Below are 444,695 nucleotides of genomic sequence, written 5' to 3' on the forward strand. Positions count from 1 at the left end.
AATAAAATCTTTTTTAGGACTCATTAAACTTCAGAGTTTAAGAAGACGTTTGGGATTATGGAGCCTCAGTCCTCTCCTTTTACAGATGAGACATTGAAACCCTTAGAGTAGAAGCCAGCAAGAGAATACACGTCTTATGACTCCTTGACCAGTAAGTTTTCTGGGATTTATACCATATGCTTTATTGTACTGACATAAATTATCAAAAGTTCTTTCAGACTTACTTAAGCAACCTCACTGTTTGTTATTTGTGATGTCATGTAGGCAAAGGAGATTGGTTCTTTTGAAAATAAGTTCCATATTTCCTATCCCAAATTTTCTGATTACAAATATATTTTAAATACATATTATAAAACACTGAATAAGAAAAGTATAATAATGGTTGGATTAGAATGGTGTATTATTGATTTGTTTTTCCTTCTCATATTTCTGCAAAGAGGTTTAATCATTAATGATTTGTGAAATGTTGTTATTACCTTCAATAAGACCAAGGACTATTACTTGGTTGTCATTGGTAGTGTGTTAGAATGGAACCTGTATATACCTTACCTGTATTTTATTCATTATTCACTATATCCTGCCTGCCACCACTATTTTCAGGATGGGGGTGATATAGTGGAAAACAAGACAAAGCCCTGCCCTCCTGGGATGATATTATCCCTCCTGGGATATTATTTCCAGGATAGGTCTCACTCAGCCTGAGTATCTGCTCATCTACATGCTTTCCCAAGACCATAGCTGACCCAAGGCCCTACTAAAATGATGTAATTAAGAAAGTGTGGTTAGAAACACTGGGGGGCTGTGTGTGGGAGAAGATCAGTGGCAGGGAGTAAGTGATGATGAAGGAACAAAGAGAAAAAGGAATGAGATGAAGTAGTAGCAACATGGTAGAGGAGAATTTTTCCTAGAAGCTGTTCTAAAGTTTTCATCTCTCTGGATTTTTAATAAAGGCTAAAGTAACTCAGTTTTTAAGTCGAATTTATATTGTCATATATCTCTTTTACAATTCTCTTTCTTTTCTGAAACCATGGTGATATTGGATGGTATATGTATTTTTAAATGACCTTACTTGGGGAAAGAAAAAATTGCTAAATTGAATTGGATCTCTCCTTCCCCAACCCCGTTTTTATTTGAAAGTCTGTTGCAGGGAAAGGATAGACTCTGGAGCCCTCCTTCCTCAAATTTGACTTAGACACTCAGGGGATGGGCTGAAAGTCAAGTACGAATATAGTATCTGTGCTATATTCAGAAGCACCTCTGCCTTTTTATAACTAAGGTTGTTTCTTTGTTCTTGTTTTTGTTTTTTTAATGTGCCAGAGGTACTTGCCTGACCAGCTCTGACCAGGAAATGTCCTTAATTTTTCATGTAAATAGACTTCCAGCAAACCACAAGCCTTTGGTTGACCACTCATGTTTGAATCTCAGAAGACCCAATTAAGGTCAGAAAGGAAGTGGTCCTCCATTACCCCACCCCCCTATTCAATAAAACAACACCCACAGACTCCTGGACTCAGTGGACAAATGGATCACCCACACCCCGTCAACTTCCTAGACAGAGTGCCAGCTTCCTACAAGTCTCACTTTAGGCCCTTCAGAGGATCATCAGGTCTCTACCCAGAACTCTCTTCCTCCATTCTCTTGCCTGGCCGTTTGGTTTGCACGAAAACAAATGGAAAAGCTACAAATTGCTTAAGGCTGAGTAAAGCAGTAAAGTTACTCAGATAGTCACAAGTGGTTAATATTCTTTCTGTTTGCAAACAAATAAAAGAGCTAGCTTAATTTCCCCCCTTTTGAAAACAATTGTTTTCAATAACCTTAGATTTATGAAGAGTTTGCTGGCAACTTTCTTTCTCTGAAATGTGCCTAACCAGGGTCTAGAAAGACTTCCTGAGTCAGCTCTCCTACTTCCAGGCTCATTACCACAAGGCTCTGTGGCGAGGAACTGGATATTTAGCCTGGCAAATTTGCTGATTCCAGACCTGATATGATCCTGGATTCTCATGGTAGTTAGATTGCCACCATCAGCAGGATAGAGTTGGCTAAGAGAAACGCCATAATACTTGAGACTCCATTCAGTCTGGGGAGTTTAAGTACCTTTTGGGTTGTTTGATTCTATGTTACCCTGCCTTCCATTACCATGAAGCAGTTCTTAATTACTGGTAGAAAATGTTATCTTACCGCAGAGGAGGGGAGCAAATATTCACAAGATGGAATACAATCTGCCTTTTCCAAAATTATCTCCCTTCCTGTTTACAGTATATCTTGAAATTCCACCTTTAGAGATTTATTCCTTGGTATTTATAGCATGGTGATTTTAAATCAGAAACATATTTGAAAGGGAAAACAAATTAAGCCAACAGTCAGCAAACTTCTTCTATAAAGGGCCAGATGGTAAATATTTTAGGTTTTGTGGGCCACATACTATCTCTGTTACACAGTCTTTTTTCTCTTTCTTTTTTTACAACTCTTTAAAAATGTAAAAACTGTTCTTAGCTCAAGGGCAGCCTGGCCACTGGCCATAGTCTGCCCACACCTGCATTAAACTATAATGAGCTACTCACATATATCTGTAACTTAGTTTGTTGACTTAAAGACATCCAAAGAATAGGAATTTTGAGAGAAAGGACTCAAAAGAGAAAAATATTAATAATATTTGAAAACATTCATATAACAGTGTCTACTAGGTACTAGTCTAATCACTTCACCTATATTAATTGATTTAATTCTATGGTAGAAATAATATTATCTCCATTTTACAGAAGAGGAAACTGAGGTAGAGGCTAAGTAACTTGCCCAAGCTCACACAGCTAGTAAGTGATTGGAAACTAAGTAGTCCAGCACCAGAGTCTATGATCATAATTGCTATGCTGACACTCAGAGAGAAATATTTTAATTCACCATAGAAAATACAAAAATAGAAGTATTTTTCTATAGAAATTTAAAAGGGGGGCAAAAATTCACCCATAATTCCATCATCTAGAAATAATCACTATTCATATTTTATTTATATCCTTTTGGTTTATATTCTTCCAGAATATTCTTATAGATAAAATTATTTTTCTTATTCAGTTCTATGAGGTAGGTATTATAGTTTTGCAGATGAGGAAGTTGAGGCTTAGGTAGATTACGTGACTTTTTCAAGATCATAAAGCTAATATGTGTATGGAACCAGGATTTCAACCCGGGTGGTAGCTTCCAGAACCTGTCCTCCCAACTCCAGACCTATCCCATATTCAAGTTTATACTTAACTTGTCACACTTAAAATGTCCTTTTCCATCTCTTTTTTTTTTTTTTTTTTTTTTTTTTTCCGGTACGCGGGCCTCTCACTATTGTGGCCTCTCCCGTTACGGAGCACAGGCTCGGGATGTGCAGGGTCAGCAGCCATGGCTCATGGGCCCAGCCGCTCCACAGCATGTGGGATCTTCCCGGACCTGGGCACGAACCCATGTCCCTTGCATTGGCAGGCGGACTCTCAACCACCGCGCCACTAGGGAAGCCCCATCTCTTTTTTTATAAAAAATAGTCACCCATGTTTTCTTTCAGAAAGTTACTGTTTTTCTTGTTTTTCCTTTAAATTCTTGAATTATCTGGATCTTATTTTGGAATAGAAAACATGGTAGAGATTCAGTTGTTTCTTTTTCAAATTGCTAGCCAATTATTCCAACATCATTTAATGAATAATACTTTCTTTGCCTACTGCTTTGAAATGCCACCGTTATCATATACTAAACAACAGAGTAATCTTACCATTTTTGAATGACTGCATTCCATTCTGGGAAGACATTTCTTAAGGTTCTGTTGTGATCTAACTTAAGGGTTGATATTAAGAAAAGAAAGTAGGTTTCAGCCTGTATGGGAATTTTCCTTTATGGATGATTTTTCCTTTGAAAAATAAAGGCCAGGGATTCAGGTGAGCATGTTTTAGCTCAAACTCTTCAGTTTTTATAGAAGTGTGAAAAATGGAAGCTGAGCTTGAAGGAATATCAGTGATTATCTTGTCCAACCCCCTTACTTATAGATAAGGAAACTGAGGCCTAAAATGGTAAAAATGACTTATCTAACAAATAGTGTTGCTAGTTAGTGACTGTATTACACAGAATTCTTTCACTTGTAAGTGACAGAAATACAACTCAAACTAATTCAAGCAAAAAAAGAGGGGATTCTCTTATAACATGGGAATGAGAGGGGCAGAGATTTCCTCAGGCATGACTATATCCAGAAATTAAATTAGGTCCACAGCTCTCTCTCTGCATCTTATCTTATCTTCTCTCTGTATGTAGGTATGATTCTCTCAGGCTCTTCCATGGGGCAAGATACATGGCTGCAAGTATCTCTGAGGTTACATCCTTTTAACTGGTAACTCAAGGGAAAAGAGAGAAATCCTCTTAGTCTTGAACGTAAAATCCAAAATAAAGACTCTGACTGGCTTTCTTTGAGTCATTTGACCACCCAATTATTTCAGGGCAAGAGTAAGCATGGCAGGATGTAATGTGATTGGCAGTCCCCAAAGAACCATTTGGAGTAGGGGAGATGCAATTCCTCAAAGGAAAAGAAGGGTTACTATTGCTAGAATGAAGAAAGGGAAATTGGACAAACAAAAACATCTCTGTCCAACTGAGAATCACACCACACCTGAAAGTGATGCTCAGTCAGGTTACTTCAGGCTAAAGTCAAGTGTTTTGGTGTGCTGGGTAAAAGGGTTTGGAGAGACAGAGACAGAAGTCAAGAACTAGAAGAGACTCCCACAATGGTATCTGGAAGAGAGACCATGAGGACATCCATATCAAGTAGCAGCCTACCAGAGTTATTTTTACATGATTTTTGTGATTGTTTTTGTTCATCTTGCTAACCCTTGTTCCCCTTATTATTATTACTATAATAACCTCTTTTTAAGTAAACAAAACAAAACATCTCTGCCCACTACTATAGTTGTAAAGCCAGAACTGGAATTGAGATCTTTGATCTTCCATTCCAATCCTCTTCTCATTCATCTATTCATTCATTTAACACAGGTATGTAGAGCACTCTATCAGGATTGTATTTAGCTGCAGGTAAAGAATCACTAGTCAATGGTGTCTTACATAGCAAAAAGTCTAGAGACAGGAGTTAGTTGTTGGCACTGTTTTCTCTTTTTTTCTTTTCCATACAGTTTCTTATAGGATTTTGAATATAGTTCCCTGTGCTATATATAATAGGACCTTGTTGTTGGCATTGTTTTCTAATACCACCTAGTCTCAGTTTCCCAAACATGACATTGCATGTCCTTGCCTCTGATCCTTTGCTTGCTCCTCTGCTCTCTATCTCCACTTGTTAGTCACTGTTTTAGTCCAGTAGGGCTGCTATAGCAAATACCATAGACTGGGTGGTTTAAAACATCAAACATTTCTCACAGTCCTGGAGGCTGGAGAGTCCAAGATCAAGGTGCCAGGAGATTCAGTATCTGGTGATGACCCTTCCTGGTAGACGGCTGACTTTTCCTATGTCTTTACATGGTGGAAAGGAACAAGAGAACTCTCTGGGGTCTCTTTTATAAGGGCACTAATCCCATTTGTGAGGGCTTTACCGTTATAATCTAATCATCTCCCAAGTTCTACTTTCTTAGCAAATTTCAAGTATACAATGCAGTATTATTAACTATAGTCTCCACACTGTACATTCATTCTCATAGATATCTAAAGCTTTCTGCCTGGTATTAAGTGAATAACTCAATGAATAAATGATTGAACTAATTTACTGACTATGCAACTCAGCTTCCTCATCCGAACCTTATTTCTTTCAGTTGGTCATTTAATATTTATGCATCACCCGGTGGGCACCAGAGAAACAATGTAACTTAAGAAACACTCCCTGCCTTTAACAAGTCTAATGGAGATATTCACAGTCCAAAAGAAAAATGTTGAACCAGATGATATTGAAGATCCCTTCCTCCCCTAAACTTCTGTGATTCTACTGAGTGGGAGATTTGTACTCCGTGTACTGAGGTGGTAGATATATGATCACACAAAGATGGCTCATTCTTCCTCCCATCTTAAGCACTCAAATCAGTGCAAAAAGAATAGATTCTGATAATTTTAAATGACTGCTAACCTTGGCTAGACATTGGGAAGGGGAGATGGGTGCTGCTTGTCAAATAATCACTGAGGAGATAATTTAGGGCTGCCTCTAAGTGAAACAACAAAGAATGGGAAGCCTTACCTTTCTGCCATCCAGCCTTCTCACTGCATTCCTAATTCCTGTATCTGCTAAATAGTTAGTACCCTCGTGCTTCCCACTGAGTCCCTCAAATCTCACTTTGACACTAGGCAAGCCAGCTGTGCATAAAGTGTCCCCTACTCCAAAGCTGCCTGTAGAACTTCTCTCTTCACCCTTACCCGTGAGCTGGACACTTGACTTTTTCACCTCTGTATTCCTACTAATCTGCTGTTCTCAGTCCTAGCTGCACATTAGCATCACCTAGGGAGCTTTTTAAACATACTGAAGCCCAGCTGTCCACCCCCAGGGATTCTGATTTAATTGGTTTGACGTGACATCCAGACATTGATCTCATTTTTTGTTTGGTTTAGGTTTTTTTAATCCTCAGCAGTGATTCTAATGTATAGCCAGAATTGAGAACTGCTGTACCTTTGAAACTGGAGTTGCTTAATTTTCACCTACTGATAAAGCCCCACTCTGGATTCTGGGACCAATTCTGTCCCTAGCCAGGGAAAATTCAAAGAGCTTTAGGCTGGCAGCTCAGCAACTCAGAGCTTAATCCCACTGTGGCCTGGACTCCCAGTTCCAGTAATTACAGGCTGTTGTTTGTTCCTTGTGATTAAGCCTGTGCCCCAGAGGAACATGGGGAATAAAAGAAGGGGAGACAGTTGCTGGGCAGGCAAAACAGTAAGTGTTTAATGCCTTCCCACTGCATTCTGTCCCCCATTCCCTGCTCAAACCATTGTAACAAAGTTGACCTGAATAAACAGTGTGTCTTGGTGACAGGCGTGGATAGGAAATTGTCTGACCTAACATCACTCAGCCATGCCTATGTCAAGCTGCCAGATTTTTCTCTTTATTTCACTACATACACCTCTGTTAGTGATACTTTTTAATAATCTCTTCCCCGGAGACATCTCATCTTTAATCTCCTTTCCTTTCTTCTCCCCCTCCCTTAACTTGAAACTGATTATTTCTAGAATCTTCTCCTCTCCCTTGATCCATTTTTACCTCCCCCACAATGAGTGTAATCATGCCTAAGCATAAAACTAGTATCAGTGGTATATGTAAACCAGAAAAAAAGAGAAGCGACATATTTTAAAGTAGAATTGTGGTGTAACGGAAGAATAACCTCCAGAGTTCATAAAAGAGCTAATAAAAATGCTTCACAGTTCTCACAAGAGTCTATATTCTTTTTATTCTCCTCTAAAGAAATCTTTTCTTCAGAAACCAGCATTTAACATAAGTTATTTTTAATCAGTTTGTTGTTTTCTGCTTTAATACTTGTTTTACAACAGTTTGGGGTTTTACTATTTTTATAACACTTCATTTTATAGATTCTTCTCATAACATTAGCACCATCTATAGCATTGTCTTAATTGAAAATTCTACTCTGGTACCAAAGTTTTGGAACCCAACTTATCTGTAAATTGAGGACTGCATGAATATACCTAGCACCATGCTGGACAGTCCCTTAACTAAGTAGTCTGATTTTCCATTGTCACAGGAGACAGTCCTTAAGGTTTGACAAAGGAGAGGAATGAATATGAGGGCAGATTTTAATGACATCTGTTTCTGTTGGTAAGATTGATGACTTCCCAGCCATCGGTGACATAGAGGAAGTTAGTCTCTTCTTCAGCGCAGGAGAATTTACTATATATCATTTTCCCAGTACCAAGGAGAGTATCATAACACAGCACTCATACTCAGTTAATAACTATGACAGGGCTTCCCTGGTGGCGCAGTGGTTGGGAGTCCGCCTGCTGATGCAGGGGACATGGGTTCGTGCCCTGGTCCGGGAAGATCCCACATGCCGCGGAGCGGCTGGGCCCATGAGCCATGGCCGCTGAGCCTGCGCATCCGGAGCCTGTGTTCCGCAACGGAAGAGGCCACAGTGGTGAGAGGCCCACGTACCGCAAAAAAAAAAAAAAAAAAAAAAAAAACTATGACAATCTGAAGAAGCAATCCCTATTGTGATGTCTAGAACTATTCTCAGAAAAAATACTTTTAAAATTCAAATATTTACCTAGTTAAAGATAAGTGCTCTAAAATAGGTTCATTTTTCCTGACATTAAGTACAAACCTTAGCTTTATTCTGTTCTCTATTTTGATCAGACATTGTGATTCTCTGTGCACATTAGCAAAAGACAAAAAAAAAGAGAGAGAATTCTCAAATATTTTAAAGCACATAAAGCAATTAAATTTTTTCTATTATGTAGTGAATTATATGTTGTGTATTGCCCTTGAGAATATCACAATCATGATTTATGATCTGTATGTATTTTTAGTACATATTTAAATTAGTCATTGTGAATCAGGTATCCTAAGATCACTTAATTAATTACCTGCATTATCAAACCCCTACTTAAATTTCTTCTCTAGACATATTACTCCTACAGACTAAATTATTCATCTCACCAAACTTTCTAAGCTGACAAAGCCACTTGCTTTCTAGCTGAAGTACTATTGTGAAAGCAAGTCTCAGCTCAACAAATACTTTCTCTTTTATTAAAAGATAATGGTAAAGAACCATCATGTCTAAAAATACTTACGTGGAGCTCAGAATCTGTCAGACCATATGTTGTACGACTCCAAGATCCAGGAAACAAAGGCATCCTTCTCCAGGGGGTATGTATTACTACATTCTAGAGGCTCGAGTGGCAGTCCAGTTGTATGACTGCACAGTCATTTAAGTATTTTTTTAAATTTATTTATTTTATTTATTTATTTTGGGCTGCATTGGATCTTCATTGCTGCACGCGGGCTTTCTCTAGTTGCGGTGAGTGGGGGCTACTCTTCGTTGTGGTGCACGGGCTTCTCATAGTGGTGGCTTCTCGTTGCAGAGCATGGGCTGTAGGTGCATGGGCTTCAGCAGTTGTGGCACGTGGGCTCTAGAGTGCAGGCTCAGTAGTGGTGGCACATGGGCTTAGTTGCTCTGTGGCATGTGGAATCTTCCCGGACCAGGGCTCGAACCTGTGTCCCCTGCGTTGGCAGGTGGGTTCTTAACTACGGTGCCACCAGGGAAGTCCCTGAGATTTCTTTCAAGGAAATTACTTTTCTTGTTTCTCATTAACAGTCAATGAAATAACCACAAAATATAGGATATAGGCGTCTTTATCTCTGAGCAAGATAGCATTTTATAAAACTTTATAAGATCTTTATAGTTCTTTTTCTAATTGAAATTTTACCATTTTTTTCTGGTAGATGTTATTTAATTGTTTTAAAGTTTAAAACTTCTTTTAAAACTTGAAATAAGTTTTCAAACCTATTGCCATGAATTTCTAAGTATGTTTTACATTTATGGTGCACATTTTATTTCAGTAACATTTTACAGATTTTATATGGTACCAACTCAACCATCTTCAGAGATTTAATTACAGTCTTATGCTAGAATATCATTCTGAGACTGTATACATAGTACATTGAAGCAACTTGTCAGTTACTCAGTTTAGACCACAAACAATTCCAGCCTACAAAGGGGATTCTTTTCTACCTTTATAACTATCAAATCTCCACTTCTCTTTAGATTCCAGAGGCCCAACTACATTGGTATATTTACAAAACCAAACACTTTTAAAATGTTAAGGTTAAGAGGTCCAAGCCTTCTCTAATTACTTAGCAATGATTGTGCAGGTAGTTGTAAAGATAGAAATGTCTGTTCTTTTTTTTTTTTTTTTTTTTTTTGTGATACGCGGGCCTCTCACTGCTGTGGCCTCTCCCGTTGGGGAGCGCAGGCTCCGGATGCGCTGGCTCAGCGGCCCTGGCTCACAAGCCCAGCCACTCCCCGGCATGTGGGATCCTCCCGGACCAGGGCACGAACCCGTGTCCCCTGCATCGGCAGGCGGGCTCCCAACCACTGCGCCACCAGGGAAGCCCGAAATGTCTGTTCTTTGTTAGCAAAAGAATTTAAGTCCTCTTCAAGTGCTGGAAGAGGAAAGAAGAAATATAAGTAATATCAGGCAGTGTGTTTCTTCTAGGACATGAGGGTGTATTCCTTTTAGTTTTTAAAATTATGTATGTGTGTGTACATATATGTATGTGTATATGTAAGGAAAGTTTTACATACACATGATACAAAGATACAAAAGCATATACAGTAAAAACCTGTCTCTCTCCTTTTATTCAGTTACCCAGTTCCCCTCTCTGAAGGCGAACACTGCACCCAGTTTCATGGTGATTCTTCCAACAATAATCCATGCATTTGCCAACATACATGTATAAATTCCCTCTCACTCTCTGTTTCTCTTCCTCTCCTTTCACACAAAATGTAGTATACCATATACTCTGCTCTGTTCCTTGAGTTTTCACTGTTGAAAATTGTTCCAAATCCGTCATATAAAAGTCATCATTCCAGCTACTGTCTGCATAGAATTCCACAGTACAAGTATACCATAATTCATCTAAACAGTCTGTTAATAATGAGCATTTACTAATGTTTCCCATAATTCACTATTACAAATAGGTTGCAATAAATGTTTCATTTGTATATATTTTGTGTTGCACATATGAAAGATTATCTATAGAATAAAAACCTAGGAGTTGAAATGATTGGGTCAAAGAGTGTAAGCATTTTTAACGTTGACAAATAGAACCAAATTACCCTCCATGAAAGTTATACCAATTTTCACTCCCAACAGTAATGTATGAAAAGGAAACAATGTTTTTGACTAGGACCCACTTCATATTTGTACTCCAAAAGAAATAAAAGGACAAATATATTCTTTTTACATGTCATAAATGTTAGGAAACTCTAACATTTGAAAGATAGAAAATATAAAGTAAGATACCAAGCTGACAGTATCTAGTAACCATTTCATAGTTTGTTGACAAGAAAGAAAACTATCATCCTGTTACGAAAATTTTGAATTCTATTTTTCAAAACCATGAAAACTGTTAAATCTTTCTATTTCTATTGATAATACTAGTACTAAAAGTAATAGTCATTTCTAATAATAACAATAGAGGAAATATTATATGAGATTTCTAAAACTTTCATGATACATAAAACAAGTAAATATATTATTGGACTGTGACATTTTAAAAATATTTATTATATAATTATATATTGTTATAATAATGGGTATCATAATGTTACAAGACTCTAATTAGCCCTCAAATTTATGAATAGCTATTCTGGAAGTATACCTTAAAATTATTTTAGGGAAAAATGCCCTTGAAGAAATATTTAATAGTGCTAAAAAAATTCTTGACTGGAAGACTAGGTGCTATGTTATTCGTAAAATGAAAAAGGCTTTAAAAACTTACAAAAATAATAGAAACGGTACAGAAAAATCTAAGCACACAGTTTTGGAGGTAAGAGCCTCAAGGAATATGAATGTAAAACCAGATAGTTCTTCCCTCAGTAAGGTTTCTATGGCTACCAGGTGACTATTCCATAAAAAGGAGAATAAGGTATGCGTTGGCACCAGCTCAGATTGTCGCTTCTAGATATTTGTGATGTAAATAGATAAAAATGTATTTTTATGAAGAATTGATGAATTAAGCTCAGAGTGATCTGTTCTATACAATTTCATAACAGTGATGTGAGTTATAATTTTAAAAGTTAGAAATAGTAATCAAATCCTCTTTATTAGGAAACAAATTCTCAAGAATTCTCAACCATCCTTTTGTCATCCAAAATTCATTTTGTTGTTCAAAATTTATGCTCAACTTCAAGTGAATACCACTATGTGGATTTTTCTGATCATATTGTGGGAATTGAGCTAAATAGTCCAGAGGTAAACCTTATTACTGAAACTCTCATTAGAAGTGGCTGAACAAGTAGTTTTTTGTTTGTTTGTTTTCAATAAATTTATTTATTTTTGGCTGTGTTGGGTCTTCATTGCTGCACTCAGGCTTTCTCTAGTTGTGGCGAGTGGGGGCTAATCTTCGTTGCGGTGCGTGGGCTTCTCATTGCGGTGGCTTCTGTCGTTGCGGAGCATGGGCTCTAGGCGCGTGACCTTCAGTAGTTGTGGCACGTGGGCTCTAGAGTGCAGGCTCAGTAGTTGTGGTGCACAGGTTTAGTTGCTCCGTGGCATGTGGGATCTTCCTGGACCTGGGGTTGAACCAGTGTCCTCTGCATTGGCAGGCAAATTCTCAACCACTGTGCCACCAGGGAAGTCCCTGAACAAGTAGTTTTAAAGACAAAGTCCCACACAGCTAGTTATCACATTCAAATTGTGTCTGCAAAATACAAAAGAAAACAATTTGGTCGAACAACTACTGGTCAAATAGGTGAAACATAAAATCAGTCAAACCAGTCTTTCAGTATCATGTAAGGGATAAACTATCACTTGACTGGATTTCACCCAAATATTTATCATGCTGCAATCTTGGATCTATTCTCAGATGACAGACGAAAAGGGGGCAAAACACTGCTTTACAATAGTCCTTTAAAATTAACCTAATTGTGTAACTGTCACATATTTCATCATAATTCATGAGTCAAAAAGCAGGACTACAACATAGGATACGCGTCACATGAAAATAAAGTAGCTCTTCTCTTTAAGAAGAATGGGCAAGAAATGTACGAAAATGATTGAGTGTGCTTAACACTAACATTAAGTTTTCTGTCCTGATTCACTCACATTTGCATGTTCATCATCATCATCATCACCATCACCATTTCTAGCATCAACATCATATATGATTCAAATACATTAAGTAGGTTTAAAAATAAAGGGCCAATTTTTCATCCTACTGTCATTTTAACACATTTCATTTCTGTAGTTATTTATGTTGACCATCTTTAAGATATTCTGGAATTTTCCACAGCAGTATCTTCTCTCTCAGGAAGGTAACATTTCATATAATTCAGGAGTATAAAAAGAATTGATCTGATACCTCTTCAGATAAACAAGTCTCCTTATACAAAGGTAGAAGTCAACCTCTGGCTTTTTAGAATGGTGTATCTTAATGTGTTCCCCAGATGCTGCTACCATGGTGACAGACTAACTGGTAGCATTCCGGGCTGCTATTTTGTAACAGCTGGTTCCATTATTTCTTAAAGCAGAAAAATGATTTTTAAAAATGAATGACTGGGCTTCCCTGGTGGCGCAGTGGTTGAGAGTCCGCCTGCCAATGCAGGGGACACGGGTTCGTGCCCCGGTCTGGGAAGATCCCACATGCCACAGAGCATCTGGGCCCGTGAGCCATGGCTGCTGAGCCTGCGCGTCCGGAGCCTGTGCTCCACAACGAGAGAGGCCACAACAGTGAGAGGCCTGCGTACCACACACACACACACAAAAAAAAAGACTAAAATTCAATGTTCATGAGGTCATTGTCCCTCTTTCTATGTATATATGATGCTGTGTCAGCTAAACACAAGATTGGAGACTAGATCAATATCCTAATGACATTTCTCATGTGCAGTCTCTATTGTTTTCTTCATCCTTTTGTTAATTTTTAAATTAATGAATTCATTAATAAAAGGACATTTAGCCACCCTGACAACTAATATCTGTACAATCAACCAAAAAATCACCCAAAGAAGTTGATTGGATTCACTTATTAAAATATCCAGAAACAGACAAGTGAAATATCTCTTTTTAGATTATGTTTAATTATTTTTGATGCAAGCATTATCAAATGAATTAATCAGATATCTAATTGTCTTTCCTTCATACTTTGCAAAAAGATTCTAAGATCACAATGATTTGCTTTCTATAAAAATAGCTATAGGTAATGAGTGCTTTATATGTATTAGCTCGTTTAAATCTTATAATAACCCTGGAAATGATAAATTATTATCTTTGCTTTACAGATGAGGAAATTACAACTTAGAAGAGTTCAATAACTTGTCTACAGTTACATAGTTAGTAAGGTTGTGGCAGAGCTGGACTTGCAACCAGATGTCAACTCCAAATATATACTCATTTATGAATGAAAGCAAAAATGTTTCATAGATATTATTCTTCATATAATAGAACCAGATGAGATTAATTTGAATCATAACAGGAAGTAGTGAAGTTTGCTATAGAGAATGTTATTTTTCAATGAGGATGTAACGTGGAAAGGAACACCCAGGGATTTGCTACTATGGTATTGGTAATGTTCCAATTCTTAAATTGAGTGGTGGGTTGACTGGTGCTCATTATATTGCCATACTTTATCCTTACACATGTGTTACATTTTCCAGTATGTGTTAAAATATTACGTAATAAAACTATTTTAAAATAAATTTTAAAACAAATTAATTATTGAGAGATATTGTGAAATATCTTTAAAAATATCAGATATTTTCCCCTGGGTAACCTCAATGTATTGTAATTAATAAGTGGGTTCCATGCAACCCACCATGGCACACACAAAAGTCCTGACCAAGTATTTACCTATTGTAACTGTTACTTTGCTATTTCTGTGTCAGAATTCAAATGACTCTACTGGGTATTAGGGAAAATCTACTCCTAAAATAAGATTAGAACAAAATCCCAAGAGGATTAATTTTCTTACTGGAAGGTCATTTCGATTCAAGCGGACAGTCTTGAACTTGGATTTCAGTATTCCTATTAAATCAGCAGGTACCTTTCCCTGATATTAAGATATTGAGTTTTTTAAATAGCAAATCATTGTAACATCATCGCGCTGAAGCCCAAACATGTTCATTTCCTCAAAAGAATGGTTTCTTTCTGTAAGTTTACGTGTTCTGACAAAATGCCCTTAATGAAAGCTGGCTAATTCATGATTTTTCAGGCCTATTCCATTCTCACAGAGATCTGATTGGCCAACCTTTATTGTGGTCTGGTCTTATTCATTTATTTTTGTTTTAAAGCAATCATGCCTGTGGTCATAAAAAAGTCAGCACACAACCCCACTTTTCAGTAGTAACCATTGTCTTTTACCATTTGTGTTCAGTTCCTTTTATTACTTCTGTAAACTCATTTCTACAATACTATTCACTTTACGTGAACTTATTAAATTTTATTTTTTACTTTTATCAAAATTGAATTCACATAGCCTAAAAAGTCAAATAGTACTACAAAGCTTATAGTGAGGAATAGCAGACTCTCAGAGTCCTGTCTCTCTCAATCTCTCATGCCCAGTCTCCAGAGGAGGCTTCTTTCAACTCTTTTCTCTTTCTTTAGCTACTTATATTCATAATTCTAAATAATATGCTTATACTGCTATTTTTCTTATTCCATTTTAGGTGTTTATATATCATCTTTTTACTCTGAAAAATTTGGATTGGGCTTCTGTACTTAATGTCCCCACATTCTTTTCTACCCATCTTACAATTTTTAGTCTAATTATTTGACCATTATTTTATTATTACTATGCAAAAATTGTTCATAACTAAGCCACATAGTGTTGTTTAGTTTTCTATTTACTTGTTTCTAATTGTTTCATGAACTCTTTAACAGCACTGTAGAAGTCCTTTCCTTATGAGTAAATATATCACGTGAGCTATTAGTTCTGGTTTTTAATTCAGAGGGATGTTTCCTGGAGTCCAGGTCCTCCTGTTTCTGTATGGATCGATCACTCTCAAGACCTTCTGCATGAGTCTGTCATCTGATAGCTTCCTAAGAAAGAGTTCATGAGAATAATATTTTTGAAATCTTGCAAGTCTGAAAGCATCTTTAATTTACCCTCCTTACCAGTTTGCCTTTAAATCCAGGGAGGCTGGAAATCATTTTCGTCTACATTTTTTATGGCATTGGTCTCTTGTCTTCCAGTTTCCAATGTTGCTGCTGAGAAACACAGTGCCACTCTGATTCCTGAATCTGTTTTTTTTCCTCTATGGGAGGTTTTTTTAAACATATGTTCATTCATTCACAAATATTTGTTGGGTAGCCATTACTGTGCTATTTCTGTTTTAGAGGCTAAGGATTATGGCACTGAAAAGAGAAGGACATACATCCCTGCTTTTGTGGAACGTATATTCTAGTGGTGGGTGGGCAACAAATAATAAAATAAATGTAAAATATATAATATATTAGGTAGTGATAAGTACTCAAGCAGAGGAGAATATGCAGTGTGAGGGGTGGAAATTTGGATGAGAACGGCCTTACTTAGAAAGGAACTTTGAGTGAAGACTTGAAGGAAGTGAGGGAGCAAGCCATGCTGATATCCAAGGGATGACCATTGTGGGCAGAGAGAACACTAAGTGCACAGGCCCTGAGACAAGTGTCTGTCTTGTTTATGGAACATTAGAAAACCAGAGTGGCTGGAGCAGATATACGAGGTACAAGGTAAAAGGCAATGAGCTCTGAGCAGTAAGATGGAGCCAGATCTTATAAGAACTTGGCTTTTTATTCTAAAAGAGATGAGTTGCTATTGGAAAGTTTTAAGCAGGAATGTGACTGCTCTCACTTTTGGTAGCTGGGTAAAGAGGTAGAGGGTAGAGGTAGAGCAAGCACTTAGAATGCTATTATGATAATCCAGGTGAGAAGTAATGGTAGTTTGGACCAGAGTGGTGCTAATGGAGATGTGAGAAATGGTCAAATTCTGGGCATATTTTAAAGGTAAAGCTAACAGCATTTGCTGACTTACTTGATGTGAGGTGTGAAAGAAAGGAGTCAAGCATGACTCCAAGGTTTTTGACCTGCAAAACTGGAAGAAAGGGGCTTCCCTGGTGGCGCAGTGGTTGAGAGTCCGCCTGCCCATGCAGTGGACACGATTTCGTGCCCCGGTCCAGGAAGATCCCACGTGCCATGGAGCGGCTGGGTCCGTGAGCCATGGCCGCTGAGCCTGCGCTTCCGGAGCCTGTGCTCCGCAACGGGAGAGGCCACAACAGTGAGAGGCCCGCGTACCGCAGAAAAAAAAAAAAATGGAAGAAAGGAGTTGCCCTTAAGGAGGTGGGGAAGCCTATGGGAGGAAAAGGTTGGAGGGTATATATCAATAGGTCCGTTTTGTCCATGTTAAATCTGAGATACCAAGTAGAGATATGAAACAGAGAGACTAGGGAGAAGTCCAAGGTAAGATAGAAATTTAAGAGTCATCTGTATACTGATGGTCATATGCCAGTCAAATGCCTGGATGAGTCTTTGTGAGTATATACAACTCCAAGAACTGAGCCCTGAGGCACTTCAACAGTTAGAGGTTGAAGGGATGAAAAGGAATCAGTAGAAAAGACAGAAAAGGAGCAGCCAGAAGGTGAAGAGGAAAACTAGGTAAATATCATGCGTCCCTGCAAGTCAGGTGAAGAAGTGTCTCAAGGGAGAGAGAGACATCATCTGTATCAAATCCCACTGATAGGTCAAGGAAGATGAGGTTTGAGAGATGACCATTGGATTTGGCATCATAGAGATCATCAGGGACTTTGCGTAGAACAATTTTGATAGCATGATGGAGATGAAAATAATGACTAGAGTGGGTTTAAGAGAGAATGAGCAGAGAGAAATTGGAGATAGATGGAGTGTTGCTGACAAATGAGAAAAATAGAGCAGTAGCTGGGAAAGGAAAGAGAAGGTTGATTTTATGCACACACACACACACACACACACACACACACACACGAGTCAGAGTGAGAGAGCTAGAGAGCAAGAGGGAGAGAGAGAATATATTTGTATTCTAATGAAAAGTTATTCTGGAGACAGAAAATTTGATGACTTGGGAGAGAAAGGGGAGAATTACTGGAGCAATCTCCTTGAGTAGGCAAAAGGGAATGAAATCTAATGCACAGGTGGAGAAATTTGCCTTCGCTTGGAGAAGACAACAAAAGTAAAGGGAGAATGTAGAATGGGGGCCTCGTGATGCGGATCTTGTGGTGGTAGGAGTTTATGGAAGCTCTCTTTTATTTAATTCCAAACTCTTCCCAGCAAAAGAAAGCAAAATTATTAGCTGAAAGTTAGGATGCTGGCAGAGGGTTGGAATTTAATGAGAGAGGAGAAAGTATGAAGCAGTCACTATGAGAGAGAATGAATCATGGAAATACGGCATGAGTAATGTAGCATTAAGAGCCCAGTTGGGGGCTTCCCTGGTGGCACAGTGGTTAAGAATCTGCCTGCCAATGCAGGTGATGCGGGTTCAAGCCCTGGTTCTGGGAAGATCCCACATGCCGCAGAGCAACTAAGCCCATGAGCCACAATTACTGAGCCTGCGTTCTAGAGCCCATGAGCCACACTACTGAGCCCATGTGCCACAACTACAGAAGCCTGTGAGCCTAGAGTCCGTGCTCCACAACAAGATAAGCCACCATAATGAGAAGCCCGCACACTGCAACGAAAGGGTAGCCCCCGCTCGCCACAACTAGAGAAAGCCCTCACGCAGCAGGGAAAATCCAGTGCAGCCAAAAATAAATAAATAAATAAATAAAAGAGCCCACTTAGGGTTAGTGTCATTAATTTAAAGTGAAACCAGTCAGCATGGTTTTCCTGCAGTCTTGTTGGTGGGACTTGGGTACAAAGAGTGAGTTTAGTGTTGGATTTAACCAGAGTTGTGGTTTTCTTAAGCAAGGATAAAGAAGGAAGAGGGGCAAGACAGATGAGGATACAAGATATCTTTATGCCCAGAGTTCTATAATTTTTTCAGTGATTGCCTTGCTGGAGTACTTTCATTCGCTATAGTAGACAATTTGTGGGCTTTCAAAGTGGAATGTCCTGCTTTTTAGTTCTAGGAAATTCTGTAGTATTATTTCTTTCATATTTATCCCTGCCACTTTCTCTTTATCACTTTCTGAAACTAATACTAGTTGGATTTTAGACCTCTAATTTCTTATCTTTTCTCATGCATTTCTTTCTCTGCCTTGTTTTATTCTAGTTTGCAGGAAATTTCCTGAAGGTTAGCTTCCAACTCTTTTAACGAATTTTTCATTTTCACTGTTTATTTTCCAAGAGCTTGTTCTTGGTCACTGAATATGGCTTTTTATATAGCCTCCGGTTTTTGCCTCATGTACACAATCAACACCCTCTCTTAATCTCTGGGGATAAATATTATATGTGCTTAAAATTCTTTTTTCCTTCACTCTCCACACTGTCTCTGTTTTCTCTAAGTTCCTTGTTTATTTTGGCTTCCTTTTTTTTTTTAATGTATTTATTGATTTTTTTGGTTGCACCACACGGCTTGTGGGATCTTAGTTCCCCAGCCAGGGCCCGCAAACCCAGGCCCTCGGCAATGAAAGCACCAAGTTTTAATCACTGGACCACCAGGGAATTCCCTTGGCTTCCATTTTAAATGTTAACAGTTGCCTTCAAGTGTCTTGTAATTTTTGATTATCTGATTGTATGTGTGTATACTGGCAGGGCATGCTGATGAATGAGCTCCTTTAAGGGTGATTTGCAGGGCTGTTGAGTTAGAGAGCATCCAGTGTATTGATCCATTTCTAAGAGAGGATTCTCGCAATATTCCATCTGGCAATATATGTCTAGCCTCCCATGTTCTGGAAGCCAAGAAGGGAAATGGGGGCAGAGAAGCTTATTAAGTTCTCCTACATCAGTTTGGCATCTCACCCTTGACCTCAGCTGTTCCTGGTGTCAAAATTTCTCGGTAGGACTTCTGGTTTCCAGTTCCGCATGTAAGGAGCTTTGAAGTCTGTCCTAACAAGTGAAAAAACTGAACAGACTGAAAAATCATGCTTCTTCGATCTATAAGAGAGGGGAGGACACAGGGCCAACAGCTGGCCCCCAAGATTGGAGAGATAGGTGAATACAGGGAGTCACAGCTTACCAGAGCAGAGATTCCTGGGTGGAAACAACTGGGGAAACCAGTGCCGAGGTGGGAAAACCTGAACTGTAATTGATGAATTGCTGGAGACTCAGTATGGACAAGTATGAGAGTTAAAATCTTGGATGGTTATGTGAGCTAGACAATTGAGGCTTGACCACTAAATATATATCTATGTAAGACATATAAGAAATTAAAAATAATTCAATAGAGCAGCAATTCTTTATTCCTGTCTCTTCCCATTCCCCAACCTTGCAGAAAAGTAATAGCAAATTGTAGATGCTGTTTCTGTTTTCTGAGAAAGAAGGAACATCACATAATAGCAAAGCTTCATAATTTGACCAAGAACTGTATGGAGTTAAAATATTTTTATGGGAATTTTCTAGACACTTTTGGCAACTGGGTGGGGGAGAGGAAGGTGCTAGTCTTTATTACTATGATTTTACTAAATGTTTTCTCAAAAAGCCTCTGATTTTTTCCTTGTTTGGAAAAAAGTTTATTTAATCTTTTGAAACCACTTTGTCACAGACTAGTTTTAATTTATTGTTTTTGCAATTGTGCTTCTACTGTTTTGTTTTGTTTTTCTTGTGGTACGCGGGCCTCTCACTGTTGTGACCTCTCCCGTTGCGGAGCACAGGCTCGGGACGCGCAGGGTCAGCGGCCATGGCTTACAGGCCCAGCCGCTCCGCGGCATGTGGGATCTTCCCGGACTGGGGCACGAGCCCGCATCCCCTGCATCGGCAGGCGGACTCTCAACCACTGCACCACCAGGGAAGCCCTCTACTGTCTTTTAAAGATTACAAAGGTGAAATTGCAAAACTGAAAATATTCCAGTTACTTTAGAAAGTTTCAGTGTAGATACTGTATATCATTGTCTTCAGAATTCTTTGAGACTCTGTGAATATTTTCTTAATAGGTTATAACTTATTATTCTAATATCTTATGCAAAGTTTTACCATAATTTAAATATTAAAATGAGGACAGATTATAGAATGTGTCAAGCTACAGAATTGCAGTGTGGTCTACAAGAACTATGATGAATAGCTACAATATCTTTCTTTAATTCAAAGTAAGATCGTTTTTTTAGGGACTTCCCTGGTGGTCCAGTGGTTAAGACTCTGTGCTTCCAATGCAAGGGATGAGGGTTTGATCCCTGGTCTGAAAACTAAGATCCCAGATGCTGCGTGGCATGGCCAAAAAAAAAAAAAGCAAAGTAAGATCATTTTTTAACTTTTATAAGGAAATACAGCTTTTAAATTTACAGTTATAAAGACACCCTAATGAGGGTCAGAAATTGTAAAGGTCCTTTTCATATATTTGTTATGCAAAAAAAAAAAAAACCCTGCTTTAAACCCAATAAAATTGTGATGCATTGTCCTGTGGTAACAAGGAGAAAATAAACAGAGCCATGGTTAAGGGCACTAAACTTTACCATCTGAAAGACCCAAGATCAAGGTCTGCCTCTGCCCCATGACCTTGGGAACCTCTCTACAGCTCAGTCTCCTCATATCAACATGGAGATAATACATTCTTCATAGAGTTGTTAGAATTATGTTGATAGTGTGCATAAAGCATTTAGTACTTAACTGATAGGTACCTGGGAGTCACTCAACAAATATTAGCTGTCACAATTAGTTTTATGGTGGGTAATTTGAACTTTTTCAGCCTGTATAATTTCTACTTATTTTAGCAACTGTAGTTTTGTTCCTTTTTAGGGACCCAAATTCCAAAACAAAAGAATGTTATATAACATCTTGTTCTTTATTCTTATTTGTCCTCTTGTTTATTTTAAAAAACAATTCTTTAGTTTTATAAGTGTACATTCTAGTTTATCATTACTAATATTTAATCAATAATGAGGTAAATTTTTTTGACATTTATATTTTCCCATGTCAATACTTCTGTGATGATAAACCATTTGGGGCCATTGTAGGATCCCATTGGGTAAGATATGAAATGGAAACAAATCACTTAATATGAACTCATTACATCACTAGGCTCATTCAAAAGTCCACGTAAAAATTGTTTTTTAATAAATTTATTTACTTATTATTTATTTTTGGCTGTGTTGGGTCTTCGTTGCTGCACGCAGGCTTTATCTAGTTGCAGCGAGCGGGCGCTACTCTTCGTTGCGGCGTGTGAGCTTCTCATTGCAGTGGCTTCTCTTGTTGTGGAGCATGGGCTCTAGGTGCTCGGGCTTCAGTAGTTGTGGCATGCGGGCTCAGTATTTGTGGCACTCAGGCTCAGTAGTTGTGACTTGCGGACTCTAGAGCACAGGCTCAGTAGTTGTGGCACACAGGCTTAGTTGCTCTGCGGCATGTGGGATCTTCCCAGACCAGGGCTTGAACCCATGTCCCCTGCATTGGCAGGTGGATTCTTAACCACTGCACCACCAGGGAAGTCCTAAAATGTATACAATATTTTTTCATTTCCTCAATTAACCCAACTATGATAGGTGAAACAAATAGGAGTTTATTTTTCTGACATAAGAAGTGAGCAATTATTGTAGTGGTTCAATGGCTTAGCAACATTAGGGCAAGTATCTCTTCAATTCTCTTGGTCTTTGTGCATAGACAAAATGACTGTGGTAGGAATCATGTCCGGGAAGAAAGGGTGATAGCTAAAGGGCATATGCATCACCTCTGGTTCTTTCTTTCTTCCTTCTTTCCTTTCTTCCCTTCCTTTCTTTCTTCCTTCCTTCCTTCCTTCTTTCTTTCTTCTTTCTTCCCTCCCTCCTTCCTTCCTTCCTCCCTTCCTTCCTTCCTTCCTTTCTTTTAAATTTGTATAATTTACATGTAGGAAAATGAATATACCTAAACATACCAATCAGTGAGTGTTGATGAATGTATACACAAATGTGATCAGCACATAAATCAACACGTAATATTTCCATCACCCCTGAAAATTCTCTTGTGTTCCTTTTCAGCCAGTCACCTCACCCACCCCAGAGGCAACAGTAGTTCTGATTTCTATTAGTAAACCTTAGTTTTGCCATCTTGAATTCCATAAAGATGAAACCACTCAATATGTACACTTGTCAGGATATTTCACTCAACAGGTTTTTGTGATTCTCCCATAATATATATATCAAGGGATTGAACCTTTTTATTGCTGAGTAGTATACCATTGTCTATTCCTTCTTTGTTGGGATACCAAAAGGTTTCCCAGAAACTTTCCTAATAAATGTCTACTTGCATTTCATGGGTCATATCTAATCATATGGCCACACCTTACTATAAGGGAGGTAATGAAATTATTTGTCTTTCTAGAGACTATCATGGGAGGTTACAAAAGAGAATCAGGTTAGAAATGGCTTTTGAGTAGCCAAACAGCGACATACGCTAAAATCAATTTCACAGTTTTAAATTTTATAATGAAACTTAGGTTTCATTCTTTTTATTAAAAGTTGCTGATTATCTTATTTACATATTAGTATTTGAATGCACACATGCATTCAAATATGTAAATATAAATTTACATTGGAAAGGAACCAGTGAAAATCTTTAACTGGGAACTGTGAAGATACCTGCTTCACAATTAAGAAAATAATCTTAAATTACAATAATTTTTTAAAGAATGAAAAATAGACATATAAAATTGTAAAATGTTTAATTGGAATTGTTTAATATAATACTAAAAATTTATATTGTCCAAAACTCCACTGTCCAAAAAAATAACCACTAGCTACATGTGGCTGTTTAAGTTAAAATGTTAAAAAATTAAAAATTCAGGGCTTCCCTGGTGGCACAGTGGTTGAGAGTCCGCCTGCCGATGCAGGGGATACAGGTTCGTGCCCCGGTCCGGGAGGATCCCACATGCCACGGAGCAGCTGGGCCCGTGAGCCATGGCCGCTGAGCCTGCTTGTCCGGAGCCTGTGCTCCGCAATGGGAGACGCCACAACAGTGAGAGGCCCACGTACCGCAAAAAAAAAAAAAAAAAAATTCAGTCCCTCAGTTGCACCAGCCACACTTGAAGTGTGCAATAACCACATGAGGCTAGTGGCTACCACACTAGTACAGATATAGAATATTTCTTCAGTCATTGTTGAAAGTTCTGTAGGATGGCACTGCTCAAGAAAGGGGGGAAAAGAACAAATAAAAATCCCTTTCCATCATCAGAACAAAACTTAATTGGCAAACTTAATTGATTTGGGGAACTATCAAAGAGCAGTGGGTAGTTCTACTACAGAAATATTTAGTTAATATTTAAATGAATATTAAAGCAAGGGAGGAGGAAGGGAAGGAAGGAGAGAGAGAGGGAGGGAAGGACGGGGAGAGAGAAACAGAGGAGTGCACAATATTCATTCATTCTTTCAATAAATATTTATTGAGCAACTACCATGTGCCAGACTTTTGGGGTATAATAGTGAACAAAATAAACAAAGTCACTGTTTTGGGGACACTTGTGGCATGAGATGGGAGAGAGACATAAAATAAACAAATGATTTTAGGTAATGACAAGTACCGTGAAAAAAAATAAAGCCAGGCAAGGACAGGACATTTTTATGGGATGTTCAGAAAAGACCTTCTCTGATAACATGATAGTTGTGCAGAGATGAGAGAGAGGATTGGAAAGTGAGCTGTCTGGCTGTCTGGAGAAAGAACATTCCAGGCAGTGGGAATAGCAAGTGCAAAGATCCTGAGTCAGGTACATGATTGGCTTTTTGGAGAAAGACCAAGGAGGCCAATGTGGCGGGATCAGAGTAAGTAAGGCAGAGAGGGTTGATGAGATCAAAGACCTGATCTAGTAGCCTCATGAAGATTTTGGGTATTATTCTGAATGATATGTAATGCCATTAAAGGGTTTCGAGCAGAGGAATGAAATGATGTGACTTACATTTTATAAGGATCAGTCTGGCTACAGTGTAGAGAATATACCAAGAGGAGGCAAGGGTACAACAGAGAGACCAGCTATGACCTTAGCAAAAATCAAGGTAAGAGATGATGGTGACTTGAACTAGGGTGATACTTGTGGAAGGGGAAAAAGTGGCAGGATTATGGATATATGTGAGCACAATTTACCATTAGACTGGATATGAGTTACGAGAGAAAGAGAAAAGACCAGGATAACTCCAAGATTAGGAGTCCAAGGAACTCCTAAATTAGGATTACCATTTTTTTTAATTGTTACCTTTTATTTCTTTTTTCTTTAACATCTTTTTTTGAGTATAACTGTTTTACAATAGTGTGTTAGTTTCTCCTTTACAACAAAGTGAATCAGTTATACATATACATATGTTCCCATATCTCTTCCCTCTTGCATCACCCTCCCTCCCACCCTCCCGATCCCACCCCTCTAGGTGGTCACAAAGCACCAAGCTGATCTCCCTGTGCTATGCGGCAGCTTCCCACTAGCTATCTAATTTACATTTGGTAGCGTGTATATGTCCCTGCCACTCTCTCACATCGTCACAGCTTACCCTTCCCCCTCCCCATGTCCTCAAGTCCATGCTCTAGTAGGTCTGTGTTTTATTCCCGTCCTACCACTAATCTCTTCATGACATTTTTTTTTCTTAGATCCCACATATATGTGTTAGCATACGGTATTTGTTTTTCTCCTTCTGACTTACTTCACTCTGTATGACAGACTCCAGGTCTATCCACCTCATTACAAATAACTCAGTTTCATTTCTTTTTATGGCTGAGTAATATTCCATTGTATATATGTGCCACATCTTCTTTATCCATTCATCTGTTGATGGACACTGTCCGGGCTATCGTAAATAGAGCTGCAATAAACATTTTGGTACATGACTCTTTTTGAATTATGGTTTTCTCAGGGTATATGCCTAGTAGTGGGATTGCGGGGTCGTATGGTAGTTCTATTTGTAGTTTTTTAAGGAACCTCCATACTGTTCTCCATAGTGGCTGTATCAATTTACATTCCCACCAGCAGTGCAAGAGGGTTCCCTTTTCTCCACACCCTCTCCAGCATTTATTGTTTCTAGAGTTTTTGATGATGGCCAATCTGACCAGTGTGAGATGATATCTCATTGTAGTTTTGATTTGCATTTCTCTAATGATTAATGATGTTGAGCATTCCTTCATGTGTTTGTTGGCAATCTGTATATCTTCTTTGGAGAAATGTCTATTTAGTTCTTCTGCCCATTTTTGGATTGGGTTGTTTGTTTTTTTGTTATTGAGCTGCCTGAGTTGCTTATAAATTTTGGATATTAATCCTTTGTCAGTTGCTTCATTTGCAAATATTTTCTCCCATTCTGAGGGTTGTCTTTTGGTCTTGTTTATGGTATCCTTTGCTGTGCAAAAGCTTTTAAGTTTCATTAGATCCCATTTGTTTATTTTTGTTTTTATTTCCATTTCTCTAGGAGAGGGGTCAAAAAGGATCTTGCTGTGATTTATGTCATAAAGTGTTCTGCCTATGTTTTCCTCTAAGAGTTTGATAGTGTCTGGCCTTACATTTAGGTCTTTAACCCATTTTGAGTTTATTTTTGTGTGTGGTGTTAGGGAGTGTTCTAATTTCATACTTTTACATGTAGCTGTCCAGTTTTCCCAGCACCACTTATTGAAGAGGCTGTCTTTTCTCCACTCTATATCCTTCCTTCCTGTGGGTTTATCTCTGGGCTTTCTGTCCTGTTCCATTGATCTATATTTCTGTTTTTGTGCCAGTACCATACTGTCTTGATTACTGTAGCCTTGTAGTATAGTCTGAAGTCAGGGAGCCTGATTCCTCCAGCTCCATTTTTTGTTCTCAAGATTGCTTTGGCTATTCGGGGTCTTTTGTGTTTCCATACAAATTGTGAAAATTTTTGTTCTAGTTCTGTAAAAATTGCCAGTGGTAGGTGGAGAAATACGCCATGTTCTTGGATTGGAAGAATCAACATTGTGAAAAGGACTCTATTACCCAAAGCAATCTACAGATTCAATGCAATCCCTATCAAATTACCACTGGCATTTTTTACAGAACTAGGATTACCATTTACTGGGATAGGGAAAACTATTGAAAGAGCAGATTTTGGATATATTTTTAAAGTTTGGCTTTGAATATATTTAAGTGTGTATTGTACATTCAAGTAGAGTTGTCCAATAAGTAATTAGATATATGAAGTTGGAGTTCAAGGAAGAGTCCAAGCTGGAATTATAAGTAGGCAGCAGATAGGTGGTATTTTAAGCAATGGCACTAGGTGAGATGGCCAAAGTAGTGAGCGAAGATAGAGAAAAGATCCGAGAACTGACTTTGGGCACTGCAACATTTAGAGGTCGGGAAAGCAAGAAGGAACCAGATCTGAGCATTGGATTTGGCAATAAGCTGGCCTTAGGTGACCTTGACAAGAGCAGTTTGGGTAGAGTTGTATGGATGAAAGCCTGTTCTCTACCTCTAGCCCCCATAGCACAAAGGGTTTTGGGGAGGAACAGCTACCACTTAAGAGGACTGCAGGGACAGCAGTGTGTTAGGGGAGAACAAGTTTCAGTAGATCAAGAAGTAAAGGAAAAGATCAGAGAAGAGGTTTTAGATATTTGGGATTTTGCTGACTACACTTTCGAGTTTTGAAGAGCACACTGGCAAGGTTCAATTTTAGAGATGAAAGAGAAATAGGGGAAGGAAGCAAAAGGTAAGGGTGTATTACAGAATATCTGAAAGCTTCTCTTGAGTTTTAGTTTTTAAAAAAAACTAAGAAAGGGGACTTCCTTGGTGGCACAGTGATTAAGAATCCACCTGCCAATGCAGGGGACATGGGTTTGATTCCTGATCTGTGAAGATCCCACATGCCATGGAGCACCTAAGCCCGTGCACCACAACTACTGAGCCTGCGCTCTAGAGCCCACGAGCCACAACTACTGAAGCCCGCGAGCCCTAGAGCCTGCATGCTGCAACTACTGAAGCCCGCGTGCTCTTGGAGCCTGCCTGCCGCAACTACTGAGCCCACGTGCTGCAACTACTGAAGCCCACGCACCTAGAGCCTGTGCTCCTCAACAAGAGAAGCCACCGCAATGAGAAGCCCACGCACCACAAAGAAGAATAGCCCCCACTCGCTGCAACTAGAGAAAGCCCGCGTGCAGCAACGGAGACCCAACGCAGCCAAAAATAAATAAAACTTTTTTAAAAAGTAAGAAAGATTGTGGAGAATTGAACCCATTAATTCAATTGTTTGTTCTGCTCAAGTCTTCTAGATTATTGCATTAATTCTCCTGTTTAGGTTGTACTGTGCAGATATAACTTTCATAAACTATCAAAGATAAGCATATGAGATTAAAGAGAAGAAATCAAAACTGTTTACAGTGATTGTTTACTTTCTCTAGTTCTTAGGGACTGCTACATGACTGCTATAATAATTTTTAAAATTTATTTTATTTATTTATTTTTGGCTGCATTGGGTCTTCGTTGCTGTGTGCGGGCTTTCTCTAGTTGCCGTTAGCAGCGGGGGACAGGGGGGTGGTGGCTACTCTTCGTTGCACTGTGTGGGCTTCTCACTGCAGTGGATTCTCTTGTTGCGGAGCACGGGCTCTAGGTGTGCAGGCTTCAGTAGTTGTGGCACACGGGCTCAGTAGTTGTGGCTCACGGGCTCTAGAGTGCAGGCTCAGTAGTTGTGGCCACAGGCTTAGTTGCTCCATGGCATGTGGGATCTTCCCAGACCAGGGCTCGAACCCATGTCACCTGCATTGGCAGGCGGATTCTTAACCACTGCGCCACCAGGGAAGTCCCTGCTATAATAATTTGGATTAAAATATATGGCACAGAAATTGTCACAGGAAAATTTATTGAAAACTAACTCATGTTTTTCATTAAACAAGTAATTGGAAGAAAAATAATCATGAAAATTACAGCAATACTGATAAGAGTGTGTGATCCATTTCCATATATCTTCACATGTAATCCATTTTTTTAAAGATGGATTGGTCAGTCTATGCAGGATTGAATTTCATTGACATGTAAATCCACATTTCCTATTGTATAAGAATGCAAAGCTAATCAGATGTACATACCAAAAGTAAGGACAAATTTTGTGAAATCATTACTTATGCCAATATATAGAGCATATCATGCTACATTTATACAAATGAGTTGTATACCTTACATTACTAGTTTTTTAGGGCTGTTCAGGTAATGGGTACCCTTATAATTAAAATGAAAATCAAATATTTATTGGCAACATGCTCAACTAAAGACTTTACAGCCAATGAATAGCATGCATTAAAAATGCTGTTTTTGTATATAAGGGCTGGGTAATGAAAATGTTTGATGGTGATCTCCTCTAACAGCCAATACAAATACCTTTTGAGTTATAAAATGCATTCTATGAACCCCTTTGTTAGTTTTTCACTTATAACGACATGTGCTTTGCCAACCTGGTATGTTTGAAATGCTGTCTGAGTATAATTTTAATTTGCATTTGTCTCATTATGATCAAGGTCCAGGATTTTTTCATCCGTTAAAGTACTTTTTTAAGTTAATGCATTAACAGTTCTTTTCCTGTGACCTGTTAATATCTTTTGTCGATTTTTCAAACCTAGATTATTTAAAGATGAGCTTCCCCTATTAGAATTTTATCATATATACATTTCCCCAAATTTAAATCCTATAGCAAAAACTATAAGTGGTATAAAAGAAATGATAATTTTATATCTGTGTTGGTATGTATTTGGCAAATCATTACTTATAGAACAGGAACTGTCTTAGTCTGTTTGGCCTGCTATAACAGAATACCATAAACTGGGTGGTTTATAATAAACAGGAATTTATTTCTCACAGTACTGGAGGCTTAAAGTCTGAGATCAGTTCTGGGTTGTAGATTGCCAATTCTCATTGTATCCTTACATGCCAGAAAGAGTGAAGGAACTCTCTGGGATCTCTTTTATAAGGGCACTAATCCCTTTCATGAGGGCTCTGCCCTCAAGACGTAATCACCTACAAAAGGCCCTACCTTATAATACCATCACAACAGAGGTTCAGAGTTCCACATAGGCACAGGGAGATCAGCTCGGTGCTTTGTGACTACCTAGAGGGGTGGGATAGGGAGGGTGGGAGGGAGATGCAAGAGGGAGGAGATATGGGGATATATGTATATGTATAGCTGATTCACTTTGTTATAAAGCAGAAACTAACAGACCATTGTAAAGCAATTATACTCCAATAAAGATGTTAAAAAAAAAAAAAAGATTTCCACATATGGGGACTTCCCTGGTGGCCCTGTGGGTAAGACTCTGCTCTCCCAATGCAGGGGGCCCGGGGTTTGATCCCCGGTCAGGGAGCTAAATCCCACATGCATGCCACAACTGAAGATCCTGCATGCTGCAACTAGGACCCGGTGCAGCCAAAATAAATAAATAAATAAATATTTTTTAAAAAGAAAGATTTCCACATGTGAATTTTGGGGGTCACATACATTGAGTTTATAGCACTAGCCTCGTCCTCAGACCACCTGCATTACCATCACATGGGCTGCTTGTTAAATGTACAGATTCCTGGGTCCTTTCAGTTCTTCTCAGACCTTCTGGCCTAGGAAATTTACATTTCTAATAAACACTCCATGTAATTCATATGCACTTTAAAGTTTGAGAACCACTGTTGGAGACAGTATGAAATCAAGAAATTAACAAATGTAATCTGGACATTAACAAAATATGAAGTTTCTTTAAAGCTACTATAGAAATGTTTAAAGATAAAAGTTAAGTCACTCCTATAAACGAAAATCAGCAAACTTTACAACTCTAAATCATATCTGTAGACTTTGAGATTCTATATTTTAAATTAGTAATTTAGGATATTTTCTTTCAAAAAGTGGTACTATGTCATATCTCAGTTTATTTGTCAATATAGATGTCAGATTCGACTCCTTCTAACACATTAGCTCTTTCAAACCTTTAGATAGCCTTTATTAAATCATTGCTGCAGAGTTCCAAATGATATTCCAGTCACTAGTAGAAACAGAAGTTTGTGATGATTACTGGTTGACAGCTTATTCCAAGAGACTCTCTAGTAAAGTTTTATAGACTGCTACACACACATACCTACACACATATATACACACACACGGGTATATAAACATATTCAGAATTACCTTACATATCTTCACAATGGTAAGTTCTAGTCCTGGTTTCTTGGGTAAATAGAAATTTATGTGAAGATATATATATTAATTCTGGGTATATAGAAAGCATTCAAATATTTCATATTATTTTGCCCTTTTTAAAAAGTGGCATGCAGTTTACATAAGATCTATTTGTTAGGCTTTATAAGATGCAAAGAAAAGTTATACTCCGTTTATCTTTGGCAATGGAAGTTTTGTGCAAGGACATACTGGGATGTAGGTAGCCCAGGACGGTATCTTCTGAGTCATAGAGTTACTCCAGAACTTCCAAGACTGAGAAGTATATCAAGTATCATGGAAAATTGGAATCATGCCTAAATTCTCCTAGTTCACAAGGCATCTAACTTTCCAAGAGGGAGACAGTGTGATTAGGTCCATATATCACCATTCAAAATGAGTGCTGAAATTGGTTAGAATTTTATGCCACACTAACTCACAGGAGGTCAGCCTCCTTTGTGTGCAGTCTTTTTAGAGGTCCAACCATTTGTAGCCCGGGATAAACAAAGCTGGTTTCACTCAAATCCAGCACAAGCCATAGCAAATCAGAGCAGTTTCCCTAAGAAGGGCACTGTAAGTGTAGAGGGTATTTAACATTTCACAGACTCTTGGCTGAAACAGAAGAGACACTGAAAGATTATTTGAAATTTCCTTTCATATTTAAACCAGGTGTACCTTGACTCTAAAAACGAATGGACCCTTGATACAACTCCTTTAGAAATTCATTTAGATTATATTCTATGACTACTTGGTGGCATGAAAATCCTTGAAGAGCTAAAGTTAGTATATATTCTCTTCAGTAATCAAAGGCAATATCTTGGATTACAGGCATATAATTCCATCTTGATAGAAGTAACACCTCAGATTTCTCTAACACTTTATTAGGTTCATTAGGCCACTTTAAACAAGTTCTAATTTCATAAGTCATAAATAATCTTTTGAAACCTTAAAATTTAACCCCCAAAATCATAAGTTTTATTTAATACATTCTTTTTTTTAAAATTTATTTTTGGCTGCGTTGGGTCTCTTCATAGCTGCACACAGGCTTTCTCTAGTTGTGGTGAGCGGGGGCTACTCTTCCTTGCAGTGTGTGTGCTTCTCATTGCAGTGGTTTCTCTTGTCACTGAGCACAGGCTCTAGGCACGTGGGCTTCATAAGCTGTGGCATGTGGGCTCGGTAGTTGTGGCTCACGGGCTCTAGAGCACAGGCTCATTAGTTGTGGTGCACGGGCTTAGTTGCTCTGCAGCATGTGGGATCTTCCCGGACCAGGGATCAAACCCATGTCTCCTGCCTTGGCAAACGGATTCTTAACCACTGCGCCACCAGGGAAGTCCTATTTAATACATTCTGTAAGCATGTATTTATTCCTTTCAAACTCAAGTACTGATTTCATTTGGAGAAGCAGCTTAACACAATGGAGTAAGGCTTAAATTAAGAGGTCTGGGACTAGTTCTGGGTAAGACTTTTGCTACCTAACCATGGAAAGTTGGGCAAGTCATTTAATCTCTTAATCTTTCAGTTTCTCATTCTATAAAATGTAAAAGAGACACCACTATGCTCCCTCCTATTTTCTTTTTATATACTTTCACCTCTATTTATAAGTAAAAATAATCATTTTTGGTTTTAGGATTTAATGTCTTCTTTTTCTTCATCTTAACCCTAATTACAAAAGTTACTAGTTACATTTGAAAAACAAAAAATAAGCTCAATTGTATGTCCCATAAATATTTGTCTTGTGATGACTCTGGCATTGTATATGGATTTCTGGCATTGTGTAAATGTGATTTAGCAATTGCTTCATGGGGAGCCCAGTGAGCAGCTGACTAGAGTGGGGTGTTGGGAAGCAGGGGGACTTGGAGTTTGGACTACATAGTAAAACTAGGGCAGATTATGGAGGGCTTTGAATGACAGATTTAGGAATTTGAAGTTCATTTTATTGGGCAATAGGAGGTCATTTTATAATGGAATGACAGTGAAAGTTGTGTTTTAGAAAGCTAATGTGACAGACTTACAAGGACTAGAAGGTAGTGGAGAGGAATGAAACTGACATACCAGCTTGGAGTCTTCTGAAATTTTCAAAATATAAGTTAATGGGGGTATAATCTACCATGTTGGCACTGGAAAAAGAAAAACCGAGAAGGAATCAAGACACCCTGGGAAAGAAAGCACAACAGGACATTTACCTGATAGATATGATGGATGAGGTAGAGAGGAACTCAAGATGTTTCCAAGACATCAAGTTGAAGAGACTGGAAGAAGGTCATTAACTGAAATAGAGAATTTTGCAAGTGTTGCTACTGGATGGAAGATTTAAGCATAGTTTTAGGCAGTTTGCACGTCAAGTGATGGTAGAGAATGCTCAGTGGAAATGGTAGGTGGCAATGTCATCTAATTAGGGAAACAAAGCCATGAAGACAGACAAAGTGGTGAAACACTGAGTGGATGATTATCTGATTTACAAAAAAAGTCATAGATGAAAGTTTCTCTGAATAATTTTGAGATAACATTTTTATTACCATAGGATCATGTATCTGGATATTCAGTGTTTTGTTCTAGGCTTGGAAAAATTGAAGGGAACAATCAGTAAAATCTTTGGTATTTCTGTTTCACAATAACTGCTTTTGAAAAATGAGAAAGATGTATACCTGTTTGTAAAGAACTACTGATGAGACATTTGAGGGACACTGACTTATTTTAAATCTGACTCATTTTTAGATGGTCTGTATAACAAAATACAGAATTCAGCAGTGGGTGAGGTGCCTTAAAGAACAGGATTAAAATTCAAAAGCCTATGTACATTTTAAATATTTGTGGAGAAGGACATGATTGAATTGTATATTGATAATTTACTCAGGTAAAAACTCTAGAAAGCCACATGTTAAAGAGAAAATAAAACCAGAATTGTAAGGAGAAAATGTGTCTGCATTTAAAGGAAAATGAGGTCAATATGTCAATCATGTGGTATTGTCACTAAAATATGTGTGACACATAAATAGGAATTAAGCACATAGGAAAACCCAAGATAATTGTGGTATGGTGAGACACATAGTTCAAATATTTAATGAAAATCATTTGGTTAACTTAAATGAATTATATAGAATTTGGCAAAGATCCAGAGAATGGCAACTGAAATGACCAAATGATAGACCATATAAGAAAGGGCTAAAGAAAAATTATTTAATCCATAAGAGAAAAGGCTAATGAAAAACTGTAATGTCCCTCCTCCTGAATTTAGGAGGTATATTTTGTTCCAGACAATATAAGAGAGAAGAACCATCTTTTCTTTGTTTTTTCTTTTTAATATAGAATCTAAGGAATTGCCTCAATTGCTGCAGGTTTTGGGAAGTCAAGGTCTATTGAATGTATTGGCTACTAAATGAAATGGAGAACAGGTTGTATCTGACCAATTTGTGAAAGATCAAATAACATGAAATGGCAATTACAATATACTGGGGGGAGGGACGGAGAAAGCTTCTCAAAATAAGATTTGGGTACAGTTAGAGCAATCTCTTGTTTGCTGATCATGATAGGTATTCTTCACAGGCCTGTTCGCTATCTTGCCAATAAGGGGCTAACACTATTTAAATGGAAAATATAAGAAATACTTTTAGAAATCTTTAATTCCTCTGGGGAAATAAGTATAGTGTAGTATTCTCACTATTAAGAAGGCAAGTCAACACTAAAAGAAGTGTAGCTTAATTACGAGTTTTACAGATGTTATAAACAGAATCACTAGAATGTAACTTGAATCAGGGATGACAAATCGGTATCATTTCCCGTTTCGATTCTGGTCCATTGGAAGTGACTTCCAAGGGCTCTTTGTTGAGAATGATACTGCGGCAGTACTTGCACTCAGTAGGAAAGTTAATGATTGATTGACAATGACATCCCAGGAAGCCTCCAGTGACCTTTACCTTGCTAAATTCCTCTCCACTACCTTCTGGTCCAGTGGTCATTTCTCAGTCCTCAACTTACTTAACCTATTAGCAGCAGTTGCCACAGTTCATCACTCTCTCCTCCTTCACTTTCTTCACTTGGCTGCTGGTTCCTCCTACCAAGCTAGCCACTGTTCTCAGTCTCATTTGCTGATTCCTTTCACCTTCCCTCCCTCTTAGAGTGCTCCAAGACTCAGTCGTTCTATCACTTCTCTATCTAAACTAGCCCCCAAGAACAGCACAGTCTAACAGAAAAATAATGTGAGCCATGAATGCAAACTGCATATGTAATTTGAAATTTTCTAATAGCTACATTAAAAAAAGCAAAAATAAACTGATGAAATTCATATATATATTATTTAACCCAATACACTCCAAATATTAGCATTTCAACATATAATCAATATAAATATATTACTTTAAAAATTGATATATTAATGCGCTATTAAATTCTTTTTCTTTTTCTTTCAGGAAGCATTTTATTGTTGCTCCAAGTTTAAGAATTTTCACTGACAGAAAAGCAACATTTTAAATTTTCTAAAATTTCTAAAATTTTTAAAATTCTAAAATTTTCTAAAATAAAATTTTAGAAAATTTCCCGTATAAATCTGCTCAGCTTCTGAATATTGGTTTTGTAGCCATATTTCTCTCCAATATAGGCAATCATTCTATCCATGATTGATAGAACAGTCTTAACCTTCAGTTTCAATACTGGGCCTTGACTAAGGAAGCTCTTCAGGACCAGTTTTAGTTTAGAAAGAGTGGCTTTGTCTAAAGGAGATGCAGTAGTAACTATGTAAGGTAATTCTCTATGGTGGACACTCATCATTAACATTAATGAGATATTTTAAATTATTTTGTTTTAAATACTGTCTTCAAACTCCAATGTGTTACACTTATAGCATATTTTAGTTCAGACTAGCCATATTTCATATGCTCAATAGCCACCTGTGGCTAATGCTTGCTGTATTAGACAGCATGGTCCTGGATGATCTCATCCAAGGCCTTAACTTAAAATGCTATCTATATGCTGATTATTCTCAAATTTATATTTGGACCTCTCTTCTGAACTCAACTCAGATATCCAAGAGTATATTTGACATCACTCCTTGGATACCTAATATGTATCTCTAATTTATCATGTTCTCCTCCAGATTTACTCTTTCCCATCTCAGTTACTGGCATCTCCATCATTTCAGTTGCTCAGGCCAAAAACACTGGAGTCAACCTTGACTCCTCTTTTTACCTCAAACTTCATATTTGATCTACAACTCCTGTGGCACTATTAGTTCTATGTTCAAGATATATCCAGAATCTAATTCACTACCACTACCAATGTCCAAACTCCCTGTATCTCTTGTCTAGGTTATTGCAGTAGCATCCAAAATGTTCCCCCATAGTTCAGTCTCCTCCTAGCAGCCAGATGTCCTTTAATAACATAATCCAGATCATGTCAACCATCTGCTCAAAATTCTCCAGTGGCTCCTGATCTCACTCAGTGTAAAAGCCAGTCCTTACGACCTTCAGAACTTTACAGGATCTGGCCTCCTGTTACTTCTCTGACTGCATCTCCTACTATCGTTCTCCTTGCTCACTCTACTCTAGCCATCCTTGCCTCCTGCTTTTCCTTTAACATGACAGTCAAGTCATGATCTAGCTTCAGGACCTTTAGACTTGCAATATCCTCACTTATCCTCATGGCTCCCTCTCTCATCTCTTCCAATTCTCTGCTCTAATATCTTCTCAGGGAATGACTTGAATGCATCATGACATGACATGACATGAATAGCTGTCATAAGGAGGTGGCAGAGCACTAGTGCCACATACTTGCCCTTCTAACAGCACTCAACACACAATTAACTTTCAACATTTATTGAGTACCCATTATATATAAAACAGGCTGTTTATGTATGACTGGCTGCTCTTAGTAAAGAGAAACATTGAAATAATCTTATTGCTTTAGAAGGTTCTCGAACATTTTCAGCACATACTGGAACAAATGTTTCTTGAACATTTTCAGCACACACTGGAACTAACAGGTGAATTCCTTAGTCACTGAGAAAGCAGCATCTATTAACAAACAGGAATATCTTGTCAGATATTGTAGGGCTTCCTCCTCTTAGGCAATCAGAATCTCCAAACACAGTCCCTCAGTCCAGGCAGTATTTTTTTTTTTTTTTTTTTTTTGTGGTACGCGGGCCTCTCACTGTTGTGGCCTCTCCCGTTGCGGAGCACAGGCTCCGGACGCGCAGGCTAAGCGGCCATGGCTCACGGACCCAGCCGCTCCGCGGCATGTGGGATCTTCCTGGACCGGGGCACAAACCTGCGTCCCCTGCATCGGCAGGCGGACTCTCAACCACTGCGCCACCAGGGAAGCCCCAGGCAGTATTTAAATCACTGCAGTATTAGAACACTTGGTTCCAGTCCTAGTTTTATTCTTAGCTTAGTAGATGACAAGCTTCTTTTATTGTCTCAATTCTTTTATTCCCATGATAAAATGTTTAATCTCATCCACTTCTCAATTCAGGTTAGGAAAATAGGACTATATACTTGGGTGTTACAAGCTGCCACAATTATGTATGCATTATGAAGTTTGAGAACAAAAAAATCTTTTAAATCTAAGAATTTCTAAATCCGGACTATTTAAAACTAGTCTTCAGTTTGTGGTAGACTTAAGATCTTTAGTATTTTTCCTTTTTCTTTTTTTAACCCCAATTTTCACTTAACACCACTTCTATGATTTAACTGATAGCTTATTTCAGTTCACACCTGCTAGTTTTTCAGTCTAACTTAACCCAAAACAAAGGAGAAACATGATCAACCTGAGAAATCAAAAAGCAGTTAGTTCGTACCAGGAATGGATTTGAGAGTACGATGATGGGGAGGAAAAAGGAAGTAATGAGGGAACAGATGAAAATAAAAGAAAGTCATGTTAAATTTGTTAAAATGGCTCAGTTCAATCCAACAAGTGTTTATTGGGTGCAAAGCATTACGCTGTTCTTTTTAGTAATGCCAAGATGAGCGAGACAGTCTTTGCCATTAAGGAGGCAGGAGTATGAGGTGAATTAAAAAGGGCCATAAGTTATTAAAATATCATGCAGAGTACCTACGGGAAATACAAGGAGAAAGAAAACTGACATTAAGGATGTTTTAATATGCCAGGGGCAGTCACATGTTAACTCACATATATTAACAAGCCTTCCAAAACTTCCAGGTAAGCTACAGGAGGATAGGTAACTTGTTCAAGATCATTTAAACTAGATTGTCTATATTGGCTTTGTCTTCAACCCAGGTTCTAAAGCCTAGGCTCCTTTCAGGACACCATAGCTAAGGGGAAGCTCTAAGGAGGGGTGGGAGAGGATTAAGTTAGGCTGGAGGTAACAAAGAGATCAGAAGAGGTATCCCGGAAGGCGCGTGAGGTGGGCCTTGGAGATGAACCGGAGACTGGCAGCCCCGTGGGAGGAAAAGGGAGGGGCTTTCTGCTAAGGAAGGAGTGAGGGCTACAGGCTGCTCTCCCAATCCTCCGGGTTGAGCAGTCGTCCGGTAGTCCCCTCCCCGCCCCCCATCTATTCCTTTGGGGTTTTTCAGCGTTCACCAATTTCACCTTTAGGGACCTGTGTTTTCTTTTTTCCCTTGAAATTTTAAACATCTCCATGTTTTAAAAGCGACCAGAGTCCCTTGTACGGTGGTGGGGGTCCGACCGGCGCCCCTGGCGCACCCCCTCTCCCCCACCTCCTCGGCCAGGCCGCCACCTGGGGAGTGGCGTTAGTCCCCGGGGAAGGGGGCTGTCCCCCGCCGGATTCTCGCCTGTGGGCGCCGACGTCGGATTCCGGTATGGGGCAGCCCCGGCGGCGGCGCGCGGGGTTGGCGGGGCGGGGCGGGACCGCGGGCGCACCTGCCCCGAGCGGCGGGGCTCTCGGCGGCTGCGCGGACAACGTCCCCCTCCCTCCCGTCCCGCCGTGTGTTTACGTGGAGACGAAGATGGCGGCGGCGGTGACGACGCTACCCGTGCGGCCGAAGACGGTCAGCCAGTGAGCGCCGAGACTGGTTCCACTAGGGCGGGGGGGGAGCGCCTGGCCCAGCCCTGCTCCCCGGGCCGCGGAGCTTGCGGTCGCACCCCTGTGTGAACCGACCTTTCCTTTCTATCCCGATCCCCTGCCTGTCTTCCCTTAGCCTTCCCCGCAGAAGCTATGGAGGACGAAGAGAGACAGAAGAAGCTGGAGGCTGGCAAAGCCAAGGTAAGAGAGCTGGAGGCCGCCCGGCCTGCGCTGGGAGGCGGTGGCTGGGAAGGGTTCGGAGGGGGCCTGGGAATAGGAGATCTTAGCAGCCCCGGTGCGCCGCCTGCGGAGGGAGGTGCTGCAGGGTCTGCGTTTTCCCCTCGCCTTCTCTCCCTTTTCCAACTGAAAAAGCCTGGTGATAAACTACCAAGCGGATACTTCCGTGATGATTGAGTGCTGTGGCTCCTTTCTCGTGAATGCACAAATATTAAAAATTCCTCTTTTAGTGTATTGCCATAAACTGATATGTATTGCTTTTAAGTCTCCAACGTTTCGCTTTTATAGGGAGTTTTCTGGGTTGTGCAGGCATTGTGCTTTTCAGGGTGGGGATTTGGGGCCTTTATTCGGTAGGGGATTTGTATGCTCATCATCAGCTTGGCTTTCTTAGGTGGCACGCTGGCACTCTTGGGTGTGTGATTGGCCTGTGACAGCTGCCTCAGCCGTGGCTTGAGTGTGCCACAAGTGCCAGCTGTGAACTTCTCTTTAGGGCCGTTTTTAGAAGCATGGCTTTGTATGTTTGTGTTTGGAGGTCTTTGTCATGGCATGCGCTTTGTATTGTGTGGAATGTTAATGCAGTATGTGAATGGAACTCCTGGGGACGCAAGGTTCCATATTCTAAGCAACACCTATAGAATTCCTGCTTTAAATAATTGAGTTGTTTTATATATCTTGTAGAGTTCCAATGTGTGTGTGAAAAAACCTGTAAAGCAAACAATGCAAAAGGTATCATTCACTGGGTTTCATGAAAAATTTGACATAGACAAAATATAAATTAAATAGAATATTTCTTTTGAAAATTACATGTTTGAGCATATTTTTTGTCTGGCTTCAAAGGCTCCCTGCCTCTATAATGAAATTACCGTTTTTAGACTATATTTTGTCTTACTGGAGCTCACGGTTAGTAATCATACTTGCACCTCAATTAAATTATACTATAGTTAACTGTTTCTTCTCTCTTCCTCACCTTCCCCTTCCTCCAAATAAACAAATAAACGAGACTGGGTCTGTGATTTCAGTAATCACTGAAGGGCCATACTGCAGAGATACAGCGGTAGATGCTTATCACAAGTTTCTTAAATGAATATAAACATATGAACTAGCTTCATATTATCTAAGGTGAAAGCATAAGTGCTTGTATGTTATCGGGTAGATTATTACGTTAGGATCTATACATGGAAGGAAAAGGGAATCGAGGCATCTTTAGAAGCCCAAAGTTGCTTACATTTCTGCAGTCTGAGGGTCTGTGATCTGTGAATCCAAGAAAGTGGAGGTAAAGTGTGCACCTCTTTCCAAAAGCATCGAAGTTCTGTTCTAATTAGACATTTTGTTTGTCTGTTTGTTACCTGAGAATTTTTACTGTCTGCCTCCAGAATTATCTTTCCTAAGTATATGTGAAGCAGTCCAAAAAACAGTTTACTTTGGACAACACAGTTCATAGTAGTGGATTTATTTAAATTTCTTTAATTTGGCAAAAAAAATTTCTAGTTTCTTTGTGTGTATGTGTGTTCTTTGTCTTTCAAAATTCTGCCTATGGGATAAAAATCTTATCCTTTTACCATTCACTTTTATTGTAGAAGATTATCTTCTAGAATAGATCCCAGTTTTTCCACTCAGAAATAAATCTGTGAGACATGTAAGGCAAGATATATTTGCTGGGACATATAAGGCAAGATATATTTGCTGGATCATTGGCGACACAATATAAAAACACTGGAACAAATTTCAAAGACAATATTAGGAGAATCGTTTTCTAAACTGTGTTAGTGTGATGGAATATTATTCAGCCGTTACGGTTATGAAGACTGATAGGAACATGGAAAATAGAGTGAAAACAGCATCATCAAAAATAGTGTAGACATTACTTCATTTATATAAATGTGTGCTTTTAGATTAAGACTTAAAAACTTTGGATTGTAAGTGTAAGGTCGTTCAGCAAACCTGTATCGAACTCCTGTTTTATACCAAGAGCTGGAGATAACAGAGGTGGTGATAGTCTTTGTTTTCATGTTGCTCAAAGTTTAGTGGGACGGACAGACACTGGGTAATAAGTAGAATGAGAGATGGTATAGTAGGATATTGGGCGAATTTTTTCATTTGGTAAAATGTGTTAAGTGTTGCTACCTCATTTTTAAGACTGTTTTACAAAGAAGGCTCTTGATACTGATATTAATGCAGTCTAGCATAATATCTTTCAGATAGTAAGTACTCAGTAAATATTTGCTTAGTGGATGAATGAGCAGAATAACTATGAGTTGTTAATGGGTGCTACTTTACTAGCATGTTGTAAATTAGTAACAGTATTCCAGAATTCTCTTAATTGGAAGTCTCTTATTGCTGGCATTAGAAATCTCTTAAAAATCATCATTTCTAAAACTTATTCAGATACTTGGTTATCTAAATGTCTTGTTTATTCATTGGACTTAAATATTGTATTTGATAGTCTGCTTTTACAAACCAAACTTGTAAATTTTTTACTTGGTGTTTGGTAAGCTGTTCATTGGAAAACTTCCTTTCTATATATCTATAAATGATCATTTTTTATGATCTGTCGTGTATACAGTATAGTGTACTTTATAAAATTTGTTATACCAAGCAAAATCTGCAGCGATAGAATAAATTTTGGTATATATAGCCATTAAAATAATTCTATAGAAACTTTCTCATTGGGGAAAATGTCCACAAATAATGCCAGATTAATAAAAATGTTACTAAAAAAAATGTATGTACATATTTATATATGAAGACACCTGAAAAAAAAATGCACCAAGATATAAATGATGGTTATCTCTGGGTGGTGGGTTATAGGCAGTTTTAATTTTCTTTACACTTTTAGTATTTTCTAAATTCTCTGCAATATATTTCTTTTATGACCAGTAAAAATGTTTAAATGCCATTTTTAAAAACAATAAAAGCTTATCAAATATAGTATGTTCAATAACATGTTATATTTTATGATCATTTTACAGAAAAAGGAAAAGAGGTGCAGAATAACTAGGTTTCCCAAGGACCCTGACATTAGTGTAGTCCTGGAATTATAATGCTTATTCCGGTGATGCTTGCATTATATAGTTGGGATTCTATATTATTAGACATTTATAGATATCCTTTCTGGCTTTGTAGTTCTTATCTTTTTCTCTGTCAGTTCTCATTGCCACGAACATGCTTATCTTGCCTTGCTCCATCTCCTCTGCCTTCTCCCCTAACTTGCTGTTTTAGATTTGCTGTGACTAGAGAACCCAGTAACTGAGCTTGATACCAGTGGTTTGTAATAACCAAGCATTGATGGAGCCTGGTGAATGGGCTTTATGACAATTTAGTTCTTCTGCTACCTGTTGGTTTTTTCGTTTGCTGTTGGGTCCTCAGCTACTTCCTCAGTGTTGATGTAGTAAGAAGCCTGACCCGTGGAGATGTGAGACATTACTGCATTAAGTAAATATTTTCAGAGCTGGGCTAACCCCCCTGCAAGGTGCTGGCAGGGATGGTACTACATAGGCTGTCCTTGTGTTGATCCAAACTATTCTAACTTCACTTTAAATGACTTCATTTTTTTCCAAGTAAAATTACAGTATTATGTAAAGAAAGTATTGTAATATTAGATAACAAAATTCGAGGACAGTTATGTATTTAGTATAAAATTACTTCTGCAGGGCTTCCCTGGTGGCGCAGTGGTTGAGAGTCCGCCTGCCGATGCAGGAGACACGGGTTCGTGCCCTGGTCCGGGAAGATCCCACATGCCGCGGAGCAGCTAAGCCCGTGAGCCATGGCCGCTGAGCCTGTGCGTCCGGAGCCTGTGCTCCGCAACGGGAGAGGCCACAACAGTGAGAGGCCCGCATACCGCAAAAAAAAAAAAAAAAAAAAAAAAAAAAAAAAAAAAAAAAAAATTACTTCTGCAAATTCACGTTAGGTATACTTTTTAACATTCTACTAATGTAGTAGAATTCAGTAAAACCAAAGTTTTTAATGAATTATTTAGCATTTTATATAACTGGCATTATTTGTTGAATAATTATTAAAAAGTTTTGCCTATTGCATTCAGTAAATACTAATCATATGATTTTTATTTGTTTAATGAGCATTTTCAGTTTGGAAAGTAGTGCCAATTGTACGCTAAAAAGGACGGTGCTCTGTGCAAGCTGTATATTAGGTTATTGATAGCAGGACTTTTCAATTAACTGTTTCCACTCAAAGTTAGTTATGGTGTACAATTGTTCTTTGCATATTTCAGACACAGTGCTCCACCACTAAGAAAGTTGCTCTCCATCCATGTTTCTTTTAAACTTTCTAGATTTTAATTCTTATATGTGACATAGCTTGCTTAGCATTCAAAGTGGATACAGGAGTTTGATACCTTCAACATTTATTGCAACAGTGGTGCATTGTCTGTGACTTAAGAACTATTTCATGACCTTTAGGCTTTGTTGGAAAAAAAAGCAAAACATGATTTTTAGATTATGAGCTTTAAGAGACAATATGGAGGAAAGAATGGGCAGAACAGGTTTCTTGAAGTGTATATTGAAGAAAGGTTTTTAAGGCCATTCCGAGAAATGGCAGGAACAGGGATAGAGAAGTGGTTAGGTAAAAAAGATCCTTAAGATCCAATGAAGAGAGATTTGGCAAGGAGGTCTGTGGTGTCCTGTCAGTGAAACTGAAAGTCGAATGAGCACATGGAAAAGAGGAAGTGAAAACGATAGGACATATCCAAGTGACTGGAATATGACAAGATTGGGGCAAGAATTATTTTCAAACAAAACACCTCTTATTTTTATATATAAAAAGTTTGTCGTAAGAACTAAACTGTGACTGTAAAATATTTGTCTGTTATAGGCTACTGATTATTGAAATGTAAGTGAATTTCTTCTAATATGGAAGGTAAAAAAGGTTCTCATGGTAAATTGTTAAACATTAAATGATAAGGAACATTATTTATATTTATTTCTCAATTAATTTCTATTGAAATTGAAATTGGACATCTTATTGCATTAGTTAACATCTCTTTAAAAAGTTTAATTTGGAAAGCTTCAGAATTTTTTAAAGTTTCTTTATAAACTTATAAAGGTTGTTTTGCATCTGGGGCATGGCATCTATGTGTATTTATATACTGTTTGTACAAGAACGGGCACTAGGTCTTTGGAGACATTTACTGGCTTTTTTGTTCAGCTAACAGTTTTGAACGCCTACAACTGCAGCTATGGACTTTTACTTGGCAAGCATTTATTTAAATTATCATGAAGTCTATGCCTTATTGTCTGTGGGAATAATCCTGTCACAGTCCATGACTCTTAGCAGGTGTTTTGAAGAATACATGCGGTAATGATTGAGAGCTTTTTGAGTTCTTCTGGTGCTAGATATAAAGAATCTATGATTTTTTTTGTTTTTTTTTTTTACTTGAGGTGGAAGTCATATAAAAATTAGCCATCTTAAAACAATTAAGAGGCACAGCAGTTCAGTGTTGTACAACCACTTCTATCTAGTTCTGAAACATTTTTATCATCCCAGAGTAAAGCCCTGTATCCATTAAGAAGATAACTCCTCATTCCCTACTTCCCCCCAGCCTCTAGCAACCACCAGTCTGCTTTCTGTTTCTATCGGTTTACCTATTCTACATATTTCATATAAATGTAATAATATACTGTTTGACCCTTAATGTCTGGGGTTTTTTTTTTTGTTTTTTTTTTTCACTTAGTATAATGTTTTCAAGGTTCATCAGTGTTTTAGTATGTATCAGTTCTTCATTTCCTTTTATGGCTGAATAATATTTTGTTGTATGTATATACCACATTTTGTTTATTCATTGATGGGCATTTGAGTTGTTTCTACCTTATGGTTATTGTGAATAGTGCTGCTGTGAAGATTCGTATATAGTATTTGAGTACCAGTTTTCATTTCCCTTGGGTCTATATCTAGGAGTAGAATTTCTGGATCATGTGGTAATTTATGTTTTTTGAGGAACCACCAAACTTTTTCCATAGTGCCTGTATCCATTCCCACCAGCAGTGTATGAGGGTTCTGATTTCTCCATATCCTCACCAACACTTATTGTTTTCCATTTTTTAAAGTATATTTGTTTTATTTTTCTTTTTGGCCATGTTGTGTCTTCGTTGCGGTGCACGGGCTTCTCATTGCGGTGGCTTCTCTTGTTGCAGAGCACCGGCTCTAGTTGCGTGGTCTTCAGTAGTTGTGGCACGTGGGCTCAGTAGTTGTGGCTCGCGGGCTCTAGAGTGCAGGCTCAGTAGTGGTGGTGCACGGGCTTAGTTGCTCTGTGGCATGTGGGATCTTCCCAGACCCAGGCTCCAACCCTTGTCCTCTGCATTGGCAGGCAGATTCTTAACCACCGCACCAGCAGGGAAGCCCCTCTATTTTTTTTAAAATTATAGCTATTCTAGTGGGTGGGAAGTGGTATCTCATTTTGCTTTTGCTCTTTAATTTCCTAATGACTAAGGATGTTGCACATCTTTTCATGTGCTTATTGGCCATTTGTTTGTCTGTCTTTGGAAAAATGTCTATTCAAGTCCTTTGCCCATTTTTAAATTATATTGTTACCAACTTCTTTTACATAAATATTACTGATTATTACTTATTATATTTATATTACATTTGTTTTTATATACTGAGAGGGAGAGAAAGGGAGAAACATGCAGTCAGGCAGGTGATGGAGAGAGGTAGAGAGAGATACACATCTCCATAGGATCATCTTCCATCTTTTTTTTTTTTTTTTCTATGGTACACGGACCTCTCGCTGTTGTGGCCTCTCCCGTTGCGGAGCACAGGCTCCGGACGCACAGGCTCAGAGGCCATGGCTCATGGGCCCAGCCCCTCCGCGGCATGTGGGATCTTCCCAGACCGGGGCACGAACCCATGTCCCCTGCATTGGCAGGCAGATTCTCAACCACTGAGCCACCAGGGAAGCCCTTCCATCTTTTTTTTAGGCCTTCTGGGCTATGCCAAAATTTAAACTTGTTCCTTCCTTTGCATAAGTTCCTGGTAGTTTGATTAGAGCATAATGCTAAAGTTTGAATTCTGTGTGGGCCAGTGAGTCATTTCATTCCATAGCCAGTTGTTTTACAAGTGCATGCAGCTGGTTCCAGAGGCACCTGTTGGATTTTTTGCTTGACCATTACCAATCCATTTTCACTGTGGGGAAAAAAACCCTAATCTTCTTTAGTAACAAAAAAACCTGCCATTTTCCTATGTGAACACAATAGATCTGTAGAGATATTTTACTGGTATAAGATACTTTTCTTGTCATGTTCACTCCCCTTTTACTTCTAGAGTTTTTGTGGTCATGGTCACCAAAATATAACTTAGGATACTTAATGCTCATCTAGGTACACTGCATAAAGCTGTGGTCGATTTGCATGTGGATTTAATGCTGTTAAAAACAGAATTGTTCCAGAAGTGGTTTTGCCTAGGTTATTTATTTAAATCTATAGATTCTTTTGTACCATGAAAAATTCCTTCATCCTCTTTGTTTTATGAACAGTGTGGTGTTTGTCTTCAGCTGCCATCAGGGTTATGATTCTTATTGTGGTTTGCTATTCACTGAGATTCTTATGTGGTCTAAAAGTTTCTCTGTGAGTCTAACTTTTTTTTCCTTTTAAGAAATCATTTCTTAAAGCCCCCAAATTTACTTCTTTTCTTTTAAGAGGTCATTTCTCAAAGCCCCCCAAATTATTAATTTTCACTAGTAAGAACTATATTAAACTATTCAAAATCCTAATCTATAAAGATTTGAATTTATAAATTGTATTAATTTGAATAGGTTCTCTGGTTACAGAGCTCTGAAAAACTAACAGGGTATAAAGTCTAGAATCTCTTTCCTTCTTTTTCTTGATACTGAACATACAAAATTAGTAAACAAAATTCCTTGTTTACTAGGGATCATTCATTGTGGACTCTGATTAGACTGTATTTATTCCTCAAGGGTCTCACTTTTTCAAGTTGATATTGCCTTATTGTTTCCCCAGGGAAGATAGGGACAGGGACCTATTATAACTAAAAATATTCTTCAGATTTATGGAAGAGCAAGTTTAATGTATGAAAGTGTGTAAGAGGATGCAGGGGAAAGAGATGCAGGGATTTGCGATGGGCACGGGGGCAGTGATCTGAGTTAATTACACCATTTATGGTCTGTTGACTGTGTATGTATAAGTTGATTTCTAAAGTCAAATAAGTAGATGCTCTAAAGGTCAAAGTATTAGAAAATGTGTAAAACCTGGGAGTTTATATATGAAATAATAGGTTTTGGCTGAAAGTTACAGAAACTTTTCAAAGATAACTTAAAATTTGGGGAATATTTTAATGTAAAAGCATCTACATTTGCCAAACTGATATTTATTTTTTAATTTGTATAAATTCCTCTTCTAATGAAAATATATGTCTGAGCATTTCTACTCCCTTTAACAAGAGAACTCTCACTTTTCCATTTTAACCAATAGCAATTTTTAATAAAGTTTGAGAAAAAGAAAATATAATAATTTGAGATTTTTTGTTTAGGTGAGAAGAATACATATATTTTTAATTAAAAGGGTGAAATGCAGTATAAGTAATTTTAATAGGCATTGGTGTTTTAGTCTTATGACAGAAGAGTCTATATAGTCTCTTTTTCCTCTGTGATTTGGATTTAAAATTTTTAATGTTTGGGACTTCCCTGGTGGGGCAGTGGTTAAGAATCTGCCTGCCAATGCAGGGGACACGGGTTTGATCCCTGGTCCGGGAAGATCCCACATGCCGCGGAGCGGAACAACTAAGCCTGTGTGCCACAACTACTGAGCCTGCACTCTAGAGCCCGCGAGCCACAACTACTGAGCCTGTGTGCCACAACCACTGAAGCCTGTGTGCCCTAGAGCCCACGCATCACAACTACTGAGCCCACATGCTGCAACTACTGAAACCCACAGGCTCCAGGGCCCACGTGCCGCAACTACTGAGCCTGTGTGCTGCAGCTACTGAAGCCTGCACGCCTAGAGCCCATGCTCCGCAACAAGAGAAGCCACTGCAATGAGAAGCCTGTGCACTGCAAGGAAGAGTAGCTCCCACTCACTGCAACTAGAGAAAGCCCACGTGCAGCACAGGAGACCCAACGCAGCCAAAAATAAATAAATAAATAAAAATTTTAATGTTCTTGTTTTCTGTCTTATGTACCATCATATTTTTGAGGCTCAGTAGTTTATACCTATTGAGAAAGCATCTCAGTTGAAAACTAAAACTCTTTGAATTATTCTGCAATTATCTTCCTGTATCCTGTGTACTCATAACCCAATCCCATTAATTGTTTTTTATTCAAAATTTGTCTTCTACTTAGCCTTTTCTTCCCATTCTAACACCACAACCCAATAGGCCTACATTATCTCACCTTCTGTTTGGTTTCCCTGACTCACTCTCCTTTACCTTTCAGAGCCAACCCATCACCACATTCTGCTTTTACCTTCTAAATGTTTCTTGATTTATCCCCACTTCTGTTTCTACCTCATTGTCTTTCACTTGGACAGTGGGATGGTTGACAGTGGAAGAAAGAAGAGTATGAATTTGTGATGATAGTAGCTACCAATTTTTGAGCACTTTCTAATGCTAGGCATTATGCTAAGCGTTTTACATTCATTTTCTTATTTAATCCTTATAACTATTCTAAGGGCTGTGGATTCTGTTTCTATCCCCATTTCATAGGTGGAAAACCAGAGAGGTTAAGCAATTTGCATAAAGTCATGGTGGCAGAACAAGGATTCAAACCCACTGTGACCCAAGAGATTGTGTTCTTAACTTCAGCCCTGCACTGGCTCTTATATCCTTGGTCACTGTTTAGGAGGTAGGATTGAGAGGCCTTGGTAATTATTGTAAAGGGTAAGAGAGATGCTATGATCTGAATGTTCATTTCCCCCTAGAAATCATATGTAGCGATTGTACCCCCCAAGGTGATTGTATTAGGAGGTGGCGCCTTTGGGAAATGACTAAGTCATGAGGGCAGAGCCCTCATAAATGGGATTACTGCCCTTACAAAAGAGAGATTCCTGCCCCCTTCCACCATTTGAGGCTATAGCAAAACGATGGCCATCTGTGAACTAGAAAGTGGGCTCTTAACCAGACACCAGATCTGCCGGTTCCCTGATCTTGGACTTACAGCCTTCAGAACTGTGAGAAATAGATTTCTGATGTTTATATGCCACCCAGTCTTTGATATTTTGTTATAGCAGCCCAAACAGACTAAGATAAGAGAAGACTAGTTTTCTGACTTGAGCAACTTAAGGGATGTAGGTGCTGGTCTCTGAGATAGAGGAACATGGACAAATTTGGGGGAAAAGAGGATTTGAGTGAAATGGGTCTCTGAGATAGGAAATGTGGGCATTTTGGGAGGGTAACATATTTTAGTAAGATGAAGATGACTTTTGTTTTGGATACAGTGAGTCAGAGGACATCCTAGAAGAGTGGCCCAGTGTAAAACTGAATATGAGTCTCTTCCTTTAGGGGAGGCCATGCTAGAGATAAATATTTGGCTTAAAGATACTGGCTGACACTCTGGGAGTGGGGAGTTCACTCAAGACGACCACTAAATGAGATGCATACTGAGACTTGAATCCTGTGGAAACACCCATGTTTAAAAAACAGGTGGAGAAGTATCTGCAAAGGATACTGGATACAAACTGTTTACAAAGCTCGGAGATGATGATGTCTGTGAGACTAAGGGAAGAGTTTCAAGTAAGGAGGAGTGGCCACTTGTCAAAAATGAGAAATCAAGTATGATGGAGACTTGAAAAGTGACCTTGAGCTTTGGCAACAGTTGGTGAGAAAGGAAAACGAAGAATTCAGAGTACTGTGGGATGGAGAATGAATGTGAATCAGGAAAGGGTGGTGAATGCTACCTACTTTTTTAAAGATTTTTTTCTGAAAAGCAGTATAATAGTAGTGGTTATGAGCTTGGACTAGACAAGACAGTCTGGGATCAAATTCTGGCTCTGCAGTTTATTAGTTTTGTGACATTAGGCAAGTTGCTTAAACTTCTCAGTACTTCTGTTTCCCATCTGGAAAATGAGAAAAATGATAGTACCTACCTTGGGGTTGTTGTGAGGATTCAGCTAATACATATAAAGCTCTTAGAAGATTGTCAGATTATAAAAACTTTTCAAGAAGTATTAGCCATCATCATCATTATTCTCAAGCTGGAAAACTAGATTGGGGAAATAGGCTGGGATCAGATAATGAGGAGCCATATGTGTTAGTTGAGACAGTATGGGTCTTATCCTAAAAGTAGCCAAAAACTGTCAAAAAATGTATATTTGACATGTTTAACCTTTGAAAAGGGTTACTGTTTTCCAAAAAGCATATCCCGTATTCAGGTAGGTATGCTGCCACCAGGTGGCAGGTATATGTTATTGCTATACAGATGAAGCTGTAAAACCATGAGTTTTCTTTTTAATATAAAATATTGACTGATTCAAATAGCTACATGTAAGCACCCTACTTCTAGCAGGGCACTTTGTTCCCAAAAAACTGATTAGTTAAGTGACGAAGAGAAAAAGAGCCTTATAGTAAAGATAGATTTCAAAGGAAGCTAAGAGAAGTAATGTTGGGCCTCATGGGAAACTGAACAGCCATTTGGAACCAGTGCCATTCCTCTATCATCCCTTATTTCACTTTCACAATATCTGATGCTCCTCTCTTTGCAGATCAGCTTCTTTTGCTTGTACATCAGTTTGCACATGACCAAAAATTAAGGATGAATCCCCAAATTTGTTCTATTCAATGGAATTGTTTCCCACTATAGACACTTTAAAAAAAAAGAAAGGGGAGAGAAAAATTATTTAAATAGTGCAAGCAAATCAATTCATAGAGTAAGCATCTAGCTTAGTGGTTCCCAAACTTTGCTGCACATTAGAAGCCTCTGGAAAGCTTTAAACAATTTCAAAGCCTAAGTCACACTCCAACCCCAAATCAGAAAGTCTGAGGTGTGATCCAGGACTCACTATTTTTTAAAGATCCTCAATGTGCAGTAAAGTTTGGGACCCACTGACATAGCTAATTTGTGTGATTCTGCAAAACTAGGTGATTACACATCATGAACTCTTATATGCCAGCTACTTTACTTGGTGTGCAACTAAAGAAGTAAAGATGATTTCGTCAGAAGGAAAACTGGCTGTGCTGAATACACAAAGTATTTTAGTCTGCAACATGACTAGTAGGTTGATAACATAAATGTACTTTATGGGTGAGTTTAGGGATATTTATATGATTATTGCATCATGCATTGATTTTCAAATCCTTCAATAAGATTCATCTCCCCTCTGTTACTTTCTGGGCATCTTTTCTAACTCTTTGTTCCCTAATTCCAAGAGAAGAATCTAATCAAATGCCTCTTTTCTCATCAAACTAGACTGGGAGGAGCAGCTGGGGTGTCCTGTATGGTAGGAGCTATGAGCACTGGCCAGTTTCCTCAGCAGGAAGTTCTTTTTTTTTTTTTTTTTTTTTTTTTTTTGTGGTACGCGGGCCTCTCACTGTTGTGGCCTCTCCCATTGCAGAGCACAGGCTCCAGACGCGCAGGCTCAGCAGCCATGGCTCACGGGCCCAGCCGCTCCGCGGCATGTGGGATCTTCCCAGACCGGGGCACGAACCCGTGTCCCCTGCATCGGCAGGTGGACTCCCAACCACTGCGCCACCAGGGAAGCCCAGCAGGAAGTTCTAAATACATACTTTAAAAATACTTAAATATGTTTCACCTGCAAAAGAATACATATAAAATATATAGATAAGAAAAATGATTTTTAAAAAATGACCTCTATGCCTATCACCCAGTTTAAGAAATATACACATTCAAATACATTTGAAACCTTTCCCAATCTAATCCCACCCCCTCTCTACCTAAGGTAACTACAATTCTAAATTTTCTTTATCAGTGCCTTGATTTTCTGTACCACATATGTTTACATAATATATTAGTTTTGATGTTTTTGAACTTAATGGTATCATAAGAGGTATTTATTTTGAAGTTAATGGTATCATAGCAGTATTTAATGATTTTCTTTTTGTTCAGTATTATGTAAAGATGTTCATACCTGCATACTATTCCATTATAGGAATTTACCTCATTTAGCATTCTCATATGAATGAGCATTTGGGTTATTTCCAGTTTTTCTGTTAAAAACACTGGTGCTTTGTTAACTTTTGCCCATTTTCTGATGCATATGCCAAGGGCCTAGAGGTGTGCAGAGATCATAATCCCATGGTCCCTCAGTCCTCGGGGAGTAGTGAGTGTGTTGTGGAATGAGATAGGAAGAGGAAGTGAAACCAAAGCCAACTGATACTTACATGTTTATTATACACCCAGTTTCATCACAACTGATCTCTGACAGATCATTGGAGCTGTTGATGGGCACTGGACATCTGACAGGATAGGCCATTGAAGTGACCAGATACAGCAGTTCTTTTATTTTTTAAGTCAATATTTCCTGCAAAAAAAAAATATGCATATAAGAGAGAATAATATTCTATTATCTGTGGCTGATAAATGAACAAACCTCAGATGATAAGGTGGCATGTCTTTATGCTACTGAGGGTGATAGCATCTGTTACAGATATACCTTAGAGTTTTAGGGATTCTCCTTTACATGAACTGCTATTTATTTGTTTATTTTTGATGAGATTAAGCTTTATACTATGCAGAAACTAGATAAGGTTGGGGAAAAGTGCCATTGTTCTCACCGTTCAGTGTTAGCAGTAAATGAGGTGACAGTGAAATGAAACAGAAGTTGGTGGCATCTGAACAGTGAGGTGTAATAATCTGTCACTGTTAGCAGTTATGCTTATGGGATGTCTGGAGAGGGTGTCTGGAGAGGCTGATGAAAGAGTCCAGGCCCCAGGACAGCATAATTCCTGGGACTTCTGCCTTATTTCTGTCTTTTGGGATGAGATTTTTGGTAGATGTGTAGTTGTATCATATCCTTTTAAAAATAGTGATATTAACATATAGGCCCATAGTTTTATTAGTGAATATTCTTTACAGATCTTTGGGGGAGGGAGGGAGGCAGTGAAAATCTTTCAGAAAAGAAAACAATTACCCATAGTCTCATAACCTACAAGTAATCACTATTAACAGTTTGTTCATTCTTTGTTTTTATGTATATTTTAAAACTTAGCTTGAATCATACTCTACATGCAGTTTTGGCCTCTTTTCTCCCCCAGCTTTAGTTGAGAGCATTTTCCCACATTAAATTTTTTTGGAAAACATTATCTTTGACAGGTACATAATATTACATTGTATGGTTGTACAGTAATGTAACCATGGACCTAATTTATCATTTTAGGTTTTTTTTTTTTTTTAGAAACTATACAGGTATTCTGAAGTTCTGAGGAATAAGCCTAAAATTATTGCTTATGGTTCCTCTTTTCTGTAAAAATATATATATATATATCTTTTTTTTCACTCAACAAATTTTAATTGAGAACCTATATGCAGGCACTATTCGAGACTTAGAGTATTACATAGGCTTTGATTTTGATTAAAAATCCCTGCCCTCTTGGAGCATATCTTCTAGTTATTTGTTCTGCAATAATAATTTGACTTCATATACTTCTTATAGTAACATGAGCCTAAAACAGTATTTTGATAATTTTATATACTTAGAAGTGATTTGTTCTAAACACTATAAAGTAATCATTCCACTTTTTATTCTATATCTTTTTTCATTTGGGGATCATTTAGTAATAGATACTGTTTATTGAACTGTTTTTTCAAGCAACAGTTAAAAAGAAACTTTTTTATAATGTAGAATTCTAGTTTTTCTTCTACATAATTAAGTGAGAGTACAGGGAAGAAAAAGGGAAAGGAACAGTTGAAAAGAACTTTTCCAATTTAAGCATTAAAAGCTGGAAGAAATTTTATTGATTGATTGACATATAGTTGATCTACAATATTAGTTTCAAGTGTACAACATAGAGATTTAATATTTTTATAGGTTATACTCCATTTAAAGTTATTATAAAATATAGGCTATATTCCCTGTGCTGTACAATATATCCTTGTACCTTATAATATTTTATACATAGTAGTTTGTACCTCTTAATCCCCTACCACTGTATCTTGCCCCTTGCCCCACTGGTAACCACTAGTTTGTTCCCTCTATCTGAGTCTGTTTCTGTTTTGTTATATTCATTTGTTTGTTCTGTTTTTTAGATTCCACATATAAGTGAAAATATACAGTATTTGTCTTTCTCTGTCTGACTTATTTCAGTCAGCATAAAACCCTCTGGTCCATCCATGTTGATACAAATGGCAGAAGTTCATTCTTTTTTATGGCTGAGTAATATTCCATTGTATGTATACCACATTTTCTTTATCCATTCACCTGCTGATGGACACTTAGGTTGCTTCCATATGTTGGCTATTGTAAAGCTACTGTGAACATCAGGGTGCATGTATCTTTTTGAATTAGTGTTTTTGTTTTCTTAGGATATATCACCTAGGAGCGGACTTGCTGGATCATATGGTAAAACTGAAAGAAGTTTTAAGAGGTCCTTCTAATGCTCCTCTTCATTGTACAGTTGAAAAAACTGAGTTCTCTTGAGGTTAAGTGGCTTGTCCAGTGTCACATAGCTAGCTTATTAGAGTCTCTGTAAACACAACAGTCCAGTACTCTAATATATGTAGTCCATATTCTTTTTTTTTTTTTTTTTTTTTTTTTTTTGCGGTACGCGGGCCTCTCACCACTGCGGCCTCTCCTGTTGTGGAGCACAGGCTCCGGACGTGCAGGCTCAGCGGCCATGGCTCACAGGCCCAGCCACTCCGCGGCATGTGGAATCTTCCCGGACCGGGGCACGAACCCGTGTCCCCTGCATCGGCAGGCGAGCCCTCAACCACTGTGCCACCAGGGAAGCCCCGTCCATATTCTTTTTGAAACATTATTTTCACTCAAAAAATATTTGGGCTTACTATGTGCCAGACAATGAAATGTGTCAAAATTTGCAAAATTAAGGTAACTTTTTCAGTTCCAGAATCTGTTTTCTTCTTAGACATGAAAGTGTTCCAAAACTTTAAGAAAAATTCTGCATTGAATGAGGTTGTAGGATATAAATAAGACTGCTGGCTCCATAAGGTAAAGTCCTGTGGTCTTTTCCATATCTGATTTCCTTGGGTCTATTTGGCACTGTTATTTTCCAACAGTTTGTATTTTTTCATATCGTTGGAAAATATTCTTCAGAGCATCTTTAAACTGTTACTTTTGTCTTCTTTGTTTTCAGTTGCCCTAACATCAGCTCTACATACAAATTGTGTTTGGGTCAACTGTGTTATTCTTCTGTGTTTTCATAATTAGGTCCCTGAAGTTTTGTTGTAATAGCTTGTACAGCATTCGTGTTCAACATTCATTAGGGAATATCACAAAGGTAAAGGCTGCATGGACAGGTACAAATAGTTATATAATTAGAATTAATTAGGACTTCTTAAATTTTCTACAATAAAAACATAGCTACTTACAGCTGCTTTTGAAGACTAGAGAAAGTAGATAACATTTTAAAAATATTTTATAATTTCTTGGTGTATGTGTGTGTTGTGTGTGTGTTTTTTCCCTAGTGTTGTCAAAAAAATATTTGGTGATTTCATTTGTTCATGCCTTTAAACTTCGTGTTCTAGATTTAATGTTAGTGTTTTTAAATTTAATGACGAAGGAAAAGAGCTCAGAATGCGTGGAATGCAAATTGGTATAATGGAAAGAATACTGGATTTGGAGTCAGATGTTCTTGTTCTATTTTGCTACTTTTGGGCAAGTAACTCATATTTGTCTTCAAATCTCAGCTTCCACATTCTTTTCTCAATATTTCATGACTTCTCCCTTACATTCCCATTCAAATTAAGTCTTTCTGTTTTAGACTTTCTTTAGTACCTATACTTTTTATTCAAAGCACTTTTTGTCTCTTGAAATGATATATTTCTGTATTTGTCCATGTTTGTTTAATTTTTTTCTTCCTACCTGGATTACAATTCAGAGGAGTAGGGTTTGTATGTTTCATTACTACCTACCCTGCACAGGGCAGACACATGATAATTTATTCCTTAAACTCAATATTTATTCCATAAACACAGTAAATATTTTTTAAATAAATGAACTACTCACTACTGTCTGTCATATGCCAAGTTATTTCCTTCACAGCTGTGAAACTCTACAACCACACCTGTTACAGAAAGCCTTTTTTGAGAAAATCAGGACAAGAGAAGTTCCCATACTACCTGCTTAAAGATATATAGGACTATGAGTTTACAAAATTGTACACTAACTTTTACGTTGTTTCTCACAACTCAATGAAATATTAGGCTGGCCTAGACTAAAAGATCCTACTGTTAAGACAGTGTATTTCGACTCATGTCTAGCTTTGTGCCTGGCACATAAACACCTGATGAACTCTCAATAAACAAAACAGATTCCAGTTAGTACTTTTATTGAAGTGACATTATAAAAACTTGGCATTTTTTTACAGCATTAAAAAAATTCCTTGTTTTATTGACAATGATCATTTATAAATAAATACTGAATTTATGGAATAAATTATTAGTCATTTTTATTTAATTATTTATTCATGTTCTGATCAGGGTAAGACATTTGCTTGAGATCTGAATTAGTTTTGAAAGGCAAGTGTATATGGACATGATATCTTTCCAGTAAATCTTGCAGCTATTTCCGTGCCTGCATATGTTAACATTTTTATAATTGGCTTCCAAATGACAAACACAGATGTCTGTAGTCTGAATTTCCAACATGTTTTAGAATAAATGTTTTTCCAGTAATTTAAAGTGTACCATTGCAGTATCAAATGATTAGCTAATTGAATAGAATTTCTGATTTTTGCTTATCTGCCAGCTTGCCCTTTTTCAGATTTAAAATAAAAATAGATAGCTGCTTATGATGTGATTTATGATGTGATATTTTTCCCTTTCTCATGTTTTTACGAAACAGAACTCTTCCTAAAAAGCTATTATGGGCATTGTTTTTCTGAGAATTTAATTTTGTTGTTTGTTTAGTTTTTCTGTTTATTTGTTTTGCCTAGTGGGGTAGAGAGATTATGGTGAGAGGGAATATTTTATGTTTTAATTCATTTAATTGCCACTTTGAATTCTGAGACCATGGAACTCTTTTAGATAGTAGAATTAGATATGCCAGTTTATCATCTTAGTTCTTAGGTTCTGTGGAACAGTGCTTAAAATTATTGCTTAATGTTAACTTTTCTATAAAAGGTACGTTATCTTTTTTTCACTCATCATGTATTTATTGAGTACTGTTCTAGATTTTAAATATATAGCAGTGAACAAAAGTTCTTACATTCATGGAGTTTAATTATTAATGTAGGTTAATTGTTCTGAAAAAATAATATGACTTCATGTAATCAATAACATAGGCCTGAAACAATGTCTTGGTAATTTTATGTGCTTAGAAGTGATTAGTTCTAAACACTGTAATAGAACTATTCTCCTTTTTTTTTTTTTTTTTAATATACCTGTGTTGGGTCTTTTTGCTGCGCATGGGCTTTCTCTAGTTGCGGCGAGCAGGGGCTACTCTTCACTGTGGTGTGTGGGCTTCTCATTGCAGTGCCTTCTCTTGTTGCAGAGCACAGGCTCTAGGCCTGTGGGCTTCAGTAGTTGTGGCACACAGGCTTGGTTGTGGCTCGTGGTCTCTAGAGCGCAGGCTCAGTAGTTGTGGCGCGTGGGCTTAGTTGCTCTGCGGCATGTGGGATCTTCCTAGACCAGGGCTCGAACCCTTGTCCCCTGCATTGTCAGGTGGTTTCTTAACCACTGTGCCACCAAGGAAGTCCCTATTCTACTTTTTATTCCATATCTATTATTAACCTTTTTATTGGGTTCATTTAATAATGGATACTGTTGTCTCAGGCAGTGGGGTTTTTGTTTGTTTTTTTTAATCAGTCTTTTTATAGTACAGGATTTTAGTTTTCTCTTTTGTTATGTATTTGTACATATAAATAAATATTAAATATAAATTATAAATCTTAACAGTTGGAATTTTAAACAAAATCTGTATCATTGTCCTGATATCCTCTGCTGTCTGAATATATTTTTAAATCTTAAGAATGTCATTAGCATTTTTTTGCTTTTACATTCTTTCTGAGGGATCATTTAAAAATGATGTCCCTAGACTTTTGATTCTATTTACAGATAATATATAATAGTGTTTTAGTTGGTTTATTTTTAAGAATGAATTTGCTCTCCAAAGTAGTTTAAATGCATTCCAGCAGCTTAATAATGTACAGATAGAGGCAACTGGTCTTGCATCTGTTCCTTAAGCAGATAGTAGAATAACTGACTAGTTGCTGATCAACTGGGGAAGAAATTTAAATGTGATATATTTTTATATTGCAAGGTCCGTGATTAGATATTTCTGACTTATTAATTAGACACATTTGTTAAGTAAACAATACATATCTATAAACTTTTCTTCATTTACAGCAGACAAAAGTGTAACATATACTGTATGTTATTCTATAGATTCTAGTATTTGTCATATATTTTGATAGTTAATGATATCAACGTCATCAAGATTGCTTTAATCCTTTATATCATTAAGACATTTACTGGCCATCTTTGTAATTGGTCTAATTTATATATTAATATATTTGTATATTTCCTCTGTTTCCTCTTTTTAAGGCACAGAGGGCTTACACCTGTTCTTATGCTTTTGTTTGTCTCAGAATGGCTGAGTTCAAATTAAATTTAAGAATTGGTAGTTAATAGTTGCTTCATATAAAATTTGGAAAATTTATGCTCCAAAAAGGAAATTTCAAGTGAGCATAAGGAAAAATACCTGTAATCCCAAATCCAGAGACATACCAAAGTTGTTATGGTTATATTCTTCCAGAATTTATCCATGCCTATGTGTATAATGTTATTAAAATTTAAGATAGGTATAATTGTTGAAGGCTGTGAGCCTGAGGCCTGCCTTATCTTTGTTAAAAAAGATGCACTTAATTTTCCTTTTACTAAAAAAGGTTATATTGCAATATTATACCTAATGTTGTATATAAACATTTACTATTAATAATGGTTTACATTAATATTTTTAATATTAATAATGGTTTGCATTAGTATTATTTTAATTGAATTAATCTAGTGTTACCCAAAATATGTTATCCATACTTCTGATATATAGGTAGTGATAAGATATTTTAGGTGATATCCTGATCCAGTATTAAATAACAGTGGATAGTATTGTAAAAAAAAAGTTACTACTTTTCCAGGTTTCTTTAACCAGGTTTCTTATAAGCCAAAAGTCTGATACTCATAGATCCTTAGCACCCCTCTGACACTTACCTGTTTCTCTTCGAACCATCAGCAGTATATCTAGCTAAAATTTTAATAATACAGTTTTATTTTTCATTGTATTCATTTTTGCTTTTATTTAAAAAAAAAAATGACAAGTGGGGCTTCCCTGGTGGCACAGTGGTTGAGAGTCCACCTGACGATGCAGGGGACACGGGTTCATGCCCCGGTCTGGGAAGATCCCACATGCCGCGGAACGGCTAGACCCATGAGCCATGGCCGCTGAGCCTGTGCGTCCGGAGCCTGTGCTCCACAACGGGAGACGCCACAACAGTGATAGGCCCGCGTACTGCAAAAAAAAAAAAAAAAAAGACAAGTGATACTGTCTTCTAATTTATGTCAAGGATAGAAAGTATCCTTTTAAAATAAATTTAAATAAGAGAAGTACACTAGTTAAAACATATTAAGTAACTGGTAAGTTTAGGTGACACTAGTATATGGCAAAAATCCTGATGATGGTATGCAAATGATTAAGGGCTAGGAGGCTCTATGTTTGATACTGAAAATATTTATAATTTTTCCCATTATAAACAAGTCTGCAGTGATCATTTGTATAGCTAAAGGTTTTTGCATGAAATAATTACGTTTACTAATATAATAAGTGGAAGTCACAGAAATTCCACAAAGCAAATGCATTTAGAGCTCCTATGTTTTCATATAATCTCATATCCAGAGATTATACTCTCACTAAACAGTGAATGAGGATGCCTGTTTTTTATTCTACCCAACTCTGGGCTAATTTTTTTTCTTTAGACATGATATTTTCAGTTCTTCTCAACATTTGAACAGCATTCATTCAGAAATACCTAGTTTCTTTGCAATTCAGTAGTCATTCTTGTGTTAAACACAGTAACCATTGTCCATTATTTTGTCATCATTTTAGTGATGGGTTGATCTTTTAAAGAAAGTGACTCCAAATCTGCTTTTTTCTTAGTGCTGATAAAGAAAAATTATCTTTGACAATAACGATGATTTTTTTTTTCTGTAGCTTGCCCAGTTTCGACAAAGGAAAGCTCAGTCTGATGGGCAGAATCCTAAGAAGCAGAAAAAAAAGAGGAAAACTTCAAGTAGTAAACATGACACATCAGCATACCATGCTGTGAATATTGAGCAATCACAGACTGATGAGATGTGCACAAATAGTTCTCAGAGATCAGGATCAGCTGTGACTCCTGAATCCACAATAATGAGAACTCTACACAGTGGAGAAATAGTTAAACATGACCAGGTCTTCTCTGTTGAAGTAAGTATTCATCCAGATTTTTAAATACTAGCATTCTAAGTGTAAAGTTGTTGAAATGACAACACTCATTAGCACCCTATGCAATTTTTGTGAGCTTGATTTAACAAACGCTTATTGAGCAGCTGTATTACACCAAAGATTGAGCACCAAGCATACAAAGATAAATATGACAGTCTCTATCCTTGAAAGTCACTCTAGTGGGGAAGGTGGATGTAAGATAGGCTGTGTACCTTGATTAGAGCCATGCTAGCAACAATGCACATGGTGCCCTAACGTACCATGATATGGGGGAATGCCCAGATCAGTCTTGTGTGTGTTATTTGGGAAAGTTTCCAGGAAGAGAACCAAGTCTTGAGGTGTAAGAGTTAGCTAGAGGCAAAGAAGTAGGGCAGACAACCTCCATGCTAAAGAATCAACATTCTCAAAGACATGAAACAGTGTGATGTGACTTGGAAACCTTAAGTAGTTTAGTTTTAAATGAATCTCAAAGTGATCAGGATAGGATGGTGGTAATGGTGAAAAGAGGGAGGTTGTACCTGACCCATAGAAAGTTTTCCTCAATAAATGCTAATTTTCCTCCTCCCCTTAATGATGGAATTTTCAAGAATAAGGAGATGAGGGAGAAGTTAAGAGTGGATTGGGTGGTGGGTGGGATGGTGGAACTACCAACTAAGACCAGGAGTAGAGAATGATGGGATGCTTAGGAGGAAGAGTGTTGTAGAAGGCAAAAAATGATCATTTGGATTGTGCCCTGGCATATTTAGGTGGAAATAGAATTTAGATATATAGGGATTTGAGCTTTAGTCAAGGGTCAGATGTCATAGAGATTTGCTATTCATCATAAAAGTGGATCTGACTTTTTCCTACTTAGAGTTTTTTGAGCATTTTGGATACATAGTTTAATGTTTTTCATCAGCTTTGGGAAGTTTTCAGCCATTATATCTTTGAATATTCTTTCTGACCCTTTCCTCTCCTTCTGAGTCGCCATTATTCATATGTTAGTATGTTTGTTGCACAGGTCTTTGATGATTTGTTCATTTTTTTAAAATTCCTTTTTCTTTTTCTCAGACTGGATAATTTCAGTTGCACTGTATTGAAGTTTGCTCTGATTCTTCTTCCTCCTCCTGTTAAGATCTCCTGTTAAGCCCCTCTAGTGAATTTTACATTTCAGTTATTTTACTTTTAACTGCAGAATTTCTCTTTGGTTCTTTTATAAATTCTTTCTTTTTTTCTATTCCCTATTTGGCAAGGCATTGTTCTTATAATTTTCTTTAGTTTTTTAGACATTAGTTCCTTCATTTATTTGACTTTTTAAAAAATAGCTAATTTAAAATCTTTGTCTATTAACTCCAATATCTGTTTCCTCAGGGACAGTTTCTACTGATACTGTTTTTCTTGTGTATGGGCCATACTTTCCTTTTTCTTTGTGTATTTGTAATTTTTAAAAATTTTATTTATTTATTTTTGGCTGCATTGGTCTTCTTTGCAACAAGTGGGCTTTCTCTAGTTGTAAAGATCAGGGGCTACTCTTCATTGCAGTGTGCAGGCTTCTCATTGTCATTGCGGTGGCTTCTCTTGTTATGTAGCACAGGCTCTAGGCACGTGGGCTTCAGTAGTTGTGGCTCGTGGGCTCTAGAGTGCAGGCTCACTAGTTGTGGCGCACGGGCTTAGTTGCTCCACGGCATTTGGGATCTTCCTGGACCAGGGCTTGAACCTGTGTCCCCTGCATTGGCAGGTGGATTCTTAACCACTGCGCCACCAGGGAAGCCCTGTATTTGTAATTTTTTTTTTGAAATCTAGATCTTTTGTATAATACAATATAGTAACTGTGGTGCTTGATTGGATTTGAAGATGTTTTTATTTTCATTTTCTGCCTAACAAATCAATACTTGGGCTTTCACTGGAATTTTAGCATTTCAAGTGCAGAGTGTCTGTTCACCATTTTATCCTCAGTAGCACAGATCTTAGTACACGATATGCATTTAAACAATAGCCATTTAAAAGAATAAGTAAGTGAGCTAACCATAAGGACTTGCATCATGAAAGTGGTTTTTTTTGGTCGCACTGGGTCTTCATTGCTGCACACAGGCTTTCTCTAGTTGTGGCGAGTGGGGGCTACTCTTCATTGCAGTGCACAGGCTTCTCATTGCAGTGGCTTCTCTTGTGCTGAGCACAGGCTCTAGGCGCACGGGCTTCAGTAGTTGCAGCATGCAGACTCAGTAGTTGTGGCACACGCAGCCCAGAATCTGCAGGCTCAGTAGTTGCAGCACACAAGCTCTAGAGCATACGGGCTTCAGTAGTTGTGGTGTGCAGGCTCAGTAGTTGTGGCACATGGGCTTAGTTGCCTGTGGCATGTGATATCTTCCCAGACCAGAGATTGAACCGATGTCCCCTGCATTGGCAGGCGGATTCTTAACCACTGGACCACCTGAAAAGTACCATGAAAGTGTTTTAGATTTAAAAGAGGGCCACATAAGTTAGGAACCACTGCTACAGGATTTTAGAACAGGAGTAAGCTTATTTCTGTTCCTGGCATCATTACTACATCAGAGAGGAGGTTGACTTGGAACTTGATCTTGAGTACTGAATAAAATTTCCATAAGTGTAGATGAGAAAGGAGACAGTAATGCTTCTTGTTTGGTTTTTTTTCAGTTTTTGCTTTTTTTGTTTATTTGGTTGGGGTTTTTTTGTTTTTTGTTTCTGTTAATTTTTTTGAGCTCATTGGACAGGTACTTTATTATCTTTCTCCATTTGGGAGGAATACTTCTCAGACTTCCATGTATATACAGATCACATGTGGGATCTTTTTAAAATGTAAATTCTGATTCAGCAGGTCTGGGTGGGGCCCATGAATCAGCTTTTTAAAAAAATTTTAATGTTTTTAAATTGAAATACAATTGATTTACAATGTTGTGTTAGTTTCTGGTATACAGCAAAGTGATTCAGTTATAAGTGTATATACATATATTTATGTATATATATGCATCCATATATATGTTTATATACTTAGTCAGATTCTTTTCCATTAGGGTTTATTACAAGATATAGAATATAGTTCCATATGCTATACAGTAGGATCTTGTTGTTTATCTCTTTTATATATAGTAGATTGTATCTGCTAATCCCAAAGTTCTAATTTATCACTCCCTGCCTTTCCTCTTTTTTTTTTTTTTTGCAATACACGGGCCTCTCACTGTTGTGGCTTCTCTCGTTGCAGAGCACAGGCTCTGGGCGTGCAGGCTCAGCAGCCATGGCTCACGGGCCCAGCTGTGGGATCTTCCCGGACTGGGGCACATACCCATGTCCCTTGCATCAGCAGGCGGACTCTTAACCACTGCGCCACCAGGGAAACCCTAATTTCTATCCTTTTAAATTTGTTTAGGCTTGCCATGTGTCCTAGTATGTGGTCTATCCCAGAGAATATTCCATGTGTGCTTGAAAAGAATGTAGTCTGTTTTGGTGGGATGTAATGTCCTGAAAATATCAATTAAGTCTAACTGTTCTATTGTGTCATTTACGATCTCTGTTGCCTTATTGATTTTCTGTCTGGAAGATCTGTCCATTGATGTCAGAGGGGTGTTAAAGTCTCCTATTATTATATTTCCATCAGTTTCTCCCTTTATGTCCGTTAGTATTCGTTTTATGTGAGTGCTTCTATATTGGGTTCATATATGGTTCATATTTGTTGAGTGAAGAAATGAATTATCTGGGTCTCTTTTCTCACTTGTAAAATTAGATTCTTAGATTTGACGAGAGCATGTGAACAGTGAAAGCAGTGAAAATTTAGGTTTCCTCTTTGACTCTTCCTAGTACTTCTAAGCTGAGGGAAGCTTAGAAAAGCCACTCACTGCATACCCAAATCCCAGGGATGTAAGGGTGAAGCAAGAATGTCTTTGAAAGTTTTTTGTAATCTGCAACAGTGTTAATAACAACAGAGGTTGGTAATTTTCTTCAAGTTGTTACTACTTTTCTAGCACCAAAATTTGATGGTTCCTCATTTTAAAGAAATTGAACTTTTTGGCGTAACAATTTAAGACTTTATTTTATTTAAAAGAGATATAAGAATTAGAGGGATGATATCTTTTTTGGTGCTTTTGTCTTACAAATGATTTGTAGTGTATAAAAGACCCTGTGTGAAAGTACTTCTTGATATTTTTATATTTAGAAAACTGCCTAGTGATAAATTTTAGATGTGTTATTTAGCCATTGTGATTCATAATCATAGTGGAATTTTTAAAGAATTTAATAATTTTTTTACCTGTTTTTTAGTAATATTTTTTGAGTTTTCTATCATAAGTTACCATAGTAATGGGCTAATAAAGTACAATATTTGGAGAGGGGATGCAGTAGAAAGGCTTTACTATAATCCGTTTTTACTTTCTGTTTTAGCCGGAAAGTGAAATTTCAACCACGGCAGATGATTATAGTTCAGAGGTAAGGATAAGTAACACTGTGATTGACATTTCATATTTTTTTGAAATTATAGTTGATTATTAGTACTTTATTACTTGCAACTCACATGCTTTATGTTTTTATAAATATAATAAAAGACTATAGCACAGTATAATGTAATGTAAATGACCTAGAAAACCTGAAGTTTGTATTTTTCTGACATCTTTTTTTCAGATTATTAACTAAAGTCTTAAATTTGTTTGAATAAGTTGGTCCTTAATTAGATTGAGGCCTTGTTTTAGTTTCTAGGAAAATGTTTGAAATTGGGTTTCTAGGATACATGATATAAGGTATCCATATTTAACACAGTAAACATTTCATATTATAGGGTATTTTATTTTGCGTAATGCTTTTTACAGCTGCTTGAATTCTAGTTAATTATATAAATTCATTTATTGAAATTAATATTGCAGTAGTGATTTTTAATTTAGGTGATAAAAGCTAACATGGGCATTGGACACTTTAGGAAATACCTTCTTTATGCGTTAATAAATGTATGTCATTTTATCTTTTTCTTATTCTTTTAGATATGATTGTCATTTTTTTTGGTCCAGTATTTGAGGACATGGAAAACTTTCTTGCTTTGAATGGTTCAACAACTCAGTGTATTCTATAAGTTTTGATTTATTGTAGGTGTCTAATAGGAAAGGAAAAAAAACCTTCATGTACTTAAATGAACTTATTACTGTTTGGGATTGCTAATGGGAGTGAAAACTTTTACACTTCAAAAGTTGAATGTGTTTAAAAAGCTGGGAATATACTTATTAGTGATCTGGTCAGGGAAATAGTTAACCAATGTTAAATAAATAAATTAGTGCCCAGTTTAGGCTACATAAATTTGCCTTTACGGGAAGTATCTCAGTTTAAAATTACAGCTTGCAATTCAGAGAATCTTCCCTTGTGACTTTAAATTTGGGGCTTAGATATGAAAACATTGCTTTTCTCTTCCATAATACCTTAATTCTTAGAGCTTGTCTTTCTTGATTGAAGTTTAAGATGGTTTGGCACTTGAACTACTGGTGACTTTTGGTCAGCCCAGGATTCCACAAATGCATTTTTTTTTCTGTATACTGAAGTGAATTTTTTTTATAATCCAAGTGGCCACAGATCAGACCATCTAATACATGCCTGTGAAATTTGGTTAAAATTTATATTTTAAATTTTTATTGTGATACCTAGTAAGTATGATGTGTTTCAAAATGAGGTGCAAATAATTTTAAATATAAGTCCTACAGATAAAAGTTAAAGCATGTTGTCCAGGGCTTCTCTGGTGGTTCGGTGGTTAAGAAGCTGTCCTGACAACGCACACGGGTTCAAGCCCAGGTCTGGGAAGATCCCACGTGTCATGGAGCAACTAAGCCCATGCGCCACAATACTGAGCCTGTGCTCTAGAGCCTGCGAGTCACAACTACTGAGCCCGCATGCCACAACTACTAAAACCTGTGTGCCAAGAGCCCATACTGTGCCACAAATACAAGCCACAGCACTGAGAAGCCCATGTGCTGCAACTAGAGAAAACCTGTGCACAACAGTGAAGACCCAATGTGGCCAAAAATAAATAAATAAATAAATTTAGTTTTTTTAAAAAAGAGTAATACAAATTAAAAAAAAAACAAAACATCTTGTCCATGATTCAACAAGAAATATATTTTACATATATGTGTGTATGTAATTTTATATATTTATGTATGTATTACATATATGTGTATAGTTGTATACATGAATAATTGTGCACATGAGTAATATATACATATTCATACATATATATTTTTTTAAACCAAACTTTCAGGAAAAGATACTTTACTATGTGACCAGTCCTCTAATACTTTTTCTTTCTAACACTGGTCACAAAAACTCAATTGATTAGCTGATTTATAAGTTGAAAAAATTAGTGATTTAGAAGGTTACGCTGAAAGATAATTATGAAATAATCTTTGACAGATTTGACCAGATTTGAATCATAATCCTTCTAATATTATCCATTTTGGGCCTAGATTCATAATGGATTATACTTTGAGAAATTTACATATTTTACTATGTGTATAGAAAATAGTATAAAATTGATAGTCTGTGAAATATTTGATGATGTCTCATCGAGATTGCTAAAATGGGTACTGCTTCAATCCATGATACTCTGGACTAGTTTTGGGTCTTTAGCTACTTGATTTAATGACATTGGACTGGTTTGACAGAGCTAGAATTTCAGGGGACTTCTAAGCCATATTCACAATCTTAGGAGGCAGAAAAATCTTCAGTAGGTCAAATTTATAAACCAAAGAATACACAACATGGTAAATCAACTATATTTCAATAAAAATAAAAAATAAAACAAGGAGTAAATCTCACACTGTAATACTCTTCATATTAGAACTCTTAAGGGACCTCTAAAATGAAATTCCTTTCTAGGCAACACATATAACTTCACTACAAATAACAGATTTGTGAAGTATAACAGTCTTGGCTGCTCTGGTCTGCATTTGAATATTCATAAAATTTCAAAATTACATGGTTTTAATCATAAGATACATAATTATCTTGTATTTTGTCTAAATATCACTGTCATTTTTCTGGTACATAGGGAAATAAGGTGATGTAAAAGAGAAGGGGCTTTGGAGCCAGAAAGTCCTGTTTTCAAATTTCAGCTTATTCACCTCTGAGCAGGATGAATTTGGACACATCACTTAAACTCTGAAATGCAGTTTCCTTACCTGTAAAATGGGGGAAATAATATCTATATCACAGGGTAGTTTTGAGGGTTATTTGGTAATTTTAGTATGATGTTTGATATATAAAAAACAATCAGCAAAGCTAGTGGGTTTTTTTACTGTGCTTCACTAGATGTATGCTTTTCTTCACACTAAGTTTATATGAAACAAATGAGTGATGAGAATTCTTTTAACAATTTATTCTCAGAAGGATTTCAGATTCTGATTCTGTGTTTAATTAGCAATTAGTTTAGAAATTTTATTTTGATAGATATGGTATGTGCTTAATGTTCTTGACTTCTGTGGCTAGTATACCCCTTGGATTAAAAAATGGATTCAGGTCTAGAAAGGATTAGTCAGATAATTTTATCCTGTGATCTCCCTAAGATCTGTTCTATATAAAAATATATCCAATTATGTATACTAGAGAAATCAGACTAAATAAAAAATACCCTTCTTACGAGTTAATTTAAATTATACATAATCTTTTCAGTTCTTGGTGAAGGGGCATTTCATATCTACAATACCATATTTACATAAAATATTTTTATCGATACCCTTAGAGCAGGGTTATTTGGGGAAAGTTGGAAATGCTACAAGCAACATACAGGGATAAGACAAGTAAATAAATATGCTTTGCTTTAGAAAGATGAAATGATAGTAGGGCATACAGTCTTTTTATGGACTTAAACTGATTATTCAGAACTTCTTAACCAAGTCACTTAAGAGGACTCATGACATTTATGGAGTGACTGGCTGGAGTTGGAGACATAGCCTATAGCCAGCCGTTAAGTAACATAAACTTAGCTTTTCAACTTTGACTTGGGTTTCTTTCTTTCTTTTTTTAAACTTCACCTTATTTTCATTTTCTCCCTTCCTGTCTCAGCTTATGTATTGAAGGTGTACAACATGGTGCTTGATACTTAACTTTGACTTTGAATGAATGATCTTAACCTCATTAGTTTCTTGGTTCTAATTCCAGGAGTCAGCTAGGCACACTGAACTCCTATAATTTTTATGAACTTTATGAATTATTAGATTCTTCTTATTTTTTATTAAAACATCCATTATTAATTTTTTTTTTTTTTTTTTGGCGGTACGCGGGTCTCTCATGGTTGTGGCCTCTCCCGTTGCGGAGCACAGGCTCCAGACACGCAGGCTCAGTGACCATGGCTCACGGGCCTAGCCACCTGGCGACATATGAGATCTTCCTGGACCGGGGCACGAACCCATGTCCCCTACATTGGCAGGCGGGCTCTCAACCACTGCGCCACCAAGGAAGCCCATTATTAATATTTTTGTACATACTTCCAAATTAAGTATAATAAGGATAAGATGTTAATCATAAATAGTGAGTTGTTCTTCTGTGTTTTTAAACTGATGTCCACTGAAAGGAAAATTTTTTGTGTGAAGAACATTTTATGATTATAAAATGAGAGTCATCTTTCCTCTGATTCTTTCTGAATAGCAGTATTTTTAGGAGATGATACTTACTCTACAGAACATTTTAAAATTTAGAATGTACCTTATTTGTACTTTCCCAAATCTTCAAGTTGTCTACACAGATTGAGTAAGTTATGAATTCAAAAAGACTATATTAGTGTAGCCTAAAGGTTAAATAACTTTGAAAAATGCCACAGTAAAGAACGACATTAAGAAAAGTTAAGGTTTCTTCAGTTGGAGGAGTCTGTTCATCTAATCTAAATGTTTCAAGCTATTAATATGCCTTCATATTATGGTTTACCAGGTATTGTGTTAAAACACTAGCGTAAGAAGATGAGATAAATGCTCTACCTGTTAGGTATCAGTGAAGTAATTATCTAGATTAAAAAATATAATCATTTATTGCTAACTATTAATGATCCTAATATTCTTTTGAGTGTTTCTTTTCTAACTTTGAAATATAGTTCAGTTCTGGTGTATAATCTCTTATTACCTATTTACATGATATTAAATTTTTAAGAACTATTAATATTGACAAGATTTTAATTATTATAATTAAGTTTTGAAAACAGTCATGTATTTTAAGAAGCCAATACATATGACTTACTCAAGTGTAAAATGTGCTGAACTTAGAGAAAAGTTAAGCTGAATGTTGGCTATTTAATGTGTTAGATTCAATTATTATAAACAGATAACTAATTTATGTAAGTGATATCACCACTTAAAGGAATATCCTTTGCTTAATATGATATTTGAAAATATTCGTAAAATCCATTTCATTATACTTTTACCCTAAAGGAAAAGTTTAGTAGATGTTTATCAAAGTGCTTCATTTCAAAATCAAGAAAAGCTAATTGAAATTTAGAATTTAATTTGAAAGTTATTGCAAGTGACTTTATTAATAATCTTAATAGAGTTAGTATTGCTGTGTTCTGATAGTTTTCACAAATTCTAATAATGTGTTGCCGTAAAGGTGACATTTTTTTTTTAACTTTAAGCTTTGTTTTTTGAAATTATCCTTGGGAAAAAAAAAGGAATCAAACTCTGGAAAGAACTCTTAATTAGGATCTTCACTTTTTTAAGTGTTGTGATCCATATCAACCTAATCCTAAGATATTCTGTTCTATGTATTTCAACAGTAAAAACTTCATTATCTTGGATTCTGTTAACATAGAATTGTGAGAAATTAAACATAATCAGGAATGAAGTTCACTTGTTTGCTGTTAGGGGGAAGGAAGGTATTATTGAGTAGATTAATTGATCTGAAGTTAATCTCCCACCAGGTCAACCCCAGAGACATATTCTGCCAACCTCCTGTGTCCTACCACAAAATGTCTGTGATAGAGACATCTGTATTCTGGAAAATCTCCACATCTGTCAGGGTTGGCATGGCTATCATAGTACCCTCAGGGGAAAGTTCTTGGGGGAGTTTTCCTCAGCTCTTGACATGTCCTACTTCTTCACCTGCTTGCCAACCTTCAATAGATTTACATCAGTAAACAGTTTTACTTTAAAATGAATAGGACTTAATCAAAAAACAATTATTTAAATGATTTTAAGGCAGTGTTTTATAGAGGAGGATCTTGTAACTAGAGGTTTATACTTATTCTTCTGAAGATAAAAGAGAAACTGTACTTAGTCAGAACTTTAATTCATTTAAATGAAAATGTATAGTACAGTGTCTTTTGCATTGTAAGCACTCAAAAGTATGAGGAATTCTTTGGCATTTGAAATGGTCATAATGTCTTTTAGATGTTTAAATTTAATCACTATGTCTGTTTTTGCCAATGAGGCATTTTCCGTAGGCATAAGAAAAGCATGAATACAGTTAGCACAAATATAATTGTTAGCTTTAAATAAAATTCTAAAACCATAATATTTCAGGAAATTGTTTTTATACAGGTAAATGGTTGCAGTTTTGTGGCGAGAACAGGAAAGCCTACAAATTTATTAAGGGTACAGTATTTAAAACTACTCATTATACTAATGTTTTATTCTATTTAAAACCATTTGGTTACTAACAAAGCTTTTTCCTTTATGTACTTCTTTCAGTGTGTGATTTCTAAATGCTTTTAATGTGTAACAAAACAAAATTATCCACCTTTTGTTATAAAACTCAATTGTAGCAGAATTAGCAGATATCTTGTTTTTGTTCTTGAGGTATATATATCACATTAGCAACAAAGTAGGTTGTCATGCCAGTACACTCCCAGGTGATGAGTGATGTTTTAAATTAGACTTTGCTGTAAGATTCAGATTTTGAATCCATTTTCCTGAGGGAATGTTGCTAGTACTGAATTATTAAAAATCTGGATTGGTTTAGGAAGAAGAATTTGGTGTTGATGATTCTTATTTTGAACATGGAGCACAGTACAATCAGACCCACTTAGAGATGATGGAAAATGAATTGGCTGGGAAACAACATGAGATTGAAGAGCTAAACAGAGAACTAGAAGAAATGAGGGCCACCTGTGGGACTGAAGGACTGAAGCAGGTTTGTTTACCTTATGTGGCTTTTGATTTGTTACAAAACAAAAATAGGAAATTTGAATGATAGTATAGGTACATTCTTTAAAGATGGGTTTTTTAAATGGTAACAAAGTCACCTCATAATATTTGTCCTTATACATATCATAAACAACATCGCTTAAAACTAGTCCATTAACAAGGCTAATATAATGAGATCTTTTTTTTAATTTTATGAGATAGCTAGACTGACATCACTTCAGTAGGGATAGATGTTTTTGTAAGCAGCCTGAGAGAAAATTATGTTGCATACCACATCAGTCAGTATATTGACTTAAACTCATTAAAAATGTCAGCCAATCTTTGTAAGTAACTTCTTGTGGTTAAAATAACGTCTGTTGTTTGTGGCAGTCAGTTATGAAAACAAGGTGAAATAAGACATTGATAAGGATGAGAGAATATATTTCAGTTTCATCTTCTTTAGAAACAAGTAAGGCTTAAACATGCCTATGATGGTAATGCCTACAAACATTGGAGCATCCCTAAATATAAAGACACTTGTCCTTGTAGAAGTAGATATATGGATAAGTCAAATCTAATGTACTTTGTTCCCTAGTTCAGATGGTTTTTTAAAAGTTGATTTGGAAGTAAAACTAATTTCCACAAGATAATAGCATTCAAATATGCTTACAGATTGTGATAATTCTGCCAATGCATTTTGAATATCATATTTTTGAAGACGTTAGCTGTACTGATTATAATTTTGTTAAAAAAATTAAATATAGCACGTTTAATTTTCACTGATGTTTTTTAGTTGCAAGAATTTGAAGCTGCCATTAAACAGAGGGATGGCATCATAACCCAACTCACTGCTAATTTACAACAAGCAAGAAGAGAAAAGGATGAGACAATGAGAGAATTTTTAGAGTTGACAGAACAGAGTCAAAAATTACAGATTCAATTCCAGCATGTAAGTATTACTAATAGAACAAAATTTATTAAATTTTTAGGAATGAATTTTAAACATTTTCTTATATTTTCCAGAACAAATAAATATTTATTTAAAAGCCGTTTGCTTATTATGTATTATTTTGAAAAAACTAGGAAATACTTGTTATGTTAACCAGGAATTTAATTCATACTTCTTGAGTGGTTTTGTGCTATTATTTTCTTTGTACTTCTTCCTCATCTGTATTTTAAAATCTTATATGTCTGATAAGGTGAAGTTTTGCAGAAATTAACCTGTAGTTACATCCAACCTTTGTCAACCCAGGTATGATTTTATTTTAGTTAGGTTCTGAAACGGTAACTAGACCGAATATATTCCACTTACCTTTAATTAGAGCCATAGGAATCTGATTGTATTAATTAAGGTTTCTGTTGATGAGTAACAGAAAATAATTTTTAGCTAAGGGAGGAATTTATCAGCTTAGGTAATGTACTCATACTCATCTGATCAGCTATGGCAGCATGTTTGCTGGGGTCTCAGGCCTGTGAATCCAGTACAGTTCCCAGAGAGCAACTGTGAGCCGAGTAACACCCCCCAAAGGATGTCTGTTCCTTAGTGTACTCACTTAAGAATTTAATACTTTGGGGTTTCTTTCTATTTTTAAGTTACAGGCTAGTGAAACTCTGAGAAACAGCACTCATAGTAACACAGCTGCAGATTTACTACAAGCCAAACAACAGATCCTCACTCATCAGCAACAGCTGGAAGAACAAGACCATCTGTTAGAAGATTATCACAAAAAGAAAGAAGACTTCAAAATGCAAATTAGTTTCTTGCAAGAGAAAATTAGAGCATATGAAATGGTATGTTTAAGGAAGTCAACCAATGTGCATCAGCTTTACAATTAACTTTAAAGTTTTTTATCCTAGTGTTTATCATTTTGTTACACACATGAATCAGAAGGTTTCATAATTAAGAAAAGTTCTTTAAGCATGTAAGATAATTTATTTCAAAAGCAATTGGGAGTCTTCCAATAATAGGTTTTAAGATTATACTCATTGGGACGTCCCTGGTGGTCCAATGGGTAAGAATCCACGCTCCCAATGCCAGCAGCCCACGTTTGATCTAGGTCCCACATTCATGCCACAACTGAGAGCCCACATGCCGCAGCTAAACATGCCGCAACAAAGATCTCGAGTGCCGCAATTAAGACTTGGCGCAGCCTAAATAAATAAATAAATATTTGGGAGGGGGAGGATAATACTCATTACTGAGTTCTTTGAAAGTGATCAGCCTGTGTTAAATTGAGTTCTCCGGAGAATCTACATTTATAACCAGAACTTCTATCCTTTTTTTCTTTTACATCTAGAGATGTTTCTACTCATTTTAGCCATGGTTATGAAATTCTGAAAATATTTTCATGGCAAAATGAAGTTTCATGGATTTTAATTAGAAAAAAGTACAGATTCTCTTTATTCATGGTAGTTATGTGTTATAAAGTTGCCTGGAACACTTATTCAGTGCCCCCAGGGGATATATATACACATACATACACGCACACACACATATCATATAGATTTTTTTTTGCTCTTTCCACTATATTTTATTTTTTAATTTTATTGAAGTATATTTGATTTACAGTGTTGTACATATCATATAGATTATAATATTAAATCCTAAGAAAACATCCTGGTAGATTATATTTTGTTTAATTTTCAAAAGAGAAATGATGGTTAGAAGTGTTAACTGATTTGCCTAAGGGTGCCTTCCCCCCGAGTAATTGCCAGAATCATGATTCCAACCCTATTGGACTGACCCAGGGCCAGAATTTCTTGCAGTACGCTCTGCTACCCCCTACCATCTCCATTCTCATGGTCTCCATCCTTGTCCTCTCCATATGAGGGTTTAAACACCTTGCTTGATGCCAGTTGGAATCATGCGTGCCATGAATCTCAATTTTTAAAATTAATTTGCTTTTGGCTGCTTTGGGTCTTCGTTGCTGTGCATGGGCTTTCTCTAGTTGTGGCAAGCAGGGGCTACTCTTTGTTGTGGTGTACGGGCTTCTCATTGCGGTGGCTTCTCTTGCTGTGGGTTCTAGGTGCGTGGGCTCCAGTAGTTGTGGCTTGCAGGCTCTAGAGCGCAGGCTCAGTAGTTATGGCACACGGGCTTAGTTGTTCTGCAGCATGTGGGATCTTCCGGACCAGGGCTTGAAGCTATGTCCCCTGCATTGGCAGGCGGATTCTTAACCACTGTACCACCAGGAAAGTCCCAGCAACTCAAATGTTTTACCACTCTGTGCACTTTTGCAAATGACTGTGAGTATTGATTTCAGGGTTACATATAAATTTAAGCAAGTAAGCAAATTCACAGATATGAAATCTTTGAATAATGAGGGCAGACTGTACGTACAATACAGTATTTTTTATAAACTTAGGAGGTTCTTCTGCAAGATGTTGAGAAATTGTCAAAACAAGACTATAGTTTGGATAATAATAATAAAAGTATTAGGTAGCATTTATTTTTGTTTACTTGGTACCAGGCAGTATTCAAAGCATCATACACATACTAACTCATTGAATCATCACACCAACTTAATGAGGTAGAGATACCATTATCACCCCCATTTTACAGATGAGGACATCAGGGCAAAGCAAGATGAAGTAAATTGCCCAGATATACAGGTAATAAATTGGTAGAGCCAGATTTCAAATCTAGGTCGTATGATTCCAGAGGCTGTCTCTAGCAAAGCAAGATAAAGTAAATTGCACAGATATACAGGTAATAAATTGGTAGAGCCAGATTTCAAATCTAGGTAGTATGATTCCAGAAACTGTCTCTAAGGAAAATAGGAAATGTATAATATTAAGATACTGAAATTATGAAATGGACATGCTTTACAACCAAGGTAATTTAAAAATCATTTTGTAGATGTTTACAGAACACTTGTTTTGCATCATGCTCTTGGCAAGAGATAGTGATGTTTAAATGTGCTTTTTTCTTCACTGGAACTCATGGTTTAGTAGGCATGTATGCAGGACACCACAAAACAAGGCTAAGTATGGTTAAAAAGTGTTTTGAAAATTCTTAGTAGGTCTGGCTTCATAAGGGAAGTGATTCAGGGTAGGCTCTAGCTGGAAGGTGATATTTGAGATAAGTCTGTATATTGGAACAATCCCCTTTTAATTGTACTTTGTTTTCTCCCTAATTGGTATAATATATGGCACATAGCAGCTACTCAATACTTATTTGGTAAATAAGTGAATAAATTATGGATCTGAGCTGATGAGATGGGGAGGACATTTTAGAGACAGTGGAGTATGCATAAAGACCCGGGCTGAAACATGTTAGAAGTGTATATAGGCATCAAAAAATAGTTTAATTAGAAAATAATAGTCCTTGGAAATGAGTCTTTCCAGGAGGTAAGAGTAGAAAGTCAGTCTAGGCCTAGGTTAGAAGAGCCTGGGCAGTCGGGTTTTATCATACTTATTATATTGTATTCAGTAGGCAGTATAATTTGAGATTATTTAAAATTCAAGTAATTCATTTTCGTAGGGGGAATAACCTTTGTTTATTTGAATATTAGCAAGAATATTTTTGTTATCGGTCCCTTTTTCATTACAGACATATTTTTTCCTTTTTTTCTCTTTGAATAAATCCCTGAGTAGTAGTTTCATTAAAGCAGCTGAGGGACTAGGGCATTAGGACGATAGCTGGAACTGTCTTAATTTCTGAGGCAACCTGCATTAACTGTTCCAGGTTCATTCTTACTGTCCTAATCCTCTGAACTTTCCATGGTACAGTCGTCACAGGCAGGAACTATATTATTCCTTACTCTCTCAGGTCTGTTTCCAAAAAATAGAGGGATTGTATCCTTAACTGCAGAGCTACTTTTTTTTTGCAGCACCATGTAAGTGGTTTAAAACCATGTACTTTGGAATAAATGGTACTAAGAAAAGTGAACCATGAATTTGTACTATTTAATAATTGAATGAAGAATTGTTGTTTGCAATAATATCAGGTGTTGGACAATTTTGAATCGATACTTTTTATTTTATGAGAGATCCCCCCATGAAAAACCAGGATATATAAATAAATATTAAAGATTTTATAACAACATTAAAATTTTCAAGACTAATTGCATAACAGTTTAACTGAAGTTGACGGCCATGAACTGATTTTACTTTCTTAGAGACTCCAAATGCCTTACAGATTTTTTTCTAGTATATAAATATATTATGTGTGTATGTTGCACAGTGAGAATTAATACCTTAATATATTTATTTTATTTTAGATTCAAGCATATTCTGTGAGATAGAGAAAATAATATCATCTTTATTTTACAGGCAAAAGCACCAAGATTTAAAGAGATTAAACTGACTTAAATGTCATATTTTAGTCCAGAAATTAAACTCTGAAGGCTTAGTACTTGCTAGTAACTTATGGTGACATTGATGGGATATGTGATACCAAGATGAAAGCTGATAGGTTTTGCTCAAGTGAGCATGAGATCAAGGGATGTTAGAGGAATCAAATGTTCAGTGGCATTAGGCTGTGATAACCTCATATATCTGTCTCACAGTAGGAATGGTCATGCCTTTGGACTGAAATTCTTAATTCTGTTTACAATAGACCCCTACCTTGCTTTCTACATTTGGTATGGTTTTCCCAGAGGGATTAGAATTCTCAAAGTCTCATGGTACCTTGATTCTCTTTTCTGAACTGTACTAAATGGGAACTGCCAGTATTTCTCTCTGAGGCTTTCTTTTTTCCTAGGCCCTGTCATTCTTTTTTTTAGGTATGTTAATACGTTCATTTGAGGTGCCTTTAAGTCCTCTTGGCCTTGGACTTTTATCTCCTGAAGGTGATTTTAATTACTTTACATATATTCTTTTCCATTCTGTGGATTTTACTTTTTTTTTTGGTCCTTGGGACTACAGCCCTTAACTACTCAGGCAACTAAGTAACAGAGACAAAACTTTGTCTCCAGGGCTTCTACTCGACTCCCTTATGCTCTAACACTTCTGCAAATGATTAGGGACATAGGGACATACCTCGGCATATGTTCTGGTTTTTGACTTATTCACAGTTCCAAAATATAGTCCCAAATCAGAACTGGGGGAAAAAAAATCTGTCCTGCTTTCAAATTTCTATTCACACTAAAAATCTAGAATCAAATTGATATGTCATAAATGGTATAATTGTCTTGCATATCACTTGTGATTCAACCACTTAATCATGGCATATCCCTGAACTTTTCATTCATTTAGCCCTAGGAGTGAAGTTAAGGCTGACCTACAGGAACCTGTGTTTGTTGTTTTACTCTTTTCATAACACTTGCCCACCAAACCTTCACGTCACTAAAATACTGTATGGGAGGAACTCTGATTTATTTTTAGGACTATCTTCTGGAACTGTAAAGAGTATGTAGTGCTCTAAGTATTGCAAATACTTAATACATAGAATGTTAATCAGTTAATAAGAAAGAAGAACGTATAATGGTTTAGACACTTTTTTTTTTTTTTTTTTTTTTTGCGGTACGCGGGCCTCTCACTGTTGTGGCCTCTCCCGTTGCGGAGCACAGGCTCCGGACGCGCAGGCCTAGCGGCCATGGCTCACGGGCTTAGTTGCTCCGCGGCATGTGGGATCTTCCCGGACCAGGGCACGAACCCGTGTCTCCTGCATCGGCAGGCGGATTCTCAACCACTGCGCCACCAGGGAAGCCCTAGACATATTTTAATCCCACTGAATTTTTAAACTAAAAAATTTAGTCATAGCAATGTAAGAAAAATTTCTTCCCACCAAGAAGGCAAACACTGCTCATAGGTAGTGTTGACTACACAGGTCCTGTGTCTTATTGACGTAAGAAAAATTAAGGGGCAGGCTCAGCAGCTACTTTTTGTAGGATAATGTAAAAAGCAGTCTTCTGTCAGTCTTTTGGTAATGGGGTTTAAGGGGGTATAAGTAACCAGGAACTAAAAATGCCATTTTTATATTTTCATTTTTTCTTTATAAAGGAACAGGATAAAAAAGTAGAAAGCTCAAATAAAGAAATACAGGAAAAGGAAGCAGTCATTGAAGAACTAAATACAAAAATAATAGAAGAAGAAAAAAAAACTCTTGAGCTAAAGGATAAAGTCACAACTGCTGATAAATTACTGGAAGAATTACAAGAACAGGTTGTACAAAAGAACCAAGAGATAAAAAATATGAAATTAGAGCTGACTAATTCCAAGCAAAAGGAGAGACAGTGTTCTGAGGAAATAAAACAATTAATGGGGACAGTTGAAGAACTTCAGAAGAGAAATCATAAAGACAGTCAATTTGAAAGTGATATTCTACAAAGAATGGAACAAGAAACACAAAGAAAATTAGAACAACTCCGGGCAGAGCTGGATGAGATGTATGGGCAGCAGATAGTACAGATGAAACAAGAATTAATAAAACAACACATGTCACAGATAGATGAACTTAAAACACGACATAAGGGAGAAATGGAGAATGCTTTAAGATCATATCCAAATATTACAGTTAATGAAGATCAAATAAAGTTAATGAATATGGCAATAAATGAACTGAATATAAAATTGCAAGATACTAACTCTCAAAAGGAAAAACTCAAGGAAGAACTAGGAGTAATTTCAGGAGAAAAGTCTGTTCTACAGAGACAGCTTGAAGACCTTTTTGAAGAATTGAGCTTTTCAAGGGACCAAATTCAGAGGGCTAGACAGACTATAGCTGAACAAGAAAGTAAACTCAATGAAGCACACAAGTCCCTTAGTACAGTGAAAGATTTGAAAGCGGAGATTATCTCTGCATCTGAATCAAGGAAGGAACTAGAAGTAAAACATGAAGCAGAAGTTACACATTATAAGATAAAGCTTGAAATGTTAGAAAGAGAAAAAAATGCTGTATTAGACAGAATGGCTGAATCACAAGAAGCTGAGCTAGAGAGGCTGAGGACACAGCTCCTGTTTAGTCATGAAGAAGAACTTTCCAAACTGAAGGAAGATTTGGAAATTGAACATCGAATAAATATTGAAAAGCTTAAAGATACCTTAGGCATTCACTATAAACAGCAGATAGATGGCTTACATAATGAAATGAGTCAAAAAATAGAAACCATGCAGTTTGAAAAAGACAATTTGATAACTAAGCAGAACCAGTTAATTTTGGAAATTTCAAAGCTGAAAGATTTACAGCAGTCCCTTGTGAATTCAAAATCAGAAGAAATGACCCTTCAAATCAATGAACTTCAAAAAGAAATTGAAATACTCAGACAAGAAGAAAAGGAAAAGGGTACACTTGAACAAGAAGTTCAAGAATTACAACTTAAAACTGAATTATTGGAGAAACAAATGAAGGAAAAAGAGGATGACCTTCAAGAAAAAGTTGCACAACTTGAAGCAGAGAATAGCATTCTTAAAGATGAAAAGAAGGCCCTTGAAGACATGTTGAAAATATATACTCCTGTTAACCAAGAAGAAAGATTAATTTTCATAGACTCCATTAAGTCCAGATCCAAAGACTGTAGCTGGCAAAAAGAAATAGAAATACTTACAGAGGAAAATGAGAACCTCAAAAAACAATGTATTCAGCTAACTGAAGAGATTGAAAAGCAAAGGAACACTTTCTCATTTGCTGAAAAAAATTTTGAAGTTAATTATCAAGAGTTACAGGAGGATTATGCTTGCCTTCTCAAGGTAAAAACCGATTTAGAAGACAGTAAAAATAAACAAGAAGTTGAATATAAAAGTAAGCTTAAAGCACTTAGTGAAGAGCTTCATCATTTGCAAAGAATAAACCCAACTATGGTGAAAATAAAAAGTTCAGTCTTTGATGATGACAAAACTTTTACAGCAGAACCATTGGAAATTGGTGAGGTTGTTGAGAAAGATACAACAGAACTTATGGAAAAGCTTGAGGTAACCAAGCGAGAAAAATTAGAACTGTCAGAGAGACTGTCTGATCTTTCTGAACAATTAAAACAGAAACATAGCGAGATTAGTTTTCTAAGGGAAGAAGTTAAATCTTTAAAGCAAGAAAAAGAGCAAGTTTTATTGAGATGTAGAGAGCTAGAAATCATAATTAACCATAATAGGACAGAAGATGTAAATGTATGTGCTGTCCAGTTAAGCTCTTTAAAAGATGGAGTTTTGACAAGCAGGGATTCTGGAGGGTCTGTTCCTAAAATAAGTAAAGATTTTGGTGAAGAATCAAAAATAATGGAGTTAAATAAAATTCCTTTTGAAAATATAACTCTTGGAAAAGAAAACAAGCAAGAATGGTTTTTTGATCACTTGCCATCAGTGACAAATGAATCATCACTTGGGACAACTGAGCCAGGTGAAAATGATAAACTTCAGCAGGAGCTCAGTGTACTTAAATCATCACTTGGGACAACTGAGCCAGGTGAAAATGATAAACTTCAGCAGGAGCTCAGTGTACTTAAATCAGAACAGGTATGTTTACTTACATGTATATGCTACAGCGTACATTTCATACTAAAAGTTTTCATCTTCATAAAACATAAATTAACCTTACAAGAGAATGAAAGTAAACCCTGTGATGTAATTCTCACTTAAGCCTATCATTTATCATTTCTTTTATCTTTTTATTCTTAAACATTGTTGCCTTAAATGTTGTTGCCACTCTTTTAGTTAATCTGCTCAGGAAATAAAACATAGAACACATTTTCTTTGAAAAGGCAGGAGTTTAAATAACAAGAGTCTGAGCTTTAGAAAAGTTATTTTGTAATATTTGTTGCAATTCCAAAGATTGGTTTCAGTCTAATTTTGTATTGATGTTTTCAAGGTTCCACAACTGAAAATTAACTCTCAAAAAACTTTTTAGTACTCCATATAGTTGTTCAGTAGTTATGAAACTATATTTCCCTGAGAAAAAAATCTTGGTTTAAATCCTAGCGTTTTCTCAGTCTTGTTTTACCTGAAGGGGAGTGGGGGAAATGTATTAATTCTAAATACAGTTAAACAATGCATATAATGAGTAATACTAGGTCACTCCTGACGATTTTTATTTGCTGGGTACTGAAAATAGAAATGACATGAAAATTCCACTGGACATCTTGTATAATGGTGCTAACTAGAGCTTTATGTGTTTCTTCATTTCTATAACAAGTATTTATTGAGTCTCTTGCCAGGTAGGAATAGTGGTGAACAAGAGAAAGAAGGTTCCTGCTCTCAAAGAACATGTATTCTAGTGAGGGAGGCAGGCAGTAAATGAGGAAACAAGTAGAATAGTTAAGAAAAGTGATGTTTTATAAAGAAAATAAAACATAATGTGATAGAGAATGGTGGGTACTGGTGGTGGCAGCATTAAATAGGGTGGTCAGGAAAGGCGTCTAGGAGGAATTAACATCTGAGCTGCCATCTGAATGGCAGCGAGGAGCCTACCACACGGAAATTAAAGCAATTGTGATGACAGAGATGAGTTTGAGGAACAGAATAAAGACGTATTTCGTTGAGTTTGAGAGAAGGAGAGTGGAAGAAAAACAGTTTGAAGAAGCAAAAGACCAGATCTTATAGAGCCTTACAGACTGCGTAGGAAGTTGAGATTTTATTCTGTATACAGTAGGAAGCCACTGGAAAGTTTTTTCTTTTTACTTCTAATAAATGTACTCACATTTATGATCTTATATCAGATGTAAGGATATTTTACATTTTAGTAACCTAAGTAGAGTTAAGATGTTCTAACTGCATAACTATTAATGCTTTGTTAAATATCTGAAATAGTTTTCAGAATCATAATTGGTTTTAATGTAATCACTCCTAAAAATGCCAGAGATCATTTAACTTTTTTAAAAAAGCATTACTGGGGGAGGACCTAAATTTGAAGCTGTCAAATGGTCAAATTTTCTCAGTAAGAATTTTATTTTTTCTAACCAAAGACATTTTCAGTGACATTCAGATACCATCTCCTTGACATTAACTTCCATAAAGTAAACAGAGGAAACCCATAAGCTGTCCCTGCCCCACTCATCACTACCAGGACAAACCTCCTTAGTGATGGGGAAAGGAGTGAGGTGTGTGTCTGTGGAAGGAAGCTCACGGAAGAAATTGAGCAACAACTTACATAATAACACCTAAGAGCAATCTAAATATGCTTAGAAATAATGCTGAAGCCACAAAAATACTTCTACTCTTGGGACTAAACTAATTGGCTCATAAACATGAAAAGATAACTTTCAACATTATAAATTGATATAGCAGTAAAATAGCATTTTTTTTTTCTTTGCGGTACACGGGGCCTTCCACTGTCGTGGCCTCTCCCTTTGCGGAGCACAGACTCCGGACACGCAGGCTCAGCGGCCATGGCTCACGGGCCCAGCCGCTCGGCGGCATGTGGGATGTTCCCGGACCGGGGCACGAACCCGTGTCCCCTGCATCGGCAGGCGGACTCTCAACCACCGCGCCACCAGGGAAGCCCTAAAATAGCATTTTATACCTGTCAGATTGGCAAAATAAGTTTCACAATAAAAAGTGTGATGAGAGGGCTGAAGCCCTAAAATAGCATTTTATACCTGTCAGATTGGCAAAATAAGTTTCACAATAAAAAGTGTGATGAGAGGGCTGAAGCCCTAAAATAGCATTTTATACCTGTCAGATTGGCAAAATAAGTTTCACAATAAAAAGTGTGATGAGAGGGCTTCCCGGGTGGCGCGGTGGTTGAGAGTCCGCCTGCCGATGCAGGGGACACGGGTTCGTGCCCCGGTCCGGGAACATCCCACATGCCGCCGAGCGGCTGGGCCCGTGAGCCATGGCCGCTGAGCCTGCGTGTCCGGAGTCTGTGCTTCGCAAAGGGAGAGGCCACGACAGTGGAAGGCCCCGTGTACTGCAAAGAAAGAAAAAAAAAAGTGTGATGAGAATGTGGGGAGATGAGTATTCACCTACACTGTTAAATATCAGTGTAAATTGGTGTAATTATATTTTTAAAATGTGTTAAAATCTAATGCAATTAATATACATCATCTATGATGCAGCATTTACATTTCTAGGTGGCACTCAGTGTAGTCCCTGACCAGCAGCATCAGCATCACTTGAAAACAGGTTAAAATTCTAATTCTGGGGCCCACACCAGACCTCCTGAACTAGATGCTCTGGGAGAGGGGCCCAGCAATCTGTTTTAATAAGCACTCCAGGTGATTTTGATGTGTGCTAAAGTTTGAGAACCACTACACTAGAGAAACACTAGCATATTTGTACAAGGGCATATGTATATGAATTTATTGCAGCATTTTTTGAAATATCAAAAAAATTAGAAATAATCCAGTTGATCTCCAAAAAGGAAATGGACAAATTGTGCTATATTCATATATATAATACCACAGTTAAATTCATCTTTATCTCCATGGATAGATCTCAGAAATATATTGAATGAGAAGAGTAATTTGCAAAATAAATACCATTTTGCACCATTTATGTAAATTCTTAAAAACAAAATATAATGCATTGTTTATAGATGGATTGAGAAGTGAGAGTATAAGAAATGAACTGTGCTTGCATTAAATTTATGATCAAATTTATGATAACGATGGCCTCTGGAGAAGGAGGAATGAGAACATAGTAGATTAAATTTTATCTATGTTTTCTTTCTAAACCAAAAAAATATGTAGGGAGGAGAGAAAAAAAGATAATTGTATTTGTTAATTTGGGATGTGTGTACATAGTGTTTATTACATTATTATTTGCATTTTTTTATACTTGTTTTAAAATGTTATTTTTGAACAAAAATGAAAGATCAGGCCATCCTAGCTATACCAAATATCAAAATTTACTATGAAGTTGAAGTAATTAAAATATTGTGCTATTTTCCTTGAGAAAGATAGGTAGGTCAGTGCAACAGAATAAGTGAGAAAAAAATTGAATTAGACGTCACTTCTCTTACATGAAATTTTAAACTATAATTTCATGTATTTCCTCCCTTGTAATCAGTATATGCAAAAAAAAGTTAAATTACTTGATTTGTCATTTAAAAGTATTCTAACCTACACATTAATTTACTTTAAGAATGATTTAAGGCTACAGATGGAAGCTCAACGTATTTGCCTCTCTCTGGTTTATTCAACTCATGTGGATCAGGTTCGTGAATATATGAAAAAGGAAAAAGATAAAGCTCTTTGCAGTCTTAAGCAGGAGCTTATTTCTGCTCAAGAGGATAAGATCAAGGAACTTCAGAAAATACACCAGCTAGAGCTACAGAATATAAAAACACAAGAAACAGGTAAATGATTTCTAACAAAGTTATAAGTATTATGAAACAAATAAGTATCACTTAGAGCCCACCACTCCATGATTCTGTTCTTGACTTAGACCCCATAGAGGAACATGACTGGGTATTCCAGTCCTGTACTCATTTGTTCATATAATCATAGGATACTTGTTTAAGTGCTTGAGAAATCTAAAAATCACTGAGTTATTTTCCCCAAGAAGTCAACAATCCTGTGGGAAAGCAATATAAAATAAACTCTTAGAAAACAATAGGAAAATTTCTATACTAGAAGAATGAATAGAAAGAATGGAAGGAGAGAGGAGAAAAGTCTAGTACTTCCTGGAAGAGTGAGGCAGTAGGCAGGAGTAGGGAGGTTGGAATTTTAGGAAAAGCTCTTGAGTCTTAAATGTAGAGGTATGAGAGACTGCATCCATTTTGGAGAGTTGAGAATTCAGGGTGTGTGAAAAAGTACTGAGGGATAAAGATGGAAAAATTGGCAGGAGCTTGGTAAGAAAAGGTCATATACCCTAAGTGAAACATGTTTAGTCTTTATGCCAATGGTGATAAGACCTAATGCAGGATTTTCAATAGTGGGAGTAACATCATAAGATTTTTATTTTAAGGTGACAGCATTGGGGCAAATTGGGGGAGGTGATAAGTGATGGGAAGACCAGTTAAGCAACTTTGGCAATAATTCTGTTAACATTAAGATGCTGAACTAAAATGTCATTGGGGATTGGAGAAGGAAGGAAAGTTTAAGAGTTAAAGAGATAGGCTGTAGTCTGCAGTTAATATTAGCAGTAAAAGGGGAAGGAATTGAGAATGATCCTTAAATTTCTAGCTTGAGTATTTGGATTGAGGGTGACTCCAGTTATGAGGATAAGGACCAGATTTGTGGAAAAAATAGTAAATTAAGCTTGGAACATTGAGTTAAAAATACCTGTTGACTTTGAAAAAGAGATATCTAAGGGGCAGGACAGGAATAATGACGCAGATGTAGAGAATGGACTTGAGGACACGGGGAGGGGGAAGGGTAAGCTGGGACGAAGTGAGAGAGTGGCACTGACATATATACACTACCAAACGTAAAATAGTTAGCTAATGGGAAGCAGCCGCATAGCACAGGGAGATCAGCTCCGTGCTTAGTGACCACCTAGAGGAGTGGGATAGGGAGGGGGGAGGGAGATGCACAAGGGAGGAGATATGGGGATATATGTATACATATAGCTGATTCACTTTGTTGTACAGCAGAAACTAACACAACGTTGTAAAGCAATTATACTCCAATAAAGATGTTTTTTAAAAAACCCACAAATAAATAAATAAATAAATAAATTTTTTTAAAAAAGAGAGATACCTAGTAGGCAGTTGAAAATAGAAAGCTGAAACCTAAAAGGGAGGGTTAGGCACAAGATAAAGATTTGTAAATCAAAAGATCATTTGAGGCCAAGGACAAGAATGAGATGCCCTGGGAGACTGTAGAGTGAGCCAAAGACTAAGATGGTACTGTGTAAGCAGCAATATTTAAGGAACCATAAGTGGAAGACTAGTTGCAGTTAACTTTTACTTTTAATACTTATTTAATTACTCAATTAAATTAGACTTCCTCTGTTCAAGGTATCTTTAGGCCCCCACTCTGGACAGATCTGCCTTTGGGAATGAGGTGGCTCATAAGTTTGGAATTGTTTTGTTGAACAGAGTAGAATTTAAAGTGTGGCTTAAGTAAGAATACTGTACTTTTTCACTTCAGCAGTTCTTTGTCAATTGAATAAGATTTTAAGCATATATTGTTTGTATTGGTATCCTCTTCAGATAGAATCTGTAGTGTTTCAGACTACAAGTTAATTAATGGGTCCATTAATGGGCGATGAAGTCAGTCCAGTGATAAAGTAGAACAGAACACATTGGCGTGCATAGCTTGTAGAAAGAGTAAATGTTGATTTGTGAAATTTTTGTTTCAGTTTTATATGGATGTGTATATGTAATAGATTATGCTGTATTTCTAGTATTGGGTTGTAGTAAAAAAAATTATAAGTCACTTCTTTGTACCATTTTGTAGGATATAAATTGAAAATTCTACAAATTATCTTAGATGGTTAACATTGAGCAGCACAAATTGAAAGAAATAAAGAATTTAAAACTAATCTTATTGCTTCCAGTTGGCATAGGTTTAATATGAAACTAGTTTCTAAGTATGTAAACTGAACATTTTAATGCAATATCTATTCTATTAGGTGATGAAGTGAAGCCTTTACAAATGCTCATTGGAAAACTTCACAGGGCAGTGTCTGAAGAATGTTCTCATTTTACACAGGTAAGGTAGTTAAAAAATACTTTTACCATAATTCAAAAAGATACATGTACCACAGTGTTCATTGCAGCACTATTTACAATATCCAGGACATGGAAGCAACCTAAATGTCCATCAACAGATGAATGGATAAAGAAGATATGGCACATATATACAGTGGAATATTACCCAGCCATAAAAAGAAACAAAATTGAGTTATTTGTAATGAGGTGGATGGACTTAGAGTGTCATACAGAATGAAATAAGTCAGAAAGAGAAAAAACAAATACTGTATGCTAATGCACATATATGGAATCTAAAAAAACAGTACTGATGAACTTAGTGGCAGGGCAGGAATAAAGACGCAGACATAGAGAACGGACTTCACACGGGGAAGGGGAAGCTGGGACGCAGTGAGAGAGTAGCACTGACATATATACACTACAGATGTAAAATGGATGGGCTAGTGGGAAGCAGCCACATAGCACAGGGAGATCAGCTAGGTGCTTTGTGATGACCTAGAGGGGTGGGATAGGGAGGGTGGGAGGGAGACTCAAGAGGGAGGGGATATGGGGATGTATGTATACGTTACAGCTGATTCACTTTGTTGTACAACAGAAACTAATACAACAGTGTGAAGCAATTATACTCCAATGAAGATTTTTTTTTTTAAAGTACTTTTAGACAAGAAATGCTAAATTTTAAGTTACTACAAATTTGATAGGCAGAATCATCTGAGTTAGTTTTCCCTACTATATTACCTCGGAACTGTATTTAGAAAATATTGCTGAGTTTTTAAGTTTAAAATGAGCATTTAAATGTTCTCCAGATAATCAGTTCTAAACAAAAGAAATTTAGGTAAATTATCTCAGCAGTAGAATACACAAAATGTAGGCCTAATTTAAAACAACAGACCAATGGAGCCTTAAGCAGGTCTATCTCCTACCCCTGCCCACTTTGGTGGTTGAGTGATTTGATGACTTACCTGGGGATCTTGCACAAGACTAGTGAGATAAGATTTCACACTGTAGATTGCCAAATCTAAAAACTAATTATGCCAAGTATAATTATATTTGTGAAGATCAGGTGAAATAGGAGCACTTTTACACTGCTGATGGGAGTGTACTACCTTGAGAAGCAGATTGGCAAGGTATATTGTTGAAGATACGTACATCGCACAGCCCAGGCATTTACTTCTACTTAGGCTCACATTTGTGCACAACCAGATATGTTCATTGCAAGTCAAAAATTAGAAACAACTCAGATTTTTATCTTCGGGCAAATGAATAAACAAATTGTGTTATATCTGTACAATGGGACACCATATTGCAGTGTTTGCTAGGTGTACTAATATCAGCAAATCTCAAAAAAAGTATAAAAACATGCATGTTAGAGTAATCACCTCTGGGCAGAGAGACAGGTGAATGAAATAGGTAAGCAGTACTTAATTCAGAAATCTTGAAATCTGTATGTAATGTTCAATTTCTTTTAAAGAATATGGATATAATATGACAAAATATTAGTGTTTGTTACAGCTAGGTAATAGATGAACTGTTTTTTCTGCATATTTGAAATAGTTCAAAATTTAAAATACATGCCTAGACTTGTCACAGATCTCCATCCCAGCCTGTGTATTTGTAAATCGAAGAGGGAGGAGGATGGTGTTAGTTGGGAAGGTAAAGCTCCCTTACTGATTCTGATTACCTACAGAATAGTTCAAAAACAGTATTCAAAAAAGCAAAAGAGGGCTTCCCTGGTGGTGCAGTGGTTGAGAGTCCACCTGCCAATGCAGGTGACACACACGGGTTCGTGCCCCGGTCTGGGCAGATCCCACTTGCTGCAGAGCGGCTGAGCCCGTGAGCCATGGCCGGTGAGCCTGCGCGTCCAGAGCCTGTGCTCCACAGTCAATGGGAGAGGCCACAACAGTGAGAGGCCCGCGTAATGCAAAAAAAAAAAAAAAAGCAAAGGAAAGTCAGAAATAACCACATTCATTCAGCCTCCACCTCTGCCGAAGGGTTCAGGCATTGATTGTCCTTTCATATCCATTGTTGATAGTCTGTAAATACGGAAAGAGGGCCCAAGTCGCAGTAGTTTATTTATAAGCTGACTTTATATTTTCTTTTCTTCCATTAATGTTTTTACTTGACCCCTAATCTGAAGTTGAAATATGAATCAATTTGTTGTAATGGAGAGGTCCCCTGGAGTTCATGGTGAAACCTAGTTTTGTCACTAATCATTGATGTTACTATGGACTAGTTACTTCATCTTTCTGGATCTGTTGCCTCAAACTGTAAATTGGATGATCATTCAGGTTTCTACCAACCTGAATCAATTTATCAATTTATGATACAATTCAACCTTAGGGACTGTGTTGAAAATTTAACAAAGTCAATTTTTAATAGTATAGTTTAACTTTTAGACAAATCTCAAGAAATAGCAACAATAAACAAATTGGTTACGTCGAAGTTGTTATTTCCAGTTGCATGAGGGGCACAGGTGAAACTTATTTAGAGGGCTTATCAGATGATTATGCGGCATATGTTATTTGTAAATGATGATAGAATTGTCTGTTGCTCAGGAGAAAAACCAGAATGATGTGTCAAATATATATATTTTTTCCATGTATAAACCACAGAGTAGTACTCTCGTATGTTGAAGTCTATGAAAGTGATCTACTTCATATATTATAATTTCTATAGAATTTATAGACTACATTTTGAACTTCTGTCCTCATCTTTTGGTGTTTTTTCAAGGGTAGTTGACCTTACAGAGATAACATCAGAATAGGATCCAAGCCAGAAAGTGGTAGATTAAAATACAAGATATATTCATTATTAAGAAGAAGCAAAAAGTTATAATTTGATATATATTATAGATAATGAAGACTATCAATATTTTCCTGGTGTAAGAAGAATTTCACATTCGACATTTGGAGAGAGAAAAATTTAGACTTGGTTATTTCTTTTGCAGATGGATTTGGTATACGGAAGAATGTTTTCTTACTGATTTTTCTGTGCCATTTTGACTTTTGCATATACAAAAATAGTGTTTAATGATCTTTAGTGGCAGAAATCAAAATTTTAATTCCATAAAATACCTAATTTTGTTGTCAACAGACTTTTTGCAGTGTCCTTGGTGAACATTATACTTCTGCTTTAAAATGTGAAGTAAATGTAGAAGAGAAAGAGAAAGAGACTTCCAGTGTTCACACTTCTGAAAATCAAGGACTAGAATTGCAAGATTATAAATACGAAGTTCAAGGTAATAAAGGCTTTACCACATTACTGAACAGAGTAGTTTTCTTAAATGAACTGATAAACTTTCTCTGTTAATTCATGATTTTATCACTTAGCCAATTTGAGTTATCTTAACATCTTGTTTTTTCAGGTTCATGAAATCTTAAATCTTTAATGTACATTTTTAGTTTTACAATGCCGTAATTGTGATATAAAGAGAACCAAAGCTGTCTACAAGCTTCCTTGTCTCTTTATCCTCTGTTCCTCTACTTCCATCTTTTCCTCACTGTAATTCTTAATTTTATACCATAGATCCAAACCTTTAAAAGTTGTGGTATTTTATTGAATAAGTTTATGTTGGGGTTTTATTTTATTTTATTTTTTTTATTTAGCGGTACGCAGGCCTTTCACTGCTGTGGCCTCTCCCTTCATGGAGCACAGGCTCCGGACGCGCAGGCTCAGCGGCCATGGCTTACAGGCCCAGCCGCTCTGTGGCATATGGGATCCTCCCAGACCAGGGCACGAACCCGTGTTCCCTGTATCAGTAGGTGGATTCTCAACCACTGCGCCACCAGGGAAGCCCGGGGTATTATTTTTTTAAAAAGAATAAGAGGGCTTCCCTGGTGGCGCGGTGGTTGGGAGTCCGCCTGCCGATGCAGCAGACACGGGTTCGTGCCCCGGAGCGGCTAGGCCCGTGAGCCATGGCCACTGAGCCTGTGCGTCCGGAGCCTGTGCTCCGCAACAGGAGAGTCCACAACAGTGAGAGGCTTGCATACCGGGGGGGAAAAAAAAAAAAAAAAGAATACATTCAGTTATCTTTCTTAATAGGAATCCTATATTAGTTCATTTTTACAAATTATAACCTCAATTAATTTTTTTGATATTCTTTCACAGATAAAATGTTTCCTACCCCTGTCCATTTGTATGAAGAATGAACAAATATGTACAAATTAATGAATGCCAAAAGAAATTAATGTATTTTAATGTGAAATTATCAAGTTAATCTTTGTAGCAGGTGTTCCACATTAATGAGGTTTTAATTGTTGGTTACTAAATATATGAATTTTACTTCTAGCAGGCAACTTTCTGAAGTGATGAATAATACTTATTTAAAGAGCAGACTTTTATTGTAGAGTGAAATTATTATAATTGTTTATCATTTAGATTTTCAAGAAAATGTGCAAACTCTTCTCAACAAAGTAACAGAAGAATACAGCAAACTCTTGGTACTTCAGTCACGATTAAGTAAGGTCTGTAAAATGGAAAATGTATTTTGATGTTTGCATTTATTGTATTACCTGCTATTTTGTAAGCTGTTTTTGATCAACCAAGAATTTCTAAAATAAGTGAACATGAAAAGAAAATTAAGGAAAAGTGACACATATTTATAGTATCTAGTGAGCTGAAGGAATTTCTGCAATTTGAATACTCTTTACCCCTTTAGAGAGTTTTTGAAGTCATGATAAAGTTAAAATGTATATAAAATGTCAAATTGTAAACTTTGTGAAACGGTTGCATTTAATTTTACATATAACATTTTTTAAAGCAGTGAGTCTGTTTTAGAGAAAAATGTGATTAGTTGTTTAGAATATAGCTGGTTTCACATGGTGTATTATATAAAATTTCTTTCAAGCAGTTTTAGAAATGTGCACATAAAAAACTACGTAAGAGAGTATAGATGGCATCATATAATTTATTAACTATATCAGAAAAATAACATATTAGTTCTTCCTCTTCTCTTCCCCTCCTTCTTTTTCCCGTTCTATTTTACCCCCTTTCTCCTCTCCCTCTCTCTTCCTCTTTCTGTGTAATTAAAGCACAACCTTATCCAGCCTTTCCTAAAATCTATAAACCTATTCCAGTATCTTACAGATAACTATGTAGGAGGACAGGTGGATGGTGGATAGATTCAAAGCCCTTCTTTAATTCTACATTTCTCTACAATTCACATTTCTCTAGTTTCCTTTCTCCTTCCATTCATATCTAGATATTGAACCCTATTCAGAATCATCATACCATTTTCTTACCAGTACCCTTAGTAGTCTAGATTTCTTGTTTTTCTGCTGCCCTTATCCTGCCCCTGAGAACCCTTCTTCTTCACTCATACTTGGGTTTCTGAGGGCTGCTAAGAAAATTAGATGGTGATGTGGTTTGGTGACACTGTATAATCATGGTCTCTGACTGCAGCTGGACCCTCAGGATCACTTGACAATCCTTTTATGTTGTCATTTATTCTCTCATAGTCCCCTCAGTACATGCTACCTAATGTTATAACTTCCCTCGAGTCATACATTCCATTTCTACTCCCCCTTTTTCTTTGCAGATGGCCTTATTTCTCATTTTTCTGTGAGTATGGGAGCTATCAGTTATAAATTATCTCATCTTGCTGCCTCTAGACCATATGTATTTCTTTAAATCTGGAAATACTCTGTTTTCCTTCTGTCTCAGAAGTTATCCCTTTTCATAACCAAGGTTATTTTATTTCCTGTCCTTTTGTTAACATCACCTTCTGTCTCCTCTAAGATTGATAACCTGTTTCTTCCCTCCCTTCTGTGCTTTCAGCTTCTTTGTCTGTTTTTCTTATTTCTGTCTTTCTTGCCCCTTGCATATTCCTCTTGTCTCCACTATTAAGAACATAACCAATCTTCCTTGAATCTAATATCTCCCTTTGTGGTTTTCTTTCAACTTCATTGTCATATTCTTTGAAGGAAAGAATAGACTGCAGTCATAGTTTCCCATCTCTTCCTGTCTTGCTCTCTCTTCTACCCACTGTAAACAGGCTCCAAACTTACACTTCACTAAACTTTCTTTGGTGAAGGTTACCAGTGAATTCTTAATTATCAAATTTTCTTTCTGCTTTCGTACCTTCCATCCTTATATTCTTTCATTCTTTTAAAAATATGTTGGTTTTCCATATGGCAGTACATAGTTGAAACTATTAAATAGTGTAGGTGGGCTTACAGTAAACAAGTTACTACAGTGATGTTTGTCATTTTGCCTCTTTCCTTTCAGGACAGTGAGTGAGGAACAGTTTCCTTTGGTGAGACACAAACCTCCCTTCCCCAGTGCCAGAATGTGGGAGGCTACTCTGGAACACAAACACCCACACTTGCCTCAGTTCTCCCCAGACACTTCTTTCGGTTTATTTTGAGAAAAACTTATACCTGCCACCAGGCTTCTTCCTGACTGAATCAGCAGAAAGGGCTATACTGTGATTAGTTAAAGGTCAATATATTTGTTTTCTGATCTCTACCTATCATTGATCTCTCTCTGAGCCTGGGGCCTTTCTAGGGTTCTACTAGGTAAGCTAACTGTCTGCTATAACTGTGGCTCCCTTCACGTGTGCTTTAGGCTGCTGCTTCCTCCACCCTGCTTAATCAGTATTCTACCACCCCTTTTCTGTTGAAATCTTTTTTAGTCTCTTTTATTTTTTGGTTTATTATGGATTTATACCTTTTAAAGATTCATTATGATTTTAATTGAGTCATGGGGAGGGAGGAGAGATATATGTCAGAGATCATGAACATAAATGCCTACGTGAGCTCAACTCATAAAGTAAATGAAGAAGACCAAGTGAAAGCTGGAAAAGTGAAACCTGGACAAAACATACCTCATCTAAAGGGGGCATATAGACTGCTCAGCTTCCCATGTTGTTGTCACATAGGAACAGGGCCTAGTCTTGTTTATTCCTTCAGTTTATCAATTTTATGTGAGGTCTTTTGCTTTTTTAAGTGTTGGGAAGTATTAAAAATAAAAAGGTTTTGTTTTTTTTTTTCCTTCCCCCTAATAGGGAAACAATTAGGAAGGAAAAAAAACAAGAAAAACTGTTTGGTACCCAAAAGAATACTTCTGTAGCCTAGAATTAAAGTCAGAGTTCTTTGCAACTGTAGGTATAAACACATGCTCATTGTATCTTGAACTAGTTTTCTTTTTAATTCTGTTATTTTTTTATTTTGTAGTATTAGCTACTTTCTTAGAATATTTTCTTCCCTTAGCTTCTGTGACTTCAATTCTGTGGCTTTTTAAGCCTTCATTGTGGGTTTTGCCCACCCATTTATAGTCACCAAGAATCTGTGCTTGATCTGCTAATTATGCTGTATGCTGCCTTCATTCACTTCCATGGCTTCCAAATCTCTGTCTAGTCAGTTCTTACTCCTGAGCTAGAGTCGTATATCTAATTGGATATCTCTACTCGAGTATCCTTTATGTATGTCTCAATCAACATTGAAATTGAATTTATTAATTTCTTCCCCTTAAACCAGCTTCTCTCCCTTCTCAGTTTTGAAGAGTGGCATTCAACCACAAACTTGAGGATCATATCATCCTAGACAATTTTGTCCCCTAACTCCTGATCTCACATCATACTGAAATATACTCTGAAGGGAGTACAAAAGAAATGAAAGATGTATACCTTGTTCTCATTCATTTATTCAGCCAGTAATTTTTATTTGCTAATTATATGCTAGGTTGTACTGTGTACTGGGAATAAAGCAGTATACGGTGTAAATAGTCACTAGACGGAAGGAATTTATAAATTGATGGATTTCATAGGCTAATTCAAGAAATGTGATGTGTGTATATGTATATAAAATAGTTATCCAAGGCAACATTTAATTAGTGTTCAAAAGCGAAGTACTTTTGAGACTTCCCTGGTGGTCCAGTGCTTAAGACTCCATGCTTCCACTGCAAGGGGCATGGGTTTGATCCCTGGTTGGGGAACTCCAATCCATGTGCTGCAGGGTGCAGCCAAAAAAATAAAAAATAAAATAAAAGCCAAGTACTTTTGGAATTAAGCAAATATGTAGATGAGTATACAGGTGCAAATAATTAAGGAAGAATTCTTGGAGGAAGTGGAACTTGAATTGGACCATGAAAGATGTGTAGGTTTAGGTAAGGAAGGGGAAGGGGAATAGCATTCCAGGTGGAAGAGGTGATATGATCAAAGTCTTGGAGGTGTAAGTGCGATATATTAGGCACATACTGCTCAGAGAGTAATGGACTTTAAGATTAGAGAGGTTAGACTGTACCAAACTTTGAATGCTAGATGACACTTTTGTGGACATTAAAAAGCTGTTGGAGGGGTTCCCTGGTGGCGCAGTGGTTGAGAGTCTGCCTGCCGATGCAGGGGACGTGGGTTCGTGCCCCGGTCCGGGAAGATCCCATGTGCTGCGGAGCGGCTGGGCCCGTGACCCATGGCCGCTGAGCCTGCGCGTCCGGAGCCTGTGCTCCACAACGGAAGAGGCCACAACGGTGAGAGGCCTGCATACTGCAAAAAAAAAAAAAAAAAAAAGCTGTTGGAGATTTGTGATCATGGTCTAGACATCGTGAAGTTGAACTTTTAGGGAGATTAATCTGGTGGCGGCAGTGGGAGGTAGGAAATAAGAAGGGACAATTCATAAGATATTTTAAGGAAGGATCTAAAGAATTTGATAGTTGATGTGGAAGTAAAAGGAGAGGAATAAGACCAAGACAACTCATTATTTTTTTCATTCCCTGTATCAGTGAAACTTACACTTTATGTGTCTGTATAATAAGGCAGAGTATGGGTGTGCTGAGGGGTCCCTAAGACCACTCCTCAGTTCAGTGGTTCTCCAGAAGAACTCACAGGATTCAACATAATAGTGGTACTCAAGGCTAAGACTTACTACAGCAAAAGGATACAAAGCAAAATCAGCCCCATAAAGGTTTGAAAAGGAGCATGGGGCAAAGTCTGGAGGAAATAGGCACAAACTTCTAAAATTCTCTCCTAGTGGAGTCAGAGGAAAACACACTTCATTCCTCTAGCAGTTGTGACGATACGTGCTAAGTTTAGACTACTAAGGAAGCTCACCTAAGCCTAGGAAACCATAGTTCTTTTTTATCAGGTGTCAGCCAAATAGGCATCCTCTGCCAGAATATACCAAATTCAGATTTCCAGAAAGAAAGCATGTGTTCAGCATAAACCATATTGCTTGTACAGTCCAGGCATGAGACTCTTACAATTTAGGGAAACTTTTATATTAGTGTAGAGAACCGTTTACCAGCTAAGTTTCCAGATGCCAGCCAAGGGCCAGACTAGGAAGCAGGCCTTTTTAAAGAGATAGAAATCTCACAACTTCTGTGTTAACTCTTTTCTGCACAATAGATAAAAAAGTGAATTTCACATTTTATCCCAGCAAGTTGGCTACAACTGTAGAGGCATCTCAGAGGTTGGTTGGGATGAGTCAGTCAGCAGTACATCACTGCTTAACCTGTTAGCCTCATCTACTAATCCTCTTCCTCATTTTAGCCATATTGAAATACTTAAAATGCACCCATATCTTTCAGACCCCTGGGGCTTTTTTGCATGCTGTTTTTTCTGTCTTAACACTGTCCTTCCCCCTCCAATTTGCTTAATGTATTCCTACTTATAATTCCAGTTGGTTCAAATGTTATTTCTTTTGTGTCACCTTTTTTTTAAAAACATCTTTATTGGAGTATAAATGGTGTGTTAATTTCTACTTTATAACAAAGTGAATCAGCTATACATATACTTATATCCCCATATCTCCTCCCTCTTGCATCTCCCTCCCACCCTTCCTATCCCACCCCTCTAGCTGGTCACAAACCACCCAGCTGATCTCCCTGTGTTATGCGGCTGCTTCCCACTAGCTAGTACATTTGGTAGTGTATATATGTCCATGCCACTCTTACTTCGTCCCAGATTATCCTTTGTGTCATTTTCTTTACCTATCCTCCTAGACTAGAAATTTCTCCCTCCATTCTCTTAATATCTGTATTTGCACTTACCTTTCTCCATTATTTTAAATACTTGATTACCTTCCTTTCTTTCCTGTTCCATAGCTCCTTGTTCAGACTTTCATTTGTATTACATTACTTTTCATGTTATTGTAATTGTCTACTCTTCTGCCTCTTCCAGTAGACTAAACCCCACTAAACCCTTCAGAATCAGGAAGTCTTCTCTTTATTTTCATTTCTTCTTCTTAGCACAGTGCTTTGTTTAGCACATGGTAAAGGTTTACTATATGTTTGCTGAATGAATTCAGTGACAACATAGAAAGGTTGAGCTGTAAACTGAACTATTTACCTCATGGGCTTTATTTTCTCTAGGGAGTAGGAGGCAAGATCCTTGCTTGAAATGTACACAGCGGGTAGGAGTGAGGTAGAGGATGTGATAAGAGTAGTACCACCTGAAATAGCCTTCATGGGAAATAGCTTTTATCCTGTTGCTCACCTCCTTCTACAGTATCCTTTGTTCATCTAGTATAGCAAGTCCAAACTCATCCCTTGCTTTTACGGTGCTCTTTATACCTGTCTTATTTATCTAGCACAGTTTTCCCCGTCCCTCAAGATCATTGTCGTCACTACTTGTAGCAGGTCATTCTTTCACAGATGCTCTTATTCTTTCTTCCATGTAAACTTTCCTAATCATTGCCCAAAATGATGGAGGCCCAAATCAAATTTGACTTCTTCCATAATTACTCAGACCCACATCAGTCTTTCTTCTGTTATTGCTCTTTAGTCAAACATTATAGTTTGATGCTTCTCTAATTGTTTAATTTTACTTCCCCAATTAGTTGATGAATTCTGTGAGGTTTATGTATGTATCTGCATACACCTTTTTTTTTTTTTTTTTTACTCTCCCTTGTCACAATACTGGCCACATAGTAGACCTAATATTAAATATTTGAGGAATGACTAAATTAATGTATCTGACATATTGCTGCCTAGTTTTAATAGTTAAGGAAATAAGCTGAGGTTTATCTGTTTTTGCTGTTTTCCTTCCTTTTGTATAAAGAACAGCATACATTTGTCAGTTACCTGGTTGTATGTGAGTTATATCCAGAGATTAATAGCAGGTATGTTATTAAGTATTGATAATATAAAATTTACTGTGTATGAGTTAAAATTTCAGAGATCAAGTCATATTTAAATATTATTATGAACTTTATACCAAATTCTGTGCAGCTCCTATTTTTATAGTAAAATGAAATTCCTTCTGGTTTTGAAAGAACATTATGTTTACTAATATAATATCAGTGCTGTGAAGGGAATGGGATGTGAGTCACTGTGTCCAAAGAGAGCGTGGAATAACTTGGAAGGGAAAATATTTGTATTAGAGTGTCACAATTTTAGGTGATTTTGGAAAAAACATTTTAAAGGTAAAGTTGCTTTTATATAGTTTTCACAATCCTGGGTCATACATTTATGTCACTGCTTTTCTTCTGTTATTTTCAATAGATTCAAGGACAGCAGACAGGTGATGTGAAACTTGAATTTGCAGAAGAAAACCTTCCAAAAGAGGAAACAGACTTTTTATCAACCCATCCTCAGATGACAAATTTTCAAGACACTGGTAAATTTTGATTATATACCATAATGTGGTGTTTTTATACCAAATGTTCAGTAATTTGATTTTTTACTTTAAAATTTGAGACAACTTAGTGTGTTGGGCATTTCACTGTAACCCTCTTTGGTCCCAGTTTTCTCATCCTTAAAATGAAAGATTTAGACTACTCATGTCTTCTCACTTCTTACATTCTCTGGTTATAAATTATTTTCAATTTAAAGACAAAATTGGTAGTTTTAGGGGTACTGCAGCCATGAAGATATAAGAAATGATCTTGAATTACACTATTCATGTTTTCTTGTTATCATCAGTCTAAATGAGTTTAAATTGATACCTGAGTTATTACTACTAAAAACATTTTTCAAAGAATTAATATTCTCTGCACATTCAAAACAGTGATTGTGGTATTTCACTAAGAAATTTGTATTGAAATGTGCATTTTCTTCCATTCATGTAACTCAGATGTTTGTCATAAAAGAAAGTTATCTGCTCTGCAATATACCGAAAAAATTAAACAACTTGAAGGACAAGTTCAAGAATTAGAAAAACTCATATCCTCTTTGCAGCAGCAACTGAAAGAAACGGAAGAAAACTATGGGGCAGAGATTCATTCTTTGCAGGAAAGGCTACGAGCTGTTAATGAGTTCACAGTTCAGCCAAGGTATCCATCTACTTATAATTTCATTCAATAGTATTTGTAGCTTAGTAACAGTCATAGTATGGTTGTGTTAAGAAAAAAGTGTAACTTAAGCGAATTTGCTTGAAAGAGATGGGCTATAGCATTGCCAAGAAATAAGAACAGGAGATAATTCTTCATCTCTGAAATGTGTGAAGTAAATGTTAATGTAAACCAAATACATTTTATAATAGGAATTTTACTTATACCTTTATTTTTATAAAGATGCTTGTTGTTATGAATATGCTAAGTTAAATCAGGCGGTGTGCATGTTACTTGTTTATTGTATGCCCAGTCTTTGCTACTTTGATATGGGGAGTACACAAAGAATATAAGATACGATCATTCCAATCATACTGGACTTTCTCCACTTGGTTGTCTAATGCTCAGATTCACCATGTCCAAAACACAACTCTGGATCTTGCCTTCAAAATTTGCTCCTCTGCAGCCATCTAACTCCATCTCTGGTGACTCACTTCCAGTCTATCAAGAAATGCTGTTATCTCTACTTCCAAAATAAATCTAAACTGTACCACTTCTCATCCCCTGGTCCCTGCCATCATCATGTCTCACTTGGATTACTGCAACAATGGATCTCCTTGCTTCTACTCTAACTCTTCCCTAAAGTTTGTTCTCAACACAGTTCTAAATTTTTGCTTTTAAAATTTAAGACAAATCATGCTATTCTAGTGCTCTTCTGTTCTTACTGTGCCTTACTAGGACCTGTATAATGGGTCCCTATTATCTCTGAATTTACCTCCCGTGGACTTGCTTGTCACTTACTATTGTAAAGCCACATAATCTCCTCGAGATACTCAAACCGTCAGTATGCTCCTGCCTTATGAATTTCTCTCTCATTGCTTTTCCTCTACGTGGAATGATATTTCTCTAGATATTTCCATGCCCAACACACTCACCTCCTTTGGGTCTTTTACTCAGATGTCATGTTCTCATGAGGCCTATCCTGATCACCCTATTGAAATTAAAATCATCCCTGATAACTCTGTATATGAATTTCCTGCTTCATTTTTCTATATTAACTGTTTTTATATATATAAAACTATATATTTATATAAAATGAAAATAAGTCTATATTATATTTGGAGGGGAGGTTTATTTATTTGTTTTTGTTATCTGTCCCCTGTGAAGGAGTTCAGGCTTTGTAAGGGGATTTTTGTTTATTTATTCACTGTATCCCAAACCCTATAATAATTCCCTATACATAGTAGGTGCTCAATACATATTTGTTAAATGAATGAACAGTTTATAATTTAGTAGGGAAGTGTGCTGTAGTATTTAACTAGCTCTATAAAGTCCTCAGAGATTTAACCTAACTTTGACTGGCTCTGCTGCTCTAAAAGTGATGTCTCTATAGGCACTTGTTATTGGAACCTAAAGACAAGGGGGTTTTTTGTTTTGTTTGGGGGTTTTTTTTGAAGACAAAATACTGAATTTCCACACTTCTTTAGAAGCATTCTGTTTCTCCATCTTTTATTCAGGGTCTGTATGTAGGCTTTGGAATTGTTTATCCAGCATTAGCACAGCCTTATAAAGCTTCCATTTTATTTGAGGTCAGTGGTTCCCAAACTTTACCATGCATTAAAAACATTGGAGGTTTTTGAAATTATTCGAGTTTGAAATTATTATTTTTTCATTGTTATTATTGAAATTACAGGTTACTGGATTTTACATTTGAAGAGTTAGATTCAGTAGCTTTGAGATGGATTCTGGTCATTTATATTTGTAACAAGATAATTCTGAAGCAGGCAGTCCATAGATTGATATTTGGAAACTATTACTTTAGGTTTTTTGATACGAAAGAAAATAGGTATACAGCAAGAACTCTTTCATAACCACTTACAGTATTTCAAGTTTCCTTCCTTTCATTAGTGATGTTTTCTCTCCAAAGCATGAAGAAAAGGAAGTTTTCTGGAAGTGTAGACCTACTTTGCTGTTCTTGCACTTGGGCTTTTGCCAGCTCATCATGCTTTTTTAGAGTTTCTCTAATAAAATCACTGGAAATGTATTAACAATACCTTTCAACTAAAACCATTAGTTTTCTCCCACCCTGCAAAAATGAGGCTGATTGACTGCCATGTTCACTCCTATGAACATGTATTTAAAGTTATTTCTTGTTAAATGTCATCACATATTTGGACACAACTATAACACTTTTTGAATAAAGAATATACTGTTCTCCTAAGATAGACTTGAACTAGTTTAAGAAAAATAATTGTCATTCATTTAACAAATATTTGGTGATGTCATACTAGAAACCTCTTGGCGATATAGTATGGAATTGGAACAACCGTGAGCTTTAGAGTCATATGGACCTGTATTTGACTCCTGATTTGACCTTTGACTGGCTTTGTGGTCTTGGGGTGATATATAAACATGTCTGAGTAATATTAGGGAATAAAAACTACCTTGAGATCATGAGGATTAAAAGAAACCTTGACTGGGAACAGACTTGGCTAGATGTCATGGAGGAAACTTTAGATGTATATAAAGTGGTCCTTTACCTCAGGGGACTTCAATCCAATCATTGAAATAATAGTCACAAAACAGTAATTTTTTTTAAAGTAATGATTGGGGAATATAACATGACGATACAGCCAAAGTGCTGGAACATAAACCCATGTCTTTGTGGCATTTTTCAGTGCCCATCACTTGACATTTCTGCAATGATGTTTTTTGGAGTGGCTCCAGGGGAAATGGAAATGAAGGGTTGACTATGAGACATTGAGATAGAAGGAATCTTGGGAGCAAAGCAGAGGAAGGATGACCTGTGTTGTTTGAGCTAGAGAATATGGAGGTTTATGATGTATTAATATAAATAGAGAAATCAGACAGGTGGAGGGGTAGGACCTTAATTTGTAAGATGGGAACAGTGAATTTGGTTTTAGCCAGACTATTTTTTTTGAATTTGGGATAAACACTTTCAAATGCTATAAAATTACAGAATTGAAGTCCTTGTGGACTAAGCAGCATTTTTTTTTTTTGAAATTTGGGTCTTTATAGCTGGATAAATAATCAGGATTTTCCATGGGCTATGAAAATAAGAAGACATGAAACAAAGGATCATAATAGTGTATGCAAGAAACTGTGAGGAAGCAGACAAAATGATAAGAAAGAAGAACCAGGAAAGGGCAGAGAATAAAGACAAGAAAAATGAGTTTTTACGATCATGTAACATGAATATAGAAGATGTATAGGCAAGTCACTACAGAGGAAACTTTCATGACCAGTAGCATTTGAAAGAATGTGTAATCTCAAAAATAAAGACATACATGTTCTAAGAAAGTTTTAAAACTGTTACGACTCTGTGTTGTTGAAGTTTTGAGAAAATACTTAAATGGTACTGTTATGGACTTAAATTAATGTAAGTTTTTCAAATATGGCATTTATTAAAATTTTAAATGTTAAAAATTATAGGATTTTTTTATGTAGAAACATCTACAGATATGTGCAAAGATATATTTATGAAGAGTTACACTGTAGCTTTATTTGTAAGAGTGAACATTTGGAAATGACCAAATACAATACAATCCAGAATAAGGAAGGACATGAATACCAAAAGATACATGAACAGATTAAAAACAAAAAATTCCAGAAGTGGTTATGTATAAATTAAGAATCTTTCTCATTGTTACTGCCCACCTATTCCACTAGAGGTAATCAGTGTTACTTTTTTTAAAATGAAGGTCCTACTTATTTATTTATTTATTTATTGTCTGCATTGGGTCTTTGTTGCTGCGCGCGGGCTTTCTCTAGTTGCAGTGAGCGGGGGCTACTCTGTTGCAGTGCGTGGGCTTCTCGTTGCGGTGGCTTCTCTTGTTGCAGAGCATGGGCTCTAGGCACACGGGCTTCAGTAGTTGTGACACGTGGGCTCAGTAGTTGTGGCTCACTGGCTCTAGAGCTCAGGCTCAGTAGTTGTGGCACACGGGCATAGTTGCTCCGCAGCATGTGGGATCCTCCTGCACCAGGGATTGAACCCGTGTCCCCTGCGTTGGCAAGTGGATTCTTAACCACCGCGCCACCAGGGAAGCCCATCAGTGTCACTTTTGATATGTATTCTTCCACACTTTTCTGTGTGTGTGTGTGTGTGTGTGTGTGTGTGAGTGTGTGTGTAAATTTTTAATAAACATGAGATTTTACAGACTTTTTTACTCGATAATAGCATAGGTAACTTTTTAAAAATGTTAATACTTATAAACAGCTCCATGTCATGCTTTTGTAGTAGACTTTATACAATGGCATAAAATTCAGGGATAATCTATTAAAATATTCTGTCATTTAATTCTGCTGCTTTATTTTTAATCAGTCAAAAATATGACTTAAGTTATAATACCTGTAACTCTTTACCGGTCATTCTTGTTTCCATTGCCCCAGTACACATTTTATGCATGCTGTAAATTTGGACTAGCAGTAAAATTTACACACAACACTAATTCTTTCATCTTCTTTTATTTATCTTTAGCTATTCCATTGATTCAATGGTAATTACTGAATCTGATGTACAGAAAACAGTATACCCAGGAAGTTGTCTAAAACAGAACATCGATGGTGCGGCAGAGGTATTATATCTTTAAACTGTTATGTACACTGATTTTATTTTCGTTACTGTCATTTTTATGTCTGTGGTTTAATAATTATCCAATAAATAGTTGCTAAGAATTAAGTATAGTAAATATGAGGATAATATCTTACGTAAAAGACCCAGAACAATATATAAGTGAAGAAATTTGATGTACTTTCATAGCATAGGAAAAACACAAGAAAGTTAAAATTGAGATGTGTTTTTTTCCCCCTAAATATGTTCTAGTTTAAAAATTGTCTTGTTTTATATAACATGGGGTGTATTACAAATTAGTTTCAGTGCCCTGAACTTTATAACAAATTAGTTTCAGAAAAGAGAAACAGCTTTCCTTCCTACCATGGGGAGTTGAACTAGGCTGTCTCTAGAATAGTATTTAGGAATTCCCAAAATTCAGTATGCTAGGGCTGAGACATTGGATGAGGCTTTCTTCAGCACAGGCCATATGCTATAGAAAAGCCCCTCATCTTTTACAGTATATCTCATCTAGCTAAACCACCTTTTGCCTCTCCTCAGCACTGTATATATTCCCAATTTGTGGCCACTTTTCTCGAACATAACTGTAAAACCCTGATCTTCACTCAGTAAATTTTTAGTTCTTAAGTGCTACAGAAAAAGATCATTGGCCTCTCTCATTCTGGATATAGAAGAGAGACATTGGCCACATTCTCAATTCTTCCACATTCATCCCACATGGAATATCTGTTTGGATGACATTCAGATAATTGGTAAATAAAGAAGTACTTTCTTGCCAAGAACATGTTTACATTTAAATAACCATTCTTTTTTTTCTGTTTATAAAAGTAATTTGTATTTGTAGAAAACTGGATACTATTAATAAGTACCAAGAAGAAAAGAAATTTGTTTATAATGCCATGAGCAAAGACAGCTACTGTTAACATTACTTAAAATTAAATACATGCACATCTTATTAATTATATTTAAGAAGTATCTTTTCCCCACTCTAGAACTGTGTGTTAGTATTTGTAAATACATTTCTCACTTTGCATCTTTGTTAGGTTCACAGTAGTAAGTACAATTATTTAGTAGAATTGTACACTCGAATTATTTGCTAGAATTATTGTTTTTAATTAAGGGAGCAGAAATTCATTTATTAAAATTTTTCAGCAGCTTTCTAAAAAAATAGTAATCTTTTGAAGATATTTGAGAGTAGAAGTTTTAAAATAAGTGGTGTATAATTAGTGTAAATAAGTATGTCGTATTTTGCTTTTTAATTTAGTTTTCTGGTGAATTTGGAGTGAAACAGGAAACAAATATGGTTAAGTTGCTGGAAAAACAGTACCAAGAACGATTAGAAGAAGAAGTAGCTAAGGTAAGTTTATAGTTTATTTGGAAGGTTATTGTGGTCTGTATTCCCTTTTAGCCTTCAAAAAACATACATTTTATTGGTGGTAATGCACTTTATTTTTTGTTGTAAATTTTATACATAGCTCATTTAAGTTGTCAAATACTGGTATTAACCACAATTGCCTTTGAATGGAATGTTCTGTGAATTTTTCTTTGAGAAACGCATTCTTCTCGATGTGGAATAGCAATTAGAAACTTTTCAGAGTTATAAATTTGTTACCTTGTAAGTAGTACCATAGGAAAGAGTTTGGCCTTCCTTAAAGGTGGGGGATATGGTAGGAAATGAGAAAAGTACTTGGTCTTTTATGTATTACCTTTGCCTACCTCCTCCCAGAGAAGTTACTGTGATATTAATGACCGTAGATGCTGTTGGCTGCTATGCCCAGAGCTATTCTTGTAATCTCCTGAACACCAAGCATATCACCTAGTATACCGTTGTCTCTTTTTTTCTTTTGTGGTACTTGGGCCTCTCACTGTTGTAGCCTCTCCCATTGCGGAGCACAGGCTCCGGACGCACAGGCTCAGCGGCCATGGCTCACGGGCCCAGCCGCTCTGCGGCATGTGGGATCTTCCCAGACCAGGGCACAAACCCATGTCCCCTGCATCGGCAGGCAGACTCCCAACCACTGCACCACCAGGGAAGCCCTCTGTATTCTCTTTTAAAATACTTATACCTAATTGGGTTCTTATTTTAGAACAGTTGAATTCTGAGTTTGTCTGCTTGTTTTTTATAATATTTAAACTGTTCCAGTGTAACAATCATAGTGGAGTATATGCATTTTAAAGTGGAAGGAGTGACAGAATTTACAGGAAATGAATAAGGAATCAGCTTAAACATAAATTACATGAGGAGGTCAAGACTCAAAGAAATATGTGGGCCATAAAGACCTACTCATTTCTGTATCTGAATTGAATATTTAGTTCACAGTAAAAAGTGAGGCACCATCACTTTTATATAGCTCTCACTATCTAGTTCTTTTAGAGACTTGCATGTTTTCTTTTATACTTAACCTTTTATATAAATTTCTCAAGTGAAATGTTTATAACAGAGCATCATAGTATAGTAGTTAAGAACATGAGGTTTTAGTATAGGATATACCATGCTTTAAATTCTTGTTCTGCTTTACTAGATTTGTGATCTTAGGAAAGCTACTTAAGTTTTCAATCTCACCTCCCTCTATGTTAAAAGAGGAGAATAATAGAAATAATAGTAATTCTTGTGAAGATTCAATGAACTAATACATATAAAGCACCTAGAAGATAGTAAAGATTCATAAGTGACATTTTTAAAGTAGTCTTACTACTATGATAATGGTGATGATATAAATCTGTTTTGTGAAGCATCATTTATCCAAGCTGATAGCAGATTACCAAAGTACAGGTCAATGAAAACCTGTTCCAAAGGCGGCCAAGGTACTGTGATCCAAGAGACAACATTTGATGGTCCAGCTTGATCCTAGAATAGTATAGATGGTTTATATTAGTCACTGATACACATAGGATTATGCTCTACCCTGTAACCCTCACATACGATATTAGAAAAAGACTGAGAAAAATTGTTTTAAAAGCACAGGGCATATAGAAGAAGCCAGTAGAGGTAGTGATTCCCAACATAGATAACATTAGATTCAGCCTGTGATTTGGGTAGGTACTACTGAAAAAATAGTACTGTTATTCAGTAGTACTACTGAAAAAGCTCATTAACATTTCACTGCCAATGTATTCTGAATGCTAGGGTATAACAGAGGAAAAAGAGATGAAATCATTACTCCTGTAGACCTTACATCCTAGTTGGAGCAAATAGACAATATACAGATGGTAGTAAATACTATAAAGAAAAAAATGAACCAGGGTAATAGGATCAGGAAATTCCATGGGGAGTGAGATGATGTTATTTTATATAGGGTAATCACAGAAGACCTCACTTTTTTTTTTTTAACATCTTTTTTGGAGTATAATTGCTTTACAGTGGTGTGTCAGTTTCTGCTTTACAACAAAGTGAATCAGTTCTACATATACTTTGTTCCCATATCTCTTCCCTCTTGCATCTCCCTCCCTCCCACCTTCCCAATCCCAACCCTCTAGTTGGTCACAAACCACCGAGCTGATCTCCCTGTGCCATGTGGCTGCTTCCCACTAGCTATCCACCCTACGTTTCGTAGTGTATATATGTCCATGCCACTCTCTCACTTCGTCACAGTTTACCCTTCCCCCTCCCCATATCCTCAATTCCATGCTCTAGTAGGGCTGTGTTTGATTCCTGTCCTACCCCTAGTCTCTTCATGACTTTTTTTTTTTCTTAGATTCCATATATATGTCTTAGCATACGGTATTTGTTTTTCTCCTTCTGACTTACTTCACCCTGTATGACAGACTCCAGGTCCATCCACCTCATTATAAATAACTCAGTTTCATTTCTTTTTATGGCTGAGTAATACTCCATTGTATATATGTGCCACATCTTCTTTATCCATTCATCTGTTGGTGGACACTTAGGTTGCTTCCATGTCCTGGCTGTTGTAAATAGAGCTGCAATGAACATTTTGGTACATGATTCTTTTTCAATTATGGTTTTCTCAGGGTATATACCCAGTAGTGGGATTGCTGGGTCATATGGCAGTTCTATTTGTAGTTTTTTAAGGAACCTCCATACTGTTCTCCATAGTGGCTGTATCAATTTACATTCCCACCAGCAGTGCAAGAGGGTTCCCTTTTCTCCACACCCTCTCCACATTTATTGTTTCTAGATTTTTTGATGATGGCCATTCTGACCGGTATGAGATGATATCTCATTGTAGTTTTGATTTGTATTTCTCTAATGATTAACGATGTTGAGTATTCTTTCATGTATCTGTTGGCAATCTGTATATCTTCTTTGGAGAAATGTCTGTTTAGGTCTTCTACCCATTTTTGGATTGGGTTGTTTGTTTTTTTTCTTATTGAGCTGCATGAGTTGCTTATAAATTTTAGAGATTAATCCTTTGTAAGTTGCTTCATTTGCAACTATTTTCTCCCATTCTGAGAGTTGTCTTTTGGTCTTGTTTGTGGTATCCTTTGCTATGTAAAGCTTTGAAGTTTCATTAGGTCCCATTTGTTTATTTTTGTTTTTATTTCCATTCCTCTAGGAGATGGGTCAAAAAGGATCTTGCTGTGATTTATGTCATAGAGTATTCTACCTATGTTGTCCTCTAAGAGTTTGATAGTGTCTGGCCTTACATTTAGGTCTTTAACCCATTTTGAGTTTATTTTTGTGTATGGTGTTAGAGAGTGTTCTAATTTCATACATTTACATGTACCTATCTAGTTTTCCCAGCACCACTTATTGAAGAAGCTGTCTTTTCTCCACTGTATATTCTTGCCTCCTTTATCAAAGATAAGGTGACCATATGTGTGTGGGTTTATCTCTGGGCTTTCTATCCTGTTCCATTGATCTATATGTCTGTTTTTGTGCCAATACCATACTGTCTTGATTACGGTAGCTTTTTAATATAGTCTGAAGTCAGGGAGCCTGATTCCTCCAGCCTCATTTTTTGTTCTCAAGATTGCTTTGGTTATTCGGGGTCTTTTGTGTTTCCATACAAATTGTGAAATTTTTTGTTCTAGCTCTGTAAAAAATGCCAATGGTAGTTTGATAGGGATTGCATTGAATCTGTAGATTGTTTTGCATAGTATAGTCACTTTCACAATGTTAGTTCTTCCAATCCAAGAACATGGTATATCTCTCCATCTGTTTGTATCATCTTTAATTTCTTTCATCAGTGTCTTATAATTTTCTGCATACAGGTCTTTTGTCTCCTTAGGTAGGTTTATTCCTAGATATTTTATTTTTTTTGTTGCAGTGGTAAATGGGAGTGTTTTCTTAATTTCACTCGCAGATTTTTCATCATTAGTGTATACAAATGCAAGAGATCTTTGTGCATTAATTTTGTATCCTGCTACTTTACCAAATTCATTGATTAGCTCTAGTAGTTTTCTGGTAGCATCCTTAGGATTCTCTATGTATAGTATCATGTCATCTGCAAACAGTGAGAGCTTTACTTCTTCTTTTCCGATTTGGATTCCGTTTATTTCTTTTTCTTCTCTGACTGCTGTGGCTAGAACTTCCAAAACTAGGTTGAATAAGAGTGGTGAGAGTGGGCAACGTTGTCTTGTTCCTGCTCTTAGTGGAAATGGTTTCAGTTTTTCACCATTGAGGATGATGTTGGCTGTGGGTTTGTCATATATGGCCTTTATTATGTTGAGGAAAGTTCCCTCTATGCCTACTTTCTGCAGGGTTTTTATCATAAATGGGTGTTGAATTTTGTCAAAAGCTTTCTCTGCATCTATTGAGTAGATCATATGGTTTTTCTCCATCAGTTTGTTGATATGGTGTATCACATTGATTGATTTGTGTATATTGAATCCTTGCATTCTTTGAGTAAACCCCACTTGATCATGGTGTATGATCCTTTTAATGTGCTGTTGGATTCTGTTTCCTAGTATTTTGTTGAGGATTTTTGCATCTCTGTTCATCAGTGATATTGGCCTGTAGTTTTCTTTCTTTGTGACGTTTTTGTCTGGTTTTCGTATCAGGGTGATGTTGACCTTATAGAACGAGTTTGGAAGTGTTCCTCCCTCTGCTATCTTTTGGAAGAGTTTGAGAAGGATAGGTGTTAGCTCTTCTGTAAATGTTTGATGGGATTTGCCTGTGAAGCCATCTGGTCCTGGGCTTTTGTTTGTTGGAAGATTTTTAATCACAGTTTCAATTTCAGTGCTTGTGATTGGTCTGTTCATATTTTCTATTTCTTCCTGGTTCAGTCTCAGCAGGTTGTGCATTTCTAAGAATGTGTCTATTTCTTCCAGGTTGTCCATTTTATTGTCATACAGTTACTTGTAGTAGTTTGTAATAATCTTTTGTATTTCTACAGTGTCAGTTGTTACTTCTCCTTTTTCATTTCTAATTCTATTGATTTGAGTCTTCTCCCTTTTTTTCTTGATGAGTCTGGCTAATGGTTTATCAATTTTGTTTATCCTCTCAAAGAACCAGCTTTTAGTTTTATTGATCTTTGCTATCGTTTCCTTCATTTCTTTTTCATTTACTTCTGATCTGATCTTTATGATTTCTTTCTTTCTGCTAAATTTGGGGTTTTTTTGTTCTTCTTTCTCTAATTGCTTTAGGTGCAAGGTTAGGTAGTTTATTCGAGATGTTCCCTGTTTCTTAAGGTAGGCTTGTATAGCTATAAACATCCCTCTTAGAACTGCTTTTGCTGTATCCCATAGGTTTTGGGTCATGGTGTCTCCCTTGTCATTTGTTTCTAAGTATTTTTTGATTTCCTCTTTGATTTCTTCAGTGATCACTTCGTTATTAAGTAGTGTATTGTTTAGCCTCCATATGTTTGTATTTTTTTCAGATCTTTTCCTGTAATTGATATCTAGTCTCATAGCGCTGTGGTCGGAAAAGATACTTGATACGATTTCAATTTTCTTAAATTTACCAAGGCTAGATTTGTGACCCAAGATATCTATCCTGGAGAATGTTCCATGAGCACTTGAGAAAAATGTGTATTCTGTTGTTTTTGGATGGAATGTCCTATAAATATCAATTAAGTCCATGTTGTTTAATGTATCATTTAAAACTTCTGTTTCCTTATTTATTTTCATTTTGGATGATCTGTCCATTCGTGAAAGTGGGGTGTTAAAGTCCCCTACTATGATTGTGTTTCTGTTGATTTAACCTTTTATGGCAGTTAGTATTTGCCTTATGTATTGAGGTGCTCCTATGTTGGGTGCATAAATATTTACAATTGTTATATCTTCTTCATGGATCGATCCCTTGATCATTATGTAGTGTCCTTCTTTGTCCCTTGTAATAGTCTTTATTTTAAAATCTATTTTGGGGCTTCCCTGGTGGTGCAGTGGTTGAGAGTCCGCCGGCCGAGGCATGGGACACAGGTTTGTGCCCCAGTCCGGGAAGATCCCACATGCCGTGGAGCGGCTAGACCTGTGAGCCATGGCCGCTGAGCCTGCACGTCCGGAGCCTATGCTCTGCAATGGAAGAGGCCACAACAGTGAGAGGCCCGCGTACCGCAAAAAAAATAAAATAAAATCTATTTTGTCTGATATGAGAATTGCTACTCCAGCTTTCTTCTGATTTCCATTTGCATGGAATATCTTTTTCCATCCCCTCACTTTCAGTCTGTCTATGTCCCTAGGTCTGAAGTGGGTCTCTTGTAGACAGCACATATATGGGTCTTGTTTTTTTATCCACTCAGCCAGTCTGTGTCTTTTGGTGGGAGCATTTAATCCATTTACATTTAAGGTAATTATTGATATTTATGTTCCTATTACCATTTACTTAAGTGTTTTGAGCTTGTTCTTGTAGGTCTTTTCCTTCTCTTGTGTTTCTTGCCTAGAGAATTTCCTTTAGCGTTTGTTGTAAAGCTTGTTTGATGGTGCTGAACTCTCTCAGCTTTTGCTTGTCTGTAAAGTTTTTAATTTCTCCATCAAATCTGAATGAGATCCTTGCTGGGTAGAGTAATCTTGGTTGTAGGTTTTTCTCCTTCATCACTTTAAATATGTCCTGCCACTCCTTTCTGGCTTGCAGAGTTTCTGCTGAAAGATCAGATGTTAACCTTATGGGGATTCCCTTGTGTGTTATTTGTTGTTTCTCCCTTGCTGCTTTTAATATGTTTTCTTTGTATTTAATTTTTGATAGTTTGATTAATATGTGTCATGGACTGTTTCTCCTTGGATTTATCCTGTATGGGACTCTCTGTGCTTCCTGGACTTGATTAACTATTTCCTTTCCCATATTAGGGAAGTTTTCAACTATAATCTCTTCAAATATTTTCTCAGTCCCTTTCTTTTTCTCTTCTTCTTCTGGGACTCCTATAATTTGAATGTTGTTGTGTTTAATGTTGTCCCAGAGGTCTCTGAGACTGTCCTCAGTTCTTTTCATTCTTTTTTCTTTATTCTGCTCTGCAGTAGTTATTTCCACTATTTTATCTTCCAGGTCACTTATCCATTCTTCTGCCTCAGTTATTCTGCTGTGGATCCCATCTAGAGTATTTTTCATCTCATTTATTGTGTTGCTCATCGTTTCTTGCTTCCTCTTTATTTCTTCTAGGTCTTTGTTAAATGTTTCTTGCATTTTTGTCTATTGTATTTCCAAGATTTTGGATCATCTTTACCATCATCATTCTGAATTCTTTTTCAGGTAGACTGCCTATTTCCTCTTCATTTTTTAGGTCTGGTAGGTTTTTATCTTGCTCCTTCATCTGCTGTGTGTTTCTCTGTTTTCTCATTTTGCTTATCTTACTGTGTTTGGGGTTTCCTTTTTGCAGGCTGCAGGTTCATAGTTCCCGTTGTTTTTGGTGTCTGTCCTCAGTGGCTAAGGTTGGTTCAGTGGGTTGAGTAGGTTTCCTGGTTGAAGGGACTAGTGCCTGTGTGTTGGTTGATGGGGCTGGATCTTGTCTTTCTGGTGGGCAGGTCCACGTCTGGTGGTGTGTTTTGGGGTGTCTGTAGCCTTATGATTTTAGGCAGTCTCTGCTAATGGATGGGGCTGTAGTCCTGTCTTGCTAGTTGTTGGGCATAGGGTGTCCAGCACTGTAGCTTGCTGGTGGTTGAGTGAAGCTGGGTCTTCATGTTGAGATGGAGATCTCTGGGAGATTTTTGCCATTTGATATTACATGGGGCTGGGAGGTCTCTTGTGGATCAGTGTCCTGAAGTTGGTTCTCCCACCTCAGAGACACAGTCCTGATGCCTGGCTGGAGCACAAAGAGCCTTTAATCCACACGGCTCCAAATAAAATTTAGAAAAAATAGAAAGGAAAGAAAGGAAGGAAAGAAGGGAGGAAGAAAGGAAGAAAGAAAGAAGATAAAATAAGGTAGAATAAAATAAAGTTATTAAAATAAAAAATAATTATTAAGAAGAAAAATTTGAAAAAGTAAAAAACAAACCAAAAAAACAGGACCGTTAGAATCCTAGAACAAATGGTGAAAGCAAAGCTATACAGACAAAATCTCACACAGCAGCATACACATACACACTCACAAAAAGAGAAAAAGGGGAAAATAATAATATATCTTGCTCCCAAAGTCCACCTCCTCAACTTGGGATGATTCACTGTCCATTCAGGTATTCTACAGATGCACGGCATTTCAAGTTGATTGTGGAGATTTAATCTGCTGCTTCTGAGGCTATTGGGAGAGAACTCCCCCTCTCCTCTGTGTTGCACAGCTCTTGGGGTTCAGCTTTGGACTTGGCCCCACGTCTGCACATAGGTCGCCCGAGGGCGTCTGCTCAGACAGGACGGGGTTAAAGGAGCAGCTGATACGGGGGCTCTGGCTCAGGCCGGGGGGAGGGAGGGGTACAGATGCGGGGCGAGCCTGTGGCAGCAGAGGCTGGCATGATGTTGCACCAGCCTGAGGCGTGCTATGCGTTCTGCAGGGTTAGTTGTCCCTGGATCCCGGGACCCTGGCAGTGGCGGGCTGCACAGGCTCTCGGAAGGGGAGGTGTGGAGAGTGACCTGTGTTCGCACACAGGCTTCTTGGTGGTGGCAGCAGCAGCCCTAGCGTCTCATGCCTGTCTTTGGTTTCCGCGCTGATAGCTGCGGCTTGTGCGCTTTTCTGGAGCTCCTTTACTCAGGGCGCTTAATCCCCTTTTTTTGCACACCAGGGAACAAAGAGGCAAGAAAAAGTCTCTTGTCTCTTTGGCAGCTCCGTGCCCGTCTCTGGAGCTCCTTTAAGGGGCGCCTTAAACCCCTCTCCTCGTGCCCCAGAAGCAAAGAGGGAAGAAAAAGTCTCTAGCCTCTTCGGCAGGTCCAGACTTTTTCCCAGACTCCCTCTCGGCTAGCCGTGGTGCACTAACCCCTTCAGGCTGTGTTCACTCAGCCAACCCTGTCCTCTCCCAGCTTCTGACCGAAGCCCAAGCCTCAGCTCCCAGCCCCCACCTGTCCCGGCGGGTGAGCAGACAAGCCTCTCAGGCTGGTGAGTGCTGGTTGGCACTGATCCTCTGTGGGAATCTCTCCACTTTGTCCTCCGCACCCTGTTACTGCACTCTCATCCATGGCTCCGAAGCTCCCCCCTCTGCCACCTGCAGTCTCCACCCATGAAGGGGCTTCTAGTGTGTGGAAACCTTTCCTCCTTCACAGCTCCCTCCCACTGGTGCAGGTCCCATCCCTATTCTTTTGTCTCTGTCTTTTCTTTTTTCTTTTGCCCTTCCCAGGTACGTGGGGAGTTTCTTGCCTTTTGGAAGGTCTGAGATCTTCTGCCAGCGTTCAGTGGGTGTTCTGTAGGAGCAGTTCCACGTGTAGATGTATTTCTGATGTGTCTGTGGGGAGGAAGGTGATCTCTGTGTCTTACTCTTCTGCCATCTTCTTTCGTCCCCAAGATCTCACTTTTGAAGTGACATAGGGCAGAATTCAGATGGAAGTGAGAGAGTAAATCGTGAAGATAACAGATTGAGCACCTTTTAAGAAAGTGGGATGCAAAAGTCAACAGTTCTCCAGTGGATGTCTTCAAGAGGTGTCCAGGGAGAACTGGTAAGAGTGTGAAGGTCACCTGCTGCAACTGCCAGCTTTGCCAAGTTGGAGGATGGTTTGATTCAGTCCTTCCACCTCTGTATTCATGGGTTCCATTTGGAGAAATATTGTGAAGTCCTTGTACAGATTTATCTCCTCAGCAGATGTAACTAGATAAAAGAAGAAGAAATACAGGGAAAGAGGGACAAGGACTTGCCCTTCAAGGGAAGATAATACTGCAGGTAATTTGACCTAAGGAAATGGAAGAATGGAGTTACTCTTTACTTAGGTGTTGGATGTAGGATGAAGAAGAACGCAAAGGAGTAGTTTTTGAAGAGGAGTAGGCTACTTAAGAATTCAGCTTTCCCGTTATATGCAAAACAGTTATTAAATGTGTAAATATAAGTGTTAGGAAAGTGATTGGATATATAAATCTAGAGTTCAGGAGCTAAGATAAAACTAGACATGTAAACACAGTAGTTAGTATCTAGTGTTTTTCAAGCTGTGAGATATAACTTTTTTTTAAGTCATGAAATCAATTTATTGGTTTGGGACCAGGATTTTAATATTAATGGCAAAGTTCAATTATGTAAAACATACACACAAGTACCTACGTTTGCTTTGGGTCACAATATGAAATGTTTTTTTATTGTTGTTGTATGTGTATGTTTACCATGGTTGCTGTGAAAAATATTAATATAGTGAGCGTAAATAGAGCAGGGACCTGGGAACTGAGCCTAGAGAATGCCGATGTTTAATGCTTTTTTTAAAAAAATTAATTAATTTATTTTTGGCTGCATTGGGTTTTCCTTGCTCCACGCAGGCTTTCTCTAGTTGCAGTGAGTGGGGGCTCCTTATTGTTGTTGTGCACAGGCTTCTTGTCACAGTGGCTTCTCTTGTTGCAGAGCATGGGCTCTAGGGCGCAGGCTCAGTAGTTATGGTGCACGGGCTTAGTTGCTCCGCGGTATGTGGGATCTTCCTGGACCAGGGCTCGAACCTGTGCCCCCTGCATTGGCAGGTGAATTCTTAACCACTGTGCCACCAGGGAAGCCCAACGCTGATGTTTAGAGGTCAGAGAAATGAGGAGGAACAAAGAAGGTTAAGAAGAAGTGGTAAATTAAATATGGAAAGGACAAAAGATTGCCTCACAGAAGCCAATAATAAAAGTATATCAAGAAAAGAATGTATTAAACTGTGTCAGATGTTTCTGATAAGTCAAGAAAGATTAGAAGTGCAAATAAATCATTGGATTTTACAATGTGTAATCATTGGTGACTTTCACAAGAACACATTTGATGGGATGGTAAAGACAAACTGATTGGATTTGAGAGAGAGTGAAGCAGAAGAATGAGGAATTATTTTGAGTCTTACTTGAAAGAGGAGGAGAGAAGTACAGTGGTAGTAGCTACAGAGTGATGTAGGGAGTCAGGTAGTGGATTTTTGTTGTTGCTGGTTTGTTTTTGTTTATGATGAAGGATATCACATCATATTTCTATGCTAATTGAAGTGATTGAGGAGAAAGGGAAAAAAATAGCTGATTAAAGAGAGAGAGGAACAGTTGCAGGAGCAATATCCTTAAGTAGATGAGAAATGCAGTCCCCTGAAAAGTTGCCATTAGATAGGAGCATGATAGTTCAATCCATTAAAACAGGAAGAAAGGTTAGAATATTTGACTCATGATTCAGGTATGTTTTCAGATGCAGTATTTGGAGACTGTGGAAGTTCTTTTCTGACTGCTTCTGTTTTCTCTGTAAAATAAAAAGCAAAGTCGGCACCTGAGAATGAGAAAGGAAGAGAAGATGTTGGAGCTTTAAGGAGAAAACAAGAAAACAAAGGGCTAAGAGGAGGAGAAATAAGAAATAGAAAAGACAAGGGCTGTTGAGTAGAATCAGCCAGTATCACTAATGGCTCATTTCAAGGGTAGTGGATGTGAATTTAAAATGAGACCAGTCAGCTTGGTTTTTAATTTTTCTCCTCAGTTAAGTTCAGCTACACCGGCACAGAGTAGGCAGAGTTAATTGTAAACACAGGTGAAATTTGGTTAGATGGTATGGTGGTGAATAGAAAGGACAGAATTACAAGGTAGTTAATGTTTGTTTGTTTCAAACCACACAGTTATTTTCATTATTTGTTACCCATTTCTAATCTCAAGGAATATACAAAAGAAAGTGATCTTTATGATACCAGTTTTTCAGAATTTCAAGTTTGTTTTGTGACAACATATGGTCAGGTTTTTGTTGTTTGCTTATAGTCATCCTTATTGAGGTGTAATTTACGTGAAATTTACATTCCCTAATTATAAGTGCAAAATTTAGTGAATTTTAACAAATGTTTGCATGTATGAAACCAACACCACAATCAAGATTTAAAACATTTCCATCACCTCCAAAGAGTTTTCATGTCCCTTTGGAGCCAGTCTCCAACATTTTATATTGTTGGGTTCTACAATATTTAATAATACTTTGCCAAGACTCTTTGGGGAATTCCCAGGTTCAGTCCCTGGTGGGGAACTAGGATTGCACAAGCTACATGGTGTGGCCAAGAAAAAAAGAATATGCGTCTTTATTCTGTTTTCATGAGGAACGTTACCCCTACCTTTATTTTCTTATAATGTCTTTGGTTTTGATATTAGGATAATGCTGGTCTTATAAAATGCTGAAATATATTCCCTCTTCTCCTATTTTCAGGAAGAATTTATGTCATACTGGTATTATTTCAGACTTAAATATTTTGTAGAATTAGATAATGAATCTTACTGGACCTAGAGTTTACCTTGTTGGAGGTTTTTTTTTTTTTTTAACTGAATTCAATTTCTTTAATAGATTTTGTTATTTTCAGGTGCTGTATTTATTTTAGAGTGAGCTTTGGTAGTTTGTGTCACTCAAGGAATTGGTCCATTTCATCTAAGCTGTTGAATTTATTGTTGGTAGAGCTGTTTATAGTATCCCTTTATCATTTAGTGGCTGTGGGATCTGAATGTTATCTGTACTTTCTCACTTTTTTCCTTGTCAGTGTAGTTAGAAGTTTATTGATTATATTGATATTTCAAAGGATCCAGCTTTTGGTTTTTTTTTTTAATTGTCTTTGTTTTATTTTCATTGGTTGTTCTTTATTTTTTGCTTGTTTCTGTTTGCTTTGGGTTTAATTTGCTCTTCTTTTTCTAGTTTTGTAAAAGACCTTTCTTCTTTTCCAATATATGCATTTAATGCTATAAGTTTCCTTTTAAGTTTTTCTTTAAGCTGCATTCCAGAAATTTTCATTCAATCCAAATCTTTTCTCTTTTAACCTCCTTTTTGATTCATAGGTTACTTAGAAATATGTTGTTTGATATCCATATCTTTGGGATTTTCAGATATCTTCCTATTGATTGACTTGATTAATATAATAATTTTTAATTTCTTCATGGTTGGATGTACCTTGTATGATTTCAGTTCATTTAAATTTGTTGTCCCAAATATGTTCTGTCTGGTTGGATACTCCATGCATACTTGAAAAGAATGTGTATTCTGCTGTTTTTCACACTTTGTTTCCCTTTGGTATTATTTCCCTTCAGCCTGAAAAACGTCCTTTAGCGTTTGTTTGGTTTTTTTTTTTTTTAGAGTGGATCTCCTGGCAACAATTTCAACATATGACAAAGTATAGGTCATCTAATTCTGAATTGTATGTTAAACATTTTGAATATTTGGTTCTGTAGACTCTAGGTCTTATAATCCTGTGGAGATTGTGAATTTTTTTTTTTAAACTAAGACAACCCAGTTAGGTTCAGACCACAAGTTCTGTTTCACCCTCTCTATACAGATTTCTTCTCCAAGTTTTTTTTTTTCTTCTTCTCCAAGTTTTGACTCCCTCTGCTATTTCCCTGCTTTTGTTTACTTTTCAGAATTCTCAGGTAGTTTGTTTTTGTATTTTGTTCAGAGTTTTCAGTTGCAGTCGGTGGGAGAGAGGCCATAGCAAGCTTACTTTATGCTGACTGGAATTACAAATCTCTATGTAGTGGTTTTTTATTCCACAATTTACATGCAGTTATTATTGCTTAATACCTATCAGTGTTTAGATTTATCCACATATTTACAAAAAAATTTTTATGTTCTAATCCTTTCTTAGGCCTTAACTTCTAGGATCATTTTTCTGCTTTTTAAGGGACATCCTTTAGAAGTTCTTTTATTGATGGTCTATTCAGAGTAAACTCTGTTTTTGTCTTTATTTTATATCTTTATTTTGTTTTTATTTATGAAAGATCGTTTTGTTCACCATTTGAATCTGGGTTGACAGTGATTTTTATGTCAAAACTGTAAAGATAACATTCCATTGTTTTCTGACTTTTCTTGTTTATGCTAAGAAAGTGCTTGTCATTTTAACTGTTGTTCCCTCATAGGGAATACATTTTTTCTCTGGGAACTTTAAGGTCTTCTCTTTGGTTTTGGTGTTCTCTTTATTTGTTCTTCTATGATTCATTGGCCTTCTTGAATCTTAGGAGTGGTGTATTCTGTATTCTCAGTCATTATCTCATGAAATATTTTCTTTCCATTGTTCTCTAGTGTGTTCTCCTGGAACTCTTGATTAGATAGATGTTGGTTGAATATTCTCACTCTGTTCCTCATATCTCTTTGCTTCTCTTTCACATTTTTAATCTTTTTGTCTTTCCATGTTGCATTCTTAGTATTGTGAGACAGGCAGATGAGGTTCAAGACAAGAGATTAAAATAGAGGCCAGTTTTAAGGCCTTGACCACTAGTTAGATAAGATTGAAGGTATGTTTTGCTAAGCTGTATTGCCTAGTTCACTAATTCTTTCATCTCTGTCTTTGACATTTTGCTGTAATGAGCATATTTTCCAGATGATAGTGTCCAGAATATTACCACCAAACCCTGGTTCTGGATAAGCTGGCACAGGCATTCAGGAAGTCCAGTTTAGTAGGTGAGATGTAGTAGTGCTTTGTCTGGGCAGAAACAGTATAATATGTAGTGTTTAAGGTGCTTGAGCTCTATAATTAGACACAGTTTGATTCAGATCTCTAACATTTGTTACATATGTTACCATTGATATGGCTCCTAATCTTGCTGTGCTTCAGTTTTCCCAGCACTGACTACTGTTATTATAATTATTCTTCCTAATTCAATTGTAACAGATCTTCCAGGCAGATTTGTTCTGATGTGGAAGTAATAGTATAATGTTACATTTTAGAAGGTGGGCCTAGGTAAGACTGCAAAATTTCAACCCCCCTTTCACCATTTATTTGCTCTTTGTTTTGGGGGTCAAAGAGACAAGCAGATCACTCAATCTTTTAATCTACTTAATCTTTCTCTTTAGTTTCCTCATATGATTAAATTGGGGTAATAATTGTACCTACCTTGTAGGATTTTTATTTTCATTTTTATTAAAAAAATTTTTTTAACATTTTTATTGGAGTATAATTGCTTTACAGTGTTGTGTTAGTTTTTGCTGTATAACAAAGTGAATCAGCTATATGTATACATATATCCCCATATCCCCTCCCTCTTGTGTCTCCCTCTCACCTTCCCTATCATATCCCTCTAGGTGGTCACAAAGCGTGGAGGTGATCTCCCTGTGCTATGTAGTTGCTTATTGTAGGATTTAAATGAAATAATACAAGGGATTGATAAATGATTATTGCTGCTTTTATTCTTGTTGTACTTGTCCGTCATCATCAGCATTATTCTATTGAAGTAGGACTCCATTCAGCTGCTAGAAGACATAGCAAATGGGAGGAAGGAGGGGAGGCTAGCAGGAACCAGGTGGGAATCAAGACCCCAGGTATGCAAATCAGGTTCAAGACAGGACATTAACATATATGTGGAAGCTAGAAAAATGGTACAGATGAACCTATTTGCAAAGCAGAAATAGAGGCACAGACGTAGAGAACAAACATATGGACACTAAGGAGGGTAAGGCGGGGTCGAATGGATTGGGAGATTCGGATTGACGTATATACACTACTACGTATTAAATAGATAACTAGTGAGACCCTGCTTTATAGCACAGGGAACTCTATTCAGTGCTCTGTGGTGACCTAAATGGGAAGGAAGTCCAACAAAGAGGGGATATATGTATACATATAGCTGACTCACTTCACTGTACAGCAGAAACTAACACAACACTGTAAAGCAACTATACCCCAATTTAAAAAGATAAAAAGAAAAGACAGGACATTAAAGTGATAGTTCAGTTATATGGCCAGGACCAACAGGCAAAACAGAAAAGGTTGAAGGTCAATAGGCACAAAAATTTCAAATCCCAGGCATGCTGTATCTTATATCTTAGACTATGGCAATCAGGCTTCCCCCACTGCAAATTATATGTGGAGATGGGACTCAGAATAAAGTTATCCATACAGTTCATTCTCAGAGGCTTAGACTTGTCAGAGCCAAGGCTGCTAGTCAGAATTTCTAAGTACCTGTGGTAGATGAAACTAAAATAAGCAGGAATTCAGGATGACAGTTGAAGTGGAAAGTAAAATAGATTAGATTGAATTGTATCATCATCCTTACCAATGATGCCGAAAGCTCAGCTTCTCTGTACACTGGTGCCGAATCAAATCTCGGAGACAGAGTTTGAGATGAAGTATTGATAGAAAAGGATAGCTTTAGTGCTTTGCCAGGCAAAGGGCGACACAGCAGGCTCCTGCCCTCGAAACTGTGTCCCACCCCTGGAGGATTTGATGAGTTTTAAAGCAAGAGTTTAAGAGTGGGGTCTCTGACAAGATCAGGGTGTTCCCAGGGCTTGCCCTCCCTTAATCTCGTCTGAGGTTGTTGGTCTTCTAATCTTGATGACCTTCTCTGGTCCCTTTAATCTTGCCTCAGGTTGTTTCTTGGCTGTTCCTCCCTTGATGAGCAACTGTTGGAATCTACCCTTTGGAACTCAGGGAAGGTCATGGAGGCTGGAGTCTTGCCTACAAGAAACGGAGGACAAAAAAAGGCCTCCGTGCCTGTGAGCCGCACAGGGCCTCGCTAGGTTTCACTAATCACAGAAACCTAGTGTTACTGAGTCCAAGTTCTCTCTGCTCACTGCACAACAGGCTAGTAAATCGGGAGACGAGGTTTTGAGGCAAGAAATACAACTTTATTCGGAAAGCCAGCAGACCGAGAAGATGGCAGGCTAATGTCTCCAAAAAACCATCTTATTGGGGTTTGGATGCCAATTTCTTTTAAGAACAGAGAGTGGGAAGAGGTGGGGAAGTAATGTAAAAAGGCCGTTTAGTCTCACAGATATCTCGTGGAATGGTCAGCCTCAGGGAAGGGATGTGTTAATTTCTTCTATTCACAGGTGGGCAGGGTCAGATTATCTCCCTGTGAGCTGAACAAAGGCTCTTTAGTTTCACATTCAGGCAGAGGGGCAGGGTTCCCTGAGGCAGGCCATTATGTATGATTATAATAACAAAAGCAACAAAAAGCAAAGGTTAAAGTAAAAGAAACAGATTGAAAGGTGGAGTCAAAATTGGCTTTTCCCTGTTACACTCCTGCTGTACTTCTGGGGATTTACTGCAAGGAAATAAGAAAGAATATGGGCAATGATATGGTTTAAAAGATTTCATAACAGTGGTGTTTAGTGTTAAGAATGGATTCAGTCTGAATGTCAACAGAGAATTGATTAAATAAATGTATAGTACATCTGTATAATATGAAACTTTAAACCCATTAAAAATTATGTAGAAATGTATTTCTTGACTTAAAGATATTTAATTTCTATACCAAACATTTATTGCTGTTACGGTAAGAAAAAAAATTTTACAATTATTGATTTTTAAAAGGCAGGCAGTAAAATACTTTGACAGTAGATTCATTGTAAAATAGAGAATCTTTATCTCCTTATCACTTTATCCTAGGATTTCTTTTAGTTTAAAAGCATGAGGCCATCTTTTTACTAATTCGTGTAATTTTGAGAGGTAACTTGCTTTTTAAATTCCTGGTAGTATTTATAGATCTAATCGTTTTTTGTTGCTTCATTTCTTTAGGTCATTGTGTCAATGAGTATAGCATTTGCTCAGCAAACTGAACTATCTAGAATATCTGGGGAAAAAGAAGATGCTCCATCTTCAAAACAAGCATCTGCTCTCTGTCAGGAAGAACATTATTTAAATGAAATGAAATTATCACAAGGTCACTTTGGTTTTCAGACTTTCAAGGCAACAGACAAGAAATTTAAAGAAGAATTTAAACCACTTAGTAAAGAGTTAGGAGAAGATGGAAAGGAAGTTCTGTTATCAAACAGGGGTAATCTTGATGATATACTAGAATCAAAGGACCGTGAACTGACTATTTCAGAAGAAATGTTCTCCAAAGATAAAACATTTATGGTCAGAGAATCTGTAAGTATGCTTCCTTAAGTATAAAAACTTATTTAAAAAGTGTGACTTTCCTTACTATAAAAATATTAACAGTAATATTGCTTAATGGAGAAGATAAGTATTCAATTCAGTCTCAACTTGGGATTTTTAAAGTGTAAGAATAAATGACTTAATATTATTATTAAATAAAACTAGTCAGATTCATAGTATTCTTATTTGTCCTATACACATTGTACATGGTAAAACCTCATTGTAAGTTATACCTACATTAATTTTGTTTCAGTCAATTCAAGATCAGTTATACTACAATTTGGCAATATGTATGATTAAAAGATTTGCTTAATTTAATAGGATAATATCACAAGGAAAGAGCTACCCATTTGAGAAGACAATTTAAAGCGTTCTACTCTATTTATACTAATTCTCTTTTTCTTTACTTACTCATTAATAGAGGATCTATCCTGTGTCTATACCTCAACTGTTTGGGCCTTTAACAGAATGTAGTAAATTCTGCTTCTTTTAAAATTATCTTAATTCAAATTTTTTATTAATGTTCATGATAGGTTATATCTTTTTAGAGGCATATTCAATTAAAATTGTCAACTCTTTATGAAGTGCAAAGTTGTGAGGTAGTCATGTAAAGCTCTTTAATTTGCCAGCAACTGTTCAAGGCAGAATGATTTGTTGAAGTAGTAGCTCTTCAGGAATTGAGGTACTTGTTGAAACCCATTAAGGAGTGGACTTCTTATGAGTATGAAAAAGTGGAATATAAGGCTTTTATTTCCAAATAAAAATTATTGAAGTTTGTTTCTTATCAAGCATTTATCTGTAGTACTCAGATGACCACTGCATAATATAAAGAGATAAAATTTCTCTTTTTATAAATTTAATTTTAAAATATAAGTATTCCATTTATATTATTTCCTTATAAAATGTCAAGAGAAATAATGGAGTTATTCATTAAGAGTAGAAGGAATCTTGAATGTCTTTCTTAATTCTTCTCCCTTAGATTACGTCTGAAATAACTGATAGTTACTTTGCTTTTGGAGAACAACATGTATAATGATAATAAACTAACTTCACATTGATTTGAATTTATAATTAAGGCAAATTTTAAAAATTACGTTTAGTTTAATTATGGGAATTTTAAAATGAGGTGCTTTGTGGGGTATTAAAATTACTTTCGTTTGTATTTAAAATATCAATGCTGACAGATTGCCACAAAGTGTTTTATGGTTGAATTATTTATTTATTTATTTATTTTTACTGTTATAGCTCCATGATGAGATTTTGGTATCGAGTATGGATGCTTCTAGACAACTAATGTTAAATGAAGAACAGTTAGAAGATATGAGGCAGGAACTTGTACGACAATACCAGGAACATCAACAGGCAACGGAACTTTTAAGGCAGGCACACATGCGGCAGATGGAGAGACAGCGGGAAGACCAGGAACAGCTGCAAGAAGAGATCAAGAGACTGAATAAACAATTAGCCCAGGTATGGGACCCAGAGTCCCTTTCCTCCCCAGTTAAAATAGCAGTGTTCTTTATATAGCTTTTTTTTTTTTAAGTCAGAATTATTGTCGTGATCTGAATAAATGCAAATATTTAACATCAGGAACAGACTCCACCAGCACAACAGCCTAAGATCTTGTTAGGAACACCTAACTCAACCTTGGAGTGCACTATCTCTCTACTGTTTGACTTATCTGCCATTTTAGGCATTGAAAAAGTGGTTACAAGGCTGTTTGTTTTTAAACATTCCATTGACCATACATGGCAAAAGTACTTTGACAGTTGTGGAAATTCTTTGTGCTGAGGTGCAGTTGATATTCAGTTTTCCCATGTTTATTTATACTTTTGTGAGTCCACCAATTAGCATCTCCAAGGTTTACCTTTATCTATCTTTATTCTGTCTTTTTAATCATGAATGGAAATCTGAAGTAGTATGTTTCTGGAACTTTCTCCAGGGAAACATCTCTTCTTGATTTGAGAAATGCAAATTTACATAATGTTCTTACCACTTTCTTGACTAAATTTACATATTCCTTGGTATTTGGGAGCTGGATTCTTTTCAATTGCTGTATATAATATACTCACAAAATCATTGTAGAAAAGCAAATATTTATGTAAAAGTTCTTATAAAAACAAATTTATTCAATTTATTTTGAAAAGTTACGCTACAACGGACAACAGAGAACTTTTGAAATATAGTTTCAGATATAGAATAATAGGAAAATTGGGAGTTGAACATAAGATATATCATTCAGAAAAATTAATTTTGCTTTTCTTCATTGCATTTTGTGAATTTAAACTTCTGAATTTTCAATGCAAAACTGGCATATAAAAATAATATTAATTGAACTGCAAAAATTGCTGAATATTTAGGCCTAATTAGCTTTTTTTTTAAGTTTCAAATTTTGCATTGAACTTTATATATGCTTTTAACCCCTAATCATGGAATATGAAGCAGGGTAGAACCAGGGCCTGTTGGTTCCAGGGGGTTAAAAGAAGTCTGCTTAATATTCCTGCTTTTTCCTTCTATCGCAAACAATATTCTCTCATGACCTTTTTTCTTATTTAGAGATCCTCAATAGATAATGAAAACCTGGTTTCAGAGAGAGAGAGGGTGCTTTTAGAGGAGCTGGAAGCACTAAAGCAGCTGTCTCTAGCTGGAAGAGAGAAGCTGTGTTGTGAGCTGCGCAACAGCAGTACGCAAACACAGGTAGTATGGACTTTGACCCACCTAGGAGCAGTGGATCCACAATGCAGTAGGATCTGTGTGTCTTTGTTGTTTGTGTGAAATGTATTTTTTATAGGTATGAGCTTAACATATTTGTGATTGTTTACATGTAAGGTAGGTGGGGTCAAGATGCCTTACATTCCATTTAAGGTAATTTGAATCTGACAGTGGTTTAGCAACAGCTGTTGTTTCACCAAGGAGCAGAGTAACCTAACAAACTTTATAAAGTTGCATTATAGCATGCCTTAGCTTGAACCCATTAAAATTTTTTTCATCTGTGCACCAGACTATTTTTATCTTTTTTGATAATGCTAATCTCTTGATAAAATATAGTTAAATACTATTTCAAACAGTATCTGTTTTGCACGCAGAGGTTTCCTCTGTTTCATGTCATAACAATATAGAATGACATGCTATTTCCAAGATGACAGGTTTTCTTTCTATCTTGTCCTCTCTATCTTTATATAAACTTAAACAGAATGCAAATGAAAACCATGGAGAAGTTGAGGAGCAGACCTTTAAAGAAAAGGAATTGGACAGAAAACCTGAAGAGGTGCCTCCTGAAATTCTGTCCAATGAAAGGTATACAGAATGTATATTTTTTCAATGTAAAGTGAGTTAAAATAGTTGTCTCAATATTATAAACTTTATTTGTCCTTATTTTTATTTTGTACATTTATTTTATTTGTACATTGTACTCTGTATAAAATGATCAGTTTTTGATGATTAAATAGACAATTTTTAAAAATCTTTTGTATATAAAGTAATTTTATTGGATATTGATCATACACTTCACTCAGTGAATGATAAGGCATTCTTTGGTTATTGAACCTTTCTTGATTTTATTCTGCTCAGATGCCATTTTTTATCCTAAAAAACAAAGTTGTGCTTGTGAATTTATTCCTTCACTGTTTGGACATGCATTCAGTATAAGCCACCCCCTGGTTTGTTCATGATGAGAAAAAAAATGATTTTAGTGATAGTCTGCATTTAACTTCTTTCATGCATTTACTTTATAACAGATGAGACCTTTTAATCCACATCTCACTTTTTTAGAGGAATAAATTAATGATCCGATGTTAACAAAACTTTCCCTTACTTTGATTTTATAGAGATTAATATGAAAATGAGAATAGTTACCCCACATTAGTATTAGGAGTTTAAGCACAGTATTTTAAAGTTTGTTTTGGTCAAATGAAAATGATTTCTCTAATTTTAAATTAAAACTAATATCTACTAACTTAATTTCCTCCTTTTCCAATCTGTGACTGTCAACCCTCTGTGTCCTCCTAACCTCCTTCCTCAGCTTGCATGGAGGAATTTGGCCCCTAAGATTTTGGCTTCCCCATTGGATCATCAGTATGGAACACAGTCAGTATGGAACTCAAACAAGAAAGACAGTGTATGAAAATTTAGAGTTACCATGGCAATATAAAATAAACAAAGTGTTTATTTTATATTACTTATCTCTAATTGGTATATTTTTAAAATTATACAGTGTTTAATTTTTAGGAATTTTTGTAGTGAGTGTTGATAAATGAGTATTCCTATTTATTTCTTTTTACCATCATATTAATTTTAATCATTTCTCTTTTGTAGAAATATTTTCAAATTATCCTAGTCTGGGGGTGTTTGGGGCTTGAACAAAACCTCAGAAAAAGTTATAGAAATAAAGCCCTTTACTTACTTCCTGCTAATAACTAAATTATTTAGAGTTTTATTTTTAATTTCCTTGCTTATGTAACCAGAGAACTTGATCTAGGTGTAAAAATAGAACTGTCTGTTTCACTTGACAAATGCTGAAGGAAGACCGCTCCATTTATTACTTTTTCTTACGTCACATGCCTGTGAAAACAGATATCCTTTAACCATCTTGTCAGTGATCTCCCACAGTGTGAAGTTGAGAGAGAAACTTTCTTAAGTCAGAGGACCTTTACCATGAAAGCTTCTTGTTTTGTCTCCATGTATGAAATATATAGTTTGCCACTGTAGTACCTTTGTTGAATTAAGCTGTTAGGACAAGAGAGTTGTTTAGTTATTCAAAAGGTTAATCAGTTAACCTTCTAAGTCACCGTTTATGGAAGTATATTTCTTGACACATGAAGATGTTTGTGTTAAGGAAAAAATGAAAGCTTATGAAAACACTTTGTCCAGGGTAATCCCATTTTTGTTTCTAAAATGTCTGTATTTATGAGAGGAAGAGGAGGGAAAATGTCTAGAAGGCTAGGCATTAAAATGTTAACCGTGATTATCTGTGAGTACTAAGATATTTTGGTGGATGGTTAGCAACATTTTTTAAATTTTTAAAAATAAGAATGTATTACTTGTAAAAAAAGAGAAATGCACTATTAATTCCATTTGGTTGAAAATAGGTTCCTTCTCCTGGCTGAAATGAGTGTGGTATATGTAACTTGAGAAGTTTCTGTCTCTGGAGCAGATATAATAATCAACTGCTCAGGGTATATTACCTCTGGTGTTAGCAGATAATGAAATTGTACTATAGACCTTTTTAAAAACAGGTCTCTGCCTATTTTTGTAATTTAACCATGTAGATCATCACCATTAAGTTACAGAAATACAAGCATTTTTTTTTCTGGTGGAAATTTTGAATTTTTTAAAAATATATTATTTAACATACAAGAAGATTAAATGTAAAATATATAAGAGTAACCATTAGTGGTATTACTAGCTCAATAACTTGCATATGCTTAGGTACTGCCACACTTTTTAAAACTGAAATTTTGCATCTCCCTAAAATTTTCTTCAAATTTGCAAACTCTACTGGCTTAAAAATTTAGTTATTTGATTTCTTTCAGGTCAGTAAAGTGCTGTACATTTTCAAAAAATAGTTCACTGATGAAAATTTTTCAGAAGAAAACAAAATTTATAATTATAAAATAAATACAAAAAGCACTTCACTGTAAGTGCTATTGCATATTATTGTAATAGGATCATATGAAGTTTTATTTTTTAAGTCAAATATTTTGTAGTGTATTTTTTTGTGGAACATAAGTGTTTGCTTTAAAAAGATTACATATTTTAATAAATGTTTCCTTATCTATACAGGTATACACTCCAGAAAGCTAATAGCAGACTTCTGAAGATCCTCTTAGAAGTTGTAAAGACAACAGCAGCTGTTGAAGAAACAATTGGTCGCCATGTCCTTGGTATTCTAGATAGATCTAGTAAAGGCCAGTCATTGACCAGCCTGATTTGGAGGTCAGAAGCAGAGACACCAATAAAGTCATGTGTGCATGAGGAACATACAGGAGGTAAAAGTTTTATATGCTATTGAAACTCTTGTCATTATCTTCAGTAAATCTTGCTGAGTTCAGGGCACTTTACTAGTGTTGAAAATACAGAAGAGAGAATAGTATTTTCCAATAAAAAGACCTCCAAACATAAATACAGTAGAGCCACTCTTCTTAAGACACCGTTATTGTTTAACATTTGCAAATGGGTGTCTTAGAGTTCTCATTACATATACTCAGGGTTATTACTCTGCTACATAAACCAAAGGCTGTTTAATTTCTCCACCAATAAAAGAAAAATTCCATATCACCACTCAGGTCCCTTACCAATATCTGTGAGGTATAAGCAACATTCTGAAATCACCCTCTAAAGGGAAGAGTTTTTCTGAGATGGAGAAAGATAGGATCTGGACGCTTGAACCAGAAGATCAAGGCCTTCCTTTACTACCATTCCATACCCAAGAACTTTTCTCCAGTTGGAAGCCAGTCATCTAAAAATAAAAATGCCAGTTTATGCAATTTTTGAGAACATTCTGTTTGTTAAGTTTCATGTGGAGAAACGAGAAGAAATTATCCCACTTAGAGAAAGTTTGCTTAATTACAGATTGGGCAATAATATGTTTCTAAGTGCAGAGAAAAGCTTGATTTGGAATTTTAAGTAAAATTGATTTTAAAAACTTAGTTGAATTCAAAGATAATTTTAAAAACTGCTTTTAGTAAAGTAAGAGCCGAAATAATACTGTAACTTTAAACTTTAAAACTCACTCTTTTCAAACTTTGTAGAAGTTTTTTTTTTTTAATAATTAACTTCACTCTTAGTTAAGTTCTCAGTCAAGGGCTATGTGTTTTCTGCATATGAATCTTGATGTATTCAAAAGAATTAAGTAATATTTTCTTGATCTCATTGTAAAAGTATTTATCAAATTATGTGTTTTTAAAAACAATTATCTCATAAGCTAGTTTCACTTAACCATTTGGGAAAGGGGGCATTTTGCTGTGCTACAGGTAAGACCTACACCATATTCAAAAGACACTCTGAGGAGTGTTCTGTACATTACAAGAATATTTTGTGCTTTTCTTGTTAGCAGTTCTCCTAGACATTTCTCCAAGTGGTTGCTGAAGAATTCGGCAAACAACATCTTTTTTTTTTTTAATAAATAAATTTATTTATTTATTTATTTTTGGCTGTGTTGGGTCTTTGTTGCTGTGCATGGGCTTTCTCTAGTTGTGGAGAGCGGGGGCTACTCTTCATTGCAGTGTACAGGCTTCTCATTGCGGTGGCTTCTCTTGTTGCAGAGCATGGGCTCTAGGCACGCGGGCTTCAGTAGTTGTGGCTCGCAGGCTCTAGAGTGCAGGCTTAGTAGTTGTGGCGCATGGGCTTAGTTGCTCCATGGCATGTGGGATCTTCCTGGACCAGAGCTCAAACCTGTGTCCCCTGCATTGGCAGGCGGATTCTTAACCACTGTGCCACCAGGGAAGCCCCAAACAACGTATCTTAAAGGACAGCAAACTCACTTTCAGAGCAGTGTTCCTATAGTTATAAAAAGGAATAAATTGGTAATTTGTTGTTGTTGTATTACTTTTATTTTATTTATTTTTAATTTTTATTGGAGTATAGTTGCTTTATAATGTGTTAGTTTCTACCATACAGCAAAGTGAATCAGCTATACATATACATATATGCCCTCTTTTTTGGATTTCCTTCCCATTTAGGTCACCACAGAGCATTGAGTAGAGTTCCTGTGCTATACAGTAGGTTCTCATTAGTTATTTTATACATAGTATCAATAGTGTATATATGTCAATCCCACTCTCCCAATTCATCCCCCCGCCGCCCCCCGCTCTTGTATCCATGCATTTGTTCTCTATGTCTGTGTCTGTTTTTCTGCTTTGTAAATAAGAACGTCTATAGCAAGTTTTTCAGACTCCACATATATGCATTAATATATGATATTCTTTCTCACTTCACTCTGTATGACAGACTCTAGGTCCATCCACATCTCTACAAATGACCCAATTTCGTTCCTTTTTATGGCTGTGTAATATTCCATTGTATATATGTACCACATCTTCTTTTTCCGTTCCTCTGGTATGGACATTTAGGTTGTTTCCATGTCCTGGCTGTTGTAAATAGTGCTGCTGTGAACATTGGGGTGTATGTGTCTTTTTGAGTTATGATTTTCTCTGGGTATATGCCCAGTAGTGGGATTGCTGGGTCACATGGTAGTTCTGTTTTTAGTTTTTTTAAGGAACCTCCATACTGTTCTCCAAAATGGCTATATCAATTTACATTCCCACCAACAGTGCAACAGGTTTCCCTTTTCTTCACACCCTCTCTAGCATTTATTGTTTGTAGATTTTGTGATGATGGCCATTCTGACCAGTATGAGGTGATAACCTCATTGTAGTTTTGATTTGCATTTCTCTAATAATTAGTGATGCTGAGCATCTTTTCATGTGTTTGTTGGCCATCTGTGTGTCTTCTTTGGAGAAATGTCTATTTAGGTCTTCTGCCCAGATTTTGATTGAGTTGTTTGTTTTTTTGATACCAAGCTGCATGAGCTGCTTGTATATTTTGGAGATTAATCCTTTGTCAGTTGCTTTGTTTGCAAATATTTTCTTCCATTCTGAAGGAGCTTTTAAGTTTCATATGGTCCCATTTGTTTATTTTTGTTTTTATTTTCATTACTCTAGGAGGTGGGTCAGAAAAGATCTTGCTGTGATTATATGATTATGTTTAATTTATGTCAAAGAGTGTTTCTCCTGTTTTTCCTCTAAGAGTCTTACAGTATCTGGCCTTACATTTAGGTCTTTAATGCATTTTGAATTTATTTTTGTGTATGTTGTTAGGGAGTTCTAATTTCATTCTTTTACATGTAGCATAAAGGATTATGTTATATTCCTTTTCTGTGAGAAGGCAGACCTGAAAGAACATCTGATCTACTAGCCTACTTTCTTATGCATGGTTATGCATCTAAGTCTCCCGATATAGATTAAATATGTCTATGTCCTATTTTAAGATATCCAATAATAGAGTAGTTTTTCAATTATAAGTAATTTAATCAGTTCAGTTTTACAATTGTATTGAACAATGTCTTTTTGCTCTCTGCTTTACACCAATTCTCAGTCCAGTGAAGGAGGCACTGAAATTCCGATTCAAGGCAAAATAAAACCATGGTACTTAACGTTTTACTTAATACCACTTTATTATGTATTTGAATCAATTAAGCCTTTTGAAATAAATATTTAATTATTTAACTGTTAATAGATACTGAAAGAATAATGTTAAATTACAAAAGGAAAAAATAAATCCTCTGCTAAGAAATATAGTATGAATACTATAGTAAAGCAGAGGTAAGAATTTTGCTGGTGTTATGTGTAATTTCCATTTAATTAGTTTTTATATTTTTGTGTTTAGCAGTGATGTGCTAGTCTTAGTAACAAAATTAGGAAAATCACTAGTATCATTTGGGGGCACTTAGATTCACTTTGCATCTTGAAGGAAATATTGAATTAATAGAATTTATAATTTAAAACTGAAGAAGATAATGTCTTTAAAATATTGACACCATGTTCCATACGTAAGAATTTTTCTGATGTTTCTTCAGATTTTTAATGAAAGTATTATTGTAAAAACTAAAATGAACTTTTGAAATATTTCTTTTATGTCTTATTTAATATAACAAAAAGCTCAGTTTTAATCTGATTATGAAGGAACTCTTGCCTTTCAGTTTTTATATATGACCTTTTGTTGTGAGCAGTAGCACTTGTCATCTATTTGCAGCCCTCAAGTCTGAACTTGTTTAGAGTTTAAACATGTGTGGACTTGTTAACTCTCTAAAAAAATAAATAATTGACTTGCTAATGTTTGCTTCCTCGTAAGAGCAACCTAGTTTATGAAATTGAAGAGAAATTTTGAGCCAGTGTGAAATCGCTTGAACTTGATTGAATATTAGACTAGTTCATAAAAATGAGTTCCCCTAGGATGTGTTGAAAGAAGAGGTCCTTTAGGTCTACATTGTGATGGTTCAGTAGTAAAATACATATACCTCCCCCTTAGAAGACCAGGGACTAAATCTTACTTGCTGCAGCTTTTTTTGGAGCAGTGTGTTGTTACAGCAAGGATACTGGATTAGTATTAGAAAGTCCTTGTTCTAGCTCACTGTGACCTTGAGCAAGTCTCTTAGCCTCCTGGGGCCTCACTTCAGTTTACTCATCTGTTAAGTGTAAGAGTCAGACAAGAGTCAGTGGTTTCCCTTTGGAACCCCAGAGATCTTTAGGCCACTGGGGCAGGGGAATGCGCTATCCTATCACCCGCCCTGCTTAAACTGAGAAGCTTGTTGCTATCTGTATCGAATGAACATGGTAAAATCCATTAAAAAAGTGACTGAAGACCTTTTGAATAACCGTCATCTGCCATGTTTAAGATACAGATCTGAGTGGTTGGCCAATCTGAAATCATGATTCTGTTCACCAAACGTCATTCTGAGATTTCTATTGGCATTTTATGAAATTGCCCTGCCAATTTATCTTTCTCTCTAATTTTTCCTGACAAAGACTAGTTATAATAAATACAGTATAAGTTTGATGTTGTTCTCATTCCTTTATTTCACTGGAATAAACAAAGTTCTGTATCTTCATTGGAACGTATTTGATTATTTTTATTTGTTTATATCTTCAAAATGTTATCAGTAAAATACATTAAGCTGGTTCACATCTTTATATTTTCTAGGTACTATTTTAATAGTATTATTTTAATAGGTGTCTATTTTTTTATTAGCCATTTAAAAAATTAACATTCAGTGGCTTTTTATAAGCCATTTTGTTTTATATATCCTTTTTTTTTTTTTTTTGCGGTACGCGGGCCTCTCACTGTTGTGGCCTCTCCTGTTGCGGCCTCTCCCGTTGCGGAGCACAGGCTCCAGACACGCAGGCTCCGGTCGCGCAGGCTCAGCAGCCATGGCTCACGGGCCCAGCTGCTCTGCAGCATGTGGGATCTTCCCGGACCGGGGCACGAACCCGTGTCCCCTGCATCGGCAGGCGGACTCTCAACCACTGCACCACCAGGGAAGCCCTGTTTTATATATCCTTTGTATTTTGTGTTCGAGATTTGCTCCCATGCAGTGTATAGTATCTTCAGGTTTTTTCCTCACCATGGATTCCTTCTCTGTACCCTAAAACATGCTGTTATCTTCATAATTTTTAAAAAAAAATTGTTTTTTCTCAACTTTGCTCCTCCCTTAAGGTAAACCGCAACAAACTCTATGAGAGTTTAGACCAGCTCTTGCTTTCACCAGCTTTGGTTTCGGTTTCTATAGTACCAAAGCTGTTCTCTCTAAGGACAGCAGTGACCTTCTGATTGTCACATCCAGTAGCATCTTCTTAGTCCTAAATATTTACTTTTAGGTTAAGTTAGTGATTATATACCATTTCTAGACAAATAACATTATTGAAGTCTCTCTCTTTCTGAAACATTCTCTTCTTGTCTCCAGGAACATCTCTCTCTTGTCTTTCTCTGACCTTTTTTTTTACACAGGTTCTTCTGTTGGCTTATGCTCCAACTGTGTTTGTCCTCTTCTCGCTAAATATTGCTCCTAAAGCAAATGTGTCTACTTGCAAGGTTCAACTCTCACCTTTCTACAGTGACTCCTAAGTCTCTACAGACCCACATTTCTAGAAGTTGACTTCTCTCCTCCACATAGCCCATTAACACTTCAGACTAATCATTTTTCATGCTTACTCTATATACTTTTTCCTAACTTTTTAGTATTTCTCTTAATGACTCTTTTGTCCTCTAAGAATCATCTAAGCTGGAAACCCAGAGTCATCTTTTACTGCTTTTCTTTCTCTCTTGTCTTGTACATTCAGTTTTTTCCAACCTGACTAGCCCCTGTCCATCTTTAACATTTCTTATCTGGGCAATTGAAACAGTATTCTAACCAGACTCTTCTCCTTCTCCAACCCTTCCTCTGCATTGCTGCAGTTTGCTTCCTGATTCACACATTTGATATTATCTTCCTGATCAAAAAAAGATTTACTTCCCCATTATTTATAACAAAAAAACCCAGGTTCCTGAAAAATTTAAGACCATTCACAACTTGGATCCAGCCTACTTTCTAGCGACCCTTTTTCTGCTCTCTCCTCTACCTCATCCTTGCTTCACCACATACTTGCACCCCACAAAGCTGCCTTGATTGCCCATCATATCAGACTATCATCTTTCCTCAGATTTGTTAGACTCTCTGTATCCATTGAAAGGAAATGTCCCTAGAATGCATTTAATTCCTTAGATAAAGATGCTGTATTACATAGGTATTTTTAGTTTTTTTAACACCAGTTGTAAACTAATATTTCTTACTTCCATAACTTCATCAAAAATATCATTTATTTTCTAGACTACATTAATTTTATTTACTGGCTTTGTTAAATACATTGTACTGTACTTTATCTGAACTCACTTTGAATTCTAAGATCATTTTGAACTCACAAATATTTATAAACTGTTAATCCCTATTATCAAGACATTCAGTTTTGAATATGTTGAATAATGTAAGTAAATACCAGTCTAGTTGTTATTTTTCAGTTTTGAAAATAAAAATGCAAAATGAAATTGTATTTGCTGCTACACTAAGAATTAGATAGACCTCTGTAGTAGCAAACATTTAAAGTCATTTTCCCTAGGGACTTCCCTGGTGGTCCAGTGGTTGACTTTGCCTTCCAATGCAGGGGATGTGGGTTCGATCCCTGTCAGAGAGCTAAGATCCCACATGCCTCACTGGCCAAAAAACCAAAACATAAAACAGAAGCAATATTGTAACAAATTCAATAAAGACCTTAAAAAAGAAAAAAGGTCCACATAATGTCATTTTCTAGAATGCAGTTTTGGATTCTTCAGCCAGTGACTTATACAGAGGAGGTGCTTAGTGAATCTTGAATTGTGCTGGGACTTCCCTGGTGGCACAGTGGTTAAGAATCCACCTGCCAATGCAGGGGATACAGGTTCGAGCCATGGTCCTGGAAGATCCCACATGCTGCGAGGCAACTAAGCCCATGCGCCACAGCTGCTGAAGCCCAGGAGCCTAGAGCCCGTGCTCCACAGCAAGAGAAACCACTGCAATGAGAAGCCCATGCATTGCAACGAAGAGTAGCCCCCACTCGCTGCAGCTAGAGAAAGCCTGCACGCAGCAACGGAGGCCCAAGGCAGCCAAAAATAAATAAATAAAATGTTGAATTGTGCTGAGTTCAGATTTTGTATCTGAAACCGCATCTGGTATCATTACTGCATGAGATTGAGACTTCCATATGACACCAGCTACTTTAGCAAGACTTTTTAATAAATAGCTCTTATTCTCCTGGGTGATTGTATCAAACTGAATGTTATTCCAGGTACTTTGGAAATTACAATTTCTTGTGACTTTAATTTGTTAACTTTGTACAGTTACTGATAAGAAATATGTACTACTTGTAATAAAAGAATAGGTGATTCCTCTTCAGGAAATTTCATTGTTCGATTGTAGCATGCTGCCCACAGATAAGTACTGTATTCCCTGGCAGTGATAAATAACATATGCTTTTATTTCAGTTTAGAGAAAACGCTTCTAAAGCTTTATCTTCTGCCCACATAAACTCAATTTTCTTTACATAAGAAAAAAGACTAGTGTGGAAACACAAGTCCATAGTTAAAATTAGAACTGCTTATCAGTCTAACCTTTTCCCAGGATAGCTATTACAAAAGTAGCAAGGGATCTGCTCCATGCAAAATCAAGCATTTCTGTTGTTCCATACACCTGGAATATCCCATTGCACAACATTTTCTTTTCATGTTGTTGTTTAGATATTTGTTTTTCACTATACCATGTGTAATGTCCTTGAGGACAGGAACCAAATCTTGCCACCTATGTGTCTCCATTGCTTAGTAAACCCTATGCAATGGGCATTTAGTAAATATCTGTTGAAAGGTGTTTTAAATTTTTTATCAAAGAAAAAAATACTAATTATCCCAAATATTAATTTCTGCCAAGCCCTATTAGCTAGCATAGCATTATTCTTCCCCTTCTTATACCTGGTAGGTTATCAAATAATATTACATTCTGTATTTGCCTATTTTTTGTTGTTGTTGCAGTGGTAACTAAGATGCCTTATAGTTCCAATGATTTCAAGTTTTAATTTGATTTTATTTTGTAACCTTTTTTTTTTTTACTATAATTATTATAATTTATTTATACCTTTATAATAGTGTTATTCTGGTTACAGATGAATCTAAACCCTCTTATGCTGGAAGTGATATACCAAGAAGTGACAATAGCATGTGGTCCAAAGTACCTGAGGAAGGAACGGAGCTGTCACAGCAGCTCATGAGGAGTGGCTTTACTGGAAATGAAATAGACCCTGAAAGTGAAGAATTTATGTTGAACATTAGCTCTCGACTACAAGCGGCAGTTGAAAAACTCCTAGAAGCCATAAGTGAAACTAGTAGTCAGGTAACCTCCTTATGTTGCTAATATATACTGAGCTGGAAATAGGTTTTCTTTTAAGCCAGGGAACGAGGACTAAATGTTTTCTCTTTACTGTCTCACAGAAATCTAGTTTGGTTCCCCTTTAGTAATTGGTTGTCTTTGTGACAACCAATTGCTAATGGAGTCTTTAAATTCTAAAATTCAATGTTTTAATTTTCAGATTTTTCTAGACTCTTACACGTTACTTTTTTTGATACCAAAAGAGATTTTAACTTTACCATTGTATAAAATATTCCATTATAATATATATATTATTTATTTGAAGGAATGGTATAAGGAATCTAAAGCAAACTGTGTGCTCAAGTATGTCATAGCAGTACTATTAAATATAACAGATCAAGCCTTCCATTCCTTCCCATGATTTTTACATTCTTTTCACAAATATGATTAGAATACCTCACTTTACTACCTTGGTAGGAAATTAGAGTGAGGGACAGTTTCTACATTGAAGTATTGTTTTCATAGAACTTTTGAGAGTATATACCATTGTATTTATACCTTAACTTGCAATTTTCTCTGTTTATAAAATTTTTATACCCTGTATAGTAATTGTCTCTTAAGTACTCTATGCAGAATTTTTAAAATTGTTTGCTGTTTTAAAATGAAGTAATTTCACTTATTTTAAAAATATTTAATTTAACTGTAGAATCACAACTCTCATGTTAATCAAATGAGTGCTTTATTATAATAAGCTACAGGGCCAGTATTATTAACATTTTTCACTGATATCTTTATTCAGAATATTCTAGATCCCATGTGCATTTTAAACAAAAGTTGAGAAGTTGAAAGAGTATCTTTGATCTCTTGCTATTTCTGATGTCTGGCCTCCATTGATGCTACTTTTTTTTCTTTAAGAAATTATTCTGTTTCTGCAGTAGCAATGACTATTGGATGTATCAAATTTGACAAATATTGTGATATATATTGTGTTTTAATGCGAGATTCATTTACTTTTAGGTTAAGTTAATGATTATACACCATTTCTTGAGTCATCTCTTGTCTACTGACCCTTGAAATAATTTGTTAACTTCCTACTATTTGGTTAACATCATTATCAATCCATTATTCTTTTTTTGTCTCTTGATAAGTTGTTATTGGCATTAAACTAAGGAGGCATTATCAAAACAACATATATTTCCAGTGAAATATTTGTCCTCCAAATAGATTTCAGCTCTGAAGACTGTTATCTTAACCAGAGTTTTCCTCAGGTTCATTCTTCTTTGTTGGAAGACAGTCTAAATTTTCTTCTGTGATAGAGTATGGATCATATCTATCTTTGAGAGGAAAAGAATCCTAAAATCACCACACATTGCAGTGAGAATTCACTGATTGGCCAGGGGAATATATCATAATATATCTACTGTTAAACTTCTGGATGGCACCTTGATTGACTGAACAAACTAAGGTATTCATATGCAGTTAAATAGGTCTCAAAAATTATTCCATAGATAAATTCCGAAGATATAATATGATATGATATATAGTTGTAATTTACAGAAGAAATTGCTATCTTTGGGTAATTCTTGTTTTTTTGAAGCTTTCTTTTAAATCAGGTGCAAAATAATTGAAAAGCTTTTGCTTCAGTAACTCAAATTTCCTTGAGCATCCACAGAGAACGAAAAGAAATGTAGTATTCCTGAAAACTCACATCTTTGTGTATTTACTAACAGAAAGGATGACTATTTACACAGACAATGATAGGGGTCCTATCTTCACTAAAAGCACGTATAGTAAGTGCTGTTAAGGAAATGGCACCAACTAAAACCAGCCTCATTTATGTTATTCACTTAACAAGACATTAAATTAAATCTTGGATCCAAGAATTATAATGTTTACTGCATTTTTCTTCAGCCTCAGGTGTGGTAGACTTAAGCTCAAACATTGAAATTATGAATGCTATGTCATAATGTGAAATTCCATAGCTACAGTGAAAAAACACATTTTCTACTAAGATTTGGTATATAAATTTTAAAGTCTTTACTTTTTAAAATTAACATATGCCCTGGATTGGCTTTCTTTTAGAATGCTTATACCTAAGCCACTTTAACAATATGCTACTCTCCTTAGTAAACTGAGCCAATTCTGGCATTTTCTTTCTTTCTTTATTTTGTTGTTGTTGTTGTTTTGTGGTACACGGGCCTCTCACCGCTGCAGCCTCCTCTCCCGTTGCGGAGCGCAGGCTCAGCGGCCATGGCTCACGGGCCCAGCCGCTCCGTGGTACGTGGGATCTTCCCGGACCAGGTCACAAACCCGCATCCCCTGCATTGACAGGCGGACTCAACCACTGCACCACCAGGGAAGCCCTGGCATTTTCACCTGTTGCTTTTCAGCACTTTTAATGCTTGAATGCATATGCATCATAATTATTCCTTTTATTCTGTGAAAGTCATACAGATTATTCTATACTGAATTTCCACATGATCTTGCTTTTTTTTTTCTTTTTTGCTTATTTCAGCCACGTTGGTATTTAATTTCTGTATTTAACTTTTATACCATGAAAACAGCTGTTAATACTTTTCCTTTTTTGACCACTATTAAATACTTTTGACCTGGGTCTTGAGCTCTGTTAATACTGTTGCTACTACCTGATACTCATTGTAATTTATGGACAATCTAGTTAATGCAATATATTTGTCATTTGACACGCCCCATGGAAAAAGGTATATAAATCAGAAGCAATCAATGGTTGGACTTGTTCCTACAGGCTACTGAAGAGAAGCTTTCCCCATAATCCATTAACACTGTCAACAGACAAGTGTGGGAGATCCACCTGAAAACACTCAGTCTTCCAGGCTAAGATTACAGCTTGTCCAGGTAGTGAGGTGAGGTACAGTAGGAGCCTGATGATTCTCCATTTGTTAAATACTAAAGCGCAATATGTTATGTAGATTTTACTGTATTGTTTTAGTTTAAATATCACTGAATAGATCACAGAAATTTTGCCCAGAGCAGTAAGTAGTTCTCAAAGTGTGGTCTCTAAAGCAGCAACATAAGGATCACTAAAGACTTGTTCTGAATGTAAATTCTCAGTCCCCACCCCAGACCTACCGAATGATGGGGCCCCCAAACCTGTGTTTTAACAAGTCCTTTAGGTGATACTGATACAGACTAAAGTTTGAGAACCACTGACCTAGAAATTATTATTATAATATTCACATTATTCTAGCTGAATTTTGAAGTGTTCTACTAATATCTGTTATATAAAAGGTTGAAGTAGTTGACACTTGATATAAAAATCATCTTTCTTAGATGAGTTAAATTTAGTTCAGTTACTACTCTTCCATGGAGAGATGTTTAAAGACATTGACTTCTTCAGAATATTCTCTGAAGAAGAGAATAACTTCTGAATAATAAATAACTTATTATAATAAGTTATTTATATTATAATTATTTTTATTATAATTATTATTTATATTTAATTATAATTAAATAAATAACTTCTGAATAATAAATAACTAAAATTATTTTGAACATGATGAATATTTTTAACAGATTGATGCAAAATAATGTGTAGTCCTCTTGGTGAAATGACTAGTATTCCATTTTCTTTTTAATGAGTCATTATTTGGTTCTTCTTCATAATGGAATATTTCCGTTTTATGGTGATTCTTTTTCACTTGTCATAAAAAAATCTAAAACAGAACTGACACTGCTATAATATCTTTTTGCTTGTAGTGAAAGAGAAATTCAGGTAAATAGCTCTGCATAGGATACCCTGAGAGTAGAAAAGAGAGCAGCATCTGACAGTTTAGGGTAAGGTAGGAACAAGTAAAGCTTATTGGAGGACTCGATGCTTTGAGATGAGTCACTCATTCATCAAATTTATTGAATACCTGGTATGTAACAATTGCTCTTCTAGATACTGGAGGTACAGCACTGAACAAAATGTACAAAGTCCCTACTCTCACAGAGGTTACAATATAATGGTGGGGACTGATAATAAATAAACATAGTATGTCGGATGGTGATACCTACTGTGAAGGAAAATAAAATAGGGGGACGTAGAGCATGATGGGGGAAGAGAACATTTTACGTAGGAAAATTAAGGAAGACCTCTCTGATAATGTGATAGTCAAGCATCTACCTTAAGGAAGTATGGGAGACAGCCACATAGGTAAGTTGGGGAAGAATGTTTCAGGCAAAGGAATAGTGAGTACGAGGCCCTGAGATGCTCATTGAGGTGGTCACGTGCTAGTTCTTTGTGTGGTTGACAAAGAGGCCAGTGTAGCTGGAGCAAGAAGAGTGGGGAAAGTGTGGGAGACGAGGTCATAGTGATACCTGGGAACCAGATCACATGGAACTTGGGATTTAATTCTTAAAGAGATGTAGAGTCATTGGGTACAATTTTTTAACTTGTCATTTTGAAGTAATTTTAGACTTACAGAAAAGTTGCGAAACTAGTACCAAGAGTTCCTATGTACTCTTCACTCAACTTTCCCTAATGTTCACATCTTGTGTAACCACACTGTAGTTATCAAAACTTAGAAATTAAAAATGGTACAGTACTATAAACTACAGACTGGATTTTACCCGTTTTCCCACTAATGTCCTTTTTCTGTTCTAGGATCTATTCCAGGATCGCACATTGCATTTAGTTGTCATGTCTTCTTCATCTTCTCCAGACTCTGTTAGTTCCTCAGTCTTTCTTTGCCTTTCATGACCTTGACACTTGAAAAGGACTGGCCAGTTATTTTGTAGAATATCCCTCAGTGTGGTTTTGTCTATTTTCTCATGATTACATGAAGCTTATTCATTTTTGACAAGAATACCACTGAAGTTATGTGCCCTTCTCTGGGTGTCAAATCGAAAGGCACATGTCTTATTACAGATGCTGTTAATCTCGATTATTTGTGGTGTCAGCTGGGCTTCTCCACTGTTTGATACTAGGCAAATTTCCTGTTTCTCTTTAAACTTCCATCCACTAATCTTAGCATCCATTGGTAGATCTTGCCTGCACAATTATTACTGTGGTGTTTCAATGGTGATTTTCTATCATCATTCATTCATCATTCCTTCATTTATTGATTGGAATTATTCTGTAAGAGCTGTTTCTTTTTTCTATTATTTATTTATTTATTTATTTTTATTTTTTGCTGCGCATGGGCTTTCTCTGGTTGTGGCAAGTGGGGGCTCCCCTTCGTTGCAGTGCGTGGGCTTCTCATTGCAGTGGCTTCTCTTGTTGCAGAGCGTGGGCTCTAGAGCGCAGGCTCAGTAGTTGTGGCGCACGGGCGTAGTTGCTCCGCGAAATGTGGGATCTTCCCGGACCAGGGATTGAACCTGTGTCCCCTGTGTTGGCAGGCAGAGTCTTAACCACTGCACCACGAGGGAAGTCCCAAGAGCTGTTTCTTCACTCACATTTATTTACTTAACTAATCGAGTTTCATATGAACTCATAGCTATTAGTTTTTTTCAGTGGTTTATAATCCAATACTGCAGTAGTTTGTTTTGTTCCAGCTTTGGCAGTAAGAACTCTTTCAGGTTGGCACCTGTGCACTTTCAAAGTGCTTACTCTTTTGAGCATTTGCACTATCAGAGACTCCACGCCCATCTTGTATTTTCCCTGCCCCAGCCCTACAATCAACTACTTCTCCAAGGAATTAAAGTTCCCTTTATTGGAGAAAGATACTTAGAAACAAAGACCTGGGTGCTTATTAACTAAGGTGTTATGGTCCTCTCAGCAGACAGTTTGAAAATATATGTAGTATATTAACCATTGCATATATATTTATTTCTATATCTATCTGTATATGTAATAGAAATATAATTTCATATCGATACCTCCAATACCCATTTAGTACCACAACATTCTTTCTCCCCTTTCCCCTTTCCTTTGTAACTTTGTTCTCCAAAGGCAAGAAACCAGGCTCTCATAATCTACAGTAGTTTTATTCATTTGTTAACCATTTATACCCATAAAGTAATTTCATACCCATATATACCCATAAAGTAATTTTACAGTTGCTAACCTATATCCCTGTGAAGAACAAATTTACTAACTAGAGTACAGTATTTATGTACAGTAGTTTTTGGTCTTTAGCCTTACAGTATACAATCAAAATACTGTTTTTCAAAGTATCATAGGTTAACTCTTCCCTCCCCATGCCTTTAGCATGGTTTTGTTATTCACTTTTAATACAATAAGAATTATTTATTAATAGTTTTTATTCCATTTTGGGTTCCTCCACACTTTGGTTAATTGTTTAAAAATTTACATACGGTAAATTTCATTTGTGCGTAGACAGTTCTTTTGGTTGTGGCAGATGCATAGAGTTATGTGTCTACCACCACAAACATAATACAGAACATTTCCATCACCCCAAAATTCCCTGGTGCTGCTCTGTTCTTTTATAGTCAACCCCTCCTCCACCTCCTGCCCTTGAAAATCACTAGCTGCTTTCTGTCCCTATAGTTTTGTCTTTTCCAGAGTGTCATTAATGAAATCATACACTATGCATTATTTTGGGTCTGGTTTCATTGTCTTAACAAAATACTTATAAGATTCATCTATGTGTGTTAATACTTTGTTTCTTTTTAGAGCTGAGGAGTATCCCATTGAATGGATGCACCCATTTGTTTATCCAAAGGACATACAAATTGTTTCCAGCTCTGGGTCATTAGAGATTTTTAAGCAACTGATCTAACTTACATTTATCAAAAGGATCACTTTGACCACCTGGTTAAATATAGACTGGGGGGGTGTAGGGGTGCAGGACAGAAGCAACGAAACCAGTTGGAGAACTTGCCCAGGCTTATAAGTTAGGTGTAAGTTATAGGTGTAATCCAGGCAGTCTGGCTTCAGGGTCCATGCTCTTAACTGCCACTTTTTCTGCCCTTTGAAAATGAAAGGAGTGAATCATTCTGTCAGTTACTGCTGACAGGTCATGTTATAGCCTGAGGAGTAGATTTTGAAATCTGGGAGGTGTGTGTCTGGGGGGGAAGTCATTGGTTACTTTACAAGAGCAGTTTCAGTGAAGTAATGGAGGTGAAAGCATAATTCAAGAGAAAATGAGAGGGAAAATGAGTCTTAAGTAAAGGCTTACAAGACAAGTAGAAACTAAGTGGGTGGTTCAAGAAGAAAATTTGTGGCAAATGGCATAGTATGTTGGTATAAACCAGCATGATATGTTTGAGGATACTGGGTAGTTTTGTGTTATTAACATCCAGGGTTGAAAGTGGGGAACAGAAGGTAAAAGGTTAGCAGTGGTTAGCACATAGTCCCTTGAGGGCTTAGTGAAGGAGTTTTAACTTTATGCTGAAAAGTGTGGGGAGTCATTGAAATATTTTTGGTAGAAAATAATAATATCAAATTTGTGTTTTAGAGAGAATTCCTCTGGCAGCAGTGGGGTGGATATATGGGCAGGAAAATAGTGAGGAGAGATGCTGAATGTGCAGAAACAGGAGTCTCTTAAAATATTCCAGTGAAAAGGGATAGAAATCAAGTTAGGGCAAGAGGGAAGTGATTTTAAAACTTGTAGAAGTTGAATTTGATAGAAGTTGGTGTGACATTGAATGTAGGGGATAAGGAAGGAGAGAGGAAACCACACGTGAATCCTTGACCAACTAAGTTGGTGTATTTCCCTTACTGAGATGGGGGATGCAAAAGAAGTGAATAACGATTCAGTTTTAGGTAGTCTGAGTTTGAAATGCGTAGAGGGAGAAGATATTCCCTGGAGTCTAGAGTTTGGGAAACTAGATTGGAAGTTGTCATCATTTTAAAGACGTTTGAAACCATGGTTTTCGAGAGTGTACAGAGCTAATTTTTTGTCTTGGTAGAGTGCTGAGGTTTAAAAGAGAATAAAGGTAGATAAGTCTACAAAAGATATTGAGAATGAGAGAGGAAAATCAAGATAATAGTGTCATAAAAGCCAGATGAGGAGTGATTTTCCATGTCAGATACCATGGGAAGGTAACGGATGCTGAGGATTTAGTGTCCCTTGGATATTTCAGTATAGATGTCATCAGTGACCTTGATGAGAACAGTTGCATGGAGTTGATAGAGGAGAAATTCAAAATTCAGACATTTACAGAAATAGAGTAGAAGAAATAGAGATAGCAATTTCATGATACCTGGCCGTGAAGAAAACAGGAGACCATTAGCTTGAAAGGGGGAGAATGCTTTTTTTAAGATTCAGGTGTTTATATTGAGTAGCAATGGAAAAGTTGAAGATGCACATCAGAGGGTATGGGCTTTGGGGAGCCAGATCCTTGGGGTAGGTGAGGGTGGAATCTGAACACAAGTGGAAGGTGTGGCCTTTGGATCAGAGAGACTCTGCCTCCTTTAAGATTGGTGAGAGAAATTATTGCCAGTGATTGTGGGCTTTTGTTTGGGGTTGGGGAGGAGTTTCATTGAAAAGGTCCTGTAGTCTAAGTAAAATACTGTCAAATAATCAAGGTTCTTTCTTTCCTTTTTTTTTTCTTTTTTACTGGTTTGGTTTTATATATTATAAATAATTTTAGTGGGAAATCATTATTAAGTCTTGTACTTAGCTTTAAGTTTAGGGGGCTGCTTTAGGTTCCGTAGATGCTTCTTGCTTTAATAAAAGAATTAGTAGACATTTTCTTTACTAAATATCAGGGTATCTGCCTTTATAGCCTGATTTCATAATATCTTTTATGAGTATTTTACTTTATGTATTTGATTTCATAAGTGATTTGCCCAATGGCATGTCCAAATCCATATAATAATACATTTACTGTGATGGATTTTACTTCTCTTTTGCTGAGACAGGTTGCTATAAATATTGGATATATTCAGGCTTGTATTCAACCTATTGCAGTTTCTTATTGGTTGGGATGGCTTTTGTTGGAATAGGAGTAAAATTGCTGAGAGTCTAGTCTCAACCCCTTAGAAAGTTAATCTCTTTAACATTATCTTTATTTAGTAGTGTCTTTGTGGTTCTGCAGAGAAGTTTTATCTTTGAGAGTATGGTTTTAGATTCTTTTTCTTTCTTTCTTTTTTTTTTCTTTTTTGGCTGCTTTGCAGCTTGCGGGCTTTTCTCTGGTGTGGAGAGTGGGGGGAGGCTCCTCTTTGTTGTGGTGCGCGGGCTCATTGCAGTGGCTCCTCTTGTTGCGGAGCACGAGCTCTAGGTGCGTGAGTAGTTGTGCACAGGCTCAATAGTTGTGGCTCGTGAGCTCTAGAGCTCAGGCTCAGTAGTTGTGGTGCACGGGCTTAGTTGCTCTGTGGCATGTGGGATCTTCCTGGACCAGGGCTCGAACCCACGTCGCCTGCGTTGGCAGGCGGATTCTTAACCACTGCGCCACCAGGGAAGTTCCTGTTTCAGATTCTTGATTCTTGGGTCAGGTAGAAATAGGAATCAGTCTGATATGTGGGAAGTAGTGTTTCAGCAATTAAAGTTTTCCAGAATCCAGAGGTACTAATTAGAGCCACAGGAGATTATTTACCAAGAGATTCTTTCAGGTGTTAGAAGAAAACAGTGAATGAGGAATTTACTCCCAAAAAAATGATTTTTATTATAGGCAGCTCTCATGAATTTATTAATAATCATTTTTTAGAATAATGGAACTTGAGGTACTTTTATATATTTTCTCCAAAAAGGAGCCTTTTTATGAGGTTGAAACAGTAGTACTGTAAGTTAAGATTTTGTTTTGTCATTGTTGTATTTTAAAACATAAACTGTGGGCTTCCCTGGTGGCACAGTGGTTAAGAGTCCGCCTGCCAATGCAGGGGACACAGGTTCGAGCCCTGGTCCGGGAGGATCCCACATGCCATGGACCAGCTAAGCCCAAGAGCCACAACTACTGAGCCTGCGCTCTAGAACCCACGAGCCACAACTACTGAGCCCACATGCCACAGCTACTGAAGCCCACATGCCTATAGCCCATGCTCCACAACAAGAGAAGCCACTGCAATGAGAAGCCTGCGCACCGCAACGAAGAGTAGCCCCCCCACTCGCAGCAGTGAAAACCCAGTGCAGCCAAAAATAAATAAGTAAAAAATAAATTTATTGTAAAAAATTAAAATAAAACATAAACCTTAATAAAGTGTTGAAATACGTTTGCCATTAGGTGTTGCTCCCAGTGTGTGTATTATAAGCATCAGGGCTCTGTCAGGGTACTGTAGCCAGGATTCAGTCTATTAAGTAACTTAAAAAAATCAAAAATAAATCAAAATACAAAAGAGAGCAACAGAAGTGGTTTACAAGTTGGAGGAAATATTTCTGGGGAAAAAGTGAAATAGCTTGATATTGTACAATTAAAGTAAAGCTAAAAACATAACTCTATACTGCAAATTAATAGCCTTTAAATATAAATTAAAATCTTGATTATCTGAAACCAGGGGATATAGCTAGTCTGGATAATTAAAAGGGTGTCCTCTTAAAAATTGAAATTATTTTAACTGGTTTTGATTGCAGAGGGTTTTATGTGCTTTCTAAAATTTAATAAAAAGAATATAATTTGAATTATTCCAATTCAAAGTAATCTATCTGGACATTGATATATATAATATACCATCAGTTAATATGCTGTTTTGGGGAGATCTATTTGCCCCTATCTTAAATCGTCTTTACTGCTGTTTTGAGTCTTTTCCCCCTTTAATTTTACTGTTTTCTTTGTGGTTAGTTTCTTAACCTTGACTTATGTTCCTGGTTATAAGGGGGTACACCTTACTTATAAATTTTTGTTTTACATGGATAAACACAGGTTTTACATGCTTTTAAAAGTAGGGAAAAAATAGACTATAATTTGAATTATTTTAATTCAGGGTCACCTTTCTGAACATTTAATATGGTATGCCATCAGTTAATGGACTGTTATGAGGGCTGTTTGCCCCATTCTGAGTCATCTTACTCTGTGGCTTTTTTGAGCCTTTTCCTCCTAGTCTTCTCTTTCCTTTGTAGTTAGTTCTTGGCTTGACTTAAATGTTTCTGTTTATAAAGGGATATGTCTTACTTTCAGGGTTTTGTTTTTGCTTCAAATAAGAGAAATTGGACACCAGGTTATGAAAATAAACTTATTCTCAGAGGGAGCTGAGAAAGAGTATTTTGAGAGGTGTTTGATATGTTGAACATGGGTCCAGCCAGTTCATAAAGTGAACATCTAGGATGTTGATGATTTTGTATCTGCTGAAGCCCCAGTAAAGTCAAATTTAGCTGCACCAGTGGTGTGGTTAGATCCCCATCTTATACAGATGTTATGATGGTTTCACAAACTAACTGGAGGCATCACATAAGAAACCATAATAAACAGAAATCTGTCATTGCCTAGTCCGGAATTCTAGGAAGCAGCTGCCCCTCCGCTACCCCAAACCATATCCCTGTAGATTCTGAGCTTTCTGTAGAAAATCTTATTTTCTCTGCCCTAATTATTAACTTACTGTGAAGGGTTTGAGTATTGACTCCTCTAAAGATATTTTGTATAGTGAAAGTGGCTATAAAATTGATTTTTGTTGATGTGCTTGCTTTAGTGTGTTTTTCCATAGTAGATAAAAGTTTTGTGAATTAAGGATATTTAGTTACTGGGTAGAGAAAAGACACCACAATGAAAGATTTTTCATTTATTTAAAACAACTTTCACTATTGAGGATTTTTAATATTAAAAAGTATGTTGTTCATCGTTTAAATTCTGAGAAGCTGTTTTATTCACTATTGCCGAGGTTTCTGGAGCTACCAAAAGGCCATTCATTATACACCACTTGTGCTTTTAAATTTTAGTCAGAATTCATAGGATACCTTAAGTGGTATAATTACCAATTATTATATACAATGCAGCTTTTAAAAAGAGGGTTTTTTTTTCCTTAAGAATTACTCTGGGGCTTCCCTGGTGGCGCAGTGGTTGAGAATCTGCCCGCCAATGCAGGGGACACGGGTTCGAGCCCTGGTCTGGGAAGATCCCACATGCTGCGGAGCAGCTGGGTCCGTGAGCCACAACTGCTGAGCCTGCGTGTCTGGAGCTTGTGCTCCGCAACAAGAGAGGCCGCGACAGTGAGAGGCCCGTGTACCGCGATGGAGAGTGGCCCCCCACTCACCGCAACTAGACAAAGCCCTTGCGCAGAAACGAAGACCCAACACAGCCAAAAATAAATAAATAATTTTTTTTTAAAAAAAAGAATTACTCTGTAAACAATTCAGTGTGGAAATAGTTTGTAACTGATGTTATAAACTATATCTGTGTTTAGTTATGTAAACTATGTTTAGTTTTAATGACTACTCAAAAGAATGAGTATTATTTTAAGGAAATATCAAAAGGAAATACTTAGTTTTCCAGAAATAGTTATGATTATTGGATATAGTTGAAGAACTAATTGATAATGTGGACTCAAACCTACTTGTTTTCACATTTTTAAATTAAAACAATTTTTTAATGGAATGGAAAAACACTAGCTTATCTTAGAAGCATTATAAACTTATCTAGATATCCTTTTCAGAGCTCTGACGTGGAACTTGGATCCTGTTAGGCAGGCTTTTTTGTGGGTGTATGAATTCAGATTCCACCTGTCAGTGTACCTATAGGTAAAGACATTAAATCACACCCTCTGTTCTGACCTTTCCCCTGGGGACACTGACTAGAATTCTTTGGCTCAGCATGAGAGGCTATTTGAATAGCTCAGTTCAGAAGAGCACTTTGTGAAGCAGCAAGAACAAGGGAAATAATGTTGCAACTACATTTTTTAAGACTGCTACTATGGAGACTTAAAACTTGACTTTCCCTACCAGGTTCTGCTTGGAAGGCTTTTATTTCCACAGACATATTTTGATACCGGAGGCAGTTTTATTGCTTAGCTAATTAGATATTTATATTTTTATTCTTCCATTCTTCAACAATTTAGTAATTATTCTAATTAAAAACATGTTTGCTTGCTTTCAGTTTTGTGTTTTTGTTTTGTTCTCGTTTTTTTGATGAAGACTGATGGAGATCTAGTTCTTTTTAGATTTGTGGGGTTTTTTTGTTGTTTAGTTGTATGAATTAATTTTATAATGTTTATTTGATAGTGCTAAGGAGAAATTTTCATACTGCTATGGTATATCTGGATAAACTAAACAGAACTTTTTTAGTGTAGTGGAAAACTGGTACAGCAAATGAGGAAAATTAGCAGCTACAACTTCTAGAATGGATTCTTGCAGGACCTATTTGGCAACTGTCAAACTTAGTGGCTCGTGGTTGGAAGAACAAGATGAAGACATTTATGAGGTTGAATCTCGGGTGCCTTTACCACGTCCTTTTCCTCTATGTGAACATTTGGATGAAAATAACTCAGTAATTGTTAATACTTCTATTTTTCATTTTATTCATAAAAGAAATGGGCATACATTAAAACTTATTTCCAAAATTTCCCTGCCTACCCCTCCTTATTCAGTAAGTATAAAAATTTGGTTTTTTATAGTCTTATGCTTTCAGTTTTTTATACATTTAGTTTAAAACTGTAATGAGAAATGAACTTTAAATGTCTTTGATAAGGGTAAATGGAATAGAATCTTGTTTTCTTCTTGTTTGGTGTGTTGCTATTCATTCATCCTGTAATGATTAATGTATTGAATGGCTAAATTTTGTCCACAAGCCCCAACTTGGGTACATTTTTCATTGCAGAAAGCAGAATGAGATAATATTTCAGTTCTCTCATGCCAGGCAAGCTGTTTAAAAAGATCCTGCTTGTCCTTACGAATCTTACTTCTATATGTTTATGATGCCAATCCTGAGTAAAAATGGAATGATTATATTTGAAGGAATAGGCATTGTCATACCTAAAACAGCTAAGTGAATTGTCATTGAGCCAATTAGGAAATGTTTACAATCATATGACATATTGCCTGTAGTTCTGGAAAAGAAAAAAGGAAACCTGGGTTCTTATTTCAGTTTTTTTGCTAACTCCCTAAGGAGCTTATTTTTAATATGCCTACTAATCCTATGAGGAAATACCTTTTTCTGCTTTTTATGTGAAATGTATGTTATAAGCAGTGTTAAGGGTATTTAGCATAGTTAGTATTTCAGGTTCATTTGACACTTAAATGTTGTGAATGATTCACTACAAGTTAGTATGTTATTTGCCACTTTTTGTGACTTTCATGGCTTTAATTATATGTACTAGCTAGTATTTAACAAGACAGATGCTTTTAGAATAGTTTTATTACCTCCCCTAAAGCTTTTATATTAAAGTGACAGATTATTTACTATGATACATACTTTTAATGTAGCAAGTTTATTAAATTATATGATATTTTTATATATTTCACATTATTAAGTATTAGGTTATAGGTATTATATAAACATTAGGAATAAACTGTACCTTAACTGGATGGAAGAGGTATTTTAAAGTATAATGTATTTAAATAAATATTTGAATGAATCTCTTATTCCAGTAAATGTGGGTGCCATCTTCTATAATAAGTGAAATTTGTTTCCTGGATCTACTGTATTTGAGCCCCAGCTTTTTTGTTTTGCTTTGTAAAACTGAAGTTATTTCTTATGGTTTTATAGTAATATTTAAATGTATCTTAAGGCAGGTTTACATCTTGTCAGAAAATAGAATATAGAAGCTAACTTATTTTTCTTATCTAAAGCAAGTGTTTATTTTGTTGTAGTTCATTGTTGTGTTTGTACAGTAAAATTGAAAAAGGAACAAAAAACTCATATCCTAATTAGTTACAGCTGTGAACTCTTTTAGAGATTTCATATATTTCAGGCAACCATTTTACAATGTACAGAAAAAAAATTACATATGTACATGTGAAAGCAGTTGATTTATTTCTAGAATATAGGCTGTGACTAAGTTCAGGAGCAGGGCTTTTTATAAATTAGTTCATATTTTATGGTCATTTTTTAATTTTAAAAATTAATGTATACTGGTTATTCACATTTAAAGGAAAATAGTCTTTTGCCAGTCAAAAGTAAAAATATATATAAAGTTTTATCTTTGTTGAGGTAACAACATATTATTACAGATATTTTAGGAAATATTTTGTGATTAAAATACGTGCTTAATTTTCCATTATGAATCTTAAATGTGTATGCATATTATTTTCAAGTAATGGGTTGTGAATGATATTTAAAACATCATATTAAAACAAGAATAACTGTACAATAGATATGTGAGATACTGATTTATCCAACCACAAAATGATACCACAAAAAGCTTTACTTAGTACCTCTAAAATCTATTTGCTGTGGTAAATTTTAAAATGCTATGGTAAATTTTTTTTTAATGTAATGATGTTAATATTAAATACCAGAAACATTTGAGCTCAGTTTTTCGCCATGTAGTTGTTTTAATAAAAACAGATAATGCAGGTGCTAGCAGTAAGAAACCCAGAAAACTAAAGCAGAGATAGTGCTTTTCTGCAATTTCATGCAGCTGATAACAGTGATCACTGTTTTTGAGCGCTTTGGCCTTGAGCCTGTACTTGACTGCCATCTTAAAAATTGTTTAAGAATGTGGTCAGTATATGCCAATGACAGCATTTTAAGGAGGCTGTGTTTATAGATAATGCCTCTATATTCTAAGGTTTTGAAAATAAACTGAATATTCATTTAGACTCTTGTAGATGTTTCACAAATGGACAGAAGTATAAAGCTTTTAGTTAAAATATGGGTTAAACTTCATTTTGTTGTGCCACTATGATTTTATTCATTGATGACATTGCATTAATCATTTATTATTAGTTCCTCACAGTGTACAGCAGGAGTCGCAGTCAATAAGTGTTAAATACAGAAAACATAAAGCTTATCATGGAACACATAGTTACATAAAATTATTTACCAAATACAAAAGGGCCTGTGTTTTTTTTTTTTTTTTTTTTTTCGGTATGCGGGCCTCTCACTGTTGTGGCCTCTCCCGTTGCGGAGCACAGGCTCCGGACGCGCAGGCCTAGCGGCCATGGCTCACGGGCTTAGCTGCTCCGCGGCATGTGGGATCCTCCCGGACCGGGGCACGAACCCGCGTCTCCTGCATCGGCAGGCAGACTCTCAACCACTGCGCCACCAGGGAAGCCCCGGGCCTGTGTTTTATTAATTTTATATTTCTTTTCATATGATAGCATATGAAGCTTTTTTTGTTGTTCAATAAAATTAGAATACATATCTTATGGAAAGATGTACACAGCTAATCTACTTATCTACTGATTTACTCTACCTACTAGTACTAGCATGCACTAGAAATATTAAATGACTACAATTCAACAGTATATCTTTATTTTCAGTTAAAATTCTTTTTTTAAATCTTTAATGGGGAATGACACTGGTATTCTTAACACTTTGTCTTCCTTCACGTCTACTTTCCCTCTTTGTTTAGCTGGAACATGCGAAAGTTACACAGACAGAATTGATGCGTGAGTCATTTAGACAGAAACAAGAAGTGACAGAGTCCCTTAAGTGCCAAGAAGAACTGCGAGAGCGCCTTCATGAGGAGTGCAGGGCCAGAGAACAGCTGGCTGTGGAGCTCAGTAAGGCTGAGGGTGAGCACCCTGCCATTGGCAACTGAGGGTGGAGAAATTTCAAGTCTAAAAATAAATTGTGGTGCAAGCCAGGTTTGGAAACCACCAGTCTACATTTAATTTCAAATGCCCATTGAAAAGTAGTTATAGTTTGTCTTCAGAATTCCTCTAAGCAGTTTTTAAAACTATATATATCTTTTTAATTATAAAAAGTACTTAGTAGAATTATAGAAAGTATTTAAAATTTTAGAAAATACAGAAATGAATGATAGTGCATTGTTACCATAATCCCACCATAAGACAACTGTTACAATTTAAAGATGAGGAAACTGGAGCAAAGAGATGCTAATAAATTGTTCAGTCACCACTAAATTGTGATTCCAGGCTTTTAAGCCTGTAAAGCTCCATGCTGTTTATATCCTACCATGCTGTTGTGGGTGTTGGCCTTCTAGAATCACTTAAAATATCAACTTTCTCTGGTATATTTAAAATGTGATTCAGTTCACAGCATCTGATTTATATTAAGCTTTCCAGGAACCTATCTATTTATATCCATTTAATAAAGTGTGTTATACCTACATGATATGATACATTAGCATAACAAATAGAAAATTCAGAGGAATTTATTTAGACATATTTAATAAGAAAAGGCTGTATTGAGCACACCATAGTTAACTGCTGTCATCAGCAAATTCATTCAAGACTTAATAGGTTGGAATGATTTAAAATTTGCTAACAGAACACCTTTTATTATTTATATAAATATAATGGTAAAATTTGAAATAATAATTACATTCCTTGTTTATTTTATAGGTGTCATTGATGGCTATGCAGATGAAAAAACGCTTTTTGAAAGGCAAATTCAGGAAAAAACTGATATAATAGATCGCCTTGAGCAAGAGTTGTTATGTGCAGGTAATAGATTACAAGAATTAGAAGCAGAGCAACAGCAGATCCAAGAAGAAAGAGAATTACTGTCGAGGCAGAAGGAAGCTATGAAAGCTGAGGCAGGCCCAGTTGAACAGCGTATGTATTTCTAGACTTTATATGAAACATTCCTGAAAAGTTCAAGATGACTTTTTTTCCCCCTTTCAGTGCCATTATCTATACATTTTATATAGGGATCAAAAAATAATAAGAAAATCTACCTTATTGGTAATTGTCTTATTAGCCAACCATGTGGAATCAATTTTTTTTCTTTCTCCTTTGGCATATTTTGACAGAAAAAGATAATTCTTCATTTATCCTCAAACCTCTGCCTAAAGAGAAAGCTGCATATAATGAGGCAGGATATTTTTTAAACTGTGTAAGATTTAATTCTTTTAATTGCAGAAAGGCAGCAAAATGTGTACTTGGATTAACTAAGTAAGAGCACTAACCTGCACTAGTAGTGAGCAGGTTAGGTCTATTTCAGCCTGCAAGATAATAGATTGAAAAGGTCACTGGCTGTTAGAAGCAGGCTGACATCTAGTTTAATATAAGCAGGACTTCAAAGAATAAATAAGTTTACAAATAACCTTTAATTTTTTCTTAAGTGAGACATTAGGTAACATCTTAAAGTTTGTTTGGTGGTAAAAAAAATAAATGTCAGTCTTTGTAACAGTGGAACTTTAAATCCTTTTAATCATATCTTCTCACTTGTATATTACACATGCAGTCAGATTATAAATGTGTAGTCTAATTGAATTTTATCAATTTAGAGATACAACATACATTTTTGTAATATGGTGAAGTTTTTCTGGTTGCTCAAATTTGTTTAGCACAGGTTTAGGGTTGGAATTTTTAATGTGGAAAGTATATGTATGATACATGTAAAATGTCTAAGAAATACTGATACATCTGAAAATGTTACCAATGATAATAATCAGTGGTTTCAACTTTTACTTCTAATTCTTTTGTGTATGTGTATTATTCTATTTTAGGAAATAGAAGACATGTAAATTATCATATTTTTGTTCTCTGTGTGTGTTTTTTCTTTCCTAATAGGACTAGTAGATGCTGCAGTCGATGCAGCACCTGGAGCAGGTGTGTTTATACAATTGCATGGCCATTGGGTGACCCTTGGATTTTTCAACCAACTAACGTATCTCTTAATTTTGCTGTTTTGTTTCATACTTACAGTTTTTCTCTTTAACAACAGAAAAACTCTTCTTACAATAAAAATACTTATTTACATTTGGAATTAACAACTGAGATTCATAGTAACCATCATCTTATTATATTATTCCACAGAGCTTATGACCATTTCAGTTTTTTAAAGAAAACGTTGGTTTATTAAAAGTTTTTTTCTTTAATAAATATATTAAACTCTTACAGCCTATGAGTTTTCAGATTACTCTGTTCTAAATCAGGAAGTATGTAAGATGATGGTATCAATAGGATCAGTGAAATTTAATAGACTTTCTGGTTGATTAACTTTTATATTAACATCTAAATTGTTTTAAAAGGAAAGCTGTTTTCTGTAGATTTCTAATCCTGAGTACAGTGTTGACAGACCAGTTAGCGTAAAGACTCTAGAGTTATATTCCTTCCATTTTCTTCATTAGAGAATTGTTCTACTTTGCTATATGTAATTTATTATTGTATGATTAATATTAATAATGATGGCTAACACTTATATGTAGTGCTTACCGTAGTCTAGGCACTGTTCTTCGCATATATTAACTCATTTGATTCCACAATAACTCTTAGAGTTCAGTACTGTTACTATCCCCAGTTTACATATAAGGAAATTGAAGGACATCATGTTAAGTGTCACAGAGACAAGTGGCAGTTAGGATGTGAACCCACAGTCTTTGCTCTTAAGCACCACACCACACTGCCTCTCATACTTGTCAATTTTCCTGTGATACACATACATGTGAGCATGCAAGACTAAGTCAGGAATGTGGATCTAATAGAGTAAGGCTAATAGGAAATTCTGATTCTAGTTGTATTTCTTTTCTATAACTCTTACTTGCCTTGGTTAAAGGTTTTCAGTATTTGATCTCTGTGTGTATTGTGTATGCATATAAAAATGACTTTATGGGTTTAAATGAATTGATTTTTGCCTGAGGTGAGTTCTTTCTGTACTTGAATTTGGTTAGACTTTGCTCTTTTCCTTATAGTGAAAGTGGATTTTGAGGGCGTCATTTGCTATGCTCTTTTCACAAAAATATTGTTTTTAGCGACAGGACATATTCTTTTTGTTAATTCTGTACAATTTTATTGATACTAGCTTGCTTACTTACATAGGAATATGTTATTTTGATATTTTCATAAGAGTATTTTCCTTTTTTACATGTGTTTGAAGTAAAACTCGGCTCCTTTATTTCATGAAGTTAAAATTTGAATACAGTTATGGGTGGTTTCACTATCATAACATCATTAATTGTGATTTAATGTAGTATATTTTTGCACTTATAAACAGAATTACTACAGGAAACAGAAAAACTGATGAAGGAAAAACTAGAGGTACAGTGTCAAGCTGAAAAAGTATGCGATGACCTTCAAAAACAAGTGAAAGCTCTAGAAATAGATGTCGAGGAACAAGTCAGTAGATTTATAGAGCTGGAACAGGAAAAAAATGCTGAACTAATGGACTTAAGACAGCAAAACCAAGCACTGGAAAAGCAGTTAGAAAAAATGAGAAAATTTTTAGATGTAAGTATTCTCAACATTAATATTAATTTTCTCAGTGGAATGCTACTTGCTGCTCTTCTAGGTTGTGGATTTTAAATTATGGAGGGACTCTTAAATTCTAATACTTAAATTCTAATATTTCCATCTATATGTGTCATCTACTAATTAATTGAAAAATAGTATTTTGATTAAAAATTCTAGTAATTTTTATTGTGCAGCTTTCAGAATTAAAAGCAATACAGGCAGATTATGAGTAAGCCCTACCAGTTAGCCTTTCCAAATTCATGGTTAAGAAGTTTGTCCTAGTCTTTTTCTTAACCAATAGCCAAAGCAAGTTAGGATCCTAAAAGCTAATTGGCCACCACTGTTTAACCCATAAAAGATACACACACAGGTAACAAGTCCCGTGCCCTGAAAGCAAAGGACTGGAACAGTTGTCATGCTGTCATTACTGTCTTCCAAAAAGATGTTAAGTCTCTAATTTCACATGGATTTTCTTCTTTGGGATTTCATTTAAGCCATGTGTTATCTTCACAGATCAGAGAATAAGATTCTTACACATTTTATAATTTTAGGTGTAAAACCTAGATTAAAATGAAAGAAATTGATTTACTACACAATTTGTTCTACTTTTTTTTGTCTAATGACTAAATTAATAGTGGAATTCCTCCTTTCTTCCAAAAAAGTAAATTCATTTTAAGAAGAACATATTTATTTCATTCTGTGTTTAACATTACTTGAATTTTTAAAAGTGTTGTGCTTCAGATAACATTTAAATGCTTAAATTTTTGTTGAAGAGACATAATAGGTTATGTACCATACAACAAATGTTATCTTTTTAATAAACCTTTTTGGTTTGGGGTATTCCCGTGATCATCAGTTGTTCATCTTCAAACAAAACTATGCCTACAATTAAAGGGAAGTAAGGAAAATAATAGCTTTAATAAATATTATTTCTTCAGTTACTATTATTATTAAACTTCAGGAGCAAGCCATTGATAGAGAACACGAAAGAGATGTATTCCAACAGGAAATACAGAAACTAGAACAGCAACTTAAGGTCATACCTCGATTCCAGCCTATCAGTGAACATCAAACTAGAGAGGTAAGAATTTTACTGATACTGTCTACCATACAATAATTTGTATATTATGTGTAAAATAAGATGCATATAATAAAAAACAAGAAGAGTTCTTTCTATTGTATATAAATCTTCAAAATCAGAAACTTATATTACTTCAATATGAGAAGGTTCTTGAAACCCTAAAAATTCCAAACAAGTATAATATAAAATACCTATAAACTCACTGTAGTAAAATGTTATTTACATTCTCATTTAATAGAAGGAAACTGTTGTAGAACAGCCTTATCTATTGGAGCAGTAGAAAAGTTATCAATCCCCAGAGTTTGTAGTTATTCATTTTGTTCCTAACTTTTTTAGATTGTGAAAAGTAGCTCTGTGTTCATTGACACTCAAAAGAATATTTAAGCTCTAGAACTTCCTGTCATTTCCTACTATTTGTTTTCTTACATTTAAAAAGAGTGAGCTGCCTCATTCATGAAACTTCGAGAAACTAGCAAGGATGTGTGTATTTGATGTTCTTCCAAATCATTGATCCGTTTGTTTTCTCCTTACTTTGCCAGATCTGAGTCCCCAGCTTCTGATTTTTTCAGAATTAAAAAAAAAAAATCTAACTGTAACAGTATATTGTGCCATTTTGCCATATCTCCTTTACTGTCTTTTCCTTTGACCTCACTTCAAACTTAGTCCACCTTTTATTGTTAAAGTTTCTCCTCATGCTATATTACTGTCATCCTTGAACCTATAATTGTATGTAAGCTTGCATTTCTTCTAATGTTTTGAGGAATAAGTGCCATTTCCTGACAGTATCTCACTGAAATAAGGTAGAATTCCTTTTTTTCTTACCATCACATTTCTTTTTTTAAAATAAGCTTTCTCTCTTCACTTGCTTAGAACTAATTTCATAAGCTATCTTATTGATCCTTCCTGTATCCTTCCATCACCGAGCCATTCACTTGAATGGTGCTGCATATCAGAATCACTTAGGGAAACTTTCAGGGTGCACAAATCCCTCTCAGCCTCTATTCTGGGCTGGTGGAATCTGTAGGCTGCAAAGCTTTCCAAGTGACTGTATTAAAGGTCCCCAGTTTCCTCCCATCCCTGTGGTATTTAGAACCATTGTATTATTATATGTATCGATATAACCATTTGTGGGAAGAAAAACATAATCCATGAAAGTTTTTTAGGTCATCTTATCTTACATATAAATGTAAGTCAGTACTGTGTAAACTTGTTTTCTTTATTAGGTTTTGGTGTGGCTGTGCCATTAGAGCTTGTAATTCAACATTATTCAAAAATGTATTGTTGCTCTTCCTAGCTAGAGAAACTCTTAGTCTTAAGAGAACTTTTTTAAAAGGTTTGGTGAAAGCAATATTATTTCTCGTTTACTCGTACTGCTTAGATGTATCAACTTAGAAAACGTTGCTGTAGTTGGAGACAATGGCACTATCCTTATCAAAAATAAAATTAGCATAGCATCTAAAAATCCTTTTTGAAATGAGGATAGATATATTATTAACATGCTTACATTTTTTAACATTACAGTTTTTGCCTATTATATTTCCAGGTTGAACAGTTAACAAATCATCTGAAAGAAAAAACAGACAAGTGCAGTGAGCTTTTGCTCTCTAAAGAGCAGCTTCAGAGGGATATACAGGAACGTAATGAAGAAATTGAGAAACTGGAGTTCAGAGTAAGGGAATTGGAGCAAGCCTTACTCGTGAGTACGGACAGTTTTCAAAAGGTGTGACATTTTCTTTGGGTTAATTTTATCAAGTGTTTTAGTACAGATTACTCTTAGTTACATGAACATCAGTTTTTTTTTAATTAAAAAAAATCACTGATGATGCTTTGTTGATATTATTGCATAATGTATATATCTTGAGGTCTTCATTGACATCATAACCATTTCTGTTTATTCTTATCTCCAAATGTTCCTTGCATATCTGAGTCATGATAAAGAAAGATTAATTAAACCAGAAGAATTAATTGCCCTTTTAACCATCAGTAAGTTTGTGATTCTAAAATAATAGCAAAGTGAAAAAGCTGTAGGCACCAGTTTAGGCTGATGCTTTACCCCGAACTAAGAAGCAATGAGATCTGTTTCTGTTATGCTACAGAAAGCAAAAATGAAAAAAAAAAGAAAAAAGAAAGCAAAAATGAATGAAAGAAGATCAGGATAAGGAAATTGGGAGGGGAGCAGTTGAGGGGATAGCCTTCATTTTATCTGAGAAATGAATTTTAAGATTGTCAAGCAATTCCTGTCTTAATTTGTATAAAATGCATTCAAGACTGAATGTTGTAACTTTTGATCATTCACTATTGTAGATTATCTACTTCTAATTAGAGAAATAGAATTGCTACTTCTCCAATTAAAATGGTTAATCAGGATTTAATGTCTGAAATTTTGAGAAAATTCTTACATATTTAAAGGTAGAGGACCGAAAACAATTTGGATCTGTAGAAGCTAAAGCGGAATTGTCTCTAGAAATACAATTGCAGGCTGAGCGAGACGCCATAGACAGAAAGGAAAAAGAGGTAAGTTTATTTTATTTATTTATTTTTTTTTTTTTTTTGCGGTACGCGGGCCTCTCACTACTGTGGCCTCTCCCGTTGCGGAGCACAGGCTCCGGACACGCAGGCCCAGCAGCCATGGCTCATGGGTCCAGCCGCTCTGCGCGTGGCATGCGGGATCCTCCCGGACCGGGGCACAAACCCGCGTCCCCCGCATCAGCAGGCGGACCCCCAACCACTGCACCACCAGGGAAGCCCCAGGTAAGTTTATTTTTAATGACGAAGTGTGGCTTGAATTATTTTAGAAAATATAATTTGATTAGAATGAATTTTATGGTCTAAAACCAAAGTTTAGAGTGTTTCTTAGCTTATTGCCTAAGTTGAACTTGGAAGACAGTAAACATTTGAACCAATAAACTGGAATGAAGAAGAGGGGACAAGTAAAAACGCTTGGACACGGGAGGAAGGAAGTTTTGAGGACAGAAAAGGTGGCTGGTTTGGTAGGTATGAATTCAGTGAAGAGGAGAGTGCAGAGAGATAGTAGGGTTTGGGCACAAGGCAGTATCTTCCTCTTGACCTTACCATAGGCTTTGAATTACTGCTACTTTGCTGTGGGTTTTGTTTTTTTTTAAGTTGTATTGCCCTGGGAGATAATAGTGCCTTTTTACAGTGTGCTAAACATGTTCTTAAAACAAAAGATTAATAATAAAGTAATACTATAAAGTTCTTTTATGTTTTTCTACTCCCTCCGTTTCCAAAAAAAAAAAAAAAAAACCCAGAAAATGCACTTTTAAAACAGCAATAATTTCCAATTCGTAATTATTTAAACCTTTGTCTACCATTAGTTTTTCTAAAGCATAGTGTACTCTATGTCATCTAGCTATATATTTTAAATGTTTCAAAAATTTTAATTACATTTTAATCTCTTTCCATATAATTTTCTCAGGACATTTGATGTATTTTAAGAAATATTTATTGAATATAAACAGTATATTAATGAGTGCTTTGAAAAATAGAAAAATGATTTAGATGTCAGCTAAAACTATAGCTTGGAGGACTTGTAGTTTGGAGGAGGAAAAAGTCATTATATAAACGGCTAATGGAAATAATCATTTCCATGAGAATGGTTATTTTCTCATTTTCACGTAGTACTGACTACTGTTTATCTAAGAGATCGTATTTATTTTGTTTTTTGGCTTTTATGTGAGAGACAGAGAACATTTTTGTTGATATGTAACCACTTCTTTGTGTTCCGAAAAGAATTAACATTTCAAGATTTACCTTATACTAAATAATCAAATAAATTGTCTGCTTTCTAAAAAGATGGAACTCCAAAACTGGTCACAAAGGCAATGATAATTGATTATGGATAACTGATTAAGTTTACTAATTTTATATTTTTATTGTCATTTGAATTTTATTTAATGCTACTTAACACCTTAATTTCTTGAAGTAAGTATCCGATAACTGCCTACCATTTACTTAGAATCATAGTTGTTGGAACTACAAGAGGCCTTAGAGAGCTTCTGTCAACCAGCTCCTAGTGTTTACATATGAAACAGAGGCCGACATGTTCTGATGGCAAACATTGGTCTACTAATACTTGTCACCGTTATTCACGTTTGAATAACGGTGACAAGTATGCTGTCAGAACCCACTCACTCAGTAACTGGAGACTGAAAGATAGGAATGTAAAATTGAAACATATATCTCTTAATGAAAATAACTTCTTAAGCATTCTCTCCTGTACTAGGCAGATGTTTTCAGATATCTGACAATATAAACATAAGATGTCTATGTGTCATTATATCTGATACTTCCCAGTACTCTCATAGCCTAAGTTTGTGTAAAACTTTTTTTTTAAGTTTATTACAGTATTTAGAAATTCATAATGAATAGAAAGAGAAGAAAACCTTAGAAGATAGGAATTTCAGGATGGATAAGAGAAGGAGAATAATTTGGAGAGAAATAGAAGGAAGAATTTATTTAAGAAAAAGATGCCTTCAGTTAGGCTTTAGCTCTGTGAAGGTTTTAGCTCTTTATAGAGTTAAAGAGACCTAGCTTACAAATGGCAATAGTAAATAATAATAGTTAACTTTGTTGAAGTCTGTGCTAGAAAGTGCTAAGTATTTTAAACGCCTTATGTCATTAACCATTGCAGTCTCCCTGAGGATAGGTTCTATTGATATTTCCACTTTACACATGAGTAAACCAGATCTTAAGAGAGGTTAAGGAACTTGCTCATGGTCCCACAGTAAGTGGTTAAACAATTCATCCTCGATTTCTCTGATTCTGGAGCCCTGTGATGCTATACTGCCAAAACATCCGGGCATGTTTTGCCCTGTTGGTGAGAAGTATTATAGACTGTCATTCAACATTTATTGAACTCCTATGTGTAGAACACCACTGTCCAATTGTAAAACCAGTACCGATCTTCAAGGAATCTCCTATCTAACTAGGATATGTATACACACATATACATACATACATACATACATACACACACACACACAAACACACAAAAGAGAATACTTAAAACACAAGTAGGTGCAAATTAATGTAATCCAAACAGTCTAGTTATCATTTAGTAGCTAAATAGAACAAAGGTAAACCAGAAAGCTACCATTCTATTTTTAGACCTTAATAATAGTTTTCTGGGTTTTGGTTGTCATAGACTCAGTAATAAGACAGCCAGGGACTGCAACTGGAGTCTGGCTGAGTAAGAGGAGAGAATGCCTTACAGTGTCATTTTGGGAATTGAAGTCTCTGGTTTGATGCCTCAAGTTCAGCTACTTATGATGGGAATGTTAGTGCTTTAGACCAGTGCTTCTCAAACTTTAATGTGCATATGAATCCCCTGGGGATCTTGTTAAAATTAAGAGTCTGATTCAGTAGGTCTGGGGTGGGGCTTGAGAATCTGTGCTTCTAACATGTTCCCAGGTAAGGCCACTTCTGCTCCAGGGACCACTCTTCGAATATTAAGGCTAAGAATTTGACCATAAACTTTTTTATCAAAAAAGGAAATAAGTATCAGGTGAGGCAGGGCAAGGGCAGCAATTTTGAACTTAAATATCTATGTATGTGTTGAAATAATACCATGTCATCAGAAGTAGTTGTAGAAGATAGGAATAAGTGTAAATACCATTATATTAGGTAACTTTGAAGAAGATATAATCATCACAATTTTCAACAAACTAACCTGATAATTACATATGCACAACTACTAACTATATTTAAGGTGTGCCTACTGAGTTTAGTATCATTGTTAAATTATTTAAATATGTCTTAGACATTAGTTATTAGAAGCAGGATAAATGATAGTTAATAATGTAAGCTTCCAGAGGTAAACTCCTGAGGTTCAAAAACTGGCTTCCACATACTAGCCTTGTGACTGCAGGTCAAGGTGCTCCTCTCTCAGTGACCCCCTTCCTCATCTCTGAAATGGAAATAATCCTAGTAAAGATCTCATAAAGTTGTTATAGGGTTTTTAAAAAAATAATACATATAAAGCATCTTATGCAGTGCCTAACAGTAAATTGTCTATAAATGATGGCTATTGTTACTAATATCAGTATGATTTCTATTAATGAAATATTAGGCTAAATGATTCTGAAGTTCTTTGCCTTGCTAATGCTAAGATATGATTCTGATTACATATTGGTGTGTAATCAGAATATGCCCCCTTTCAAGTTCTAAGGTAATAAATGATATATATGTACTTTCTGAGCCAGCTGCCACTAAATGCTGCTCTTGTGTCTTAGGTTGCTTTTAATGCAGCAATTTTGATCATAGGTAAATACACATTTGAAAATCCATTCATTAAAAATGTATTAAGAAGCTACAAAGCATTGAGCTAAATGACTGTTCCTCTCCTCAACCAAACCCAAATATTAAACCAAACTCGTAATATTCATCACTAGTTTCAGTCTCTACATAACCATCAGAGAGCAATTGCTTTACCATTAGTGGTAATCTGTGCTCAGAAATGAGCTGAATTTCAGTTGTCCTACATATAGGAACACTCTAATTTTCTCCTAAAATGGTTTTACTGACTTACTCTTTAAGTTTCTGTTATTTCAGACCGAAGGGTCTCTTGCTCTTGGCATCTACCTCTGCTTCCTTCTGCTCAAATAAGGCACATGGCTGCCAAACCTTTCATTGGGTTAAGTATTAATATGGACTAAATTGAGCTAATCTCACTTGGTGGCTAAAATAACTGACCTAATTCTACAGCTTTCTTGAGCATTTTTAATAGCAATTAATTTAACATAAAATAAGATCTAAAATGTGGACTCTTTTCTGTCCTCCCATGACTCTTTTGTGCTTTATCAGAGGATAATTTTAGGTAGGAAATGTCTCCTTGTATCCTTCCTCTGAAGATCTCGTCTTTGCTTTGGGCAGGATGGTTTAAAGGTGTTTAGTTTGAAAATGTCTAGAAACCATACAGTTACATCTGGCTTAGACAAACCCCTTTCCTTTATTCTCATGGCTCATGTGTTTTAAGCATATATACTATAGAGCCAATACAGCACTCTTCATTCTCTCTTGACAAATAAACATTTGTATGAACAGATTTTTCTCTTTCCTTTTGATAATTTTGGTATCAAAGATCACAAACTTAGAAGAACAGTTAGAACAGTTCAGAGAAGAACTGGAAAATAAGAATGAAGAAGTCCAGCAACTACATATGCAATTAGAAATACAGAAGAAGGAATCTACTACCCGCCTACAAGAACTTGAACAAGAAAACAAATTATTTAAGGTAATTACTTAAGGAAAACTTTGCCTCTAAATAATTCATTGTTTTTGTCTTGTGTAGTAGTTGCAGTATTAAGCTTTTGCTAAATCCAGCCGCTAAATAATACTTAAAAGAGGAGCATTAGCTGCAGATGGATTTGCATGGAATTTATCTGCAAGCCAACATAAACATTTGAATTCATCAGAAATGAAAAATTTTTGAGAACTTTATCAAAACATTTTAAGAATTATTGATTTACAATAATTATATAATAGCTCTGATTTTTTTTTTTTCATTTGTATGTTTTAGATGCTATAGCTTGGTAAGAGTTAATTGACAGAATGTTCCGAAAATCACGTGTAATGCCCTATCCAACTGGGATGGTTATTTTTGATCCTAGGATGAAATGGAGAAACTGGGATTTGCCATAAAGCAAGCTGTTCCTATCTCTACCCAGGACCAACATGTACTATTTGGGAAATTTGCTCAAATAATGCAGGAAAAAGAGGTAGAAATTAACCAATTGAATGAGCAAATTATAAAACTTCAGCATCAACTTAAAATTACAACAGATAACAAGGTACACTAATTTAAAATTATTACAACTAGATTTTATTTTTATTTTTAATTGAAGTATAGTTGATTTACAATATTGTGTTACTTTCAGGTGTACAGCAAAGTGATCTAGGTTTTTTTTTTTTTCAGATTATTTTCCATTATAGGTTATTACAAAATATTAAACAGAGTTCCCTGTGTTTTAAAGTATATCTTTGTTCTTTGTCTGTTTTATGTATAGTAACTTGCGCTGCTGTGAACATTGAAAAGATACATTCATGGGTGAATGTATCTTTTCAAATTAGAGTTTTTGTCTTTTGTGGATACATGCCTGGGAGTAGGATTGCTGGATCATACAGTAGCTCTATTTTCAGTTTTTTAAGGAACCTCCATACTGTTTTCTATAGTGGCTAAGCTAGAATTTTAAAGGGTAAGATGGTTATTTTTCAGTTTCTTTGTGAATGTAAAAACCAAGTAAAACTTTAATTCTCTTTTACCCATTAATTTTTTTGTGTGTGTGTGTGGTACGTGGGCTGCTTACTGCTGCGGCCTCTCCCGTTGTGGAGCACAGGCTCCGGACACGCAGGCTCAGCGGCCATGGCTTACGGGCCCAGCTGCTCTGCGGCATGTGGGATCTTCCCAGGCCGGGGCACGAACCCGTGTCCCCTGCATCGGCAGGTGGACTCTCAACCACTGCACCACCAGGGAAACCCACCCATTAATTTTAATTTAATAAGACATACTGGTTTAACAAGCTATGTATATGTTTATCCCTTCCTAACATTGTCAAAGATTTTTGATGTTTTATAGGGAGTCTCTTGTGACTCAGATTTCATCATATCACTCTAACCAAATCTATTAAAAATTCTATTTTGTGTGAGTTAAATAAGATAATGACATTTGAGCACTGTTTTAGACTTTTATTTCAGTACTTTGTCCTGTTATAGACTGTTATATTTCAATACTGCATCCTTTTCTATTAGATTGTATTGATATTGACTATTTTACTTACAGGAAATCATCTATTAAATGCCTAAATCACTTTATGTTTAATGACTTTCTGAATGAAGTTCTAAATAAGGTCCTTGTTTGATGTGATGGAGGACTGTTGGTCTATATTAAAATTAATTTAGGATGTCTGAGAAGTAAATTATTTTTGTGTGTGTGATCAACACTTTAAGATCCTGTCCTAAACTAAAATAAAATTCCCTAAATATAAATACATATTTATTGTATATGTTACTTTTTTGTTAATAGGTTATTGAAGAAAAAAATGAACTAATAAGGGATCTTGAAACCCAGATAGAATGTTTGATGAGTGATCAAGAACGTGTGAAGAAAAATAGAGAAGAAGAAATTGAGCAGCTCAATGAAGTGATTGAGAAGCTTCAACAGGAATTGGCAAATATTGAACAGAAGACATCGGTGGTTACTAATTCTCTCCCAGAAGAAGCAGATAGTTTAAAACATCAGTTGGATATAGTAATAGCTGAAAAACTAGCTTTGGAACAACAAGTAGAAACCACTAATGAAGAAATGGCCTTGACAAAAAGTGTACTTAAAGAAACCAATTTAAAAATGAACCAGCTAACACAAGAATTATGTAGCTTAAAGAGAGAACGTGAAAATATGGAAGAAATTCATAGTATACCAGAGAAAAGTGTTAACATGGCTGTAGATGATCTGAGTAGAAACAAACCTGGATTAGAAGTAGTCCTTACTGAGGCTGCTCGTAAACCCCTAGAAAATCCGACTTACCTCAAATCTTTTGAAGAAAACAGCAAAGTTTCCGTAAGCAGTTTGCAAACACAGGTGCTACAACTTGAGAGCACTGTGAGTGCAAAGGACTTAGAACTTACCCAATGTCATAAACAAATAAAGGACCTGCAGGAGCAAGGCCAGTCTGAAAAAGCAGCATTGATAAAGAAGATGGCAAACCTGCAAAATATACTTGAGGAAAAGGTGGCTGCTGCTCTTGTGAGTCAGGTCCAACTTGAAGCAGTTAAAGAATATGCAAAATTCTGTCACAATAAACAAGCAGTTTCACCAGAACCTGGAGGAACAAATATACAGAATTTAAACCAACTAACAGAAAATGAGGTGGAGTCAAATTTGTCAGCACTGACCTTGAGAAAATCAGAATTAGAAAGCCATGTGGTTGAAATGCAGGTAGAAACTGCAGAAAAAAATGCTTTGGAAAAAGAAAAGAAGCTACTAGAACTACAGAAGCTATTGGAGGACAATGAGAAAACACAGGGAAGCAAAGAAAGGAAGAGAAGCCCTCTAGGAGATTTTGAAGTTCTCAAGGTTAGTTTGTATTTGATTTTTTTCCACTTAAATACCCTAAGAAACTAACTCTCTTTTCCCTGTTCCTTAAACTTACTGCTCATTTATTAAATTAAATACAGTGTTCTTTACGTCTAGCAATTCATATATAAAGGGTTTTTATAAAAAATATTACCATTCCATACAGTCATTATTATCACCAGAACAATGGATACAAACTATATTTTGTGGTCTTAAAAATCACAATATTTATTTCACTACCATAGTCATTAAGTAGAGCAGTCAGAAGAAACTTGGAAACGTTAAGTATAGCAAATGTCCTCTGGAATTTGTGTGGGTTTTTTCCTTTTTCCTCTGACATGCATGTTAAGTGGTCATCATGCCTTTTAAGTAATGAAAATGTCAAAATATATTAATGTTCTAGTGAATTAATGTATGAGTGTTAAGTCATTCACTTTTGCAGATTTTATAGCTCATAATAGATTTCATCCTTTCACCCCTTTAAGTCTACTTATGTAAAGATCTGAAATCACAGTTATTTCTTAGCATAGGATAGGACAGGTGTGAAAGGACTTTAATTTCCAAATTCTCACTTTATATATTTATAATTTTGAGAAGTTAATGTATAGTCCTATCTGAACACCAGAAATTAACTGATATATTAGGATTCTATAAATATTTATTTCGCAAAGGAAAACAATTCTTTCCATTTACTCGGCTTTTTCCTCCTAGCTCACTGGAACTGTATAAATTACTGTAAATGATATTTAAAACAGTAATGTGATGGGACTTCCCTGGTGGTCCAGTGGTTAAGAATCTGCCTTCCAATTCAGGGGACGCGGGTTCAAACCCTGGTCAGGGAACCAAGATCCCACATGCCACGGGGCAACTAAGCCCGCATGTCGCAACTACTGAGCACATGAGCCACAACTACAGAGCCCATGTGCTCTGGAGCCTGCACGCTGCAACTACTGAGCCCACATACCACAATTAGAGAGAGGCCCATGCGCCGCAATGAGGAGCCTATGCACCTCAACAAAAGATCCTGCATGCCGCACCGAAGATCCCGCCTGCCCCAACTAACACCCGACGCAACCAAAAATAAAATAAATAAATAAATAAATATTTGGGCTTCCCTGGTGGCACAATAGTTGAGAATCTGCCTGCCAATACAGGAGACACGGGTTCGAGCCCTGGTCCGGGAAGATCCCACATGCTGTGGAGCAACTAAGCCCATGCGCCACAGCTACTGAGCCTGCGCCCTAGAGCCCGTGAGCCACAACTCCTGAGCCCATGTGCTGCAACTACTGAAGCCCGGGCGCCTAGAGCCCAAGCTCTGCAACAAAAGAAGCCACTGCAATGAGAAGCCCGCGCACCACAATGAAGAGTAGCCCCCTGATCGCCACAACTAGAGAAAGCCCACGTGTAGCAACAAAGACCCAATGCAGCCAAAAATAAAATAAAATAATAAATAAATTTATTAAAATAAATAAATATTTTAAAATAAAATAGTTATGTGACTTTTCCATAAATATAGAACTTCTAAAGTAACACGTGGTATCTTTTGAGGAAAGTGATATAAATATGAAACTTTTTTGAATGGGTAAACTATTTTCATTAATTATAAAATTTTAGGATACATTCTAATGACATGATTTACCTTTCATTCCCAGAAATATCATTCTTTTCTTACTGTCTCAAGAATATAAAATGGGGACTTCCCCGTTGGTCCAGTGGTAAAGAATCCACCTTCCAATGCAGGGCATGTGGGTTCAATCCCTGGTCGGGGAACTAAGATCCTACATGCCGTGAGGTGACTAAGCCTGTGCACCACAACTACAGAGCCCACACACCCTGGAGCCTGCACGCCACAACTAGAGCAGAGAAAAAAAGAAAAAAAACCCAAACGCCACAACTAGAGAGAAGTCTGCATGCTGCAGTGAAAGGTCCCTCATGCCTCAGCCGAAGATCCCGTGTGCCTCAGTGAAGACCCGATGCAGCCAAAAAAATTAAAATAAAGAATTAAAGAAAATATAAAATGATGGTTGTGAAGAGTTTCCCTGTTGAAAGAACATGGATCATTTTAACCCCTTTTATCTGATAAGCAGTCTTTCCTGAAAAAGCTTTATTGGAATTCACAAGTACCTTGAACTTGGCTTTGTTTTTTGAAAATAACGTGTTCATGTTTTCCACTGCCATTTAGACAACTACTGAGCTGATTCATACCAGTGAAGAAAATGAATTTTTTGGTCGATTTGAGACTCTTACAGCTGAGTCAGCAGCTACCAAAGAAGAATTTGCCAGTTACAAAGAGAAGGCAGAAAAACTTCAAGAAGAGCTTTTGGTAAAATAAGTAACATAGCTCCGATTTCTACCTATCTTAATTTTATTTCAAAGTGTATATTCTCTTATATGAAAACAAACCCAGATCTATAACTTAACATCTAGAAAAAAATCTTTTGTAAATTTGATGAAAAGGTATTATATAGTTTCGTTACTGTCATCTTTCTTCTTTGGTTTTCCTTGGAATCTTTTTTTAGGGGGATGCTTTTAATCTCTAGTCTGTTAATGAAAGAGGAGAAAGACATGTTACAGAGTACTGTATATCCCCTGAGAACCAAAAGTAGAGGCTGATCAAATGATTTCACTTCTGTGGTAATCTGTGACTATACATATATGTGAATATAGATGAAAACTGTGAGTGTTTCTGAAATGTTTTTCCTGTTATTCTGAGGAAAATGAACATATTAGTGTGAATTACACTCTCCTCTCTACCCTAAATTCTACATGTGATATTTTAAACTGAATGTTCTACTGTTCATTATGTTTTAGGTAAAAGAAACAAATATGGCATTTCTCCAGAAAGATTTAAGCCAAGTTAGGGATCAACTCAAAAAGGCAGAAGAGAAATTATCGTGCGTCTTAGAAAAAGAAGATAATACTGAGGTACAAGAAAACAGAAAGTTCTGCACGTTAGAGCCACTTCTTATAGAAGTGGGTAGGAGCTCTGCATCACAGACAGATGGGACTCTCAAGGTCAACAGCAGCAATCAGACTCCACAAATTCTTGTTAGAAATGCAGGAATCCAAATTGATTTACGGAGTGAATGTTCATCAGAGGAAGTCACTGAAGTAATTAATCAGTTTACTGAAAAAATTGAGCAGATGCAAGAACTACATGCTGCTGAGATTCTGGATATGGAATCCAGACATATTTCAGAAACTGAAACCTTAAAGAGAGATCACTATGTTGCTGTTCAGTTACTGACAGAGGAATGTGGTACCTTGAAGTCAGTGATACAGTGTCTGAGATCTAAAGAGGTATTTGGTTTTCATACTGTGATTTTTCAATATTCTATGATTTTTTTCCCCAGAATTCTATGTTTTTAAGAGACAAAGAAATTTGGGGCAATCTCTTCTTTATGATAAAATTACAATTTAAAATCTTTGCATTGTGTAGAGTCAAATAATAATGTTCCACAAAGCTCCTGTGCAGATTTAGAACCCAACGTTATCATTCCTTAATTTATTAATGTCTCTTATTATTATGGTAATATCCATGAAGAAAAAAAATTAAAGACTTACTGTATGGATAAGTAAGTACTATGGATATTTATACCATGAATATTTCATTTATTGTGAAAGGTGTGACATATATAATTGTTTCTTTGCTTTTTCACAGCATTACAAAAGAACAAAACTATTCATTGGATCCTGTTTTTATTAAAGCAAAAAAAATGTTATCTTCTTTTGTTTGTTTTTTTTCTGATTAGGGCTCCTCAGTTCCTGAATTAACACATTCTGATGCTTACCAAACTAGAGAAATATGTTCCAGTGGTAAGTTATATAAATTTCTAGAATTTGTATAGTACTTGTTTAAAAAGAGTTTGTTTCTCTTTAATAGTCAATGGTTTTCTTTATTTTAGATTCTGGATCAGACTGGGGTCAGGGAATTTATCTTACACAAAGTCAGGGATTTGACATAGCATCAGAAGGCCGAGGCGAAGAAGGTGAAAGTTCAACAGATTCATTTCCAAAGAAAATAAAGGTATTAAAAGGCAGACATCTTTTAGTAAAACTATATAATAAACATAGCAGTTTATTAGAAGTTAGTGTAGAAGATCTATACTATAGTAAGATCTCTCTGAAGAGAGAATTGCATAGCTAGAAGGAACCTTGGGGCTCTAGTTTTATTTCTGTATTCTGCAGATAATAAAGTACAGTATATTTAATAGTTATTGTATAAAGATTTTTTTAAAATTTCTATTCCTAATATTTTAGTTTGCCAAAATTATTAAAGCACTCTCAAAGACTAGAACTTATCTCCTACATATTTCTTTTGGTCAAATTAGTGCCTAATAATTAAATCCAAGAAGAGCACATTAGGTAAATGTGGAACTTAGACATGAGAGCTACACAAAGTCATAGGCTGTCTTCTGGGATTGGCTTACCCCTCCATAGGAAGAAGGCATTCAGTAATGGTAGACTGGTGTTTCCTTTCTGCAGTGGCTTTTCTAAATCAGTCTAACTGGGATAAAACTATGTTAAAATTTGTTTCTCTTTTCATGTCTGACTTTGCAGTCTTTGAAAAAATGTCCTAATTCTGGCTTTTGGGTTATGGTTTCTAGGGATTACTGAGAGCAGTCCATAATGAAGGCATGCAGGTGCTCTCTCTTACTGAGTCTCCCTATAGTGACGGAGAAGACCATTCTGTTCAGCAAGCTTCAGAATCTTGGCTAGAAGAGAGAAGAGCTTACCTCAGTACAATCTCATCTCTTAAGGATTTGATTACCAAAATGCAAATGCAAAGGGAAGCCAAGGTACTCAAAGAATATCACGAATTTAAAGAGCTTTATATGATTTTTATCAATAACAAGTCACTTTACAAAATAAATTGTTGTCTTTTATGATGTATTTTCACATGAATTTCTATGTACTGTTTAAATGCCCCAAGTTGCACACTTGAAAATAAATCTGTATCCTCTTCGGCTTCTAATACTGATTTTGGTTAGTAGACAGGTATCATTTTTAGAACAGTTCTTAAACATGCTTATTTGAAAACTAACTTTTGTTTTTTATACTTTTGTTTTTTATAGGTTTATGATAGTTCTCAATCTCATGAGAGCTCCTCTGACTGGCGAGGTGAACTTCTGCTTGCTCTTCAGCAGGTTTTCTTAAAGGAGCGCGGTGTTTTACTAGCTGCATTTCAGACAGAGCTGACAGCTCTAGGTACTAGAGATGCAATTGAATTATTAAACTGTTTGGAACAGAGAATACAAGAACAGGTATCAAAATGAAACTTTAAATAAAACTTTAAAACAAAGAATGCTTTTTAGTAGTAATGAGAAAATGAGCTATTGATTAGTTTTAGAGTAAGTCTGAAGGTTAAAATGTTAACAGGAGCCACTAAGAATATTTAGGAGAAAAATTATTACCTTAAATGTTTTGCCTTAGGTTAGAAAATAAGCAAGACTAAAAATTAACAAGCTAATCATCCAACTTGGGAAGTTAGAAAAAGAGTAACAAAATAAGTCCAAAGAAAACAGAAGGAATAAAATACCATCATTCCTCATTATTTGCAGTAGTTAGATTCCGTAAAGCTGCTGTGAATGTTGAGCTATTGCCACCAAGGGAAATATGGGGGGCGGGGAGGCTTCTGTGAGCACCTGGTGATGACATTTTTGTCAACCAGTCAATACAGAATCTTGTTTTATGTGTGTTTCTGTTTAAAGACACCCTATTTACTATGTATTGTTGAATCATTAACATTGAACTCATGGACAACAGCATTATAACTTAAACCTGAACAAAGATTTTCTAAAACATGCATTTTTTTTATAATGTATCTTTCAGCCTTCTTATGCTTAGGCATACTGAACAGTACTTCATATCTATGCTTGGGGACCATTTTAAACAGCAAAATCATCAATAAAAAGCACAAAAGTATCAAAAACACAGCACTAAATAGATGGCAAAAATGACACTTGTTTATAGTATAAGAGATGAAAGAAGGCAGCAGAGTGTCACTTTGTTCGACTTCAGCTAGGAACATGCACATGTGGCAATTTAAATTTTTTGCTGTTGTGTGCACATGTAGGAGAGTAACCATAAGAGCACCGCAAGTATTGAATTAAGGGTTACAGATAAATTTTAATGAGTAGGCAAATTCTTAAATATGTAATCCACAAATAATGAGGCTCAACTGTAATAAGGAAAAAAGAAATTAATGAAATGCATACACTTGTACAGTAGAGAGCATAAACACGTTGAAAGTTGATTCTTTGAAAGGTTAATAAAAATAGAAACTTTTTTGGAGAATAGGTTAAGGAAAATGATAAAGTACACTTTTTTAAAAATTAAGAATAGGGCTTCCCTGGTGGCTCAGTGGTTGAGGGTCCGCCTGCCGATGCAGGGGACACGGGTTTGTGCCCCGGTCCAGGAAGATCCCACATGCCACGGAGCGGCTAGGCCCGTGAGCCATGGCCGCTGAGCCTGCGCATCCAGAGCCTGTGCTCTGCAACGGGAGAGGCCACAACAGTGAGAGGCCCGCATACTGGGAAAAAAAAAAAAAAAAAGGAACAAAAACGGGATTATAACTAAAGATATGGCTGAGATATAAAATTAATAAAATACTATGAATAATTTTACATCAATTCAAAAACTTTGATGAAATGGGCAGATATTTGCTTATGAAAGCTCATTCAGATCCAGCTTTCCACTCCTGGATATATATCCAAAAAAAAAAACCACTAATTCAAAAAGATACATGCACTCCAAAGTTCATAGCAGCGTTATTTACAATTACCAAGATATGGAAGCAGCCTAAATATCCATCAACAAATGAATAGGTATAGAAGGTGTGGTGTGTGTGTGTATCTATGCTCCCATTGTAAGGTGATTGGAGAAATGCCGTCTTTTAATTAGAAAGCTAGTATAACCCTATTACCAAAATCAGACAAAGATAATACAGGAAAGAAACTTTATGGGCCTATTTTATTCATGAACATAGATGCAGAAATCCTAAACAAAATATTAACAGGCCAAATCCACTAGTGTGTATTTTTTAGAGACACAATAACCTTATACTTATCCAGGGATGCAAAGGTAGCATACCATTAAGAAAAATTCATGTGACTCATCACTTTAACAAATTAAAGGGTAAAAAACCCCAGTGATCATCTCAAGAGATACAGTGAACAAATGAATGAATGCATTTCATATTTTAAAACACCTTATAACAAACTAAAAATAAAAAGGAATTTCATGAACTATATAAAAGGTGTATCTTGCAAAAACTACAAGCATCATATCTGATAGTTAAAATGTTAAATCCTTAACAAAGGGTTAAGTAGTTTGCTCAACCTTGTCTTAAAGATCTAGCTAGCAAAGAAAAGCAAGAGAAATTAAATAAGGGTAGGAATAAGGAAGACCCCTCATCCACTTACATAGAAAACCAAAGAGAATCTACACATGTAGATTTTTTAAATCCAAAGGAAAGTTTGGCTATGTTGTTGGATGTAAGATCAAGATGTAAAAATCTTATTTTTCAACAACAAACAAAATGTAATTTTATTTATTTATTTACTTTTGGCTGCACCACATGGCATATGGGATCGTAGTTCCCAGACCAGGGATCAAACCCACACCCCCTGCAGTGGAAGTATGGAGTCTTAACGGTTGGACCACCAGAGAAGTCCAAAATGTAATTTTAAAAATAATTATTTACAATGGCATTAAATAGACAAATTCCTAAAAGTATACAAACTACTAAAACTAAGTCATAAAAAAGTAGAAAATCTGAATAGATGTATAACAAAGAGTTAAATTAATAATTTTAAAACTTCTCACAAAGCAAAGTTAAGGATCAGATGACTTCACTAGTGAATCCTACCAAATGTTGAAAGAAGAATTAATACCAATTCTTCACAAGCTCTTGCAAAATAAAGAAGGGAACACTTCCCAGCTCATTCTATGAGGACAATATTGCTCCAATTCTAAAGCCAGACAGAAATACCACAAGAAAATAAATCTACAGACCAAAATATCTAATGAGACTAAAACAACCAGTGGAAAAATGGACAAGTGATATAGATATGCGCTCATGGAAGAAATAGAGAGTATCCAATAAAGATATGAAAAGATGCTAAAATAAAATGTGCTATATAATTCATACTATGGAATACTATATAACATTGAAAATGAGTGAAGTAGAGCTGTATGTGTCAGGCAGGATGGTTCACCAACATGTTCGGTGAAAAAGGCAAATTAAAATGGCATTGAAATCATCATTAAAAATGATGCCATTTATATAAAGTTTTAAAACATGTAAAACAGAACTGTATATTTTTTAGGATATGTGTGTGTATGTATAGAGTACATGAAAATAACTCCAGACTTAGAATTTGGTTATTTCTTGAGCAGATGGTGCAGAGGAGGATGTATTCAGGGAGTTGTACACAAGAGACTTCAGCTGTATAAGGGCTGTTTCTTAGGCGAAGTGAATGGGTGTTTATTATATTATTCATCATGTTTTATTGTGTGTTTAAAGAATTTTGAAATAAATGTGGAAACTATTATCTAAAAAGTAGATCCCAATGAGCAAGAAGAGAACATTAGTAACATCTTCCCAAAATTTTAGCATGTCATTCTTCTTCAGACTTCCTGGTTGTTAATTTTATTGTCTTTACAACTCTCTTGATTTTTTTTTTTTTTTTTACAGGGTATTGAATATCGAGCAGCCATGGAATGCCTCCAGAAAGCAGATAGAAGGAGTTTGTTAGCTGAAATTCAAGCATTGCATGCTCAGATGAATGGTAAGAAGATGACTCTGAAAAGAGAACAAGAGAATGATCAACCAAGCCAAGGTATGCTATATGACAGGCTCATGTGGTGACACAAATAGGTGAAATGATTTCACTTTATTATTATTCAGTTAAAACACATTTCTTCTTAGTCACATTTTCTTCTCATTGTCATATCAGGAAGTTAATCTACATTAATTACTCTAGGGATTAAAGGGGTGTCCAATTTGTTTTAAGAGATATGTATGTGTGTGTGTGTGTGTGTCTCTCTATATATATATGTATACACACACATATATATAATATTTTTTAAAAATTTCTTTTAGAATTGAAAAATATTTGTTTACATTAGGGTTCTCTGACCAGGCAAAAACTCATTCTCAGCTTTGGGAATGAAATAGAAAACGCTGAGTTATGCTGTGCCATCTAAGCTATTGCTGCATCTTAAAAGCAATAGTTCTTGAATTTGGGAGGAGGAGGTAGTAGTGGAGGTAAGGGGGTTATTGCTCAGTCGCAAGAGAAAAAATCTGTGTGCACCAGATAGGCTGGTAAGGACATGCTTTAAAATAGCAAAGGACTTTGCTTTTATCTCCTGTAGAGGTTGAAATTGGCTTTAGTTAGCTATGTGTGGAGAGAGAATGATGGTTAACTGTTACAGAATACTTTAATCCAACAGACAGCAATTTTCTGACATATAAACAGATATATTTAATTTAAAATGAATAAGCAATTTAATTTAAAATGAATAAGCATTGCCTTGATCGGGTTGTTTCGCCCATTAAGTTCATTATCTTTCTTTGTTTTGAAGCTCTGTGTGAGGATAACCTAAAAGATAAAGAAATCCTCAATGGAAGTAACGATTTCTTTTTAATACCTTTTTTGTGTGTGTGAACTGTAACATACATACAAAAAAATACAAAATGCAAAAATATACAGTATAAAAACTATTAAATGAATACCTGTGGAAACCTCATCCATGTCAAGTATTCCAGAATTCCCCTTCTGCTACTCTGTAGTAATATAGAACACATCTTCTGTGGTACCCTGGAGGTAACCATTGTCCTGATTTTTTTTTTTTTTTTTTTGCTGTATGCGGGCCTCTCACTGTTGTGGCCTCTCCCGTTGCGGGGCACAGGCTCCGGACGTGCAGGCTCAGCGGCCATGGCTCACAGTCCCAGCTGCTCCGCGGCATGTGGGATCCTCCCGGACCGGGGCATGAACCCGTGTCCCCTGCATTGGCAGGCGGACTCTCAATCACTGCGCCACCAGGGAATCCCCTGTCCTCATTTTTTAACTGCCTATTTATATATTCCTAAACCGCTTAAGTTTAAGGTTTTTCTTGCTCTTGAACTTTATCACTCTGTATATATTTGCGTTTTGTCTCTTTCACCTCTCTATAACATTCTTCTAAGTTACCACATTTTTCTCTAGTTCATTCATTTTTGTTATTGTATAGAATTCCCTTGTGTGAATATTTCACAATTTATATATCCATTCTGCGGTTGAACATTTAAGTTGTTTCTACTTTTTAGCTATTAAATTCAGTCTCTTCTGCACATTGTTATGCCATGTTTCTGATACATACATGCATGAGTCTTCTGGATACATACCCAGGAGTAGAATTGCTAGATGATAGGATACATATCATCAAATTTATTAGACAATGCCAGACTGTTTTCCAAAGTGGTCGTATCAATTTGTGTGCTTTCTAGCAGTACATGAAAGTTCTGTTGCTTCACATTTTTGCCAGAAGTTGATATTGTCAGCCTTTTGTTGCCACTCTGGTGGGTATGCGGTAGATTGTTGTGGTTTTAATTTACATTTCTCTAATAACTGAATTGGCTTATTTGTGGTATGATTGGCTAGCTGGATTTTTGCTTTTGTGGTATGCTTGTTCAAATCTTTTCACTTTTCAGTAGAGGAATCTTAAATTGAGCTGCAGCTGGAAATCATTAGAGATTAAAGTGAAATTTTTCATCATATCTAGTGAAGACACATACATGTCTTTGTCTTTATTTCTGTTTAATGTAAAGGTAGAAACACCTATACTTCTGCCAATTTTGAAAGTTATACCAGTCTCACATTTGTCATTGAAAAGCTGAATAATTTAAATATCTTTAAATATTTTAGAGAAAACAGGTATAATGAGGTTACAAATTAAATATATCCCTTATATTTAGACGTAGGATTAATTGCATATTATTTTTGGAGAATTTATTAGTATTTTACTTAACTAAGTAGGACCCTGTTGAAAGCTTAGTTAATATCACATAGATACATATTTATAAATGTAAATCCTTAGACTATACTAAGAAATAGTTTTAAAAGCCTCAATTAACATGAATACTCTAAAGCCAATGTAATTCCTGTCTCCTGACATCAGTAATATGAATTGTAATAGGAAGTAATGAACTTTGATAAAATTTTTTAAGTTAAAAATACATTTATGGTAGAATAGAGAAACAGAAGAACAGAGTAAAAATCACCCCTGGAACCTCCTAAATCCTAAACTAATGACTATTAAAACCCAGGAAATATGTCTCCAGACACATTTCATTGTGCATATGTACCTGTTTATATTTTTTATAAAAATGGATCCTGATGTATATATTTCATTACATTTTTTTCATTTATTATCCTTAGGGATTTAAATATTTCACTTTGTTTTCATTGTGACAGACATGTAGCAAGGGTTCGGTATGTTTTTAAAGAAAAAACCGTGATCCAAATTGGCATTTGGACTTCCCACTTTCGTTATAATGAAATTCCTAGGGACTGTCTGCAAAGGAGGGCTGAACAAAACAAGCAAGCAGTGCTAATCATTGTAGTCACAGTTACGGGGTGACTTCTGCAAGTACTTCAGCTATCAAAAACCATTGGAAGTTTTTAGTGTGAGCTATCAAAATTCTGAATGAACAAATATAAGTTCCTATTTATAGTATTATGTGAACACCTCAAGGTTTTTTTTTCTATTTCAAGTCTTGTATCCAGTAATGAATTGTTAAGTTTTTATCATCCTTATATATTTATACAAAGTTCTGAAATCTTGACGATATAGCACTATGAGGAAAATATGCATATGCATGTATTTATATAAATTACTAACTTTGGGAGCTGTAATCTTTTCACATTTGCTTTGTAGTAATCTCTTAAATAACAAGTCAGTTATTATCAACAAAATATTTATAAGCCAAATATGAGTTGCTAGATCATATCTTAAATATTAATAATTTTTCATTTAGAACTCTTGGAATATAATATGCAGCAGAAGCAGGCTCAAATGCTGGAGATGCAAGTGGAGCTCAGCAGTGTGAAAGACAGAGCAACAGAACTGCAGGAACAACTGAGTTCTGAGAAAATGGTGGTTGCTGAACTGAAAAGTGAACTTGCACAAGCTAAACTGGAGCTAGAAACAACACTCAAGGCACAGCATAAGCACCTAAAGGAATTAGAGGCATTCAGGTGTGCCAGGCTTCTTAATTATAAACCTGTATTAGTGAAGGACTTGGAGTAATTTTGTCACAGACATTGTGCAGATCTTACAAAAATGTAACATTGTATATAATATTTAAATAACATGAAACTGTTACTTATAGGAAAAACTACAGTGGAAAGGAAGCACCCCAAATTTTTCCAAATGATAAACTCATGATTAGGTATTTTGGCATATTCTCTACGTGGCTTCAGTTCTGTTTGAGACTTGTTGTTGTATAAGATACATAAACTTGACCTTCATTTTACCACCAAGTAATTTGTAGTGATATTTATGATCTCAATGGAATTCATGGTTTAGTTAGCTAAAATACAAAAAAATTTTTAAAGATAATGCTTGTAAAAAGGATAAATTTGTTGGTGTAAATACTGAGATATTCTGCTTGCCAAGGACACAAGTATAGTCATTATTTTGCACTTTTTCACGCACAAATGATGGTTCTTATGTTCAGTAGAAGTTAAAGGAAATTTTTATTCATATTATTTTGTAACAATAAATTGTTTACAATGGTAAATAATTAATAGTTGTATTACTAGAAACAGTTAATTTGACTGAACCACAGTCAAAATATCTTTAATCTTTACATGGTTTATATTTTCCTATTTTTTAAATTATTATTATTATTTTTAATTTATTTATTTTTGGCTGCGTTGGGTCTTCCTTGCTGCACGCAGGCTTTCTCTAGTTGCGGCGAGTGGAGGCTACTCTTCCTTGCAGTGCGCAGGCTTCTCATTGCGGTGGCTTCTCTTGTTGTGGAGCACGGGCTCTAGAGCGCAGGCTCAGTAGTGGCGCACGGGCTTAGTTGCTCCACGACATGTGGGATCTTCCCGGACCAGGGATGGAACCCATGTCCCCTGCATTGGCAGGCGGATTCTTAACCACTGAGCCACCAGGGAAGCCCCACCTAGTTTATAATATGCCACCACTTTTCAGTGGAAGCTGTTCTCTCTCAATAATATACTTGGTCAAAGTAGTTTTATGAAAGTTCATTTGTCTCTGTGATTTAGGTTGGAAGTTAAAGATAAAACGGATGAAGTACATTTGCTTAATGACACATTAGCAAGTGAACAGAAAAAGTCCAGAGAGCTCCAGTGGGCTTTGGAGAAAGAGAAAGCCAAGCTGGGACGCAGTGAAGAGCGGGATAAAGAAGAACTTGAGGTATTGTTATCTTTGTCTTTAAATGTCTGTGAAAAAATCCACAGCGATAGAAGAGAGACGTTCCTCTTCCTAAAATGTTGACCTTAGACTCATTATTAAGTATAATAAGTCGTTCACTATGTGTTGAATATTATAATGTTATCTAAAGTATTATCAGGAATTGCTAATGGTATGATCTTTTTTTGTTTTGCTGCATCCAAGGATGCATAGAGACTGTTCTGCTACAGCATGTGTTTTATGAATTTGAATTAGTGCATATATAATTTGATAAATATGGCAGTTGTGTCTTTTTAACACAGAAGTAGGTTAGGTTCCTGTTTTCTCCTAGGGAAGGAGAGCAGCGATACTTTTCTGGCAGCAGGAGCCTTTGCCACTATATTTTAAGACGCTGGGCTCTCTCCCAGAGAGGCACATCCCAGCCTTGCACAGCTCACAGCTCGAAGCAGGTTGTACTGCAGGCAGTGCCACTTTAACAGTTCCCCCTGGATCGGAGCTCTTCTTCTATCCACATAATCCTGGTACTCGCTAGCTCTGTGCTAAAAAACTGTGTAGCCAGAATCCAGATTTTCTGCCCTCTTACTTTTGGGTTGTTTTTTTTGTTTTTGTTTTTGTTTTTAATGTCCAACATGGATGGTAGCCTCCAGGCACAGTGAGCTTTCTACCTAGCAAGGACATGTTATTTCCTCAGGTATTGATTACTATTTTTTTAAACATTACAAATTTTTATAGGTTTTGAGTAGTTTGTCCCTAACCCTGCTCTCCTCATAAGCCCTATTATTTTTAGTTATGTGGTATGGTATTGGAAAATTCAAGGGTTTTCAGGAACTCCCATCACATTATATCAGAAATACTTTTATTTTCTTTTTTTTTTTTAACTTTATTTTATTTTATTTTTATTTTTGGCTGCATTGGGTCTTCATTGCTATATGCGGGTTTTCTCTAGTTGCAGGGAGTGGGGGCTACTCTTCGTTGCCATGCGCAGGCCTCTCATTGCAATGGCCTCTCTTGTTGCGGAGCACGGGCTCTAGGTGCACGGGCTCAGTAGTTGTGGCTCGCGGGCTCTAGAGCACAGGCTCAGTGTTTGTGGTGCATGGGCCTAGTTGCTCCGTGGCATGTGGGATCTTCCGGGAGCAAGGCTCAAACTCGTGTCCCCTGCATTGGCAGACGGATTCTTAACCACTGCACCACCACAGAAGCCCAGAAATACTTTTATTTTTAAAGGTTATTAATCCTAGAAGAAATGTACTCTGCTTCATATTTCTTAACCAGATATGATTAATGTTGGGAGAGAAAGTATTACATAGCTTAGCTCTATTTTGTTGATATTCTTTGATGAAAATCAACTGGCTGTCCAAATAATTATACTCTAACCACTGAAAATACAAGTTAGTAAATTGGATAATCAGTTCTTTTACCAGATACTATAAACTTAGTATTAATAAAGGCACAATTGTATACTTAATATTATTGAAAGTATTCTCCATAATATTAACATAAATTCTTAAATTCAACTTTCTCCTACAAGGATCTGAAATTTTCACTTGAGGGTCAGAAACAAAGGAATATTCAGCTAAATCAACTTTTGGAACAACAGAAACAACAACTAAATGAATCACAGCAGAAAATAGAATCACAAAGAGTGCTACATGATGCCCAGTTATCCGAAGAACGAGGTCGAAACTTGGAGCTTCAAGTACTTCTTGAATCTGAGAAAGTTCGAATTCGGGAAATGAGTAGTACCCTGGATACAGAGCGGGAATTACATGCACAACTACAGATCAGTGATGATAGTGGGCAGTCTCGGCCATCCTTACCCTCTGAGGACCTCCTTAAAGAGCTTCAGAAACAGCTAGAGGAGAAACACAGTCGCATAGTAGAATTGTTAAATGAGACTGAGAAATATAAACTGGATTCTTTGCAAACAAGACAGCAAATGGAAAAGGATAGGCAAGTTCACAGGAAGACGTTGCAGACAGAACAAGAGGCCAACACTGAGGGACAGAAAAAAATGCATGAGCTTCAGTCCAAAGTGGAAGATCTTCAGCGCCAACTGGAAGAGAAAAGGCAACAAGTTTATAAGTTAGACCTTGAAGGAAAACGACTGCAAGGAATTATGCAGGAATTCCAAAAGCAGGAACTAGAACGAGAAGAAAAACGAGAAAGTAGAAGAATTCTGTACCAGAATCTTAATGAGGTAAATTGACATTTTGTTTTAAAATATTTTTTAAAAGAATACTGTAGCCGTGTGATCATATAATTTTGATATTGGATTAAATTATTTAAATAGCTATGTGACAATCATTTTAAAATGAAATCTATAGAAGTTTATTTGGAATAAAAATAGTAACTGTGTTGCCCTAAGAATGTGATGTGCTATTTATTTTATAATGATTGCTTTTTCTTTTTCTGTCCAAAACTGCCAGCCAACCACTTGGAGTTTAACCAATGATCGAACCAGAAATTGGGTTCTTCAACAGAAAATAGGAGAGACAAAGGAATCAAGCTATCCTAAAATGATTGAAATGAATGGAGGAGGAGCTGGCTATAATCATGAATTAGAAATGATCAGACAAAAACTTCAATGTGTGGCTTCAAAACTACAGCATCTAGCCCAGAAAGCCTCTAATAGGTTAGAATTTTCTGCCTGACCTTTGGAAATGGCATTCTTAGACAAGCTGGACAGAATCTGTCCCTCATTCTTAGCTAGCCAAGGGTGGGAAATTCAAATTTTAAAGTTATTTCATGTATACATTAGGAGGTGATATTCTTTAACAAAACTCATATACCTGAAAACAAATATCGTTAACATCCTGACTCAGTGAAAGAGAACACTTAATGTAAAGGAGAAGTAAGAGGTGAAGTAGTGTTGCCTGATCTGTAACGTTTGTGTTAGTCAACACTGCTCCTTGAGATGATATGTTTTGACTTTTTGCCCTTTTTTTTTGAAGACTACAGTTTGAAACAGCAGATGATGAAGATTTTGTTTGGGTTCAGGAAAATATTGATAGAATTGTTTTACAACTACAAAAATTAACTGGCCAGCCAGGTGAAGAGGTAAGACTTTCTAAAAACACTCTGTGTAGAGAGCAAAGATTTAATGGAAATTATATGAATCATTTGAAATGGGCACTGTATTTTCTAAAGAGTTTTAATTTTATCTTTTCATTTATTTAAAATATTAATAATGTTTGCCTTTCCCCAATAAAAGATAGTGAAAGTTTGAGGGGAAACAAAATTATCATTATTGAATAATTATGGTGACTTCTTATATTATGAAAAGTTTCTTGAAAGAATAGTCTATCTTTTACCCTCACCACTCCATGAAACCACCCTCAGGATGCTACCAGTGTGTTGACAATTGACTAATCTGGTGAATCTTTTCAGTCCCTGTCGTTCTTGGCTTCTTTGTAGCATCTGACACTTTTGACCTCTTCCATTTTAAATACCCTCTCTTTCCTTACCTTTTGTGTTAATATTCTCTCATTCCATTTCTTTCATCATTCACCTTCATGAGTTCTGCTTCCTATGCTCATCCATTTTTTTCCTCTAACTGTGAAAGCTCATTCATTCCCACAGCCTGAATTCTCAGTAGACTTAATTATTGAACAGATACTTACATTGGGCACCTACTGTGTGCCATATACTCTACTGGGTTCTGGGGCTATAGTGAACAAATCTGATAAAAATCTCACCTTTATGGAGTTTATCTTCCTGTGGACTATGGTTCTATTCTAAACCTTTGTCCTGTGGTCCAGGTTTATATTTTCACTTAGTTACGAGACATCTTTCCTTGGGGAAACATACCCCATAGAGACCCCTTTAGGAATCTCACAGGCACAATCCAAACTGAGCATCATCTTCCTTTTCTCCTTCCTGTCCCAAACACACATTTTTGGTCATGATATCACCCAGTTTAGAGAGTTGAAAGTCACCCTAGACCACTTTCCTTCATTCTTACTTGCACATCCAAGCAGTCACTAAGTGCTGTGCCTTCTACCTCCTAAGTGCCTTTAGTCATTGTCTGCATTCAGGCCTTCTGCATTCAGGCCTTCAGCATTTCTCATCTGGACTGTTGGCAGTAACTTCCTGATGTGTCTGCCTGACATCAGGATATTTCTTCTCTAATTTACTCTGCTTTGCGCAGTACTATCAAAGGAATCTTTCTCACACGTAAATTTTGTTTATGGCATGCTCCAGCCTAAAGCCTTTCATGGCTCTTCACTACCTACATTTAGGTCTATTATCCATAAAATGAAAGCAACCTTTAATCTTAACAAGTGTGTTTTAGCTCCTTAAAAGCAACACACTCATGCTCAAGCCTTTGTGCCTTTACATGTGCTCTTCCTTCTGCTTAATATGCCCTTCTTTCCTGCCTAGAAGAGTCCTACTTATTATTTAAGACACAACTCAAGGACTATTTCTTCATGAAATCTGTTGTTCTCAGTGACTTCACATTTTATAATGCATTATTTGTAAAAGTTTGTGCTTATATGACCTTTTGCCATTTTGTCTTTTAGCCTACCTTAAGGTCCCCAAGTACTTCTTGTGGCTCATTAACTGAAAGACTAATAAGACAAAATACTGAGCTGACAGGACATATCAGCCAGCTGACTGAAGAAAAGAATGATTTAAGAAACATGGTTATGAAGCTGGAGGAGCAGATCAGGTGTTATCGACAGACAGGAGCCGGCAGAGATTATGTACGTCTGTTTTTATCATGGCAGCATACTAAACATCTGATTCTTAGTAGGATCACTGGAAAATTTTATAGGAATGACAGTAATAATAATAGCTATTATTTATTTATGGGGAGCCTTCTCTGCCAGATTATGGGTTATATATGTTCAGAATCTCTTATCCACACCCTGCCTTGCACTTGAGAAAACTGAAGTCAGTAGTCAAACCAAGATACACTTATCTCCAAAGCCAAGTACTTTGCTACCTATGGACCAATTGCAGATACATGTGAAGAAGTGTTCACATGTGCATTCTGCCTGTTCTTGTCAGTTATTTATCAGTAATTATGTTCATAACTCAAGTGGAAAATGCCATTAAATTACATATTTCAGTCTAATAAACTACTCTGGGAATTTATTTAAATTTTTTCCATTTAAAAACTACAAAATACTAAATTGCTAGCTCTGTTACCATCCAATATAAAGATAGGAAGGACCTGTAAGACCAACTGTGTGGTCAGATGCATAATAACACATCCACACAGCTTCTGTAGAGACCCACTTACCTACGTACAAGTTGGGTTTTTTTCCCCCACTTCTCCAGTGTACTATTTCAGGCACAGGCTCAACATTTGAACCCAGATGGTCCATTTTTAAAGTCTACAAAAAAAAAACAAGCAAAAAAAGGGAATTCCTTGGTGGTCAGTGGGTTAGGACTCTGCACTTTCACTGTCATGGCCTGGATTCAGCCCCTGGTCGGGGAACTAACATCCTGATAACCCTTAGTGCAGCGCGGCCAAAAAAAAAAGTCTCTAGACTTTTTTAGTTGAAAGCTCTACTAATCCAAACATCTTCTCTGGGGCCAGGCTTTCACAAGGATTTTTAGTTGGAAAGTTAATCTACTGAGCAAGGTCATAAACTTAAAAGTTAGTGGATATTCTTTAATGTCAGTTAAGATTGGCTTTGAACTTCCCTGTCTGAGGTTGGAAAGCTGAGCATTCTATATCCCTCATAGGGATACCTTTAATATGTTTAATTCAGATTCTTCTTCAGAAACTTGTTCTTTAAAATCATGTAAGTAGGCTCTGGCCTCTGCAGTCTTCTAGGTTTTCATTCAGTGGTGGCCCCAACATTGAAGCCATCATTGCTTCAGAAAAAGAAGTCTGGAACAGAGAAAAGTTGACTCTCCAAAAATCCTTGAAACGGGCAGAAGCTGAAGTATACAAACTAAAAGCTGAACTAAGAAATGAAGCTTTACTTCAAAATCTGAGCCCTGATTCTGAGCACGCCACTGTAAAGGTAGGAGACATCTTCCATCTAAATGTATACTAAAATTGGTCCTCTGCTTTTGCCTTATTTCATCTATCACTAACCTTAATTGTCAGACTAAAGAATTTTGGGTGGCACTCAGGCTGTGTCTCAAGGTCTCTGTACTCAGTCTGTCATTGAATGCAGATCTCTAGCTGGTCACAAAAAAACTGGTGAAGCATGCACAGGTTTGGGAGCAGATGAAGTTCTGTTAATGGTCACAGAGGCAGCACCTTGAGCTCAGGGTCCCACTTCCCGCAGTCTCATGCCTAAAAGACCCACAGAAAGCTAGCTTTTCAACTCCCAACAGAAGCTGTCTGCTACTGTCAGTATTAGAGGGTCATGCTCTGTAGGTGGTAAGCCCTCTGAATAGTCTCTAATGACTAATAATGAATATTGTAGTACAACTACCTTAAGCAGTTAACATAAAATCCAAAAAAAAAAATAAGGAAAGAAAGAAAATGTTTGTGATATTTATTCCAGCTATGGAGTGAACATAAATTTATGACTCTTAAAGGGACAGAAAACATTAACATTGAAAAAGTTAAATAGATTAGTGGTGATACTAATAAAGTAGCTCTATACAATTTAAAAAACTCAGGTGATAATGCAAAGACAAAAATTTTTGCAGTAAATATGATTAATAGGAGCTAAAATCCATTCACTAAAGGGAGGCCGAAGCATAAAGGTTTAGCTTTACTTTTTACCTTTGCTGATAAAGTAGAAAACAGTGATAGGGTACCTGCCATTCTACTACTGCCACTTTTTAAAAATAAAGTCTAGGTTATCTTCCCCTAGGGAACAGTTTGAATAACTTCCTAATGTCTTTATGTTTTTCTTTTCTTTAAACATAGAGAATTTATGGCAAATACCTGAGGGCAGAAAGTTTTCGGAAAGCTCTCATTTATCAAAAGAAATACCTGCTTCTGTTACTGGGTGGGTTCCAGGAATGTGAGGATGCCACCCTGGCTCTGCTTGCCCGAATGGGGGGACATCCAGCCTTCACGGATCTAGAGGTGATCACCAACCGTCCAAAGGGCTTCACGAGGTTTCGGTCAGCTGTCAGAGTGTCCATGGCAATTTCGAGGTAAAATACTTGAAAGAAAATGCATTTTAATAGACTTTCTAAAGAGATTAGTTATTTTCAGTCCTCTCTCTTTTCTCTGCCCGTTGTGCTCCATATTCATATAGTATAAGACACTTGCCATCACTGAAACATGCCTACTTCTTTCTACGTTTTCCTCCTTTAGTCAGGGATACTTTATGTTATACTATAGAGAGCCTATGAAAAGGGCCCTCCCAGAGGCAGTCAGCCAGTGACTCGGCTGGGACATCCAATCTGGGTTGTCTCTCCTTTTTTTTAAAATTTATTTATTTAGTCTCTCTCTTTTTTTTTTAAAAAATCTGAATAAGTCTATGAATTAGTTCAGACATATAAATAAAAGAGATCATAAGAGAGAAAAATATTTTTTGAAAAGTTACTTAGGCTGACATACATTCATTTTCTTCATTACTAAAATAACCCACTCACACAGCCCAGCTACAGAAAGCCCTGGCCTGACTCTGCATTGGACTGTGCTGTTGCTTTTGTCACTCCTTCTCTGGTAGTTCCAAGCTAGGAACTCTGGTGCTAGCTGGTATATACCCAGACACCTAGATACCTTCTCCATGATTCCTCTCCCTTTTATTTCTGTAAGAGCCAGACAGTCTCAAAGGAAATTTTTTTTTTTAAGTATTACCCAATTCCGTTGCATTCAGGTTATTTACAAGTACCTCAAAAGACCACGAAGGCAGAATAAGAGGTGTAATTTATGTTTTTGTGTGCTGGGTAGCATCTGCTGGCTTTCAGCTCCTCACTGCCCTTCTAGACCAGCCTCCATACTGCCAGGGGCTTACGGGCCTGCAGATTGTGTCTCCCAGACTCCTTGCCAAATGGCGTCCTTTTTGGTTCTGTCTTTTCTTGGCAGTAGCACAAGAATTAGAAGGTAGGAGAAAGCAAAGAGCTTTCCTTCCTCATCTTTTCCTTTTCCTTTGTCATCTTTCATTCCCTTCATCACCTTATACAGCTTGTACAGGGTTAAGTGCTGGGAGATGCATTGATAAAGAAAAAAGACATAATCCCTGCCTAAATCCCTGAAGGAGCTCACTTTCTAGTGGGGCATACCAATATGCACATAACTTAGGAGACTAAATGACAGATCACAGGAGTTAGCTATTAATTTGGATTTCAAGAATTCGGGAAGGCTCCATGAAAGCCAGTTGCCATTGAAGGACTTCACTTTTTCACCCTCTTTTTCTTGACCTCTTACATGTTTCTTGTACTTTGACCCTCCTAAAACTGAGCCTTGAAAATAGTTGGAATAAAGAAGTCAAACCTGGGGGCTTCCCTGGTGGCGCAGTGGTTGAGAATCCACCTGCTGATGCAGGGGACACGGGTTCGTGCCCCGGTCCAGGAAGATCCCACATGTCACAGAGCAGCTGGGCCCATGAGCCATGGCCGCTGAAGCTGTGCATCCAGAGCCTGTGCGTCCGGAGCCTGTGCTCTGCAACGGGAGAGGCCACAACAGTGAGAGGCCCGCGTACCACACACACAAAAAAAGTCAAACCTGGTGCTCCAGAAAGCTCTTTGGGCTAGGACGGGGCAGGCAGCAACTCGCTACAGCTGGGCTGTGACACAGCCTCCCCTGTTCCTTTTGAAGCCAGCACTGTTTTTCATCCCTGATTACATGGCCTCACTCCTTTTCCAGTTTTCCCTGCTTTCTCTTACTGCCAATTTAAGGGTCTTTCTGTTCTCTCTCCATCTCATCTGCCCTTTAGTCTCCATTCTTCCTTCTTTTTATTTCTTCTCACCCTTTCTTTGCCCATCCAATTAACCTTTTCTGCTTTTGCTCTTCATCTCTTTATGTCCCGTGTACCTCTAAAGCCACAACCTGGTACTGGCAAAAGAAGAGACCTCTGGTGCCTCATGGGAAGCCCTGTTCTTCTGTTCCAGTCAATTTTGCCACAAACCAGGGGACATTTGCATAATCTTAGATTAGGCAATCGTGATTATATAGAAATTTGTTCTGCATTCATATTTAAACGTATGACTTGATTTTTGTTTTAAGTGTATGTTTATACTCTTTACACTATAGATGTTCCATGAAATTTTTTCTTGGGATCTTTTTTAGAATGAAATTTTTGGTTCGACGGTGGCATCGAGTCACAAGTTCTGGTTCCATCAATATTAACAGGGATGGCTTTGGATTGAATCCAGGTGAAGTCAAAATAGAATTTTTTCTTATGTTGATGATGCTCTAAAATTACTGAATGTGTAATACCTTCCAAATAATGTGTTCTGGGACCTGTGTTGTCCAAAGACAAAGCCCTTATAACTAACAAAGCTGGGGACCTTGCTGTTCTAAAGAGTAATAAGAGCTGATTTTTATAGAGCACTTAGTTCACACTAGGCCCTGCTTTTTTCCATGTATTCTCATAATCCTATGATGTAAGTACAGTTACTATTCTTTTTACTTTACAGACGAAAAACTGAGGCATGGAAAGCATTTGTCATTTGTCCTAAATTACCCAGTAGGAAGTGGTAGAGTCAGCATCGAACCCTGACAGTCTGGCTCCAGAGCCCACTCTTTTCACAACTGCATTTAAGGCTCTCATTCAAGATAGGGTTGCTATTACTCTAGTACATGAAAGTTTTGATTTGAAATTTTCACAATTTAGCAATATTCAAACAGGTTTCTGTTTACCAATAGGTGATATAACAGTTAAAATTCCTTCTCTCTACACTGAAACATAAGGGCTTCAACATCTCAGGCAAAAGGATGAGGTCAAAAGCTGGGGACCACACAGAATTATAGACACACAGCATATCTGATATGTATTGGTAGTAAACCACCTTTACATGTTTTACACAGAGAAAGAGGAAAATATATGTGGTACTCTAAGCAAAATGTTTTTGAAATATGCATCCTTATACTGAAATAGCTGAAATTTGTACCATAATGAATTTTGTGTTGTAAGTTAGCATATCTTGGTTTCACGTTTTTTCCAGTAAAAGCCAGTATAATAGTGATAAAAGGACTTGGCTGTATTCATCTAATATTTTTTATCCACATTGCCTTTTCTGTCAAACCACACACAGACACCCCTCACTTCACCTCTAGTTAAAACTAAGAAGCAGTCTTTAAAAAATAAAAGTTTATTTTCTTAGAGGTGTAGTTCCAGATTATCAGAAATACTAATATCCAAAGGTAAATGATACAAGCTGTACTATTGTTTCTCTCCTGTAGCAAGAATAATTGAAAGTGACTATAAATAGGAGATAGTAGTGTAGTACAGTATAGTAAGTCTTTTGAACCGTTATCCATTTTGTAGAAATTTTTCAAGGGCTTGGTATTTTTTTTTCTTTACAAGGTACATTTTGGATTACTTCAGGTGCCGAAAAGACTGACCCATTTTATCATTCTTCTGGTGGGCTGGAGCTATATGGAGAACCAAGACATAGTACGTATCGCTCAAGATCAGATCTGGACTATCCAAGGTCTCCTTTACCATTTCAAAATAGGTAAGAATTTGATGAAATCTGTACTAATGTACTTAACAGAGAATGAAGGACAGTGTTAGGGCTTTGACTTCTTTGCATTGAAATAGCTAAATGTGTCTTTAGTTATGTATTATTTACATAACCTAAAGCTCAGAATCAAAAAGTTTTTGAGGGCTTCCCTGGTGGCGCACTGGTTGAGAGTCCGCCTGCCAATGCAGGGAGCACGGGTTCGTGCCCCGGTCCGGGAAGATCCCACATGCCATGGAGCGGCTGGGCCCGTGAGCCATGGCCGCTGAGCCTGCGTGTCCTGAGCCTGTGCTCTGCAACGGGAGAGGCCACGGCAGTGAGAGGCCCGCGTACCGCAAAAAAAAAAAAAAAAAACCAAACAGTTTTTGAATTTGTAACTGGTTTCCAAGGGTATAGGAAACAGCTGATCAAGTGTTTAGTATATATGCTGTGGCTAGACATTGAGAAAGGTATTAACTAAAATTGAGAGTCTGGAATTATGAACACTCCTCTAAAGTTTGCAGGACAAGATGCATTTATACATATGCAGCCTTTATTGATGGCCTCTGCAACAGGCAGTGTACTGGACGGACATTCTTTTGATGACTTAGTAGCTGCTTTGAATTTATCGAAGAGTTTTTTCCTTTACACATGACTCAGACTCAGTAGTATGAGGTATATAGATTGAGCAGTGTACAAGTGGTCTACCTTTTGAGGGCAGGGTGGTGGTAGGCTGAGTTACTTGTATTGTTTCTGGATAATTGGGATTCATGTTTGTATTTTTAATCTCATAGGTACCCAGGTCCTCCAGCTGATTTAAATCCTGGTTCCTTAGCATGTTCTCAGCTTCAGAATTATGATCCTGACAGAGCCCTGACAGATTATATCACTCGGCTAGAGGCACTGCAGAGACGACTTGGAACTGTACAGTCAGGTACCCTCAGGTTAACCAAGTATTGGCAGCACCACAGTGCTTGATAGACCCAGAACACTTTCTCTTTCTGAAATTCCTTGACCTTCCTCATTAGGATAATCAAATCTTACAGTTCAGTGCCTGAGTTACCAGGCTAGACTTTAGGAATTTAAGACAAAACATGATTTATCACCCTGGATCCCATTCTCAGCCTCCAAAAATTCCTGCTCGTCTCATTGAAAAGATTGATTAGGGGAAATGCACAACGAGCACCAAAGTACTCTGAAGCTTACACAGTCTGCTAGAGAACTTGTTCCTAAGTAATACATCCCGAGGCATGCAAATAAGGGATAAGGAGATGAGAGGAGGACACAAGTACTCTAAGCACTTACTGCAGCCATTATCTCTACTAGGACCTTGTGCTCTTACATAAGATCCAAGGAACCCATCCCATTCTAAAGACTGTAAGAATGACGTTTTATTTTTCTCTGCTCAAAAACACATGCCAAATTTCATTATTATTAGAAGTGGATTCCCTTCCTTGTTTATTGTGAGAAAAACCTCTTTTCCCATCTCTCTTCAGTTCACTCCTGATTCAAAGGTTTTGAATCATTTTAATTTAATGAGCTTTAAGTGTGTGTATATATATATATATATATGTGTATATGTATTATTAGAGACCCTCTTTTCTCCTACTATTCCTACAAAATAGATAGGACTAATAACCAGTTATTTTAGTTGTTTATCTCTTCATACAAGAAATCACCTAACCCAAGAAACTTGTAGTTGTAGGAAACATTTATTATCATAGCTGGGCTTTGTTGGTTTGAGCATCTAAATTTCACAAGACCCAGATTTTGAAGACGAAAAGATATTTCAAGAGGTATAGAACATTGAACCTACAGGGCACTTTACAGAGAATCTTAACATTATTCTCACTTAGCATGCTATGGAGTCAGCCACAGTGACTTTTAAATATATATTAAAAATCTCTTTTAAAAAATCAGGTCTGAATAAGACTTTTTTAGAGGAAAACAAAGATTTTTTAAAAAATGATGGGTAATAATCTTCTGCCCACCACGAACTAGTCTGATATGTCACAATCTAATTTGAAATCATTGAACTATCCTGTTCCTATCTTATAGGTTCAACTCAGTTTCATGCTGGCATGAGAAGATAATCCTTTGAAACATCATGAATCGAAGTGATTTTAAACAAATTCCCTTTTGTAAATCAGTGGTTCTTTTGTGCTTTTGTATTGTGGATATTCAATGGGACCAATCTGAACACAGCTTATGATTGTATACAAATCCCTTGCCAGCACATATAAACAAACTGGAATTTGTACATATAAGCATTGTGTATGTATTCATGCACAATAATCATTAAATTACATGTATATTTGTGGAATGCTAATTTAAATGATTAAATTATAAACCTTGTGTATTTATCAAATGGGTGAAAAGATTAAACTTTTGGCATTATGTTACTGTTGAATGTGTAGCTTGAGGTGTCCTGCACTTTTCTTATAAGGCTACTGAAGTTATATGTTTCTGCCTAATATATTTGCTACTGGTGATGAAGACAGATATCACTTGTAGAGACTTATTTTTGTATAATGGTAGAAGTTTTGAATTTTATGGGATATTTTGTCAAGTACTGAAATAAAAATGACTTCACCATTTTAACTACACTGTATTTGAACCTTCTTCATTTTTAACGAGCCATAGTTCTTGGTGCATGTCTTAGTATGTTCGGGCTGCTGTAACAAAATACCATAGCTTGGGTGGCTTATAAAAACAATAGAAATTTATTTCTATTCTATTTATTTCTAGTTCTGGAGGCTAGCAAGTCCAAGATTGAAGCGCCAGCAAATTTGATGTCTGGTGAGAGCCCATTTCCTGATTCTGTAGACTGCCATCTTCTGTGTCCTCACGTGGCAGAGGGGCAAGGGGACTCTCCAAGTTCTCTTTTATAAGGGCACTAATACCATTCGTGAGAGCTCCACCACCATGACCTAATCACCTCCCAAAGGCCCCACTTACAAATACCAACAAATTGGGGATTAGGTTTCAACATACGAATCTGGGGAGACACAGACATTCAGCCTATGGTAGTATGTATCACCTTATTATATATCTCAAATATGTAGCATTTAGAGATTCAGAAAGTGATCCTAATTTTAGAATTAGCTACTGTTGGGATTTTTCTTTCCCTACACGGATAGAGAGTTTTTCCATGTGCCTTTTTTATCAACTTTAAGTCTACATATAGTGTTTTTTAGAAGCCAAATGGGTATTTTCATGATTAATCCATATTTGTCCTATTATATTTAAGGTTACTTGTATCCAAAGGTGTGTCCTCACAAAGCCATGCCCACTAAGATAATACAGAATCTTAAATTTTATTAACCACAATGCAGAATTAAGCAGTATTCCTGCTGTCCAATCCAAATTGAGTGAGATGCTTTCACAGAGATAATATAGATCTCAATGTTATTTCTTAACTAGAGTCCTTCTGATAACATGGCCATCACTAAAATAGCAAGAATAGTATTTGATACTTATTTCCAGAGGATTTTATCTTACCATTTGATATTCTATGATTTACACCAACACAAACAAGCAATTGACACTCTTGGAAATTTCAAATTACCTAAATTTTCCATATTTAGCAGCTGGGTTCCAATAAGGAGTTCTAGAAGTTACAAATGTATTCTAAAACAGTTAGTTGAAGAGGGGAGGTTGTGGGTAAAACCTTTTTTAGCTAAACATTGCCTTCCATTCAAGGCAATTCTACTCTTAAGAGAGAATGGAGAAAAGAGCAGATAAACAAGTGCTCTGATCAATCTTATTTCACTCCCATCATTTGACCATCACCGTCCTTATGACATTAGGCCTCTGCAGTCAAACTTGTTAATGCTTCTTAATAATTGGTCTGTGGTTAAAAACTAAATCTTTTTAAGTAAGTCTTCTTAAAACTATTCACTAAACATGAACCAGCCTTATCAGAGTTTTAACTTTGTGTGTGCCATGAACCTCTCTAGCAATCTTGTGAAACTATGGATCTCTTCTCAGAATAATGCTTTTAAAGACATAAAATATATAGGATTGCAAAGGAAACCAACTATATAGAAATAGTCAAACTTTAAAAAATTTTTGTGATGAGTAAAGAAATAAGATTATAATACCATAATGTCAAAGTAGTGATGAAATTTAAAGATATTTCAAGAGATCTGCAACATCTCTAACGGGATATGAAAAGTATCTGTGATTTTTGTTTGCAAAATCATGAATACTGCTAATACTAGTGTGGTTTGACTAAATTCATACATAAAATATTAAATTACAGTTTGAAATAAGTACAAATAAAGATGGAACTTTTTTCCCAAGTTTCTAGATTCCTAAATTCTCATTGAACCACACACTTTACAATTTGTGAATGCAGACTATACTCTCAATGATAATTTTAATGTGAAAAACTCAACAACACAGATTTTAGCTTCACAAGTAGAGTTTAACAGGAGTCCTCCAGCCTTTTAAACAGAACGTAATATACATAAGGGAAAGTATGTTTACTTCATCTAGTAATAACAAAGTATGTGGTCAAATTACAGGTATCATATAGTTACTCTCCAGCTATAATTTGAGTTGATTCTTGAACACAGGCTTCACCGTCTCCAGTTATAATTTGAGTTGATTCTTGAACACAGGCTTCACAGAATTTGACCAGTGATACACTCCCAAGACCCCTGCTTCGTATTACCATTATCTTAAAGCCAGATTCCCTGATCTCAGATTTTGTATTTAAAAAGAAAAAATAAAAAGCTTGTTAACCTAAACTAACAGAACTAGTAACAAACATCCCTAATTAGATTCTGGAGAGGAAACAGGAACCACCTTGAGCCAAAGACAACAAAACTTATCCCTCAAGGACTTTATTTTGGACTTCCACACAGATGCAACTATGTGGAACCAGATACAAATTTATCAAACAGATAAATATGTAATATTTAGTAATTAGATCAAGTTACACAAGCAGTCTTTCATATTAATTATTTTTTAGGAAAAACAATTAGTCATTGTCATAGATTTCAATTTCCTACAGACAGTGCTTCCAGTTATTTCAAATATATTTTCCTACAATATAGCTCCATCACTGCTAAATATCATACCAAAACAATAGGATTCTCTTTTATCCAAGGCTTTAAAGGTGAGTTTATTCCCTACCCACCCATCCTTACATATACATACATTGCCCAACAAATGAATAATCTAAGGCTTCCAAGTATTTCACTGGGCTTTTTTATACTTGCAGATAGTACAAGAGTTGAACACTCTGAACTTACTTGACAAGGGCTATGTATGCTCTTAATACCTGGAAATTGTGTTACTTAGAATCTGCCAATTACCAAAGATCCCCCCCCAAACTAATAAGCCTGATTTCCTTAAAGGAAAGGAAACCAACTATATAGAAATTTATAGTTTTCCTTTATCCACATAAAACTATTGGGAAATTTCTGAAATGCCATTGGATTTGATGGAACCATTCAGTTAAAATATAAAGCTGGCTGTCTTTTAAAATTACACACTCAAAAAAAAGTACACTGGGAGTTGTTTCGTAAACTTCATCCTCTTCAGTGCTTTTGCAGTTTACAGTGATGTTTCACATTTTAGTTCCTTGCTGCCTTTTTCATTTTGATCTTCGTTTGTATCGGATAACTGGGTTTTCAGGGGTGTGAATCATTGTTGTATAATTTACAGTGGGAAAATATCCATCAATGAGATCAAATTCATATAAACGAAGCATAGTGGACCAAATTGTCTTGATTTGAACATAAGCAAAATTCTCCCCAATACAACGATGACGCCCTGTAAGAGAAAACGTTTCCATAACAGTCGGTTGAAATTCTTTCTCATGTCTTTGAGCCTCGAGTGATAAAATTTGTTTATCTACACTTAAGGTGAATAGGAGACATACAGATACTATAGTAAAAAGATGACAATCTTTTCACAAGAATGTAAATAACAAAAATCCCAAGAGATTTTTAATGTCTGTTACTAGGGGAAACAGCACATGGGTAATTATACAATCATTTTTCCGATTGTTTTTTTGAAACCTAACATCTATCTAGGTTAAAAATAAGTAAGGTTTGAAACACGATGATAATCTAGTTTGGAAATATACTAGAATATTCTTAACTTCTATCCCAAAAGAGCCATAGTCAAAAGTTAATATGGGGCTTTGCTGGTGGCGCAGTGGTTGAGAGTCCGCCTGCCGATGCAGGGGGACAAGGGTTCGTGCCCCGGTCTGGGAAGATCCCACATGCCGCAAAGCGGCTGGGCCCCGTGACCCATGGCCGCTGAGCCTGCGCGTCCGGAGCCTGTGCTCCGCAACGGGAGAGGCCATGACAGTGAGAGGCCCGCATACAGGGGCGGGGGGGGGAGTTAATATGAACCTTCCAATCAAAACTTGAAATGCCATTACAAATGATAATGGAAGAAAAAAATTTAATAAACCAAAAATAGCAACACATCAAAATTTAAAAGATCATATACATGTAAAAACTGACAAGCTGATTATAAAATGCATACAGAAATGAAAAGGACTAGGATATCCAAAGCGATCCTTAACAAGATGAACCAAGTTGGAGGACTTAAACTGACTTCAAATCTGACTTCAATACTAAGGTATGGCATCTGTGATAATGTGGTTTGCAATAAGAAATACGTATTTAGTCTTCCATCTTGGCACAGAGCTCCTCAAACCTGTGGAATTTCTTAAGTGAAAAGAGCAATAAAGGTCAAAGAGGAAAAGAGCCTTTTGTTATTCATAACAAGCCCCTTTCAACCACAGTTGAGTTTGCTAATGAGAGGTGACTGCCAGGGGAACCAACCACGTGATTAGAGGGTTGGAACTTTCAGCAATACCCCCCAGCTTCCAGGAGAGAGAGGGTCTGGAGGTTGAATTAATCACCAATGACCAGTGATTTAATCAATCGTGCCTATGTAATGAAGCCTCCACAAAATCCCTACAGAAGTACAGAGAAGGGACAGGACAGGGGACAGTGTTCAGAGAGCTTCGAGGATAGTAAACATGTGGAGGTGCTGGGAGGGTGGCATACCCACAGAGGGCTTGGCAGCTATGTACCCCTTCCTTCTACTTTGCTCTATGCTTCTCTTCAATCACGCTATTCCTGAGTTGTATACTTTTATAGTAAACCAGTATTCTAGTAAATAAACTTTTCTAAGTTGTGTGAGCCATTCTAACAAATTATGGAACCCCAAGGAGGGGATCTAGAGAACCTCGAATTTATAGCCAGTTGGTCAGAAAAACAGGTAACAACTGGACTTGTAATTGGCATCTAAAGTGGTGAGGGACAGTCTTGTGGGACTGAGCTGTTAACCAATGGGGTCTGCACGAACGCCAGATAAAAGCCCGATAATTGTCAGTTTAGAAATGGGGCAGAATTGGGGCTGGAGAACTAATGCCCCTTCCAACTACTTGAACAAGCTATGACTGTTTTTATTGATATTCATGTCATATACTGTTACTGAATTTCTTAACTAAATAGTTATTAAGATCTGAAGTTCCCAAAGGACTTTACACTTTCGTTTATGTATGGAAAAGGTGTGACCAATGACAAAAATGTCATGTCACTTAAATGATCTCTTTGGAAAAACAAATAATTCATAGAATATAGTTTAATCTGTACAAAGTATCAGTGAATGGAGAAATTATTGGAGGAATGAGAGTCTGCCTGTGTTATTTTAGGATCTTAATTGAAATGCAGAGGTTTGCATACCTATGCACAACCTGCCCAAATTTAAAGACCATCTTATCATCAGGATATACAGGCAGAGAACCAAAAAGTTCATTAACAATCCAGAAAAGCTTCCATGCCATTGCTCTTTTCTGAAATGCTGACTGTCTCATCATATTTAGCTTGAAATAATTGCCCAAATGGTGTGCTAACTCCAATGGTTCTTTAAAACAGAATTCACAAAGAGCTTTAAATACTATGATAAGGGAAAACAGGGTGGACTATAAAGATTAGAACTGATAAAACTAGATAGGTTAGAAGGTAACAGAACATTATAAGGATTCACAGAGCTATTTCCTTTAGTACAAATGAAATATTTTTTCCAACCTGCAAAAAGATTACACTCCTACAGATGTTTGCAGGAATGTCCCTATAAGGAAAGGGAAAGGTATTTGTAAATAAAATTCACATGGATTATTCTGACAGGCACAAATATGTTATCAGAACAAACAAGTGTCAAATGTAATCATCTTACCAGCTCCAAATGGCACATAAGCAAACTTCTCTCCTGATGCTGGATTGTCCTGTAAGTAGCGATCAGGATTAAAGTCCAGGCGTTCTACCCATGAGTCTTTAAGTCTTTGATTGACAGTGGGAGAAACACACACCTGATGTCCTGGAGGAATGGTATACCCTGCCACAGTCTACAAATGAAAGCAACACACATTTCACTAGATAATTTTAAAATATTCTAACAAATAATCAGACCATTGTGTAATAAAGCATTAATATACATGAAATATACATATTTTTAAACTGGCTACATGATAGGCCAGTTAAAAATTATTTTAACTCAAGATGATTTCCAAATAACACACATTGGGCTGGAATTATATACACAAATTTTAAAAAGTGATAATGCCTTGGGGGTAGGGGTGGGATTTCAAGGAAACTTTCACAATCCAATTTACACACTTCCACAGTTACAATTTTTTACAACACATATGTTACTTTAAAAACCAAGAAAAAAATATGCTTCCATTTAAAAAAACCCTAATTGTTAAAATGTAGGGAGAACAGATGAGCATGTATACTGTCTGCAATTATGTAAAAACATTTATACATTTAAAACATGTAAAACTGAAAATTAGAAGTGATTATTCTCTTTTAATTTAAAAAATTCTCTTTGATATTATGATATTTCTTTTTGATAAATAACAACTGGGGGCACAGAGGAAAAGATCTAGCCAGGAGACTCACCTGAGGAGTTTTGGCCATTCTCATCATGGTCATTATAGGAGGTCGAAGTCTTAATGTTTCTTTTATGCAGCGATCAAGAAAATTTAGGTCCTTGAGCTAAAAAGAGAAAAAATTTCCCGAGTTTTACAAATATTTAACATACTTCAACAGGATACAAACAAGTTCAGGGTAACTGGGAATATCTTGTTTTATTACTGTCCATGGTCAGTAAAGAAAAAGAAGGCAAGATAACAGATCACTCTGAAGAATGGCATGGTAAGGACCTTCAAAAATTCACTCATCTAAAAAATGAAAACATTAGCAAAAATCATCAATGTCAGCTTTTTCGAAACCTGTACACAACTGTTTAGAGCAGTGTTATTCACAGTAGCCAGAGGGTGGAAACAACCCAAATGTCGATCAACTGATGAAGAGATAAATAAATGTGGTACAGCCATACGATGGCAATATGCCATACGTATGGCAATATGCCATACGATGGCATATTACTTGGCAATAAAACAGATTGAAGTACTGATACATGCTACAACATGGATTAACCTTGAAAACATGCTAAGTGAAAGAAGCCAGTCACAAAAGACCACATATTGTATGATTCCATTCATATGAAATGTCCAGAATAGGCAAATCCATAGAGACAAAAAGTACATTAGTGGTTGCCAGGGGCAGGGGAAATGAAGCATGACTGCTAATGGGTACTAGCTCTCTTTTGGAAGTGATGTAAATACTTTAAAATGAAATTGTGATGATGGTTTCACAATTATGAATATATTTTAAAAACCAGCGAATTGTATAAGTGGGTAGATTTTATAGTATCTGAATGATGTATCAATTAAGCTATCACTTTAAAAGTTATTAAAATCAGGAATGAAAGAAGAGACATCACTATTGACCTAACAAATGAAAAGGATGCTAAGAGAATACTTTAACAATTGTATGGGGCTTCCCTGGTGGTGCAGTGGTTGGGAGTCCGCCTGCCGATGCAGGGGATATGGGTTCATGCCCCGGTCCGGGAAGATCCCACATGCCGCAGAGCGGCTGGGCCCGTGAGCCATGGCCACTGAGCCTGTGCGTCTGGAGCCTGTGCTCCGCAACGGGAGAGGCCACAACAGTGAGAGGCCCACGTACAGCAAAAAAAAAAAAAAAAAAATTGTATGCCAACAAATTAGGCAACCTAGATGAAATAGACAAATTCCTAGAAAGACACAAACTGCCAAAACTGACTTAAAAAGAAACAGAACATATGAATAGACCTGTAACAAGTAAAGATATTGAATTGGTAATCAAAAAACTTCCCACAAAGAAAGCACAGACGTAGATGGCTTCACTGGTGAATTCTACCAGACATGTAAGAAAGAACACCAATCCTTCACAAAGTCTTCCAAAAAGTAAAAGAGGAGGGAATGCTTCCAAACTCATTCTCTGAGACCAGTAATACTCTGATAACAAAACCTGTCAAAGACATAACAATAAAACTACAGACCACTATCCTTTATGAATACAGATGCAAAAATCCTCAAAAGAATACTAGTAAACTGGATCCAGCATTAGGACATTTCAGGGAAGGCTACGGGGAATTTTCTAAAAATAAAGAATCTAATCAATTTAATCTATAGTATACAGAAAATCCCAAATTGTCCCCTTTAAAAATTAGTCACACATACTTAGTGTCAGAGGCAGCAATGAAACTGAGAATCCAACAAACCTGGTCATAAGTTAAGGGAGGCAGATTCTCTCCACAGACTGTTTTCTGTTCTAAGTAACATTTTTCTTGAAGTGTTGTGTCTCTGGCCAAAAAGAAGCCCATCCAGGCGCTGGTAGTTGAGGATGTATGCTGCCCCGCCAAGAGCAGTCCAATAAGCATGCCTGCTACTTCATCATCTGTCAAAGGATGCCCATCCCTAAAGAAGGGACCGCATACACAAATTTACCATTTGGCAGACACATTTCATGTCTCAACCTTTATATAAAGGGTCAAAATGAATTAATTTTTCTCTTGCATTTGCCCATCACAAGTCAGAATTTTTTTTTTTTTCCTTTAGGGAAAAGAGACCAATAGAAAATATGACACTGGTTACAAAAGACTTCACTGAGGTTTACTAGCAAACTTTTCACCATGCACAGTACTGGGATTCCAGTAAGGCACAGGGTCCCAGTAATTTATGTCTCATCCATTTAAAAAGTTCAAAGGTCATACCTACTAATTTTGCCAGCATTATTACTTTTTAAATGTACATATTATTTAACTATGTTTTAATGTGTAAAAAATTTCCTGCTTCAGTTTAATATGTGATCTGAAGAGCTCTTACTTGTAAGTAGAATCTAGTAAAGTTTGGAGAATGTCATCAATTTTTTCTCCTGATTCTCTGCGTTTCTGGATTGCCTTATAGAAAATATTCTTGATCTCTCGATGAGCTCTGTCCCTGCGTCTGTAATTCAAACGTGAAAATGACTTTAAAAAATAAGGTAATACTATCAGGCATCAAACTGACAAAACTCAGAACCAAGAGAAAAAAAATAAGCCATGAAAATCTTATGTTGTTAGGGATTTCTAAGGTCTTTAAGGGCAGGAAATGTGTTTTAACATACATATCCCTGATTCTTTACACACTACCTGTGTTCTAACTAAAGGTCTAAAATAAGACTCAAATGATTATTCCTTTATAACCATTTTTCAGTTTAAGAGAAAGCAAATACTCTTTTACATTAACATGAAATTCCAATTTTAACCAAATTAATTCTTGAAGCAGACAGAGTCACTCTGGTTCTTCTGCAGGATTTAGCATTTGAATAAATCCCCATTTTTCACCTGAACAGAAATGAATCAACAAAGGCACAGAGAGACTACTAATATGCAAGACACTAAGCTACACGTCAAGTCCTATGAGCAGTGTTTCTCTGTATCATTGATGATCCCTGCTCTTGAGATAACAATAGAGCTGTCAACGAGACAAAGAGAAAATTAAAGGTACTATTACTTCAAAACAAACTTCACAATATACTACAAATTAGTCAAATACTTTCAAACAAGTGCTTAGAAGGGCTGTTATCACTTTTAGGTAGAGTTGAGAAACCCTCCTGAGTACAAGGAATATGTGAGATAAGTAGGTTTTAAAATATCGGAACAGATAGACAACAAACTACCTTTCTAATTAACTGAAACTTACCTTAAATAAGCTCACTGTTTAAAGAAATATCGAATGCTTACAGAAGAATGGAGGCTCATCTTCCCCCAATTTGTTGGTTTTATATTTAATTTTTATCTTTGCTAATACAAAGCAAACCAACACTACAGTAATTAAATAAAGTGAAATAACCAAGTATCATTTCTCTATCCATACCTGAAACTAGGCAAAGGGAGCCAGCCTGGCAAGAGCCAGGCTGCGTGGCTAAAACCTCCATCCAAATCTGCATACAGTTGTGCCACCTTCTCATTGAGTTGACTTCTGATTTCCTTTCCATGTAAACAATGGCTAGCTGTTAAAATTATGAGCTCAGAAAGAGCTTCAAACAAATCTAGAGGGAAAAAGATCATTCCCATTACTTTTTCCAAAAATTCTTTTGAAATGTTCTGTTTTCTTAGAGATATAAAAGTACTGTGAAGAAAATGAGAAGAAAAACTTAACTCAGGAACCAACAAGATCCTATTCATACCATCAAAAAAAGCCTATAAATATGTGGCTACAACAAAGAGAGGGAAGAAACCACATGATGGGAGGCACCCCACCTCTTTGGACAGCCAAAATAGATGCCACAAAGATATCTAAAGCCTCACTCATACTCATGAGCCCTTCATCTTGAAAAGATAAAATGAAGATAAAAATGAATGTGGTTAAAAAAAAATGAATGTGGTTATCTGAGTTCCAGATCACAGTATAATAAAGGCAGTAAAAAGGTTATTTAGTGCATATGGGGACAATAATAAGGTGCTTTCCAAGGAAGAGCAGTCCAAAGACTGAAGAATGGATTATTCCCCAGGTCAAAAGTGAGAAAAAAACTGAAAAGTGGGAAACTCAAAGGTCAGAAAAAAACTGAAGTCTTGACCATACATAAAAGAACACTGTAACTACCAACTTGTATATCCAAATATTAGAGACAGTTGCATCAGGCAAGCACATCTGGGTGACACTTTAAAAATCATAACAATTACCCAATCAACATCCTGTTCTTTAATTCCATGTTCACCAAACAAACTTCCAGTTCTCATTTGGCTTTCCAATTAGATTGCCAAAAAAGAGAAGTTCAGCAAATATTCTGAGGTTCTTGGTGCTGTAATTATATCTCACTTGTATTTATTCAGTTGGCGTTCTAGTTCGTGCATCAGCTTCTTATAGAATAGGAAATATGTCCCATGAACTTTAGGTATATTAAGTAAAACCAGGTTCTGGACCTTTTATAGAAGCTGAAGACCAGACCCAGAATGTGGTGACCTACACAGAGGTCTTACTGCCCTGTAGGCAGATGTTGCTTCCTGCTTTGAGTATGACAATTGTCTCTGAAGGCAACAATTACTGCAGTCCAATATAAAAACTGGATTCACAGAATCCAAAGAATTTTAAGTTACATTCAATATACTCCCTATATACTGCGAGAAAGCATACAATACATTTAAAGATTTCCATTGGGGGGCTTCCCTGGTGGTGCAGTAGTTGAGAGTCTGCCTGCTGATGCAGGGAACATGGGTTTGTGCCCCGGTCCGGGAAGATCCCACATGCCGCAGAGCGGCTGGGCCCATAAGCCATGGCCGCTGAGCCTGCACTTCCGGAGCCTGGGCTCCGCAACGGGAGAGGCCACAACAGTGAGAGGCCCGCGTACCACAAAAAAAAAAAAAAAAAAAAAAAAAAGATCTCTATTGGGAACAGCTAAAATCACACTTTTGGTGGTACAGTAAGCTTATGTATTTAAATTTACTTTTTTCTTGGAATAAATCATTCCCATACAATATGAGAAAAATAACGTAATACATATATAATTAAGTCATTTAGACTTCTACTTGCCCATTGGGAGTTCAAAAATTTTTATCTTATTTATTATCTTAAAATGACCTTGAATGTAAGTTTTACATTCAGTTTATTTCAAAATTCAATTATGAATCATTTTTATATTATTCACATAAATGAGCTAAATAATACATTAATTAACCCATTTTTAGGTTTTGCTAAATGAGCAGCAATACAGTAAGTCCCCTACATACAAACAACTTCTGTTCTGAGGGTGTATTCATTAGTCCAATTTGTTTATAAGTCCAACAAAATTAGCCTAGGTACCCAACTAACACAATCTGCTATATAGTACTGTACTGTAATAGGTTTATAATACTTTTCACACAAATAATACATAAAAAACAAACAAAAAATAAAGAAAACATTTTTAATCTTACAGTACAGTACCTTGAAAAGTACAGTAGTACAGTACAACATCTGGCATACGGCGCACAATCGCATCTTTGAAAGTTTGCAACTTGAAGGTTCGTATGTAGGGGACTTACTGTAATCACTTCCTCTCGGGTCTTTTAACTCCACGGTAATCATAACATGTTCATTTCACTAAATCTAAGGTGGTTTTACATATGGTGTAGTTTGCTTTTTACACACACACACACACTCACACACTCTCTTAAGATTTCTAGTCACAGAAAAGTAGACGTATTAGGACAAATGCAAAACCAAAACATTTTGCTTACTTTTTTCTCCACTTTCTCCCCAACTTTGAAAGTACTCCTTTGTTTCTTTTTCAATTATAGAAACATGCTGTCTGAAGTGGGCTATGTTAAGACCACTTTTTAACATTTTCTTCTGCTCTAAGAAAACCTTCAAAATATTAAGGGTATATAAGAATTAAAACACAATTTTGTTTTATCATAAGATTCATTTGGGTTATAACTCTTTAACACTCAAAGAAAACAATCTTCCGAAAAATTGAAAATAAAAATAATCTTCTTAACTACACACCAGATATGGGAAATTTAAAGCATCTATGCATATATCTGAAGTAACACGTAGAAGACACTTGCTACGCAGGCCAAGACAAATGATAAATTAGGAATCCCACTTCCTGCCTTCCTTTCTATACATACACGCTTTCCCCACTCCTGACTCCATGGCTCACTAGTCCTATTCTGTTATATTCTAGTCTTCCAACCAAACGCAGATGCCAACACAATCTCCCAAAGGTCCACTGCACTTTGCTAATATTTTTATCCTCCTTCACATATTCTCCCATCTATTCCCAAACAAATACCATTCCTCACTTATGCTATCTTCCAAAAGTTTAATTAGAATGTAATACAGTCGGAATAAATTCACACTAAGACGAAGAATGGTTTTAGCCCTTTGGGGCAGTTCTATTTTAAGAATCTGATAAGCTGTGTGGGAAATGAATAGATATATCCACCCAGAGGGATTGCCCAAGGCTCTTGCTTTTGGTCTTGAGGAGAGCTATTCATTTGCCCACACCTCCTCAAACCCCAGAAGCAGCACTCAATGTCAATTCTTACCTGCTATACTAGGGTATTGGGTAATGCGTGGTATGCTCACAGCCAGAGCCCACACCAAGTAACTGGGCTAATTATCTGATTTGCATTTTACATCAAATTGCAGCACTTTAATATTTGACTTTGGGGGAGGAAAGAAATCACCCAAACTTCTAAAGCCAACAATCTCTAGCTCAAAAGAGCTCTTATGCTAAAATTTCAGGTGGGAGTAGGAAGGTAGGAGGCCCTCCTGATGAAATAATGGGATTTTTCTTCTTACTCGCTAAAATCAAATCCTAATACGCGAAGTTTTCATTGATTCTATTTCTTTGTACAGGAAGCCCTTTAAAATTGCTTAGTCCATGCCAGCAACTATAAGACAAAATACCCATTCTTTGTCAGCTACCCATGGTTTTCCTTCTTTTAACTATCTCATAATTCTTCAGATTTTTGAGTCAAAGAATAAACTGCTTCTATACTTCAGATATATAATTTACACTACTAGCTAAATATTATAGTACAGATTTGTCTTTCTTCAAGATAACAGTGTCACCTACTGGATTAGGCACATCATAGGCAACTCCCTTCCCAAACACAGGTGTTGTCAGACGACTGTAGACATCTTCTGCATTCAAGTCTTCATTTTTACTATTAAAAAGCAGTGCAGCAGCATCACTCCCCAGAAGGTAGGTAAACGTCTTGCCCACCATGGTAAAACTAAATACAGGTCCATACTAAAATGAGAAAAGTACCCATAGTGATGTTACAAAAAAATCCGCAGTGCTAAGACACTCATCTTAAATAACAATACACTGCTGAAAATTAAAACATTCATAAACCTTAATACAATTCTTCCCCCAGTCTTTGTCCAAATTATATTCATTCAGTTGCAAATAAAATATAAGTAAAACTTTCTACTCTGCATTTTTCACTATTTATGTTGAAAATATTTTCTTTTACACAGACATCATATGTTAACCGTTCTTTCACTATGGTTGATGTGTCCATTTTTTACTTATTATAGATAATTATATAATGAGTATCTCTGAGAATATAGATTTTTTTCCCTTTGGTTAAAGATAAATTTACAGGAGTAGCCAAAGGATATGACCTTTCCTACAGTACTTGCTATATGAAGACACCAGAAGTTTATTTAGTTATCAGTATTACCACTATCTCACAAACGCTGAATGATTTCATTTTGAATTTTTTGTTAATCGAGTTAAGTGTTAAATACTTTGCAGTTTTCTAATTACTATTGCAGACTGTAGGCACTGGGGATACAATCATGAACAAAAATACTGTCTGTGACTCATGAAACTTAGTCTATTGAAAAAGATACAACTTGATCAGATAATCACATTAACAAATGTAAAACTGCAAATGTGAGAAGTACTACACAACAGAAAGCAACTCTGCAATGAGAGAATGATCAAAGGGAGACTACAAAAAGAAAAAGACACCTGAGCTGAGACCTGAAGGATGGTAGCAGTTAGCCTGATGGCTGAGCATGCACAAAGGACCTAAAGGTGAGAGAAAGAGAGGGAAAGGATGAGATGAGGGCAGAGTCTGGTAGGGCAGAGACCATACAGAGCCTCGTAAGCCATGTTCAGGAAGTTTCATCCTTGCAAGAGATGAAATGTGATGGAAGATTTTAAACTGCATGGGAAAGAGACTAATCTGTGCATATTTTAAAAGAAAGATCCCTCTGGCTCCTGTATGGAGAGAAGAGAGGGACAGGAGCTAAAGGAAAGCCAGAGGACCAGTGAGCCTGTTACAGGGGCCTGATGATGAATACTTGGGACAAGGTAATGGAGGAGCAGTGGAGATCAGAAGCAGATGGATACAGAAGTATTCTGAAGAGAGAACCTGCACACTTGGCAATGGACTGATGGATGGAGAAGTGTCAAGAATGACTCCTAGGCCTCTGGCACACTGCAAAACTGGGAGAACAATGGCGAGAGAAGCAAATAGGACAACCAGGATTGGAGAGAGAAAAATCAAGGGTCAGAGTTTAAAAATGTTGGATTTCAGGTGCATTTGGTCAACTAAGAAAGAACCATGTGGGAGGTGGATATCCAGGTATGAAGATCAGAGAGGAGACCTGAACCAGAGACATTATTTGGGTGTTATCTATATCTGGCTAATAGCTGAAGCTGCAGGTAGAGACAAGATCATCTAGGAAAGAATAAAGGCCAGGGACCAAACCTCAGTGAACCTCAACAGTAAATGGCCAGGCGTGAGCCCACAAATGAGTTAGAGAAGAAGTAGTCATAGAAGTAGAAGAAAAAATGAGAGAAGCCACGTTTAAGGAGGGAGTGGTCATCATTGACAAATAGAGCTGAGAAGTCAAGTTCATTGGATTAGGACATGGAGCTCATTAGTGAAGGGGCTAAAAGACAGACTAGAGTGGACTAAAAAGTAAGTAAGTAGGATGTGTGGAAATAGGGACTAAGTACAGACAACTTGCTGCAGGGGGAGGGACATGAGAGGAGACTGAGTGGCCAAGAGAAGCTTTGGTCTTTTGAAATTGGTGACCTTTGAGAACTTTCCAGAGAAAATGGGAAAGATCTAGTTGAGAGAGAAGTCAACTATAGAGAGAAGAAATAATAGCAGAAGGTTCCTGTGACAAAAGAGGGATGAAGAGTTTACTCTCCCATAGAAGACAAAATAGTGTAATAAAATCAAGGTGACAGCACATAGTGGGCTAAAGCACAAGATTCTGGAGCCAGATTGCCTAGGTTCAAATCCCAGCTCCTCCACATATTAGCTGTGACCTTGGTCCTACAGGCAGAGAAATTAACATTGCTGTGCTTCAGTTTCCCTCACCTATAAAATGGGAAGAATAATAATAATGCCTACTTCACAGAACTGTTGTCAAGATTAAGTATATACATATATATTTTTTGATATATAGACCATGATATATATATATATATATATATATATATCTCATGTCATCATATATTATATATACATAAAAGAAAACAGTGCATTGGCCATCATAAATATATTGTAAGTGGTTTCTATTATTAGTAGTAGTATCAACATCATCATTAAAAGCACAGACTCGGATATCAGACCATGTATTAATCCTGGCTTGGTCACTAGCTAGCCGTGAGCCCAAAAACAAATTAAATAACCAGTTTCTCAGTTTTGTCATCTATAAAATGGATTTACCTGAAAGTATTTTTGTGGAGCTTCAGTGAGATAATATATATAAAGCACTAAGTACTGCATAAAGTTAAGTGTTTTTGAATTATTAATATAATAGGAAGAAAAGAGAATACTATTTTATATATATATATTGCTATAAGTAGATTTGTATGTTTGAAATTGGGAACATGAGGGAGTTCCCACTGGATGGTTTTTAATCTCTCTTTACAAAGGAGACAAAGTCATCTGCTTTAATAGAGAGAGGTAGGAAGATTTAGAAGTTTCAAAAAGTGAAGGTTTGAATAGTCATTGTGCTGAGTGGGAAAGTAAGCCAACCACAGAAAGATAACAGGACTGCTGAGCAGTGTTCAAAGTTCATTCAAGGTAGGCAATCACGAAATTAGAAGGACCTAATCTGGTACAAGGAAGGAAAAATGACTATTAGCCTCCCTCCAAGGTTGGATTTTTACCAGGTAAAGCACAACGAACAGCCAGGGGCAAGGAAATTTAAGGTACTGGCGAGAGTGTAACTGAAATGATAGACCATGGTCCCAAAGTGTAAAAAGAAGGAACATAAAGAAGGCTGATGGAGCAGGAGAAAGTAAGTGGAACAGTGGACTGGATCATCTAATGAAGTCAAAGAATGGTTATAATGGAAGGAGTTGGACAGGCTAACCAGGAGAAGTGGTTGTGGTCTGAGAATAGGGTGTCTAAATTAATACTGTGGAGGTAAAACAGGTAAGAGTGACAACAAGTCCAAAGTGGCACTGTGGAGCAAATGGCTGAACTGGTACAAGAAAGCTCATCGGGGAGGAGAGGGGCAAAGATTTCAGGGGCCACAGTGCTGTGTGGGTCACCCAAGTGGAAGTGAAGTCACAGAAGACATGTAGAGCAGGTTAGAAAATTCCACAGACGCATGGTTAAGAAAAAGAAGGGTCAATTAGTATCAATTTTAACTATGATCAGTGAATACAAAATTGAGGCCAGTGGTTTTTAAACCATAGTTGCCAGAACTAGATTTCCTCAGAGATCATCCCAGGACATGGAAGAACATAAAAGGGTCTCCAAGGCCCCTCCAGCTCTTAAACCAGAGCAGCTCCAATTTTATCGGTTTCCTATACTGGGAATAAGCGTAAGATTACACTTTTTTTAATGTTCTGCCATTTAAAAGAAAATTGGAAAAGCACTCATTTCTTTTCCTCTAATGATCTGGAAGACTTACCTTCTCATATGCATTTTCTAGGAATTCAACTGGACTTTTCCCAAATGCTATAGCATGTCCAAGGAATGGAACTGGAGAGAAAATGTATGGTGGACTTTTCTGCAAGAGAAAACAAAACAAAACAAAAACCTTCCAGTTTACATTACAAAACATTCAGTTTAGTTTCATGACTAAAAAAAAAAGAAACTTGTCCTTAATATTAAAAAGTTACCAGGGGCTTCCCTGGTGGTGCAGTGGTTGAGAGTCCGCCTGCCGATGCGGGGGACGCGGGTTCGTGCCCCGGTCCGGGAGGATCCCACGTGCCGCGGAACGGCTGGGCCCGTGAGCCATGGCCGCTTAGCCTGCGCGTCCGGAGCCTGTGCTCCGCAACGGGAGAGGCCACAGCAGTGAGAGGCCCGTGTACCACACACACACACACAAAAAAAAGTTACCAAAAGATAAAGCACCAAAAGTAACTTAACAACAAACAAACCGCAAATACCTTAGTAGAACAGCCATAGTAAAAAGAGCAGAAACTCAAAACCTAGTATAAGATAAACAACTAGACAAACACCAAGGCGTTGCAATTATAAATGCTGAACACTTTCTAGAATATGCCCAGTATTATTAGTGGCTCTAGGCAACTATCCTAATCATTAGTAGAAAAAACCAGAAAAGTCAAACTATGGTTTCTTCACCACTTATTTCTACTACCACTCACAATTTTAGTCCCAAAATCTTGACTAAAGAAGGTAGGGAAAAAGACAAAGTAACGTGAGGGAAAGAAGGGAAATGTTTAAGAAGCTACACTGATCAGTAAACAGAACACATTTCATGCTTCTCTCAACAAATGATCTAGGTCTACTGATTCTACACAGAGAGTAGATCAGTTCTAGCAGGAACATTTTAGCACACACTATAAAAGGTACTTCAGATGCCCCAAAATGAGACCTGCAGATTACAACATCAAGTCTCCTGGAAATCAAACTTGGAATGATAAAAAAGGATAATACTCCTCATATCCTTCGTGGTCTCAGATAGTAAGGAGCTCTACAAACTCAGTCTTGGACAATAGCAGCAACAATCTTAAAACTCTAAAGTCACCTTTGTCTTTCCAAAGACAAATAACACTTCCTCAAAAATACCACATGTAGGGAAAAAAAAACTGCCTCATGCCTGTTTTGGTTCAAACAAAAATAATTTTTAAAACTACTTGGTCAATAGTTTGTATATTCCATTGTCAGTAAAAGGGTCGTTTTAAAAGCCACTTGGTTTGTCTGGCTAAGGATGCCTTCATCAAATATATTAAGGAAGCATGAAGCTAGTGGTCAGTAAAGCCACTAAGTTAGAAGATCTGGTATTTTATTAGCATCATAGGAAGGTCCCTAAAACACTCCAGTCACTCTCACTCTACCAAACTGAACATAGCTCCTTTCATACTGATGTAAATCACCATTAGGGGTAATGACACAGACCACAGGACACTGAACCACACAAGGGTAGCCACCAGGATGATGGCCAGCTGGGATGAAGCTGCCAAAAACATCACCACCAGGGCCCCCATCAGGCCCGAAACACCCCATGCAGCGGCCAGCACGGCCAACCGGACGCTCAGCGCCACAGCCAGGGCCGCAGCCTCCGGATCCGGCCGTGGCCATTAAGGCCACCAGTGCCTTGGCCAACACTGCCAGCACTACGACCACAATCGAGGCAAGCACGACCCCAGCCAGGACCAGACATGCGGCCACCACCAAAAACGAGACCGACATCGGGTCGCCCAGCAGCAAGCCCAGCAAGGTCAAGGCAGTCGCGACCGCCAGCGCCACCAGCATCAGTGCCACTGCCACCCTCCCCCACCCCCAGCCCCCAGCGCGCCCGCCGCTACTGCCCAGCCCAGCACCAACGCGGTCCCAGACCCCCGCTAGCCCTTCGGTTGCCCTGGTCGCAGCGTCCCCCTCCAGAACCCCCGGGGGTGCACGTACCGCCCCAGCCGGCAGTGGGGCCAGGTGGCCGACGGCGAGGCGGAGCAGGTAGACCAGGCTGAGCGTGAAGGCGCAGGTAATGAGTAGCATGGATAGGAGGTTGCCGCCTGTTACTTGCTCCATAGCCTGCCCCAGCACCGACCTGCCCGCTTGCAGTAAGCCCAGCACCACCATCCCGGCCGCCACCTCCGCGTCAGTTCACCGGAGACGCTGGAGGCCGAGGTCGCTCCGGCTCCTCCGAATCGACGGAGGGAGAAGAGCCTGCACACGCGTCGGGAGGCAGCCCCGGCCCGCAGGTGCCCTACTAAATCCAACCCCACCCCCTACTCCCGGCTGCCTCGCGCACCACCCTGTGCGCCACAGAACGGGGCGGGGCCTGGATCTGGCCGCGCCCCTTAAAAAAGGACCTCCACAACGCCGAGGTTCCCTTAAGCCGGGAGAGAGGACCTGAAGAAGAAGGCAGCATCTAAGGCACGGGTGGTACAGAGACAGAAGAGTACGTGGGCTTAAGAGGAGATCACCCTCTAAGAATCGCGGGACCCCGGAGCATGTGTGTCCTGGGTGCGGGGCGCCAGGACACGGCGCCGCGATGGACGGGCGGAAGGATCTCAGAACTAGGGTAGAAGCGGACGTCGGCGGCGACGGCGCGCGCTCTGTGATTGCACCGCTTGCGGCTGAGGTGATCTCAGCTTATACCGCGTCAGCGGGTCGGGTGGATGGAGCGCCGCCCCCTGCCTGGGCGCGCGAACGCACCGCGTCTGAGCCTGTTCGAGGGCCGCGTCCTGGCCATTCGGAGAGACAATTCCAAATATTCGCGAAAAGGGAGATTGCGAAAGACGCCGTCTACCCACAGAAGGTTGGGACGCCGAGGTCAGTCCCATCTCACCCCAAGTAAAACCAATCTAACAGGTATTGAAGTGCGGACATAAAGGTGACAAGTCTTGGTTGTTGGGTGTTCTGCCTTCTCCAGAAAAAGGTTTTACAAGCTAAATTTGTATGTTATAGGCCGTCGTGACCTACTGGAGGCAACATTTCCCAAAAACGCCCCTTATTCTGACCGTTTAGGACCAGAAAGATTTTGAAGCGGGAGTTCATTCCTCCTGCTACAGTCAACCTGATCTCATCCACTCCCGTGGTTTCAAAGAAGCGTGTATATAAAATGACTACCAATTTGAACCCTCCTGTTAGCTGACTGTCACGAGCCCCTGATCAGATTCATTTCTTTATTCAGTCGATCTTAAGAGCTGGGTACTGTGCTAGGCATTGAGGATGCAGAAGGGAATGAGAACTGCGAGGCCCTCGGGGAAGGAGCAGTTAATAGCCAATTGCCTGTTCTGACACCTCTGCCTAGAGAGCTGATGCTCATCTCATAGTTAATGCAAAAGTAAACTCATAAATATCCGCCCACCTCGCTGCCAACCTTCTCCTCCTGTAATGCCTCTGTAGGAAGGGCACTGTCCACCAAACTGCCCTTCTCCGCTGTGCCTCATATCGAATCAGACACCGAGTCCTGTAATTCCACCACCTTAAAAGTTTCTCCATTCTTGCCACTGCCTTAGGTCAGGCCCTCATCATTGCTTGTCTGCATTACTGCAGTAGTATGCTACCTGGTCTCTGCTTCCGTGCTTGCCTTTGATCTATCCTCCACACGGCTGCCATTTCTTCCATCACTAAAGCTGTGTTGCAGTCGTCTCCAGTCGGTTTCCTCTGTTACAAGATGAACTTAAGAATAGGGATTGTGTCTTTTAATCGTTTTTATATTCTGCATTCTAATACATAATAGTTCACAAAGTGTGGTTCATGGCCTTCTGGGGATCCCCAGGACTCCAAGGGGTGTATGCAAAATCAAAGCTCTTTATAATAATACCATTATTTGCTTTTTTACTGCTGGAATTTTCAGTGATGGTGTCAAATCAATAGTAAATAAAACTTCTGGGACCTTAGCATAAATCAATGGCAAGTGGCACAAAACTCTAGTAGTCATTATTCTTCACTGCCATGCACTTGCAGTAGAAAAAAATTGTCTGCTTTGCTTAAGAAGGTCCTTGATGAAATTGTAAGCATTAATTTTTTTAAAGGTCAGCCATTGAGTACATGTATTTTAACTAGCTGCTTTTTTTACAGAATGGCATTTTTGCTTGAAAGAACAAGTGACAAACTTTGATCCTTCAGATTGGGGTATTTGACAGATGTTTTCTTTGAAAATGAAGTCAGCCTCTCCTTTAAAAGAAAACCACTGGCAGTATTTGTTGTCAGTGATAAAATTAAAGCTTTCAAATAAAAATTAAGAATTTTAGAAAACATATCTACCACTATTAACTTGACAACTTACCAATTCTTCAGACTTTTCTACAGATAAAATTTAGAAACAAGTGGAGTTTGTATAATAAGATGTGTCAGCATATTGAATCTTTGCATAATTAAGAGCCAGTATTTTCAGAGGTACAGTGCGTGATATTACAAGGTCATGCATGAGTGAAACATCCATTCAAAGTACAACTTAGACCAATAGATTTTCATATAACAGAATACAAAAAGTTCATTGATACAGTTTTAGACTCTACATGCAACTAACTTTTAAGATACTACAACTTGTGAAGAATATCTATAATTATCTGAAAAAGTTACTAAAATATTTCTCCCTTTTCCAGCTCTACATCTGTGTGAAGCCAGGTTATTTTAATGTACTTCAATAAAAACAATATAGTTAGCACAATAGATTGAGAGCACATGAGAATTCAGCTGTCTTCCATTAAGCCAGGCATTAAACAGATTTGCAAAAATCTAAAACAATGCCACCTCTCTCACTTTTTTGTTTTTGAAAATATAACTGTGTTCATAAAAATGCATTAACATGGGATTGTTATTTTTAATAAATTAATAAACATTTTCATTTCTCCACTTTAATCTTTACTACTATAAATATTTATAGATATAACCCACTTCTTAAAAAGTTCTTTAGAGTTCTTAATTTTTAAGTTTGTGAAGGAGTCCTGAAACCAAGAAGTTTGAAAACTGCTGACCTAGAGTATGATATGTGGCGTTTTCAGTTTTTGTTCTCTGTGGAACCAGTTGCATACCACCAGTACTACCCTGCCGTGAAATCATTTAAAATCAAAACCTGTTATTCATTAAAACTTCAAGGTAGTTCCATTGTATAACCATAGTTTTGTTATTTTATTTATTTATTTTGTTGTTGTTGTTATTTTAATATGAGTTTTCCAAGGTGATGTTTCAAAAGCATATCATGAAATGAAAAGGGAGATTGTTGCTTCACCATGGATTCAACCCTACTATTATCTTACTAGTTGAGTATGGTAATTCAGCTTTTTCCTGTGTTGCGCATACTTCTCATCAGACCACTCTTTTAATATTATTGAAATTAAACTTGGCTCCTTATTGTGATCTAAGAATGGACTGAAATGCTGGGTGATTGATAAACAAAGCATCTGTGATCAAAGTCAGAGTTTCTTTGTTTAAATATTTTTAATGTTTATTTAAACAATAAGATGCTTGACTGAAAATAAGCTAGGATCATTTCTTAAACGTTTTCTTCCCTTTTTGTAATCTTTCTCTTATATATTTGGGAGGGGGAGGAGGATTATATTAAGTTGACTCCTGAATCAGTATAGATTGCAGCCATTTTTCCAAAGAGCTCTTCCCCTCTTTGCTCGGCCTTGAGCCTCTGCTCACTTTCCCATAATTCCTTAGTAAGATGATGCTCTCTGACAGAAAGGGTGTTCCCCTTAAAATACCCAAAATCACACTATCGACATATGACCTTACCTTTACAACTGTATTGAAGGATTATAGGTAGCAAAATAAATTTTAGTACCCAAGAGAAAAACTAAAACCAGATGCTTAAATATGACTATTTCTAGAGTCAAAGGAAAAGAACAAAACAAACATTTCATGGGGACTGGGGGTCCCCTTCTTGGACACAACAGTATCTGGTTGTGTTTAAATTTACTTCTCTGTTACTATGTGAAGGAGCTTTCTTTAATCCCTACTGTAAAAAAAAATCTCCATTTAGGAGGACTCTAACCCATACCCACAGAGATTTGTTCTACCCTAGGAATCACAGCCCAACTCACACACAAACTCCATCCCCACTCCAGAGGATAGGGACACAATTTACAGGAGACAAGACACAGTTCTCCAATACATTTTCCTAAGTCTGAGTTTTTCAGTAAGAGTCAGTTAAGCAAAACCATCCCATTTGGCGCCTCGAGTCTAGGCCCCTCAAGTCTGTACACCAGTGAGAAATGAAATGTACACCTTCATTCCTCCTGTAGTTTTCTGGTAACTTACTGGACCAAAGACACACACACACACACACACACACACACACACACACACACACACACACACATACTCCAAGAACAAAAGGACAAACATTTCTCAACTCTGGAACAATGGAAGAGAAACATTTTCCTAAATGATATTTCTTAATCATTTCTGGCTAAATTTACACAGATTTCCCTGCCCTTAGCAGAGATGGCCACTATACATGATTACACAGAGAGAAGTCGTTTCCCATTGTTCACACCAGCATTATTCGCCATAACTAAAACATGGAAGCATCTCAAATGTCCATCAATGGATTAATGGATAAGCAAAATGTGGCATATAGATACAATGGAATATTTTTCAGTCTTAAAAAGGAAGGAAATTCTGCCCTTTCTTCACCTGCCACTAAGGTGTTTGGTCCTGAGGAAGCTAAGTCTGTTCTGGGGTGAGGCCCTCACTTCACTGGCCTAGCACCACGCCCAGAAGTGCCCTCATTCTTGGCATGCCCAGCAAACTGCGTGAGAGACTAATGGAGGAATGTCTCCTAACAATGCCCGCCCTTTATATAGCTTCTGTTATGGAATGAATGTTTATGTGCCCCCCAAATTCTTATGTTGAAGCCCCATCCCCCCATTGTGACTGTATTTGGAGATGAGGCCTGTGAGGAGGTAATAATAGTTAAATAAGATCATAAGGGTGGGGCCCTAATCTGATAGGGCTGATGTCCTTATAAAAGAAGATGAAGGTATGTCATCTTCTTGCTCTCTCCATTATGTGCAGACATGGTGGAAGGCAGCTGTCTGCAAGCTAGGAGGAGAGCTCTCACCAGGAACCAGATCAACCATCATCTTGATCTTGGGCTTCCCGGCCTCCAGAACTGTGAGAAATAAATTTCTATTGTTACACCCAATCTGTGGTATTTTGTTATGGCAGCCCATGCTGACTGATCTACTTTTTATCAGGATAGTTGTTTCAGTACAATTCTCACCTACCCCAGGCAGCCTGTCCTGGCATTATGATTTAGGTATTCCTGCTCTGTGTTCTCATAGTGCTTTCTTTTTATCTCTGTTCTAACACATGTCACACTCTAGGTATTCATTCATTCATTCACTTGAATATAAAAATATATGTATTTATTGAGCTCTTACCATATGCCAAAGCACTCATCCTGGTACTGGGTACAAAGTTGCAAATAAAAAGTCTTTCTTCTCATGGAGCTAATAAACACATAAACTTAAGTTTAAGATAAGCAGGGCAGTTTGATTAAGAAAGACTTGGGAGAAAGGAGCTACTTTTAATTTGGGGGTCTGGGAAGGCTTCGTTAAGGAGGTAACGTTTGAGCTGAGACCTGGATACTGAGAAGGATAAGTCCATGAGAGAATCAAAAGGAAGAGTGTTCTAGGCAGAAGGAACAGCAAGTGCAAAGACCCTGGGTTAGGAATGGGCAAATTAGCTTGTTCAGGAAACAGAAAAGATAGCAAATGTGACTGGGCATGGTAGGTGAAGGAGAGAAAGGTCAGCACCATAGCCACAGAACCAGATATAGAGCTTTTTGCTATGGTGCGTGTGATTTAATTTAAATTTTTTCAGTATAGCACTGTGATATTATGTGTTAGTATATGTGTGGGCAATTGCCACAATATGGAATATAACTCTCAGGATGGTCAGCTAAAATTTGACTCAGGAAGGTCATATCAGAGGCAACTACTAAAAGCTAGATACCAGAGGCTTTGCAAATTTGCATAGTGAATGTTAGAAATGTGTTTTCATTGGTAAAATTATAATATGTAAATATAGAATAAAATGCTAGTTGTTAGAAATGGGTTTTTAATTGAAGATATTAGTGACATTTTGTATATATATTGTACTGGCTAAAATATTTCAGAGATACTCCTGAATATACAAATTTTATCCAAAAATCCAATTTAAAAAATAAGCAAAGGACTCAGACACTTCTTCAAAGAAGATATACAAATAGCCAATAAGCATATGAAAAAAATGCTCAACATTGCTAATCATTGGGTAAATGCAAATCAAGTTCACAATGATATACCACTTCATATCGATTAGAATGGCTATTATCAAAAATACAGAAAATAAGTCATACCAGGATAAGTGCAGTCTTGTGCCCTTCTGGTGGGAATATAAAATGGTGCAGCCATTTTGGGAAACAGTATGGTGATTTCTCAAAAAATTAAACATAGAATTACCATATGATCCAACAATTTCACTTCTGGATATATATCCAAAAGAACTGAAAGTTGGGACTTGAACAGACTTTTGTATACCCATGTTTATAGCAGCATTATTCACAAAAACCAAAAAGTGGAAGCAACTCAAGTGTCCATTGACAGATAAATGGATAAACAAAATACGGTGTATATATACACAATGGAATTTTATTCAAGCTTTAAAATGAATGAAATTCTGATACACACTACAACATAGATGAACCTTGAAGACATTATGCTTAACGAAATAAGCCTGACATAAAAAGACAATTATTGTATGATTCCACTTCTGTGAGATACCTAGACACAGAAAGTAGTATGTGGTTACAAAGGTTAAGGAGAAGGGCAAAAGGGAGAGTTACGGTTTAATGGGTTTGGGGTTTCAATTTGGGATGATGAAAAATTATTGAGGTAAATGCTGGTGATTGTTGCACAACAGTGTGAATGTACTTAATGCCACTTAAAAATGGTTACAATGGTAAATTTTATGAGTGCTTTACTACAATTAAAAATAAATTCCATCCAGCCCCATAGCCTGTTCTGTTAAGGATGACTTTCCAGGCTCAATCCCTAAATTGTCATTTGTCCAGATAAGGATTTGGAAGATTCTGGTTGCCTAAAATAGACTATGAGGTTAACTGGATCTTACCTCTAGTATATTGTCACATTTGCCTCCAGTGTATCTTTCCTGAAAGGTGTGGTTAGAATACTAAAGCTGGGACTTCATTGCACTTACAGAACATATTACATAACTTTGTGTGTGTGTGTGTGTTTGTGTGTGTGTGTAAGAATTGTCCAAGCAAGTGCTTCATTGATAGAGTGAGGTTGTGGGGGAATGTAACTAACCCTCACTCACCTGAAACTGTTGATGGCTACCCCTGTCTACCAAAAACAAAACAAAACAAACAAAAAATTAATATTCCTGACAATATTGGTACACTGAGCAAGATTATGTTCAGATAAATTTCAAAAGAGGTGAGAACTCTAATTTCTGTAAGAAGCCAAACTTTGAAATGTGGAAAATAACACATGCATGCTAGCTAGTATGCTTTTGGGTATGTGTTCTATAAAGCAGGGGTCTCCTACCCCCCAGCCGAGGACCAGTAGCCAAGCTGAGGACTGGGCGGAGGACATGTTAGGAACTGGGCCGCACAGCAGGAGGTCAGTGACAGGCGAGCAAGTGAAGTTTCGTCTGCCATTCTCCGTTGCTCCCCATCGCTCCCATTACCACCTGAACCATCCCCCTGCCTCCGCCCGTGGAAAAATTGTCTTCCACAAAACAAGTCCCTGGTGCCAAAAAGGTTGGGGACCACTGCTATAAAGGATGGGGGATAGTTAGAAACAAACTCATGTACCTACCTGTCGAAAAGCTGTAGTAACTGGTGGTGAAAGCATTGTGCCAGTCTGACTTTGAGGAGGCTTAATCACCTCTTCTGTGTTTAGGTTGAGATTAAAGATTTAATGAAGGAAGAAAGAATGTTGCCATAGTTGAGGCTAGAATGCATAGCATAAGTGGAAAGAGAATAATGTGGAAAAGTGAAAGTAACCACATTCATCCACAAGCAGAGCCACTGCCTAGGGATATGACAAGATAATTTTCTGAGAGACTAGCAGCAAGAACACAAAAATTAATAGAGTGAGAATTCGACAGAGGGCACAAAGTTGCAAAGTGAGGACATTAAGGTTTACACAGGGCTCCAGTTACAAACTATAAAAAAATAATTTGCTCAAGACAAGGAAAAGTAGGGTGGAGTTTAGTTACCCAGAAAAGACCTAAAGGAGGAGACATTGTTCTGTTAATAGGGTAGGGTGTATTTAGGACCTTAAGCAGCCACCACCATATGGGAGACTGAGAAGAAACTTAAAAGAAACTAAGGTCCTCAAAACGAAGGGAGACAACTTCAGCTAAGTCATCCTGCTTTTTGGTTCTTGCAGGAAACACTGGCCCAAAGCCAATATTATTATAATTTTTTTTTTTTTTTTTTTGTGGTACGCGGGCCTCTCACTGCTGTGGCCTCTCCCGTTGCGGAGCACAGGCTCCGGACGCACAGGCTCAGCGGCCATGGCTCACGGGCTTAGTTGCTCCGCGGCATGTGGGATCTTCCCGGACCAGGGCACGAACCCGTGTCTCCTGCATCGGCAGGCGGACTCTCAACCACTGCGCCACCAGGGAAGCCCTATTATAATTTTTTTAAGCAAAGAGATGGAAGAGCATTCCAGGAATGATATAGATAGAAACTAGGAGTTCTGCTTCTATTTAGGATGAAGAAAACCACATAAGAACATTGTCCCCTTCTTAAATCCAAACTCCAGGGGAAAAAAAATTTCAAAAATCATAGCTTTTTGAAACCATTAGAGAGCCGTGGTTGCAAGGTAACCAAGCAGACTGAATTTAAGTATTGACAAACTCCTCTGAGGAGAGATGTGACTCTTGAACCATTTCAGTTTTGGGAGAGCCAAGAAAAATTAAATGGTCACCATAGAAGCATGTTAGAGTAATGTGCTAACATTATTAAAATGAATTTCTTAGGGCCAAGCTATTTTTGGTCAAATATAACAGAAAATTCGTCAAGAGAAAATTTGGATTAAAATAAATATTAAAGGACTTACCTGGTGGTGCAATGGTTGAGAGTCCACCTGCCGATGCAGGGGACACGGGTTCGTGCCCCGGTCTGGGAAGATCCCACATGCCGCGGAGCGGCTGGGCCCGTGAGCCATGGACGCTGAACCTGTGCTTCCAGAGCCTGTGCTCTGCAACGCGAGAGGCCACAACAGTGAGAGGCCCGCGTACCTCAAAAAATAAATAAATAAATAAATAATAAAGGGAATTCTTTAGGCAGGAGGAAAATGATTCGAGACGGAAGGATAGAAATGCAGGAAGGAATGAAGAACACTGTGAGAAATAATTGTATATATGTGCATATATATTGACTTTAAAAGCAACAATTATAAAGTTAGCCGATTTAAATATAGAATTAAATGCATGATAACACAAGTGAAGAGGGGAGAACACACATTAAGGAGTTTTAGCTCTTGCATATTTGCTATATGTATATTGTGATTTCTAATGTAATCTAACAGAATAGCAATAAAATTAATAGAAAAAAATTTAAATGATTGGTAAAATTAAGATAGATCAAGAGAATAAACACAAAACAGATGAGACAAATAGAAAACATATAGGAAGATGGTAGATATAAAACTAAATATATTGAGTGATGTCAGTGAAAATGGCAGTCAAAAGTTCCTAAAATTCTCCCCTCAAAAATAACAAGAAAACAGACCCCAAAAATGTCAGAATCAATTTTTTCAGAACTCTGAAAATTAACCAAAGCCTGTCAGCAATCATGGAGCGTTTATTTATTTATTATTTAAGTTTATTTATTTATTTTTTGGCAGCATTGGGTCTTTGTTGTTGCGTGTGGGCTTTCTCTAGTTGTGTTGAGCGGGGGCTACTCTTTGTTGCAGTGCGGTGGCTTCTCTTGTTGTGGAGCACAGGCTCTAGGCGCATGAGCTTCAGTAATTGTGGCACGTGGGCTCAGTAGTTGTGGCTTGCAGGCTCTTGAGCGCAGACTCAGTAGTTGTGGCGCACGGGCTTAGTTGCTCGGCGGCATGTGGGATCTTTCCGGACCAGGGCTTGAACCCATGTCCCCTGCATTGGCAGGTGGATTCTTAACCACAGCGCCACCAGGGAAATCCCATGGAGGATTTATTAAAGAAAAGCCGCTGTAGGGACTTCCTACAACTAAAGAGCCCGCCCAGCGCAACCAAATAAATATTTTTTTTTAAAAAAAAGGAAAAGCAGCTGTATCTTGATAAGAACAGCAAGCTTAGTGGTGTTTTAACTTACTCTGCTCCCCATCCTCCCTCTGCAGTAGCTTTGAAAACTAACCATATGCATTTATGGTGAAAACCAGCTACCTTAACAGTCACTGGAGGGAGCAAAAGGATTTACATTGGTGAAAACCCTATTAATATAGACTTACATAGGTGTAAATCTTCATGATCTTGGATTAGAAAATGGTTTCTTATATGTGACACCTAAAGCACAAGCAATAGAAAAGTAGATAAATAGGACTTAATCAAAATTTAAAACTTTTATACTTCAAAGGACACTATCAAGAAAATGAAAAAGCAACCCACAGAATGCGAGAAAACATCTGATAAGGGACTTGTATCTAGACTACAAAACGTGCTATTACAACTCAATAAATAAAGACAAATATAATCCAATTTAAAAATAGGCAAAGAATCTGAATAGATAATTCTCCAAAGAAGATATACTAATGGCCAATAAGCACATTAAAAGATGCTCAACAGCATTAGCCATGAGGCAACTGCAAATCAAAATCACAATGAGAGGATAAAATGACGCAGGGGGCGGAGTGAGGTGCAGTCATTCGCCTAGGCTTCGGCCTGGCTTCTGAAGATGAAATGATGTGATTCCTGGGATTTGCTTCAAAATAATCTGACCTATTGGAACATTCTATGAGAGAAGCTCAGAAGAGCCAGCTCTGTGCCTGTGGATGTCATGTGGCATAGGAATTAATGCTTTCAGTGGTTATGGAGAATAGTGGTCCTTTTTGTTCTCAGAGTTTGCAAGTAATGATGTTTTTCTTCCAGTGAGCATTTGGGATCCCGTGTCCCTTGCAGTGGAAGTGTGGAATCCTAACCACTGTACTGCCTGGGAACTCCCAGTACTAGACCTTTTGGAAGGAGTTGGAGAGTAGGGGTAGTGGCTCAGAAAGAGCTTCTCTTTCATAAATGTGGCTGCTAAGCCCCAGTGCCTGTGATACTTGTGCTTGACAACCACAAACTTCGAAGGTGGGAGTCGATCATTTTGACAAGTCTCCTGAAGGGAACAGCTAGCAGGAGCTGAACCCTTTTTCCATTTGGTCTCGTGGCAAAGGCAGGGATCACACCAGCAGCTCCACACAGTATGATGTGCTCACTAGTGCCCTCTGAACAGTCTTCTGGTACCTCTCTCTTGCCTAAAGACAATGCCCCATTTTCTTGGGATCCCTTGCTATTCGGCTCTGGCGCGAGCCTGGGCTCACGGCAGCAGTGGCCTGGCGCCTGGGCTCTGCCGCACCCCCGCGCGTTTGTGACCTGGCCCCCGGTCACACTAGGACACCTCGGGGGAGGCCCGGGCCTCCATTCAAATCCCCAGGAGGGACGCGCGCCGGCCTCCGCATGCAGAGTAGAGAACGCGCGCCAGGGTCCTCGGCTTGAGCATTGGAATCTCCCAAGTAGATAAGGGTTCTGATTTAATGGTCGGGGGCATCCCAGGCTTCTGATTCTAAGAAGCCGCGGGGATGAAAAGCCACGGGCCAGGGCCCTGGTCCCCAGAGGTTACTACCACGCTAATCCACTCGAGTCCGACTTCACGGATAGTCATGCTCCGAGGTTTTTCTCCCGGAACCTGGTTTTACTGCCTGTGGGATGAACAGCAGGCGATACAGGCGCGGTGAAAATGGCATTTAGTGATATGGAGGACGCAGCTTGTCACCGAACCAATTCATTTGGTTTAACCAAACATCCAGTCCAACCTCTTTTGTCTCGGTTGCTCCCGGGCCATTCTTCAGCGTGGGCGAGGCTCCCAAACCACAAACCAGGCTGAAGGTGAGCAACCTGAGCTCAGGAATAACCGAGTTTATGCTGATCTCCAGGAGATGGCGACTGCACCTGTGTTTAAAGGGATCCCCGAGACCATGAGGATTTGATTTGGAGGCGTGTCTGCCTTTGCAGTTACCAAGAAGAGTACTGGGGAATGAATGTAGGCAGGAGAGGTGGCTGAGCTTTGAGAAAGCTTCTTGGGGTGAGTGTGACTTCCTTTCTCCCATCATCTAAACAACAGGAGGAGGAGAAGTTACAGGACTAATTTAGTCCTAGCCTAATATAACCCAAACACGGTATTTATCAGAAAAACAGGAAGTATTTGTAGAATGTGAGGATGTAATTGAAGAACCGGATAATAGAACTTTAAGAAAAGGGAAATAGAAAACTTTACAAGGAATTCCTTGGTTTACTAATAATGTTACAGAAAGGGGGACCCCTTCCAGGGCCCGAGAGTGGGCTCTTGTCTAACACTCAGAAATGAATTGTCCGAGGAAACACATGTGCTGACAAAGCAAGAGACTTTATTTGGAAGGGGCACCTGGTGGAGAGCAACAGGGTAAGGGAACCCAGAGGACTGCTCTGGCACGTGGCTCGCAGTCTTGGGTTTTATGGTAATGGGGTTAGTTTCCGGGTTATCTCTGGCCAATCATTCTGACTCAGGGTCCTTCCTGATGGCGCTTGCATGCTCAGCCAAGATGGATTCCAGCGAGGAGGATTCTGGGAGGCTGGTAGGACACATGGACTGGCATCTCCGCTCTCCTTTTGACCTTTCCCGATTCTTACAGTTCGTGGTAGCTTGTTAGTTCCGTTTTCTTTACAAAGACCTCCTGTTGTAAGATAACTGATGCCAGGGTGGGTGGTTTCAGTCAGTGTTTCCCCTAACAATACCAATATCTAAAATGTTACAAAATTGAATACCAAGTATTTTCTCATGACTGAAATAAAGTACTCTAAAATTGCCACCAGAATTCATTCATATCTTTTGATAAACACCATCACATCCCTATTTCAAAGTGATGTTTAAAATGTCCTTTGAGTGCTGGTTTAACAGGAAACCTCCAATGCGTTATTATCCATACACTCATATCAAAGGCTCACCTTTCATTTGCAAGGTCCCTGGTCTAGGCAGTTGGATGCTTCCCCTCGGCCTGGATGTTGCTGCCTTGGTGAATAGTCATGGCCCTCCTGGTTATCAGGGTGGTTGGCCCACGACTTTTCCCAGTCCTTTTCCACAGCCTTCCAACCCCTCCCGTCGCCACCAAATTCAAATTTGGAATTAAAAGTTGAATAATGATTGCGGCTGACTTTTTAGAATTTATGAAAAGCAGTGAGGCTCCCTTCTTTATAATAATTCTACATGTGTAGCCTATTAGCATGCTATTTTGTGGATTGTACTTGCAATTTGTCATCTGCCTAATGAGTTAAGAACTTGGTGGTTTTTAAAATTGAGATATAATTGACATATAACATTGTTAGTTTCTGGTGTACAAAATAATGATTCAGTATTTGTATATGTGCAAAATGATCACCACAGTAAGTCTAACATCTGTCAACCTACATAGTTACAAAATTTTGTTCTTGCGATGAGAACTTTTAACATCTACTCTTTTAGCAACTTTCAAATAGTACATTATATCCCTAGGACTTTATGCTTTAACAGAAAATTTTTACGTTTTGATCCACTTCATCCATATCTCCCCCTCCATCCCCTGCCTCTGGCAACCACCAATCTGTTCTCTAGATCTATGAGTTCAGGTCTTATTAGATTTAGATTCCACATCCTGACAAGATCATATGGTATTTGTCTTTCTCTGACTTATTTCACTTAGCATAATGCCCTCAAGGTCCATCCATGTTGTCACAAATGGCAAGATTTCTTTTTTATGGCCAAGTAATATTCCACTGTGTGTGTGTGTGTGTGTGTGTGTGTGTGTGTGTGTGTGTGTGTGTGATTTTTTGGTGTCATTCAAAAAATCATCACAAAGACCTATGTCAATGAGCTTACCCACTATGCTTTCATCTAGTTTTATGGTTTCAGATCTTAAGTTAAAGTCTTTAATTCATTTTGAGTTAGTTTTGGTGTACAGTGTAAGATAGTGGTCCAGGTTCATTGTTTTGTATATGGCTGTCCAGTTTTCCCAACGCCATTTATTGAAGAGACTATCCTTTCCCCAATGTATATTCTTGGCTCCTTTGTCATAAATTAACTGACCATATATGTGTGGGCTCATTTCTGGGCTCTCTGTTCTATTCCATTAACATATATGTCTGTTTTTATGTCCCTACCATACTGTTGGAAATATATATAATTTGCTAGTGTTCCAGAGGTCTGGTATTTGTTTAATCAAGCGCATTAAAAAGTACTAATTAGTATACTTACCTTCTTTACTCAGCATAAGGTAGAGGTGAAAAAAGCTTTTTAATCTTAATATCACGATTTATATTACCTTTGGTCTTCGAATACAGGTAGTTTTCTTATCCTCCTCCTCCCGTTTCTTTTAGGGAATTTAAATACTAAGGTTCTGACTTGTGATTTAAACTCCACATTAAAAAGCAGACTGGGATTACCTCTACCTAAGAATTGTCTCAAATTTTGTTTAGAACTTGAAAATAAGTTCCAAAAACATTTTGTTATGGTAACTCCTATAATAGTATTTAATCCATCTTGGAAAATGTCTATTTCTGAATCTTTCCTCATTTATACAGTAATGTAAACGAGAAATGATATATTTACCATTTCAATGATTGATTATGACTAAGAAAGAGGGAAAAATGTAATAACTTTATACCACATAGTGAAACCCTGCTTTTAAACTGTTACACAATATAAAACAATAAGTGGTGTGTGAATATCCATGTATTTTAAGATAGGAGGTAATTTAACAAGCAAGCCAAAGTTCAGATAAAATTAATTAAAATCCAGCTTTTAACTATATACAGTAAATTATTTGAGTGAAGTGGCTGAAATAAATTAAAAATTCAGATTTGGCTTTTCTTCCTCCTAGTGGTTATATGTACGAAACTAAATTCAATATTAATTGAAAGCCAACAATCCAGAAAGGAAAAATGGTGCATATTTGAATTAAGTGAAAAATTTATTCATTTTTCTATCTATATATGACTTGCCATGTTAGGTTCTTTCCCTTTCACTGCCCTACTAGTATGTATTCAGTAAATACAAACAAGTACTATCAGCATCTGTAAAATATAACTGGGAAGGCATGTTATTAAAACATCACATAACATATTCCAAAATCAACAAATGATTCGCTGACTACTGGTTTGAGATTATACATGCATTATTTGATCATATAATTGAGTTAATGGCATTATTACATGATCCTGTAACAACTAAAGCATTTGGTATGCTGTGGTGGAGACTTTTTTTTTTTTTTTTTTTTTTTTCGGTATGCGGGCCTCTCACTGTTGTGGCCTCTCCCGTTGTGGAGCACAGGCTCCGGACGCGCAGGCCTAGCGGCCATGGCTCACGGGCTTAGTTGCTCCGCGGCATGTGGGATCTTCCCGGACCAGGGCACGAACCCGTGTCTCCTGCATCGGCAGGCGGATTCTCAACCACTGCGCCACCAGGGAAGCCCGAGACTTGTTTTAAAAGCAATTGCCTTAGGTATATATTATTTTTAACTGTACAATTTTCTTCCAGTTTTACAGTAATGTTAGAAAACTATTACTTTTTTCCCCTGTTGAATTGCATCACATATGGTTTACTCCCTAGGCAAGTAAGGGAAATTGTGCCAGTAGTGCACTGCAAATGAGAAAGTGGGGATAGTGGGCTCATCCTTGGATTGTCCTCAATGTGGGATCATCAGGTCGAGTAAACATTTCCCAGATGGCTTTAGCAGCAGATTAAACCAATTTTCAGTACTACCCAGAATATATTCTCATATGTTGTCTTAATCCTGTGTCGTCATTGATTTTTATTAATGTAATTAGTTATTATTTCATACTATTTTGACTATTTTAATAAGGTTGTTTTGCATTCTTGTTAGCAAAGATTTGTATTTTTCCACTTTTTAAAGTTGTCTGCATTTCTGAACGTATAACCTGTGAATCTTCTTTGATCACTCACTATTAAAATTTGAATACTGACTTATATTTCCATTAAATCTACATATAGTTTTGGTAAATTTCCAACACTTGTATAGCAAGTTGTGATTCTTTTCTTTCTTTTTTTTTTTTTTTTGCAATACACGGGCCTCTCACTGCTGTGGCCTCTCCCGTTGCGGAGCACAGGCTCCGGACGCGCAGGCTCAGCGGCCACGGCTCACGGGCCCAGCCGCTCCGCGACATGTGGGATCTTCCCGGACCGGGGCACGAACCCGTGTCCCCTGCATCGGCAGGCGGATTCTCAACCACTGCGCCACCAGGGAAGCCCCGTGATTCTTTTCTTTAATGTACTTTTAAAATTTATGTAGAATCCTTTTTGATGTACAGTTTTGTGAGATTTGACAAATACAGCAAGTATTTGTCAATCATGATGAGGATATAGAACAGTTTTTACTCCCCCAAATTTATTTGTGCTGCCTCTTTATATTCCCACATCCCCTCACCCACATCCTTAACCTCTGATAATCATTATTTGCTTTCTGACTGTATAGTTTTGCCTTTTTCAGTATGTCATCTAAAAGGAATGCTACAGTATGTAACCTTTTGAGTCTGGCTTTCAGTTACCATAATGCATTTGAAATTCATCCATATTGTTCATCAACAGTTTATTTTTTGTTACTGAGTAGTATTCCATTGTATGGATGTACCTGAGTTTGTTTATTCACTCATCCATTGAAGGATATTTGGGATGTTTCCAGGTTGGGGCAGTTATGAGTAATTACATTTCATTATGAATTATGAAAAAATGAGAAATGTATGCTATAAACATTTGCATACAAATTTTTATGTGAACATAAGTTTTTGTTTCTTGGATAAATTCTTAGGAGTGGAATGACTGGGTCCTATAGGTATATATTTAACTTATAAGAAACTACCAAACTGTTTTTGAAAATGGTTGTGCCATTTTGCATTCCTATTGCCATGTAGGAGTTCCAGTTGCTCTAAATTCCGATTCTTTTGCTTTCCTTTTTATTGTGTACATTTAAAGGCATTTTAAACACCTATTTCTCATGATACCCATTTAAAAAAATCCATATATGAATGTGCTCTAAAATATATTGGTCTGTTTTTCTCTTGTGATATTAAGGATCCCTTTATTTTTTCTTCTCTCATTGTTTTTTTGTTTGTTTTTTGGCCACACGGTGCTGCTTGCAGGATCTTAGTTCCCCCACCAGGGATCAAACCCATGCCCCCTGCAGTGGAAGCGAGCGTCTTAACCCCTAGACCTCCAGGGAATTCCCTAAAGATTCTTTTTTTCTTTTTTTTTTTTTTTAATTTATTTATTTTTGGCCGCATTGGGTCTTCGTTGCTGCGTGCTTTCTCTAGTTGCTGCCAGTGGGGGCTACTCTTCGTTGCAGTGCGTGGGCTTCATTTTTTTTTTTTAATCATGATATTGCTTATATGTGGAATCTAAAAAAAGTGATATAAATGAACTTATATGCAAAACAGAAACAGACCCACAGATACAGAAAACAAACTTATGGTTACCAAAGCAGAAAGGAGGGGAGGGATAAATTATGAGCCTGGGATTAACACAAAATATAAAATAGGTAACCAACAAGCACCTTCTGTTTAGTACAGGGAACTATATTCAATATCTTGCAATAACTTATACGGGAAAAGAATCTGAAAAAGAATATACATATATATAACTGAATCACTTTGCCGTACACGTGAAACCAATACAACCCTGTAAATCAACCATACCCCAATTTTAAAAAATGAAATAGAATATTCCAGCACCCTTTTTGTACCTTGTCCCCATCACTCCCCTCATAAGATAACTACTATACTCATATTTATCCCCATCAACTTGTTTGGCTGATTTTTGAACTTTATATAAATGAAATCATGCAGCACACTCATGATTGTACTGTTGATGGACATTTAGATATTTCTAGCTTGGGTCCATTATGAATCATATTGGTATAAATATTTTTTCTTGTCTCAGCCTTTAGGTTTTACTTGCCATAAAAGCTTTCTTTAAACTCCTGGCCTTAGTGACGTGGTTCCCAACTTCCCTCCAGCCCTGCCCCTACCATCCAACACGAACCCATAAGTCATCACACTAACCTGCAGGCTTCATACTGCGGTAGCTTCTCTTGTTGCAGAGCATGGGCTCTAGGCATGTGGGCTTCAGTAGTTGTGGCCCAGGGGCTTAGTTGCTCTGTGGCATGTGGTATCTTCCCAGACCAGGGCTCGAACCTGAGTCCCCTGCAGTGGTTAAGAATCTTCTGCACCACCAGGGAAGTCCCCTAAAGATTCTTTTAATACTTACTTTTGCCCATTTGAAATTTATTAATATACAGTATGCAGGAAGATGCCAAGCTGTTTCTTTTCCATACTGATATCCATGTACCTAACAAGATGCTTTGTGTGTTGCCCTACCTTTGCCCGTTTCTCAAATGGCATTCTTTGGCTTGCTTCTTTCTACTCTCTTCCTGGGTGGCTTTAAATATGTTCCTGTAGTTTCAGCTGCCACTCCAGCAGAGCCTTCTGAGCTTCAGGCCAGCGGCATCTCCACCTACATGTCCCTTAGGCACCAGGAATTCAACACATTTCTTCAAACCCTCCTCCTCCCTTCCCTATGTTAAGCATATATGGTACCATTTTTCCAGTTGCCCAGGACAGAAAGAGGGAAATTATTTGTGATTGCTATCTCTTCTTAATTCCTCATATCCAAAAGGTCACTGGTTTTGTCAAAACATTGATCCATTTCTTCCCATTGTTTTATATCTTCTTGCTCAGACCCCTTTGAGCCCTTCTGTACAGTGACCTAGGGTGATCTTTCAACACACAAATCTGAACTAGTCAAGTCCTAAATGCTCCAGTGGCTCATTAGCAGGGAACACAACATCCTTCAAGATTTGATCTTTTTTTTTTTTTTTGATAAACTTCTCAGCTACCTCTCCTTTACCTAACGTCTAAATTCAGAAGACAGATTGCCAGATTTTGAATTCTGACTACCACTTATTGGTTTTTGGTCTTAGACAAGTAACATAACCTCTACATATACAGTTGTACTCAGGTTATACAACATAAGAAAATGAAAACATTTACATTACTGTGTTAGGAAGTTTGGCTCCTAAGCTTTTTAAAAGATAGAAAACACATGTTTTCTATGTTCTTTCTATGTTCTCTCTGTTTCTTCATCTGTTAGATGGGAATTATAGTAACTGCCTCAAAGTTATTGTTACGAAGATTAAAAAATATATATATATATGAATATATCTAAAAGTGCTTCAGACAATGCCAGGCATATAGTATGCACAATTTTAAAGTATTAGTTATTATTATTATTTAACTAATGGGCAAGTATTTCCTGTTTATCCTTGGTGCCCTTCAAATGAATTCTGAACAACTAGCACTTCCTCTTATGATAGAAATTGGCACAATGTACTGAAATTGCTTTTCTCATCTACACCCTAAGATGTCTAAAATATATTTCTTTGCCTGAAGCACTCTGGTTTCTAAGAACCCCCAGGGCTTACCCCTCTCTTTTGCTTCAGGGCCTTTTCAATCTGCCTATCCCTGCTTCTTCAAATACCAGATATGACCATGGAGGCATTCTGGCTTTACGAATACAAATGTTAAACAGAAATCATACCATCACAGATGGATTTTTGTTGAGGAAATATTTTTTGCATGTACTCAAACCAATTTAATTTCATGATCAGTTTCCTATACACCCAGTACAGCAAAAACAATTTAAATTTTTCCAATTTTCATCTGACTGAAATTATTTCAGTAAGAAATAATTTGTTTTTTTCTCTGTAAATTTTAAAGGAATTGATTAATAAATCAGTTTTTTGCACATATCAAATTCTTCCAATTACAGTTTTTGCCACTGAGTTCCTCAGGATCAAACTAAAATCTAAATTTTATTTATGCAATTCTTCTATTAAATTTGGTCAAGAACTACAGGCAGTTTTACTTCATTATATATTTCTATCAAGTCTAATTTTTCTAGGGTCAATTTTTGCAAGTTTTATTTTTATTTTTTTTAATTTTTGCAATTTTTAATCTTACAAGATGTAGTTCTTCAGTAAGTATTCCTCTTTACAATGCAGTTAACGTGCACAGGGTTACCTATTCTAGTTTTAATTCTACAATGGAAATTCATTTGCTGTGATTTGAATAAACAACTGTTTGAATTCACTTCTTAGCTAAAAATGAGAAAACTGTAATTCCTCTGATCAATTCTCCAAGACCATCCTTGAGGTCAAAATATCTCACCTCATTTCCTTTCCCCTCAACTCTCTTCACATCATTCATTCCTGCTTACTCCTCAGATGCCAGCTCAAGCAGCACTGGCTCAAGGAAGCCTCTCCTGATCTCTAAGACTAGATCAAGTTTCCCTCTTTTTGCTTAGATAGTACATTTTATTTTTCTTTCATCACAGTTTATGGGTGAAGATTTTTTTTTAATTTTTAAATAATTAATTTTTTGGCTGCGTTGGGTCTTGGTTGCTGCGTGCAGGCTTTCTCTAGTTGTGGAGAGTGGGGGCTACTCTTTGTTGTGTTGCGCGGGCTTCTCATTGCGGTGGCTTCTCGTTGCGGAGCACGGGCTCTAAGCACGCGAGCAGTAGCTGTGGCGCACAGGCTCAGTAGTTGTGGCTTGTGGGCTCTAGAGCACAGGCTCAGGAATTGTGGCACACAGGCTTAGTTGCTCTGAGGCATGTGGGATCTTCCCAGACCAGGGCTCGAACCCGTGTCCCCTGCATTGGCAGGCGGATTCTTAACCACTGCACCACCAGGGAAGTCCCTCATCACAGTTCATAAATGTGAGTACTTATTATCTCCCTCATTAAACTCTGATCCCTGAAGGCAGGGACTTTTTCTTACCACTGGATCCCTGGCACATAAAAGGCACTCAAATTTATTGAAAGAATGATGAAAAGGAAAATAATATCTTTTATCCACAGTGCTCACATAGTGCCTGACCAATCCTAGGCACTCATTAAAAGCTGTTTGCATTTTCCCCTTATTGTTTATTTCTGGTTTGTTATGGTCTGACAATGATGAATTTTTTTTCAATACTAACTTTGAAATTGACTTCTTAATACTATATATTTTTAAGCTTTTAATAGCCATGCTACTCTAATAATTTCCTCTTCCCTTCTCTCAGGGCTGCCATACTGTACAACTCCAGGAGGGTACACTGTACAACTCCAGGAGGGTACACTGTACTCAATGGAGCAGGGAGTTGTTTGATGCAGCACTGATGCATCCTTACTTCCCTTTGTGAAAGGAAAAGCATTCAGCTATTTCCTAAAGTTAGTTATTACAACAGCAGTTCTAAACCCTAAGCTATAAATCAAAAACACCTGGGATACTTACAAAACAGAAATGCTTGGGCCCCACCCGAAAATTATTGAGTCATAAAGTACCAAAACTCCCCAGGTAACTGCAGAGCTAGGGTTGGGAAACACTGGATTGGGAGCACAGGATGAGTGTGGGAGAATTGGTTAGAAATTAATATGGATAGGCAGGTTAGTGTATTCAACACTAAGGAATTGGAATTTAACTTTACATCAGTGAGGAGGGTTTTAAGAGGGTAATGAAATAATCAGATCTATGAGAAAGGTTAACTTGGCACCAGTGTGGCAGGGTTTAGAGCCTGAGTTGGGGAGGCCAAGGGAAGAAGCTACAATGAGCCCAAGAATAGACTGTGAGGACTTGAACTAGGGTGGCTGCAGTGCAAACACAGAAGAAGGGAATAGGAAAGGACTCAAAAGACATTTGACAGAATTTGCTAAGTGGAATTTGTAGAGTGATTAAAGAGGGAGAGGTTATAGACCACTCTCCCAGATTTCCAGGGTAAGCAACTGGATGCAGTTTGATGCCATTAACCAGAGAATACAAGTGTAAGGACAGAATGGAGCAGGTAAATGAAACAAATTCTGTTTCCAGCTATGATGAAACAGACGCTCCTTGTGTAAACCATTTAGGTGGAGCTAGAATAGCAAGAAATTGGAAATTAAGATCTAGAATTCAGAAGAGAGGTTGAGGCTGAAGTTTTAGGTTTGGGAGTCAACAGGGTATTTGGTAACAATTGAGGCTATTGGAATGGATGAAACTGAACAGAGCACTGTCTATGTAGAGTCAAAAGTGCTTAGCACAGAATTAAAGATAAATCAGGCTTTCTCATTAAACTTACTTAACCACATAATCTTAATTTTACTTATTTTATTTTTTAATATTTATATTTATTTATTTGGCTGCGCTGCATCTTAGCTGCAGCATGTGGGATCTTCGTTACTGTGTGCAGGATCTTTTTAGTTGCTGCATGCGGGATCTTTTAGTTGCGGCATGCGGGATCTAGTTCCCTGACCAGGGATCAAACCCGGGCCCCCTGCATTGTGAGCATGGAGTCTTAACCACTGGACCACCAGGGAAGTCCCCTTAATTTTAATAAAGCTCAGCAGACCACCATTAAAAATATGCAGACGTCAACGTGAAGAGTAGATAATAAAAATTATCTGTAACCTGTAGGATAATTTTAAGTATTACTACTGTTATCTCTGAACTTACTTAGAACACAACAATCTGTTAGCTTGGAAAGACTAATTTCTAAGCTTATTAAATAGCAGATTAATCAAGTTAGCTCCTCATATGATATCCGTGCTCCCCTTAAGTAAAACAACCGGATATTTGGTGATCTATTTCCTATAATGTAAAGGCAATATAAATACATCATTGAGCCAACTCATAAAAATACAACACGTTCTTTTTGTGTGTGTGTGTGTGTGTGTGTATGTGTGTGTGGTACGCGGTCCTCTCACCGTTGTGGCCTCTCCCGTTGCGGAGCACAGGCTCAGCGGCCATGGCTCACGGGCCCAGCCACTCCGCGGCACGTGGGATCCTCCCCGACCGGGGCACGAACCCGTGTCCCCTGCATTGGCAGGCAGATTCTCAACCACTGCGCCACCAGGGAAGGCCACAACATGTTCTTAACAAATGCAACTACTAATATTCAGAGATTGTCACTTAGTCTATGTGTCCATGTATATATGTGCTTATGTGCCAGGCAGTTCTGTGTAATTTACTTAACTTTAATAATACAAATTCATTATTAGGTCTGGAATTATTTCAACAGAAAATTAAGTAAAACTTAAGAAGAAATTCCCAGGCCCTGCTATTTCCAAGAGAGTGAATGAACTTGTCTAGATTGTCCCTGAAATCCTTGTTTTTAAGAGGCACTCAGGTAATTATGATGCGCAGGGGGTTCAAGAACTATAATACTTTGGGAAATACTAGCTTATACCAAATAAACATTTTAACTAAGTCTTTTAAAAACATGTTGAGAAATGTTCAGAGATTACAAAAAAAATTTTAAGTAACAGTGTTACATATGCTTTAAGTAGAAAACACATTTTCTTTATTCAAATCATGTGACTTTCTGTACATTCTGAAATGACACAAAGTCATAGCAAAGCTATATTTTAATTTCATCATATTCCACTCTAAATTCTGTACCATTTACCAAAAATAACTTTATAAAGCTTACTGTTTTGTCTAATATTATACAGACTATCAATCTACACATTTTTGTGTGTTTCTCCTAAAAATTAGATTAGCTTATTAGAATATTATATAAAACTAATTGGTATATTACACACCAAACATAAGTACAGATTCTGTACAATATAATAGTATACATATATATTACAAGAGACTAAATGCCTTGTTAAAAGTAATAGTTTAAGAAATCTTTCATGGAAAAAATCTATATCACAAAATGAGTTGTCTTAAGTATCAGTTGCTTTCCTCTCATGAATTTCTTTCGGTGGGCATTAACTGTCCATTTAGCTTCATTAGTAGTTTTACCACAAGGCCGGCCTACAAAGTAAAATATATGTTGACAATAAATTTGAAACATGTAAGAATGTGTAAATGACATACATGGCAGTGGACAGACAGTTCTCTATGTATTTGAAAAGGAATTTTTCATTGTTATAAGACTGCAATAAATTATTCAGATAAGTTTCTGGCTTTACTTAGGAAAGGCCTGCCTTTTTACCTTGGTCTTAAATATGTTAATTTCATGTTAGAGGTTTTCCTTAAAGTAAAATGGACTGTCATTTTTTAAAAAAGAAATAACTTTATTAATACAGTAGAGTTTATTACTAGAAGTCCAGAATAACTGATTAGGTACTTACCTGTTTTGTATGTACTATAAAGCTCATTTTATATTCCATACTATGGATCTGAAAACATGTATCAGCATCTCCCAACTGCCACATAAAACAACCATACTTAAGACTGATGAGTAAAGCCTGCAACATAATTAGAAATCATTATATTGAAATATTTATTAAAAACAACACCCATCTTCTCTTACTATCTACACCTATCTATACAGGTCTAAACACAATGGTTTTGAAAGTTAGAATAAAACTTGTTCAAAGTGCCCACACTAACTTCACCCAGCCTGCAGTACAGAGCCACATATATGGTAGACTCTTAGAAGACTGCCTTGAGCAATGATATTCTTATTATCAGAATGACAAAATTTTTTAAAGATGCCCATTCTGTGCTATCTATTTGTATATGTGTACACACACAGAAAGAAGTATTATTCAGCCATGAGAAATAAGGAAATCCTTTCATTTGCAACAACATGGATGGAACTGGAGGGCATTATGCTAAGTGAAATAAGCCAAAGAAATACAAATACCATAGGATACCACTTATATGTGGAATCTAAAAAAGCCAAACTCACAGAAACAGGAAGGAGAATGGTGGTTACCAGGGGCTGGTGGGTGGTGGAGATTAAGGAGATGTTGGTCAAAGTAGTACAAACTTTCAGTTATAAGTTCTGAGGATCTAATGTGGGGCATGATGATTATACTTAGCAGTACTGTACTATATGCTTGAAAGTTGCTAAGAGAGTAGATCTTAAATGTTCTCACCAGAAAAAAGAAACTGTAATTATGCAGTGTGATAGAGGTGTTAGCTAATGCTATTGTGGAAACCATTTTGAAACAGATAAGTGTATCAAATCAACATGTCATACACCTTAAACTTACCCAATGATGGGGGAAAAAAAAAAGATGCCCATTCTATTCCTACATGTTGTAACATAATGGTATATTTAAATAGGAATCCAATATATTCTTTGGATTATTTATTTATTTACTTATTTTTGTGGTACGCGGGCCTCTCACTGCTGTGGCCTCTCCCGTAGCGGAGCACAGGCTCCGGACACACAGGCTCAGTGGCCATGGCTTACAGCCAGCCGCTCCGCGGCATGTGGGATCTTCCCGGACTGGGGCACGAACCCGAGTCCCCTGCATCGGCAGGCGGATTCTCAACAACTGTGCCACCAGGGAAGCCCTGGATTATTTAAAAAACAATTATCTCCTAGTAGTAACTTACATTTTCTTACCCTAAAAATATATTCTTTGTATACATATATACAATGAAAATGTTCATGCCATCCTTTAAAATAAGTATGTTGAGAAACATTATCTCTCTATGACTAGCAGTTCTTAACATAATGATTGTAAATAATAAACTAAGGATATGCCAGAAAGGTAATAGTTTAGGGCATTCTGAAAGTGAGGTTCTGTAAGTGAAACATAATATAATTAATTTACATGAGTGTATACCATTTATAATGGGAAAATAATAACATTTTGCTTAAAAATAGCTATACTTATAAAATATAACTTATAGAAAGGATCTACTAAAATAGCTATTTACCAAAGTACACAATGAAACACTGAGTCAAGATATCATAAAACCTTAAACTGTCTATCTTTTGGATCAGTGACTTGAAACTTGGTTTAATCAAGAGACAGGAAACTGTCCATTTAATATGTCCTCAAAACAGTTTAATATACAGAAAAAAAATACATCTGTGGTATCGCAACTCCTCTATTACATGAAGGTCAAATGAGCAACAAAAGCACTGAAGCCGTAAGTTAAAAATAAAGGTTTTGTTTTTAAAGGACAGTGTGCAGGGAGAAAGGAATTCTTGAGAAATCCACAATAATAAAAACAGCTGAATGGAGCTGAAGAGCCCACATGGCTGTTTTGAAGTCTGCTCCAGAAGGAAAAAGTAGCTCTCATTAGGAGGCAAAACCTACAAAGGGGAAGGTGCTTAGTGAAAGAAGTCAAAAAGTAAGAGAAATGACAGGGATAGTTGAGAGCAGAAAAGGGAAACCATGTAAGTCATAAGTAGACATAGCCAACCAGGACACACAGGAGAAGCAGTGATGTTGACAAGTGACCATGAACAATGGCACTATATGGGTATTTAAAGAACCAGTTTTATTTCAGAAGGGCATTATGGTCTACATAAATTGACATCAGCAAAGGGTCATCTATTGCCTGGATGTAGCAGTGGTATTAAGGTTGAAGATATATCAACAAGTACAGTTCAGTTATGAAGACTGTAATGCTTTCACTATAGTAAAACATTGAACCATAACACTGCATTTACCTATTCGATAGTGCCTACATTTTATGTAAGTAGACTGATAGGTCTCTGATGAGTATATGAAACTGGCTGAGCTGTATTTTCTGAGGGGCAACTTTCATTATTCCAAACAATAACAAAATATAGAAGGCAGAAGTAACTGAGGTGAAAAAAAAAACCACAGCTGTATTCTATGGCTTTTCCCAAGATTTAATCTCTGAGGCTAATGTATCCCATATGTAGAGTTTTAAATGCAAATGAAAGTATTTTTGCAGATGAAGATGTTTATTTAAGCAAGCTTGTCATATTCAACCCTAGCAGATTTGGTCAATCTAAGACAACTGAGGACAAGCTGATTGTTCCTATATTTGATCGTTTGAAAATGTAATTATCTTAGAGCTTTTATAGGTGCCATAAATTTATCAGTAGCTTACAGAAAACAAGGTAATGATTATGTGGACAGAAAACATTGTTATCCTTGGTTTCAATCACCTTTTTATATGCCCAATGACAGCATTTCTATTTATATTTCTAGAAAAAGCAGATTCTTAATAACACTATCATCCTCTGCCTGCTACTGCTATCTCACTTACTCAATTCCTGGACCAGAATATTATTCATAATATGAAATGTTACATTACTGAAACATCATTTGAATACTATATAAAACTTTTCATTGTTGCCTAAATTTGGAATGCTCCCAAAAGTCAAACATAAAATATAGTTTAGAGAAAAGGCTCAGTGTTATGCCCACAGTATCACCATCCAGTTCAATGAAGAAGAATTTGCAGTTATTTGTATAAAATGCTCTGAAATAGCAGAGGAAAAATTTCTTGAAATGACAAGGGGAATTTCTCCTTCATTTCCTTAGTACAACAGGAATAGAAAAAGTAGTTACAAGCTAATAAGCAGCAGCTTATTTTGTATGAGTAAAATAGTCTAAATAGAAAATGATAAGCAAATGACTCCAAAGCAAGCAGATATCACAGACTTCAAAAAATCAAGTTCCAAGTCAGTCACTGCCCTATGTCCCTGCATATTCTTTATCTCCATTCACAGGCATATCTAACAGTATGGGAAAATAACTGTTGCCCATAATGATGACCCTGAGTTATCAGGAAATAACTAAACTACAATTGGGATACTTTCAGAAGGTATGTGATTACATAATAAAGACTTACAAAAATGATGAAAAAAGTTAGGTTTACGATGAAATTCCCTAATCTAAAACGCCTTTTAAAAATGCGTAAGGGCTTCCCTGGTGGCGCAGTGGTTGAGAGTCCGCCTGCCGATGCAGGGGTCATGGGTTCGTGCCCCGGTCCGGGAAGATCCCACGTGCCGCGGAGCGGCTGGGCCCGTGAGCCATGGCCGCTGAGCCTGCGCGTCCGGAGCCTGTGCTCCGCAACGGGAGAGGCCACAACAGTGAGAGGCCCGCGTACCGCAAAAAAAAAAAAAAAAAAAAAAAATGCTTAAGCTTAGTTACTTAAACTGATTTGGAAAATAGTCTATTCGTGACATATCTGAATGAACAAAATAGACTTTTATCTGCTTCCTATTACTAACTAGAAAGCTGTTTATCCTGTGAAATGTGTTAAATATGCTAAAAGTAATTGATAACCCCATATTTATATTATCATGACTTTGATTAGAAAAAGGAGCACAATACAGTAATAAGCCTCTGATTGAAAAGCTCTGAAGTAGGGGCAGCCAGATCAAGATGGTGGAATAGAAAACCTCTGAACAGTTCTAACAAGTATTCACAGTCCCATCCACACTTCATCTTGCCCCCCAAAATGTTATTATAACTTAATCTAATTTGCAAAATGAACCACTTGTGTGAGATATATTTCCTTTTTTAAATCTGTATTTTTTTCATTTAAATCTAATTGATTTTTAGAATAGGTAATACATTCACAGTTAAAAAAAAAATTCTTTTAAGTTGCAAAATGCTATATAATGAGAAGTCTCCCTTCTACTCTTATTCCCAGTTACATGGTTCCCCCCCTCTAAAGGCTTTAAGAGACATTTTATGCATACAAAAGCAATACGTATTTATGCAAATATTGCAAATATAGTATTCACTTCCCCCCATTTTTTAAGGTATAATTGATATATAACATTATATTAGTTTCAGGTATACAACATAATGATTCAATATTTATATATATTGCAAAATGATCACCACAGTATCGTTAACATCCATCACCATACATAGTTACAACTTTCTTTTTCTTGTGATGAGGAATTTTAAGATCTATTCTCTTAGCAACTTTCAAATATGCAATACAGTATTATTAACTATGGTCACCATCCTCTATACTACATCCCCATGACTTATTTATTTTACAGTCTGGAAGTTTGTACCTTTTGACCCCCTTTACCCATTTTGCTTATCTCTCAACTCCCTGCCTTTGGCAACCACCAGTCTTTGTTCTTTGTATCTATGAGCTTGTTGTTGTTTTTTTTTTAAATTCCACATATAAATAGTGAGATCATATGGTATTTATCTTTGTCTGACTTATTTCACTAGGCTTAAGGCCCTCAAGGTCCATCCATATTGTTGCAAATGAAAGACTTCATTCTTGGGGCTTCCCTGGTGGCGCAGTGGTTGGGAGTCCGCCTGCCGATGCAGGGGACGCGGGTTCGTGCCCTGGTCTGGGAGGATCCCGCGTGCCGCGGAGCGGCTGGGCCCGTAGGCCATGGCCGCTGGGCCTGCGTGTCCGGGGCCTGTGCTCTGCGATGGAAGAGGCCACAACAGTGAGGCCCGCATACCACACACACAAAAAAAGACTTCATTCTTTTTAATGGCCGAATAATATTCCATTGTATATATTTACACATTTTCTTTAGCCATTCATCCACTGATGGACACTTAAGTAGTTTATCTTGGCCACTGTAAATAGTGTTTCAATGAACAGGGATGTGCATGTATCTTTTTGTGTTAGTGTTTCTGTTTTCTTTGGATAAATACCCACCCATTTCCACCCATTTTTACATGAATGGTAGCATATTACATATGGTTCAGCACCAAATATATCTTAGAGATCATTCTACAGAAAAATATTCATCATTCTTTTATATGGCTGCAAGGTATTTCAGTGTTACAATTAATATGTTAACTCCCTATTGATAATCATTTCGTTTTCACCCCACTATCCTTTGCTATTATAAATGAATGAAATTGTTCATGCAGGCTAGTACTGTTATTTTATTGTTTTTGGTTTTTTTTTGTGGTACGCGGGCCTCTCACTGTTGTGGCCTCTTCCGTTGCGGAGCAGAGGCTCCGGATGCGCAGGCCCAGTGGCCACGGCCCATGGGCCCAGCCGCTCCGCGGCATGTGGGGTCTTCCCGGACCGGGGCACGAACCCGAGTGCCCTGCATCGGCAGGCGGACTCTCAACCACTGCGCCACCAGGGAAGCCCAGTACTGTTATTTTAGATATTACATAATGTGACTGGTCAAAAACAGCTGAAAAGATGAAAATTTACCTTAGTTTCCATATTGAGAAGATGAAGTCCTTTTATATTCACACCTACATACACAGGGATGACTTTATGATTACTGGGGCTTGCCTTTGTAAATATCTGTCCTATGAAAAAAGCTGCTCCGTATGTAGGAATTTCCCAACAATTCTGTAAGAACATGCGCTGTAGGTGATGCATTTCTTTACTGACACCTTCACTTGTACTAAGATTCTAAAAACAAAGTAAAATAAACAGATGTGAAAGGAGAATGTACCTTTGATAATCCAAACAGGTCAACTAAACAGTTTCTAAAATCAAGGCTATCCCAAAGACAAATAAAATTGTGTGACATTATCCCAAAGGCAGTTTTTCTTTTGAGATCTTATATTTTAAAAAAAAGAAATATCAAGGTCTAAAAATGTTTATCTATCCTATTACATTTTTAAGTGCCTCATGGATAGAGATAGTGTATTATCTCATGTTTTTTTAATCTCTAGCACTTACCACAGTATTCAGCATACAGATGGTATTCAGTAAAAGATTCTACATTATTAAAAATAAAACTATTTTGCTACTTTTCCTTTCAGGCATATGAACTATAAGATCCTTATTTAATTTCAAGAATAAAATGTAATGTACCTATGTTTAAAACATATTAATAATACTAACAAAATTTCAACTAGGCTATAAAATGTCTTTTTATTTCTATTTAACAGCTTACCTTGTATTCATGAAGTATTCGGTTTGTCCAGTGAGGTGCCTTACTTTTCAATTTGGTAATAGGTACAATGGATTTTAGATTTTCTTCACTGTAGGCAAATACACCAACATCTTTTAAATAAATCATCTTTAGTAGCTAAAGTAATATAATCATTTACATGTGAATGGCTTTAAATAATATGATTTTTGAGCTGAAAAATATTATATTGTAACATACCAGAGAACTCTCAACATTTTAAGCAAAAAGTCATGATCCTAATATTGCTCAATTTAGAGAAATGTTTCTTCTTTCAGTAGCCACAACATATTTTTGAATATTGAAAACTACAATAAAGAAACTTTAGATATGCTAAAACCTCAATGTTTTCTCTCAACATGAAGCATGAACTAGTTTTTGTGGTGGTATACTGAAATGCACCTGCCTTGTAACATTTTTTTCTACTAATCCAAGTCAAGTTTTAGTGAACTTATTTAAACATACAGTGAAGAAAGATAAAGCTAACAAGTATAAGGCATATCAAACTATATTCAAATATAAGAAAAAGAACTTTGGAGACAGTGTAACTTAAAGAATGCTTTACTATGTTGTTTTTTTTCTCATTCCATGCCTTATATTATTTAATTCCAAACCAATGTCTAAATAGTTCTTAGTAACGTAATACTTCCAAATTTTCTTGGTTAAACTGAACCTTGGGTATAGCACAAGACCATTAATTGTATTAAATACTTACTTTAGGAAACCTTGCTTGTGTTTCTTACTCTCATAATTTCCATAAACTATCTGCAACAGTAGACTTGCCAATGTTATCAGTTTAGCATCAGGAGCTGTATAAAAGCCCTTCAATAAATTATATCTGGCTTCATCAAAGAGAATAAGAATAGCTAATGGGTCTTCAATCTTAAAAGAAAAAGTATAATTTGGTTATTAGGCCACAATTTCCTGTTATAAATGTACAGCTTGCCACTATCTAATATGAAAAAGCAAAAGCTATGTAATTTCATATAAATAAGGTGTTATTGCTTTAGAGCAGAGGTTGACAATTTTTTTCTATTAAAGCCCAGATAGTAGTATTTTAAGCTTCGTGAGTCAGATAGTCTGTTAGAACGACTCAACTCTGCTATTGTAGCACAAAAGCAGCTATAGACAATACATCTACAAATGTTGGAGTTCTACTAAAACTTTTTATATTGATTCTGAAATTTGAATTTCATGAAATGTTCACATGACATGAAATATTATTCTTTTGAATTTTTTTCAACCATTAACAGCTTGCAGGATATACAAAAATAGGCAACAGGTCAGATACAGCAATAGGTCATAGGTTGCTAACCTCTGATTCACAGTTCAGTAAAATTATCATCAGTTTATGGATATGAGTGTGTAAAACTTAGTACAATTTTACTTAAATTCTTTATATTCCTCAAACATTCTTCTATAATCTGTGCTTCATACAATATAATAGTGAACCTCAAAGAAGATAAAAGGAAGTGTTAATTCCCAGAAGGACACATGAAGTTTGAAAAAAGCTTAACATTTTTTATTTGACTAAAAAATATTCAGTACTTTGCACTTTCAAATAACACTAAAGGAGAGCATACTTTTTTTAAGTTTTGAAAACTTTAAAGTTTCACTTTATCTGATAAGATTAACAAACACTGAAAAATGCCAGCCTACAGAATACATTTCTACTTGGAAAGAATCACCAATTATAGAGATTCTGAATGAATACTTAGCGTGTTTCCAAATATGATTCAAAATGACCTAAATTCCTTATGGTAAAAGAAATTGTCATACTAAGATAATATCTTATAATACTCCATATATTGATAATATTAAAAAAACTGAAACAGAATTTCATGGGGAAAAAAGATAAAGGGATTGCTTTAGATGAAAGGAGACTTAAAGAGACAGTAATCAAATGCAAAGCATGAACGCTGACTAGCTCCTTCAGTTGGGAGTTATAAGAGACTGAAAAATTGGGGGAAAATCTGAACATGGGTCTGATATTAGATGTTATTATGGAAATATTAATTTTATTAGGTTGAAAGTGGTACTGTACTATGTAGGTACATCCTTGTTCTTAGAAAATGCATGTTAAAATATTTAGGGATGAAGTGCCAGGATGTCTGCAACTCAATTTTAAATGGTTCACAATGAAAAGAGAGGAAAGATGAAACAAATGTAGCAAAATGTTAACAATTAGTGAATTTAATGAATGGTATATGGTATGAAGTTTATTACTTTTTCAACTTTCCTATGGGTTTTTAATTTTTCAAAATAATTGTTGGGAAAAAATGAAAGAAAACATTTTTCTAATAAAAATTGACAGTGAATTTGAAGAGTTTCAGTAGAGAATAGTTATAATTCCTAATAGTGTGTTCAGTGACTATTAGTCAACAATTGTTCTTTTTAAATGAAAACAGGCTCTTTTCATCCTAAATGAATAATCCTAACCAAAAAAATGAAATTCTTCTATTTTACAGGTGGTAAAAATAGGAATTTTTCAATTACACAATGAGTGAAAAAGAATGTAACCACTTTATCAGATGATCATGATATTCTGATTCACCTTAAGTACTCACTAAGCCTTGCTTCTTTTCACTTGAGCCTACTTTATATTATTTGTAACGTAATATGCAATTAATTAATATCCAAGTATTATCATTATTGCTCTTTCTCTACCAGCTGACTTTAAAAATATTACTTAGGGAGAAAGAAGACAGGCTGAGTATATTTAGATTATTTGCAAATTTCATACATCTATTACATTTTAAGAACTGCTAACAAAGTTTGCCATTTTAACTATTTTTAACTGTAGAATTTAGTGGCATTAATTACATTCACAATGTTGTGAACCATCACCACTATTTCCGTATTTTCATCGCCCAAACAGAAACACTGTAACCATTAAGTCCTCATTCTCTCCCCCCATCACACTAATATACTTTCCATTTATGATATCTATTCTAGATATTTATCTATGATAAGTAGAGTCAAACAGTATTTGTCCTTTTGGGTATGGCTTATTTCACCTAGCATGTTTTCAAGGTTCATCCATGTTATGACATGTATCAAAAGTTCATTCCTTTTTATGGCTGAATAATATTCCATTTTCTTCATCCATTTAATCTTTTGATGAACACTTAGCTTGTGTCTACCTTTTTGGTTATTATGAATAATGCTGTTAAGAATGCTGGAATACAAGTATCTGTTTGAGTTCTTGTTTCCTTTAGGTATATACCTAGGAGTGGAATTGCTGGATCAAATGGTAATTCTATGTTTAGTTTTTGGAAGAACCACTCAACTATTTTCCACAGCAGCTGCACCATTTTACACTCCTACCTACAACATACAAGTGTTCCAATTTCTCTATGTCCTCATCAAAACTCAACATCTTCTTTTATAAATTTTTATTATTACAACCATCCTAGTAGATGTGAAGTGGTTTCTCATTGTGGTTTTTTTTTTTTGTGGTATGCGGGCCTCTCACTGTTGTGGCCTTTCCTGTTGCAGAGCACAAGCTCCAGACGCACAGGCTCAGCGGCCATGGCTCATAGGCCCAGCCGCTCCACGGCACGTGGGATCTTGCCGGACCGGGGCACGAACCCGTGGTCCCCTGCATCGGCAGGCGGACTCTCAACCACTGCGCCACCAGGGAAGCCCCCTCATTGTGTTTTGATTTGCATTTCCTTAATGACTAATAATGCTGAGCATCTTTGCATGTGCTTGTTGGCCACTTGTATATCTTTACTGGAGAAATGTTATTTAAGTCCTTTACCCAATTTAGTTGGGTTGTCTTTTCATTGTTGAGTTGGAGTTCTTTTTATATTCTGGATAGTAAACACTTATCAGATTTATGATTTGCAAATATTTTCTTGCATTCTCTAGCTTGTCTTTTCTCTTTCTTGATAATGTCCTTTGATTTACAAATGCTTTTAATTTTGATGAAGTCCCATTTATCTATTTTTTCTTTTGTTACTCTTGTTTTTGGTGTCATATCTAAAACTCCAAGGCCAAAGCTAAGGTCATAAAGATTACCCATGTATTTTGTCCTAAGAGTTTTATGGTTTTGGCTTTTATATTTAGGTTATTGATACACTGAGTTAATTTCTGATGCGGTATGAGATCAGGGTCTAATTTTATACTTTTTGCATATGAATTTCCAGTTGTCCCAGCATCATCTGTTGAAGGGACTATGGTTTCTTCATTGGATGCATTTGGCATCCTTGTCAAAAAGCAGCTGGCATGGATATATGGGGTTACTTCAGGACTCTCAATTCTATTCCACTGGTCTATGTCTATCCTTATACCAGTACCACATTGTTGGGATTATTGTAGCTTTGTACTAAGAAATTTGGAAATGTGAATCCCACAGCTTTATTCTTTTTCAAGAATGTTTTGGCTATTCAAGGCCCTTTGCAGTGAATTTGGGGATTGCCTTTCCCATTTCTGCAAAAATGTCTGTTGTTAGGGAATTGTGTTGAATTGGTAGATCACTTTGCTTGTATTGATGTCTTAACAATATTAAGTCTTATCCTTGAACATGGGATGTCTTTCTAGTTACTTATGTCTTTTTTAATATTTTTCAGCAATGTTTTTGTAGTTTTCAGTGTACAAGTTTTGCAGCTCTCTTGTTAAATTTATTCCTAAGTATTTTATTCTTTTAGAAGTTACTTTAATGGAGTTTTTAGTTTCCTTTTTTTTTTTTTTTGTGGAGTGTCTGTGGCTGGTTATAGAAACAACTGATTTTCGTGTGTTGAGCTTGTACCCTACAACTTTGCTGAATCCATTTATTAGCCCTAGTAGCTTTTGTATAGATTCTTTGGAATTTCCTATATACAGGATAATGTCATTTGTGATCAACAGAGACAGTTTTACTTTTTCCTTTACAATCTGGATGCCTTTCTTTTTTTTCTTTTCTTTCTTTCCTTTTTTTGGGTGGGGGGGTGGGGGGTGTGGCTCATTGCTTTGGTTAGAACTTCTAGTTCTATGTTAAACAGCAGTGGTGAAAGCAGGTATCCTTGTCTTGTTCCTGATCTTAGGAGGAGTTTTCAGTCTTTCACCACTGAGTATGTTAACTGTGGGTTTTTCATAAATGCCATTTATTATACTGAGGAAGTTCCCATCTATCCTAGTTTTCTGAGAGTTTTACCATGAAAGGCTACTGGATTTTGTCAAATGCCTTTTCTACCTTTAGTTTGATAACAGAAGAGGGACAATATGAATAGTCAGGCATAAAATATTTACCAAGTTTGGACAAGGTCACTGAAATTTTCATGTGCTGAAATTTGTTTAACCTTGCCTATTTAATATTTTCTTGAATAAAGAATCAGGAAATTGTGTATTTTTTCTTCACCAAATTTATGAGACCCTAGAACTCTTTTCCCCCCAGTTTTCACAGCTACCACTGTATTTAGATTATCACCTAGTTTAACTTGTAACATCTCCCTTAGGTTTCTTCCTTGTCCAGTCGTCCCTCAGATGACATTATTTCACTTCTCCTCTAAAATTTAGAGTAATTCAAATCCAAACATACTTGTTTGGGACAAACCCTTTTTTAATCAAATGTAAATTCCGTTCTCATTTTTTACTATCTATATAGTTCTCTGTTGAGTCAAAAACAGCTATTTACCAACTGTTGAGAATAACTTTTAAATGTCCCCTTTGTAAATATAACCTTCTCTATCCAGAATGTTTTTTCTGTTCTCCCCCTACACCAATGCATTTCTTTGCTCCTTTGAAACTTACACAACTGATTAGCCCTTTATTAAGTTTATCTGACACTGTACTCCCTTTCTAACTACTCTAAATTTTTTTTCTACTCTAAAATGTTTCTCCCATCTAGTTGGTAATTCTCTTTAGGATGGATTCTCTATTTCTTTTGTATTCTAATACAATGGAGGTGGGGAAATGGAAAAACCAACCAGGGGCTTTGTAAGTAGACTGACTCAAACTCTACCACTTACAACAGGGATGTAAGGATTGAACAGAAAAACAGAAATAAAACCTCCTGTAAAGGAAGAGCACAATTTTTGCCTCTAGTGCTTACAACAGGAACTCAGTAGATTCTGAACATTTAAATGACTGTAAAAAAGATTTCTGAGCAAACCTTTTTCTCAACTTCCAAAGGAAGTCTCACATCTCTTCTTAGGAAAAGCTGCGGTGTCTCCCTTTGGGGATCCAAATTAGTCAATTCAGCAAGTATTTCTGGCCAGTCACGAACATGTTGCAATGGTTTATGATAAGGCTTGAGCTGAAGGCCTGAAAAACATCTTTCCTTTTATAAATGATAATGTAAAAATGAACCAATTATATCAACACATAGAAACTTTTTATCAAACTCTCTGTACCTAAGTACTGAACACACACAAATTAAAGGTCTAAATTTAAATCAATATTGACTTTAATCAACATTACTACCCAATTTGAGGTTAACTGTTTATGAGACTAAATCTGAAAATGAATAAAATTTATCAAATATATTTAAGATCCTTAATTCCATGATAGCCTATTTAATGAGAAAATCAGTAGAATTTGGTGTTTAAAAAAATAAAATCACTAGATAAGCAATCACAACCACCTCAATGAAATCCCTTATGTATCTGCAATACTTTGTCTGAGAGACAAATCTATGACATTGGGTTGAGTTTAAAAAAGATCTGATAGAAAACCAATATACAGAAAAAGAAAATCTATATTATTCTGAGATGAGTTGAGCACTGAAAATAAAGGCAAGTTGGATGAGCACTACGTTTAACAGCATTCAAATCAAATTCATTGCCAAAGAAAAAGTGTTTTGGTTTTTATCATTTCAAACATTGTATGAACAAAGAGGAGCCAGGAGGAAGCAGAGGCTTATCTGTTTCAGCAGTTTGAACATAAACAATCTGTATAAAAGAGAACACTGTATCATTTGAAAATTTTAAAGTCAATAATAATTGATGCTACACTTAAGTTTACCAACCCCCTCTCAAAAGGGAATAATCAGGTTTATACAACAGAATAACAAGTTTCTTACTGAGATTTTCTGAACAGATCCAAATAGTGAAATATTGCTGTGTTTCTTGAGAGAGACGCATTCCTTCCATTATCTGCTGCACTGTGGTATTATTTCCATGCTTTAGTTCAACAGAACGGTATGATCCATCCATTCTGTATATTCGAACTTTTTCATACTAGGACAAAGAATGATAATAAATTATGCAACCTGGTTATAAATTATACATCCCAATACAACAAAATGCTTTAATTTCAACTTCATCTGCTTAAAAACTACTTCAAGTGAGAATCTTCTGGCAATATTTTATTTATTTATTTTTGCCTTGCTGTGTGGCTTGTGGGATCTTACTTCACCAACTAGGGATCGAACCTGCACCCCCTGCAGTGGAAGCACAAAGTCCTAACCACTGGACCTTCTAGCAATATTTTTAAAAATTTTTCTTTCATTATTTATATTTTCTAACATGTTTTCCTCTGAATATTCCATGGTCAAATAAGTTTGAGAAACTAAGGCAAATGGGTTTTTAAAAAATATTCAACTTCAAAATCTTCTGAAAGGATATTTTAAAGCCATTAATGTACAATATAAATATCAAATGGGGGATATAGACTTGGTTAACTAAATCTGGTGTTAGTCAAGTACCTCGTGAGTTTAGTGGGCCACAAATTAGAATGTAGAAATGTGTACCAGCAATAATTTGTCCTAAGAGGAATCTGTGATAGAAGACTTTGCAGATAAAAGTTATGAAACAATGGACCATGAGCCAGTTTCTTTCCTCCTGTTCAAAAATCCCAGAGAGAAATGATATTCTCAATACATTTTTATTGTTATAGGAAGTAACTGATGCCACCAGACAACTTCCAGGACAGTTCATTTTTATCTTATACATTCAGATATAAAAATTATATGAGAAATAAAAATGTGGTTTTTCACAAAATAAATTATTTATTTATTTATTTTTGGCTGCGTTGAGTCTTTGTTGCTGCACACGGGCTTTCTCTAGTTGCGGCAAGAGGGGGTTACTCTTCATTGCAGTGCATGGGCTTCAGCAGTTGTGGCTCGCAGGGTCTAGAGCACAGGCTCAGTAGCTGTGGCGCATGGGCTTAGTTGCTCCACAGCATGTGGGATCTTCCTGGATCAGGGCTCAAACGCGTGTGCCCTGCATTGGCAGGCGGATTCTTAACCACTGTGCCGCCAGGGAAGTCCCTAAAAATGTGTTTTTAACTATACAAATAGAAAACAAATTGCAACGAAGTATAACATAAGGGTGGTGCCTGTACTGCTTATCTATTTCCTTGCTTTTGTCCTGTACTCAGGGAATAATGGTGTTTTGACAAAACTGTGTATGAATGTGTGTAATTTTCCTTAAAGGCAGAGATCATGTACTGAATAAATAAAGAATATGTATTCTTTATCACATCACTTTCAGCATTTTATGGTGTTAAATTTACAGAAATACTCAACAAATACTCATTGCCTACTTAATAGAAATGTCTGGAAAGGCTCAGACATATGGGTTATACCTGCTGCTATAAAACTTTTATCCTTTATCAGTTGGTATAAATCCTTTTATCTGGTTTGCAAGTTTCCAAACAATTTTTAAACTGATAACAGTTTTATCATCACTATAACTTTCAGGCATAAATGAGTTATTTCTAATTGTTAATTCTTCTCTATTTTAATGTCACTGCTAATTATTTTGTACATAAGTAGGTGGAAAGGCCAGGATGAATTGGCAGAATAAAGGACTTAGAAATCTCCTATTTTAACCCATTCACTATCTTGAGGAGGAAAATGAATCTGTAGTAGACAACTTGCCAAAACTAAATTACCAGATGATGTGTAATATTATTATTGGGTTGGCCAAAAAGTTCGTTCAGGTTTTTCATACGTTATGGAAAAACCCGAACGAACTTTTTGGCCAATCCAATATTTACAAATATATTACTTAGATGGCCTAAGTAGAGAGAGATGCTTCAATGAATAGGTTAAAATTTGTAATCATCATATCAAGTATACAGATTACACTGGAAATTAGATTAATTTATTTATGCAGTTTTATTTTGATATGCAAGAATAAATGTCGAAATGTTAGGGATGATAACAAATTTAATACCTATGAAGTCTAACCATGAGGTTTTATAAAAGCAGGAAAGAAGCCATCCATACATTTATATCCTTCCACCCTTGCCACAGATCCTCAAATTACTAATCAATTTAAATACAATGCTTGCCTCTAACTAGTATTTATGAAGATAATTCTTACTGGTTTGTTAATGGCTTCCTTCAACAATTTTGCAGCTTCTTCCCAATTATTTTGTTTGTTTTCTTCACAAATATTTAAAGGAGATCTTCCTTGTTGGTCTGTTATGTGCTAGAAATGTGGGGAAAAAAGAAAACGTTAAAGATCAAAAGCATTACAAATGTACAAGTAAGGGAAAATATCAAAGTTTCATTAAAAAACTATTGTCAAGTGTTAAGTACATATTAAGCAAACTTAGTGCACGCTCTACTTAAAATAAACATGAACTGCCAAAGATGACTCAAAGCACTAATCAATGTGATTATTGTTTTTCAAAAGTTCTGATTATGGCAACAACAAAGGTTTTGTTAAAGCTTTTTTAAAAAAAATTATTTATTTTATTTATTTATTTTTGGCTGTGTTGGGTCTTCATTGCTGCTGGCGGGCTTTCTCTAGCTGTGGTGAGTGGGGGCTACTCCTCGTTGTGGTGTGTGGACTTCTCATTGCGGTGGCCTCTCTTGTTGCAGAGCACGGGCTCTAGGCGTGTGGGCTCAGTAGCTGTGGCTCACGGGCTCTAGAGCACAGGCTCAGTAGTTGTGGTGAACGGGCTTAGCTGCTCCACGGCATGTGGGATCTTCCCGGACCAGGGCTCAAACCCATGTCCCCTGCATTGGCAGGTGGATTCTTAACCACTGCGCCACCAGGGAAGCCCCAAAATACTTGTTAATACAAATTCCAAAATATCCTTTTCCTTCTTAAAGATATTTTTGAGAAAATACACTATAAAATGAAAAGAGGTTTAATTTTATGTACATTCTGTAGATGCATGGCAGTGATGGTTCTAAAACAACCTAAATGTACTTAATGCCAACATACATCTAAAAATGGCTAAAATGGTAAATTTTATGTGAGACATATTTTATTATAATTAAAAAATTATATACAAAAGCAAAGTGCATAAATATTATTCTATATAGTAAGTGAAATTTGTTTTTATTTTTCAGCTAACCTCTCAAGTGTATAACTTAACATTTTAGTGTCATTACTTGTTTTTCACTGTTTGATCATTAAAAAAAAAAAAAAAAAAACAGCCTGGAAAATAACTTACTCTGTCAACTTCTGGATGGTTTAGGAGAATCTGTACTATTTCAGCATGTCCTCCTCCAGCAGCAAAATGAAGAGGAGAACTAAGTTGTCCATTTAAAAGGTTTGGATTGCACTTTCCTTTCTCTAACAATATGCGAGTGGCTTCAACTTTTCCATACCTATAAAAAAATAAAACACCTAAAAAGTCATCTGAAATGTTTGAAAAATCCAAATTTCAGACAATATCTCAAAGAAATCTAAGATTTTTCTAGGGCAGAGAACAAGGAATGAAGACACTGATGTAATGTTTTCAGTGCTTAGGGATTTCTTATTAATTACTCTGATTCAGTTCAACTGTTTCTATTTCTGATCAACTGGGAGAAAATATAATCTCAAATACAAGATACAGCAAATGATAGAGAATCACTATCACACAAAATAAAATACAAAAATTATAAATTAGGGAGATAAAATTTTTAGTCAAAATTCTTTTCAGAGCAGAAAGTAACCCATAAATTTAATAATGCTTTTTACTCAGCCCTGCCTTTGATTTACAGAATAGGCCCAAAGACGTAATTCTCCACATAGCTGCTGTATGTGGAAATGTGGGAGACACAAAGATATGTTAAGATGAATGGTCTCTGCTCTGGTAAAGGCTTATAATGTAATCAGAGAGGAAAACAAAAACATGAGATAAGTTACATAACGCTGTAAAATTTAAGTAACAGTTGAGGAGATCAATCAAAAAATATATATTTATCAAATCATAATAGTATATAATTAATGCTTTAAAAATGCTGGAAAAGGAAGATAAGATTTTAGTCTCAGTTCTGAAAAGTATTCTGATAGAAGAATAATTTGAACTGGATTTTATATAGAAAGAAGCTGAAGAGATGCTGAAGAGAAGTAAATATTCTAGATAGTGGGAAAAAGAGTAAGCAAAGAGTACAAAGAATGTGCGAGATATACTGAGTCCACCATTTAGTTACAAAGACTTATATAAGGTCGCAATCTAATGCAGTGGTGGAAGGTAATTCATTTTTTGGAAATAAATGTGTAGAAGGGGAAAGGAAATTTGCTTTTAAATATGGTGCATTTGAGGGGAAAATAGCACATCTTCAGAACTAATATGATTTGGTGTCAACTTTCTTCCCCTTCACATACCCTTTGGTTTTCCTACGCCCTGAACCTGCTAATTGTATCCTAGCCTTCTTATTCATAATGACTGTTTGCTCATGTTCTTAGCTATTCTTGAGATGTCCTTTTCCCCCTCCTGACTTTGTTTAGGTTAAGTTCTATTATTTCTCTGAAACAGTTTAAAATCTACCTCCTTTAATATTCGCACTACATTTTACCATTTCAGTTTTACTTTTTAATCTCATTTTATCTACCTTCATCCTTGTATATATACATTTCTATCAGCCTGGAAGCTCCTTGAAGATTATGTCTTTGCATTCTCCAAACTGCCTTATGTATATAAAACAAAAGAAAAAAAAAGAGTGACTAAATTGTTCAGTTGGCAATTGAAAATGCAGACTTGGTACTCAGGAGGAAGGCAAAGGCTTGAGATATCTAAGAATATGCAAATTCATCCAACTGGAAAGAATTATTGTTAAGGCTGGGAGGGATGGATGAAATCTTTCTGAGAGAATTTTGAGAAAGGTGAACATTTTAGAACAATGAAATGCATCTTGAAAAACACTTTCATGGCTTCCCTGGTGGCGCAGTGGTTGAGAGTCCGCCTGCCGATGCAGGGGACATGGGTTTGTGCCCCGGTCTGGGAGGATCCCACATGCCGCAGAGTGGCTGGGCCCGTGAGCCATGGCCGCTGAGCCTGCGCATCCAGAGCCTGTGCTCCGCAATGGGAGAGGCCACAACAGTGAGAGGCCTGCGTACCACCAAAAAAAAAAAAAAAAAAAAAGAAAGAAACACTTTCAGGATAAGAGGGGAGCAATTCAAGAAGTAATAATAAAAATAATTAATATAAATATATTTTGTATGATTCTTTAAAGTTTTCAAGGTACTTCCTTATATAATTACTTAATATAATCTTCACAGCAACTTATGATGCAGGCAGAGATATTTCTAGCACACAGATGAAAAAAATGAAGCTTGTGCCAGTTAAGTAACTTGCCCAAGGTCTCATGGTTACCAGCCAGTTAGAACCCAGTTTTCTGAATCTTAGAATAGCTGTTTCCATACTATAACACATGCTTGGGTCACAGAATGGAGACCAGTATTTCAATAATAATAATAATGGTATCAGTTATGTCTTGCATTTGTACTGACCTTTACTATAGCTCCATTATAGCTGTCCTTTCAACTGCAATTTGTTCCTCGAACAAAGGGGTGGTCAACAGCATTTAATGCAGCAGAGAAGGGAAAGAGATTAAAAACTCAAAAGGTTAAGAAGGTTCATGAAGAGTGAAAAAGAGAAAGCAGTGCGTGTGGCCCCCTTACCATTGAAGTCTGGCTATGAAAGGAAGGGAATAAACAGGATAGTGGCCAGAAGAGGTAGCAGGTTCAATTAAGGTTCTTTTTCAAGGAGGGAGAGGAACCATGTATGTTTGAAGACAAGAGGAAAGAAAGGCAGAAAAGTAGGAAGTGAATTTAATGGGGAACAAGAAGGATTTTTCATGCAAACCCTATGATACAGGAGAGAGATGGGAACAATAACTGATGATTGGGGTGGAGAAGAAGGACATTTCTGATGGCGTCAACTGTCATTGAAAATAGGGGGTAAAACTATCTGATGAGAGTAGAGAAAAAAGGTAGTGGAAGTTTAAGTGCTTAAGAGTAGAAAGATTTAGAATAGTTTATAGGGGGCCAAAAGGCTGACAAGATGAATGAGACAAAGACAACACACAACTGGCTACAGTGAAGGCCCAAATGAAATCAGATGGAATAATCTGTACGGAGCCAAATCACCACAGTTCTAAAATACTGTTTAGCAATGATATGAAGCCTGAAAGTACTATCAGAGAGAGAAGATACTGATTTGAGAGAGGTGAGTAAATATGAGATGTCAGTGAGACTTTTACTGAGTGGCTGACAAGTTACCCATAAGGGGAGAAAGCCAACTTAAATAGTTTTGGAAAATGGTGATTCTAGTAAAGAAAATTTTTAGGCACGTGTCATCAATATGAGAATTTTTGAAACTTGGAGCAATCCTAGGAGTGATTTAATTAAGTGGTCCTCAAAGAGTGATCCAGGAAACTCTTTGATCTCTGAAATCTTTTCAGGGTGTCCTCTTGGTCAAATGTATTTTCATAATAATACTAAGATGTTATCTGCCCTTTTCATTACCATTTTCTCATAAGTGTACAATGGAGTTTTCTAGAAGCTACCTGACATGAAAATTGCAGCAAATTAAAGGCAGAATCAGATGTGAGAATCCAACTGTCTTCTACAAGGCTAGACAGTAAAAAGAGGCAAAAATGTAAAGTAATGCTACTTTTCTCATTAATTTTTTTGTTTTTGGAAAATAAGGGCATACTTCATAAAACTTTGTTATTTATGTTAATATATGTTTATTGTTATTTTAAAATGAATTAAGAAATGCTTAAAATATTTTTCAGTTTAAACTTCTAATATAGTAAATAACACTAGATATACTTCACATAAACCAAAGCTAATTAGGATCCTATAATTTTGAAGAATGACAAGGAGCCCTAACACAAAAGTTTGAGAACCACTGATCTAATAAAACACCTCATTTTAAAGATGAGAAAACAGAAAAAGATGGGTAAAACATCTTGTCTAAGCTTATGAAGATAGGCCCCAAATCCCACTCTCTTGATGAGATAGCCCAGTATTCCCCTTCTCAATCCTTGTACCAGTTAGTGAATAAGAGTACATTTCCAAGATAAAGTAATTTATGTTCTTTACTAAACAGTCAAATCAGTCTTCAATCAAATTCACATGAATCAAATTATCTATCTTATTAGAAGTACTGCAGGACTTCCCTGGTGGCACAGTGGTTAGGAACCTGCCTGCCAATGCAGGGGACATGGGTTCGAGCCCTGGTCTGGGAGATCCCACATGCTGCGGAGCAACTGAGCCCGTGCACCACAACTACTGAGCCTGCGCTCTAGAGCCCATGAGCCAAAACTACTGAGCCCGCACGCTGCAACTACTGAAGCCTGCACACCTAGAGCCCATGCTCTGCAACAAGAGTAGCCACTGCAATGAGAAGCCTGCACACTACAGTGAAGAGTAGTCCCCGCTCACCGCAACTAGAGAAAGCCCGCGCACAGCAACAAAGACCCAACGCAGCCAAAAATAAAAAAAATAAAAAGTATTGCAAGGTGACCTATACTACTAGTGGTATATTAAACTTGGTTATTATTTCCAGCTGACAGAAATTAGTTTTATTGAAGGATAAAACAATTCCTTGGCGTATTGCAGTAATAAGACTTTACAAATAAAAATACAATAGATTAATGAATTTTAGATTCAGACATTAAAATCTTTAAATTTTTATAACACTTTAATAACAGACAACATTTTTTGAGTGCTTATTACTGCCAGGTACGCTTCAAAGCATTTATTTGCATTTAAGCTCATCTTTTAGATAAAGAAACAGATCCCTAGAGACATGCTAAAGGCCATACTTTTAGGAACTAAAAGTTTCAGTTGGGTCTGAAACGTAGGTACATTCCAAAGCACATTAAATACTATACCATACTTCTGTTTTTATGTAATAGGCAGTTGAAAATATTACCATTCTTTTAATAGAGAAGAAAAAAGGGCCCTGCCGCAAAAAGGGCAACAATATAGGCAAATATAAATTTGGGATTCCTAAGCTAAAATTTACTGCCTCTGTCTTTTTCAATTCCACAGTGTACTTTCTTGGAGTTGGAACTATATTCTCTACCTCTTTTTGTTTAGCTCAAGAAAAAGCATGTGATTTCTTCTGGTACTGCTGCTGCTACCAGTATCTACCAGTAATCTGAAGAAACAACTGTAAGTTCAGTGAAAGAAGATTCAGGGTAACTCTTTCTAAATCTGAGTATAAAAATTCCCAGTAATGGTAAAACAATTAAGAATACATTTATAGAATAAAAGAATATATTTTTAAGGAAACAGAAAAAAAATTAAGAGCATATTTATTTAATAAAGGAGCATATTTTTAAGGAAATAGCATATTTTTAATGGAGAAAATATATTAAAAGCAACTATATTTAGCTACTAGATCAGAAATATTGATCAATAAGCTATTTGATCACAGCGAAATAAAAAGAGTTTGAGTTGAAAATGATCTAATTAATGTATTTTACATATAGATAAATAAACTAAGATGCAGAGAGGTAAAGTAAAGCAGCAGTAACTTTTCTGGCACCAGGGACTGGTTTTGTGGGAGACAATTTTTCCATAGACGGGGGTGGGGGGTGGGGGGGGGTGGTTCAGGCGGTAGGTAACGTGAGTGACGGGGAGCGGCAGATGAAACTTCGCTTGCTCGCGTGGAGCTCACCTCTTGCTGTGCGGCCCGGGTCCTAACAAGCTGTGGACCAATACCGGTCCACAGCCTGGGGGTTGGGGACCTCTTAAGTAAAGTCACTTGCTCAACATCATGCAGCTGAAAAGTTGTGGACTTTAACAGGCAGTAAATAGTGCAGGCACTTCTTAAACTAGCCAAAGAAGCTCACTTTAAACAGTAAGTCAAAAGCAACTTTCCCATAAGAAATAATGATAAATAACTTCATCACATCCTTTCCAGAGGACAGGCTACAGCAAATAGTTAACTACTGCTACGAACATAAATTTAAGAACGCAGCCCAGGCTGAGGGGAAGAGTTATTATTATGTGAGAAGAGTACGAGAGCAAGAACTACACTGGGCAACTAGTGGAAATAGCTAACTCCAATCCTGTGCGCTAATCCCTCACATAAAAAAGAATGAAGAAAAAAAAGGAAGGCTTTAATTCTAATGAAAACTTTTGGTGTTTCCGGATACCACAGCTTTCCAAAGAACTAAAAGAATACTTTTCTAACATGATGCAAGGTCAAATCATAAGTAGCTAACACATGTAAATTTTATAATAAGGATAGGGCAAGGATAGGGCTTCCCTGGTGGCGCAGTGGTTAAGAATCCGCCTGCCAATGCAGGGGACACAGGTTTAAGCCCTGGTCTGGAAAGATCCCACATGCCACGGAGCAACTAAGCCCGTGTGCCACAACTACTGAGCCCATATGCCACAACTACTGAAGCCCACGTGCCTAGAGCCTGTGCTCTGCAACGAGAAGCCACTGCAGTGAGAAGCCTGTGCACTGCATCTAAGAGTAGACCCCACTCACTGCAACCAGAGAAAAGCCTGCACGCAGCAACGAAGACCCAAAGCAGCCAAAAGTAAAAAATAATAAAATAAAATATAATAAGGATAAACAAACATAACACAACTCCAGTACAAAACAATAGAAATTGCAAGGGTGAATAAGGGACCGTGTGCTGTGCAATGGCACTTGCTAGTCATTAGCTATACTACTGCATGACCTCAGGATGCCTGAGAACATTAATGATACTTTTCCTGTGGGGCAGACCTTGTAAATCTGAACGGTGTGGCACATACACAGTAATCAAAGATTACTACAGAGAAAGCTCATAAGGCAAACATGGTAGAGGAAAAAGTGGCTGGAATGAGAACAGCTTTGAAAAGAAGCACTAACATTTATAAACTAAGGATTCATTCTTTCTAAAAACAAAAGAATAATCTATTTACCAGCATGCATAATGAATGGGTGCCCAGTGGTCACTATCTAATTGGTTGACTGAAAATCTTTCATTGAGAAGTCGGCTTAATAATTCCGAATCTCCTTCACAGGCACTTCGATGGAGAGGAAAATCATCTACCCACTGTCGTTCCCTAATCATTAAAAGAAGAAAAAAAAAAAGGCACTGTTGAAATTCAGATTGTTTTGAAACAAATGTGACATATCTACGAAATCTATGTTTCACTGAGCAGCTGTAAACTAAATCATTTATGCAATGATTACATTGCATACTAATTGCATATATCATTTTAAACAGTATTTTAACATTAGAATGTAGGTGTTTAAAAAGCAATGTGGAGGAAAACCAGAACAGTACTTGTCTTCTGTGACACTGCTCATGCTTCTCTGCCATTTTTCCTGTTTGGGAATTTGGATTTTTGAGTAGTCTGGAGCTCCTAGACCAAAGTATGGATTTATTACCACTTTATCTACCTAGAAAGGGAAAACAAAACAAAACAAAAACAGCTTTAGATATTGAGCTTTAGATACTTGACTTTGATGTATAAAAATAGAGCTAAGTGTGGATGTCATCTTAATGTTTACAATTAGTAATAGATGCATTTATCTCAGGAAAAAAAAATTACATTTGAAATGAAATGTCTTTTGAAACCAGAGCCAAAATTCATTCAACTCTTACCCGGTTTGTATATTGAAGATCTGATCCAAACAAAGGGTTGTAAATACAGGTATCTGCTTTCTCTAGGGCTAACATTTTACTCTTTATTTCTAGTGCACTATAGCCCATATGTAGTGAGTTTTCTGTCTGACCTGATTCAGTAGCATATGCAGGGTTTATAACATTAGTTTTTATCCGCTCAAGAGGAGAAGGTCGGAATAAAGCCGGAATAAAGTGAGATTGTGCATGACGTTCATCTAACCACCTGGCAAAATAAAAAGAAGAGGTAGTAGATGTATTTGTTAAAAAGTGAAGATGAAAAAACTAAACTACTATCCAACTCTGATGTGTGACTCTTTCTAATACTACATTCAGATTTTTATAATTTTTTTTAAAAAATAAATTTATTTATTTTTAGCTCTGCTGGGTCTTCGTTGCTGCACCGGGCTTTCTCTAGTTGCGGCGAGTGGGGGCTACTCTTCAGTGAGGTGCACAGGCTTCTCATTGCAGTGGCTTCTATTGTTGCAGAGCACAGGCTCTAGCTGCATGGGCTTCAGCAGTTGTGGCACACAGGCTCAGTAGCTGTGGCTCACGGGCTCTAGAGCTCAGGCTCAGTAGTTGTGGTGCACGGGCTTAGTTGCTCTGCAGCTTGTGGAACCTTCCCGGACCAGGGCTCACACCTGTGTCCCCTGCATTGGCAGAAGGATTCTTAACCACTGTGCCACCAGGGAAGTCCCGGGATTTTTATAATTTTAATTAGTGTTAAGTACTTCATTTACTGTAAATAAAAGTTCTGTTATTGGACATAGCAAACTATTTTTTTAATGCATCTAACATAATAATAATTAAAATCCTTTTCTAAAAACATGAAGCCCTTTAAAAATTTAAACCACTGAGATATAGGTGACATTAGACCTGCTGTTACAGAAAGACAAAAGGCATGACAGGTGAAACGACTTGTTCACTGATAAGGGTAAATCAATACTAAATCTAGTTTTATAACAAAGGAATCTTAATTCTTAGGCCAGGGCAATCTTTGTCATTTTCTAAGAATAAACTTAACATGTTGCAAGCAAATCAGGACAATCTTGTCTTTGGGGTTTAAAATTTTTATATTATACTTCAAAAACTTACCATTTCTTAAAATATATATTATTAATTTTATTATTTTCTTCCAAAAGAATTTCTATCTCTCAGAGCTAATATCTAATATGAACATATATTTGATTTATTAAAAAATATTTTTAATAGCAGTTCTTACTTATCCAAGGCTATTAACATTCTTGCTGTAAGTGCAGCAAAGTGAGTGCTGGATTCACTACAGACTCGCATAATATCTTGTAAGCAGTAAAAAATTGGGCATCCTGGAGTATACGTGTATTTAGTATTATCTGAAAAAGAAAAATGAAGAATTATGCCATCATATAAAAGGTTTACGACTGCATGATTTTTATTTAGAAGTACACAGTATGTTAAAAAAATTGTTAAGTATAACATAAATTGTTCTAGATTTTAAATTAGTAGACTTGGATTCAAGTGCTGGTCAGCTCTGTGACTTTATCCATTTGGGTGAATGCAGAATTTAGAATCCTGGAGGACTACAGAAATTGTCTCCCCTTTCTTTTCCTCAACAATATTGTAAAATTCTGATTAATAATAAGATTTCCAGCACCATTTAACATACTGATCTGTTTAACCTAAGTATGGCTGGGGAAAAAAAAAATTCTGGAATGGTAGAGCTGGCTAATAAAATATGTGTAAGCACTGTGTAGCAGCAGTCTGATGAGATGTCCACAGTGGGTCATTAATATATCATCAGTATTATTACTGCCTTACATGAGGCCAGGACTCTACAGGTTCCAAAGTGATTTCTACATCTAATACCTCACTGAATTCTTCCAGCACGATGAACCAAGTAGGAGCAGATACCTATCTTACAAATAAAGAGGTGAGGCTTAAAGAGGTGATCTGCCCAGAACACAAAATTAGTGGGCTGCAAGGTCTGCACTGAAACTCAATATTTTTTCTATTATTCCAGGATAATAGGATAAATTCCTTGTCAAAGCTCAAATTAAATTTTCATATTAGATCTAAGTTCTTTAAATATTACCACTACTGTTGGGAAGAGTATTTTAGAACTATTACTGACACTTTCTTTTCCCAAATATAAGATAGGTTCTGATCATAATCTGTTAATTTTCCAAAATACATAAATTTTTATTTCTATTCTACCTATATAGCACAGTCTGAAAAATCCCTCATTATAAGCTAAAAACTTTTTGTTTCGATTATGGCTTCCTTCCTCACTTCTTGTTCTACTTTTAAAAACAGAAATAAAAACATTACTGATCAGTCTGGAAGCCTGAATATTACTTTGAAATCCAAACATCTTTTTAAGTAACAAATTTCTCCATCTTCCATTATCTTAAAAACATGTATTTTATAATAGTATTACAATAGTAACTATGAAGCCAAATTCCTAAGTTCCTCAACAGACTTTAACTTAGCACCTAAGGTACACAAAGATTCATATGGTGAAACTTAGACTTTACCTTTGACAACTGATGGAACAATAAATAATGCCGCTTCTCTGCCCATCTTCTCCCCATCCAGAGGAAATTTCTTCATTAGTACCACTCGTTTTCCTAATCATTTTTTTTAAGTCAGTAAAGATAAAAATAATAGGCCTTTAAAAATCTTATATATTACCTTGAGAATTAGAAAAAATATTTTAAAGGCAGTATTAAGAGGAACTGAAATATAAAAAGTCAATTTTATTATGGGCACTAATAAAAACTGGTAATTCTGATAATAACGTAAATCATTCTGTGGACAATCAACCAATAGGTCCCCTGTTCTGACTCACTAGAAGAGAAGCTTCCTATACATAGCAAGGAAAACCGTCCTGCTAAGGACTGACAGAGCAGCTGAACAGCAACACATCCTGCAAGGTGAACAGGCATATACTTCATTCAGTTGGGATGTAGATGGTAAGAGTTTCACTAAAGTCTAAGCTGGCCAAGAAGCGTAGTGTACATAAACTGCAAAGTCTTAAAGTTTAGCAGCTCTTTATTTAATATTCAACCTCCACCCTCAATTTCAGTTTTTATTAAAATCTGATTGGGCTATAAACTATTGTTCTGAATTGTAACCACCATTCTTATACTTAGTTGGTTGTTCCTGATTTGGCAGCAAGAGGGCTATAAATAATATCCTACAAGTCTTTCACTCTAAAACCTTTCATATTCTGGATACCTTTGTCATAATTTTTATCAACCCTTCCAATCTCCCCACCCCAAGAAACAGAACCTTGTTCTTGACCCAGGTAGGAATGCCTGGCTGGATGCCTTCTGTGGACAGGTAGATAATATGAGTTCAAGCAGCTTCATTCATTCACACAATGCTGGAGTCAATATTTGTGATTATTATGGCACATTATTATTATAGCCTCCAATTTTTTTACAAAATGGACACTTGTACAAAATATAAGTGTTAGATACATTCTAATAAATTTCAGAAGCAATATTTCTTTTGTCTGGTTTGAGATCTTTTCCCACTTAATCTTTCCTGCCTTGCAGCTTCCCTAAATCCAGTTCCGATCCATTGTTTAATTGCCTACTTTGAAAATTATATATGCAACTATGAGATCTGTCATGCGGGGAAAGAAAAGCACTGATTACAAGTTGGGAAATGAGGTTCTAGTCCTAACTCCTCCACTAATGGGAATATGATTTTTGTAGGTGACAACCTATGTTTGCATTTCCATTTTACAGATGTAAAAATGACTATATACCAACTCACAGGACCAATTTTAGAATTTCATTAATAAGTAATTGTGGTAGTGCTTTATAAACTATATATAGCACTGCACAAAAAGGCACAACTACTGCTATTATAAAGTCATTGGTAATTTTCATGTGATGCTTATATAAGAAATCATATTACTCTATAAAAATATTTCACACTTTTAGAAAACCTCAATTGAATAGGATAGTCAGGTATGGTATGGTTCATTGATATAACTGTCTATTTAGTTAAGTAAAACTTCTTTACTTTCATTTCTCTTATTAAAAGCTGCCTGAAAATGTATTAGTACATTCTATTGTCTAAGTATATAAGACATAATTGTGCTAGACATGTTTCAGGGTGCCTATCCACTTGTAACTTCTCCTAAGACAAACTACCGAGCCCTCTGGGCCGGGGGATATTTTTGTTAACACTGATATCACTTATATCCCCCTTCTTGGTAAATGAACCAAGTAGTAGAGTTTGGCTAATTCATAGCAAATTATGACTTGTCTATCTCAGCTCAAATATGTGATTTGGGCTCAGACTTTGTCTCAGTAATTTGATCTCAGAATAGATCCTGATAACTATAACAATTTAGTGATAGTAAAAGAAATCTGGATGAAAATTTATCAGAGAAGTCCAAGACTGAGGTAGAAAAGGCTGACAGATTTGTGGCATCCAAAAGAGCCTTTCACTTGCCTTGATCACCCACAGGGATAGTCCCCCTTTTTAGCTAAGAACAATTTCTAGATCATTTTATTAAAAAAGTCAATCTGACAATTAGGGAAAGGGGATTCTCTCTGTAGTACTCAGAATGTGTATCAAAGATCAGTAAATTTATGCAGGAAGTTCTTATAATCTCGAGTTACAATGCTCAGAGCCCCAAGCCACAAAAACCCTGCAAGCCCTATTGAGGAGGTTACCAGTTGGGGAGGTAAATATGGTGAATGGTACCTCCAGAAGTTATGAAACAGGCTTAGTTCGGCTATCTCTAGAGAACAACTATCCCAAATAACCAACAAATCAAATGACAGGATTCAGCCTTATCTCTGCAACAAAAATAGTCTCTTTAGTGAGAGATGAATTAGACAACTAATCTCTATAAAGATGAACAAATAGAAAAAAAACACGAAATAAGCTTTAAAAAACCAAAAACTAGGCACAGAGAAGTATGCTTTGCCTCACTATCAACAACTGTTTCCAACTGCTGTTTGACTGAAATTAGCTTTACCTTTTTAATTATAATGTCTGAATCCTGGACAGAGTATATAATTTCTTAACTTCTCCTATATGCTTCTTGTGAGGCCACAGCCTGATAAAATTGATCATTAATGTTTAATCAGTTTCATAGGCTATAGATTATCTAATGTTTTAAATGAGGCCTGAACCTTTCAGGGTGAATACTTCTACAATTCATTTTGGCTCTTTGAAAATGATCTTCTTCTTGTGACCAAATGGGAAGAAAACCTCTGCTGACTGGTAATTAATAGGACTTGCTCTAATACACAAAATCTTGACTGTTACTTAGTTATGGAGAGAGATTTATAGTTTTCTCTTGTCCTGGAGTAGAGAAACAAACATAGTAGTTCACAGATACTTACCTAGGGAAATATACTTCTAACAAAAGTAATTTTGTGCTTTCTTTTAATTTTCAAGCCACCCGTTGGCTTCCTCTCTCTCTTGAACAAATCATTAACACAATTTAAATATTTTCAATTTTTTTTTACTTAAAATTATTTAAACATTTCAAAAATATTTTTTAACTTAAAAAAAATTGTTAAGTTACTTTTTGAAGGGGGACTGGCTGCACCTTAAAAAAAAACCCTAGAAATTTGAGTCTTTTTCAAGTTTTTCAAATGAAAAGGAACATAAAAAGAAACTGATTTTAATCTACTTTTTACAAAGTCTTTCTCCACAAGCATTTAAAGCCAACTGTGTTAAAAAGAAAAGTTTCTTACCTCTGATACCCTGGTTTGCAGGAGAAATTGGTTTGGTGGTTTCTACTACATAATCCAATATGCCTTGTGTTATTTCACTGTTGCCTTGAAGTTTAGTTTCCAGCAAAACCTTCTTTCTCTTTTTTTTCTGTCCTTCAATGGGAACTTCATGCAACAAAATCTTAGATAAGAAAAATAAGATTAAGAGAGTGTTTAAAATAAAATTTACTTGCCCTAGAATATAATAAGCCAGCAGTCTTTCTTAACCCTAGCTGCATATAAGAATAACCTGGACACTTTCTAAACAGTATCAATGCACAGCTTCATCTCAGACCTATTAAATCAGAATGTCGGGGAGTAGGGTCCTGGTACTGGAAATTTTAAAGTTTCCCAGGTGATTTAACAGTGTAGCCAAGACCGAGAACCAGTAAGCCAGAGCACTGCTGAAGCAGCAGTCACCTCAGAACCCCTGCAGTATCCCTTAATAGGTTTCAGAAAACTAACCTTAAAAAAGCAATTAAAGCAAAATACTAGAGAAGTTAGTTGAGTTAGATTAGATTAGAAGTATTTTATGATGCTTGAAATCTGCTGTATAGAAAAGATAACAATTCTGCTTTGGGTTTTTTTGGCGGGAGCCTCAATCATGTTTACTAATATATGTATTCAAGACTACAGAGAAGTAACTTAATTGCCTAAAACTTAATTAAAGGTAAAGATATTTTATAATGAACTTTTAAAAATAGTTCTTTGTGAAAACAACGAAGAACAAAATTTAGGTTGGAATTTTGAATAAGCTGAATTTTGCAATTTTTTTTTCAATTTTTGAGAGCCATTCCGTAAACTGTACTAAAAACCAAACTCTCATAAGTTATATAAGTAAAACTCAAATAAGTAACTTTTAATATCTAATAATTTATCCATATCAATGAATAGAAAAATGGTCAAAACACATGCAGCAGAAAAGACATGATGATGGGCAGATCTACGACTGTAAATTCTAGCTTGTCAAGATCAAGGTTATCAACAAGAATTTACAGGCTACTGTTATACTTTATACGTAAATGAAAATGATAATGGAGAATGACATTCAATGGTTGAAAATCAAATGTTAGTAAATCGTTCTCACTTCATATGACTTAGCTCTGTATTCCCGAGAATTGAGACTGGCAGCATTCTTTGGCCGAATAACAGCAACGTACGCATCTTCTATGTTTTCTGGATTTCCCATTGCTTTATAAAACAAAGAAATCCCTTGAAAGATTAAATTAAAGGACACATAACCACTTTGAAAAACAATTTAAAAAATAAAATGTTGATTTTTTCTATCTTAGAATACATATACTATGTAAAAAGCAAGTCAGAGATAACTGATTATATGTTACCATTCAAAACCTTTGTTTATAATTTAAGATTACCTTGTCCTTTTTTCCTTTTCTATTAAAGGTAGATTTTTGCTTTTTAAAATGGGGATACATACTTTCATAGGTCTTAACAGCATAAGAATCTGCCTTTTGGACCTAAAAAAAGGTGATATGATTATAAAATGTCTTGTAAATACTAAGTAAAAAATGGCTTGAACTAGCAATTTAGAATAGTAACCACTTATTTTCCATAAATTGCACAAGTGAATGTCATACTGTTAATAGTTTGGAAGCTAGAAATAGATAGCTGCCATTGACATTCTTTCCAGAATCTTTAAAAAGAACTTTGATATCTGACATTTGGATGAACTAAAGGATAGTTTATAATTTTCATTGGAGGTGCCTATCACAGACTCAAAAACATTTAGTCAGTTGATAAAAGCTTTCTGATGACGACTTAAGAATATTTCCCACTTCCATTATCAATTCCCTAGATAATCCAAAAATTTTCTTCCAAATATAGAATATATATATTTAAATATACATACACATGCACACTTTTTTCCCCAGACTAATCTGAAGTCTCCATTAGGCAATTTCTAACAAGTAACTGAAGTTCAAACACTCTCGGTTGTTTGATAGTTCCATCTCTTCATTAAGTGCTATTATTGATTTTTTTCATGGCTAGATTAAAACACATCTCTTTGTATTGAATATATTTTATTTATTTTTTTAAAAAAAACTTCCTCTCATTTATATGCCAGTAAATTTCTAAAAGAACATCAAGCAAGGAGTTGCTTTCCTGGACATGGTGAGATGAAACTTCTTCAGTTTTTTTTAAAGTCCATTAGGCATTAAAATGACCTGTTCATATTTAATGATTTCCTTATTGCCCCAACTCTCATAGAAAAAAAAGAGCTCATTTTCAAGAAAGGTTTTGAATGTCTTTTGAGAGGAGATAGAGGACTTTATTCTGTTTTCTCAACTGCAATTAATAAAGTCATTTTGAAACCTTTAATTTGCTTCCTTGTGTAATAACAAAAGCCTTTAATTTACTTGCTTCCACTGCCTTATAACTGGAAAATTTCCTTTAAAAGAAATGTTTTTAAAATCCAGTAACTTAAGACATTTTAAGTAAACGTTAGCCTAAAATTAAAAGAACCATTAAAATTATTGCATAAAAATTAATTATTTTAATTTATAAATTATTTTAAATTATAAAATTTAGTTATAAATTATAAAAATTTTATTTTGGATTATAAAAATTTTCACTGATTTAGATCCAGAGAAACTACAGCTATCTCAACAGAGAAACTACAGAAAACATTAGGATTGAGACATTTCATTTTGTGGAAAGTTTTGAAGACATTCATTTTCACTCTATACCTTGTGGAATTTTTTTCAGTTCAGTTTTTCCATAAGATCATCTTAAAACCCACCTCATACAACAGCACTTTCTATACTAAGTAAAAAAAATGAGGCTCTTTTCTTCTCAGAATTTCTATTTAGCAATTACTTTTCACCTCAGATTAACAATAACTTCAAGATAATAAAACCCAACAAATTTTGAAACGTACGGATGCCTCCTTGAAGACTGCCAGCCCCCAAAAGAAAGACATTGCATTGTGAATACATTTTGTAACATATATGGCACTATTACAGAAACCCTTTTTTCTATTAAGCACCTAAAAAGAGAAATCAAGTAATTCTTAGTTTTCTAAACACAATTTAAAGCAATTCAATTCCTGTGCTGTTCAACTCATGTTAAAAAAACATCTATTAGCAAAAAGCTTTATTTGGTAATATTTATCACTTCTCTAGAATACTTGGTATTGCACAATCCACTCAATTTTTAAAAGATAAATGTGATATAATTTTAAAAAACCATGAGGGTTATAGCATTTTGTTTTCATGCCATTTAATGTTAATGTACCCCAAAGATTCTAAAAATTGAGTTTCAAGAAATATTCATACTTGAATGTTTGAAATATACATACTTCCAGTGACATGAAAGAAGGAAACAAAGGCTTAAGTGAGGAAAAGAACAGAAGCTACTAATATATGAAGGCAAAACTGCTAAGGCAGAAACACATGCAAAAGGACTGGAAGAGGGCAATCTGAGCTAAAAATAACAGAAAAATCTATAACTAGAGTTTGTAATGTGTTTAGACTGAATTTTAGATAAAGGTTCAAGTGACTAAGTATAGGAAATATGTGGCATTTTCTGGAAAATGCTTAAGCATAAATGATAATATGCTGCCTGACTAATAAGGCCTTACAAATATGTAGAAGTGGTTCTCAATTGGGAGTGATACCTACCTGGGATAATCTGAAAATCTGTAGGGGCATTTCTCGTCACTATGACGGGAGAAATGGGGAGAACAGATGCCATTTAGTCCCCATGGGGGGAGGTTTGTTAACATCTTTACTAAAAACAGTCCTGTGAACAAACTGCCAATAATGTCTTTAATGAGAAACATTTGCTATATAGAGTACAGAGAGACAAACTTTATTATTTTGGCCGCGCTGCAAGGCTTGCAGGATCTTAGTCTCCTGGCCAGGTATTGAACCCGGGCCCTGTGCAATGAAAGGGCAGAGTCATAAACCACTGGACCGCCACGGAATTCCCCAGATGGACAAACTTTAAAAGTTGTTTGCAATGAAGAAAAAGAGAAGATTCAGTACATGAATATAGGTATTGTAAATTTAGTTACCAGAAGTCAAAATTGACAATATGATTTACAAAGTACACGCTAATAGAAATTACCAATAATGAACATAAAGTGTACTTCATGAATAAAAACAAAAAAAGGAGGATTATCTTAGGGTTCTGTAGGATGTTCCTGATCCCTTCTCCTCCATCCTTAAGCAATGTTTCTCAACCTAATAAAACCCATGTTATTATGCTTTTAAAATAATATGAATAAGTGCTAACACCTATAATGTTTATTATGTGCTAGACACTGTGCTAAGTGCTTTACATGCATTAACTCATTTTATTCTCCCCCAAACCTGATGAAGTAGGTATTATTATTATCTCCATTTTAAAGGAGAAAAAACTGAGGTAGAGTAGCTAAGTTACTTGCCACTTCTCCACTCTCCTGGAACAATTTAATATTTTAAAGCATTGTAACATTAGAGAGAAGCGATGGCAACTAAATATCTGTAAGAATTCCCCTACAGGGATATGCTGACGATTAAAAATTTCATCCTTTTGCCACTCAAATTGGTTTATAGTAATAAAAAGAGAGGAAGTAATAATAAAGCAGAATAGAAAATAGTCACTGGTGCTACTTCTAACACAGCTTGCTTTGTCCTTGTCCTTTCAACCAGTTCTACCAATCATCAGGTAGTATCAAAAAGTACCATCGGTAATTTTCAAGTACTTTCCTTCTGTTAAGTAACATTCTATTCTGTAATTTAAGGTATTTAATAATCTTCAAATAACTTCTGAATGCAATTATACTAAATCTGGCTAACAGAGAAGGAACTAAGTAATAGTGGAATTGGGAAACAAATGAATTCCTACAAGTATATTTAAGGAGGTTATTTGGGGGAGCATGATTTCATCCGTAGTATATCTAAATATGTTTTATATCAACTGCTACTGTAGTTCTTCAACCCAGTTCGAAGGGGAAACCAACTAACACATTAACTTGGGTTTAAGTCAAAAAGATCATGGAATGAATTATTTGTTTTCCTACTGTTATGGAAACATTTTTGAGTTTTTGACATTTCCCCCAAAATAAGATGAGGACAACAAAGTAGTTAAAAGACATGATGCTGAGAGAAGCTTCTGTAAGCAAACTGAAGACAGAAAAACTCTCCAACAGTGAGAAGTGAATCATGGAGGTGAGATCCTACGTCAGGTCAGCTAGATCAAAGATTTCTGGTGAAGCTAAAAACACCATGGAGAAACGAGCAAAGAACGAAAGCCCAAAGCCTTAAAAGATGGAGAGAGGGACAGAGAGGAGCGGTGAGCTGCAAGGACAAGTTGTGAATCGCTTTTCCGGAAATGACAAAAATCAACACTCTGCCTAGGAGGTTTTTCCTCCGCCACCGCCCATCAGCGTCCACTAACGGAAAAGGACGTGCACGCCTCTCTGCACCTAGAGCCGCCACCCAAAAAGGGTCTTTGGCGTCTTTGTAATTACTTGTAAGAAGTAAAGTCCTTGCCTGGAAAAACTAGATGTGGATGGAGATAGTTCGGCCTCCTACCTTTCCGTTTCTCTCGCTGGAGTCTGAATCGTGCTCCTCCTCGTCTCACCCGTGCGGGGGGCCGAGGACCTCCCGGGCCGCTACATTCAATTCAGTGGGTGGGACAGTCACCTGGTGGGCGGGGGACCGTCACCGCTTTCTCATTTCTCCTTCCCTTCACTTTCCCAGCGGCCAGGCCCAACTTCCTGTGACAGGAAAACACTCGGTCGCCACCAGAAGCCGCCCGGCGTGTTCGGCCGCGTTCCGCACCCCGCGCCTCGAGAGCTCGGATCTCTGGACTCGGAGAGCCTCTTGTCCACAGGCTCTTTATTGGCCTTCCCTTTCCTCTCAGCTCAGTGCCACATACACCTCACCCCCTCCCCAAACTAAGGGATTCCAGATCTTCAAAGGTCTTAGCTTTCCATCCCGATGCTACCGGGGCGAGGAAATCGCTTCCGGGTTCACGCCCCTCGCAGCCTCGCGGTTGGCGGTGGAAGAGCTTCCGGGTCGGCTGCCGAGCTGCTGCCGTTCCTGCAGTTTGTCGCTGGGGCTGCGGGCTGTCTGGGGCTGGTGGCGGGCGGCTCGGGGACTGGGGTGGTGGCGGCAGTGGGCGCGCTAGCGGCTGAACCGGAGGCGGGGGAGGGGAGGGGGGAGGCCCGGGCTGCACGCGCGCGCCAGGCTGGAGCATGAGCTGGATTTGACCGCGAGGCGGAGGCAAGAGCCACCGCCCCCTCTTCTCTCCCGAGTGAGGCGGCGCGGCGGCCGGAGAGGCATGGGGGGCGCCCGCCCAGTCTGAGCCTCGCCGCAGGCACTTCCAGCTCTCGCTGAGTTCCCCGCGGGCCTCCAGGGCGCACCCTCGGCCCCGGCAGCCTTTGCCCGGAGGGCGCACCGGGGCTGGCGAGGAGGGGGCGCAGGCGAGGAGGGGCGTCCGTCCGGGTGGGTGGGGCGCAGGGAGTACCTGAGGTCGCCGGCTCGACGCGAGAGGCAGGGGCGGCAGAACTGCAGAGCTGCGGAGTCCATCCGACCCTTACCCTCAACCCGGGAAGTAACCGTAAGTCTCAGCTTCGCTGTACTGGTCTTTTTGAGGCTGTCTTAACCTATTTTCGGCTCCGAGTTCAGCGCTACCGAGTTACGCCCTCCCGAGACTCCTGCAAATGTGCCTCCCTTTATTTGTGGAGGATTGTGTGTCCCCATCCCTGAAGAGGCAACATCCTCTGTCTGACCCATTGGGAGCTCTTCTCCCAGCGAATTTGCAAGCCTCTGTGTTTCGGTAGCACGTCTCATCCTCACCATCTGGATGCATCTCCTTGTCCCTCTGTCCTCAAAGGATCTGTGTCCTCCCTTTTTTTATGTTTGTACCCCGGACCTCACAGCTTCCCCCGCCCATTCTTTGAGACGTGGAAAGCCATGGGTTCGGCTGTTCTCGAGAGCTCGAGAGTCTTGAGAGGGTAGATGGATGAAAGTGAAGAGCTATGAGGGGTGGGGATAGGGGCACATAGCTCTAGGGAACCTTTATTTTTGCATCTTCTGCCACCACAAAAGAATGGGCCTTTCCCCTAGACCTTCATTCCTCTCCCTTCCTGTGTATAAGCTGTTTTCTGTACGTTGCTGTTTGAGTCGCAGGAAACTGGAATTAGAGCTGTAAATTAAGATATCCCGAGGAGGTTTTGAGGATGTCTCACAAGCTCTATTCACACGAAGTGGCATATTGAACAACCTTGTATTGAAACGAAGACCCATTCCAGGGGAGACTTACTAGTAGGTCTGAGAAATCAATGTGAAAACAAAAGTCTGATGTTTCAGATGTGTTTTGGATACCTTTAGATAATTTTTTAGTGTGTTGAATTTATATTTAATTCTTAATTTAAAGTGTGTGTGTATGATGTGAAAATCTTTGTATTGGAAGTTTTTGCTTTGTTAGTGGTTAAAAAAACTAAAGTGATTTTTGATCATGTCAGATTATATTTGTCAAGATATTATCTTAAATCCTTAATTCCATAGAGACCTTTTTTTTAAAAATTGATTTGGCTCAACCATTTACAGATGTTACACACCTGTCACCTTCCTGCTTCTTAGTTAAAAAAAAAATTAACCGTGAACATCTTCAATGTCTATTTCCAGATTTTCAACTAGGCATTTTTTCTCGTTAAAATTTGGTTTCCTTTTTAAACTACCACAGCAGAACTTTCCAGAAATTAGACTAAAAAGTAACTGTAATGCTGTCAGTGACTGGACAATAGTTCTTAGTTGACTTCATGCATTTTGTACTTTTCCAGGTACTGTAGGAAGCAAATGATAATTTAAGAATGATTTTCCTCTGTTAACTACAGGTTCTTTGTTATTGTTCTCTAAATTACTCTTTAGTGGAGACTGGTAGCTTTGGTTATTTTTTTCAGAAAACGTCATTTTGTTCAGAAAGGTAAATGTGTTTAATAATGATTTTTTTGTTTTCAAAACCTTCTAGAAGTTGATTTGAGGTTATTATTTGATTTGTAACTACACATTGTTCACAAATTTTAGTTTGAACTAGGCTTAAAAGATGTATCTCCAGCTATCTCTCTGGAATTGTACTTACCAGCTTGTGTCAGAAGGCAAGCACTGCACAGAGTTGAATGTATTAAGGGTGTGGTTTTTGCTTTTTGTAAAATTGATCAGTTTGCAAATAAGAAGAGTGGGTGCTGTAGTGAGGTGATGGGCAATAACTTGAAAAGGTCCTTTTTAGAAACAGTAAATTGACCCCTATTATTCTTGGACGTAGGGTGGAAAAGATAGGACTGTATTTTCACATTATGCTTTTTCCCTTGCCCATTGCACTGGGAATTTTGAGTTTTCAATATGAAAGTGTTCTGAAACCATGCAGACTGTGCCATAAGTGTGGGCTCTATCAGGTGGCTGCTGAGACACGGGAGAGAAGTTTTGTTTGCTACTCTTATACTCCTATAGCACTGCCCACTTTTGAGAGGAGAGTTGGTTTTATTTCTTTCCTTTTCCTTTTCTGGGGTACACTTGAACTTGTGAAAGTGAAATATGTGTATTTACAACTTACTTGTAGGTAAAAGCTCAAGCTAATTTTCATGTATAAATAGATGGAAGAACTATGAATTAAGTCCGATTCTTCTTGAATGGAAGTTAGGAAAGATTCCTCAGTGTTTTGGGTACTTCTTACCTCTTTGGGTATGAACATTTATTTAGATGCAATTTAAAAATCCTTCTCTCTGGGCTTCCCTGGTGGCGCAGTGGTTGAGAATCCGCCTGCCGATGCAGGGGACACGGGTTCGTGCCCTGGTCCGGGAAGATCCCACATGCCGCGGAGCAACTAAGCCCGTGAGCCATGGCCGCTAGGCCTGCGCGTCCGGAGCCTGTGCTCCGCAACGGGAGAGGCCACAGCAGTGAGAGGCCCGCATACCGCAAAAAAAAAAAAAAAAAAAAAAAAAAAAATCCTTCTCTCTAATATTGAACTTTATATATGACACATTTGCCAAAACAGATTTGAGAGTGACTCAGTCATTATTAAAAAGACCAGTCTGAGAGGATTTTCTGTTCATGGTTCTAAAAATGCTTAGGTATTTTGTTTTCTTTCTCAAAGTGTGATTTGCTTAGAGAATAGTGATTTGGTGACTCTTTACATTTATTTTTTAGACAACCTCAGATTACCGCTTTTTTTTTTCTTTTCCAGATAACTTACTTTCATACTCACTTCATTTCAGTAAACCTTTATTGAATGCCTAATCTGTGTACCAGGCACTATGTTAGATTCTGGAACTACAAGGATAAATATTTTAAGATTCCTTTCCTCCCTGAATTTGCCAGTCTAGATATTTGACTGTGATTTTATCCATATGCCTTTACAGACATCTCTAATAGGTTTTGAAGTTACTTGACCATATTTCAGGGTTGTTTCACATCCTTTCTATAAGAATTAACACAGTAAAGGCCATTTATTGAGCACTTAATTCACACTAGCTACCTTGCATTTAGTTATTACATTATCTCATTTAATTCTTAGAAGTGTCCTAAGAAGTATTTTATCTCCATTTAAAAACCACACTGGGGGGCTTCCCTGGTGGTGCATTGGTTAAGAACCTGCCTGCCAATGCAGGGGACACGAGTTCGAGCCCCGGTCCGGGAAGATCCCACATGCCACAGAGCAACTAAGCCTGTGCGCCACAACTACTGATCCTGAGCTCTAGAGCCCATGAGCCACAACTACTGAGCCCGTGTGTCACAACTACAGAAGCCCGCATGCCCTAGAGCCCGTGCTCTGCAACAAGAGAAGCCACGGCAGTAAGAAGCCTGTGTACCACAAGGAAGAATAGCCCCTGCTCGCTGCACTAGAGAAAGCCTGCGTGCAGCAACGAAGAGCCAACATAGCCATAAATGAATGAATGAATAAATGAATAACTAACAAACCCACACAGGGCTTTCCTGGTGGGGCAGTGATTGAGAATCCACCTGCCAATGCAGGGAACACGGGTTTGATCCCTGGTCTGGGAAGATCCCACATGCTGTGGAGCAACTAAGCCCCATGCGCTACAACTTACTGAGCCTTGCTCTAGAGGCCGCAAGCCACAACTACTGAGTCCGCGTGCTGCAACTACTGAAGCCCGCATGCCTAGTGTACTGCAGCTACTGAAGCCCACATGCCTAGAGCCAGTGCTCTGCAAGAAGAGAAGCCACGGCAATGAGAAGCCCACGTACCGCAATGAAGAGTAGCCCCCGCTCACTGCAACTAGAGAAACCCCACGCAGCAATGAAGACCCAACACAGCCAAAAATAAATAACTAAAATAAATAAATTTATTTTTTTTAAAAAGTCACTTCTCTTGTCCCTCAAAGGGCCTGAAATAAAATCTAATTCATGACCCCCAACCAGACTTTAAAAAAAACAAACAAAGAAAAACCCATACAGATTCTGGTTTATAGTAATGAGGAATGTTGTTTTACTTTTTTTTTTTTTTTTTTTTTGCGGTACGCGGGCCTCTCACTGTTGTGGCCTCTCCCGTTGCGGGGCACAGGCTCCGGACGCGCAGGCTCAGTGGCCATGGCTCACGGGCCCAGCCGCTCCGCGGCACGTGGGATCTTCCCAGACCGGGGCATGAACCCGCGTCCCCTGCATCGGCAGGCGGACTCTCAACCACTGCGCCACCAGGGAAGCCCCCTGTTTTACTTCTTATATGCTAGAAAAGATTTGACGTTAAGATTTCTCATTAAGGGGAAGAACTTGTAATGTAGGTTTAACAGTTTTTAATTTTTTTTCCTGTAGGTGATTTAAAAAAAATTTTTAATTGAAGTATAGTTGATTTACAATGTTATGTTAATATCTGCTGTACAGCAATGTGATTCAGTTATACATATATATATGTTCTTTTTTTAAAATATTCTTTTCCATTATGGTTTATCATATGACATTGAATATAGCTCTCTGTGCTATACAGTAGGACCTTGCTGCTTATCTGTTCTCTATATAAAAGCTTATATCTGTTATCCCCAACCTCCCTCTCCATACCTCTTCCAATTGCCTGCCCCTTGGCAACCACCAGTCTGTTCTCTATGTCTGAGATTCTGTTTCTGTTTCATAGATAGGTTCATTTGTGTCATATTTTATCGGGTTGGCCAAAAACTTCATTCGGGTTTTCCTGTAAGATCTTATGGAAAAAACCGAACGAACTTTTTGGCCAACCCAATAGATTCCACACATAAGTGGTATCATATGGTATTTGTCTTTCTCTTTCTGATATACTTCACTTAGTATGATAATCTCTAGTTGCATCCATGTTGCTGCAAATGGCATTATTTTGTTCTTATGGCTCAGTAGTATTCCATTGTATATATGTACCACATCTACTTTATCTGTTAATCTGTCGATCGACATTTAGGTTGTTTCCATGTCTTGACTTGTAAGTAGTGCTCCTGTGAACATAGGGGTGCATGTATCTTTTTGAATTATAGATTTGTCTGGATATATACCTGGGAGTGGGATTGCTAGATCATATGGTAATTCTATTTTTAGTTTTCTGAGGATCCTCCATACTGTTTTCCACAGTGGTTGCAACAACTTACATTGCCACCAACAGTGTAGGAGGGTTCCGTCTTCTGCACACCCTCTCCAGCATTTGTTATTTGTAGACTTTTTAATGATGGCCATTCTGACTGGTGTGAGATGGTAACTCATTGTAGTTTTGATTTGCATTTCTCTAATAATTAGCAATGTTGAGCATCTTTTCATGTGCCTATTGGCCATCTGTATTTCTTCTTTGGAGAAATGTCTATTTAGGTCTTCTGCCCATTTTTGAATTGGGTTGTTTGGTTTTTTGTTGTTGACTTATGAGCTGTTTGTATTTTTTGGAAATTAAGCCGTTGTCAGTCACATCATTTTGCAAATATTTTCTCCCATTCTGTAGGTTGTCTTTTTCTTTTTTTTTTTTATGGTTTCCTTTGCTGTGCAAAAGCTTGTAAGTTTGATTAGGTCCCATTTGTTTATTTTTGTTTTTATTTCTATTGCCTTAGGAGACTGACCTAAGAAGACATTGGTATGATTTATGTATGTCAGAGAATGTTTTGCCTATGTTCTCTTCTAGGAATTTTATGGTGTCATGTCTTATGTTTAAGTCTTTAAGCCATTTTGAGTTATTTTTGTGTATGGTGAGAGGTGTGTTCTAATTTTATTGATTTGCATGCAGCAGTCCAACTTTCCCAGCACCACTTGCTGAAGAGACTGTCTTTCTCCCATTGTATATTCTTGCCTCCTTTGTCAAAGGTTAATTGACTGTAGGTGTGTGGGTTTATTTCTGGACTCTCTGTTCTGTTCCATTGATCCATATGTCTGTTTTTGTTCCAGTACCATGCTGTTTTGATTACTGTAGCTTTGTAGTATTGTTGGAAGTCTGGGAGAGTTAGGCCTCCTGCTTTGTTGTTTTTCTTCAGGATTGGTTTGGCAATTCTGGGCCTTTTATGGTTCCATAGGAATTTTACGATTATTTGTTCTAGTTCTGTGAAAAATGTCATGGATAATTTGATAAGGATCACATTAAACCTGTAAATTGCTTTGGGTAGTGTGGCCATTTTAACAATATTAATTCTTCCAATCCAAGAGCATGGGATATCTTTCTTTTTCTTTGAATCATCTTCAATTTCCATTATTAATGTTTTATAGTTCTTAGTGTATAAGTCTTTCACCTCCTTGGTCAGGTCAGGTTAATAATGCTTTGAGTAGAAAGATTCTAATTTCATAACTATTAGTATCTTTTATTTACTAGAGCAGATGAATTATATAGTATCAAAATGTAATTTTCAGATGTTGTTTAAACCTTTGAGAAGACAGTTCTGAAGTTCATTATGGTTAACTGTAACACAGATTTTCAAGCATGCATAACTTTTTTTTCATCTAGTTAATTAGTGGGACCAAGAGCCTAGAAAATGTACTGAAAAATGTTTGTATTCTCCAGGAAGGAGAGAGTATTGAGCTACATGAAACCTCTTCAGCTTTTAAACATTCTCAGTTCACTTCTGACAATTCTTTGATGCTTTGGAGTGTTTTAGTTTCCGCAATGAAAATGTGTTCCTTCATATTTAAAAATGACCTTACTCATCTATTAGTAGGATATATGCTTTATTAGCAATTTGATATGGTTCAGTCTAATTGTTTTTCAGACCCTCTCAAATTTTTTAAAGGGTGATCATCCACTGTCAGCTCTTTTCACCAAGTTTCATTTGCATTCTGTTCTGTTTGGTTGGTTTTAACCAAAAACTGTCAACAGTTAGCCATTCTTTAGACTGAGGCCTTTTGCTTCTTGTTATACATTCTGGTTTTTAGGACTGTAGAGCATATAATTATTCCTCCTCCAAGTTCTTAAGAAAGGTAATCCTTGATATTTTTCTATCCTCAGTCTGACATATATATTTTAGCTTAACATACACAGTTTTTCCCTTTCAGTTTAACAGAATTCTTGGTACTTAGATCACTGTGTTGTTGTTTTTTTTTAACATCTTTATTGGAGTATAGTTGCTTTACAATGTTGTGTTAGTTTCTGCTGTATAACAAAGTGAATCCGCTATATGTATACATATATCCCCATATCTCCTCCCTCTTGCGTCTCCCTCCCACCCTCCCTATCCCACCCCTCTAGGTGGTCACAAAGCACCTAGCTGATCTCCCTGTGCTATGCAGCTGCTTCCCACTAGCTATTTTACATTTGGTAGGATCACTGTATTTTCTGATTGGAATAATATTGGGGATAGAATTCCTATTCAAGACATAACTGACAAAAATCATAAACGGCATTAGGTACTGGAACCACAGAGATGAATAAGTCAGAATTCCTTTTCTCATTGAACTGTAAAATGCCTATTTAAAATCCATGAAGAGAAAGGAAAGTTCACTTAAAAACATTGCGATGCCTTTATGCCAAATAGGCATAAAACATTGCCCTCCTATTCATGAATCCCCTCAGGGTATTGTAAAGGAATGTTATGTAAATAAACATATTAAGCCAAGGTTTTTATTCTATCTTCTAGCCTCAGTAGCTGCTTATCATTTGCTGGCCAAGGTTTTCATTCTATCTCCTAGCCTCAGACAGTAGCTGCTTATCATTTGCTGTAACACCAGATGTTCTGTATCACATGTTAATAATCACATTTTTTAAAACTATTTTGAAATAATTTAAAACTTAACAGAAAAGATGCCAGAACAGTACAAAGAACTCCTTTATATCCTTCATTCAGATTCCACCATTGTTAATATTTTACTGCATTTCTTCCATTGCCTGTCGTCTCTCTTTCTGTCTTCATATATATGTTACATATCTGTTTGTATATGTGTGTATAAATACATATGTACATACCCATTATCGTAGTCTTTTTCAGAACCTTTTGGAGCAGACTGTAGAGATGGTATTCCATCACCCATAAATACTACAGTGTCTATTTCTCAAAAACAAGGCACTCTCTTATATAACCCTCCAAGTCGGAAGATAAACATTGGTACAACACTACTGGCTAGTCCAAGGCACCTATTCATATTTCATCAACTATCCCAACAATATCTCTTTCTTTTTTGATCTAGGATCCTATCCAGGAATACATGTTGTATTTAGTTGTTACGTCGTTTCAGACTTCTTCAGCCTCATTTTCCCCCATCTTTCATGTCCTTGACAGTTTTAGGTAGTACATTCTGTAAGATCACCCTGAACCTAGGTCCATGTGATATTTCCTCATGACTCCAATCAAGTCTTGCATTTCTAGCAGGAATACCACAGAAGGGGGGCTGTGCCTATCTCGGCGCATTGCATCCACAGGCATATGATGTCAAATCATGCTGCTACTGGTGATTAACAAACACCTTGATCATATTGGTGGCCTTTTGTATTTGATCAAAATTTGTGGAGAGGTATTCCAAAATTATGCATCTTGATTCTCATCAAACCTCTACTCACTAGCCTCAGTGTAGGTATCAGTGATGACTCCCACCTGAATTAACTACTTTTATAATTATATTTCTCTATTTTTTTTATTCCTTCTACATGTATTAGTTGGTATTTTATTGTATGGTAGAACTTTTCTTTCTCCCCTATTTATTTGTTTATTAAATCAGTAAAGACTTGTAGATTTTGATTTTAGTGTGTTGTGATTTGTTACTATCATTATTTATTTTGCTGTTTAAATTGTCCCTGATTTAGCCAGTGGGAGCCCCTTCAAGCTGGCTCCTGTGCCTACTTATCATGCTCCGATCTCATTCATTGTGCCCTTTTGGCAGAACATGCTGTTCCTGGTTCATCTTGTACTTTGCCTGGTCTAGCCCTGGAATCGGCCATTTCTTCAAAGAGCCCTGTTTGGGTTTTGTTATTGTTATTTGTTTTTGTAAAATATGGTGTTTAAAAACAAAGATTTAGGGGCTTAGTTTCTCATTGCTACTGGGGTGTCATTGCTTATAGGGACTAGGAAATGTATGAGTATGTAAGTATGGTTTGTATACACATACATATATGTATAATGTACTAACATACATCCATAATTATTTCTATATCTATGTGCATGTTATAAAACCAGAAGTTGGTTCCTATACTTCCATTTCCAATCCAATATCCCAGGGTTCTTTCTAGTCTTTGCCCTTTCCATGTTTATAATGCCTTCTCTGGTGGTAAGAAACTTAGCTTCACATTACTTTCATTATAGTTATCACTTGTCCAGTTGTTTTGTTACCATTCTCCCTGCCGTGTAGACCATCATCTCCCTTTATCTCTCCCTACCACACCCTGCCTTGTTGATTGCTGGGCCTGTTGGCCTGTGCCTCTTGGTGGATCCATAAGCCCTCACTGGGCCCATAGCTCTGTGCAACTCCCTGTCTGCACACAACACCCTGTTATCCTCACCTCTTGGCCACACTTACGTTGGCCTTCCTGACAAGCCCTCAGTGCCCTGCATCCTTAGCCAGCATGCTGACTACTTTACATAGCTCAGTATTTCATTAGTTAATTTTTAAGCGTATTTCCAGGATTTACAAACGTACATGTATGTGATGACATATACAACTATGTAGTATTACTATAATAAAACTATAGATTTACAAATATACATATATATAATGAAATATACAGCTATATAGTACACACACATACACACACACTACCTACCTGTGGTAGAATGATTAACGACTGTAAAGTTCTTCCATCCTGGTATGCATTCCCCTTTGCCATGGGGCTTTGCTGCTTCTCCCATCCATTTCTCCATCTCTTGAGTCTTGTCGAGCCTTGTGATTTGCTTCAGCCAATGAATATGGTGGATGTGATGTGTGAGTTCAGAGCTTAGTCCTTAAGAAGACTTCAAAGAATGCTTTCCTGTAGCTGCCATGTAAGGAAACTGGTCTAGCTTATAGGAGGGTGAGAGAACCAAGACACCCCAGTCAGCATCAACCAGCAGACATGAAAGTGGACTATCTTGGACCTACTAACCCAGCTGACTGTTTAGCTGAATGCACCTGCAGAGGAACCAGAGGTGAAAACAGCAAAGAAGTGCCCCAGCCAACCTATAGAATTGTGAGAAATGACATTGTTTTGAGTCACTAAGTTTGAGGTGGTTTGTTTTGTAGCAATAGATGTATGAAACCATATCTGTTTTCATTTTGAACATCTGTGTTGTCTCTAGTCTTCTGTTATTAACAATATTGCAATGAATATCTTGTACATAATATATAATGTTTTAATTTTAATGCATAATGCCAGATTATTTTCCAGAAATGTTGATATAGTTCTTACTGCCGTCATAAAAGTCTGACAGTAACTATTTCCCTCACAAACTATCACTGATGTTTTCTTTGACAATAAAATCAATTTTAAAAGCATCTTATAATTCTTCATTTTCCTAACTACTTGTGAAGCTGAGCATCTTTTGAGATTTTTGTTGGTTCTTTTGATTTTTCAATTCTTTGAATTGCTTATTCATAGCTTTACTCATTTTTTCCTATTGGTTTCTTATTTTTAATTTTTTAATTTAATTGTATTTTTTTTTATACAGCAGGTTCTTATTACTCATCAATTTTATACATATCAGTGTATACAAGTCAATCCCAATCACCCAATCCAGCACACCACCATCCCCACCCCACCCCCTCCGCTTTCCCCCCTTGGTGTCCATACATTTGCTCTCTACATCTGTGTCTCAACTTCTGCCCTGCAAACAGGTACCATTTTTCTAGGTTCCACGTATATGCGTTAATATAGGATATTTGTTTTTCTGACTTACTTCACTCTGTATGACAGTCTGTAAATCCATCCATGTCTCAACAAATGACTAAATTTCGTTCCTTTTTATGGCTGAGTAATAGTCCATTGTATATATATATATATATATATATATATATATATATATATACACCACATCTTCTTTATCCATTCTTCTGTCGATGGGCATTTAGATGGCTTCCATGACCTGGCTATTGTAAATAGTGCTGCAGTGAACATTGGGGTGCATGTGTCTTTTTGAATTATGGTTTTCTCTGGGTATATGCCCAGTAGTGGGATTGCTGGATCATATCGTAATTCTACTTTTAGTTTTTTAAGGAACCTCCATACTGTTCTCCATAGTGGCTATATCAATTTACATTCCGAGCAGCAGTGCAAGAACGTTCCCTTTTCTCCACACCCTCTCCAGCATTTGCTGTCTGTAGATTTTCTGATGATCCCCATTCTAACTGGTGTGAGATGATACCTCATTATAGTTTTGATTTGCATTTCTCTGATAATTAGTGATGTTCAGCAGCTTTTCATGTGCTGCTTGGCCATCTGTGTGTCCTCTTTGGAGAAATGTCTATTTAGGTCTTCTGTCCATTTTTGGATTCGGTTGTTTGTTTCTTTAATATTGAGCTGCATGAGCTGTTAATATATTTTGGAGATTAATCCTTTGTCTGTTGATTTGTTTGCAAATATTTTCTCCCATTCTGAGGGTTGTCTTTTTGTCTTGTTTATGGTTTCCGTTGCTGTGCAAAAGCTTTGAAGTTTCATTGGGTCCCATTTGTTTATTTTTGTTTTTATTTCCATTGCTCTAGGAGGTGGATCACAAAAGATCTTGCTGTGGTTTATGTCAGAGTGTTCTTCCTATGTTTTCCTCTAAGAGTTTTATAGTGTCCGGTCTTACATTTAGGTCTCGAATCCATTTTGAGTTTATTTTTGTGTATCGTGTTAGGGAGTGTTCTAATTTCGTTCTTTTATATGTAGCTGTCCAGTTTTCCCAGCACCACTTATAAAGAGACTGTCTTTTCTTCATTGTATATCCTTGCCTTCTTTGTCATACATTAGTTGACCATAGGCACGTGGGTTTATCTCTGGGCTTTCTATCTTGTTCCATTGATCTGTTTTTCTTTTTGTGCCAGTACTGTATTGATTACTGCAGCTTTGTAGTATAGTCTGAAGTCAGGGAATCTGATTCCTCCAGCTCCGTTTTTATCCCTCAAGACTGCTTTGGCTATTTGGGGTCTTTTGTGTCTCCATACAAATTTTAAGATTTTTATTCTAGTTCCGTAAAAAATGCCATTGGTAATTTGATAGGGATTGCATTGAATCTGTAGATTGCTTTGGGTAGTATAGTCATTTTCACAATGTTGATTCTTCCCATCCAAGAACATGGTATATCTCTCCATCTGTTGGTATCATCTTTAATTTCTTTCATCAGTGTCTTATAGTTTTCTGCATACAGGTCTTTTGTCTCCCCAGGTAGGTTTATTCCTAGGTATTTTATTCTTTTTGTTGCAGTGGTAAATGGAGTGTTTCCTTAATTTCTCTTTCACATTTTTCATCATTAGTGTATAGGAATGCAAGAGATTTCCGTGCATTAATTTTGTATCCTGCAACTTTACCAAATTCATTGATTAGCTCTAGTAGTTTTCTGGTGGCATCTTTAGTATTCTCTATGTATAGTATCATGTCATCTGCAAACAGTGACAGTTTTACTTCTTCTTTTCCAATTTGTATTCCGTTTCTTTCTTTTTCTTCTCTGATTGCCGTGGCTAGGACTTCCAAAACTATGTTGAATAGTGGTGAGAGTGGACATCCTTGTCTCGTTCCTGATCTTACAAGAAATGCTTTCAGGTTTTCACCATTGGGAATGATGTTTGCTGTGGGTTTGCCGTATATGGCCTTTATTATGTTGAGGTAGGTTCCCTCTGTGCCCACTTTCTGGAGAGTTATTATTATAAATGGGTGTTGAATTTTGTCATAAGCTTATTCTGCATCTATTGAGGTTATCATACGGTTTTTATTCTTCAGTTGTTTACTATGGTGTATCACATTGATTGATTTGTGTATACTGAAGAATCCTTGCACCCCTGGGATGAATCCCACTTGATCATGGTGTATGAACCTTTTAATGTGTTGTTGGAATCTGTTTGCTAGTATTTTGTTGAGGATTTTTGCATCTATATTCATCAGTAATATTGGTGTGTAATTTTTTTTTGTAGTCTCTTTGTCTGGTTTTGGTATCAGGGTGATGTTGGCCTCATAGAATGAGTTTGGGAGTGTTCCTTCCTCCGCTGCAATTTTTTGGAAGACTTTGAGAAGGATGGGTGTTAGCTCTTTTCTAAATGTTTGATAGAATTCACCCGTGAAGCCATCTGGTCCTGGACTTTTGTTTGTTGATAGATTTTTAATCACAGTTTCAATTTCATTACTTGTGATTGGTCTGTTCATATTTTCTATTTCTTCCTGGTTCAGTCTTGGAAGGTTATACCTTTCTAAGAACTTGTTCATTTTTTCCAGGTTTTCCATTTTATTGGCATAGCGTTGCTTGTGGTCTCTTAGGATGCTTTGTATTTCTTCAGTGTCTGTTGTAACTTCTCCTTTTTCATTTCTAATTTTATTGATTTGAGTCCTCTCCCTCTTTTTCTTGATGAGTCTGGCCAATGGTTTCTCAATTTTGTTTATCTTCTCTGAGAACCAGCTTTTAGTTTTATTGATCTTTGCTATTGTTTTCTTTGTTTGTTTTTCATTTATTTCTGCTCTGAACTTTATGATTTCTTTCCTTCTGCTAACTTTGGGTTTTGTTTGTTCTTCTTTCTCTAGTTCCTTTAGGTGTAAAGTTAGATTGTTTATTTGAGATTTTTCTTGTTTCTTGAGCTAGGCTTGTATAGCTATAAACTTCCCTCTTAGAACTGCTTTTGCTGCATCCTATAGGTTTTGGATCGTCGTGTTTTCTTTGTCATTTGCCTCTAGGTATTTTTTGATTTCCTCTTTGATTTCTTCAATAATCTCTTGGTTATTTAGTAACATATTGCTTAGCCTCTATGTGTTTGTGTTTTTTTACGTTTTCTCCCTGTAATTCATTTCTAATCTCATAGCATTGTGTCAGAAAAGATGCTTGATATGATTTCAATTTGCTTAAATTTACTGAGGCTTGATTTATGACCCAAGATGTGATCTATCCTGGAGAATGTTCCATGCGCACTTGAGAAAAAAAGCAGTCTGCTGTTTTTGGATGGAATGTCCTATAAATATCAGTTAAATCTATCTGGTCCATGTGTCATTTAAAGCTTCTGTTTCCCTATTTATTTTCATTTTGGATGGTCTGTCCATTGGTGTAAGTGAGGTGTGAAAGTCCCCCACTTTTATTGTGTTACTGTCGATTTCGTCTTTTAGAGCTGTTAGCTGTTAGTAACTGCCTTATGTATTGAGGTGCTCCTATGTTGGGTGCATATATATTTATAATTGTTATATCTTCTTCTTGGATTGATCCCCTGATCATTATGTAGTGTCCTTCCTTATGTCTTGTAACATTTTTTATTTTAAAGTCTATTTGATATTGAGTATAGCTACTCCAGCTTTCTGGTTTTGTTTTGTTTTGTTGCGCGGTATGCGGGCCTCTCACTGCTGTGGCCTCTCCCATTGCGGAGCACAGCATCCGGACACGCAGGCTCAGCAGCCATGGCTCACGGGCCCAGCTGCTCCGTGGCATGTGGGATCCTCCCGGACCAGGTCACAAACCTGCGTCCCCTGCATCAGCAGGCGGGCTCTCAACCACTGTGCCACCAGGGAAGCATTCCAGCTTTCTTTTGATTTCCATTTGCATGGAATATCTTTTTCCATCCCCTCACTTTCAGTCTGAATGTGTCCCTAGGTCTGAAGTTGGTCTCTTGTAGACAGCATATAAATGGGTTTTGTTTTTCTATCCATTCAGCAATCCTGTGTCTTTTCCTTGGAGCATTTAATGCATTCACGTTTAAGGTAGTTATCAATATGTATGTTCCTATGACCATTTTCTTAATTGTTTTGGGTTTGTTTTTGTAGATCCTTTTTTTTCACTTGTGTTTCCCACTTAGAGAAGTTCCTTTAGCATTGTAGAGCTGGTTTGGTGGTGTTGAATTCTCTTAGCCTTTGCTTGTCTGTAAAGCTTTTGATTTCTCCATCGAATCTGAATGAGATCCTTGCCAGGTAGAGTAATCTTGGTTGTAGTTTCTTCCTTTTCATCACTTTAAGTATATCATGCTACTCCCTTCTGGCTTGTAGATTTTCTGCTGAGAAATCAGCTGTTAACCTTATGGGAGTTCCCTTGTATGTTATTTGTCATTTTTCCCTTGCTGCCTTGCAATAATTTTTCTTTGTCTTTAATATTTGTCAATTTGATTATGATGTGTCTTGGTGTGTTTCTCCTTGGGTTTATCCTGTATGGGACTCGCTGTGCTTCCTGGACTTGGGTGGCTGTTTCGTTTTTAGGGAAGTTTTTGACTATAATCTCTTCTAATATTTTCTCTGGTCCTTTCTCTCTCTCTTCTCCTACTGGGACCCCTGTAATGCGAGTGTTGTTGCATTTAATGTTGTCCCAGAGGTCTCCTAGTCTGTCTTCATTTCTTTTCATTCTTTTTTCTTTATTCTGTTCCGCAGCAGTGAATTCCACCAGTCTGTCTTCCATGTCACTTATCATTCTTCTGCCTCAGTTATTCTGATATTGATTGCTTCTAGTATAGTTTTCATTTCAGTTATTGTATTGTTCATCTCTGTTTGTTCTTTAATTCTTCTAGGTCTTTGTTAAACATTTCTTTCATCTTCTTGATCTTTGCCTCCATTGTATTTCCGTAGTCCTGGATCATCTTCACTATCATTATTCTGAATTCTTCTTCTGGAATGTTGCCTATCTCCACTTCATTTAGTTGTTTTTCTGGGGTTTTATCTTGTTCCTTCATCTGGTACATAGTCCTCTGCCTTTTCATCTTGTCTGTCTTTCTGTGAATGTGGTTTTTGTTCTACAGGCTGCAGGATTGTAGTTCTTCTTGCTTCTGCTCTCTGCCCTCTGGTGGATGAAGCCGTCTAAGAGGCTTGATGGGGGGCTTCCCTGGTGGCGCAGTGGTTGGGAGTCCGCCTGCCGATGCAGGGTACATGGGTTCGTGTCCCGGTCCGGGATGATCCCACATGCCGCGGAGCGGCTGGGCCCGTGGGCCATGGCCACTGAGCCTGGGCCTCTGGAGCCTGTGCTCCACAGCAGGAGGGGCCACAACAGTGAGAGGCCTGCATACCCGCCCCCCCAAAAAAAGAGCCTTGATGGGAGGGACTGGTGGTGGGTAGAACAGACTGTTGCTCTGGTGGGCAGAGCTCGGTAAAACTTTAATCTGCTTGACTGCTGCTAGGTGAGGCTGGGTTCCCTCCCTGTTGGTTGTTTGGCCTGAGGCAATCCAAAACTGGAGCCTACTTGGGCTCGTTGGTGACGCTAATGACAGACTCTGGGAGGCCTCACGCCAAGGAGTACTTCCCAGAACTTCTGCTTTCAGTGTTCTTGTCCCCACAGTGAGGCACAGCACCACCACCCCACCCTGTACCTCTGCAGGAAACCCTCCAACACTAGCAGGTAGGTCTGGTTCAGTCTCCCCTGGGGTCACTGCTCCTTCCCCTGGGTCCCAATGCATACACGACTTTATGTGTGCCCTCCAAGAGTGGAGTCTCTGTTTCCCCCAGTCCTGTCAAAGTCCTTCCATCAATTCCCACTAGGCTTCAAAGTCTGATCCTCTAGGAATTCCTCCTCCTGTTGCCAGATCCCCAGGTTGGGAAGCCTGATGTGGGGCTCTGAACCTTCACTCCAGTGGGTGGACTTTTGTGTTATAAGTGTTTTCCAGTCTGTGAGTCACCCACCCAGCAGTTAAGGGAATTGATTTTACTGTGATTGCACCCCTCCTACCATCTCATTGTGGTTTCTCCTTTGTCTTTGGATGTGGGGTACCTTTTTAGGTGAGTTCCAGTGTCTTCCTGTCAATGATTGTGCAGCAGCTAGTTGTGAATCTGTTGTTCTCTCAAGAGGGAGTGAGAGCATGTCCTTCTACTCCGCCATCTTGGTTCCTCCTTAACAAAAATTTACTTTTTGTTCAGTTACATGTCTGTTGCAGATATGCTTCAGATTTGCTCCAAGTCTTCATTCTGGGACCTAAGCTGAAGGAGAAGTTGCTGCCTGGGTCTTGTGGCACAAAAGAGCAGTGGTAGAACCACATGATTGGTCTTAAAGCTTTGGTTCAGAAATGTCATGCTTTATTTTTACTCATATTTCATTGGCCAAAGCAAATCAAATGACCAACACTGGTATAAATGGGCAAGGAAATATAATCCTCCTGTAGGGAGAGAAGTGAATAATTGGGGACAGTGTTGCAGTCTATCACAGTATCCTTTTGCTTTTTTGTTCATATCACTATATACAAGTTCTTAATGCATTCTGGAGACTGATCTCGTAAGTTTAGCTTTTACACTTAGGTCTGGGATCCGTTTTTACATGTAGTCTGAGGTAGGGGTCAAGGTTCAGTTTTTTCCATATGGATATCCATTATCCATGGTGTCATTTGATGAAAGGACTTAACTTTCCCCCATTGAATTGTCCTGGCACCTTAATGCTGTTGAAGTGTGAGTCTATTTCTGAGGACTTCATTCTGTTCCATTAATCTATTTGTTAAACCATACGCTTAGTATCATACCATCTTGAAATCAGGTAATGAAATTGTCTGACCGTCCCCTTTTTCAAGATTGCTAAGGATATTCTAGGGTTTTTGCAGTTCTGTATTTAGCTTTCCAATCTATGAACATAGTTTATCTACCCCTTTCTTCCTTCCTCCCTCTCTCCCTCTCTGTCTCTCTCTCTCATTCTTTCTCTCTTTCTCTCCCTCTCTGCCTTCCTCCCTCCCTACGTTCCTTTCTTTCTTCCACTTTTATTGAGATATAATTGACATACAACACTGTATAAGTTTAAGATGTATAGCGTACTGATTTGATTTACATACATTATAAAGTGGTTGTCACAATAAGTTTAGTGAACATCCATCATCTCATGTAGACACAGAATAAAATAAATAGGAAACATTTTTTTCTTGTGATGAGAACTCTTAGAATTTACTTGTAACAACTTTCATCTATAACATACAGCAGTGTTGATTATATTTATCATGTTGTACATTACATCCCTAGTTCTTATCTTATAGCTGGAAGTTTGTACCTTTTGACGGCTTTCATCCAGTCTTCCCCCCCACCCCCACCCCTGTAATCACAAATCTGATCTCTTTTTCTATGAGTTTGTTTGTTTGTTTGTTTGTTTTAGAAAAATGATTGACCTGAAACACTGTGCTAGTTCCTGTTACACAACATAGTGATTCGAAATTTCTATAACTTTCAAACTGATCACCATGATAAGTCTAATTATGATATGTCATCATACAAAGATATTACATAGTTATTGACTATATTCCCCACACTGTACATTTCATATCAATGATTCATTTATTTAGCAACGGGAATTTTGTACCTCTTAATCTTCCTCATCATTTTTTTTTCTCCCTTTGAGCATTTATTTAGATTTTCTGTAATCCCAACAATATTTGTTTCAGCATAGAAGTCTTACACATCTGCTGTTAAATTTATTGGTAAGTATATTTTTGACACTAACTGTAAATAGAATTTATATTTTGTAACAATTTATAATTAGAAATTATTAACTTATAATTATGTAATATATAATCTAAATCTTGAATCCTGTGTATTATTACTTTCAAACACCACACCCATCATTAGATCAAGTTTTATTTTTTATTGAAGTATAGTTGATTTACAATTCCAGGTATACAGTATAATGATTTGGTATTTTTATGGGTTATAATCTGTTTAAGGTTATTATAAAATATTGGTTATATTCCCTGTATTGTACATTACACCCTTGCATCTTATTTATTTTATACCTAGTAGCTTGCACCACTTAATCCCCTTTCTCTATCTTGCCGTTCCACCCTCTGGTAACCGCTAGTTTGTTCTCTGTATTCATGAGTCTGTTTCTGGTTTGTTATATGCATTTGTTTGTTTTAATTTTTAGATTCCACATATAAGTGAAAACATACAGTATTTGTCTTTCTCTGACTTACTTCACTGAGCATAATACCCTCCCAGTCTATCCACATTGTTGCAAATGGCAAAATTTCATTCTTTTTTATGACTAATATTCCATTATATATTCATTACCACATCTTCTTTATCCATTCATTTGTTGATGGACTCTTTGGTTGCTTCCATATCTTGGCTATTGTAAATAATGCAGCTATGATATTGAAGTGTATATATCTTTTAAAATTAGTGTTTTCATTTTCTTTGGATATATACCCAAGAATAGAATTGTTGGATCATATGGTAGTTCTATATTTAGTCTTTTGAAGAACCTCCAAACTGTTTTCCATAGTGGCTGTACCAGTTTACATTCCTACCAGCAATGAACTAAGGGTCCCTTTCTCCACATCCTAACCAGCATTTATTATTTGTTGTCTTTTTGATGATAACTGTTTTGACATGTGTGAAATGATATCTCATTGTAGTTTTGATTTGTATTTCTGCTTGTATATTTTGGAGAGTAATCCTTTGTCTGTTGCTGCGTTTGCAAATATTTTCTCCCATTCTGAGGGTTGTCTTTTCATCTTGTTTATGGTTTCCTTTGCTGTGCAAAGGCTTTTAAGTTTCATTAGGTCCCATTTGTTTATTTTTGTCTTTATTTCCATTTCTCTAGGAGGTGGATCAAAAAGGATCTTGCTGTGATTTATGTCATAGAGTGTTCTGCCTATGTTTTCCTCTAAGAGTTTGATAGTGTATGGCCTTACATTTAGGTCTTTAACCCATTTTGACTTTATTTGTGTGTATGGTGTTAGGGAGTGTTCTAATTTCATACTTTTACATGTACCTGTCCAGTTTTCACAGCACCACTTATTGAAGAGGCTGTCTTTTCTCCACTGTATATTCTTGCCTCCTTTATCAAAGATAAGGTGACCATATGTGTGTGGGTTTATCTCTGGGCTTTCTATCCTGTTCCATTGATCTATATTTCTATTTTTGTGCTAGTACCATACTGTCTTGATTATGGTAGCTTTCTAGTATAGTCTGAAGTCAGGGAGCCTGATTCCTCCAGCTCCATTTTTCTTTCTCAAGATTGCTTTGGCTATTCGGGGTCTTTTGTGTTTCCATACAAATTGTGAAATTTTTTGTTCTGGTTCTGTAAAAAATGTCATTGGTAGTTTGATAGGGATTGCATTGAATCTGTAGATTGCTATGGGTAGTAGAGTCATTTTCACAATGTTGATTCTTCCAATCCAAGAACATGGTATGTCTCTCCATCGACTTGCATCATCTTTAATTTCTTTCATCAGTGTTTTATAATTTTCTGCATACAGGTCTTTTGTCTCCTTAGGTAGGTTTATTCCTAGATATTTTATTCTTTTTGTTGCATTGGTAAATGGGTGTGTTTTCTTAATTTCACTCTCAGATTTTTCATCATTAGTGTATAAGAATGCCAGAGATTTCTGTGCATTCATTTTGTATCCTGCTACTTTACCAAATTCATTGATTAGCTCTAGTAGTTTCTGGTAGCATCTTTAGGATTCTCTATGTATAGTATATGTCATCTGCAAACAGTGAGAGCTTTACTTCTTCTTTTCCGATTTGGATTCCTTTTATTCCTTTTTCTTCTCTGATTGCTGTGGCTAGAAATTCCAACACTATGTTGAATAAGAGTGGTGAGAGTGGGCAACCTTGTCTTGTTCCTGCTCTTAGTGGAAATGGTTTCAGTTTTTCACCATTGAGGACAATGTTGGCTGTGGGTTTAACATATATGGCCTTTATTATGTTGAGGAAAGTTCCCTCTATGCCTACTTTCTGCAGGGTTTTTATCCTAAATGGGTGTTGAATTTTGTCAAAAGCTTTCTCTGCATCTATTGAGATGATCATATGGTTTTTCTCCTTCAGTTTGTTGATATGGTGTATCACATTGATTGATTTGCATATATTGAAGAATCCTTGCATTCCGGGAATAAACCCCACTTGATCATGCTGTATGATGCTTTTAATGTGCTGTTGGATTCTGTTTGCTAGTATTTTGTTGAGGATTTTTGCATCTATGTTCATCAGTGATATTGGCCTGTAGTTTTCTTTCTTTGTGACGTCTTTGTCTGGTTTTCGTATCAGGGTGATGTTGGCCTCATAGAATGAGTTTGGGAGTGCTCCTCCCTCTGCTATGTTTTGGAAGAGTTTGAGAAGGAGAGGTGTTAGCTCTTCTCTAAATGTTTGATAGAATTCTGCCTGTCAAGCCATCTGGTCCTGGGCTTTTGTTTATTGGAAGATTTTTTAATCACAGTTTCAATTTAAGTCCTTGTGATTTGTCTGTTCATATTTTCTGTTTCTTCCTGGTTCAATCTCGGCAGGTTGTGCATTTCTAAGAATTTGTCCGTTTCTTCCAGGTTGTCCATTTTATTGGCACAGAGTTGCTTGTAGTAATCTCTCATTATCTTTTGTATTTCTGTGGTGTCAGTTGTTACTTCTCCTTTTTCATTTCTAATTCTATTGATTTGAGTCTTCTCCCTTTTTTTCTTGATGAGTCTGGCTAATGGTTTATCAATTTTGTTTATCTTCTCAAAGAACCAGCTTTTAGTGTTATTGATCTTTGCTATCGTTTCCTCCATTTCTTTTTCATTTATCTCTGATATGACTTTCATGTTTTCTTTCCTTCTGCTAAATTTGGGGGTTTTTCTTCTTTCTCTAATTGCTTTAGGTGCAAGTTTAGGTTGTTTATTAGAGATGTTTCCTGTTTCTTAAGGTAGGCTTGTATAGCTATAAACATCCCTCTTAGAACTGCTTTTGCTGTATCCCATAGGTTTTGGGTCATCGTGTCTCCATTGTCATTTGTTTCTAAGTATTTTTTGATTTCCTCTTTGATTTCTTCAGTGATCACTTCGTTATTAAGTAGTGTATTGTTTAGCCTCCATGTGTTTGTATTTTTTTCGGATCTTTTCCTGTAATTGATATCTAGTCTCATAGCGCTGTGGTCGGAAAAGATACTTGATACGATTTCAATTTTCTTAAATTTACCAAGGCTAGATTTGTGACCCAAGATATCTATCAAGGAGAATGTTCCATGAGCACTTGAAAAAAATGTGTATTCTGTTGTTTTTGGATGGAATGTCCTATAAATATCAATTAAGTCCATCTTGTTTAATGTATCATTTAAAACTTCTGTTTCCTTATTTATTTTCATTTTGGATGATCTGTCCATTGGTGAAAGTGGGGTGTTAAAGTCCCCTACTATGTTTGTGTTTCTGTTGATTTAACCTTTTATGGCAGTTAGTATTTGCCTTATGTATTGAGGTGCTCCTATGTTGGGTGCATAAATATTTACAATTGTTATATCCTTCATGATCGATCCCTTGATCATTATGTAGTGTCTTTCTTTGTCTCTTGGAATAGTTTTTTATTTTAAAGTCTATTTTGTCTGATATGAGAATTGCTACTCCAGCTTTCTTCTCATTTCCATTTGCATGGAATATCTTTTTCCATCCCCTCACTTTCAGTCTGTTTGTGTCCCTAGGTCTGAAGTGGGTCTCTTGTAGACAGCATATATATGGGTCCTGTTTTTGTATCCATCCAGCCAGTCTGTGTCTTTTGGTGGGAGCATTTAATCCATTTACATTTAAGGTAATTATTGAAATATATGTTCCTATTACCATTTACTTGTTTGGGGTTTGTTATTGTAGGTCTTTACTTCTGTTTCTTTCCTAGAGAAGTTCCTTTAGCATTTGTTGTAAAGCTGGCTTGGTGGTGCTGAACTCTCTCAGCTTTTGCTTGTCTGTAAAGGTTTTAATTTCTCCATCAAATCTGAATGAGATCCTTGCTGGGTAGAGTAATCTTGGTTGTAGGTTTTTTTCCTTCATCACTTTAAATATGTCCTGCCACTCCTTTCTGGCTTGCAGAGTTTCTGCTGAACGATCAGCTGTTAACCTTATGGGGATTCCCTTGTGTGTTATTTGTTGTTTTTCCCTTGCTGTTTTTAATGTTTTCTTTGTATTCAATTTTTGATAGTTTGATTAATATGTGTCTTGGCATGTTTCTCCTTGGATTTATCCTGTATGGGACTCTCTGTGCTTCCTGGACTTGATTGACTGTTTCCTTTCCCATATTAAGGAAGTTTTCAACTATAATCTCTTCAAATATTTTCTCAGTTCCTTTCTTTTTCTCTTCTTCTGGGACCCCTATAATTCGAATGTTGGTGCATTTAATGTTGTCCCAGAGGTCTTGAGACTGTCCTCAGTTCTTTTCATTCTTTCTTCTTTATTCTGCTCTGCAGTAGTTATTTCCACTATTTTATCTTCCAGATCACTTATCCGTTCTTCTTCTGCCTCAGTTATTCTGTTATGGATTCAATCTAGAGTATTTTTAATTTCATTTATTGTGGTGTTCATTGTTGCTTGCTTCCTCTTTAGTTCTTCTAGGTCCTTGTTAAATGTTTCTTGCATTTTGTCTATTCTATTTCCAAGATTTTGGATCATCTTTACTATCATTATTCTGAATTCTTTTTCACTTAGACTGCCTATTTCCTCTTCATTTGTTAGGTCTGGTGGGTTTTTACCTTGCTTCTTCATCTGCTGTGTGTTTTTCTGTCTTTTCATTTTGCTTATCTTACTGTGTTTGGGGTCTCCTTTTTGCAGGCTGCAGGTTCTTCTTGTTGTTTTTGGTGTCTGTCCTCAGTAGCTAAGGTTGGTTCAGTGGGTTGAGTAGGTTTCTTGGTTGAGGGGCCTAGTGCCCGTGTTCTGGTGGATGAGGCTGGATCTTGTCTTTCTGGTGGGCAGGTCCACGTCTGGTGGTGTTTTGGGGTGTCTGTGGCCTTATTATGATTTTAGGCAGTCTCTCTGCTACTGGATGGGGCTGTAGTCCTTTCTTGCTAGTTGTGGGGCATACAGTGTCCAGCACTGTAGCTTGCTGGTCATTGAGTGAAGCTGGGTCTTGGTGTTGAGATGGACATCTCTGGGAGATTTTTGCCATTTGATATTACGTGGAGCTGGGAGATCTCTCCTCCTTCACAGCTCTATCCCACTGGTGCAGGTCCCTATTATTTTGTCTCTGTTTATTCTTTTTTCTTTTGCACTACCCAGGTATATGGGGAATTTCTTGCCTTTTGGAAGGTCTGAGGTCTTTTGCCAGCATTCAGTGGGTGTTCTATAGGAGCAGTTCCATGTGTAGATATATTTCCGATGTATCTGTGGGGAGGAAGGTGATCTCCGCATCTTACTCTTCTGCCATCTTCTCTCTCCTGTTGGTTTTTTAATATTGAGTTATATTAGCTATTTGTATATATTGGACATTAACCCCTTATCAGACATGCCGTTTGCAAATACATTCTCCTATTCAGTAGGTAGTCTTTTCATTTTGTTGATGGTTTCCCTTGCTGTGCAGAAGTTTTTAACTTTAATTAGGTCCCATTTGTTTATTTTTACTTTTGTTTCTCTTGCCTGAGAAGACAGATCCAAAAAATTATGGCTAAGATTTATGTCAAAGAGTGTACTGCCTATTCTCTTTTAAGTTTCTTCTAGGTTATAGTTACATGTCTTTAATCCATGTTGAGTTATTTTGTTTATGGTGTGATAAAATGTTCTAATATCATTCTTTTAGCTCTCCAGTTTTCCCAGCACTACTTATTGAAGAGACTGTCTTTTCCTTGTTGTGTATTCTTGCCTCCTTTGTTATAGATTAATTGACAATAAGTGCATGAGTTTCTTTCTGGGCTCTCTATTCTTTTCCATTGATCTATGTCTGATTTTGTGCCACTACCATACTGTTTTGACTGTAGCTTTGTAACATATTCTGAAGTTCAGGAGTGTGATACCTCCAGCTTTGTTCTTTTTTCTCAAGATTACTTTGAGTATTTGGGGTCTTTCATGATTCTTTCCAAATTTCAGGAATATTCTAGTTCTGTGAAAATTGCCATAGGTGTTTTGATAAGGATTGCTTTGAATCTGTTGATTGCTTTGGGTTTATGGACATTTAAGCAATATTAGTCCTGCCAGTCATGAGTGTGGAATATCTTTCCATTTATTTGTATCATCTTCAGTTTCCTTTATCAATCTCTTACTGTTTTCAGAGGTGTAGGTCTTTCTTGTGTGTGATGAGTTTATCTAGGTATTTCATTCTTTTGATGCAGTTGTAACTGGGATTGTTTTCTTGCTTTCTCTTTCACCATTGAGTATGAGTTAGCTGTGGGTTTTTCATAAATGGCCTTTACTATGTTGAGATATGTTCCCTCTATACCAACTTTGTTGAGGCTTTTTATCATGAATTGGTGTTGAATTTTGTCAGGTGCTTTTTCTGCATCTGTTGAGATGATCATATGATTTTTATTCTTTGTTTTCTTAATGTGGTGTACCTTATTGTTTGATTTGCAGATACTGAACCATCCTTGCATCCCTGGAATAAATCCCACTGGACCATGGTTTATGATCCTTTTTATATATTGTTAAATTTTTTTTGCTAATATTTTGTTTAGGATTTTTGTGCCTGTATACATCAAGGATACTGAAGTAATTTTCTTTTTCATAGTGTCTTTGCCTGGTTTTGGTATTTGAGTAGTGGTGGCCTCATAGAATGGATTTGGGAATGTGATCTCCTCTTTAGTTTTTTGGGATAATTTGAGAATGATAAGTATTAACTCTTCTTTACATGTTTGATATAATTCCCCTATGAAGATGTCCAGTCCTGGACTTTTGTTTTTTGGGAGTTTTTTGATTACTGATTCAGTTTTAATACTGGTAATCAGTCTATTCATATTATCTATTTCTTTGTTATTCAATTTTGGAAGATAGTATGTTTCTAGGAATTTATCCATTTCTTCTATGTTGTTGAATTTGTTGGCATGTAACTGTTCATAGTATTCTCTTATGATTGTTTATATTTCTGTGACATTGGTTGTAATTTCTCCTTTTTCATTTCTTATTTTGTTATTTGGGACCTCTCTTTTTTTCTTAATGAGCCTGGCTAAAGGCTTATCAATTTTGTTTATCTTTTTAAAAAAACCATATCCTGGTTTCATTGGTCTTCTTTTGGGGGGGCGGTCCCCTCTTTTATTTATTTCCTCTCTGATCTTTATTGTTTCCTGACTTCTGCTGACTTTCAGCTTTGTTTGTTCTTTTTCTGATTCCTTTAGATGGTAGTTTAGGTTGTTTATTCGAGATTTTTCTTGTTTCTTGAGGTAGCTGTATTGCTATAAACTTCCCTCTTAGAACTGCTTTTGCTACATCCCATAAATTTTGGAAAGTTGTGTTTTTCATTTGTCTCAAGGTGTTTTCTGATTTTCTTTTTGATTTCTTCATTCACCCATTGGGTTTGTGAAAGCATGTTGTTTAGTCTCTATGTATTTTTGTTTTTCCCACTTTTCTTCCTGTAATTGACTTTTAGTTTCTTACTGTTGAGGTGAGAAAAGATGCTTGATATAATTTCTGTCCTTTTAAATTTGTTCAGACTTGTTTTGTGGCCTAGCATGTGACCTATCCTGGAGAACATTCCATGTAAACTTGAAAAGAATATGTATTCTGCTGTTTTGGGTTGGAATGTTCTTTAGATACCTGTTAACTACAACTGCTCTAGTATGTTAGTTAATGCCACTGTTTCCTTACTGATTTTCTGTCTGCATAATCTGTCCATTGATGATAAGTGGGGTGTTAAAATCTTACTATTACTGTATTCTTGTCAATTTCTCCCTTTATGTCCATTATCATTAGATCTATTTTTAAATAATTTTTTTAATGCCAAAAAGAATAGAGGAAGAATTCCAAGTACAGTTGGCATGGTTCTATCATTCAGAGTTAAGAGTGTAGTATATATTTCCTTAGTCTTTTTTCTGTGGATGCATATTTTTTATTTAGCTGTAATGATAGTATATGTAACCTTATATTTTTATTGTAAAAGCATTTTTCCACATAAAGTTGTAAAAAATGATTTTAATGGTTGTATTCTAGCATTCTGTTGAGTGGATTTACCATAATTTACTTAATTGGAACCTAACCAGAGAAACATTTGTTCATAGTTTTTTCAGTATTTAAAATTTTAAAGTAATTGAAGTACTTGTTTGTTTTAGTATTAGAATAATTTTTTTCCATATATTTCAAAATGTACTAGAAGTATGCTGTCCCCTTAAATTGAAAATTTTAAAATACTCTTTTTACTTGACTAGTTTATAAGATATACTGAAAAAACTTTTTAGAGGGCTTCCCTGATGGCGCAGTGGTTGAGAATCCGCCTGCCGATGCAGGGGACATGGGTTCGTGCCCCGGTCTGGGAGAATCCCACATGCTGCGGAGCAGCTGGGCCCGTGAGCCATGGCCGCTGAGCCTGTGCTTCGGAGCCTGTGCTCCGCAACGGGAGAGGCCACAACAGTGAGAGGCCCGCGTACCAAAAAAAACTTTTTAGAACTTAAAACTCTTTATGATTTTATTTTGTAGTGTAACTCATTTATTGCATTATAGATATTTCTAATGGTTTTTCCTTTTTTGAGGGGACTGTAATTCTGTTGTTTCTTGAATTATGAACACTTAGTTTATAAATTTCCATGCATTGTAATAACCATCTTTACATATGGTCCAGAAAAGAAATGAACCAGTTCAAAATTATTTCTAGAATTAGTTTGTGAGTTCCATACAAGGAACTGAAAATGAAATTTTCTTGAAGGAATCCATTTTATATTTGTAGAATAGAATAACGATGATGCTTTCATTTATCTCACTTGTGTCTAGAGAATGATGGAGTTAAGTAAAGCTCAAAGCATTGTTACCCCCTGGGTTTCTCTATCACTTCACTATTTAAGTAAGATGGTGACATCAGAGGTTATTCAGTCACTCATCCTTGTCCCTGTTGTTGATCTTCAAATAGCTTATTGGGAATAAAAAGACTGTGACATCAGAAGAAAATTGGCAGCTTCCCTTCTTTTGTTCTTTCGACTTCTCTTAGTATGATTCTCTGTAATAGGTGGTGCTAATAACTTTCCAGTACCCAGAGATTAGGTGTTTATCTGTAAATGTAACAAAGCTTAAAACTCCTAAAATTGGAATTTCATTCAGTTTTTGACATGCACAAACAGTTTCAGAAATTAGAAAGACCATACAATCTCATACTTATGACTTATACTGAACATAGTAAATTAAAAAACTATAATATTATTTAAAGAATCCTTTATGTGCTTCTGCCCATTTTTTCTAACGTAAATTGTAAGAGTCATCATGAAGTTTTGTTTTAAGGTCATCTTTTAATAGGAAAACCTTGAGAGAACATTAGTTTGTATAAAAATAATTTACTTCCTCTTAGTGTTGAATTTCCAGTGGTCAGAACACAATGAATTAAAATTAGAATCTTGACAGTGGGGAATCAGCCTTTTTAACAATATTGAGTAATATCATAAGCATATTTGTCATTGTTTATAAGTGTGAAAATTTTTGTTTAAAATGAACTAACATTTTTCAAGTGAGGTAAAACATCCCTTCATTATGGAAACTATATCACACAAACGTACCAGAAATGAATGTGGGTTTGGATTGATTGTTCCATGAGTTGCCTATAAATTTTAGAAATCTCATTTAATGTTATTCAGATTCCTTAACTTAGTGGTCATAAAAGGCTAACACAGATTTATCCTATTTAAAATTTTAGTGTGTGCTTGGCATATATTTCCTTGTCTTTTCTGTTTGCTTTGTTTTAATTCACGTGTATTGGTTTAGCTTAAGTAACTTTCATTTCCAGGCCTATTCAGAAATGAATTACAAGGAGGTAATGATAAGATACTACTTGGAAGTTGTCTCACAGCTTAGGTTTGGACAGTCATTCATAACTTATCTGGTGGTTAGATTTCTACCTCTTTCAACTGTCCTAAAGTTATGAACCAATAATTAAGGATAAAAAGGCTTCTGGGGGTAAAACACACACATACACAGGGGAAAGTACACAGATGTATAAAATGCCTTCTGTATTAGCTACTGTGCTAAATACTTCACTTACATTTTTATATTTCACAATAATTCATGTTCATTGTATTGTCAAGGAAGCAAATGCCAAGAGATTAACATAAAGATTACGATTCAAGTCTCTTTTCTTAAAGAATTTTTTAAAGTGCTTTTTAGGTTCACAGCAAAATTGAAAGAAAGATACAGAGACTTCCTATCTATCCCCTATGCTCACACATGCTCCATTGTATTGTCTTTGCTCTTGTCAAAGTCATTTAACTTATTTATGTGGGTCTGTTTCTGGGCTTTCTGTTCTGTTTTGTTGACCTACTTGTCTATTCTTTCACCAATACCACACTGTCTTGATTATTCTAGCTTTACAGGAAGTCTTCAAGTCAGGTAGCATTAATCTTTCAACTCTGTTCTTCTGCCTCAGTATTGTGTTGACTATTTTGGGTCTATTTTCTCTCCAGAGAAGCTGTAGAATCAGTTTGTCAATATTCACAAAATAACTTGCTGGAATTTTGATTGGGATTATATTGAATCTGTAGATCAATTTGAGAATAATTGACATCTTGACAACACTGAGCCTTCCTATCCATGAATAGGGAATATCTCACCATTTTTAAGTTCTCCTTTGATTTCATTCATCAGAGTTTTGTAGTAGTTTTTTATATAGATCTCGCATATATTTTGTTAGATTTATACCTAAGCATTTCATTTTTTTAGATGGTTATGTAAATAGTATTGTGTTTTTACTTACAATTTCACTTATATTGCTGAACAATGAAGTATCACTGTTTAGTTTTTGTCCATTCTTTTGGACTTTCTGCATAGATGATCATGTCATCTACAAACAAAGGCAGTTTTACTTTTTCCTTCCCAATCTGTATACCATTTGTTTCCTTTTGTCATCTTAATTGCATTGTCTATAACCTCCAGTGTGATATTGAAAAGGAGTAGTGAGAGTGTCATCCTTGCCTTATATCTGTTCTTAGTGGGAAAGCTTTGGGTTTCTCACCTTTAAGTTTGATGTTACCTCTTCATCAAGTTGAGATAGTTCCCCTCTATTCCTTCTTTATCTAGTTATCAAAGTCATGAATGGGTGTGGATTTTGTCAAATGCTTTTTCTGCATCTATTGGTATGATCATGTGAGTTTTTTTTTTTTTAGTCTGTTGTTGTCAACTTTTCTTAATTTAATTTTTATTTGATATTGGGGTATAATTGATTTACAATGTTGTGGTAGTTTCAGATGTACAGAAAAGTGTTTCAGTTATACATATATCCATTCTTTTTCAGATTCCTTTCCCATATAGGTTATTACAGAATGTTGAGTAGAGTTCCCTGTGCTATACAGTAGGTGCTTGTTTATTATCTATTTTATATATAGTATTGTGTATCTGTTAATCCCAAACTCCTAATTTATCTCGCCCCCAGCTTTTCCCCTTTGTTAAACACAAGTTTGTTTTCAAAGTCTGTGAGTCTGTTTCTGTTTTTTAAATAAGTTTATTTGTATCATTTGTTTAGATTCCACATATAAGTGATATCATAGATACTTCTCTTTCTCTGCCTGACTTACTTCACTTAGTATGATATTCTCTAGGTCCATCCATGTTGCTGCAAATGGTATTATTTCATTCTTCTTAATGGCTGAGTTGTATTCCACTGTATACATGTACCACATCTTCTTTATCTATTTCTGTCAATGGACATTTAGGTTGCATCCATGTCTTGGCTATTGTAAATAGTGCTGCAATAAACATTGAGGTGCATGTATATTTTTGAACAGTGTTTTCTCTGGATATATGCTCAGAAGTGGGATTGCTGGATCATGTGGTAGTTCTGTGTTTAGTTTTTTAAGGAACCTCCATACTGTTCTCCACAGTGGCTATACCAGTTTACATTCCCACCACCAGTGTAGGATGTCTCCTTTTTCTGCACACCCTCTTCAGCATTCATTGTAGACTTTTTAAAAAAATTAATTTAATTAATTTTTTTATAGACCAGGTTCTTATTAGTCATCCATTTTATACACATCGGTGTATACATGTCAATCCCAATCTCCCAATGCATCACACCACCACCACCACCACCACCACCCCCTCCACTTTCCCCTCTTGGTGTCCATACATTTGTTCTCTACATCTGTGTCTCAATTTCTGCTCTGCAGACAGATTCATCTGTACCATTTTTCTAGTTTCCACATATATGCGTTAATATACAATATTTGTTTGTCTCTTTCTAACTTACTTCACTCTGTATGATACTCTCTAGATGTATCCACGTCTCTACAAGTGACCCAATTTCGTTCCTTTATGGCTGAGTAATATTCCATTGTATATATGTACCACATCTTCATTATCCATTCATCTGTTGATGGGCATTCAGGTTGCTTCCATCACCTGGCTATTGTAAATAGTGCTGCAGTGAACATTGGGGTGCATGTGTCTTTTTGAATTATGTTTTTCTCTGGGTATATGCCCAACAGTGGGATTGCTGGGTCATATGGTAATTCTATTTTTTAGTTTTTTAAGGAACCTCCATACTGTTCTCCATAGTGGCTGTATCAATTTACATTCCCACCAACAGTGCAAGAGGGTTCCCTTTTCTCCACACCCTTTCCAGCATTTGTTGTTTGTAGATTTTCTGATGAGGCCCATTCTGACTGGTGTGAGGTGATACCGCATTGTGGTTTTGATTTGCATTTCTCTAATAATTAGTGATGTTGAGAAGCTTTTCATGTGCTTCTTGGCCATCTGTATGTCTTCTTTGGAGAAATGTCTATTTAGTTCTTCTGCCCATTTTTGGATTGGGTTGTTTGTTTTTTTAATATTGAGCTGCATGAGCTGTTTATATATTTTGGAGATTAATCCTTTGTCCATTGATTCATTTGCAAATATTTTCTCCCATTTTGAGGGTTGTCTTTTTGTCTTTTTATGGTTTCCTTTGCTGAGCAAAAGCTTTTAAATTTCATTAGGTCCCATTTGTTTATTTTTGTTTTTACTTCCATTACTCTAGGAGGCGGATCAAAAAAGATCTTGCTGTGATTTATGTCAAGGAGTGTTCTTCCTATGTATTCCTCTAAGAGTTTTATAGTGTCCGGTCTTACATTTAGGTCTCTATAATCCATTTTGAGTTTACTTTTATGTATGGTGTTAGGAAGTGCTCTAATTTCATTCTTTTACATGTAGCTGTCCAGTTTCCCCAGCACCACTTATTGAAGAGGCTGTCTTTTCTCCATTGTATTTTCTGGTGGCATCTTAAGGATTCTCTATGTGTAGTATCATGTCATCTGCAGTGACAGCTTTACTTCTTTTTCAATTTGATTTCCTTTTATTTCTTTTTTTTCTCTCATTGCTGTGGCTAAAACTTCCAAAACTATGTTGAATAATAGTCGTAAGAGTGAGCAACGTTGTCTTGTTCCTGATCTTAGTGGAAATGGTTTCAGTTTTTCACCATTGAAAATGATGTTTTTTCTCCATTGTATATTCTCATCTCCTTTGTCATAGATTAATTGACTATAGGTACGTGGGTTTATTTCTGGGCTTTCTGTCCTGTTCCATTGATCTATATTTCTGTTTTTGTGCCAGTACCATACTGTTTTGATCACTGCACATTTGTGTTATAGTTCATAGTCAGGGAGCCTGATTCCTCCAGCTCTGTTTTTCTTTCTGAAGATTGCTTTGGCTATTAGGGGTCTTTTATGTTTCCATGCACATTTTAAAATTTTTTCTTATAGTTCTGTGAAAAATGCCACTGGTAATTTAATAGAGATTGCATTGAATCTGTAGACTACCTTGGGTATTATAGTCATTTTGACAATATTGATTCTTCCAATCCAAGAACATCGTATGTCTTTTCATCTGTTTTTGTATCTTCAATTTCTTTCATCAGCAGCTTATAGTTTTCAGAATAGACGTCTTCTGTCTCCTTATGTATGTTTATTCCTAGGTATTTTATTCTTTTTGATGCAGTGGTATGTGGGATTGCTTCCTTAATTTCTCTTTCTGTTCTTTCATTGTTAGTGTACAGAAATGCAAGAGATTTCTATGTATTAATTTTGCATCTTGCAACTTTACCAGATTCATTAATAAGCTCTAGTTTTCTGGTAGCCTTCTTAGAATTTTCTATGTATAGTATCATGTCTTCTGCAAACAGTGACAGTTTTACTTCTTCTTTTCCATTTTGGATTCCTTTTATTTCTTTTTCTTCTCTGATTGCCATGGCTAGGACTTCCAAAATTATGTTGAATAAAAGTGACAAGAGTGGGCATCCTTATCTTGTTCCTGATCTTAGAGGAAATGCTTTCAGCTTTTTGTCATTGAGTATGTTAGCTGTGGGTTTGTCATATATATTGCCTTTATTATGGTGAGGTAGGTTCCCTCTGTGCCCACTTTCTGGAGAGCTTTTTAAAGTATAAATGGGTGTTGAATTTTGTCAAAAGCTTTTCCTGCATCTATTGAGGTGATCACATGGTTTTTATTTTTCAGTTGTTAATGTGGTGTATTACATTGATTGATTTGCGGATATAGAAGAATCCGTACCTCCCTGAGATATATCCCACTGGATCATGGTGTATGATCCTTTTAATGTATTGTTGGATTTGGTTTGCTAGTATTTTGTTGAGGATTATTGCATCTATGTTCATCAGCAATAATGATCTGTATTTTCTTTTTTTGTGATATCTTTGTCTGGTTTTGGTATCAGGGTGATGTTGGCCTCATAGAATGAGTTTGGGAGTGTTCCTTCCTCAGCAATTTTTTGGAAGAGCTTGAGGATAGGTGTTAGCTCTTCTCTAAATGTTTGATAGAATTCGCCTGTGAAGCCATCTGGTCCTGGACTTTTTTTGTTGGAAGTTTTTAAACCACAGTTTCAATTTCATTACTTGTGATTAGTCTGTTCATATTTTTGTTTCTTCCTGGTTCAGTCTTGGAAGATTGTACCTTTCTAAGAATTTGTCCATTTTCCTCTAGGTTGTCCATTTTATTGGTGTATAGTTGACTTGTAATAGTCTCATATTCCTTTGTATCTCTGTGGTGTCCGTTGTAACTTCTTTTTCATTTCTAGTTTTATTGATTTGAGCCCTCCCTCTTTTAAAAAATTTATTTTATTTTATTTTATTTTTATTTATTTAAAAAAAATTTTTGGCCCCATCGCACAGCATGTGGGATCTTACTTACCTGACCTGGGATCAAACCTGAGCCCCACGGAGTGGAAGCACAGAATCTTAACCACTGGTTTGCCAGGGAAGTGCCTCTCCCTTTTTTTCTTGATGAGTCTGGCTAAAGATTTATCAATTTTGTTTATCTTCTTTAAGAACCAGCTTTTACCGGAGCGTGTGCTCCGCAACGGGAGAGGCCACGACAGTGAGAGGCCCGCGTACCACAAAAAAAAAAAAAAAAAGAACCAGCTTTTAGTTTCATTGATCTTTTCTTTTTGATATAGTAGTCTGTATATGTACAAGATTGTTTTAAGTTTCTGGTCTCTTAATTGCCCATATATTTCCAATATCCTGCATTTGTACAGTCCTCAAGATTGCATTGCTGGTTTGGATGTTATATTTATGTGTGGGTGATTTCCTACCTTTACTGTATGTTTGACTGTACCCATGAACTTTCCCATGTATCATTTTCTTGTTTTTAGTTGTGACCTTTTTTGACTAGAGCAGCAGTCCCCAACCTTTTTGGCACCAGGGATCAGTTTTGTGGAAGACAGTTTTTCAATGGTTGGGAGAGGGGAGATGGTTCAGGCAGTAATGTGGGCGATGAGGGGCCTGGTTCAGGCAGTAACACAAGCAGTGTTTCAGGTGGTAATGTGAGCAATGGGGAGTGGCAGATGAAGCTACACTTACTCGCCCACCACTCATCTCCTGCTGTGCGTCCTGGTAGTCCATGGCCTGGGGGTTGGGGACCCCTGGCCTAGGAAGTTTCTTTAGCATTTGTTGTAAAGCTGGTTTGGTGGTGCTGAATTCTCTCAGCTTTTGCTTGTCTGGAAAGCTTTTGCTTTCTCTGTTGAATCTGAATGAGAGCCTCTCTGGGTAGCGTATTCTTGGTTGTAGGTTTTTCCCTTTCATTACTTTAAATATATCTTACCACTCCATGCCTGCCTGCAGAGGTTCTGCTGAAAAATCAGCTGATAACCATATGGGGATTTCTCTGTAAGTTATTTGTTGCTTTTCCCTTGTTGCTTTTAATATTTTCTCTTTGTCTTTAATTTTTAGCAACTTGATTAATATGTGTCTCAGCATGGTCCTCCTTGGGTTTATCCTGTATGGGACTCTCTGCGCTTCCTGGACTTGAGTGAGTGTCCATTCCCATGTTAGGAATGTTTTCGGCTGTTATCTCTTTAAATATTTTCTTAGGCCCTTTCTCTGTCTCTTCTCCTTTTGGGACCTATATAGTGCGAATGTTGGTGCTTTTAATTTTGTCCCACACATCCCTTAGACCGTCCTCATTTGTGTTTGATCTTTTTTCTTTATTCTGCTCCACATCAGTGATTTCCACCAATCTGTCTTCCAGCTCACTTGTTCATTCTTCTGCCTCATTTATCCTATTGATTCCTTCTAGTGTGTTTTTTATTTCACTTACTGTATTGTTTGACTCTATTTAGTTGTTCTTTATACTTTATCATTCTTTGTTAAACATTTCTTGTATTTTCTCAGTCTGTGCCTCCATTCTTTTTCCTAGATCTTGGATCATCTTTACTGTCATTATTCTGAGTTTACTTTCAGGTAGATTGCCTCTCTCCACTTCACTTCTTCTGGGGTGTTATATTGTTCCTTGGTCTGGAACATCTTTCTCTGCTATCTCATTTTGTCTAACATTATGTATTTGTGGTCTTCGTTCCACAGGCTGCAGGATTGTAGTTCCTCTTGCTTCTGGCATCTACCCTCTTGGGTGAGGTTGGTCCAGAGGCTTGTGCAGCCCTCCTTGTGGGAGGGACTTGTGCCTGCCCCCTGGCAGTTGGAGCTGGGTCCTATCCCTCTGGTGGGCAGGGCTGTGTCGAGGTATGCGTTTAGAGGCAGCTGTGGACTCAGGATGACTTTAGGCAGCCTATTTGCTGATGGGTGGGGCTCTGTTTCCACCACATTGGTTGTTTGGCCTGAGGTGTCCCGCCACTGGAGCCTGCAGGCTGTTGGGTGGGGCCAGGTCTTGGTGCCAAAATGATAACCTCCAGTAGAGCTCACAGCAATATACATTCCCTTGGGCCTCTGCCACAAGTGTCCTTGTCCCCCCAGTGAGCTACAGCCGACCCCTCACCTCCCCAGGAGACCCTCCAAGACACACAGGTAGGACTGGCCCAGGCTTCTATGGAGTCACTGCTTTGCCCTGGTCCCAGTGCATGTGAATCCTTGTGTACACCCTCCAAGAGTAGAGTCTCGATGTTTCCCCCAGTCCTTTGGAGCTCCTGCACTCAAGTCCTGCTGGCCTTCAAAGCCAAATGCTCTGGGGCTCTTCCTTCTGATGCCAGACCCCTGGGCTGGGGAGCCTGACATAGGTTCTACTGTAGGAGAACCCCTATGATATATTATTTTCTGGTTTATGGGTCACGATTTGATTATATTGCAAAAATGCCCCTCCTACCATCTCGTTGTGGCTTCTTCTTTGTGTTTGGAAGTAGAATATCTTTTTAGGTAGGTTCCAGCCTTTGTTTTTTCTATGCTTCAGCAATTAGTTGTGATTTTGGTGTTTTCGTGAGATGAGGTGAGCTCAAGTCCTACTCCTCCATCTTGTCTCCACCTTCTAATTATTATCTCTTAAAAGAATATTTGTATACAAATTTCTAACCTTTTATAAGTGGTGTGTCTTTTTTATCTTTATTTTTCAATTGAATGTAGAGTTGATTTAAGTTTAGGGAGCCTCAGTTTGAGGCATAAGTAACTTCATCTTTTTCTCAACTGCATCGACTTTAAGACTTTGACTTCCCAATACCAAGATAAAATGCTTCCAATTTAACATTTTTATTTATTATTTATGAAGTAAGGACAATATAGTATTCAAAAATTATGAAAGTAAACACTGCTGAATAATCAGATATGCCAGAGTTGCTGAAATGAAGCTCTTTACTGACACCACCATAGCATTAGAGGCTGAAATGTTAATTTTCAGTTCTGTATGAAATTCTGAATTCAAAGTATGAAAAGCAGTTGTTAAGGGGGATTTAAAGTATAACACATAACATCTTGAGTAGTTGTAAAGACTAGTGTATGAAAGCTAAATATTGCCTAAGAAAAATTTTAGTTATTTGAAAATTTTACTAGTGAAGAGTTCTGAGTTTTGTGATCATTGCAGATAATTATGTTTCAATAAGAAATAGAAAATTAAGAGTGATGTTTCATACAGTGGTTGCATCCCATGTTTGGACAGTTTTCCACTTGTGGACCTCATGCTAGCTATTTTCAGTGTTCATCTGCTAGTTTGGCAAAAAGAGGCAGTCAGTTGCTGCCCTTTGCAGCTATTTTCATTTCTTTCTTTACTAACTGCAGCATCCTTTTCCACACTGTGAAAGCTATATAGATATAAAAGGTATCCAACAGCAGCCAGAATTTGTTGGATTATCTCTTTCCTTGGTTGCTCAGAAACCTCAGGCAGCCAAACTGCCACAATGAGTTTTCTAGTATTGTCATGATAATATTTTTGTGTTTGTGTAGCCATTTTATTTTGAATACTGCCATATTAAGGTATTGTAAAAACAGCAAAGTGAGTTTTATTTCTGGAATGCATATTACAGGGAAGTTCCTTTCTTTGTTAAAAGACTTTTCTTAGCTCAGATCATTTTTGTAGTATTCTCTAATACTCATAAATTTTCCTGTAGAATATGGATGTTCATGAACTTCTTGCAGGAAGCCACCAAGATTAAAGCCACACTTGACTTCAATTTAATATGCAATTAGGCAAGCTAATCCCCAAATCTCTTAACCATACTTCATTTTTACCAACATTCTGGACTAAGACCTCTTCTTGCTCCTTGCCTTAGATAGGGTGTGTGTGTGTGTGTGTGTGTGTGTGTGTGTGTGTGTGTGTGTGTGTGTGTGTGTGTGTGTGTGTGTTTTCCATATACGTCCCGTGTGAGATTCTGTCTCCTACTCTGGCTTTGTACTCAATTCTATGTCCCTTTCACTTAATATTTATAAGGGCGATTACATTGAAGGGACCTTTGTTAATAATGGTGGTGACCTAGAAAAATAGGGAAAGTGGAATTAACTTTGGTTCAGAAGACTGTTGAAAAAATATATAGTTTTTAACTTGCCAGAGGTCAGACACCTAATAAATGATGAAGTCTAGACTACCAGGTATATATTTTCCTGATGTAGAACTTGGAGTTGGTGACATTTTTCTTAAGGTTTCACTGTCTTTTGAAAAGAATGAGTATTGAGTTCTTTAAAGGCAGTGACTAACTCTTTTCCAATGGCTTGCAGATCCTGATAAAAGGGAGATAAAATTTATTGAGTACCTGCTATGCACTGTATTACATACTTTACCTAGATAATCATGACAATTCTGCAAGGTAGGTGACCTTATCCCTTTTTTACAGATGAAAAAATTGAGGTACAGAGAGGTTAAATGATTTGTGTTAGCACTAAGAAGTAGTAGATGTGGGATTCCAACCCAGATTGTTCTACTACACTTGTTCCTTCCACCAAATCAGGGGTTGGCAAACTACATCCTGTTGGCTAAATCCTAGGTCTTATTTTTGTAAACAAAATTTATTAGAACACAACCACACCCATTCTACTATTACATGTTGCCTGTAGCTTTCAAGCTGCAGCAGCAGAGTTGAGTAGTTATGACAGAGATCATATGACTCATTGAAGCCACATGATTCACAAAGTAAATATTTTAATATTTTCTACCTGGCCTTTTACAGAGAAAGTTTGCTGACACTTGCACTAAATCATACATTGTTTAGAGGTGCTGTGAACTGAGTGTACATTCAGCAATATAAATTTCAGTCCTACTGTAACATTAGACTTCAACAAGAGGAATAAAGTAGATTTCCCAAAATATAATGATGAAGGCAAACAACAAGCCATGAATGTTCAAAATCTGTTAGTATTAAATTTGGAAAGATAGGCTGGGATGATTTAAATGTAGTCGTTTCTGTTTCTATGATTCTATGCATTATAATTAATGAAAAATCAATACTTATAGAACATTTCAGTTTTCTGTTACAATAAGTTTAAATTGTTTTTCTTATTCTTTGTTTTATTTTTTTGTGCATATAAGCTAACACTTCAATAGTATATGTAACATTTAAACTATACCACCAATTGTGTTAATGTTTGCACTCAAAGAGAGGTTTTTGTTTATAATAAACTATAATGTGGCTTAAATTTTTAAAATCTTTTATAGTAATAGGGTTAAGATCAAGGGGCATATGTTAGGGGGGCAGAGGTGCATAGAGACCAGCTGCTACAGTAAGTAACTTTACAGGTAGATGTAAGATTCCTCAATAGACTCTCACCAGTTTGACATCATATTTCTAGAGGCTATCTTTAATACCAGTTAAACAAAGAATGGGAGCCAATTATTTTGTTGAGATCAACCTTCAGTCCATAATAATGACTTTAAAAGTAATTTACTTTTGTGGAAAATGATAAATTGGAGTTGGTTATTTATTTCTGAAGAACTTCATCTTCTATAAAAGATTCCTGGGAGTAGTTTATTAATTTAAGTGCACTTGAGTTTTTGATGTAGATTATTAACCTATGAATGGACAGGTTGAGAGACAAAGATTTAAAGTGAAAATTATAGAGCACTTCACAATTAAAAGTTATTCAGGAAATTAGGGAAAGTTTTCTGGAGTCTGTTGACAAGCTACATTTTTCTTACTTTTTCATTAAATACTTATCAAGTGCTGTGCTTTGCTAGTCAAAGATGTTGAAACTTTGCCTAGATTTTAGAAGCCCAGAATAATGAATTATTTTTGTCTGTTTGATAGTCCATCATTTGCTTCATAAAGCTCTATACATAGATTTATCTTGGAGTTGGAAGGGTTTGATTCAAACAAAGAGGGAACAGTCACTTCAGGCTATGCTAGCTGTGGCTATGAAAAAGTGAAAGGACACATCTGGCAAATTCTAGGCAAGACTTGTGAGAATAAATCTGAGAGGGAATGGAGCTGTGAATGTTTTAATGCCTTTCCTGGCACCTTTCAGGACTATTACACTCATATTTTAAAAATGAAACAGACTTGAAAATAACTGAGAACCACAAAAAAGTTTCTAGATGCCATTATGCTTTTCAACACATGACAGTCATATTTAATGCACATTTAGAGTTTTTATTGATTTTTTAAGTATCTTATTATTATAAATAACCACCCCAAGATATTATTGCCTTCTTAGATGTTTCTTTTTTCACATCTTGGGTAGAAATTATTTTCTTACAGAACATTTCACTAAAGGATTAATGTAAATCAAGGAAAGCGTGTTATTAATCTAATCCAGTACTCTAACAATGTTCATAATTTGAGCTACATTCTATCAGGGATGAAAAATAGGACCAAAACAAGTGAAAGTATCCAAATCCTTAGGAAAGACCCTTTAGAACCCACATGATATCCTTTATATTTGGTTATAGATTAAAATATATTAATATAATAAACTAGAGTTCTCATTAAGAATAATAAAACCTCTAAAATGCTTAAGGCAGTGCAACAAAAGTACAGACTATTTCACTGAGAATAAACACAAGTCTCCTAGATTCTATGAAAAACAAAAGTAAAAAATAAAATCTAGGCTGTGCCTAAGAAAATCCCCAAAGTGGTTGTAGTATATTGTGATAAGCATAGAGTGTAGAAGGGATTTGCTCCTCATTCAGTATTCAAGATGAGATGATAAAGGAGTAGTAGTTTAGGTTAAAGATTCAGCAGCCCTCTGAAAAATTAAATAAAAATTTTATAATTATGTAGTATGATCTAATTTATGTATATAAATATAGTGTACATATGTATACAAACACATATTTACATACGTTATAAATAGGATGAGTACTTATTAAATGCTACCAGTGGTTAGTAAATAGATTGAGTTCTTTGTCCTTTTTCTTTATCCATATTGTCAAATATCTCTACTATGCATTGTATTTGCATATTTAAAGTGAGAAATCAATAACAAAGAACCCTTAAAAGACCCAAGTAGTGACCTCATTAAGTATAGATATGAACCAGAAAATGTGCTGCTGTCTTAAGTAGGTAGTAAACACCTATGTCTAAAATAGGCTTAGCAGATGTTTTATCTTGCCTGCTCACGTTCATCTCCATACTTTGCTGTGACCATTTAGCTAGAGGGATCCAGGAGCTTTTAAAACAGTGGTGTATGCACATTGTAATCACCCAAAGAGCTTAAATACCAGTGCCTGTGACCACCCCCAAGAGATTCTTATTTCAGTGGTCTGGGTTAAAGCCTGGACAATGGGATTCTTTGAAGTTTTCCAGGTTATTAAATGTACAGCCAAGGTTGAGAGCTTCTGTTTTATAGGAAACTTCAAAAACAACTCATCTGTTTTTTGGTCCTTTAATTTGTATTCTGTTGAAACTGTCGCTACCCTGTGTAATGCTTCTGTTGAACAAGTACATATTGTTTTCAACTTTTTTTAAAAAGCTATGATTTAATGTCTAGCCTGCCAGCGAGTTAATTGGGTAATGTGATAAACTTTTGTATTCTGCCTCTAAGTGTTTCTGCCTCTAGTCTATCTTCTACAATGTCACAATAGCTAATTTTCTAAAGCATATAACTGCCCTGCATAAAAGGCTTTAATTATCTGTTCTTTACAACTTAAAGTATACATTTCTTAGTCTGGCCCCAACCTATCTTCAGTTTTATCTCCTGTTAGTACAGCCCTAGAGACCCTAAACTCCACCATACTCACCAATTGAATAAGCCTTTTATTTCATACCTGCCTTTGCATAAGCTGTTTCCATTGTCATTAATTTTGATAATGGTTCAAGAGTAGATTCAGAAACATTTATTGAAATGGAACAAAACTAGCATTTATTAAGCACATGAGCCAAGGGCTGTGGTAGCTACTTAAATAAAGTTTCTTAAGAATCCGTACTGTCGTCCTTAAGAAATGTTTGGTTTTTTTTTTACTGTACACATAGTAACCTGAGGCTTTTGGAAGGTAATTACAGTTACACAGCTAGTGTACGTAAATATGGGATTTCAAACTCCAAGTTCAATGATTGTTTCCATGTCCTTCTTCCCCCACCGACCTCACATTGCTTCAGTTAGTAAATGCCCGTATGATCTTTATCATAACCTCTTTCCAAACATAACAGGCATAAACATTTCATGTTTTCAACCTTGTTTTGAATTACTTACAGTAGAAGGAAATAAGTTTAATATTATTGTGGTAGAATAATCACTGTTTCCATAGTTCTTTGTATAATTAGTTATAATCAGTTCTATTCGTTTGCTGTGAGTTTTGTAGTCCTACAATATATTTACATTTAAAAAATATTTTGGGCTTCGCTGGTGGCACAGTGGTTGAGAATCTGCCTGCTAATGCAGGGGACACGGGTTCAAGCCCTCGTCTGGGAGGATCCCACATGCCACGGAGCAACTAAGCCCATGAGCCACAACTACTGAGCCTGCGCGTCTGGAGCCTGTGCTCTGCAACAAGAGAGGCCACGATAGTGAGAGGCCCATGCACTGCAGTGAAGAGTGGCCCCCTCTTGCCACAACTAGAGAAAACCCTCACACAGAAACGAAGACCCAACACAGCAAAAATAAACAAATAAAATTAATAAACTCCTACCCCCAACATCAAAAAAAAAAAAAAAAAACTTTTCTCTGAGGCTCTTATAAGTAAGTACTGAGCAGTTTCACTTTTCCTTTACTGTAATTTAACACATTCGGGAGTTCCTTTTTTTTTAAATTTTTTACTTTAATTTTATATTTTTTTTTATACAGCAGGTTCTTATTAGTCATCAATTTTATACACATCAATGTATACATGTCAATCCCATTCGCCCAATTCAACACACCACCACCCCACCCCCCAGCTGCTTTCCCCACTTGGTGTCCATACGTTTGTTCTCTACATTTGTGTCTCAGATTTCTGCCCTGCAAACCAGTTCATCTGTACCATTTTTCTAGTTTCCAGATATATGCGTTAATATACAATATTTGTTTTTCTCTTTCTGACTTCACTCTGTACGACAGTCGCTAAATCCATCCACGTCTCAACAAATGACCCAATTTCATTCCTTTTTATGGCTGAGTAATATTCCATTGTATATATATATACCACATCTTTATCTACTCATCTTTTGATGGTCATTTAGGTTGCTTCCATGACCTGGCTATTGTAAATAGTGCTGCAGTGAACATTGGGGTGCATGTGTCTGTTTGAATTATGGTTTTCTCTGGGTATATGCCCAGTAGTGGGATTGCTGGGTCATATGGTAATTCTACTTTTAGTTTTTTAAGGAACCTCCATACTGTTCTCCATAGTGGCTGTATCAATTTACATTCCCACCATCAGTGCAAGAGGGTTCCCTTTTCTCCACACCCTCTTCAGCATTTGTTGTTTGTAGATTTTCTGATGATGCCTATTCTAACTGGTGTGAGGTGATACCTCATTATAGTTTTGATTTGCATTTCTCTAATAATTAGTGATGTTGAGAAGCTTTTCATGTGCTTTTTGGCCATCTGTATGTCTTCTTTGGAGAAATGTCTATTTAGTTCTTCTGCCCATTTTTGGATTGGGTTGTTTGTTTTTTTAATATTGAGCTGCATGAGCTGTTTATATATTTTGGAGATTAATCCTTTGTCCATTGTTTCGTTTGCAAATATTTTCTCCCATTCTAGGGTTGTCTTTTCATCTTGTTTATGGTTTCCTTTGCTGTGCAAAAGCTTTTAAATTTCATTAGGTCCCATTTGTTTATTTTTGTTTTTATGTCCATGACTCTAGGAGGTAGATCAAAAAAGATCTTGCTGTGATTTATGTCAAAGAGTGTTCTTCCTATGTTTTCCTCTAAGAGTTTTATGTGTCTGGTCTTACATTTAGGTCTCTAATCCATTTTGAGTTTATTTTTGTATATGGTGTTAGGGAGTGTTCTAATTTCATCCTTTTACATGTAGCAGTCCAGTTTTCCCAGCACCACTTACTGAAGAGACTGTCTTTCCTCATTGTATATCCTTGCCTCCTTTGTCATAGATTAGTTGACTATAGGTGCAAGGTTTATCTCTGGGCTTTCTATCTTGTTCCATTGATCTATGTTTCTGTTTTTGTACCAGTACTATATTGTCTTGACTACTGTAGCTTTATAGTATAGTCTGAAGTCAGGGAGTCTGATTCCTCCAGCTCCGTTTTTTTCCCTCAAGACTGCTTTGGCTGTTTGGAGTCTTTTGTGTCTCCATACAAATTTTAAGATTTTTTGTTCTAGTTTTGTAAAAAATGCCATTGGTAATTTGATAGGGATTGCATTGAATCTCTAGTTTGCTTTGGGGGAGTATAGTCATTTTCACAATGTTGATTCTTCCCATCCAAGAACATGGTATATCTCTCCATCTGTTGGTATAATCTTTAATTTCTTTCATCAGTGTCTTATAGTTTTCTGCATACAAGTCTTTTATCTCCCTAGGTAGGTTTACTCCTAGGTATTTTATTCTTTTTGTTGCAGTGGTAAATGGCAGTGTTTCCTTAATTTCTCTTTCAGATTTTTCATCATTAGTGTATACGAATGCAAGAGATTTCTGTGCATTAATTTTGTATCCTGCAACTTTACCAAATTCATTGATTAGCTCTATTAGTTTTCTGGTGGCTTCTTTAGGATTCTCTATCTTAGAACTGCTTTTGCTGCATCCCATGGGTTTTGGATTGTCGTGTTTTCTTCATCATTTGTCTCTAGGTATTTTTTGATTTCCTCTTTGATTTCTTCAGTGATCTCTTGGTTATTTAGTAATGTATTGTTTACCCTCCATGTGTTGTGTTTTTTACATTTCCTTCCCTGTAATTCATTTCTGATCTCATAGTGTGGTCAGAAAAGATGCTTGATATGATTTCAATTTTCTTAAATTTAGTGAGGCTTGATTTGTGACCCAAGATGTGATCTATCCTAGAGAATCTTCCGTGCGCACTTGAGAAGAAAATGTAATCTGTTTTTGGATGGAATGTCCCATAAATATCGATTAAATCTATGTGGTTTATTGTGTCATTTAAAGCTTCTGTTTCCTTATTTATTTTCATTTTGGATGATCTGTCCATTGGTGTAAGTGAGGTGTTAAAGTCCCCCACTGTTATTGTGTTACTGTTTATTTCGTCTTTTAGAGCTGTTATCAGTTGCCTTATGTATTGAGGTGCTCCTATGTAGGGTGCATATATATTTATAATTGTTATATCTTCTTCTTGGATTGATCTTGGATTGATCCCCTGATCTTTTTTTTTTTTTTTTTTTTTTTTTTTTTTTTGCGGTATATGGGCCTCTCACTGTAGTGGCCTCTCCCGTTGCGGATCACAGGCTCCAGACGCACAGGCTCGGCGGCCATGGCTCACGGGCCCAGCCGCTCTGCGGCATGTGGGATCTTCCCGGACCGGGGCACGAACCCGTGTCCCCTGCATCGGCAGGCGGACTCTCAACCACTGCGCCACCAGGGAAGCCCCCCTGATCATTATGTAGTGTCCTTCCTTATCTCTTGTAACATTCTTTATTTTAAAGTCTATTTTATCTGATATGAGTATTGCTCCTCCAGCTTTCCTTTTGATTTCTATTTGCATGGAATATGTTTTTCCATCCCCTCACTTTCAGTCTGAATGTGTCCCTAGGTCTGAAGTGGGTCTCTTGTAGACAGCATATAAATTGGTCTTTTTTTTTTTGTATCCATTCAGCAAGCCTGTGTCTTTTGATTGGAGCATTTAATCCATTCATGTTTAAGGAAATTATCGATATGTATGTTCCTGTGGCCATTTTCTTAATTGTTTTGGGTTTGTTTTTGTAGGTCCTTTTCTTCTCTTGTGTTTCCCACTTAGAGAAATTCCTTTAGTATTTGTTGTAGAGCTGGTTTGGTGGGGCTGAATTCTGTTAGCTTTTGCTTGTCTGTAAAGCTTTTGATTTCTCCATAAAATCTGGGTGAGATCCTTGCCAGATAGAGTAATCTTGGTTGTAGGTTCTTCCCTTTCATCACTTTAAGTATATCATGACACTCCTTTCTGGCTTGTAGAGTTTCTGCTGAGAAATCAGCCATTAATCTTATGGAAGTTCCCTTGTATGTTATTTGTCGTTTTTCCCTTGCTGCTTTTAATAATCTTTCGTTGTCTTTAATTTTTACCAATTTGATAACTATGTGTCTTGGCCTGTTTCTCCTTGGGTTTATCCTGTATTAGGCTTTCTGCACTTCCTGGACTTGGGTGGCTATATCCTTTCCCATGTTAGGGAAATTTTTGACTATAATCTCTTCTAATATTTTCTCTGGTCCTTTCTCTCTCTCTTCTCCTTCTGGTAGCCCTATAATGCGAATGTTGCTGCGTTTAATGTTGTCCCAGAGGTCTCTTAGGCTGTCTTCATTTCTTTTCATTCTTTTTTCTTTATTCTTGTCTGCAGCAGTGAATTCCACCATTCTGTCTTCCAGGTCACGTATCCGTTGTTCTGCCTCAGTTATTCTGCTATTGATTCCTTTTAGTAGTTTTCATTTCAGTTATTGTATTTTTCATCTTTCTTTGTTTGTTCTTTAATTCTTCTAGGTCTTTGTTAAACATTTCTTGCATCTTCTCGATCTTTGCCTCCATTCTTTTTCCAAGGTCCTGGATGATCTTCACTATCATTATTCTGAATTCTTCTTCTGGAATGTTGCCTATCTCTACTTCATTTAGTTGTTTTTCTTTTTTTTTTTAACATCTTTATTTGAGTATAACTGTTTTACAATAGTGTGTTAGTTTCTCCTTTACAACAAAGTGTATCAGTTATACATATACATATGTTCCCATAACTCTTCCCTCTTGTGTCACCCTCCCTCCCACCCTCCCTATCCCACCCCTCTAGGTGGTCACAAAGCACAGAGGTGAACTCCCTGTGCTATGCTGCAGCTTCCCACTAGCTATCTAATTTACATTTGGTAGTGTGTATATGTCCCTGCCACTCTCTCACATCGTCACAGCTTACCCTTCCCCCTCCCCATATACTCAAGTCCATGCTCTAGTAGTTGTTTATCTGAGGTTTTATCTTGTTCCTTCATCTGGTACATAGCCCTCTGCCTTTTCATCTTGTTTGTCTTTCTGTGAATGTGGTTTTTGTTCCATAGGATGTTGGATTGTAATTCTTCTTGCATCTCTGGAGTTCTTATATGAGCAAAATTTCCTACATTTTTCACTATCCTATAATTTGGCTGAGTCAGATTTATACATAATTTATACAGGGATTTAAGTGTATTCAACCGTAGATTTTTTTTTTTTTTTTTTTTTTTTTTTTTTGCGGTAAGTGGGCCTCTCACTGTTGTGGCCTCTCCCGTTGCGGAGCATAGGCTCCGGACGCGCAGGCTCAGCGGCCACGGCTCACGGGCCCAGCCGCTTCGCAGCATGTGGGACCTTCCCGGACTGGGGCACGAACCCGTGTCCCCTGCATCGGCAGGCGGATTCTCAATCACTGTGCCACCAGGGAAGCCCCAACCGTAGATTTTAATCAAGCTCATTTCCTGCCTATGTGAAGGAGAAAATTGAAAAGCACATTTATGTAGGTAACTTTTATAGTATAAAGTGCAGTCTGTGAAACCTTAACAGTTTCTGAGTGGAAAAATGTTACAGTTTTAACAAGTTAATTTGGGCAACATTAAAAATTTGAGACTTTTTGGCTATTAAGATAAATTTGGTAAATTTAGTATATTTGTTCCCTTACATATGCTTCCTAGATTTTATTAGTGTTCCTAATTATGATACTGTTTCTTTAGTATACTGCTTCATAATTAGTTTTTCACAATCTAATTTAATAATTTTTTCCTCCATTAGAATGTGAAACATGTTGCAGAAGCATTCAAGAAGTGGCTGAAGGGGGAAGGAAAAAGTGCCACTGCCTATCAGAAAAAAAACAAAACAAAACATGGGAAATACAACCACCAAATTCCGTAAAGCACTCATCAATGGTGATGAAAACCTGGCCTGCCAAATATATGAAAACAACCCTCAGCTAAAAGAATCCCTTGATCCAAATACATCTTATGGGGAGCCCTACCAGCACAATACGCCATTACACTATGCTGCTAGACATGGAATGAATAGAATATTAGGGTAAGTATTACTGTAAGCCAATTGATAACAAATTAGAGAAAGGGGAAAAAAACCCCGATCTGTAGAAAATATATGCATACATGAGTGCATGTTATGTGGTATTGTAGTGAATTAAACTTTCTAGAATTGAATGTGCCTAAATTATTAAGTATGATTTTTTATTATGTCTAAATTAGACCGAAGGTTTCAGTAGTGAGGTTACTTCACAGTCTTTATACTGTAAATACATTTTGATCCTCAGTATGTTTCATAGTATGAACTTTTTATAATACTGTACTGTTTAACTTACAGCATTTCAATTCTAGAAAAGTACTTATCAACTCTCAAAAAATTGCAGGGAATCATGCCCTAGGCAATTTAAGTTGAAAAACTAATGTGTTTACCTTACCTATTCATGATCAGATTTGCGTTTCCTTCTTTTAATGGAGTTCAGTTACTTGAAAAAACTTTTCTAAAAGCAAAACATTTGCTTGAAATTGAAAATACTAAGAAACTTTTTAAAAATCTCTTCAACAAGAAAGCATTAGTGGCAGCAAATATGTGAAGATTCTTCTTAATTACATGGTGTTTGCTAGCTTATAAGATGAAAGAAGCAAAGGATAGAAAAGTAGTTCCAAAACAAATTTAGTCTTTAGAAGTAGATTATTCAGTTATGGAAGTCTGATGCTAGAAGAGAAAGAAACACTTCTTTGCTTATGCAGTGAAATATAATTCTTAAACCAGTATTCTGAGCACTTTCGAACTTGACAAAAAACTTTTCAATCCTTTCTCTATTTCTTTTTATACAAATTTGTTTTTCAAAATAAGCTGCTCTTTTTTGTATCCCTGAATCATGCCATGTGTGTTCTTTCTGCCATGTTCATTGTGCTCTTTCTGCCAGGAGTATCCCACTCCTCTCAGCTTTCTCTTTCTTGCCTAAATTTTAGCCTTCCTTCAAAGTCCTAGGCACACTTTATCTATCTTCTTAGCCTGTCACAACCTATAGGAACTTCAGTCCTTTCCTGAACTTCTATGGTTCCTTTTTGTTTGTTTGTATAACTTGTTTGGTATACACTATGTCATTGTATTTTATAATTTTGTGTATTTTCTCTTTGGCTACATAAATTACAGCTTTTTTAGAGGACCTTCTTTATCCTTCTAGCATCTAGCATAGTATCTTACACAAAGTAGAAATTTTATAAAATCATTGCACAGGAAATATCTTTATGATCAGGATTTGTGAATGAGAAAAATTCCATAAATAATTTAGGTTATCCAGGCCTATGACTATCAAGTAGTTATTTCTGTAACCTCTTAAAAATAAAATAGGTATTTCTTGACTTAAAAACAGGTATTTCTACAACCTCTCCATTTTGCCTTTATCTTTTATTTTCATTTCTTGTAAAATACCCACTTAGAAGCCACCTCCAACTCATCTTGTTATATTTTTTCTTCCAAAACTGGATATTCCCTATGTTAATGACACTAACATATTGTACTAATAAAATAATGGCAAACACATTGAGGCCTTGCTATTTTCTTTCTTTGTTTGGTTTTTTTGTTTGTTTGGTTGGTTGGTTTTTATTTCCATTACTCTAGGACATGGATCAAAAAAGATCTTGCTGTGATTTATGTCAAAGAGTGTTCTTCTTATGTTTTCCTCTAAGAGTTTTATAGTGTCTGGTCTTACATTTAGGTCACTAATCCATTTTGAGTTTATTTTTTGTGTATGGTGTTAGGGAGTGTTCTAATTTCATTCTTTTACATGTAGCTGTCCAGTTTTCCCAGCACCACTTATTGAAGAGACTGTCTTTTCTCCATTGTATATCCTTGCCTCCTTTGTCATAGATTAGTTGACCATAGGTGCGTGGGTTTAACTCTGGGCTTTCTATCTTGTTCCATTGATCTATATTTCTGTTTTTGTGCCAGTACCATATTGTCTTGATTATTGTAGTTTTGCAGTATAGTCTGAAGTCAGGGAGTCTGATTCCTCCAGCTCCGTTTTTTTCCCTCAAGACTGCTTTGGCTGTTTGGGGTCTTTTGTGTCTCCATACAAATTTTAAGATTTTTTGTTCTAGTTTTGTAAAAAATGCCATTGGTAATTTGATAGGGATTGCATTGAAACTCTAGTTTGCTTTGGGGGAGTATAGTCATTTTCACAATGTTGATTCTTCCCATCCAAGAACATGGTATATCTCTCCATCTGTTGGTATAATCTTTAATTTCTTTCATCAGTGTCTTATAGTTTTCTGCATACAAGTCTTTTGTCTCCCTAGGTAGGTTTACTCCTAGGTATTTTATTCTTATTGTTGCAGTGGTAAATGGCAGTGTTTCCTTAATTTCTCTTTCAGATTTTTCATCATTAGTGTATAAGAATGCCAGAGATTTCTGTGCATTAATTTTGTATCCTGCTACTTTACCAAATTCTTTGATTAGCTCTAGTAGTTTTCTGGTGGCATTTTTAGGATTCTCTATGTAGAGTATCATGTCACCTGCAAACAGTGACAGTTTTACTTCTTCTTTTCCAATTTGTATTCCTTTTATTTCTTTTTCTTCTCTGATTGCTGTGGCTAGGACTTCTAAAACTGTGTTGAATAATAGTGGTGAGAGTGGACATCCTTGTCTTGTTCCTGATCTTAGAGGAAATGCTTTCAGTTTTTCACCATTGAGAATGATGTTTGCTGTGGGTTTGCCGTATATGGCCTTTATTATGTTGAGGTAGGTTCCCTCTGTGCCCTCTTTCTGGAGAGTTTTTATGATAAATGGGTGTTGAATTTTGTCAAAAGCTTTTTCTGCATCTGTTGAGATGATCATATGGTTTTTATTGTTCGGTTTGTTAATATGGTGTATCACATTGTTTGATTTGCATATACTGAAGAATCCTTGCACCCCTGGGATAAATCCCACTTGATCATGGTGTATGATCCTTTTAATGTGTTGTTGGATTCTGTTTGCTAGTATTTTGTTGAGGATTTTTGCATCTGTGTTCATCAGTGATATTGGCCTGTAATTTTCTTTTTTTGTGATATCTTTGTCAGGTTTTGCTATCAGGGTGATGGTGAGGCCTTACTATTTTCTAGGCACTATTAACAGTGCTCTAAATGCATTGTCTCACTTAATCCTCATTATAGCTCTGTGAGGTCGTTAATCATCTGCATTTCAGAGGTGAGAAAACCGAAGCACAGAAATATTAAGCAACTTGTCAGAACTCTGCAGCTTGTAAATGGCAAAGCTAATTGCCCAGGCAGATGACTATAGGCTGTAAGCTTTTCAACACTGTGATAACCTCTTATCTCTATAGTCAGATAAGCCTATTTGTCAGGGCTGCCTAAAACATTTATTAGCAAAACAAATTAGTCACTGTGAACTTAAGTTTCCCTATCTATAAAATAGATACACATAAAACTTGTGGGACAATAGATGTGTTATATGTCTCATGATACCTAGCATATAATATTATTACTTCTCATGTTTGTAACCCTAAATAACTTCCAGTCATCCTTGACTTACTCCTTACTCTTCCTTTACCTAACCTGCTACTAATGCAAAGTTCACTAAGTCTTATCTCTTGGATTCTCCTCTTTGCATTCCCGTTGCCCCAAGCTTTGTTCACTCTTACCGACCCCTTCTTCCAATACTGAAAATACCTGACTCCTAAATGATCTTTTTGCAAGTGTTTTCATCCTATAATCTCATGTCCAGGTTAATCTTCCTAAAAGTATAGCCTTTTCAATGTTCTATCATGAGAAAACTGTAACTACACTATCTGCCTTATTCTATTTGGCTTCTGAAGCCAACTTTTCTCTGCCCTAATTCTACGAAGTCAGCCTAATCTCTCATTGTTCTCTAACATGATCATATCAGTCAAACTGGTTACCCTCCCTCTTGATTTCCCCACTTTAAAAAATGCCACCCCCTTAGCTTTATTCCTGTTAGTCCTTGATTCTGAAATGTCTTCTTCTCTAATTTCTTGTCCTTTAAGTCCTCACTTGGTTTCTGTCTTTTCATGCATTCAGTACCAACTATTCTGACCTTCAGTATTCTTTCTGTTCTCTGAAGTTTCTACAACTTAGATTTTAAACCATCCAATTGTCATTAAACTCATCTCTTTGACTAGATTGTAAATATTACAAATATACTGCTACACAGTTAGTAATGCTCTCAATAGATTAACTCTTGATTACTTCATCTATTAAGGCTTTCTTTTTTGAGTTGAACATTTTCAGTGAAATTACAAAACCGTTGCTTTAGCTTCTGAATATTGAACACTATAATAATATTTAATATCAAGTCTTGTTATGTGATTAATTAAAACTTGCTTAGAATACCAAGGTAAAATGTATTTAAATATTATTATCACTAAGGTAATATGTATATTTTAACATAAAAGAAATCAAGTAGCAAAATATATTCTAACCATTTATAGTGTAATTTAAAATATACTTTATGAAATTAGAAAGCATTGTATAAGAAAGTTATCTAATCCAGTGAGTCTTTTTAAAATTTTACTTTATTCAAGTATAGTTGATTTACAATGTTGTATTAATTTCTGCTGTACAGCAAAGTGATTCAGTTATGTGTGTGTGTGTGTGTGTGTGTGTGTGTATATATATATATATATTTATATTTATACACACATTCTTTTTAATATTCTTTTCCATTATGGTTTATCACAGGTTATTGAATATAGTTCCCTGTACTGTACAGTAAGACCTTGTTGTTTATCCATTCTTTATATACCAATTTGCATCTGCTAATCCCAAACTCCCACTCCTACCCCCCACCCCCTTGGCAACCACCAGTCTATTCTCTGTGTCCCTGATTTTGTTTCTGTTTCCTAAGTAGGTTCATTTGTGTCATATTTTAGATTCCACATATCATGATATCATGTGGTATTTGTCTTTATCTTTCTGACTTACTTACTTAGTATGATAATCTCTAGGTCCATCCATGTTGCTGGCATATGGCAGCATTCTTTGTTTCATTCTTTTTTATGGCTGAGTAGTATTTCATTGTGTATATGTACCACATCTTTATCCATTCATCTATTGATGGACATTTAGGTTGTTTCCATATATAATCCATTGAGTCTTAAAGTGTATTCTGAGGACTCCTAGATCCTGAGACTCTTTCAAGGAGGTACAGTAGGTCAAAACTATTTTTATACTAATTTTAAGATGTTATTTGCATTTTTTTCACTGCATTGACATTTGCAGTTATAGTGCAAAAAACAGAGGATAAAACTGCTGACACCTTTAGATGAATCAAGGAAGTGGCGCCAAAGCTTACTAGTAATTATATTCCTCTCTGCCAGGCTCTTGCTGTTTTTTTTTTTTTAAAAAAATGCAGTTTCACTTAAAATGTCCTCAATGAAGCAGTACAATTACTAATTTTATTTAATCCCCATCCTCGAGTACACATCTTTTTAATATTCTATGTGACAAATGTGAAGAATTCATAAATCACTTCTGCTGCTGTAAGATGATAGGTTTGAGAAAGAGCACTTGTACTTTTGTTTGAGGTATGAGTTGAACTACTTATTTTTTCATGAAACAACATTTTAAATTAACAACATTCAGACTGGGATACTGGATGGCTGACATTTTTTCTTGAAAATGTATTAAATAAATGAGCCTATCCATTCAAGGAAAAACTAAGAGTATTTGTTGCTAATGATAAAATTTGAGTTTTCAAGTGAATATTGGAATTTTGAAAACTTATATTTGCTGCCTTCAGCTTGATAGCTTCTCATTACTTAGGGACTTTTCTGAATAAGAGTGGTGGTTATATAAATTAATATGATTTTTTAAAATATCATAATGAAATGTGACAAAAATCTAGAAGCTCTGTGTAACTCACTGAATTAGTATTTTTCAGAAGATCAGTATATGGTTTTTTACAATTATGCATGGGTAAAAGATTTATTCAAAATGCAAGGTAGACCAATGAATTTTAATGTAACAGAGTAAAAAATTTCATTACATAAGCTAGCATATTTTATATTGCAAGTAATCATTAAGAAATGACCACGTGTTGAATTTTTAGCATAGTATCAAATATGACTATTCAGAGTTATTTGAAAAGGCTATTTTAAAATACTTCTCCCTTTTGTGATTATATAAGGCTGGAATTTTTTCATATGCTTGAACCCAAATGACACATATCACAACAGATTGAATGCTATGAGAACCTGTCTGTCTTCTATTAGCCAGATATTAAATAAAATTTGTAAACATGTAAAACAATGCCATTATGCTCACTTAATTTTCAAAAAATATATAGTTATTTTTTCATTTTAAGATATTAGGAATGTTAACTGTGTAATGATATTAGGAATGTTAAATATGTAATGAGTTTATTTTTTAAATTAATGTTTTTAAATATATTAATTTTTAATATGATGAATATCTATATAACTCACATAAACAAAGGTTCTTAGGAATCTTTTCACTTTTAAATTTTTATTGGAGTATAGTTGATTTACAATGTTGTGTTTCTGCCGTACAGCAAAGTGAATCAGTTATACATCTACATATATCCACTCTTTTTTAGGTTCTTTTCACATTACAGAGTATTGAGTAGAGTTCCCTGTAATACACAGTAGGTCCTTATTAGTTACCTATTTTATATATAGTAGTGTGTATATGTCAATCCCAATCTCCCAATAGGAATCTTCAGTAATTTTTAAAGTTGTAAAAGTTGTAGAAGTCTACTATCCAAAAGTTTAAAAATTGCTGATCTGATCAATATTCCCGGTTCCTCTAAGAAGGAATATATGTCTCCATCCTCTGGTTATCATTCTGTTGAATGAGTATTTAAAGACCTAAAGAAAAAGTGACTATATATTCTCTTTTAATTACTGTTTTTATGATTTAGCCATATACTTTACACTTATATTTTTACTTTATACCTAACTTTCAACTTTAACTTAAAGTGTTTGGTATTTTCTTTTAATTTTTATTGGAGTATAGTTGCTTTACAGTATTGTGTTAGTTTCTGCTATACAGAAAAGTGAATCAGCAATACGTATACATATATTCCCTCTTTTTTGAATTTCCTTCCCATTTAGGTACCACACAGCATTGAATAGAGTTCCCTGGGCTGTATAGTAGGTTCTCATTAGTTATCTATTTTATACATAGTATCAATAGTGTATATATGTCAATCCCAGTCTCCCAATTCATCCCAACCCCCCTTATCCCTTTAGTATCCATACGTTTGTTCTCTATGTCTGTGTCTCTATTTCTGCTTCGTATATAAGATTGTCTAAACCAATTTTTTCAGATTCCACATATATGCTTTAATATACGATATTTGTTTTTCTCTTTCTGACTTACTTCACTCTGTATGAGTCTCTAGGTCTATCCAGATCTCTACAAATGACCCAGTTTCGTTCCTTTTTATTGCTGGGTAATATTCCATTGTATGTATGTACCACATTTTCTTTAGTCATTCCTCTGTTGATGAACATTTAGGTTGCTTCCATGTCCTGGCTATTGTAAATAGTGCTGCAATGAACATTGGGGGTGTATGTGTCTATGCCCAGTAATGGGATTGCTGGGTCATGTGGTAGTTCTGTTTTCAGTTTTTTAAGGAATCTCTCTACTGTTCTCCGTAGTGGCTGTATCAATTTACATTCCCATCAACAGTGCAAGAGGGTTCCCTTTTCTCCACAACCTCTCCAGCATTTATTGTTTGTGGATTTTTTGATGATGGCCATTCTGACTGGTGTGAGGTGATACCTCATTGTAGTTTTTTTTTTTTTTTTTTTTTTTCGGTATGCAGGCCTCTCACTGTTGTGGCCTCTCCTGTTGCGGAGCGCAGGCTCCAGATGCACAGGCTCAGCGGCCATGGCTCACGGGCCCAGCCGCTCCATGGCATGTGGGATCTTCCCGGACCGGGGCACGAACCCATGTCCCCTGCATTGGCAGGCAGATTCTCAACCACTGCGCCACCAAGGAAGCCCCTCATTGTAGTTTTGATTTGCATTTCTCAAATAATCAGTTATGCTGAGCATCTTTTCTTGTGTTTGTTGGCCATCTGTATGTCTTCTTTGGAGAAATGTCTATTTAGGTCTTCCACCCATTTTTTGATTGGGTTTGTTTTTTTGATATTGAGCTGCATGAGCTATTTGTATATTTGGAGATTAATCCTTTGTCAGTTGCTTTGTTTGCAAATATATTCTCTCATTCTGAGGGTTGTCTTTTCATGTTGTTTATGCTTTCCTTTGCTGTGCAAAGCTTTTTAAGTTTAATTAGGTCCCATTTCTTTATTTTTGATTTTATTCTCATTATTCTAGGAGGTGGATCAAAAAAGATCTTGATGCAATTTATGTCAAATAGTGTTCTGCCTATGTTTGCCTCTAAGAGTTTTATACTGTCTGGCCTTTCATTTATATCTTTAATCCATTTTGAGTTTATTTTTGTGTATGGTGTTAGGGAATGTTCTAATTTCATTCTTTTACATGTAGCTGTCCAGTTCTCCCAGCACCACTTATTGAAGAGGCTATCTTCACTCCATTGTATATACTGGCCTTCTTTGTCATAGATTAAGTGACCATAGGTGCGTGGGTTTGTCTCTGGGCTTTCTATCCTGAACCATTGATCTATATTTCTGTTTTTGTGCCAGTACCATACTGTCTTGATTATTGTAGCTTTGTAGTATAGACTGAAGTCAGGGAGTCTGATTCCTCCAGCTCCATTTCTTTTCCTCAAGATTGCTTTTGCTATTCGAGGTCTTTTGTGTTTCTATACAAATTGTAAAATTTCTTGTTCTTTTCTATGAAAAATTCCATTGGTAATTTGATGGGGATTTCACTGAATCTGTAGATTGCTTTGGGTGTATAGTTATTTTCACAATGTTGATTCTTCCAATCCAAGAACATGATATATCTCTCCATCTGTTTCTGTCATCTTTGATTTCTTTATGGTTTTCTGTGTACAGGTCTTCTGCCTCCTTAAGTAGGTTTATTCCTAGGTATTATATTCTTTTTGTTGCAATGGTAAATGCGATTGTTTCCTTAATTTCTCTTTCTGATCTTTTATTGTTAGTATATAGGAATACAAGAGATTTTTATGTATTAATTTTGTATCCTGCAACTTTACTAAATTCATTAATTAACTCTAGTAGTTTTTTGGTGGCATCTTCAGGATTTTCTATGTATAGTATCATGTCATCTGCAAACAGTGACATTTTTACTTCTTCTTTGCCAATTTGGATTCCTTTTCTTTTTCTTCTCTGATTGCTGTGACTAGGACTTCCAATACTATGTTGAATAATAGTTGTGAGAGTGGGCACCCTTGTCTTGTTCCTGATTTTAGAGGAAATGCTTTCACTTTTTTACCATTGACAGTAATGTTTGCTGTGGGTTTGTCATATATGACCTTTATTATGTTGAGATAGGTTCCCTCTATGCCCACTTCTTGGAGAGTTTTTGTCATAGGTGGATGTTGAATTTTGTCCGAAGCTTTTCCTGCATCTATTGAGATGATCATATGGTTTTTATTGTTCGGTTTGTTAATATGGTGTATCACATTGATTGATTTGCATATACTGAAGAATCCTTGCATCCCTGGGATAAATCCCACTTGATCATGGTGTATGATCCTTTTAATGTGTTGTTGGATTCTGTTTGCTAGTATTTTGTTGAGGATTTTTGCATCTGTATTCATCAGTGATGTTGGCCTGTAATTTTCTTTTTTTGTGATATCTTTGTCTGGTTTTGGTATCAGGGTGATGGTGGCCTCATAGAATGAGTTTGGAAACGTTCCTCCCTCTGCAATTTTTTGGAAGAGTTTGAGAAGGATAGGTGTTAGCTCTTCTCTAAATGTTTGATAGAATTCACCTGAGAAGCCATCTGGTCCTGGGCTTTTGTTTGTTGGAAGATTTTTAATCACATTTTCAATTTCAGTACTTGTGATTGGTCTGTTCATATTTTCTATTTCTTCCTGGTTCTGTCTTGGAAGGTTGTAGTTTTTTAAGAATTTGTCCATTTCTTCCAGGTTGTCCATCTTATTGGCATATAGTTGCTTGTAGTAGTCTTTTATGATCCTTTGTATTTCTGTGGTGTCAGTTGTAACTTCTCCTTTTTCATTTTTAATTCTATTGATTTGAATCTTCTCCCTTTTTTTCTTGAAGATTCTGGCTAAAGGTTTATCAATTTTGTTTATCTTCTCAAAGAACCAGCTTTTAGTTTTATTGATCTTTGCTATTGTTTCCTTCATTTCTTTTTCATTTATTTCTGACCTCATCTTTATGATTTCTTTCCTTCTGCTAACTTTGGATTTTTTTGTTCTTCTTTCTCTAATTGCTTTAGGTGTAAGGTTAAGTTGTTTATTTGAGATGTTTCTTCTTTCTTGAGGTAGGAATGTATTGCTATAAACTTCCCTCTTAGAACTGCTTTTGCTGCATCCCATAGGTTTGGGATTATCGTGTTTTCATTGTCATTTGTCTCTAGGTATTTTTTTATTCCTTCTTTGATTTCTTCGATGATCTCTTGGCTGTTTAGTAGCATATTGTTTAGCCTCCATGTGTTTGTGTTTTTTACAGTTTTTTTTTTTTTTTACAGTTTTTTTTTCCTATAATTCATTTCTAATCTCATAGTGTTGTGGTTGAAAAAGATGCTTGATATGGTTTCAATTTTCTTAAATTTACCAAGGCTTGATTTGTCACCCAGGATGTGATCTATCCTGCAGAATGTTTTCTGTGCACTTGAGAAGAAAGTGAATTCTGCTACTTTTGAATCAGTTAAGTCTATCTGGTCCAATGTGTCATTAAGGCTTGTGTTTCCATATTAATTTTCTGTCTGGATGATCTATCCATTGGTGTAAGTGGAGTGTTAAAATTCCCCACTATTATTGTGTTACTGTTGATTTCCCCTTTTATGCCTGTTTGGGTTTGCCTGATGTATTTAGGTGCTCCTATGCTGGGTGCATAAATATTTACAATTGTTGTATCTTCTTCTTGGATTGTTCCCATAATCATTATGTAGTGTCCTTCCTTATCTCATGTTAGTCTTTATTTTAAAGTCTATTTTGTCTGATATGAGTATTGCTACTCCATCTTTCTTATGATTTCCATTTGCATGGAATATCTTTTTCTGTCACCTCACTTTCAGCCTGTATGTGTCCCTAGGTCTGAAGTGGGTCTCCTGTAGACAACATATATACGGGCCTTGTTTTTGTATCCATTTATCCAGTCAGTGTCTTTTGATTGGAGCATTTAATCCGTTTACATGTAAGGTAGTTATCGATATGTATGTTTCTATTACCATTTTTTAAATTGTTTTGGGTTTGTTTTTGTAGGTCTTTCTTCTCTTGAGTTTCCTACCTACAGAAGTTCTTTTAGCGTTTGTTGTGAAGCTGGTCTGGTGGTGGTGAATTCTCTTAGCTTGTGCTTGTCTGTAAAGCTTTTGATTTCTACATCAAATCTGGATGAGATCCTTGCTGGGTAGAGTAATCTTGGTTGTAGGTTTTTCCCTTTCATCACATTAAATATACCCTGCCACCCCCTTTTTGCCTGCTGAGTTATTTTGGTTTTTGTTTGTTTGTTTGTTTGTTTTTGCAGTACGTGTGCCTCTGTGTTGTGGCCTCTCCCATTGCAGAGCACAGGCTCTGGATGCTCAGGCTCCGCGGCCATGGCTCACGGGCCTAGCCACTCCGCAGCATGTGGGATCTTCCCAGACTGGGGCACGAACCCATGTCCCCTGCATCGGCAGGCAGACTCTCAACCACTGCGCCACCAGGGAAGCCCGCCTGCAGAGTTTTTGCTGAAAGATCAGCTGATAACCTTATGGAGATTCCCTTGTATGTTATTTGTTGCTTTTCCCTTGCTGTTTTTAATACTTTTTCTTTGTATTTAATTTTTGTTAGCTTGGTTAATCGTGTCTTGTCTTGTTTCTCCTTGAGTTTATCCTGTCCGGGACTCTGTGCTTCATGGACTTGATTGACTGTTTCCTTTCCGTGTTAAGGAAGTTTTCCACTATAATCTCTTCACATATTTTCTCAGATCCTTTCTGTTTCTCTTCTTCTGGGACCCCTATAATTGAAACATTGGTGCGTTTAGTGTTGTCCCAGAGGTCCCTGTGACTGTCTTCAATTCTTTTCATTCTTTTTTCTTTATTCTGCTCTGCAGTAGTTATTTCCACTGTTTTATCTTCCAGGTCATTTATCCGTTCTTCCGCATCAGTTGTTCTTCTGTTGATTCCTTCTAGTGTATTTTAAATTTCATTTATTGTGTTGTTCATCACTGTTTGTTTGTTCTTTAGTTCTTCTAGATCCTTGTTAAACATTTCTTGTATTTTCTCCATTCTGTTTCCAAGATTTTGGATCATCATTTCTATCATTACTCTGAATTCTTTTTCAGGTAGATTGCCTGTTTCCTCTTCATTCATTTGGTTGTGGGTTTTTATCTTGCTCTTTTGTCTGCAGCATATTTCTCTGTCTTGTTTTTACTCACTTACTGTGTTTTGTCTCCTTTTGTCAGGCTGCAGGGTTGTAGTTCCTCTTGCTTCTGGATTCTGCCCCCAGTGGGCGAGGTTGGTCCAGTGGCTTGTGTAGACTTCGTGGGAGGGACTGTATTCTGGTGGGCAGAGCTGGATCTTGTCCCTCTGTTGGGCAGGGCCACGTCAAGTGGTGTGTTTTGGGGTGTCTGTGGGCTTAATACAACTTTAGACAGCCTGTCTCTGGTGTTTTCTTTTTTCTTAATTGTTTGGAGATCAGTGGCTCATAATTTCTTTATTAAAGCCTTTAATATGCTATGCTAGAATCAGAAATTACTTTATTGCTCTCCTTTCCTAAGAATAAGCAACTCTCCTTTCTTTAATCTGTGTATCTTTTGTTTTTCAAAATTTATTTAGGTCGTACAGAGAAAATCACAAATCATGATTATTTTAAATGATTAGTTGATTTTGGAATTAAATTACTCTTCTTAACACTGTGTCATGTAGAATAAGGATAAATAGCATTTACGCGTCATCATTGAGTAAAATACCAACTCTCTTTTAACTATTTGTGTTTTAGATAGCTTCGGTTATTTCACCGTGTGTAACCTTGCTAAACTTTCTAACAAATTGATGGCCATTATTTTCTCATGCTGCCTCATGTAATCTGCCATACCTGCCTGCTAGCTTCAGTATAGACCCTGGCTAAGCTTGCCTAGATTCCTGACACATGACATATATGGGTATACAAAGGAATATACCTAGCCAGAGACAAAATACTTTAGTTCCCATAAAGTAAATTATCCATTTGCAATAAGGCCTTATTTTATCCCCATTTCCTTTAGCTTTATGGTACCTGCAGCAGCAGGCATAACTTTCCCCTCTTCTTAGGCAGAATAATACAGTAAAAGAAGGGTAGTTTACAGTTTAGGAGCTAGTTTGCCTCTGTATCTCTCTGAACCTAGTTTACATTATACCATATCACCTAGTTTACATTATACCATATCACAGTGCTTCTTTCATGGGAAACTAAATTCATATTCATAAATAGTTCATGGGAATCTAAATTCATATTCATAAATAGTTACTACTTAATGTAGCAAAAAGACTGTTTAGACTTTGGAGTCAGCATGTTCTAGTTTGGATATACAGTTCATTAGTTATAGCTTCTTAGGAAAGTCATGTATAAAATGGGGAATTAGAGTGCTTATTCCTTAGATTTTACAGGATAACTTCTTGTGCTTCCTTGGAAATAAAAGGGGCCTGTCTTTTGCTATAAATAAAATATAAAATCTTTATTAGAGCATGTCTTTATCAGAGCATATGTTAATACTAAACTTTGAAAATTAAAATAGAGTTTCCAGTTATTGATGTCTATTTTTTTGACTCATATTTCAGGAGTTATTAATTTCTTTTAAATGGTTCAATGCACTTCTGCTCTTCTAACCTCCCTTGTAGGCAAACACTGTAAGGGCAGGGAGTTAATCTGTTTTCTTAACAATATGCCTAACTTCTAAAATAGTACCTGGCAAACAATGACTACTCAAAAATAATGTTGCATGGAAGAAAAGTTTTAAAAGCAACTGAACGTGTATCTGTATGTTAAGTGACTGGGAGGATAAGAGTGTTGTGGCAAGAAACTGAGGCCCTAAGAGAGAAGACTGTTATTTTGGGGGGAGCTCAATTGATTATGAGATAATGATGAAATATGCAAGAGAAATGGGACTCTGAGAAGTTAGAATATGGTCTAAAGGTCACATTAGACAGGGTGAAAGAGCATTAAGAAGTATCACAGAAGTGATAGTAGAAGCCATTTGAGAGAAACCGTGATTCTGCTACCACTGTCTGTCATTTGGGTTCTGATAAAAGTTTACAGCTTACATAGTGTATTCATAGAAACCATTGAAAGATAAGTGACTTTAAGAGTAGATGTGCTCTCTGAAAGGAGGGAATGTGTATGGAGAAGTAAATAGATTCAGGAAGTGAATTTGCTTCCAGTAAGGGGATAGGAAAGTGAAGCCATCTTCATGGGTAAAAGAGAGATTGTACTGAAAAAAATTCAGAGGTCTGTTAAAAAGATGTGTAGTTATGGAAACCGAGGTGATACAGAGGTCAGGATATAAATGAATTATTAGCAGTTTCAGATTAAAAACAAGAATTGAGGACAGTGATAAGAATTTAGCTCTTAGGAAATTCTTAGTGATGTGAAAGAGTGCAGTTTTAGTACAGTGATCAGAATAGGGTCATACTGAAGTGGAGATAAAATGTAGAAGAAATATAGGTAGCAGATATAAACTGACTGTTTGATAATTAACAGTGAAAGAATCTAGAAAAACAGATGGCTTCTGGATGGGTTATTAGGGTCAAATGAAAGGGATTTTTTTTTTCCAGGTTAATGTTTTCCTTACTCCATCTTCCTGCCAATTATCTCCTGTCCTTGTTCCAGAATTAACCTTATATGCAAGTAGTAAAATATACTTCATAATTACTGACATAGTTATAGAAAGGTGCCTATCTAAAACTTACATATCAATTATAAATTTATAGTTCTGTTTATTCATTCATGTAAATTAAAGAAGACTCTACTTTTGAAATTAAACATAATTAAAAAGTAGTAATATGAATCAATAAAATTAGAACATCCATCTTTACAGTTTTAGTACAAAATATTTATACAGGTATGGTACTATGTCTAATAAATTTGAGAATCCTTCCTGAATAAATATGTATAAAGAAGCTATTTTAATACTTTAACTTCAGAATAATAACATTTGTTTGGTTTGATTGATCAAAGTCTGGCAGATTGGGTATAAGAACATTTGCAAAATTATCACACTGTCTCTTCCCTCTATTGGGGAGGATCTAGAATTGTTTAATGAGAGAGAGATTGAAAGAGAGAGCTTTCTCCATATCAACTGACATCCTTCCAACTTGTATTAAATTCCATGGTGATAATTCCTTGTATTAAATTCCATGGTTTGTTTCTCTCCTGAACAAACTAAAAGACAAAATAAATGATATATTGGAAATAGGGATAGGAAAGGCTAAATAAATGTGGTTGTACAGAATCTTATAGACTGAATTAATTTTAATATTTATTTCTAAATTAAATTTTTAAGAAAATGAAATCTTTTTTATTGTTAGTAATACCTCTTGGAAGAAGTTTTAATCTTGAACACATTTTTAGAGTATTGTTTAGATTTTGGTTATTCATTATAATCCACTATAATTCAACCATTATAAATACAGGGAAGTATCATTGAGAATATTATCATCAGTTGTTGACTTAGGGAAAATATATTTTTCCTTTTTTTTCTTTTAAACTATGAAGCAACATTATGGTTATATAAATAAATAAAACTACTCACATTCCTGCCTCCCTTAAACAACTGTTAGAATTATTCTGTGTTCCCTTCTAGTTTTAGCTATAAATGTTCACAGATAGACTTTTCAATGACTTTATAATTTATAATTTTCTATTGTATAGAAAGACCATGATTTATGTTTCCCATTTTTCCTATAACCAGACATTTAAGTTACTACAGATTTTTCTATTCAAAATAACAGTATATTGAATGTCATTGTTCCTATAGATTTTTATTCTTTAAGTTATTTCCTTTAGGATAAATTCCAGGAGTAGGTTTACTTGGTCAAAGAGTATCAACCATATATTAGTTGGTTATATATATTATATGTATTAGGTATATATTTATGTTGATTATATATATAATATATATGTTAGCTATTATGTAACTTGTGTAAGATCATATAGCTAAAAAGTGACAGAACTGGGATTAGGGTCTGGCAGTCTATACTAGATACCATGTTCTTTACCAGTCTGCTACACTGCTGGCTTGAGAGATCTAGAATTCTATCTTAAGATATTCCCAATAAAAGTAATATGCATTCAGTTCATCTATCAAAATTATAGCAAGAGTCTGCTCTGTGTCTGACACTGTATTGGGGATTCAAGAAAGAACAGGATATAGACCCTGGCTTAGAAGGCTGTAAACCAAGTGGGAGAAGGGAAAAGATATGTAAGAAAGTAACTATGATACAATGTAATGAATTATATAATTAGGATATTATAGGAAGACAAAGAAGGGAATGACCAAATGACACTGGAGGAGGCAGCCTAGTGTAAAGAGGCTTCTAAGTAGGGCTGGGTTTGTTTAGATGGCTAGCTCAGGTCTTGGGGAACCAAATAGCAGAGCAAGCAATGAAGAGCCTACAAATGTACTGCAGGGGTCAGAAGGCCATAAAGGCTATGTAGGACTGTAGAGAAAATATGCACAGTTAGGGTTTTCTGAGCAAATTTTATTAGAACTTGGGACCTGAGCTTAAAAGACAAGCCTTGGAAGTTAAACTTTGACTGAGTAGAGATTGAGAACTCCAGAGAGGTTTACCTCCTGAGGAGATACATGTTTACATTTGAATAAGGTGTAAAGAGTGGATGAAACCTGAGACCATTGAGACATTCCCTAAGTTGTAAGACTCAGAGATGCTAGTCTTATCTTCTGCCCAGAAACATATTTTACATTCCAAGCCATAAGAACCGAGGATCTTCCCTAGGACAATTTGTTCACACTCAGGGATAGGTTCCCCCACCCCGACACCCCCCCCCCACCCGCTTCTCTCCCCACCTCCCCCCATCTCCAGAGGGGAGGAGGTCTGCTATACAAGCCTTCCAGAGTCTTATTTTTGCAGCTAATTGCTTTATTAACTTCCTATTGTTGCTGTAACAAATTACCACAAACTTGGTGACTTAACACAAATTTACTATCTTAAAGCTCTAGAGATCAGAAGTCTGAAATGGTTTCACTGGATTAAACTCAAGGTTTTGACAGAGCTGTATTCCTTCTGCAGGCTCCTGGGTAGAATCCATTACCTTACCTTTTCCAGTTTCCAAAAGCTGCCTGCACTTCTTGGATTGTGACCCCTTCTACCATTTTTAAAGACAGAAGCATAGCATCTTCCAGTATGTCTCTGATTCTCACCCTCCTGTCTTTCTCTTCTAAGGACTCAAGATTACATTGGGCCCACCTGGATAATCTAGGATAATTTCCCAATGTAAAGAACCTTAACTTAATCTTATCTGCGAAGTCCCTTTTACCGTGTAAGGTAACATATTCACAGGTCCCAGGGATTAGGACATAAACCTCTTTGGGGTGGGGATGTTAGTCTGCCTGTCACATTCGCCCACAGTGCAGACCCCAGTACGTGTATTGTACTATTATGTCTGATCTGCCTTGGATTGCATTACCCCAATGGTAAGAGTTGGGTTATGAGGGACTGGCATGGTTATTATAAGTAATAATATTTCATTTGTTTCTGCTTCAGAGACTTCATGTCTTACTTTCAGGCTAGCTTTGAAGGGCTATATTGCTGAGCTGTGTAGAATCTTGAATTATAAAAACAGGAAATATCCAGAGTTGTTCTAAAAGTTGTCTGGTACCTTCTACTACTTTAGGACAGCTTACTCGGCCTTTTTCTCATAAGAGCTTTCCAGCTTGGCTAACTCATTCAAATTGAAAAGCCCATCCTAGTTCCTTTTTGGTCAGGGTTTTTGTTTTTTCTTGTTCTAAGCTGAAACTAACCTAAAAACAATTCAAATGTATCTAGGATTTAAGAGTTTGGCTCTGCTTCCTTCCCATTGCTCTTCTGCACTTGGACATAGGAACGCAAATGATACCAGCCCTCCACAGTAAATGTGACTCATCTTCAGATATGGGACTGAATGCCCATTTCATAGTGTATTTGTGTTTTTTAGTACAGGCTGACTGTATTTTAGTACATTTTATCCAACTCATTTTCCAGTATCCTATTATGGCCACTGAACTGGCTCAAATATTAATCCATTGACCCTAGCTCAAGGATGTAGTGGATGCTAGGCACGGATGCTAGGCACAACTGTCAGATCTGGGTTTGGCAGTAGCTAAGGCAGCTCACCTATCATTGGTAAGGGCTACCACCTTGGAATTAGATCTTGGTCTCCCAGAACTAACCATAGCTTACTCCCCTCAAAAAGTATTACACCATGTAATATGTGCCTTATTCTTTCAAAGCTAGCCAAAGACTTAGGTAGAGAAATTTTTCCTAGATTTAACATGTAACTTTCCCACTATCTCCCAGACATTGCTTGCTTCGCTTATATTGTCACCGTCCTTATTAAGTAAATATGTACTCAAGAGAAAAAATAGAGCAGAGCAATAAAGAAAAAAATCGGTGTGGTATGTTTAATAATGTACCTCAGGCATTAATGTTAATTGACATATTAGTCTGTAAGTGGCCCTTTCGGTTCCTTCTTCCTCCCCTTCCTTTTCTCTTATCTTCCTTGTTTCTTCACTTCTCTTTCATTTTCCTTTTCCTTACCTTTCTTTTTTCTTCCTATGCCCTTTTCTCTTTAATTAGCAAATACTGTAAAGATATTCAACTTTGGTTTGGGGGTATTATTATTCTAGAATGGAGTTTTTTATAACTGAGAATTAGTCATTCAACCTATTTTGAAACAGTGCTTCAATAGAAATTGGATTAGCAGCTTAGAAGTAGAGGTTACCTTTTAAATGTATCTTCTGTGTACTATTTCAAGGTAGGAAAAAACTGATTTTCATCCTTTTCCTCTACCATTTTAGGACCTTTCTTTTTGGTAGAGATGGAAATCCAAATAAACGGAATGTGCACAATGAAACATCTATGCATTTGTTATGTATGGGCCCCCAAATTATGATATCGGAAGGAGCCCTTCATCCTCGCTTAGCACGCCCTGCGGAAGATGACTTTAGAAGAGCAGACTGTCTGCAGATGATTTTAAGATGGAAAGGAGCAAAACTTGACCAAGGCGAATATGAGAGAGCAGCTGTTGATGCTGTTGATAACAAAAAGAACACACCCCTGCACTATGCTGCTGCCTCAGGGATGAAAACCTGTGTAGAGGTAAAACTTTGGTGGTGGGTTGTTTTTTTTAATATTCTACATGGTAAAATCTGTGTCTTGGTAATGTGTAATAATCAGTTTTGTTTTACTTATCTTAACAGTTAATTTAGCTAGTCATTTCTGTCCCTTTTGTGGTTCTAACGGAATCAGGAGCCCTTGTTTTAGGGAAAACAAACCCATAAACATTCATCCTTGGAAATAAAATGGAATTAGGAGCAATTGAAAATTTGCTAACATTGCTGAAGATAACAGTCATCATACAAACTCTATGATATTGAGAGTAATAATTTTAGTAGAGATATGTTCTACATATTTTGCTTATTTTTAGAAGCCAATTTATAAAATTTATACATATGGCAAATCTTGACAAGTGGGACCTTTAGCTATATCTAGAATTGACCAGTTCCCTAAGCAATTGATAAATACTAATGAATACATTTATTGGGATCTTTTAAAAACATATATATATTAAAATGTGCTGTTTTTTTCTGTGTAGTCTGCATTAAAGTGCCTGAATACTATATTGTAATTGAGTTTTTCCATATATGTTTTTCATATATATATAAATATCTAACAACAGGCTTAGATAAAATCAACCATATAGTGTAGGATCTTATCTAAGCTAAGAAATCATTACTCTTTATACTGTCATCACTACTCTACATACAGAAGAACAGGTTTCTCTCAGCTATGCAGAGGTCAGTCCATACATAATTCTTAGAAGTTCTTTTGTATAGATGTATTTAAGTTTCAGTGGAGAGAATTATAGATTGAATCACAGAGTATCCACTTACCAAAAATGTAGGACCTTATTGGAAAAGCAATGATCCATATTAAATATATATTAGTCAGATTAAAATACATATCTGAAAATTTAGTGTTTCCTTAATGTTATTCATCTGTATAAACTTTATACTTCTAAATTGATAAATATACCAAAAAACATGAAGATTCTTCATTTTCTTACCCGTGTTAAAAGGTAATGGCCATTTAGGGACTTCCCTGGTGGCACAGTGGTTAAGAATCCTCCTGCCAATACAGGAGACACAGGTTCAATCTCTGCTTCAGGAAGATCCCACATGCTGCGGAGTAACTAAGCCCATGTGCCACAACTACTGAGCCCACACACCAAAACTACTGAAGCCCGCACACCCTAGAGCCTACGTGCTGCAACTACTGAAGCCCGCACGCTCTAGGGCCCATGTGCAGCAACTGCTGAGCCCATGTGCTGCAACTACTGAAGCCCGTGCAACTAGAGCCTGTGCTCCGCAACAAGAGAAGCCACTGCAGTGAGAAGCCCACGCACTGCAACAAAGAGTAGCCCCCACTCGCCACAACTAGAGAAAGCCTGCGTGCAGTGACGAAGACCCACTGCAGCCAAAAATAAATTAAAAAAAAAAAAAGGTTATGGCCATTTTTATGATTTCTTTAGTGTATCTGAAGTGTCAGTTATTTTCATTTCTAGAACCTTTCTGATCTTATCTTGTGTTTATTGCTGTTATTTGTGATACTTATTAATCTTTTAGAATCCTTGTCATTTCATCTTGGGTTTGTGTCACATTTGTCCACTAGTTAATTAGTAACAGTCGTTAACTTGAAACTAATTTTAAGCTTTGCTTTCTAACTTTGATTCATGGTGTGTTGGAAGGATGTTCTAGGATTTTGTGGGGAGGGAGGCTATTGGCAGAATTCCTGAGGCTTTTTACACACGTCCTTTTGTATATTGTTCTATGCCCACCTCATATGAAAGAATCACTGCCTATAGTGACTCATCATTGTTGACGGCACTGCATCATATTTCTCAAGTGAGAGTAGAAAATATCTTATTCTTGATAGTAATAATAATGCTCTTTTTTAAAAAATTTAATATCTTTATTTGAGTATAACTGTTTTACAATAGTGTGTTAGTTTCTCCTTTACAACAAAGTGAATCAGTTATACATATACATATGTTCCCATAACTCTTCCCTCTTGTGTCACCCTCCCTCCCACCCTCCCTATCCCACCCCTCTAGGTGGTCACAAAGCACAGAGGTGAACTCCCTGTGCTATGCTGCAGCTTCCCACTAGCTATCTAATTTACATTTGGTAGTGTGTATATATCCCTGCCACTCTCTCCAACTGCTGCTTTAATATCTTGCTTCCAAAAATTCTCTATAAGCATTGCTTTAGTAGTTCTTTTTTTTTTTTTTTTTTTAACGGTACACAGGCCTCTCACTGCTGTGGCCTCTCCGGTTGCGGAGCACAGGCTCCGGACGCGCAGGCTCAGCGGCCATGGCTCACGGGCCCAGCTGCTCTGCGGCATGTGGGATCTTCCCAGACCGGGGCACGAACCCGTGTCCCTTGCATCGGCAGGCGGACTCTCAACCACTTCGCCACCAGGGAAGCCCAGTAGTTGTTCATTTTGAAGTATGTTTGCAATTACATGTTATTAAATTATTTTTTAAAATTGAATATGGTGTTTATACCAAACATTGTTTTTTGCTCAGTGAAGGAAATTAGTACCAGGTTTATTTTGAACTGACAGACCAGATGATTTGCTTGGTGTGAATGTATATGTAAGGTTTATCTGTTTGATCTGTCAGCAAATCACTTCATACAAACCACACCATTTAAGGACTGTTTTCGTTTTTTGTGTTAAGAGGAGCTCTTTGAATGAATGTAAAACACCTCAAATAGAGCCCTATAAATACCTTCATTGCATTTATTCTAGTTGTCATCAACAGATTTTAGCACATCATTTTACCCATATAAAGCTATCTTAAATCTCTTATATATACTCGACTGTATACCCAGCCTTAGGTCTTAAATGACTTTTGATAATGTTTACTGTTAATTAAACCAGAAGAGTTTCATAAGGAAGTGTACATTAATTTCCAGAGGTCTTATGTTTTCTAGTTCTAGTGAGTAAAACAAATACATTGAAATACATAACCTACTATACAACTGTACTTCTTAGAGAATTAGTCCTCAAGTGTCTTAGTGTTTGTATAAGGTCTTCTAACATTCACAGTGCTCATTGGTACCAAGCATGTTATAAAGGGTTTGAGTTGAGTAAAAGACTATTATCAGATATTTACTAATTTTTTTCATTAAGCTCAGCTATCATAGTATGGTATAGAGGGCACTGGTTTCTAGTCTTGGTCCTCACAGAGTCTGTCTGTAAGACCTTGAGCAAATCACTCAACTTCTTTGAGATTATCAGTCTCAACCATCCAATAGGAAACTATCACAGTTATCTCAAAAGACCCCTTTTAGTGCAAATTTTCTCTTAATCTGTGATTGCAGTAAAATATATCCCATTTTCAGTGTCTAGCCTTTGAGGTTAAATTGATTATTTTACTCCATGGTTAAGGCCAAGCTATATATATATATATATATATTTTGTTGGTGGTGGTGTTTTTTTGTTTTTTTTTGTTTGTTTGTTTTTTGTTTTTTTGCGGTACATGGGCCTCTCACTGTTGTGGCGTCTCCCATTGCGGAGCACAGGCTCCGGACGTGCAGGCTCAGCGGCCATGGCTCACGGACCCAGCCGCTGCACGGTATGTGGGATCTTCCCAGACCAGGGAGACCAGGGCACGAACCCATGTCCCCTACATCGGCAGGCAGAGTCTCAACCACTGCGCCACCAGGGAAGCCTTATATTTTTTAACTCTTGAGGACATATCTATGGAAATACGTCTTTTCTAGTTGTTGAAGATGTTTTTCTCTCTGTGTTTATTTAAGGACAGAGCTGATAAAGTCAACAGTAGACAATTTCATATGTGCATTTAAACACATACTTTCCTATGGCTCATTATTTTGAACCATATAAATGAAATGTTTAAAAACTTCCCCTTCTCTCTGTAATAATTGTGTTCCATAGTCAGCTAAAAGGACACACACATACACACACAGAACATAACATAAAAGTATCTTTTTTGTTTTTTTAATTTTTAAATTTTATTTATTTTTGGCTGCATTGGGTCTTCATTGCTGCGGGCAGGCTTTCTTTAGTTGCGGTGAGCAGGGGACACTCCCTGTCTCTGCATGCCGTGTGGGGGGGGCCCTTGCTGCGATGGCCTCTCCCCCTGCAGAGCATGGGCTCCAGGCGCACGGGCTTCAGTAGTTGTGGCTCGCCAGCTCTAGAGCACAGGCTCAGCAGCCGCAGTGCACAGGCCTAGCCGCTCCCCTGCATGTGGGATCTTCCCAGACCAGGGATTTCTGAGGTCCGGCTCTGTGCAGGTAGAAGGTCCCGCGGGGGTCCTGTTTTCTGCTTCCTAGTCTGGGAGAAGAGAGTATCTGGATCTCTTCAGGCAAATGCAGGAAGTTCGGCAGCCACAGGAGGACAGGGTAGAGGGAAGACTGAATCTAAACGCTTCCCTCCTTTTTCTCTTGTGCTACTGGCTGCTGCCTCATGCTTTTTCCTCTCTTTCTGTCTCTCAGAAGTTGTGCTGAGAGAAAAAAACATAGGCCAGAAAAGGGATGCACCCTGGACTGGTGTTTGTGGTGTGTGTGTGTCCAGAAGCTGGAAACAGGTGGCCCAGATCCTCATTGGTGGTTGCCATGGAGACCCACCTAAGCCTCTTTCACCTGAGCTGTATTATCTGAAGAGGGCGCCACTCTGACCTGACAGTCACCTGAGAAGACCAGGGCGTGAGAGTGAGCCTGTGTCCAGATGGCATCCTCTGCCCTGTCCTCCCCCAGTGGGCACTTGGGGTGGCACAAACTGGAGGAGCCAGACCACGCTCGCTGCACCCTCTGTAGAGCCCTAGGTGGACCTGCTCGGGGCAGATGTTTCCAGCTACTTGGTGAATGGTTCCTGGCCAGAACCCACTCTTTCCACCCTCCCCCTCCACCAGGAGAGGGGTGATTCGGGAGCAGAGGGCAGGGACCTTCACCTTTAATCACCACATCCTCACCTGTCCTCCTCTTTGCTAATCCAAATTCTCTCCTTCCCTCAAGTCAAGCTCAAGTGCAGAAAGTTCTTCTGATGTTCTGGAGGAGGGGCGAGGCTGAGGAAATAATCCATGGAGAGAAGGAAAGGAAGTATTTGAGCTAACATGAGGGGCTGGCAGGAGCCCTCCTGTTGCTGTTCTCCCCAATCCCACATTCACATCTGGGCCTCCTGCCTGTCTCTGTGCTCTGGGCACTGTCACTTGCAGACTATTCTGGCTTTGGGCTCATGTGGGCCAGACTGCCCCTAACAGACATCAGAAACCGACGCATGCTGCCCTGTTGGGGGGCCTCAGGGGTGCTCGAGTGGGCACTAAGCTGCATTGTAATAGACCTCAAGTGATGCTGTACCAGGTACCAGGTGGTAGAGTGACTTCTGGATACACCTTGTCCTGACTGTACTGAAAATAAAGCAGAAGGCATCGCCAAGAAGAAATTAAACCATGCCTGATGAGCTGCCTCACACTGCTCACCCGCCTGCCTGCGTGTTTTGACTGTGTTCCTGGGTGAAATGCCACTTTGCGATTCCTCTGTGTCTGGTTCCATTAGGCTTATCTGCCGTCCCTTCTCATCCAGCCGCTCAAACAGGGGTCTTCTGTCAGGAGCTGGGCCATATACCTCTCTTGACCAGTTCACAGCCCAACAGTCCCAAAGATTGGGAAGGTCTCTTGGGGATGGGAGACTCCCATGTTTTGAGGAGCTGAAGTTGACCTCCTCGCACTCACAGTTCCCTGGTGGCCTCTACCCCAGGACCAGCTAAGGCCAGAGCAGCCTGGGGCAGGTAGCCAGGAGTCCCCACCTCTGAGCATCCCACCGCTATCCTGACATCCTGACGCAAGGGCAGAAATTCCAAGGCATTTCCATGCTGGGGAGAAGGGAAGAGTGGGATGAGAAGGCTTTGCTCTCCCTTTGGGAAAGTTGCTAAAAAGTGACGAGAAGAGGTCAGTGACTAAGTCACAAATTTATTCATGCAGCACGTATGTCTAGAGCACTGTTGTGTGCAGGCATACCAGTTGCTGGCTGAGGGTGCGTGACCCCATTCCCCTCCCCCTCGCTCCACGCTTCCCAGCCAAAGCCCCCGTGAGGCTGGGTCAGATGAGTAGAAGGTGGAATTCTTGCAGGAGAGTGGGGAGCAGAGACAGTATTAGACTTCAGAGCTAAATGCCTTTATCTTCCTGCCGCATAATCTTGGGTCCACCACATACCATTCTATTTGAATGAAAAAATTCATGCCGTGGATTAGTCTTAAAACCTCACCCTCAAACGGGTGCATGCACACACACACACACACACAGACAATGCACATGCACGCACACGCACACACACACAATTAACGTAAAAGAGATCATGCAGGTTCTGAACCATAAAAGGAAGATCCCTCTGCAGCAGTGTGCTAAGGACTCCTGACCTGTGACTTTGGGGAACATGCGCATAGATGACCAGGTTCTTAGCATCTTCCCTCTCAACATAGGTGTCCCCTTCCCTGTACTTTTCAGTGATGCCTTCAAGCAGGAGAAGGGGGATCATCAGGGATCCATGTTTGTGTTGACTGCTCATTTCTTTTCATCTGTTAACCTGTGGAGGCTTTGTGATTATCCATGCTGAGTGTGAGTTTGTACTGGGGAGAGAAGGTGGTTGTGTTTTTTTTCTCTCATTCGACATCAGTGGAGGTTGTCGAAGCATAGGTAAATATTCAGCAACCATTCAAATGGAGAAACACCAGTGGGGCCTGTGACATTGCCTCACAAATGGTGTTTGATTAATAAATTGGAGATGTGGAATTGCGAAGCCAATGGTGCAGGGCTGGATTAAAAACATCTTAATCATAGAGTTCTTTTGGGAACTTGCAGGTGTGACGGTATCAGTGGCTAAATATTGTGTATATATATATATATATATATATGTATATACATATATATATACATTTATATATATATATGGAATATCTAGCCCTGAAGTTTCTCATGCTATATTGCTGCCTAGTTGACAGTGGACATTCCAACAGTCTCTCAAATTCAGTGTTTCCAAAACTGTACTCAGTCTTCTCTACCCACCAGCTCCTCCTCTTGACTGCCTTATTCCTATTAATGATGCTACCATTATCCCCATATCTAGTCTTGATACCTGGATTTACCTTGGGACTGTTTTTGTTTTGTTTTGTTTTGTTTTGTTTTTGCGTCAAACTTATGCCACTCATTTGCAGAATAGAACTCTTCCTTGCCACTTTCAGCCAGCCCCTTCTTTTTATCTCTGTTGGCTACCTTCTAACACCTTCTAACAACAGGTGCTTATATCAAATCCTCACTTTGTATTTTTCAAAACTTCCTTGAGTAGGAAAATCTGGAGTTTCACAAGTATTTATCATTCAAAATTATTTATGAGATAAAAGTAACACAAAGAGGAGTGGGCTGCAATTGTTTGAAAATTAGAAATGCTTATATGTTGAACATTTATTAAGGCAAACTATAATTAAAGCCCCTTTAATTCTAATTTTTTCATATTTCAAAGAATTATTTCAAGAGTAAGCAAACTTTTTTCTGTGAAAGCCCAGAAAGTAAATATTTTAGCCAACTGCTCAACTATGCCACAGTATCCTGAAAGCAGCCATAGACAATGTATAAGTGAGCATGGCAGTGTTCCAATAAAACTTTGTTTATGGACATTCCCACTTGAATTTCTTATAATTTTCACATATCATGAAATAATCTTTTGATTCTTTTCAACCATTTGAAAATAGTTTTTAGTTTGTTGGTTATACAGGAACAGGCAGCAGGCTAGATTTGGCTCACAGGCCTTAGTTTGCAGTGGACCCCTGCATTATGCAAAGATTGGGAGAGGAAAGCAAAGATGACTCCACACTATAGAAGCTTATTTTAAATATGTAAAATAACATCAATATGTAGCAAGTCCTGTATGCTTTAAGTATACAAAGAACTTAAAAAATACTATGTAATGGATGCCCAGCTCACAAAAACGGAACTCCATTAAAATATAAATGTTACGAGAATTTAATACTATAAAAAACACTTTTTTCTTGGTTGCTGAGTTTTTGTTTTTCCACTTTGGAATAGAGATGGACTTTGGAGAGGAATGATGGGTTAGGTCTATTAGCAAGGCCCAGTTAAAAGTTCAGTGATTTTTCCTCCCCTTGGAGGACTTCCCTAGATCAAGCCTAGTCAATAGGCCTCATTTTATTTATATTGGTGCTTCACCCATCACAGTGATTCAAGAACTGGTTGATGTGACAGGGGTGGTGGTTGTGTTTGATAGTGCTTCAGCTCTTTGTGAAAAGCATTTTTTTTAATGAGTATTATCGTTAGATATTTCCTATGCATCCTTGTCCCTGCTTATTCAAAGCTTTAAGTGTAGCTGCTTATTGTTAGATCAAATAAAGGTCACTAGAAAACCAAAGGTGGTAAGTCACACTTCCCTTTACAGCTACAGAGGCTATTTGGCATTTTGACAGCTATCAGAATATTTCACACTTCATTGAAAAGCCAAAAAAAATCATTCACAAATCATACTAAAGTGTTTTTAGCACCTGGGGTTTTAAAACTGTAAAAAGAATACAGAAATTATAGTCTCATCTCAGCAACTGAGTAACTTTGTCTGTTTCTGGGCCTCAGTTTTCTAATTTTTAATCAAGAAAGTTATGATTTCATTATTGCCTCCAAAACATTATGATGCTAAGAGCTATTAATTATTTAGGCATTAACTGTTATAGGCATTGAAGGGAAGGAGACATCATTTAAATTTTACTTAGCCCAGAAGATTTCATGGGTAGTAGTAATATTTGAGTGGATGAGATTTCAGTTTAAGTATTTGGAGGAGGCTACTCAAAATATGGCCCTCAGCACATTTTGTAGCATCAGTAACGCCTGGGAGCTTGTTATAAGTACAAATTCTTGTGCCCCACAGATCTCCAGATTCCAAATCAGAATCTCTGGGGGGTAGAATCCAGGAATGCTTTAAACAAGTTTTACTGGTTATTCATTTGCATGTTATAGTTTGAGAAGCACTGATCTAGGTCTCAAACATATGCAGATGGAAGTATTTTGCAGAGGTTTGATAAGACAGATGACTTAAAATGAAGATAGAAGCCATACTAAGTAGAAATACTAATGCCAAGAATTTGGGTTTTATTTATAGAAAATTGAGCCATTTAAATTTTTTGATTGGTGGAGTGCTATTATGAAAGCAAATATAGTAAGATTAGCCTAATGGTTATAATGTAGAATAGAGTTGAAAGGGGGGACTTCTAAAGGAGTGGTTCTTAAAAGCCTTGCTACCCAGACAATGGTCCTCAGACTGGCATTGGCATGAATTTGGGTACTTGTTGGGAATGCAGAATCTCAGGCCTCATCTTAGATCAGCTGAGTCTGAATATGTAGTTTAACAAGAACCCCAAGGTGATTCATTCATACTCACATTAAAGTTTGAGAATCCTTGGTTTAGAGCAGTAGTCTGTGGGACATACAATGGAATCACCTGTAAAGAGTTCATATATTTAATCCCCACTCTAGATCACCCTAATATGACTATCAGACTACCCAGATGATTCATAAACAATTTGGAAACCTTTGTGCTGAAACAGTGGTTGTAACCATGTCTGCACAAAAAATCCCATAGTGTAGACCATATCTCAAATCAATAAAATTGGAATTTCTGAGAGTGGAACCCCAGACACTAGTATATTAAACTTCTCCAGATGATTCTAGTGTTCAGCCAAGGCTGAAAACCGGTCTACTAGGGGGAGTGACAGGAGTTAGAATATTATTGCACTAATTCTGCTGTGAACTGATAAAGGGCCTGGATTTGTATGGTGGTATTAGAAATGGAAAGAATGAGGCAGATGCATTTAGGTGACTTGGTCAGTTGATACAAGGAAAGTAAGGGAGAGAAAGGTTAAAAATGATGGAGACTTTAAAATGTTAATGTTAACAATGTTGAGCTATCTTTGGATAATATAATTTTCTCTCTTTGATTTCTTTTGCATTTTGTGAAACAATCTGCTATCGTATCTATAATTAGAGTAAAATAAATTTATTTTTAAGTAAACAGCATGGTTTTGAACCTAGTTCACTTTGAAGCATGCTAACAATTGACAGACATTTAAAAAGTGAGATGAGGTGTTGTATGTCAACTACACTTTAGTAGTAAAAAGAAAAAAAAATTAAAAGTGAAATGAGGTGAAGGAATTGGTTAGAAGGGAGGGAGAATATCTTGCATTTTCATTTAGAAGGAGATTGCGGTCTTAGATTATCCACATGAAATGGTATTCAGGCTATTGAAGATTAGAACTAACTGGGAGTAATGAATATAGATTTAGGATTAAATGTTATAGATAAGGAATCCAAGGAAAAGACTTTATAGATAAAATTACAGAATTAAAGTCACAGCATCAACTTGGAGAATGCCTGTGTTTAAAGGGAGTGAGAACAATAAGTGGCCTACAACAAAAACCAAAAAAGCAGAGAAGAGAACCAAAATAATACATTGTCGAGGATGCCAAGAGAAGAATTTCAAGGAGAGGAGGTAGTCATTTGATGTGCTTCAGAAAGGGCAAGGAATTACAAGACCGATAAGGCTGTTGGATTTGAGAGGTATTAATGACTTTCAGGAATATTATAGTGAAGTGGGCAGAGTAGAAGCCAGATTGCTGGGAGAAATTGAGTAATTTGCTGAGGAAGTAGAGAGAGAGTGGATGTCAGTCACTAAATTGACATATGTGGCCAAGAGAGAAAGTAAAGTATTGGGGAAGTGACAAGAAGGCTAACAGAATTAAGATAGGGGACTCCTATACCAGGAGCCAGTAGAAAGTCAGAGAGTGAAGATGGAGGGAGTAATGGAGTGCTCAAGGTCATAGAGGAAACAGATGAGGAAATGGTAATTTTACAACCAGAAGAGACTAAGAATCATCTTTTTTTACATTTTTTTTCAAGATTATATAAGCCTCATTTTATAGATGGACCTGGTAAACTGAGACTTAACAGAAGTTAAATGACTTGTTCAGAGTCAACCAGCCATTTAGATGATGGATCAAAGGGGTGGGAAGGGATTTGTCATGAACTAGGGGCTGTCCTTCCCCCCTTCCTCTGGGATTATGAACAGAAAGGAAGGCAAAATCGATAAACGGATGCACTGAGATAGTGATAATTGGATGTTTCTTTTTTTAATTTTTAAATTAAATTTTATTTTTTTAACATCTTTATTGGAGTATAATTGCTTTACAATGGTGTGTTAGTTTCTGCTTCACAACAAAGTGAATCAGTTATACATATACATATGTTCCCATATCTCCTCCCTCTTGCATCTCCCTCCCTCCCACCCTCCCTATCCCACCCCTCTAGGTGGTCACAAAGCACCGAGAGCTGATCTCCCTGTGCTATGCGGCTGCTTCCCACTAGCTATCCACCCCTACGTTTGGTAGTGTTTATATGTCCATGCCACTCTGACTTCGTCCCAGCTTACCCTTCCCCCTCCCCATATCCTCAAGTCCATGTTCTAGTAGGTCTGTGTCTTTATTCCAGTCTTACCCCTAGGCTCTTCATGACATTTTTTTTTTCCCTTAGATTCCATATATATGTGTTAGCATACGGTATTTGTTTTTCTTCTGCTGACTTACTTCACTCTGTATGACAGACTCCAGGTCCATCCACCTCACTACAAATAATGGATATTTCTTTTAAGGTAGAAAATTGTATGTACCACCAAGTGTCTGAGATAGGCTAAAAAACACATTTGAATAAAACATTCAGTTCTCTTTGCTTGAGAGTGGAGAAAATGATACTTAGAATGCTTTGGTTGAAGCATTTAAAAACTACCTCTTCAGAACCACGTGTAACACCCTATTATGTAAAAGCAAAACACCTGACTTTATGCAGCAAAAGTTTAACTAACAGATGTCTTGACATCTTCTGCTTTCTTGTGTTCCAGCCTTAGGCCCCAAAGGTCAGTATGCTGAAATTCTTTTTTAAAAAGTAATCCTCCAGTGTCAGGCAGTACTGGTGCTAGCTAGCTAGCTTCTTTGCCAAAGGTAGCATATACGTTGATTTTCCTTGCCAAGACAAATGCTGTAAACGTGGACCCTCTGTTCCATCACTGTTTATGAGTTTCTGTACAGGTATCAATTGCAGCAATGAGATACAGGTTTTTGTGGCCCCTCACCCCACTCCCATCAGACTCATTTGGGGACTCCTTTTGAATTACCAATCAAGGCAAGAAGTCTCAAGTTCTAAAAATAGTCAACATTGACTCTCAACAGTGACTTCTTGCACATCCCCTCTCCACACATCCTTTTTTTTTCTAAACCCCAAGGAATGCAGTCTATACTCTGGAAGGTTCCTCTTACCAATATTCTGGAATGGCACAGCCTCTTAAATTTTGTCTTTACTTTTGCTAAAGACTAGGGTGATTAAGTTAAAAGTGATTTATCTTGTTGGCTAATATTTAGAATCTCTTCTGTGGTAGTATCTGTTGTGGAGATAAATCAAGTCATGGCTTTGAAAGCCATCCCAGTGTGCATTTCTGCTACTCTGAATATCAAAGAACCATGGAGTCAAGTCAGCTCGCAGTTCTGTAGCAGCCAGAAGCAAATAGTCTGTTTTGTGTTAGTGAAGCAGAAAGGCTGAAAACAGTCATAGACCCTGCAATAGGTATAAGTCTGTGGACTTAATACAAGTCGCCAGTATTGAACAGAGAAGGTAATATAAATGTGTCAGTTTCCATGCCACACAGGCCATAGTCTAGGGTCATTGCTTGTCAAAGTTTAATGTGCATAAGGATCTCCTGGAGATGAGAATCAGATTCTGATTTAGAGTCCTGGAGTGGGAGGGACTTGGGTGGTAGCCCTGAGAGTCAGCATTTCTAACAAACCCCCTGGTGTCCCCGAACCACATTTAGACTAAAAAGGTTCCAGGTGGTAAATAGCAGCTGATATGACCTTGCCTTCAGGCTCTAGAAGGTGGCCTCAACAGTGACTGCTGAGAGCTATTGCTTCACAGATTTTTTTTTCTGTAAAGGGCCAGATGTAATGGGTAAATATTTTAAGCTTTGTGACCACAAGTCTGTGTTTTATATTCTTCTTGGTTTGTTTGTTTGCTTGTTTTTACAACTTAAAAAATGTTTTAAACCATCTTAGCTCTGAGGTATACCTTTGGCTTAGAGCAAGAAGCCTAAGTCATATCCATTGGGCTTGTCAAGTTAGCCCATAGCTTCCAGGCCTGGCATTGGTATAATAAGTCCCTTATTTTATCAGGGCCTCTTGAGATGACTGTGGAGGAACCATAAGGATTAAGGATGACAGCCCCAAAAGCAATAAAGACCTTTACAGGAAGATCCGTGTGTTTGTTGGAGGGAGAAGAGATAAAATTATTGGGAAGAAAATGAAAAGGAGCTACCATTTTTATTAACCCACATAAAAAATGAAAATCTCTAAAAAGTATTCACATTTAGATCATAAATAAGATCTGGCCAGAACTTTATGGTGGGCCCAGAATACATTTGACTTCTTTATTTTGTGATCAGCCTATTCTTTGGGTCAGTACAATGTCCAGTCATGGTTAAGAACTTGGTCAGACTTGTGTCTGAATCCCAGTTCTACTGCTTATTAGTTGAGTAACTTTGGTCAACTTGTTTAACTCTTCTGAAACATTATAATATCCCTGCCACTTGGGGTTGTTAATATTAGGTAAGAATAAGTATTTGAAGTCCCAGCATAGTGCTTAGCACTTAGAAAACAATAAGTGGTGGCTGTTACTGTGTTGTTATGGTTGTGACTGAATTCTATAAAATAATCAGCTCCATGACTAATTTTCAGGCTGTCCTTTAGGGTTGTCCTAGATTATGGCCCTCATGGTATTCATGTCCTTGTTAATGTCTCTGCAGACATACTGGGGAACCTTGAATCTATAGCCCTTAATAACAACATATTTAACTTCTGCAAAACCAGCAGAAACCTCAGTAGTGAACAAGTCAAGTCCCTATTCCATGTAATTTTAAAAGTGGGATTTCCCTGGGTGAAATCCTACCTTTAAATATCAAGAGATTTGATAGAGGATCTTCCCAACTTGGCTATCAGTAGCTATTCCCATTGCTTATTTGGAGGAATATTGAAAACAGTTTTGCTTCAGTGATTTGCTCAACCAAATTTTATTTCGGCGTTTAGCTGGATAATGAACGATACAAATGAAAACTTTTGTCCGCCTTGTCAGGACATCCAGGTATTAGTGGTTAAAGTAACAGTATTGGCTGTGTCCTTCTTGTTTAAGAAAAGATTTATAGAAATGTATAAAATTTAGAACATTGAATGACTATAAAATTATTCATTTTTAAGTAAAACTTTGGATTGGACAAAATGCTTAAGAATTTCTTTGTAAAGTTTGAGAAATTGGTTTGTTGTTGTTTTTAACCAAAGGAAGTCATTGTGTGTGTTTTTTTAAAATAAATTTATTTCATTATTTATTTTTATTTTTGGCTGCGTTGGGTCTTCGTTGTTGTGCGCGGGCTTTCTCTGGTTACAGCAAGCAGGGGCTGCTCTTCATTGTGGTGTGCGGGCTTCTCATTGTGGTGGCTTCTCTTGTTGGGAGCACGGGCTCTAGGCGTGGGCTTCAGTAGTTGTGGCATGCAGGCTCAGTAGCTGTGGCTCGCGGGGTCTAGAGTGCAGGCTCAGTAGTTGTGGCGCAAGGGCTCAGTTACTCTGCGGTATGTGGGATCTCCATGGGCCAGGGCTCGAACCCGTGTCCCTTGCATTGACTGGCAGATTCTTAACCACTGTGCCATCAGGGAAGCCTCAAAAGGAAGTCATCTTAATGCTAATAAGCAAGAATTGCTAATCTTAAAATTAGAAGCCACTAGTATCTAAATAACTTTTATTGTCATTTCAGATACATACTGTTGAATTTTTGTTGTGCTTTATTAAAATTTTTCTAATAGGCAGCATGAAATAACTTGTCATTTAAATCTATAGTTGCAAATTTTTGTTGTTGTTGTTTTTTAAATAAATTTATTTATTTTGGGCTGCATTGGGTCTTTGTTGCTGCATGTGGGCTTTCTCTAGTTGTGGTGAGTGGGGGCCACTCTTCCTTGCGGTGCATGGGCTTCTCATCGAGGTGGCTTCTCTTGTTGGAGAGCAGGGGCTTTAGGCGTGCTGGCTTCAGTAGTTGTGGCTCAAGGGCCCTAGAGCACAGGCTCAGTAGTTGTGGCACATGGGCTTAGTTGCTCTGCGGCATGTGGGATCTTCCTGGACCAGGGCTTGAACCCGTGTCCCCTGCATTGGCAGGCAGATTCTTAACCACTGTGCCACCAGGGAAGTCCTATAGTTGAAAGTTTTTGAAAAAATCTTTTTTAGCTTTTAGTAAAACATGGAGGAGACTTGTTTGCTGAGAATGAGAATAAAGATACTCCTTGTGATTGTGCTGAAAAGCAACACCACAAAGATTTGGCCCTCAATCTGGAATCTCAAATGGTATTCTCACGAGATCCTGAAGCTGAAGAAATAGAAGCTGAATATGCTGCATTAGACAAACGAGAGGTAAGTTTTTTTTAATAAAAAAACTATATGGATTTTATATTAAATTTTATTTTTTTCTTCTTTAAAACCCAGTTTGTGTGGTCTTCTTTGCAATATGCTAAATATCCTGTGATCTACATAGCCATAAGTATGAAAATACATCTAGAAAACGTGGAGGTGGTGTCTGTTCTTTAGCATATGTAAGTATGTTTAATTACATATAAATAGAGATGCTGACTCCAAGACTCCAGTCCTGTACTTCAGTCTCTGCCTGTCTTCTGGATTGCTCTTATCAACAAACATGCTTTGGTAACTCCCATCTTAAAAAACAAAACAACCTCTCGATTGACCACTCTTCCCCAGCCCTGTCCCTCTCCCCCTTCACTTGTAGCCCCATATCTCTGATCTTCATATGAGAAAAACAAAACTTAAGAGCTGTGTATACATACCAACTTCCTCAACCTTCCCTTCACTCTTCAGCCCATTGCAGTGTGACTTTCTTCCCTTCTACTCTGATAGAACTGCACTGATGTGGACATCAAGAGTCACTGTGTTGCCAAATCCAGTAGGTGTTTTTCTTACTTGAATTCCTCAGCACCACTTAACATAATTAACCACTCCCTTAGTGAAGTACTCTTCCCTTGGCTTCAGCGACATTGCTTTCTGGTTTTCCTTTACGTCTTCCTTGTCTCAGTAAACATTACCTCCATCCACTCAAGCATAATTGTGGCGAGCATTCTCGATTCCTCACATACAAGCAGTCTGGGAATTCTGTCAGTTTACCTCCAAAGTTATAAGCTAAATCCATTTACTCCTCCCATTCTCTACTCCTACCTCCTTAGGTCCTCTCCACCTTTACTTCTCATCCGAACTACTATAGTAGTTTCCTGACTGGTCTCCTTCCTTCTGTTCTTGTCCCCTTAGAATCCATTTTGTGCACGGTAGCCAGAGTGCCTTTTAAACTTAAATTAGATCGTATCACTTAAACCATAGACTGACTTTTCATAGCACTTAGAATAAAATCCAAACTGTTTGCTCAGATATAAGACCTTATACGGTCTCGCCACTATTTACCTCTCCAACATCATCTCAAATGTTTTTTCCTGGCACACTTTGCTCTAATTGTACTACCTAGACTATACTAAGGCTTTTGTATTTCCTGTTCCTTATGTCTAAAATCATTTCCCAAGTTTTCTCTTGACTATATCAGTTCTACAGAGAGGCAGTCTTAGACCATTCTTTCTGAAGTAGACCCCTCTCCTTCCATTATTCTTTACCATATACCCTGTTTATTTTTCGTAGCACTTATCACATGCTATAATTATTTTGTTTATATATTTTAATAGTTTACTTGTTTACTGCCTTTCTCTTTTATTAGATTGTCAACTTTGTGAGGGCCAGAACCATAACTGCCTTATTTGGCAGAATATTTTCAGTGTCTAACACACTGCATGCACAGTGGGCATCCATAAATATTTCTTAAATAAAAAAATTGTTATAAGACACAGTACATTTTTTCCTCTGAAAATGATTCTGATTCTTCAGTGTTCAGTGCTAACTTGATTCTGAGAGGACTTATATAACTGTTATTTGTATGTGTTTAGGCACTTTTATTTGCCATTCCTCTTTAAATTAGTTTTCTTTTTCTTTCTTGGTATCAGTATTGGACTGCTTTGAAGGTTATTGCTGGTTTGTGTTAATCTGAAAAAGAAGCAGTTTATCTTTGCAGCAGGAAAGAGAAAGTCACCTTCATTTTAATCCCTCCTGCAGAAGAAAGGGGTACTGCCCGCTTGGAACTGAGCAATGTATAGAAATGCTTCACATGACCTAGTTATAGTTCCATTGCAGAAATTCAGAGTGAATATGTTACATGTTCATGAAGGCAATATGTCTTTCTCCTTCAAAGACTGTTTTTCTTCCATTGTAAATTATTTAAGTTTTAAACTGTGCATTTAAAAAAAAGAATCTATACAGATTGCTTTATATCAATATTATTCCTTTCTTAATGTATCTAAAGTCTAATTTTATTTGGTTCAACATAAATTAGGTAGAATGATGGCTAATCTGAAAAAGAACACTTAGGAAATATACCAGGAAATAAAAAGTTGCCACCACTGGGAATATCAGGAAATATTGGTTTTCATTGCTGAGGCAGGAAAGATACCTGGAGTCCCAAATCTGAACTTGGAACACAGTTTCTAGAAGCAATGTTATATATAGTGTATAAATTCTAGACTGGAATGGGTACTACAAATTTAATCATTAAAGGATTTGGTAGATATTTGCAGGACAGTGTGGTTCATAAATTATATTAAAAGCAAACTGTACATGATGATTTGGGGGCACTTTTTAAAGGATAGTTTGGGTTAAATTTCCCCTTTTTCCTTTTTTAGTTAATCCCTATATAGAATAGTTTAGGTTAAATTTTTATTTCTTTTTCTACTTAAGGTTATAGGATACCTGTAATATGTAGAGATTCATGGCAGTGTAGCTGAATGCATATATAGGTGTAGTAGACTATTAATACAGTGTGATATGAAATGTATTCAGCATTAAGTTTTTACTATCATTTGTAAAAAGAGTAACACTGCATACTGATTTAGTGCGTGCTCTTCCCCTGTTTAAAGCTTTTAACATCCCCAGTGATTTTTCTTTAATTTTTTTTTTTTGGCCGTGCTGAGTGGCATGTGGGATCCTAGTTCCCTGACCAGGGATCGGACCCGCGCCCCCTGCGTTGGAAGCATGGAGTCTTAACCACTTAATCACCCACCGTGATTTGTTTGTTAGGTAAAGAGTTTGTATACTTAAGGATGTTTGTGTTTTTATAACTTTTGACATTTTAAATTTACTGATTGTCTCAAATTCCTTATATATTAAAAGCAACACACTTTTTATGTTTAAATCGTGGCAGTTTCTTTTGCAGTCAAGTCTGTCAGTCTTTCCTGTCATTAATACACTCATTGCTTATATATGCTTCCCTGCCAGAAGACATCTTAGGATCAGGAAACTTATATCAACTGAGAGAAATTACCCTTGGTGAATAGAGTTCCCACCGTATGGGGTTAAGTAAGAATTGATGAAATGGTTTCCATGATAATCAAAACAACAAAGCAAGAAATAAAGATAATATCTAATTTTAAAATATCTATGAATCAGCTATAAGGGATAGGGCTTACTGACTGCCCAGAACTCTCTGGAATGTGTGATAGATGTTACCAAAGGACATCCTCAGTGGTTGTTATTCTAATAAGTATTTGAGAATTTTTACTGCTTTTTAAGTTACGGTCATTAGTTCTATGCTTACTGCAGTAAGCTGGTTACATCTGTTTAAAGGATTGAAATAGATATGTGTATCAATATTAATAATAACACAATATTGAATAAAAATAAAAGCAAACTGCTTAGCGATATATTTAATGTTATGCCATAATATTATGATCGCTACAAATCAAATTCATGATAGTGATTGCAGTAAGCAAGAATAGGGAAATGTAATGGGGAAAACATGTCACAGGTTATTTTAGCTTTTATAAATTTCTGAATAGTGAGACATTTGTGATTTTATTCCTTGTATGTTTTCTGTTAAAAGCAAAGAAAAAAAGTATAAAGGATAACAAAAGAATTTTAAAAACCTGAAATGATACAGTACCTTTATGAAGAAAACTAAGAAGCATTAACACTTGAATAAACAGAGAGAATACATTTATGATAAGAAGTTGAATAGTATGTCATAACCACTTCTCTCCAAATTAATTAATAGGTATCATATAATCCCACTAGCAATCCAGATTGTATCTTAATAAGTATAAATGTTGGTGGTTCAGTGATTAAAAGGGAATCTAAGTGAAAACATACATTGATATATTCACATACAGTTGATTTGCAAAATGAAAAGACTGGATAAAAATACTTGAGAACTTTAATCATGACCGTTGCTCAGTGGCGGGATTATAGATTTTTATTTCTAATTCTTTTTTGTATTATTCAGATTTTTAAAAGTATGAAGTAAGATGGTTTTGTCATTATAGTATGATTCTTTTGTTTTAGAATGATAAGGTACATGAGACTAGGCATCCACTTTCCAGCTTAAAAAAGACTTTGTGAGAGAGTAGTTTGAAGTCCATGATAGTGGAACATAATATAGAGCCTTTTTAACTTCATTGCCAAACTGGAACTGGAAGGTTAAATAAATGATAATCATATATATTTATTTATAGGCATTTAGAACTTCCTAATAGTATAATAGCCAATTAAACTTTGTTTTTCTTCTTTTTAAAGCCATATGAAGGATTAAGACCTCAGGATCTTCGTAGGTTGAAAGATATGCTTATTGTGGAAACAGCAGACATGCTCCAGGCTCCACTGTTTACTGCTGAAGCTTTACTTCGAGCTCATGGTAATGAAAGAAATGTGCTTCTGATAACACAAGTGCCTTTTGAAACTTTTCAGAGTTAAAAGGTGGCTATTTTAATGTTTTAATATAAAACAGAATTGTTTGCCAAACAAGCCTAAGTTCATTTTTGTGCAGCAGTTACTGCAGTACTGTACTCAGCATCCTCATAACATTTTGTATTTTGAAGTATAAACTGGCTACAAATCGTAGAGAGAAACAGGAAATTTCCTTTGAAAATTGAGCTACTAAATCAACTTATAGATTGTCTAATTTTAGAAATGTATCTGATTTGAGCAGGGTTGAGAGTTGGAATCCATAGTCCTAGTCCTGGTTTTGACATTAATTTTTACTAAAGTCAATTAAATAAAGTTAACTAACAGTTGTGTTATTAGTATTGTCAGTTGTATTTATTTTATGTAAAAGCTGTTTCTCACCATGAAATACACAAAGAGAAATTTAGAGTCAAGGCAAGAATATGTTATTCCTTTTAAGGTGAGGTTTTTTGTTTGTTTTTATTTTTTTGAGGACATTACCAAATTTACTTAGGAAAAGTGCTCAGCTTATTTTAAGTTCTCTGTGATACTTAGTATAACCATTCTGGGAGTTGTTACATGCTGAGTTGGACCCTCTCATTGCACACTTGATATTTGACATTTTGGCTTATTTCAAAGAGGTTTTTTCTGGTTTAGAAATTATTTTTAAAAATAGAAAGGTAAATGGTTCTTCTCATCCAGTAATTTTGAGGCATACCAGTCTGTTTTAACTATAAATCTTTACCATCTGTACTAAAATAGAATGTCAACTTCCAAAAATTTTTATATAATGTTTTGAAAAGGAGAAAATTTAAAACTGCGTATTTCATCATCCTTTGATCACCTCTGTGAATAATTTGGTATATAACCATCCAGAATCACTAACTTCAATATTGATATTTCCCAGAGTTCTGTACTTGACACTCTTTTCCACTTTATATACCAGTGGCTCTATATTTTAGTATAAATAAGGATAGCCTGGGAAACTAACCAGAGAATCCTAGGACGACTTCCAGAGAGTCTAAGTCTTTAGATGAGGGATGCAGCAAAAAAAGTGTGTTGTAAACAAGCCTTATGAAGTAGACCGTTTTCTGAGAAATGGTTGTTGCTGTGAACTTTTATCTAATAAAACCAAGGGTTTCAAAAACCACCTAATAAAGAATATATCTATATCTACCACCTGACCTTAATAAAGTATTCAAGGCTTTATTTCTAAATGCCTTTTTAACATTTTCTCCTCAGCCTAAGGATGTCCATACCTGAACTCATCATTTCTTCCACTGTCTTGATAAATGGACTGCCACATTAATTTAATCACCCTAACTAGAAACTGGGAAGTCATACTTTCCTTCTCCATCCCTATTATATTTGGCCACAGTCTCATCATTTCTCTTCCTAAATATCTCTCATCCTCTCCCCATCCTCCCTAGCTCTTTTCATTCTCACTGCCACTGACTTAAATTCAGGTTGTCATTATTTTTCATCTAAATTGTAGTCTCTGCTGCTGCCATTCCTCTTCATCCTTATTCATTTTTTATATTGCATTTTAAAATTTTGAGCATGTAACTCCCCTGCTGAAAAACCCTTCACTGGCTCTCCACAGACTTAAAATATCCCAGCTCTTTAGTAGACCTTCATGACCCAGGCTTCTTTACCTGGGCTGTTAATCTTCCCATTTATTTACCCACTCCTGCTTGTCCTTATTAATCACTCTTCCAGGAAACCTTTTCTGCTTATGTGTTCCCAAGTATTCACTGAGAGCCTTCCTGTCTCTTCCCATTATATCCTGTGCATGTATGTGTCGTATGCTTAGAATACAATATTGTAATAATCTCTTTATTTGCTTTTCTTCTACATTAACCTGGGAGCTCTTAGAGGACAGCTTTTTATTGTTTTTTTGTTTCCACACTATCTGGCATCCCTTAAGCCCTCAGAACATAGTTACAAAATGAATAGATAATATATCTGAAATGTTATTTATATATTTAAAAATCCATCTTTTTATTTTAAAACTATTCTTCTCCATTGCCATCTTTTAAAATTTTGAAGTAAATCCTTTGGGGAAAAAATTTAGACCTGGTTCAAAAATGACATTGAGAAGTTCAGAACAGTTTTTTAAATCTTAGAATTTAAAGATAAAATATTTTCCTCTTAGTCAGTAATAATACTTAACAGTCATAAAAACTTGTAAAGAAATACCAAATACCTTAAATTGTGTTTCTTTTGTGTGAGATTCACAGCACCCCGTCCTTTGCTTGAGCTTTCAAATAAAGAGAGTACATTTAAATACAATGTAGAGCTGGCATAAAAGTAGAAGCTATTCATCTGTGAGGAGCTGTAACGTGACAGTTGTATTAGTTAGGGTAGGCTGGCTGCTGAAATGAAAGTATTGAGTCAAACACAGTAAACATTTATTAATCATAATAGTCTAAAGTGTTAGGAATGGGACAGGGGCTCTGCTCCACAGTTACTCTGACCAACTGAGGCTCTGCCATATTAACAAAGTAGCTTCTGAGGTTGCCCGGATTATCTCCATTCCAGACAACCAATCAGAAAGGAAAAAGTGTGGAGAAATAGGTGTGGGAAGTTTTTTGAGCCAGTCCTGGAAGTGGCATAAATCACTCCTGCACCTATTCCACTGACCAGAATTCAGTCACATGGTCACACTTAACTGCAAGCATCAGTTCTACTTTGTAGAACTGTTGTGTAGTACTTATGGCCATTTCTGCCACAGGTATCTACACTCAGCTAAATTATATAATATATCATAATTCTAACTTACAATATTATATAGAATCTAAGGCTAACTTAACTAGTGTTAATTTTATTGTAATTAAAACAAAGATTTTCTTCTCTGGTGTTTACACATTGTGTCATCAAGTATTTTTAAATGATCACCTCCATTTTCATTCCATTGATATTTCCCTAAGTTACTTCTTTTATATAGTATTCCAATAACGTGATATCTAATTGGATTCTATTACTTGACATTTGTCTATTCTCTGATAACTTTTTTGATAACTTAAGTGTTCTATATTTCAGTCTCTGATTAAGGCATATAATAGAGGCTAATGCAGGTTTTCAGATGGACATCTCTTCTATATTGTTTAGGTAATATCAGTGACTTTTTGATAATCAAATAAGATTTTCAGAGATAAATGATGCTAGTGAATAATAAAGACAGTGCACAGAGCTGCAGTTTATACTAATTGCTGTCAAAATCTGGATGGGCTCTGTTTCAGAGCTATTAAACTGAACTGTTTGTTAGATTTATAGATTATATCCTTGGTAACATTCATTCAGCTTTCCACAGGAAAATAGATTTAAGTATTATGTTATCTACTGTCAAATTTAGTCCCAAAGTAATGAGGTTGAAGACAGAAGACAGAAATGTTAGGCAGTATTTACTGAGTAGTAATTGAATTTTAAGGATGACTCTGTTAAGAATACAAAGGTCATTTTCTGAGCATTTCCTCAGTAATAAAAGTAACTTATGTAGTTCAAAGCTACCTAATGAGAAAATAAGTAAAATTTACTTACCTGTTTTTTAAAATATGAGACCAAGGCAAGTTTGCTTGTCCTTAGAGTAAATGTATACTGAAGTATTTTTTAAATCTCCTTTGGAGACTCATCATTTCTATAGGTAATTAAACATCGGTAGTCCACACCTCCTCTCACTCTACTCTATTCCTACGAAATGACATCTTCTCCCACGGCTTTCATAGATACAGATTTCTCCCTCTAAGACTAGACTTCTGAGCTCTATACACTTATATATAACTGCCGATTTGAAAGCACCTCTAGGATATCTCAAAAGCCCCTTAATCTCATCATGTCTAAAATTAAAATCATGCTTTTAAACCTGTACCTGAGTCTCTGGTATTCCCTATTTACATGGGATGGCAGGACCAACCAACCAACGTGGAAGACTCTGGACAACAACTTTGACATTTCCTTTCCCTCAGACCCTATATCCCATTGTTACCAAATTTTCAGTCTCACGTCCCAGATCTTAACTTCTTCCTTTCTCTTCATCTCCACTGCAGCCAACCATGGCCTTGGCTGCCATAATCTCTCAATGGTACTTCCCAGTAGCCTCCTTTCTAGTATACCTTTCCCTCCACTCTCACCGTATCCAATTGCTTTGTTATTCCATACTGTAGTCAGAATGATCTTTTCAGATCTAACCGTGACAACCTGTTCTTCCTAACCCTAAGCCCAGTTTTCACTGGCTTCCTGTCACTTCTAAACTGATGATAGGAGTATTATTAAAAGTCCTACATGGCCTAGTCCCTGTCTGTTTTCAGCCTCACTCACACAGTGCTTCCCCTCTGGTCTCCATGCTCCAGCTACATTGACTTTTAAAATTACACAAGGATGCTTCCTTCTCTGCTGCCATAAGGCCTTTTAACATGCTGTGTACCATCTGTCTAGAATGTCTTTTCCCTCTTCCTTTTACCCAGTTAGCTCCCACTCATCCTTTGGATGTCCACTCCAAGCCATGAGCTCCCTGAATGGGAGTCTCTACCTCTTCTTAATGATGCTTCTGACAGTGATGATTTTTTTTTAATGTGTTGATTTTACTTAATGTCTTTCTCCCTACTAGACTCTTAAGTTCCATGAAAGCAGGAATTATGCCTGGTTTTTCCTCCTATTATATCCCTACAGCCTGACATAGTGTATGGCACATAAAAGACATTCAATAAATGTTTGCTAAATGAATGATGTGATAGAATCCAAGCAGAAATTGTGCTAGAAAATATTTGTAGTAGATAAGACTAGAATTTAATATGTGTGTATATAAATTATAGTAGTTCTTTTTTTTCCATTTATGAAAAAGTATTATAGTGGAGATTTGAAAAATAATCATACTGTTCTAAGAAAGTTTTCACTTTTTAAGTAAGTTCAAGTATACCTCATTTTATTGAACTTTGCTTTACTGTGCTTTGCAGATATTGCATTTTTTTACAATTTGAACATTTGTGGCAACCTTACATTGTCAGATGATGGTTAGTGTTTTTTAGCAATAAAGTATTTTAATTAAGGTACTGTAGTCTGTTAAGTGTGTAATAGCATTATACCTAAAAAAACAATGTAGTGTAAACATAACCTTTACATGTACTGGGAAATCAAAAAATTTGTATGACTTGTTTTATTGCAATATTTGCTTTATTGCAGTGGTCTAGAACCAAACTTGCAATATCTCCAAGGTATGCTTGTAATGACCTATCATAACACTCAGGTCCATTTAGCAACATTTCCTAGAATGCACTCATGTGCAGTGTTTTTCAGTTGTTGGATTTTTCTTCTTTTGTAATGACTCCTGTTTCCAATCTTATCTTCCATCTCCCCAAACCACAATATAGTATACTGTAACTTTACAGAGCTGCTCATGTCTCTCCATTATACTTGTGTGCCTTTGCACATATGGAAGCACACTCTATCTTCATTGCATGTCTGAATCATAATTATCCTGGTAAACCACCAAATATATTGACTTCATATGGTTGAAAAAAGTCTTATATAGAAAGTTTTCACAGTTATTTGTATTTGATTTGTAAAATGATACAGAATGGGCCCATGGTAAATAATTGACTCATATTACTTTTGACCCTATGCTTTATTGGGCTGCAGTGCAAAGAACACAGAAATTTCTTTCAAATCCTTCATATCTGTGTGAGCCTGGGCAAGTTGTGTAATTTCCCTGAGTCTTTGTTTCTTCACCTCAATAATGATTGAAAAGTGTGTTGGGAGGAGTAAATGAAATAATACATATAAAACACCTGGGAAAATCATTGGATATATCAGTTTATTGTTTTGAATGGGTTAGGTTTTTATGGCTCTGGACTTATAATAATATACTTCACTTGACTATTTTTAAAGTATTTGTACTAGGAAGGTAATGTTTTTTTAGTTAAGCCAAAATCAGGCTCACTTAATGTGGAATTTATATCAAATTCACTAAAACTTTATAATCATAATCTCTTTAGAAGTTCCTTCTGCTTTCAAGTTGTTTATCAAATGATTTTTAGGACTTGTTGGCATTTTGACATGCTTATAGTTAGCTGTGTAATCATTTCACAACTTGACAGCAGTGAGGCCAATTGTGAAGTTACATATTCTTGAAAGAGTAAAATGGCTTAATCAAACCTATACCAATAAAAATTTAATAAATTCCAATGACATGTGAGCCACCACTTTTGATTATTAGTAGAAATGACTGAAAATTTTGACTATATTATTAGAAATTGACATGGTTGTAAGCCATGATAAATTATAAAAGTTTAAATTCTGTTTAAAAATACGAATAGATATAACATCATGAACATTCATTTGCGATTACTGTTTTGATACAAATAATTTTTTTTTCTATAGATGGCCTATATCTCTCTAACTTATTCTCTTTTGTTATTATGAAGCTCTTAAAACATCACCATATTTTCCCTGTTATTTGAGAGATATCCATTCTATTTTTCTTAAAGATTGGGACAGGGAGAAATTACTTGAAGCTTGGATGTCCAACCCAGAGAACTGCTGCCAACGATCAGGTGTTCAAATGCCAACTCCACCACCAAGTGGGTATAATGCCTGGGACACACTCCCTTCTCCAAGAACTCCAAGGACTACACGCTCTTCCGTCACCTCTCCAGATGACATAAGTTTATCTCCTGGGGATTTGGACACCAGTTTGGTATGGTTTAGTATTCGGTGTACTTCCAATACTTCTAGGTTTTCGGTGTTTTTCTTGCGGTATGCGGGCCTCTCACTGTTGTGGCCTCTCCTGCCACGGAGCGCAGGCTCAACGGCCATGGCTCACGGGCCCAGCCGCTCCGCGGCATGTGGGATCTTCCCGGACCGGGGCACGAACCCGTATCCCCTGCATCGGCAGGCGGACTCTCAACCACTGCGCCACCATGGAAGCCCCATAGTTTTAGTTTTAATATTGTTTCATGGAACCTCTAGTCATATTCTTGTAATTGAATCCTATACCCTACTTAAAGGGTTCAATTATTTCATGCTTTGGTAAATATTTATTATCACAGACTATTTTTGAGATCTCTGAATTACAGATTGAAAAACAAAAGAGCTTTCTTTTTCTCTTTTAAAACAGAAAACATAAAAGAATTTGGGAAAACCATCTACAATATTTTCACTTAGAATCTCCAATTGCTTAAAATTTTGAGCACACCATACTGAAATATTAAAAGTTGAGTTTGTGATAGGCACCTGAAACCAAAGATTTGAAAATAGTTTTATATTTTTCTGAAGACATTTATCATATGTTGGTGATTATGTATTTGTTTCAATAAAACTTACAGAGTTTGTCATCTGGATACATTTCCAAAATAAATATTTGCTTTTTATTAAGAAACAGTACTGCCATTGTGTGCATTTTTAATTGGCAAACCATTGGTGTACTGTTACAGGAAATTTTTATGTTTCTCGAATGATTCAGCCACACAAAATATATTATAAATATGAATGCACTCCGGATTTTATCTGGGCCTTCTTGGAAAACAGAATCCTACTTCTGTAATTCACATCTGTAACATTATAAAGGTAGTTATTGTTTAGAAGATGCACAGCTTTGTAGCATGGTTCCCTGGGTAGAAATCCTTAAATTACTACTCTGAATATCCTGAGTCGCTGTATTGAAAAAACAGAGTTACTCCGTTTTTGTAGATTTTTCTGGGGTGCATATAGGGTGAAGGACATGATATTGAAGTGGTTAGTTTGCAAGGAGCAATTTGATCTTGACTTGAATAGATTGCAGTGATTTGTTTCTTATATTTCCTTTTCCAAACAAATAGTTGCTGACTAATTTAACACATACATTTGGAATTTAAGAATTTCACTTTTGCATTAAAACATTTAAATCCCACAATAGTTTATAATGAGATAAGCATGGTATTTGTTATTTAGTCAAAGGTAGGCACACTGACTTTAATTTCCCTTATAACTTTGAAATATTGTTTATAATTACTCTGCTCATATTTTTGCCATAAGCTAATGAACAAAGAGATGTTCTGTCTCCAAGGTATGACTTTGTTTAAATCATTTTTCTTCTTCACTTCCAGTGTGACATTTGTATGTGCAGTATTTCTGTATTTGAAGACCCAGTGGATATGCCCTGTGGACATGACTTTTGTAGAGGATGTTGGGAGTCGTGAGTATATGTGCAGCTTAGTATTTCTTACTGCATGATAGCACTCTGATTTGGCAATAAAATTGCTTGCTTTCTATATTTAATGATATGGATTATTTATATGGGTTTCAGAGTTACACCCAAATGTGTTATATTTTACTACTAAAGAAGAATTCTGTTTTTATTTTGACATCGTCCCATCTATTAATTTAGTAAAATTATTTAATTTAGTAATTAAGGTTATTTTGCTTAATGTAAGGTACTTTGGGGGAACAAAGCAGATGTAGGTAAATAAGTTTTCTCGTCTATTGTAAATATTAAGCCTGCACCTCAATATCAAGAAACAGTTTCTTATATCCCAAGATTGTTTAAGCATTTGTTTTTATGCTTTCTCTGAACTTTTTGTGACAAGCAGATAGCCTTGGAAATCTGTAAGAATATGGATGCTTAAAATTCCTTTTTAATCAATTCAAAGTTAGATGTCTCTGCTAAGCATGGTTGGTCTGTATTACAAATTGAAATTTTATTTTCCTTCTCATGTTTATCTCTATTCTCCTTCCCATTACCTTGCCAAGATTTATACTTTCTCACCATCCATTAATGTTGCTCTAATGTTGTACTTTTTGAGAGAGGTTTATAAACTAAATGAAGAAGTTTAATATAATGAACAATACGTTATCAGGTTCTCTGGAGACACGTAAATCTAATGATTGATGACCTAAGCAAAGCATATCACTAATATTTAAGGACAAAGTTTTCAAACTGTTCTTTTTCGTAGAATACTAGGAACCAGGTATAGGGAACTAGGGAATACCATGTTGCCTGAGAGAGCAAGAACCTGAGGAAATTTTCTGTTTTGTTTTTTTTTTTTAAATAACTTTGTCGTGGTATGGATAGCATACACTAAAACACATATTCAAAATAAATAATTCAGTAAGCTTTGACATACATATATACCCATGAAACCATTACAACAATCAAGATAATGAATATACCCATTACCCCCAAAAGTTTCCTCATTTCTCCTTGAAATCCCTCCCACCCTTCTCTTTCTGCCTCCCTCTTATCCTTCCACCACCACCCTCCACCTCCCATCTGTAGGCAACAACTGATCTTTCTGTCACTGTGGTTTCATTTTGAGCACATTTTATTTTTTCCAAATTGGGATATAGTGGAAGATTATATTTGTATGTATATTTGTATAAATGGATTTGTATATTATTTATTTGGAGGGGAAAAATAATCTGCTTTTAAAAAAATCAGAATAAGTAAGAATATCTGGTTGTTCTTTTTAAAACATAGATTAGACTCTACTCTGAATCTAATTAGATAGGATCAAATCAGTGCAGCTGATACAGATAAATTAATTGGCAAAGGTCAGAACTCACATCACAAAGCAAACTTTGAGCTTGTTCTGAGCACAGAAAATCTTCCACAGGCTTAGTACTTTATTTAGCTTAAAACTGTCAACTGTATTATATTAGGAAGTATTATCTGGGTTCTGCCATGTTTGTTACTGTTGACGTTGATTTCTCTGTGAAAATTGAGGCCCTCTAAGGGATTTACTTGAATTTTTTTGTACTTCTTGACCTTCCTCACCAAACTCCTATCACAGGAACCATCTCCCATACTTAATGGTAAGATTTAAATTTGAAAGATCTAATTATTGTTTTCCATGGTACCTTATCAGCCTACCTAGGATACTCCTCTCTCCTACCAGGTAGTTCTTGGCAAATCAAGCATCAGTAAAACAAGTTCCAGATTGAGTGACTCGTATGCGAATAAAACCATTTTAAAATTAACTGCAGTCCTTTCATGGGCATATGGAAAAACTCTTCAGTCTAAGAAGCAAGGAAGAATTTTTAAAAGTCCCTAGATAGTTTTGAAAACATCTTAATTTATCTTACTCTTCTCTACCCCCTTATCTCATCAGTCCATACAGATGCTTTGAAGCATCTATGCCAAGGGCTTAAATGAAAGGGAAATTACTATTTTCTACCCAGCCTAGAATATCCTTCCTGCTACTGATTAGTTGTTGATTTAGGTAAGTGGTAACCTTCCTGTGCCTCAATTTCCTAAGCTATAAAATGGTGACAGTGGTGAGTACTTTATAGGATTGTTGCCAGTTTATTGTTAAATGGCTTAATATATGGAAAATGCTTAGAACAGGGCCTGGCATATAGTAACCACTCAGTAAATGTTAAGTTATTACCGTCCTACTAAGCTTGGTAATAAACAGTGGGAACTTATGATACAATCTGTGAAGCTGACCTACAAGATAAAAATATAGGTAAAGTTTGCCCCAGATTTCTCTCTTTTACTAACATTCATCAACTCTATGTTCTGCTTTTAAATTTAGTGAGAAATTCTATGTTGCTGAAAATTAGTAGACTGGCTCACAGAGAGATGATCCTTTCTTCAGTGAGGTCTTCTCAGTTCTGTCATTTAATTCCCCAGAGATAGTTAAAGCTGCTCTGATGTGTTTAGAAGACATAAAATTCAAAAAAATCATTATACAGTAACTATGTCTAAGTACGTTGTGCACTTTGATGGGACTATAAGTATTAAGATAAATTATATCTAACTTTACAGGGAACCTATTCATAGCTAAAAGGAAGAGAATCCTGCTATGTGAAAAAAGGAATCTACAGTTAGCTATTCTCAAACTTTTAGTCTCAACATCCCTTTACACTTTTAAAAATTGTTGAGGACATTTTTCACATAACTAGAACAAATAATTCTAAAATTTGTATGGACATACAAAAGACCCTTCATAGCCAAAGCAACCTTGAGAAAGAAGAACAAAGCTAGAGTCGTCACACTCCCTGATTTTAAACTTTACTACAAAACTGCAGTTATCAAAACAGTATGGTACTGGCACAAAAACAGACACAGATCAATGGAACAGAATAGAGAGCCCAAAAATGAACCCACACTTATATGGGCAATTAATTTGCAACAAAAGAGGCAAGAATATACGATGGAGACGAGATGACCCCTTCGATAAGTGGTACTGGGCAAACTGGACGGCCACATACAAAGAATCAAGTTGGACTACTCTCTCACACCATGCACAAAAATATATTCAAGATGGATTAAAGACTTAAATGTAAGACCTGAAACCGCAAACTTCTAGAAGAAAACATAGGCAGTAAGCTTTTTGACATCAGTTTTAGTAATATTTTTTTGGATATGTCTCCTCAGGCAAGGGAAATTCACACTTCAAAAGTTTGTTTCTTCGGGGCTTCCCTGGTGGTGCAGTGGTTAAGAATCCGCCTACCAATGCAGAGGACTCGGGTTCGAGCCCTGGTCCAGGAAGATCCGACATGCCGTGGAGCAACTAAGCCTGTGCGCCACAACTACTGAGCCTATGCCGTAGAGCCCACGAGCCACAACTACTGAGCCCGCAAGCCACAACTACAGAAGCCCGTGCACCTAGAGCCCATGCTCAGCAACAAGAGAAGCCACCACAATGAGAAGCCCGTGCACCGCAACGACGAGTAGCCCCCACTCACCGCAACTAGAGGAAACCCACGCGCGGCAACAAAGACCCAACGCAGCCAAAAATAAATAAATAAAATTTTTTTAAAGTTTATTTCTTCTTTTTCCATGGGAAATATTAATGATAAAAACCCTCACTAAAGTTTATGAATTCTTTATTCTATGCCAGGCACCATGTAAATATTTCATATACATTATATCATAAAATCTGTATAACAACTCTGAGAAATACATATTGTTATCTCCATTTTACATATAGCAAAATTGAGGCCCAGAACAGTTAAATGAATTGCTTAAGGTCATATAACTTCTTGGTGGCAGACCTGGAATTCTCTAATTAAAAATCTTGCTGTTAACCACTTAATTCACCTTGGGCTAGATTCCTGCCACTTTCCAGGATGCCTTTTCTGTACTACCTCAACTAGTGTGCCTAGAATAGGACATGAAACTCATTTTAATATTTGTCTAAATGAAATATAAGCAGAAAACCTTTTCTTCAAAAAGTTATGCTGTATTCCAGTGCCACCTCAAAAATCTCTTGAATTATCTATGGTTTAATTCTGTACCATTGCTCTCTTTAATTTAAAGGTGTAGAATATTGAGAATTGAATATGACCTTTCTAAACCACTTATTTCTATTTTTAATGTTAAATAAATATATTGTTTCAAATTTTTAAAGAAGATAAAGCAAACAAAGTTAAAGAAATTATAAAACATAGATCTGTATATAAATATTCATACATACATAATGAATGGTTGGGCAGGTAATAAGTGTTCATTGTTTGTGAATTATATGAATTAATGTATTACAATTGATATTGCACAGTTTGTTCATTGGTATATTTTAATTATACTCTAACAGAAAATTCAGCATCAAGAAAAAATTCTTAAAATGTGCAAATTATATCCTTGCCTTTTTTCTATCAATTGATCATTTTAATAGGTTTTTGAATCTGAAAATTCAAGAAGGTGAAGCTCACAACATTTTCTGCCCTGCATATGATTGCTTCCAACTTGTTCCTGTGGATATCATAGAAAGCGTAGTTTCCAAGGAGATGGACAAGCGATACCTACAGTTTGATATTAAGGTATGCTGCCAATTATCTGTGTGATTTCCAAAATTTAAATTTTATTAAACCTATATAACAGATTTTAATTTTTTTGTTTTATTTTTGAAAACAAAGTAATGGACTCTGACTTTGTCAGAAAAACTGCATAAAGGAATGGTGGCCTAAATTAAAGTTTTAAACGAAAGCATTATTTTATAATCATGATAGAAGTAAAAGCAAAAAGCCATAATAGTAGTTTACAAAAAAAATAAAACTATCGCTCAGAACTATTCATTGATTTGCAGGTTGAACTTTTATAACTGATTGATCAAGATAACGTTCAAAGTAAATGGTAACTATTTTAAATTTTCCAGACGACATATTTTTACTCCTCAGTGTAAATATTTAGAAATAAAGATTATCAACTTGGAAATTTATGGATTTTTAAATTTCAAGTAATAGTTTCATAAAACAAATTATAATGTTTATTTCATCTTTTTTCCCTATCTTCTTTATTTTCACTCAGGAGTTATTCAGAAGTATATGCAAATCTTCTTTGTGTGATTTAAAAGTTAAATTTTCACTGTCTTGTTCAGATTTTTTTATGGTCTAAACCCTAATACATAGACTTTTAAAAAAGAAGTCCAACTGTTTCTTTAACATAGAAGGCATCTTAATATTGACCTTTTTTTTTACATTTTTCTTTTTTTTATTATTGTGGCAAAATACACATAAACTTTACCATTATAACTAGTTTTAAGTGAACTAAGTACTTTTACTTTGTTGTGCAACCATCACCACTCTCCATGTCTAGAATTTTTTTCATCATCCCAAACTGAAACTCTGTTCCCATTGAATGCTAACTGCCCATCCCCTCTTCCTGCAGCCCCTGGTAACCACTGTTCTGCTTTCTGTCTCTGTCTTTCACTATTCTAGGCATCTTATATAAGTGGAATCATACAATATTTATCCTTATGTGTCTGGTTTATTGCACTTAGCATAATGTCTTCAAGGTTCATTCATGTTGTAGCATGTATCAAAATTTCCTTTCTTTTTAAGGTTGAATAATAGTCCAATAATGTATATACCACATTTTGTTTATGCATTCATTCATCCATGGATATTTGGGTTGTTTCTGCCTTTTGACTGCTGTGAATAATGCTGCTATGAACATGGGTGTACAAATATCTATTCCAGTTCCTGCTTTTAATTATTTGGGGTATATATGCAGAAGTGGAATTGCTGGATCATATGGTAATTCTATGTTTATAATATTGACTTTTATATATTATTAGAGTACCATTTAGAAATTTACTGCTCTGATGCAACTAATAATCACAAGATTCTATTTATAAAAATTATTTTCCATCAGAAAAGTGGCAAACTGTATTAGAAAACATTTTTAAATTACACATTTTCTGTATGAATAGTTGCATTTTTACTCTATCATCATCTACTTGGTTTTTAGATTAAAGAAAACATAAATTTTAAAAGTCATGTCATTACTAAGGTAATTGCCACATTTTTCCTTCTTATTTTATATATCCCAATACTCTTTTAAGTGTTTCTTGAGACTGACTATGCTTTGTTTTTTTATTTCACTGTTTTTGCTTTAAAGTAAATTGACATATGGGGTACACTCCCTATTAGAATTGAGAGTTAAAATTTTGTGTTATGTTTTGTTATTGCTGTTTAAACAGGCCTTTGTTGAAAATAATCCTGCCATTAAATGGTGTCCTACTCCAGGCTGTGAAAGAGCAGTCAGGCTAACAAAACAAGGGTCAAACACATCCGGGTCTGATACACTCAGCTTCCCCTTGCTCAGAGCCCCTGCTGTGGACTGTGGAAAAGGACACCTCTTCTGCTGGTCAGTAAAAGACAAGTTGGAATAGCCTAATCACCTTTCTGACAGTTTTTAAAGAGACTTTATACTTTGAATCAGGCCTTTAAATTGTAGTATTTTTGATATCATTCTTATTCATTAAAAAATGTGTAAAGAGTGGTGATAGTTTACATTTATTGTGTGCTTGATGTGTGCCAGCCATCTTGCCAAATATTTTCAAATATTGAATTCTGGGGCTTCCCTGGTGGCGCAGTGGTTGAGAGTCATCCTGCCGATGCAAGGGACGCGGGTTTGTGCCCCGGTCCGGGAAGATCCCACATGCTGCGGAGAGGCTGGGCCCATGAGCCATGGCCGCTGAGCCTGCGCGTCCGGAGCCTGTGCTCCGCAACGGGAGAGGCCACAACAGTGAGAGGCCTACGCACTGCAAAGAAAAAAAAAAAATTGAATTCTCCTAACAGTGCTATGAACGGAGTGATATTATTATACCCATTTTACAGATACGGAAATTTAGGCACAGTGGAGTTGCCCAGGGTTATGCAGCTAGGAATTGGCAGAAGTGGAATTAAAGCCCAGCTCTGTTTGATGCTAGAGCCCATGCACTTGAACTTTAATACCAAATTACTCACCATAGATTAGAAAATGTTTAGTTTAACATCGTTTCTTAAAGTAGAAGTCTCTGGCAGTGATTCTTAACCAGGCATGCCCAGAATTTAGTATTAAGACAGCTTTTCCAAATTTTCATTCTAGACCCCAACAAGAGATATTTTGATTTAGTGGATTTTGGAGTGGGGCTCCAAAAAAAAAGAAAAAAGCTCTTATGTGATTGTAATGCACAGTACCAGTTAGGAACCAGTTTGTGTCTTATGTTTTATTTAATTTCTAGTGCCTGATAAATACTCAGTAAGTGTGAACTGATGATAAATCAGTAATGGATAGGCCATGTAACTATTTATAGTCTCTTGACTGTATGTTTGTCTGACATCAGCATTATACTTTATTCAATTATAATAACTTTTTGTTTTAGTTAATTAAGTGATCAGAAGAAGAAATAGTATTTGTTATGCTTTTTGCTCATTTCCAGATTCATCACATATGCAAGGAGATATTGTACTTGAGGTAGATATAAAACTCTAATCTTTACTTTTATGCTTATCAGAAACCAAAATCAAACTGTAGCACTGCTAGATAGTAAAAAGGCAGTTATGGAAATATCCCTAACTGTGAAAGGTCTATTTCTTAACCTCATCATCATCATTAGCTAAAAATTTTTCTCGAACTGCCAACCTATATATAGCACTGAATTCTAGGTCAGGTGTCAGCAAAGTAGTGTCTGCACTAATTTTTAAAAATAAAGTTTTATTAGAACACAGCCACACCCACTCATGCCAGTTTGTTTACCTATTGTCTGTGGCTGCTTTCAGGCTATGACAGCATCGAGTAGTTGTGACAAAGACCATATGGCCTGCAAAACCCAAGATATTTGCTATCTGGCACTTTACAGAAAAAGCTTGCAAGGCTTCTGGCTAAGTGCTTGAATATAATGATTAATGAAAGGAAAACCACATTTACTACTTTCATGGCTAAATCAGGTCCAGCAAGTAAAATAGCAACAAAATACTGAATAATAGATTATATCCACATGCCTTAAGATAATTTTTCAAAACATTTAAAAAGCAAATTCCTAATTTTTAGTTTTACGTGTTTTACTATTCGATGGTTGAGTCCTAATTCCACCTCACTATCCCACCAGAAGAGATAAGGATCCAGCAACAGAAATGAGAAGTGAGTTATTGAATACACACAAGCTTACTTGTTTGCATATAAATTGTCCTTAGATTAATATGAATCTACTTTATTATAAAGTAAGAATATTAAAAGAAGAAAATAAAGGAGCTTCTTCTTTGAAGTTAGTTTCTTGAGGAACTTAAGCTCTAGTGCCCTAAAGCACCCCATCTAGAATGGTACTAATTATGTACTATCCTTCAGAAAATCATTTTCTGAGCCCTCTTGTTCAGGTAAGCACCCCTGGTTGAAAAAAGCTGATTAAGAGGATAGGTGGAGAGCCTACAAAAGTGGAAAACGGATTAGTAAAATGTTTAGAAGATTAAGAAGATAACATTTTGCTAAGATCTGAGGATAATAAAGTTTTGAAAGGAAGAGAAAAATCTGTGATTGGCATTGTCTTCTTAAACTCTGTGGTTTCTGTGGCCAGCTTTTATTAGTTTTCACTGTAGATTAGCTTTTACTTTCTTGTATTCTTCCCCACCTCTCTTTGTATGCTACAAGTAGTAAGTTTGGTTTGACTGAAAATATGGAAACTAATGGAAAAACCTACCAAGGTATATTAGATTCTAAAATCTATATATGCCAGTAAACATATATGATGCTATAAACTGTACCTTTCTAGTCTAGTGTTTGGAGAAAATATATCAGCTACTCTTTCTCACACCCCAAAATATCAGGCTGGTTATACTCAGTATCCATTGGAAACTATTTGCCAAGATCACAGGCCCTACTTGGAATTTTATCCCAGTTTAGGGGATCTGTGGATGACCACATGTATTTAAGATCACATTTGGTAATTATTTACTCCTTCTCCTATTATAAGGGTGGTAGATAACGTAACAAATAGTATCATCATTTTCTGGCATAGCAATTCAGGACTTAACTTTATTACCTTTCAGTTTTGAAATTCGTTAAGCTATAGGATTGATATATGTAGGTATATGATATATGTATATTCTAGGATTTTTACATTGCTTCACCTCTCTAAACATTAATTTGCAATTTTTGTTTTTACATAGCTTCCTACTTGTATTCATATAGTATAAAAGCTTTGCCTATAGTCAGAAATTCTAAGAAAAAAAGGAAATTCTGAGTAGAATTCTGCTGCCCTTACTTAACTAGTGCTTCAAAGAGAAAGAAAGTCTGCTTCATGCAAAAGGAAGCTTTGCAAGAGAGATCTTTATAAAATAAAAGCATGTGATTCAGGGTTTGCTTCTTTCTTTCCCCCAAAAGTTCAAAAATATTTTCTAAAAATGATTGTGAAAACCACAAGAAATGCCAATAACAGTTTCTTCTTTTTAAGAACTACATGTGACAGAATCAGTTGAGAGCTATCCCCAAGAGATGTCTGCTTGGATAGAACTGAATATATTCATTGTTGAGAGGGAAGGTAGGAGTAGGCATTTTCCTTCCCACCACAGGATAACCCTTTCTATTATAACTTGTTCACCAACAAGTTCTGTGCCCTTAATCACTGAACCTAGAATGCTTTCTCTCACTATCCTGTGTAATTACAGTTTGTCTGTCAGAGTATTTGCTACCTGTCATTGGTGTCTTGGTTAAAACTTCAGGAAATTAGTTTTCCAGTATCTATAGAACATTCCAGTATCTTCATTATTTCTATCAGAATACTCTTTCTTCCTTCACATGGCATAATCCAGATTATCAGTCACCTATTACATCTGATAGCATTGTCATCACTGTACTGTACTTTGGAGAAGTTCAGGCTTATATTCTCTGATGTGTTAATTTTCAAAGATCTACTTTGAAGTATCTACTTTGTAGATGCTATCTACTTCTACTTTTAATCAATGCAATATTTTTTAATGTCTATTAAATTATCACTAAGTTACTAAGGAGCTGTATAAAACCACAGTTATGGAAAAGATTTCCCAAATGCCAGATTTGGTAATAAGTCAGAAATTTAAGAAAATTAAATCATTCTTTCTGGATATTTAGTGATTTTTTTAGGTATACGATTCAATGGCATTAAGTACATTAACAGTGTTGTGCAACCATCACCCCTATCCATTTTAGAACATTTTTATCATTAAGTGGAGTCATACAATATTTGTCCTTTTGTGTCTGGCTTATCTCACTTAGCATAATGTCTTCAAAATTCATTACATGTTATAGCATGTATCAGAAGTTCATTCCTTTTTATGGCTAATATTCCACTGAGTGTATATACCACATTTTGTTTATCCATTCATATGTCAGTGAACAGTTGAGTTGTTGCCATCTTTTGGCTGTTGTGAATACTGTTATGAACATTGGTATAAAAGTTTGAGTCCTTGTTTTCACTTCTGTTGAAACTATTTGAGCAACTACCAAAGTGTTTTTCATAACAGCTGCATCATTTTACATTCCTACCAGCCATGCTCAAGGGTTCCAGTTTTACCACATCCTTCCCAACACTTGTTATTTTCTGTTGTTTTTCAAAAATAGTAGCCATCCTAATGGGTATGAAGTAGAATTGATACATTCTTAATATAGTGAAATGTTACCTCATAGTTAGTTAAGACTCTACCTGTCAGTTGGCATGTCTTCTTAACTTAAACTTTGTAAACAAGATCTTTGTTTAGGGACTTCCCTGGCAGTCCATTGGTTAAAACTCTGTGTGTCCACTGTAGGGGGCGCGGGTTCCATCCCTGGTCAGGGAACTAAGATCCTACATGCCTCTTGGCCAAGAAAAAAAATAAATAAATAAGAAAAAAGAAAAGACCTTTGTTTAAAATGAGACTGGTGATGATGATGGCACCCAGAGTTTGGGTTTTTCTTTGCCCAAAATGATGTTTTGTTATTAACTAGAATGATTAGCTTTGTGCTACAGAATATAATGTCATATTGAATTAAATAATTCATAAAGGCTCTAAGTCATTTTTGTTTGACTTTTCAAATGTTATTTATTTATTTGGCTGCTCTGCATCTTAATTGCAGCATGCGGGATCTGTAGTTGTGGCATGAGGGATCTTTTAGCTGTGGCATGTGGGATCTGGTTCCCTGACCAGGGATCGAACCTGGGCCCCCTGTGTTGGGCGCACAGAGTCTTAGCCAGTGGACCCCCAGGGAAGTCCATAATGTTTGACTTTTATATACCTATAGAAAGAATATATAATTAAGTTACAAATAATAAATTGATACAGTTTTAATTATTTAAATCAAAGTTTGCCAAATTCCAATAAGACAGAAAATTGGAATTTATCAAACCTGAAAGTAAGTTAGATTGCCCTTGCTGTTACTTGGGGATTCAGAGGTAAAAGTAATGACAAGAATGTGATGTAAAATAGTACTTCCTAAACTTTAAAATGCAGAAGGGTCATATGGTGATTTTGATAAAATGCAGATTCTAATCAGTAGGCCTCATGGGGCCTGCTCTTCTGCATGTTTAACAAGCTCCTGAGTAAGGCAATGCTCCTGGCCAGGGGAACACCCATTGAATTGCAAGAATTTAAACTATTAGTGAGACAGAACCCAATTGATAAAAAATACTTTACAGCTCTTCAGGCATGAGAGGCTAAATTATAAATATTAGGTAATCTATTTGGAACTTTCTTAAATGTGTGGATAAATGTACTGATGAAAGAAAATCTGTCCTAGTGGTATCGAGCTTTAGAATCATGCTTCCAGTTGCTCTATTGAAATGCTTCATCTCTCAGTAGTCACTGTGCCTCAGTGTTCTCAACTTTACATTTGGAACAGCACTTCCCACCTGTTCTTTTACCTTGATGTTGATGAAGGATACTTTTAAATTGCCTTTTCCATGTTTTCCTCTTTAGGGAGTGCCTTGGTGAAGCCCATGAGCCTTGTGACTGCCAAACATGGAAAAATTGGCTACAAAAAATAACTGAAATGAAACCAGAAGAACGTAAGAGGAATTTTAGATAGCTACATATTTTATAATAGTATTCAAAAGATAACGTGGTTTTATTTCTTAGAGTCTTCATTTTAAGTGAAGTTTTAAGTTTTCAAGTTTGCTAATGCTAGAGCTCGCCTTTTTAACCCCGCTAACCAACATCCTTTTGGAGATCCCAAGGGGGAAAGTATAGACAGGTTCCATGTTTCTAAGGGACTTATTAGGACTCCAGGGTAAACAGGAGTCACCTTTAAGTTCTGCTCCTATAGTCCTTCCCTTTTATCCTGGGGTGGGCTAACTAGCTTTTCTGTACTTCTTGAGAAGAAATGTATGATCTGTACTGAGAGGAAGCTTCTTATTTCCCTGGAAACTTACAGTGGAGGATAAGGCAAGTTAATTTCTTGCTATTATGTGGTTCTGTAGATTTACTTACATTAAATGCCATGTCTATAACTAATTTTTACTGAGATGTCTATAAATATATTGCCTCTGTTAATCCTCACACAAATGCTATGAGATTGATATTAGTTGTCCCATTGTACAAATAGGAAGCTATCAGATTGGATTGAGTGACACAGGAGAAACAGAATGGGTTTGAATTAGGCTTCCTAATAGCAATTCCCATGTTTGACAAGTAAATATATCTGCTTTGCTATAATTTCTCACCTCCTGAAATAAATATTTTATGACAGTGTCATAAAATTAATATAAATGAAAACTAATTTGGTGGTTTTTAACATTTTAATGAATGGTGTTAGTTTGAAGTATTGCAGATGAGGATTAAGAATTCACACACTTCATCTACACTTATGAGCAAAGCACATAATAAAGATGATGCCAGCCTTCAAAGAGTACAGAGGCTAGAAGGGAAGCAGTCAGATAATTACAGTATCATATGTTATCTAACACAGTTGGATAAAGATGAGAATACAAAAACAGAAACAACTAACTCAGGTTGGGGACAGAGAATGTTAAGGAATCTTCCTGACAGGAGCAAGCTATGAGTTGGGTTTCAGCATATCCACAGAAGCAGAGGTGTGGTGGGTAATGTCAGCAGCTGAAGTGACACTGGGAGAGACTGGCTGGCAGCCATGAGTCCCTAAAGGCTTGTATTATACTGGGCAACATACCATTGCCCGAGAGATTGTTCTCAGCAGTTTATATTCACAAGATGGATTTTGTGCACTGACTTGGGGTTATTCAGATCCATGGAAAAGACACTACTTAGGTAAACCAGAATACCAGTTTATTAATTGACAATGAGGGCAATCTCTTTCACATGATGGGAAGGCTCATGTCCTTTAAATGGGAGCAAAGGGAAGTGGATAATTTTAGGATATTTTTTAGTGAGGGCTGATTAATCATTTCTGTACTGAACATTCATCATTCAGTCACTAAAATATTTTTTGAGTACCTGCTTCCCAAATCAAAAATATTTGTATAGATTGTTCTTGTTCCCCAGGTTCATTGTATCTCTCTCTTGAATACCAGATAGAGCTTGCCATTGCTCTCTGGATACCCAGCCATTAGCCCTATCTGTGTATGGTATATCTATGTGAGTGAGTTCCATGAACAGATTAATACCATTACCCTGCAACACCTTTAAACATGACAAGACGACTGGATTTTGTTTTCTTCTCCTGCTTCTGACACCTAGAAACATCTATATTCCTATTAGAGATGGCTTGTTATTGCCCACCTACCTGCATTTCTTTATACATTCTGTGGAGTTTAAAATTAAGGTCCATGGGAGAAATTTGCAAGAGATGAGGCTGGAAAGGTAGGTGTTGCCAGATTGTGAGGGTTCTTGCCAAATTGTCTGAATTTCTCCTATTAACAGAATAAGCCATAGAATGCATTTTTTGAATAGGGAAGTGGCATTGTTAAAGATATTTTTATCAAGATAACTGATAACTAGGAAGGGTAGACTAAAGGAGAGTTAGGTCAGAAGTAGGAAGGTGAATTTTTAGTTTGGGTCACAGGGTAGATCATGGTGTCATTGGTGAATTTAGGAAATTCAGGTAAAGGAGTAACTTTCAGGGGAAAATAATGAATTTTGTTGTGGGCATTTTGCACCTGAGGTACTTGCAGGACATATGTGTGGAGATGTCCAGTGGCTTTTAGAAGTGCTTGTCTCCAGCTCAGAAAAAAATGCTGAGAAAACTTAGGAGTAACTTGTTGCTTTTAAATAGTATCTTCATTATGTCTTTAGCATTTATTTAGTGCTGTTTTATGTTAGAATACAGAAATAAGATGCGCTCTGTGCTCTTGAAATGTACATTTTAGAGTTGGAGACAGGTATGTACAAAACTCAGAAAAATAAGTATAAAGATGGTGTGAGAGAACTGTATACCTGTGATACATTGTGAGGGAGGGGAGGGACAAAGGAGCAGATTAGTTAGGAGATCATCTAGGAAAGAGGTAAGGAAAACTTTATAAAATAATTGATACATAAGCCGTGTATTGAAAACTGATAGATGTTCTTCACACAGACCAGAATAGGAAGGGCATTCTAGGCTCATGGTAAAGTAGGGCTGTGAAATAGCACCGCATATTCAAGGACTGCAAATAATTCAGTTCAACCAATGCAAAGGTGCAGTGAGAGATGAGACTGCATGTGCAGGGGTGGGGGTTATATGTAATGCTGGGAGGTCTGACTTTATCCCGAGACACCAAAAAGGAGTTTTGAGCAGGAAAGTGATAATTGAAGATGTTTGCTTAGAAAAATCATTCAGGTGAAAGTGTGGATGATGAATTAGGGACTATTGAGATACTCAGAAATAGAAAGCTGTTTCTGAGACAACTTCAAAATGTCCAGGTGAGAGAATATAAGGGCTTGAACAAGACAGGCAATACAGATGGGAGAGAAAAGGTGTTTAAAGGAGAAGTAAGAAGATAACTTTTCATGTTATTAAGTTATTAATCTAGTGTACTTACCAGTTACCTAAAAGAGTTAATGCACCACAAGAAGTAATTAGTACAGTATAGTATTTAATTCTTGAGTAGAAAATGGCCAGAAGTATGTGATTTGAGATATAAAGCAAATATTTTGAAATGGGTGACTATTTTTAGTTATCCCTTGCCAATGTAAAATTGGATCAATCATTCCATATTCACAAATAAGTCTTATTAGAGAAGAAGAGGGAGAATGACCTGGCTAGTCAGTACAGATTTTTGGAGGGAATGTGACAGATTGTCCTTGCATAAGATAATGATCCTGATAATGAAGAGTGAAGAGAAATAGAAGAACTAGAAACTGGTGTACACAGTGTATACGTGGTTACCTCTGGTGGCCAGAGATACGGAGACCTCAAGTAAAAACTGAAGATAGTCCTCAAAGAGTCCCAAATAGGATTTTAATTCAGAAAGATGGAGGAACTTTAGAAAATTGGATAGGAGGCAAGAGACCCAGGACACCCACAAGTGGTCCACTGCAGAGGGAGCCAAAGCCAAGACTGCAGAGATTCCCCATTGCTGAGAAAAAGTTGTCTCACTGTACTGATGTGTAATCACCACAGTGAAAGTTGGTGGTAACCAGTAGACTATTAATGGCCACTTTTAAGTTTATGAAATTTAGGGTAAGGCTTAAAGCAAACAATTATAGGCCACTGTAATACTTAAGTAGAGCATCACTGTTAAATATTACAAAAATAATACTCCAAAAAAGAAAAGTATGATTTAATGCTGTATTGGGTTTACATAGTAATCTGGGTCATGGTCACGTATCTTTGGCCTAAGAATTTTCAACCGAACTTGAAGATTCATGAGATCGTTTTCTCCCTTATCCCTAGTTTTCCAAAGTCTTTGAATTATGAGACTTAAAAGGATTGACAAAATCTAATTGATGAGAAAAATATTAGAAAATATACTGAGCTCAGTTGAAAGAATTAATTCCATATAAAGATTGAAATACTGTTTTTCAGTACTGAAACTGCCTCTATTGCAGCTAATCAGAGCAAGAAGCAGGAATGATTATATTTTCTGTGAAATGATAATTAATTTATAAAAATTTAAGGCCAGTTTTTTTCATAGTGAATACTCAGGAATGGTTATTGAATGAAATTCAATAGTCTTTTAAGAATTCAGTCTTTAAAAGCAACTTTGTTTTCACTTGAGCACATGTTGATTCTACTAATAGATCTTAGATTTTTATACTGTAATACTTGATTAAATGAAGTTAATTTTTCTTACAAAGAGACCTAAAAGCACACTAGATTATTAAGGAAAGACGATCAAGCTATATTAGATATGCATCTGAAGCGAAGAGTTTGGAAGTCAGTAGGGATGGAGAAGACTCACCAGGTAGATTGAAGGGAGTTTGGGTATTGCAGGTATTGAGAAAAGTATGTACAAAGGGCAGATGTATGAAATGAGCATGTTCAGAGCACAGGTAGTAAAGGCATTTCTTCCAGTTCAAGTTTTTGTTGTACTAATAGTTGGTTATTTTCTGAACATGATTTACTTCATGTAATCTAGAATGCAGTCAGAAACTAGCATTTTCTCCAAGGGTAGGAGAAAAAAACTGTTAATGTTGCAGGCCACACAGCTGCTTTGTTTTAGTGGCTTTGTGCTTTATTTATTATAACAATGGACAATAAAGGTCATAAGAATATGTTGGAGCCTCTGAGCTAAAAATAATGTTGATGCTAAAGGGAGGAGAAAGGCCACTACTTTAAACAAAAATTAGACACTGTATTTAGTGATTAGGTTTTATAGCAATACCCTTTGTAAACAGCATTACCTTCACATCTGACCTTCATAGCCATTAAGTATAGTATGTTCCTTCTGAAACTCCTGTTCTCCACCAAATTATCTGAGCATTCTCTGCACCAACACCCTAATCAAACCATCTTCTACCAAGTGGCCTTAGAAATGGAGTGGAGTCTGAGCAGTTCGTTGCTGCTATTGTTTATCTCTGCTATGTGGAATTGAAAACCAGTGCTTTACAGTCCAGCAGTAGCTGCTGTTCTGTTGTTGACACAAACTTAAGTCGGTAGGCACCCAGGGTTCCTTGCAGCAAGACAGCCCCTGCCTCCACTCCTCCACTGCTAGGCTCCATCAAAGGGCTGTTGCTGGTGCTCATCTCTTCCAGTTCATATGCAGAGCCAGTTCCCAGGAGTCAGACAGCCCAAACCTTTGTCACCTTTCCTCTCCAGGGATTTAAATCTGGGGGTTGAGTAACTTTTTCTTTTAAACTTCAAAACTTCTGATTTCTCCCCTGCTGTCAACAGTAGGGCTAACCTCTTACCCAACCCTTCCTAGAATATCTGCATATAATGAGGGTCTTAACTGAATGGACTACTCTCAAGGATTTCAAAGTGATTTTCAGACATCTCTTTCAGTAAAGAAAAGGTAGAACTTCCCTATGTACTTGAAGTTAGAAAACAAACTTCATTACTGTCATTCTTGCAGGAAAAAATAAATTTTTAATTATGTGTCTACCACTCTCTCCAGCCCCTAAATCTCTGCATGGGTGGTGGTGGAGATTTATAGAACATAAAATGTAAAAGTTAGAGTCTTTAAAAACCCTGGCATTCTTTAAGTGTGCAGATCTCAAATTAAAGTAGAATAAACAGAGTTTAAGGTGATGAAGAGTATAAGGTTGGTGTGGGGATAGAGGGTGGGAGGACCTTACCAGTAGTTAGTGGCCAAATCATGAAGGGCTTTGTATTCTTTGCTAAAACAGTTTGATTTTATCTTGTAGTCAGTGGGGAGCAATTAGAAGATTTAAAGATTTGTATTTTTAAAAGATCACTTTATCGAGGCAATACAGTGTGGGTTGTGAGGGTTGGGAGAGAAGGATCTGGGAGATAACTTGGATTCTGTGTTTTAATTGTCTGGGAAGAAGGTGTGGAGGATCCTAGCTAAAGCAATAAGTGGGAATGGAGAGGAGATGGATATGGAAGACGAAGAGATAGAATCAATGGGACATAGTAGATGAGGGAAAGAGGAAGGTGTCCAAGATCATGCTCTTCCTGGATTGATTCTGGGTAGATGATTGTATCATGTAACAGGACAGGAGATAGAAAAAGGAGCAGATTTGGGGGAAATGATGAATTTAGTTTCAAACATGTCATTGGATTCATTTTTTATTTTGTCTTAAATAATTATGGGTAAAAACTTTGCCATAGACACTAATAGGAAAATAAGTATATATTTAAAATTGAGAGACAGCCTGCAAAGAAAACTTTGAGTGTTTTTCCATCCGGAGTTGTACACTAAATCATTTATTTCTGTATTTGTGCTTTATATCCCAAAGTTGTAGGAGTTAGTGAAGCTTATGAGGATGCTGCCAATTGTCTCTGGTTGTTAACTAACTCCAAGCCTTGTGCTAACTGTAAGTCTCCAATACAGAAGAATGAGGGATGCAATCACATGCAGTGTGCTAAGGTAAGTTAAAGAGGATTGTACAATACATGCTTTGCAGTTAGAACCTTCATTTGATTGTGAATCCAAAGAAGAAATGCTGTAAGCATAGGTATCTTATTGGCTTTCAGATGGATTCTAGAAAGTTGTATTGTACATTCTTTGTTAAATAACATAAATGGTGGTTTATATTACTAAATTTTATAATCATGATGGATGTTAAAAATAAAGGTAAGGATTCAGTGGTACTTGGCCTGATCAGAAATGCCTGAGTTCTTCCCTCCCGGTCACCCACTCCCCCGGTGAGGATTCTGAGTTTTGTGTATATATAAATAATGTTAAATGATCGAGTGCTACCTTACATAGATCTCTTGCAAAGCTGATTTTGGAGCACACAGCGTAGTCTCAAGGTCCAAGTCAGGCCCCAAGCAATCCCCCTAAGTCCAAATTTAAATCCTATTGTCTATATAAGAAAGGTGCCCAAAACAGTGGGCAGACTTTAGGTTTGCTAATGAAATCATCAATTAAATAAATAACTCATTACTATATTGAAAATGAAAATGTCACTTGGCTAAAAATTATTATAAATAATTACTGTTAGAAGGCTACCCTCCTGACCTAGTTGCATAGAAAGAAATTACCATATTTAAAACAAATATTCTGGAATTAAGTTAATAATATTTTATTAATCCATGCCTACATTTATGAACATTTTTGCTTAAGTATAATATCTCAGTTTTTTTCCTTTTCCTTGGGAATGCCGTGTATATAAAAATAATTATTGTGCTTGCTTCGGCAGCACATATACTAAAATTGGAACGATACAGAGAAGATTAGCATGGCCCCTGCACAAGGATGACACGCAAATTCGTGAAGCGTTCCATATTTTTTTTTAAAAAAATAATTATTATTTTAAAATTATTGAGAGAAGAACAATATAATTCTAATAATTGAAGATGTGAAAGAAACCCACATAGTTAAGATTTCAATAAAATACATCAATATCTTCTCTTTAAGTACTTCTTGATTTTTTACCTTGAAGCTAATGATCATTATTATTATGACTTCAAAAATAATGACAGTTACCAGATGATTTTATATTATAATAAATTAACATGAATGAATTGTCTTAGTGAGACAGTCATGATTTCCTAAGAAGAAAAACTTAAGTGTTCTGAGTAAAATGCTCAGAATTGTTTATTAGTTTAGCTGATCAGGCCAAAATTATTTCATTTATATGCAGTCCTATCTCCAACATCCATATTAGTTTTTTTTTGGACAGTCTGATAAAGACTACATAGATGTGTAAAAAAAAATACATGTTGACCATAAAAATCATCAGTTGGGCTACTAATAAAAGGGCAGGATCCAACATTACCTTTATTTCAGTCATAGCACCTACCAGCAGTAAATAGTTGATAGATATGTATTGAGTGAATGAATATTTTCATGAATAAATCAGCCTAATGATGTAAGGTAATTTATCTTAAACAGATTTTGCTTAAACTTCTTTTGCATATAAAAGAAACATTTACTTACATACTATGTAAATGTAGTCTTATTTAACCATCTGAAGTATTTGCATTGAACAGAGGAAACTGATGAGTAATTCTCAGGACATAAAAGGAGACATCTAGGAAGTGAAAGTGTTTATACTTTTATAGTTTTTTTAAAATGTGAAGATGGCACAACAGGTAATATGTAATTGAATCGATTTTCTAACACAATGACTAAATCATAATATACCTTTATTAATGCTTCAATATTATTACTCAGTAGATAGTTTTTACTTTCTGGAATCAAATTGTTAAACATTTTAAAAGAATGACAGGTTTGGCCCTATAAAAATAAGTTCATTTATTTTAAAAACTCTCTATTCATTTCCCTTTAGATAATTTTCAGGAAGCTATTTAAATTTTGCATCCTTACACATTTTAAATCATTTATAGTAATTTTATTGATCTGGCTCTGTGGAAAACTATGCTGCAACTAAAAAATTAAAATTATTAAAGTTCTATATTCTTTTTCTTATCATAGAATGTAAAATTTTGCTGTTTGTAGAAAGTTTTGCCACTAATTTTGAGAGATCAGCGGAGCTGTACTGAAGGGTACTTGGATCAAATCAGGCACAAGGTTTGCTTTTAGCAGGCAACAAAAGAATTTGCATACTGTCAGAACCTTGAAACAAGTACACTATTTATTGTGTAAGTACATGTTTGTGAAGGGCTAAATGAGGACAGAGACTTTAATTTAGCTCTCTGTTCGTGACATCCCAGGTAGAGAAAAAATTAGTGAAGATAAGACTTGACATAATGACTAAGGTACTATATCTTCAGACTCTGTATCCTGAAAAGATGGACTCATGCCATCTTTTCAAGTACCCATGGAACATTCACCAAAAAAATTAACCATTGATCATCAAAAAAAATCTAAGTAATAATCCAGAAAATAGAGAGTGGTGTAATCAACATTCTCTGATCATAATGGAATAAAATAGAAATGAATAATAAAGTTACAAAAAGCCTTTTCATTTGGAAATTTTAAATTTCTCAAACAACTCGTGAGTAAAAATAAAATGGAAATTAAAGAATTTCTATAAATAACTACTTTTTCAGAACCTGAGGGCTATATTTAAAGCAATTCAGAAATGTGCATAGCCTTATTCACTTAAAATGATACAAAATAAGGATTGAATTAAAGATATGACTCAAGAAATGAGAAAAACAAACTTGAAAACAAGGAGGAAGAATTTTTTTTAATCAGAAATCAGTGAGTCAAAAACTGAAAAACAATACAACTAATAAATAAATCTAAAAGTGGTTTTCTGAAGGAAAAAAATAAGACAAACCACAAAACTTGCAATAAGAAAAATGTGGGTGTGAGGGAGTTCAAATACACAATATAAGAAATAAGGGGACTGGGACTTCCCTGGTGGCACAGTGGTAAAGAATCCGCCTGGCAATGCAGGGCACACGGGTTCAATCCCTGGTCCGGGAAGATCCCACATGCCGTGGAGCAACTAAGGTATGCCAGAATTACTGAGCCTGCGTTCTAGAGCCCATGAACCACAACTACTGAAGCCCGTATGCCACAACTACTGAAGCCCGCATGCCTAGAGCCTGTGCTCCACAACAAGAGAAGCCACCGCAATGAGAAGCCCACACACTGCAACAAAGAGTAGCCCTCTGCTGGCTGCAGCTAGAGAAAGCCCGTGTGCAGCAACGAAGACCTAAGGCAGCCATACATAAATAAATAAATTTATAGGGCTTCCCTGGTGGCACAGTGGTTGAGAGTCTGCCTGCCGATGCAGGGCACACGGGTTCGTGCCCCGGTCCGGGAAGATCCCACATGCAGCGGAGCGGCTGGGCTCGTGAGCCATGGCCGCTGAGCCTGCGCGTGCGGAGCCTGTGCTCCGCAACGGTAGAGGCCACAACAGTGAGAGGCCCGCGTACCGCAAAAAAAAAAAAAAAAAATCTATTACTGTACCTCATTTTAGTGGTAGATACAAGAAGAAAAACCATGTAAATTTTCTGTAGATGCCAAAAAGGCCTTTGACAAAAACTCAACAACCATTCTTTATAAGACACACAAAGAGGGCTTCCCTGGTGGCGGAGTGGTTGAGAGTCCACCTGCCGATGCAGGGGATACGGGTTCGTGCCCCGGTCTGGGAAGATCCCACATGCCGTGGAGCGGCTGGGCCTGTGAGCCATGGCCGCTGAACCTGCGCGTCCAGAGCCTGTGCTCCACAACGGGAGAGGCCACAACAGTGAGAGGCCTGCGTACCACCAAAAAAAAAAAGACACACAAAGAAATAGGAATAGATAGATATAGATTCTTCCTTTTATCGCAATAGCATGATAAAAATAAATCTATCTTAGTCCAAAAGTTAGAATGATATTTATTGGGGAAACTAGAGGTACTCTCACTAAAATTGAGAACAACATAAAGATACTCCCCATCACAAATATTATTAACATTGGACTGGAAATACCAGTCAACATAATTTGACAATGAAAAGAAATTGAAGATATAAAAATTAGAAATGAGGTGGGAAAGTTGTCATTTTTTTTACAGCCAGCATGATTGTATACCTAGTATACCTAGAAAGCCCACAAGAATCAACTGAAAAACTATTGCAAACAATAAAAAGTCAATTAACTAGCAGAGTACAAAAGTAATATGCAGAGAGTAATAGCTTTCATGTGTGCCGATAACATTTAGATAGAATATATACTGAAAGAGAATACCTCATTTATCTAGGAAGAAACTTAAGAAATGGATAAGACTTACATGAAGAAAATGTTAAGACCCCTATCTGTAGGACACAGAAGATGACAAACAAATGGAAAGATAACAAAGTTCTTGGATAGAAAGATTCCACCAAAAATACCAACAGGTTTTGTTTCTGCATCTAGATAAGCTAATTAAAAGTTCACATGGAAAAACAAAGTAAGAAGAGCCAGAAAACTCTGAAAAAGAACAGTGAGGAGGAACTAGCCTTGTCAAACAGTCACCCATACTATAAAGGCTCAGTAATTAAGACAGCATGGTGCTGGTACATGAATCTACAGGTCAATGAAACAGAATAGAAAGAAAGCCCAGAAAATAGATACATAAATGGGAATTCAGTATATGGTAAAGGAGGCATCTCCAACCAGTAGAGAAACATGGACTGTTCAGTGAATGGTATTGAGACAACTGGGCAGCTATGTGGAAAAAAATAAGGTTTAATTCATACTGAATACCCAAATAAATTCTGAACAGATCAAAGATTTAAATATTTTTTTAAACAAACTCTAAAAGTCCCAGGAGAAAACATAGATTTAAATTGGAAAGTTCTCTCTGACTCAAAATCTATAAGCATTGAAGAGAAAAAAAGATATATTTTCATACTGGAATACTCATATTTTTTGGCATTGTCTGCAAATTATGGTAATTAAGAAAGAGAATTTTTTTTAGTGAGAAATAGGTTTTATGTTAGCTGTTCTGATTAGAGGCCTTTTTAACTTATTCCCAGTTTAAAAATCAGTTTGTCACAGTCAACAGAAGTTTTCAAATACGCTGGTGGAGCTTTATAGACCAAGGTAAGATTACTATGCACCTGAAAAATGAAGCATTTGTCAGGATCTGTTTTTATTATTTGGAAAGACTATCCCATTGATATTTTTCAAGCTTTCTTGAGATTACTTAATAATATTATGATTTTAATTTATCCTTATAAGCAATAACTTTAAATTACCCCCACATCCTTCCATAGCACACATAAGGTCTCCAGAGAAAATCTCAAAAAGAGGAGGGTGTGTCTTTGAGAAGATTTGTTCCTGGTCACACAGGCAGGATTGTTTAATCTCTACAAATTGTTGACAAGAAATTAGAAAATAATTTGCATATTAACATGGGGCAATATTTGCATATATGTTTTCTTTCGAAGTGCAAGTATGACTTTTGCTGGATTTGCCTAGAAGAATGGAAAAAACATAGTTCTTCCACAGGAGGTTATTACAGATGTACTCGCTATGAAGTCATTCAGCATGTGGAGGAACAATCCAAGGAAATGACTGTGGAGGTAAAGAGAATTGTTGAAGCCAAGATCTCTAACTAAGCCACTTAATACCAGTGGCAGTGTTTTTCATTTCTTCGTTTCCTATCTTTATTGTAATGAGACATTTAAATTCAATATACTTTAGAGTAGCCTTTAATTTAAACATAATAGCTCTATAAACTTGAGCTTTGTTTTTTAAAATTTTCCTTTTTTTATATTGAAGATTAGACAAAGCATATATCCCAGCGTGTCTCTACAATGACTGAAAAACAATTTTAACATTATATGAACAATATAATATTATGTTATTGCATATAATAAATATCTTAGTCTGCTTGGCTGCCATAACAAAATACCATAGACCGAGTGGCTTAAACAAGAGAAATTTATTTTTCATAGTTCTTGAGACTAGGAAGTGTAAGATCAAGATTTCTGCCAATTCGGTTTTTGGCAATGACTCTCTTCCTGGCTTATAGACAGTTATCTTTTTGCTGTGTCCTCACAGGAAGGAGAGAGACCAAGCTCTGTTGTCGCTTCCTCTTCTTATAAGGGCACCAGCTCTATTAGATTAGATCTCCACCCTGATGACCTTGTTCAACCTTTATCATCTCACAGACCCTATCTCTAAATATAGTCACATTGGGGGTTACACCTTCAACATATGAATTGATGGGGGACACATTTCAGTCCATAGCAATAAACAACATAATAAAACATTGAAGATCTGATGAACATAAGGTTTGAGAGACATATTTACCTCACACTCAGGGAATTGCAGATTCAATGGTTTGTCACAGAGAATACAAATACAAGACTTTGTTCTGGGAAGCGTTTAAAATGTATTAGTTATTATTTTCTCAACAAAATAATTGATAAATCTGTATGCACTACTATCTGTTACTAATAAAATTTTGAAGTGATCAAAAAAACAATTTTAATAGCTAGTACTTTTATTTATAAATGTCATTTGTGGACTTTTGTTTCCTAGGCTGAGAAAAAACACAAACGATTTCAGGAACTTGACAGATTTATGCACTACTATACAAGATTTAAAAATCATGAACATAGCTATCAGGTATGTCCCAAATCATTTCAAATGTGCTAAACTCTACTGTTGTGAATAAATAAAGAAAATGATATATTTATTTATTTCTATTCTTTTAGTTAGAACAACGCCTTCTTAAAACAGCCAAAGAAAAGATGGAGCAATTGAGTAGAGCTCTCAAAGAAAGTAAGTTATAAGTGATATGTGTGATAATTAATATAAAATAGCTGTCATGCTTAAGTCACTTCATTGGTAGGAGATTAAGACCCTTAAAAGAATATCTTATCTCCATTTGCTCATTTGGCAGTTTGGAGTTTTCAGAAGCCCAGAGTGTAGTTTAGCATTTGAGGCCTCTGGTAAGATTTTCCACCTTGCTTACCTCACCTGCTCCTCTTAGTGCAAGCTCTGCTGCTGGCAGATAAACACACATTATGGTTTTGCTTACTCTGTGCCACTGCTGATGATGCTCTGCAATGTTGGGAAAAGTGAATGGGCCCAAAAAGGCATCCCTGACCTAGTCAAAGGAGCAAGATTCACAAGCCATCAAATTGTCATGTAACTGAATTCCCAAAGATTCTTGAGAAAGTTTAGCAGAGTGCCTATAGAAGTCAAGTACAGTTTTGGGAGAAATCATCTCACTGGTAAATAGCAGACATTGGAGTCAAAAAGCAAAGTCATGAGATAGGGCTTACGTATGGTTCCTAAAATGAATGTTCACAAAGAACATTCCTAAAAATGGATTGAATACTAGTTACATAATTAGAATATAATATCTCACAGTGGCCGCACAGAGTACAGGTTCTGGCATGTTTGTTTTAAAAAGTGACTTTTTTTTTTTTGGCTGCTTTGGTTCCTCGTTGCTGCATGCGGGCTTTCTCCAGTTGCAGCGAGCAGGGGCTACTCTTCATTGCGGTGCACAGGCTTCTCATTGCGGTGGCTTCTCGTTGCAGAGCACGGGCTCTAGGCGTGCCAGCTTCAGTAATTGTGGCTCACGGGCTCTAGAGCGCAGGCTCAGTAGTTGTGGTGCCTAGGGTTAGTTGCTCTGCGGCATGTGGGATCTTCCCAGACCAGGGCTCAAACCCATGTCCCCTGCACTGACAGACAGGTTCTTAACTACTGTGCCACCAGGGAAATCCCTAAAAAGTCACATTTTAAAAATAATCACAGCTTATATATAAAAGATTTTAAGCCTAAAATGCAATCAATTACCCTTGTGTTTGCTCCATTTTATAAAAGTAATGAGTACTAACACCATTTTCATGAGGATAACTTCCTAATTAAAGCAATAACCATAAGTTAAATAAATTAGAGTGGGACAAAAAGCATCAATAGCAGCTTAGTCTCCTTGTTAATTACTAGTTCTTAGACTGTAGTAATGGCATAACTATATCAAGCCAATACCAAACTCTTGAAGTATTATTGTCCACAGTAAAAATTGAAAGAAAAAGTCCTCACAGGTTCTATAGTCTCCATCACGGACATATCTCTAATACTTAGAACAGTGCCCAAAACATACTAAATATAAAATAAGTATTTGTAGATGTAAACTACTGCTTCTGTTCAACCTTCTGGAGGTTCTAGACAGCATAGTAAGACATAAAAAAGAATTAAAAGATAGAAGATTTGGAAAGGAAGAAATAAAACCACTCTTCCTCTGTTTCTCTCTTTCTCTCCCTGGAGTGTTTATTAACTAGCATTAGTTGCCCAGTTGTTCCCCAGAATGTTGTGTCTTTTACCTTACAATGTTGTTTTTGCAGAAGCATAATTTATAATTAGGCTCTTTTCTTTTTTAGCAAGCAACTTAACAAGGCATTTGTTCTAATTCTTAATGAGTAGAATTCTGCTAGGGATAACCTAAAAAACTTAGTAAAACATGGAACCTTTGAGTTGACCTAAAGCTAGATTTGTTTACTCACAGGGTGAGAACAGAATCCAGGATCAATGTATGCGTTCCTTCATGACTGCCATCAGTACTCCTGGGCTACTGCAGAGTGTGCTCCATTTATAAATGCATACAAGTCACCTAAATGCAAAATGTATGAGTGTTTTATGTAGGTTTTTATTCTAGTTCAAATAAATACTATCATATATCTACTTCAAACAGTTTCTTCTTAAGGGATCCTTGTTCTTTTTTCTTTCTTTTAAGAAAACTGAGTTGTTTAATTTTATAATAGTGTATTTGCAAAAAAAAATTTTCACTGTGCCTGGTTTCCTTTATAGCTGAAGGAGGCTGTCCAGATACCACTTTCATCGAAGATGCAGTTCACGTGCTCTTAAAAACTCGACGCATTCTCAAGTGTTCTTATCCATATGGATTTTTCTTAGAACCTAAAAGCACAAAGAAAGAAATTTTTGAACTCATGCAAGTAAGATGTCTTTTTTATTAAATTTAAATGCAGTTACTATGAAAAACAGATTTTCTCCTTTTTCAACCACTTTATAACTAAGGTTTATCTTACTTGAGTGTAATTAATAAACAATTTTGTTTCTGCTTTTAGAATGGTTTTTAAATAAAGGAAAAGTTACCAATAATAAACTGAAATTTTCTTTATGTTTGAATTTGTCACTGTGCAGATTTGAATGAGTTCTGAGCTATGCATTTCCTACCACATTTATTTCTTTTTTCTTTTTTTTCTTTTCTTTTCTTTATTTATTTTTGGCTCTGTTGGGTCTTCATTGCTGTGCATGGGCTTTTTCTAGTTGCTTCGAGCGGGAGCGGCTCTTTGTCCCGGTGTGTGGGCTTCTCACTGCGGTGGCTTCTCTTGTTGCAGAGCTTAGGGGTCTAGGCTCGCAGGCTTCAGTAGTTGTGGCTTGCGGGCTCTAGAGCGCAGACTCAGTAGTTGTGGTGCATGGGCTTAGTTGCTCCGCGGCATGTGGGATCTTCCTGGACCAGGGCTCGAACCCGTGTCCCCTGCATTGGCAGGAGGATTCTCAACCACTGCACCACCAGGGAAGCCCCCACATCTATTTCTTTATTTTAAACTGGTTGAGGTTGAAATCTGGCCTAATTCTGATTATGTAATTAGGAATTTTATCTTCAAAAACGAAACAAACCACATTACATACTAGATGGGGAAGTTGCTATTTGCCAGTTCATTTTAACAGTACAACTGAAAAACTTAAAGAGTACTTGAAAAAACAAAACAAAACATGTAAGCAAACTGACATCAGTGTAGCTGACCAGGTTCATTGTACATTCCTCTTCTTTTTGAAGTCACCGAACTTTCTCTTCTTGCTACTGTTTTTATGTCATCCCTTTGAACTCCCCTCTACTAATTTATATCTTATATTTCCTTCAATGCTGAATATTCATTTTCTCCATGAGGCCTTCCAGACCTAACCCTAAATCACAAAGGTTTTGCCTTGCTTCACATTCCTTCAGCATTTACATATAATCTGTACCATATGGTCAGGCACTTACATGTACAGTGCCTTGAAATTTATTAGTTCTTTTTCACACAGACAAATTATAAATTTTTTTTATATAGCTGCTATACTGTACTCACTACTTCTTTGTATCCATACCAACTACATTACTATAAATGCCTACTGAATGAACGCTATTTTCCTAAAATGTGCAAAGTAGAAACATATGTTAAATTGGAAGTTATATAAAATTTGGATTAATTTCTGATTTTAGAAGAGTTAGATTTAACCAGATACTGGATTTGCTATTGACTAACCCACTCAACCTATAATTTTTTTTTTTTTCCTCTTCTTAACATAGACAGACTTAGAGATGGTCACTGAAGACCTTGCCCAAAAAGTCAATAGGCCTTACCTTCGCACACCCCGCCACAAGATAATCAAGGCAGCATGCCTTGTACAGCAGAAGAGGCAAGAGTTCCTGGCATCTGTGGCTCGGGGAGTTGCTCCTGCAGACTCACCAGAAGCTCCAAGACGCAGGTGAAAAGGATACACACCATGGAACTCATCCTAGCACCAGCCACAAATGCTAGCAGGTTTATTTTTTTCTCCAACTAGGGTTCATATTCCTTAAAGTTACTTATACCTAAAACATGGATAGCTGATAAAAGTGTTAACTTCTTTTTGGTGTTTTTTATTTTCCCCAGTACTATTTCTATTTTTAAAATTTTTTTGTTTTTCGTTGTATAGTTGCTCAGACTAAATTAGGCTAGGTAAATTTCACACTTCAGTGAACTCATAATTCAACAAGTGTTCTAACACATCATTTTGATAGTCAAAAACATCTTATAATGTAGAATTTGGAAGCCTTGCCATATTGTTATGGTCATATTTGTATTTTTTGGTAAGAAGTTGTAAAGAAATTAGAAATCTGATATTCGTTAAGTTTTTTAGGTGATCCGTATTCATCCATTAAAGAGCAGTTGAGTTTTGGTTGTTTTATTTCAGACACTTATACTACTTCTGCCATTATAAATTGAAACATATTTTCTTATTAATTATAAGCATTAGAAATTCCTTGGACCCTTATTTTTACATAAACCCCTAAAAATAAAAATAAAAGCAATTGTAAAATACTCTGGTATAACATGGTGATTTTTAATTTTTCCACCATTTTATACAAACATAAAGCAATGTAGAATTTGAAAGAAATAATTAAAGAATCATTTTAATTATATTCAGTAGTTGATCTTTGGTTAAGCAAGTTCCAAGCAGAGGAATTAAAAATAATGTTCAAAGGGCAAGGGTCTGATTGTTTGTACTTTGTAGTACTGATAATAAATCAAATGGTATGTCTAATTTCTTTGTAGCTTTGCTGGTGGAACATGGGATTGGGAATATTTAGGATTTGCATCACCTGAGGTAATTGTTTTGTGCGGGTTTGGTTTGGTTTGGTTAGTTATAATTTTCCTTAGTGCAATCCTGCTTGCATTTGCACCCTCACCTATTCTAAATATGCTACTGAGATTGTAAGCAATGTTTTTTTCTTTCTTTTATAATAATAATGCCTCAGCAGAGTCTACATTTACCTATTCATTGGATTATCATCACATTATTAAATGCATACCCTCTCTTATTTTTAATTACTGAATAGTCAGAAGGCCAATTTATGGCTTACATTTTTGGAAAATATCTTTAACAGAAATATGAATTTTGTTTATTAGAAATGCATTTCTAGTTGTAATATTGTTTCAGTCTGAATTTTTTAAAAACCTAAATAGACAATCTTTTTTTTTTTTTAAGTTATTGCAACAACCTGTTAGCATTGATTTGTAATCAGTTACTAAGGTGGAAACTTGACATTAGTGTTTATGCAGAAAGAATGCTTTGATAGTTGCTCTCTGCTTCTCTTTAAGATTTTCACACTCTTCTTGTTTTTGTTGTTGTCGTTGTTGTTGATATTCCATCTTAAAATACAGAAGGTCTAAAATACTAATACTGCAAATAACATTTGCTGCAAATAGAAATAAGATAAAGTGAAAATCTTAATCACATTGCTATTTTCTGAGATTTAAATTGCCACTGTCACTGTTGAGTCTGATTTTAAATGGTTTTAGCAGTTCTACTTTCTGGTTCTTTATACAACAGTATACCATTCGACACTTATATTATGATAACCTTTTAACTTAATTCTTGGAAGGCAGCGGGACAAACTATGAAACCTTTATCATTTATAGTCCATATGTTATCTGCAACTGTAAGACAGTGGAATTGATTATTATCCATAAATGACTGTGGTTTATTTAAATCAGATACTTTCTCTTTTCAGCTGCTAAGGATACTTGCAATCACCTTGTGGCCTTTTGTATTGGTAGATACATCCAAAACACGATTTACTTGAGGAAGAATTTGTACTTAGAGCTCTGATACAGAAATTTTAAATTCACTTAATTTTTTTAAAAATTTTAATATATTAATGAAATTTCTGTTGTAAAACAAATTATGAACCTTTTCTTTACCTGACCCTTTGCTTGAATATTTCTGTGTAATCATATACTTTTAGCTTTGGGGAATAGTATGGAAAACTTCCACCTAAACGAAGGAATAAACAAGCTTCAATTATCAAAAAAAGAATACAAAGATTTCAGTATTTCAAGATAGAAACACAATTTAGCAAAAATAAAACCTTTACCAGTATATTCACAGTCATGTATGCATCATCTTGCAGCTTCTGGCTCTGACAATAACTTTAGTAATTTCAAAATATCTCTCTTGAATATTGAGGGTCTGCTAATACGACTGACACCATTTCATTTTGTAAAATAATAGGCAGGCTTTTTACCTCACATGTGAATACTTATAAATAAAATTATTAAGCTCTTGTTCTCTGGGGATTGAAAATTGTGAAATTATAAATAACATTTTTCTTAAATTTATTTTTTATGAGTTAATAAATTTTACAAGGATAATTTAATTCACTTTCAGGTTTCTATTCTTTAAAGTCTTTGGTACATTGAACACCAAGCTTTTATGTAAACCTTATTGCAGATCTAAAGAATTACCACACAGTATGAACCTTTAAAATTCTGCATGTGTGTGACTATCAAGTATCTGCCAAAATTATATCTATAAAAATTAGCTCTTTGCCTTCATATAGATTCTGAAAAAAATAATGTTGCCCAACTTCAGTAGACTTTTAGGTTGAATTTATATTTTTCATTAAAGTTAATTACATCTTATTCTTTTTAAACTAAATTGACTGAGTCATTGACAAGCATCAGTATTTGTTTTGTGCCACTTTAAAGGCAGTGGAGCCCAGAGGAAGCAGCATGATCGAAAAGTCTAAGGGACACCAGAATTTGAGGTCTAGCCCTATAACTTAAGGTCTACTTAGGCTGTGTCTTCCTTAATTTCTCATCTTTAAAATGTGGATGGTGATATCTACCCCATGGAAGTTCTGGAAGGATTAAAGCATCTGTTTAAGTCACTAACAAAATTGGTGCTCAATAAATGGTGGCTATTATTATTTACAAACAGAAAAAACTCCTGGAAGCTTTTTTCCCTATAAATCCTAGAACTTCTCACTCTTCTCTGTAGCCTTAACACTCTCAAACCATTTGGAGTATCCTGACTAAAGCCTTTTCATATGCTTACTTGAAGATCTTAGGAATCCATGGAAATTTTCAGATAAGTTTAATTTTATGAAAACAATTTTTTTAAAGCCTGTTGCATGGTGAGAGAATGCCATTTGAGTTTTTTATCAGAATAATTATAACAAGTTTCTTTTACAGGTTTTTTTAACCATTTAGTTTTCTTCAATTGGAAATATGTATATTCTATGGTCAGAAATAGTTTATTTAATTCAGAGTAACTTTGTACCATCACCAAGTGTACAAAGTAAACAAATTCTCCCTAAAGATAAATCTTAACTGAAATAATGTTTTCTTGCCATCTTTGTCTGAGAAACGTGGTAGTCCTCAGTGGTCCAGTGAACCATGATGACATATTAACAGTCATCCAGTTTTGGATCATGGGCCTCCGGGAAAAGAGGAAATGATATCCCCAGCTCAGCAGTAAATTTAAAGAACCTGAATAATCTCTCTGGGCACTTGTAGTATCTTACGTTCATTTGTTTCTAACCTGGTAGAATGCCTTCCTTTCTTTAATTAGGGTCCAATTGCTTACATAGATGAAGGAGTTTGAATAAATTTAACCAGAGTTGTATGATGTAAAAGTTTTAGTGGGGTTTTAAAACTTATTTTCATTTATTCCAGTTACTTTCACAACATAAGCATATTGAATATTCTAGAGTAACCAGATAATCATAAACCTGAGTATTTTAATGTTTATCACTGAAAGAGTCTATAACGATTCTCAAAATTAGCCTTTTTATGCTGGTGTCATGCACACTGGCCTGTCTTCTAGTCTCTTCTGTCGCTAAAATCTGGAAAAGTACATTTGTATGCAGATGATAGCAGGTAGGTCCAGATTTTGCCTCTGGTGATAGCAAACCCACTTTAAACTATTATCACAAATGTAAAATAAACTCAGGGACATCTGCCCAAATCTGTGTTCTTCCCATATGCTAAGTAGAAAATACTTCCCCCTGCCTGGGTTGTAGATAACCCCACATATTAACTAATATAGGAAGGAAGCCAAGTAACATCTTATTTTAAAGGTAACCTCATATTCTTCTTTGATGTGAGTATGGTATGTAGTAGTCCCAAAGAATACAGAATCCAACCATCTAACAAGTACTTAACTGTTAGTGCTTTTCTTTATTTTACCTTTTCCTTTTATTTTCTGTTGCATATATCACAGTCATTTTTTTTAAAACCAGACCTCCAGAGAGGGCCTAACTTTTATTAGTAAAATCATTCTGGTGTTAGTTATAATATTAGATAACAAGACCCAGGCATATGAAATAAGGCTCAGTTATGATCTAGCATTGGAGCTTGCAAGTATTCCCAATTTATCCAATTATAATGGCCATTTAAAATTTTTTCTTTTTCCATTTTACCGTTTCTGTTTCCTTGGCATGGCAATACCTGCAGTTTCTTTTTCTAAAGCCAAGTGATTTTATAATATGTATATAAAATCACACATTTTTTTCCTAGAAAAAAAGTGTATTGTTTGTTTTATTTGCATTTAAAAATTTGCATGCTCTCCTGTATTTTATAACCTTTGGTTTATGCAGGAATATGCTGAATTTCAGTATCGGAGGAGGCACAGACAACAACGCCGTCGAGGAGATGTGCACAGTATGCTTAGTAATCCTCCAGACCCTGATGAGCCAAGTGAAAGCACTTTAGGTGAGTTCTTGAGTTGGGTTTGTTTTAATCTTAGTTCTCTTGCATTTATTCTTAAAAGTGGCTAATCTAAATATTTGTGAAACAGTTTGTAATTTAGATATACAGTCAACATGCAGATGCTTCTAATGTCACAGGATACAGAAAACCAGGGCAATTAAGAACATGGGCTATGCAGTTAATGGCTTCCCTGTGTGTCCTTTATCCCATACTTCTCACATGGACTCTGGCCTTGGTACATCAAGTACAGTCAAAAAGATTCTATGTGACTTCTGAGGCTAGGTCACAAAAAGGATACAGTTTCTGCCTTTCTTTCTCTCTTCATCTGGGACACTTACATTTGGGACCAAGCCAGAATGCTATGAGGAAGCCCAAAGTAGCCAATGTGGAGAGATAGCATGGAGAGATCATGTGGAGAGAACTGAGATCCCCTAGCTGGCCCCTTAGCCAGCATCAATTTCACCAGAAAGATACATGGGTGGCAAAAAAAAAAAGCACTAAAAATGAGACAGGCTGGGACCTGGGACCCTTTGCTGAAGTGCTGCAATGCTTGCACCTGGACACACCTCTCTCTGAGCAACAAAATACAAAGAAACTATATGGGACTAAAAATAACTGCATGCATGTGCAGTTGGGACAAATTATGGACAAAAAGATACAAAAGACAAAAAACTCAACTGCCACTTCTGAAAAGTGGGGAGCAAAAACAGGGTGTTGGGAGCAAAGGCAGGGTACTGCGCATTCCGCATTCCGCCTGCACTCAACACCCCCAGAGGGGTGGGCAAAACACCTAAGCCACCCCCACACATACACCACTGGACACACCCCCTACCCTCACCCCATATAAGGAACAAGCTGGCCTCCCCTTGGGGAGCGAGCAAGCAAGGGAACCTGTTGTTTGTTAGGGACCCCAGGAAAGCCTTGACTGGAGGCAGAGGAAAAAAAAGAACATGGGCTGTGGAGTCAGACAGACCTGAGTTCATGATCCCAGCTCTGCTGCATATCGGTGTGAAACTTTAGTCAAGTCACTTACTCTCTCCAAGCTTTGGTCTCCTCATTCTAAAGAAGCAATAATAGGGACCTCCCTGGTGGTCCAGTGGTTAAGAGTACATCTTCCAATGCAGGGGATGTAGGTTTGATCCCTAGTCAGGGAACTAAGATCCCACATGCCTTGGGGCAACTAAGCCTGCGCACTCTAGAGCCGGTGTGCCACAACTAGAGAGCCTGGGTGCCGCAACTAAGACTTGAGGCAGCCAAATAAATAAATAAATAAAATATTTTTTAAAAAAAACAATAATAATAGTATCACTTTGTGGGCTTATTGTGAGCATTAAATGAGATAGTAAGTGTAAAACCCTTAAGTACTAATAGCACCTAGTGAGCACTCAATAAATTGTAGCTGTTGGTTACTGTTATTGTGTTCATGAAATATTTTTCTCCTAGCCTCAGTTCTCCTATCAACACTCTTTTTAATTTCTGGTGTTAAAGATAAACTATATTAATTATCAGCTTTAAATATTAAATTATTAATTGAAAATCTTCAAACTATAGTGTCAGCAGATCATCTTTAATAAATCAGGATCGACAGGCCTCAAGATGGGGCTACTCCTTCTTGCGGTGCACGGGCTTCTCATTACAGTGGCTTCTCTTGTTGCGGAACACGGGCTCTAGGCACGCGGGCTCAGTAGTTGTGGCTCACAGGCTCAGTAGTGGTGGCACACGGGCTTAGTTGCTCTGCAGCATGTAGGATTTTCCCAGACCAGGGATCGAACCCGTGTCCCCTGCATTGGCAGGCGGATAACCACTGTGCCACCAGGGAAGCCTTCTGTAGTTTTAAGAACTCTGAAAATGAAAACATCTTTCTTATTGCTTAAGGGGGAAAAAAGAGCACTTGGTAGCACTTGTATTTGTGAATAGAACCATTTATAATGCAAGCAAAAATATGAAGAACAATCATGGATTTGAAGTAATAGTGTTAGATATATATTGCTGTTCATGATGAGACAAATATGGATGAGAAATCTCTGAAAGATTAAGTGAACTTGTGAGCACAGGTTTTCACCAGCACTCAAAGAGAAATCATCAATTTAAATAAAAAGATGTATGAGATCTTGTATGACTAAATTATCTCTGGCACCACTTGCTTTGAAACAGATATCCCGGAAGGTGGCGGTGGCCACAGGCCTGGTACCTCCGTGGTAAGTTCTGCGTCTATGAGCGCACTGCACAGCTCTTCCCTGCACGACTACACCCCCGCCAGTCACTCTGAGAACCAGGACTCTCTTCAGGTAGCCTTTCTGGGCAGCCTCGTTGCCCCTGCTTTTGCTCTTTCTCTGTTTAGCCTGGCTTCCTATTTTTACTTCTATTGTTTTCCTTTTTCTTCCTTCCATTCTAAAATCTTTGCTTCAGAGATGTACTACAGGGAATGATTCTTCTATTTCAGATTTACCTTAAGTAATTTTTTTTCCCCTTTAGCATCCACAAGGAGAAAACTAAAATAAGATTTGAGTAGGTCAGATAATTCTTCTGTATAAATAGAGGTACTATTAATTATCTGTTTGGTAAAAGAACAGTGGTAGACCTCACTGGGTTCAGTCATTTTTCCTTTTAAATTTTAAAGTAATTTTACTTTCTGTTGCCTCAGGCTCTGAGTTCCTTGGATGAAGACGATCCCAATATACTTCTTGCAATACAGTTATCTCTGCAAGAATCTGGGCTAGCCATCAATGAAGAAAATAGAGACTTTCTCAGTAATGAAGCATCATTAGGAGCGATAGGCACCTCTTTACCTTCCAGGCTGGACTCCATCCCCAGAAACACAGATAGCCCTCGGGCTGCATTGAGCAGTTCTGAGCTGTTGGAACTTGGTAACAGCCTCATGAGACTAGGAGCAGAAAGTGACCCGTTTTCAACTGACACCCTGAGTTCACACCCTCTCAGTGAGGTGAGAAGTGAATTCTATCCCTCATCCAGTGACCATGACTCAGCTGGCCAGGATGCCAACATCAATGACAATCTTCTTGGCAATATTATGGCTTGGTTTCATGACATGAACCCTCAGAGTATCGCCCTAATTCCTCCAGCAGCTACAGAAATCAGTGCAGATTCCCAGCTCCCCTGTGTCAAAGATGAGTCAGAAGGTATGAGAGATGTGGAACTGATGCTACCAGAAGATTCAATGTTTGAAGATGCTGTGGTCAGTGAAGGTAGAGGAACCCAAATAGAAGAAGAAAATCCTTTGGAAGGAAACATTCTGTCTGGGGAAACAGCATCTCAAGCTGGCGACAGTGGTAATGAGGCAGCCAACAAGGGGGATGGTTCTGATGTTTCGAGTCAGACACCTCAAACCTCAAGTGACTGGCCTGAACAAGTACATTTAGTGTGAGCTGCACACCTCGGGGCTCTAAATGAATTGCAGGTACAGATGGTATGCTAGTGGAATATGCTTTATAGAGATTTGATCCACTTAATTCCAACTAATTTTAAACCACTGACACTAGAATTAAATACAAAGGAGTTCCCTTGAATGGTAGCTTCATTTCTGATTTAACCTTACAGGGAATTTCTTTTGTATTTAATTGGATAGCTTTTCCCCTTTTTGCTGACGAATAGAAGAGTGGGAGAGAGAAACAAATGAAATAAATAGGTTAGATTCCACATTTTAAGAAAATGCAGTCCTCTGTTTAACCTAAGGTCAGCAATACTTAAATTGAACATTTAAATTAAAGGCTTATTCTCCAATCCTTGGGTGGTTTTTCCTTTTTAAAAAAATAAAAGTTTTCTTCATTTTAGAAGTTATTTTGGACAGATCTAATAATTTCATTCCTCAATCTCTTCATGCTCTTCCATAATTTTCTTTCTTCCTTTTTGTCTGAGCAGTGTGAATTGAGGTATCCAAGACTTCCCTTTAGTGCAGCATCTACCACAGTGTTAATTCATTTTAATTTTCACATGAATCAAAGATCTCTTTTCATGTCTACTTATAGTCCACTTGTGCCAAACTCTGACTCGTGCGCTAACAAGGCGTTCAGGTGTGTGGTGTCCTGGGGGGCTTCAGAGCAGTCTCAGCCTTCTCAGAAGTAAACGGTGCCACTTGGTAGCAATGATATTCCAGAATTTAATGGGCTTTTGTTGCCATAGAGACTGCATTTAAATAAATGTAGCCTGTAGCTTAAGTTAACTAAATCTAATGCTGCTGTTAAATACAGTTTATTTTAATATTAAAGTACAGTTGATTAGCAACAGCGGTGCTGTATTTTAAGAGACACTTTATTGGAAGTGCAATCATAGTTCTTTGTTTTCACAATTTTACAGTGCATTCTAATTACTAATGGGTGCAATTACTTTTAATGGTAAGTGTTTTATAAAATAGAAAAAAAGTGCAGTTTTCATGAGTTATAGTAAATCCCACAATTATTAAAAAATTCAATAAAACATCCTTCGCAACATGTTACCGTGCCTTTGCCTAACCTAAATGGATAGTTGCCAGTTAAGTAAGTAATTCAGATTTCAGTGTCTCTTCCGAAGTAACTATGCTGTGTGAATTGCAAAGACCTCCATAAAACCACCCATGGCCTTGCCTTTACAGTAAATATAACAACTAAATGTTCAATCGGTTTGTTTGCCTAAATCGCAAATGCTGACGTGTTTGTTGTATTGCACAATACTCATTTGCTGTGTGATTACTGTTTAGTGTTGAAAAAAATCAACTTCCTAGTTATCAGTGTCTTACTGTGAAGAAAATACTGGTCCTAGTTGTAATTAAGATACAATGGTACAGTGTGTAATTAAAACTAGAATAAACTGTTGGAATGGCTTTTTTACTTACATATTATCAAAACTAGCATAACATAAGCAAAATAGATATGTAATACTCCATTTAATGTTTTGCCAGATTCTTATCAGAAATCTACAGATACCAAAATTTCAGTACCAAGTTTGTACAGGCAAGTCCTGGGCTGGGTAAAAGTTTATATTAGTATTGATATCCACATGAGTTGTAATTGTGGTTTTCGATTACTTTTTTTTTCCCAAACCCCACTTTTGAAATTTTCTTGTACTTTAAACCATATGGCTCAGACATTATATTATTTAATATTCCCCTGTTCCCTTAGGATAAACTGTGTGGGAATTGCTCCTATGCCATGGATATCAAAAGTCCACATTAGTCTTTATATCCCCAATTATCAGAAACATTGATATCAATCCCTTTTAAAATTAGTTGGGGAAAATATTACATTTATCTGCAGTGTATTACTGTATATTAAACTGAAATAGTCCATTAAAGGATTTTTTTACAAATTTATTTTGGATTGAAAATATCAACACCAATCAGTTTTTAGATCAAGTTGTAATTTTTCAATAGAAAGAGTCTTTGTATCACATTGAGGCGCCTTGCAAAGCTGCAGTAAGGTGAGAAAGAGTGCCCTGTGTGCAGACAGTATAGCCGTGGGTTCTGGTTCCTCTCACTTGTGCAGTACCCTGTGTTTCTGTGGTGTTCTCTCCTGAGCATGAAAACGATCATTATTCAATTTGTATTTCCTTGGTACATATTTTAAAAACATAGTCATTGACTTTACAATTCACAAATAAAGTTTGGCAAAGCCTATTTTGTAAACAAGTTAATTTTATAATGTAAAAAAAAAATTACTCTAACCTTGACTTGTTATTTGCACTTTCATAGTCTATACTTGATACATTCCCACTTTATATACAGTAGGATTCTACAAACGTGTAGATGTTTAGCCAAATGAATGCTGTTAATAATATGTAAAATTCTTTGATTAAACATTTATTACTTAAACTACTTCACTTTTGTCTCATTACATTATAGACTTTGTTTAACCAAGTCAGGAAGCTGATCTTTTTCAAGTTAAATTCCCTCCAGTATGATGGGATTGATTTGGTTCTTACATGTAATAGATTAATTCCTAATATTTTTTACACTAGCCCACTTACTGAGCACTTTATACCCCAGTGATAAGTCCAAAACATTGCATGACAATGCGTTAAAACACTGTGACTTCAACAATCTTTTTTTTTTTTTTTTTTTTTTTTTGGCAGTACGCAGGCCTCACTGTTGTGGTCTCTCCCGTTGCGGAGCAGAGACTCTGGACGCGCAGGCTCAGCGGCCATGGCTCACGGGCCCAGCCGTTCCACGGCACGTGGGATCTTCCCGGACCGGGGCACGAACCCGTGTCCCCTGCATCGGCAGGCAGACTCTCAATCACTACGCCACCAGGGAAGCCCCAACAGTCATTATTTTTTATCACTGTAGCTTTCAGAAGAAAAGTGTTGTGATTTTTCCTTGAAATCTCTAATAGAAACATACAGAAAAATAGAATTTTAAGATATTTTGTGAAATTGCTTAGGATGGGAAAATTTCTTATGCCATATGAATAGAAATGCCTGCTTCTCAATCATTTTATTATTCTTTCCCATCTGAGTTATTACAACAGCCCTCAGCATCTGTACTTCAATGTGCACAGGCACAAGTTCCAGGCCACCAGCTGGTGCTTCACAGGATGTGCCCGTGATAACCACCAAGAGTCATAGTCTTATTTGTGCCTTTCATTGTGTGGATCTCAAGCTTAGCCCCAATGTCCATATGCATGTTTATTGCAGCCACTGATCTCATTTTTCTTCCCTTTTTAGTCCTCATATTGTTGCTTACCTATTATGAATTAAAATCTGAGACTTATTGAAGTTTGGTCATAATTTTAAAAGTTATAGTTAGTAAATCACTAAAGAGTAAAATCTTGGACTCTAAATATTACATGATAATACAAATTTGGCTTTTCTTTTTTTTTAAGGCCGAAACAAAAACTCCATAGGAGAAAAGCATTCATGTGCTTGGCTCTTGGGCTGCGTAGTAGTATCTCAGCCCTGGACTGTGGGCATAGTTCCTAGGTCATCACCTTAGCAACAGTATGTTACTACCTTGTTAATCATTATCCCCTTCTCTCTAGAATAGATTTCTTTCTAGAAAGATGTAAGTGGCTCTTTCTAGATTATTACGTGACTGTCATTATTTTAGGAACTCGGAGTAGTCGTATCTCTTAAAGAAAGATGGACCAGAAAAGTTTCCTAAATTTAGCTCTCTGTTGCACTTAGGACTTACAGGCAGCTGACAAACTGAGTGATGGCCAAGCTTTTGAAGAAATTATTCTTCTGTCTTTAAAACTGTAATTTGAAAGTATTCCTGATCAGGCTCTATATCATCTCTTAGCCAGCCATTGCATAATGGCCTAGCCTGCACGAGGCATCAGTTTACAGACAGGCTGAGAGAGATATTCATGAAGGAGTGAAGAAAATACAATATAGAGAAGGATAGTTATTAGATTAGACAGTCCAGTTCTCCTGGGCTTCTTATGTGCTTGCTCAGGGTGCCAAGACTGCAAGGCCTGACAAGAGTTTTGCCTGGACCACGTCTCAGGATTTATATAGCTAGTAAGTTGGAGGACCAGGAGCAGGCTTGCTGTCAAAGCATTGGATTCCTCATACTCTGTTCCGCAGCTGCGACACAAACCCCCTGCACACTTGGCATTCATCTAGGCCCATTGTGTCGCCCCTGTGGAACTGGGGACTTGAGGAACGGGCACAAGTATGCTGACATTCATTCAGCATGCTGTGCCCTGAGTGATAAAGGGCTTTGCCTCTGACCCAGGGTCTTGTGTCTTCTGTCAGCATCCACGAAACTCTGACAGGCTAACTTACTGGATAAAATCAAATCCCAGACCTGACAATTTTGGCGAGGAATGTAATGCTGAAAGGGACATGATTTTGTAGAAGAGGAACCGTTGGGCCAGATTTGGGAATATAAGTCCCTGGAATCTGTCTGGTAGTGAATGCTTTCACTCAAGAGATAGCTAAGAGGTGGGGGAAGGATAAGGGTTCCCGCGGTCCTACCTTTTGCTGAACAGGAGTTGAGCTAATGTTTACAGGCTTAACGAAAAGAAGTAGGGTTGAAACAAACTGTCCTGTCGGAATGGTGCCTTGATTGTTGCTAACTCTTGCAGGCAGACAGGAAGGAAAGTTTTCATGACAAAACAGCAATTCTTGTGGCCCTACCTGAAAGGCGGTATGGCTGTGGCTACAAGAGAAGTTCATGTGGTTGGGCTACAAGCAGTCCAGTACTGTTCAAATGCAAAAGTGACTGCAAAGCCTTGCCCACAAGTGCAGATCAGGCTACCCGCAAGCCCTGGCCCATGACTCCTGACGGCAGTGAGGATGTGAGGATGAAGCGCTGGGTGCAGGAGGGACAGAAGGTACCAAGGACTCCAGGTAATTACGGAGGTATATATGGGGAAGAAAGAAGCCCGTGGGCCCTGTTCTCTCTGCATGTTGATATGTGTCACCGCTGTTGTAGGAGAGGTATTTGCGCCAGTGTACAGGCACTGGCCCTGGAGCAAGGGGCTAAGGGGGGAGAACAGGCCAACAATTAAGTGTACTCCCCACAGACCTGCCTTCCCCATCTCTTGGGCTCCTTACCCTCTCGGCTGAGGGACAAGGTGATCTGGCATCCTTTTGCCACCTGCTGTATGTAGCTCCTGACTCATGCACTTTATTCAGCCGGGAGAAAGGAATTTGGACACACTGCATAGAGGGGAAGGGAGGCTTCCCTTGTGGGTGGGGCCCTTTGGCTGATTGAATATAATGCAGCTCCCAAATCTGAATGTTTAATGGAATTGACGATTATGTGCCCACAGTTACCTGACTCATAATTATCGGTGGGGCATCTCCCATTTAGGGACTGCTACATGTAGAGAGGTGAGAGTGGAGCGTAAATCCCTCCCCATTCTGCCTCTCTGTCCCCTCTCTGGTGTTCCAAAAGAAACAATGTAGAATTTCAAGAGGAGAAAGTAAAATCATTCCTTGTGTTAAAGACTTGGTGGCAGCCCAAGTACTCAAGCCATTTCCCAGCACAACATTGCCACCTGCCTGACGCAGCCACCTAGTACACCATTTTGGAGAAAGGCATCTATTAACTGGCTCCTAGGCTCTTCTTGAAACTGAATGCCTGACCCATGGAGGCCTTGGGACTCACTGATGTGACATCTCCACTTCAGGGTGGGTCACCTGGCATTGGAGAATTAACATGGGCCCAACAGGCCTTGCAAGTCAAATAAATGGTATATTAGAGATCACAGCTAGCCTTACTGTAGCAGCAAGTATCTTAATTCTACATGAAAAATTAGTAGCTACCTTTGCGGGATATTTTGTGTATAAAGCCACTGGCTTAGTGGAAGGTGGGGGGTGTCTCAGTTCACAGAATGCCTGGGTTTGGTTCAATTGCTTGGCAGCAACTTTACCAAATCCCAGCAACATTTTCTTATAGCTATAGATAATTCTAAAATTTGGAAATATTCTAAAAATATGGAAAGGCAAAGGAACTAAAAGAGCTAAAACTATTTCGGAAAAGAAAAAGTACACTTGATACCAAAAGCATGATCCATAAAAGAAAAAACTGATAAATTGGATGTCATCAAAATTTAAAGCTTTGTTCTGCAGAAGACCTAATGAAGAAGGTGAAAAGACAAGCTACAGACTGGGAGGAAATGTTTGCAAACCACATATCTAGAATATATAAAGAACTCTCAAAACTAAACAAAAGACAGACAATCCAGTAGAAAATGGACAAAAGACGTGAAGAAACATTTCACCAAAGAGGATGTATAGCAAACAAATAAGCACATGAAAAGTTGTTTAACATCACTATCCATTAGGAAATACAAATTTAAATCACAGCAAGACACTACATGCCTATTGGGATGGCTAAAATAGTAGCATCAACACCAAATGCTGCCAAGGTTGCAGAGAAGCTGGGTCACTCATACACACTGCCTGTGGGAATGTAAAGTGATACAGCCACCCTGGAAGATAGTTGAGTAGTTTCTTTAAAAACTAAGCATACACTAACCATATGACCGAGCATTTGCACATCTAGACATTTATCACAGAGAAGTGAAAATTTAGGTCTGCAAAAACCTGCACACAGTTGTTCATAGCAGCTTTATGCCAAAAACTGGAACCTACCAAAATGTCCTGTAGTAAGGGAATAATTAACTGTGATATATCCATGCAATGAAATACTACTCAGCAATAAAAGGAAGTGAACTAGTGACACAACTTCCAACGACTTGGATGGATCTCAAGGGCGTTATGCTGAGTGAAAAAAATCCACTCTCAAAATGTCACATACTGTATGATTTCATCCATTTAAAATTTTTTAAATGACAATAATAGGGCTTCCCTGGTGGCGCAGTGGTTGAGAGTCCACCTGCCGATGCAGGGGACGCGGGTTCGTGCCCCGGTCCGGGAGGATCCCACATGCCGCGGAGCGGCTGGGCCCGCGAGCCACGGCCGCTGCTCCTGCGCGTGCGGAGCCTGTGCTCCACAACGGGAGAGGCCACAGCAGTGAGAGGCCCACGTACCGCAAAAAAAAAAAAAAAAAATGACAATAATAGTGATAGAAACAAATTAGTAGTTATCAGGAGTTAGGGATGTTGGGGGGAAGAGAGGTGTATGTGTGTGGCTATAAAGGGGTAGAAAAAGGGACATTTTTGTGGTGATGCAACAGTCTGTATCTTGGTTACAATGGGGGTTACATGTGATAAAATGACAGAACTATACATACATATTGTACCCAATGTCAGTTTCCTGGTTTTGATATTGTACATTATGTAAGAGATAACCATTGGGGGGAACTGGGTAAAGAGTACACATGGCCTCTCTGAATTATCTTTGCAACATCCTGTAAATCTATAATTACTTCAAAACAAAATTTTTAAAAATGAAATGATAGCAGGCTAAATTTGGTGTGTGTCGTATGTTTGCTGACCCTTGCTTTAGAGCAACAATCAGATAAATCAAATGTTATCTTAGTGCATTACAAGCTATCAATAGTGCTAGGACTTGGAAACCATTGACGACATCTTCAGCAGTTGATTGATCTGTTTCAAGGAATTTGATTAAGCAAAAGATACTGAAACTGCCAACATTTGTCTTGATAGTAATGTCAAACATATGCCACAACATTTTGGCCATTGATATTCTTTGAACCTATGAGTGCAAAGTGGCATACCGATTTTAAAAAGGCCATGGCTAACTGCTTACGAGCCTTTAACATGAGTAGTTTCACTAGGGTCCACTTGTGTATAGATAGATTTGCTCAGCAAACCATGCCTAAAGCTGGATGAGGGAATACCCATTGGGGATAAGAAAAGCTAAAAGTAAATTATAGGCCCAGGATTTGTGAGCATTATAGAAAGTATAACCTAAATTTTTCTATGGATTCTTTTTCTTTAAGTTTCCATTGCCCCATTATGGACATCTTGGGTTGATTTACAGATGTGCTACCCATCACTGGATTTGGGACCACTCCTGACAGATTTTCAAATCATGGACTGTCTTCTCAAAAGGTGAATTTCTGTCATTGAGAACAAAGTAATCTACTCATTTGATAGACTGACCGTAAAAAGTATGTCTTGCTCAGAGTCCTTGCTAAATGCAGAAATCAAAAGGTTGTCATAGAAGCAGTAGAATTTCTTTTAATCAAGTCACCACTGCTATATGATGGCACATACAATAGACCCACAGTGGGCTGTGTGTGGTTGGGAGCATTGCTGAGACAAGAGAAATGCCTAATGGGGTGTCGGGATGGCAGAAATTTCAATGGTGAAATAAATTGTCCCTATTATATGCAAGAAGGTTGTCTTGATGCCAAAAGAATATGCAAAATCTCAAGCTTCCCAGCTGAATTTGCTCTCTTGTATGGAATTAATTGACCATGACTTTGGCAGGTGTATGTACAGATGGTGATATTTTTTAAGATATCCCGACCCAGGAGCTTTAGAGGGTCCTCCTAGATTTTTTGCTGGGTGGCTGAAAAGTCCCTTTCTCTTCTACTTGCTCACATTTCAGAGGTTACGCTCATCTTCAGGATTTTACTGGTAGTAATAAGAGATCATAAACACAATAAAGAAACTCTACTAAAATAGTGGAGTGAAATAGTGAATTATGTAATCAAAAAGTCAGGTAGATGTATGTGACTATATTGTTTGTACTTAAGTCCATATGTCTTACTTGAGATCTGTACATTCAGTTAAATTTTGAAATAAAGCTCTATGATAAATACTAGAGAGACCAGAAGAGTTCATCTAATTTCCCCATCCTCCCCACTGCATGATTCATCCATGCTGGAGATGGCCCCTTCTTATCTTCCTGCCAGACACTGAAGTGGTTCAGACCCAAAAGGCTCCCCATGGAGCACACAGATAGTTTGAGATAGAAACAAAGAGATCTCTTAAGATAGAATTTACTTCTCCAGTCTGACTCTGGAATCCAAGAGAAAGGCAGAATTTATAGTTTCTCCTACTCTTAAAAAAAGTCAGATGCCAAATTATTCCCACCAAATGTCCAAATCAAGAGAAGAGAATGGAGTAAATGTGGGTTTCTGTAATCAATTTTATTCATGCAGAGGGATGTTGCTTACAGCTTTAAATAGTGTCTGGAAAACTTCCACAAAATAATGAGCATCTTACAAATGTTTGTAAGTATGTAGTTATGTAGCTCACCTTTTGAATTTATAAAAATCAGAAATGTCCGCCAGAAAGTTTTGCAATGTGACAGTGGAACTAAAAATATATAACAGCTACAGCTAACATTTACTGAATGCTCACTTTCATTTGACAAAAAAGTAAGTATTTTAAAATAGAAGGGCTTATGGTGTGATAACCTCTGCATGTCTTCACGGGCGTCCCTCCTTCCCTCTTTTCAGCACGAGCCAGCCTTGGCCGTATGACTACCGTCCCAGTCCAATCAGTTGCAAAGTAAAAAGGAAAAGGTTGATTATGTCCATGTAGATGTTCAGGGCAGCAAAAACATACTCTTCAGGGTCCAGGTCAGAATGATGATGGCACCCTCCCACCATCAGCTGTACATCCATCACCAAGTACTTAAAGAAAAGAAAGAAGAATTAGCTACTTAAATTGTACATTTCTATCAAGTAAGTATCCTAAAATTATATGGAAATATTATTTCCCATCAGTAAATACATCACAGAGAGTAAATTTGTGGCTATAGATATTACTCTTACAGCCGCAATCATTCGTGATGTTCCCAAGTTTGTGCTTTATCTATTAAAGAAAGTGCTTCATTCTCCTGAAGCCAGTGGGACCAAATCTGTGAGCCTTACTTTCCTTTCCTTCCAAGTCCAGAAAGCTCTGTGCCTTTAGCCAATGATGTAGTCCAGGTGGGCAGATTGGACACAGAGAGAAACTACAAAATGCCCTGTGTTTGTGATTTTCCCACATGTTCTCACTGAAAAAAGAATGAAAATAAAGATGAGTCCCCAACATTTAGATTCACCCACAGCAATAATTCTGAACTTTCCTTTGGGCGATAGCATTTTTCAAAACTTGACATTGGAGGTGGCTTTGTGACGATGTCAGTATTTCCAAAATAGAATGAGAAGACTCATATATGGTTAAATAACCCCCAATTAAATGTTTTAGCTCAGCTGCAGTAGGTAAAATTATGAGCTTCTAAAGCATCAAGGAAAAAAGTCAGAGAGCCCTCTCACCCTTGTGTTTGTTGCAAAGTGAGCAGATGTGGGCAGCACAAGTGCATTAGAAGGAGGAAAAGAAAACAAGTGGCTCCTCAGGTCTTTATCTCCAGACTGTAGACTAAGAGTCTAGTGCTGTGAGGCAGAGCCGCATCAGACAGGTCCACACTGGCATTACAAAGAATTCTTGGGGTTTTAAAGACTCTTTAAAATAATCCATTTTAGAACAACATCCACTACAGGGAAACCTGCCCCAAGTAATTCAGGTATCAGCTCTCCCTGTGTCCTGGTTTCCACTCAGGCTTCTAAGAATGAGGAGGGGGGGAGGAAAGAAACAGGAGGAAAAGAATGGGGCACCTTCTGGGTAGCCTCATATCAGTTCATGATAGATGTCATCTCATGTAATATGGGAATGACCCAGTTGAGGCAGGTGAGGTTAACAGAGCCTCCAAGAAGAAAAGATCAGACTGTAGGAGGTGGCAGAGAAGGGAGTCAAACCCAAGTCTGGGGGTTGCCAAAGCGGCTGCTTTACCTGGATCACTAAGTCCCTTCCCACTTATCCTCCCTCTCCCTATGTCTGATTCCAGTAACTCTGTGCAGAAAAAGCTAGAATGACCAACCATTCCAGTTTGCCCAGGACTTTTGTGTGTCTTCAGAAACCCCTCAGTCCCAGGGAAACGAGGACAGTTGGTCATCCTTTAAAAAAAAGGCCTCGCAGCTGAGCTTCCAGCCTTGCTCTTAACCTCCCTCTGTCACCCTAGAGTCCTTATGTGGAAAAGTGCTTTTCTTTCTTCCTCTCCTCCAAGAACCCCTGACTTTATCTTATTTCTTCTTACAAGAGAGATAATGACTCCTAATCATTTCATGTATTGGCGGTTAGGAGTTCACCTCTCAGGTGAGGTTATGTGTTTGAAGGCAGACAGGAAAGTGGGAGAGTAGGTGAGCTGGGATCCAGCTGTCTGCCCCCCAACTCCAGGGGAAGAGGGCTCAAGATACCATGCAAGAGACAGCCAGCCCACAGGGAAGCCTTGGTCAGGATTAGAAGCCCCAGGAGCATCTGAGGGTTCAATAAGCAATTATCACAAGGTTGTAGGATGCAAAGTTACTACTATACAACAGTCAATTACTTTCCTATATGCAGCAATGTATAAGTGAAATTGGAAATTTAAAACACAATACCATTTACATTAGCATCCAAAAAACTTAAATACATAGGTATAAATCTAACAAAATATGTACAAGAACTATATGAGGAAAACTATAAATCTCTGATGAATGAGATCAAGGAAGAACTAAATAAATGGAGAGACATTCCATGTTCGTGGATAGAAAGACTCAATATTTACAAAATATCAGTTCTTCCCAACTTGATCTATAGATTCAACACAATCCCAATCAAAATCCCAGCAGGTTATTTTGTGGATATTGACGAACCATATGGAGAGACAAAAGACCCAGAATAGGCAATACAATATTGAAGGAAAAGAACAAAGTTGGAGGACTGATGCTACCAGACAACAAGATTTGCTATAAAGCTACAGTAATCAAGATAGTGTGGTATTGGTGAAAAGACTAAACAAATAGATCAACAGGACAGAATAAAGAGCAAAGGCAATACAATGGAGTAAACTTAGTCTCTTCAACAAATGATGCTGAAACAACTGGACATCCACATGCCAAAAAAATGAATCTGGACACAGATCTTACCTTTCACAGAATAACTCATAATGAATCATAGACTTAAATGTAAAACATAAAACTCCTAGAAGATAACATAGGAGAAAACCTAGATGACCTTGGGTATGGCGATGACTTTTTTAGATATGACACCAAAAGTATGATCCATGAAAGAAATAGCGGATAAACTAGACTTCATTAAAATTAAAAATGTCTGCCCTGTGAAAGACAATGTGAAGATAATGATAATACAAGCCACAGACTGGGAGAAAATATTTACAAAAGAAATATCTGATAAAGGACAGTTCTCCTAAATATACAAAGAACTCTTAAAACTCAACAATAAGAAAACAAACAACTTGATTACAAAATGGCCCCAAGAACTTAACAGACACTTCACCAAAGAAGATATACAAATGGTAAATAAGCATATGAAAAGATGCTCTACATCATATGTCATCAGGAAAATGCAAATTAAAATTACAATAAGATACCACTACACACCTATTAGAATGGCCAAATTCTGGAACACTGACAACACCAAATGCTGGTGAGGACATGGAGCAACAGGAACTCTCATACACTGCTAGTGAGAATACAAAGTATTACAACCACTTTGGAATACTGTCTTAAAAAACTAAACATACTCTTACTGTATGATCCATTGAACATGCTCCTTGGTATCTACCCAAAGGAGTTGAAATCATCTGTCCATACAAAAACCTGGGGCTTCCCTGGTGGCGCAGTGGTTGAGAGTCCGCCTGCCGATGCAGGGGACACGGGTTCGTACCCCGGTCTGGGAGGATCCCACATGCCGCGGAGCGGCCAGGCCCGTGAGCCATGGCTGGTGGGCCTGCGCGTCCGGAGCCTGTGCTCTGCAACGGGAGAGGCCACAACAGTGAGAGGCCCGCGTACCACAAAACAAACAAACAAACAAACAAAAAACAAAAACAAAAACCTGCACATAGATGTTTATAGCAGATTTATTCATAATTGCCAAAACTTGAGAGCAAACAAGATGCCCCTCATTAGGTGAATGAATAAATTAACTGTGGTACATCAAGATGTTGGAATATTATTCAACACTAAAAAGATATGAGCTACCAAGCCATGAAAAGACATGGAGGAATCTTAAGTGCAAATACTAAGTAAAAGAAGCCAATTTGAAAAGGCTTCATATTGTATGATTCCTACTCTCTGACATTCTAGAAAAGGCAAAACTTGGAAACAGTAAGAAGATTAGTGGTTGCCAGGAGTTGGGGATGGGGAGGGATCAATTGGTAGAACAAAGAGGATTTTTAGAGCAGTGAAAATATTATGTATGATATTACAATGATGGATACATATCATTATACATTTGTCCAAACCCATAGAATGTACAACACCAAGAGTGAACCTTAATGTAGACTATAGACTTTGGGTGATTATGATGTGTCAATGTAGGCTCATCAGTAATAAATGTACCACTTTGGTGGGGGATATTGATAATGTGGAAGGCCATGTGTGTATGGAGGCTGGAGTACATGGGAAATCTCTGTACTCTTCTTTCGGTTTTACTAAGAACCTAAAACTGCTCTAAAAAGAATTGTCTTTGTGAAAAATAAAAAGGAGGAGGAGGAGGACAAGAAGACAGAGGAAGGAGCAAGTGACCTGGAGAGCTTTCCAGTGAATTACTGACTCCACTTGACTCCAGGCCTAGCAGAGGGCTTAGGGCCCCATCAATGCACATACCATCTCTTTGTCAAAGAAAGGGAGAAAAGGACTTAGGAGTGAGAAAATCACAGTTCCAAGTCCAGCATACAATAGATGCAAACACTGCAAAAAGAAAGGAAACAACTGTATATTAAGAGTAAGACTTGGAACAACTCACTCAGGGGATCACTTAGGTCACTGCTGTTAGATAAGATATTAAGAAAGTCAAAGCTGTGGAGAGAATATTTTCTTGAACATAGTCAGTCAACAGCATCCACTCAATTCCATTCAGCAAGCCCCATCCACATAGTTCTTCAAGAGAATGTGCCTTCCCCTCCGCTCAGGGAACATAGTGACCCTCACACAGCCTTGCTACAGCTGACTGACAAGAGGTGGAAGATAACACTCCAACAGCAGTGAATCTCTTGACCAACCAAGAGCCTCTTACCTGTGACCAGGATCAAACAGATGCTCTAGGCCAGTTAGAAATCAATTCTCAGGATAGAGGAATCCAGGCAGCAGTTCTATCATTAGCTAGTGCTGGAGCTATTACTTCACAAGCAGAGATGGCCAATCACCTCAGTTCAAGAAAGGGAGGTGGGGTTTCCATTTCCGTGAATTCTGGCTCTTCTTCTCACCTAGGAGTTCCATGAGAGTCTCTGGGTCTTTGCCTTGACCTAGTCTGAGCGGTATGTGTTCCTTGCAACCAGAACAGCCCTGATCAGAATATGTGACAAATTGGCCTAAATGCCAAAGGGTTCGGCTGTAGAAGAGCAAAAGGAAGTGGTGTAAAACATCTGAGAAGCATAACGGCGTTCACTCTTTAGGAGGAGAAAGCTAGTCCTGGAGGGGTGGGGAGCACTCTGCTAGTCAGGGAAGGTTCTTGGGGAAAGAGAAGTCAGGGGTCAGTGACACAGAGTGGGAGGCACAGTGTTTCCAGACTGCACTAGGTGTAAGAAAACAGCTGACAGCTGGAGTCTGAAGGCTTCAAAATTGCCAGAGTCCAGCAAGGTTGGACATACTTAGAACAAGGGTCTGTCAGTGGTTCACCCCAAGATCCTCTCAGGGGAGGACAGCTGTCGCCTAGGGTCGGAGCTCAGTCTTCATGCCCAGACCTCCTGGCAGTGGTCCCCTACCACAACTGGTGCAGCAGGTGGCCTCACAGACCTCCAGCTACAGGAAGGGGCATGTAACTGACCAGGGCCCGGTGGCTGTGTGGTGCAACCCACTGTAGTTTGCTCCTGGGTCATGCTTCGCCATCTCAGTCATTGGTGGGGGGCAGCAGGACCTTCCTGGGAGACCCCGGACTGCTGCAGTGGTCCACATTAGCTCCAGGAGCCCGTGGTGGCATCACATCCAGAATGCTCCCACCTTCCTTCCCTCTCCTGAACCTGGGGTCACATATGCTGTCGTGGTCTGACAGCTCTTCCAGCCTTCGTTGCCGCCACACTTTTCTCCCACAGACATTTCTCCTATCAAAGTCCTTGCAAGTTTCACCCATCTGGTGTCTGCTTCTCAGAGGGTCCAGACCAACAACACAACTAGCACTTCACCCTATATTCTAACAATTCTTTGAGGTTTACAAAGGAGATCCCACTTACATATGATCGTATGAAGATTAAGAGAATTCCACAGATAATAAGTATGAAGAGTAAAACAAACAGCATTCCATTTAGCAAGGTGAAATCGCACTGAGGAAACATAAACAACACAAAACCAATTAAATTATCATCCATAAGCAATTTCAAGGTGCTTAGAGATGCATCGTGTACCCGCTAGACAGAAACTGGCCCATTTGCTAATAATTTCCCCTGGCTAATCCCAAGAACCATGGAAATCCATTAGCCCCTAAGCACTGAAAAATGCTACATAAAAAGTGTTGTATTTCTTCAGGAGGGAGAAAAGGGTAGGATATGGATGAAATAACAGGAGCCACAAATTGATAATTTTTGAAACTAGGTAATGGGCACATGGGAGTTCATTAAACTATTCTATCTTTGTATCTATATAAAATTTTCCCTAATAAAAAATGTACACTAAGCAGGATGTAAATTTGTAAGTATAGTATGATCATAATCATTCATATTTTTAAAAGCATGTGCATAGACTACATTAATGGAATTAAATAGACAAAGATGTTAACTGGGTACCTTTTTCACATTTGTATGTATATATTTCAATAAAAATACATACACTAAGCTTTCAAAAATTACTATTAATTATTCTTTTGTAATCTTAAAATTTATTAGTATGCTTTTTGGTTTTGCTTCTATAAATCAGTAACCAAGTCAGCCTAGGGAAGATTAGAATTTTTTTTAAAGAAAGAGGAATATTCATCTTCTGTCCTGAAAAAAAATGGATTAGGAAGCAAAAGAATCCAAGGTATTTTCTTGCAAGAGTGTTTTCCTAATTCCTCTATTTTTCCTATTTCACTCCCTACTCTTACCACACCAAGAGAATAATCTACCAGGTCACTGAGTCTGGTTCTCAGGCCGGAAGCATCAGCAGCACCTGGGAAATGTACATTATTGGCCCCGTCCCAGACATTGTGAAGCAGCAACTCCAGGAGGAGTGAATTCTGTGTTTCACACGCTCTCCGGGTGACTCTGATGCCTGCTAAGAAAGTTTGTCTAGAACTGTGCTTTCAATACACTTGGCTACTGAGCACTGGAAATGCAGTTAGTTCAAACTGAGATTGCTGCAAGTATAAAATACACACTGGATTTGAATTCCAAAATAAAGAATGTAAGGTATCTCATTAATATTTTTGCTATACTGATTACATGTCGAAATGATAACATTTCACATATACTGGGTTAAATGAAATATATTATTAAAACCAATTTTACCTGTTTCCTTTTATTTTTTTAACACGGTTACTAGGAAAGCCAGAAGCCTGAAGGCAAGGACTCCATGGAGGTGAGGCCCACAGAAAGCCAAGAGCCCGAGGGAGGATGGAGCAGAATGGGTCAGGAGGGGCAAAGCAACATATTCACACACTCCCTTATGACAGAAATCTACTTCAATAATACATACTTTTGTTTGAAGAGCAAATAAAGTGAGTGATATCGTCACTAGAGCGGTTGCTGCCGTTGCCCATAACACTTCCTCGGCATTATAGAAACTAAAACCAGAGACTGTGATTATTGTTCACATAACATTCAAAGAAAAGCTCACACACACACACACACACACACACACACACACACACACAAATGTGTATCAAAGACTTACACTGACACGGTTCCTAGCAACAGACCTTGAAGAATTGTCTAGAAACAAAAATCACAATAAATCAGAAGCCTGAATCCCAAGGCCAAAATCCAGAAGAGATGGTTTGAAGTTTGTGCATTCTGGCAGGGTCTAGTGAGCTACTGGGAATATGTATGAGCCCAGTGCACAAAGCTACAGGCTATGAATATGGGAAATAAATAACGGAAACAAACATTTCTTTATCGTTCTCCCCAAGACTGACAGGAAAAATTATTTCATGAGTAAATATTTCTTAGAACACAATAGTAACTTTCCACATATTCAGTGAGTTAAATATGTATTAATTAGGAATGTGGAAACCAAGGTAAAAGCTTTATCTGTAGACCATATTGTCATTAATCAAATAGGGCCATCCACACAGAATCTTAACATTTTATCGGAGCAGGATATGCTATTGATGCTCCACCAAAGGTTTCCGTACTGACCTTTCCCATAGTACTTGGATGAGAATAAAATACTTCAAACCTCAGACATGGAATGAGGATTGAGACCTCAGTACCAGGGGATGAGCTGGAGGACACACCTACAAAGCATGGAGCTGCACTGATAGGTGCCAATCCAGGGCTCTGAAGAGGGCTGCACTGGGGCTGCATGGGGTCTGTATGGAGGCTATATGGGGGCTGGAGGGTTCCCATGGTCCAAATGGAGCCAGGGATGGGGCCATGAGGGAGAGAGGGAGGGGTTGAGAGCCAGAAAGCAGTCAAGCTGGAGGATGAGACCAAAAAGGCTATGAGGATGTGGCCAGGCCCACAGTCAGGCTCCAGGACAGCTGGCAGGCCAGTGAGAATTACAGTCAGCAGCGGCTGCAGGGCCTGAGGACATTCCCAGCTGGGAGGATGCTCCGTCAGAGGCAAATCCAGAGACTAGCTGGTCCATGGCAAGAGCCAGGAAAGAACCTTCTAGTCTCCGGGAGTAAATGTGAGGACACATCCTATCCGCAGTGCTAGGACTGCCTGAGAGACTTTGAGCTTCTCCAGATGGCTAATGATGTCCAGGTTTGGAGACTGGAAAAGAACCGGAGTCCTGGGAGTCCTGGATTGCCTCTCTGGATCTCACAAACCCAGTGGGTAAGCCTGATTCTATACTTTGTTCAACGGACCAAAGTAAGCTGTCTTTATTGACCTTATAGGGTTTTTTTAAAGTGCATCTATTCCACGTACACATGATATTTTAACAATGTGCTTGCTTTCAACCTTCCCTTTTATAATATTTCTTCTCTTAGGCTGTTACCAGCTTAGAAATAAACAGCAAAGCCTTGGAGATGAGAGCTTCCTTTGAGATCAATGACTTTGATCTCTTCTTGAAATAAACATTAGAACTATTGAAAAAGTTAAAAGAAAACATCCAAAAATGTCTGGAAAAATACCTCTCCCCGTCCCATCGTCTCTTCCCCAGGATTCCCAGTATCTTTCTATGTCTGGCTTTTAACTCCCACCCCTTCTGAGTGTGGTCTGTGCTGTTAAGTGCAGGAACTGATAGATTCTACTTGCTCACCTGGACAATAAGCAGTGTATCCACACCAACTAAGAAAGGCCCCTCAATGCTCCATCAGCTGAAGAAATGCCCAAATGTGGGTATCAAAGAGACAGTCTTCTCCAGCGTCATGAGGAAACTGTTCTTCCCGACATATAATTCACACTGGATGCTGTGTGGTACCCACAGAGAAACTCATCCTTGGCCATGTGTCCTTGCTCACATTGACCACCAGGAGGCGCAGATCCAAATCTAGGCTCATCACACTCAAATGCATGGAACTATGCATTTTGTGCACGAATCTCACCTCTGGCTTTATTTTCCTTTCCTTATTTTTCCTTCCATCAGATTTCCCCACCAATTTATCTTATCTTCTTATACTGCGCATATTTTATAAGCTACCTCAACTCTGATGTGGAACCAGGTGAGGAACAAGTGAATTGGTAAGTAAATCTTCACAGGGAAGGGTGGTCAGCAGTTCATGGGAGCAATCGCAAAGAATCTGACTTTCTTTCCAATACACTAAATCATACTGAGATTCTGTTCTGGGTTTTCCTAAGAGGAGCAAACACTATTGTCAGTGAGTTTTAGAGAGTCCACTGCTTCCAGGAGGCAAGAGGTTTGGCCTGACTGGTGTAAACATTAATAAACAGAAACCTCAATTACAATAGAGCCATGACACATTGAAATAGAAATAAAATAAATTTTACAAAAATAAGGAAAATTACATTTCTTGCACACAATTTGTGAACTCACTCTCCACAACAAAATGTGTTTTTTGTCTCTGACAGAGGACAGTCAGGTTAACTGTTCCTGAAAGGTAGCCCAGACTCCGGAGTGGGCCTCTCAGAAGCAAGTTTGCTGGCACAGAGGAGTAGCCCAGGGTCCCCAAATTCTCTAGTTTGTTAAGAGGGTGTGAACTCCAGGTCATAAATAAGTTTATGACTTCAAAATTCATCCAAGAGAATGTCTCACAAATAATTTCTATCTGTATTATTCCACAGAAAGATTTTCCACAATAAATGGAATGAATTTAATAATGTGATGAAAATATATTTCAGAGATGAACGACAATGGATGCTAATGAGGTTTACCTACAAATAATCCCAGGAGAATGTAATTTGCAGGCACCTGGCGGTAGAGCTTCCCACAGCAAGCAAGTATAATAAAATACAACAAAAAATGCTGGCCTGGGGATAATTTGAAACCATGTATTATTTGCTTATATCATATGATATGTCATATGATATATTATAAGTAGATAGATACAGAGATGTATTATCTGATAATAAGTATTATAAAGTAAACAAAAATGTAGATTATTACCTTTACCTCTTTCTTTGTTTGTTTGTTTTTAAAATTAACTTTTCTCATTGCCATCCACACATAGCTTGTGGGTTCTTTTTTCAAATTTTTTATTTTGAAATACTTGTAGATTCACAGGAAACTGCAAAGGTACAGAGGTCCTGTGTACCCTTTACTCAGTTTCCCATTTTACATATTTAAAGTAGAATACCCAAACCAGTAATATAACATTGGTACAGCATGTATATACATAATGCTATGTCACAGACCTATGATGCAAATGTATGTGCAGATCCATGTAACCAGCACCACAATCAATGTGGAACTATCTCATCATTAAGATATACTACCATCCCATTATGGTAACACACACACACACACACACACACACACACACACACACACACACACCTAACTCCCAGCAACCACTAATTTGCTTATTTTCCATCTTTATAATTTTTTTCCTTTTTTGTGGTACGCGGGCCTCTTACTGTTGTGGCCTCTCCCATTGCGGAGCACAGTCTCCGGACGTGCAGACTCAGCGGCCATGGCTCACGGGCCTAGCCACTCCGTGGCATGTGGGATCTTCCTGGACCAGGGCTTGAACCCGTGTCCCCTGCATCGGCAGGCGGACTCTCAACCACTGCGCCACCAGGGAAGCCCACATCTTTATAATTTTGTCATTTCAAGAATGTTATACCTTGGGACTTCCCTGGTGACGCAGTGGTTGAGAGTCCGCCTGCCGATGCAGGGGACACGGGTTCAAGCCCTGGTCCAGGAAGATCCCACATGCCGAGGAGCAACTAAGCCCGTGAGCCACAACTACTGAGCCTGTGCTCTACAGCCCGCGAGCCACAACTACTGAAACCTGCACGCCTAGATCCCATGCTCTGCAAAAAGAGAAGCCACCGCAATGAGAAGCCCACGCACCACAATGATGAGTAGCCCCAACTCGCCGCAACTACAGAAAGCCCACGCATAGCAACAAAGACCCAATGCAGCCAAAAATTAATTAATTAATTAATTTAAAAAAAGAATGTTACATCTTTACCTAATTTTTAATAAGGACATCAATCAATAGCTAGTAGAAAAAACTTTTAATTTAATCCAATAATACTTACATGAGTGAGTAGGTGAACCAGGGATTCTTGACCACCCAAATGCTTAAAGCCTTCCTGGTTAAAAAAATGATAGTTTTACACAATAAGTAGCTTATTTTGCTAACTAGTATAATATTTAAGCAGAAGTTAAACAATCTCATGAGAGGAAATGGGGGAAACCCTAAATGGTTGACAATGACAAATGGGAAAGGAAACAGTAAAACATAAAACTGTATCTTGCTTCTTAAAATAGATTCACAAAAAAGTACAGTCATAAGTTGTAAGTGAAATTTGAATGGTCTACCTTCCAACTTCATATTTCATGAAAGAAAAAAATTCTCATTTATTTAAGCCACAGTTTTTTGGACTTCTGTTACAGCTGAATGTATTTCCTATACAGAATTAATATGTAGGGCTCTGAATTAGTATTCTTTAAAACTTAAGCCAATATCATGGTATCACCTTGTATGTAGGTAAGAACATTCTACATTCAATGACTAATTCACGTTTCCTAAGAAAACCACAAGTTATTCACCATAATATGTGTATCATGAATTTATGAATGCCCTGGAAAACTTGGGGACCATCTGTTATTGCAGCCCTATGTCATGTTTCATGGTAAAGCATGACTGGGAAAAAACCAAAAGCAAAATTAAATCCTACAATCCACCCTGTGTAAACATTTTAAGAGAACATTTGCTTTTCTCTTCAGAAAAGCTCATTTCTTTATTCTCACCTCTGCGGATAGCTGCTTCTGAGAATGGGCCAGATAAAGGATTGTTGTCCTCTGTGGTGGTCTCTGCTGAAATTTCTACCATATAGGTATCCCCTCGCTCACCAGCTTTGGAGCGTGGAGTCCCATGAGTTTGTTGTGGCCCATGAGTTGAAGATGAAGTTCCATAGGACCGAGCAGATTTGCTCTGGATATTATCATCTGCTGCTTTCCAAACCAGATGTTGATGATCTCCAGAACTAAAGTCTATTTGTTCACTGACCTCCAAGTCCATTTTCCTAGAAAGGGAAAATTGTTATTCAGGTCCTTATGATCATACCACTACAACCTTAACATCTTCATAACATTAGATGATTTTTTTTCTTAATTTCAACTCCTTGGTTCAGTACTTCCCAAGTCAGTGCTCAACACATATTTGTTGAATGAATGATGAACAAATACTTTTAATATGAGGCCTACAGAGTAAAATAACTGGTATCCTATTATGAAATTAATATGTTTATGAATTCATTCTGCAAGGAGTTAATAAACTCCCTCTTGTGTGAGCTGCCCTTGTCACCTTTGCCCTCAAAGAGCTTACATTTTGGGAGAGAAGATAATCAAATAAGCAATAATATTAAAGGCAATATAAGCAGGGCCAGAAACAATGGAGGATGTTATGAGAACAACAAAGTCTGGAAGAAGATGCAGGGAGTAGAAGAGGTTGTCCAAACCTTCCAGAGAAAGTGAGGTTTAAGCCAAGGCTGGAAGATGAGGGGGAGTTAGTCAGGTGAAGAGGTAGGGAAAGGTTTTCTCAGGCAGAGGAATCAGCCTGGACCAGGACTGGAGGAAGCAGAGAGGGCAGGCTCCAGAAACTTAAAGAAGTTCATGTGGCTGGACTAGGGAGTTCAAAGGGGAAAGCAGAGTGAGTTTAGACAGGAGAGTAGTGGGGGCCAGTCACTGTGGGGCTGGCAAGCCAAGTTCATCCCCAAGCCATGACTGAATAGTGGTCCCCCAAAGATGTCCACATCCTCATCCCTGAACCTGTGAACATGTTACTCCATATGGCAAAAGCAACATTGCCGATGTGATGAAGTGGATGTGACTCTGAGGTGGGAATATGATCCTGGACTAACTGGATGGGCCCAGTCGAACCACAAGGGTCCTTATGACCATACTTATAAGAGGCAGGAGGATCAGAGAAGATGTGACAAGAGGGCTTCCCTGGTGGCGCAGTGGTTGGGAGTCCGCCTGCCGATGCAGGGGACGCGGGTTCGTGCCCCGGTCCGGGAAGATCCCACATGCAGCGGAGCGGCTGGGCCCGTGGGTCATGGCTGCTGGGCCTGCGCGTCCGGAGCCTGTGCTCCGCGGCGGGAGAGGCCGCAGCAGTGAGAGGCCCCCCCCCAAAAAAAAAGAAGATGTGACAAGAGAAACATAGGTCAGAGTGATACAGTGGCTGTTTTTAAAGATGAAGGAAGAGCCACGAGTCTTAGGCGAAACTTTTCCGTGCTGCGCTCCGCCCTCTCCCGCCGAGCCCCGCTGTCTACAGCGCCGGCGACTCGCGAGCAGCACGCCGCGGGCCTGGAAGCCGTGCGGGGGCGCACTTCTGCAACACGCAGGAGGCGTACCGGAGCCGGCGCAGCTGGGAGCTGGCGCGCAGCCTGCTGGTGCTGCGCCTTTGCGCCTCGCCCGCGCTGCTGGCCCGCCATGAGCAGTTTCTCCGTCTTGCCAGGAGACTTCTGGGGCAAATGTTGTTCGACAGACTGATGAAGATGACCTTCTACGGGCAGTTTGTGGCTGGTGAGGACCAGGAGTCCATCCGGCCCCTGATCCAGCACTACAGGGCCTTCGGCGTGGGCTCTATCCTGGACTACGGTGTGGAGGAGGACCTGACCCCTGAGGAGGCCGAACGCAAGGAGATGGAGTCCTGTACCTCAGCATCGGAGAGGGACGGCCATGGCACCAGTAAGAGGGAGAAGCAGTTCCAGGCCCACCGGGCATTCGGAGACCGCAGGGATGGCGTTGTCAGCGCCCACACCTACTTCTACGCCAGCGAGGCCAAGTGTGACAGCCACATGGAGACGTTCCTGCGCTGTATCGAGGCTTCAGATGGCGCCAGCGAGGATGGCTTCTCATCCATTAAGCTCACCGCACTGGGGGAGACCCCAGTTTCTGCTGCAGTTCTCAGATGTGCTGACCAAGTGGAGACGGTTCTTCCACCAAATGGCCGCAGAGCAGGGCAAGGCCGGGCTGGCTGCCATGGACACAAAGCTGGAGGTGGCTGCACTGCAGGAAAGCGTGGTGAAGATGGGCATCGCGTCCTGGATGGAGATTGAGAACTGGTTCACTGTGGAGACCCTTGGCGTGTCCGGCACCCTGGACCTGCTGGACTGGGGCAGCCTCATTGACAGCAGGACCGAGCTCTCCAAGCACCTGGTGGTCCCCAACATGCAGACAGGACAGCTGGAGCCCCTGCTGTCACGGTTCTCTGAGGAGGAGGAACGGCAGATGACGAGGATGCTGCAGAGGATGGACGCCCTGGCCAAGAAAGCCAGTGAGGTGGGCGTGCGGCTGATGGTGGACGCCGAGCAGACCTACTTCCAGCCGGCCATCAGCTGCCTGACGCTGGAGATGCAGCGCAGGTTCAACGTGGAGAGGCCACTCATCTTCGACACGTACCAGTGCTACCTCAAGGACGCCTACGACAATGTCACCCTGGATGTGGAGCTGGCTCACCGAGAGGGCTGGTGTTTCGGGGCCCAGCTGGTGCGTGGTGCATACATGGCCCAGGAACGTGCCCGCACCCTGGAGATTGGGTATGAGGACCCTATCAACCCCACGTACAAGGCCACCAATTCCATGTACCACAGGTGCCTCAACTACGTCCTGGAGGAGCTGAAGCACAACGCCAGGGCTGCAGTGACGGTGGCCTCACACAGTGAGGACACCATGTGCTTCACGCTGTGCAGGATGGAGGAGCTGGGCCTGCACCCCGCTGATCGCCAGGTGTACTTTGGACAGCTTCTGGGCATGTGCGACCAGATAAGCTTCCCGCTAGGCCAGGCAGGCTTCCCCGCGTACAAGTACAAGTACGTGCCTTATGGCCCTGTGATGGAGGTGCTGCCCTACCTGTCCCGCCGAGCCCTGGAGAACAGCGGAGTCATGAAGGGCGCTCAGAGGGATTGGCAGCTGCTTTGGCAGGAGCTCAAGCGGAGGCTCCGCACGGGCAGCCTCTTCCACCGCCCGGCCTAGTGCTGTGGCCGTATCCCAACTCATCCTCACCTGGGCTGCGACCACCCAGGGCTACAGCCCGACCCCAACCTCACACACACACTTTTTATATCCCAAACTGTGAGACCCCGCTGGCCCCTGCCCGTGGGCACCCAGGTGTGGGCTATGTCCATTACCTGCCAGAGGTGCTGGGAACTGTCAGAAACCTCCCTCCAGTGAGCGAGCATGGCTGCATCTCTGCCCATCCCCATGACCTTGGGCCTGAAGAACCACCTTCTGCAGGGTCCAACCCATGGGCCCTGAGCCCCACAGGTGGGCAGTGGCTGGCTGGGGAAGCTGGCCTGTCAATAAACCACTATTTCTGCAAAAAAAAAAAAAAAAAAGATGAAGGAAGGGGCCATGAGCCAAGAAATGCGGGAAGCCTGTAGAAGTCGGATACGGTAAGGAAATGTATTCTTCCCTAGAGCCTCCAGAAAGGAATACAGCCCTGCTGACATCTTGATTTTAGCCTAGTGAAACGGATTTCAGACTTCTGACTTCCAGAACTGTAAGATAATAAATTTGTGTTGTGTTAAGGTGTTACGTTTGTAGTAGTTTTTTACAGCAGCAATGAATAATTAATACAATGGGGAATCACCGAAGGTCTTCCAGCAGGAGGCCATGGGGATCTGACTAGAAAGATTACACGAGGCACAGTGTGGAAAATAGGCCAGAGTAAGCAAAAGTGGAAGCAAAGAGACCAGAAATCCAGGTAAGAGATTATGATGAGCTTTGCCACAGTGCTTTGCAGCAGAACATAGTTCTCAGAAAACCAGTACCAAGCAGACCAAAAATGGCAAAGAAAAAGGAACCTGTTAACCTCTTTGGGACATGAAGACTCAGGGAAGCCCCTGCTACTGACCTCCTGTCCCACAAAGAGAGCCATGGAGAAGTCTGAGGAGATTGCTGAGATGGCAAGGGCTTGGACAAACCGAGGACCAGCTGGGAATGGCGTCTGAAGAAGGTCTGAACAAGTTACCACACCCTTGGGGAGGCAGACCCTGTTTTATAAAATTGCCCCTTACTCCTCAAATTAATCTCTAAATTTTACAAAATGTATGGAGTTTTTTATTCAGCACTTGAAAACGTAACTCATCAGAAAGAGCAAATGTGTGAGAATAATCAAGAAAAAAATTGAAAGAGAAGGATTATGGGGAAGAGGGAGAATAGTGATATACCTAATCAGAGTCCAAAATATAATTAAGCTAAATAATTAAAAGTGTGGTGCTGGCAGGGCAACAGATAAATGGATCAATGGGATGGAAGAGATTCAAGAAATAGACTCATATATATAATAAGAGATTAATATTTGGTAAAGGTGGCATTTCTATTGTCTCATGGTGTTGGAACAATTAGCTATGCTTGGAAAAGAAAGTTTAATAGTTATTTCACACCTTTTACAAAAATGCATTGCAGATGAACTAAAGATATTATCATACATATTAATAGCCATAGAAGAAAATATCAATGAACATTTGTGTAAGCCTTTGTAGGAATGATATCATGTAACAAATGCCTGACAGATTTGGGGTACAGGAATACTTTAAACATCATCATAAAAAGATAGCAGGGCTATCACCAGGGCTCCCCTGGTGGCACAGTGGTTGAGAGTCCACCTGCCGATGCAGGGGACACAGGTTCGTGCCCCGGTCCAAGAGGATCCCACGTGCCACAGAGCGGCTGGGCCCGTGAGCCATGGCCGCTGAGCCTGCGCGTCCAGAGCCTGTGCTCCGCAATGGGAGAGGCCACAACAGCGAGAGGCCCGCGTACCGCAAAAAAAAAAAAAAAAAAAAAAAAAAAAAAAAAAAAAAGCAATAAATCTGAAATGCAAAATTCTGAAAATAAAATCTGCAATATTTCTTATAATGTAAAAAGAACTTTTTTAACAAGGAAAAGATGAGCAACTCAATAGAAAGATGAGTAAGGAGCATAAATAGGCAATTCATAAAGAAAATTTAAATTGTCAATCAACTTAGGAGACCACATCTCATAAATAACCAAGGAAAAGAAAAACAATCATGAAATGTCTTTTTTGTTTGTTTGTTTTGCATAAAAGACTGGCAAAAACTAAAAAGAATTCTCAGAGTTGCAAGGTTGTGGAGAAATGGATAAGCCAGGACCACATTATGACTTGTAGGGACCTTACACACATTTGCCTTCATGGGTCCCATCTCCATAATAAAATATGAAAAAGCATATTTTATGGCTTCATTAGTATAAAAAATATAATCCAGGCTGGATTCACTGTATATTATATATTCATTATTATTATATTCGTTTTTTTCTTCTGATTTTAAAAGAAATTAAGAAGTTTTCATGACCCCTAAAACTATTCTGGGCCCTAGGCAATGTGCCTTCTGTGTCCAGTGGCTAAGTCAGCCCTGAGATAACTTCACGGGAGGTGGCAGGTGTGTAAACTTTTTTGGGTGAGTAATTTGGCAACATCAATCGTTAGATCCAACAGTTACATTTTAAGGAATTTATCCCATAAAAATAGTCACACAAATAGGCAACAGTACACGTGTAAGGAAGTTCATTACATCATTCATTGTTTGTAACTGCAAAAAATTTAAAACAGGCTAAATATCCAACATCAGAGGAATGGGTTATCTCTATCACAGCAGAATTGGAGGATATGCTGAATTGTATGAATTTTTATAATGAGCCTTTATTATTTATATTAGAAAGATATTTACATTTTGAAGGGTAAAATAATTATTCCTTTTTTTGATAAAATCTGGAACTCCTCTGAGGAAAGCCATCTTCACACACAGCTGAGAAGGATTAAAAGATGCTCAAGCAGCCAAGTTGGTTTCTTCCCCAGCCGTCCTGCAAATCGGAAGGGGGAGAGGCAACAAGATTTTAGAGCACTCAAAACCAAAACCAAAGAAACAAAAATCAAAGACAGCTGAGTTTTCCTTATGAAACTAGAGTTGGCGGATGCCTGAATCACAAAATGTGGCTTTCACCTGGTCCTCAAAAAGCTTTCCCAGCTCCTAAGCCAGCAGTCATCTGAAGGACAGGTAGGCACAGGCGAGGGTACCGAGAAGCAAAGCTCTAAGCAACAGTTAGGGGAGTGGCGGTTGGAGGATGAGGTGGGCCAGGGACCCCACTGCCTAGGAGAGGGGCTCTGAGTCAGGTCCCTCTGCTGAGCCCCATAATGGTCAGCCACAGCCAATGCACATGGTTCTCAGTCTCAGGGGGGCCTCTGCCAACATCTCCAAACTGACTCCATGTCAGGGAGTGTCCCGAAGCCTTAGCAGAAAGTCTTCCAGAGGACGTGGTGTCCGCCTCACCACGTCATCACCTTCTCTCAGGCAGGAGGAAGACGCTTATGAAACATCACCAGGGATCCTGCACAATTATTTCAAATAAGTAAGACTCGTTTATGATAAAGTTGGCTTTTTTTAATATAATTTTTTAAAAATTTATTTATTTATTTATTTTTGACTGCATTGGGTCTTTTGTTGTTGCACACGGGCTTTTTCTAGTTGCAGTGAGCGGAGGCTACTCTTCGCTGCGGTGCACGGGCTTCTCATTGTGGCGGCTTCTCTTATTGTGGAGCATGGGCTCTAGGCGTGGCGTGTGGGCTTCAGTAGTTGTGGCATGCAGGCTCAGTAGTTGTGGCTCACGGGCTTAGTTGCTCCGTGGCATGTGGGATCTTCCCGGACCAGGGCTCGAACCCGTGTGCCCTGCATTGGCAGGCGGATTCTTAACCACTGCGCCACCAGGGAAGCCCCGGCATTGGTTTTTCTGGTGGATGATGATGTCATTGGTGCCTGCTATGATACAGGGAGATGCCTACTTGGGCTGCAGGCCAGTGAGGAGCCGGGGAGACCTGATTCGGGATGCTTGGTGAGAGAAGTAAGACGATGAGGTGGGGGGCAGTGAGGAGGGGAACGGGAGCAGGCACTTGTCCTGAGTGGAGGCTGTTCATTCAGCTGAGAACAGGCTGACTGATATATTAACCCACACGTTAGACTGCTAATTAGTGCCTGCTTACCAAGTGCAAGGTGTGGGGAGGTAGAAGAAACCCAAAGAGGAAAAAGGCAAACTTCCTTTCCTCAACATGCTCCTACTCCAGTGAAGGAGACACGGGTAGAAAGGTGTACCCCAAGGCGGAAGGAGGGAATAGCCACCGCAAGGAACAGCTACTTAATTGGGGGGAGGGGAGAAAGGACACGTGAGCCCCGGAATGAGGCTTCCTGGAGGAAGTTGATGCCTGAGCTGATTCTGGGAACATGGGTACGGCCGGGTGTGATGCGTTGAGAGGAAGCACATTCCCGGCAAAAAGAACACTCTGAGCCAAGGCACGGGCATGGGAACCATGGGGCACACATGCAAAATAGAAAGTAGTTCGATTGGGTTACACGCAGAAGGTAAGAGTGCAGTGAGAGACAGTGCTGTCATGACGCCCCTCCTGAGGATAAAAGACAAAAAGGCAAGAATCCCTGCCCTGACTCTTTCTCCCTTCTTGCAGTTGCATAGGTCTCACTCATTCTCTCTCTGTCCAGTCCACAAGCTCTCTTTCTCTAGTTTGTCAGTGTTAAGAGGCCACTTGAGTTAATTGCATTTTTTCCAAGATTACAGCTCGGGGAGAGGGGTATCACTAATGACTTGACTAGCCTGGTCAAAAGAAAGCCTCCTCCTGTCTTATCAGCCTGAGTTAACGTTAAATCAGGCACTGACCAGATGAAAAAGTTGTTTACAACCTAATATGTACTAACTCACTTATGAGGTATGCTCTCTCATTATCCTCATTTGACAGGAGAGACTCAGTGACCGTTTGCCCCTGAGATATACAGGACAAGAGCGTGAATGGGCAAGGAACCCTATTCTGCCCATACGCACCAAGACACAAAATGTGGTGAATATCATCTCTTAGAGACTGGTCCTGGGATACATTTTATGCATCTGCCTTTTTTTTTTCCAAAGAGTTTTAATTATTGAACTATGCAACACCTAAATTATGCAAATTAGACTGCATGCTGACAGTGATAGTCCCCTGGGGAACTCAGCTTTCTTTCTTTCCCTTAGTGTGAATGTTAAGACCTTGGGAGGTATTTATTTCTATATTCACAGCTTACACACACACACACATACACACACGCATACCCCACCAGCAGAATTTTATTGCACATCCCCGTAGGCACCAAATTATCTCTATGTGCTCCAATCGAACCCTTCCTCTGGGTCCAAGCTTGGTATCTCTCTCTCCTTATATCAATCTGAGATCTCTCCCTTGGCACCTCAGGGAGCCCAGGCCTGGCCAGTTGTGGCTCCTGCTCTTCCTGAGGCACCCAGGAAGGAGCAGGGTATTGGGTCAGAGCCTTCATTGACAGTGCCTTCCTGAATCCTTTTCTCCTACCCATTTCTCTCACATCCCAACACCCTCACTTCCCCTGCCTCAGTCACCATCTCTGCCACATAGTCCTATTTATCCTTACAGCACACTGCTCTATTCTATTAACACTCTACTACATCTGCACAGGAGTTTTGTGATACTATAGCTTTGCTGCTTGTAGGAGAAGCCCCATGTATTGACTGAGAACTATGTGCCAAACATGATAATTGATCAAATCTTCATGCAGCACTGAGGTGGGCAATTGTCGATTTACAGACAAGGGACTGAGCTGCAGAGAGGCGGTCTGCTTGCCAGTCCTTGAACTAGGTACTGTCCACTGTGCCCCAGGACCTCTGGCTAGGAGAGGATATTTAGGACCAAGAAACTGCCTATTTCCTTATTTTCCATTTGATACTTTCTCCTTTTTTTTATTCTTTTTTTAAAATAGAAGTAACACGTAATGTGGTAAAAAAAAATATTTCAAATGATAAAAAAGGGTGCAAAAAGAAAAGTGAAAGCCTCTCTCCCTCACCACTTCTGTTAGCATCAATTGTCAACATTTTTTTTTGTCTAAATAACTAAAAAAAGTACACACCACACTCACAGAGATTTTTAATTTACACACAGTGACCATGTTCTATACACTGTTCTATAAATTGCTTATTTCCCTCCTAATTATGTCTGAGATCTTTTCATATCAGCAAGTAGAAGAGCTTTGAATGGTTTCCTGTCTCATGCAGAGTAAAATCCAAAGTCCCTACTTTGGCTGACATGACCTTGATGCAAAAGCCTGACAAAGATATTACAAGAAAGTAAAATTATAAGCCTATCTCACTCATGAACAAAAAGATTTTTGTAGATACAAAAAATCTTAAAATATTAATAAAGCAAATCCAGCAATATGTGAAAAGAATAGTGTATGATGACCAAGTTGGATTCATTCCAGGAGTGGCAGTATTAATTTAACATTCAGAAATCTATCCGTGTAGTCCACACATTAATAGATAAAGAAGAAAAAGCATTATGATTGTCTCATACAGAAAACTATTTGATAAAATTCTACATAATCATGATGAAAATAGGAACAGAAGGGACCTTCCTTACCCTGACAAAGAGAATCTACAAAATCTACAGTGTTAGAAATCAGTATAGTGGTTATCTCTGGATAAAGAGCAAGTGAGGGGCTTTTGTGGTAGTAATGTTCTATTTCTTGATTTGGTTGCCTGAGTGCGGTGACTTCGTGATAATCAACCTGTACACAGATGGACTGGATACTTTACAGTATGTGTATTATACTTAATTCTAAAAGGTTGTAAATTTTTTTTTAAACCAGGAAAAAAATGTAGTTCTTCCTGATGATCTCAGAAAGGTAGAGGGTGTGACCAGGAGCTATGGGAGCTGGCAAGGACAGGCGAGATGGAGGTGTTGCGATGAGGAGGAATGGAGAAAAGAGTGTGTTGAGTGGTTACACATGTGGATATGGATCAGACCCAGGATGGTGTCCTTTGGTGGAGAGGAAGCTGGTGAGCCAAGGGCCTAAGTCTTCAGTGAATGAGAGGCAGTAATTTGGAGATGAAGTGCAAAGACAGGTGCACTAGAGGGCGAGATATATTAGGGAGCATGGAATTTAGTACCTAGACACCCCTCACAGAGTGCATTGTTCTACAATAAGGAGACAACACTGTGTACCTACTCTCCTCAACCACTTTCACAATTGGTATTAAACCCCATAATGGTCTGGAAAGCAGTTAATATTTTGTTTTACTATTGGAGAACCCTAGACTCAGAGCCAGGATGACCAAGCCACAACTCAGGACCCAGAGCTGCTTCAAAGGCCTGTCTAGATGTGCTTCCAAGACCAGTGACCATGTGGGCATCTGGGCCAAATCACGGTCCCTCTGTTGATCATCAGTTAACAGTAAAATAGGGATAATATCTTGTTCCACGACTGGCATAAGCACTAAACGCGGTTTCACGACATCATAAGGCATTCAATACAGTTTTCTTCTTGCTCTTCCCCCAGCACTCCACCAACATATTCATCATGATCTGTCCAAGAACATCAAGTCTAGAAAACCCAGGATCATGAAGACAGGTATGCAACCACTGCTCCCACTAAGTGAGGCTGAGGGGTGACTCGTTTCTCTGGTGAGCCCTGTACTGACCAGCGACATTAATAGAGGCTGGATTTTCATGACGCCCTTGTCCTGGGCCAGCTGTCCTCGAGTACGGTCCACGGAGGTCCCGAGACCCTTTCTGGCGGTTCTCGGGGCCAAATCTGTTCCCCAACAATACCAAACCAGCACTCTGTCCCTGGCGTACGGTTCAGAGGATACGAACACTGTCATTCAAGGGCCAATGAAAGTATGCATGACATCTTTGGCTTTAAAATGTTTCAACTCCTAATACACAAATGTCCATAGATATAACCCTTATAAAAGCAAACGTATTTGGGGGTCTAAATTATAACTTTAAAGAGTGTAAAGGGGTCCTAAGTAGGAGTGCCAGATTTAACAATTAAAAATACAGGATGCCCAGTTACATTTGAATTCAGATAAACAACGAATATTGCATGCGATACACTCATATTAAAAAGTTATTCGTTGCTTATCTGAATTTTATATATACTTGAGCCTGCGGTATTTTAGTAGTCAATCATAGGTCTAAGACCGAAAAGTCCGCGAACCGTCCTCTCTCCCAGGAGTCCCGGGCGGAGCAGTTCCGGTCACGCGGGCCTGTGCGCGGGCCCCGCCCATCGCCGGAAGCCTCCCCAGGCCAAGGCTCGTCTTTTTCCCCAGGCCCAGGCCCCGCCCCGGCCCCGCCTCCCGGCGCCGGGGCCGCTGGGGGATGGTGTGGGAAGTGGAGCGGGCGGAGCAGGCTTCCTACCTCCAGGGGGCAGCGGCCGCGGCCTGGTCCCAGGGTGGACAGCTCGGCGCCGCGCCCGGCCGCTCTTTCTGTCTTTGGAAGTGACGGGCCGGCCAGCGGGCCGCCGAAAGCCGGCGGTCGCCATTCCCGTTTCTCTGCGCCCGCGGGGGCCGCCCGAGCCGGCCACAATGCCACTGGGCCTGAAGCCCACCTGCAGCGTCTGCAAGACCACATCGTCCTCCATGTGGAAGAAGGGCCCGCAGGGGGAGATCCTCTGCCACCACTGCACGGGCCGGGGCGGCGCGGGCGGCGGGGGCGCCGGCTCGGGGGCGGCCGGCGGGACGGGGGGCAGTGGCGGCGGTGGCGGCTTCGGCGCGGCGACCTTCGCCAGCACCTCGGCCGCCCCTCCGCAGAGCAACGGGGGCGGGGGCGGCAAGCAGGTGAGCTCCTCCGGCCCCTCCCTCCGGCGGAGGTCGACCGGGCGCTTGGCGGGAGGAGGCCGGGTGGGCGCGGAGGGTGTGGGCGGGGGCCTCCCGGGATCGCCGTGCTCATACTGAGGTGGGCCGCCCCTTCCCATCCCGGTTGAGAACATGGTCTTTGGTTCGGCCCGTTCTCAGCACCTTTTCTTGTGAGAAATTGAAAGGCTAGAGAAAGTGAAAACGCTTCAGAAATCCCCATTGTAATGTTTTGGATAGCAACCAGACATCTCAGTATACACACGTATACATAGAGATGTCATCAGGGTCATGCTACTGGACCTCTTTGTTAATAAAGTTCATTTTGTCATAATGTGTTATTAAGATTATCATGTCATCATTTTCAGTGGCAGCGTAAGTATTACATTGCAGGAGGTGGCATACCAAACCCGTTCTCTGGCGTAGGAGAGTTGAGTTTTTAAGCATTTTCCTGTTATAAACACAACTGATGAATAGTTCTTGCCTTGGCCTGGACTGACTTGTTGCTGCCCCTTGACCTATTACAAGTAGCTCACGCCTTTTTGGATGCTCTGGAGATGCTTGGCTAAGGCTCTCCGTGTTTGAATTAGGCCAGTTTGTGTGATTACCCGGCATAAAAAGAAAAGGTGCACTCTTACTTAATTTTTAAATGATCGTTTAAAGTGCATACTCTGGGATCCTTGTAAGATGTTTGTATCGGGACAGCAACCTTTCTGCACTTTTTATTTCTTTCTCTTTTTTGTTCTTTAATTGTTTATGTAACAGAGTAAGCAGGAAATTCACAGGAGGTCTGCTCGGCTCAGAAACACTAAATACAAATCTGCTCCAGCTGCTGAAAAGAAAGTTTCCACTAAAGGAAAAGGGAGAAGACATATTTTTAAATTAAAAAATGTAAGATGATTGTGGACAGTGTTTTGTACTGTAATGGCATTGTGTGTGTAGTGTGTCCCGCCACTGCCTTCATCTCTCATCACTGAACTTGGACTCTGCTCTTGGCAGCTATTCTGTAGTGTTCTGGGGACTGGTCCAGACTTTCTAAAAGGGAGTGAGCTCTGTTGTAGGAGGCTTACTGTTTATAAAGTTAATAATATCCTTTCTCTGTTTTTTTAGCTTTTATTTTTTTCTCTGGGAAATATAAAATATTCTAAAAGAAACCTAAACCTCGAGCGCATTTTACTGGGTTCTCTGGAAAGGATGAGATGGGGTTATAGTTCTTGGTGTGGCCAGGTATACTGGGAAAACTTTTTTTTTTTCATTCTTAAAGCTCTAAGTAAATAATAATACTGGAACTCGTTCATTTCCATATTTGTTTGTTATTATGGCCCCAGAAGACGTTTCTTACTGATTTATAATGACCAACTTGATGAATATGAATGAAAAATTTTACTAAATCTTTATCTCTTCTTCTATAAGAAAATAGATGGTCGAAAGACTTGTGCTGGGGTAGTGGAAAGCATATTTTTGTTGCAGTAAATTCTTATTGTTTTTGTAAATACAAGGGACAGTGGTCAAACACAATGGGCAATGCATTATATACTATTTTTTAAAACCTCGGTATGGTACTCTTTGCTTTCAGAACAGGAATGCTTCACTTACCACTAAAGGCATTTCTGAAGTTGGGTGTGTTTATTTAAAAAACTCAGAGAGGGCTTGCGTTATATTCTTGTGCAGATTGTGGATCCTTTTTCTTGTTTAGAATAGTTGCCCCTAATTTATTTAAGATATTTATAATTCAGTTTTCTAAAATGAGGTGTTTATTGACTAGAAAAAACTTGTAAATATTGGATTATAGTTGTATACACTTAAATGCTCTAAACACGTTTTCCTCTTAAGTATGGTAGAATGTGTTCTCTGCAAATATTTTAATATCAATTCCTCTAACAATGCCTTTCTTCAAGGATAATACCAAGACATATTCGGGAAGGCCTAGTTACTGTGTTGTGGCATGAAAGTGTGTGTTACAGCTTAGGAAGGAATTTCAATGATGGTTGACTGGTGACAAGTTACTAAGAACTCCCAAGAAAGTTTCCTTTGTCCTTGGTTCAGGCTTGCTAGAAGATTAGTTCAGATGATACTGTCATAACTAGTTCCATAGTTAAGTGGAGATGGAAAATGTCTTTGAGGAGACACGTTTTTTATTATTCCCACCTCCATCATGCTCAGGCCATTAGAGCCAGATTTTTTTATAACTAGAATGTGTAATAAAGCTCTGAGAAGGCTTCTGTTAGATTTCAGCCACATAGTCAGGAGCCGGTCCTTTGGGGCTCAGCAATTTTTAAGCTAAAGGTAGCAGAAGTATTCTGTTGTGGCTTTGCCACAACGATCAGAAAACCTTTTTTTTTTCTTTTTTACTGCAGTTCTTGTCACCAAACAACAACTTTAGTATTTCTTAAATTACAGAACTCTCATATATGGCTGGAAAAATGCCTGTACACCCTGCACACACACACACACGCGCGCGCGCGCGCGCGCACACACACACACACACACATTATGAATGTGCTAATATTTTTACTTTCGTTTTTTCACAGCCCATCAAAGCCCCTGAGTCAGTTTCCACCATAATCACTGCAGAATCAATCTTCTACAAGGTGAGCATCTGTAGTTACTGAAGGAAGGTTTGAATTCATTGTATAATGTGCTACTAAAATGCTGGGTTAGTCTAAAAGTCTCTGCTACTCTGTATAAGGTGTGATTGTGGTTTTTATTCCTTTGTAGGCTATTTTTCCCTGTAGGTGGCTATTATAAAACAACTCATCCAGAGCTGAGTTAGGAGAGGAAGTTGCCTATTGAAATATGATATGAGGATCTTAAGGTTTTGTTGGTTTTTTTTTTTTTTTGCGGTACGCGGGCCTCTCACTGTTGTGGCCTCTCCCGTTGCGGAGCAGAGACTCCGGACGCGCAGGCTCAGCGGCCATGGCTCACGGGCCCAGCTGCTCCGCGGCATGTGGGATCTTCCCGGACCAGAGCACGAACCCGTGTCCCCTGCATTGGCAGGCAGACTCTCAACCACTGCGCCACCAGGGAAGCCCTTAAGTATTTTTTAATGTAGATTATGGGAATCGTTTTTAAAATGAAAATGTATGGTGTGGAGCCATTGAGTATGATGCTGGCTGTGGGTTTGTCGTACATGGCCTTTATTATGTTGAGGTAGGTTCCCTCTTTGCCCATTTTCTGGAGAGCTCTTATCATAAATGGGTGTTGAATTTTGTCAAAAGCTTTTTCTGCATCTGTTGAGGTGATCATATGGTTTTTATTCTTCAATTTGTTAATATGGTGTATCACATTGATTGATTTGCGTATATTGAAGAATCCTTGCATTCCTGGGATAAACCCCATTTCATCATGGTCTGTGATCCCTTTAATGTGCTGTTGGATTCTGTCTGCTAGTATTTTGTTCACGATTTTTGCATCTATGTTCATCAGTGATATTGGTCTATAATTTTTTTTTTTTGATAACTTTTTATGGTTTTGGTATCAGGGTGATGGTGGCTTTGTAGAATTAACTTGGGAGTGTTTCTCTCTCTGCATCTTTTTGGAAGAGTTTGAGAAGGATTGGTGTTA

The 444,695-nt window shown here is 37.2% G+C and overlaps 6 protein-coding genes, 1 long non-coding RNA gene, 1 other non-coding gene and 1 pseudogene across 14 annotated transcripts; 5 read left to right on the forward strand and 4 right to left on the reverse strand.

The window, feature by feature from the left end:
* The first annotated feature begins 38,730 nt into the window (after positions 1-38,730).
* Positions 38,731-195,410, forward strand: AKAP9 (A-kinase anchoring protein 9). Of its 2 annotated transcripts, XM_067042493.1 has the most exons (52): positions 38,731-39,009; positions 60,339-60,593; positions 64,983-65,027; positions 71,096-71,149; positions 71,517-71,687; positions 72,474-72,629; positions 73,274-73,471; positions 78,623-80,951; positions 81,018-81,067; positions 84,632-84,845; positions 87,068-87,147; positions 90,240-90,384; positions 91,524-91,609; positions 98,580-98,694; positions 99,151-99,349; positions 103,845-103,941; positions 105,202-105,294; positions 122,800-123,153; positions 124,408-124,632; positions 125,719-125,859; positions 126,356-126,459; positions 128,944-129,149; positions 137,382-137,608; positions 153,888-154,050; positions 154,843-155,055; positions 156,016-156,054; positions 157,439-157,671; positions 158,636-158,755; positions 160,299-160,475; positions 161,165-161,269; positions 165,855-166,007; positions 166,384-166,563; positions 167,796-168,845; positions 171,028-171,168; positions 171,657-172,145; positions 172,598-172,661; positions 172,751-172,872; positions 173,453-173,644; positions 173,921-174,109; positions 177,544-177,688; positions 180,868-181,087; positions 182,126-182,276; positions 183,802-184,470; positions 184,700-184,905; positions 185,225-185,330; positions 186,794-186,976; positions 188,051-188,251; positions 189,115-189,347; positions 191,431-191,516; positions 192,692-192,821; positions 193,601-193,740; positions 194,865-195,410. In XM_067042493.1, the coding sequence occupies exons 1-52, from the start codon at positions 38,962-38,964 to the stop codon at positions 194,897-194,899; spliced, it is 11,727 nt and encodes a 3,908-aa protein (XP_066898594.1). In that variant the 5' UTR covers positions 38,731-38,961; the 3' UTR covers positions 194,900-195,410. The 2 variants fall into 2 exon arrangements, with proteins under 2 accessions (XP_066898594.1, XP_066898595.1); XM_067042494.1 differs by lacking the exons at positions 38,731-39,009; positions 60,339-60,593; positions 64,983-65,027; ... (19 more) ...; positions 137,382-137,608; positions 156,016-156,054 and adding an exon at positions 150,698-150,958.
* LOC136794855 (uncharacterized) lies at positions 183,178-190,803 on the reverse strand. Its single transcript, XR_010842228.1, has 4 exons — positions 190,636-190,803; positions 189,181-189,355; positions 187,519-187,612; positions 183,178-184,326 (listed from the first exon to the last, which is right to left on the reverse strand). It is a non-coding gene; the product is annotated as an uncharacterized lncRNA (long non-coding RNA).
* A 2,230-nt stretch (positions 195,411-197,640) lies between the features above and the next one.
* CYP51A1 (cytochrome P450 family 51 subfamily A member 1) lies at positions 197,641-215,240 on the reverse strand. Its single transcript, XM_059073927.2, has 10 exons — positions 214,554-215,240; positions 212,593-212,691; positions 208,772-208,948; positions 207,426-207,552; positions 205,084-205,258; positions 204,052-204,171; positions 203,448-203,643; positions 201,743-201,838; positions 201,018-201,186; positions 197,641-198,590 (listed from the first exon to the last, which is right to left on the reverse strand). The coding sequence occupies exons 1-10, from the start codon at positions 214,725-214,727 to the stop codon at positions 198,412-198,414; spliced, it is 1,512 nt and encodes a 503-aa protein (XP_058929910.1). The 5' UTR covers positions 214,728-215,240; the 3' UTR covers positions 197,641-198,411.
* Positions 215,241-215,334: 94 nt separating this feature from the next.
* On the forward strand, positions 215,335-410,206 carry ANKIB1 (ankyrin repeat and IBR domain containing 1). Of its 5 annotated transcripts, XM_067042497.1 has the most exons (21): positions 215,335-215,423; positions 219,624-219,722; positions 323,095-323,373; positions 342,424-342,724; positions 358,007-358,189; positions 362,447-362,564; positions 369,076-369,284; positions 370,672-370,760; positions 375,184-375,328; positions 376,990-377,156; positions 382,697-382,785; positions 389,033-389,163; positions 394,571-394,705; positions 395,670-395,756; positions 395,846-395,912; positions 397,947-398,092; positions 399,454-399,632; positions 400,463-400,514; positions 404,290-404,404; positions 406,556-406,689; positions 407,046-410,206. In XM_067042497.1, the coding sequence occupies exons 3-21, from the start codon at positions 323,186-323,188 to the stop codon at positions 407,784-407,786; spliced, it is 3,276 nt and encodes a 1,091-aa protein (XP_066898598.1). In that variant the 5' UTR covers positions 215,335-215,423; positions 219,624-219,722; positions 323,095-323,185; the 3' UTR covers positions 407,787-410,206. The 5 variants fall into 5 exon arrangements, with proteins under 5 accessions (XP_066898598.1, XP_058929899.1, XP_058929897.1 ...); XM_059073916.2 differs by lacking the exons at positions 215,335-215,423; positions 219,624-219,722 and having other exon boundaries at positions 323,101-323,373; positions 406,556-406,599; positions 407,046-410,200; XM_059073914.2 differs by lacking the exons at positions 215,335-215,423; positions 219,624-219,722 and having other exon boundaries at positions 323,101-323,373; positions 404,308-404,404; positions 407,046-410,200.
* On the reverse strand, positions 238,169-275,269 carry KRIT1 (KRIT1 ankyrin repeat containing). Of its 2 annotated transcripts, none has more exons than XM_059073919.2 (17): positions 274,447-275,269; positions 269,994-270,097; positions 268,889-269,048; positions 265,694-265,786; positions 264,403-264,532; positions 263,163-263,406; positions 262,842-262,957; positions 262,474-262,617; positions 255,779-255,935; positions 254,695-254,802; positions 252,447-252,603; positions 251,538-251,689; positions 246,159-246,325; positions 245,429-245,516; positions 244,732-244,938; positions 238,980-239,096; positions 238,169-238,659 (listed from the first exon to the last, which is right to left on the reverse strand). In XM_059073919.2, the coding sequence occupies exons 2-17, from the start codon at positions 270,093-270,095 to the stop codon at positions 238,591-238,593; spliced, it is 2,211 nt and encodes a 736-aa protein (XP_058929902.1). In that variant the 5' UTR covers positions 270,096-270,097; positions 274,447-275,269; the 3' UTR covers positions 238,169-238,590. The 2 variants fall into 2 exon arrangements, with proteins under 2 accessions (XP_058929902.1, XP_066898600.1); XM_067042499.1 differs by having other exon boundaries at positions 238,172-238,659; positions 269,994-270,118; positions 274,447-274,887.
* LOC131763107 (U6 spliceosomal RNA) lies at positions 389,923-390,029 on the forward strand. Its single transcript, XR_009337508.1, has one exon. It is a non-coding gene; the product is annotated as a U6 spliceosomal RNA (small nuclear RNA).
* A 6,997-nt stretch (positions 410,207-417,203) lies between the features above and the next one.
* On the reverse strand, positions 417,204-432,660 carry LOC131762362 (protein lifeguard 1-like). Its single transcript, XM_059073935.2, is given in 10 exon segments — positions 417,204-417,357; positions 421,411-421,457; positions 422,936-423,025; positions 424,371-424,458; positions 424,569-424,606; positions 427,179-427,250; positions 427,252-427,270; positions 428,507-428,633; positions 429,222-429,496; positions 432,605-432,660. Coding segments are annotated over 9 exon segments (906 nt in total). The 5' UTR covers positions 429,493-429,496; positions 432,605-432,660.
* LOC131762360 (proline dehydrogenase 1, mitochondrial pseudogene) lies at positions 430,884-432,453 on the forward strand (annotated as a pseudogene).
* A 7,984-nt stretch (positions 432,661-440,644) lies between the features above and the next one.
* GATAD1 (GATA zinc finger domain containing 1) lies at positions 440,645-443,808 on the forward strand. Its single transcript, XM_059073980.2, has 3 exons — positions 440,645-441,116; positions 441,897-442,022; positions 443,663-443,808. The coding sequence occupies exons 1-3, from the start codon at positions 440,865-440,867 to the stop codon at positions 443,741-443,743; spliced, it is 459 nt and encodes a 152-aa protein (XP_058929963.1). The 5' UTR covers positions 440,645-440,864; the 3' UTR covers positions 443,744-443,808.
* Positions 443,809-444,695: the final 887 nt, after the last annotated feature.

Source organism: Kogia breviceps, chromosome 9, assembly GCF_026419965.1.
Source record: "Kogia breviceps isolate mKogBre1 chromosome 9, mKogBre1 haplotype 1, whole genome shotgun sequence".
Lineage (NCBI taxonomy): Eukaryota > Metazoa > Chordata > Mammalia > Artiodactyla > Physeteridae > Kogia > Kogia breviceps.

Excerpts from the sequence above, each read along its gene's own strand:
- AKAP9 (XM_067042493.1), top strand. The coding sequence starts at position 38,962 with ATGGAGGACGAAGAGAGACAGAAGAAGCTGGAGGCTGGCAAAGCCAAG. Across the intron at positions 123,154-124,407 it reads CATTTATGGTCAGAGAATCT|CTCCATGATGAGATTTTGGT; the intron begins GTAAGTATGCTT and ends TTACTGTTATAG. Across the intron at positions 160,476-161,164 it reads GTACGGACAGTTTTCAAAAG|GTAGAGGACCGAAAACAATT; the intron begins GTGTGACATTTT and ends ACATATTTAAAG.
- CYP51A1 (XM_059073927.2), bottom strand. The coding sequence starts at position 214,727 with ATGGTGGTGCTGGGCTTACTGCAAGCGGGCAGGTCGGTGCTGGGGCAG. Across the intron at positions 201,839-203,447 it reads CTCCCTTAACTTATGACCAG|CTCAAGGACCTAAATTTTCT; the intron begins GTTTGTTGGATT and ends TTCTCTTTTTAG. Across the intron at positions 201,187-201,742 it reads GAATGGCCAAAACTCCTCAG|ACTGTGGCAGGGTATACCAT; the intron begins GTGAGTCTCCTG and ends TTTCATTTGTAG.
- KRIT1 (XM_059073919.2), bottom strand. The coding sequence starts at position 270,095 with ATGGGAAATCCAGAAAACATAGAAGATGCGTACGTTGCTGTTATTCGG. Across the intron at positions 246,326-251,537 it reads CTTTGGAAGTTGAGAAAAAG|ATTGAAGACCCATTAGCTAT; the intron begins GTTTGCTCAGAA and ends TTTTCTTTTAAG. Across the intron at positions 238,660-238,979 it reads TTATAGTACATACAAAACAG|GCCGGCCTTGTGGTAAAACT; the intron begins GTAAGTACCTAA and ends TTTACTTTGTAG.
- ANKIB1 (XM_067042497.1), top strand. The coding sequence starts at position 323,186 with ATGGGAAATACAACCACCAAATTCCGTAAAGCACTCATCAATGGTGAT. Across the intron at positions 375,329-376,989 it reads ACCTACAGTTTGATATTAAG|GCCTTTGTTGAAAATAATCC; the intron begins GTATGCTGCCAA and ends CTGTTTAAACAG. Across the intron at positions 404,405-406,555 it reads GCCAAGTGAAAGCACTTTAG|ATATCCCGGAAGGTGGCGGT; the intron begins GTGAGTTCTTGA and ends GCTTTGAAACAG.
- GATAD1 (XM_059073980.2), top strand. The coding sequence starts at position 440,865 with ATGCCACTGGGCCTGAAGCCCACCTGCAGCGTCTGCAAGACCACATCG. Across the intron at positions 441,117-441,896 it reads GGGGCGGGGGCGGCAAGCAG|AGTAAGCAGGAAATTCACAG; the intron begins GTGAGCTCCTCC and ends TTTATGTAACAG. Across the intron at positions 442,023-443,662 it reads ATATTTTTAAATTAAAAAAT|CCCATCAAAGCCCCTGAGTC; the intron begins GTAAGATGATTG and ends GTTTTTTCACAG.